At 36.4% G+C, this 519,693-nt stretch overlaps 102 protein-coding genes, 3 long non-coding RNA genes, 6 other non-coding genes and 1 pseudogene across 193 annotated transcripts; 58 read left to right on the top strand and 54 right to left on the bottom strand.

Moving 5' to 3' along the window:
* The first annotated feature begins 283 nt into the window (after positions 1 to 283).
* LOC105171634 (cytochrome P450 76T24) lies at positions 284 to 2,151 on the top strand. Its single transcript, XM_011092810.3, has 2 exons — positions 284 to 1,260; positions 1,419 to 2,151. Exons 1-2 carry the CDS (start codon positions 367 to 369, stop codon positions 2,022 to 2,024), a joined length of 1,500 nt encoding a protein of 499 aa, XP_011091112.2. The 5' UTR covers positions 284 to 366; the 3' UTR covers positions 2,025 to 2,151.
* A 2,929-nt stretch (positions 2,152 to 5,080) lies between these two features.
* Positions 5,081 to 9,186, bottom strand: LOC105174262 (WAT1-related protein At3g30340). 2 transcript variants are annotated; one of them, XM_011096304.3, is made up of 7 exons: positions 8,990 to 9,186; positions 8,775 to 8,837; positions 8,492 to 8,608; positions 7,854 to 8,232; positions 7,620 to 7,771; positions 6,672 to 7,483; positions 5,081 to 6,579 (listed from the first exon to the last, which is right to left on the bottom strand). In XM_011096304.3, the coding sequence occupies exons 1-6, from the start codon at positions 9,169 to 9,171 to the stop codon at positions 7,339 to 7,341; spliced, it is 1,038 nt and encodes a 345-aa protein (XP_011094606.2). In that variant the 5' UTR covers positions 9,172 to 9,186; the 3' UTR covers positions 5,081 to 6,579; positions 6,672 to 7,338. The 2 variants fall into 2 exon arrangements, with proteins under 2 accessions (XP_011094606.2, XP_088741868.1); XM_088885742.1 differs by having other exon boundaries at positions 8,775 to 8,867.
* LOC105171642 (cytochrome P450 76T24) lies at positions 5,197 to 7,243 on the top strand. The gene is made up of 2 exons (XM_011092824.3): positions 5,197 to 6,087; positions 6,507 to 7,243. The coding sequence occupies exons 1-2, from the start codon at positions 5,197 to 5,199 to the stop codon at positions 7,110 to 7,112; spliced, it is 1,497 nt and encodes a 498-aa protein (XP_011091126.1). The 3' UTR covers positions 7,113 to 7,243.
* A 4,843-nt stretch (positions 9,187 to 14,029) lies between the features above and the next one.
* On the top strand, positions 14,030 to 23,073 carry NTMC2T4 (Calcium-dependent lipid-binding (CaLB domain) family protein). The gene is made up of 11 exons (XM_011092835.3): positions 14,030 to 14,561; positions 14,875 to 14,976; positions 15,982 to 16,032; positions 17,522 to 17,642; positions 18,911 to 19,032; positions 19,202 to 19,300; positions 20,152 to 20,232; positions 20,313 to 20,398; positions 21,152 to 21,377; positions 21,991 to 22,155; positions 22,435 to 23,073. Exons 1-11 carry the CDS (start codon positions 14,457 to 14,459, stop codon positions 22,813 to 22,815), a joined length of 1,539 nt encoding a protein of 512 aa, XP_011091137.1. The 5' UTR covers positions 14,030 to 14,456; the 3' UTR covers positions 22,816 to 23,073.
* Positions 23,074 to 26,347: 3,274 nt separating this feature from the next.
* Positions 26,348 to 28,660, top strand: LOC105171653 (Protein kinase superfamily protein). Its single transcript, XM_011092849.3, has one exon. The coding sequence runs from the start codon at positions 26,669 to 26,671 to the stop codon at positions 28,658 to 28,660; it is 1,992 nt and encodes a 663-aa protein (XP_011091151.1). The 5' UTR covers positions 26,348 to 26,668.
* A 2-nt stretch (positions 28,661 to 28,662) lies between these two features.
* Positions 28,663 to 31,515, top strand: LOC105171664 (alpha/beta-Hydrolases superfamily protein). The gene has a single exon (XM_011092861.3). It carries the CDS (start codon positions 30,417 to 30,419, stop codon positions 31,440 to 31,442), a length of 1,026 nt encoding a protein of 341 aa, XP_011091163.1. The 5' UTR covers positions 28,663 to 30,416; the 3' UTR covers positions 31,443 to 31,515.
* A 1,980-nt stretch (positions 31,516 to 33,495) lies between these two features.
* Positions 33,496 to 34,394, bottom strand: LOC105171673 (ubiquitin domain-containing protein 7SL RNA1). The gene has a single exon (XM_011092868.3). The coding sequence runs from the start codon at positions 34,392 to 34,394 to the stop codon at positions 33,606 to 33,608; it is 789 nt and encodes a 262-aa protein (XP_011091170.1). The 3' UTR covers positions 33,496 to 33,605.
* A 3,495-nt stretch (positions 34,395 to 37,889) lies between these two features.
* Positions 37,890 to 39,196, top strand: LOC105171683 (putative carboxylesterase 8). The gene has a single exon (XM_011092878.3). It carries the CDS (start codon positions 37,965 to 37,967, stop codon positions 39,042 to 39,044), a length of 1,080 nt encoding a protein of 359 aa, XP_011091180.1. The 5' UTR covers positions 37,890 to 37,964; the 3' UTR covers positions 39,045 to 39,196.
* Positions 39,197 to 43,089: 3,893 nt separating this feature from the next.
* Positions 43,090 to 44,374, top strand: LOC105171693 (putative carboxylesterase 9). Its single transcript, XM_011092890.3, has one exon. It carries the CDS (start codon positions 43,343 to 43,345, stop codon positions 44,303 to 44,305), a length of 963 nt encoding a protein of 320 aa, XP_011091192.1. The 5' UTR covers positions 43,090 to 43,342; the 3' UTR covers positions 44,306 to 44,374.
* Positions 44,375 to 44,981: 607 nt separating this feature from the next.
* LOC105171704 (Nucleotidyltransferase family protein) lies at positions 44,982 to 50,421 on the top strand. Its single transcript, XM_011092903.3, has 6 exons — positions 44,982 to 46,230; positions 47,890 to 48,258; positions 48,485 to 48,708; positions 48,797 to 48,860; positions 49,353 to 49,549; positions 49,827 to 50,421. The coding sequence occupies exons 1-6, from the start codon at positions 45,106 to 45,108 to the stop codon at positions 50,035 to 50,037; spliced, it is 2,190 nt and encodes a 729-aa protein (XP_011091205.1). The 5' UTR covers positions 44,982 to 45,105; the 3' UTR covers positions 50,038 to 50,421.
* Positions 50,422 to 51,216: 795 nt separating this feature from the next.
* On the bottom strand, positions 51,217 to 58,836 carry AGL20 (AGAMOUS-like 20). The gene is made up of 8 exons (XM_011092915.3): positions 58,402 to 58,836; positions 58,021 to 58,240; positions 52,353 to 52,434; positions 52,092 to 52,153; positions 51,881 to 51,980; positions 51,729 to 51,770; positions 51,577 to 51,618; positions 51,217 to 51,482 (listed from the first exon to the last, which is right to left on the bottom strand). The coding sequence occupies exons 2-8, from the start codon at positions 58,200 to 58,202 to the stop codon at positions 51,321 to 51,323; spliced, it is 672 nt and encodes a 223-aa protein (XP_011091217.1). The 5' UTR covers positions 58,203 to 58,240; positions 58,402 to 58,836; the 3' UTR covers positions 51,217 to 51,320.
* Positions 58,837 to 64,125: 5,289 nt separating this feature from the next.
* On the bottom strand, positions 64,126 to 72,842 carry LOC105171719 (calcineurin B subunit-like protein). The gene is made up of 14 exons (XM_011092926.3): positions 72,269 to 72,842; positions 70,877 to 71,057; positions 70,601 to 70,660; positions 70,275 to 70,438; positions 70,120 to 70,183; positions 69,597 to 69,665; positions 68,455 to 68,550; positions 67,651 to 67,695; positions 66,710 to 66,780; positions 66,427 to 66,493; positions 65,858 to 65,908; positions 65,119 to 65,229; positions 64,984 to 65,031; positions 64,126 to 64,671 (listed from the first exon to the last, which is right to left on the bottom strand). The coding sequence occupies exons 1-14, from the start codon at positions 72,739 to 72,741 to the stop codon at positions 64,501 to 64,503; spliced, it is 1,671 nt and encodes a 556-aa protein (XP_011091228.1). The 5' UTR covers positions 72,742 to 72,842; the 3' UTR covers positions 64,126 to 64,500.
* A 968-nt stretch (positions 72,843 to 73,810) lies between these two features.
* On the bottom strand, positions 73,811 to 77,832 carry LOC105171730 (RNA-binding CRS1 / YhbY (CRM) domain-containing protein). The gene is made up of 6 exons (XM_088880736.1): positions 76,971 to 77,832; positions 75,784 to 75,911; positions 75,274 to 75,499; positions 75,071 to 75,198; positions 74,154 to 74,437; positions 73,811 to 74,064 (listed from the first exon to the last, which is right to left on the bottom strand). Exons 1-5 carry the CDS (start codon positions 77,764 to 77,766, stop codon positions 74,261 to 74,263), a joined length of 1,455 nt encoding a protein of 484 aa, XP_088736862.1. The 5' UTR covers positions 77,767 to 77,832; the 3' UTR covers positions 73,811 to 74,064; positions 74,154 to 74,260.
* Positions 77,833 to 77,926: 94 nt separating this feature from the next.
* SBTI1.1 (subtilase family protein) lies at positions 77,927 to 81,996 on the top strand. The gene is made up of 2 exons (XM_011092948.3): positions 77,927 to 78,543; positions 78,746 to 81,996. Exons 1-2 carry the CDS (start codon positions 78,534 to 78,536, stop codon positions 81,061 to 81,063), a joined length of 2,328 nt encoding a protein of 775 aa, XP_011091250.1. The 5' UTR covers positions 77,927 to 78,533; the 3' UTR covers positions 81,064 to 81,996.
* On the top strand, positions 81,797 to 89,895 carry LOC105171745 (phospholipase D gamma 1). Of its 4 annotated transcripts, none has more exons than XM_011092982.3 (12): positions 81,797 to 81,995; positions 82,093 to 82,128; positions 82,331 to 84,106; positions 84,733 to 84,849; positions 86,714 to 86,908; positions 87,358 to 87,606; positions 87,838 to 87,906; positions 87,989 to 88,136; positions 88,425 to 88,573; positions 88,766 to 88,936; positions 89,094 to 89,291; positions 89,435 to 89,895. In XM_011092982.3, the coding sequence occupies exons 3-12, from the start codon at positions 82,364 to 82,366 to the stop codon at positions 89,726 to 89,728; spliced, it is 3,333 nt and encodes a 1,110-aa protein (XP_011091284.2). In that variant the 5' UTR covers positions 81,797 to 81,995; positions 82,093 to 82,128; positions 82,331 to 82,363; the 3' UTR covers positions 89,729 to 89,895. The 4 variants fall into 4 exon arrangements, with proteins under 4 accessions (XP_011091284.2, XP_088736847.1, XP_011091276.2 ...); XM_088880721.1 differs by having other exon boundaries at positions 81,798 to 81,995; positions 82,218 to 84,106; XM_011092974.3 differs by having other exon boundaries at positions 81,798 to 81,995; positions 82,230 to 84,106.
* Positions 89,896 to 91,570: 1,675 nt separating this feature from the next.
* Positions 91,571 to 93,357, bottom strand: LOC105171768 (transcription factor TCP9). The gene has a single exon (XM_011092995.3). It carries the CDS (start codon positions 93,210 to 93,212, stop codon positions 92,121 to 92,123), a length of 1,092 nt encoding a protein of 363 aa, XP_011091297.1. The 5' UTR covers positions 93,213 to 93,357; the 3' UTR covers positions 91,571 to 92,120.
* A 2,320-nt stretch (positions 93,358 to 95,677) lies between these two features.
* Positions 95,678 to 99,811, bottom strand: SSE1 (shrunken seed protein (SSE1)). The gene is made up of 8 exons (XM_011093008.3): positions 99,397 to 99,811; positions 98,281 to 98,338; positions 97,441 to 97,657; positions 97,035 to 97,336; positions 96,677 to 96,939; positions 96,348 to 96,415; positions 96,162 to 96,223; positions 95,678 to 95,915 (listed from the first exon to the last, which is right to left on the bottom strand). Exons 1-8 carry the CDS (start codon positions 99,463 to 99,465, stop codon positions 95,854 to 95,856), a joined length of 1,101 nt encoding a protein of 366 aa, XP_011091310.1. The 5' UTR covers positions 99,466 to 99,811; the 3' UTR covers positions 95,678 to 95,853.
* A 376-nt stretch (positions 99,812 to 100,187) lies between these two features.
* Positions 100,188 to 104,597, bottom strand: LOC105171786 (P-loop containing nucleoside triphosphate hydrolases superfamily protein). Its single transcript, XM_011093019.3, has 7 exons — positions 104,147 to 104,597; positions 103,258 to 103,382; positions 102,530 to 102,680; positions 101,546 to 101,656; positions 101,137 to 101,275; positions 100,929 to 101,044; positions 100,188 to 100,648 (listed from the first exon to the last, which is right to left on the bottom strand). Exons 1-7 carry the CDS (start codon positions 104,405 to 104,407, stop codon positions 100,472 to 100,474), a joined length of 1,080 nt encoding a protein of 359 aa, XP_011091321.1. The 5' UTR covers positions 104,408 to 104,597; the 3' UTR covers positions 100,188 to 100,471.
* Positions 104,598 to 105,977: 1,380 nt separating this feature from the next.
* On the bottom strand, positions 105,978 to 113,295 carry LOC105171797 (SPX domain-containing membrane protein At4g22990). Of its 5 annotated transcripts, XM_020696945.2 has the most exons (14): positions 113,136 to 113,295; positions 111,899 to 111,937; positions 111,684 to 111,804; positions 111,362 to 111,604; positions 111,148 to 111,222; positions 110,620 to 110,740; positions 109,729 to 110,040; positions 109,459 to 109,563; positions 108,383 to 108,834; positions 107,902 to 108,203; positions 107,318 to 107,499; positions 107,040 to 107,230; positions 106,545 to 106,678; positions 105,978 to 106,397 (listed from the first exon to the last, which is right to left on the bottom strand). In XM_020696945.2, the coding sequence occupies exons 5-14, from the start codon at positions 111,198 to 111,200 to the stop codon at positions 106,159 to 106,161; spliced, it is 2,091 nt and encodes a 696-aa protein (XP_020552604.1). In that variant the 5' UTR covers positions 111,201 to 111,222; positions 111,362 to 111,604; positions 111,684 to 111,804; positions 111,899 to 111,937; positions 113,136 to 113,295; the 3' UTR covers positions 105,978 to 106,158. The 5 variants fall into 5 exon arrangements, with proteins under 5 accessions (XP_020552604.1, XP_020552598.1, XP_020552593.1 ...); XM_020696939.2 differs by lacking the exon at positions 111,362 to 111,604; XM_020696934.2 differs by lacking the exons at positions 111,362 to 111,604; positions 111,684 to 111,804.
* A 2,925-nt stretch (positions 113,296 to 116,220) lies between these two features.
* On the bottom strand, positions 116,221 to 119,883 carry LOC105171819 (zinc finger CCCH domain-containing protein 48). The gene is made up of 9 exons (XM_011093064.3): positions 118,178 to 119,883; positions 117,933 to 118,028; positions 117,758 to 117,847; positions 117,542 to 117,643; positions 117,288 to 117,437; positions 117,048 to 117,167; positions 116,886 to 116,945; positions 116,626 to 116,723; positions 116,221 to 116,535 (listed from the first exon to the last, which is right to left on the bottom strand). The coding sequence occupies exons 1-9, from the start codon at positions 118,757 to 118,759 to the stop codon at positions 116,388 to 116,390; spliced, it is 1,446 nt and encodes a 481-aa protein (XP_011091366.1). The 5' UTR covers positions 118,760 to 119,883; the 3' UTR covers positions 116,221 to 116,387.
* Positions 119,884 to 120,588: 705 nt separating this feature from the next.
* LOC105171830 (SET domain-containing protein) lies at positions 120,589 to 126,567 on the top strand. Of its 2 annotated transcripts, XM_011093075.3 has the most exons (16): positions 120,590 to 120,746; positions 120,844 to 120,934; positions 121,264 to 121,438; positions 121,578 to 121,683; positions 121,956 to 122,038; positions 122,702 to 122,728; positions 122,849 to 123,012; positions 123,123 to 123,236; positions 123,382 to 123,462; positions 123,813 to 123,877; positions 124,632 to 124,688; positions 124,809 to 124,880; positions 125,013 to 125,261; positions 125,615 to 125,730; positions 125,860 to 125,955; positions 126,179 to 126,567. In XM_011093075.3, exons 1-16 carry the CDS (start codon positions 120,693 to 120,695, stop codon positions 126,327 to 126,329), a joined length of 1,701 nt encoding a protein of 566 aa, XP_011091377.1. In that variant the 5' UTR covers positions 120,590 to 120,692; the 3' UTR covers positions 126,330 to 126,567. The 2 variants fall into 2 exon arrangements, 1 of the variants encoding a protein (XP_011091377.1); XR_016061874.1 differs by lacking the exon at positions 125,615 to 125,730 and having other exon boundaries at positions 120,589 to 120,746; positions 126,179 to 126,318.
* Positions 126,568 to 130,716: 4,149 nt separating this feature from the next.
* Positions 130,717 to 131,907, top strand: LOC105174279 (serine/threonine-protein kinase BLUS1-like). Its single transcript, XM_011096327.1, has one exon. It carries the CDS (start codon positions 130,717 to 130,719, stop codon positions 131,905 to 131,907), a length of 1,191 nt encoding a protein of 396 aa, XP_011094629.1.
* A 694-nt stretch (positions 131,908 to 132,601) lies between these two features.
* Positions 132,602 to 133,579, bottom strand: LOC105174288 (serine/threonine-protein kinase BLUS1-like). The gene has a single exon (XM_011096340.1). The coding sequence runs from the start codon at positions 133,577 to 133,579 to the stop codon at positions 132,602 to 132,604; it is 978 nt and encodes a 325-aa protein (XP_011094642.1).
* An 867-nt stretch (positions 133,580 to 134,446) lies between these two features.
* On the bottom strand, positions 134,447 to 136,308 carry LOC105171851 (uncharacterized). 2 transcript variants are annotated; one of them, XM_011093099.3, is made up of 4 exons: positions 136,010 to 136,308; positions 135,711 to 135,922; positions 135,015 to 135,099; positions 134,447 to 134,873 (listed from the first exon to the last, which is right to left on the bottom strand). In XM_011093099.3, exons 1-4 carry the CDS (start codon positions 136,194 to 136,196, stop codon positions 134,719 to 134,721), a joined length of 639 nt encoding a protein of 212 aa, XP_011091401.2. In that variant the 5' UTR covers positions 136,197 to 136,308; the 3' UTR covers positions 134,447 to 134,718. The 2 variants fall into 2 exon arrangements, with proteins under 2 accessions (XP_011091401.2, XP_088734410.1); XM_088878284.1 differs by having other exon boundaries at positions 134,447 to 135,099.
* Positions 136,309 to 136,686: 378 nt separating this feature from the next.
* LOC105171861 (UDP-galactose/UDP-glucose transporter 2) lies at positions 136,687 to 140,075 on the bottom strand. Its single transcript, XM_011093113.3, has 7 exons — positions 139,521 to 140,075; positions 138,699 to 138,727; positions 138,395 to 138,596; positions 137,821 to 138,063; positions 137,618 to 137,719; positions 137,421 to 137,528; positions 136,687 to 137,126 (listed from the first exon to the last, which is right to left on the bottom strand). The coding sequence occupies exons 1-7, from the start codon at positions 139,644 to 139,646 to the stop codon at positions 136,866 to 136,868; spliced, it is 1,071 nt and encodes a 356-aa protein (XP_011091415.1). The 5' UTR covers positions 139,647 to 140,075; the 3' UTR covers positions 136,687 to 136,865.
* Positions 140,076 to 141,849: 1,774 nt separating this feature from the next.
* Positions 141,850 to 144,016, bottom strand: LOC105171871 (uncharacterized). The gene is made up of 2 exons (XM_011093124.3): positions 143,300 to 144,016; positions 141,850 to 142,851 (listed from the first exon to the last, which is right to left on the bottom strand). The coding sequence occupies exons 1-2, from the start codon at positions 143,879 to 143,881 to the stop codon at positions 142,279 to 142,281; spliced, it is 1,155 nt and encodes a 384-aa protein (XP_011091426.1). The 5' UTR covers positions 143,882 to 144,016; the 3' UTR covers positions 141,850 to 142,278.
* A 2,739-nt stretch (positions 144,017 to 146,755) lies between these two features.
* Positions 146,756 to 151,794, top strand: LOC105174296 (5'-3' exonuclease family protein). The gene is made up of 8 exons (XM_011096352.3): positions 146,756 to 147,102; positions 147,458 to 147,634; positions 148,446 to 148,616; positions 149,616 to 149,797; positions 149,910 to 150,153; positions 150,333 to 150,462; positions 150,780 to 151,246; positions 151,328 to 151,794. Exons 1-8 carry the CDS (start codon positions 146,908 to 146,910, stop codon positions 151,583 to 151,585), a joined length of 1,824 nt encoding a protein of 607 aa, XP_011094654.2. The 5' UTR covers positions 146,756 to 146,907; the 3' UTR covers positions 151,586 to 151,794.
* Positions 151,795 to 157,058: 5,264 nt separating this feature from the next.
* PFC1 (Ribosomal RNA adenine dimethylase family protein) lies at positions 157,059 to 162,358 on the top strand. 2 transcript variants are annotated; one of them, XR_016066348.1, is made up of 10 exons: positions 157,059 to 157,421; positions 157,532 to 157,681; positions 158,523 to 158,579; positions 159,191 to 159,289; positions 159,866 to 159,961; positions 160,726 to 160,810; positions 161,030 to 161,082; positions 161,229 to 161,291; positions 161,568 to 161,651; positions 161,796 to 161,852. XR_016066348.1 is itself a non-coding variant. In XM_011093135.3 (10 exons), exons 1-10 carry the CDS (start codon positions 157,170 to 157,172, stop codon positions 162,050 to 162,052), a joined length of 1,053 nt encoding a protein of 350 aa, XP_011091437.1. In that variant the 5' UTR covers positions 157,060 to 157,169; the 3' UTR covers positions 162,053 to 162,358. The 2 variants fall into 2 exon arrangements, 1 of the variants encoding a protein (XP_011091437.1); XM_011093135.3 differs by lacking the exon at positions 161,229 to 161,291 and adding an exon at positions 161,987 to 162,358 and having other exon boundaries at positions 157,060 to 157,421; positions 161,796 to 161,906.
* Positions 162,359 to 162,461: 103 nt separating this feature from the next.
* On the bottom strand, positions 162,462 to 163,282 carry LOC105171894 (AP2-like ethylene-responsive transcription factor SNZ). Its single transcript, XM_011093154.3, has one exon. The coding sequence runs from the start codon at positions 163,079 to 163,081 to the stop codon at positions 162,554 to 162,556; it is 528 nt and encodes a 175-aa protein (XP_011091456.1). The 5' UTR covers positions 163,082 to 163,282; the 3' UTR covers positions 162,462 to 162,553.
* Positions 163,283 to 163,462: 180 nt separating this feature from the next.
* LOC105171905 (Protein kinase superfamily protein) lies at positions 163,463 to 167,279 on the bottom strand. Of its 3 annotated transcripts, none has more exons than XM_020694565.2 (9): positions 167,080 to 167,276; positions 166,114 to 166,267; positions 165,481 to 165,571; positions 165,310 to 165,384; positions 165,109 to 165,197; positions 164,798 to 164,916; positions 164,116 to 164,256; positions 163,955 to 164,049; positions 163,463 to 163,742 (listed from the first exon to the last, which is right to left on the bottom strand). In XM_020694565.2, the coding sequence occupies exons 1-9, from the start codon at positions 167,186 to 167,188 to the stop codon at positions 163,596 to 163,598; spliced, it is 1,020 nt and encodes a 339-aa protein (XP_020550224.1). In that variant the 5' UTR covers positions 167,189 to 167,276; the 3' UTR covers positions 163,463 to 163,595. The 3 variants fall into 3 exon arrangements, with proteins under 3 accessions (XP_020550224.1, XP_011091467.1, XP_088738579.1); XM_011093165.3 differs by having other exon boundaries at positions 163,955 to 164,031; positions 167,080 to 167,264; XM_088882453.1 differs by having other exon boundaries at positions 163,955 to 164,256; positions 167,080 to 167,279.
* A 299-nt stretch (positions 167,280 to 167,578) lies between these two features.
* LOC105171916 (RING-H2 finger protein ATL39) lies at positions 167,579 to 170,126 on the bottom strand. Its single transcript, XM_011093177.3, has 3 exons — positions 169,018 to 170,126; positions 168,282 to 168,379; positions 167,579 to 168,176 (listed from the first exon to the last, which is right to left on the bottom strand). Exons 1-3 carry the CDS (start codon positions 169,174 to 169,176, stop codon positions 167,819 to 167,821), a joined length of 615 nt encoding a protein of 204 aa, XP_011091479.1. The 5' UTR covers positions 169,177 to 170,126; the 3' UTR covers positions 167,579 to 167,818.
* A 2,579-nt stretch (positions 170,127 to 172,705) lies between these two features.
* Positions 172,706 to 173,830, top strand: LOC105174306 (uncharacterized). Its single transcript, XM_011096363.2, has one exon. The coding sequence runs from the start codon at positions 172,791 to 172,793 to the stop codon at positions 173,607 to 173,609; it is 819 nt and encodes a 272-aa protein (XP_011094665.1). The 5' UTR covers positions 172,706 to 172,790; the 3' UTR covers positions 173,610 to 173,830.
* A 1,131-nt stretch (positions 173,831 to 174,961) lies between these two features.
* On the top strand, positions 174,962 to 178,618 carry LOC105171924 (serine/arginine-rich splicing factor RS41). 5 transcript variants are annotated; one of them, XM_020697003.2, is made up of 7 exons: positions 175,092 to 175,246; positions 175,839 to 175,958; positions 176,642 to 176,880; positions 177,076 to 177,188; positions 177,284 to 177,519; positions 177,900 to 178,160; positions 178,286 to 178,618. In XM_020697003.2, exons 3-7 carry the CDS (start codon positions 176,757 to 176,759, stop codon positions 178,317 to 178,319), a joined length of 768 nt encoding a protein of 255 aa, XP_020552662.1. In that variant the 5' UTR covers positions 175,092 to 175,246; positions 175,839 to 175,958; positions 176,642 to 176,756; the 3' UTR covers positions 178,320 to 178,618. The 5 variants fall into 5 exon arrangements, with proteins under 5 accessions (XP_011091491.1, XP_020552662.1, XP_011091508.1 ...); XM_011093189.3 differs by lacking the exons at positions 175,092 to 175,246; positions 176,642 to 176,880 and adding an exon at positions 174,962 to 175,061; XM_011093206.3 differs by lacking the exon at positions 176,642 to 176,880 and having other exon boundaries at positions 175,093 to 175,246.
* A 2,147-nt stretch (positions 178,619 to 180,765) lies between these two features.
* LOC105171946 (ARM repeat superfamily protein) lies at positions 180,766 to 184,934 on the top strand. 6 transcript variants are annotated; one of them, XM_011093227.3, is made up of 3 exons: positions 180,766 to 180,984; positions 181,857 to 181,930; positions 183,006 to 184,934. In XM_011093227.3, the coding sequence occupies exon 3, from the start codon at positions 183,042 to 183,044 to the stop codon at positions 184,722 to 184,724; it is 1,683 nt and encodes a 560-aa protein (XP_011091529.1). In that variant the 5' UTR covers positions 180,766 to 180,984; positions 181,857 to 181,930; positions 183,006 to 183,041; the 3' UTR covers positions 184,725 to 184,934. The 6 variants fall into 6 exon arrangements, with proteins under 6 accessions (XP_011091529.1, XP_020549545.1, XP_011091537.1 ...); XM_020693886.2 differs by having other exon boundaries at positions 181,862 to 181,930; XM_011093235.3 differs by lacking the exon at positions 180,766 to 180,984 and adding an exon at positions 181,000 to 181,164.
* Positions 184,935 to 186,443: 1,509 nt separating this feature from the next.
* On the top strand, positions 186,444 to 189,762 carry PEX11C (peroxin 11c). Of its 5 annotated transcripts, none has more exons than XM_011093291.3 (8): positions 186,444 to 186,602; positions 188,017 to 188,224; positions 188,391 to 188,465; positions 188,542 to 188,616; positions 188,695 to 188,775; positions 188,883 to 188,957; positions 189,056 to 189,229; positions 189,463 to 189,762. In XM_011093291.3, exons 2-8 carry the CDS (start codon positions 188,033 to 188,035, stop codon positions 189,496 to 189,498), a joined length of 708 nt encoding a protein of 235 aa, XP_011091593.1. In that variant the 5' UTR covers positions 186,444 to 186,602; positions 188,017 to 188,032; the 3' UTR covers positions 189,499 to 189,762. The 5 variants fall into 5 exon arrangements, with proteins under 5 accessions (XP_011091593.1, XP_011091600.1, XP_088742067.1 ...); XM_011093298.3 differs by having other exon boundaries at positions 186,445 to 186,602; positions 188,009 to 188,224; XM_088885941.1 differs by having other exon boundaries at positions 186,460 to 186,585.
* Positions 189,763 to 190,632: 870 nt separating this feature from the next.
* LOC105172006 (F-box protein At4g00755) lies at positions 190,633 to 195,150 on the bottom strand. Of its 2 annotated transcripts, XM_011093338.3 has the most exons (7): positions 194,992 to 195,147; positions 194,800 to 194,876; positions 194,341 to 194,477; positions 192,483 to 192,905; positions 192,228 to 192,394; positions 191,462 to 191,580; positions 190,633 to 191,057 (listed from the first exon to the last, which is right to left on the bottom strand). In XM_011093338.3, the coding sequence occupies exons 3-7, from the start codon at positions 194,465 to 194,467 to the stop codon at positions 190,823 to 190,825; spliced, it is 1,071 nt and encodes a 356-aa protein (XP_011091640.1). In that variant the 5' UTR covers positions 194,468 to 194,477; positions 194,800 to 194,876; positions 194,992 to 195,147; the 3' UTR covers positions 190,633 to 190,822. The 2 variants fall into 2 exon arrangements, with proteins under 2 accessions (XP_011091640.1, XP_011091631.1); XM_011093329.3 differs by lacking the exon at positions 194,800 to 194,876 and having other exon boundaries at positions 194,992 to 195,150.
* Positions 195,151 to 195,715: 565 nt separating this feature from the next.
* LOC105172019 (F-box protein At4g00755) lies at positions 195,716 to 199,948 on the bottom strand. Of its 2 annotated transcripts, none has more exons than XM_011093360.3 (6): positions 199,754 to 199,948; positions 199,025 to 199,199; positions 197,623 to 198,045; positions 197,335 to 197,507; positions 196,689 to 196,807; positions 195,716 to 196,217 (listed from the first exon to the last, which is right to left on the bottom strand). In XM_011093360.3, exons 2-6 carry the CDS (start codon positions 199,161 to 199,163, stop codon positions 195,926 to 195,928), a joined length of 1,146 nt encoding a protein of 381 aa, XP_011091662.1. In that variant the 5' UTR covers positions 199,164 to 199,199; positions 199,754 to 199,948; the 3' UTR covers positions 195,716 to 195,925. The 2 variants fall into 2 exon arrangements, with proteins under 2 accessions (XP_011091662.1, XP_011091652.1); XM_011093350.3 differs by having other exon boundaries at positions 199,679 to 199,948.
* Positions 199,949 to 201,088: 1,140 nt separating this feature from the next.
* On the bottom strand, positions 201,089 to 205,920 carry LOC105172029 (putative methyltransferase PMT15). The gene is made up of 6 exons (XM_011093372.3): positions 204,922 to 205,920; positions 202,782 to 202,992; positions 202,381 to 202,678; positions 201,900 to 202,292; positions 201,676 to 201,753; positions 201,089 to 201,576 (listed from the first exon to the last, which is right to left on the bottom strand). The coding sequence occupies exons 1-6, from the start codon at positions 205,627 to 205,629 to the stop codon at positions 201,327 to 201,329; spliced, it is 1,938 nt and encodes a 645-aa protein (XP_011091674.1). The 5' UTR covers positions 205,630 to 205,920; the 3' UTR covers positions 201,089 to 201,326.
* A 7,315-nt stretch (positions 205,921 to 213,235) lies between these two features.
* On the top strand, positions 213,236 to 214,986 carry LOC105172040 (F-box protein PP2-A13). Of its 2 annotated transcripts, none has more exons than XM_088878033.1 (3): positions 213,236 to 213,695; positions 213,783 to 213,901; positions 214,323 to 214,986. In XM_088878033.1, exons 1-3 carry the CDS (start codon positions 213,348 to 213,350, stop codon positions 214,765 to 214,767), a joined length of 912 nt encoding a protein of 303 aa, XP_088734159.1. In that variant the 5' UTR covers positions 213,236 to 213,347; the 3' UTR covers positions 214,768 to 214,986. The 2 variants fall into 2 exon arrangements, with proteins under 2 accessions (XP_088734159.1, XP_011091685.1); XM_011093383.3 differs by having other exon boundaries at positions 213,245 to 213,659.
* A 168-nt stretch (positions 214,987 to 215,154) lies between these two features.
* LOC105174315 (glutamate receptor 2.2-like) lies at positions 215,155 to 218,428 on the bottom strand. The gene is made up of 5 exons (XM_011096375.3): positions 218,311 to 218,428; positions 216,763 to 218,102; positions 216,377 to 216,677; positions 215,639 to 216,045; positions 215,155 to 215,511 (listed from the first exon to the last, which is right to left on the bottom strand). Exons 1-5 carry the CDS (start codon positions 218,426 to 218,428, stop codon positions 215,155 to 215,157), a joined length of 2,523 nt encoding a protein of 840 aa, XP_011094677.2.
* A 1,809-nt stretch (positions 218,429 to 220,237) lies between these two features.
* Positions 220,238 to 224,542, top strand: LOC105172051 (COP9 signalosome complex subunit 1). Its single transcript, XM_011093393.3, has 6 exons — positions 220,238 to 220,741; positions 221,885 to 222,205; positions 222,992 to 223,108; positions 223,215 to 223,300; positions 223,628 to 223,862; positions 223,947 to 224,542. Exons 1-6 carry the CDS (start codon positions 220,340 to 220,342, stop codon positions 224,121 to 224,123), a joined length of 1,338 nt encoding a protein of 445 aa, XP_011091695.1. The 5' UTR covers positions 220,238 to 220,339; the 3' UTR covers positions 224,124 to 224,542.
* A 1,001-nt stretch (positions 224,543 to 225,543) lies between these two features.
* On the top strand, positions 225,544 to 229,372 carry QUA3 (S-adenosyl-L-methionine-dependent methyltransferases superfamily protein). Its single transcript, XM_011093409.3, has 7 exons — positions 225,544 to 226,194; positions 226,800 to 227,003; positions 227,086 to 227,296; positions 227,401 to 227,662; positions 227,838 to 228,212; positions 228,544 to 228,639; positions 228,842 to 229,372. Exons 1-7 carry the CDS (start codon positions 225,772 to 225,774, stop codon positions 229,062 to 229,064), a joined length of 1,794 nt encoding a protein of 597 aa, XP_011091711.1. The 5' UTR covers positions 225,544 to 225,771; the 3' UTR covers positions 229,065 to 229,372.
* Positions 229,373 to 233,014: 3,642 nt separating this feature from the next.
* On the top strand, positions 233,015 to 239,035 carry LOC105172078 (homeobox-leucine zipper protein ANTHOCYANINLESS 2). Its single transcript, XM_011093419.3, has 9 exons — positions 233,015 to 234,090; positions 234,204 to 234,424; positions 234,542 to 234,659; positions 234,742 to 235,422; positions 235,577 to 235,678; positions 235,772 to 235,987; positions 237,103 to 237,277; positions 237,357 to 237,724; positions 238,244 to 239,035. Exons 1-9 carry the CDS (start codon positions 233,872 to 233,874, stop codon positions 238,628 to 238,630), a joined length of 2,487 nt encoding a protein of 828 aa, XP_011091721.3. The 5' UTR covers positions 233,015 to 233,871; the 3' UTR covers positions 238,631 to 239,035.
* A 4,763-nt stretch (positions 239,036 to 243,798) lies between these two features.
* On the top strand, positions 243,799 to 248,704 carry LOC105172088 (shaggy-related protein kinase alpha). Its single transcript, XM_011093430.3, has 13 exons — positions 243,799 to 244,187; positions 245,289 to 245,516; positions 245,649 to 245,741; positions 245,873 to 245,932; positions 246,065 to 246,337; positions 246,492 to 246,566; positions 246,953 to 247,009; positions 247,086 to 247,226; positions 247,528 to 247,578; positions 247,685 to 247,780; positions 247,910 to 247,993; positions 248,075 to 248,177; positions 248,261 to 248,704. Exons 1-13 carry the CDS (start codon positions 244,128 to 244,130, stop codon positions 248,320 to 248,322), a joined length of 1,383 nt encoding a protein of 460 aa, XP_011091732.1. The 5' UTR covers positions 243,799 to 244,127; the 3' UTR covers positions 248,323 to 248,704.
* Positions 248,705 to 248,851: 147 nt separating this feature from the next.
* On the bottom strand, positions 248,852 to 251,758 carry LOC105172098 (Tetratricopeptide repeat (TPR)-like superfamily protein). Its single transcript, XM_011093440.3, has one exon. The coding sequence runs from the start codon at positions 251,473 to 251,475 to the stop codon at positions 249,082 to 249,084; it is 2,394 nt and encodes a 797-aa protein (XP_011091742.1). The 5' UTR covers positions 251,476 to 251,758; the 3' UTR covers positions 248,852 to 249,081.
* A 1,101-nt stretch (positions 251,759 to 252,859) lies between these two features.
* On the top strand, positions 252,860 to 257,520 carry LOC105172105 (E3 ubiquitin-protein ligase At1g63170). The gene is made up of 5 exons (XM_088884243.1): positions 252,860 to 253,547; positions 255,078 to 255,197; positions 255,287 to 255,419; positions 256,461 to 256,625; positions 257,036 to 257,520. Exons 1-5 carry the CDS (start codon positions 252,982 to 252,984, stop codon positions 257,210 to 257,212), a joined length of 1,161 nt encoding a protein of 386 aa, XP_088740369.1. The 5' UTR covers positions 252,860 to 252,981; the 3' UTR covers positions 257,213 to 257,520.
* Positions 257,521 to 257,931: 411 nt separating this feature from the next.
* Positions 257,932 to 258,023, bottom strand: LOC148789535 (small nucleolar RNA snoR114). The gene has a single exon (XR_016062633.1). It is a non-coding gene; the product is annotated as a small nucleolar RNA snoR114 (small nucleolar RNA).
* A 15-nt stretch (positions 258,024 to 258,038) lies between these two features.
* TRNAG-GCC (transfer RNA glycine (anticodon GCC)) lies at positions 258,039 to 258,109 on the bottom strand. Its single transcript has one exon. It is a non-coding gene; the product is annotated as a tRNA-Gly (tRNA).
* Positions 258,110 to 259,331: 1,222 nt separating this feature from the next.
* LOC105172112 (BON1-associated protein 2-like) lies at positions 259,332 to 260,107 on the bottom strand. The gene has a single exon (XM_011093451.3). The coding sequence runs from the start codon at positions 260,006 to 260,008 to the stop codon at positions 259,511 to 259,513; it is 498 nt and encodes a 165-aa protein (XP_011091753.1). The 5' UTR covers positions 260,009 to 260,107; the 3' UTR covers positions 259,332 to 259,510.
* Positions 260,108 to 261,910: 1,803 nt separating this feature from the next.
* On the top strand, positions 261,911 to 265,563 carry MYB3R2 (myb domain protein 3r2). 2 transcript variants are annotated; one of them, XM_088881965.1, is made up of 8 exons: positions 261,911 to 262,579; positions 262,741 to 262,804; positions 263,142 to 263,199; positions 263,417 to 263,511; positions 263,615 to 263,718; positions 263,862 to 263,990; positions 264,127 to 265,176; positions 265,324 to 265,563. In XM_088881965.1, the coding sequence occupies exons 1-7, from the start codon at positions 262,455 to 262,457 to the stop codon at positions 265,064 to 265,066; spliced, it is 1,515 nt and encodes a 504-aa protein (XP_088738091.1). In that variant the 5' UTR covers positions 261,911 to 262,454; the 3' UTR covers positions 265,067 to 265,176; positions 265,324 to 265,563. The 2 variants fall into 2 exon arrangements, with proteins under 2 accessions (XP_088738091.1, XP_088738095.1); XM_088881969.1 differs by lacking the exon at positions 265,324 to 265,563 and having other exon boundaries at positions 264,127 to 264,867; positions 264,939 to 265,077.
* Positions 265,564 to 266,159: 596 nt separating this feature from the next.
* Positions 266,160 to 268,230, top strand: LOC105172117 (elicitor-responsive protein 3). Its single transcript, XM_011093459.3, has 5 exons — positions 266,160 to 266,333; positions 266,420 to 266,485; positions 266,666 to 266,792; positions 266,907 to 267,021; positions 267,115 to 268,230. The coding sequence occupies exons 1-5, from the start codon at positions 266,267 to 266,269 to the stop codon at positions 267,178 to 267,180; spliced, it is 441 nt and encodes a 146-aa protein (XP_011091761.1). The 5' UTR covers positions 266,160 to 266,266; the 3' UTR covers positions 267,181 to 268,230.
* Positions 268,231 to 268,372: 142 nt separating this feature from the next.
* Positions 268,373 to 272,910, bottom strand: DGD2 (digalactosyl diacylglycerol deficient 2). Of its 2 annotated transcripts, none has more exons than XM_011093477.3 (5): positions 272,565 to 272,910; positions 271,505 to 271,881; positions 270,954 to 271,220; positions 269,762 to 270,111; positions 268,373 to 269,057 (listed from the first exon to the last, which is right to left on the bottom strand). In XM_011093477.3, exons 2-5 carry the CDS (start codon positions 271,784 to 271,786, stop codon positions 268,565 to 268,567), a joined length of 1,392 nt encoding a protein of 463 aa, XP_011091779.1. In that variant the 5' UTR covers positions 271,787 to 271,881; positions 272,565 to 272,910; the 3' UTR covers positions 268,373 to 268,564. The 2 variants fall into 2 exon arrangements, with proteins under 2 accessions (XP_011091779.1, XP_088738104.1); XM_088881978.1 differs by lacking the exon at positions 272,565 to 272,910 and adding an exon at positions 272,363 to 272,495.
* A 3,664-nt stretch (positions 272,911 to 276,574) lies between these two features.
* NAD-ME2 (NAD-dependent malic enzyme 2) lies at positions 276,575 to 284,890 on the top strand. The gene is made up of 20 exons (XM_011093507.3): positions 276,575 to 276,749; positions 276,961 to 277,106; positions 277,925 to 278,021; positions 278,600 to 278,718; positions 278,800 to 278,967; positions 279,696 to 279,824; positions 280,360 to 280,420; positions 280,882 to 280,985; positions 281,073 to 281,156; positions 281,271 to 281,377; positions 281,491 to 281,584; positions 281,977 to 282,090; positions 282,280 to 282,345; positions 282,890 to 282,962; positions 283,071 to 283,157; positions 283,319 to 283,373; positions 283,461 to 283,532; positions 283,899 to 283,961; positions 284,308 to 284,422; positions 284,553 to 284,890. The coding sequence occupies exons 2-20, from the start codon at positions 276,972 to 276,974 to the stop codon at positions 284,622 to 284,624; spliced, it is 1,815 nt and encodes a 604-aa protein (XP_011091809.1). The 5' UTR covers positions 276,575 to 276,749; positions 276,961 to 276,971; the 3' UTR covers positions 284,625 to 284,890.
* A 535-nt stretch (positions 284,891 to 285,425) lies between these two features.
* Positions 285,426 to 287,971, top strand: LOC105172161 ((+)-neomenthol dehydrogenase). Its single transcript, XM_011093519.3, has 5 exons — positions 285,426 to 285,665; positions 285,754 to 286,003; positions 286,939 to 287,004; positions 287,167 to 287,346; positions 287,433 to 287,971. The coding sequence occupies exons 1-5, from the start codon at positions 285,487 to 285,489 to the stop codon at positions 287,808 to 287,810; spliced, it is 1,053 nt and encodes a 350-aa protein (XP_011091821.1). The 5' UTR covers positions 285,426 to 285,486; the 3' UTR covers positions 287,811 to 287,971.
* A 936-nt stretch (positions 287,972 to 288,907) lies between these two features.
* On the top strand, positions 288,908 to 291,448 carry LOC105174332 ((+)-neomenthol dehydrogenase). The gene is made up of 6 exons (XM_088883827.1): positions 288,908 to 289,061; positions 289,169 to 289,415; positions 289,885 to 289,959; positions 290,130 to 290,306; positions 290,448 to 290,825; positions 291,243 to 291,448. The coding sequence occupies exons 1-5, from the start codon at positions 289,042 to 289,044 to the stop codon at positions 290,820 to 290,822; spliced, it is 894 nt and encodes a 297-aa protein (XP_088739953.1). The 5' UTR covers positions 288,908 to 289,041; the 3' UTR covers positions 290,823 to 290,825; positions 291,243 to 291,448.
* A 159-nt stretch (positions 291,449 to 291,607) lies between these two features.
* LOC148789536 ((+)-neomenthol dehydrogenase-like) lies at positions 291,608 to 294,139 on the top strand. Of its 2 annotated transcripts, none has more exons than XM_088883808.1 (6): positions 291,608 to 291,749; positions 291,882 to 291,994; positions 292,126 to 292,372; positions 292,885 to 292,959; positions 293,185 to 293,367; positions 293,531 to 294,139. In XM_088883808.1, exons 2-6 carry the CDS (start codon positions 291,975 to 291,977, stop codon positions 293,906 to 293,908), a joined length of 903 nt encoding a protein of 300 aa, XP_088739934.1. In that variant the 5' UTR covers positions 291,608 to 291,749; positions 291,882 to 291,974; the 3' UTR covers positions 293,909 to 294,139. The 2 variants fall into 2 exon arrangements, with proteins under 2 accessions (XP_088739934.1, XP_088739938.1); XM_088883812.1 differs by having other exon boundaries at positions 291,610 to 291,749; positions 291,885 to 291,994.
* A 955-nt stretch (positions 294,140 to 295,094) lies between these two features.
* On the top strand, positions 295,095 to 297,438 carry LOC105174340 ((+)-neomenthol dehydrogenase). Its single transcript, XM_020694986.2, has 5 exons — positions 295,095 to 295,322; positions 295,479 to 295,725; positions 296,138 to 296,212; positions 296,431 to 296,613; positions 296,745 to 297,438. Exons 1-5 carry the CDS (start codon positions 295,303 to 295,305, stop codon positions 297,120 to 297,122), a joined length of 903 nt encoding a protein of 300 aa, XP_020550645.2. The 5' UTR covers positions 295,095 to 295,302; the 3' UTR covers positions 297,123 to 297,438.
* Positions 297,439 to 297,752: 314 nt separating this feature from the next.
* LOC148789537 ((+)-neomenthol dehydrogenase-like) lies at positions 297,753 to 300,080 on the top strand. The gene is made up of 5 exons (XM_088883823.1): positions 297,753 to 297,916; positions 298,091 to 298,337; positions 298,839 to 298,913; positions 299,171 to 299,350; positions 299,532 to 300,080. The coding sequence occupies exons 1-5, from the start codon at positions 297,897 to 297,899 to the stop codon at positions 299,907 to 299,909; spliced, it is 900 nt and encodes a 299-aa protein (XP_088739949.1). The 5' UTR covers positions 297,753 to 297,896; the 3' UTR covers positions 299,910 to 300,080.
* Positions 300,081 to 300,648: 568 nt separating this feature from the next.
* LOC148789538 ((+)-neomenthol dehydrogenase-like) lies at positions 300,649 to 302,777 on the top strand. The gene is made up of 5 exons (XM_088882068.1): positions 300,649 to 300,855; positions 301,018 to 301,264; positions 301,591 to 301,629; positions 301,918 to 302,082; positions 302,215 to 302,777. The coding sequence occupies exons 1-5, from the start codon at positions 300,770 to 300,772 to the stop codon at positions 302,590 to 302,592; spliced, it is 915 nt and encodes a 304-aa protein (XP_088738194.1). The 5' UTR covers positions 300,649 to 300,769; the 3' UTR covers positions 302,593 to 302,777.
* A 234-nt stretch (positions 302,778 to 303,011) lies between these two features.
* Positions 303,012 to 305,012, top strand: LOC105172169 (short-chain dehydrogenase/reductase 1). Of its 3 annotated transcripts, none has more exons than XM_088882072.1 (5): positions 303,012 to 303,235; positions 303,377 to 303,623; positions 303,951 to 303,993; positions 304,196 to 304,386; positions 304,508 to 305,012. In XM_088882072.1, exons 1-5 carry the CDS (start codon positions 303,150 to 303,152, stop codon positions 304,883 to 304,885), a joined length of 945 nt encoding a protein of 314 aa, XP_088738198.1. In that variant the 5' UTR covers positions 303,012 to 303,149; the 3' UTR covers positions 304,886 to 305,012. The 3 variants fall into 3 exon arrangements, with proteins under 3 accessions (XP_088738198.1, XP_011091841.1, XP_011091833.1); XM_011093531.3 differs by having other exon boundaries at positions 303,018 to 303,235; positions 303,951 to 303,989; positions 304,222 to 304,386; XM_011093539.3 differs by lacking the exon at positions 303,951 to 303,993 and having other exon boundaries at positions 303,014 to 303,235; positions 304,222 to 304,386.
* Positions 305,013 to 305,710: 698 nt separating this feature from the next.
* LOC105172185 (ankyrin repeat family protein) lies at positions 305,711 to 308,342 on the top strand. The gene is made up of 6 exons (XM_011093551.3): positions 305,711 to 305,864; positions 306,591 to 306,678; positions 306,863 to 306,927; positions 307,689 to 307,757; positions 307,832 to 307,881; positions 307,981 to 308,342. Exons 1-6 carry the CDS (start codon positions 305,802 to 305,804, stop codon positions 308,090 to 308,092), a joined length of 447 nt encoding a protein of 148 aa, XP_011091853.1. The 5' UTR covers positions 305,711 to 305,801; the 3' UTR covers positions 308,093 to 308,342.
* A 334-nt stretch (positions 308,343 to 308,676) lies between these two features.
* LOC105174344 ((-)-isopiperitenone reductase) lies at positions 308,677 to 310,920 on the top strand. The gene is made up of 5 exons (XM_011096425.3): positions 308,677 to 309,072; positions 309,165 to 309,414; positions 309,683 to 309,784; positions 309,978 to 310,157; positions 310,326 to 310,920. The coding sequence occupies exons 1-5, from the start codon at positions 309,035 to 309,037 to the stop codon at positions 310,701 to 310,703; spliced, it is 948 nt and encodes a 315-aa protein (XP_011094727.2). The 5' UTR covers positions 308,677 to 309,034; the 3' UTR covers positions 310,704 to 310,920.
* A 951-nt stretch (positions 310,921 to 311,871) lies between these two features.
* LOC105172196 (heavy metal-associated isoprenylated plant protein 16-like) lies at positions 311,872 to 312,786 on the bottom strand. The gene is made up of 3 exons (XM_011093569.3): positions 312,672 to 312,786; positions 312,508 to 312,586; positions 311,872 to 312,164 (listed from the first exon to the last, which is right to left on the bottom strand). Exons 1-3 carry the CDS (start codon positions 312,675 to 312,677, stop codon positions 311,944 to 311,946), a joined length of 306 nt encoding a protein of 101 aa, XP_011091871.2. The 5' UTR covers positions 312,678 to 312,786; the 3' UTR covers positions 311,872 to 311,943.
* Positions 312,787 to 313,979: 1,193 nt separating this feature from the next.
* On the top strand, positions 313,980 to 316,101 carry LOC148789539 ((-)-isopiperitenone reductase-like). Its single transcript, XM_088883539.1, has 5 exons — positions 313,980 to 314,173; positions 314,252 to 314,498; positions 314,757 to 314,858; positions 315,239 to 315,418; positions 315,582 to 316,101. Exons 1-5 carry the CDS (start codon positions 314,136 to 314,138, stop codon positions 315,957 to 315,959), a joined length of 945 nt encoding a protein of 314 aa, XP_088739665.1. The 5' UTR covers positions 313,980 to 314,135; the 3' UTR covers positions 315,960 to 316,101.
* Positions 316,102 to 316,138: 37 nt separating this feature from the next.
* On the bottom strand, positions 316,139 to 317,017 carry LOC110012104 (heavy metal-associated isoprenylated plant protein 16). Its single transcript, XM_020694249.2, has 3 exons — positions 316,861 to 317,017; positions 316,696 to 316,774; positions 316,139 to 316,500 (listed from the first exon to the last, which is right to left on the bottom strand). The coding sequence occupies exons 1-3, from the start codon at positions 316,864 to 316,866 to the stop codon at positions 316,271 to 316,273; spliced, it is 315 nt and encodes a 104-aa protein (XP_020549908.1). The 5' UTR covers positions 316,867 to 317,017; the 3' UTR covers positions 316,139 to 316,270.
* A 414-nt stretch (positions 317,018 to 317,431) lies between these two features.
* On the top strand, positions 317,432 to 321,611 carry LOC105172227 (N-terminal nucleophile aminohydrolases (Ntn hydrolases) superfamily protein). 2 transcript variants are annotated; one of them, XM_088883528.1, is made up of 11 exons: positions 317,432 to 317,739; positions 318,003 to 318,053; positions 318,392 to 318,512; positions 318,646 to 318,730; positions 319,394 to 319,475; positions 319,638 to 319,728; positions 320,032 to 320,195; positions 320,431 to 320,594; positions 320,693 to 320,855; positions 320,929 to 321,033; positions 321,324 to 321,611. In XM_088883528.1, the coding sequence occupies exons 1-11, from the start codon at positions 317,596 to 317,598 to the stop codon at positions 321,411 to 321,413; spliced, it is 1,260 nt and encodes a 419-aa protein (XP_088739654.1). In that variant the 5' UTR covers positions 317,432 to 317,595; the 3' UTR covers positions 321,414 to 321,611. The 2 variants fall into 2 exon arrangements, with proteins under 2 accessions (XP_088739654.1, XP_011091903.1); XM_011093601.3 differs by having other exon boundaries at positions 317,438 to 317,739; positions 320,735 to 320,855.
* A 206-nt stretch (positions 321,612 to 321,817) lies between these two features.
* Positions 321,818 to 325,114, bottom strand: EMB3127 (Amino acid dehydrogenase family protein). The gene is made up of 5 exons (XM_088883534.1): positions 324,649 to 325,114; positions 323,562 to 323,887; positions 322,934 to 323,170; positions 322,658 to 322,825; positions 321,818 to 322,510 (listed from the first exon to the last, which is right to left on the bottom strand). The coding sequence occupies exons 1-5, from the start codon at positions 324,845 to 324,847 to the stop codon at positions 322,340 to 322,342; spliced, it is 1,101 nt and encodes a 366-aa protein (XP_088739660.1). The 5' UTR covers positions 324,848 to 325,114; the 3' UTR covers positions 321,818 to 322,339.
* A 424-nt stretch (positions 325,115 to 325,538) lies between these two features.
* Positions 325,539 to 335,590, bottom strand: KEA2 (K+ efflux antiporter 2). The gene is made up of 21 exons (XM_011093609.3): positions 335,408 to 335,590; positions 332,962 to 334,637; positions 332,624 to 332,795; positions 332,409 to 332,499; positions 331,919 to 332,055; positions 331,757 to 331,816; positions 331,534 to 331,653; positions 331,268 to 331,336; positions 331,067 to 331,132; positions 330,756 to 330,845; positions 330,441 to 330,545; positions 330,200 to 330,328; positions 329,719 to 329,928; positions 329,084 to 329,233; positions 328,262 to 328,315; positions 328,074 to 328,132; positions 327,420 to 327,486; positions 327,160 to 327,336; positions 326,942 to 326,998; positions 326,077 to 326,151; positions 325,539 to 325,941 (listed from the first exon to the last, which is right to left on the bottom strand). The coding sequence occupies exons 2-21, from the start codon at positions 334,557 to 334,559 to the stop codon at positions 325,819 to 325,821; spliced, it is 3,609 nt and encodes a 1,202-aa protein (XP_011091911.1). The 5' UTR covers positions 334,560 to 334,637; positions 335,408 to 335,590; the 3' UTR covers positions 325,539 to 325,818.
* Positions 335,591 to 336,881: 1,291 nt separating this feature from the next.
* On the bottom strand, positions 336,882 to 338,567 carry LOC105172240 (LIM domain-containing protein PLIM2c). The gene is made up of 5 exons (XM_011093615.3): positions 338,072 to 338,567; positions 337,833 to 337,932; positions 337,718 to 337,743; positions 337,453 to 337,542; positions 336,882 to 337,366 (listed from the first exon to the last, which is right to left on the bottom strand). Exons 1-5 carry the CDS (start codon positions 338,207 to 338,209, stop codon positions 337,049 to 337,051), a joined length of 672 nt encoding a protein of 223 aa, XP_011091917.1. The 5' UTR covers positions 338,210 to 338,567; the 3' UTR covers positions 336,882 to 337,048.
* Positions 338,568 to 341,427: 2,860 nt separating this feature from the next.
* On the bottom strand, positions 341,428 to 344,184 carry LOC105172247 (kish-A-like protein). Its single transcript, XM_011093621.3, has 5 exons — positions 344,043 to 344,184; positions 343,326 to 343,369; positions 343,116 to 343,222; positions 342,336 to 342,370; positions 341,428 to 341,757 (listed from the first exon to the last, which is right to left on the bottom strand). The coding sequence occupies exons 2-5, from the start codon at positions 343,326 to 343,328 to the stop codon at positions 341,690 to 341,692; spliced, it is 213 nt and encodes a 70-aa protein (XP_011091923.1). The 5' UTR covers positions 343,329 to 343,369; positions 344,043 to 344,184; the 3' UTR covers positions 341,428 to 341,689.
* A 74-nt stretch (positions 344,185 to 344,258) lies between these two features.
* On the top strand, positions 344,259 to 344,332 carry TRNAV-CAC (transfer RNA valine (anticodon CAC)). Its single transcript has one exon. It is a non-coding gene; the product is annotated as a tRNA-Val (tRNA).
* Positions 344,333 to 344,996: 664 nt separating this feature from the next.
* LOC105172253 (acetyl-coenzyme A carboxylase carboxyl transferase subunit alpha, chloroplastic) lies at positions 344,997 to 349,457 on the top strand. 2 transcript variants are annotated; one of them, XM_088881546.1, is made up of 12 exons: positions 344,997 to 345,194; positions 345,352 to 345,419; positions 345,577 to 345,987; positions 346,108 to 346,182; positions 346,389 to 346,496; positions 346,577 to 346,737; positions 346,863 to 346,977; positions 347,098 to 347,252; positions 347,591 to 347,642; positions 347,718 to 347,786; positions 348,091 to 348,168; positions 348,279 to 349,457. In XM_088881546.1, the coding sequence occupies exons 3-12, from the start codon at positions 345,610 to 345,612 to the stop codon at positions 349,293 to 349,295; spliced, it is 2,208 nt and encodes a 735-aa protein (XP_088737672.1). In that variant the 5' UTR covers positions 344,997 to 345,194; positions 345,352 to 345,419; positions 345,577 to 345,609; the 3' UTR covers positions 349,296 to 349,457. The 2 variants fall into 2 exon arrangements, with proteins under 2 accessions (XP_088737672.1, XP_088737669.1); XM_088881543.1 differs by lacking the exon at positions 345,352 to 345,419 and having other exon boundaries at positions 344,998 to 345,194.
* Positions 349,458 to 349,787: 330 nt separating this feature from the next.
* On the top strand, positions 349,788 to 355,469 carry LOC105172256 (DEAD-box ATP-dependent RNA helicase 8). Its single transcript, XM_011093631.3, has 10 exons — positions 349,788 to 350,323; positions 351,295 to 351,355; positions 351,436 to 351,670; positions 352,182 to 352,420; positions 352,955 to 353,206; positions 353,302 to 353,482; positions 353,764 to 353,852; positions 353,933 to 354,006; positions 354,107 to 354,230; positions 355,114 to 355,469. Exons 1-9 carry the CDS (start codon positions 350,046 to 350,048, stop codon positions 354,183 to 354,185), a joined length of 1,488 nt encoding a protein of 495 aa, XP_011091933.2. The 5' UTR covers positions 349,788 to 350,045; the 3' UTR covers positions 354,186 to 354,230; positions 355,114 to 355,469.
* A 1,039-nt stretch (positions 355,470 to 356,508) lies between these two features.
* Positions 356,509 to 359,265, top strand: MYB17 (myb domain protein 17). Of its 2 annotated transcripts, none has more exons than XM_011093654.3 (3): positions 356,509 to 357,868; positions 358,094 to 358,223; positions 358,360 to 359,265. In XM_011093654.3, exons 1-3 carry the CDS (start codon positions 357,736 to 357,738, stop codon positions 359,009 to 359,011), a joined length of 915 nt encoding a protein of 304 aa, XP_011091956.1. In that variant the 5' UTR covers positions 356,509 to 357,735; the 3' UTR covers positions 359,012 to 359,265. The 2 variants fall into 2 exon arrangements, with proteins under 2 accessions (XP_011091956.1, XP_020550956.1); XM_020695297.2 differs by having other exon boundaries at positions 357,732 to 357,868; positions 358,114 to 358,223.
* Positions 359,266 to 359,379: 114 nt separating this feature from the next.
* On the bottom strand, positions 359,380 to 361,860 carry LOC105172264 (remorin 1.4). Its single transcript, XM_011093642.3, has 5 exons — positions 361,506 to 361,860; positions 360,641 to 360,691; positions 360,413 to 360,500; positions 359,947 to 360,028; positions 359,380 to 359,821 (listed from the first exon to the last, which is right to left on the bottom strand). Exons 1-5 carry the CDS (start codon positions 361,642 to 361,644, stop codon positions 359,621 to 359,623), a joined length of 561 nt encoding a protein of 186 aa, XP_011091944.1. The 5' UTR covers positions 361,645 to 361,860; the 3' UTR covers positions 359,380 to 359,620.
* A 2,363-nt stretch (positions 361,861 to 364,223) lies between these two features.
* LOC105174353 (denosine deaminases acting on tRNA) lies at positions 364,224 to 367,852 on the top strand. Of its 7 annotated transcripts, none has more exons than XR_016064712.1 (12): positions 364,224 to 364,456; positions 364,537 to 364,657; positions 365,029 to 365,219; positions 365,308 to 365,415; positions 365,597 to 365,710; positions 366,249 to 366,418; positions 366,513 to 366,589; positions 366,677 to 366,796; positions 366,879 to 366,966; positions 367,043 to 367,178; positions 367,326 to 367,377; positions 367,719 to 367,806. XR_016064712.1 is itself a non-coding variant. In XM_088878774.1 (11 exons), exons 1-10 carry the CDS (start codon positions 364,246 to 364,248, stop codon positions 367,154 to 367,156), a joined length of 1,314 nt encoding a protein of 437 aa, XP_088734900.1. In that variant the 5' UTR covers positions 364,224 to 364,245; the 3' UTR covers positions 367,157 to 367,161; positions 367,719 to 367,852. The 7 variants fall into 7 exon arrangements, 5 of the variants coding, with proteins under 5 accessions (XP_088734900.1, XP_088734898.1, XP_020550991.2 ...); XR_016064713.1 differs by having other exon boundaries at positions 367,043 to 367,161; positions 367,719 to 367,804; XM_088878774.1 differs by lacking the exon at positions 367,326 to 367,377 and having other exon boundaries at positions 367,043 to 367,161; positions 367,719 to 367,852.
* On the top strand, positions 367,341 to 371,998 carry LOC105172282 (uncharacterized). 3 transcript variants are annotated; one of them, XM_011093672.3, is made up of 7 exons: positions 367,341 to 367,377; positions 367,719 to 367,821; positions 369,547 to 370,094; positions 370,377 to 370,569; positions 370,927 to 370,991; positions 371,118 to 371,328; positions 371,473 to 371,998. In XM_011093672.3, the coding sequence occupies exons 2-7, from the start codon at positions 367,744 to 367,746 to the stop codon at positions 371,833 to 371,835; spliced, it is 1,458 nt and encodes a 485-aa protein (XP_011091974.1). In that variant the 5' UTR covers positions 367,341 to 367,377; positions 367,719 to 367,743; the 3' UTR covers positions 371,836 to 371,998. The 3 variants fall into 3 exon arrangements, with proteins under 3 accessions (XP_011091974.1, XP_088734878.1, XP_011091967.2); XM_088878752.1 differs by lacking the exon at positions 367,341 to 367,377 and having other exon boundaries at positions 367,553 to 367,821; XM_011093665.3 differs by lacking the exons at positions 367,341 to 367,377; positions 367,719 to 367,821 and adding an exon at positions 368,543 to 368,728.
* Positions 371,999 to 373,496: 1,498 nt separating this feature from the next.
* On the top strand, positions 373,497 to 375,976 carry LOC105172294 (uncharacterized). Its single transcript, XM_011093683.3, has 6 exons — positions 373,497 to 373,854; positions 373,938 to 374,458; positions 374,586 to 374,778; positions 374,861 to 374,925; positions 374,995 to 375,205; positions 375,290 to 375,976. The coding sequence occupies exons 1-6, from the start codon at positions 373,756 to 373,758 to the stop codon at positions 375,635 to 375,637; spliced, it is 1,437 nt and encodes a 478-aa protein (XP_011091985.1). The 5' UTR covers positions 373,497 to 373,755; the 3' UTR covers positions 375,638 to 375,976.
* Positions 375,977 to 376,496: 520 nt separating this feature from the next.
* Positions 376,497 to 377,823, bottom strand: LOC105172305 (actin-depolymerizing factor 10). The gene is made up of 3 exons (XM_011093690.3): positions 377,655 to 377,823; positions 376,991 to 377,256; positions 376,497 to 376,870 (listed from the first exon to the last, which is right to left on the bottom strand). Exons 1-3 carry the CDS (start codon positions 377,655 to 377,657, stop codon positions 376,720 to 376,722), a joined length of 420 nt encoding a protein of 139 aa, XP_011091992.1. The 5' UTR covers positions 377,658 to 377,823; the 3' UTR covers positions 376,497 to 376,719.
* A 613-nt stretch (positions 377,824 to 378,436) lies between these two features.
* LOC105172313 (putative ubiquitin-like-specific protease 2B) lies at positions 378,437 to 381,490 on the top strand. Of its 5 annotated transcripts, none has more exons than XM_088877646.1 (9): positions 378,504 to 378,596; positions 378,842 to 378,887; positions 379,003 to 379,183; positions 379,868 to 380,095; positions 380,179 to 380,346; positions 380,471 to 380,602; positions 380,736 to 380,817; positions 380,896 to 381,009; positions 381,117 to 381,490. In XM_088877646.1, exons 3-9 carry the CDS (start codon positions 379,020 to 379,022, stop codon positions 381,204 to 381,206), a joined length of 978 nt encoding a protein of 325 aa, XP_088733772.1. In that variant the 5' UTR covers positions 378,504 to 378,596; positions 378,842 to 378,887; positions 379,003 to 379,019; the 3' UTR covers positions 381,207 to 381,490. The 5 variants fall into 5 exon arrangements, with proteins under 5 accessions (XP_088733765.1, XP_088733760.1, XP_088733762.1 ...); XM_088877643.1 differs by having other exon boundaries at positions 378,506 to 378,596; positions 379,000 to 379,183; XM_088877639.1 differs by lacking the exon at positions 378,842 to 378,887 and having other exon boundaries at positions 378,437 to 378,596; positions 379,000 to 379,183; positions 380,896 to 381,014.
* A 1,297-nt stretch (positions 381,491 to 382,787) lies between these two features.
* Positions 382,788 to 387,602, top strand: LOC105172331 (multiple C2 domain and transmembrane region protein 5). 2 transcript variants are annotated; one of them, XM_088881142.1, is made up of 3 exons: positions 382,788 to 383,112; positions 383,233 to 383,311; positions 384,339 to 387,602. In XM_088881142.1, exon 3 carries the CDS (start codon positions 384,357 to 384,359, stop codon positions 387,378 to 387,380), a length of 3,024 nt encoding a protein of 1,007 aa, XP_088737268.1. In that variant the 5' UTR covers positions 382,788 to 383,112; positions 383,233 to 383,311; positions 384,339 to 384,356; the 3' UTR covers positions 387,381 to 387,602. The 2 variants fall into 2 exon arrangements, with proteins under 2 accessions (XP_088737268.1, XP_088737267.1); XM_088881141.1 differs by lacking the exon at positions 383,233 to 383,311 and having other exon boundaries at positions 382,789 to 383,112.
* A 296-nt stretch (positions 387,603 to 387,898) lies between these two features.
* On the bottom strand, positions 387,899 to 388,755 carry LOC105174365 (kiwellin-1). The gene has a single exon (XM_020693737.2). The coding sequence runs from the start codon at positions 388,623 to 388,625 to the stop codon at positions 388,056 to 388,058; it is 570 nt and encodes a 189-aa protein (XP_020549396.1). The 5' UTR covers positions 388,626 to 388,755; the 3' UTR covers positions 387,899 to 388,055.
* Positions 388,756 to 388,908: 153 nt separating this feature from the next.
* LOC148789540 (kiwellin-1 pseudogene) lies at positions 388,909 to 389,835 on the bottom strand (annotated as a pseudogene).
* A 1,259-nt stretch (positions 389,836 to 391,094) lies between these two features.
* Positions 391,095 to 391,673, bottom strand: LOC105172368 (putative ripening-related protein 2). Its single transcript, XM_088881158.1, has one exon. It carries the CDS (start codon positions 391,662 to 391,664, stop codon positions 391,104 to 391,106), a length of 561 nt encoding a protein of 186 aa, XP_088737284.1. The 5' UTR covers positions 391,665 to 391,673; the 3' UTR covers positions 391,095 to 391,103.
* A 914-nt stretch (positions 391,674 to 392,587) lies between these two features.
* On the top strand, positions 392,588 to 393,698 carry LOC148789541 (kiwellin-1-like). The gene has a single exon (XM_088881155.1). The coding sequence runs from the start codon at positions 392,603 to 392,605 to the stop codon at positions 393,164 to 393,166; it is 564 nt and encodes a 187-aa protein (XP_088737281.1). The 5' UTR covers positions 392,588 to 392,602; the 3' UTR covers positions 393,167 to 393,698.
* A 327-nt stretch (positions 393,699 to 394,025) lies between these two features.
* Positions 394,026 to 394,909, top strand: LOC105172360 (kiwellin-1). Its single transcript, XM_011093751.3, has one exon. It carries the CDS (start codon positions 394,180 to 394,182, stop codon positions 394,747 to 394,749), a length of 570 nt encoding a protein of 189 aa, XP_011092053.2. The 5' UTR covers positions 394,026 to 394,179; the 3' UTR covers positions 394,750 to 394,909.
* Positions 394,910 to 395,044: 135 nt separating this feature from the next.
* LOC105172351 (AT-hook motif nuclear-localized protein 11) lies at positions 395,045 to 399,228 on the bottom strand. 4 transcript variants are annotated; one of them, XM_020693734.2, is made up of 6 exons: positions 399,070 to 399,228; positions 397,731 to 398,174; positions 397,142 to 397,206; positions 396,357 to 396,482; positions 395,990 to 396,148; positions 395,045 to 395,583 (listed from the first exon to the last, which is right to left on the bottom strand). In XM_020693734.2, exons 2-6 carry the CDS (start codon positions 398,140 to 398,142, stop codon positions 395,413 to 395,415), a joined length of 933 nt encoding a protein of 310 aa, XP_020549393.1. In that variant the 5' UTR covers positions 398,143 to 398,174; positions 399,070 to 399,228; the 3' UTR covers positions 395,045 to 395,412. The 4 variants fall into 4 exon arrangements, with proteins under 4 accessions (XP_020549393.1, XP_020549390.1, XP_011092042.1 ...); XM_020693731.2 differs by lacking the exon at positions 399,070 to 399,228 and adding an exon at positions 398,786 to 399,055; XM_011093740.3 differs by lacking the exon at positions 399,070 to 399,228 and adding an exon at positions 398,744 to 399,055.
* A 1,074-nt stretch (positions 399,229 to 400,302) lies between these two features.
* Positions 400,303 to 402,553, bottom strand: LOC105172340 (uncharacterized). 2 transcript variants are annotated; one of them, XR_016065761.1, is made up of 5 exons: positions 402,345 to 402,553; positions 402,194 to 402,255; positions 401,754 to 401,883; positions 400,952 to 401,078; positions 400,303 to 400,811 (listed from the first exon to the last, which is right to left on the bottom strand). XR_016065761.1 is itself a non-coding variant. In XM_011093727.3 (4 exons), the coding sequence occupies exons 1-3, from the start codon at positions 402,400 to 402,402 to the stop codon at positions 401,755 to 401,757; spliced, it is 249 nt and encodes an 82-aa protein (XP_011092029.1). In that variant the 5' UTR covers positions 402,403 to 402,553; the 3' UTR covers positions 400,825 to 401,078; position 401,754. The 2 variants fall into 2 exon arrangements, 1 of the variants encoding a protein (XP_011092029.1); XM_011093727.3 differs by lacking the exon at positions 400,303 to 400,811 and having other exon boundaries at positions 400,825 to 401,078.
* Positions 402,554 to 403,970: 1,417 nt separating this feature from the next.
* Positions 403,971 to 410,548, top strand: LOC105172376 (protein pleiotropic regulatory locus 1). The gene is made up of 17 exons (XM_011093773.3): positions 403,971 to 404,281; positions 404,444 to 404,468; positions 404,823 to 404,940; positions 405,212 to 405,293; positions 405,552 to 405,614; positions 406,076 to 406,160; positions 407,104 to 407,196; positions 407,934 to 407,997; positions 408,074 to 408,159; positions 408,239 to 408,340; positions 408,433 to 408,516; positions 409,044 to 409,104; positions 409,181 to 409,247; positions 409,370 to 409,447; positions 409,686 to 409,750; positions 409,954 to 410,031; positions 410,121 to 410,548. The coding sequence occupies exons 1-17, from the start codon at positions 404,145 to 404,147 to the stop codon at positions 410,291 to 410,293; spliced, it is 1,461 nt and encodes a 486-aa protein (XP_011092075.1). The 5' UTR covers positions 403,971 to 404,144; the 3' UTR covers positions 410,294 to 410,548.
* Positions 410,549 to 410,777: 229 nt separating this feature from the next.
* Positions 410,778 to 410,849, bottom strand: TRNAC-GCA (transfer RNA cysteine (anticodon GCA)). The gene has a single exon. It is a non-coding gene; the product is annotated as a tRNA-Cys (tRNA).
* A 178-nt stretch (positions 410,850 to 411,027) lies between these two features.
* On the bottom strand, positions 411,028 to 414,407 carry LOC105172386 (uncharacterized). The gene is made up of 3 exons (XM_011093786.3): positions 414,213 to 414,407; positions 411,963 to 412,017; positions 411,028 to 411,547 (listed from the first exon to the last, which is right to left on the bottom strand). The coding sequence occupies exons 1-3, from the start codon at positions 414,339 to 414,341 to the stop codon at positions 411,246 to 411,248; spliced, it is 486 nt and encodes a 161-aa protein (XP_011092088.2). The 5' UTR covers positions 414,342 to 414,407; the 3' UTR covers positions 411,028 to 411,245.
* Positions 414,408 to 414,740: 333 nt separating this feature from the next.
* On the bottom strand, positions 414,741 to 417,215 carry LOC105172395 (Cytidine/deoxycytidylate deaminase family protein). The gene is made up of 3 exons (XM_011093797.3): positions 416,675 to 417,215; positions 415,748 to 416,046; positions 414,741 to 415,633 (listed from the first exon to the last, which is right to left on the bottom strand). The coding sequence occupies exons 1-3, from the start codon at positions 417,047 to 417,049 to the stop codon at positions 415,036 to 415,038; spliced, it is 1,272 nt and encodes a 423-aa protein (XP_011092099.1). The 5' UTR covers positions 417,050 to 417,215; the 3' UTR covers positions 414,741 to 415,035.
* Positions 417,216 to 417,284: 69 nt separating this feature from the next.
* TRNAV-CAC (transfer RNA valine (anticodon CAC)) lies at positions 417,285 to 417,358 on the bottom strand. Its single transcript has one exon. It is a non-coding gene; the product is annotated as a tRNA-Val (tRNA).
* Positions 417,359 to 418,057: 699 nt separating this feature from the next.
* Positions 418,058 to 418,131, bottom strand: TRNAV-CAC (transfer RNA valine (anticodon CAC)). The gene has a single exon. It is a non-coding gene; the product is annotated as a tRNA-Val (tRNA).
* A 115-nt stretch (positions 418,132 to 418,246) lies between these two features.
* LOC110012677 (uncharacterized) lies at positions 418,247 to 418,849 on the top strand. The gene is made up of 3 exons (XR_002287869.2): positions 418,247 to 418,360; positions 418,477 to 418,593; positions 418,719 to 418,849. It is a non-coding gene; the product is annotated as an uncharacterized LOC110012677 (long non-coding RNA).
* LOC105174373 (serine/threonine-protein kinase 12-like) lies at positions 418,267 to 423,231 on the bottom strand. Of its 2 annotated transcripts, XM_088884259.1 has the most exons (13): positions 422,877 to 423,231; positions 422,698 to 422,795; positions 421,586 to 421,825; positions 421,248 to 421,322; positions 420,952 to 421,032; positions 420,685 to 420,779; positions 420,027 to 420,147; positions 419,870 to 419,949; positions 419,358 to 419,420; positions 419,140 to 419,249; positions 418,967 to 419,052; positions 418,703 to 418,821; positions 418,267 to 418,564 (listed from the first exon to the last, which is right to left on the bottom strand). In XM_088884259.1, exons 2-13 carry the CDS (start codon positions 422,731 to 422,733, stop codon positions 418,429 to 418,431), a joined length of 1,242 nt encoding a protein of 413 aa, XP_088740385.1. In that variant the 5' UTR covers positions 422,734 to 422,795; positions 422,877 to 423,231; the 3' UTR covers positions 418,267 to 418,428. The 2 variants fall into 2 exon arrangements, with proteins under 2 accessions (XP_088740385.1, XP_011094755.2); XM_011096453.3 differs by having other exon boundaries at positions 422,698 to 423,231.
* A 188-nt stretch (positions 423,232 to 423,419) lies between these two features.
* On the top strand, positions 423,420 to 425,246 carry LOC105172418 (uncharacterized). The gene is made up of 2 exons (XM_011093832.3): positions 423,420 to 423,837; positions 424,537 to 425,246. The coding sequence occupies exons 1-2, from the start codon at positions 423,570 to 423,572 to the stop codon at positions 424,707 to 424,709; spliced, it is 441 nt and encodes a 146-aa protein (XP_011092134.1). The 5' UTR covers positions 423,420 to 423,569; the 3' UTR covers positions 424,710 to 425,246.
* Positions 425,247 to 425,512: 266 nt separating this feature from the next.
* SKIP4 (SKP1 interacting partner 4) lies at positions 425,513 to 427,859 on the bottom strand. Of its 2 annotated transcripts, none has more exons than XM_011093809.3 (3): positions 427,734 to 427,859; positions 426,501 to 427,050; positions 425,513 to 426,174 (listed from the first exon to the last, which is right to left on the bottom strand). In XM_011093809.3, the coding sequence occupies exons 2-3, from the start codon at positions 427,031 to 427,033 to the stop codon at positions 425,580 to 425,582; spliced, it is 1,128 nt and encodes a 375-aa protein (XP_011092111.1). In that variant the 5' UTR covers positions 427,034 to 427,050; positions 427,734 to 427,859; the 3' UTR covers positions 425,513 to 425,579. The 2 variants fall into 2 exon arrangements, with proteins under 2 accessions (XP_011092111.1, XP_011092121.1); XM_011093819.3 differs by having other exon boundaries at positions 426,501 to 427,133; positions 427,734 to 427,855.
* Positions 427,860 to 428,517: 658 nt separating this feature from the next.
* On the bottom strand, positions 428,518 to 435,261 carry LOC105172426 (zinc finger CCCH domain-containing protein 56). 2 transcript variants are annotated; one of them, XM_011093844.3, is made up of 3 exons: positions 431,871 to 435,261; positions 430,704 to 431,738; positions 428,518 to 429,055 (listed from the first exon to the last, which is right to left on the bottom strand). In XM_011093844.3, the coding sequence occupies exons 2-3, from the start codon at positions 431,626 to 431,628 to the stop codon at positions 428,787 to 428,789; spliced, it is 1,194 nt and encodes a 397-aa protein (XP_011092146.2). In that variant the 5' UTR covers positions 431,629 to 431,738; positions 431,871 to 435,261; the 3' UTR covers positions 428,518 to 428,786. The 2 variants fall into 2 exon arrangements, with proteins under 2 accessions (XP_011092146.2, XP_020549081.2); XM_020693422.2 differs by having other exon boundaries at positions 430,704 to 435,261.
* Positions 435,262 to 436,212: 951 nt separating this feature from the next.
* Positions 436,213 to 437,670, bottom strand: LOC105172448 (uncharacterized). Its single transcript, XR_848652.3, has 4 exons — positions 437,520 to 437,670; positions 437,157 to 437,282; positions 436,778 to 436,983; positions 436,213 to 436,615 (listed from the first exon to the last, which is right to left on the bottom strand). It is a non-coding gene; the product is annotated as an uncharacterized LOC105172448 (long non-coding RNA).
* Positions 437,671 to 438,582: 912 nt separating this feature from the next.
* Positions 438,583 to 442,468, top strand: LOC105172455 (alpha/beta-Hydrolases superfamily protein). 4 transcript variants are annotated; one of them, XM_088879440.1, is made up of 6 exons: positions 438,583 to 438,732; positions 439,416 to 440,126; positions 440,781 to 440,839; positions 441,322 to 441,450; positions 441,612 to 441,747; positions 442,039 to 442,468. In XM_088879440.1, the coding sequence occupies exons 2-6, from the start codon at positions 439,422 to 439,424 to the stop codon at positions 442,273 to 442,275; spliced, it is 1,266 nt and encodes a 421-aa protein (XP_088735566.1). In that variant the 5' UTR covers positions 438,583 to 438,732; positions 439,416 to 439,421; the 3' UTR covers positions 442,276 to 442,468. The 4 variants fall into 4 exon arrangements, with proteins under 4 accessions (XP_088735566.1, XP_011092217.1, XP_011092200.1 ...); XM_011093915.3 differs by lacking the exon at positions 438,583 to 438,732 and adding an exon at positions 438,827 to 439,124 and having other exon boundaries at positions 442,034 to 442,255; XM_011093889.3 differs by lacking the exon at positions 438,583 to 438,732 and adding an exon at positions 438,832 to 439,124.
* A 1,054-nt stretch (positions 442,469 to 443,522) lies between these two features.
* BAM2 (beta-amylase 2) lies at positions 443,523 to 448,435 on the bottom strand. Of its 3 annotated transcripts, none has more exons than XM_020696657.2 (9): positions 447,333 to 448,435; positions 446,511 to 446,567; positions 446,115 to 446,318; positions 445,769 to 445,963; positions 445,462 to 445,626; positions 444,994 to 445,254; positions 444,645 to 444,866; positions 444,000 to 444,219; positions 443,523 to 443,890 (listed from the first exon to the last, which is right to left on the bottom strand). In XM_020696657.2, exons 1-9 carry the CDS (start codon positions 447,567 to 447,569, stop codon positions 443,865 to 443,867), a joined length of 1,587 nt encoding a protein of 528 aa, XP_020552316.1. In that variant the 5' UTR covers positions 447,570 to 448,435; the 3' UTR covers positions 443,523 to 443,864. The 3 variants fall into 3 exon arrangements, with proteins under 3 accessions (XP_020552316.1, XP_020552320.1, XP_011092228.1); XM_020696661.2 differs by having other exon boundaries at positions 443,523 to 443,878; positions 447,333 to 448,433; XM_011093926.3 differs by having other exon boundaries at positions 444,645 to 444,863; positions 447,333 to 448,432.
* Positions 448,436 to 450,692: 2,257 nt separating this feature from the next.
* On the bottom strand, positions 450,693 to 455,870 carry LOC105172493 (gibberellin 20-oxidase-like protein). 2 transcript variants are annotated; one of them, XM_088879444.1, is made up of 3 exons: positions 454,082 to 455,870; positions 451,841 to 452,108; positions 450,693 to 451,626 (listed from the first exon to the last, which is right to left on the bottom strand). In XM_088879444.1, exons 2-3 carry the CDS (start codon positions 451,872 to 451,874, stop codon positions 451,076 to 451,078), a joined length of 585 nt encoding a protein of 194 aa, XP_088735570.1. In that variant the 5' UTR covers positions 451,875 to 452,108; positions 454,082 to 455,870; the 3' UTR covers positions 450,693 to 451,075. The 2 variants fall into 2 exon arrangements, with proteins under 2 accessions (XP_088735570.1, XP_011092247.1); XM_011093945.3 differs by lacking the exon at positions 454,082 to 455,870 and having other exon boundaries at positions 450,693 to 451,703; positions 451,841 to 454,074.
* Positions 455,871 to 456,732: 862 nt separating this feature from the next.
* LOC105172501 (pentatricopeptide repeat-containing protein At3g26782, mitochondrial) lies at positions 456,733 to 460,636 on the top strand. Of its 6 annotated transcripts, none has more exons than XM_011093974.3 (4): positions 456,733 to 459,465; positions 459,557 to 459,613; positions 460,414 to 460,479; positions 460,564 to 460,636. In XM_011093974.3, the coding sequence occupies exon 1, from the start codon at positions 456,925 to 456,927 to the stop codon at positions 458,842 to 458,844; it is 1,920 nt and encodes a 639-aa protein (XP_011092276.1). In that variant the 5' UTR covers positions 456,733 to 456,924; the 3' UTR covers positions 458,845 to 459,465; positions 459,557 to 459,613; positions 460,414 to 460,479; positions 460,564 to 460,636. The 6 variants fall into 6 exon arrangements, with proteins under 6 accessions (XP_011092276.1, XP_011092267.1, XP_088735286.1 ...); XM_011093965.3 differs by having other exon boundaries at positions 456,733 to 459,400; positions 459,525 to 459,613; XM_088879160.1 differs by having other exon boundaries at positions 459,557 to 459,616; positions 460,564 to 460,633.
* Positions 460,239 to 461,523, top strand: LOC110011253 (Calcium-dependent lipid-binding (CaLB domain) family protein). The gene is made up of 5 exons (XM_020694993.2): positions 460,239 to 460,305; positions 460,414 to 460,479; positions 460,564 to 460,702; positions 460,793 to 460,928; positions 461,018 to 461,523. Exons 1-5 carry the CDS (start codon positions 460,239 to 460,241, stop codon positions 461,153 to 461,155), a joined length of 546 nt encoding a protein of 181 aa, XP_020550652.1. The 3' UTR covers positions 461,156 to 461,523.
* Positions 461,524 to 462,504: 981 nt separating this feature from the next.
* ROPGEF3 (RHO guanyl-nucleotide exchange factor 3) lies at positions 462,505 to 465,682 on the top strand. Its single transcript, XM_011094002.3, has 8 exons — positions 462,505 to 462,858; positions 463,259 to 463,623; positions 463,847 to 463,963; positions 464,061 to 464,215; positions 464,309 to 464,383; positions 464,472 to 464,777; positions 464,939 to 465,283; positions 465,393 to 465,682. The coding sequence occupies exons 2-8, from the start codon at positions 463,320 to 463,322 to the stop codon at positions 465,510 to 465,512; spliced, it is 1,422 nt and encodes a 473-aa protein (XP_011092304.1). The 5' UTR covers positions 462,505 to 462,858; positions 463,259 to 463,319; the 3' UTR covers positions 465,513 to 465,682.
* On the bottom strand, positions 464,671 to 473,219 carry LOC105172539 (uncharacterized). Of its 4 annotated transcripts, none has more exons than XR_848664.3 (7): positions 472,964 to 473,219; positions 472,453 to 472,583; positions 472,204 to 472,279; positions 468,028 to 468,573; positions 466,044 to 466,126; positions 465,003 to 465,217; positions 464,671 to 464,809 (listed from the first exon to the last, which is right to left on the bottom strand). It is a non-coding gene; the product is annotated as an uncharacterized LOC105172539 (long non-coding RNA). The 4 variants fall into 4 exon arrangements; XR_016064960.1 differs by having other exon boundaries at positions 467,497 to 468,573; XR_016064958.1 differs by having other exon boundaries at positions 466,044 to 468,573.
* A 1,092-nt stretch (positions 473,220 to 474,311) lies between these two features.
* On the top strand, positions 474,312 to 477,476 carry LOC105172545 (Zinc finger (CCCH-type) family protein). 3 transcript variants are annotated; one of them, XM_011094038.3, is made up of 3 exons: positions 474,312 to 474,623; positions 474,733 to 475,900; positions 476,982 to 477,476. In XM_011094038.3, the coding sequence occupies exons 2-3, from the start codon at positions 475,117 to 475,119 to the stop codon at positions 477,281 to 477,283; spliced, it is 1,086 nt and encodes a 361-aa protein (XP_011092340.1). In that variant the 5' UTR covers positions 474,312 to 474,623; positions 474,733 to 475,116; the 3' UTR covers positions 477,284 to 477,476. The 3 variants fall into 3 exon arrangements, with proteins under 3 accessions (XP_011092340.1, XP_011092348.1, XP_011092357.1); XM_011094046.3 differs by having other exon boundaries at positions 474,778 to 475,900; XM_011094055.3 differs by having other exon boundaries at positions 474,318 to 475,900; positions 477,006 to 477,476.
* Positions 477,477 to 480,254: 2,778 nt separating this feature from the next.
* Positions 480,255 to 493,831, bottom strand: CCT (RNA polymerase II transcription mediator). 4 transcript variants are annotated; one of them, XM_011094092.3, is made up of 14 exons: positions 493,422 to 493,831; positions 491,822 to 492,015; positions 490,643 to 490,702; positions 490,295 to 490,400; positions 490,127 to 490,195; positions 489,926 to 489,979; positions 489,649 to 489,756; positions 488,663 to 488,812; positions 488,223 to 488,570; positions 485,836 to 488,105; positions 484,128 to 484,936; positions 482,339 to 484,037; positions 481,379 to 481,703; positions 480,255 to 481,168 (listed from the first exon to the last, which is right to left on the bottom strand). In XM_011094092.3, the coding sequence occupies exons 2-14, from the start codon at positions 491,947 to 491,949 to the stop codon at positions 480,719 to 480,721; spliced, it is 6,576 nt and encodes a 2,191-aa protein (XP_011092394.1). In that variant the 5' UTR covers positions 491,950 to 492,015; positions 493,422 to 493,831; the 3' UTR covers positions 480,255 to 480,718. The 4 variants fall into 4 exon arrangements, with proteins under 4 accessions (XP_011092394.1, XP_088735216.1, XP_011092387.1 ...); XM_088879090.1 differs by adding an exon at positions 492,836 to 492,975 and having other exon boundaries at positions 482,339 to 484,936; XM_011094085.3 differs by having other exon boundaries at positions 482,339 to 484,936; positions 493,630 to 493,831.
* A 1,542-nt stretch (positions 493,832 to 495,373) lies between these two features.
* LOC105172592 (uncharacterized) lies at positions 495,374 to 498,067 on the top strand. 2 transcript variants are annotated; one of them, XM_011094114.3, is made up of 5 exons: positions 495,402 to 495,521; positions 495,983 to 496,105; positions 496,696 to 496,783; positions 497,198 to 497,280; positions 497,356 to 498,067. In XM_011094114.3, exons 2-5 carry the CDS (start codon positions 496,053 to 496,055, stop codon positions 497,615 to 497,617), a joined length of 486 nt encoding a protein of 161 aa, XP_011092416.1. In that variant the 5' UTR covers positions 495,402 to 495,521; positions 495,983 to 496,052; the 3' UTR covers positions 497,618 to 498,067. The 2 variants fall into 2 exon arrangements, with proteins under 2 accessions (XP_011092408.1, XP_011092416.1); XM_011094106.3 differs by lacking the exon at positions 495,983 to 496,105 and having other exon boundaries at positions 495,374 to 495,521.
* A 258-nt stretch (positions 498,068 to 498,325) lies between these two features.
* Positions 498,326 to 504,039, bottom strand: LOC105172605 (uncharacterized). Of its 3 annotated transcripts, none has more exons than XR_848667.3 (8): positions 503,100 to 504,039; positions 502,288 to 502,523; positions 502,126 to 502,190; positions 500,409 to 502,047; positions 500,120 to 500,319; positions 499,747 to 499,933; positions 498,762 to 499,650; positions 498,326 to 498,576 (listed from the first exon to the last, which is right to left on the bottom strand). XR_848667.3 is itself a non-coding variant. In XM_020696453.2 (8 exons), exons 3-8 carry the CDS (start codon positions 502,436 to 502,438, stop codon positions 499,010 to 499,012), a joined length of 2,883 nt encoding a protein of 960 aa, XP_020552112.1. In that variant the 5' UTR covers positions 502,439 to 502,523; positions 503,100 to 503,272; positions 503,378 to 504,039; the 3' UTR covers positions 498,326 to 499,009. The 3 variants fall into 3 exon arrangements, 2 of the variants coding, with proteins under 2 accessions (XP_020552112.1, XP_011092426.1); XM_020696453.2 differs by having other exon boundaries at positions 498,326 to 499,650; positions 503,100 to 503,272; positions 503,378 to 504,039; XM_011094124.3 differs by having other exon boundaries at positions 498,326 to 499,650.
* Positions 504,040 to 512,346: 8,307 nt separating this feature from the next.
* PRD3 (putative recombination initiation defects 3) lies at positions 512,347 to 517,803 on the bottom strand. Of its 4 annotated transcripts, none has more exons than XM_020696876.2 (12): positions 517,582 to 517,803; positions 517,036 to 517,222; positions 516,488 to 516,632; positions 516,053 to 516,187; positions 515,660 to 515,712; positions 515,392 to 515,550; positions 515,178 to 515,243; positions 515,024 to 515,070; positions 514,115 to 514,265; positions 513,747 to 513,822; positions 513,167 to 513,275; positions 512,347 to 512,606 (listed from the first exon to the last, which is right to left on the bottom strand). In XM_020696876.2, the coding sequence occupies exons 1-11, from the start codon at positions 517,644 to 517,646 to the stop codon at positions 513,169 to 513,171; spliced, it is 1,191 nt and encodes a 396-aa protein (XP_020552535.1). In that variant the 5' UTR covers positions 517,647 to 517,803; the 3' UTR covers positions 512,347 to 512,606; positions 513,167 to 513,168. The 4 variants fall into 4 exon arrangements, with proteins under 4 accessions (XP_020552535.1, XP_020552529.1, XP_011092442.1 ...); XM_020696870.2 differs by having other exon boundaries at positions 512,347 to 512,543; positions 517,036 to 517,225; XM_011094140.3 differs by having other exon boundaries at positions 517,036 to 517,225.
* Positions 517,804 to 519,693: the final 1,890 nt, after the last annotated feature.

Consider the following 519,693-nt stretch of genomic DNA (forward strand, 5'->3'; position numbering starts at 1 on the left):
TAAAAAAAAATCTTAATGGGTGTATTTGTCTTGATGAATTTGGATACGAGGGAACGATTTGAAAAAAAGAAAAAGAATAATTTTATTTAAAAATATTAAAATTTATTAATATTTAATTTAAAATTATAATCGAATAATTTAAAATATTTTAAATTTAAATATAACCAAATAAATTTGAACAAATATTATTAAAAAATTGTTATTAAGTGTTCTTGTTACTGTATACGTGCTATAATAGTTCAAAACAGGCGGCCCAACAGCACAAGTGTCGGATACGCTTCTGTGATGGCTATAAGGGCGATGTCTATAAATTTTGACAACATGTAATCGTCTCATTGCAAAACACAAAGGATAAGATAGCAAAGCATGGATTTACTACTCACCCTCTTTCTCCTACTCTCTTTTGCAGCATGGCTATGGCTTCTCCGGGTCCTCAAACCCAAGCCAGGGCCCCGGAAATCGGCTAATCTCCCGCCAGGGCCAAACCCTCTTCCCATAATCGGCAACATTCTCGAGCTCGGCGAGAAACCCCACCAATCTCTCGCTAAGCTCTCCAAATTCTATGGGCCCTTGATGCGGCTTAAGCTGGGAAGCATGACAACCGTCGTGGTATCCTCCCCGGAAATCGCCAGGATCGTGCTGCAAAAGTATGACCAGCTCTTCTCCAACCGGACCCACGTAGACGCAATCCGGGCACTTGATCACCACAAGCACTCCGTCGCCTGGCTGCCCGTCGATAACCTGTGGCGAAAACTCCGCAAACTGTGCAAAGAGAACATGTTTTCTGTGCATAGGCTTGATGACAGCCAGGACCTGAGGAGGGAGAAGTTGCGGAATTTGCGAGACTATGTGAAAGATTGCTGCGGCAATGGTGAGGCTGTGAATATCGGTAGAGCTGCGTTTACGACGTCGCTTAATCTGATGTCGGCGACTCTTTTTTCAAAGGAATTCGCTACGTTAGGTTCCTCAGATTCGTCTCAAGAGTTTAGGGATATCGTGTGTGGAATAATGAGTCTCGTCTGCAAGCCTAATCTTGCTGATTATTTCCCTCTTCTTCGGCTGGTTGATCCACATGGAATCTTCCGGGAGACCACGTTATATTTCAACAAGTGTTTTGCGATTTTTGATGAAATTATCCGTCAAAGGCAACAGAGCAGTGATTCGTCAACGCCAAAAAATGATATGCTGGAAGCGCTTCTTCAAATCAACCAGAAAAATGAGTCTGAACTCAGCTTTTATGACATCAAGCATTTACTTCTGGTGAGCATATATATATATAGTCCATATAGCTAAAGCTCTTTGTTCCATTGGTTTTGAATGTTGATTCTGTAATATGTAAAAACTCAACACGAAAATATATAGTAGTCAAGATTCTGGGCTCTTGTTTTAAAGTTCTTTCTAATTTTGTGTCATTGTAGGATCTATTCGTTGCAGGGACAGACACAACATCTAGCACAGTGGAGTGGGCAATGGCAGAACTATTGCGCAACCCTGAGAAAATGTGGAAAACCAGAGACGAGCTAAGAAATGTGGTGGGACAGAAGGAAGAAATCCAAGAATCAGACATCTCGCAACTCCCTTATCTTAGAGCAGTGGTGAAAGAAACTTTCAGGCTACATCCCGCAGCTCCTCTATTGGTACCTCACAAAGCCGAGGAGGAAGTAGAAATCAGTGGCTATATAGTCCCGAAAAACGCACAAGTTCTGGTAAACGTGTGGGCTATGGGGAGAGATTCAAGCGTATGGCCGAACCCTGATGTATTCATGCCGGAGAGGTTCTTGGAGACGGAAACTGATGTCCATGGCCGACACTTTGAGCTGCTGCCATTTGGTGGGGGGAGGAGAATTTGCGTGGGGCTGCCGTTAGCCTACCGAATGGTCCATCTCATGCTTGCCACTTTGGTAAGCAGCTTTGATTGGAAACTTGAAGAAGGGCTGAAACCTGAAGCAGTAGACATGGATGAAAGGTTTGGGCTTACTCTGCAGAAGGCCGTTCCACTCGTTGCAGTTCCTACTGAACTGTAACTACTATTACGTTTCATGACTTCATCTTTCCATATGGGACCATACCATACGGGACCATGTTCAACCAGCACTTGTCTTTGTTGTAATAATTAATATATGTCAATAACGTAGACTGTTTTTTTCTCAAGATGATGAATAACTTTGCGTGTTCGTGGAATATTTTTTTACATTTTATCTTGTGAAAATGAATTTTTCAAAATTATATCACAAGCATATTACACTGCTCTAAAAAAATTATCATCAAAATGATTATAATCATAATATTTTCTATTTTACTCGACACTTCTTTTTCCCATACACCACATAAACTATCACTACTATAATTTTATGCCGCATTTTTTCTTAATAAAACAAAAAGAGTTACTTTAACCAAATTCATTTCATCTCATTTCTTTGGCTGCAATAAGGTGAGTTAGGAAAAATAAAAGAAATTCTCCCCAACAAGAAGTGCATAGGAATTAATGAATTTCTCTTCTCTTCAAACATATATTTATCCTAATTGGTTGATGCATATGATTAATTCTTTAGTCAAAATGTTACCAAGTGTTCATTTTTAAATTTTAGTTAGACTGGCCACTGCATATGCAATGTGCATGTAAGTTGTAAGGACTGTGTTGCTAGACTTCTTTTTCCACCCACTAACTTTTATTTTTAACTCCACAATCTACACGTAGTAAAACTTATTTTAAATTGTTATTTATTTTTAATTAGTATTTCTTCCTCTTTCTCCTACTTTAAATATACTCTTTCAAAATTATTTATTTTTTTAATTATAATTATTTTTATATTATCATTTTTCCTATAATAAAAATAATTAATAAATGATATTTAATTGATTTTAATTTTTTTGTACAAATACATCAAATGAGCCATATATCAACTAAGTCGTCCACTATCCATTCACGTAAAATAATGAAGAATCCCAATAACATTAAATTAGGAGATAAAATCATATTCAATATACACTATTTTAAGTATACGTCATTCAGTATTATATTATCATTCCTATCACATTCCTTCGCCATCTCTATATTACATTTGTCACATTTTGTCTTTTATATTCTGGTTTTTGAAAATAAGAATTTTATGGGCTTATAAATATATCGGATCGAATATTCCGTTGTAAAATTGTATTTTATTTTTTAAAACATTTAATATAAATATGCTAAAAATATAATATTATTTTCAAAATAAAATATATGATACAATCTTTATATAAATAATATATATATTGAACGATTAAAAAATAAAATAGAATTTATAACAAAAATATCTAATCAGCCACATGTTAAATTTTTTAGCAGCGCCGCCGCCGACTATAAACCAATGATAGCATGATAGCCGCCCACCCCATAGAGTTTAAGAATTTTGTTTAAGAATTTCATTAAATTCAATCACTCCTATTTAAATATTGTTTAAGAATTTTTCAGTTTACCTTGTTGCTTATAAATCTTTCAGTAGTGAGTCAAAAAAATAGAAATTTATCTCAACTATTACAAGAATAATGAGTTATGAAAACCCTTAAAAATTACAAAACAATATAAAATATAAATAGATTTAAATAATATAAAGAATATATTTACAGATCTATCAGCAATATTACAGAAACAGTAAGAGGAATGTTAGTCTCAGAGAACCAAATATGTAGAGGAAAGGTCCACGGCCACAAAGATCAGCAACCTCTCACGGTTGCTCAAAAATCCAAGCAACAATAACCAGATACCAAGCCACACAGACTCACTTGAAAACACAAAGGTTCCCCACCAAAATAGTTCACAAAGAACTTTCCGGAACGAATAGAAGAAGGAGAATGAGAGAGGATTTCTTAAACTGTTGCTTGAAAACCCAAAAATCATGGAGGGTTTTTATAGTGGTTCAGTATTGAAAACACATGGAGAAAAAGGTGGCGGAAAGGATTTTCAAAACCATGAGAATCAGTGGAAAAGACGAGAAGACAAATAAAATTAGGATTAGGGGTTATAATACCAACCAGGTAGGACAAAGTGGGTCAGATCTATGGACTGGGTAGAAGAGAGTGGGCTAAGCCTGGTGGGCCAAGTGATTGAGTGAGTTAAGCCATCTAGGTGAGACGAATGTCAATTTGAATTTGAGTCTACCAAAATTTTATGGGCCATTTTTCTCAATATATCTCATATAATGAAAATAATGACTACAGTAATGGTGGAGTTGAAATTAATTATAAAATATAAATAAATTATCAGATAATTCGATCACATCATCTTGGATAAAAAGAAAAAAAAAAAAAAGTAGATCACGATCTTGATGACCTGTCTTATGTGGAAAAAACTCTTTAGCGCAATGTTTGCGTTTGTTGATTGAGAGGAAAGGAAAAATGAGAAAGCGATAGAAAGGGAAAAGGGAAACTCTTCATAGCCCCTATGCACATTGCTTCAAAGAACCAAACTGCGGACATCTTTACAAAAGCATTACCTGGTCCGAGATTCATGAACCTCATCACCAAGTTGGGTCTTGTCAATATTTTGCCAAGCTCCACTTGACGAGGCGTGTAAAATTACAAAACTCTGTTTCAACTTACAGCAACAAGTTCCAGCTGAAGCTCAGTGAAGAAGAAGGAAGAACAGTGCCTTTTGATTGATTGAGAGAAAACGTTACGTTTTCTCAATGCTAGCAACGTCTTTATTAGTTAGCTTATAAGGCAGTCTTCTTGCGTCTTTGTAAAAGCATTTTAGCACTTTTATTAGTTACTAGCAACTAGTCACGTAAGTTAGTTATTTCAGCCTTCATCTTATTCGCTGTAACAAGAGAGAAATCAAGAAAACTTCACTCTGTAGTTCTTCTCTGCAATTCTTGAATACGTTTTGATATTTCCAATTGAGAGCTCAATGAAATATCTTGCACCTTCCCTTGCCATTTTTACAGTATTTAGCATCATAGTACCCGGAACAGTTGATTATTTAAGAATAGGAGAGGGCCCTAACAGACTAAGTGTCAGGTTTTAGTTTTATTATCATGAAGAGAGTATCAGGTGATCCTGACAAGTCTTACGTGAGAAGAGCCTTTAGGACTATGTTGACTTTGATTTTAAATATAACAAAATATTAGATAAGATTTGTAAGTTAGATACACCGCCTTCTTGCAGCTATAAATTCTGAAGAAGAAAATGTAACTGTTTCAGAAAAAAGAGCAAATTATGGATCTACTACTTTCCCTTGTTCTCCTACTCTGTTCTGCAGCATGCATTTGGTTTCTCCGGGTGGTCCTGAAACCCAATCCAGGGCCCCGGAAATCAGCCAATCTCCCTCCAGGGCCAAAACCTCTTCCCATAATCGGCAACATTCTTGAGCTTGGTGAGAAACCCCACCAATCTCTCGCCAAACTCTCCAAAACCTACGGGCCCCTGATGCGTCTCAAGCTGGGAACCATGACAACAGTTGTTGTATCCTCCCCGGAAATCTCCAGGATCGTGCTGCAACAATATGACCAAGTTTTCTCCAGCCGAACACACGCAGATGCCATCCGAGCACTTGACCACCACAAACATTCCGTCGCCTGGATACCGGCGGACAATCAGTGGCGGAAAATCCGTAAACTGTGCAAAGAGAAGATGTTTTCGGGCCAAAAGCTTGATGCGAACCAGGGCCTGAGGAGGGAGAAGTTGCGTAATTTGCAAGACTATGTGAATGAATGCTGCGTTAGTGGCCAGGTCGTGGATATTGGTGTAGCTGCCTTTACGACGACCCTTAATCTGATATCGGCCACTCTTTTCTCGGTGGATTTTGCTGATTTTGGTTCTGGTTCGTCTCAAGAGCTTAAGGATGTTATGAGCGGGATAGCGTCTATCATCGGCCGACCAAATTTTGCTGATTGTTTCCCTCTTCTTCGGCTGGTTGATCCACAGGGCATCTTCCGCCAGACCACGTTACATTTCAACAAGTGTTTTAAGATCTTTGATGAAATTATCCGTCAAAGGCTACAGACCAATGATTCGGGGACGAAAAGTGACATGCTGAAAGAGCTTCTTGAAATCAACCAGAAAGATGAGTCTGAATTGAGCTTTGACGAGATCAAGCATTTACTCCTGGTGAGCTTCGTCCAACTTTCAGTTGACTCTTAATTTTCATTTACATATTATCATATTACAAGTTGTTTTACAGCTCCAAACATCAACCAATAATCATAATAATTCGTACGCAAATTAATGTAAAACAGACTTCAGCAAAACGGTCAACTTTTTGTACAAAAATTGGATGGACTTAAACGCGTATGATTCATCCAAAACGAAAGCATTTATCTCCCCAAAACACGTCTTGAATTTTTCCGAAAATTTATCTATGCTGAAAATTAAAGGCAAGTTTAATTCTTTTGAAAATTTGACATTGTACAATGTTAAAAAATAAGCATGGATCTGGATTTGATTTTTAATCATCCTTTACTGTTAAAAGATAAGCATGGATCTGGATTTGATTTTTAATTACTCTTTCTAACTGTGTATTGTCTTAGGATCTACTTGTCGCAGGAACGGACACAACTTCAGTTACAGTGGAATGGGCAATGACGGAGCTAGTGCGCCACCCTGAGAAAATGTCGAAAGCCAGAAATGAGTTAAGAAATGTGGTGGGACTGAATAAAGAAATTCAAGAATCAGACATCTCAAGACTCCCTTACCTACGAGCAGTGGTGAAAGAAAGTTTCAGGCTTCACCCTGCAACTCCTTTATCGGTACCTCACAAGGCCGACGAGGAAGCAGAAATCAATGGCTATATAGTCCCTAAAGGAGCACAAGTTCTCATGAACGTGTGGGCCATCGGCAGAGATTCAAGCATATGGAGGAACCCTGATGTATTCATGCCCGAGAGGTTCTTGGAGACAGAAATTGATGTCCGTGGCCAACACTTCGAGCTGCTTCCTTTTGGCGGGGGGAGGAGGATTTGCGTGGGGCTGCCGTTAGCCTATCGTATGATCCATCTCGTGCTTGCCACTTTCATAAGCGACTATGATTGGAAACTTGAAGGAGGGCTGAAAACTGAAGAAATGGACATGAGTGAAAAGTTCGGCCTCACCCTGCAAAAAGCCATTCCTCTCAAGGCACTTCCAGTTAAAATTTAGCTATCATTATTTTCCCTTTTCGTTTGAGACTATGCTTTCACAAATATTTGTATAGATATGCATGCATCATCAAAGGGATTAAGACCTCATTAATCAATACAATTGGGGGCATGTTAGATCCCTTGTCTGAATTTCTTTTTTTCTAAAGGCAACAAAAGCCCGTTTTGAATTATTTAACTCTTCAAGTCTACAAAAGTAGCTGAAAAATTGAGCTTAGGAGGAAATTTCACTGTCTGCTAACTTCCTGTGCTGAATCTTGGTAATTACACCCATCTGTCGTTTTAGGAACCCCGTCACAAGTGTCTTCATCCTTGCCTTTGCCCCAAAGAAGCACATACATGCCCAATATGACCACTACGGATCCTAAAATGCTGTTCAGACACAGCAGATGTCATTAAGTTAGACGTTGTTTGCCAAGAAAACCTTAGAAAACAATATAAATTATTGTGGTTTTTCATCAAAGAGAAACGAATCGTGTACAGATAAGAATTACGTGAGATGCTTTACCTGCCAAGGTAAATTTCTTCTTGCAGTACTAAAACATCTAAAACAGCAGCAAAAAATTGTATCAACGGGCTAAATGCGGAGGTAAAGACAGGTCCCCTTTGTTTGACACACCACGACATAACGACATAACACAGCCCTGATCCCACGATTCCCTGTATGAACAGCAGAATATATATGTCAGGAAACTCCAAGAGAACATAGATTTTTTACCAGTATTTGAGATGTAATTCTCACACTATATATGACGCTCAGAATCTGAAGCTCTCCTTGGAGAATCCAATTAGACATGTTTCTGTCAGTGATGAAACACAAAACAGCTGACTGGATGGCACTAAAGAAGGACATGATCAACGTGCTAGAATACCGGTGTGGAAAATTCTGCCCAATCCTAGACTGTATAAGAAACCATGACGACCAAGCCAGACTGCCCGCGGACAGAAATGCGGATCCAGGCCCATAGCCCTTTGCCCCTTGACGGTTTTCAACTACGTGCCCAGGATTTGTCACCGGGATCCCTTTGTACAGGCAGAGTATTAAGGCTCCAATTGCACAAGTTACCGTCCCGAATACCTTGGCTTTTCCACTCTTGCTCTTCATTTTCACTTTCTCCATCCTAAGTTGTTAAAGAAAACAGTTAGAGCTAGTAATTATCTTACAGCAGTACATCAATAATTCTTATTTAAATCAAGTTTGTCCTGCTTAACACTTGGCATGTGACTTCTCACTTAATTACCGACTTTCCAATAACCACATAAACAATCGTACTTCACTCTCTACATAATCTGGCCGAATTGGCTGAACCTGGCCAATTTGATTTGAAAATTTCCTTACGTGCAATGACATATTGGTGGTTGCTTGGATTTGGCTCTTACCCCAACGGCAATGCCAAGACGAATGTGATCACCGGCACCATATTTATGAAAGCACAAGTGAATGTTGCTGATGTATAGTGAAGCCCAACCAAGAACAGGTACTGTGTGAGTGTCAACCTGGAAACATCCACTTTCCAAGCTGTAAGATGAAAACAAATTTTCTTCCACACAAAAGCGATAAAAATTCTTGCTCACAAGTTGTTCCTGTTCATATGATTAGAATCTCGTACTTTCTGAGACCTTAAGAAATGGTAGAGCAGAACATAGCCTAATAATAACTTACCCAAGCAGCGCACAGAGGAACATCTGCGCCGTCACCCCGACCGTCAGCTTTGCCCAGCTACTCCTGCAATGAACTTCCCTTCTCATATTCTGCCTTTTTAGTATATATGGCATCAAAGAATTCAAATCCTAGGACTTGAACAGATTATTTTCATAAATTCACACAATGCATGCAAAAATACTCCCGTAAACAGCAAAACAGACGTGCTAAATTACCTCTCCCAGAAATAGACAAAAGGGATCAAGAAGACAGCCGAGATTGATTGTCTGTAGACGAGAATGATGAGACGGTCAGTTCCTGCATTCAGTGCCTTCTTGAAGAGTATATTTACGAGAGCTAAGCCAAATTCAACGGCCACCATTGCAGCAACCACCTTCCACATTTCAACTACATTCATTACCACAAAAATGTTATGATGTTATGTATGTGGAAGTAAGTCTTAATTAGCACTAACATTTATAGTGGGATCATCCAGCTCAATCCCTAGTGCGTGAATCAAATCTATTCCTTTGAATTTTCACAATCACCTTTTACTCGCAATTTTTCACTTCCCCTATTATTAAATGATTAGTATAATCCATATATTTATTGGTAAAGTGCTTATATTCTGTCTATATCATCATCCCTCATGACTTCATACCACTTGTGATCACCATGATTCTCCCTTACTCTTAATACCCCTGTTATTTTTTAATGAACATGGAATTTGAGAACGGTGAATTCTATAGCACGTACAAGTTGAACAAATTGTGTCTTTTCATAAGGTAAATTGTGGGCATCGAATCAATCGATCTAGACACAAATTAATCTGTTTGGTGTAGTAGATTCGTAATTCGATTATAAATAGTAATTTTTTGGTCCATTCAATATCTCAACGAGGTTCTAAATGCGAATATTACTCCATATCTCGATAACACAATTGCATTGTAAAATTACGATTGTAATTACATTCACGTAACAACCCGGACTTATACATAATATTTGGTCAAATTTCACGTTCCAACAGAAACTACAACTACTCTAAGAAAAATTGTTATCCTACTTCTACTTTTAATTTACTACAAAAATAAAAATTATAAGGAGAAGGAAAAGTACTTAAGCATCCACATAAAGTAGTTGATTTGATTTATGATGCATATAGAGATAGCATCCAGTGCTTCTCGGGGAGCAGAGGTCAGTCTCGCCCCTTCTTACATGCAATTTTGGTAAGTGGGAGGTGGGAACAATACGTCTAATCTCCACCATTAGTGAATGTGATTGTATGCTCATTAATTTGGTGCGTGTTCCATTCCATTTCTGTCTCAAATTCTCTGGTGAACTGAGTAATCAAGCAAATTTACATATTCTTTTCAATTTAACCATCAGGATAAGGTCATTACACCAATTATTATTACAAATTATCAATAATTATATGTTAGTGGGATTCAAAATTCATGAACAATTACAAAATTTTTAAATTTTAATTAAGTTTGGTCGAACTAAATCAGTTACGAAGTAAGTGTATTACACTTTTCATGTGATTGGTCACTTTCCCTAAACTGCGCACCAATCATATATTGCACTTGCCATATAACTTGTTCAAATTTGTCAAATTTGATCTGAATTAGAATTTTCATGACCAATAGCTGGACCTTGTTGACTTGTAATTAGCCAATTATACTTGATTCACTATAATATATATATATATATTAAATACCGTTTTTGTTTGTGAAAAATAGGAATTTATTTTTAGTATGTTGTCTTTTTCAATAATTGAGGGTCTAGCTAGCTAACTACATAGGCTTGTAGTGCCTGCCTTAGCTTATGCTGATGCCGAATAAGGAGTAAAGCTAATATATTAAAATAATAAAATAAATTTTATAATATCCATAAATAAATAAAATTGAATTAAAAAATTAGAATATTAAATTTCAATGACTAAAATCTCACAATTAAGAGCAAGGTTTAATTATTTTAAACCATATTATTTGACTTGACTTGACTTGAAATTTATATTTCTTTTTTTTTTTAATAAACTCTAAAAGTGCCCCTACTGATTCCGATCGATCCAATTTTATATTTTTTCTCTTTTCAATGTCAATATTACTCAACATTTAAAAATTTCAAAAGATTATTTTAACATTTCTAAGTTCAACTTAAATATAAACACAGTAGTAACAATGTTTTATTTATCCAAAGTTTATTATAAAATAAAATTTAATGTATTTGAAAATTTTAAATTATTTTATAAAATGAACGATCTTATAAAATATTTCGAATAAGTTTAGTAGACACCCTCTAGATTTTATTTGTTTCTCTCTATCTAAATTCTTTATTTATCTATTTTTATTTTTGATATTGTATTTATATTATTTTTGCACAGTGTTCCTATTTTTATAAGCCTCGAGACTTGAGATGTGTGATGTATCACATTCAGATAACGGGCCCTAGGCACTGCATTAATTAATTACAGATTATGTCGGCAAGCACACGATCAAATCACAATATTAAAACAAAAAAAAAAAAAACACGATGAAATCCAGAGTGGGCCCCCACTATAAATAACAACCACCAATTGAACTGTTCGAGGTCGCGCGTAATGTTTTTAACTTATGGCGTATCCTTTGACTAAATTATCAGTTGAGCACTATTGTACTGTACAATCTTATTTTATTAATAAAATTTATATTTATTCAAAAAAAAATATTTTTAACTTTTAATTTAATTTAAATATTTGACACATTCAAATAATAAAAAAAATATTGCTCAATATTCATGAAATTATGAAAAACTCTCAATTCTATCGTTTCAATCTAACCATTTGAGCAAAGCATCATAAGGTAAAATTAAATGAATAATAAAAAGAAGTAGAAGCTTTATTGATTTTGAATGTGGAATTGCTAATATTATATTTCTTTTTTAGTATAAAGTTTATTGTGATTCTATCCACAAATTTGGGATGCAATGTCTAAAATATCATGAGGTGGGACATTTTATTTTGGGCCAAATAATATGATCGAAAATGTCACCATGGAAAGAGAATAGAGACGGTGCCAAATTATCCTGTTTGATAGTGGGCATAATTTCTCATTAAATATTATAATTTCACTTGTGAGATATTTTTCTTTTTTAATGATTTTTACTTTTAATTAATTTTTTAAATTATTGTGTTAATTTCGTCCTTTATTTAAAATATACACACCGTATATATAAAGTTTACATTATTAAACTAAATAACTTGTTTTAAAATATGCAATGCTTATCTATTAAATATTATATGAAATAAAACACTATGCACTTGCGGTATACTTTTTTTATTTCTCAACATTTTTCTTTGCTACTTTAAGTTTGATTATTCATAAAAAGGGAGGGATAATACACTCTCGTCCCCTAAGATTTTTTGTATTACACATAAATTTTTTATTATTTAGAAATTATATTTAACACTATTAAGGTTTTGCTTTCGTTTAACAAATAAATTCCTCTATCAAGCAAAATTCACCGAATTTGTTGATATCAATAAAAAAATAAAACAAATCTATATTTTTACTCCTGATTGACTTATTATTGATTTATTGCAGGTCAAATAAATTTTTTTATGATCAAATTATACTCATACGTCTTCACGCGTTACTGAATGTAAAGAGTTATATATTCACTGTTATAAGGGTAGTTTATTAAAAAAAATATATTTGTTTATGCAACAAGTCCGTAATAAGTTAATCAAAGATAAATCTAATTTTTTATTCAGTTTTTTTTGTTAAAGTAAGCAAATTTAGTAAATCTGGACTAGTGGAGGAACCTATTTGTTATATGAAAGCAAATATTAGGGGTACTAGATGTAACTTTTCAAACCACAAAGGATCTACGTTTAATTATACCAAACTTTAAAGAAAGAGTGTGTAATATAGAAATTCTATTGATTAACAAAAATGAATAAACTCATAAAATATAATTGATAAAAAAAAGAACGATTTTTTTTAAAAAAGTCAAACATGGAGGAAAAATTATATTTTGATAGTGTTGGGTGTAAACCCTTTCAATAATGGGCCCAATGAAACATATTCCTAACTCAACTATTACAAGAAAAATTGGTTACAAAAACTCTTAAAATTACAAATCAATATACGGTAAAATATAAACATATTTTAAACAAGACATAGGATATATTTACAAATCTAACAACAAAATTATAGAAATAGAAAGAATGGGATAAGGTTTAGAGAGCCAGATCCGTAGAGAAAAAGTCCACTGCCACAAAAATCAGCAACCTCTCATGATTACTCAAAACCCAAACAACAACCAGATACTTAAGCAACAAAAACCCACTTGATACCACAAAGGATTCTTACAAAAAAAAAAAAGAAACATTCACGAATAACGTATTAAAAGAAGGAGAAGGAGAACGAATTTTTTATTCTGTTACTTTAAAAACAAGATGTCATGAAAGATTTTCATAGAGGTACAACATTAAAGGCGGAAGGAGAGAGAGGTGCCCAAGAAGGATTTCTAAGACCATGAGAGTCGGTGAGAGGAGAAGTCATAAAGAGGGAGAAGGAGCTAGAGAGAAGACTGTGAAAAAAACAAGAGGGCATAATGAATTAGGGTTAAGGTTAGATGATATAAGTATAATACCAACCGGGTCGGGCAAGTAGGTCGATCTGTGGGGAATGGATTGAGCCAACAAGTGGACCATGTAGTTGAGTGGGTTGAGCCATTCAGGTGAGAGGTAAGACAATATTAGGCTCGAGTCTACCAAAGGGTCATATGTCATTTTTCTTATATAATAATTTTATAAGATTCAAACTAATTATATGATATTATGTCATATTTATATATAATCTATACAAATATTAAAAAAAAACATATATTTTTCATGTTACAAACAACGGTTTGTGACACCACGTGCTGATATTACCCTTAAATTAGTTTTTTTATTTTTTTGGCTAAAAAATGTGATTTTTAGATTTATATAACTTATTTTAATTTAATATGTTTTAATATTTTATGTAAAATATTATTTATTATATGCATATAGAAACGTTGAATCAAAATGTCTAGAATAATAATAAATATATTGATCCATTGCATGATAGATAAAATAATAATGGTAATTTATAATTAATTATGCGTGAATCAATGTGATCACATCTTATTAATTTTACTACATAAACTGCAGCGAATGCAGTGGCAACATAGTTAATAGCTTAGCACAAAACGGAAACTTAGAGAAAGAAACGTTTGGAAATTAATTTCTCAAAAGTCAATGAAAATTGGAAACATAAAACCGACGTTTCGGGGGCGGAGAGAGAGAGAGAGAGAGAGAGAGAGAGGGGATAAACTTAGAAGTATAGCATTTACAACTACCCACTTTATTACAAGAACAACCAACCCGCTCGGAGATATTATCTGTCATTTTTAAATGCCCGCTCGAACCTTTCCACAAATTCGTTCATGCCTTATTCTTGATGACGACAATTTGAAGTAAATTCAGCGGTGATTGTTGTTTTGGTTTTGTTGATGATGTATTGGTAGTGATAGAGTAGTTGCATCACAGTGATTGTAAAAGCAGTTTCAGTTGCGGAATTGGGGTGGGTTTTGTGTAACGTAAGTTTCAATTTGGTTTATGAATTTTAGGGGGAAGTAGGAAATAGGGTTTTGGGATTTTGGGAAAAAACATTGGACGGGAGGAGTTAAGGAAATATGGGGTTGATATCGGGAATGGTGATGGGAATGCTGTTCGGGATCGCATTGATGGCGGGTTGGAAGTACATGATGCAGTATCGGGCCACCAAGCGTGTTGCTAAGGTTTTTGAAGATTCTTCATTTTCTCATAGTGATTGATTTCTTCGGATTTGTCAAATTTTTGGAATTAGATGTTGCTAGTGTTGTTTTGCTGTGAGTTTTATTTGGGTTTTCTCTTCCTGGTGGTTTTGTTCTATTTGCATATTATTATGTAGAAATAAGTTGTGTGCGTTTAGTTTGCATCTTACTTTATAATATGTTGCATAGTATACCTGTTTTCTGGATTTTTAGGTGTTGATGAAATTTGGGAGGGGTTGAAATTTCGTGAATATCTTTATTATATTTCAAAATAATGGTGTTCTTTTTGTGTGGACAGGCGGTTGATATTAAACTACTGAGCTCACTGAACAGGGAGGATATGAAAAAGATATGCGGGGAAAACCTTCCTGAGTGGATATCTTTTCCTGTTTTCGAGCAGGTTAGAGTATTTCTTTATAGTTTTGCTGGTTGACTTGAAGCCTTTGTAAGTGTACATTCGGTATAGAAACCTGATGGTGATAAATCATTTTTGTTTGGTATGGTTCTATGTTCTTTAATATTGCATAGCGAGTTTTCTTTCGATTTTAAAAATAATTCTTCATTCTACTCTGTATCTCTCTGGCTCACAAATAGTTTCTCATTCTACTCTATATCTGTCTGGCTTACAAATAGTTTGTCTCAACTTCCCAACCCGAATAGAGGAATATTGCTTTAGGGAACGTGTTCTAGAACCTAGTTCTTTCGCTATGGATATGGATCTTTAGCTTTCATTTGCATCTAGAAGCATTCTGTTAGTTGCTGTGGAGAAGACCTTGTGAAAAGAGGACTACATTAAGTCTCCAATTACTGTAGGTTGAGGCTTTGCTTTGTTGAACTTGAATTCAATTGGTCTAAAGGAGAGGAGTTAGTTGATGCAGAGGCTTGGATAAGTAGAACATTTAAAAGCTAGTTAAGAAATGAACATTGTTCTTTTGAATTGTTGAATAATAGCTAGAGAGGTAGTTTTGATGCTTTTGGCATTGTTTCCTAGAACCCTTAACTATACTTAAACTAAAAAACCGCTTTGGAAGAGTTTATTTCTGTTCTCGACTTGAGTGTTAATAAAATATATGATGAGACTGTCTCCCTGGAATGATGTGACAAAAGGGTGTTTTCTTATTCTAATATTAATTGGCATCTGATCTATTGCACAGATTGAGAGTTAGAGAATAGCTATGAGCATTTAGAAGGCACAGCCTGTTTAGATTTTCTCATCAATGTAAGACATAGTCCTAGAAAAATATCCTTCTTTTGCAATAAGCTATACCCTTGTTTAAGTTTTAGAGAATTTCATAATTATTTCTTTTCTCCCCAGTGTTAGGTTTTATTTTTTCTGTTGATCAAACAAAACAAAATGGAATTGGTTATTGATGTTCATTTCATGTCCATCTGCTTACCCTTTCAGGTGAAATGGCTGAATAAACAACTGGGAAAATTGTGGCCATTTGTTGCAGATGTAAGCTTCTCTTCTTTCCGTAATGCTCGTCATACTACTTCTGTGAGGCACCTTCCATATTTAGCTTCAGAAGTTGGAATCTGAGAAAACAAACTCCCATATTTAGGGTCCCAATTTGACAAGAGTTTGAGATTAAACGAAAGCTTTAAATTTTATACTCATACTATGACACTTAAGAACATATGAAATCCAGATTGCCCTGTTTCTTAATTTTAGTTGATGTACTCCGTTGTTTGTAACACCACAAAAAAGTTAAGAAACATAAAAGATCATAGACGATTCATAATTTTATAGTAATGAGTAAAACATACATGCTTTGCACTTATTTCGAGACTTTCTTCAAAAACACTAAAATTTATTAAATAAAAACCCAGTAAATCAAAATAAATCTGAATCCGTACAATAAAAGATTATGAAGGAATAACAATGAACAGGATAAATAAATTCATTATTTTTGCTATCTGTACGTACTTCTAGTTATTAAGATTAGCTGAGTTTTATAAATATTCTTTAGTAATAATTTTATTCTCTTGATGGATCGTTAATTGACAAAATTTTTTATTAATAATGTAATGATGCTTAAAAGATTAAGTACCAAAATAATTTTTTTTTATTCGAATTTTTCACATTAAGTTGCTTCTTTACTCTTCATTCTTAGAGCATTGCATTATTAATGTCTGTGTATTTATTTAAGAAGATTCCTCAAATCTTTGTGACTGACTACAAAAGAAGTTGAGAAGTGTTACTTTTAAGTTTTTACTCATAATTTGAATAGAATAAGTCCTCTTATAATTGTTAAGGGGATGGAAAATTGCACTAATTTGTGTTTTGATGACATTCTAGTTTTAATTAGATGCTAACAATTATAACTGTGCTTAATTGTGAGACAAAAATATGAACATTTCTTTCTTAAGGTTTGAATTGTGTTTCATATATAAATAGTCAAAGGATAAAAAACCTAACCCAAAATCTGGTGGATTATTGGAATGATCCAAATTTAGGTTTGAATCCTATTTCTTATTTCATTCCTTTTAATAATGGTCATTTAGTTAAATCTTGCATAATAACCATTATAGCAATATACACAATTTTCATTAAAGCAAACAGTATGAAAAGGATATTTTAGGTAGATGAATAATTACAAGAAACCTTCAAAATTATTCATACTTTTACAATAGGTATAGACAGATAGATTGGTGATGGTAGATGTGTTGATATCAAGGGTATTGGTGGAAGTGTTGTATCACAATTTGGGGACTATCAATTGTCGTACATTTGTAAATGTTATAGTACAATCTCCAAATCTTTTATTAAAGATCGGTCTTCATCTATTTATTTCCTCATTCTTCCGTACTTAATGCAATTTCTGATTTGATAATTGAATGTTTTGCTTGTCCCACTGGTTTGCTTCTACATTTTTTAATTTCAGGCTTGCAATTGAGTGAGTTCAAATTTCTATACTTATTGAATTGAATGGTTCCTTTCCCAGGCAGCAGAGGCTGTCATAAAAGAATCTGTTGAACCATTGTTGGAAGAATATCGTCCTCCAGGGATTACTTCTTTGAAATTCAGCAAATTGTCTCTTGGAACTGTGGCTCCTAAAATTGAAGGTTGCAACACTGTTGACAAATCATTGTTTATTAACCTCATAACTATATCGTGACCAACCTTGCTTCATCTTCTCTTTAATGCTTGAATCAAACTGGTTTACATTTGATCATTTGACGTGTTTGCTGGTGATGGTCCTTTTCAAAATTTTTTGTTGGCTTAAATTTCATTGATGTTAAATCAATCTGTTTTCTCATTTTGCTTCATTATATTTCTTACCGGTTGGGATTGTTATTAGCATCATATTGACAGAATAGATTCTTCTAGACAATGGTAAAGGTGGAGACCTATTCAAAATTTCTAAGTGCGTTCAAGTTATGGAGACTTGAGGGTTTATCTGTGCTCATAATCGAAAACTTTTTTTAACTTAGGGTCATGCTAAAACTCATACAACTGTGTGATACAAAACTAGTGTTTGTGTTGGAAAGGCAATATGTTCAGTCTCTCTACTGCATTAGGCTTCTGTGCTTTCAAGGAGAATCTTGATAGAACAACTTAAATTATTCTATATGCTTGGCTACTTGAATACATCCTGCCTAATCTATTCCCTCAAATTATGGAAGAAAGAAATATATGTTAAAAGTCCACAATATGATGCAAAACTATGTAGTAAAACATTGTTTATGCTGTTATTTTCTACATGATTTCCCATCAAGCTAGCACAGCAAAGCAGTGGGAAGCCTTTCTTGGGGGAGGGTGGTTGTAGATCCACTGAGAAACTCATCCTGAAGTCAAAAGCCTTTCGGAATATTCACCAGAAACCTGCATATCCGCTAACTTCAAACCATTGTTGATGGACCTCACCTTTGTGTTCCAAATTCTGAAAACCATCACTGGCCAACTCCACTCAACAAATTCAAGTACTTCCTATGGCTCTGTGGCCGTAATTGTTTTCCGACCAAGACACTCTGGACCACATACATATTTCAGCGGAAACTTCTTCCCTCACGGTCCATTTAAATTGGAAACTGTTCTCCATTTGCTTTTAGACTGCTTGGAATTATACAACATCAACTACATTATATGCTGATTAGTTATCTTTGTGTGCGAGATTGTCAGGAGCAACTTCACATTAGTTGATAATGAGCCCTGGCGTGTGAGATTTTTGAATTTCTAGAATTTTTGTGGGATAAATAGTTTGTGCAGTTATTATTGCGCCTAATACACACTTAATTGATGCAACAGTTTTATGATTTTCCAATTTGTATTGTCAATTATGTTGTGTATGCGCATCTACCTAATTGCGTGCCAATTACTTAAATCCCTCCAGGAATTCGAGTTCAGAGTCTTAAAGAAGGTCAAATCACTATGGATATTGACCTCCGATGGGGTGGTGATCCAAGCATTATACTTGCTGTTGAGGCTGCACTTGTTGCTTCTATACCCATTCAGGTTGGTGCACAGTAAATTTTAGCTCTCCAGCTAGAAATTTTGGGCCCACCAGGTTTTGTTGTTATAATTTGTGTTGGCACTGTATGTTCTATCTTTTCTAATGATCCTTTATTCATGTCTTAGTATTATGGTCTGAAATGAAAAATTTGCCAATGTGTGTTTGTTGCAGCTGAAGGATCTTAAAGTTTTTACCGTCGTTCGTGCTATTTTCCAACTTGCAGATGAAATTCCTTGCATATCTGCGGTGGTTGTTGCTCTTCTTGCCGAGGTACATTATTGAGCAAACCTGTTTATTTGTTATAATAGACTTGATTCAAGTACACACTTGAATTGTGTGAGAGGAGGCTATGCAAAATATTTAGTTGATGATAAATCTCAAAAGCTGAAGACGAGTCCTTATTGGTGTTCTTCTGGTTATGCTGAGTGATCAAAATTTTGATCTCTGGATGGTGGACTCAAGATTAGAGTATTCTGTTGCTCGAAAATTTGGTTTCTACTGCTCAATAGGGACTATATGCAGTAAGAGGAGTAAACAAATTGCATTATGATCAGGTGGAAAGTTTAATTAGGAAAGATAACTAGTTTCCTTCAATCTTTTGGCATCTTAGAGTCTTTACTTTCCCATGTGTACACTTGTTACAGTGCCTTTACTATGAAATCTTGGAATTCAGAAGTTAAAAGATGAATAATTGGCCCATCAAGTGAATCAAATTCATTCAAGGTGAAAACAAAATCGTAACTAAGATTCTGCTTTGAAGTTTAGGATGATTTTCTCTTGGTTTAGGTCTTCATTGCAGTATGTGATGTTTTCACCACATGAAATTTCATTGGCATGGAGTGCTCTCTGTAAGAAGGTGACTATACAATGTTTAAAACTTCGAAGAGAAACTATGTAACCTAGAGTGAAAATCGAGGTTTTCCAAGATGGAATAGTAATAGTTTACCATATTCACTGATACCATATTTTATCAGCTTTCCTGATGCCATAGACATCCGAAGTCTTAGCATTATCAGAGAGTATGTTGGTTTTGGATCATCTTATTACTATCTTTTTCTTATTAATTTCATTCTTCTTGTTCTTATTAATATATGTGCTTTTTTTCTTTCCCTGTTACTCAGCCAAAGCCACGAATTGATTATACTTTGAAGGCTGTTGGTGGAAGTTTAACAGCTATTCCTGGGATTTCTGATATGATTGATGTAAGTTGTGAAATTTTTCCTTCTTAGTTCAATAATTTTCTTTGTTATTTGGACTGACTAAGTTGTTTTATTTCTGCAAGGATACTGTTAATACTATAGTGACGGATATGCTACAATGGCCCCACAGGATTGTTGTTCCCATTGGTGGCATACCTGTGGATACAAGGTGAATCCATTTATTTTCTTTACTCTTCAAACTGCTCTTTTTAGATTATTATGTTTGACTTCATGTATCTCATCTATTTGATGGTTCGGCAACATTTGAGATTTCATTCTTTGAAAACTTGCATCAAATTTTTTTTTTTTTTGATAATTTTCTTTTCATTTCATTCAATGATAACTACTAAAAGACCAAAAGGTAGGAAGTTAAGCTTGTGACAGCACAGAAATAAGTGAGCTGGAACTTTGAGTATCATGAAACGACACCCAAAAATTGTAGTGGAGAGTTAAGAATGTTTCTTTCTTTCTATATCACTGCTGATAGTGTATTTTCATTTGTTTGGTATATATAGGATGTCAATCATGGTATTACAACAGATGTTTAAGACCCAAAAGTAAGAGAGGGGATGTATATCTTCAGCTTTCTGCAAGGGTTTATACATTTTTCCTATGAGAAAATGGGTTTTGGAAATTAAAGTGGGGATGGCGAGTTTTTTGTAAAATAAGAAATCCATATCTTCTTCTTGGGGATGGTAAGTTTTTTGTAGAATAAGAAATACATATCACCTTCTTGCTTCATGAGACTGGTAGCAAACTCTAATGTACCCAGGGTAATTGGTAACTTGAGACAAAATAAGCATAGCATGAAACTTCAAAATGCATCTGCTACTCCCATTCTTTTGTATAAGAAATACCATGTGAATACTTGTATCAACATGCTCCGAGTGACTGGCTTATATTGTTTTTCTGAATCTTCCAGTGAGTTGGAGCTTAAGCCAGTGGGAAAGCTCACAGTAACTGTGATAAGGGCCAGTGACCTTAAAAACATGGAATTGATTGGAAAATCTGATCCCTATGTTGTTGTACACATTCGTCCTCTATTTAAAGTCAAGACAAAGGTCATAGAGAACAATTTGAATCCTGTTTGGAATCAGACATTTGACTTAATCGCAGAAGACAAGGAGACGCAGTCACTCATTCTTGAGGTTTGTAATCTCTCTACTTTTTGCGTTTTCTCCAGGTTATTTATGTAGTGTTTTCTTGAGTTCCTGAGGATGACCATGTTTCCTATGTTAAACTTTAATGCATCCTAGATCTTCGGAATGCACCTTTTTGTTTTTCCTTAAAGTATGTATTATATCATTCTTTTAGTTTTGGTCCTGAAGTGCCTTGCAAAGCAGTAATTGTGATGTGTGATTCCTTTTCTGTTGTACGTAATTGATGAGAAATTGGTGTTACGTCTCAATTACATGTCATTTGCCTAGTTTCAGAATCTGTGCTGACACATAAAAAAAAAAAAAAGGTCCTCACAGGGGAGAACCTGATCTGTAATGTTGAAAGTTGGAACAACATACGAGTCTTGAGTTCCTGTAGTGCCCTGTGGAAGGGCAGGAAAAAGGCCATATCTCAATGACAACCGCTGTCATTCAGTTATGTCTCACTAAATGTGGAGTATGCTTTTACTAATACTGTTGGAAACTTTGCTTGTCACTCGATCTCTTGTTCCCTGGATTCCTTTTCTGTGTATGGTTAGGTTAGTCTTTGGTCAGTTCCGTTGCCTAAACACTAATGCTTAGAATTCTTTTGTACTGGAAACAGGTATTTGATCAAGACATTGGGCAGGACAAGCGATTGGGCATTGCAAAATTACCTCTGATTGAGCTGGAAGCTGAAAAATCAAAGGAAATCGATCTGAGGCTGCTCCCATCACTTGATATGCTTAAAATTAAAGATAAGAAGGATAGGGGAACTCTGACAATTCAGGTACATATGTTACTTACTATGATTGTTTAAATCTTTCTTTTACCTTAAGAAGTTGGAAACATACATAATAAAGGCTTGTCTCAGTGTCACATGTGGCCAACACTCTCATGTGTGGTATTTAGGAAATTATCTTTTCCCTCTCTCTTTCCCTTTTCATTTTCTTTTTCTTTTTAATGCTTGGGTGGCTCAATCATGCTTAATGTTTTGAAGTTTTGCTGTCCGTTTCTTCGGTCAATTAGCTCCGAGTTTGTTGGTTAGCAAGATGCATCCTGGTTTCAGGTCTTGTATCATGAATTTAACAAGGAAGAGCAGTTGGCTGCCCTTGAAGAAGAGAAGAGGATCTTGGAAGAAAGAAAGAAACTGAAAGAGGCAGGAGTAATTGGGAGCACTATGGATGCCCTTGATGGTGCAGCCTCACTTGTCGGTTCTGGGGTTGGTATGGTTGGTACTGGTATTGGTGCTGGAGTGGGACTCGTGGGAACTGGCTTAGGGGCCGGAGTAGGCATTGTTGGGAGTGGTCTTGGAGCTGTTGGTAGCGGTCTGAGCAAAGCCGGAAAGTTCATGGGCAGGACCATCACCGGCCACTCCAGTTCATCTAAGAGGAGTGGATCCTCCACACCGGTGAACCCTCAGGAAAACGGAGGTGCAAAACCACTGTAATTGTGACCTGGGCATTCGCCTATTAGGTTCTTGTGAATTTAGTCTTTATGATTAGATTGCAGTCTATAAATTCCTTTGGTTTGACTATCTCTGGCGTGGAAGTTGGATGTTCATTTTCCTGATCCTTTTGTGTTTCTAGTGGTGAGACTGGCATCTACGACCACCTCAAGTGGTGATTGCTTTTCTCAACAGGCTGAAAAGGATATGTTCTTTGTGTTATATTCTTACTCTCTTCTATGAATGTAATCTTTGATTGAATTTGTTGGCATTAACTGGAAATGCTCTTAAGTTTTATACTTCCAATAACCATATATATATACTCATTTAAATCCTCTTTGCTGTGCGACTTGCACAATAGGCAGATGAGAGAATCTCATACAAATTCTTGAACCTTTGATGGGAATCCAATTCATGTCCTCTTTTATAGTATATTCTCGTTCAGATTGTCTATCTTTAGTTAAATGAATGCATCTGAATCGACCACCTAAAAAGTCTTATGATGCGGAAACAAAAAGGAGGTGTGTGAGAAGTTTACTTATTTGATAATCGGGCTGGTAATGTTCGTATTGGCTATGTGATTCTCGTAAGAAGATGAATGCATGATGATATTATCTTGTGTTAGTTGAAAAGCTGGCGGTGGTCCATGTGGATACAAAACTCAATATGGATGGAAGACATAGAATTTTCTTTGAGGATTTTTAGTCATAAATTTATTTGTTTGGTTTAAGGCGTCTTAGTATGTCTCTGTTCCATTTCACTTGTTTGTACGTTCAATTTAAAGTGTTTCCACGTGAAATTCTTGGATGAATTGGGCATAACATGTTCACTCAGTTATTATCTTTAATAGATATCTGATTTTGTGAAATAATCGTGAAAACCAGTATACTTTTGTCTTAGGGTAAAAGCGTGAGGTTGCAGGGCATGCGGCAATCTCGTGATTTCATCACTATCGTACTGTTGTAGGAGCGCACTAAGCGAGGACGTAACAATAACACATCTGTTGAGATTTTCCGAGTCCGTGATGGAAAAACGTGGCAACTCTCTCCCTTCACATGCATCTAACTATTTTATTCTTTCTATCATTTTTTTATATGAATATCATATTTGAATCAAAATTTGAATGTAGCTGCTACAATGACGGGAAAAAAATTAACTAACTTATAAATGTATAAATACATAATGCATATAATTGTATAAAAACAATGTATGTTATATCACTTATAAGTTCTTATTCAATGTCATGTACACATAATTAAAATACATCATATCATTACTAAAAAAAATTATAGAATATTGTAGATGAATTATATTATAGCTTTGCATATTTTACATTGTATATATATTTGATGTAATATTTTAAAATTGCATTGATAATTTATCTTTAAAAAAGTTCAATATATATGACAGCACAAGTAAATATTATGTAAGTTTTTTGAATAGTTATGTGAAAAAGAAAATATACGGATTGTAAATTCACAGAGTTCGTTTAGATTCTATACTCATTATAAAAGTTATAATTTTTGTATAGTATTTATTTTAAATAAAAAATTTATAATAATACACATTTAGAATGATTATAATAGATATTTTTAGAGGGTGCAAATAATAAAGGCATTTTTTTTTATAATTTAGATTGATAAAAGCATATTCATGATAAAAAAATTAGTGTATATCATGGGGATCATTTTATTATATTTTATAGTGCAGGGACAAATACACTTAATACATAATTTAGAGATACAAAATATATTAAATCATTAAAATAAGAGATGGAAGAACATAGAAATGGGACTCCCCATCCAAACCTAAAAAGCCTACCAAATATGCCTTCGATATCTACAACATAAGATGCCCCTTAGCTTTGATGCTTTATTATATTAATGTCCACTAAACCAGCTTTGGGTCATTAATTATGGTAATTAAATTAGTGTTTTTCGTTAATTATGGTAATTTAGTTACTTGTCTCGAGAAATATATGTACTAAAAAGAGAGAGAGAGAGAGAGAGAGAGAGTGGGGCTCACGTGATATTTTACCTCTTTTCACTTTCATCTCATGTTGAAAAGTTCAAAAATCTTCTTCTTCCTTCTCTTACATTTAGTACATAAAAAATAGTCAACTACAAAAGTCAAACATCATCATTCTTTTCTTCTCTCTCTCTTTTTTTTTCTTTTTATCTAATTTTATTTGGATTAAGAAAAAAAGGGATAATTTCTCACATTATCTTTGTCCACAATGTTTTTATTAAAATTGGTCACATAAAATGCTATAAGGCTAAGAAAAATGTTGGAAAATTATGTTTAATTATTGTAAGTTACTATTATAATATTTCAATTCGAAAATTCGCTCACAAAAAGGGGAAATTGCGAAGAAATTTCAAGGAGTCGAAATGGAGTGATACAGGTTATTTTTTTTAATTTCTTGTGGAGTAATTTACTGCGGTTAATTTTTTTTTAACCCCAGTTAATTTGTACAGATCATTAGTAAGCACGTGCGATCCGGAGCGCGGGGGGTACATCATACATGGGTGAGACCAGAGTTATTCCTTGAGTACTTGATAACGTCACCAATGGGATGGTGCAGGGAATAATTTGAGGTTTTACACGCGCACCCCACTGGCGAGTACCACGACAACTACAATACGCAGTTTTTTATCGCTTTCCCGACTTTGTCCCGTTGCCTTTGGTTTGTACGTTTTGATCCTCTTTGGTTTTGACCTTTTGTCATTATTTCAGTCCGACCCTTGCACTTGTCTTGAAATGCTGTTCAACCCCTTTTTCTTTCACTATTTTTTCATCTGCATCCAAAACTGAACCCAAATGAAAATCCACTGCATATCTAAATAATATATAAGTATTCATCATATAAGCAATATATAATCCCAAACTCACAAACCTGAAAAAGTGCAGTAGAGAAGAAATTTTGTATCAAAGAAAAGATTAGCTTTCAATGCTGCGGATACAAAAGTCAATACCTTTTTAGTCTGACGCCATTACATCCCAATTCTCTCTCTGGGCTGTCCTCTTTTTCTTTTGCATTAATTATATATACCCAAATCATTTGATTCAATTTTAATGGGATATAAAAATTTAAGTCAAGAGTTGAGAATTACAATAAATCAATTATTAAAAATGAATAATGTGGCATTTATATATTAAAAAAATGACATACTCTTATAAAAATATGTTGAAAGGGTCCCAATGGTATATATTCTTCAGCACCTAAATAAAGAAATTGAAAAAAACACAAGAATTTCCAAAATAATTTTAAAGAATGAGAATAAGAATTGATTGATGTGAAGAGTTTGTTGTTAGTCAACTTGAAATAGAAACCATTCTTGTTTGCTTTACCCCACACTGCGCAGTCTATGCTCAACAATATACAAACATCTCTATCCCTGTCTCTATCTCTATCCCTTACTTCTCCTATTTTATCTAATAATATACAATCAACTATAATGTTTTTATGACCACAAGCTAGTTTATTTTTGCATCACAATTCATTCATTGATATTTTCAAACTATATTTTTAAAATCTGATGAGACTTCAATCTACAATTTTAATTACAAATTATTTTCATAAAAGGGTTCTATGCAGCCAAGATTCTTGGCATAATAAACTTGGATTTTTGATATATCTAAGTGAGAGTGAGACGCACCGTCACCAGGCTGTAGCGGTAGCATTTGAGTCACCAGTTGACAAAACACAGCTGAGAGAGGAGGAGAAGAAAGACGAAACCCGATAACCAACAAACTCATTTGCAGTCTCTCGCACACTCACTGCCCACCAGTCTCTTTCCATCATCTATACATACTCTTTGCTTCCATCCTCATTCCTCCCTCCTATTTTACCACAATGCCACCTCCTCCGGCGCCGCTCCACCATCGCCACGTCCGCCTCCTCCCACCCCTCCTCGCCGCTGCAGTAGCTTTAGCTTTCCTCTTGCTGTCAGTCATTTTTTACCGCAAGATCACACGCAAAAGAACTGTTCCAACGGATCTGAAGCCCCCATTTCCGCCACAGAGATTTTCCTTCTCTCTCCTCCGCCGGGCTACCGACTCATTCTCCGCCGCCAACCGACTCGGGCAAGGTGGGTTCGGGTCGGTTTACAAAGGGGTCCTTCCTTCGGGTCAAGAAATCGCGGTGAAGCTCATGAGCGAAGCTTCTATTCAAGGGGAGCGCGAGTTTCACAACGAGCTGTCGCTCGCTTCAAGTATAGACACCATCTGCTGCCCTTATGTTGTCTGTGTACTCGGATTTTCAACTTCAGACGGGAAAAAGGACTATAGATTTCGGTATTATGATCGTAGGAAGAAGAGAAGAGGAAGAAGGTTAGTGCTTGTCTACGAGTACATGCAAAATGGGAGCTTACAGGACGCTTTGTTAGATCGCAAGTGTGCGGAGTTGATGGATTGGAATAAGAGATTTGCAATCATTATGTCTGTAGCAAAGGGTCTTGATTATCTGCACAATTCTTGCGATCCGCCTATTATTCATGGAGATATCAAACCTTCAAATATATTGCTGGATTGCAATTTTGATGCCAAAATTGCTGATTTTGGGTTGGCCCAGGTGTTGTCCGGAGGGGATGAGAGGGTGGGGACGTTTGTGGAAGAGGAGGAGGAGAAGATTGAGAAGAAAGGGGATGATTACGGGTCGATCATTGAGGAAAATGAGAGCGTGGTCACAGAGGATGCAGTGGTTGTGAATGTGGAACAATCACCGGACAGTTATTGTGCGAGGATAATTGATGAGGAGGAAGGGTTAGGGGCAGTGGAGGCATCGCCTTCCGAGCCTTTGGAGAAGGAGGGCAGTGCTTCCGAAGTGATTTTGGATCGAATAAGCATTGACAGTGGGAATAGGAAAGGGACTGTGGGGAGGGGGAAGAGCGAGTCTGGGAGGGATTGGTGGTGGAAGCAAGAAAATATGAGTGGATTGTCTGATTCTGGGAGGGTAAAGGACTATGTAATGGAGTGGATTGGGAGTGAGATTAACAAGGAAAGGCCTAAGAAGGACTGGATCAGGTCTACAAGTTCCATAGAAGAAGGTGCTAAAGTGGAGCAAAAGAAGCAGGGGAAGAAGCTGGAGTGGTGGGCATCATTGGATAGAGAGGCAATGAGGAAGGAGAAGAAGAATAGGAAGCCAAGGGAATGGTGGAAGGAAGAATTTTGCGACGAACTGGCCAAGAAAAAGAAGAAAAGGGGGCTTAAATCTGATAATGAAGGAGAATTGTGGTGGCAAAGGGATGAAGATGGGGTGGCCGAGAGAAAGAGGAGTAGAAGCAGGGGAAGTAGGAGCAGCATTGACCGGTGGCTAGAAGGTTTTAGTGGGGAATTTCGAATAGGAAGAAGAAACAGCCAAGACTTTGCTAGTAGTGATATCCCCAAGAGTGGAGGTATTAGTAGTACCCCAAGTATGAGGGGAACCGTTTGTTACATTGCACCTGAATACGGTGGTGGTGCTCAGGCATCGGGAAAGTGTGATGTGTATAGCTTTGGTGTTCTCTTATTGGTTACCGTTTCAGGGCGAAGGCCATTGCAAGTGATGGCCTCGCCCATGCCCGAATTCGAAAGGGCTAATCTGATATCATGGGCTCGGCAGCTGGCCCTGAATGGGAGGCTATTGGATCTTGTTGATTCAAATATTCAGTCACTGGATCGAGAACAGGTGCTGTTATGCATTACCATTGCACTTCTCTGTCTCCAGCGATCGCCTAACAAACGCCCCGACATGAAGGAGATTGTGGAGATGCTTTCTGGCAAGTCGGAGCCGCCACATTTGCCATTCGAATTTTCTCCATCCCCACCATCCAATTTTCTATTCAAGTCCCGGAGAAAAGCTCGGTAAGTTCAATTCTGTATCAAGTCTAGTTTCACTAATGTAGAGCTTACTGTGCTAGAGTCTATTACACTTTTAACAGGGTCCTGTGTAGAATTTGGTGGAAGAAATGGAAAGATAGGCAATACACTTTTCATCTGCCTTTTTTCTTTTACGGAGTACAATTCTTGTCCCAAATCCTGATCCCTTTGACCTCTTTGGTAAATGATGAATGCACAAGGTTTCTCTTCATTATTGCTTCCTCACAAAGTGTTAATGCTTAGGAATCCCATGCATGAAGGGTAGGTAAAATATCAATGATAATTGATCTCACTTTTCAAGAGTTGAGGCCCCCTCTTGTACCAACGGATTCAGTGCCATTAGCTTTTTAGAGCTACACCTTTTGCAAGTTTATGGGTGTAGAAGTGGTATAGCCCTTTTGGGACCCAGAAATTATTTGGCTTTCTATCTTGTCTGCTGCCTTAAAAAAGGGGTAATCTTTGTTCAAAAGGGTCATTAGTTTCAGGCAAGAAAAACCAATCTAGGTCCCATTGTCATTCTAAAGTGATTGCTTTCATATTCATCTTCCTTTTGAATCCTTAATGCATAATCCCTTTGACATAATCCGTATAATGCGCAAAAGTAAGCATCCAAATGAAGGTCACTCGAGAAAGAAAAGGTGACTGAAGGCATACACATGGGATGTCTACTGATGTTTGTGTGTATTGTCATCACACGTTGGATGGAAACAAGGGATTTGGGCATCAAATGGAAGTCCCACGACTCTTGTGAGTCATCTTTTCAGAATAAAATTTGAGGCTGTGATAAAAATGGAGCGTTCCCTCAGTACAGACCAGTGCACCCCACGTCACTTGCTTTTTGAGGATATTTTCATCGTGAGGGGGACATTGTTCTTCAATAACCCACCATTTTATGGTTTCCAGATAGACTAAAACATAAAACAATGAAACAGATATTCAATGTACACCTTACATTAAGTATTTTCTTAGTTCTGACTCTACTGGTTTCTCGCATGCTCATAAAGAAGCTAACGAGTGAGCAGACGAATCATAAGTACGCAACTCAAAAGGAATGTATACGATCTGCTGAGATGAATTGTGTTCAAATGTTTAGTTCTGCATGTCCTCTTTCATCCTTAGCCCACTGTACCTCTTTATTGTGATTATCTTCCATCTTCAACCTCTTTCCAAGATCTCAATTCTGTATGTAAGCATGGAGGAGAGTTGACAGATAAGATAGGTGAGTGTGATGAGAAAGTTGAGACTGGTAGAATGAGGGTGTTAATGTGGAGGAGTTTTAGGCTCCTGAGAGCAAATAGTACAACTTGTTATTTTTCTATGGACTTTGAAGTTTGAACCATTTCTGGGGACTAGTATTCGCCATAATTAAATGGGCTATTCTGGAAAAGAAAGCAGACTCCGAAACTACCTGCACACATGTTTGGCCCAAACTTTTCTGATCCAAAACTATTTATATGCTGCAATAACTATGGAGTTAAAAAGGTTGTTGAAATGAGAAATTAATGCAAGCTAAAAGTGGAGAGGATGCGGTGTGTGGTTGGAAGGATTTATTGAATGGGGTGGGTTATGGTATGGACTATGGAGTGCAAGTGAGGTGTCAATTGTTTATCAATTTTGCATGCTGACCTATCGACAACCAACCACAAGCGGTTGCTGCATTAATTAAAATGAAATAATAAATAGGAGTGAGCTAACAGCCACCCTCCTCCATCCATCATCCTCTTACTTCCCATTTCTTCCTTCTCATGTCTGCCCTTCAACCCTCTCTTCAAGACCCCTACAAGTTGCTCAATCTCTCCCCCAACCCTGATGGCTCCATCACCCGGCTCAATCAGATCCCTACCCTACCCCCAACTCCCCACATTCCCCCCCCTTCCGACTCTCCCGCTCCCCTCGCCCTCTCCAAAGACGTACCCCTCAATCCTGCAAACAACACCTTCCTTCGCCTCTTTCGCCCCCTAAACCCTCCTCCTAACACCAAGCTTCCTCTCATTCTTTACTTCCATGGCGGTGGTTTTGTGTTATTAAGCGCCACTTCTTTCTTTTTTCACGACTCCTGCAACCTTATGGCGGTTCATTTCCCTGCTGTTATCGCTTCCCTCGAGTACAGGCTTGCGCCGGAACACCGTCTCCCGGCGGCTTACGACGACGCCATGGACGCTATCATGTGGGTTAAAACCCAAGCACTGCAGGGCGAAGGCGTTGATCCTTGGATGAAAGAGCTCCCCGACTTCTCTAGGGTTTTCCTGATGGGCAGCAGCGCCGGGGGGAACATGGTGTACCATGCAGCGCTGCGCGCACTGGATCTTGATCTCCAGCCCGTGAAAATCGTGGGGCTGATAATGAACCAGCCCTTCTTCGGTGGGTTGCGGCGGACTGAATCAGAGCTCAAATACATCAACGACCGCATCGTCCCTGCGCATGCAGCTGATCTGCTGTGGTCGCTGGCGTTGCCGGAGGGCGAGGATCGAGGGCACGAGTACTGCGACCCGATGGGTGGTGGGTCCCACGTCGACAAAATCGGACGGCTGCCGACGAGTTTGGTGAGAGGTTACGCCGGGGACCCACTGGTGGACAGGCAGAAGGAGTTCGCCAAGATGCTGGAGGCGCGTGGGGTGCGCGTGATACCGCAGTTCCTCGACGCAGGGCATCATGCAGTGGAGATTTATGACCCAGAATTTGCGCAGGCACTGTATGATGATATTAAAGATTTTATACGCTGTGTTGCTGCTGCGGATGATGAAGCTAATCAGTTAAGGTCAATAATGTAATAACCCATAAAGAGATTTAGTTGCAAATTAATTACTTCACTAAATGTATAATAATGCTGAGCTTATGGGTTCATTGTTTAATTAACCAAAAATTTCAAAAATAGTAATATAAAAATGATGTGCGGTTGAAGGAGAAATAAATCTCAGTAGAAAGGTACGTACATCACAATAACCTCAAAAATCAAAACCTTGGCATAGAGTGCAAGAAATTATGTTAAAAAAAGCTCCTCGCCTGTCATAACCTTACAAAACACTTGTATTCGTACAATAAATTTCAAAAATACTAGAAATCAATTCAAGAAACTGACAAGAAGTTGAAAAATCCGCCGAATGCTAGAAACCCATTCAAAAAATCGACAAAAAGTTCTAGCTATGACTATTACATACACTAGTCATTTACTGGGTTTATTTTTCCAATTTTGTGACACTTAGAAACTTAGCTATTCTCGTTTTGAATTGTGTACATGAGTACATCAATAGAAGCGTATATATAAATTTTTTATGACGTCTATCATTACTTAAGATATATACATATTATATTGATAAAATATAGAATTAGCCTTATTCGTTTCAAATAAAAAATTTTATAAGATAGGTTATAATTAAGAATGGTGTATGATAATTAGTGGTGATAAAACATAATGTAATATGGGGTGCTACAATTTTGGTTGGATATATTTGCTTTTTCGCAATATCAATTATTTTTCTACCAAAGTTCACTTATCTTGTTGATGAAGGTAACTCCCGCGAAAAAAAAAAAAGAAAAATAAAAGGACTGAAATTGAGAAAAATTAAAAAAAAAAAAAAGCAGGGCCAAGATACTACTCTAAAAAGTTAAAGAATGAAAAAGGCCAAATGGACTAAGTTACACGACAAAAAATAATAAATTTATGTAAGTTATGACGAACTTCTTTTATTATCTGTTCACTTACATGAACACTTCACTTCAATAACACCTAAATATTCAGTTCAGGAGAATCACAATTCTTTCCACTTTTGATCTTGTTGGTTATGTGATTCTCACTTTTGATTCTATAACTACTAAAAAAGAGCATTTTTTGATCCATGACACCTTTATCGTTATATATTTTCACGAAAAATGCCACGGACCTTTATATTATTTGTCCATAGATTACGAAATTTTTACTTTTGATCTTATAACTTTTAAAAAGTTGCTTTGTAATTTGATCCTATGCATTTAACACGGACGTGATTTTTTTGTTAAATATCTAATGAAATAGTGTCATCAGACCAAAAAGTGTAATTTGATCTTATGCACTTAACACGCACGTGATATTTTTCGTTAAAATATCAAATGAAAAAGTGTCATGGGACCAATAGTGCTACTTTTTTAAAGTTATGGGACCAAAAGTGTAAATCTCATAACCAGTGAAACTAAAAGTGAAATACCTAAATTACAAGACAAAAAATACTATTTCCTCTATTCAATTACTGATATGATAGATGACGAGACATATTAACCATCTTACCACGTTCTGTATGCTCTTGTAACTCAGGTCATTTGATATTTTTATCTTTAACTTTAAGGTAGCATTTTGCATCTTCTAAATATTTTGCAATTTCGTGTAGGATCAAAATACTACCCTAAAAATTAAAGGATAAAAGTTGCTAGCAAAAATAAGCCAAGTGCAACAGTAGTACCAAATTTTAAAAGGTCATATGAAATGCATATGCATTTTTCTGACGAGAAGGATAAACTTTAGTTGAAAAAAGACTAGACTTGTCAAAATTAGAAAAATGCAGAATCAAAATACTACCGTAAAAAATTAAAAGAATAAAAACACCAAATAACCTGATAAGGCCAAAAAGTACATTTAAACCTATAGATGATATTAATCCATAATCATTAAATAAAACCCACTTAAAGTATTGATAAGAGTTTGAGAAATATCCAAGTTAACAAATTTTCTAACAAAAACTATGATTCTACGGAAGAGTGAGAGTCCTAATTGGTCACTACCTACAACACATGACTAGTTATTCTAATGCCAAGAACAACTTGAATTGATAACAAGAATTACTAGTGAAGAAGAAGAAATGGTATTAATACCCTAAACGCTCTATTACCTGAAAATAGCACCAAATTAAGTTGATCTTTTATGGATTTTCAATTATCTATCGTGATTATTAAATTTTAAATGATCATGATCCACCAGAAACACTCCCACCAAAAATCTCAATGGTATCTCCTTGACAAACATGGTGCCATCTGAAAGATCGATCGTCATCCATTACATTTTGTTTGTAAATGAAAAAATACCCTTCTTGTGGAAGATTCAGTTTCAGCTTCCGCAGCTTCCTCTTCAGTTCCCCCACGTTGTCCGAGGAATTCACCTCGACCGGAATTTTTTCAGTACCACATTTGGTAAGAACGACGATCCTCAACTTCCTCGATCCGTTGTTCATGTTCCCAGACGATCGCGACGTAGTGGGGACAGGAGAGGACCGAACAACTATATCTATTTCTGAGTTATCTGACAGCTCGCAGTCCTGCATGGATTTATGATCATGCAATTCGATTCCATTTGCATGGACGGCCAATCGGTTGATCGGTACTCCTTCCATTTCGTGGATTTTTTCCTTGAGCCTTCGAATTGTTTCGTTGACATCCATTTCAAGAGCGATGCCGAGCTTTGATGACGGCATTTTGAGGAGGAGCTGGATCTTCGAGGGTGAAAGCTCATCCATCTTGGTCGGTTGGCTGCCAGCGTCGGAAGGCACCAGTAGATGGATGCGAGACCGATCAAGGATCTCAGAGTTGTGGACATTCAACTCATCTTGGAGGATATTGCCATTGAAAATTAGGGTTTGTTTGGAGATGGGGATGCCCTGATCCTTCTGGATCTTCTCCTTGATCTCCAGCATTGTGTCGAAGTAGCCCACCTCAATGTAGAAAGGGCTGCCTCGACTTGGTTGGAAGATCACATCCATCACTCACTCAGTTTGTGTTTGCGTGCGGTTGTGTGTGAGAGAGAAAGAGATTGCAAAAGAAGAGAGTGTGGAAAAATATACAAGGATAGTTGTAACAGCATCCGATATTGGCTGAATGTGAATGATATTTATATATTTGACTTTTTAAAATTCATTTTGTATCCCCGACTTGAAATCACACCCTATCTTTTTAATTAATTTCAAATAATTCCCTCCAATGATTTTCAGGCTAAGTTATAGGGTTTCGTGAACTACTCTTGAGAAAGTTTTGCATTGCTGATATAAATGATTTGGGTTCCTCGCATTTTATACCTTGCACATATATTTAATTTTGTGGAAATAGGTTGGCATAAAAGAAATAAAGAGCAAAATCCAACGAAGCATCACAGTAAATTCACTAACAAAACTTCCACCCACAACCAGCGTTAAAGAAGAAGAGGAAGAAGCAGTCCCAGCCTCATCTATTCTTTCGATGTCATTATGCCAGAAGTTGCCTGATAGCGATTTGGCGGATTGTTCGGTTTGAATGGCCTAATAGAAAGTGGTCACGGGACGTTGAATGGGCTGCAAGGAAATGGAGAGGAAAACATATGATTAACTTGGCTTATCGTGCACTCCTAGCTGCTTGCATTTACCACATTTGGAGGTTTTGAGACGCTTTGAGCATACGGAGCAACCACCGAATATAATAGCCACCATTATTGTGGAAGATATTAGACAGATGATTATCAGTGTTAATTTATCCCGTTCTGTTAGTTCATGTGCGTTATATAGATTATGGCGTATCCCTTGGCCTGTCGAGGGAGAAACCAACAGTTGAGCACTGTTGTACTGTACGATATTGTTTTATTAATAAAACTTACATTTACCCAAAAAGAAGCAATCCCAGCCTCCCAGATGAGCATGACCGCGTAAATTTCGATTCTTTATCTGAGGGCGGGTGTTATTCAGGAGTGCAAGAGGAGGAGGGAGGCTGTGGATCGATGCTGTTTTTGACATTCTCTGCTAGTCGTGTGGCCTGCATTTTCTGGATTAAGTTTTTTGTTTCAATATTGCTGAGAGGTGCTGCGTTTTTTATATGTTAATTTGTTGATAAATTGTAAAATATTTCTTAATTTGATACCCTTTTCCCACAGGATGGATAAAAGTAGACATTTTATTATTACGTGCGAAAGGGTGTTGTTTTTTGTAATAAGCAAACCTTACTGGCTACTGCCCGACTCTCTATATCATGGTTTGATAAGTATATATATTAATGTAAATTTCATTCTTTATATGGTCCCTCAGCATTTTCTAATGATGTATTAAAGTCCGCATTGGTGGCTATAAAACGGACACAACACATCCAAATTGGTGTTCACCAAGATGCGGAGCCCATTCGTACCAACCTCACCCATCCATCTTTATCAACTTTCTCTTTTTCTCTGGATAAATCCATCTTTATCAACTTTATTGTTATCACTCTCAATTCTAATTCAATACAATACCAACTGTCTGCAACTTTCGGGGCCCCCACCCTACCCACTCAATTTCCACCTCCTGCCCTCTACTACTTTAATTTCAACTACTTATATTAATGAAACCACACTCAAATTATTAATTGCATTCTTTTTCAAAATTATTATACATATATGTTCATGTGAGAGATTGAATTATTAAAGTTGTTAAGAAATTCCTCAACAGTTTTAAATACACGCCAAGACAAAACTGATGCTTTTGATCTAATCACGTGAACAAGCATTCTTAATTACTTACATAATTCAAGTATGATTCTGGCGGATCAAAACTGAATAGATTAATAGATATATGCATCCAACGTTAGTCCCACGTTATAAAAAGACGTTCCCGCATGTGGGAACATCACATCATATTCAACTCTATTTTTATTAATTCATAATATTAAGGAGGAATTGCACCGTTTTTCTATGAGATTTGGTGTAATTACCTATAAATTTTCTATAGTTTGAGAAATTATTTTCAATACCTCTGAAGTTTTTTTTTTTTCTGTTTAATAAATAAATTCATTCGTTAATTAAAATTTACAAAATTCATCGATATTAATAAAGAATAAAATTCATATATATTTACTGCTGATTGACTAACTGCTGACTTATTATAGGTCAAACAAATATTTTTCTAATCAATCTACCCTTATACAAATAAAGATATATATACTCACATGCATAAATACGTGCAAAGATGCATAATGATAATTTGATCAGAAAAGATTTGTTTGAGCCCCAATAAATTAATATAAGAAGTCAATCGAATATAAATACAAATTTTTATTCAATATTTTTGTTACTATTAACAAATTTAATATATTTTAATTGATAAAAGAATCTATTTGTTGAATATAAACAAATAACAAGAGTATTATATATAATTTTTCAAATAAAAATTACATCAAATATGCTGATTACAGACTCCCCCCACATGCATGTACTTCCCACCTCATTCCATGTGAAGTTGGAATATTATGTATATTCTTGATAGTCCTTTCCCTTTATTTACCACGAAAATGCAGCTCCCCTTGTTCCCACGTATTATTATTTTTTAAATTAGTGCACGCAATTTTTGTATATATATATAATAAATAATATTTTATATTTTAAAATATATTATGAATATATATATATATAAACCAACACATTATATTTTTAAAAATAAAAAAAAATTAATTCAGAAGGATTATTACATAACAATAAAATTGATGTTGCAGTGTCATAACTGTCATCTATAAGAAAAAAATGCCTTTTTTATATATATAATATAGATAAAATAGTTGATTCTAATCGTATGTGATAATCGTTGGAAATTAATATAATTAGCTCTGCACGTGACGCATTTGTACTATAGCATTTAAATAATAATTGCTACGCTCTCTCTCTCTCTCTCAATTTATAGCATATATTATTAACATTTTATTATAATTTTTAAATATTACTACACGTATTCATATGAAATAGGGTGAGACATAAACCTTACAAATGTGAAGGATGCAGAGATTAATAATATAATTACTAAACCTACTACATACCCTTACTTTTTATGAGAAAGAAAGGATATTAATGAAAAGGAAACACATACTCAATAATTATATAGTTTCTTTCTTTTTTTTATAAAAGTGAATTTACATGATTATATTAAAGAAAAAGAAACACATACTCAATAATTACATTGTTTCTTTTTACTTTTTATAAATGTGAACTTACGCAATTATATCAATATCTCAATAAATTGAATAATTATACATCGATTTTATCAGTATACTATCAATATAACAAAGAATTACGTGCAATAAGCTCACATGAACTAAAACAAAAATTAAAATAAGTACTTGTACACTTATTGACACTCAAATCTATGAACTCGAACTTATCTATTCAAACTCATATTGGTGTAATAATGTTGTGGATAAAATTTTACAAAGTAATTACAGCTAAGAATAATAGCAGTATTAATCGGTGGAGGTTTCTATATATAACAGTCGGAGCAGCGCAACTCTACTCCCAATCCCATACCAACTCTCTTCTCTACTAGTTTTTCCTTTCAGATCCAAACTGATCGATGCTTAAACCCATACACACACTTGTTCTCTTCTTACTTGTTTGCCTCTCATGGCACACAGTCTCCGGGCAACAAACCTGGCAAGAAGCCTTTAAAGTCCTCGGAATTGCATGGAACAGGGATGGTACCTTAAACCGGACTGTCCAAATTCCCATGGTGGATCCGACCCCCTACGCGGACACCAAACCCACCCCCATAGCCCTTTCTCAGGACATTTACCTCAGCCCCTACAACAAAGCCTATATTCGCCTCTACATACCTCTCAACCCTCCCAAGAACAAGAAACTCCCCCTCATCATCTACCTCCACGGCGGCGACTTCGTCCTCTTCAGTGCTTCCACCGTCATTTTCCACAACTTCTGCAACGACATCGCCTCCCAGTTCCCCGCCGTCGTCGCCTCCGTCGAGTACCGCCTCGCCCCGGAGAACCGCCTCCCCGCTGCTTATGACGATGCCCTCAACGCCATCTTCTGGGCTAAAAATCAGGCTCTGGGGGTAGGTGGGCGGGACCCCTGGATGGAGTACGCCGACTTCTCCAGGGTTTTCTTGCTTGGCAGCAGTTCCGGAGCTAACATCGTGTACCATGCGGCTCTGCGGGCTCTGGATTTCGATATCAGGCCGTTGCAGATCAAAGGGTTGTTGTTGAATCAGGCGTATTTCGGTGGGCAGAGGCCGACGCAATCGGAGCTCAGACTCAAGGATGATCCATACGTTGCTCTGTACGTGAACCATGTGCTGTGGAGCCTGGCCCTACCCAGGAACCTGAACCGTGACCACGAGTTCAGCAATCCGATCTCAGGTGGAACGTATCTGGGTCGAGTCTTCCGGTTGCCGAAAGTGTATATAAAAGGTGATTATGGGGACCCGTTGGTGGACCGGTCGGTGCAGTTGGCCAAATTCTTGCAGTCTTGCAGGGTGCCTGTTTATTCCCGTTTCAATCAAGGAGGGTTCCATGGGATTGAGCTTCAGAACACGACAGCGGCTCAGGAACTGTACAATGAGATGAAGTGGTTCGTCAACAATGTCTGCGCGAATGAGGAGATTGAGGAAATTGTCAGTTCTGATCATTCTTCTCAGTAATGATATCATGAATCTCCAGTCAGGTCTCTCCGGTTTTTACGTACTGCCGTTTTCTAGCATATGAATAACTAAACGTTGTACCTGATGCAATCGTGTTTGTACTCTTGAAATTTGAAGAAGTAATTGGAGATGGGTTTTGAATTTTGTTGTTCTATGTTATCTACTTAATTTGACCTTCTTCGTAAGGAGCATTGTTTTATTCGGTAGAATAATTTAATTAGAAAACAATTGTATGCAAAAATAAATGGATCAATACCTGCAAATTCTCATTTAATTATTCATTACTTTATTGTATGAATTTTAAAAAATAATTAATATGCATAATATCATTTGTTATGTTATTAGTTCACTATAAATCTCAATAAAATCTTCATTTGTCTTATGTATGCACACGCACTTGTTCTACAAACATATATATATATATCATCACTAGCAATAATAGTACTAGTTAGATAAATATTATTTTAATTAGAGAGAGCTTATACAGTTATTATGATTCCTCTTGAAACCAAAAAAAAAAAAAAAAAAAAAAGGAAAAACTAAAAGCTAACATAAATGGAGTGGTGATGATGAATTGCCCTGTCCTAGTCTGAAAGCCACAGGCCCACAACTTTGGGTTTCTTCATTGATAATGATGGTGCTGTATATTTGGTTCATATCCTCCCTCTCTCTCCCTCCCTCCATCACACACCCACACAGACACAGAGACACAGACTTTTTTATTAATTGATTTGCAACTGTTATGAGTGAGAATTCCGACATTATTTTCAAAAAAGTAGAAAGATGATGATTCCCTTAATTATTTTCTGATGGATCTACCACAAATTTAGCCATCAAGAACTGAAGAGGCATGCATGAAAGGTGAACCCCACGGAAGATATGGGCCACAGTTTTGCAGTAATGATTCATGAGAGAAATTGAAGGGAAGCATGCATGGATTTAATTATTGAGATTTTAGAGTTTTGTTTTTCTCACAAATTACTCTCCTGCTCATTATTCTTCAACAATCTCACCTTTTTCACTATTTAATTACAGTGTACAAATCAGAATTTTATTTGCTTACTTGTGTGGATGTATGTTGTGATAGATGCGTCAAATTGAAGCTAAGTAGAAGCAACATAAAGAATCATATCTTCCATAAGTGAATCAAGTAGGCTAAACAAAACACTCAAATGCTATTATTGAAAAAATGACCAATTTTTCCTCCAACCTAAAGTACTTGACAGCAACGTGCTTATTTTTATAGGTTATGAGACTAAAACTGCTAATTACGTAATAAATGAGACCAAAAAGTAACTTAAACCTATAATTTATAGGACTGAAAATGCTATTTCCCTTTATAAATATATAATCCATTCTTTGTTTTTTTTGGTTTAAATGTACATGTCATTGTAAGTAATAAGCAATAACTTGTATAGAAAATACAACAATCACCAAGTTAACAATTATTGCAAATAGACTCCGATCACACAGCTCTCGCTAATGCTGCGCAGCTAGCTTGTTGTTAGGCAAGGCATGTGAGCGTCATTCAATACCAAACCCTAAAATCCAAGCATTAAGTCAAGTTCCTGAAAAGCCAGCAGGAAAAGCTCTTCATGAAGTCGACGATCGGTGGTCTACTTTGTAGTTTGTGATCCTCTCTAATTTTTCCACTCTCTGGATTTTTGTGCTGCATCTAAAATTATATATATACACTCACCCTATCCTCGTCAACTCAATTTTAGTTTGGAATAATTACATTGTCTTTTCTTAATATTTAATGTAATTGTATATAAATCTTCTATAATTTGAAAAATTATATCTAGCATCCCTAATATTTATTTACATCTAACAAATAAGTTATCAATTAGTAAAAATTCACCAAATTTGATGATATTAACAAAAAAATCAGAAAAAAATTTATATTAATTAATCCTTGATTGACTTATTATTATAGGTTAAATAAATTTTTTTATTATCAAATTACCCTTATACATCTTCACATATTAACGTATGTAAGAAGGTATGTTTTTCCCGTTAAACTTGAAAAAAAATATTTGAACTACAATAAATTTGTAATTAATCAATCGAAAGTAGTTATACCAAATTTTAAAGAAGGAGATCCTAAATATCCATTTTAATTTCATAGTTGGTTGGGAATCAGCACTTGTTTCGTCCCTTTACGATGACTTTCATCGTAAATAGCTTACTCATTATCTCATAATTTATTGGATTTAAGTATTTATTAAGTTTTTAATCGGAATTAAAAGATCTAGTCTAGCATGTTAAGGAGAGAACAAATAAAAGAAAAAGAGAAAATAATAGAAAAAGACAGAAAAAATCTCCAAAAAATGAGAGATTAAACATCCAAAGATTTTCATACTGTGAATTACATCACATATGTATACTAATTAGTTACCTAATTCTACTAGGATTAAAAAGATAAATTTCTAATTGAACTAAAAGACTAAAGGAAATAAAACTATTATTCTAAATAAACTTCACCATCAAAAGGTGTTCCTCATTCATCTTTTCATTTTTCATATTCCATTTTTCCTTTAATAGACTAATACTGCAAGATAATATTTAATTATGAGCATTTTGATCACAAAAAAAATCAAAATATCAAATAAAATAAGTATCATGAATGTTTTTTGTACATAATTTATAAAAAACTATAAATTTTAAATATTCTTTTTTAAATAAAAAGGTTTCAGTAAAATTTTAAATCCATAAAAGTAGTTCAAAAGTTAATAATGTATATTGCAAACAACCCTTGTATTTTGATAAAATAGCACGAAATTTCTCGGTGTTAATTTTATAAGTGAAAAATTTCATATATTTTATAAAATACAGCAAAAACTAACAGAAATTGTTTGAGATATGTATATTATGCGAGTGGGCTTTATGTTTTGCCATTTCTAGGACTACATTAAGTCTATAAATGTTTATTTTACCCATTTTATTTGCTATTTAAATATATTTTAAATTATTATTAATATAAAAAATTAATAAATTATATATTTGATTAATTTAAATCATTATGTAGTTAAATATATTTTAATAAATTATATTATCATGGAATATATTAATTTAAATATAAAATTACTTCATAATATATAAAAAATTAAATTGAAAAAACACAATGAAGACTGGTATATGAAATTTATTTTTTAAATTTAAATATTTGTATAATATAAATATAATCAATTTTACAATATTAAGTAAATTAATTTTTCTTTCGTTTAGATATATTTCAATAAATTATACTTATTCATAGAATATATTAGTTAAATATTAGAATAAAAAGATTATATCAAATTATAATAATATTTAAATTAAAGTAATTATTATATATTTGAAATAAAAATTTTAATATATTTTGAAAAATTACATCATCTTGACTAATTTTATTTAATTTTTAAAATTAAAATAATATTTTTTTCATCTTTTCTGCTGACTCGCCTCGCCACCGAGCGCCATTACCCTAAATCTGAAGCGATAATACTAGCCCAGGGAAGTGGACAACCGCTCGAAAGAGTGAGTCGTTGGCAATGCCACATCGTCCCCTTCTAAAGGGGCAAAGCCGTCGTCCCATTTGTGAGGGCGGCAACGGCGATAGCGACCTTGCCTCTCTTATATTATATATGTATAGTATATATATACATAAAAAAATATTTTTTAAATTAATTAAAATGTAAACCTTTTATTTTTCAACTATTAAAGATTAATAATTATTATAACAATGGTATAACGGACATTTCAATTAAAGTTTCAATAACATTAATGATAAGTTGACAACTGACGGAAGATTAGAGTATGCATTATTTTGAAAAACACAGGGAGTTTCTTATCTATATTTTTAACATAAAGGGGTTTTCAGTTAAAATTTTAAAACATAAGAAGGATATTTTTCTTCTATCAATACTAAATTATTTTATCAAAAGAAATTTTATATTAGCTCTTATATTTTGGGGTAAATACAGATTATTTACATAAAATGTATGTCTATTCCAAAATTAATTAACCTAACTATTTTATGAAACAAATTAAATGAACACGTGGGATTGGAACCCTACTTAAAACTTGCTTAAAAGCTTAACAATTTCTCCTCAAATATTGTTGTTACAAAGCTTTGAACAACGAAAATCAAGCACAACCCCTTCTTTCCCAAATAATTTACTAACATAAAAAATAAAAATAAATTAAACAAAAGTCAATTTTCTCCTAAGGAATTCATCAGAAATCCTAATCAGATATCATCAAAAATATTCACATACATTTAACTTACTCATCTCAATAAACTCGTCAGATATATCATGTCAAAATTCGATCCCTACGAACACCTCAACGTCTCCCTCAACCACGATGGTTCACTCACCCGCTACGTCAAACTCCCCACCTCCGCCGCCACCGGCGAGTCCCCCCAACACGCCGCCCACTCCGTCCTCAGCAAGGATGTCACTCTCAACCCCGACAAGAAAACCTGGATGCGACTTTACCGCCCTGCCAAGCTCCCCTCCAATGACAATTCCGTCGCCCGCCTCCCCATCATCCTCTTCTTCCACCCCGGTTCCTGGATTTCCATGAGCGTCGCCGAGAGCATCATCCACGAGAGCACCAACCGCGTTTCCTCCGAAGTCCCCGCCATTGTCGTCGCCGTCGAGTTCCGTCTCGCTCCCGAGAGCCGTCTCCCCGCCCAGTATGAGGACGCGATCGATGCCATATTGTGGGTCCGGACCCAGGCCGCTGATCGTATCCATGGCGACCAGTGGATCAGGGACTACGGCGATTTCTCTAGGTGCTACCTCTACGGCTCGTGCTCCGGCGCGAACATTGCCTTCAACGCCGCGCTACGGCTGCAGGAGCTGCATATTCATCCGCTGAAAGTTGCTGGAATCATACTTAACCAGCCGTTTTTCGGAGCGAAGCAGCGGACGAAAAGCGAGCTAAAGCTAGCTACTGATCAGTATTTTCCGCTGCCGGTTCAAGATTTGCTCTGGGAGCTGGCGCTGCCAGTGGGAACGGATCGAGATCACAGGTTTAGTAATCCGTTGATGGACAAATCGATTGAGAAGAAGCTGAAGAATCTGGGGAGGTGTTTGGTTGTAGGGTTTGGAGGCGATCCTTTGATTGATCGGCAGCAAGGGTTTGTTAAGATGTTGGTGCAAGAGGGGGTGCCGGTGGAGGCGCGGTTCGATGATGTCGGATTCCACGGGATCGATCTCATTGACTCTCGGCGGGCGACCGCGATTCTTACTTTTATCAAAGACTTTGTTTGATTTGATTAATTAATTTTGGGAAGGACAATCAGAAAATAAACAATAATTTAATGTTATGCTATATATTAATTGATTGAGTTTTATGATGTTTGAGTTGAGTGTGGTTGCTAGCTCAAAATTATATCCGATTCTTTTTAAATAATTAAAATGGTAAAAATCATGGAGATTAAGAAAGAATCAATTAGCTCATAATTATGATATTGCTACATCAAAACTTGATCGATTAAACGTTTTATATGTATCAAAATTGCATCACTTCATTAATGTATTTCTTGTGAGTTAAGAATCCAAGCAATTCAAACCTACTAAACAAAAACATGAATATTATTAATTAAAAAAACTAGTAATCATTTAGAAAAACATCAAATACATTTTACTTCTAAGTATTTAAATGTAAAAGAAGTTGCATAAGTTTTAAAACTTGATTTTCCATTGATTATAATATTGTTATTGTTATTTTCTAATGTCTTTATAATTGTTTAATAACTTACATTACAAATTAAATTTAAATAATATATTTATTAAATTTATTTATTGAAATTGAACCATATTTCAAGAAATATAGTTGAGAATTGTTGATGATATAAAAAACATTAAAAATAAAGTTAAAAAATATTTATTATTATGAAGGGTTAAAGTTGGGATAATAGAGAATTAAGGGGTTAGGATGAAATTGAAGAGGGAGAGGGAGTGAGAGACGGCAAAAACAAGTAGCAGCAGTCGGATATTATCACTCCTTTGATCATTCTTGAATCGAAATAAAACACTTTTATGCGCGTCCCCTCCCAATAATTTCCACCATGAACGGCCGAGGAGGCGACGCGCCACCGCCCAATGGCGGGGAGTTCCTCCTCCAACTCCTTCGAAACCCACCCAACTCAAACCCTCCTACTCCCTCGCCACTGCACCACCCACCATCCCAGACCTTCTCCCAGGACCCGGCCGTTGCGGCCGTCGGACCCACAATTCCGTCCTTCCCGCTTCCGCACTCGGCGTTTCCATCCAACGGCCATGATTTTCTTTACCGCCCGGCTAATCCCTCTCCTTCCCCCCCTTTTGCTCCCCACAATTACTTCCAGCAAAACCCTAATGTCAAACCTAATTTAAACCCTGATTTCTCCTCTCCTTCCGCCGGATTCAATTATGCGTTGCATCAATTTAATCTTCATTCCAACCGCATCTCGCCCGGTGATGATATGAGGAAATTAGCGTCTTATGGCGACAATTCCAAGTCAAGCGTGCCTCATCAGCAGGAGCAGAATATCATCTTTGGGTCTCTAAATCGTGATATCCTACATAGTGATCCTGCAAGTGTTTTGCGTCAGAGTTTATATCGAGAGAATAGACTAGGGAATTCATATCAGGAGGAGGGTTTGCGGATGGACAGAATGCTAAACGGGTTTCGCGTGAATTCTATTGATATTGATGGGAGTGCGCGAGGGAATTCTACTATATTGAGGGCTTACGAGCAAGAAGTAAGTAGTAATAGTGATAACAGGAGAAAGCAAGTGGACAATGGGAGTTACAGGGCCGTGGCACCGCCACCAGGATTTTCGAGTAATGTGAAGAATGTGAGAAACAGAGAGTTTGGTTATGGGAGGACTTCTGTTCATGATTTGGATAAGGGTAAGGCTAATTTTGGTGATTTATGTAGGAATGACAGATCAGGTAATCAGCTTGATTCCCCTGCCCCACCAGCTAGAAGCAGCCTGCAGTCTGTTTCGGCTTTTGATATTGAGGAATCTATGATGGAACTCCATGGTAAGGATGGTGAAAATGGTGAAGAATTGATATGTGGTGGGCGGGATAAGGTGAACAGAGGGCAGACCGAGATTCATGATTTGGAGGATCAGCTTGTGGGTTCTCTGGGACTTGAAGATGAATCTGGCGAGAGGAGTGATAAAAAGAAACATTATCGTGACAAGGTAATCTCTTTGTCCATATGTTTCTTCTGTTCTTTATTTCGGAAGATATTCTAAGTGGTCATACTCCATTTTTTTTAATCTCTCAATGAAGTTATGAATCGTTCTTGTTTGAAACAGAACAAATTACATTAGAAGTATTGGCTTCATAAATGTGGCTAATTAATATTGTTGGAGGCATTTAATGTGGCAATCCAATTGCTATTATATGAATGAGCAGGATTAAATTCTCAAGTTTGATCTTGTGCAGCACTGGAATTATGATAGAGATTCTAAATATTATGAAGAACATTGCCTAGCATCTTAGAAATCTTCTAATAGCAACTAGAAAAATGAGAAAGGTAATCCTGTTGCAATATTTGGGCCACGTGGATTGGAAGCATCATTTTTACTGGATTACTCATGGCAATCAAGAAGTATCATCGTATATATATGACAATAACACAGATGTATGCATATCTTGAAAGCCAACAATCATATATCATGGACTTATGCATCACCATCACCCTTCTCTATTCTTACTTGGTACTATTCTCGAGGTTGCCACTGCAGGAACTGAATACCAGACAACTTTAAATAGTTAAAAGCTGTCCACATGTTTAATACCAATACATTATTTTTATAGTTTGTGCACAGTTATAAATTGTGCATGGTGCAAAAGGCGAGACCCAGTGCCATTTTCAGCCATGGTGCGCCAGAGCCCCTTTTTCTGGGGCACCATGGTGCGAATGGCTGAAGGCCAGCTTTAAGAGGCTTGGCTGGGCTTTTAATAAAAAAAAAATTAACCAAAAAACTGAAGTGAAAACCTTAACCTACGTCAGTTTCTCTCTCCAGCAGTAACCTTTTTTTTTGTGTGTGTGTGTGTCTTTTCTCCTTGAATCTTCGGTAATTTTCTGATTACTTTATCGTGATGTAATTATTGTTATTATTAATGTCACAACTCAATTTTCTTGCTACAATATAAAATAATTTGCTTCGAATAAAAAATTGATTTCGTTGCTAAAATCCTCAGCATAATTGCTTTTTGCCTGAATTTTGGCTAAAAAATTAAAATCTTACACTATACCTGCTGATTTTGGTGAAGTTACTAGTTCTATAAAAATACTAATACCGAAGCACCTTTGCATCATGACATGCCATGCGCCAGATAAACTTCTTTATGAAATTAAACTAATGAACTAATCTATTGATTCAATGTTCTGAGTTGGGGTTCATATGAGTGACAGAATGATTAAGATTAGCATCTCTCTGAAAAGTGCAGTTGAATTAATCTGATCTAGATCTGTATAAGAAGTTTATGCACCAAATTTGATGATTATCGGTGGACCTTGGTAATGGATATATTTTATGGTTTGGCAAGCGGCAACCAATGGAGAATTATGTCATCTATAAGTGTATTTCACCGTCAATTGACCTAGAATTTGTTCCTGTATTCCTTAGTCAGAATTAGAAACTAGTTTTTAACATGTATGTGAGTTATTAATTTTGCTGTGGTTGAAACGGGATTGAGATTTCTTTTAGACTTTTTTGGAACAATTAATTTTTAGATACTGCCATACTGGTTCCTCTTTTAAGCTTTGAAGATTCAAATTGTGTCTGAGAAATAACTCTCTAAGATGAACTTCTCTTTCTTGCTAGTTAAGTTTTGCTCTTTATGATCAGGATTATAGATCTGATAAGAGAGGACAATGGATAATGGGTCAGAGAATGAGGAATGTTAAGAGGCAGATGGCCTGTCGAAGTGACATAAACAGTTTTAATGCTCCATTTTTAGCAGTGTTTGAGTCGTTAATTCCAGCTGATGAAGAAAAGGTCAAGCAAAAACAACTGATGATGCTACTGGAGAAGCATGTCAGCAAGGAGTGGCCGGAGGCTCGATTACATGTTTATGGATCATGTGCCAACTCGTTTGGCTTTTCAAAGAGTGACATTGATGTCTGCCTTGCTATGGAACTTGGCAATATTGACAAGTCAGAAATCTTGCTAAAGCTGGCAGATATTTTGCAGTCAGACAATCTGCAGAATGTGCAGGTATTCAATGCCTGCTCATGCCTTATCTTTTACTTGGATTTTAGTTTCCGTTTGTTAGGTAAATTAAGTTAAGTTCATTTCCTATTGCATGAGAACCATGTTTGCATAGGGTTGTTAAGGATGGCATAATTTGCCCCTCTTTGCTTATTTTTCTTGCTTGCCTCTATGGTGATCTTAACCTGAAGATAGCTTTTAATCTTAATTTTTGTCCTTGTTCCTTCTCCAGGCACTTACGCGTGCCAGAGTTCCTATAGTTAAGCTCAAGGATCCAGTTACTGGTATCTCCTGTGACATTTGTGTAAACAATGTGCTGGCTGTTGTAAATACAAAACTGCTTCGAGATTATGCTCAGATAGATGTAAGACTCCGGCAGTTGGCGTTCATTATCAAACACTGGGCTAAATCAAGAGGAGTAAATGAAACTTACCAAGGAACACTATCAAGTTATGCGTGAGTTCATCTAACTTGACCAATTACCCTTACATCTCAGCCCTTGTGTATTTCTTTATGGCTAATCAATTGTCTGAATATTGTTCAGGTATGTATTAATGTGCATTCATTTCTTACAACAGCGCAGACCTGCCATTCTTCCATGCTTGCAGGTACGCAACAAGAAACTGAGCTTGAAATTCTATTGCAGTTGCTGCTCCTGGAAATTTTCTGATTTGTTTTGTTCTATGTTGGTACTTTGGAATTTTTCTTGCTGCATATGCTGTACACAGACATAAGAATGCTGGGGTAGCCCCAGTGATGTTTACAGTAGAACACTAGAAAGCTCTTTTCTCATTTCTACTCTCACTTGTGTTGCTTTGTGCATGAAATGTGGACACCAACTTTTTGGTTGTCTAGTGATACAATGTTTCTTTGGATGAACCAAGTGGTATAACAAGGACCAATTCTATTTAATGAAAATATGAACTCGCCCAAGGAAATACTACATGTGCTCTTAGGTTTGATTTATTAAAACCTGCATTGATCTGACATTTTTTCTCAGTTTTGTTTTATCTCTGATTCATTGCTCATTTTGGGCTGGAGACTGTCAGCAATCGTGTTTTTTAAATTTATTGTCATCCCTTCTTTCTTTTCTTTGACAGGGAATGGAGATTACTTATTTTACAATTGTGGACAACGTTGAATGTGCTTATTTTGATCAAGTGGAAAAGCTTCAGAATTTTGGGTTGCGGAATGGGGAAAGTATTGCTCAATTAGTGTGGGCCTTTTTCCATTATTGGGCTTATTGTCATGATTACGCAAATGACGTTATATCAGTTCGTACAGGAAGTACACTGAGGTGAGAAACAGTTACCTGATATATACTTTTGTTAGGGGTATACACTTGCATAACTTGATGGGTAGGTTATCATCATATGGTTATTTTTTGTTGGATTAAGCATGCCTTCTCACCAATTCAGATGGTGCTGTTGAATGTGGCATTGTTTTCAAAATCTTTGTCCACTTTTCCTTTTGGCATAATAAAACTAGGGGGATTGGTTTGGTGGGGAGATAGGGGAGGAAAATGAGCTACTTCCTTTGGCGAGATAACCAATCGAGAATCTTGTGAATGACAGCAAGAGAGCTAAGGACTGGACTAGGAGGGTTGGCAATGACCGGCACTTGATATGCATTGAGGATCCATTTGAGGTATCTCATGATCTTGGCCGGGTGGTGGACAAATACAGCATAAGGGTCCTGCGAGAAGAGTTTGAACGTGCCGCGGAGATTATGCAATATGATCATAATCCTTGTGTGACTTTGTTTGAACCCTATATCCCTAATTAATGTTTTGTAGGCGTGGTGTAGAATTTGTGGTAATTATGGTCAACTTGTAAAGTTGGTATCGTCAAACTTATTAGGTGTGTCTAGGTTATTTATTCCTTGGTTGAAATGTAGCAAGAAATCGTCAATGGAAGCAAGCACCTCACCTGCTTGCTGCATATCTTGCAATTTTGTTGGGCTGCATTGAGCTGGCACTGTACTATGTGGAGTGGACGCTAGTTACAGGTGCGCGCTAGCGGTAATGTTCTTTTGGAAATGGGCAATCACTGTAGAGGGAGAAGTTTGAAATTACTTTATCAAATTTAGGTTTCAATTTTTAATTTTCATCTGCTTGAACATGTAAAGATATGTTTATATATATATATATATATATTGAGAAATTAATTAGTGGAGTAGTGCAGTAGAAAATTTTCACATGGTAGGTTCCTAATGTGGTGCACGAGCACAGGCTGCCTTTGATTGTCACGAGAATGCAAATATTAATTTTTTCGTCCTAGCCTCACTCATTGTTTTGTCTACATAAAATTTTATGTAAAATGATGATTGGAGAATTTGGTACTTTTTGAGCTTGACCACTTTTTTCTCACTGCTTCATATATGATTCTGTGATGGACCTATGCCTTGAATTTGAGCCCAAATGGTTTAAGGCAATGCAAGCCCATAAGCCCAATTTATTAAATTATAGTCATATATGGTTACTGTACATAGTTCAAAAACAAATCCTATATATGCATATGTTAACCCCACCTACTTGACATTAATGTTCTCACCACTCTTGGACATCTCTCTCTCTCTCTCTAACCTACATGCAAATCAACTACGCAGCTCATGTAAATAAGTTATAACTTGTGTCAAATTTTCAATTGACATCACATACATATGCGCTTGATGATGTCGTCAATGCATATTGCCCTCAATTCACAAATATAAATAGAGTGTACCTTGTTCAAATATTTTATCTAATTTAAGGCATCATAAACAATTATTTGTGATACATCATAAACAAACAGTAGTGATTTATTATTAAGGCATCACAAACAGAATTAATCTGCAGAAGCACATATAAATATATATCAGATCAAAGTGTATGTACGTAGGTAGTCAGTAGTCAGTAGTCACATACGCCACTACCAAGCCAAAAAACAATGTGGTTTTCACAGCTGCAATTGGCATTATTTGCAATTTCAAAACCATAAACTCGGGAATTTACTAATTGACACCAATGGGAAATCATCATCACAGATTACATATTTATATAACTTACAAATTAAAGCATTAATTATTATTCACATTTCATTTCTGGAAGGCAGACGCTTGTTCCTCGTCTCAGGGGGTCCGATGAACAATTCTGTCTCCACGTCCGATATCTCACTGATCTCCGCAGAACCCACCATTCCACCCCTCTCTTCGTTCGATCCAGCTCCCTGTACTTGTCCATGCACTCCAAACTAATTCAAACATGATCAGAATAAGTCCAATTAAGTTCATGCATAACCATGTATGGTACATGCAGTTAGAGGCCAGAAACATCAAAGTGCTCACCTTCTCAGACAGCATCGCATTTTCAGCTGCTAGAGCTCTTCCCTGACCCCGGCAAATACATAACATTACAACATGAGAACCATCACTAAAATAACATACTTGGTCCATCTCATCGTGCACAATTTCTTTGGATTTTCTCAAACATGTATTACCTTTTGTTTCAACTGCTCAATCTGTTGCTTGTACACTTGCATCTGAATACCAAAAATTATAAATAATGGATTATCGTATTACTCTATGCTCTATATATTATTAAATGAACTACTCCATAAATACATATACATATATATATATAATATTATACCTTTCTTGCACGGATGATACTGACACTCCGCTCCAGCTGCTGTTCGAGCTGTTGCAGTTCTTCAATGCTGCAGTTTCCTAAATTTTCCCCAAGTAGCTTCCTGGAGAGCATATATGCGTATTACTTGCAATTAATCATTAACAGAACAGGCGGGTCAAAGTTTTATGAAAATCTAAATTCTGAGATTATTCATATGTTGTATTAATCAAACCGTTTTGTTGCTTCAAGTTGCTCTATCTTTTTCATCATAGTTGCTGCTTCATGCTTCAAATGCTGCAATTTTCAGGAAAGTAAAATCAACACATTCGTCATCGGCCGGCAAAGAATTACGTACTACTTTAGATTCCACCAAAGAAAATCAAGATTGACAATGAACATATATACCGGTAAGAGAACATATATATATATTTTAATATCACAGGGGGATAAATTGCTATTTCACCCTATATATATATATATACATATAAACAACCTGCATGTTATGTTCCACGGGTGGGTTGTTTGCTTGGATCTCTTTAGTGTACTGTTGGTAGCGTTCTATCGTCTGATGCATGCTGACAAGTTCATATGTCAAACAAAATACAATTTCTGTTTAGTTCATGAAAACAGTTACTGATATATATACATATATATACATGTGATAGTCCATCTCAGAAAAGCAAAGTTAATTGATGCATGCCTTCCTTCGGCAAAAATTGCACTTTTCATTCCAAATCCTATTACATGCATCTTATATTTAATGTAACATATGCAAACACATCGGTTATACAAAGTTTAGTTACTTTGTGCAACTTGTTGGTCATAAAATTGATCTCTTACTGCTAATGATTATCTGAACTAGATGCATGTGAATAATCATAATATATATATATATAGATGTATATATGACTTTGGTAAAATCATTAATGAGTCATACATTTGAGTAAATTTATATTTAAACCACTACGTAAAAAAAGACTGAAATGAAATGATTGAACAATATATATATAATGTATTTACATTATAGAATATTCAAGACTTAAGTTAAAATTTGAGAATTGATGTTTATGATTGATTGGAGAGACTTGTTTTAAGATATTTACACAAAGACCGTTTTATATTATTTTGAGAATGTAATTTGCTTAATGCAAAACGTACCCTCGGAAGCAAATTATGCTTTTTTTCACTCTACGAACTACACATTCTAACCATGTTCATAAAAATTTAAAGTTGGATTATGAGGACATTTTACTCAAGTTTCTAATGAACAATGTCAAATTTGATTATTGTGAAAACACATACTTTCCGTTCTATCATATCTAAATAAAACGTAAATTACAAACTATTTCTCCTGAGGTTTGGCGTAACTATAAATATCTACTCGTTATTTAAAAAATTACAAATACCTCTTGATTTAACGTCCGCCTAATAACAAGCTTATTTTGTTAGGTTTCCATTCAATTCTTATATTAAACTGATCAAAAAACCCATTTGAAATAATTATATATATATTATAATTCTTGAAAATAATTTTATGAACTAATATTCCCTCTAAATTATTTATTTTATCCACCCTTATTTTTTTTATTTTTCCAAATATTATTTTTATATTTTGAAAAATTCAACAAGGGTAAACTTAATAGTAATGTCTACTTTACCGTCTAAGGGGTACATAATTATTTTTCATTTGAAGGGGTATTTGTAATTTTTCAAACAATAAGTGGTATCCATAATTATGCTAAATCTCAAGAGAAGAAGTTGTAATTTACCTTTCAATTAAAAGGGTGTTTGCCACTTCTCAATAAAAATGCTTATATTAGAAAAAATTGCAATTTTGATCATGCACATATAGGGGATGACCAATGGTATTTTTGGTCATGTTGGAATCATTTTTACAATTAGGCCTTGTACCTAAAAGAATTCCACAAATTAAGGACAAAATATTAGAATTTATAAATTTTGCCCACAATTAAATACCACATGTGACCTACATATGTCCCAAATAAATTGGGATTCAAGCAAAAATACTAATGTGGCATTACAAAAGTTCCCAAATTTATAGGACTAAAATTGCAATTTATCCAAAAAATTGAAATACCAACTCAGAAGCCACACTAGCATTTTGGCTGGAATCCCCATTTATTGGGTCACCTTGTAGGTCATATAGTGTTTTCTAAAAAAAAACAAATTCCGGTCGATTTGTTCTGAATGTGCCATTTTTTTTTTAGTTATACGTTCTAATTGCAAAAATGAATTCCAATAGAACAAAAAATGCCACTCTCCTATGCTTATTAGACTAAAATTGTAAATTTTTTCGCGCAGGACAAAGGTTTTTGGACAAATCAAAATAGAGATATGCTTTGTGAAATTGTGGAGGGAACAATATCTTAATTAGTCTTTATATTAGAGAAAAGTTAGGAAGGTAAATAATAGAGTGTCATATATACTTTAATAAAAGTTCTCCAAGATCACTTAACTTATATTTTTTTCCTAATAAACTAAGCACAATGTTATGAGATTCATTAATTAATTGAATTATTATTTTTATTAACATATCAAATCTAATCTTTTCAATTCTATCATATTCCCTTCTGTCTCTCAATAATGAGCACTTAATAATGAACAATTATAACCGGATTTATGATCTTAAAGTGATTTTGAAAAACCTAACTTATATAACATGTTAAGTTATGGTAATAAAACAAATCCCTTACTTTTATTTTTATATATATACATTCTTTGTGATATAATAAAAGTAGATTTTATTTAATTAAATTCAAGTACAACAATTATGCTATTATTACTTATATATAAAGTCCATTCTATTCTATATATCTATTGCTTAATTTGACCCCCTTATGTTTTTGGCTTGGCCACTTCTTCCACTAAAATAAACACAACCAGAACGTAGAATGCATGAAATTTAATTTTCATTTTTTTTATATTATTTTTTCATAGAGAACTATTTATGATTTTCTCTTTTACTGATTAGCATGTTTAGCACAATATTTAATTTTGTAATGTATCATCACATTAGTAATTTTTTAAAAATATTTTCATTAGTAGACAATTTTTTATCTAGCAAGTAATTTTAGTTATATATTCTTGATTTTGATTTAGAATAATTTAGTTTACTTGATAGTTTTTTTTTTTTCATGAATTTTTAAACATTTTTTGGGTTGTATATATCACTTTGCAATATCTACGAATATTGCAAAGAAAAATAAATTTTTGGTCCCATACAGAATAGGAGGGCTTGTAAAAATGGCCCCCAATTTTTCAAAATTTTGTTTTAGGTACCAAATTTTAAAGAAAAATCATAATGTTTGTCCTATAACTTAAATTGTTGTTAATTTTAACGACAACTGGCACATGTTTTACACCTGAACCTCAACTCAACTGAGCAAAAATTACACTTTTGATCATTTAATAAGGGGGTTTTCATATATAATCCCAAGCTTTCAGGCTTAGTATATTAGTCTCAAAATTCTAAAAATTATATATTTTTGGTCCTCTTTAAAATATTTTGTTAGAAAATTAACAAAAAGGGAATATGCACATTTCTATCAGTTTGCTACAATGAAGCAACAAAATGTATGTGCCTAACACATGAAACACTTGGTGCATAATATAAGTTTTGCCAAACCAAAAAAGTAAAAGAAATAAAAAATCAAAATAGGTCTGGTGAGTAATTAATCACAATTCAAAAATAATTCAACTTATTTTTTCCATCCAAAAAAGAGTAATAAAGATTTGTATTTTATTCAGTGAACTTCTACTCGTTAATTTATATAACAAATCAATTAATATATATAATCAATAATTTATTAATTATTAATTTAATAACTCGATTAATACCATTAGTACATGCATGACTATAGTCTATATATAGAGAGAGTCTAAATTAACAAATTAAAGTTTTATATAAAAATGTAATTATTTTATTAATTGTTAATTAAGAATGACTTATTTTTATAACAAGTAATATAAATATATATTATGCAATATGCACTGATCTATTTTATATAAATAACAAATATATTAAGTACATAATACTATATTTCAATGGTGAATATAATAAGGTTTTACCACTTTTCAATTTAATTTTGTTTGATGACTCACCTTTAGAATTTTATTAAGACCGACATAAACTGATTGATGTAAATTGGTTATTTCATAGTTATTACTGAAAAAATTCTTTCAATATAAATAAGCTTTGAACTAATTAGGAGGCACTTAGGATAAGATCATCACTTTGATGACACTTTTATTTCTAATTTGAGCTGAGAAACTGAACTCTAGCTATAACATTAAATTTGCATGTTATAAATATCAATATGGACAGACATACACACATTATATACATATGTAACTAAACATTATTTTGTATTATTCAGACAGAATAACATGTTTTTTCTTAAGAAAAATTCTTCAATATATATATTATACACACGCATCAAAGTTATATATATATATATTAGTCATCGTTAAATGCATAAAAGTCTCTATTAATACTCTCTTTTAATTAATGGAGTACTACTTCACAGACACAATGGAGAGAGGCTCATGAAGCTGCAGTTCAATTATGTGCCTTTATTACCCAAAAGGTTAGTGAAGAACACAGACACACACAGACATACATGTATACCAAGTATTAAAGTAAATTAAAATATAATCAGAAAGAATCCACAGTACATATATATATATAAGGTTTTATTTCTAGTTTTTCGAACTGAGGAAAAGTTGAAATGTTTTTGAAAATGTGCAGAGCTCTCACTAAATATATACTAATCAAAGTTGATGCATATATATATATATATATATATGTGTGTGTGTGTGTGTGTGTGTGTTGGAATCAGCAAGATTGTAGAATAAGGCAAGTCCGTACATTTGCTGCCAAAAAAAAAGATTCTCTGGGTGTGATATAAATTAAGGGAACAGATGAAGAGGTTGGCCTCTTGAACAAAGACAGAAGAATAATTAAACTCTTGTTCAACAACATAAACACACACACATTCAGCACCTCAGACATCACTTTACTACTTTTATTCCACTCTTTTAAACATCAGATTAAGTACAGTTTCTTTATACATCATCACTACTGACCATCACATTTTTTCATAATGCTACTCTTCTATAGTGGGAATCAATCTCTACCCTTTACTGCTTTCCCATCACTATATTAACATGGATACTTGAAAGATAATTATAAGTTTACATGTTATGGCGCCCTAGCTATATACATATATATATATAGGTGATTACTAGCTAGCTAGAAAGGTCATGTAAATTCTTCTATTGTTGGGTTTTGTGATTCATTCTTGATCATCATCATTAAAAGAAGAGAACCCAGAATAATTATGTGAATTGTAATCTTTTTAATTTAATTGGTTTGACATATAACATATATAATTCAAGAAATTAAAGTATATATGAACTTTGATATTATATATATATCCAAGAGTCCTTAATTTACTTGTAGTACAATAACAAATGAATTGATGTGTTTCTTGTAACACACACACACACATATATATATATATATATATTTGTGTGTGCTACATGAAATCTAAATCAACCTATTTCTTTAACTAGAAATTACATCAATTCTTGTTTTTTCAGAAAAACTGATATATGTTCGTCCTAATATGAGAAGCTATATAGATAGGTATATATTTGCCTCTTGCAGTTTTGCAAATGTATATATATAAATAAATCATCTGACCAAGAGTTAATTTAATTTACCAAGAGGGTTCTTCAGATGAATGAAAAAGGGTTCTTCCCCTAGATTGATTACATCTACTCTAATAGCATTTTCAAGACCAGACAGTGTGTAAAAGTTAGATCATTTCACTAAAGCACTCCTCAGAAATGAAGGATCTAGTTCAGACTTAAACTGGGTTTTGGAGAAAGCCCAAGTTATAAACCTAATTTCACATATACTCATCACGATCTTAAAAACCCACCTAAAAACGCACCAAGATTTGGAATCAAGTTGTCAAATTAGGGGAAGAACAGTAACACCTATACATGTATACACTTGTAAAACAAACTGTATAGATGATATCTATATATATGAGCTAGCAGAAAATTAAAGAAAAAGATAGATTTGAACCAAGAATTAATTATAAATAAAATCTTATGTATGTGTAGGTAGTTACCTTGAACTTGCAAATTCATAGAGCTTGCCTCTTGGGGAGAAGATTATGAGTGCAACTTCAGCATCGCAAAGGACTGAAAGCTCAAAAGCTTTCTTGAGCAGCCCATTTCTCCTCTTGGAGAAGGTGACTTGTCTGCTTGTGTCGTTCTCTATACGCCTCATCTCAGTCTTTCCTCTCACCATCTCACCAGCTCTACCCTTTTCTTCTTCTTCTTCTTCTTCTGATCTCAATAACATGTATCAACCAAAAGGTCAAATGTTGTATACATATATATATATATATATATACAAACTTGGAAACCAGTGTAATTAAAGGTCATAGATTTGTGTGGCCAGTTGAATAAAGATCAGAAGAGGAGTTTATAGATATGGTGGAGTTTACCTGTTTGCAAGTGTTGAGAACAAGAATTTGACTAATAGTAACAAGTCAAGTAGTGGTAAGGAGATGGAAGAAGAAAGCAGGATATGTAGTGGAGTGTGTGAAGAAGAAAAGGGTAGCTAAGATGGGATGCTTACAAATTTGGCAAGAACACAGACAAACTTTTGGTTGGATGTGGGAGCTGTGATAAGGCCTAAAAAAGGGAAGAAACAAATCTGGTGTGTGTGTGTGTTAGAGAGAGAGAGAGAAGGGGTTGGGGGGGGGGGGGAAACCAAGAACAGAAAAATCCCCTTAAACATAGGAAGATTTAACAGAGGATGGTTGCAAGTAATTGATTCATTCACAGACTCTTTTTATGGAATATATTCTGTCACCCCAGAAAATTATATTATCAAGACTTTGACATTTCACACAGAGAAAGCACACAGTAACACTAGTGTGATTTCCTTATTCTATATATATGCAGTGATTATTGAGTTTGCTTCCATATATATTCCTTTTTTCCTCTTCAAACCCCAACAAGAAAAGAAAGAATAATAAAACTACAGACAGCTGACCTTATTAGTTTATTAAGGAAACTCATTCTTGGCTAGTTTTGGCATTCCCCCAAAAAAGCCAATGTGAAAAACTGCGTGTAAAAGGAAAAGAAAATATAGATGAAAATAGTCAAGTCCAAGAATAACTATTGAGGAAATTAAAGAGAAAGGCAGATGCATGTAAGAAACTGGAGAGATGTTTCCGTACAAGGTTAGAAACATGTCAACATCTGCAGTTGCTGTACGTACAGAAAGTAGCCAATCAGAATCCGAAAACGCATTGCTTTGTAATGATTTTCTAATACAGCAACCTGAATGGGATTGAGGGACAGCCCTCATTTTCACATGGGCCCAACACCCCCACCCCCATCAGTTCTTTCCAAATGAGTATCTTTCCTCTGCTCCACCGTTGCCTTTCAATTCTTTCTTAATTTGTCCAACAACATATTAACATCCACTTAATATTTACTACCACAGCTTCAAACCATATGCTACCTATAGCTGCACCCTCGTTTATGTCATTTTTAGCATTCTTTACATCTTTTTACTGCTATTTTTTACCTAAAGTGTGGAAATTCTCAACAAGAAATAACAAAATTAGTCAAGGTTAAAGCCCATAAAATTGAAGAATCAATAAGTATGAAGAAAGTGTATTTTTGTATTTTCAAATCCGTACGTTTTAAGTGTAAAAGTATCAAAAAATGTATATATTACAGTCACCCCTTATAAGTATAAATATCAATAGTGAAATGTTGAATGAATTGTAAATTTTAAACTTTATGTAATTTTTTATCAGCGTACGTATTTTCAATCGAAACCCTAATAGAAGGGGGACAGGAGTAAATAGAGATATCTCGAAGGGATTGTAAGTGTCACTTTAAAAGTTTCTTTTTTGAAAAAATTATAATTTCACATTTTTAGAGGGACCTAAGTGTAATTAATCCTATTAAGGTTTGCTATTTTATTAATGGGTGGATTACGACGAGCTCTCCTGAAATTTGGTACAATTATGAATACTACCTCATCGTTTGAAAAATTACAAATGCACCCTCTTTCATATTTTGATAAAATTATGTAATTCTTGGATGGAGGTTTGGAATTATCAATTTTCCCCTTGTTGTATTTAAAAAAAAAAACTATAAAAAATCAAACAACGTGGATGAAAATTTTTGAAAATTTATAAAAATATTATCTACTTAGTTCACAAAAAAAATTCAAGAAATTTTAAAAAATAAGTAAAATGATAATTTAAAGTCCACAAGGATATTTTAGTCAGTTCACCATAAAAATGGATGAAAACCTAACAAGAACTAACGGATTGGACTAATTAATAGACATTAGTTAAAATTAGGGAGTATTTGATAATTCTTCAAACAATGAAAGGGTATTTATAATTATACCAAATTTCAGGAAATCCTGTTGTAATTTATCTTTAATTAATTTTACTTATTATTTAATTTGGATAAATAGATATGTTTATATATATATATGTTGTATATGTTAACACTTCTAATCTTAGCTTCTTTTCTTTTTTGGTTTTGGGGGGGGGGGGTGTAGTTTCGAATTGTTTTATTTGATCCCTCGAGAAATTTTGAATAGTTAGGTAAACGCAAGCAAGGAATAAAAAAGGGTTGCTAACTAGTGAGTTTAATACCTGGATCATCACTCTCAATTTCTTGGTCAAGATTAAATAAAAATATATTATTTGTGCCCATTTAATTATTATATCCTGCAGGAGTACTCACCCCTCCAAAAATACACTCCCTTTGGTTAATTAATTTGAAAGGGTCATTTCATAAAAAAATGGTTAATTAATTTGAAAGGGTCATTTCATAAAAGAAGAGGTAGGAACTTACCAATTTTAGGGCCATCATTAGTCCTTTGAAGGGATGTAAGTATCTAGCTACCTAGGTCTAATCCTATTTCTTCAAGGGCACTTAATTACTTCAAATTTTCCTAAAATTAAATAAATCAATTCTTACTAGTTTAATTCATCACTTTACATATAACAACAACAATAATAATAAATTGTGAGGATCAAAACCGTTACTTTATTTTAAATGATTTTGGACTTCATATTGTCTGCAAACGACTTTATATATGTATGGTTTTTTATTTTTAAAAAAATCCTTTAATGAATCTTAATTGCCCTAGAAAATAGGCCAAATAATTTCAAGAACTAAACAATAATTATCTCACGTTAATTCTATTATCTTGCTTTAATTCGAAGATAATAATTAGGAAAATTGAAAAAGAAAAGAGACTTTATCCTCTTGGTTTGCCATGTTCCCCCCTTCTAATCTTGGACATTCCTCATTTCTACTTAAGGCAAATAAAGCTTCCTAGTGGACTAGTTTCTAGTTCTCTACAAGCATCATACATACAATAAATAAAGAACCAATTACCTTGCTCTATCATCTTCTTGCTTTTTCCATGTTTCCACCTCTAGACTTAGCCTTTGATATTTATGTCCACTTAATTAGGTAAGTATAAAGATCCCATCTCTATCTAACTAGTATACATCACACATACTTTAGAATATTTAACTTTCAAAAAATAAATAAAACTTGATCATATTCACTTTTTATATTCTTATTCTCAATAAGAAAAGCGTTTAAAGTATTGTCAACGTGTGATCACAGTGCGATTGTATCCATGTTTTAGTATACGATTGATGATTAGATACATACATGATGATATTTGCATTTTAAAGTATATACACAGTGTGATTCGTGTCAATCACGACATTCACAGCATATATCTTCACAGATCGAGAGATCTAAGTATCGACCTCACGTGTAACCCACTATAGCTCCAAAATTATTGCATTTGACGCCACAAGCAATATGAATATAAACTCTCTCTCACACAATTTTTACCTTTTGATTTAGGTTGTTTGCACACATATCTACTTTGCTTGAGGTGCCAAAGTACCAAAGTGCAAAAATCCCACTTTTAGACCACACACAATGGAGATGGTCCCGGTGAGAGAAGAAAACAAAGTAAATATGAACAAATGGTTAAAAATATATAAGCATGGCCCATGAGTTGGTAATGATATTCTCGAGAGGATATATATAGTAAAAATGTATGTATATCAATATTTTACACTAAAAACACCCCAAAAAAGTAGTATTATAATATGAACCCCCAAAAGTTGGTACTATTATGGTTATTAATAAAATGAAATTGATGCCCCTAAGCTAAAAAGATGTCATGCCGACAGGTGTCGGCAAGTGGGGGTGGGTATGGGGTTTCTTCCCTTTTCATGGCCAATGGCTTAGGTTTTTTCGAAGTGTATTAATTTGGTAAATTTTTAAGAGTTTTGGGGTTCAAATTTTAAGAAAATGTACGCAATGTTACGTGGTCGGGGACCACTTTGGCCCTGACATCAAATGCTGCTTTCCACTCTTTAAAATTTCATGTGTGTGTATTTTTTTGTTTGACTGACAATTAGGCGATGGTGCATCCACCTAATGAATAAACCTCATGGCTGCAAAAGAGTTTCTTGCTATCTTACAACTGGTGAAATATCCGTCGATGATGAAATATTACATGGACTGATTGCACGTGTTGTATTAGGTTATATACATACAGCGTCTTATTTTTATGCACCTAATATATATATATATATATATATATTGAACGAATTAAAAGAAGATGTAATAAAATTTAATACGAAAAAATCAATCTATGTCTCAAATCCCCATTGTCATAATTAATGATAGAGTAATTTATATTTTTGGTCCCATAAGTAGATCTGTTTTCAATTTTAGTCCCACACTCAGGTCAATTTGCACATTTAGTCCCATATGTGGATTTTTTTTTCAATTTCAGGACCAAAAGGGGAATTCCGTTAAAAACTTAACGCCAGCTTCAATTTATTAACGGAATCCCACCTTTGGTCCTGAAATTAAAAAAAAAATCCACATATGGGACTAAATGTGCAAATTGGCCTGGGTGTTAGACTAAAATTGAAAACAGGTCCACTTATGGGACTAAAAACGTAATTTACCCCATTGTCAAATGCCCTATCCGTCGAGTGGGTGAATTACATTTTTGGTCTCATAAGTGGACCTATTTCCAATTTTAGTTCTACACTCAGGCCAATTCTCACATTTAGTCCCATATGTGAATTTTTTTTTCGATTTCAGGACCAAAGGAGGGATTCCGTTAAAAACTTAACGCCAGCCTAAATTTTTTAATGGAATCCCACTTTGATCTTGAAATCGAAAAAAGGTCCACATATAGGACTAAATGTGCGAATTGGCCTGATTGTGGGATTAAAATAGAAAATAGATCCACTTATAGGACCAAAAATGTAATTTACCCTTAATGATAAGTGGAAAATAAAATAGTGGTTTATAGGACTGCATAAACAAAAACTAAATTGTTTGGCTGAATTCACATAAAAAAGAATATTATAGCAAATTCTGAGAATTGTACCACTTGTTTCAAGTAGGGGGAATTTGAAATCTCAATTATCAGCCAATCATCTAACATAATAATAAAAATATGGTTATATATATATTCGTATGAATTGAAAAGTTACAAAACAGAAAATGTTAGAAGAAAAGTGATTTGGAACATGTGATACATTGTATTTGTAGCATATTGACGAGAGGGGGGGGGGGGGGGGGCAGGCAGCTTTGCGAAAAGATACAACTACAAATTATGATAGGTACATGCTTTTCTTCATGTGCTTGTTGGTAATGGGTACAACCCATTGATGCACAAACAAATTAAACAAGACTCAAAATGGCCGAAAGCTAAGTAACGAACATCATAATGACTCTTTAACATTCACTTGCGACAAAATTAGTTGTTCACTAATTCAAGTACTAACCTAAATAGCTAATTCAAAGATGCTACCAAAGTCTGAGAGCAGAATTTAAATCGTGTTTAGGAGTTAATCTTTTACCTACCATTTTGAGTGGTTTCTCGCTAATCCATACCTTCCAACTCGCTGGTCCCAGCTTTCATCCAAACAAAACCTAAATTTACACATCCAATATTATCTGCAAAAATGTAAGTCCGCAAGAACTGAATACAGTCATTATTAAACTTTGAAGCTTTTTTCTACACTAGGATACCTTCAGATGCAAACTCTCAGATAGTATTTCGATCTTTCCTACGAGGATTATTTCTACATTTTCAGTTACAATAACAACAGAAACGGAAGACATGAAAACGTCCCCAGAACAATTTTAGATTTCATAAGTGTCGTAGGACGACCAAACCCTGGATCATTCTCATTTGCATCCGATAAATGTCATCCCCAACTTTTGAATCTTGATCGAATACAAGAGACCAAAAAAAACCTATCATAAAAACCACAAGAAAGGCTGAAGCAAAATTCACTATGCAAGACTAGATGATAATTTGACATTGAATGCCGAGTGTTTATCCTCTTTTTTGATGGTATGATAGAAATTTTTCAGAAAATGCATACACCAACAGTTCTAGATATCAGACTCCTACACATACGCACGCATACACCACCTCCTCTTTGGATGGGACAACCTTTCACAAACCAAGAATATCAAGGCTAATGCGCCACCCATTCTTAAAAAACCTCCTGCACTAAACTCTGTGTGGCAATAGACGAACTTCTTTGCAACAATTTTGGTGCAAAAAGTGCTATGAGCAATGGGTGTCTTCTCAAACAGGAGATGAAATCATCCTTGCTGATCTTCCCATCATTATCCATATCAAACAAACTAAAAGGCCCATGGATCTGCAAACCTCAAAATGAACAATATATGAGCTCAGAATGAGACAAAACATGAAAGCTGAAACGTGCTTGAGATATGCTTTTTAAGCAGGAAATCACTTTACCAGGATAGAACTTCTATACAAATACCTAAGATAATATGCAATAGAAGTAGCTTGTCAAGTGGCAAAATAAATTTCATCCTTTTGGAATAAACCTAAGACATGCTTGAAAAATCTAGTCTAGATCCATCCGATCAACTTTTTTTTTTTTTAAGAATTGGGCTGTAATTTTAGTGGGAAAACAAGTTTCTGGGAAGATATTTCCCTAACTGACCTCATCATAATTCAAGTTTGGAACTGTTAGTGAAACAGCATCTTGCAACTGTCATGAAACAATAAGGAAATTTGAGATAGCAGTTAGAAGCAAAGAAGAAGCAGAAACGGAAGGAGCTGGATAGTGACTACAAACCTCTTGCTTCAAAATGTAATTCTTCCCATTCATGTCACATTCACTAAAAGCCAATTCACAGGCATGGTGAAATAGTGGCTGCTTCAATATATGGGCTGAACCAAGCAAGAACTGGAATAGCATGAAGTTCAAACTCTGAGAAAGTTTAGAATATTTTTACACCAAGGCATATAATTACCTATTCATTACTATTTGGATAGCACAATGAACCTATCTAATGGTAAATTTTAGTTTATCTTTAGTACTACTTAAGTGAATTGAACCATAGAGGTAATTAACTGGGATTGCAGGTTACAAAGGATTAATAACTGATTACCGGATTACCCGAAAAAAAAAAGGTCGCACTCATGATACCAATCTACATAGCTATTAGGACGATTCTGGTAGGTACAATGAGAAGATGTTTGGAGTCAAGGAGAAGTGACTTAGAAAAAAAGGTTAAAATAAAATAAGAAAGGAAATGGAGTCAGGAGAGGCAAGACAAATCAAAGAAAATCGACCCATTCATCAATTCATAACTGATAAATTGTATTATGCAAGAAAAGCAATCCGCAGCACGTGCTGCTTTCTGTTGTAGTATCTTCTCCTTTTCTTCTTTTTAGGTATTTAGGTTTCTGGAACCTGTGAGGTGCGAGACTCTAAAACTTGGTTTGGGTCTGACCACACAACCCACAGTACATTACACATATCATGTATGATTATAACAAACAAATACACGCGCATAAAACAACAAAATTACCTGTTTAAATGTTATTTTACCAATCTTCTGCACATCAATGAATCCAAACATCTGAAGAATAGAATAGGAAAGAGAGGTAATATTCAGTTAATTAATGTAGGATAGAAGCCAGAATCAATTGTGATTTCCACAACTGCATGCTAGATTACTAATGCTGGCTGCAGCAGGAATCATATGCTCAACCATTGAGGAGGAAAACCCATAACTATATTCTCCTTAATCATCAAATGTGATGGCAGAAACCTTTGTAATAGTGTCGACATCAATACCATTAGTAATGGTAATATACATTTAAAAAACAAAAAGTGGAATAAGGCCGATGACAAGTGCAGTAAGAAAAACTGCATAACTTCCGACAAGAAACAAAAGAATAATAAATTACAGCATTGTCAAAAATACCCAGCTTCTCCTCGTTATACTAGGGAAAAGTTTCAAGATTCATCTGTTTTTATTCTAAAAGGATGGAACAAGAAAAATGGAACAGGATTGGAACAAGAAATACCAATCACAGGCAGAGTGAACAAGATTCAATTAAAAGATCATGGAAACTTACGGAACTCAGTGCTAACCTTTTCAGAAAGACCACAAGGTTTCAGTTTCAGAGCTCGAAGGAAGTCATGAAATTCGACATGTCCACTGGAAAGAGAAACAGAATTGCATCAAAAGCATGTCTCAAACTTGATACGAACCTTAAACATCAACCAGAATGCAGTCCTGGAACTTTATAAGAAATACTCTCTTCTTCTGGGCAGGTAAATTAAGAAGCATTAAGTTATAAACTAAATAAATAATGAATTGCAATAAGTTCAGATTTCTGAAATAGCAAACCAAAATAACAGCCCTCAGAAGTACCTGCGGTCTGGATTCATTGACAGAAATATCTCCAAAAACTCTATTGCTTCCAAAACCCTCAGATGTAGATTCTGAAAATCAAAATGCATTGCATGAACCCCCCAGTAGTTAAGTGTTTATTAGACATGAGGTCAAGGAACTTCCAGAAGATTTTTGCATGAGGCATGACTTTGAAGTATGAGCAATTCATTTTTCAGCATACTATTAGCATAATAAATGACAAGTTTGTTATTGTTTTTACTCAGTGTGAGAACAACCAGATTCTAGTAACCCATTTTTTTGGATGAGGGTAACATATCAGTGCTGCAGTCATCCACCAGTCCAGCTACCTTTTTAAGTTGACTGGATAGCTTGTCCCAACCCATATCAAACTTGACCAATTGATTACTTGATTACATTTTCAGGAGTAAGTTGGTTAAGGGACACTTAGAAGCCTGCATGTCAAGAGATTTTAGACCTGCCAAATAAAATAGTAAACTTGGCAAATGACAGTATTCTAGCCATACTTGGTGAATTAAACTAATCAAACTGGGATTCCTAAAGCTATTCATTCTATCATCCATAGGAAGGGGTTTCTTTTCAAAACGATTGCAAGTAATCTCTATGAAAGTATTCCTCGTCAGATGACATTTATTGAGGTAATCTTCCACTCGCTATTCAGCTGTTAAAATTACCTGATAGATAGTTCAACTCAAGTAAGAATTAAGCTAGCAACAGAACTTCAACATTAAATCATTAATTTAAATATTGCATACTACAATGAAGCGCTCTTACTTCCACAACTGAATGTCTGAAACATTTTAATTTATGGGATGAGAAATGGCAACAGACATGGATACCAAACATCACTTCATAAAGTAAAGGGAAAAGAGGGCAAAGGCAAACTAATATAATTCTCATTTTTTCGCAAAGCTTTAGACAAGCAAGGAAGTGTAACTTACTGATTGGACCCAGGCCATTTCTACCATATACAGCGAAGGGTTTTCCTGACACGCGAAAATTTTAATGTGCTGTCAGTAAATAACTTTACAGCAGATTACTAAATGCAAACAGCATTATTTGAGTAACATTTTCAATACAATCACCCCCCCCCCCCCAAAATGCACAAACAGGATTTGACAACTCCAAGGAAACAAAAATACAATAAAATGGCACATGCGTATAAAGCATATTACAGGAAACAGGAACAATCTTACGCAAGAACACAGGCCTCCACACATCATATTAATACAAGACTGAACCCAGCAAACCCAACTTTTACACTCAGCAATACATGGAAATTTAAGATACTCTTTCAGCACCACATTATATTTTCCTTTCATCTTAAAGCATGTCCAGTAGCTGATAATAATACTTAAAATGGCTGGGTTAAAGGTGGTAAGAGGAAACAATGAAAAAAAGTAAGAAAGTAAATTCATTTACTGAGGTTTTAAACGAATGATTTATCAAATCTATTCTATGGCTAGCATGAAATATTCCGGTGAAGTACTTTCAATTTTCTAAAGGTGTTAAATACTACTTGCCTACATGAAAAAGATCAAGATAGGATACATCCCACATGGTCATACACAATGAATGAGCAGCTAGAAGGGACAACACATACAACTATTTTTTCCCATCTTCAATCTTAACTGAAAAATGAGATGGCGACAAACAATTAGTAAAATGAAGGTGGTACAAAGAGCTTTGGCAATCACTAGCAAATCAATGGATTTTACAGGCAACCAAGGAAGCTAGTCTTAGACCTGCTTTGACTCTGCTGCTCTTGCAAGAAGCATAAAGTCTCCATACGAGTGAGATGTCTGTGCCACATTGAGTGCACTTGCGATTACATGACCCGTCTGCATCGTGTCACAAGCATAACTTAGCAATGGTATTTGGGAACAATGGGAGTGAAATACAAATCCAGAGATAAACATGGAATGCACAACATCTATACATATACAACTCTCATCTTCTCCGAAGTCTGAATAAGAAAGAAACTGCACCTCAAGACCTTTTTCCTTTAAATAAAATCGACAAATGGCCTGTTATCTATCTATAGTATAAGTATAATATTTCATTTGTCAACTTGACAGAGAATTACAAGGGAAGATATCCTAACTCGCCTCAATTTTTTCTCTCTACTTTTAGACAAAATAGAGATGGATGAAGAAACATAAAATTTGAGAGAAAGAGCAATCATGATTTCATAACCTTGCACTATCAACCTGAAGAACTTAACCTGCAAGAAAATGTTAACCATCGCAACTCACAGCCCATCACCTTGCTGCCACCAGCACCCCTAACTTAATGCCACCAATGTCTAACCAAGCTGGTGGAGGTTGGTTGTTTGAATAGAGTTGGTTTAAGAGACGAAATATGTAAGAGAAACTGATAATGAAAATGGCATGCTTGAATTTCAAAAAAAGTGATAGGAGCAGTATGGCAGGTTATTGGCCCTGATGGACTATTATCTGTGCAGAAACATCCAATCAAATGCATGTACACATATCCCTGACCATCCTAACATCACAAATCCTGGAAAACAAAGCGAGGGGTCAAGGAAAGTTTCCTTAATATATAATATACTAGGATGTAAACCTTTCAACTGGTTATAGGTTTTATCCTTTAACTGAGCACCAAAAATCCAGGAGCAACTTTAATTTCAACAAACGTACAAAGATAAGCAAATTCTCCTGAAAATAAATTCCCAGGGATGAGGGAAAAAATATTTGAAGGTAGACATTCACAAGCAACAGAAAGTTCTCGTCGTTCAACATTCATCAACTTAAATGTGGCAAATGAGTCTAAGAATTAGGATGTTTTTCAAGCACAAAGAGAAGTTGATGAGCATCATAACATAAAACGAAAGTGGCGAATCCATGTTTCAATAGACAGGACTCACCCTCTGAGCAAAATGATGCGCATTTTCCTTCCGGTTTTCATGAGGCGACACTAAGGGAAGATACTCAATCTGAATAAGAAGAAATATTGAAGTTACAGCATCAGATCAACAGAGAATAGGGAGTAAAAGCTGGACTTCAGTATGAATCAGGCAGCATCACATTCAAAGTCTTTTTATATCATAGAAGCAATTTTAGCAAATAAAAGTACCAACTAAACTTTTACTTCCATCTCTTTCTGTTCTCTCAAATTTTTTCTGTGGTTCACTATGTCTAAGGACTAAGATACGTTGCTGCAGTCTACAACCAAAGATGTGTTGCAGAGAACCATAGTCATCAGCAGTTCAATGGTAATCCAGCATGCAAGGATAAAGAACAAGCACAAGCCCTCACACACTGTGACATATTTAGCAGTATATGATTGCACTTTGGAATGGTCTTTTTGGGACTTATTTCGGCCTCTGAGGAGCAGAGCTACTAAATTAAATAATAAAAGAGAATGGAGAGACTAATACCAAAGCATACCTCCATGAAATTGTGGAACTGAGTAAACATTCTGAACATCAACTTTGCTAGTGCAATATTCCCCCTGGAAAAAATGGTTGTGAGTGAAGCTGATAAAAGACACTACAAAGCACATCAAAAGAACACTAGTGGACAAAGTCAAAGATGGATGATACCAGGACTGGTCAAAGTGTACATAAGGATATCGCACAACAACTGGCTGAACAGGATAACCAGGGATGAAGGCACCAAGTTGAAAGGAAATAATAACTCTTCCATTGCTCGTTGTCCCCTCGGGAAATAAAAGCACTCGAGGAAACTGATTGCAAGAAGCTTTTCTCTGTTTTCACATCCTTGAAAGCACATTTCTGTATCAAATAGCTTATATATAGAATAGAACTTTTAAATCTTATAATTTTATCCATCCCTATAACTTAAAAGTTTCATTATTTATGTTTCAGTTCAAAACATAAGTAGGACAGTGCATACGGATTCTTTCTACCTTTATCTCATTTACAGCATGCTTCCTGGATGACCTTGAGAATCTATCAACATAAATAACCTAACAGAGTGAGAAAAAGAAAACCATGATTAAATCAAAGCTGTCATGACATTATTCACAATTAAAAGGCAATAAAGATCCGAAACCTAGACAGCAAATGAATTTCTGCCAAGAATATCAATTAGAAATGCCTCCCTACCCGTGGACATTGCAAGTTTTCAGAAAAAAAAAAAAGAACAGAAAAATTAGCAGCAAGTTCTTGGAATATAGAAATACCTGCATTGCTCTGATGATGGTTCCAACAAAAGGCATGGAATCATGCGATTCAGAGGATACTATGGTGGGAAATAATTCATAGAAAAAGAAAATAGGTTCAATATATGATACATGATTAGACACAACTATAGGAGCAATCTCCCTAGGAGCAGGTTTTCCTCTTCTTTTTATCCAATGGTAGCTGCAGTGCAGAAAACACAAAAGAAACAATTGGTAAGTTTCTTAATCAACAAGACTAACACCCTCAAAAAGAAGAAAAATAAATAGGTTGCATTAACAGGAGAGAACAATAACATAACTTTGCTCATTTCAACCTGAACAGGGTGTCTTCATTATCTTTTATGAAAGATCCCAAAGTGCAGTTGTCATTTTTTTTTTGCCATTTAGCATCTCATAAACATGTAGCAAAATGAGGCTCTTAATTAACACACTTTAAGCCACTGACTAAAGTTCCTGGCGGGTTCCCGGCCATTCTACACCATCTAATGACAGTACAAAACTACTGTCATACTCATGACCAGTGGTTTCATTACTGCAGAACCAATTTGCAAGACTTGAAAGCACTCTAATCTTCTATTTGTTGTGTTCCGAACATATTATTTTTTGGAAGAGCAGAACGAATTTGCAAGACTTGAAAGCATTCTAATCTTCTATTTGTTGTGTTCCAAAAAGAATTTTGTTTGGAAGGTCATATACTGAAAGTTATCCAATAAAGTTCTGTTATTATGGAATATACATAGTACAATCGTCCGTTCCCAATATATGTAATGATAAATGCCATGTCAACCAAGCATAACTACATGATGAATACAATTTTTTCAGACAATATTAAAGAACCTCGCATATTCAGCTCCTTCGAGTGTTATTCACAAGGTGAGCAATCATGCAAATACAATGCAAACCTTGACCAGAACTATTTGACCTAGCTAAAAGAACCATACACAAGTTGCACAACAACAATTGTAAGAATTATTCAGCCTTCAATAAACCCCAATCGAATATAATTTTTCAGTTAGCACGCTCCAACCTTAACAGTAGTTGTCTGAAACTGAAAAGAGACAAAATTAACCACATTCAAGCACTATAAACGTGCAAGATATGTGAAGGGGCTCGTGCGTTGTCAGTAACTAAATCCCCGGACAAACCATCAAAGAAAACGTATCTTAAGCAGTACAGGCATAAACATCTTAACTTTATTTTCCTTTTCCTTTGTTTTCTTTGAAAAAAAAAAAAACAGGGAACGTACTTATTTTGCATCTACTTTTCCAGTACCACAAGAATTTCGAGTTAGTTATATTTCCGACACAAAAACCAAGTGACAAAGGACATCATCCAGAGCAATAAATATTGATTTTAGAAACATAATCAAACTTAAAACTCAAATATGCGTACCCAAAGGAGAAGAGGATTGCACGGGCACAAAAACGGGTAATCCACATGAGCCGGCACCGCCACCTGGGCATGGGATTCTGCTTATCCTTCCACCCATGCAACGCCAAAAGGGTTGCCAAGTACCCCACCGCCAAACACAGCCCGAACAGCACAAGCCGGACAGCCGCAAGGGGCAAGCAGATCAAAATCTTCAACCACTCATACAACCCCTCGATAGACGGGGTATGGTTACGGAACGGGTCGATGGTGCTGGATCCGGGGACCTCGAAACCATCACTCGCCCCGATAAACGCAAACGGGTTATGACGGTCTTCATCGCGCGGTTGAAATAGAGCCTGAGAATTGGAGTCGGACACGGATGTGGATTCAGGAGGATCAGATTGGTCGTGCACGGTGAGGACGACGTGGGGGTGGTGATGGTCGGAGGAGAGGAGGGGAGTAGAGAGAGAGTGGTCTTCTGCTGCGGGTGCCATTGCTGCGGATGGGGATGGGGAGGGTGAGAGAGAAAGTAAAAGGAAGGGAAGGGAGGCAGCGGAGCGGTCAAATTGGGATTATGATATGGAGACAGATTGATTGATTGATTGATTAATATAATATATGGTGAGATGAGATTTCGTTTAAAATAATTATTCCCATTTATGAAATAATTATTTATTATTCACAATAATAATAAAAGGTGGCAAAATTTGCATGTAGGGTTCGGTACATGCGGAATACTCTCACTCTTTTAACCAAACTAGGAGTAGCAAATTTATTGATTTAATTTTGAACTCGATTCGAATTTAAGTTTTTCTTGTTCGAATTGAGTCGACTCCAACTTTTAATAAACTCGACCTCGAACTCAATTCTTTTTTGTTCATATTCAATATTTTATTCTTTTTATATTCAAAAATTGATCATATATTATTAGTATCATGGCACATTTTATTTTAAATAATAATAAATTATGATACTTTTATTTATATATTTAATCTTTAGACAAAAACAAGCTTAATCAATAATTTAATAAATTATAATATATTTTAAAATAATTATTTAATATGACACATATAAATTTTATGTTATATTTTAACATCTATTTATAATTTCTTATACAGTAATTCTCCCTTAAAGCAAATATTTACAATTTCAATCTATATATATAAAGTTGAAAAAAATACATGAGATTTTGAGGAAAGTGAAGGTGATGCAACACCCAACATGCTCAATTCAAATATAAGACATTTTATACAAGTCCAAATCGTTGAAATGTTGTAAATAGAAAATCCCTTTTATTTTTTTATGAAAATACACATAACTCCCTTTTGTATATTGTCCACAAGAATTGAAAAGACAGAACAAAAAGAATGGGACAGCATAAAGTGGTGTTAGTGGAGTTTGATTTCACCACAACCACACACTGACACACACAACCCCCACATGTTCTCTACAATGTCTCAAACGAGTTTAGGTGAAGTGACTCTCCCATCCCATGCGCCACGCCCATTCCTTTTATTTTATTTTAATATTTTTTGAATAATAAATTCTTCATACTCTCTTCACTTAGACCAATTCGCATTCATTAATATGATTAATTCCTTTAGTATAAGATCTTAAAAATACTAGTATACAAGGTTACACAAGATCACATTGATCATAGTGCCCATCAAATCTCACCAACTCATTCAGAGTGTTAAGCATGTGCACCATCTCATTCAATTCACCACCCATGTGAGACAACTTAAACAACATACACCACTGAATTGCAGAGCCAATCTTTTTTCTTTTCTCCCCTCCCAGATCTACTTTTACCCAGCCTGTGACATAGACATAGATTATTTCAACACAAAAAACACACAAGTCTAATATAACAGTGTCTGTATTTCAATACCATCTACTAGTTTACCTGATGGCTCATTGTCATTCTTGTAGCATCATGTTTATTGGACAATATGCACGCACAAGCCGGAATTACTCATCATCGGAATGACCAGAATCATAATCACTTTGACTCTAATTGGGATCTGTGTTTTCATTTTGATGTGTGCCAACCGATAAATCATCATCTGGATCATCAAATGATTCCCTCTCTGTCAGGAAGTAGCCACCTTCTGCGGGCTTATAGTTCTTGCCCCTCCATATTACAATCTGCTCCTTTTCGAATGTAACAAGAATACAAGGGACTAAGTCCTGTTTGGATATAAATAAATAACCACAAGTTAGAGTACTAGGTTGGCATTTGGTACAATGAAGAAACTTAAGAGATTATATCGCCAGCTAGTCAGTTTAAACTGCGGCATACAGAAGGTGACAAAAGTCCCTGCAATGACAGATATGTAAACCTCAATGTCACGAACTAGTAAATCTACCGTGACACAGATGTAAGATAGATACCATGTTCGATGTTAGAGAAGAGAATTTCGCATCCACGTTATTTGAAGAAACCATTGGTACAAAGTCAGGAATGCACCAAAGAGGAGCAAATTAGTCAACATATTTTAATAATGTCTGTAGCAAAATACTGATGGACATTTAGTTCAACAGGCTCAAGTTCTTTTATTATTCCTAACTGTGCTGGGACTTAAAAATGGCTGCTAAGTGAAAAGAAAGTTCAAGAATTCTGAAGCAAAATTCCTTTAGGTGAATCATAAACCAATGGAAATAACCCCAGTGCTTGTGGACTTAGACAATGAAGCACCCACAAGACCACACAATTGAAGTAGCATTATCAACATAGATACCCGATTGAAATGCGCAGTCTTTCACTAGCAAGAACCAAAATATCAAACCACTTCAAAACTTCAATTAGCAAGAAACCATTACCCTCAATTTGCACCCTAATTTCTTATAATCACTTGTTGGGAGGCCTTCACAGTCTATCCGAACCAGCTCGTCACAGAGAAAAGCATCCCGAATCATGGGTATGAGACTACCATAATAGCCATTTTTAGCTGCAGCAGAAATCATATGTTATAATATATTATAGCAAAATTTCTGATAAAAGAAATAATGAACTGAAGTCATACCAAGTTTGGTTAAGGCAGGGACAGATAACCCTCTTTTTCTCATCTCCTTGGTTTCCTCAATGCTCAAGCCCTCGATCGTAGTTTTTATAAGCCTCGGATAGACTGGCTCTTGAGGCTTCCACAACATCAGTGGAATCACAGGCCTTTCCTTTGGCTTATAATACCTACCTCTATAAAGTACAAGTTGGCCACCATGTCTATGAATGATCTTACCAAATGTCTTTTCCTGGAATATACACATGTCGTATCAGACATTTCAATGCTTTACATAACAAAATATGCATAATACCAAATCCACAACTCATAAACAAGGGTAAAGATTTAAATCCGCATAAGGGAGGATGAAATTGTGTTGGTAGGTAGAACAACATGAACAATATCTCTGGGAGTACTAGCATTTTAAAACATCTAGTCAGACTTATGGACTATGTTCACCAGAAACAAGATCCCTCTAGCAGCATGATACATCAAATGGTAAAATCAGGGAAGTTGTATTGGATAAGAAAGTACCTCCAACTGAGTGCATATGTTTTTCATATCAACAGTAGGGACTCCCATACACTTTATCCTGACAGCCTCAGCATGTTTCCAGTGATTATGAATATCGTTTAACATGTTGTGCGTTAAACCATCCCTCCCTATAAAAGAAGACATAAAAGCACATTGATATATAAAGGTAAGAATCTGAATATCTGATTACTTTAATTGTTATCTCGAAGTGTACAAAAAGTCATTTTTCAGTAAATCAGCTGGCTTCTTCAGTCTAAGTCTCTGTGTGAGCTGAGAAAGTCATGAGCCAGGCAAGCATTTCAGATGTGCCTTTTCCAGTCATTGAAAAATCAGCCATAACAAAAGATTATTTAATTTAACAAAAAAATTTTAATGAGGAAAACAAGGAGAAAGCATCCTCGCTAGAAACCACAAAAATTAAGCACTCAATTCACTTAAACAGCCCCTCACCAATATCATGAAAACTGGCCTTTTTGGTTTGACAGTTTGCATTAAACAGAACTTCTTGTGAACAAACAAATCAAAAAGATTTTTGGGACTAAATCATACTGACATGTATCCTAGAAATGCACCAAATAGACCAGTAAAAAGTATACTCACTCATGAGTGATCTGATTCAAGCACATTTTTAGAACATCAACATCTCAGGACTGTTGTAATTCCAGTAGTCTAGGGCACTAGACCTCTCATAGGATAAATACATGACCAACAACAGCAGCTAACATTTTCATGAACAAGAAGCCCTGACGTATCAGTAGGGTTCCATATGAATCAACAAATTTTCTACTGTTACCAACACTGAGAAAGAAAAGGTGAAAAGATAGAATCTTTAGTAACAAATGGTAAACATTCTTACCATGTGAGATTCTCAAGTAATCAACTTCATTTTCATAAGATGAAGCATCATAACTCTTCTCTAACACAAGTTCATCAAATTCGATAATCATTTGAATCCATGAGTTTTACTAAGGTTCTTAGCTTTTTCCAACTGAGGAGCTCATAATATGCACCAAACTTCAATTCTTCCGAACACAAAGACACACACTCCATCTCTTTATTCTCATGGACTTCGTACTTCCACTTTTAGAGAGAAGAAGTATAAAAAAGCAATCAAATTTACCAAAAGAAATGACCCAATTTCAACAAATACATCGAAAACCCAAATTAGAAGCTGGAAATTGACAAACCCAAGTTTATCTGCCTCTTGGTTTTATGCCTTTGACACCTCTCCACAAGAGCTTTCCTTTCAGCATTAGTCAAGGGCTCTCCCTGAATTCTCTCTCTCATCAGTCTCCTCTTCTCCTCCAATTCACCATCAACTCCAGCGAACGCCGCTTTAGGGTCGACAGCCGGAGCGCAAACCCCTGTCCATACCCGGTCCAGACGACCAGGCCCAAAAGGCGAGTACTTTGGCTCCCTCAGCCCGATGGGTCTTACTTTTGCGCTACTCTCAGTGTAGCTGAAACGGAAGTCGAATGGAAGGTCGGACCTAATCGGCGGGTCGGACCTGTCCAGGGACGAGGGCGGGCGGTAAGGGGGTTTGGTTTTTCGGGGTCTAGATTCTGGTTGCGGTTGAAAAATGGGATCTTTACTTGGGGGCTGCGGGCGGAGAGAGGGAGGAGCTACGAAGGAGTATTCAGAGCGGAGTTTCGAGAAGGCGGCGGAGGTTGTGGACAGAGGGTGGTTCCTGGAGAGAAGAGAGATTAGCGGCGGTCGTCTCCGCCGGGAGAGACGGCCGAGAACGCCTGTCATCTTTTTGTCATTGAACTGGAATCCGCGCAGGGTTTTAGACTTGAGGTGTGGGTTTAAGCATTTGAGTTGTGGTTGTACGAAAAGCGCATTTTGGTCAATATTTACATTTGGATTCATATTCTCAAAATTGTCATTTCTTGAACCAAAAGTGTATTTATTGTTTATAATTAATATTAGGCCTTTCTGTAAACAAGATTCTGATAAGATGAACAGCAATTTTGTTGTCGACATGCAACTAAGCAGTTTGAAGATGGAGAAAATATAAGAAAAGCTGAAGATGATGTGAATTTCAAGTCCTGAAACCCACAAATCTATCCTAAGTGTGAAAGACAGCAGAAGAAAAACCATCGTTTTGATACCTTAGGCATAGCAGCTCCTGGTGAGGTGAGTCATTGTATCAGATGGTCCATCATCACTCACTGCGAAAGCTGATAAAAAGAGACGATAACAATCGAGACTATTGCTTTTAACCCCTCAAACCACTGTCATTTATTGGCTACTTTTAGCACGGAAACGTTGGTACATGCCTTTAACTCGAAGCAACTGGAATATGATGATGACTGGTCCATATGGCCACTAGTGAATGAAGCCACTACTGATTATGATGGCTTAGGGGCATCGATCGTTTGTAATTATCTTAACATTTAGCGCGCTATATGCCGTATCTATAAGGTTCTTGCTTCATTTGCTCATTCGCAGGTTCTCATACGAACTTTCACTATAAGATGAGGAAATACAAAAGGAGTCAAATGGCATTCTGAGCTATCCTTTATTCTAGGATCAAGATAGGTTTAGTGCCAAAATCTTTTTATGAACTTGCATGCCTATAGTTCCCGTCTTTTGGGACTTTAGCACTTTGACAAAAGATCTTGGGAAAGTACTGTTTCACCAGTGTGATTTGGATTCAAGTGTCTGCTCTGACGCAATGGTAGCCCAATTGTTCACTTGACTACATTTGGTTTGTGCAGAATCTGTGATAGTTCAAGTTAGTTTTCAGCATGATGACAGGTATCGACTCTTAGATTTGACATAATTGCATGCAAGTTGATTTGCTCGTCTGACATGCATCCTTTTATAGAGTTGCTTCAGGAAACATTACTCAAATTTCTTGAACATGCCATGCTCAACGTTTCTGCTTATTACTTTGTAGCTAAAACTATCAGTACCAGTAATTTCTCTATTCGTGATTTTGTGCTGCTGCTTCTTTCAGGAGCAACATTGATAGTAATAGTCTTCCTAGTTTCCAGCCTCAAGGTTTTAAGTTCATTTGCTGGCATAGACTCAGAAACATATGTGGTTCACATGGACAAGACCAAGATCAAAGCTTTAGATGTCTCTCTTGGAACATCAAAAAGATGGTATGAGGCCATCATTGAATCTATTGCAGTGTCCTCAGCAGGTGCAAATGAAGAGATAGATCAGCCAGCAGCATTTCCTGAACTTCTTTATGTTTATGAAAATGTTCTTTCAGGTTTTTCTGCAAAGCTCTCCAAGAAACATCTTGAATCTCTAAGAAAAGTCGATGGCTTTCTCGCTGCCACAACTGATGAATTACTTATCCTCCATACAACTCATTCGCCTCATTTTCTTGGCCTGCAAGAGGGAAAGGCGTTGTGGGCTCCTCAAAATCTGGATTCAGATGTGATCATCGGTGTTGTGGATACTGGAATATGGCCTGAACACCCCAGTTTCAGTGGCTCAGGTGTATCACGGGTGCCTTCTCGTTGGAAAGGAAAATGTGAGGCTGGCACGAAATTCTCAGCTTCAAAATGTAACCATAAGCTCATAGGTGCCGGAGCCTTCTTCAAAGGGTATGAGGCTATTGCTGGAAGAATAAACGAGACATTAGATTACAGATCACCTCGTGATTCTCAAGGACATGGAACGCATACTGCTTCGACTGCAGGTGGTAATCTTGTAGAGGGTGCAAGTTTTTTAGGTCTGGCTAAAGGACCAGCCGCTGGAATGAGGTATACAGCAAGAATTGCAGCATACAAAGCTTGCTACCAATTAGGATGTGCAAGTTCTGATATATTAGCTGCCATAGAACAAGGAGTCAATGATGGGGTGGACGTGCTTTCACTTTCCTTAGGAGGCGCCTCAAAACCATATTACAATGACAACTTGGCTATTGCATCATTTGGTGCAATCCAAAATGGAGTTTTCGTCTCGTTTTCAGCTGGCAATTCAGGTCCTCGAGACTCCACAGTTAGCAATGTTGCACCGTGGATCATGACAGTTGCAGCTAGCTACATGGACCGTGGTTTTTCGACCAAAGTCCAACTTGGTGACAGGCGGGTTTTCTCAGGAGCCTCCCTGTATTCAGGCAAGCCCACAAAATCATTGCCATTGGTATATGGTGAAACTGCAGGCAGAGGAGCGGCTAAATTTTGCTCCAGCAGCTCCCTCTCTCCAAGACTAGTTAAAGGAAAGATTGTCATTTGTGACAGAGGAATAAATGGCAGAGTTGCAAAAGGAGAGGAAGTTAAAATGGCAGGGGGAGCAGGGATGATACTGGCAAATGATGAAAATCAAGGCGAGGAACTCTTGGCTGATCCACACATCTTTCCTGCTACATCATTGGGAGCTGTAGCAGCCAATGCTGTCAAGATGTATTCAAACTTCTCAAGCAATGCAACTGCTACAATCGAGTTTAAAGGAACTGTTTACAGCAACCCGGCTCCTGTTATGGCTGCATTTTCCTCACGGGGACCTAGCGTGATTGGACCCGATATCATCAAGCCAGATATAACTGCACCAGGAGTGAATATTTTAGCAGCATGGCCACCAAATATTAGTCCATCAGAGCTCAAAAGTGACAGAAGAAGAGTTCGATTCAACATTGTTTCAGGCACATCTATGTCGTGTCCACATATTAGTGGCCTAGCTGCACTTCTCAAATCCTTGCACAAAGATTGGTCGCCAGCAGCAATCAAATCAGCCTTAATGACAACGGCTTATACCCACGACTCTCATAATTCTCCAATATTTGATGCCGCTTCCACAAACTCAAAAATTGCCACCCCATTTGCATTTGGTTCTGGCCACGTTGATCCTGAGAAGGCTTCTGATCCTGGCCTAATCTATGACATCTCAACAGAAGATTACCTTTCCTACTTGTGTAGCCTAAACTACAACTCTTCACAAATGGCCCTCTTTGCTGGGGGGAACTTCACTTGCTCCCCCGGCTCTGATCTTCAATCCAGTGACTTAAACTATCCTTCTTTTGCAGTACTTCTGAGCAGCAATGCTCGGAACATTACAGTAACATACAAGAGAACAGTCACAAATGTTGGAACTCCTGTGAGCACTTATGCGGTGAAAGTGACTGAACCCGAAGGTGTATCCATCATTGTTGAGCCTAAAGTTCTGAAGTTTCGTAAGTTGGGGGAAAAACTGAGTTACAGAGTGCGTTTTACGTCAATAGCTGAAGGTACTGCATCAGCTAACTTCTCATTTGGGACTCTAGTGTGGGCTTCCAAGAAGTATTCTGTCAGGAGTCCTATTGCAGTCACCTGGTTGCAATAATTAGAGCATGACTATCCTACTCTGAACTAGAACTTCTCAAGCTAAGCCCACATATCTTCTGTACTCTTATCTTTCTCAAGATTTGAAGAATGTTGTGGTATTTCTCTGCGAATGTAGCAGTATGAATGGACTACTATTATTTCAAACTTTCAGAGCAACCTACTTCACCAACCAAGAATCAAGTGATAATCTCAGCTTGTGCAAATTAATTGGAGAAGCTGTCGATATAAAAAGTAAAAAAACCTTCTTAGGTAATATAGACGCAAAATGATTGGCCTTATTTGGGTCAAAGAATTTATATCTTATTTCCATCAGAACCTTCTCTTTTGGTATCTCCAAAAGTAATTGAACTTTTCTTCAAGCAATTGCTAAAGGGCTTTTAGTAATATACCTACTTATACCCAAATTAGCTCAACTTGGCCCATCAAGAATAAAATATACTCTCCAGATCCTCCTGCAGTCCTGCTAATAATGCAGTAAAACGACTTTTCGAGAAAGTTATGACTGAAATTTTGAAGCTTTTTCCTTTTCTTGCTCTAATGATTCATTCAAAGTTGGAAAGACTGACCCATAAATCAAGAAGAAAACCAGAAAATGAAATAACGCGTTTCTGGGTTGGGCTGGCCACTAGCCAATAGCGTAGCTCCACGTACATTACGACTCGTGGGTGTAAGTAGGTAACTGCAACTGCCTGCATTTGTCCAACCTATATCTCTCCGAATCATCAAGGTGTTCAATCTGTAACCTAAAGCAACCGGTAAAAAGTTGACTTTTTTCTTGAAAATTTCTACCCAAGAAAAAGATTTTGGTTTATGGTCAGGTATTATTGCACATTAAGCGTTATACAATTCACCTGGTTCAATATTCTTGTTTTCCTCCTTCTGGGCTCCAGAATATCGGTGAATTTACTGAAAGAATTCAAAAATTATAAGGTACTCATCTTCCCTCTTTGTCTCTCTCTTGCTTGATCAGCTTTTTTCAGGATCCCAGCTCAACTGGATCGATGATTTTCATGTTCTTGAATTGTAGGAAGAAATTGAAAGACCCAGTTGATAATTTTTCTTGGTAAATTCTCTCGTCTCTAAAGATTTCATCTTTTTTTCCGCCAGAAGCCCGTTAAATTTCCGTTTATCTGGATCACTTGTTGGTTTTAGTTGTTAATTCAGGCGAGGAAAAATCATTCTTGATTCAGAAAGAAAGGCCATTTTGATAAATGCTGTCTGTTGAGTTTTTCAATGACAAGATTTTGATCTCTATGCATGTATAGTAGAATCAGAGGTTAGAACAATTTGGTCCGCGAATGGACAACAACAATAGTTACCCTTCATCTCCATTCCCCTACAATCCTGGCTATGGCTACACACATGGTCCAGCACCTCCAAATCAATACCCACGACCTGCTCTTCATCCTTCGGGTTCGGGTTCATATGTCTATCCACAGCATTCTCATCATGGAGCCCCATATACCCTTTCACATACAGGGCCACTGGATTATCGATATCAAGGTCCTTCAACATCACTGGCACCCACATTTGCACCCGCCCAGACATCAGAGTATAATTCCGACCCTTATCAACTTGGTGTATACCCGGCTGCTCCTCCTCCACAACCTGGTCTTCAACCATTTGGTAGTTTCCAATATGGTTCATATCATCACCTCCAACGTCTAGAATCTGGGAGATTGCAGCCTCCGGATGTTCAATCTGGAATTCCTTCTAGGCTCAGCTGTGATTACCCCAGTCATCACCGGCACCAAAGTAGTTCATTGTCTGGGGGGGATTCAATAGCAAAGGCTGACAATCTAGATGCTAGTTCCCCCATTTACCCTCCGGTTTATCCTCCTATTGATAATCAATTGGGAAATATGCATTTGGCTGATGATCAGAACCAGTCATCTGTGCCAGCTTCCCCTCCAGCCCCTGCATCTTCATCTGCATCGCCATCCAGTCCCCCTCAAAAATATCACTCGGGACCCTTGCCAAGGACTAATAAACATAGTGGTTCTGGGGCTATATATGGGCAGCGTATTTGCTCCTTTTCAGGCTGGGAGACATCTCCTACTGTCAAGGCAGAGCGCCCTTCTCCCATAGCCTCACCTATTGCCCGACGTCCCAAATTTCCATATGGTGGGACAGGGATGCAGCTCGTGGAAGTTTCGTCGTCTAAAACGTCTTTGAGGGTTTTGCTCTTACATGGGGACTTGGATATTTGGGTATATGAAGCAAAAAACCTTCCAAACATGGATATGTTCCACAAAAGAATAGGGGATATGTTTAACAGATTGCCTGGTAATATGAGCAGCAAAATTGAAGGACAAATAAACCGTAAGATTACAAGTGATCCCTATGTCTCCATAACAATAACAGGTGCCACTCTTGGAAGGACTTTCGTTATTAGCAATGATGAAAATCCTGTTTGGATGCAAAATTTTATAGTTCCAGTAGCTCATTATGCTGCAGAAGTGAACTTTGTGGTGAAGGATAACGATATTGTAGGGTCGCAGCATATAGGAACCGTGTCAGTTCCACTTGAACATATATATGGAGGAGGGAAAATTCAGGGATTTTTTCCAATTCTTAATGCTAGTGGCAAGCCTTGCAAAGTTGGAGCTGTTTTGAGTCTATCGATACAATATAATCCAATAGAGCAACTGAGCATTTACCATCATGGAATTGGTGCTGGCCCTCATTATCCAGGAGTTCCTGGGACATATTTTCCACTTAGAAGAGGTGGGACGGTTACTCTCTATCAAGATGCTCATGTCCCTGATGGATGCCTCCCAAATTTGAGGCTTGACAATGGGACACAATATATGCATGGGAAATGTTGGCGTGACATCTTTGACGCAATACGCCGTGCTCGACGCTTGATCTACATTACTGGATGGTCAGTGTGGCATAAAGTTAGACTTGTTAGGGATGATAATTCCATCTCTGAGTATACTTTGGGTGAAGTTCTGAAGTCAAAATCACAGGAAGGAGTGAGAGTGCTGCTTCTTATATGGGATGACCCTACGTCAAGAAGCATACTGGGGTACAAAACAGTAAGTGCTTGCATTATGTTAAACATTTTGATTACTGCAACTTGAACTAATATAATCAATATAATCTCAGAATGTGATTGACTTCTGTTCTGTTGGTTAACATTTGTAAGCATGGTACCACAGGGCAGGTAGTCATCCATCTTTATTTAGCCTCAATGACCTTGCTGCTCTTCTAATGCGAAAACAAAAATTAGAGACGCCTAAGAAAGTTTGTGGTATCAGATTAACAAGTATGCATGAAACCTCCTTCCCCATCTTGTTTTACAGACAGATGTTTTTGGGGAGAAATTTAAGTTTCTACCATTTTTCTAAATGGAGAGAGTTAGGTGATTGTGATAAAATTGACTTCCAAGCTTATCAGCGAAAGTTTTGCCATTTTTGGCATGTTTTCCAGTTCTATGAGTGAAGAGAATTGATGGATCACATTGGATTTTTGATCTCCTAAATGCTGATTAAATTTTTATTTTTCATGTGTAGTTTCTGTTAGGAGCTTTAGAGTCTAATATCCATTAAATGCTGGGTCCTAAAGAACTTTCTTTTACAGTTTCTGATTCTCCGATTGAGTAAATTGGTCTCTTTTCTCTTTTTCCTAAGCAGTCCATGATTGTAAATTTATACATGTTCAGGATGGAGTCATGCAAACTCATGATGAAGAAACTCGTCGTTTTTTCAAAAATTCTTCTGTTCAAGTTTTGCTTTGTCCTCGAGTGGCTGGAAAGCGTCACAGCTGGGTGAAGCAGAGGGTATGGTTTCAGATGAATCGTTTTACCTTTCTTTCTCTTAGTTCAGGATGTTTATATCATGTACATGCCAGAAGGACTAAACTTTGTTGCTACCCTTCATTAACATTTTTGTTTCTACAAAATCGAGCATGTGATGATTGCACAGATTCTTCATATTGCATATCTATGACTAATGATACATGTGCATGTTCTTTGAATGTGTAGTGGTGCTCAATGAACGTTAGCTCCTATATCTCTGGTGTGCTGCTGAAGGATGATGAGTTCTAAAGAAGCATTTTGAGCTGCTACCTCTAGAATTAAAACCTTTCTCATGTCTTATGTAATGGCTGTTACATCTTAGAATGTATAAGGTTGGAAAGTGGCAGAAGTCAACCTTAACCTGGTGTAGGGAGGGGGGTGGCTGAAGCAATGTCTTCTAAGAAGATGTCAAAATGTAAATATCAATTGTCTGATTCTTTTTATAAGTACATACATGAAACTGGAAGTCCTAAAAGGATTTCACCAGAATAAAGTTCCATCAAGGGAATAAACGAAATAAGTGGAGACATTCTTTACAAGTGATGCAAGAGAAGCAATAATGTTAATGTCTAATGAATAGCATTGTATAGTTTAGACTTTAGACGAATTCCAGGTATAACTCGACTAATATTGAACTTTTACCTATTTAAGTAATGGGTGTAATGCTTAATTAGTGGCTATTAGCAGATAAAGAGTGGGAAAAATGTTGACTTACAAACAAAAAGTAATAACACTTCTCCTTTTGTTTAGCTTATTCTTACTTATCTAGACTTTGGGGGATTACTTGTTTTCACTCAATATTCAAGAAATTACAACTCTGCAACTTGGGTGCATAGGATGGAGTAGATCTTGGAAAGGTAGAAAATGGATGCCTTTATGTCAAAATTTGTTGGACCACGCATGGGTTGTGTCCTACCTGAAAGCGACTGCTCATGTTGAACTTCAAATGTTGTTGAAGTCACATGCTGACAACAGGAGGAGTCTACTATTATTGGGATTGGTTGACACGAACATATAAGTCATGTTAAACTGTTGAATAACAAGCCTTCCGTTTTCTATTTCGATTTATAGTATAGAAAATTTGTGTGCTTGGGAGTCCCTGATAATTAAATAAACCAAGATTTTACCATGCCTGCAATTTTAGAGAGACGCGAAAGTCAGGGGTTCTAGCAACATCTCGTGAAGCTTGTGTTTTCAATATAAGAAGCAAATATTAGTCGTCATCTGTGTCTCATGTTAAAAGTTGAGTCCTAGATTGGTTTTGCAGTTAGTCTAACTTAGAGTATTCTGCTCTGTTGCTTGTGGGTTCTTATGTATAAGTTTTACCACATTCCTTCTATGAGCTTTAGATTACGCTTGAGTTGAGTTGGATAGTTCTGATCATTGGAAAAGTGATCTTATTGCAATGCGGCCTCGTTACTCTTTGCTAGAGAATTTTGATTTCACATGTTCAGAACACATGATGTTGATCTACATTTACTACTTTTACCTAATAGTACTTAGCTTAACTTCTCGGCGAGGGCAGCATTTCGAGCAATTAATGTTATTAGATGACATCTGGTCAGCAAGAAGCAGTTTCATCCAAATTTTGTACATTGCTTTACGTCATTAACAACAAGCTCTTTACATGGCACAGTGAGAGCACCATTATCCTGGAAAGCATAAACGGTCACTATGTTGTTTAGCTTAAATCGCTGTTTTATTGAACTGAGATATGCTGATTACCTTTTAAAAGTTGCTGGTTTGCTCTTGAGTTGTGCTTGTTACATCAGCTTTTTAATGTTGGGGTCATTGTCTAAATTGACAATAAAACTTGGTGATTAATGTCTTATAATTTCATGATTAGGAAGTTGAAGTCATTTATACACACCATCAGAAAACTGTTATAGTTGATGCTGATGCTGGAAATAACAGAAGAAAAATAATTGCTTTTCTAGGAGGACTGGACATGTGTGATGGACGATATGATACTCCTCGGCATTCACTATTTGGAACGCTGCAAACTTTCCACTCAGATGACTATCACAATCCAACTTATACGGTAAATCTTTTCCTTCTATCTCCAGTGCATGTTATTTTATGCAAGTACTCAATTGCTGTCAAGTTAAAAATTTTAACTTAGTTGGCCACCAGCGCTGACCTCAGGAAACAGAATATGGTTCCACGTGCATGGTGGACCAGAGACGATAAGAATTTAATATGTCACTATTTTTTTCTTACTACTGGCTGTGTAGTGCACTAATTATCAAGCATCTCTTATCTATTCTCTAAATAGACAAATAACAAGGAAATACTCCTCATTTCTTTAGTTTAGGGATAATCTGAGCCATGCCAATTCTTCATTATCTACAGACCCTGATGTAGCATCAAACAGACATGTTTGTTTTCTGTTTAATTTGATGAAAATGCGCCCTAGCAAGAGAGACCAGTTTGTGGTTGTAAACAGTGTTGCCTTTGTCTATTTCTTGATTGAAGTCAATACCTGAACAGGGAAATGTTACTGGTTGTCCACGAGAACCGTGGCATGACTTGCATTGTAAAATTGATGGGCCTGCAGCATATGATGTTCTAACTAACTTTGAGGAGCGATGGCTGAAGGCAGCGAAGCCCCATGGAATTAAAAAACTGAAGATTTCATATGATGATGCATTGCTCCGAATAGAAAGGATGCCTGAAATATTGGGAATGGCTGATGCTCCTTGTGTACGTGATGACGATCCTGAGGGTTGGCATGTGCAGGTAAACTGGTCCCATCGAGCTTTAGGATCCGTTTGGTCCTTGGATTTTAATCAGGAAAGGACTACGAAAAATATGTTTCCTCAACAAATGACTGTACTTGTTTGCTTTATGTTTGATGCCCTTTTTCCTTCTCCTCACCAAAATCCAAGGTCCAAACATAGCATTATAGATCGCAAAATTACATCAGCTTTATGAAAATGGACTTGATTTCTTCTTCTGTACATCATTCAGGTGTTTCGTTCTATTGATTCAAATTCTGTGAAAGGCTTCCCAAAGAATCCTAGGGACGCTACAAAGCGGGTGAGCTGAAAACTGGATTCTTTGCAATCAAATCTTTTGGTTAAGAGTACCTTTCCATAAAGATTATTGTTATATTGGACAGAACTTGGTGTGCGGGAAGAACGTTCTTATAGATATGAGTATACATACGGCATACGTTAAGGCGATCCGTGCTGCCCAACATTTCATATATATTGAGAATCAATACTTCATCGGGTCCTCATATAACTGGAATCAATACAGGGACATTGGTAAGAGCAGTATTTCTCATTTCATAGTATAATTCCCTCCCATCCGGAATTGGTTCGTTATAATAGTGGAGATTAAGAGCTTGAACTCTCAAGCTACACTTGGCTTCATGTTCAAAATCTTTCAAGATATCTTGTGGCCCAATGTTTTGCAAATTACGTCTCCCTGCATTTTCTTGATTTCACTATCATTTGTAGCAATATTACTATTGAAAAAGTTGTGGTGCCTGGCCTTCATGTTCTCAAGGTTCCTCGACCATGCACACTGAAAGCCACGTGATTCCTTTGCAGGTGCTAATAACTTGATTCCCATAGAAATTGCGTTAAAAATTGCCGAAAAAATTAGAGCGCATCAGAGGTTTGCAGCTTATATTGTCATCCCAATGTGGCCTGAAGGTAATCCAACCGGAGCTCCTACACAAAGGATTCTATTTTGGCAGGTGTGTACTGATCTAACATCGAAGGCCCATATACATAATTTCTGCTGTATGAATTCTGTAACATATGCTTGAACGAAGAGGAGAAATTGGGACTATATAGTATTAAATGAATGGTGATATGCTATTTGTATCGATCTCTGCTTTTCTTAGAGTTGCATTTAGAGTTTGCATTAATGGTTAGCTCTTTTGCAGCATAAAACAATGCAAATGATGTATGAACTTATTTACAAAGCTCTAGTGGAGGTTGGCCTTGAGGATGCCTACTCACCGCAAGACTATTTGAATTTTTACTGCCTTGGCAACCGTGAGGCACCCGATGCAAGCGCTCCATCTGAGAATCAGGCCGCAGCAAACACTCCTCAGGTATTCCATCCTTATATTTTAGGGTTATTTACACTTCACTGTTTACACGTGTCCTCTCTCATTGTGGTTTGCACGAAAAATACTCACGTTAGTAAAAATCATACAAAATTTAGTGTCTATTTTAGACAAGATTTTTCATGCTCGTTTTGTATTTCAGGGACTCAGCCGGAAAAACCGCAGATTCATGATTTACGTTCATTCTAAAGGCATGATCGTGGACGATGAGTATGTAATAATCGGGTCGGCAAACATTAATCAACGTTCCATGGAGGGTACTAGAGACACAGAGATCGCAATGGGAGCCTATCAACCTCACCATACCTGGGCAAGAAAGTTATCCGGTCCACAAGGACAGGTAACTAAATTCTTGTGCTTTTTAATAATTAATGGCCGCAAATGAGAAAATAATACAGGAAGAATACAATCCAGCACACTCGAAACAAGAGAATAAAGACACTTGCGGAGTCTAAAACTTGGTACCTTGTCGTTTTTGTATAGATATACGGGTATAGGATGTCGCTATGGGCCGAGCATCTTGGATTCTTGGAGGAATGCTTTACTAGACCGGAGTCCCTAGAGTGTGCAAGACGAGTTAGATCACTGGGGGAGGCTAACTGGGAACAGTTTGCATCCAATGAGGTAACAGAAATGAGGGGACACCTTCTCAAATACCCGGTCGAGGTTGATCGAAAGGGCAAAGTGAAGCCGCTACCAGGATATGAAACCTTCCCTGATGTCGGAGGAAACATAATTGGATCATTCCTCGCCATACACGAAAACCTGACTATCTAACTCCTCTGTTGCTCTGAACCACATTTAGAGACACTGTTATAAACTGGAGTTGGCAATTTTGAATCTTGAACTTGTAATGCAGTGTGAAACCTTCCGGCTGTTGGTTTTGTATATTTCTGGGAGCAAACAAGTACGCGAAGCGATGATCATACTACCATTGTGAAGAATTTTAGGCGTACGTTGTAAACTTGGAGTCGGGTGTGTATATGTCCCCTCTTCTTTAAAGTTAAAATTCAAGATCCAAACACAACAACGTAAGTATCCGAGTAATAGTTTTAAGGGCGAGAAAGTCCTGAGAATGCAACTTTTTCATTAACAGGAAAAAAAACAATTCTTGGAGCACTTGCAACTTTCTTGGAGTCAGTCATATGATGCAATATTATGAAGTAGTTCATACCAAAATGGTACAAATTCAGACATATTTTTCTCATGTTACACAGTTCAATTGAGGATAAGTGGAGAAGTATTTATTTAGTTTCTGGAGCCAAACATGACAGATAAAAATTAAGTAGTGTAAGTGGGTAATGGCAGAGTGGAACTGGAAATGGACCCACTGCACTGAGAGTGGACCTCGTTTTTCACGGGCTTTTTCTAAACAATGGGACCAGAGAGAGAGACCACTGCAATAACAAAAAAAGTAGACTTCATTTCTCAATTCAATTATCTTTACTCATTTGGTGGGCCTTTTACTACCTATTCATTGCATTTAACCACCCCCCTCCCCCCAGGAAAAATATATATATAGTCCTTACACAATGTTTTGCAGCAAACATGAGTCGAGCTTAAGTAGTTTAATTTTGTTTTAAGTTTTCATAATTACAACATTTATCGACTATGGAGTACGAAAAATTTCAAATATGATGGTTTTATTCATTAATTTTGAATCGTAAAATAATTTAATTTATTTTTCAAGTCGCGACCATATTTATTTACTTAGGTGTTGTAGTGAAGCCCATGGTTTTAGCATTACCAAGATGAGTTGTTTGGTAGATTAAATGGGGGTGGGGTCCATATCTAATATGAAATATTGATGACTTGGAAACACAACAAGAACAAGAACAAGAACCTCATCAACCTCTCCCCCAACCTTTAATTTGTGGACCACCTACCTAAGAGTGGTCCTCAATTTCCACCCCAATTATGGACCCATGCTCCATTCACCATGCCCCCACACTCTTTCTTTCCACCTACATTTACACATCAAACCCTCCTTGAATTTAAAACTGTGAAATTTGTCCCAAAATCTTAATATAAAGGGTACTTTTAGTTTGAATCAAATTCAATTAAATTAAAAAAATAAAATAAAATAATTATGTAGTAAATACAATATTACTTTGTATGTAATTGTTGTACAGTTACATATGAAAAGGTATGATTTTTAGTAAATCTTTTTATGAAATTATTATGTTAATAGGAAACATTTTTTTGTTCAAATTAGTTAATTTGAATTGTTGAACCGGAACCCTAATCTTAAAAAAATTCTTGAGTATTGTAAAGCAAATTTTAAGTTTTTGAATGAGGGACAAAATATTTGGATAAGAATGAGTGAAATTTGAAAATCTTTAAAATACATGTTACTCTATTTTGCATGTTATTTCTCCCCACATACCTTCTTTGTTTCCTTACTATATATCTAGGGTTTAAGCACACAAATTGTTCCAAACTATGTTGGACAAAACTTGGGACACTTTCTTCATCAAAATACATCTCTATTACTTAATAGTAGTTATACGTCTGAACTAATACGGTTAGTGTTGATAATTGATATCTAAATTCATTATGGTTCTTACAATTAAGATTAATGATGTAATTAAATTTTCCAAGGGGAGAAAAGGAAAACGGTTAATGATAAACAAGCTCCACTATTTATTTAAGATTAAAGATTATGAGTAGTTACATCACCTAATCCCCAAAAAAAAAATGAAAAAGAAAAGAAGAAATGGAATTATGGTTGAAGGGGTTGCTTGACCATAACTATGCGAGGAGATTGAGATTATGAGACTAAGAAAGAAATGAAGGTAAGAAGTGGAGCAGCAAACGCGTTGAAGAGGCCCACCAATGTCAGAAGCCCATTGCCGGCCACGTCCCCCCACTCTCCCTTCTGCTCCACCAAAGCTAGGCCCATATACGGGACCACCCCGGCGGCCGCCCAGCAAGGACGTTCTCCGCCTGCGGGTCCACCACCTCGGACACTGTGCCCCCACGTGGGCCCCTTCTCCCTTTTCTGCCTCCACTCTTGTGGACCCCTTCCGCCAACCTAAGCTGGAGGCCTTGCTTCCACTATCACACGTGCGCATCTTAGTCTCCAACACCACCGTCCTCCTTGAATCGGCGCTTCACGCTGTTGTTGACCTTCCATTGGAGTTCATTGTCAAGCTGGAAACCTCTCGTCTTAATTCTTGGCCGAACGAGTGGGCACAAATGGGAACTCCTTTTTCTCGTGAATCTCCCAGGAAACATCCCTCAGCATCTGCGTCTTGGTCGCCCCAGAACTGTTACTCGAACTCGGTAAATTCGGTTTCTCCGCTGAAACTCCTGCGCTCAAGCTCTGAAAAGTCTGCAGATTAATCTGGGCCACAGGTTGCGCGACGTTAACGCCGCCGCCGGAGGGTTGCATAGCAGCTACGAAAGCAGAAATAGGCCGCGCGGCGGCGGAAATGTTGACCACCGGGGCCAAGTTTAGAGCAGCGGCTGGCTGAACTGTTAGAACCTGTGCGGCCTGATTTGGTGGGATTATGAGGAAAGTTGGGGTTGATGAGTTTGAGTTTGATGCTACTGTCGGAATAGCCCACATGGCAGGGATTGGGATAACTGACATTAACGGGGCGGAAACTGAAGCGTTGTTGCACGATATAATTGCGGAATTATTAGCATTGGTGATGGCGAAATTATTAGTAGCGTTTGATGCGGGGTAGCCGGTGGTGTTTACATCAATGAATTCGCTGCTAGAGGGACGCTTGCGTTTGCGATTAGTGGGATCGTCGGAGCCGCCTCCCGCGGCGGAAGAGGTGGTGGTTGGGATTTTCAAAGTGCCGTTGACCGACATGGCAATGGCGGGGACGGTGCCGGTCCCGGTAGCGGCGATGATGGCGGGCTCGGCTTGTTCCAACAGCCAACGGATGGTTTCCCCGTCAGACTTGTGTCCGAGCTCTCGGGTGAGCTGGAAGACCCTAGCGGCGCAGGTGGCGGGCATTCGGATTCTCCGGCCACGGCCCTCAACTTTGGTGTGGCGGTCTTTAGTTGAAGACCTTTTCATCTGGGGGTGAGGAAGTATTCCTGGTGGTTTATCCTCCCCCAAATCGGCGTCAGGTTCTTCAAGTTTGAGGGATATGGTGGTGGGTGGCGCCATGCGAAGAGGCTGCGCGGCCGTCGGCGTCCGGCGTGGATAATTAGGAGTAGAACCCTTGTTGTCTGTAGGGGGTGGGAGATTGAGTCCGGTTTCTTGATGATCTGCTGGAAAAGCTTGCGTGTGTGGGGAAGCCATGAAAATCAAATTATAAAGACTGAAAATTCAGAGAAACAAAACATAGAAATTAGAAGAAGGTGAAGGAAAGGGGAATCAGACGATCAGTTTAGTTTAGTTTAGATGGCAAAAAGAATGAACCCTGCCTGCAACCCTTAAATACTTATGACTTGTACGACTACTTGATGAGAGAGAAAGACAGTTAATTAGAGAGAGAGAGAGAGAGCGCGAGTATTGATGAGGAAATCTAACGGTTATTAGCCAACTATATCCATCAGCAAGACAATAGATGGGGTCCACGTGATGGTTTCATTATTATCAATTTTAATTATTTTCTTTATTAAAAAAAAAAAAAGAGAGGATATTCTTGGCAAAGGAAAGTCAGGTTGATTCGGATTTTTGTTGCAAAGATTAGAAGGGACAAAACAAACAATGCAGTGTCCCACTGTCACTGTGTACGTAGGACTCCCATTACAATTTACACTACTTACAAACTCACATACCTTCTACAACTTCTCTATCTCAATCTCTATTATATATTTAAATTTTAATTTAATGAGATAATGATGCAATTATCACATAATTAGTGTATTCTGAGAAAAAGAAAAAAGAAAAAGAGCATGTACAATGAATATTAATTATGTAATAACTGGTTTTCTAGATGAATTTTGATTGTCTGTAAATAATTCCACATCAAATTTAGAGGGCTGGTATAAAATATTGGGATAATTATATTTTTTTTAAATTTGATATAATTACATGTAAATTCTATATTATTTGAGAGATTATAATTAGTATTCTTAAAATTTGCTTTTGTCTAATAATCAAACTCTCTGTTGATTAAAATTCATTGAATTATTGTAACTAACAAAAACTTAAAATTGAAATTCATATCTAGTTACAATTTATTGACTATTATAACTCAAATTATTCTTGTACATTCCCACAAGGATAATTTAATTAAAAAAATTATTTAATTTATAATAAATTAATAAAAAAATATAATTTTTTATTAAATATTTTTTTGTTAACGAAAAAAACATAATTTTTTACAAGGATCTCCTAGAAAATGCAAAAGAGGGTTTTGTCCATGGAAATTTTGACACATCTCCATTGCGTACGAATGTGGGCCACAAGGACAAGGTGGTCTCGTCATCGCTCAACTCATACACCATACGCACCCTATACATATGTAGATTGAATTAATCCAGCTTTAATACCCCCCACCCCCCCCCCCCCGCCCACCCATACTATTAAATTCCAATCCCTGCTTATGCTTAGGGCTGGGGCTGGGGGGGGCACCACTCTAGGAGATGGGGGTCGGACGCCTCCCCGGCTGTATTTTGTGGTGGTGGCTGCCCCTATATAGAAACGCATAGTAGTAAAAGCATTTTTGGAGAAAGGCCCACAAGAAGTGGGGCATGAGACGCCATTCAGCCCACTTGCTGTGGGCTGGTCCCCACATGGGGTTTGGTCTGGATAGGGACGCTTCCTATTGGGTGGGCCACTGAGGCCGAACCCGCTATGGCTGCCACCTCCGATCCTCTTTTATTATGCTATGGTGGGGTGTGCTCTATGCTATGCTCCCTTTTCATGTCTATATATTTCACTTGCCCCCCACCCCACCCATCTAAGTATCCAACCTACCTAAGATTAGAACATACCAAATTACATCCTATTCCAAATTATATCAACCATTTTATAAATTTGGTCGGAGTTCATTTATCAATTGACAATCAATATATGTCGACCCCTGCTTCAACTATAATCTCTTTCCATGCTCGAGTGAGTGAGGCCCCATATATAAAAACATGTCAGCAAGTTCTGTTTCGATATTTTCTTTAATCGAGTTTGAAATTATTTTTAATATTTTCATTCCTAAGTCACGTGTATAAAAGATTGATGTGTCAGCAGTAGAGCGTAGTTTTTGATGGACAAGTATTCTGTATGGTGGGTATGTACGTATAGTTGGGGCCTGGGACTGAGACTAGAACTGGGGGGGCCATAAGGCTATATAGGGTGGGGTAGTACCGGATTTGTGGGTGCGGAGGGTTGGATTGGGTCCATTAGCCTAACAACACCCTCACCCACACACCCATTGGCCACAACTGCACTATATATATATATATATGTATATATATAATGAGGGGGTGGGGGGGGGGGGCTAATTAACTTCACCAGGGCCCAGGCCCTTTTTTCTGCCTAATATTTCAATCTTGACCTAAGTCATTTATTAAGAACCTATCCTTTTACTTTTATTTAAACAAGTAATAATGATATATATATATATACATGTATTCGGAACTTCGGAAATATTGATTATGGGAGTGGCGTTAAAAGAGAATAATATTGAAATAAAAAATTCAACAGGAGTAATAACGTTGAGGTTACTGACACCATGATTCAATTGGAGTATCATACATATCTTGACAACGTGATTTTCTGACACACAATTTGGAGTAATAACGTTGTTGGCATACATTACATGAACAGAACTATGCTTTTAACTGCGTATTATTGATGTGTCTGTTCATTACAACCTGAGCTCAAGTATTGATTGAATAACTGAAAGCTAAATGTTGCCATGTTTAACTAAAGAGAGGGGTTGTAGCACAACATTGAAGAAACTTTGAAAATCGGTAGAACCCATCAAGAATTTGTGTCATGAACCAGACATGTAGGTGTATCGAGTCTGCGCTCCAACAAGTAGTTCGACGAGTTTCTCTGCACAGAAAAGAAAAGATTTTAGTCAAGTTCCAATGAAAAAATCACACGCCGTGAGCCCCAAGTTGTCGTCTTCTAGCAATGGTGTCGCACTTGTCCTCACTTTACAGAAACTAGAAGAGACCCATTACACCCACGTATAAATCATTTTCACGTTTCCTCCCACGAGCACATAAGGGATATCACGAAAAGTATTCGTTACAGTGACATGATAAGAATAAATGTTTACACAACTGCAAAACTTACCAGTAAGAAGACCTATAATGGGCACCGGTTCTAGTAGCTTTTGTGTGGCGTCAAGTCTTTGCCTGAAGCATAGAACAAATGTTAACACACTGTTTCTTTTTTCTGCTGATCATACAGAAGGTGGAGCAGAAGAGGGAGAACAAGAGACAGAATGATAGAAATCTGCCATGAGAAAATATGGATTACCGGGTATACTTGGCGAAAAATGGATCTCTCATTAGGTAAAGTGCCCACAGCAGCTTCCGCCTTTTTAACTGCAGTATGCCCATATATGGAAAGAAATTTTAGCTTTAAATTGATATAAGAGGAATCTCAGTCGGGCAATCTGGTAAAAGTTATGGTCACACTGTATATGGGCAGAAAAATGATTAAACTTCATGAGAATAGAAGCGGAGTGTAGTTCTCTAGCAGGAAATAAAAAACAAAAAGGCACTTTAATAGGGGCAGACAGAGAGCCTAGAGAGTTTATAAAATAAGGGGAGACAAAACACATCCAGAAAACATGAATGTCTAACCTCATTCTTCTCAAGGTTGGAAAGATGGAAGTCCTTGCTATTGTGCCGCAAAGTTGTGAGAAAGGAAATAATTCCATTTCCAACGAGGTCTATGGCCAACGAAGTAAGCCAGGGAAACCATGATTGTGCACCATACTTTCTAATTAACAATACATATATAAGTGGTCTTAAGATAAACATCACCTCTCCCGTTAAACATAAGCCCCCAGGAATACCCTTCTCAGTCAAGAAAGTTGAGAGACTTGGTGTCCCCGCCACTGGTGCTGTGATGGCAGGAAAAGATAATTTAACAAACAAGTCTGGTTTATACTGAGCAATTGCGTGCCAAAATAAAATGTTTGACAAAGGAGAAAATTACTTGGAGGCTCCATTATCCCCTGCTGGTGCTGAACCCTGCGTAGCCATGTAGGCTCCGCAACTGTCCGCGCATTTTCACCAAATCTAGTTAAGGCAGACAATGCCCTCCCTTCAAGATTCCATGGATCTTGTCCAGGGTGATTCTTCAGAAAACCAGAAACCCCTTGCTGACCAGAATTTGATAATAACCCATTTCTGTGGGAATCAACATCATCAGAATTGCTTTTATCATTTATGCTCTCCCCACCATGTAAAAGCATTTTATAGCCGCTGTTGCGCAGAATTGCCAACCTAAGTAATACCCTGTAATTGGATCATCCACAGTTAATTTGTGGATACAGATTTTGGTTAGTTTTATGCAGAAAGTCACGGCATTTGGAAAGAGTTTAGATAATGTTACTATTTACTTGACAGATTCTGTTATGGCGATGAAGTTCCATTTCTTTTCTTCACCATAAAATTGCTGCGCCGCAACCTCAACAAGAGTTTCCAAGTCCTTAAGTAAAGTAATGCATAGTGAGAATGGTAAGGAAGAAGATTCAACGCGCCCTGTTTGCGGCTGTGTTGGAGTTGTATCGAGTATATGTTCATTGACGGTAGTGAAAATACCCAAAATTGATGTTACTGCAGGAAATTGCATGACATATATGATGGAAAATATCTTCATCAACAACAAAGGATAAAATGCTTCAAGGGATATAATTCTACATGATACACAGCATGGTTAAAAATGATTAGATATGTGAAAACAGGAAGTACCAATGGTTATAGGGAATCATGTTGTCTAATCTTCAAGCAATCATGACCACTAAGGTTTTAGTTGAACTAACATAATATCTCTTAATACAATGGATTCTGATTCAAATTATAGCGGGACTTCATAATATCCCAAACTGAAAGAATTTCTGACGTCAGGTTTTAGTGAAGATAGGCATGGAATTCTTATAAAGCTGAACATACAAGTTCATTTATAATCTATTTCACTTATTTTTCATTACTCAACTACTTTGAAAATTTCTTTCCAAATTGGTCCCTGTCCAAATGGGAAATAGTATGATATTCGGTTTACAATGCTTCTACTTTTCCTTTTCGCTTTCTTTCATTATATCTTGGGTCCAAAGAAGTGTTAGGGTTTATGAATGCGAGCTGAAAAGAGAAGAAAATATATTATAGAATGGAATAAAATTCATTTAGGTACATCTCATTAGTAACAAGAAGAAGCCATTGTTACCAAAATTCTACAAAACCTGCTTCTGGTCCAATTTCTGATTCTGAAAACCGCTCCGGGAGAAGCCATGTTAAACCCTGAACATACATTTTAAACAACATGGTAAGGTTGTGGCTTGCAAATCTCCACACAAGTCAACATCATTATATTCTAATGTTTCCACTTAACCCGAATGAATGAGAAAATCTGGAAAAGCTGCTAGAGAATATCCATCCCAGATGTTGAAGAAAAATTGCAACGACAGATACAGAAAATACTTTTTCAGATATAAATTGCAGATAAGTACCAAATTTGCCACCAATTACAGAAAACTTACAAATGGGGATTCAAGTTCTGACATACAATACCAGGTACTACTAACTTCATCTATAAGTAAAAACTCGATAACAGATAGACTTTTTCAGGCTCTATGTAATGCTTCTTATGAAAGTCCTCCACATTATCTTCATATCTAATTCAACAACAAGGCAAAACAACAAGTCTACTTGCTCATACAAACCTACGCCGATTGCAGTAGATTCATCACGACCAGAGAAGATTCAGTTCAAAAAAGTGGCAAGAGGAGGTAAGGCATGTTTCAGACGATGATTATGTATTCGCATATTGTATCCAACTTTCAGAGGAAACAGTCGGCTTCACCATGTACTGCTAAACCATATTATCTCATGTATATCACCATGCATCTTCAGCCATCTAACCACAGTGATACTAGAACTACCTATCAGACTATTGCATCATCACATCTCTGAAATGTCAGAACCCCTCAATACTAGTCCACTAGCATTCCAATTCCCCGGGCATTCAAGTTTCGCAACAATAAAAAAGAAAACTGGTCTTGTACAATCAATCTGCTTGACTAAATCCATAAATTAAATAATCACAGAATATATGCAAGTAATTACATTTGCGCCACGATCCAGAAGCACAGTTGCTTCCATAGACACCCAGAACTCTCATCGTACTGTAACTCTATTCTTACTACTCTGAAGTTTTTCCCCAAAACGAAAAACAAACAAAAAGAACGACGGATAAAATTCATCTATACCCCTGCTTAATTAGATATAACCACCACGAAAAGACAGATAGGAAAAAAAACAAAAACAAGAAAACGAAGAGCTTATCCGAGCAGGCTTACATTAGCTAAAGACTCGAGGGAATGCACATAGTCTCTGTTCCTCCGAACCCATCTCTTGTAAGCTTCCATGGGAAACAAAGTTTGAATCTTTACCAAAAACGAAGTACTCTTATATAATCCTTAAGCTTTGCCAGTTCAGTTTAATGGTAAAACAATTTGGAACCCTAAACTACTGGGCCACCATCCACCGCTTAATTGGAATCTTTTGCGATTCTGAAAGAAGCCCAGGTGAGGAAACAGGGAAAAGAGAGAACCCTTTTGGGGGTTTTATTTCTTGGGACGTGTGTGCGTGTGTATGTGACATATGCTTACAGGGATTGTTGCAGTAGAGGGAGGGATCAGGATGCGTCTTGAATGGATGAACAGATATTTAGTGGAAAGAGTTCTAATCAGACATGCCGTTTGTTGCATTGGGTATCTATAAAATATATATATATATATATATATAAAGAATTTTATTATTTTCGTTTTTCTTGTATAAGTACATCTTCCTTTTCTCTTTTTCTTTTATTGGGGATATTTGTCAATTTCTGATTTTGTGTTGTGAATTTAAATTCTCGAACTTGTAATAAATCTGTCGCTAGTTCAAATCCGATACTCTTTTTTCACCCACAATGGTTATATTACAATCTTTGTAACTGCTGGCCGTCACAATATTTTATATGCAAGTTCTTTATCATACTATGAAGAATTCATCGTAAAAGAGTAAAAATCATGAAGCACTTTCAGTTTCTGTCTGATAAACATTAGTCCATTTCAGAATCCAGACTTTTGAGACTGAGATTTTCACATGAAGAAAGAAACGAAAGATGCTGATCCAACTGAATTGTACTGTTGCAAGTTTACAAATGATGCATCATGGGACCATCAGATTACAATCAGAAAACAAATCCCTTATTGCATCTAAAAATGAGGGGGGGAGGAAAGAATTAATCCTTAGATCCATACAGCAGTTTGAATTTGTAATACATACTGATAACCCTCTAAAGTTGAATGGAGACGCAGTTTGCCATACGTCACTCTCTCCATCAGACAACGCTATGTGAAGGACTGCCTCCATGATACTGTGTTTGCATCAAACCTTTTGTTTCCCCTTTCTGAGTCTTTCGAGTTCTGCCTCAGCATCCTTAAGCTGCTCTCTAAGTGTTGATACTCTCTGCTCAAGCTCTTCTACTGTTCCTCGTTGAATGGATGATTGATACGGGGATAAAAAATGGCGTGAAAATGATTTCAATGCTTCAACCCCACAAACCTGGTAAACATTACCGGTCAATCGACGAACTCAGTAAACAAGAGTCAAATAACCTAACTATGGAAAGAGAAATCAGAAATATGGGAGTAGATCCTATGATCCATAAAGCAGGAGTATAAAAAAATGTTCTTGAAGATTTCAATTTTTTCCTTGCATAAAGAACATAAATTCATCAAACAATGAATGCTGATTGTCAAGGGTGAGAACAGGAATACTCAAAATCCATCCAATTGGGCACTTGAAAATATTGAGAAGATGAAGTTAGACAGTCTGTATATACCTCTTGGGGCAGCAATGGCAACTTAGTAATGTTAAAATCGTCGTATAACATGTAAAACTGATCCAGGTATTTTTGCTGCATGCGCATTCTAGCTTTGAGCAACTTTGATTCGACAACTGTAAAAATAACAAAGGCCATGCGAACTATAATTGGTAAGAAGTTTAATTTGGTATTGTAAAAGCATCGCCGCACCAAAAGAAAGAATTACCTTCTTCATCATAAATTACTTGGTTGATAATGATATTATGTGTATCTATCTCAAACTTAGTAAGTTCCTGAACAAGTCGTTCAGTTTCGTAAAGAGAAAGGAATTCTGGAATGCAGACACAGACAAAGGTTGTCAAATCCTGCCAAAAAAGGAAAAGTGAGCATCACGAAATTTTCCCAAGAACGCTGCGGGAGACAAATGTTAATGAAAATGTAAGCTTTTCCCACAATAATATCCAGTTACCTAGGTAGATGCACTTTACTAAGTAATCTATCCACACACTCAAACCAGCTTAAGATGGGAAAGAAGCTAACATTGACCAACTATCTTTTTACACGAGAAAGAGCTCAGGACAAAGAAAATATTCGTCAACTTATATTGTTCTTAGGAAGCAATAATAAAACCTTACCGGATCCTTGAACTGCTTGTTCACTTGTTCAATCACATCTTTCATGCCCTCAAGCTTTCCCAAGATGGCATCTTCACCAAATTCATCACCAACACCAAGAAGACGAGTCATCTGCCATGAAGTTATTGAAAGCTACTTAATTTCAACTTAATTATTTACTTAATTTCATATCAGCAGAATAGTTGTTTTCATTTGCAAGAATAGAAAAGACTGAACATTTGAACTAGCTAAAATATATAATAAAATAAAGCATAATTACCACACTTATACATGGGTTAGAGAAAAGTAATTGGAAGAAATCTCATCAAGCACCAAATTTCTTGGGTGCTTGATATCACCACTTGATTCAACATAAGGAGATCCTAAATAATCAGTATCAATTCATATGACCATTCAAGAACTGTAGTGAGAGTTCGGACTAAATGCATGAAAGCCGTACTAAAGTTCAAATCATGGCTTCAATCAAATAAACGAACTAGAATTTCAGTGTGAACATAAAAAATAAGAAATCTAGAGTGTCTCCGAAACCAATTCTAGATGGACTTTTGGGTCTCAGATTACAAAGTTGGTCATTGTCCATTACCTTTACAAAGACTTCTAGTGTGAAATGTCAATTCCACAGAACTCACCTTTTTGGTGTAGGAATTTAACTATCTCAAAGATCTAGCAGATTGTTTTTCTAACTCTTAACTTGAAAATTTGTTCCATTGTTCTAATCGAAAAAGTGTTACATATCGAGAATATAGGGGTTAGGTTTACAATTCATGTTGGAACAACAACTATTACAATTACAAATTTGGAGGCTACAAAAATGTGTTTCAAGGTGGTATTTGTGTTGATTACTGAAATCAACATGGCAAATATAGAAGCAAGCATACATACTACTTTAGTTTCGATTACAATTTTGCCCCTAAAGTAGCCATCAATCTCCACCTGTCAAAGAAATGTTTATTTTTAAATTAAAAGGTACGCTGGAAATCATACCTGGCTCAACAAGCCACCAAATTTATTCTTCAAACTCATCATTTTAGCAAGCCCTTTTTCTAATGTTGAAGGAAACTGTAACAGCCGAAGCGTATGGCCAGTTGGAGCTGTATCAAATACTATGACAGAATAATCCATACTTTGCACTAGCCTGAAGAAGATCATTAATAGCAATAAGAATTTTAGGACAAAGACCAATATCAAATTATATAATAAATCATATATGATGGATCACCAAATATTTGTTTACATTAGTTAGAGAACTTGTGATAAATAAACATTCTTTCGTTTGTAATCCAAACTTCAGAGTTAGGAGTACATTATCTTACTCTGAACTTTAGAAGAGGAACTAAAACAATGTAAAGACAAGAAAAAGATGTAGGCTGAAAGGGATTCCCAAATGCAGCTGACATAATATCAAAAAGTGGTCACTCCATAACTGAATCAATTGACTAATTCAAACCAATATTACTTCTCAATACAACCTGTCTGGCATATTTTACTTCTTGACAGAAAGTTTCATATCTATACATGTGAATTTTGTCGAGAAAGAGGACGGAAATTGTACTCAATGAACTCTACTTTGAGAACGTATCAACAAAAAGGCTCTTCTGCCAAATCCAACCAGCTAACCTTTTGTTCACTTAATAAATTAAAGATAAAGCTGGAGTACATTGCAGACATCAAATGTGGAGCATCTTGAAACACTAGTGAGACATCAAACTTACTTGAGCATTTCAGCAAAACTCATAGCCTCATCAATTCCTGGAATAGAATTTGCTAAATCTGATATAAATCCATCAGTAATATCTGTCCCAAGGCTGTCTTCATGTTCCACGGTAGGATCAACTTCCTAGAACACAGAACCCCAGCTAATCACGTGTCTAAGATCAAAGAATTTCATGCATACGCCAGTCCACATATAATGTCAATACATAAATTCTCCATTCCAAACCATATTCATAAATAAATTTCAAGTCAAACCAAAATCTGTGTGCTGTAAGTGCTGGATTTCTAACAGCTATTCATCCATTAGTGTGAAGAAGAACACAAATCGGCAACCAAAAAGCTTCATGTGCATCAATATTACTCTGTTCTAATGCCAAAGATGACTGAGTATAACTCACAAACAGAGACAATCTACCACCAAATTAGAAGGAAACAATGGAGTTGGTATTCCACTTGATCAACATTCCAGACATGATTAACCACAAATTTTCAAGGTAAGACCCAAAGAAAAGCTTTCTTTGGTAAATGTCTTAAGAAAAAAATCCAAATAAAAAAACATTTAAAAGTTAACCGATTGTGAACCCAACAAAGTTTACACTTCCAGACAATCACAAACTAAATTATCGATTGACAATCTTAAAAAATAGATTACAAACTTAGAATGAATGAAGACAAGGTTCTATAAAAAGCAGACAGGCGCGACTCGCTATACATCCAGAGCTGAATTCCGCATAATCCCCCTTACAACCAAACATCCAACCCAAAATCAATCCCCAACTTTACTTCTCAAACCAACTAAATACGATCACCAAATTGAAAAACAACCCAAAGGAATGACAACAAGAAGTATAGGTTCAAGAATCAAATTGGGGTTCGCGAGGACCATACCATGGCGTACAAGTTAGAGAAGCCATTAACAAGGGTAGGGCTCTTGGTGAACTTCTGCTGGAACGCATCACTTAGATTATGTGCTGGGTCGGTGGAGATGATGAGCACAGACTGTCGCACCCGCGCGAGCAAGATGGACAGAATAGAGCTGCACGTAGTCTTACCCACGCCGCCTTTCCCACCGACGAAAATCCACTTCAATGAGTCCTGCTCGAGTATATTCTGCACTGTTGCCTCCGGCAACTCTTCGTTGGAACCCATCAATTGTCGCTGAATGCACTTGGTCTTGTTTCTTTGATGTTTGTGTACTGGTCTCTGGGGTTTCTTGTTGTCTTGGAATTTCTACAAAGCAGTTGGAGTACGGCGGAGGTTTTGCTTAGGTGTCTTGTTAGAAGAGATCTACGGGGGAGTTCTGGTTCTTGCCTGAAATAGAAGACTGCCTTGACTAAAGAATCCTTCTTGGTTCTTTTGGGTTCTTTTACAAATAGTTCAAAGATACAGTACTTATGTGTTATTATACTCAAATTTCTCCCACGTGAACATAATTGCAACATCTCCCTTTAAGGTTCATTTATTACAAAGATGCCCCTTTGTTTTTTTGGTACAAAATTAATTGAGGAATATTTATTATTTTCCAAAGCATTTCAATTCTTTCCTTTCATTTTTTCTTGGGTATTTTTAAAATTTAGCTAAAAGTTTTCTGTATTAAAATAATAGACAAAAAATTCCTATATTTTTTAAAATATTGCATACTCTTCTCTTCAATTAGGTAAACTTCAACGGCATTAATTTTTCATTGAATTGACTGTTATACATTTCTTATTACAATTATTGATCTTAATTCTTAAACAATAAACGGTTCAAATCTTAAAAAATTTAAAATATATATGATTATATCTACAGTATAATGACCTATAAGCCTCGTTCTACCACCCCTTTCTGGAAGGTGCGGCAGCCAAATCCAGGGCAACCTCGCCCTGGATCTGGATGACCACCGTCACCTAGATTTGAGGCGACGAAGAAAAAAAATTATTTTTTCTAAAAAAAATATTTTAAATAATATTTACAATAAATAATATGACTCGAAATAATTAATATAATTTGTTGGTATTTTGATATTTAATTAGTATATTTTATTAAAATATAAAATGTATTCAATTAATAATATATAATTTTTATAAGTAATTTTTATATTTCATAAGTTTTTAATTTAAAATAATTTTAGTATATTAAATTTGTATTGTGTTAAATTAAAATTTTAATTTTTAAAAATTTTATATACTGTTCAGGTGCATTTATATTTGAATTTATACTTCATATGAAATTCTTAATTTAAAGATAATTTTAGAATATTAAATTTGTTTTGTATTTTTTAAATTAAAAATTATATACTATTTAGTTGTTTTTATATTTAAATTAATATGTTTCATAATAAATATAATTTATTGTAATATATTTGAGCTCAATAACTAATCTAAATTAATTCAATATTTAAAAAAAGTTATATAAATAAATTAATTTAAAATGTATTTAATATTAAAAAATGGACAAAATGGACATTTAGATACTTAAAATAATCCTCAGAAAGACAAAAAAATGAAGCTCTCTTGCACAAAAGGTGAGTGCGAGCCACTCTATGTTTGTTTTTAACGGATAAGGTGTTTTTTTTTTTTTCGCTGTATTTTATAAAACATAGGGAGTTTTTTACCTATTAAATTAACACAGAGGAGCTTTCAATTTCTTGGATGCAATCCCGTTCAGACTTCCAAGTCAAATATAATGTAAAATTCTCTTGTTATTTCTAGAATTCAATAACAATATGAAAAAAAAAAAAAAGAAATATTTACTTTTTTATATAAAAGATAATTTGCTCGTTTGCAATATTACATGAAAGGTTGCTTGAAGAAAAGATCATCAGGTTGCTGAAGAAAGATGATTTCCAGATATGTACATAAGGAGTTTACATTTGAAAGTGAAGAGTTCATATGCATCACACAACTAGTGAAGGGTGATTAATAGAGAGAATTGTATGTGAAACAAGTGGCAATGATGGAGCAGATACAGATCAACAGGGAAGGCAGCAGAGTCGCATTCAAGAGCTTGCTCATACCCCAGTAACCAGCCAACGTTATCGTGCCGTCTGCCACTACTCGAGCCAAAGTCCCAGCTTCTGTCGACAGCAACCCGCCGTTGTATGTCCCTCTTGAAAGCCGTGATGACATCACTCGAGACAGGAGAGACAGGTTGACACCTGGATTAAAGAAAGGAAGTAAGAGTTGAGACAAGGTTTTGTAGCAAGACTCATTCTTGTTTTCTGTACGTTATGTATGTCTATTTTCTTGACAAGGGCTTATCCCTGCTCCTTTCACAGGATTTAATCAGAAGATTCAGAGCTTACCTTCTAGAACTTCAGCAGCAACAAATGTAAGTAAAGCCGAACAGACGTACTGAGGCACAGAATAAGGGATTATAAGGTGGAAGCTGAGAACTATGCCCACGAATACCATGACTTCTGATGCCAGTAAAACTTGCCTGCACAGTTTACAGGAAAAGCCATATTCAGCAGTGCCTCATGGAGATTACAAAAAGGCAAAAATGATCACCTCTTGCATGGATGAAACTAAGTACTATTTTCTTACTAAGGATGGAAATTGTAAATTGATTAGGTTCACAAATCTATGAGCATTTGATCTCCTTCATCTTTTACAATTATGTGTGTTGGCAAGTAAAAGAACAGGGTCAAATGACATGAGCTGAAGAGATTCAAATGAAAGTATGTCGAGTTTGGGTGCATAAAACTCATTGCAGAGGTCCTGATATATCTTATTAAAGTGAATATTTACAAGGTAGAAACCCTGTGTAGTATGTCAACCAAGAAAAGGCCAATATTTACCTTTCCTCAAACATGTTGGTGAGGTAGCTTCCAACGATAACATTTACTGGAAGGACGGTAAGTCCAAGGCATGCCAGAAAAATTGCAACATTGCTGGATGACCATATGAAGTAGTATGCAGTAATGACGCTTGATTCAGCCAGCAAAACCTCCATAGCATACTTGAGCATAAAGTATATAAATAACTGTACCTGTTTTATCAAGAAAAGCCACCAATCTTCAGAATATACGACTATATCATAATATAAAACTACTTTGCCAGCTATTAGAGACGAGACCTTTACAGATGGTGTAAGCAACTTATATGCAGACATAATTGATGTGACAGGTTTGCAGCTTTCCTCTGAAGCTTCTTCACTAATGTCTTCATCTTCATCTTCATCTTCATCTTGTTGCTTCTCTACTGAGCTTGAAAGCAGTGGTTGGGAGACACCATTCTGTAAACCTCCTGTTCCGAGTCCTACATTGCAAAAGGAGCATAACTAGATTCAATCTAGGTACTAGTCAATTTTGTCTATTTCTTTATGGATATATGAGAAATCGTGTGTTGGACTGGACAACAAACATTTTCAGTCCGAAAGGATAAGCTAATTTTCTTCTTCCAACCTAAGTTGAAGATGCTGCAGTTCAACTGTAAATAGCCAGGACTCAAATTGTCAACTGTAACTCTCCACCAGCTTCATGCCCTTTAGAAGGATGATTTAGCCCCAAATAAACGCCTAGCAGTCCTACTTACAGACATGAGGACTACAAATGTTGATCTTAAACAAGCGAATTTAGGAGATTAGTTTCTTGTTTCTAGCCTTCTTTGGTAATATCAAAAGCATAGTATGAAATGATAAGATAAACCTAATTCACATACCACTGTTAGTCTCCTGTTGCACAGAATTCACTTTCTCATCCTGAGAGGGCTCTTCAAAAGACATCCACAACCAGAATAGATAGACAAGCCATGCGAAAGCCATAACCCATCCTGGTAAAGTATCTTCATTGAATGTAACTTTGAAGATCTTAAACTTAGTTTGAAGTAAAGAGGCAAGAGCAGGACCACATGCCATTCCAAGTGCACTTGCACTAACAAAACCAGCAGAAGCCTTCATACGCATATTTAAAGGCACACAATCAGTGATGTAGCGTCGGTTAATGGCCCGCGCAGATCCCAATCTGAAACAGCAGTGTTCAAACATTTTAAGGAATTCCATACTTCACTTGTGAAGTACAAATTGCTATTTTGAATTGAAAAGATCTTCGTTCAGCTCAAAAAGTGCTCTTCTGGTGTGTGCGAAATAGGCAGTGTTACCTATGTCGTTTCTGTGAAGGAAAGGAAGAGATGTACTTCTTACCCACAAAATAGACGACCAATCAGGAGTATGTATATTGAGTTGAGATCGTAAGCAAGAGCATATAAGGTGTTCCCAACCAGAAGAACAACGCTGCTGAATACGAGAGGTTTCATGTATGATTTATTTGACCATGCACTAAAATAAACTGAAGAGAAAACCTGAGCAACAGCCATTGATCCAATAACAGCGCCACAAACAGTTGCTGCAGCTCCAAGACTCAACGAGTAGCTATCTGCTGTTGGGACTATTATATAAGTATTCACCATGTATAGAAATGTATTCGCGAGGTTTAGAAGAAGAGACATGAAATGATATCTCTCATCAACATTGTCGTCGGATGGACTTGGCAATTCCTCCTCCGGAATAAGTGCATGTTTACCCAAATACTGGAGGAAATCCGTAGAATTTGTTAGTCTGTCAACTGCAGCGTTGATAGACTCAATGATAGGGTCCTGCAAGGGAGAACAATTAAGAAACCAAAACATTTCTAATAACAGGAATACATAACATGGTGCTATAGTTATAAATGCAACTGCATGGATTGGACCTTGTGAAACTTCAGGTAAACTAGTTCATCATAAAATACTTTTAGCTGGACAGACATATTAAATTTACACAAGTTGCAGAATACACCTATTTTCCCTTCATAACTTGGAAGAGGTATGTAAACAATATAATTAGGAACTCCTGATTGTAAAGGATAACCTGGATGAGCTTACTCAGATAAGTTTACTGATCTAAACATGCTTTCATCTGAGATTAAAGATATTGTTAAGGAGCTAATATTTGTAAATTTTACTGATTTTTACATGCTTTGACCAGAGATTAAAGATATAATTGAGGAACTAATATTTGTAAGTTTTCATTGTTCTTCTGTGCTCTTGAGTCATTTCTAGCTTTTAATTTCAAACAAGTTTCATGCAGAAATCTGAAATTAACATATCTTCGGTGGTCTTGCAGATTTCTAAATTGACATATCTTTAGTAATCCAGAAAGTAGGAATTACGTGGAACAAGTCAAAAGGAAAGTATTATAATATCAGTAGTTCTGATGTAGTATTGGATGTGAGCAAAAACCGGGAGGGCCAGGGCTGGATGATCATAAATTGAGATAAAGCTCTCCTGATGATCCTGGAGATCTGCAAGGTTCCGAGATAAAGTTCCAACAACTGCTGAAATTCCCTGCATGGGTTTTTCAAAGTTCCCAGATATGTTAAAATTATAGTAACCTTTACCACTTAAAACGATCAAGCTGTGGCAGGAAAAGATACAAAAGAAAAAATTTCACAGGTGGAAAGAACGACCCTACTAAAAGACTCAATGAACAACTGAAAGTTATTGTCTTACCACATGCTTTAACACCTGTCTTAGCTGAGAGTAAGGATGATTTGCTCGAGTCTTGACGTAGTAGTTAGTGAACTTATAACCAAATCTCTTATCAAACTTCTTCAATATTTTACGTAGTCCAATTGCATTAAGTTCCACAAAGTACAGGAGTTTTAAGAGATCCCTCCCCACATCTCTATAGGCTTCCTGCATTTCAGGTATCCTCATGGTATCTGCTTGCTGAATAAGGGCATCATGCTGTTCACCAAGACTGGATAACCTGCTTGCCAGCTGCCCTTCTTGTTCTAATAAGAACAGGACAGTTTTCTCAATCTGCAGTTATGGCAGAAAAAAATCTGTCCTGAGATAATCTTGAAAAATGAAAAAAGGGTTGCAACTTAGCAAAGTTCCATAGAATCAGTGTTTAGATTAGTTATAGAAATCTCAAAATGAGCATAAAGACATCCTTAAGAAAATTCACGTATATTTATCAGCTAGAAGATGTTATCCTCAAGATGCAGTCAGAAACAGCTTCAATGATAAATTGATAAATGATCCTGCACTATTTGAACTATGAACTTATCACTCCTTAGCAATTTTAAACTTTTACAATATTTAAAGGTAGTATGGCATCTATTTTCTTCACATAATTTTTTTTTCTTTAATTACTATGCTTTCAACCTGGAGGAGGAAAAGAGTAGCACTTACTGATTCTTCAATGATATGCAATATTACTAGGCCCATTGAAATGCCCTTCTAATATAACTTGGAAGCAGGTACTAAACTTAATAATATATATACAAACTGCTCAAAATCAGGTAAAGGCTTATATTAAATGGATATTCCATAAAATTTTCAACTGTTGTTGGTGTCCCAGGTTTTCTCTCGGCAGGTGAGGATGTGATTTGGTACCTGCTTATCCAGAACCCTTGAGAAATCCTTGAGGATGTACTCACGATTTTCTGCAGAAGCCTCGATTTGCTGGACATATTGCTTCACTTTTTTCTTCATCAACTTGTAGTTAATATAGTAGCTGGTAAGCAACATAGCTCAAGCGTATTAGCAATGTAGATAACAAAAAGAAACGCAAACCACATATCATATCTCTTATAAAGACTAATAGTTTATGATATTCAACTAAGAATTCACAAAATCGAAAGGGTGTTCTATGTGAAAGTTTCACAAAGAAAATTCTTACCTAGAAACAACACATCAGTTCGGTTTAACTAACAAATTTTCAGAAGTTACTATTCTCAAAAGTGTTACGTACTAAGACCACCTAGGAATCACAGGGCCGGCATTCATGAACCTATATCCTCAATATCCAAAACTACTATGATAGTAAATGGCTGATTAAACAATACAATCAAAATTCTCATTCGGACAGCAAAGTACAGTAGCAACAAAAGATGACATAGTATGGCAAAGACTTAAACATACCCTTGCCACTCTTGAACCTGTAATTGTTTCAGTTTTTTCCCAAAGGCAACCATCCTGTGTCGAGCGATGAGAGATCTGCAAGAACAAACATACAATCTTTGAACCCAACTGAGGAAAAAGGGAAAAACAGTGTAAATGAATCCAATAATTGCATTTAGGAAATTCAGACGAGACCTATCGACACAAGTTCTATGAATGGATGACAAGACCTTACAGCTATCTACACCACATAACTATTCCAGGTCACTGATGGTATGCCGAAAAGGCAATCTTGATTCTTGAGGTTTCATTGGCCACTGGTAACTTATCCACTATCAGGAAATAGAACATGTTCTTCACCAGCTGAGGCCAAAATTATGGGCTAAACTGAGAGAACTCTCTCTCCTACACAAACTTCACGTTTTCTTGAGGTACAGATTATCCATTGCAACTAAAGAAAGATTCAAGTTAAGTCTCTCTGTCACAGAAAAAATCTTCATCAACCACTACCAAGATTCACATTTTCAATTTCTGAGGAACAATTTCTCATTTAGTACCACAATATGGTGTTGTCTGGATCAGTCTGTCAAGAATTCATCCTCAACTATCAAAGGGTTAGAATCAATCAGACCCATGCATGTGGATTTTTACATAGCCTTGGTCGCAAACAATCGAAATCTGCAACCATCAAATAAAAACACACAGAGAGAAAGAACGAAAGATGTACTTTCCAGAGTTTCATTATGAAATAGAAACCGAAACAGAGAACTACCTCAGAGTTCTGATTACAGTGGCGGAGCCCAGAAATGTCCTGTGAATCAACTTTCACTTTCAGAAGTTGGAACCCAGAAAATCATTTCTACCCCAAGAAAAATATATACAATATTACATACAGAGTGTGCTTTGCATGTAGAAAGTGTTTGTGTGTGTGTGTGTGTGTGTGTGTGAAGAGGGCACATATGTGGAATACAGTATCAAGATTCTCCAAAAATCTTGAAAATAGCCAGCACAATGAAGCATGACATGATGGTGAATTTCACATCTGCTTTATACAAAATGACAAAAATTTTCCGAATTTTTTAATTAATAAAGTAGTTTATGACCAGATTTTGCTCCTGTTTAAGTAACATGATATATACTCTAATCACAAATATTTCATGAGTTGACAAATCCATTTTTCTCAAATGATGTTTTAATTTAATAGATAAAATTATAGTATCTACTATCAAGTTCGAGTCTCATCATAGCTTTATATATTATATTAATGTATTAATTAATTTGAATTATTACAAATGCTCCCGAATCTGAAATTTATATGCAAATAGTAGGAGGGAGCCGTGATTGTGGCGCGTAACACCTATTGCTTGGGTAATATATGAATGGCGTAGATCATCAATATCAACGTTACTTTGGAAATTGCAGCACCCATATGCCTCAATATTGTATATTTTCTTATTTTCACATATTTCCTATGTTTAGAGGATAATTGACAAGGGCAACTACCTCTCAACCCTTGCCTCTTATTTTTTTTCTCTGTCCAAAAATTTCAGTTGGGTGTTGATAAAGACACCCATAATCCATAGATATCATTAAGTGGGTTCCACTGTATATTCACTTGTCATGATTTCCACGTGCCATCACCAAATTGGATATATATTCAAATATTTATCTTTATTTTCTTTTCATGAAATTCCCCTACTGTTTGGTGCTCACTTATATTATCATAATAATATATAGTATTGAAATTCGCCTCGAGCTTGAGCCAATTAAATTCTTTAACTTGAGTCACGTAGTTCAAGTATAATTATATTTTAAGTTTGATAAAAGTTCAAAATTTTTGAATAATATTAATATGCTTAACTCGACTCAATTTCCTTTCATGTTAAAAGAAATTCCCTATTATTTTGTAAAATGAATAGATGGAATTCTTGAAATGTCCTTGTGAACAATCCATCCTCAATGAAACGTGAAAAAACAAGTACATGCAAAGAAAGCAGGAGAAAACTTACAATTATTGCAGTACTGATGAGAAAAACCAGGATTATGTCCCAATCCTCCAAAACTCAACCCTCTTGTAAAACACAGTTGGGACGTAGTGTGTGTGTGTTTGTATGAATCTTGTTGTCTTTTCTGCATGTGTGTGTATGTGCAGGGACTTTTGGGGTTGGCGATGGAGGGCCATATATATATAATAAGGTGTGGAGCAATTAATTTAAAGTGGTTATTGTACCACAAATTGACGCGTGTAAATTGTCATTATTACACTACAAAATTGCCTTGAAACAAGAGACACATAAAAAACTACCCCCCCTCATGAAAACAACTTGTACCTAAATTTTACAAATGCATATAGAGGTAAGAAATTCAACATCTTTTAATTGTGTCCGTACGTCCCCATTTCAATATTTCTTGTTTCTATTTTCGGGACGGGTAATAAATAATAATAAAATGATAACGTCGTAGTCGTATTAATTTTTCAACTTTTATTTTAAATATTTGGTTCTCGTCGGACCAATAGTAGTGATGAAGTTAAATTAAGTGTCGCAGTCGTGTATTTGGTGGCAGCATTGCATTCTTATCTGTGTGTGAGGGGATGAGTGGTCAAAAGCAAATGAATATCCCCACAATATCGATCCCATCTTAATCTATCTTTTTGGGGCTCAAAACAAAGATATTAACTGGCTTTTGGTCACAATCACGGGTGGGTTTAGGTGTCTCCATTTACTCAAATATATATAATATTAATGGTAGACTAGTAAATCTCATTTTTTTTGTTTTATGCTTACCATTACTTACCTAACTCTTATTTAAACTTTGATAAAGTTATTTCATAACAATGGGGCCGTGTGTGGGAATAAGGCCATTAATCGATTTTAAGTCTCTAATCTGTGATAGGCAATCAGCTTAAACGACTAATTAACTTCAAAGTCTATAAACTCACGAGTCTCATGAACTAAGAGTGAATGAATCACTCTACACGCCACAACAATCGAAAGGCCTCACAAAAAGTTTGTCGGGTTGGGGGAGTTAATATCATACATTTTTCCTAAATTATACATCAATTACATATGTAAATATATTGCACTTGTTATATAATTAATTTAAATTTAATCGAGTCCGATGTGAGCTAAAATTTTCCTTGGGTGCATGTAAAAACCTTCAGCAGGTTCAAGTGGATAGTGAAGTTGGGCAATCTGAGTTTAGGGCTTGATCTGCTATGAAGTCCTATGGGCTGAAATTGGACTTATAAATTAGGCCCTAAAGAATTGACTCGAGCTATACTATTAATGACCAAAACTACTTAATTTGGAGTCAATTGCTAGACACATGATAGAGCATTGTTTTATGACATTAATTAAATTTAATAAGAAAAAAATACATTTTATTTTATAATTATTAAATATTAAATATACGAAACGACACAAATCAGATGATTAATTCTAGAAAGCCATAATTAGAATTGTGGTGGACAGAGTTTTGGTAACTGCAGGGTTGGTGCCAGCAAAATTGATGCCCACAAGGAAAAACCGTTAACACTCATTAATCATATATCGGATTCTTGTAATTAACAAACAATAAATAAAATTAATGTTACCAAACCATTTATTTATTCTAATTTTTATTTTATTGGATAAAGATAATTACCTCATAGTTCACACTCATTTGACTCATTTCCTACCAACCCAGAAAGTAAGTGAACGTTAAGCTGTACATGAAGCATCACCAATCTTGTGATAGAAATTATTTAAAAATAAATATAAATATGTTGATTAATTCTATAAAAGTGGAGAACTTTTTTTTGTATTTAATATATATAATCTGGTTATATCAAAATTTAGAATATACCACTCTTGATGCGTCAACTATGTGCTTCGTTTCTTGAGGTGAAACAAGAAATGCTGGATGATGGATGGATTTTCGGTTAGCGTGGAGTAGAATTTGTGATGACAAAATCGAAGCAGGAATTCTTGGAAAAATAAGAACTCGTAGCTAAATTGACCAAAGCGATATTTTCTGTAGGCTAAAAAAGAAAAGATTTTCATACTGCATTTGGAGAAACAGAGTATAGAACTAGACCATGATGTTCTTCCTGGAATTGGAAAATGGTGTGATCATGATGACGAGGCCTGGAAACACATCGTCGGGATCATGGATATGGGGGTTCTGCTCCACGATGAAAGGGTCGCCGCACTTGTCACTGATTGTGTGGAGAGTTTCGCCTTCTCCGACTACGTAGATTTCGTCGCAGGCTCTGCTCATCAGCTGCTTTCCTCTCACAGTGTCGTCCTCCTCCTCCTTTCTCGAGTAGCTTACCAGGAGGAGCCCCAGCAGGAGAAGTTTGCTGTAGAACCATGCTGTTGACAGTGTTGATGTTGAAGCCATGAGGAGGAGGAGGAGGAGGAGGGGGAAGGTGGTATATGTGCGTGCGTGTTTGCTGTGTGGAGTAGTTTTTCATGTGTGTTGAAAGAGGTTCAGGTTTGGCGGTTTTTGAAGGGGTCACACGTTGGAGTTACGTGACTCTTAACTTACTTTTTGGACCAAACTGCCAAAAGAAAGAAATGGGCTTTATGGGTCTGAGTTTGGTGAATTTTCTTTCTAACCTTTCGTTTTTAGGCATGAAAGACAGGGAGGAAAGAGTCAGGATCTTTCCCATTTAGAAACACCAGCGAAAAAGGAAGAGTCAATGATGTAGGCAATATTTGACGAGGAAAAGAAAAGTTAGTCCCAATTCGGGCAGCCCAAAAACGATTTCAGTTGAACGCAGAACAATTCAGAGGAAATATGCAAGTCAACAATTTGAAAAGGAAATTTATCATAAAATTGGAGGAAACAGTCTATTTGTGTTCTCCCTTGAATTTGACCAATTGGTTATGTCTTTGTAAGTTGTCTGATGAGACTTATATCATATATATACCCTATACACTTCGTATATATTAAATGCAATAGAAATCAAATCCAGAATATCACCAAAGGTCATGAGCTCATATTACAGCCAGGCGAAATGGCACAACATAAGATTATCACAAATGTATAAGGAGAATACTGTAACTCGATCAAAGGGAAGGAGGTCAGAGTAACAGAATAAGGAAAATATGAACAATGGAATGGGAGTGCATATACAAAATTGTTGCCTTTTACAGTTTTTTTACAATTGGAAGCTCTTTTTCTTCAGGAGACTACTATCAACAATCTAAATTACAAGATTTGGCTCGAGAGCTGCCTGAAATATATATCGACAGCATTCTCTCTTCAGGAGACTACTACAATGCAGTTTCTTCATGCGGATCTCCAAGCAATTTCCAGACAGAGATCTCCCCACTTGCATCACCGGTGAAAAATAGTCCGTCGCTGCCAATTTCAATCACTTCAACTTCCCGCTTCGAAAATATTCTGCCCCTTTCGGTAAAGCTTAAGTCATAAAACAGACACAGAATTAGATGGTTGGCAAAAAGGAAAAGAACCTATTGACAGAAATGATATTGGGTCGATGCTACTCACGATGGCAAGTCATAGAGGCGGACGGTGTTGTCTTTACATGAGCAGAGCAGAATAGGCTTGACTTCAGCATCATGTATGCCACAGAGATCAATAAAACCCTGAAACAACATAAAATATATTCAAGAATGATAAAAAGATTTAAAAGCACTTGACATCTGTAAAGATAGAGAAAGGATAGGAAATACACACGAGAATGGAGGCACTGCACAAATTAATGCATTTTTTAGTAAATTCTTTTCAAGTCAATGTATTTAACTTACACAATCTTCTTTGACCTCATGAATCACCTCAATGCTCCCACTTTCAGTTGCAGCCCAAATCTATTTGAAAAAGAAGGGGTTAAGGAATTTATAAAGCTGCAGCAGATCGTATAACGAAGTGAATTATAAAATCAGTGGTAAAAGGAAATTAAAGAGCCAAACCTTCAGTGTGTTGTCCAGAGAAGCAGATAATAGATAGTTATCCCAGCAAATGACAGCCATTACATCTCTTGTGTGCCCATATAGTGTATGCAAACACTGCAGATTTTGCCGGTCCCACACCTGGAATATGGTAAACAAATGAATAATATTAGGTACATATATGAAGGGAAAAATAGCAGAAAAACGGAAGAAAAAAAGAAATGGAAGAAAAGAGAGAAAGAGCATTATATGAGAACTTACCCTTATGGTACCATCCCTTGAACCTGAATAGAGCCTATTGTTAGACCCTAAAACAAGCGAACACACGGCAGCATGGTGCTCCTTCCGCTTTTCAGCAGCCTCCAGGGTAACGGTCTCCAGATTCAATTTCCACATCAATAGGCTACCATCCTGCAGCCATGTAAATTTCGTTCATACATAAAATTGGAAATCCGCATTGCAGCTAATCCTCAACAAGCAGGCGATAAATATGCACTAAAGACCCTGGAAAATACCTCCATTCCAGCAAACAACTTATCATCATCCAGAACCATGCTACAAACTAATCCAGGAAGTAGACCGAAAGAAAACTCGGCTTGAGTTTGAAGCTTCCATGCCTGTTTGCCAACACAAGAATTAAGTCCACATTGGAAAAAATAAAAATGAACTGGAAACTGCATACAGTGACCTAGTGCATCAAAACATGATAAAAGCTGAAAGTAATTTTATACCTTCAAAGCAGTTTGCAATCCAACCAACAACCACGGGCCTTCGCTAATTAAACAACCAGCTTCACCATCTGTAATTACACAACCAGCACACTGCATCCAAAGAAGAACAGGAAAATGAATAACAGAACGCCCTATTTACAACATGACTGTTTCATTGATAGAAAATAATTCCCACCTGACCAGTGTAGCAATCCCAAGCTCGAATAGATTTATCCTTGCTACATGAATATAGCTTGTCAGAGCCAGATGGGAGGGAAATCCCAGTAATAGCCTGAGGAAAATTGTACAGAAGTACTTTGGTATTAGTGAAACCTATGGAGAATGCATGGCTAAACAGCACGAACATTTATCCAAAGAATAAGTTAAATTAGCATATCAACCATGATTTTAAAAATAAAAAACTCATGTGTCAAAAAGTACCTTTGTATGCCCTTCTAACTTTCTCAACAATGTGAATCCAGAACCAGAGAACCAAGAGTGCAGATGCTTGCACTTGTCTCCGTGGACACAATTTCCAGTGACCCAGTACTTGCATTGCTTTGGCTGAGCTTTCTGAGTGGTAAATTTTTCAGGTTCTGTTCTTACAGCAGTCAAAACCTCTGACTGGGCCTGTATATCACTATGAATGTTGGAGGAAGCAATGGTCATTTCTTGATCTATATGACCATTCTCCTTTCCAGTATTTGCCAAGACCTTCTGACGGCTGCTCCGACCACAGGTACTGCTGTACATGCCTCCCTCATTACTTGAAACGTTAGCAGTCTCGGGATTGTAATAGTTGGGCCTTCTCCAGGTCATCTTTTTAGATTGCATTCCATGTATGTCTTTAGGTGGTGCCAACTGGGTCTCATGAGATGGTGGAGGTGGCGATTCTCTGTGCATGAACCTACATGGGTTCCTCTTGCATCTCCCTGCAAGCCAGTAGGTGCAGACTTGGATTTTCACAGGCTGTCCTCCAACTCGATCAAAGATTGAGACTCTATTTGCTGTCTTGACTGCCATCGTATACTTCTAAATCAAAACCGAATAACACAATAATCAAAAACTGAACCAATTTGGTGCAATTCAAACCATAAAGCTTGCTGTTTCCGCAATATAAAGTTGAAGCAAACCAAAAGCAGCAAGTCCACTTAAATCCAAATATCATCTCTGACTCCAGAATTGTTTCCTCAATACAATGCCAAGTGAAAACGTTTACAACCTAGAAACTCATCCTAAAATTCCAACCAGTATCTGCTGACACAATTCGCTGAGGGACTGTAAGCGAAAACCACACAATTCAAAACCTATCTGAAGCAGATAATGAAATCCAGAAATTCAATGAACTGATCTTCATCACGCCGGACCATAGCTTTCCATAATAACATTAAAAGGACCCAGCAATCCGATCAGAAACCATTGCTTCCAAGATTCTTATTTCTTGAACCAAAACATAATCCTCCCAACAAAGATCATCGCCGTAGGAGACAAAATTCCTGACACTCTATAAGCAAAAACCAAACACAACATCATCCAATATCGTGCACATAAGACATGGAAGAACCACATAAATCGTAACCTATCAGAAGCCGATAATGAATCCCACAGTCCAATGATCCGATCTTCATCTGGCAGACCATAACTTTCCATAGTAACATCAGAATGATCCGGTGGTGACGTCTATCAGATCAGTAGTTTCCAAAATTCTTATTTCTTGAAACAAAACATAATCTCCCGAGAAAGATCGACATCGTTGCAGAGAAATTTACTCGAGCCGAATATTACAAAAAACAAGTAAAAAACAGTTAAACCTAGGTAATCCGAATAAACAGAGTCCTGAACAAAGACGCCCTTAATTTCGCAACCCTCACGATCCAAGACAAGAAATCTGATAAGTCCGAACCAATCATCGCCGATTCTTGAAAATCCATCGATGTTGATGATTCGGTTGATCGCTTGAAAACGTCCACAAATCCAATCTAAAACTCTAAAAATATACACAGAATCAAAAGATAGCGAACCTGATGATACTGAATCAGAAACTTTGAAGTGAAACTTCTTTGATCATATATGAACGATCAATTGACAGAGAGCAATTGAACAAAGAACTTTTTTCCTGAGGAGTAATTTGAGTGGTAAAATGATCTATTTCTCCGTCAAACTCGGTCCTATATATAGTAAGAAGACCCCGGCACCACAGGGGCTCTATTATTATCTATTTGCAACTATACCCCTGTATTTTACACTTTTTCCTTTTTATCCTACGGTATATTTTATTTAATATTTTCTTCATTTTAGATGTCCCAACTAGGGCGGATTTTGAATTAAATGGGCATTAGTGTCATTGGTCACATTTTGTCGTGACACAAAAGAGTTCGTCCATAACATCTAAATTAAGTTCGAATTTTGAATGTTTGAACTTGTTAGGAAAGCATTATCTGTCCGCTACAACCAAATTCAATCGTTCGGTTCCCTCACTCCATTTTTGGATCTCTCTTTGGGGAGTTGCCACTTTCCTTCAGCTATGTCCCCAGCCCTCACACTTTTTGGGCTTCCGGGCTTGGGACTAGAACTCAGGAAAGCAGCAGTCCCCCTTGGTTTAACGCTCCTAACTGCCTAGTATCTTCTAATTTTTTATTTATAAAATTTAATAAATTCAACAATATTATTCTATCATATTTATAAAATTATGAAAATATTATCTCTTTTAATATTTTAAAAAAAATATTATAATATTGTGTTTTGAATTATGGAAATATTACAAGTTTTATGTGGGAAAGAATATTATATCTCATATAATGAGGAGTGGAAGCTTATGCTGAATGGCTGTAAATACTGATTTATGTGGGCATCTAAATAATTTAACCCAACTTCATGGTCTAACTGAAAATAAAAAGACTCCCTTCTTAGAGGTTCTTTATTGGTCAGAGTTGAGAATCTTGGCAGCTTCACAACGATGGCGACGGGTTCTGAAGAAGCCAAGCTCGAGCTTTTTCTTCAGTGGCTGAAGGTCTGTTGAGACTTCCAGGACGCAATTTCTTTTTTGTTTGATTGTGTGCTCGCTTGCAGTTGTTCCCAAGAACATTGAAAGTGGTATATGAATTCAGGTGAACGGAGCGGAACTTCGGGGTTGTAAACTCAAATACTGCAATTCGAAAAAAGGGTTTGGGATATTTACAACTAATGACGTCCCTGATGGTAAAAATATCGAATTTCACCTTTCACTTTCCTCAGTAAATATTAATTCGTTAGGGCCATTCTTGCGTTTTTATGTGTTATTTTATCTGTAAAGAAGTTTGAACATCCATATTCATTAAGGTACTGGGGCTCCATTAGGAGAAGCTCGCAGAACATGAAATTTCCTATTCTGTGTTTTTATTGAAATTCAGTATGTGGTAATAGTAGTAGATGATACCAACAATAATATCTACAAGAATGAAAACAATGTGAATTATGAATTTCAGTTTTCTTTCACTAAACTGGTGGATCATCTAGTTGCATGTCCTTTTATTCCTAAAAACATTCAGGAATTCTGCTGGTGGTTCCACTTGATCTGGCGATAACTCCTATGAGAGTGCTACAAGATCCTCTAATAGGACCTGACTGTAGGTCATTGTTTGAGGAAGGGGAAGTAGATGACCGGTTATTGATAATGTTGTTTCTAACCGTGGAACGTCTGCGAAAGAGCTCTTCATGGAAGCCGTATGTACGAAATATATATTTTCAATTTTTTCTTCTTTGTAAAGCAGGAATTTGTGTATCACTTAGGGAGGATTTCTTACAAGAGAGGGTTCTTTTTGTTCCTATTAGAAACATAATCATCCTCTGTTCTTAATCTCAGGTATCTTGATATGCTTCCTACTGAATTTGGAAATCCACTTTGGTTTACTGATGATGAGTTTTCAGAGCTAAAGGGAACCACATTGTATCGGGCCACTGAGCTGCAGGTGAAGTGTTTGATTCTTAGAACTGTCTGGTGCGGAATTTTAAAGTGTGGAATCACACTTTCAAATTGCTGCATGGCATAACAATTAACAAATAGGTGCCATTTCGATCTTGAGAACATTCATATGTTCAACTATTCTGAAATCTGAACGCTAAAAATGCTTATGGTTGTAACTGATGATTCATATGAATGGTACTGTTTTAATTGTGCAGGCTTTGTTTCCTGATATTTACCATTTAGCTTATGTGACTGAAGACAGGTTTGTGTTAACAGAAGAAAAACTTGAAGTCTCTTTTTGATGGGAAGGTGAAGAAATTGGTGGAAAAGCTTTTGGCACTTGATGGCAGTTCAGATAGGTGTGTTCAGTTTCCAAGCTTTTCAAGCACATTTATGTGTATTCTCTGCACAACTATACCATTTTTTCTGCAATTTCCTTCCTATATTGTTGCATGTGTAATCTTAGTTGTTCACCCTTTTACAAGTTTTTAGGCACTTATGATATCTAATGTCTCTTTAGGAAACAGTTTCAATCTGATTGGTAAGATTGATTGATAGATAGAATATTATTTTAGGAACCTTTTAAAATAATCTAAAAAGAAAATTATTCTCACCTTCATTTCTTTTGGACTTTGACAAGGATTTAAAACCAACCAACTTGAATTCTTTTAAGATTTTGGGATCTGGAGTATGTGGAAAGATGATCTTCATTAGGACATTGTTTAGTTTTTGAAGAAAAATAGAGTTAGGAAATCAATCTATATTTGTGAACTACTGGATTCAATAATTTAAGGTTCTAGACTGTACAATATATGATCCAATGGACTGTATGGGCCTACTGCCAAGTGCTGTCAATTTGACCATGACTATGTCAGTTGCTATAATATTCTTTTGCTGTGTGCTTGCCACGTGAAAACAGTATGCTATGTACTGCTGTTAACATATTAAGTATATTTCTATCTATAGTCGTGTCCCCAAATTATTAGATTCCTGAGTTCTGCCTTCCTTGTTTGTTTTGGCAGAGAAGTGAGATTTGAAGACTTCCTTTGGTATGATCTGACCAGTTTCTTGTTCTATACATTCAATATACTCTTAATTTGTTAAGACGAATCCTGTAAGTTGTGTGCTTTATCTAGGCAGCTGTTAGTTTATATTCGACATCCTTGCAGGGCAAATTCCATATTTTGGACCCGTGCACTGAATATTCCTTTTCCAAGTTCCTATGTGTTTCCAAGAGCTGAACAAGAGCAAGACAGCACAACCAGCATTGTTCCTGGTGAATCTAGCAATCATGTTTCTACCGAACAAATTGTCAGCAGAGAAAATAAAAGAAGTAAGTTTGTTTGCCATTACTTCCAACTGTACACGATCTGAGATGCTAAATTCTGAAAGTTAATGATCTGCTTTCCACTCTTAAATCATGTCACTATTGTGATTAATCAGCTCTCCAGATAAACAACTCTGTGAGACAAGTTTCTGGAGTTGAATCCACTCTTCAAGAACGAGAGACTATATGGGTTGAGGGTCTTGTGCCAGGCATTGATTTTTGCAATCATGGTAATCTAAATGCACTGGACGATCGTTTTTTAATTCATTTGGCTCATTCAGAGTTCTATACTTGGAAAGTCGTTTATTGTACAAGCTGGACATCATGGATCCTTATTAGTCTATTCTCTTGTATTCTTCAAACTTTGTTGTCTAGACTTAAAAGCTGCAGCAACATGGGAAGTCGATGGAACTGGATCAACAACTGGAATCCCTTTTTCTATGTATCTTCTTTCTGGTAGGATTTTCCCCCTTGTAGTTTATAATTCTCTATTATGCGGGGATGCTGCCGTTTTAAGCATATTGTAATAATCTGCCACCTAAACCTTATTCAATTAGAAAAGTGGATTAAATTACTTCAAAACTTTTGTTGAAAAACACAATAAGAAGGGTAGTTTCCAAGTTGCAATCTGCCAAGTTCTTTCAGAGTAAATTTCCTGGCCAATCTTCATGCTGATATTTCTCATCATTGGCTATCAGTTTGTATATTATTATGAGCGGGCATATGTTATAACTGTTACTGATAAAGTAATTAAGCATTTTTGCTTTCAAGCCAAGGAGTTAACTCGATATTAATTTTGTCATCAGCTGGGAACGTTCTTCTCCAAGGTGAGAAAGAGATATCTATCAGTTATGGTAACAAGGGGAATGAGGTATGCTGGATTTTGCAGACATTTCTTGGAAATTATAGGTCATCTAATAAAATCTCATGACTGTAGAACTACATACATTACTTCTTCTGTTAGTGGTGTATAGATAATGGATATATTTTGCCCATTTAACTTTTTATGGAGCTGAATGTGTAAATCATATGTTCAATGAAGCAAATATGATCTAGAAGGTACATACTAGGCCTGACTGCTCCTTACAGGAAAACAGATTTACAAGTGAAATCATATTAATGGGCAAACAACCCGTGCTGACTGTCTGCTATTCTTTATGCCATTCTATCTTTTGGACATGATATCACTTAAATAACACTGTTTTGCTGGCGGTTTCTAAGTGTGGCATCTTGTTCTCTCCTTTCTTAATTTGTGAATCTTGTTATCCAGGGTAGTCAATCCAGATTGTGTTGTATGCATCTTCATATGCATGTATGCAATAATGACCGAAAAGCTGTGCTTATATCTTGGGTTTTCTATATGGAAATTCTATGTTTACTCTAAAAATTTTGAATTAACTTATTTTCTCTCTTCACAACTTTGTGCCTTTGTGTCTGACAAATGTAACTTTCGTCTGTTTCTGTCGGATTAGATTAAATAAATGTGCATGTATGCTTGCTAGTTTGCCAAGGGGTTTCTATTTCTTTTGTGGGTCTTTAGATTTTATCAAATGACCAACTGGAGAAACTGGAAGCTTCTGTTTTAACTTTCTGAACATTCGATAATCAATTGAAACTTGATGCAGGAACTTCTGTACCTTTATGGATTTGTCATAAAGGACAACCCAGATGACTATCTTATGGTAAATCCTAGATCAAGCAACCCACATGACTAGATGAGTCATATTAAGGCTTCTTAGCTACCTCTCTCTCCAACATAATGATATATCTTTGATCTATATATATTTCCATAAATTGTGCAGATCCATTACCCGATGGAAGCAATTTCGGATGTGCCCTTTTCAGAGACCAAAATGCAGCTCCTTGAAGCACAGGTTATCAATTAGTACCACGGAGTCAAGCTTGACCACACAAATGTGTCTGTCAATGCATGCTTCACATTGCATATGCTGTTGTGCAAGTGAATAAACATTTTCATCATTGGTTCATTTTGTTGTTTTCTGCAGAAAGGCGAATTGAGGTGTCTATTGCCTAGAAATTTGCTAAAAAGTGGTTTTTTCCCTGAAAGTACCTTGCCAGGAGGAACTAGCAACAAGGACAGTGGCAGTCAGGGATTCAATTATAGTTGGAGTGGACAACGCAAGGCGCCCTCATACATTAATAAACTTGTTTTCCCTGAAGAGTTCTTAACTGCCTTGAGAACAATAACCATGAAGGAAAATGAGCTTTACCAGGTTTCTTCATTACTTGAGGAGGTACGCCTTTCTCATCAGCAGTTCCTCCCTTATTGTTCAGCAAATGTTTCGTATGTATTATTGGTTTTCTAACTTCTTAATTTGGGCAGTATATTTATTAACCTAAGTTCAGTGTTTATATACTTCGCCTTTTTGCTATTTCTGTTCATATTGTGTCTACAACACTGGAACCTACTCTGAATTGATGAATCACTGAGAAAATTTTGTTTATATGATAGTTGTCTTCTATCATCTTAATTGGCATGTTGCTTTGCAATTTGCATTTGGATTTACACCACCAGAATACAATTAAAGAGCTTCATTATTTCTATTTTGACTCTTACCAACTGACCAAATTCTGAACTGTTATTAAGCTTGTTGGATCTGGAGGAGAAAGACAACCATCCGAAAGTGAAGTTCGCACAGCCATATGGGAGGCTTGTGGGGATTCTGGAGCTTTTCAACTGCTTGTTGATCTTCTTAACATGAAGTAATTTCTGGCAATGTCTTTGTGAATATCCTGAAATTATTAAGTGTCATTCCAAGAATCCAATATTAATCTTATAATTGGGCTACAACCTCCATTTTGATTCTTACCTAATTTTGTGCTTGCAAAAAGGATGATGGAACTGGAAGAGGGTTCAGGGACAGAAGAGAGTGATGCTGAATTACTCAAGAAAGCCGATAAATGGGGAACTCCTGATCAAAACGAGAGGTACATTAACAGGCTAAAGATGATTTTCATTTCCGTTTTCTCTTTTCTAGGTTGGGTAAAAGGTAGAATAGCTAGCCAACTAGAAACCCAAGTATATTTGCAATCTCACATGCAGTTGTAGTTGTGATAATCTAACTGCAGTGTCATACATGTTATTATATGAAGATAAGGCACTATGTTTTGATAAGCTAGGTGATAAATCTTTGATTTTGATTTGCTGCAGATGTTTCACCAACTGCTCTCTTCACTGTTTGCCAATGAGTAGAAACAAATGGGCTAGCATAGTATACCGGCAGGGGCAGAAGGAACTGACTCGTCGTTTCATAAAGGAGGCGGAGCAAGCATTGCAATTCGCATTGAGCGAAGGGAACTAGAGGTTTTCCGGCTTGGGCACAGTTCTTGTGCTCTCAGCCTCTTCAATCTTTTGGACAAAGATGGATTTGCTATGGCTTAAGGGACTAATGTACTTTTAGTAGAGCTTTTGTTCTAATTTATAGCAAACACATAAAATTGATGTGGTGAAACAGAAACATGCCATGCCAGCACAATTAAGTTATAAAAGGTTAATTGTCGTATTACAATTTGAATAAAGAGGAAATGGAATAATTTTAAGCTCGCTTGTTATTTTTTAGGTTATACGTACCCTCTCTGGGACCTTACACTATCATACTCGTTTTGATCAAGAAACTAAAATGCTGTGCTGCATTGCATGCATGGATTTAGACGTAGAAATTCCTACACAGGTTCCGGACCTAACTATAAAATCCTCTAAATTCCCTTCTCAATTAACTGTCTTTTAAACTCCCATTCCCGCCTCTACCTCAATCAACCTAATCCATCTATATACCAATCCATTTATTTTTTACCATCATCATCCAAAAATTATAATTTTACTTTTGTATGAATTTATTTTGTCAATTTATTCTATAATTTTAAAATTTTTTGCATATTAAACAAATTGAAAATTGTCCTACCATTTTACTAAATTTCGGTTATTTTTTTTAATGTGTAGAAATTTTAATTTACAAGACAAAATTACTAAAATAAATATATATAGGACTAAAATTTCACGAATTATAATTACAAGACTAAAATTATAATTGGTTAGTGATATATAATTGCAGGAATCTGTGGGCGTTTTGCCCAAAAAAAAATAAAAGGGAAGATGATCAAGAATTTATTTATTTTATATTTTTAAAAGGATGATCAAGAATTGCTCGTAACCAACTCTTGGGTTCAGTTCTTCCTTATAACCTCCATAAACCCTCTCTACGTAAACTACACTTCCATTTCTCATACTCTCTCTCTCTCCAAGAAAACAGATGGCAGCCAACAACCCTGATCAAACACCTCAAGAAGCTCTTCCAGAGGAGGCACAAATGGCAGCCAACAACCCTCCTCAAGAATCTCTTCCAGAGGAGGCACAGATGGCAACCAACCCTCAAACACCTCAAGAACCTCTTCCAGGGGAGGCACAGATGGCAACCAACAACCCTCAAACATCTCAAGAACCTCTTCCAGGGCAGGAGGTTTCGGGAGATCCAAACATGGAACCTGCAGTGTCTTCAACTGAAGCTGCACAGATGGCAACCAACAACCCTCAAACATCTCAAGAACCTCTTCCAGGGCAGGAGGTCTCGGGAAATCCAAACACGGAATCTGCAGGGTCTTCAACTGAAGCTGCAGTAACGGAGCAAGATGACACAAGTAACTCCAATCCCATGATGATCCTCCTTGATCCGTCCGGCGTCCATGGCAAAGAACAATTTCGCATAATGGACCCCATTGGAACAGCGTGTAATGGGAGCTTACAGGTCTACAAAGCGGCCTACATAGCCGATCGTTGTGAAACATATGCAACACTGAATCTTCGAGATGTCTTTGTTACCGTGAAATACGTGAGTGTGTATCCAGAAACTGAAGTCTCCATGAATCTGAGAGCCCGAATTGAAAAGAATGGCCTAATCCCCGATCACCCAAACATACTGGGGACCAGGAATGCTTTCTTTTACGGGGGAAATATGTGTGTTGTTTTCCCTTTTATGGAACTGGGCTCCATGCAATCCATAGTGACTAATACATTTCCTGATGGCATGCTAGAAGGTTGCGCTCTTGTGGTTTTGAGAGAAACCCTTAGAGGTCTCTTCTTCATCCATTCAAAGGGCCATGTTCACAAAGAAATCAGTTGTGGCCATATTTTCTTGAATGCAAAACCTGAAATTAAGCTGGCTTTTTCAGCGTCTGTATTCGAACTCTATGAAGATCAAGATCAGTCTTCTTCTTCTTCATCATCATCATCATTTCTGCCGGCGGCTTCTATCTGCGAGTGGGCCGCCGCGCCTGAGATTCAAGAATCTGTTAACAGTGAATATACACAAAAAGCTGATATATGGTCGATTGGGATTACTGCCCTGGAATTGGCCTATGGTGGGCTGACGGTTATGAACAGGGAAGTCCTGGAGAACATTGTGGCAAAGATAAATCTGAAAAAGAAGCTACCCAAGAAAATCAAGAAAGAGGGTGATCGGATGAGGGACAAAATGGCGTGTTTGGTTCCGACCGGGGGTCATTTCAAGAAGAATAGATTCTCTAAAGAGTTTGAAAATTTGGTGGTAAAATGTCTGGATTTGGACCCGACAAAGAGGCCAACTGCTGATGAGCTGCTGCAGGATGCAATCTTCACTAATTTGAACTTGAATGTACGTTTCTTTGCAGCTTTGGTGAGGGACTGAAAAGGAAATACACCCTGTTTCTTGATTAGTCAGTTGTGCAGGATTTATGTGAGACACAGAACTAGTGCCTTTGTGATGTGTTTTTTAGTACAATAAAAACATGGCATAATTCAGCAAAGTTATCTCATGTGTTTTGCTATATGCACTTGCACTCTTATAATTTCTCCTGCTGCAACCAAATTCTCAGGAATTCACCTTTTTTTGTCATTATCTGCTTGCTGTTTCTTGATTTGTAGTGGGCTTAAAAGGTCGAACAGCCAACTAGAAAATCTGACTACATTTGCAATCTCAGTCTCTAACTGCAACGCTCCCTACATGTTATTTAAGTTTGAAATCTTTCTAGTCTCTTTACTTGTCCATGACTACATAATGTGGATTGTCAAAATAATGAGTCTAGATATAGGGATGGTAAATAATAATTCCAAGTTTTATTTTACTTTCATAATTGCAAGACTTTGGCCTCAGCATTTTTTAAAGTGGTCAAAATTTAGTGATGTGTACAAATTATGACTTTTTAAATTAGAAATTTTTGCCACCTAAGCATTGACTTAGCAAAAGAAAAAGGGGGGTAAACGCTTATGAGAAAAAACACAACAAAAATGGTATATAATTTATTAAAAAGAATTCTTTTTTAAAAAAGATTAATCCCTACCCAACTATACACCACGGCCGAGCACAATTCCCTAGTAGGGGATGACAACCCAACTAGACAATGGCAGTTGGTTGTGAGGGTGGAGAATGTCGCCCTTCTTTGCTGATCGACGTAGTCGTCACCCTTTTCTTGTGGGCGCCAGCTAGGAAGGATGGATACCACAAAAAAAAAATGGGGGATTTCGAGTGTGCTTAGGAATGATTTTTTTATCATTTGGCTGGTTAGAATTCAAGAAATTATTTTAAACAAATTTTGGAATGGTTTACGAATAGTTGCTGTAGACAATGTTATTACTTTTTAAGAACGGTTGGTGACCATACGTTCCAATTTGGAAGGAACAATAAACACATTGATGGTGACCGTTTCTAATATTGTATTTTAATATAAAAGTTTCTTTTTTCTAATTGAAACGGATTGGATAAAGTTAATTAGAATGGTTTTACAATTTAATTCGGATTATTTTTAGAAAGGTCTTTGTAATACTCTAAATTGAATTTTGGAACTGTATTTATATTTATTAATGATATATTTAGAAACAGTCATTGAAATTGTTTGGTGGTCAATTTTTAAAATAGTACTAAGAAAGGTCAATTTTTTGCTTGAAACAGTGTTTTGTAATTATTTTAGAAATGATCAATCTTATTTAGAAACACATTTTTAGAACTGTTTTAGTATTGGTATTAGAAATATTTTTTGTTTGGATTTGTAATATTTTTTTTACAATTACTAAAATCGTTCATAATTTTTAATTTTATAATTAAATTTTAATTAATTATACTTATGAGTTTAAATAATTGAATAAATATGAAATAATCTAAATTTATGAGTTTAATCTAAATTACTATTTGCCACCCTTATATTTAAAATTGTTATTTTGTCATTCCTAATATATAGAAGAGTAAACCCAACTAAGCCATATTAAGAAATACATGCATTATGTTTGTTTTTATTTTTAAATTATTTTCGAGACAAGTAAAAACATACTTAATATTTGTCATCATTCAAATAACTGTTTTAGCATAGATACATATATATATATATATATAAATATATTACTGAAAAAGAATGAGTTATAATGAAGAGAGTTAAGATGTGTAGTTTCTGATAGTGCATCTTACATGCATGCATGGATTTAGACGTAGAAACGAGTTCCGGGTCCCCAAATCTTGCTGTAAAACCTAAATTCTCCTGGAATTTCTTGTTCAACTCCCACCCAACTGTAAAACCTTCTCTTGGAATTTGTTGAATTAACTGTCACTTAAACTCTCACTCCGCCCCGCCCCTACCTCAATAACTAACTCTTGAGTTCAGTTCTTTCTTATATATCCTCCACAAACCCTCTCCTCATCAACTACACTTCCCATTTCAAGAAAACAAATGGCATCCAACCGCAAAGCATTTCAAGAAACTCTTTCATTGCAGGAATTATTTGGAGAGGATTTTCCCCCAGATCCAAAAAATAAGCTTTCTCCAATAAGGGAATTAATAGAGCCTTCAACTGAAGCTGCAGGAAAGGAGCAAGAAGATACAAGTAAACCTAAACCCATGGTCTTGCTTGATCGCGGCGACAATAGCAGAGATCGATTTCGCATAATGCACCCCATTGGAACAGCCTCAGGTGGGAGCTTACAGGTCTACAAAGCGGCCTACATAGCCGAGCATTCTGTCACATACGCATCCATGGCGGTTCAAGATGTCTTTGTTGCCGTGAAATACGAAAGTATGGATCCAGAACCAGATGTCTTCAGGAATTTGAAAGCCCAAGTCGAAAAGAATGGCCTAATCCCTGATCACGAAAACCTTATGGGAATCAGAAGTGTCTTCTTTTATGATGGATATATGTGTGTTGTTTTCCCTTTGATGGACCTGGGCTCGATGAGGTCGATAATGGCTACTCAATTTCCTGATGGCATGCCGGAAGAGTGTATTCTTGTGGCTTTGAGAGAAGCCCTTAAAGGTCTTTCCTTCATCCATGCAAAGGGCCATGTTCACAAAGAGATCACTGCCGGCCACATTTTCTTCAATGGAAAACCTGAAATTAAGCTGGCTTTTTCAGCGTCTGTGTTCGACCTCAATGAAGAGCAGAATGAGTCTTCTTCTTCATCATCGTTTCTGCCGGCAGTTTCTATCTACGACTGGGCCACCGCGCCTGAGGTTCATGAGTCTAATCACAGTGAATATCCGCAAGCAGCTGATATATGGTTGATTGGGATAACCGCCCTGGAATTGGCCTACGGGGGGGTGAGGGTTATGAACAGGGAAGCCCTGGTGGCCATGGTGACAAAGATAAACCTGAAAAAGAAGCTTCGCAAGAAAGTCAAGAAAGGCCGTGGGGTTGATCTAATTAAAACGGACAAAATTGTGTGTTTGGATCCCTCCTGGATTGATCCCAAGGTTCAGTTCAAGAAGAGGAAATTCTCTAAAGGGTTTCAGAATTTGGTGGTGAAATGTCTGAATTTGGACTCCACAAAGAGGCCAACTGCTGATGAGCTGCTGCAGTACGAAATCTTCACTAACTTGAACATGAGTGTGTCTCTGTTTAAAGATTTGTTGATGAATAATATCTGAAAAAGAAATATGCATGCATGCCCCATTAAGAATACAAGTACGTTTAGTTTCCTGTTTTTCTTGATTAGTCAGTTGTGCAGGAATTATGTGAGATACCGAATTACTACTTTCTAATATGTTTTTCAGTGCAATGAAAACATGGCACAATTTAGCACTCTATTAATTTCTCTTGCTGCAAGCAAATTCTGTCAGTATTGTCTGCATGTCCTTCAAGGTCTTTTGATTTTTCATTAATCATCTATAAGAATTATTCTTCTTAACAATTATATTTCTCCTTAGAATAAAAGGACCAAAATCATCACCGTCTCTATAATTATAGGATTAAAATTACAATCCAATCGACCACTTAATTTCAGGTGAAAAAATTGCTGTTGTATATTTGATTTCAAAAGTTTATCACTATTTTAAATTTCTTTCATCTATCAACACTCTGAATGGTGCTTGCAAACTAATTTAAGTCAGGGTAAGAGATCTGGGAGCTAAAGTCAACTTGAGGCAAGGATTTCCGTCTGACTTATTAAGTGACGAATCTCTATAATTAGTATATGGCAGAAAAAAGAACATGCAGGATTTACAGAAATGAGTAAATTAAGTCTGACAAAAACCAGAAAACAAATTAAACCTTGGGAAAAAACAAGCAAACAAACTAATCAGTTAGCAACCTAGCAATACATTTGTAAGTACTAATCAATTATCAGTAGTTTGTACAGGCCTTCTTTAGTTTTGCCAAACTGATCTCCTTCTCTGTAAAGCACCTCTGGAACAGCTTGTACTCCATCAGCTGATTTGTCGTCGGCCTCTTCTTTGGTTCCCTGGAAAGACACGCAGCCAAGACTTCTCCCAATGGCTTCGAGATGTTCTTCTTATCTTTGGTGCTAAAACATGAGAAAACCCCAATTTTACCAAACAATCCCGAACCCACAACCCCTCTATTCTTTTTCAACATCCTAAATTTGTCATCAATCCCCAAGACCAACAACTGAAATTCCTCAAAATTAGAGGCTGGAATCCGGCCATAAAACAATTCCAGCGCCAGCAATCCAAACATCCATATATCTGTGGCTTTGCTTTGCCCCTTTCTGTAATCAATCATCAATTCTGGGGCGATCATCCAATCTGGAAAAACGCTGGAATTGAGATCATTACTACTCTGATCATATGTAAGGGAACGAAACGCAACTTTAACCCTGGATGTGCCGTCCAGGAAGAGGCAGTCAGCGCCGAGATTCTGATGCAGCCTGTTCTTCTCATGCATGTAGTTCAAAGCTTTCAGGGTTTCTTTCAGGATAAAAGCAACAGTATTTTCCGGCAGGCCGCGTGGAAAAGAGGACCGAATCATGGACCGTATAGATAACCTGGGTAACGGCGGCATGACAATCCAGAGCTGATCCTGATTCTTGAACGAACAGTGAACCTTAACCATGTTCTCGTGGTCGCATGATTCGGCTTCGTGGACTTCTCTAGCCAGAGAATAGATGTCTTCGATTTCGTATGCGTTGACAATCTTGATTGAAACGGCGACTTCATCCCGGGTAGCCGGATTCACGTGTTTTGCTCTGTGCATTATGCCGGCCTCAGCCACACCAATGACGGCTGAGAGGGCGTACTGGTCTTTGCCCCGAGGAAATTCCATGGCCAGCGTCAGTGGCTGTTCCGATTCTTGTTCCGCCATGTTATTAACTTGGTGGAGAGAATTTTCTGATTTATAGCCTTTCAGGAGGAATTCAAACATATATATATATATATCAAATCTCTCAGCTGGGAAGAAGTTGAAGTGTCGAGAGTTTGAACATGTAGGTATATATGTTATTTACATACAAGGATTGTATTATATATATAGAGAGAAGCAGTCCTGGATGTATTAGGGGTAATCTTCTGCGAGAAAAAGACATATGATGATCAGGATTTTGATAGATTGTGGGAGTCGGGTTACCCGGAAATTCTAATCCTTTTGCCAGTGAAGTGGAATAATTATTGTGGAATCCCACTAGACTTCTACCACTCTTTACTTCGTCTAATATGTTTCCAATCCTACAGGAAACCAAAATCTTTTCACGTTCTATTCCATCAAATAAAAAATTAAGGGATTTAATCTCATTTCATCTGATCTCTGATAAAAAATAAATAAAATAAAGTATTCTAACTGAGATGATTTTTTTTAATATGTGATCAATGTGAAAAAAAAAATTGATAATAATTGATTTTAGGAGCAAAAAGTATAAGGTAAAAAAGAAATTAAATATTAATTATTGTAATAAATGAATGTAACATGTTATATATTTGAAGAATTCCTCTGAAGCAATCGCACATCCAATCCAAGAAAGATTTAAGCAGACGAAAAAACTGATATTAATGGGCAATATTATGTGAAAATTATAACAGTGGGAGTGCTCTCCACGTCTAGAGCATAGCAGATGCAGCCGGAAAAGGAGTTGAGAGCAGACTGTCATCCAGGGATTATTTTAGAGATGCAGACAGTTGTTGGCGGATTAGTATGTACTAAAATATGCAATACTGTTTTACGACAATAGACTCATGATTTAACTTGAAGGAAACAAAAAACGTAATTCTTCATTAATGGCCAACTGCATATCACACACACTGCTACATGTTGTCTTTGCATACTTTGATTTATCCATCATAAACCTACTAGTTCATTGACTCGAAATGGGAACAAAATGTGTCAAAAAACCCCAACATCAGTACGCAAAATTATAAACAACTACGCAGCATGTAGATTCATCGGTAAGCAAAATTTGTGTTAGTCTTAAGAGTCAGCTAAGGATGATGATCCACATATGAATCAAAAGATCATTCTTCCAGGCCAGCCACATTCCGGAGGCTCCAGCCGATGGCATAAGCAGCAAGACCAGCTATTGCACCGTTGAAAAGCGTTATACCCATTGAGACAGCATAGTTCTGGCCGGCAATCTTTGCTTTTGCAAGTCCTAAAAGGGCGAGGGCTACTGCAGAGAGCACGCACGCTCCAATGAACTTGATTTTGTCATCATTGGTGAATGGGATGAGGATGATGAATGCTAGAATTGGAGCACAGCCGAACACCAGAAAAGCTACAAATGTAACAAGGCCGTTTTTCCAAGGCTTACCGTTCTGATCCACAGACTGGATTCCTCTTCCCACCATCTTTTCATCGACTAGTATGTCCGGATACTTGGCGAATATGCCGACAACCTAGCAAGAAATGTTGTTAACAAGAGTCCAGCTAGCCTGCAGACATTAGTATAATATGGATATGCATGTGCAACTGATCTTTTCCTGATACTCACTGAATTTCGATTGAAGTACAAGAGGTAAGATAGCACAACGTTTACTAGCAATGAGTTAACCTCTCTGTAATCATAATTCAGGTAGAAAGGGAGACAAAAACATTGGAAAGGAAGTAAAATAATCTACCAGAAACAACTCTTTTTTCTTTTTCCTATGGTCAAATGCAAAATTATTAGTTAAAAATCGATGTGATCCCGTTTTCATTAAAGAAACATGTAAGATCAATGTGTGGTAAGAGATTACCAGCTCTTTCTTTTATAGTTAAAAAGACAGGAGATAAGCGATCAGCATAACGACCTTAATTTAAGCAGTGAGCAGTCAGACAACTTGTAGCTTGTGAGACTCAAATAAGGCTATACTATAGCAGTCACCCTTTGGTTCCTAGTGAAGTCCTAGGTCACAAGATCATAGACATGGTCTATACTAGATTAATCTACAGTCATGAAATTGACAACTCATATTAGTGAAAGAACAATCAATCAATACAAAAATGAAAAACCCATCATAAGTAATACCATGGCTGCATCAGCGGCATGCATCCCAAGAGCCTGATAGCGTTGTACCAACTCCTCCTGCTGACTCCTCCGTCGGTTTTCGACGTCCCATTCCGTCACCGACCTCTCCTTGGCAGCAACATCTCTCTCGGTACTGGTCGACACAAAGTCTCCAAACCCCATAGATATCCCGTCCGCGACAAGATTCGCAAATCCCAACACCAACACATCAACTGCATGCGCGCAACGCACCAAATGTCAACACAAACCTCTACTAGCTACTTTATGAATTAATCAAATGGGCTAAAACGAAACCTGACCGGAGGAAAGGTGGCCGGCGGAGATGGAAGAAATGAGGGAAAACGACGTCACAATAGCGTCCAGGCCAGCGTACACGACGCTCTTCACGAACTCTCCCTTCCATGGCCCTTTTGGCCTCTCGTTTTTCTCCAATTTTCCCCCGTTAATTGACGGCAGCAAAGGGACAATGTTTTCATTACCAGCCATTCTTGATGGTTTTCGTGTTTGCTCCTAATTTTCTTGAATTTGATTAGTTCGATGGTCTGTGGGACTGAAGCGTTGTGGATGTGCATTCATCTACTGGTACTGGTAAAGTAAAGTGGATTCGTTCACAGTAAAAGAAAGTGTAATGCATTCGTGTCGCTATGCATGGGGAGAATTGGACACGTGTCGGGAGCCCAGTTGGTTATTGAGATCTTTATGGTAGTCAAGATTTACCTCCGGTACACGTGTGGGTTGTTAATGGGCCAACTGCTGTGTCTGAGGCTTGTGGACAGCACACGCTCGTTGATTTCGGACACTTATGGCCCAATGGGCTTCATAAACAGTTCCCCCCATTTGAGTGAATCTTGTTCCAATAATTCACTCAACTCAAATGTAGTCATCAATAACTAGAATGCATCACACAATCATGCAATAATCAGTTGTGTTGGTACTTGCGAGTTAATAATACTTTGAATAGTTTTACAATTGATCATAGAAAGAAACCTCATGGAGACTAACAGAATTTCATAATGAGATAATTGGACAAAACACCTAAGAAGTAACAATCATAGGATAGAGAAAAGAGCTTAGATCATAACTATTACAAATTTCATGTGACAACCGAAACGGAAGTGATTACATGATGAAACCGTACGTCCACCATTACTAAACTCAAACAAAAGGTCTCTTCTCTTCCTCTTCCTCATTTCCTATTTGCAACCTATTATCTTCACCTTGAGATGCATTTTCATGCTTGGGCTGAGTGTCTGAGGTAGGAGGCGACCTCTTGGGAGGATTGTTGTCTGCAGGTAACATCTTCAACACAATCCCCATTGCTATCAGCAAGAGCCCGGTTCCATGTTGCTCGGTTAAAGGTTTTGTGAAAATCAAATACGATAGGAGTAAAGTCACTGCTTTCCTTGCAGTCGTTACCTGTTATATATTTCAGAATCAAAACATGAAAAACAAATCGTCAACAATCAACTTAGTTTAAAACAGGATTAATCAGCATATAAAATGGGACGTGATTTAAGATAGATTTTAAATCTGGAATCCATGAGAGTGTAAGAAATCAAGAAACATGAATACAGGGAACAGAGTGATTCTTAGGGGCCTTTTGCATGTACCTAAACCTCAAGAGTGGTTGTGTAATTATATTTCCTAAACTTTTGTAGATGGATAAGTTGTGAAGGACCTATCAAGTAAATAACTGGGGTTGCGTCATACCATGGCTGTTGTGGCGGCACCAAACAGAGCAATGAGGGACAGGACGGAGACTTGCCCAATAAAGGTGGCCATGGCTTCAAAAACCAAAACTCCGTAAACATAAAGATGCTGCATTGAAAACAAATATAATTTGGTGAATGAATAATCATCTGAATGCTTTCTTTAATCAGAATGCAAACCAGTTTCTTGATCTATACCTGTGAACATGAATCCCAAGCCTTAAATAGTTCTCCTGTAAATAGCATTGGTGGAATCAAGAAAGGCATGCCGACCAGCGTTGAGCAGAAGAGCATTTCCGTCTGGTGTGGTAATGAAATTTTACAGTGAACAATTATAAGTGACAATTTTTGTTTACTCTGTTACAACAACCAAAGCAGACATCAAATCACATGTATCTCACCTGTGTTGTTTCAGGATTCATGGTGAAGATAGCTTCTTGTAGATTTCCTAAAAATGCGTCCATAATCAATGCCCCAGATACCATCAGGACACCTATCACACTGAAATTAGGCGAAGTTTGGGCATCTGCTAGAGTGAAAAGAATCAAGCCCACGACCAAAAGGACAGCAGATATATATTCGTGAGGTGGATATTTCCGTCTCAAACCAGGAATAAAAGCCCCCATTAACATCACCGGCAGAACCTGACATTCAACCAAATTCCGGAACCAATGAGGAGAAAACGATCACTGAACAAAATCCACATGTCATTCTTATACGCAATTTCAAAGGCACAACATCTATTACAATATTTCAGTAACCTTGAAATCTTTGAACTATCGCTTAAAGTCATTGTCATATTTGCAGATGAACATATGCAAAATGATTAAAGCTCGTTGTCGGCTTCAGTATCTCCTTTTAAGACACAAAATCTTCATGGGAAACATAGAATGACAATTACAAGCAAGAAAACAACATGATGTGTTAAATTGCAGTTTCGCATCAATAAGAACTAAGAATTGAACTTGATTTCACCTTGGTGGATTTGAACATGAGCTGAGCAGGATAGTTGAGAAAAGCCAGAGAACCTTTAGTAAGTCCATTTGAGCCCATGAGTACACCAGAGAGTTTCACATAAGTCTTCCATGGATTCACCATTTGCTTAGTGGTGAATCCTTGAAGATAGATCAGCAAGATGTAAACCCATCCTTGCACGAAGGTGAAGTACCATCCGTAACTGCATTTAAACAAGATCACCAAGAATTATCAGGAACAGAATTAAAGCTATCATAAGCTCAAAACAAGAACTACTTTTAAGTACATGTCAATTGAGTCTCACCTGAATTGGAGTCGATTGTAAACATATTCCTGAAAGCCATGAAAACGGAGTCAATATTCGGCAGATGTGGTTATACTTTGCATTTGATAATTAAGTACAAAGCAACAACAACACGGATACTATTGACATAGGATTAGTTGCTAGGAGTCAAAGAATTGCTAGTCGATAGAATAAAGTGAAAGAGTTAAAAGAACCATTGACGTAATCTGGTTATGTATGATGAGAAGAGAAAACAATCAATACATGCAAGGTCATTTTCATCACTGAAAATTCAGAGAGCAACGGATCAATCAATGATGACAATGATCTGTGAAGTTATTTCTACGACAGTGTCCCACAACCTAACTCTCTCTCTCTCCCGCCCTCCAACACACATACACAGACTCAAAAACACTAATAAATTTCAGGAAACACAGACAGAAATTCATAAGCTGTGACAAAAGGACAAAATTTTGCAAACATGATATCATAAATCATATTTTCACTAAAAACAGAGAATTCAATGGTAAGACTATGTGCCAGAATGCAAGAACTAAACAAACATCGGAAAAGAAATCTTTGACCAAGCACTCATAAACATGCAAGAAAAAGATCAGCTTGACCCCAAGAAAAAGATTAAAAAAGGAAAAATAAGAAGAAATTCATCGATTCAAAATTCACTAACCTCTTCAATTATCTAACAAAAACACGAAACAAGAATTAAAACAAGAACCCCTCAACATCAAATCTAAACCGATAATTTCTACTTCTTTTTGTTAAAAGAAAGTTTCATTCTTTTCTTCTGAAATTATGCCAAAAAGAGACAAGAAAAATGTGAATTACCTCACAAATGCCATTAACAAGATATCCAAAGAAAAACCCAGAAGAACAAATGAGAAACTGCTGCCACCTGGGCCTTTCAGTAAGCGATATTCCAAACAAGGAACGCGTCTGCTCGTCATTCTTCATCTTTATCTTTTCTCTCTAATTCCCCCCCTTCACCGCTCTTCCTGGGTGGATTAAAAAGCAAAAAAAGAGCTCCCTCTTCAAGTACTGAGAGATGGGCTTTGCATGTGCTTCAAATCAAAGTTCGTAGGAGTGATTTTCAATGCAATAGCATGTTGACTTTTGGAGTTCGTAGGATGAAGAACAGAGAAAGCAAAAACTGAGGTGGTGGGCATATGAGTTTTAAGGAAAACGTATCGGTGCCACTACGGCACTACGTTAACAAGAAAAAAAGAAAAAAAGAATAATCGCTTGTAATTGTATGTATTACTTTATATATTCTGTATGTACATGTGTTCATTAAAGAATCAGAGAGAGAGAGGGAGAGAGAGCGGGTTTTAGAGAGAAGATGAAGAGTTTTCAGTATTTTAAGCAGAGGGAGAGGAAGCGAGAGAGAGAGAGAGAGAGAGAGAGATGTTTAGCAAAATGAGGAGGATATTCAGAATAACAGGGATTGATTAGCGGTATCTTAACTAATTTGGTAAGTAATTAATTAATTTTACTTTAGATAATATGATAATCGCATGCAAGCGACACCACTGCATGAACCGTGGGGCTGAAGGGGCCCACCAAGGATCTTCCCAAGGTGATTGATGATGGGTGGCATGTCACGTGAGTTGCATGTGGAGTAATTTTTCTATTTTTAGTTGGACTTTTATAGAAAAAGTAATAAATTTAGGTGCAAAAGTTGATTCTTTTTTATTTTTCAGGGTTGTTGGTTTTCCTTGTTCATTTTCTTTTCGTAGATAATAAATTTAATTTTATTTTTTTAAAAATAAAGAAAATAATAAATTTAAATGAGTGTAGTATACACAATCTATGAATAGACTATTTTGAATGCATGTGATCCAAACAATATTAATGTGCCCTAAATTGCACTCTTCCTCCAATTAGAGTCTTGGATTAGGGCAACCATCACTTCTTCATTTCCGAGCCGAAAATTATATTGACATTTTTTTAAATTAAATCAAAATATATAAATATTTTTTATTTTTTTTATAAAATTAGAGCTACACTTATGAGATTATAATATTCATAGGCTTAGCAAAGCATAAACAAACACCTATTGAAAAATATTAAACTAAGGCCCCTCAAGTAATTCTGCAAAAAAATTTTAGGATGTGTTAATATAATTTATTTCAAATTTTATATGTGTTTCAAAACAATTTTAAAACAGACTTACGTTCATCGTCATCAATTATCTTGACAAAAAATTAAATTTGAATCATTAATGTTTTGACATTTTATCATTCGATCAGAAACGTTGGTGATGCTGGACTTATTTAACTAATGCCCATTTGAATACTTAAAATAAAATTATGCATTCAAGAATTTACACATGATAATATATATATATATTATGGGTCGTGGTACATCCAGCAGGCAAGCAGACGTTCTTGGTCCTTGATCGTGGCACTATTTAGCGGACAAGGCAGCTGGCAGTCTTGAAAGTTGGCAATGCAGTGCATGGTGCTATACTCTTAAGTTTCAATTCTCTTTTTATGTTTAGGTAAGCTGTAATTGTGCAGGCACAAGTGAAAATCCCTACACTTCTCCACGTGAACTTCTTTTGTCCAACAACTGAATAACCATATTTGTTTGCTTCCCATTTCGGGCGATTTGGTTGAATTTGTATATAACACCCTATTTGATGTTGTCTATATGAATTTGTATTACATAATTTTGAATTATTGAATTAATATATATATATATATATATAATATGATATTATGCGTAGTTTAACGATTGATAGCTTATGTGGGTACAAATTTACATAGATAACATCACGATATCCTACTATGTCCACCTCGCAAAATCAAGAATGAAGTTGCTATTAATGCAAAAAGCGTAACCTTATTGCTTATATGTGATGATTCTCAAGTTAGAATTAAATACGATTTACCCCGTAAAATTTAGAAATTCTCTATAAAAAAAAGAAGATACAAAAAACTTGCCTATGATTTGAAAAAAATCACACTACCAATATTCTAATATCAACTTCTACGCCAATGTTATATTGGTTTAATTTGAGTTAGGTTTGAAATAATGACTATTTAGTTAATTTGTTAATTCCGTACAAACTTTATTATAAATAAAAATCACACCACAAGCCCTATTTAATTGTTGAGCAAGATCGTAATTAAAGAAAATAATGAACACCACAAACTGCAAAGCCTAAACTTCAACTCAAAATTGAACTGGACAAGACCAGAATGGGCGATAAACATAAAGTATATATTATCAAAATTGCTTCCCATTTCTCATTTCTCATAGCTTACTGGATTTGACACATGCCCATATAAAATTGTATCCATTAAGCACCCAATGTATCCAGGCAGCCCAAACCACACATACTCTATACATGACTTGGTCCAAGCTCCAATCTCAATTTGATCTACCATTTCTTGCTCATATATCTCCATCCACCAACATTACTAGCCCATCAATTAAGCTTGTTGGAAAACCCGAATTGGGGTTGATCCACTATCACCCCATCCAATCCTAGGCCGTCCGGGGATCCTAAGATCAATGTTGTGTTGATGTCACATGATTATCAAGCACATTTATGCAATTTTAGGCATCTTGTGTCCGATTTTCATTTGCAGAGAAAGTCGGCCAAAAGCTCGTTTATTAAATCATCCAACACCTTAACTTGTAATTCTAGGGACATCTCTTCTTGCTCTTGTTCAAACTTGTTCCAACACACTCCCTTCTCCATGTCCCTAACATAGGCCATCCTCTTGTCCTTGACCTCCCACTCATACGACTCATCGTATTCTCCATTCATCCATGTTTTTGCAGTCTTCACAATCTCGGAATCAAACTCAACATCATTAAACTTTCCCTTTGAAGAAAGTTCGTGCATGAAAAAATCCAATATTGTCAAACACTCCTCCCGATTTTTGTTGTTTTCGTCGATGAGATGGCTCAGCAACTGCTTGGCCTGTTCTTCGGCTGCATTTGCTCTCTCAGAAACCGTAATTTCTTCCTTAAAACTAAGTTTTCTTGTGAGTTTTGGTTCTTGAATCGGCTTTCTTGTGAGCATAGCTTCAAGATTGGCGAGAGTTGGATGAGAAGGGGAGAGGAATTCTTCAACTTGTCGGAATGGAGAATCAAGAACTGAAACTGGGCTTTGCTGCTCCATTTCTTCAAACATTGACCAATCCCCCTGTACATACAAAAATATCCATATTAATTGTAATTTTTTTCACCATTATTATTGTTAGGGATAATTCGATTTGCATTACTCACCTATGGTCTAGACAAATTATTTCTATTTTTTATGTAATTATAAAAATCACAATTTAATAATAAAAGAATAGGGATAATTTGTGCAATATTGTTGACTTTTTGAGGGTTTGTATGATTTATGTTTTTTTGGTGAGTCTATATATATTTTTTTAAAATGTAGAAATAATTTTTATAAATACTATAAGATGTAATTATTATTTATTATTCTATAATTTTATTTTTTATAAATAAAAAATTATTTTGGTATGGTCTACCAGCAGACAGTAACAGCTTAAAATATATATACAACTAACAGACAAACCCATGAATATAAAATTATTGTCAATCAATAATGACAAGAAAAGAAAAAAACAATAGTAATTTACCTTGACTTTCCTATCAGCTGGCTGGCCAAGAAAACACTTTTTACCCAAAAACTGTTCAGTTTCACCGCCCCACGGCGGTAATTCCTCCGCTGTAAAATCACTTTCACACCAACTGGACCTCTGGCTGCATGAAGTGGTGGTGCCGGTGGTGCTCCGACCAGGGGACGAGGGAACATCCAACGGCACAGGGTCGTCCTCCACCAAGTCCCTAAACGATTTCCATCGTAAGATGTCCTTGACTTTGACTTTGATTTCCGGCAAATCGGAGATGTCGACGTTCCTATCCCTACTCTTGGGAGATTTTCTTGAAATGCTCCGAGGTAAAACCAACGGAGATCTGACGGAACCAAACTGGAACAACTTAACGACATTAATGACCTTGTGGATGGCTGAGATTGTTGTCGCCGCCGCCTTCTTCGACCGGCTTCTGATTAATACGCCGGAGAGCTTGTCTGGATGTGAAGAAATTAGCATTCTTGAATTCCTAGGGTTGATTGGAAAACCATTATATGATGTGTGTGCATCGTCTCTGAGGAAATCTTTGAGCATCATGGGCCGGGTTTCGCATGAAAGCAAAGCCATGATTCTGGTTAGGTTCTGACGACAGGTTTGGTCTCAATTTCTTGATGTTAGAAAAGTGAATGAAAACAGCTGTGATGATTGGTAGAGACGATCGATGTTTGAGTTTTGAGATGGTGGTGAATTACACAATTTATAGAAGAGAAGGAACAATGTATGTGGAGAAAATGACAAAACACACGTAGAAGCATGGATGCTTCTAAGTAGTGTATATTTAATACTAGGATGGATGCATGGAGAAATATTATTGTAATAATTTTATGTTATTTGTTTGTTCAACTATGTCGGAGAAGAAATTAAGATTTTCTAGATTATTCTCATCCAATTTATATTTAATTCTACGTACTAATTACTAATACAATTAATAAATTCGATATGCGTCTCACATCAATCAATACATAACAGATTAAAAATTCTGCGCGATTTATAAATTCAAACTAAAGTTACATAAGATTTACCTTAAAAAGCTAGGGACAGTATATACCTTATGTTACGGCACTGAATTACATCGCTGATTTGAATTATAATGTAAAATGAATCAAATGGGTTAGATCGGATGGAAAGAGGGACAGAAGTTTGGTAGGTACTTAGTGCATTATTGGATGAAGTTTGTTGGTCATACATAGATCGGTCAGTTATTTGTCCTTTAGTTCCAGTGGATTAACAGATAATCACTATGTTTATGGATTGATTTAGGTGTTTGTCGGGATGTTTAGTGAACGATGGGGACATGACTGGAACTACAAATTAACGGGAGATGGAGGACCAAACTTTAATTAAGATTAGTTTAAGTGACTGATTAGTATTTGTCGGGGAAGAGGAAATGCTGACTTAAGTTTACCCTGATTATTTTATTAGTTAATTAGGTAATTACATGTATAATTATATAAATTAATATATTTTGGCAAGGTAGGTACAAGGTAGCTAGTGGTCAAGATTGACATGCCTATCAAACATTTTGGTGCTGTGGCATTGTAATAAAACTTTATCAATTAAGACCGACAAATTTAAATATTCAAAAGTACAATTATTAAGGTGCATGAACTTATTATAAACTGGAACTAAACATTTTACCCTGAATTGAACGTGTGTGCAATTAATACTACAAACACTTCATAAGACATTCACTATCTTACAATAATTTAATTAGAATCCACACCACGCGACGTGATTCATAAATTACTCTTACATAAATTATTAATTAGAAGTAGTGGATAATTCTGACATATTAAATGACGAAATACAACACATAATATGGGTAATTTCTTAAAGACCGTTCATAGCCTAATACTGTGGGCGCTAGATTCACAATTTTTAATTTGGTTTCCAATGGTTTGTTCCAAATTCGAGTGTGTATGAATTTATAATAAATAACCGATCGATGTTAAATTTGTGATTCACGTAAAATTGTATAATTGAAAAAATTTATAAGTAATTGTACTCCATTCCCGGCCCACTTCATATATTTCAGAATTACATCATGATGTGTGTATATATATGTATATATGCTCATAAACGAAATACAAAAATAATGATAATAAAAAATATTATGCCTTTTTATTTATTTATTGTGATGGATATTAGTTAATTAATAATCATCCTTATTTTTTACTAATAGAAGAAAAAGAAAATGGGAAACAAAGAGATTTACATAAATATGTGGTTGAGGGATGGGAGGGCTGTGGGGGTGTTGGAACGGAGTACGAATGGTGTTGATGGAGATACGTTAAAGTTTGTGCAATCAGATGGATTCGCGTATATGGGGAAAGATCAAAGTTTTATTTCTTGTCTACTTGATTTCCTACCAATGCTCTGTGATTGCATACGTGGCTCACGACTATTGGAGCGGCGCACGTGCAGTTGCCTAAGGTTATTTTTGGATGTAAAAATGAAGAGAAGCAGCTTGGTGTGTGTGTGTGTGTGAGAGAGAGAGAGATCGGGAATGGATCCTATGTTTTTATTTTGTGGGTTTCATCATCATCATCATCATCATCATCATCATCATATACAGATTAATATTGTGCATTCCGGTCGTCGTCGTGCCCTCACGCCCACACTTATTCACACCATCATTATATTAAAATATATTCTTTTTTTTTAAATATGTTTTTGCTGTATTTTCCAATAACCAACGCACAAACAAACATAATATAGAATAATTAAATTAAAATTACATAAGGGGTAGTTATTTATTTGTGTGGTAAAATTTGAACACGAACCTCAAAGCGTCCTACTTGGAACGTTTTGCAACTTTAATCATTAAATTAAAACTTAAATAAGTTTACATTTACACCCATAATTCATTGTTTATTTGAAATAGCTAAAAAATATTTTGAAATATTACATTCTTTTTAACATAATACAATGTCAAATTTAAAATTATTATGTCGAACAATGTATAAAAACATTAAGTAGCCACCTATTTTTACCTTATATTATATATTAAAGATGAATATTCCTTAGTTTTACTTCATTTTGAGAAAACTATGCATTTATAAAATTTTAAACTATTACTAATTATGTATTATAGGATATAAATTAAGTTTAATTATACTTAGATTTTTTTTATAAATATAAAATCATATTTTCTCCAAAAAAAAATTAAAATTATACTTACAATCCTCCAAAAATTCATTATTTACACATGATCTCCTTTCATTATGATTTGAATAAAAAATACTGACGTACAAAAAAATTTATATAAATTTTTTTATTTTACTCATTTTTAACATTATGGTGTAATAATTTTATATTTATAAGGAATTGGACCGGGTCGTGTAAAATACAAGGCTTAGGCCCAAATTGAAAGGCCCATGTCAATCACAACGGTTACTTGCCTTATATAGGTAAAAACAATTATCAGAGAATTAAACCTCTCCTCCCAAAATTTCGGCACTTTTACTTTTCTTCTCCTCTGTTACATCAACTGTGAAAGTGAAAACCCCATGGTGGTGGTCATGGTCATGGTGTGATCCTTCACGTTCAGTAGTTTCTAAGAGGACGGACCCTCTTTTCCTGCTCCTATCGCGATGGGTGTAGGAGGGCACTTTTGGGATTTGCTCAAACCTCATGCCCGCTTCGAAGGATTCAATTTCTTGAGGAACAAAACGGTTGCAGTGGACCTGTCGTATTGGATTGTGCAGCAGGAGACCGCCATTAAAGGCTACACTAGAAACCCCCACATTCGTCTAACCTTCTTCCGAACAATTAATCTTTTCTCTAAGGTACAACTGCTGTGCTCTCTTTTCGCTTGATTCTGAGGTACAAGGCTCTTATGCGTGTATCAGTGTTTTCAAGTTCTCTTACCTTTTTCTTTTTTGGCCTTTTCCGGTGGAAAATTTATATGCTTGAGTCTTGAAATTCAAGTGGGTTTTTGCATTTGATTTTTTTATCTCGTTTTTTGAGTGGGAGCTATACTTAAGTTTACAGGATAACTCATAATGATCTCAAAGCATAAGTACTCAAGAACTTTTTAGTACTTCTTTAATGTATATTGGAAGTAAATTATGTTTGTAGGATATTGTTAATTTTTTATAGCAATGGGAATGAGGTTCATGATATTGGCCATTGAGTGTGCAGTTTGGAGCATACCCAGTTTTTGTAGTTGATGGGACTCCGTCGCCATTAAAGTCTCAGGCAAGGATAGTGCGGTTTTTCAGATCATCAGGTATTGATTTATCAAATTTGCCAGAGGCAGAGGAGGGTGTCTCAGTCGAAAGGAACAGGGCATTTATGAGATGTGTTGAAGAATGTATGGTGAGTTGAGTTCAAAGAACTTCATTCTGAAAGCCATATTTACTGGGCTGCGGACTTCTATGTTTCTGATGCCAGTCTGCAGCATTATATTACTCGAGAAGTTGATACTCTGTTCTTATCTATGTTAACATTTTCTAGAGAGCAGAAGTTTGACAATTTAGTGATTTGTACTTCTGCTACCGAGTAGTGTTAGGTTTATATGCCAGTTGTGAATTTAATTTTTATCATCTCTCTTTATTGAGGTGCAATTGGGCACTGCATCACATTTCACTCTCTTACGAATGTACTGGTACTAGATGATATTGCCAGTATTCCAGGGTCATCCTCTGCCATCTTAGAGGTCATCATTATGCTGAATGGGGGGTCAAGAGACGCATATATTATGCAGAAACTATCATTTTTTGGTTGTACGCCATGTGTCGTCTATGAAGTGCAACAACTGTGTGTTGATTCACATGCTAAATCTATATTTCTTGTAATTTTATGCTAAGTTGAAACGGGTGAAATACTCCTTCAGCAAGTTTTATCATTTGAGGATCAACACATAGCCGGCAATGGTTTTTTATAAGTTTCTTTGGATGTAAATAAGTTTTGGGGAACATGTTGTCTTAATAAAGTTTAGCTTGCTTAAATTACTAACTTTAGGTGACATTATTCTTGATTTGGTATTCATTGAAAAGTATCTTAAGACTAATAAAGTCGGAGCAACTTGATGCTTTCTGATGTTACAAGTTTACGCTTATAACTCATGATAGGTTGCCTTTTAGGTCTTTAAGACTTGTTTTATTAGTTCCTTATTGCTTTCTGACAGGAATTGCTTGAACTCCTTGGAATGCCTGTTCTAAAAGCAAAAGGCGAAGCAGAAGCCCTTTGTGCAGAGTTAAACAGAGAAGGACGTGTTGATGCTTGCATTACAGCTGACAGTGATGCATTTCTTTATGGTGCCCAATGTGTGATCAAGCGAATCCAGCCGAACTCGAAAGTGAGTGCTCCCATTATGTTTATAGAGTGAACTGCACAGAACTGTATTATGTACATCAGGTGGAGGATAGAGAATTAAACAGCTTTTGTTTGCAATTAACTTACACTTGAATAGGATCCTAAAAATTTTGAAAGAGAGAATTAAACAGCTTCAGGCTTTTTCTTTCACTTGAACATGAGTTTTCTGATCTATAGAATGAACGAAATGAATTCATAATTTGAGTAAAATTTTGTGTGAGCTTAATCCAGCTTAATCTTCAAATTTGACTCATATATATCAAATGCTTATTGAGTTGAGTGTGCGGTTTGAGGGAGAGATCTTGTGACAGCTGGCAGATCTTAAAACAAACTGCAGCTGAGCAAGAGCCATTACAAGATTGACTTGTCCATGCCAACTTCTACTTCTGTCCTATAGAAAATTAGCTTGAGTGTTGTTGAGTTCTAATTCTAGAATTTTGTGGGTTTGTTATGTCCATCTATGCTTGTATGTATGCCCCTGTTCCCTCTAATCTTTCTTTCACATCTATGTTGTGCTAGTCCATTCACCTACTGTAGTTGTTGCTCACGTTTTAATTTCATACCGGGAAAAGTGAAGTCGATCTGGAATTGATTGGCTGGTTTAACTATTCTGTTAAAAGCATAATACTGGTGCTCAACCTCGTCGGATTTGTTGAGCAATTTCTCGTTAAAATATCATCTCGTGGAACTTCTGCTGACAAGAAGGCAAGTGATGGGAGCAGGAAAATGGGAAAAAAAAAAAATCTTTGGGAATGCGAACGAAGTTATACGATACAGATGATGGAAGAGTCTTTTTGCGTTTTACAAGTTGAATTTGTCTACTATGTGCTCTGATTTATCCTAATTTTCATTTTGTTACTAGATACCAGGTTGATATGGTTACATGTGTTTTAATAGTTTCTGATATATTTTTATTTGTTCTTTGCTCAAGTAGAGATACTAAATTCACCTACATTGATGTAACCAACTTTAACTTGAGCAGGAACCATTTGAGTGCTACCATATATCTGATATTGAGGCTGGTCTTGGACTTAAAAGAAAGCACTTGATAGCTGTTTCTTTGTTGGTTGGAAACGACCATGATTTAAATGGTATAACAGGGATCGGGCTTGACACTGCAGTTCGCTTTGTCAAAACTTTTAGCGAAAATGAAATATTGGAAAGGTTCGTCTTTGCTCTCTCAAGCTTGTCCATTGTGTACTCGTCCATAGGCCATTGGAAATGTCAGTCTTCTAATCACCTGTAGTTTTTGATAATGTACCATATGCCTGCTCAGGTTGCATGAAATAGCCAGAGAAGACCCAGTAGTCCAAGGGAATGATGATTCTGTAGGTAAAGCTGTATGCAGTTCTGCTGAGAAATCACCTAAGCCAAAGTGTCCTCATTGTTCCCATTGTGGTCATCCAGGCAACAAGAAAGCCCATTTCCAGTTTTCTTGTGAATATTGTAATTCGACCGCCGGCCAGAGCTGCTGGCAAAAACCCGTGGGGTTTAAATGTTATTGCTCATCATGTGACTTGGTAGGCCTTTGCTAAGCTTTGTTGTCTTTTTTTTTTGTGTGTGCGTGTGTGCGTGTGCCTGTGCGTGTGGTAGCTTTTTTTTTTTGTCTTAGTTTGCGCTTTTTCCACTTTTTCTTTGGATTTTCAATTTACCTTTTCTGACCACTTGTTCTTAATCTTGGCGTGGGTTTTGATGCCAGGACAGGAAAGAAAAAGAAAAGAAGAAAAATAAAACTTGGCAAATTACAGTTTGCCGAAAGATTGCATCGCAGCAAAATTTCCCAAATGAAGAAATTATACAGATGTACCTGAGAAACAATCGCGGGATTGGTAAGTCTGCTACAACTTTTATTCATATGTCATCATTATACTACACCAAATCAATCACATTTTGTGGAAAGAAATAAGGATGGAATTGCTGATGTTGTTTGGATGATCCTTGCTCTTGCTTTTATCAGCTGGCATAAAGAGCGCTATGCAACTACTATTTTTACCTTTTTGTTATCTTAGATTTCACATCACATCATGATATTATTCTCTTGTTCTTTCCACAACATATTTGTTCTCCTTTTCACAAACTTTTTTGTTCTGTTATTATAACAGCACTTTTGCGCGACTACCTTTTAATCTAATTTGTTTTGTACCAGATGACGACCCATATATAGGATGGGCAAACCCGCAGACAGAGATGCTGATCGATTACCTTGCTTATAAGCAGCATTGGGAGCCATCTTATTGTAGACAAAGATTACTTCCATTGTTATCAACTATATATTTGAGACATATGGCCTCAAGTCCAACAAATGATTTGTTATACGGGCAATATGAGTTTCACAGTATTCAGCGCGTTAAAATAAGATATGGGCATGAATTCTATGTTGTCAACTGGAAGAAAGCTGCTAGTGTTTGCACGGATGCTGTGTGTACAATTCCTGAAGGATCGGATACACAGCAGGAATCTGCAGAACTTGATGAATCTCTTGATTCGCTTGAAGAGACTGACGTTCCTTACATTCACATCAACGGTGGCGGCTGTTTTTTGTCAACTGATGAAGACATTGAACTTGTCCAAAAGGCTTTTCCACAAAAAGCTGGCCAATTCTTAAAGGAAAAGGTATAAATCTTTGTCTCTCTTCTCACCAAACAGGGACGATTTTTTCCACATGTTGACAAAGCAGTGGTGCAAACGTGACAGGAACTCAAAGACATGAAGAAGTCGCAGAGAAAGAAATCAAACTTATCATCTGAAAGAACACCCGAAAACTCAGAATCATCTGCAGCATCACGATGCGTGCAGGTAAGTATTACCGAATTCTATCGTTCCTCCAAAGCCGTTTGCCCAAACAAGCTTGAGGAGACTGCGGTAAACAGTTGTGGTTCCTCCAAGACCAAAAGAAAAGATCCAAGTCCAAGATTTTCCAAGTCCGTCAGGCGCCGGCTGTTGTTTGATTAGTTCAGGCTCAGCTATCTTGAGGCCATTCATCATCTGTAAATTTGAGTAACATACAGCTAGTGTTGGTTTCTCTTTTGGCCTTTTTGATACTCCTTGGAAGTGTAAATAGCATCTATATGGCAATCAGCTGTTTAAGCCTGACAAGGTTTTGTTAATATTTCTATTAGTGCTGCTCTTTGTATGTGTATGAAAATTGTTACATTTGTTAACTTCTTGAGCTGTCTCTATAAATTACGTGATACTATACAGTTATATTTATATAACATAGATGTTTTCTTAAAAATAGAAAAGAAATTTCATCGGTCACTTGCAAATCGCATGCATTTTACCATAATGATGAGAATTAAATATTATATAAAGAAATTAAATGACATGAATGTTATGTGATTTATTATACACGCATGCTGTATATTAATTAATACAAAATCTAGATTAGAAATTCATACCATAACTTTTTTTAAAGGTTTGTTCATATATAATTATAATTATACAAAGCATATCTTAAGAAAAATAAAATGTGTTATTTACCTTTATTGGCTAATTAATTGTTTTTTATTAATTTTTTGACTTATAAACTTCAAAGAAACCAAATGTGATCTTGATACACAACTAGTACTTTCTCTTATATATTTATCAACATAAATCAATAAATCGATAAAAAAAAAAACACGTCATTTTACTTCTTTCACCAGAAAAAGAAAAAGAAGAAATTAATGAACAATTTTCTCAATTACCAAAAGTCTTATTAGTAATTATAAAAAGTATAATAGTCACCTTATTGAATATTAACTAAGCACATCCGAATAGTGATAATGATGTTGTAATACTTGTACATATTGTCTATGTATATATAGAAAAGTCTTGATGTAGTAACTCATTCACTTAAGTATATATTATGTCTTTGTTTTGTTGTTATTATCTATGATGTCTTAACTTTCTATCGCGATTTTTCTTTATATTCTCTGCAACGTTTTGAGGATGGGTACGAGGGAAGTTCCACCGGTTGGGAAATCCAGTCAAACAATGGAAACAAAACGAATATGTATTCTCGTTGTGAATGATGATATCATATGCAACAACATTGTGGCTGATATGCTTCAAAACTGCAATCACCAAGGTACGTATTGAAGAAACTTTTGCATAGTAAGATGGTTTATAAAAACTGCATAAATTCCAACAACATACATTTGAATTATTCGTTTAGGTTGGGTTCATCTTCATGAGTTAATTTTGAACTGTTGTTTCTGTTTTTTCAGTATTGCATGTCGGAGGTGTTATCAATGTTTTAAATGCAATATGGGAGATACGCGACAAGCTTGATCTTGTTCTAACGAATGTTCATAAGTTAGAATCGGACGAGATTGAGATTGTTGAGCATATACGAGAAAAGTTAAATCTGCCTATATTATGTAAGTTGAACATTCTAGTTTAGTAATTTACTCTTTATGTCATATGTTAGTGCCATAAAACTTCAGAATAATGTGACAATGATTTAGCAAATAACTTTAGAAAGGATACTTGAATGATGTCTTAACCTTCCTATTTTTCTATTACATGTTTTTCTTATGTTACATAAATTCATCGGAGGTACAATTCTTGAAACTTGGTAGCATTCTTATTCTTGCAGTTATGTGTCCGGAAATGAATGATCAAAAGAAGACAGTCTCAAAGGACCGACCATTTAGTTTTGCAGCATATATTTTACACGGTTCGAGCCAAAATGTCTTAAGTCTATGGAAAACTGCATCTGCAAAGGAGAAAGCCAAAATGGTGGCTGTCTCTCAGGAAGAAAATGCTCGAACAACATCAATACCTAATATCGCGTTCGAAACAAAGAACATGTTTTCATCAATTAACAACGCAGCATGCTTTGACAAGAAAAGCACGAGTAAAGAACTTAAGCAGAAGAACGAACAGAGGGCGGGTAGCAAAGATGACCGTTTGATAGCAAAGAAACCGAGGGTCGTGTGGACGATTGAAATGCATCAAAAATTCCTTGAGGCTATTGAATTTATAGGACATGAGAGTAAGTGTGTGCTTCTTTTGTTAACCTTGTACTAGGTTAATATCTTCTTTTTTGAGCACTTGACTTTCTCAACGGACGGTTATGTCTCTTATTGACTTGTTCATACTTGTCCCGGTGTTTGTGTAAGCAGAGGCAGTTCCCAAGAAAATTGTCGAAGTTATGGGTATCCCAGGACTTACCAGAGAGAATGTTGCAAGTCATTTACAGGTTTGTTATAGTCCGAATTTGAGCTTATGACACATGCTCCCTCTCATGGTTCGATTTAATTTTCATCATAAATTGTACATGTGAATATTCAGGTATATGCATGCATGTAATAACATTGTTATAGGTATACTAAAATATTGTCCTTTCCATAAGTTTTGAAGAAATTAAGAACTTAACAACATGGATCATATTTAATATGTCAAACTTCACAATAGAAAATCAATTAAAGTAATTATTTAATTTGTTCATTCTCTTCTTTTTATGTTGTTATGTTACTTATTTCTTAATTTCATTTAGATTAATAGAAATGGACCTTTTTTAAACTATGAACGCGCAAAAATTTTGAAAATTATATGCAAGTTGTTTAAATATTTCTTTATAACGATTTTGTATTTATTAAAAGGATTCATATGCGTGAAATAAGATTAAACCTAATATTAATATTGATTTACAATATTATTTATTTATATTTGCATTAATTATATCCTTCATCAATTGAAAGATAATTGAGATTAAATGATTAAAATGGAATATTTGGTCATTAAAATAGGATTGCAATCTTCATGTTTAATAATAGAAAGTTATTTAACTGTCAAGAAAAAGATATCATCTAAAGCATCTAATAAACCACCAAATCTTTCCCATAATAAGTAACATTTTTTAGTTATGATATGAACATGCTCTTTACATTACTTCACAAACTAATATACCAAAACTTCCTTTGTCTTTTACAGCAATAAGATCTCATGGAAAAATGCATTTTTGTATTGTTACTATAATTAAGAATATAATTCTAAAAAAATAGCACATTTAGTCACGACCTCTTTTTTCCTGCAAAATTTGCATTTTCCCACATATATTAGACCAAATGCCCCCTTCTTTTTTTTGAAAAACCAAAAATTATGATCTTCAATTGCAAAATTAAAGTTATAATGGACCACTACACTTTGTGCTAGATCTTACATTTGTTCACTTTTTCTCATTATTATTACATTCTGAAGAAACATAATTATTTATCTTTCTACAGAAGTATCGTGGTAGCCTGAAACGAACTCAACAAACTCCCTTGAGTTCACTTTCTGACAACACTACATTAAAGGGCTTTGAGGGGTTCTATAATCTGCCATCACCTTCTGCTTCAAGGCTCAACTCGTTGCAAAGGAATACGACACCTTTGTCCCAAAGTTCATACACCTCTATCCACCAAAAATCTATTACCGCATCCAACTCACAATGTCTGAACACCAGTAACAAGTTCGCCTTTGGCGACACATCCAGAAGGAAAACTTACATGACCTATGTTCCTGATCTACCTAATGTAAGAATATACGGAGATCAGATGAGAAACATGCTTCTAAAAACAGGCAAGAGTTGTCTATCTGGTTATTGTAACCAGTTTAGCAGTAGCAAATTCGTCGGGTACAGATTGAAGGCTGATGGGAACTCTATTGAATTTGGTAGTTTTGAAGCTTCGGAAGATGATAAAATTAGTAGCCAAACCTGTGTTTCTACTGCAGGGACGACTTATGGAGATGGGTCGACAACTTATACTCAATGTGACCTGGTTTCATGTGAGGATGCTTTTACATTGACTGGCAACGTTGCTCTGTTAGGACAACATAGAGGCACTTCATTGAAGAGCCAATCCGTTTTAGGGACTCATCAACATGAACATACAAACACAAGTCAGTGTGTAAGTATGTCAGATAGTGAGTCATCTCGAGAACAACTAGCTTTTCTTTCAACACATGGTCTAATGACTGAAAATCTGGTCCAAAGCCGTTCAATCCTAGGAAACATCTCCAGACAACAGATTGTTGCCCAAGAATTAGGAATCTTGGAGACAACAAATACAGAAAAATGCAATATATCCCTCTTTGATCAAGATACGAAAACGCTTGGTAATCCATTGCAAGATCTATCTCAAAATGACTATTCATTGCAAATACCATCAATGCCCTTGGCTGTATTCCCTCGTGATCAAGATTTTTCAATGCTTCCATTGGAGACGTTGTCTGGGAATGATTTACTGGAGAATTCGATGCAATTTTTGGAGGGCATCTCACAGTCACAACCACCTTATTCTCCATCATCATCGTTTCCTCATCATATGCTCCATAGTTTAGATGAACTGCTTGACCAAGGGGGGATTGATAATGCTCCCATAGAAGGAAATGGAAGCACCTCTCCATTTGACTGCCAAAATTTTGATGATGAACTCTTTAGGCATGATGATTAGTTATCTTGCAAGAATGTGAATATTGAACTCTTTGTCTTTGTCTTTTCTCTTACTAGACACATTTTTAGTCATAGTACAAACTAAAATCATATCTTTAATTTTTTTATATTTTATAAATACATTGTTATAAATTTGAGCCGTTGATTCTAATTTAAATAGATATGAACTATTAATTTTATACATCAATATGAACAATTGATCTAAATAAGAAAATATATAGGCTATTGATGTGTTTATAAAATCTGAACCATTGAAATATATATAAAATAAGATCTAACGGTTCATATGTAGAGGAATAAGTTATTTATTTATACTATATAAAAAGAAAAAGCATTCCATTCTCACAAGTGACTGACATCGCTACACCAATTTTTTGTGAAGTCAAAATTGTCCTTTAACCGATAAAATAATTAACTTATTTATCTATCTATACTAATATATATATACATATATATAATTCCTTCATACTCATAAACGGTGGTACCAATTTTTGTTATGTAAAAAATGCCTTCGAAAAAATAACTAACTTATTCAACTTTTCAAAATTGACATTAATTAATATTTTTTCTTTCTTTTTTTTATTGATGTATATATTTTACTTTTATTTATAATGTATTTTAAAGTATGAAAAAATATTTATTATATGCATGCAAGAATGACATGCCACAACGACTAGTAAGAAAATTTACGTAAATCCCCACATACGGCACGTGAAGTACACCCCATAGTATAAGGGGTATTTTGCTTCTTTTCTAAAAATTCAAGGAGCTAAATTGTGAAAAAAAAAAATTCACAAGGAATCATTTTGCTATTTTTGGGTATTGGAGGGTAGATTGCAATTTGCACATTAAATAACATAGTACAAAATCAATTTAAAAAAACAAAAAAGAACAGAGAAGATATTATTCATGTGTTTGACTTATTATTAGAGGGAAATTGTCATAACATAAATGAAAATATGGTGAAATGATGACTCCTATAAATACCGTCTTCGATTGTGTAAGGGAAAATGATAAATGTCGTAAGTGGTCAAACAAAATTCAGTTGTGTTACTACTTCGAGCAAGAAAGGAAGTGTTGGACGGTCTTTCAGCCATCTCATCAGCAACAGCAATGAGACCGAGCAGCCTTCTGCATTCCGTCCCGCCATCCCTTCTTTTTCCCCACATCAGCAGTACTTCAACTTCACCACCGGCGCACGGTGGCCTCGCCGCAACTTCCATCGGCAAACTCCCTAACACAACCCTGCGTATACTAGCCAGCACAACCTCCAAAAGGAAATCCAAAAGGCAAGAAGATGATTACCACTCTACTCTTAAAGCCCTCAACTCCAAAGGACGTTTTCCTAGAAAATCTCTGGGCCAGGTGCGAAATTCTTCTATGTAATATTCATGAAATGATTTTCTTCACGTTCTTTCATCTGGGTTCTCTTAGAATTTTCTTGGTTTTTTTTTTTTTTGGTTTTTTCCTTTTAGCATTATATGTTGAATGCTTCTGTAAATGAGGAGCTAGTTGCGGCGGCCAATGTAAAAGAAGGTGATATAGTGCTAGAAATTGGGCCAGGGACTGGTTCTTTGACTAATGTTCTTGTGAATGCTGGCGCGACCGTTCTTGCTATTGAAAAGGTCTGAATTTTGAGGTCTTCGATTATATTTTTCATTGATCTGTTATGGGCATGTGCTACACTTAAGTTTTTCCAAATTTATGTATATTCTGTTCATCTAATGATTGAGCTTCGATCTATTGGAGCAACTGGTTCTGGCTGTCATTCATTTTCACTCAGTGCTTGAATTCTGAGTTCTTCGACTGAAGATTGACTTTAATTTCTTGCCACAGTTTCAACTTTATGCTAAAAATGTTTTTCAATTGTTGTTTTATGCATATTTTGTATTGTTGATTGAGCTTGGAGGTTTTTGTTCGGACCATCACTTTCTTTTGATTATTCATTGAGGGCACTACTTTTCACTCAGAAAACGAATTACTTTTGTGTGTTTGCAGAGGAGTTGTTTCCTTGAGTGTTGTGCAATAATCTCTCACTGGTTGAAGAGAGATTTGTAATTTATTTAGCTTGGACAAAAACAGAAATGAAGAATATAGAATAGTCACGGACGATGTCAAGTTCTGGGAATCACACTGTTGTTCTATGATATGAATTAGCGCATAAATTGGAGCAAACACACTGTTGTGGTCCGGACTTGTTACTTTGTGTTAAACACTTCACTATTTTTGTTCTTCATGCGGGATCAATAATGTTACAACTTATTTGAATAAAATTAATTCCACTAATCTGGTCATAATCCAAGTTGGAACTAAAATATTAGATTAGAGCATATTAGAAACCAATGAATTCACTTACATCCAAGAAGCATCCAAGTATTGAAGTTCTAGCGCACCTGATATTCTAATACTTTTTCTTGATTTAGGGTTCTTGCTCTTATGATTTCTGTTTGGAGTACAACTTTGCAGGACCCCCATATGGCTGCACTTGTGAGGGAACGCTTTGCTAGATTAAACCGCGTGAAGGTACTATGTTTCTAGTAAAATTGTCAAATGTGATATGATTACTTTTGCTTGATATTCACCTAAAATTGTGCTTGATTGAAATGTAGACTCTTGGTAGTCATGATGTAATAAAAAATTAAATATACAAATTTAAGTTCATAGCCATAAACCTCGTTCAATGAGAAGGGTTCCTCTGTTTCTCGAATCACAAACTTGACCAATGATCCAAATCAATCCATGAGAGCTGTTACTGAGTTTAGATGCTTGTGTCATTTTGCCTTATTAATAGTAATGACCAAAATTCATGCCTGAAATCCTTACTGATTGACTAATCTTATCTTTTTTTCAGTTTCTAAAACATATTCCAAATTGTCCATTCTTTAGCTCCATCTAATCTTCTGTTTAGTTCTTCCTCTGAGGAACTCTTTAGCTATAAAAAGTTGCATTCTCATCCCCTCCTCCTGTTTCCTCTATATAATCTGGATATTTTAGATAATGTTTATATATTCAACATAAAAGGGCAGGAAATGGGAGAAAGGAAAATTAATTGCCAGACAAACATGTAAATAGCATGATGTATGGTTTCTGCCGCGGCTTATTAAAAGTGCCGTTTGCTCCATTTTAACCTTTAGGTTGTGGAAGAGGATTTTACAAGATCTCATATAGGCTCTCATATGTCCTCAATATTGCAAAGTAAAAGCCCTCTAGATGGAACTTCATGCTCTGCAAAGGTAAGGAGTTACCTGTCAAGGAAATGACAGTATATAATTTATATTTAGTGCTTCTGTGTAACCAAATGTCTTTTTTATTTGTGAAATGCATAGAGAATTTCTCAGAACACATGCTGGTGTTCATGTGTTAATTCCTGCAATCACTTTAGCATTCCTTTGTTTTCTTGTTGATACTCTAAGTTGATGGTTTTATAAACAATCAAGTTTGCTCAAGTTTTCTTGTTTAAAAAAAAAAGTTTGTTCAAATTTCCACGTAATCCGAGGCTCTGACTAATTTTTGCATTTCTCAAGTCATTTGTCCGGGTTGGCTGTGCTTTCTTTTTATATATATTCATGATATCTGATCTTGATCATGTTATCATCTGTTGAAATATGGGTTCCCGTTGACATTTTTGCCTCTCAGAATCTAATCATGATATATACACATACCATGTGTCCCTCCATGGTACCAATTTTTGGAAATGCAGGTGCTCCGTATCCAAATTTTATGGAGTATGCTCATATCATAAAAAGACTTCAATATAGGCATTGGATGAATAACTTTTGTACTTGGGTTTCTTTTGTCCTTTGTCTCAGGTGGTCGCTAATATACCTTTCAACATAAGTACCGATGTCGTAAAACGACTTCTTCCAATGGGTGACATTTTTTCAGAAGTGATTCTTTTGCTTCAGGTATGTGATTTTCATTGTTAATAATTGATCTGCATAACTAATTTTGCACAAAAAATATAGCTACGATATGTAATGGAATTTCTGAGTGTGTTCTTGAATAGGCGGTGGGTATAGTTGCCTAGTTCTCGTTTCTGTAATTGGACAGAATGGCTCCAATTCAACTGGTTATAATTGTACCTTCTAGTCCTGCTATAATCCATATCAACATACATTGAACACGATGTTTATATCTGTTTGCATGAGTATGTAGTGCTTACTGGAGCTAGCTAACATTTTTATGTTCTATTATGCCTATGTTCTTTAGTTGCTTTTAATTATCTAAATTGTTTACGGTTAACACATCCTTGGTAAGTTAGGAATTTGTTATTTCTGCCGCCTATGATACTTGCAACCGGGGTTTTAGTGGATCTGAGATAGCCATCAGTTGTTACATAGTTCTTGCAGTTTCCTTAATTGACCATGCAATGACGACCCTCGTCTTTTCTGTTGTTTGTTTCATTTCATCTGTGTGTATTTGTATGTACATATTTATGTGAATGTATGTCAGGTGGATATTTGCTTGTGTAATGAATATTTTTCGTGTTGACATTCAAATATTTGTGCTGTTAATCATTGTTCATTTCCGTAGAATGTTGCTCATTCAGATAAATATTGAATGCAACAATAGGCTCCTTTGAATGGTGAAGATACTTTCACAGATCCATCTTATATCAGCTGTTTGGCAGGGGTACTGACATATCTTTACTCTGGCTTGGGATTTTCAGGATGAAGCGGCCTTGCGCTTGGTGGATTCTTCTTTGAAGACATCAGAATATCGACCGATTAACATTTTTGTGAACTTCTATTCAGGTATTACAGATACAGACTCTGAGAAAAAAGTAATTCAGAATTATGTCCTATTGTATCTGTTTAGATGGGAACTAGACGGTCCCAAGACAACGCCGTGCTTATAAGCTCTCTGATAGTTTGATTGCAATATACATATATGTTCGTCTCTTGTTTTCCTCTATGGTTGCTTCCTAGCATATGTTCGTAACCTGAACTTTTCCTTCACAAATTTACTTTCAGATCCTGAATACTTGCTTAAGGTCTCAAGAACGTATTTCTTCCCCCAACCAAAAGTAAGTTGCCTATTATACAATTCTGTTAAATCTAATTCATATCCATACTTATATACTCAGGTCCTTCAAAATTTTAGATCTTTTTCTACTGTGTGAAGTATTAGCTGCTCAGGTACACAGTACACTGCTGTTTCCAAACTTCTCAGGTTCATTTGGGCCCATTCACTACCTCTTTTACTGCAGCAAGAACACGTTTTTTTCAGTGATTGGTAAATTTTAATTTCAACAGTATAAGTTATCAAAACATAAATTATCTAATCATAGTTAAATTAGTAAAAACTTTTTTTGTTAAGGAGGATCGAAACTGGTTCTCCATTTATTCCCATTTTGCTTTGTGCTGATTCTTTATAGACTTCAAAACTAAAAATAACCTTGCAGGAGAAATATGGAAAAGTTTTAAAACATCAGAGTTCATGCCAAATACAAGAATAGCCTAAGCTCTTTCGCAGAAACCTTACTGATATTGTTCTTGCTGTTATTGCTAGGTTGATGCAGCTGTTGTTGCATTTAAACTAAAGCAAACGGTGGATTATCCCTGTGTTTCCTCTATCAAAAGCTTCTTCTCAATGGTTCCCTCTCATTTTATCTCAATGGATATAAATCTATTTGCTCTCTACATTAACTCAAGAGACGTCTTTTTTTATATGTAGAGGATGAAAAGAAACGCTTAGTAGTTATCTCTTCATAATGCAAACTTGTTTCTGCTATGTTAGGTGAATTCTGCATTCAATGGAAAGCGTAAAATGTTGAGGAAATCACTCCAGCATATATGCCCTTCCCCTGATATTGAAGCAGCTCTATGTGCTGCTGGTCTTCCCCCCACTGTAAGCTGCAGTTTTCTATCAACTTTTTACACCCATTCCACCGTCTCTGATTCTCTATTACAATTTGATTGTTCTTGCAGTCAAGACCAGAAGAACTCACATTAGAAGATTTTGTAAAATTGCATAACCTGATTGCGAAGACATAGCTGATCTGATAACAACTGGAGGATATTTCGTTCCGATGCTAGATTTGAATTTCCAAATGATGTCGTCTTCGTTGAAGATCGATGAATGAACTTGAAATGTGTGGAGAAGAATGCAAGGAGATAAAGATTACAGTAATGTGAAATGCAGTAACCAGATGTGTAAGGGGGGCTCGGGCTCAGTCAGAACCATTGTCTTCTTGCTGCCCCTTTATAGTATTTAGCATATACAGAGAAAGCCATGTAATGAACTCAAATTGATAACTTTGATGTAAATAAAAATGCAATTTCATCCCTTTTTTATTTTAATTTTCTGGGGTTTATGCTCTTGCAATATATAGTAGATGAAGAGTTTTTCCCAATAATTCCTCCAAAGAACTAGAGAAAAGATTTTCTTGACAGAGGCAGAGCATGAGTAATTTATCACACACATTTGCTGGTGTTTCAGCCTTTTATATGAATCAAATGATCTACAAATTGAACTGTGAAATTACAGGGTAATTTTCAGGCATGGAACTGATAAACTAGACCAAGAGACCTCAGCTTAGTCCCAACAGGATCAAACTCGCTGGCCGCCGCATAATTCTCATAGCTCCGCCACTGCTCCGCTGCCGAAGGAGAAAGCTGCCTCTTCGGCCTTTTATTCTGTATAAAACACTCCCTCATCCTCTCCTCAACTTTCTCAACAGTGGTGGCGGCCCTGGAGTCCTGCTCATCCTCATCATCGCCCACTTGCATGGGCTCACCGCCCTCATCATCCTCGTGGCCACCACCGCCCACGGCTGAGGAGACCGAGTTTTCAGGTGGGAGGATGGTGGATTGTGGGTGGTGCGACGGCAGCGGCGGAGTCGGAGGATGGTGGTGGGACAAGAAAAGAGAGAGATGGTGGTGGGCGGAGTGGAGGGTGGCGTGAATTTGGAGGAGTTGAGAGGGGTCGGTGGTGGCGGGGAGTTGCTTCGCCATTAGGGTTGCTTGCTCTAGAGCTGCTACCAATTCTCCTAGTACAGTTGATGTCTCCTTCTCCACCTCCATTGTGTCTGTGTTTGTGCGTTCAGTTTCTGTTGGTTTCTTGCAGATTCTTGTACTTGAGCTGTTTACATTGATCAAACAACTCTTCTTCGCTTTTCCTAAGGTTGCAATTGGATTAGGATTCTACTTCTCAAGATTTTCTGTTGAGGCCCATATCAATCCTTTGGCTTCGGCCTTTATAATTTTAACTTTCTTAATTGCAACTTAACTTCCTTTGAAATTGATGACTTCTCTATAGTGTGAAATAATTGCACTTGTACTCCATCATTCTATTTAAATTAAAGTTCAACCGGACGCACGAGTATTTGTCCTAATAGATTAATTTGTAGATCTCCATATTCCATAAGCACAAAAAAGAAAAAGAAGCGATTGTGGAGACTGAAATGGGATGAACAGCAAATTTCTTTCAGCAAGAACTACAAAAAAGGCGAAGTTTTGCATAAACTTCACATACAGAAGAAGAGCATAACATTTACAGATGGAGCAACCTTGGAGGTATAATGTACAAGCAGACATGCTAAACTTTCAACATTCTAAGATAGTCATCGATTATGGACATGGCAGATGATCGGTAACCAGAACCAAACAAGTTGTAGTGATTCAAGTAGTGGTACAGCATGTAAAGATCCCTCCTTTGTTCGAAACCAGGTTGTTTAGGCATCACCTGATACAACAACAGTTGAGAATTAGATCCCAGAATATACACTGTCAGAATTGGCAACCAGACATCTTGAATAACAAGTCAGAAACATCGGAACTAGAGAAATTAACTTGACCAAAGCCTTAACCTATCAAGACTAACTGAAAACATTCTTAATTTAACATTTTCAAGGGGGACATTTTATGCAAAAGAATTGGAAGAAAAGGTATAGCTACCTCAAAGTATGCATTGTAAAATGATCCTCCAAATCCAGCACACCACGACATTCCAAACTCTGCCTCGTTATGTCCATCTGCAAGACCAATGAGGCCTAAGTGGTGGTGGTTATATATCAAATAGATAGCTAAAACGTACAATGTCTCAGCTTCATACTTACAGTAGCAAGCTGGGTCAAGAATCACAGGATCGCCATTTTTGTCAGAGCTGATATTCCCGCTCCATAAGTCTCCATGCAACAAGCAAGGCTCAATTACAGCACCGTCAAAGAGGGGTGCCATGTTCTTCACAAGCCTTTGTCCTTTGGAATATATGAACAGTTGGTAAAACTTTGTCGTTCATATGAATAAGGAACATTTCAGAAACATATTGAAAGGATAAAACATCCTTATTGATGGATAAACAAGTTTTGTTGATCGTCAGAAAATTATCACCGAGTACATAAAAGTAAATAGGAAATGAAGTATTCATTATCAGTCTTTAAAACAAGTCATCGAGCACTTTAATTGCCTGAAGAGCACCCTTTTCAAATCAAATTTCCAGCTTGGCGAGTTGTATCGCGCAAGGCATAATAAAACTTTGTTTTATGAATTCTATGCATGGATATGGTCAACGGAATGGCAACTGTATTTCTTTGTAAGAAAAATCAAGGCTTTAAAAGTAATAATATAAGCTATTCTTTAAATTTTGATATAATTCGTGTCTATAATGGCATCCACATCTTATATGAGCATCAGCATAAAATTGACTTTAAAGACGGGCATTGATTATTGAATGAAGGGCATTTAGCTAAGGTAAACAAAGGCATCCTTTTCCTCCTTAGGAAATAAAAGAAAATAGACCTTTTTCATAAATTAAGGAATCGCCGTACTGTTGACGTGCCAACTTCAATTGGTAGCCCAACCTATGCACCCCATAGAATTCAATCCAGTCTGATGTCCATGTGTTTATCTGTGGAGTACTGCACCGAGTAAATTATCGGACTCTTAGTTGCAATAAAATGTTGAAAAAGGTAAACGATGAGTATATGTTGAGTTGATAGTGCCTAAATGGTTTCGGGAATGTAAACATTTTAATAGTATGCTGTCATTCTCTCTATGTGCTTAAAATGCATTAGAAAGTATAGTTCATAATTACAAGTGGAGAAAGTTACCTCCCGATTGTATTATCAACATCAAAACCAAATCCTTTTTCAGACTTTGCTGCTTTATGCATTTCAGCAAGCTTCCTTCCTAGTTCAGACTAAGCACTGGGAAAATGTCAAATGGCCGATTGGAAAATAACCACCAGAAAGAAATGAACATGAATGAAGGAGGAAATGAAAATTCGGGGAAGAAGAAGATTAGTTCCTCACTTGATTGCCCCAAGATCCACCAAATTCAATAAATTCCATGATGATGTATGATCCACCAGTTGGCAGAGGTCCAACCTAAATGCATGAGGAAACAGTTTTCAGCACACGAAAGTATGTAAAGACAAAGCCATATTAGACAAGTTACAGCAAGAAAGAAAATGCACTTCTTACTTTAAATGGTTTGGGTACACGGATAGATCGAGTTTCATACATAGCATTGAGGCCCAAAGCCTCTCCCTCAAACATTGATGGTCCAATACTCCTGATAAGCAATCAACATTATCAAATCAAACAGCTAGGACTTCCAGGAATTATCAATACTTTTACTTGTGATCCGTTGATTGTCATACCACGACACATCAAGAAATATTACCAGTTCACTCATAGTTCAAAAGCAGACTAAAGGGCCCCATGCACTGAAAATTTGAGAGGACTGGATGCACTGCCCCACTATCCCAGGTTGGGTATGTTCGCCAGTTTATGAATTCCAGGAGCATAGTGGTGAATTTAACGTCTAAAGATTTCAGAGAGTCGTGTTCCATTGAAGGCAAAACAGATGTACCATATTTAGACAACACATCCTGATAATAAACCAGTGAAGTTCTGGTAGTTCTGATAACCCACCAGTTGGGTAATTTATCACCAATCAAATAATTGAGTAAAAGAACCTCCCAAGTTTAGTACTGCTGAAATATCTTGAGTGTCAAGTGATGCAATGTCCAATCATTCTTTATCGAGAATACAAACACATGGATACAAAATCTGAGACTATTATCAAGTTCTATAATGGCTGGCTGCCTGTACCTATTAGTTTTAACAAAGAAGGAGCCTGCATCTGTGTCATAACGACTGGCACGATTGATACAACCACCACCAATTGAACGAATGCCAGTTATTTGAGTTGCCTTTCCTTCAGAGAGGATCCATTCACGAACTGGATCGTCACTCATTGATGCCACTGTCAATTGCAACTTACTAGTAACAAGAGTTTAACAAGACTTAAATATGAAATGCATTTATAAGGGGTAGTAGCAATTAACAAATGTTCAATCTCATATACCTATCTGAAACAAACCATAGATATTCCTATTCTCCAATTCACATTACCAGGGTAATCTCAGAACCAACCCGAAGTACACCTTTATGCAGAGGATATGTTTGAAATAAGACACTAAAAAAGATGTCTAATACCCACACGGGCAAAATGGAGAAAGAAGTACTAAACTTATCCTATTCCTCCAAGAAATTGCTGAACTGCAAGCAAATTTATGTCCTAAATGAATCCCATCCCATCTCAGGCTAAGTTTAACGGTAACAATAAAAAAGACCAAAAATCCAGGTACCTTTCATCAGCAAATATACAATAAGATGAAATGTTATATTTTTCCTCCATGATCAATTTTGAATAAATGTCAACACAAACTTATAAGAAACTTTAAACGAACCACAGAATAACTTCCCCCAATCCACTCCAGAACCGGCGCTCAGCAAAATTTTCTATCCTCCCACTACAATTGTGCAAGGAAAAAACAAAGGAATGCTCGAGCTCAAGTCCAGAAAAAACTTCAAATTTATAACAGAAAAATCCACCAACACATACAAAAAGCAAACGAACATCGAGGGGGGGAAAAAAAGACCACACTGATGTCGACTCATAACAAAACTTCAGAAGATAATTATTCGGGAAAAAAGATAGAGTCTTGATGAGTTCATTCTTTCTACTTATTTTCCTTTTTCCTTGTGGGGTGGAGTGAAATCATGAGCACATACCGGCGAGGCGTCTGGTTCTCGTGAAGGAGAATCGGAGACGAGGAGGCGGCGGAGAAAGAGAGGGAATGCAGGAGGAGAAGGAGAAAAGCCCGACGTCGGCCACCACCATCCTTTTCCTTCAACACTGCTCTAGAAACCAAGAAAATCTGCCAGCAATTGTGTGTCTGCTTCTTATTGGCTGTGATATATTTATCATAAGTCTTGATTTTTTTGAATGGCAAAAAATAAAAAGGTGATTTTAGAATCTTCTTGTTCAGTTTATTTTTTAACTTGCACTAAGAAAAGATGGGCTTTTTTTTTTAAGTAAAAAAGAAAAGAAAAAAGATTGGCTTATGTTCAGTCTTTGTGCATCTTTGGATACCATAACTGGCAATTTTTCTGTCCTGTCTACACATAATTTGAGGTACAGTAACATTATTTTTCATTTATGACCAAAGAACCCCTCTGTTTCAGTGCCCAAATGCTTGCAAGATCCTATGTTTGGGATATCAAACACACATTTCTCCCAACAATCATCTTTATATTGAAGCCATTCATCTCAAAATCCATGTATCTGGTAGAAAGAATTCTGATGTGTAATAATTTCAGCATTATATGATTAAGCCCTTCAAGAATTCAACCTTAAAAATCGAAAAAAAAAATGATGGAAAAACCATACTCCAAAATTTATATACAGACGCTCTATAGAATCTTCTTCTTTGTGAAATTTCAGCCGCTTAAAATCTTGATCTTGTTGCTCTTACGACGATGGCCTTAATGACGCTTCTCTAGAAACACCAGAGTCCACTTCAATGGAAATGGAATCTGCATGTATTTGGCTGCTTTCATTACCCTCTGCACGTGCAAACGTTGGGAGCAGCCATTGCTGGGAATGCTCAAGTGTAATCTCAGAACTGTCAAATGATTCGGCCGTAGAGAGAGTAGCTGAAGTGACGTGCTTTCTTTCAACAGAGTCGTGTACTGAGAGACGGCATACTGGACATGTCGACTGTTTCCTCAGCCATACGTCGATGCAAGACAGGTGAAAACTGTGGCCGCATTTTGGCATTATTCTCAAGACTTCTTTCTCTTGGTATTCTGCCAAACATATGGTACATCTGCATTTCGAAAGTAATACATATGAAAATCTGCAGTTATTGATGAAATTCAGGCCGAATGCAACTTATGGACCTTTCTTGATAACCAGGTGGGATAGGACTTACTGCGCATCTTCCATTGAACTGAATGCTTCACGGCTGAACTTCATTGTGGGAATTGCAGCAACTACAACTGGTTCAAGACCGTTAATCTGATGTTCTGGCTGCCAAAATATAAAAGATTACTGCATTGATTAATCTCCACAAGCGGCAACTTGACCAAAGCTATCGCGAAACATCAACATATTGTAAGAGTAGTACAATCGATCTTTGAATGCACATGAACATGTATTAAAAGATAAATTTCTTAAGACAACTAGTTAAGTGAATACTGCTGTTCTAAAATTAAGAAATCAAGTTCTAATAGTAACATAAAACTACATGTTGACAACAACTTGAAACTCGGTAATGGACAACTGCAGTCGCTATCTACAACATACTATACCATAAAATCAGAGGGCAAGGCAAACAAGTGTTTCTCCATCAGATTAGAATATAGAGCATGTGAACATAGATCCAGTTAAAGAGAAGCAAGCCGGGCCATGAATTCTGTATCAACCTCTAACATATCCAATCACACCATCACGACCAAATCGAAAAGGCATTAGGGAACGATACACACGGAAAGTATCAGGACTATGAAGCCCTTAATGCTATATGAAGTAAGCTAACTGTTATACAGAAAATAACCAAATTATATGCTCTAGTCAAGCTAAGACAAACGGAGGATACAGAGACAAATTGTCACTCATATTTGGGAACTCTTGCCCAAAGAAGAGCCAAGAATGCAGAAAAGACATACCAGCTCAAGATCAATTCTTGAGTCGATCTCGAACATTTGCCGCTCCTCAATCCGGCGGAGCCTCCCACAAATCAGTCTAGTACAAACAAAGACAATGAAAGTTGCACTCATCCCAAACCCAATAATTGTTGTAATCAGATTCATGCCTGAGCCAAACATATCAAACACTCCTATTTATTCAGGCCAAGTTCTCAGCAATGTCAACTATATAGATGAACTGTAAAAGAAGAACCAGCCAAAAGAAATGCCCAGATCAAGATTCATGTTTGGATGACAAGCCCTCAGATCATTACTGTCAAAGTCAACCTTAAACAAGAAATCCCAATTCAAAGAGACATCATATAAGCATAAGCTTTCGTGGCAACTCAACAATGGAGAATGTAAAATAGGTAAAAAGAGCCCAATATCAAGAATTTCCACGAAATGGTAGAAGCTGTTGGGATCTGTGGAAGTCAATAATCAGACAATCCCACACCCACATGACTAGAAATAGCAACAAGAAGCCAAATGAGTGAATGGTCAAGAATAGGAACAGTATGTGATTCACAAGTAAAAAGAAAATCTCTTGAAAGAAGGAGAAAAAAAAAAGAAAAAAAGAAATCAGATACTCATTAAGATTCAGCAACAAGTGGGAGATCTACAATTCACAGAACCAAGAAGTGAAATTGGCAAACAGCAAAACACGACTTCTGCCCCACGCCCAATATGGAATCCTAACCCCCTTTGAGTGGACTCTGAGTGAAGACCAAGAAATGGATGAGAATGACAAGGTTTCCCATTTTTCTTTGGCTTGTGCCAGTGGACTTTGTATTTTCACTCGGGTCCACCCCCAATACTCATTTGTGTCCCACGTTGATATGTAAACTGTTAGGGGAAAAAAAAAGTTGGAATCTGTGTGATTCCTCAACGAAGTGAAATGGTGACACAGATTCTTGCACGTTACTATGTTGCCCTGCAGAGGTCTTTTTGTAAGTTTTACTACTTTTGGATGAGGCCATATCAGATCTTTCCCTTGTTCAGATAAACATGAGGAGTTTCTTTGGGTAGGCAGGAAATATAGGAACGCAAAAGGAGAGCGTCGGGCACACTGCACAGCTGCAAGAAAGTAGAAGCATAGGAGGTCAACAATGATGGCTATTGGTTGGACCTCTTGAATGAAATCGTCATATGAATTATTACCAAGTGCTAGGTACAAAAGCCCATACGAAACTTATGTATATGTGATGTTCTTTTCTACAAATTCACCCAAAATGAGCCACCATTTTCAATGGTTATGTGAATGAACAAACCATACAAAAACCAACACGTGCAGTCTACATGTTGACAAAAACTTTCTTGCTAATATTTTCTTCCTACTTTGTTATCCTCCTAGTCCTTATCTTCAAGGGGGGAAAAAGAACCTTTTCCCAAATCTTTCTTACAAGACTGTTGAGGAGCCTGATCTAGTCCAAGAACCGGAAAACTCAACACCTACATAGTGGGTTTTGGTCCGTCTTTTTGACCTACCTCATCCAAGTTATGGGTTAGGCCTTTGTTTATACTGTAAAATATGATTAACTCATAAAAGTTTTTGAAGAAAAATATTTCTTTGAATATTTTGGAAATCAAATTACACTGAGTCACTACATTTAAATTCTTTAACTCACCTCAAAACATGAGTTATAAATTAATTAACTTGAGTTTTCGTGAAAATAAAGTTTTATATATTATCCTTCAAGAATCCCTATGAATAACACTATCATTGATTTATATTTTACAATGTTATATTGCTCTCTAAAATTGAATAGAGAGCACTATAATTGTAATTGGTACATTCTTCAGAGCTTGTCATGCATTCTTCAGAGCTGTGCCTATCATATTTGTGCTTTAATTATTCTTTAAATAAATAAAGGGAAGTGGAAACTTCAATCCTGCAAAGCTGGATTTGAAAGTTACTGTTTAAAGAAGCTGTCAAATACTTGAAGAATTCACCTCAATTGTTAACTGTAGCTGTTATATTCCCTGCCTTTTTCAGATGTTGTCTCAGGCTGGCTGTCTGAGATACTACACAGATCTCTTCTTCATATTTAAATAACCTTCTTCTATGATGCCAACGTTATTTCTGCTGAAAGTTACAGTTACTGTGGTTAAGAATTGACCAACGGTAACCTGTTGTCTCGAGTATTTAATCCCTGTTTATTAAATTTTTATCATATACTATAAAGTCCAATGGAATATCAACAAATGCAGGCTGCACAGTGCTAAGACTACCTGTTAAAACTGATGAGTTCAGATTTTTCACTTAGTACAAATTAATGATGTTTATCTATAGTAATTGCCACTGTATGTTGAGTTTCTCTAAACAGAATGCCTAATATTGAGTCGAGGCCGAACTGAACTTAAACAAGTAGTACCTCCGAGGATTCAGGTTGACCACATTCGGCTCTTGATCCGTGTAATCTTTGACAGAGACTAAGTCATTTGTTTAAAACTATGAAGTTATCGAAGTTCAGAACCTGATGCATGGAAGTGCACATTAATTTACAGACAAGGTGTTTTTGTTCCCATTGTTAAGATAAACAGAAATAGAGTGGATTTATTGCCGTACAACGGACAAGCTACGTTAAAATTCCATCCCGGGAACATTGTACTTTCTTACATATTCACTGCTTACTGCTGTTAAAAATCAGACAAAATTACTTATGTTGTACTTATGCTTTTCACAGATTGTGCAATCAAATACACATTACTAAGCAACAAATCTGTCTCTTCAACTCACAGAGGAATGAAAATGTATGGAATCCAAGGCTGCATTTGGATGCGCAGAGTCGCAATCCAAGACAATATAGTTGAGGAAACTGGACAAAATTCCTTGCTTCAAATACTTCACAAACTTCCATTACTCAAAGTTTTTTAATTATCAAATGCATGATTAATTAATGACAAGGGCGTTTATATCAAAGAGAAACAAACATCACAAAGGACACGGTACGTTGCTTTTTGAGCCCCACAAATCGTTCCGTCTCCAATAGCAAAAATCCATTTGGGAAACCCCACCATCAATAAATTAACCTTAAGTTTCCCTCCATGATTTAAAACTTGGAAATTTAACGTTCCAAAACCGTTCTTCATTAGCATAATCCACTAAAATAAGGCACCTCTGTATTTGTCTGTATCTCACTGATTCTATCCTCAGTTTAAGCTGTTCAGCTCTTTCTACTTAAGCCGTTGGCTCATACAACTTCTAAGCCATTAACGCTTATTCACTAACTCTATACAATAGAATGATGCTTTTTATGCTGATATCTGAATGTGTCTGTGTGTCAGTTCCTAAACTAAATAATGAACTGTTTTTTTAAGGATATTGTTTTTGTCCGAGGGCAAAGCATATGTATATGTTTGGTGAATATATCTCGAGTTCAGCCGAGTCCGTTGGCAGCCAACCACCCACCCAACCTGGTTTTTTAATCAGCAAATTCTTGTTTTATTTGAAATGATGCTATTTCCATTTTTTAATCAGAGTTTTCAGTGGCTACGCATTTGCAGATGAATCCAAGCTGATTGAGTTTTTGGGAATTAAACTAAGCACAAGATACAGGTTCATGGAAATGTGGACAAGAAACAAATAATTGAGAAGAGCTTTGCAAGAATTACACTTGATGACCCTCACTCTTGGAATTACCTTATATAAATAGAGTGATGGATCGATCAGCTGTTCTCATGTGTACTTCACATACAAAAGAAAAGGCCCGGTCCAGAACCAGCCTAGTTGATTTCATAACATAGTGTGCCTCATGGATGGATGTGACGCTACGAAAACTACCCTTTCCACGAGCAAAGTGCAACCTGCAAAGTCAGCATCAGCACGAAGATTTGTGGGCGTAAGGCAGAGGCCTTCAGGTCGATGGGTTGCTGAGATCAAGGACTCGTCTCAACGAGTGAGACTATGGCTTGGAACTTATGACACCCCTGAAGAGGCTGCTCGAGCCTATGATGAGGCGGCTCGTGCCCTTCGTGGGGAAAATGCACGTACAAACTTTGCTTCTGCAAATCCAATCCCAAACCAAGCCAAGTCATCAAACTCAAATGGGGCTGAATCTGAGATCAGGCATGGACTTAGTTTTTCTTCACTGAAAGCTAAGTTAAGCAAGAACCTACAGAGTATCATGGCCAGGAACTCGGAGAACAAGGCAGCTAAGAGTAGAGTAAGTGACCACTTCACTTTTGCCAGTATCTTCCACTTCAGGGGCTACAATCAATACCAACAAAATCCAGTTGATATGAAGAAAATCGAAAAGGTGGTGCAGCCAAGTGTCATTGTCCCTCATGTTCCGGATGAGCCATCTCCTTGGGAGGGCTCAAGCCCCGACTACAGCAGCGAATGGGCTAGTTTCCACCACCATGGTTTCGACTCTGACGGGTCGGACATGAGCGATGTTTACAGTCTAAGTGAACAAGGCTTTGGCGATCAAATGATGGGGTGGATTAGCAGCCCTGAGGTGATGAGTGCTGCAGCTGGAACTGAGGGATCAAGGAGTAAAAGATTCAAAGTTTCTTCTTCTGTTGTGGTTCCACCAACTTTTAGCGAACGTCCAGCCCATGGTGATTGGTGAAAAGCTGAAAAGTTCCTCTACTTTAGCTACTGATAACCCTTGATGTCCAAAAACGCATACGTCTCCTGTTCAATGTAACATCTGAAAACATGTACAGTATGAAAAAACAAGAAACTGACAGAGTTCATCTCTGCGAATAAAAGATCAGTAGTTGTTCCATTAGCGTAAAGGGATGTATCGTTTGGAAGAACAACATATTAAAATCAGCTTATTGTTATGTATACTAGATCAGACAGTTTTGATCTTTGGAAAATTTTACTTCAAAGAGTTTATTCAACTTAATTCCAACACAAAGAAACAGCATATAGAAAGCTTTTGGCCATTTATAATAGTCATTGCCAGCTCTCTAAACAAATTATTAACTAGTCTGATCTTTGCTTTTCCCCACAAACTACAGAAAGCAACTACAGTGCTTACATAAGTACGCTAATTTGGAGGTTTCAGGCAACATATTTTACACCTTTTATTTGCTTTCCAGTCATCATTCTTAATTCATCAAGTTGGTAGTTTTGTTGCCATTACACATTAAAAGAATGCAATCCTCTTCTGTCTGACCCAAGAATATCAGTGATCTCATAGCATTAGCTCAAGTACAAGCTCAAGAATGTGGACAAGAGGTTATAATGCTCAAGTACAATTCTCAAGAATGTGGACAAGAGACTACGATGCTCAAATACAATTTTCAAAAATGTGGACAAGATGTTGGACTTAAGCAGACGTGTGATGTGCGGTCCTGCTTGGCCGGACCTATAACAGACACTCATACTGTAACCATCACTATAAATATGTTGAATTCTTCGTGAGATAAATCATGACACTTTGGTTTATTGCCAATTGGTAAATGTTTCTTTCATATACATAATTAAATGGTCCTTTTTATTGCAACTAACATTTGGAATTGACCATATGTTCCAATGTGGTCATGTTCATATGGATTGGAAGAAAGAATACAAAAATACAAATTAGTACTTTAAGGATAGTTGGTTAGGTTGTTAATGTAATTACAAGAAGTTGTGTGATACATTTGAAGTATATATTATGTAAAATATAAGCAGTTGTTTAACACATCTTAGTTGGTGTGCCTTACTTATGGACATTGCCCTTTTACTAGTAGGCCAGCTGCGCTGATCTGTTTGTTTGTGATTTTGATCCAATATTTTTAGGGGCATCATCAAATGTAATTAATTAGTTCTGTTTATAGGAATTTCATATAATTAGAATATAATATATATATATATGTAAGATTAAGATATATTTGAATTTTATTGTAAGAAGACTTTAAAAGGATCAATTGAAGTATGCGGCCCATAAAGCTCTCGGAGCCCAAACTAGAGGGCCCAACTTTGAGCCCATCGTGGGGATGCTGTCGTTTAGATTCAGCGTTGAAATTTTCTCTGACTTCACAAATTAAAGGGTTTCTCCACATCGATCCACTGCAGAAGAAGCCTGAAGGTAACATCTTGCTACTCTTTTCTTCCTACTCGCGTGCTTCTGTCTTCCTACCGTAATTTACATAATCGTATATGTGTTTGGGGAGGTAGAGGTTTCCGGATCTGATCTTTTTCTCGCTGGTTAGCGTTTCAGGTGTATTGCATAGGGATTTCAGGTTGATGTTTTGAAAAATTATTGATTTGTAGGTATGTGTTGAAGTCGCAGCTTGTGATGTTAAACACATCTATAAGTTATCAGCTTAAATTGTGGATTTATACGATACGTTTTCCTTTTTTGTTTCTAGGTACTTTGGTATGTGATTTTTTTTATTTTCAAAATTGTTGAAAATGCTGTTTTAAATTTTTAAGTATATGCTGTGAAGAGTTTAGAGTTCTACTCAGCTTGATTTATTATCTTATGCTCCTTGTGTTTTTTTTTTTTTTTAAATTTCTGGCAAGTTTTGTGTTCTGGGGCTTTAATTCCGAGGATTTCAGAATGACATAATTATCTTTTGTGGCATGAAATCTGACGCATCTGTCACTCATAATGTTGGATCCATTGATTGGTGAAAATCCTATGTAAATTTGGATAAGTAACTTCTACTTCCAATTTTCACTCAAAACTAATTTTATCTTTTCCGTTGCTGTTGTGGAGATATTTTGTATCTACTTAGTATTTTGTGGGACTCTTGCTGTCTAGAAATTAGATCTTTTTGATGGCTAGCTTCAAGCTATTTGGTTTCCTAGTTATCACAGTGGGAAAAGTAATTGGAGGTTTTGAAGAATCTTGTTTCTGCAGGAACTTTCATGATAATGAGGCCTATATTTTGTGGGAACCTGGAGTTTGATGCTCGCCAATCTGATGTTGAACGTCTTTTCAGAAGATACGGGAGGGTTGATAGGGTGGATATGAAATCTGGTAAGTTTGCAATTTATTTGCTCTTAACGTTTTTGGGGTACCTCCTATAACAAACACTGAACGGTTTATTATAGTTTAATGTCACCCTGTAGTTGGTCTTGACATCTTGGAACTTAACAAATGAGGAAAAATGTTTAGGTCCTAATCGGAGTTTGCTGATAATAATGGATGCACTATTCAGGATCTGAAAAGCAAATGTTCTGGCTGAGCTGTGCTGAGTGCTTCGTTCACTATCTCTAAGAAACCATCATTGGCCCCTAAACTGAGTTTTTGTGGCAAGAAAGATGGATGAGATGATCATTGAAATGATTTCTTCTTTTTCTTTTTCTAGAAACCTACATTGTTAACCAACTCTTTCTTGATCAATGCAATAATTTCTCTCTAAATATTTTAGTGCGCTGCACTAAATGCCCAGGCAGAGGTTGAACGAGAAAGGAGAAGGTGGTGTGTTCCCATTGCCTGCTAAAACTATGATTAGTTAATGGCTGCCGCAGATCAATTATATAAATGATTGCTTGTCAAATAATGTGACATTGTTATTTGAAGGAACCTTGGTTGATTTTAGAAGGGTAAATATGTTTCTTACAACTTTTTGTTAACAAAATGTTTTTACATGTTATTTCCCAGAAAAAGCGCTTTTTGCTGTAGTGAAACCCCCAAGCTCAATAGTTTCTTTGGCGCAGGATTACTTGGATATTCCATGATCTTCCTCGATGGATGGTTCTCTGCGTTTATTTTCTGGCTTGTGCCCAAGATACATGTTCTTGTGTTTGTTCGAAAGAACCAATATGATCTGCCATGGTCCCACCATTCTACACTTTCCTGAGACCATTGCCTTTTGCATTCCTCATGACTTTGCCCAGTCTTCAATTTCCGACATGTTTCAACATAGATATCATGTTCATTCCGGATCCAGTGGCAGGTGTTGTGTTTTCTTCATACAGATTTTTTTCCCTTCTCTCTCCCTGTGATTTGCAGGGGTTTGTGTGGTCGCAATGGTTTAGTCAACAGTATGTGGTAATTTAGTGTCTTCACTGGAGGCAACTTAACATAATCTGCATCTGTCTGCCAACTGAAGCCTTATGCCTTGGTTTCTTAAACTTTTGTGGCTTTATAGGCTTTGCTTTCGTGTATATGGAAGATGAGCGCGACGCAGAGGATGCAATCCGGAAACTTGATAGGATAGAGTTTGGTAGAAAGGGTCGCCGACTTCGTGTTGAGTGGACTAAGGTATTCAGGGTTTTCTCTGTGTTGTATATTGTCGGAGCTGGTTGTTTGATTATTTGATTCCTTTACATAATTAACCTAATCAAGTGTATCTGCAGCAAGAGCGTGGTGGCAAAAGGCCTGATAGCTCGAGACGATCTTCAGCCAACTCAAGACCATCAAAAACTTTGTTTGTTATTAACTTCGACCCTATCAATACGAGGACCAGAGACCTTGAAAGACATTTTGAACAATATGGAAGAATATTGAATGTAAGAATCAGAAGGAATTTTGCATTTATACAATATGAGGTGCAGGAAGATGCCACCCGAGCATTAGAAGCAACACACATGAGGTCTGTCCCTCTCTAAAATCTTGCAGCATGCATTTCCTACATGATGTGGTCTAAACTCCTGGAAAGATCTGTTTATCTGTCTATGTTAACAAGTAGTTTAGATGCAACTGACACAGTCAGTTTGGATCTCTTTTTGACAAAGAATTTGTTGCCTATGGTGTATGTGCAAGAAGAATCTTTCTTGAAAGGACTTGCAATGCAGAAGAAAGTTGTGCTACTGAAAGATGGCATCTTTGGCTGAATGTTACCTATGGGCTTAACTGTCTTTCATTTCAATCACAAATATTATTTACTGTTATGCTTCAGTTCCCCCAAACTAACTTTGAGATTTCTCACATCGTGGAGTTGTTTCCTCACTTGGTATCATAATTTGAATGCAGTAAGTTCATGGACCGAGTTATTTCGGTGGAGTATGCAATTCGAGATGATGATGACAAAAGAAATGGGTATAGCCCTGATAGAAGAGGTCGGGATGCGTCTCCTGATAGAAACTATGGTCGTGGACGTTCGCCAAGTCCATATCGTAGGGATAGGGGTAGCCCTGATTATGGACATGGATCTGTACCAAATTCAAGATCTGAGCGAAGAGACAGTCCTGATTATGGAAGAGGAGAAAGTCCTGCTAATGACAGATATCACAGGTTAGCGTTCTCCTTGTATTTTTTGTAACCCGACTCTGGGTTGCTATATTTCTGGTTTATTTTTTTGTTTTCATTTTTGTAATTGAGTATTTAATTAACATCTGAGTGCATCATTTACAATACAGCCGTACACCTCCACGCGAAAGATCCCGATCTTGAGAAGGAAGAAATCGGTGGGAAGCATTTGGTGGCATTGATTGCCATCAAATGACAATAGTCCTCCTTGTGCTATTATTAGCGCTTAGCTTGAGATGTTAGTCAACCAGCAAGTGGCAAAATTCAGGTAGAATTTGCAGAATTGTATGTCTATGAAGAAGTACATTAATCCCTGTAGTGTAGTTCCCGAACTGGATTGCCTATCCTTTTTATGTTTTAACTTCTGGATTGTGATTGCAAAGAAATCTTGTCAAATTTTTCGCGACATGCTGTTCTATGTTTAATAGTAGAATGTTTGTTAACTTTTTGTGGTATGATGTTTTTATGCCCTTTTTGTTTGTATGATGATGAATTTTGATTGATATTGGCACAATACTTAATATTTCTACCCAATGATCTGCATATGAACCCGGCAAATTTGGCTTATTTGCATAACTTGTGAAAGATGATTTACTTATTATGGGTTTCTTTATGTTTGTATGAGGATTTAATGCAAGCATATTTTATATATTTTGGTAATTCTTCATGTTCCCTTTGTGGAAGCTGTCCCAAGTACAATTTGCTTTCTTCCAACCTATGGCTTTCATTCCTGAACCAAATCCAATTCTGTCATAAGCGTCAGAATTGCAATAAAATGATGAATTCAGACATTAGGCTAAGTCAATTATCTCTCATCATTTCAGATCTACACCATCTTATTCAAAATACTTCACAATACCCCAGTAATTATACGCACATGTTTCCCCATTACTTGTTAATAAAATCCAATTGACAAGAAAAAACAGTCCGTATGCATTTGAATTTTGAAAAAAAAGAAAGGGGAAATGGGTGGGTTGTACTTTGTGGTTGTAGTGTGTGCAGGATGCGAATGCGTGCGTGGGGTTGGGACAGAGAAACCGAGACGCATGAAATAACAAGACAGGAAAAGGGAAAAAGGGGTTGCTCCGCATCGACAAACGACGGCGTCCCCTCTGCCGTTGCCATTCTCAAAGCTGAAAGAGATAGCACGCTCCTGCCTCCCTCCCTCTGCAAGATTTCTCATCATAAATTTCAACTCCAACAATCAAACTCTTCTTCTCTTTTTCTTTTTCTTTTTTGTTTTTGCGTGTTTTTTAGAATTACGAAGTCAAAAGTTTCAAATTTCATTCAATTTGAGGATTAGTTTTTGGTATTATAATAATAATAGTTAATGTGGTTGGCTGTCGACGTCTCTGAATAATTAAGCTCCGGTGCCAACTACGCACATTAATGCACTCTATAATCACACAATTAACGTCACACGATCCGATTTGGCATTTGGAATGAGGTATGATGCCATCCATCAATTGCAACTATGCAACTTTGGGTGATGACTGATGATGGTCACCTAGCCCTAGGTTAAACTAGCGTCTACTTAGTTTAAGCGGATGGTACCCTTGCCCTATTTATTTATTTTTTAATTTACAACCATCTCTCATAATATTTGATATAATTAAAACTATTTATTTATTATTTAAAAAATTATAAATATTCCTGTTGTGTGATGAAATTATGTAATTTTTTAATAGATGTATGGAATTTTCAACTATCTCCTTATTAAAAATTAGTAGAAAAGTATGATGGAGTGAATAAAAATATTTTAAAAAATTATCCACTCAATCAATAAAAAAATCAGAACTTTTTTATGAAACAAGTGAAATTATAATTCTTAATCCATACGGGTATTTTAATTAGTTCACCATTAAAAATAGATGAAAATCTAATTGTGGATATTGACTATTTATTATACGTCCGACTTAACATCAGAGAAATATTGGTAATTTTTTAAATAATAAAAATATATTTATAATTATGCCAAATCAGAAAAATCATTGTAATTAACCATATACATACATCATCCGTACAAAATCATACTCTTTTATTTAAAATCGTACATTTATGAACCCCTTTTTATCATGAAGCTGCCAACGGTACTAAAGATACTAATCCAAATCAAAATGGGTCAATCCCTACAAGAACAATAACAAATAAATCGCACTTGTGTTGGGAATGTGTGTGTGTTGGAAATTGTCACCTCCTAACACAATCAAACTACTCAGTACTCAGTGGCAACTTTGAACATAACTGGCAATTAAAGTAGCCAAGGCCAAAAGGGTCATTCCCTCCCCCCCCACACTAAGACGATCTCACCTCCCAACACGTGCACAAGGAAAAAGTCCACCGTCATGAACCCCACCGGCCCCAACTATGACGTGGCGCACTATTCCTGCCATGTCAGCACCTCGTCCTCGTTTTCCCCGAAGCACTTTCAAATTTCGACCAATCTCAACGGTCGGATCTACTGTTCCTCCGCTTCATCCTCGCCGTCCGATCCCCCCTCATTCTGCTCGACATTTATGCCAGCCAGCCCCACCATGCACACACACAGTTCACGCACTCAATTTACCATATTTTACACCAATGTTTGTTTGAATGCCAATATTAAAATACAGTATGTTCTAGAGAGAGAGAGGGAGACAGCTCTGACAGTTTCTTCTTCTGTAGAGAGAGAGAGAGAGAGAGAAACGAGTTTTTGATTTTGAAATCGTTTGTTGGAATTTTGAACTTAAGAGTATGAGTAGTCGTTTCTTCTCTTCTTGGGCGTTTTGTCTGGTTGCGCTAAAGCCCCAGTACTTTTAACTTTGAAATGGTGAGCTGTTTTCAGAACCGAATGTATGTATGTATTAGTAGTAGTAGTTGACTACTCTCTGTGCTCTGCTGCTTCTCAATTTCGAGATTCTTTGCATTATATTTTTTTTCTCTTGTTACCAAGAAATACTTGCTTGTATTCCACCACCCTTTCAATTTTTTCTCTCCTGCGCTAGGAAAGGTAACATCTTCCTTGTTTTCCTTTTGGTTTTTCTTCTACCTATTAATTCTGGATAAACCATAAAACAGTTTGAGTGAGAAGAGGAAGAAGTGTGTGTGTGTGTGTGTGATTTTCAAGGCCAGGTCTTTGTGGGATTCTTTCTTTTTCTGGATCGTGGTTAAGTTGAGATTCCAGAATGCAGCTTTTTTTTAAGAAATTCTTGAAGTTCAATTCTCCAGGGAAAAAGTATTTCTCTCGGTTGGCTTCGTGGGTTCTTCTTTAAAGTTTTTTTTTTTTAAGAAGGAATTATTGGATCAAACTGCAGTTCTGGGCTTGTTTATTTTCACGGAAGTTTAAGCATTAAAGATCGCTTTTCCTTCTTCTCTATAACAAAATATCTAGGATTCTTCGAAAATTTGGGAAGGTGAGAGACATAGATGGTAAGGAGTTATATAAGGTTGCTTTCTGGCTGAAAAAAGGGATTTCTCTCCTTAATATCTGTTTCTTAAAGATTGGTTCTTTAAGTTGTCTTTTCATGCTTACTCTTCATGAGACCTGTTTCAAGTCGGTGATAGGTTTAAGAAAAAGAAAGGAAGAATTTCCTTCTTTTTTCCTTTTAAATTCAGACCCCAAAAATTTGCAGAATGGTTTAAATACAGATTCATCTACCATTTTTATGATGCATTATTTTCTGAGAGTGATTTTTGCTGCAGAAAAGTAGTGAAGCACTGGCAGAAAAAGGTGTTGAGTGCCTTGAATGTTAGGCAAAAGACAAGAGCGATTTGAGGTAGTATTTCTTATTTTAATCATTTGGGTATTTATTGCATCAATTTCTTTGATTTTTCTTTTTGGGTGTTTGGCCCATCAGAAATTCAAGAATACACTCCACACATGAATACACATATATATGTACAACTGGAGATGGAGACTCCTATCTTCTCTTCAAAGCAAAGTCTTTTTCCCTTTCAAATGTTCATATACATTAAAACTGCAGAATTTCTCAAAGTTATACTTGTGGGCCTCTCCATACAATTTTGGCCTCACAATTGTTCTCATTCTAAGCTATCCAAGTCTTGTAGAAAAATGCAGTAATTATCTTGAGGAAGTATGCAACTCACAAGTTGAAAAGTAAAGCTACCTTCTTTTTCAATTACTACTCTACCCCTTTAGAGAAGGCATATTTGCTTCTCTACCTTAATGCATTCATTCCTCAACCAAATTCATCTGCCGAGGGTAGACTGGTCATGACAGTAAAGTTTGACATCAGCTTTTATTGGACGGCAGTGACGGCTGTTGGAAAGTTCCTTCTTTCACTTTCATCTACTGTCTTTCTACATCTTCATCATTGTATTATTAGCTGATTGATATATTTATATGGGAGTAAATTTTTTTTCAGACATCATTTGTGTAAATGATGTCTATTATAAAGGGTTTCTTTTGAGTAGACTCGTGGGGTGCTTCATTAGGTACTTTGTTATTACCTGTCGGCTCTCATTTTCAGTAAACGAGCATTTTGTGATCATGCAAGATTCTCGAAGCCCCTAATGTCGACCCACTTTATCTATTTATTTTAATTGACTAATGTATAATATATTCTTGGATGATTGCAACTACTCCACAGCTTCAATTTTTCTATCACAAAAATCTGTGTCTTTTAACATTTTGCTCATCTGAGAAGCTACCAAGAAAGGAGGTTTGTCTTCCTTCGAATTCCACATCTAACCAACTAATGCATCTCTCTCTCCCTCTCTCTCTCTGCAAGATTCACATCCAATTAGCTTTGTACTTGTCAAAAGATTAGAAATTTTTGCATCTCTTTCATCCGGCCATTGTGTTTAAGGTTTGATTTTTCAATGTTTCAGTTGTTTTCAGCTCCGGCAATAGTTTGACTGAGAATCATGGTTGAAGACGGTGGAAAGAATACTGCTGTTGATAGCCTTTCAACTGAAGAATGGCTGTCTTGTGCACAAGGTCTTGTTCCAAAGGCACTGGAGAAGGCCAGGGAGGTTAAGGGGTTTCCAGGGAGGTGGAAGACGATAATTTCAAAATTAGAGCAGATTCCGTCGAGATTATCAGACTTGTCTAGCCATCCTTGCTTCTCGAAGAATGCACTTTGTAAGGAGCAATTGCAGGCTGTTTCCAAGACATTGAATGAAGCAAATGAGTTGGCGGAGCTTTGTGTGAAGGAGAAATACGAAGGGAAGCTTCGAATGCAAAGTGATCTTGATGCACTGGCTGGGAAACTAGATTTGAATCTGCGTGATTGTGGGCTCTTGATCAAGACTGGAGTTCTTGGTGAGGTTTCGTTTCCGTCGGCTGTGGCTAGTACTTCGGCAGAACCTGAAGCTGCAGTTCATGGGAACTTGAGAGAATTGCTCGCCAGACTTCAAATCGGCCACTTGGAGGCAAAGCATAAAGCTCTTGACAGCCTTGTGGAAGTCATGAAAGAGGATGAAAAGAATGTGTTGGCCGTAATAGGACGAAGCAATATTGCCGCTTTAGTCCAGTTGCTCACGGCTACTTCTCCTCGAATCAGAGAAAAAACTGTAACTGTGATCTGCTCACTTGCAGAGTCCGGGAGTTGTGAGAATTGGCTGGTTTCGGAAGGTGTGCTCCCACCCCTCATAAGGCTTGTAGAATCTGGCGGTGCTGTCGGTAAAGAAAAGGCTACGATTTCTCTCCAAAGGCTGTCCATGTCATCTGAAACGGCACGTTCCATAGTTGGCCATGGTGGGGTTAGGCCTTTGATTGAGATCTGTCGAACTGGTGATTCTGTTTCACAAGCTGCTGCAGCTTGTACTTTAAAAAACATATCTGCTGTGCCGGAGGCACGGCAAGCGCTAGCTGAGGAAGGGATTGTCAAAGTGATGATTAATCTTCTTGATTGTGGGATTCTGTTGGGATCTAAGGAGTATGCAGCTGAATGCTTGCAGAATCTCACTTCATGTAACGATGATCTCAAGAGATCAGTTATTTCAGAAGGCGGATTAAGGAGCCTGCTGGCCTATTTAGACGGTCCACTGCCTCAAGAATCTGCAGTCGGGGCATTGAGAAACTTGGTTGGGTTAGTCTCCATGGATGTTTTAATCTCCATAGGTCTTCTCCCACGGTTAGTGCACGTGCTCAGATCCGGGTCTCTCGGCGCACAGCAAGCAGCAGCATCAGCAATCTGCCGAATCTGTAGCTCCACAGAAATGAAACGAGCAGTGGGTGAAGCTGGATGTATCCCTTTCCTCGTAAGAATGCTGGAGGCAAAAGCTAATAATGTAAGGGAAGTTGCAGCTCAAGCGATTGCTAGCTTGATGACCTTTTCCCATAATTGCAGAGACATAAAAAAAGACGACAAAAGTGTGCCGAACTTGGTGGCTTTGCTCGATCCCAGCCCACACAACACCGCCAAAAAATATGCAGTCGCTTGCCTCATGTTGCTCTCATCGAGCAAGAAATGCAAGAAGCTGATGATTTCATACGGGGCGATTGGCTATCTCAAGAAGCTGACGGAAATGGATATTCCGGGTGCGAAGAAACTACTGGAACGATTAGAAAGAGGTAAACTGAAAAGTCTATTCAGCAAGAAGTAGGAGGAAGAAGAGAGATGTAAGTTGTTGTTCTTGTTGTATAAGCGGAGTATATTTTTGGTGTTTGATGATGTTTCATTCTCTGAATGAAACAAAGTGGCGGTAGCAATATGTACTGAGAAGCATAAAAGCTCTCTCTAATCTATTTAATCAAATGGCCTCTATCTGTGTAAAGGAATTTAATAATCCTCGTATTCAGACTACATTATCTTATGTCTGTTCTTTTCCTGTTTCTGGCTATCGATCTGGAATCATGATTGAGCAGGTCAAGACTCAGCACAAACTTAAGTACAATTATTAACTGATGATTCGATTGCTCAACAATGATTTTCTCAGATGAATTCAACCAAAACTCTTTTTCTTGTGTTGAGGTCGTAATGTTACTGCCCGAATCAGAAAAGAATGGCACATGAAAATGTGACATCATGGAAGATGGGGTTTGTTAAAAGAATCACTACCATTACGGCTGTTTCTTTCTTTATCTCCACTTACGCCTTAAATTCATCTATTCAAAACTTGATTGCATTTATCAATAAAAGTTTATTTCAATTTAATTTTTGTTAAATTCAACAAACCAACTTAGAACAAATTTTTTTTTCTGATAGGTTTGTAGGCTCGAGTCCTATATATATTTAAAAGGGATATTACACAACTTTCTCCAAAGATTTAATGTAATTATACGTAAACTTCCTGTGGTTTGGGCTAATACCCGTGAGGTTTGCTTCTGTATAACAAATAAGTCCATTCATTAGTTAAAATTCATTGAATTTACTAATACTAACAAAAAAAAATAGGAAAAAAAATCTATATTTACCCCCGATTGACTTATTACTAATTTATTTCAAGTCAGATAAATTTTCTTATGACCAAATTACCCTCATACGTTTTCATGGGTTAATACATGTGGGGATGCATATTTTCACCATTATAAGTGTATAATGGAAAAAAATTGTTTAACCTGCAATAAGAGTAATAAGTTAATTGGGGTAAATATTAATTTTTTATTTTTTTTTTTTATTAATATCAGCAAATTTAGTGATTTTTTACTAATGGGACGACTTATTCATTAGATGAAAGCAAACATCATGGGTGCTAAATATAATTTTTCAAACTACAGGAAATTTAAGTGTAATTACACCAAACCTCAGGAAAAGGGAGTGTAATTATCCCTATTTACAAATATCAAATTACTCATACTCAATTTATGATCCAATTTTAAATTTATTTGAGTTCGATTCAAGTAATAATCAAAATAAAATTAAATTCAAACTCAATTTTCATTCAAAACAAAATTTAAAAATAATATATTTGAACTCGACTCAAATCATTTTCAACCTTATTTCTACCATATAAACATTTATTTTGAGATTGAATGGTGGAGTTGGGAAATGGGTAGCACTTTGAAAATGACTTCTTAACCTCTACCAGTTGAGGAACAATTACATATGCATGCTTCCATAAATATACCCCACCCCACCCACCCACCCACAAGAGAAAATTAAAAAAGAAAGAAATTTCATAAATAACAAAGAATGTAGGCCCTTTTTTCTGTGTTTGAATTTTGGTTCATACCATATAAAGCCCACTTCTTATATTGGGCTTGAAATTGGGCTTATCTACACCATCAGCAGTGGCCCATTGACATGAAGCCCAAAAATGATCGTATCATTATCCACGTTTTTGTTAAGAAAAATAAAAGAAAAGAAAAAAAATCGGAAACGGCGGAAAAGAGAGGACCAAACACGCCTCTTATCTAATCATCATCTACGAAATAAATTATGGTACTACGCTGTTTTTCTGAGAAGGAAGAGAGAGAGGGAGAAGATAATTAGTAGAGTAATATTGTGAATTTCAAGGCGAAAGGGTACGGCACAGACCCCGGTAATAACTGCTATTCCTATTTTCTAAATTTATATATATATATATATATACGTGTATTGATTTTCATCTGAAGTCCTGATTTTTTGATTCCTTACTGATTTCAAGTTCAGGTATGAGAGTTTTTGAATTTCGCGTTTGTGATTTTCCTGGATTCAGCTCGGTAGTTTATATTTTGATTCATCTCGGTTTTTTTTGTTTTCCTTTTCTAATTTGATATGATTGTAGTGAGGTTCTGTTTTGTGGTTTTGTATTCTGGAATTGTGTATGTGATTGAATCGATGCCGATTGCAGCTATGAGCTCGGTCCAGTTCTTCTTCTTCTTCTTTTTGTTTTTTTCAATTGAACTTTGTAATAAGAGGGAGTAAAGTTTAGAAATTAGTTGGTATCGACACTTCTGGACGAGCCACTTCTTCCGTTTTGGCTGATATTTTTGGTTCGTGATCTTGGTTGACTATGGGACAATAGAAAACAGATCCAATGGTTGCTACATAGCTCGTTTAAGAGTTGGTGTTCTGACCTACAGTAGTTTAATATGAATTTGGAGGCGTTGACCATAGAGTTAAGTCATGTATCGCCATAGTCTTTCGAAGAATAGTGAAAAGAAGTGTTTTTTTTCTTCTAGCTGACATCACGGTTAGATTAAGATATTAGCATTCGAAGATTAGGCATAGTAACCTGTTAGTTCACTTCCGGAGTATCAATAAGCAGATGCTGAGATGGAAACTTTGAAATCCATTTGAAGGTTTGGTCGGATGATGTGTACTGCAGTAGCTAGGATATACTGAATATCTCACTTTCTTTTTTGATGCTTCAATTTGTGACCAATACTCGGATTATTACCTGTGTGCTACATGCATGTACCCTTATCGCTGCGGCTCTCCTTTATGAAGTACAAATGAGAATTAATAAAATATCTCATATAGAAGTTGAAGAAGTTGGAGTAATTAAGGTTGTTCATTTAACTTTGGACTAAAGCTCTGCCTGATAAAGAATGTCTCATGTAACGTAGAAGGTGATGAGCTGAAGTAAAAAAATAATAGTGTTTGTTGACCAGATATAGTTATAAGGAAGGAGAAATAGCAGAAATTGCATTTATATCACCCTTACAATCTGATGTGGCTACTGGAATATTGATATTGAGAAGGCAAAAGGTATTGACCTTGGGGATGCTTGGCTGTTTGGCAGCCAGAAGATTGTGGTGCCAGTTTTTCTCTATGACTATGTAATTCTTAATGTAAATTAGAAAAATGCCCTATGTAGGCCTCAAATGTTGAAGGGCAGCACAGAGTCTACCTCTTTCCAGGAGCTAGGCATGTTAACAGTGAAGATATACTGTAGTGACCTACTTAGTTATGTAACTTGCACATTATTAATTCAAATGTGAATTGAGTTGATTTCCTTCTTAGCTTTTCAGGTTCGCCAGGTAAAACATGAGTTCGTTGGATGTCGCCAGAGCTGAGCTTGCACTTGCTGTTCTGTATCTGAACAAGGCTGAAGCCAGGGATAAAATATGCAGGGCAATACAATATGGTTCTAAATTTTTGAGTAATGGAGAACCTGGTACAGCACAAAATGTTGACAAATCAACTAGCTTGGCTCGAAAAGTTTTTCGTTTGTTTAAGGTCAGCACTTATAACAGTTTCTTTGATGAATGTAGTGCATATGGTATATAGTTTCTGCAGGGAGATTTCCAGGTGGGTGGATACAGTATGTAGCAGGAAGAGCTGTTTTAATCTCATATTCATTTCTCTGGTCTTGAGCTAGTTTCTGTATGTCTTCGTTTTTCAGTTTATCAATGATCTCCATGCTCTCATTAGCCCAAGTGCCCCCGGAACTCCACTCCCTCTAATTTTGCTGGGGAAGGTATTAACTCCTTAATTATTGTTTTTTACCAAATTCTTTGTTTGTATCCTGACCTCCTAGTTCATATCTGTTTCAGTCCAAAAATGCACTCTTGTCCACTTTCTTGTTTCTGGATCAAATCGTGTGGTTAGGTAGGACAGGCATATACAAGGTATGTCTTAGAATTATTCTATTTTGACATAGTTCTCATAAGAATTTTTATGAGTAAGCAAAAGTTTTTCTAATGCAGAACAAGGAACGTACAGAACTAATTGGGAGGATCTCTCTTTTCTGCTGGTTGGGGTCTTCAGTTTGCACCACACTGGTTGAGGTATACTAATCTCTCTCCTTGTGTTTCTTTAGCCTCAGCATGTTTTGTATTGTTGTGAGTTGATTAAGCTGTTGTATGTTTGTTGGGCTTCCTTCTTGTTGCTTAAGATTGGCGAAATTGGAAGGCTTTCAGCATCAGTGAAGAAGTTGGAGAAAGAACTGAAGAATACTGACAAATATAAGGTTTGCCACTGAGCCCTATTAGATGAGTTGAAGTTTCAACCTAGACTTATGGTAAATGGTATCTTTGCTCCTGCTCATTTGTTGCATTTTCATACCAGAATGAACAATATCGGAGCAAGCTTAAAAAATCAAATGAGAGATCTCTGGCCCTAGTTAAAGCAGGCATGGATATAGTGGTTGCAGTTGGCTTGCTTCAGCTGGCACCCAAGAAAGTCACTCCTCGTGTGACGGGTGCCTTTGGTTTCGTGAGCTCTCTCATCTCCTGCTACCAGGTATCCCTGTTTTCATGATGTGTCATATGATGCTATATGGGCATTTCTCTTTATACCTTTTCTAAAGTTCACCTGATTGAGTTATTCATGCCAAAGTAGCTCTGAACTATTTTGATTTATATATAAAAAGTCCCCAAGTGACGTGATTTTGGATTGCCAAAATCGAAGAAGAATTAACTCTAATTACACTTCTATGATAGTCGCAATATTCACTGATGAAATGCTCTGTGCAGTTGCTACCATCTCCAACGAAGGCCAAGGCTCCCTGAAGCGAGCTTACCTAGTGAAAGGGCCTCAGTGCAGTGAAACAATTATTTATACATAGGAGCTGGATGAATTGGAGCAGTTTGCGAACAAGTTGGGTTTGATTGAAATTTCACTTATTTAACCCACCTTTGTGTTTCTTCATTTTGTTCCGCACAGTGTAACAATAATATATGGATGTCCTGTTTTAGGTTTTTCTCAGTTGAACCAAAGAATGCCTACTATTTATACATTTACGAGTATGATTTAAATCCAGCAGGTTTATCGTACATTTTGATGTTGCATCCACCCCAATCTGGCATTCCTCTTGGTATTGCTTGTGTTTCCTGGTTCGCTTCTCTTTTAGTACGGCTTCTTTATGTCCGAGGCATGGCGCGATTCTACTTAAAGCATACATTAGAAATATAAGGCCGGATACCTTATAAACAGAGATTTTCTGCAAATCTTGGGGTCACGTACATGCTTTATAAATATTAATATAATTGGCACACTCGATCTCTGCTTAAATAAAATTCAAAACATGTATTAAATTTTTTATGTGAACCCACGTACTTGGACTATTTTAATGTGTATCAAATTAAGGCAATTGAGAAGAATAAATATGATATTTAAAGGAGTAAAAAGTTTATATACAAGAGATAAAAGAAATAAAAACTTAATAATGAATTAGAGAGAGAAAAGAGAAGACGAAAAGAACAAGAAGTTTATATGGATATTAACATTTTAAAGGTATACTTTTGGTCGGTTCACTTAAGAACACTTGTAGGTGCGTGTGTTTTATAGATAGACAGATGAGAAAGGCAGGCAGGCAAAAGCAAAATGTCATAATAATAGTTCATGGTAAACATGAATCTGTACCTGAAAATTGAACAAAAATATGGCTACAGGTGAAAATAGTAGGAGATAAGGCGGTGAAAGTAGCATTAAGCAATATTGATTCAGTATATGGTATTAAAAGCCAAGTTATCAGGATGATGTCTAAGATGCACATGGACATATACAAGTAAAAGGGCTCAATCTCAACCCTTTTCCTCAAAGAAAGTTAGATCCTAGAGCTCCGCGGAAGTACAAAATTTGGAGACAATGGCCATTCAACAGATAAAATGACATGCCACACACACAGAAACAGAGGAAGCAAATGAAGAAATACTTGGTAACAAGTAAACCATAAATTATAAATATAAAAAGTATTGAGACACCCTCATACGTTTTAGTATTTTGTAGCTAGTATTGTTTCAACATACATGCAGCAAGAACTGGACATAAACCAGTGCATCAAACTAGTTCGCCTTACAGAATAAGGACCTTTATTTAATACCCATCCTCAGCTTAATCCCATTCATCAAGTACCTCCTCAGCCATCTCCTCCAGCAGCAACTCCGCCCTGTGCAGCAGCCTTTCACTCTCTGCTTCGTCTACAGATGAAGAACGTTCACCAGAAAAGCTTCGATGAAGAACTTCAAGAGCATGAGGATAATACTTCAGCTGCAGCTCTCCTGATGGATACATCTCAAGGTTGAATGCCGGCTCAAGGGAATGCCCCAGGACTCTAATGTAACCCAAACTGCATCCCATTGACCATAACACCAGAGTTAGCTTTTTTAATTTACGCATTTTATCTTAAGGAAAATGCTTCACTATCCCATATGGCTTGGTATTTCCACAGAGGGCAAGAAGAGAATAATAGGGAGAATCATTTGCAGTGAAGATTTTCAAATTCCAATTCATCGCAAATAAGGAGAATTGTCTAACTGATAAAGTGTAATACATGAAATCTTATTAAGGGTCTATTAATCTATTGTCTGCTACAAAAGAAGAAACATTTATCTTGATAGTTATTGCTCAACTATAATCTAGAAAAAGAAAATTTCCGTTACTGCTTTACAGTCTCACCACTCAACATAATAGAACTGATGTATGCCTAAGATTCTGATAAGAGAAGGAAAGAGGACATCTCGTGAGACTCACCATATGTAGAACAGTCCATCTATTGGACCTCTCCGAGCCCTGCCAAACAGTTCAATCTGAAAGATTCCACCCACGCAAACAACAGGTTCTGGTAGCTTGAATTGTTGCAAGCATGATTCCTGATCAGATATTGGAAAATTTTAAGCAGAAAACGTCATAAAAGCCATTAATCCCCCCCCCCCCCCTATTTCCTTGATGCAACTGAAGAAAAGGAAATGATTCATACACAAAATCCTGCATTCAATATTAAGCCAGCAAACTATTGAGGGGAAGTAACCAAATTTTAACATAACATGGAACATCAGAAAGTGCCTAAACAAATTTTTACTGAGAAAGTAAACTAACAGAACTAAAGATACAATTAGAATGTCCCAGGAAAATGGCCTGCAACTTAGGTTAGGAAATTAGAAGATTCCTTAACTACATTTGGCATCATCATGTAATAGAAATCCTTTAAACACGGGATGAATAAGCACATGCTGATAGCTAAACCTCAAAACATCTACATAAATAAAAGATAGAAGAAGAAAAAGAAAAATGCAAAAAGAAAAAGACAAATATTTGTATACCCTAAAGGGAAGAGAAAAAATATGCAACTGAAATGGAACTATATGAGAGAAAAGGAAAGAATTAGAATTGAAGACAGCATTCTGAAAATAGTAAAGAAAAATAGGGAACCAAAATGTGAACCATGTAAGATGGGAAATAAAAGAATTACAACACAAGAGAGCATTCTGGGATCAGCACAAACTACAATATAGATAACCTGTGCCATAGGGAACACTGGTGAAGTATATGTCCATATATACTTGTCAACAGAAGGCTGTTGAACTGGGCAGACATCAATCTCCACATCTACCATGGATTTCGGACGACCCAACCGAAACCGCACTGACTTCGGTGAGTAAACAGGCCTTCCAGGCTCCCAAAATGCTGAAGAGAGAGAAAGAATTCTGCTAAAAATTAGACCACAGATGGTAAAAACACATGCAAGCAAAACCAATTCACGCCAAAGTATCACCTTGAAAGGGTCGTATATGGACTTCAGTCACAATTGAGATACTAGTGTTTAGTCTGTACAATATATTCTCAGGCACATTAGGGTCCTTCTCTCCTTTGCTAGACCAGTATGAAGCACCGCCGGGATATCTGTCAATTGGTGTCAGAGTATTAATAACATTTTCAGCTAGATCATGATCCGTACTGGAAGCACCAATTGGAAATCCTAAGCAGTCCTTGGGAGAAATTATTGGCTTTGCTAGAGGCTGTAATAGAAAAGAGTAGATTTTATGATCCCTCTTGAGAGCCTCCCAGTTTGCGGGACTTCCTGATGAAATATTTGAAAGTTTAGTTATTCCGTCACTGTCTTCAACTGCATAGGCAACATTGGTAACTTGAGGAAACTTTCTCAACCAAAGCTTTTTGCAAAGGCCATTTGCAACCACTGCCCAAAACAAAAGGCATTATGAGAAATCTTATTTTTATTCTCCCTTGTCAGATCTGAAAAGGAGAGCCACTAAAATCTCACTCTGGAAAAAATAGCCCGAATATGGGGTTAAGTTCAATGACACGAAATTGATTCTACACTTAAAACCTCAGCAAAAGTAACTTAACATTCAATCAAGAAACTGATAGCTACATGATATGGTGGTAACACAAATAGATAACAAATGGACAATCTTTGAAGGGAACAATGATCGTTCATGAGCACATTGTAAAAATGGTGATGAAGAGAAGCATCTCATGGTCGGTGAATTAAGTCAAAAGACTCAAAACTACAAGACCAAGCAGATTAAGATGGACTAATAGAAATAGAATCTTGACAAGATAAGATCTTCCATCTCAAGGTATTGAATGACATATATAGTTAAAAATAACCAAGTAGCAGTAACCAATTTGGCAATTATATACTTGATATAAGCTGTATATATCAACCGCTTAGAGATCAACAGATAAATTTCATTGATGATGCTACTTCAGAAGAAGTTATTGCACATAATCTTTTCCAATTCAAATATGAAATCTTGATGAATAAACTTTCAATAAAACATTCCCTCTTACAAACTTTGATGCAGATCTTGATGATCTCAGGATAAACCTCTGTCGTACGAATGCAGAAAAAGTAAAAGAATAAGTCATGAAAAGAACTTTTGGTATTTCACAATGATCGTGACCTCTGAATAGAAAGAACTTTAGTCTTTATAGAAGTCTGCGTTCTTCTTTAACATTGAAAGAAAATGACAAGCATGTTTAACCAATTTTGTGTTGCAAATTGTATCATAAATACAAGGATTGCCCTCATGCTCATGTATCCCAGGACAGGAGGTCTATGAGCAGAAAACTTGGACCTTTGGCTGTTTGGCACTTGATGCTGATAATCGTTATAGCACAGTGATAATCCAAACATGAAATAGGAGTTCGATGGTTTCTCATGCTGCCAGCACATAGGCTTGGTACTGCACAGTGGATATTCGCAAAGCAAGAAAATTGAAGCATATATGGTCCAATTGAAAATTATTTAAGTTTCCCAGGTTAGTTAAAAGAGCAGTCCATAATCAGTGAAGTGGGCCAAGTTGAATCTACGAATGGGTTAATGCCACGATCGAGTCAACGGCCAGATACTGACAGTAACAGCCCTCAACAAATTCTCTGGAGCAATGATTTATCAATGAACCACAAGAAAAAAACAAAAGCATGCATGCAAAACAAGAGCAAGAAAGTAAACCAACACAGAGGAAATCCTGACAGCCGGCCACTAAAAGTTACCAAAACAAGAGTATTTTGTCGAATAAACGGCCAAAATCTCCTAAAAGGGGGAACAATACAATGCAATTGGTGATGAAACCCCAAAGAAACAAGTAAAGTGTCAATCAGCTCACCATGATGGCGCCAAGAGCGCGAAACTGCACTGGCACGGATAAGATCAGCTGGATTATTCAAGAATCCCAGAACATTGGAGATCACATCAATTTCAAAATAATCCATAAAATTTCTACCAGTCGCCATCTAAAAGACCCTGCGCATTAACAATAACAAATGCAGAAAATTGGAGTTATTGTAATTTGAACCTGACAATAGAAGATATGTGAAATCCGGCCTCAACTTAGATATCAAATCAAAAGAAAGCAAAAAATAAAAGCCAGAAGAAGAGGAAAAATTGAAAACCGGCTTAAGGGGTCTCTGATCTCATAAACCCTTATAAGGCAATAGCAATAAGTCATGAAAACTTAAATTCAGCACCATTTCGTGAGGAGCAAAGCGAAAAACACATTGAACCCTAACACGGACCTCAAAGTGGAAACCGGAAAAACAAAAAAAGAAGGTCCAAAAAATTTTACGCTATTAATTCATGTAAGATTTCTCTAGTACAGAAAGGAATAATCTGAACTCATCTCTTTTCCCTTAAAGATCCAACCTGTAAAAAGCCAATCAATTGAGAAAAACACAAGATTTAAGAATTTGAAGCAGTGATTCACCCATACATGTAGTAAAGAAGGGTTGAAAGCAGGAAGAAAAGAAGAGAAATGTACCTTTCAAGAGAGATTCAATGTCAGAAACGCAGTGAGTAGATATGAAGGACTGAACTACAGAAATAGAATCTCTGCATTCCTCTCTCCTTTTTGTTGTCTTGGGGGAGGGGGGGGTGGGTGGGTTGCTTCTTAGAAGCACGATTCCTGTAATATTTGTCTCCTTCTACCAAATCTTTATGCCTTTTCTTCGTTTCTCGTAAATTGAAATTCAAATATGTGCATTTTTTCCCATTTTCGTTTTTCTTATTAAAATTATTTATTCAAACAAAACAATTTCAATAAATTTTAACTAAATCCCACACAACTGTGAATTTGGTTGGATTGCTATTCATTTTTCAAAGATCCATCAACTCCAAAGAGTAGGAAATTACTTCACGAACGTATGTACATACTTATGATTTCATCCAACTCAAAGACGGTAATGCGCTCTCGATTTGATTGGATCAAGAAGATGTAAAGTCCGACTATCTCGACTCTATTCTCATCTTTGATGGATGTGATCATCATTAATAAATATATAAAATCAAGTTTAATATCTCAAATATTTCACCATTCTAAATATATTTCATCAAATCAATCACATTACAAGTATATTTCACTACATAATTAAATTGGACAATAATATACTTATTATATAATTAGTTTGAATTTATTCAAATTTTATAATTAAACTTGAGTTTACAAAAAGAGATATATATATATATATATATCGCGCAGTCGTATATAGATACTCTAAGCTCCTTGTACTATATCTATCAACTAAAGTCACACCATTCTTTATCAAAGACAACTTATCAGAAGAAATAAGAAGCCAATAGACATGCTCTTGTTCCCAACAACATTAGCACTAAAAAGAAAAACCATGGGTGGAGCTATACACAGTCCTACTCTTGGAAATGGGGTGGAGTTGAGAAGATCAAACATATAAGCACAATTACAGAACAAGACCGCCGTTGATTTCATCATCATCATCTTCATCCCAAATAAAGGGGTTGTTAGGCCCTTGTTGTATCCCACGCAGCAAGTCTTCCAGCAAACCTAGTCGCTCCGCCAACATCTCTGCTTCTAGGTGGCGCAGACGAGGGATTTCAGTGCTTGACGAGCTTTGCAGGACAGAGGTCAGATTTTCAGGGTAGTACTTGAGCAAGAGCTTTCCATCTGGCTCGACCATGTCCATTTCAAATGTAGGAAAGAGGGGTCGTCCCAGAACACGAACATAACACACACTGCAGTCAGTGATGTCAGTAAGATGCACAGAAAGCATAAATACCACACACTGCATGCAGTGATGTCAGTGAGACGCACACAAAGCTTAAATAACACACACTGCATGCAGTGATGTCAGTGAGACGCACACAAAGCACAAATATATAATAGAGATAATTAAACTAACACACTCTAAAATTTAGGCATGCAATGAGAGAATCCTTACACTCTAACACCTACAGTCACGTTTAACATTAAAATAAATTCCTTCTGAACATCGAAGTGCCAAAGGGAGTCTATAATATAAAACATGACTTTAGAAGGTTTTGAGTTGAATTTTGCAATCTCGAGAGGTCTTTTTGTTCTACACCTAAAGTTTAGGGGGTTCTCTATTATCCCTAAAATATTAAATCATCATCCTTTACCAGTCAACAGAATAACGTGCAAAAACATTGCAAATCTTGTCATAACTGCAAGCACAGAAGACTTACCATATGTAGAATAATCCATCCATCTCTTGTCTCTGAACCCTACCCAACAACTCAATCTGCAAATATCCGCCAACACAAAGGACAGGTTCTGGTAGCTCGAATGGCTGCAACCGATTCTCCTGTTCAGAGAAAATCACTACTGAACATGAGTATTCTAGTATGGATTATCCATTTTGCTAGCCAGGCTTGGAAGAAAGATTAATCATGTAAGCATGAGCATTTGGTGACAAAATTTTCAGATTAGCCAATAAAATTGCTTTAACCACAAAAGGAAGTTGCAAAATACAACAGAAGGTTTAAAGCACACAATATATACTCCACTGGCCAAGAATGTCTAAACTTCCAATCAAGAAACAAGGAGATCATGTCAATTACCCATCACCCACCCAAAAAGAGAAGAATGAACCCAACAAATCCAAAAAAGATATAAAATAAAAATAAAATAGTCCCAGATCCTAGCTGGTTCCACTTCTTACTCACTCCTTCCACTTAGTACTATTTGGGAGCCATCTCCAAGTTGGACCACAGAGATTCATATCCTATTCAACAACTTTCTTCAGGCAGTTCTCACACTTTTCTTCTAACTAAGACAAAAAAGAAAACAACTATGGAATTGTTTCAATTGAATTAAGAAAAAATACGACACCTGCACCATTGGAAACTCTGGCGAAGTGTAAGTCCATACAAACTTGTCATCAGCAGGTCTCTGTAATGGCAAATGGTGGAGGTCACTTCCAATCTCTCTTGGGGATTTTGGATGACCCATTCGGAATCTTACAAATTTTGCGGAGTATATTGGTTTGTCCGGCTGGAAAAAAGCTGAATAGGCAACATATTGTAACAACATCGTTAAAAACCAAAGATTAAAATTAAATAAAACATGAGTTGCATAAGACCAAAGGACAAGAAGAAAAAATCAAAATTGAGCAATTACCTTCAAATGGTTGAATATCGATCTCAGTAATAACCCAAATTCCGGCTCTTAGTTTATAAATTAACATCTCAGGCACTTCAGGATTACTTTGTCCTTTACTTGACCAGTATGAAGCCCGCCTAATGAATCTGTCCCTTGGATTTAGAGTATTGACAACACTTTCATCTGGGTAATTGTCAGTGCTGGACGCGCTAATTGCATTTGCTATGCAATCCTTAGGACAAACCTTTGATCTTGTGAGGGCCTGAAGTAGAGCTGCATATACCTTATGATCCCTCTCAAGAATCTCCCGTTCCATGGCATTGTGGGTTTTTTCCTCAATAGAATTTATCGTCCCTTCACTTGCAATAACAACATCAATAATATTGTGGAGCTGCGGGAATGCTTTTAAGCACAACTGCTTTGCCAGTCCACTTGCAATCACTGGAAAAGGAAATGACACCATAATTTGAGATGTTGTATTATTTCCTTATAAAGACTTTTCTTTCTTCTTTCTAATACAATTTTTAACGCTTTGGAATAGAAAAATGTATCCAATCTCATCCAAAAGGAATTGTTGAGTATATAGAATCATGGTGATTTACTGAATGAAAAAGAGCAATTCAGTCCCAGGAGGTTCAACATTATTTCTGTATCATGTTCATACAAAGTGCACAGAAGCACTAACATTGCGTTTCAACATTAAAGATGCAGAATTATTTGGCTTGGAACGGACAGGAAACTTCCAAATGATGATAAAGGAGCCTCATAATTCCATTTGTGTGATAAATGAAACTTTGTGTCCCTTTACCTTTTGCCAGACAAGGGTGCGCAAGGTAAATTTTGTCAGTTTCACATTACCGATTTTCAGGAGTTGGTTGGTCGTACCAATTGGTTAGAATTTAAAAATCAATTAAAAGTGAAAGCCTAGGTAAGACAAAGAAAAGGCCGATCTCCTGTTTTCTTATCTTCAAGTAGCACAATTTACTTTACACCATTACAATCTTAATTCCAACCAAAAAATTTCTACTAAGATACTTTTTCAGACTTAGGTTCACAAGTTCAGCACATCTACGAGCTTCTTATAATGCATTTGTGATTGTAGCATGTGTCAATCCATGTGCATGAGATAAACTACGGTACCAAGACTGATATAACTAGCACAAATTCTAATAACATTTACAAAGTTACAAAAGAATAAAAAGATATAAACCTGTTAAAAGAAAGTTCATCAAAATGGAGCAGACGATATCAGTCAGCATTAGTTATAATTCAAACAATGCCACGTGACAGAATAATACAACTGAGAAAGCGGTACGTAACTTTTGTTGTTTCAGCTTTAATTGCAAGAAATAAGCAAAGCAGTGCACATATTAAGTTGACCATTTGAACAGAGTATAGAATTTCAACTTGCATCACTCACCAAATTGGTGCCAAGAGCGTGAAACAACACTTGCCCGAACTAGATCACCTGGATCATCTAAGAAACTCATGATATACAAGCACACGTCTGTCTCAAGACATTGCAGAAAGTCGACTTGAGTCTCCACTTTATGGTCCATCCCTTCCAATTTTTCGCAACTAATTTGAAATATCAACTGTACATACCAGATTACTTTTAACAATATGGAAAGAGAGAGGAGAATCGGGCAGCACTAAAACTGCCCTAAAAGATCATAATCAGTCAATTGCTAGAAGTTTCTGCGCTCATAAATGACATATTTCTGTGCATAAAAGTTCAAAATTTGTAACCAAAATGGCCCGCACATGAAAAAATAAGGAAAAGAAACATTCAAACTTCCTACACAGAGAGAGAGAGAGAGAACATTGCTTAAAAAGACATATATTTCTGATAAAATCCAGTAAAACCTCCGCTTCGCCTTCCCAACAAATTTCAGTCTTTTGCAGAAAAAAGCTAACGAAAGAGCTTATTCAAATCACATACCAAAATAGAAGAAATCAAGAACATCACCAAAATCAACGAATTAAACACGAAAAACCTCAGCGAAGAGCGGAAATCCAATCGTGAATTAAAGAATTAGCGATTGCAGATACAAATCCGATCACCAATACTTACTATCTAATGACCATCCTCACCAACCAAACAACAGAGGAACAATGTCAGAGTCGAACTGGGAAAGAATTGAATTACCCTCTATCAAGAAGCCATGTACAGGATACAGGAATGCTGTAGGTATAATTGTATCCAGAAGCAGAAGCGAGAAAGGGGTTGAATGAGATTGGACTGGAGCTTTCTGGGCTACAAATATAAATACAAAAGAATTCATTCAATTTCCCTTTTAGGCTGTGGAGTTAAACGGAAACCCCCCACTCCCACCCCCACCACAATAAACTTCATTTTTGTTAATGCATCTTTTCTTTACTTCAACATCAAGTTCTCAACATTTGTTTTAATGGTAAACTTTTGGCTTCTTATAATGTTTGTCATAGTGTTATATATATATAGTTATTTAAAAAATTATATATATTTTTTTAAAATTAATGATCGTCTATCACGAACTATTAATTTTAAGGGGTATTTGTAATTTTCAAAATTAATGATCGTCTAACAAATACTCCTACAATGAATTTATCACGAAGGCGTATTTGTTAGATAATTATTAGTATTATAGGATATTTATAATTTTTCTAATAATAAAGAATATTTGTAATTATGAAAAATCTTAAGAGAGCTTGTAATTTACCCTTGTTTTAAATACTTACCAGAAAAGAAAAAAATTGTGAAAATTTTATGTATATTTATTTTATTATCTTCCAAAGGGGTAATTAATAATATCTTCCAAAGGGGTAATTAATAATAGTGATTGAAGTACTATAGATGCGTATATATATTTATTCTTTTATTATTTGAATGAAAAAGATCAAATGAATAATTAATATATAAAGTAAATAAAATTTAACTAAGTGTGAATAATAAATTATTAATAAAATTTATGAATTAAATATTTGTAGAGAATAAACATATTAACGGTAAATTAAGCAATTCATATTTTACCTTTAGGATCTCCCCCTTAATAGATAGTATAGATATTTTAATATAAATATTGAACTTTGAACACAAAAAAGGGGGGGTTTTATTTACGTTATTTCATATTTAAATTTGAGGAAAAGTTTTGAAAAAATGATAAATGACTCCATTTTATAATATTCGACATCGATAATTGATAAAATATAATTTTAATTTCATCAACTCAAATATAACATTAAATAATTTATTTTATTTATGAACTTCCATATGCTATATGTATAAAATAAATTTCTAAAATATTTATGATGATGTAATCTTTATAGAATCTCATATTTCTTCTAATAAACACACCTCATGTTCATACAACTTATGTTGGGATAGTTGCGATTGAGGACCAAAATTATATTTATACCAAATTTTGTTACTTATATTTTTAAAAAAAATATATATTTTTACATAACATATAAGCATAAATTAAATAAAATGCGAGGTATAATATCCTTTTATAATAAAAGAACTATATTATATATTTCAATATTAGCCAACAATGCTCCATGCCCCAAATATAAAGCAAAAAAAAAATCTCTCCTCTTTTCGACATGTAACGTTAATTGAGAACACGAAAAAAAAAATGAAAATAAAAAAGATGCCAAAAGGTTTAAAAAAAAATGAATTATTAAAAAAAATTATCGACATAAAAGAAGCAATAAGACATAGAAACTTGGTTGTATGTATACTATGAAGCTGTTTTGGAGACATCTTGATCTTGATCAGGTGCAGGGGCTGTCCAGTACTGCTTTGTTGCAATGAGGAGCTTTTCCCTCACATGAGGGCCGCCTTCATGGTCAGTCATTCTGCTTTCCCATGCAAGTCCGTCTACTATGCTCTTCACGTTCACCAAGACGTCGACATCGTCCCGTATGATCACGCTGCCTTGGGGCCGTAAAATTCTGTCCATTTCTAGCAGAATATCCTCGATTTCACATCTGAAAAACGTCGATAAGACGGTGTATTTCAGTATCTGTGACTACTCGTCGTTTTTTTCACAATGTATCGTGACTTATGAACGAATCGTGGGATCGTACCTGTCCTTGTAGAGGGTGAATATGGAGTCGGCATGAATGAAGTCGTATGTCCGTGGGTAGGTCGACATGGCCTCACACCTGTAATAAAAGTAAATTATTGGGGATGTATATAAACGCGGAGAATAACAGGTATCTTTGATATTACGGAAACACGGTCGTTACTAGGTTAACTGCATGCCTTAAGACAGAGTGTTTTAAGTAGGTTGAGGAAGGATATACTGTACCAGCTCTGGTAAGTTCCTATTAGTCCACGTTCGTAGATAACGCCGAGGGTATTCACTTCAGCCTCAACCGGGACGACATTCATAATCCAAACGGGATCATTGACGAGTGCAGCTGCAAAACCTCCCAATCCGGCGTTCATATCAAGCAAGTTGCGGTACCTGCCAGGCTCTGCTAACTGAAAGTCTATGGACTTATAGTGTGCAACTCTCTCCTTCCAAATTTCTGTGTTTTTCACAAAACTCTCCTCCGTGACTCCTTTTACACTACCGGCTAGGATCCGTGGCGGCACAACCGTCAATCTCTCCGGCCACTTAGCTAGTTCGCCACCGGAGACCTCTTTGACGTCGGACACCTCAGGTAGGGGAGTCAGACAGGCTTCCATCTTGGTATACCTGCAATAGTAGAAACTCACATTTACATTAAGAAAGCGCGTAACTCATGAATCTTGAATGTGAATCTCGACGTTTAAGGATTAATTACCATGCTTTATCTGGATCTTGGCCCTGGCAGAAGGGAGGCTTCCTGAAGACCTTTCTGTTCAATTTACAATGGAGGTGATTGGTGGCTTTCTGCCAAATAGCAAGATCATTTCTCTGCACCAATTTCTTCCAACAAAGGCTTCTCGCAACGCTCTCAATCCCATTTTGCTCCGAGTCCAGGTCCTCTCGGGTTCTGTTCCAGCCTTTCCAGTGGTTCTGCCAGTTGACAGGTGGCCCGGAGAGGATCCAATATCCACCAGGCCGCAAAACTCTGTCGACTTCAATCAAGTAAAGTCCATCTATTCCAAGATTTTTCAAACTTTCACACGTTAAACTCGATATATTTTCCATTATTACATTACAAAGGACGATAATGTTTTCTACTACAAATACATTCATTACCGTACTGGCCCCAAGGGATCAGGCAACGGGAGCAATGAGCGATGTCGAAAGCTCTTGAAGGGTAAGGCAGCCTTTCGGAGGCCATGATCCCAATCAGGGCAGGAACTCCACGTTCGAGGGCGAACTGAACTTGCGCTTCGTGTGTGTCTTTTGGTGCAAACGACATCGGTAGGATGTCCCGAGAGAGCAAATAAGCTCCCCAACTCGCAACCTGAAAAACAGAACGCCAACGTTGTTAAGTCAATGCAGTCCGAAATTCGCATCATTGACTTCACTGCTGATAATACTTTACGTCTAATATTTACCAAGTCGAACTTCATTAAAACTTTTAAAAAGCCTTCCCCTGCGTCAAAAATGCTTAAACCAATAGTTCCAAAAGATTTCTAGTTATTCCTTAAAAATTACTACAATAAACCTTCTTTTGTCAAGAAATGCAGACATATAGTTGAGAAAAAGTACACAAATCAAGTCCCTCCAAAAGATATCATAAAAGAAAAAGAGAATAAACATTTTTGTCAAGATAGTTTGGGAAAAACAACACGGTAGTTCTTTTCATGGTTCATTCTAGAAATTCAGGAAAATGTTAAAAGCAAGAACCACAAAAACTGCAAGATTATTGTTGACAGGACCACCTAAAAATCGTGACAAGGCTCTACACTACAATAGGGACAATCAAAACAACTTTATTGCATACTCAATAATATCAACCTAAATCGGACCAAAACAAAAGTTTCCAGACACCATACCTCCGGATAAGATCATTCTTACCAACCCTCTACATTTTCCTCATAGCAAGATCGAAAGCAAAACAAAGAGAAGACAACCAAATGAAGAAAAGAGTTGGTTTTAAGTAGCATTTGCTATTCCAAGGATCATTACTAAATCCATCATGGTTCTTCCGAAAGTCGGAAGTTTCAGTTCCTTTCCCAAGTCCCTCGTCTATTATTTGTTTTCAGTAAAATCATATTAATTCTTGGAGTGTGAACCAAGAAAAATATCAAACTTTTTGAATTAGTTACAACCACTCATCTACCACGCCCCCCCCCCCCCCCGCGATATTTAACGCACTAATTTCATCATGACTCAACAATTTCGATCCTAATTGAGGGAATATCGCAAAGGGTATGTTTATTCAGGCTCAAGATTAGACCGAATTAATATTACGTAACATAATTATATTAAATATGATTTAATATATGGAGAGATAGAAAGATATGTATTTAATATGATCTACCAAAACCATAGTAAAAGTCAAAGGTTAGTATTGAAAAATAATGATGGAATTATTTAATAATTTAATTAATTAACACTGACTGACTAGCCCACCCACACGTCTGTCCTACGTGACAAAAGCACCATATTCAACGGCCCCTTGGTTTTTGCCCCAAGCCAGACATTCTCATTAAAGCACCAAAATTTAAGCTGCAAAACCATGGATCCATGTACATTTAATTCAACATTGGTTTAGCTTGTTATTTTATAATTGTAATATAATAATAAACAAGCGGAATTCAGTCTCATCCATGTGAATTTGTACACACGTAACTATGAATGTAATCGAACAACAGATAGTTTATGTGAATACAAACACACAAGCCTGCGTCAAAATAATAATTACCCAGAATCTACCCAATTAAAAAGAGAAAAAATAAAATCAATTGTTTATCCAAAGAAAATGGTTTTTGGCCCCGACAAGTAACCATTGACTTATATGGGGATATAACCTCGACAAGCCAGTTAACATTACCTAGCTGGTTCGGAATCAAGGAGGGCCTAATTTTTTTTTTTTTTTTTTTTACCAAATTTCAATTATTCAAATCTTTGAATAATTATTACATGCAATGTGGTCAAGAGAGTCTTATTATTGGTGAGATTACAGGCTCTTTTTGGTAACAGATGTTCTAATTAGGTGGATCATACTGAAAAAGAGAGATAATTTTTTTAATAAAACCTCCAATAAATATTTTTCTCATCAATTATTTATGTTGTTCTTATCACAATTTGACCTTGATAAATTAAATTATAATAATTAGAACACTAGGAAACAGAAATAATAATTAATAAGTTTATCCCAACATTAAAAATATATATATAAAGATAATAAATAAATAGGAATTTCAAGAATTACATACGTACTTACCCCGCAGCCTGTATCAATGGCGGTCCTGATAGAGCCATCTCCGAGGTTAATCAACTTCCCGATGTCATCAATGTACGCATCGGCGCCACGTGGAAACATGGTCCCACCGCCGGGGAAGCTGAACCGGTCCCCCTCGAATCGGACCCAGTTCTGCCCCGCTTTCTCCACCGTCAGATGCTTGTGCGGCACGTTTGCGTACCAAACCACATCCCTACTCTCCGGCCAGCGGAAAGGCGTCTTATAGCCGTGGGGCGCCGGAACTCGGCACTTCAACAGTTCGCTCTTCTCCGGGCAATGCCTCTCTCTGTACACGAGCATGTCCCGGTCAAACTTCAATGATCTCGCCGTGTCCTGGCAGGGGGTGTACTCGGAGAATTTGCGGTCGCATGGGGGGAACTGAAGGGCACGCGCCGAGGGTGAGAGTGGGACGAGTTGTTCGGCGGTGTGGTGGGGGTTGAAGTGGAGGGTTGTGGTGTTGGCGGAGGAGAGGGTGGTGGGATTAGGGTGGCCGGTGGTCTTTATTGATGGGTTGTTGGTGTTGCATGCGAGGAGGGTGGCGGAGGTGGTGGAGGTGGCTCCACCGCCGTGCTGCCAGATTCCGATGAGGTAGAAGATGGAACAGAGGACGGTGGTTAAGGCCATGTAGTAAAGATTGGTTTTCTTTGTCCTCAAGGAAAGGTAGTGAGTGAGGGTAGCCCATGCCGCCATGATTTCCTCTCACACCAAACCACAAACAACACACAGATTGTATACAAAAAGTGTGTTGGTTGTGAATTGTTGTAATTGATTGATTGATTGATAGAGAGAGAAGAGAGAAGTGATGTCTAATTCTTGTTCTTGGTAATAGACATCATTTTAGAGGAAAACAAAAGGGAGTCGAGATATGTATATATGTAGGGGTGGAGGGACACGCGCCGACGCTCCCCCGTGATTTTGGTACTTAAAGGAGGAGGCTCCGAAATAAATTTGAAGGGATGTTTAGGGTGTGCAAGGTAAGAATATGGAGGGTCGCCAATGCCTTCTTCCCTTTTATTACACACATGTTTTTTTTGGATAATTTCTAACCATATCCACATCCAATATGATTAAATTTAAATCAATTATATATTTATTATATGATTAATATATAATTCAAAAATAATAATTAATTACATATTAAATATATTGCATTCGATTTGATTTTGTTAAATCTAATTTGGATTAAAAAAAAAAAAAGAAAAATCATTCGATTTTTTGGATCCTTTCAATTACTGTAATGCCTTGCAAGGGTTTTCAAAAATAAAAAATAAATTAAATTGAATTGAGATTATGTATGTAATTCTTTCCTTTTTTATTATGATAATTTCTTTTTTAAAATATGGTTGATATATGTAATATAATGGGAATTTCATTAAAGTTAAGGTTGCGTGTTCTTGAAAGTTAATCTTGAAAGCGAATTTATTCGAAAACTGAATACTTATTGATTTGCAGAATTTAGATGTGAGATTATGTTTCACTTTGATAGTCATCGGGAAATAAATTTAATTAAAATCCAATTTGTTAACTTATTTATAGCCAAGTTAAAATTTAAATTTAAATACCATTTAATCGAGTATTTATATAACATGATGATTTATTTAAAAGTAAAAATAATAATATCATAATGCAGTAATTAAATCAAATCAAACATTATTCTACCCCACCAATATATAATTACTTTTAATATATGGATCATAACTTTGGCTACTTCCTCAGGATTGTCACTTTTCATTGTAATATTATATAATACATAATTTTGGAATTAAAGAATTAAGTCACCATCATCTGATTCCACTATATATTATTTTTTAGTCTTTCTTTTATGATTATTTATACATAATATTTAATTGAATAATATTAAATTATGACAAATTCAATTTTATATATAAAATAAAATAAATAATCACATATCTGATGATGATCAAACATATCCATATATTTTTCTGAGTTACAGATTCACTCCTTATCAACCATACTCAAATTGAATATGCACATATACATTGATGATTAAATTGCACCTATATCTCAAGAAATCGATTTCTTAGCCTCGATTTAATATGATTTTAGAATATAAATCTTAAAAAAATTGTCGGACCTATTGAGGTGATGGTAGTTAAAATCTTTTTTTACGCTTAGGTCGATCCAGGTTTGAAGTGGATCATGCAATTAGATCCGTTCGTATTAAATGCGCATGTATTTAATATATTGATATTGTATATGGACGTTTTAATACGTGTTAGAAAATGTATGCGTATATATAACAATTCAACATAATCATATAATTAACATCAAGATCAACAGATATTAATTCATTCTGGCCGACGAGTCGATTCAAAATTAAATTTAAAACAACCTGAATAAAAACAGGCGAGACTTCATCTTATTTAATTAAATAATCTTTTTATAATCGTGGCTAAGGTTACAAACATCCTATGCTAGATGCCATTTTCCGTTAATCCCATCAAACACGCACATACAATTAATTGACAGAACAGTACCAAATCCTAGTTGAAAAAATTGGAGGACCACCAATGACACAAGCAATTCATTTAGAGACAGAGCACATGAACTGGATTCTGAAGCCCATCCCCCTTAATTTCCCCCTCACAAAATTGTATGAACCCTAATTTTACCCCAACAAAGAATGGACCAAACCTAATTTCTTCAATCAAATTTCACTATTTCTTCTCCGAATTGGGATCAAATCAATTGGCCGATGATTCTTTCATGTCATTCACCAAAAGAGTATAGTTTGTTTTAATTGTTCTAAAATGGAGAAAGGTGGGAGACAACCATCAGTCTAAAAAAAGGCTAAAATCCATAGTATATGGCTAAGTGATGCTGCATGTGATAAAAAACTACATATATAGACAATTACTCTTTTTCTGATGAATCAAAATCAATACTTTTACATGTGTTCAAGAAAAGAATATAAGTGATCATCACTCCATACATCATATGCACATATGCGAGACCTCCCACCGCTCCCACATATCACATTCTTTTCTCTGTTCTTGTTTTTTTTTGTTAATCGATATCCAATGCAACGTGCAATCTGATCAGTATTTTATAATGTACGGTACTATTTATATTGATTTCATATGAATTTCATGATTTAATAAAAAACGTCTGTTTAAAAAGATGGAATTTTGAAATTTATAAATTGTGCAAACTCATAATCAGAATTAAATATGGAAATTGCATCAAAAGTCAATATTTTTATTATCCGATATGCAAGAAAAATTGTGAAAGTGTAGATTAATTAGTAGGTAATAATTGGTCGCTAAAATCAAAGTAGATTTTCTTTCTTGCAAAAAAGGTAGCTATCTACTATTCTAGGGTAGGTCCATCACAGGCCAACCTGCCTTGTGCCCAACACCATGTGCGTCCATTGAAAATAATATTACTGCAAAAGCGCATGTAAGTTGCACGACTATCTCTGTGCACTGTTAACAGATCAAAAATTGAGAATAATTCTACTTTCAATGATTAGTCAATTAAAATAAATAATTAGACAGTAAGACAAGTACATGTCTGTATTTATTTTATCAATATTACAATGTTCACTTACTTAATTATTTATTTAATTATATACAGATTTTCTCTTGTGTATGACTTTTGGGCTACAAATTGGGGCGTATGTAAGAAAACTTGTTCAATAGAAAGAACGAGGAAAATGGTGAGGGGATGATGCTTTTAGAGGAAGAAACAGACAAAGACACAAATTCCTAGATACCCAATTTTATCGACAGTCAAAATATGTCGCAGCAACTGCAAGTGCGTGGGAAACACTTGCTCGATGATAACTATGTTCAAGAATTTTAAAAAAAAAAAAAAAAGACAAATAGAACTCATCAAGAAATTTTCATTTGAGGTGTTGATAAATGCGCTGGGTGCCTCATTCTTGGTGTACATTTGCATAGAGTGTATCAAAATTCCTTCTCATTCAATTAGTCACCGGGTTGAGTTTATAATTTGATATTCGTACTTTTTGGAATTCCCAATTATTTATAACATTTAGATTAATTTGATTTGAAGATTTTATTTTATTTTTTAAGTGGTCATATTCATATTTCGAGTCCTTATATGTAATTATTAATATAATGTTTGATTTGGGTCGATGTTTGTGCAGGTATAGTACTGCTTTTCTAGGTCCTCGATCGATTTTTTCATACAACAACTTACAATACAAAGGTCAGTCCATGATGAGCCTTTTCAGTGAGGATACTTTGAAGTTCAAATTAATATATAAAATGTGGAGACAATTTATACGATCAGTTTTTATGATATTTGATATCTGAATCGTACCTATTTTTAAGAACTTACAATCATCAGAAATAAAGACGTGATGAGTTGGAGAAGACAGCATAGAGTAAGCAATTATCCATCAATCGTTGACCACAAAAATTATTCATTTAAGATGGACGGAAGTTGGAACCCCCCACGACAACACAACCTCAGAACATACTCCACAGACTTTAATTTAAATAAACCTTATACTATAAAAATGTCGGAACATTAATTTCGATTCTTCTACAATTCTCACATATTAATTAATTTATATTGTCGTGATGCTATTTATCGGATAATGCTCTCCCAGAAACGAAATAATAATGAGGAATAGGCATTTTCAATGATGTGTCATCAACATTAAAAATTCATTATTATGACATTAAGCGCCAATCATGTCGTGTGTAAAAATCCCACTTCTGTCCCATGAATTCTGACAATAATCAATAAAATATTCGGTCAAATTTAAAAATTTTAATTCAAGTTGAATTTTTAACTTTATTATATTATATATATATATAATTAATTATGTGACGAATATATTTCGCTTATTGTATAATTGATTTGGTTCGATGACATTTAATTTAAATAGAAATTTTCATTAATAAACCAAACTATAAGACCATGTATGCTGAGTTTGATTAAAAGACTCACCCAAACACCGTATAATTCTTGTTGAGCCGTATATTTTATTTTTGGGTATTTTATATTTTTAATTTAATCAGACTTTTATTCTTTTTTATATGTTTTAGCAAGTCTTTTCTCAATATCGTTTTCTAGTCCAGACCAAAAGCCTTTTTTCCCTCTTTCCTTTTTTATGTCCTTTCACTTTCAAGAAAAAGGCTAAAACCCTAACTTTACGTTGACATCATAATGGGCTTATATTTGGGCCGGAAATTTTTGTGGCCCAAACCATATATTTCGGCCTTATGATTGGGTTTCAAATTAAGTTTACAGCAAATGTTGTCCGTAAATTATTATTTCAAGATAATAAATAGAGTTAAATATATTTTGCACTCTTAAAATATATTACTCTCATTAATTATTTCATAAATTGAATAAATTTTTATTTACCCCTATTTTTGGATAATCTTTTAAATTAAATAAAAATACCATTGACTATTAATAATATGATATATATACATTAAAGCCCCTCTATCGTTAAATATATCAATCAATTCAAAAAGTTGATTCAACTGTAATATTTATAAATTAATTAAGTACAAAATAAATATTTCAGTTTTGAGTTTATAAATAGTCTTATTCCGCTGGTGTTTTAGGGTATATTTGTATTCCTAAATCATAGAAAGTTGTGAATGAATGTGTATTTGTATTCACACCTCAATGTAATATAAAAATCATGCATGCCCAAATGCTGACAGCATAGGACGTGTTTGTTGGATTGGAACTGAGTTCCAGTTGTGGCCTACGACCTGTCTGCTGACTCAGATCCACGTGCCAAACAAACTCAACAATAATCATCATTAATTAACCTAATTATCTTCTTTAAAGTTACAACACCCCTACTATTAAATTTTGCCTCTTGTCGCTTTAACTTTGTTTAATCTCCCAAACTAGTGACTTGGAACATTGATTAAGACCCATAAAACTTCATTAATTGCTCTAATTAATTTAATGATGGGCTTTTTTTCTTTTTCTTTTTTCTTTTCCCTTTTCAATGAAAAAGTGCATATATAGTGGAAAGGGAAAGATTAAGACATCTCATCATTTGTTTAGTAGTGAACAAAATTGCACAGCCCATCAAATTTTAAGACATATGGATAAGGGGATTTTTTTTCGAATGTTCAAAATTTCTCGAATAAATATAATCTCGTATAAATTAAATCTTGATCTGTATTTATAATCCAGAAAATAGGTATTAAATTCATTTCGTCTTTGGTTAATTTCACATGATTTATGTTGGATACAAGATTTTCCAAGATTTGTGGTACTTTATTTATAAGGGGTTGGTTAGATCATTATTAAAATCAAATTAATTAAGACCCATTGTCTATACTTTTTTTTTTTTTCCTACCTAAATGGTTGTTTCAATGGGATTATTATTATTATTGAATTTGATATTTGGAAAGTGGGAATTTTTATATGAGAATATTGGAAGGCCCAAATCCCAACTAGGCACCAATTTTCGGACCCAACCAGTCCCTATGATAAGAGCGTGTCACCAAACCTTCTCCACAGACACATTCTTCTTGAAATTCATTTTGAAAAAGTGTTTTAAATAATTTTATATTAAAATAATTTGACAAAACATAGTTTAAATTTAGAGTTAAATGATTTAAAATTATCTAAATAAATTTAAAAATTTTAAAATTCGTACTTACAAATTTATCAATTGAGATGTAACATCAAATTTTTTCAAAAATCATTGTGACTTAAAATATAATAATGTTTATTAACTTTTTATATTATTATTCTTTTCAAACATCTAATATATTTATTTGCATATTATACTGCAACTATTGCTCGACTTTTTTCTGCGGACTTTATGGTAGTTTTTTCAGGCGAAAATGTTTAAAATGTTGTCAAGCGTGATTTTGAATACTTCTTTATTCACTTTTGATGTACGTTTTGTCGTTCAGGATTTCACGTGAATTCTGTTTGTTATTCACGTTTGGTGTATACTTATAGTTTGAAATTTCACGTTGATTTCGCTAGTTGAAACCTTTCACGGCAGTACGACGGTTACAAACTTTAAAATATTAATATGAATATGCTAAACTAAAAGCAATAATTGTACTTTTATATATAGAAATTTAATAATAATGTGAGAGGTCTTGTTTAAATCTTAAATTTATAGTAAGAATATCGCGAATCGTTTGATATGCAAAACTATAATTTTTTTTTATAAATAATTAAATAAATAATATAGTTTCTTAATTGAAAATATATTTAGATAATCAGATATTTGATAGCTTGTAAGATGATACAAAGTTTTTATTAATTTTTTTTAGAAAAATATATTATAAAATCTAAAAATAATATATTAGGAGCTTGTAATTTTTTTTAAAAAAAGTAAGTAGTTGTCAAGTTATTTATAAGAATTTAATAAATTTATTCAAATTAATTACAAATTTGGTTACTATTATCTTATAAGTTTCATAATTTTATTTTATAAGATATTTTGTGAACTTATTTTTAAAATTAAATTTAATATTTTATAAGATGTACGAGCTTATATAATTTTTTAAATAAATTTAGTCAAATACAGTCTTAATCACCATGAGTCGGAAAAAAAAAAAAACTATCAAAATTTACATTTTTTTTCCCACTTTCAAAATTAATTTTCACCCGTTTTTTTTTTAAGTAAGAAATAAATAAAATAGTGATGATAAAAAATTTTATTATGTGATAAGCAGAAACAGTTTAATTATATTCATTCGCAGCTTATCAGCGTTGTTTGCGCTTCACGCTCCCGATTGAGCGTGTGCGGGAGAAGCCTACATTACAGTTTACCGGATAAGAACCCTGCTCTTCCATGTCAGAGCCTGACGAAAGTTCCACTTTGTCTCCGGTGCCAGTTCCTGCAATTCCGTCCAATCTCAATGCATTCTCTTGTTTGTCCAAATAATGTTTTCATGAGTCAAATTTCAAAATTTGACCAGTTCAAATCCGATCCCATGTCATTCCTAATTGTGTCATTGGTTACTATTATTAATTAAAAATTTATTTGAAGACACTTTTATTGGAGTCGTAGAAAAAAAAATTGTAACGAGTCATTGTATAATATTATTTGTTTATTTTTAAATTAAATTATAATTATCAATTATATATATATATATAGAGGATTTGTTAGAAATGATGAGATGAAAACAAAGTAGTGTCCAAGATTGAGCAACATTGAGCTATTCATGACCCACTGCAAGGAACTGTACACAATGGAAACGGAGGGAATGAGGTAAATTCAGGCAATGATCGGATACACCGAAAGCAGTCAGCATATGTGATGCAGAGGATTACACCTCCTAATTTCTTTCTTTTTCTCTCTCTAAAAAAACTCCGCTCCTATATTACCTGAATATCAATTGTATAAATTGACCCCTTCCTTCACTTTTCTCTCTCTAGAAACCACCCGGTTCTCTTGTTTTCCGGCCATCGAAATGGGCGCAAACGCTTCTTCTCTGCCGGGGGAGGCCGACGGGCCGAGCCCGAGGGCCAAACTGGAAGATATACCGGAGTCATGTATGGCTTTGGTGCTATCCTACTTGGACCCGCCGGAGATCGCCAAGCTGGCCCGACTCAACCGGGCTTTCAGGGCGGCGTCCTCGGCGGACTTTATCTGGGTTCCTAAATTGCCCTCCAACTATCGCTATATTCTCGACAAATTTCCTGATCGAGCTCTTGGGGACAAGGGCAAGAAGGATATCTATGCGGGCTTATGTAGGCCTAATCCTTTTGATGGTGGAACAAAGGTCTGTGCTTTCTGCAAGGATTTTTCTGTTGCGGAAGTGCGTCTTAATTTTTTTCGTTGACAATGATTTATTGGGTTTTGAGAGTTGTGAAGTTTAACTTTGTGTGTTTGTTTTATGAAATAGGAAGTTTGGATTGATAAGAGAACAGGAGGGGTTTGTTTGGCAATTTCTTCAAAGGCGATGGCCATTACCGGAATTGATGATCGGCGGTATTGGAATCACATTACAACTGGTGAATCTAGGTGGGTTTTTGTGAAGAGTGCGTGTGCGTGATCTAGCAGCATACATGCTTTTTTTTGCACAATTCCTGATGGATGATATGCCTTCCCAATCTTTTTGGCAAATATGTATGTTGAAAGAGCTCAAAAATGTCTATTTTATACTATTCTTTGGTCTTAAGGTTAAAGAGGAACAGTTTGTATTTGATAGTTCTGGTGTGTTTCTTAAGTTTGGATAAGCTTTGTGAATGAACTAAAAAAGATAATGTTAAGTGGAAAAGATCAAGAAATGAGAAAGAGGAGATCCCACTCTTTTATTTGAGTCAATGTCTTTTTAGTTCTTCTTTTTTCTTTTCCCCTGTCTTTTTGTCTTTGGGCATGAACTGTCCTGTTATTTGTGTGGTCGGGGTTGTTGATTAATGATTTCCTGCTTGATTTCGTGTAGATTTCAAACAGTGGCATACCTACACCAAATCTGGTGGCTTGAAGTAGATGGCGACCTTGAGTTCCAATTTCCCAGAGGAACTTATAGCCTGTTCTTCAGACTTCAGCTTGGAAGGGTGGGCAAGAGATTGGGCCGTCGAGTATGTAATTCTGAGAATGTGCATGGCTGGGACATTAAACCTGTGCAATTTCAGTTGACGACGTTGGACGGGCAGCATGCAGTTTCCCGCTGCATGTTGGATAATTTAGGAAACTGGGTACACTTCCATGTGGGAGATTTTACTGTGGAGTATTCGGAAGAATTGACCAAGATCAAGTTTTCATTGACTCAGATTGATTGTACTCATACCAAAGGTGGTTTATGTGTAGATTCTGTATTCATATGTCCAAGTAGTTTAGGAAAAGTGTTGTTTCCTGTAGATGGTGAAGTGTGTAAAAAGTTATAGGTTGCAGATGACCGTAAGTGCTCGGTAGATATGAAGAGTTATGAAGCAGATATTGCATTTTGAGGAGCTGAGTGTCTTCAGCACCGGAGGCAATCTGTATTTTTGTTTGTCCCGGTTTCTTGCTTCCTGTTTTCTGGAATCTGTTCCTTTTCTTGTCATTTTTAGCAGCTAGATGCTTGTTGTATATAATTTCAGGAATTAGTGCTAGTTCTGAGAGCATTCATGTGCCTTCCTCTGCTTTCTTCTTTCTTCGTGCAACTTGTTCTTGTGTGAAGTATGTAACTCTTGAATTATTTGATCTCATTTCAGAACTATGCATTAGCACTTCATATAGCAGGCTTGATGTCTATGAAAAACAGTAAAGAACGAACTTCTTGAACCTTTTTATTATTTTCTCTCCAGTTTGCAGTTTTGGGACAAGATCTTGAGATCTTGGTACAATGCATGAATTCTTGACATGGCTTTGGTCTTGAAATCTGACGTTATTTGAAGAGAAGCTCTGTTTTTACAGCGGTGTATGAGAAGTGAAAGTAGGAGGCATGTAAGAGTAACACAACCTGTGATGACAAAAAGCACCAGGAAACTTCTCAATGTCACACTGGTTGGAGAGCTAGTACCCTCCGGCCCTAAACATGCTGAGTTGCTGGATAACCTTTGCTCAATCTCTAGAATGGTACCGTTCTCTGTCAATTGGATAATTGCACGAGAGATATCAGCAACTGCAGGGGAGCCTTTGGGAAAAGCCTGTTGAGTAGGAGCAAAATCAGAAAAACAGTAGACAAATGAGCTTATGGGGTTCATTGTTGAAATAAAATATACCACATTTAAAGCCACACATGTATGTGTTTCTTGAAAGGAAATGGACACTTACGAACGCAAATCCATCGGTGCGATATGTAGGGCCAACAATCATATACTTGCCACAGTATTGGGACAAGATCATCCTGATGTGAGGCAAGACATCATAGTAGGCTGATATGCCTCCATTTTCACTTCCCAGCATTAAAGCTTCATTACAATCTTCAGCAGATTTATATGTCTTGATTTTTGATTTGTTAAATCCCAACTTTATCAAGAAACTGATAAGAAATGAACCTTCTTGACAACCAACATAGTGTCCATTCTTGATCAGTTGCTTCACATCGGTTATAGTAGGTTGAAGCCTCTGTACTGTGAGTCTAGATGATAAGCTGGCAGTGTAAGTTGAGTTCAGCAAACTGCCAACAAATGCCCATGTCACCAGAACCAGGCAGAGTAAGCTGCCTTGAATTCCTTCTCCTGCATGCAGATGAAAGGCTTGTCAAGAATTTCACTAAACAAGGTGTTCGGAATTGAGATCAGAAGTATATGGTGCATTCGAAGAACAAGAGAGAATAATTGCATAGTTACAATACATGGTCATCCATCAACTAAGATGCCTTTAAAATTATAAAAGTGTCCCTAAAGATAAAGTGTTCGGATGTGAAAGTTGAAGCAAATATGTGACTAAAGGGTCACAAACAAAAAGGGCATGATAGTAAAATGATCTGATCAAGAGACTGGAAAAAAGTTGCAACCAATTTCCACTCGAAGTAAAAGCTAATGTCAAACGGAAGAGATCGATAATCACCGGGAAAGAATGGGAAGTAACCAATCATGCCAGCATGTTGACCGGGCGGATCCCTGGAGCTGGAGATAATCCTACTTCCAAGAATCCAAACCGCCAACCCTGTTGAGATATAGAAGGCCGCAGTCGTTAGCCATAGCTCTTTAGTCAGGGGCTGCAAAAATGTGAGCACATCATTCACGTCCTCATATTTAATGGGGACTATACAAGTAACACCTCCTTCTGCGTATGGCAAAGTGAAGTCTGCATAAATTGATCTGTTAGCTGTTATAGTTATATCTCCAAGAGCAGCATCATAATAGTCCTATCATCACCATGGAAATCAATCAGTATCATATATATTAAGCAAAATTGCCTTTGCAAGATAGAATGTCTGATATGAATTTCACCTGCAGCGAAACTTGATAGACAAGATCATCATAGCTCCCACATCTGGAACCATCAGGGTTGAAAAATGGATAGGGAGTGTATTCATAACGAATGGCATACGGTAATGATGCCATGACGGAATCAAAAATATCTTTGTAGTATCCGCTAACTTCAGTTGCATTAGTATGAGGATCCCTGTGCACCTTCAAGAATTCATTAAAACCAGGTTTCTGTGGCACCCCAATCCTTAGTTTTTCACCGCCCACCGGAAATTCCCATCCTCTTGGTGCCGTTGTAGACTCTCCAGGCCAAATGATGGTTCTAAAATTTTCTTTTGAAGTAGAGTAAGAGCTGGTTATATTCAGATTTAGTTTCCTGGAAATTCCTCCAGAACGTGTCCAGATTCCTACCTCTCTCTCGCCTCTCCCCACAACATTAACTATCTGATACGGTGTCTGCTCCAGTTGTCCATTAACAAGATTGAATTCTCCAGCAAGTCCCCTGAACCTTGTTGCCAACAATGCCCGGAGAAGCTTTGGACCTGTTTCTGAGACTCCTAAAGAAAACAGGTCGCCAGGATTGACATTGTACTCGTTCATCTTAGAATTCTTCTCACTGTTTCCAACTCTTTCAGCTGCTGTAGCAAGTGCAGTAAAAGTATCATAAGCCCAAAGGCAAAAAATACTTGTGTCGGACAGTTTCATGTCCTGATTAGCCTGAAGAAACACCCTGATCCATCTGCCAGCAAAAGAGTGAAGTTCTTTGGAGATGGGGATCAGAGGCTTCACCCCAAGAACCCCTTGCATAGCTTCAACATCGTCAAAATCGGCCAGATTGAACAAGTCCATTAGCCCACTTGTTGCGATCCATGCATACCCTTCACTCATCATTCCTAATTCCTTAGCTTTCCTGAAAAGCTTAGTTCCATGACACTGAGTCATGTGCACCACAAACACTCTGGTCTGCATTGTCATCATCTTGTACAGTTCTTTGCTGATGAAATCATCGGTGGCTGATCTTGGAAACAAGCTTCTGTAAGAAACTCGGGCGTTTACGTCTTGCAATGCATTACATAGATAGGGCATAATGCCGTGGCCGAATTCAGTGTCTTCATAGATAATGACCACCTGGCTCCACTGAAAGGCTTTCACTATGGAAGCAATAGCCTGGACTTGGTTGGCGTCGCTTTGCGCTGTTTGAACAAAGTAAGGAGTTCGGGGAATGAGAGAAGGGCTTGTGGCTGAGAACGATAAAATCGGTACATGAGCCCTGTCTCCAAGATCCATCACAAAGTTTGCCTGTGTGGATTTTTGAGGACCAACTATGGCATCCACTTTAACATCTTTGATCAAGTCAAGAGCTGCAATGAATCATTGTATAACATTAGGAACGTAGTATTAGTAAAATCGCCTAAAATGTCTCGATATCTCAACAACATAGTATTTTCAACATGGACCCTGAGATCCACTGCTGACAGTTAAATCTTAAAATAACCTGATTTAGGACAAAGTTATTTTCAAGACTAGAACCATGAATTGTAAGAGAAACGAACTAAAAGAAACACATACCAGCAGCAGCAGCATCGACAACGCTGTTGTTGGAATCTCTGACGTTAAGGACCAGTCTAGTTTTATAATCTGCATGTGCTGCGTAAAAATCAGAACTCGCCGTGCATAAGCAGCTCATTCCTATCCTCCCAACTGGCGAGTCTAAATCAAGAATGACACCAACTTGAAAATCAATGGTGCTGGAAGTTCTCACAGCAGAAAAAAGTGCAGCAGACAAGAAAAGTAGTAAACGAAAATCCATTGTCTTGGAACATCACTGGTCATTGAATCTTTGAAACTAAGTTACTTTATGTACGCATGTAAGAGGGTTAAAACATAAAAAGTTTCTGCAGGGAAGCTTCCGGGCAAATGGGGTTGACGGCAACAAGGAAGAAAAGCCAAGAAAATGTGTCTATCATTGCCAGTAATTCAAACATGTTAACCTGACAATGGTAATAACGAAAAGGTTAAACCAAACAACAGACAGTTGTATATATCTATATAGATATGGTTGTATCATCACGTCGTTAGACGGTTAATGGACATTTAAACAGTTTCTAAAACAGCATTTTCCTAGAATCTGTCAGCATGAGACAGTAATATTGATAGTCTTGTGGTTCCTAGTCCTAGTACAAGGACGACGTGTATTTTATGGTTCCATCCCCTCGACGATTCGATAACGCTCGTGGTGTGTGCATAAATATACTTTCTAATAAATGAAGCACAAGAATTTAAATCATGAATACTGAAGTATTTGAAATAATAAATAGTAGAAAAGAAAATCAAGATCAAGAAAATGATCATAATAAATATAGGGGGGCGTCATGTCAGGTATTACGAGTTCGGATAGTTCGAATTAGATATATAAAAGATGGATCTATTGAATCCTGACTCGAAGTTAGAGTTCAGACTCATGGGTTCAGTAGATTTCTTGTGGACTAGGAGTCCCCTTCTCCATCACCTAAATAATAGTTCTAACAACACGATCCTCAAAAAATAGGACCCGATCATGCTTTATCTCAACAAATTTTATCTGTTGATTGCAGAAATAGGAAGAACTATTAAGTTCCTTGATGAAGGAGTACACTCTTCTATTAGGGAACTAGCCCCCCAGGTGGGGGGCCTCCCTCATCAGTCGAAATTTTGGCTATCACTTTGTTGTGCTTCACTACTTTTGCAAACACAATTTATTCATATTTTTCATCCTTACGCTTTATCTTTCAACGCTTTTTATTATTTCAAATTATTATTCTCAAAATTCAATATTAATTTGAGCGTCGAAATGCTAATATTTTGTTTTACAGGTCTCTTCTCTTCGAATCATTTTCTAAGCAATACAGGCCCAACGCCCAAATCTGAACCCACTGGACCCATGCTAAAATAGCACGCATCAATACTATTTAATCAATTTAATAAATATTAAGAAGAAGTAAAAATTACAGAAAAAATTAACTTCAACCAACTAAATCAAACGATAAAATATTAAAATAAATCAAATAAAATTAAACTAAAATTTTAGTTAACTATTATAAATTAAAATATAAGAAAAAATAAACATTAGATACTAACTTTTGGCTATGGGGAATTATTTTTTACCTTCTTTTCTTGATATTTTAGAATTTATAGAAGTCCAATACCTAATTTTTCTAATAAAATCTGATAAAAAAACTCAAAATCGATGGAGTTAGATAGGGACCAGAATACGTAGACACATGCTAATAAGAGAGAAAAATGAAGAGCAGGTAAAATTTGAAAACAAAGATTGTACTTGAGAAGGTATGGGCCTATGGCAAAATTTTGATGTAGATGGGCCTGGGCTCAAGTTGTCAGATTATCTTGGATCAAAATAAAAAACAGATTACGAGAAATTCACACGTGCGAAGCCCAATAGCTTATCACCGCCCGCTCGTGTCTCAGTCTCACTTTTATAAGCACTTTGGAACAGTAGACGCACCAACTTCAACACTGAGAAACGGGAGTGGAGTCGAGGGAAAGAAGCAACAGAACCCTAGATTACGACGTCGTTTCGGAACTAGGTAGTATACTCTCAATGGAAGCGGAAGAAGACGCCGCGGGAACAATTATTGAGGACGACGATATCTACGTTAACGGCGGAGAAGCCGGTGAATCGCAGCGCCACCGCCCAATCATCAGTGGCGAGCAGTTGGACATCGAGGCCTACGCCGCGCTGTACACTGGCCGCACGAAGATCAGTCGTCTCCTTTTCATTGCTGAAAAATGCGGCGTTCCTTCGATGCAGCTCGAAGCTTTGCGGATGGCGTATGACGAGATTAAGAAGGGGGAAAACACGCAGTTATTTAGGGAGGTTATCGGGAAGATTGATGGGCGATTGGGGCCTGATTACGGGCCGGACAATGCGTGGGCTGATGCGGTGGACCGACGGGCAGAGTTAAGGAAGGAGAAGCTCGAGAATGAACTTAATGCTTACAGGGTAGAGTCATTATTTAATGAACCCAATCACAATGAATAATCAATTTTTATGCTTAACCTTTGACTTCTTTGTGTCTTCAACTTAATAACTTTGTCTGGTGAGGAACTTTTCTATAAGGCTATGAAAAATTCAGCTTTCCAAAATTTGAACTTGTGATTGTTAGTTTTATTTTGATTGTCTTGTGCTTGTATGATAGAATTAACAGCTACTTCAGGTGTTAACTTTTGGGTTAGAATAGGTTTCGAGCAGTTGTTTGATAAATAAGTTCTAGAAAAAACGAGTCTTGTAGAATTGTATCTGGGTTGTTAACCCTATGAATAACATAAGATATTGTTGCATCTAAAAAACAGTGATTATTGCCTTTCTCAGTAAGACGATAACAGTTTGGTTTGCCGAATGCTATGGAAATCTTGCTGGGGTTCAAGAGTGGTCTAAGAGGTTCAGTCACTGTGCCAATCAAGCACTTACTCTGATATATTATTGGAAATTCTTTGTCGCAGCTGAAATTTAATGTCTGTGACATTTGTGTGCTAGCCAGCAATTCTCTTAATCTTTTGTCTGGGTACTAGCTCTAAGACACTTTTACTTATTATATGATAATTTGATTTTCGTAATATTTTAGTGATGATTGCTTGGCCTTTGGAGTATCCGAATTTGGTGAGTTGTCTAATACGTGTGGTGGTTTTGTTGATTATCTGTAAGGCAAAAGAGATTATTAAGTGGTTTCTATATTTTCATCAATCAATTCTATTGAAATATTGTACTTTGGGCTGTAAGCTAGTTAGTTATGATCTTTTTGAGTTTGTGGAACTGTTCTTTACTGTGTTTGACGAACTCTCTTTGCTATTTCATGCTCATCTTTTTCAATAAGCCATGAGTTTGCAATTGTTGCAAGTTCCAGATTGCTCAGGCAGTGAATTTCCCTGTGTCCAGATTATTTTACCTGCTGTAAAATTATTATACTTATCTTTTCTTGCTGCGGTTGGTTATATTGGAAGTGTATGTTTAACTTTCTCAAACTCTCAAATGTTAATCCGTTAACGGACATATTGATGTCAATTGTCAAATGCTCCAATTCCCAGTAACTGTAGTTTTAAGCTGTCTATTTTCTGTTAAACTCTCCTAATGCGTTTGCTTCTCCAGACAAATTTGATCAAAGAGAGCATTCGGATGGGATACAATGATTTTGGAGATTTTTATTATGCACATGGTCAACTTGGCGAGGCATTTAAGAATTATGTCCGTACACGTGACTATTGCACTACGTCAAAGCATATTATTCATATGTGTCTGAATGCAATTCTGGTTAGCATTGAGATGGGGCAGTTCCAACATGTTGCAAGTTATGTTGGCAAGGCTGAGCAGAGCCAAGATGCCTTGGATCCTGTTACAATTGCAAAACTACGTTGTGCTGCTGGATTGGCTCATCTGGAAGGCAAAAAATATAAGCTTGCTGCTCGAAAGGTATGCCTACTATAGCTTCTCCTCGTACTTTAAGAAACTTTGTGCTGTAAAAGAGTCAGAAGTGATAAATGTTTTATGTGTTGTGCATTCATTCAGCATGTCAACCAATTTCAAATTTGTTACGAGTAAGCATGCAATGTGCAACGAGCTAGGAATTTGTGTTGGCTACTGATCTTATTAACATTGATACGTTTGTTCATTCTGTTGAATTTTGGATACTAATGGGCGAGATTGGATACACAATTTTTATTATAGGTACAAAATGCTTTGTACAGATATATGATGCTAATCATGGGTGGTGAAATCTTTATATTGATATGGAAGTGCTTTCAACCGAGAAACTTGGACAAAATTGTGAAAAGGGAAGGAGATATTTAGAAAAGATCAAATAGTGCCTTGATGACCTTTTGGTGCTCTCATCTTGATAAACTGTGTATTGTCCAAGTAAAAATTCTTAAGCTAGTTGTTCAAGAAGCTTTCTGGTTTAATCAGATGGCAAACTACTTTTATTTTGTCTACATCTGTCTTTCCAGTTTATCCTGCTGCCTTTGAATTGAGTGGAAGGCTAATGGTATATATAGGCTGGGCATAAAATTCGTAGCTGGTATCTAAACTTTTAGATAAGAAAGAGCAAAAATAGGTTAAAAAATATTAACGAGTCGTGTAGTTCATGGAAAGGAAGTCCTACCTATGCATGAGATTTGGAAGTAATAATCCTTTTGGTGCACATTGTTATAAGTGTTTTCATTTTACATATTTGTCTGATATTTCCATCATTATCTGCAGTTCCTGGAAACTGGCCCAGAACTAGGGAACAACTACACAGAAGTAATTGCACCACAGGATGTTGCAACCTATGGTAGCCTTTGTGCACTTGCCAGTTTTGACCGTGCAGAACTGAAGGCAAATTTTCTATTCTTCTACTGTTTGAAATGGGTGTTCTAGTGAAGTTTAACAAAGTTTTGTGACTTCCAATTTTCTTACAGTTTGAATTGTTTCATTTGGTCAGAGCAAAGTCATTGACAACATTAACTTCAGGAATTTCTTGGAATTGGTACCGGAGATAAGGGAGCTCATCAATGATTTCTATACTAGGTAACTGAAGTTTATTACATGTAATGGCAATTCTGAACTAGAGTCGCTCACATCGGGCACAGACACATTGATAAACACACTTAGAGACGGAAGTGGAACCAAAAAAAAGAAAAAGGAAAAAATTCTGTTTCTTTCTGTCACATGTTTCTCTTGCGTGTGGCATCCCAATATGAACTGTCTTCAGGGTTACAATTATGAAGCAAGTAAATAACAACAATGCCCCAGCTTTACAGTAACTTCATGGAAAACTGTAAAGAAAGGGTAGATTCAGTATCTTCTGGCACTTTCTTGTTTGATTTCTCTATGCATGTTTCTGTCTTTTTGCAGCCACTATGCTTCTTGTCTGGAATATTTGGGAAATCTCAAGGCGAACTTGTTGCTTGATATCCATTTACATGATCATGTTGAGACTCTGTATGAGCAAATACGCAGCAAAGCTCTGATCCAGTACACTCTCCCATTTGTCTCAGTTGACCTTCATATGATGGCAAATGCCTTCAATACAAGTGTAACAGGCCTGGAGAAAGAGCTTGAAGCTCTGATTACTAATGACCAAATACAGGTAACTAATGTCCATTCAGGTCAACTTGAGCTTTTAGATTCGGTTTTATAAATTTTCATGATTGGTACTGGCATAATCCTGCAGGCTCGAATCGACTCCCACAACAAAATCCTTTATGCTCGTCATGCTGATCAGAGGAATGGCACTTTCCAGCGTGTTTTGCAGACTGGCAGTGAATTCGACCGGGAAGTGAGAGCCATGCTTTTGAGAGCAAACCTTATCAAACATGATTACAACCTTAAGGCATCACGGAAGCATTAAACTATACTATTGGGGGTCCATAGAACAGGTGAGCAATTGTGGCGCAGATCTGGTATATCAATGCTGGGATGTTTGACATGCTGTGAAAATAAAAATAGCGACAGTGTTTGGTCTTCTGTAGGCCGATGGGGCCATGGGCTCTCCAAGCAAGTGAATCGTGTTTTCTGGGGATCATAGAGCTCATGCAAGTTGAAATCAGAGAAATGGCTCATCCAGATTGTCAACTTTACGTTGGAGCATTGATTTATTATTTCGTTAAGTCTTGTTTATAGTCTGAAATAACTTCTAAAAGTTTGCTTCCTTCTTCATGTGCCTACTTACTGTGTTGCTTCCATGCTTGATTTTTCTAAATTTTCCTCTTTAGTGGCACAGTTATGCCTGGTAAGAAGACAATGAATTCAGCTCCTTTTTTCTCTTTATAGTCTGATGCTGCCAAGTCTTATTTCTAACCTCTTAGGTAGCCATTTTCAATTATAGGCAGTAGTCCAGGACTTCTGGCGGAGGCTTCTCATCTCAACTTTTTATAAGCTGAGCTCTGGCTATAAGAGATAATGGTTGCGATTGCCTCGTCTAGTCTCATCTCAATGAGGAAAAAAATGAGATGAAATGAATTTGGTTGAGATGAGATTTTTTCTGAAGTATGTGTGATTGGCAATGAGATAAAACTGTAATGATATAACAGTTGATATGATTTGTAAAATGTGTTGCTTAAGATTTAAAAAAAAATGTAATTCTTATAATAGTTGAGATATGTTGATCTTGAAAGCAGCAGAGTGTGTTGGAAACATTCTTTTTTAGATGAGATGCCTTGGACTACTGAAACACACCTCAAGTCAACTGCAATGGGATGAAATAAAAATCATCCCACAAGCAACAGTGTCTCATTTTCTCATAGTATTTTCAGTCTGAAGTGGAGTTTTGAAAAATGATTTGTTTCATACACTCCCTAAAATTTCAAAGTTCTGTTGCCTATTGACTAACTTCAATTACAATAATAGTTTATTTTGGACTTGTAAAGGAAACAAAAAGAAATGTTTGAAATGAAAGAGATATGAAATATTCTGGCGAAACAAGTTCATAGTTCATATTGAGATTAATAATTACTAAAGAGATTGTTTTTGGATTATTAAATCTTCAATAATAAATTATTTACGTTTTTTTGGGTGATTTCCGCATTAAAAGATAATTCTAGAGTTTTCAATATTTATTTGAAACTATATTTAAAGAAATATTAACAAATCTTTGAATGTAAATTTTATTTTGAACATTTTTGAGTCAAACGTAGTCTGATGAGTTGATTTCAATGTGAAACTAAGGCATCATCATTCATCATTCATCATTATATAAGCAAAAAATGCGGCACTAGTTTTTACTTTTACTGCAACTTGTTTTGATGTATACTTCTCACTTCACAGAGTTGAGATCAGATGCTGTTGGTGTTGTGCTTTATGAAGCATAATTTGTACTCTCCCACCCCCCAACTCCAATCAAACACAACCAGATAGAAAGAGCAAAAAACCAGAAACAATTATAATAGCTTCTGCATCACAGACACAGTTCTCACTCCTTAGATCTTACGCACACATACACTTCCCACTATGTGTGTGCTTGTGTGATTGAGATCTTCCAAGTTTCTTCCCTCACAGAGATGGGCCTCTTAAATCTTCCGTCTTCCAAGCACCGCCACACGCGTCAGTGGCGTCTCTTGGATATTGTCACTGCCGCCTTCTTCGGAGCAGTTCTCCTCTTCTTCCTTTTAGTATTCACCCCATTAGGAGACTCCTTAGCCGCCTCCGGACGCCGCACGCTGCTGCGTACGGATCCGCGCCTGCGTGAGAGGTTGGTGGCGTTGGTCGAGTTCGGACGCCAGACCGCGGCTATTGATGCTTGCCCCGTTGATATGGTGGATCACATGCCTTGTGAGGATCCCAGGATTAATAGTCAGCTTAGCAGGGAGATGAATTATTACAGGGAGAGGCATTGCCCCCGCCCGGAGGAGACGCCACTTTGTTTGATCCCACCGCCGGAGGGGTACCGGGTTCCCGTACAGTGGCCGGACAGTTTGCATAAGGTCAAATGACTTCCATTTGTTGCTCAATTTATTGGTTCTGTCAATAGTTTAAAGAATCAATTTTGTGTTTGTTGATTTGATTTTCTTGGAATTTGAGTGATTTCACTGCATATTGGTGATTTGCTCTGGCGCTAGTGTAGTTCATCTTTTTAGCATGGGCGAAGAAATAGGGAGTGTCATGTTCCTGGTTGTGTTAAAACAATTGGTTTTTCTCTGGATTCCCATGTTAGAACTTAAATGTAGCTTCCTGCGTGTTGGGATTTTTTCATTAGTCTTTTCCAATACATTGGAGTTAACATCGAGTCCTTTGAAAGTTTGGCTTCTTGAATCATGTGTATATTAGTAGGGTGCTTTACTTGGTTGTTACACGTGCATGCATTTGGCTTCTATAATCATCCAGATAATTGTATATCGATGTAGTATCCTTTATGTATCAAAGCACCTAAAGATGCAGTATGTTAGCAACATATTGAGGGAGTTCTTCTAAATTTCTACTCAGCTTGCACAAAGTAATTGAAGGCTTGCAATTTGGCTTACGTGCTTTTATCTCTGACTTTTATGTTGCTGCTATCTTTTACGAATCTTTACATATTGTTTGTATGCAGATATGGCATGATAACATGCCTTACAATAAAATAGCAGATAGGAAAGGCCACCAGGGATGGATGAAAAGGGAGGGTCCATATTTCATATTTCCAGGTGGTGGCACAATGTTCCCTGATGGAGCAGTACAATACATAGAAAAACTCAAACAGTATATCCCTATCGCTGGTGGAACTTTGAGGACAGCTCTTGATATGGGATGCGGGGTTGGAACTTCTCTCCTTTTTCCTTCCAGTTCTACTAATGAATGTAGCTTTTGGGAAATCTGAGTAGTCATGCCTTTTGTAGGTTGCTAGTTTTGGCGGATACATGCTTGGTGAAGGCATTTTAACTCTTTCTTTTGCTCCAAGAGATTCACATAAAGCACAAATACAGTTTGCTTTGGAGAGGGGAATACCAGCATTTGTTGCCATGCTTGGCACACTTAGACTTCCCTTTCCTGGCTTTTCTTTTGATTTGCTGCACTGTTCTCGATGTTTGATTCCCTTCACTGCATACAGTGAGTCCTCGTCTCCTCAATGGTTTACCATTTACCACTACCCCACTGAGATTTCTATAATTACCACATCTTATTTTTCACATATAACACTTGTCACTCTGCAGATGCCACTTATTTTCTTGAAGTTGATCGGTTACTTCGCCCAGGAGGCTACCTAGTCATATCTGGACCTCCTGTACAGTGGCCTAAACAAGACAAGGAATGGGCCGATCTGCAGGCAGTAGCCAGATCATTGTGTTATGAGCTCATTGTTGTGGATGGGAACACAGTCATCTGGAAAAAGCCTAATGGGGATTCATGTCTTCCCAATCAAAATGAGTTTGGACTTGACTTGTGTAATGAATCGGATGACCCAAGTTTTGCATGGTAATATGCATCAAAGCTGTTCTTGTTATTTATTAATTCCATGTTTCTGGTGTATATTGTGATAGTCAGATTTGGTCTTGAACATCATCACATTACCATTACAGTGACATGTCTTTACACATTGTTGATTTAAGCTTGCTGCATAAACACAGACTTTAACTATATAAACTTGCAGGTATATCAAGTTGAAGAAATGTGTTAGCAGGACATCTTCTGTTAAGGGAGAATATGCTATTGGGACAATTCCAAAATGGCCAGAGAGATTGAGTGAAGCTCCTTCAAGGGCCAGCATAATAAAAAATGGAATTGACGTGTTTGAAGCTGACAACCGAAGATGGGCAAGGAGGGTCGCTTACTACAAGAATTCCTTAAATATAAAATTGGGAACTCCATCAATACGAAATGTGATGGACATGAATGCATTCTTTGGAGGTTTTGCAGCAGCAATAATATCTGATCCTGTTTGGGTGATGAACGTTGTACCTGCTTGCAAACCTTCAACTCTTGACGTCATTTTTGACCGGGGACTTATAGGAGTTTACCATGATTGGTAAGTGGAAGTGCTGCTGTTTCTTTATTCATTGTTTCTCTAGGTCTAGCACTTAATTTGTCCTCCCAATTCCATGCACCTGTAGATTGCTAACATGCTTATTTGTAACTTGGTACAAAATTCTATGTGCTGCAATTTAACCTATTTTGGGACCTAAGACAAATGGGCTTTACCTTCTTCTGTCCTGAGCCATCACGGTATCAGCTTTTCCATAATTCTATCACATTAGGACCCCAAAATGCATCCTCTCATGAATAAAAAGGTTGCACAATACTGGTTATGATACCTTTTGCTCATGTGTTGTTTTATTGTTTCTGACTGATGTTTGTAGGTGTGAGCCTTTCTCTACCTATCCTCGTACTTATGATCTAATTCATGTAGCTGCTGTGGAGTCTCTTATTAAGGATCCCAGCTCTGGAAAGAGCAGGTATGTTAGCTTCTTTCTGCTGCTTAGTGTTTTCGTGAAACTTGTGGTTCTGAGTGGTCCCTCCCTCCTCTGAGGAAAATATCATGCAGGTTATCTTTTATGAAATAATTTTACCAAGTTTAGTGACAGTAATTTCTTTTCTTTTTTTTTTAAAAAAATAAGAACTCTGGGCACCATTTTAACTAGCTACACTCGGTTGCAGGTGTAATATTGTAGATTTGATGGTGGAAATTGATAGAATGCTGCGTCCTGAAGGCACAGCTGTCATTCGAGATTCACCTGAAGTGATTGACAAGATAGACCGAATTTCTCGTGCCATTAGATGGAGGACTTCTGTACACGATAAAGAACCTGAATCACATGGAAGGGAGAAAATTCTGGTAGCAAGAAAGAACTTTTGGAAGCTACCTTCTGCATCTCACTGAAAGAACTCTAAATGTAGGTATTCTTCTATATCCCTTGGTTCTATATACACTCAAGCGGTGGTCCTGCAAATTGCATCCTCTGGTGCTCACACATATATTACTTAAAGTCATTGCCATGCTAGATGAAGGAAAATGTAAAAAACTGTAACAACTGTTTACATTAGGATGTCTGTAAACATGGCTCTATTGGAATTTCAGTCTTCTGCCTACTTCTCCTGTAACCGCAATTTTTCTTAGTCTAAATTTTGTAGGCATATTAGACAGCTATTGATGTATTGTGATCAAAGTTTAAGATACTTTTGCAGCGATATCGTGTTCAAGTGAGTTGTTTATATGTACCTAACTTGATGCATTGAGTGAAAGCTGGATCAGCCGAACTCTTGTTTGAACATCTAACTTCTCAGGTAGATTCCTGAATATAGAGTCGATTTTGTTAATCAGGATGTGGATATAACATTTCAACACCTTGAAACTCACTGGGGTTTTAGTCACACCTACACTTGATTAATGGTTTCTTTCCTTTACATTTACCCTTCCACTTGAATTCTTGATGGTACTTGACAGATTTTGATATTTTGCTATAGAGAATGATGTAATAGATTATTTCTCTCTCTCTTTTTTTTCTCAAAGAAGAAAATGAAAAATATCCTTAGCATCTACTTTAGGGCCCTGTGTTATTTGTGTCAAGCTAGAAGCTACCCAAGTGCAATAAAGGATCACATATGCTATATCCCAATTCCATTGACTGCTTTCTTACACTATAGGGTGGGGGTCTACTTGCAACCACTTTTTCTAATTTGTTGTAACAATTATTTTTGAGAATTATTATAAAAGAAAAAAGACAAAAATTAAGAAATCTCAGTATTTGAGAATATCATTAATTTATTTGTGAAATGAGTTAAATCAGCTGAAAATTAAATGAAAAACTATTAAGGACTTTGATTTAGTATTTGGAAACACAGCCTAAATGGGTAACAAAGCACCAAAGGCTCTTCTATTGCATCATGTGATCTTTCATCTCAAAAGTCATAATAAAGCAGCTGCTCTTGTAGAGATGCCTACATTACATTACATAATTGCACATATGTGTGTTATTATGTGTTGACAAAAATCACTTCAAGTTTGAATACCAGCAACTGGGGTTGGGGCCTTGGGGGGGATTTTGAGTTCATGAGATGAAGTATTTAAGTACAACTACCTCTAACATAAGTATTTGTATGTTGAGTGAGCTAAATGGGGGACCTCTCCTCTCCTCTATATTTGATCCTATATATGTATTATCCATGAACCCTACTACTCCAGAATGTTCCACACATATTATAGGTAAAATTACAAATATCTCCTATAATGTTTGTGACAAGGGCACGATTGATAATATCAATAAGTATTTATAATTTTTTAAACAACGAATGAGTAATTATAATTATGATAAATTTCAAAAGAGTTTGTTGTAATTATAACGAATTAACATCTATAGCCAACGACTCAAATCTATACTCCTGACTATAGATGTTATTTCGAAATTGAATCGTTGAAATTTTGATAAATAAAAAATTCAGTGTGTCAAATTCTATAGGAAATACTGAATAAAAATTAATCAGTTTGGTATTAATAATTATCCAACTTATATATATATATATATATATATATATGAGCTTGGTATTTCCATAAATTTAGAATTTTGCTTGGGTTGTCTAACTATCACTTTATTATTAGTAATCAATATATGCATTTAACAAGAAAGGAGCATTTATTTTTCATACAGTAATGTGTAGATTTCTGCCAACATTATTAACTACAGCATGTGATGCTATTAAGTTTTAGTTAATATAGAAATTAAATGATATAGAAAATAATATATAATTATATTTGTTATTTTCTTATGTAAACTATATATATAAACGCTTTTTATGGTTAATATATATACTAAGAAATTATTATTAAGGAATCTACATCTCTTGATATATAGTTTATTTACACAAATTATTCATATTTTTTGAAAAAATTACATATATATATCCCTAATAAACATCAATATCATTGCACAAACTATTTTTATTTTGTTATTATCACGAATAATTTATATGATTATAAAAAAAATATAACTGATTTGTGTAAATAGACACGAGCGTAAATGTAATTGGAATGGTGGTTGATGGATGGCGGTTTATAAATATTTGGAATGATGATTACATTCACCAGAAATTTTCCATCTTAAAATATGGCATGGGATATTAATAGAGTGGGACATACAAATTACACCTTCATTACTCTCTTTGTTTTTAATCATTAATAATTACATTTTATGACAATATTTATCAACTCTACCTAATGCCTTCACTGCACATTTACATGTAAAGTTTTTTATTCCATACAGGAAAATCTCATTTATAAAATAGATTAATTATGAGAAGTTTTGTGCATTAAAAAGATATTAATATGTACTTTAATGATGAGATTTGTTCTCATAACTTTGTAAGTATGAAATTATGAGTTTGAATGTTATTAAGTATGTGAATTGTTATAATTTATTATCATTAGTAATGATAATAACTTGATAGTATTTATTAATGCATTAATTATTGATTAGTATTTAGATAAAATTATATAAGTGTATGTATTTAAAATAAAAAAAGAAAATTATATAAGTGTATGTATTTAGATAAAATTATATAAGTGAATAATCAATGCTCAAAATAAAATAAAAAAAGAAAATGAATTAACCAAGTAACTTTAAATGATGAAGATTTTAATTGAATAAACCTGGTTAAATTTACATACCTGCCCATGCATTTATCTAAATTTTAAAAGAATTTTTGGGTTTTATGTACTTTGAAAATTTCATTTTTTTAATTATTATATTGGAATTTAATGAATTACTATTAGATTTGACTTAACAAAGTTAAAAATTAATTATGTTGATAATCACTTACAGCCCATCATAATTTGGGTACAATGGAACTACACAGCCCAACTAGGCCCAATTTATCCTATTTATGTTTCATATTTCTGCAAATAATAATAATAATAATAAAACATATGAATCCAGACAAAATGGCATAATCAGAACTGACATCTAACTATGTATAAAGTGTGCATTCACTTTTCGTACTTGTGCAAGATTTATTGATACCACTTAATTATAAATAGACATCTCTCGTTTAAATTTTTATATATAAAAAATATAATAGAATAATATTTTTTTTATTGAAAAAAAAAACTGTGTTTTTGTTGTAGTTATTGTAAAATGAGTGGTAGGATGTAGTCACATCGCATTTTAAATACATACGTCTTAAAAACTAATTACTACTTTACCTAACAAAGTACGACATATAAATATCTGGTGAACAGAATAGGAAAATTCATTCATGACGGGAGGGATCATAGTATGAAAATTTTTCATTCCTTATGGTAGGGGTATTAATTTTCATTAATCGTAACCGTTAATCACATGAAATTACATTATGAGAAAGAAAATGAAGATGTCGTCGTGGGACACGAGATATAATGTAATTAATGTGTCATCGCAATCTTTGTGTAATAATCATAGATATATATCCTTACTGTTAATATTAAAAGAATAATAATTTATATGACATGATCGAGTCTCGAATATGAAAATATCAAACGATATATAAAATGAGAATAATGTAAATTGTTTTATTTATTAATTATGAATATTGTGTAAAGGGAGAGAGAGAAGATGAGATGGGAAGAGAGACAACAAGAGGTGTAAAAAGGAGGCAGCAGTTTTCATAGTGTCTGTTTTTTACTTTGGGTGGCTGTGGCTGAGGCTGAGGGGTAAAAGGAAGTCAAGAATTTCACTGCGTCTGCCGTCACAGACAGAAATTTCAAAGGGACTGGACGGGTGGGGGGGGGGGGGGGGAGGGGTGAGAGAGAGTCAACCGACCCCTTTTCTGTGCTTTTTTCCTGGTGGTACAAATATGTGGGCTTCCAAGACTCCACATAGTATTGCGGGTATTATCTTCAACTCACTTTCGTCTTTTCTCTCTCTATATTTCTGAGCTGAAAACTACAAAACCTTTTAAGCCTTTTTCTCTCTCTCTCTCTCTCTCTATTTCTGCTTTTGTTGGACATGAGAAGTAGCTTTTTGCAAGTCAAGCATGCAGATATTGAGATAACACCAAATCAAGAAAAGGCCTCCATACTAGGGTTTTCTTGAAGTTTTTCATCTGGGCTCTCCCTTTTTCTTTTATCTTCATCACCACAATTGAAAAGATTGGATTTTTTTGAGTGGGAAGGAGAGATTTAGGTGTGGAGAGAGAGGGATAGAGAAGGAAGAGCTAAGCAGCAAGAACAATAAGGGTTTTCTTTGCTTGCCTTCTTTCTCTTTCTTTCTCTCACTGTAAACATCTCAGAGAGGCAGCTGGAGACATTTGGATTTGGGCCTTGTGTCTCCTCTACCTCTCTATTCTTTTCTCCTAATTTCCTTTCTTCTTGTTTTTTTTTTCTCTTCTCCTACTTACTACAAGCATTTCTTTTTCTTGTTTGAATTCTTTTCCCTGTAGTGTGAAAAACATAATTGTACTTACAAACGTTTCTTGAAGCAACCCACTAAATTTCTGTTGTCTGATATACTAGTATATATATACAGTCCATGATCTAGCAGATTTTTCTTCAAGGGTTCACTGTGTGTGAAACTGTTGGGAGCTTTGGGGGGGAGAGAAATAAAAGAAAAAAGTCGAGAAGGAAAGGAAAAAGGGAGCAGAAAAGGAAAGGTGTCCCGTGTTTATTTAGATTGAGTGAAGTGAACGGAAAACAAAACTCTGAAATAGGGCATTATTTCATGAATTTTGGGGACTTTCTTGATAACAATTCTTGTGGTGGTGGCGGTGCAAGAATTGTTTCCGATATACCTTACAGCAACAGCAACAGCAACAATAATAACGCCATTACTAGCGATATCAACAGCATGCCCACCGGTGCAATTGCTCACCCCCGCCTTGTGTCTCACTCTCTCACTACCAAGCCCATGTTCAACTCTCCTGGCCTCTCTCTTGCCCTCGTAAAACCACTTTCTCTCTCTCTCTCTCTCTATATATATATATATATTTGTATGTATGATTATAGCATATCTATAATCTGATTTTTTGATGGGCTCTTTTCTCAAATGGGCAGCAAACGAGTATGGAGGCGCAAGGAGATATGGCAAGAATGGCGGAGAATTATGAGTTGAGTAATGTTGGTGGAAGAAGAAGCAGAGATGAAGAGCATGAGAGCAGATCTGGGAGCGATAACATGGACGGTGCCTCTGGAGATGATCAAGATGCTGCCGACAAGCCACCAAGGAAGAAAAGATACCACCGACACACCCCTCAGCAAATCCAAGAACTTGAGGCGTATGGCTTGTTTTCAAGAAAACCCCTTTTTTCTTTCACACGACCATTGCTCTTTTTTCTTCATGAATTGTTGTATTGTCTTCTGAGTCATCTTGTTGTTTTTGATGTTTCTTTTAGTCTTTTCAAGGAGTGTCCTCATCCTGATGAAAAGCAAAGATTGGAGCTTAGCAAAAGGCTTTGCTTGGAGACCCGGCAAGTCAAGTTTTGGTTTCAGAATAGAAGAACTCAGATGAAGGTAAGAAAAAAAATTCATGGCTCAAGATTATTTCCCTTTTGAGGGTCTTCTGTATGTTAATTTGTGTTCTTGATTGCACCAGACACAACTAGAACGCCATGAGAACTCAATACTTAGGCAAGAGAACGACAAGCTCCGAGCTGAAAATCTATCTATAAGAGAGGCAATGAGGAACCCGATCTGCACCAACTGTGGCGGTCCGGCCATAATAGGCGAAATATCCCTTGAAGAGCAACACCTCAGAATCGAAAATGCCAGGCTGAAAGATGAACTAGATCGCGTTTGTGCGCTTGCTGGCAAGTTTTTAGGCCGTCCTATTTCGTCTCTGGCAGCACCAATGCCTAATTCAAGCTTGGAACTTGGTGTTGGAAGCAATGGATTCGGAGGCTTAAATACCATTCCTTCAACAATGCCATTAGTTGTCCCTTCTGATTTTGGGATGGGGATTTCGAGCCCGTTGCCTATGGTAACTCCTAAAGCAACAATGAACATATCCCCTATTGAAAGATCACTGGAGAGATCTATGTATTTGGAGCTTGCTTTGGCTGCCATGGATGAACTGGTGAAAATGGCACAAACAGATGAGCCCCTTTGGCTTAGGAGTTTGGAAGGTGGCAGAGAAATACTGAACCATGAGGAATATCTTAGAACATTCACACCTTGCATTGGTATGAAGCCTAATGGCTTTGTCACTGAGGCCTCAAGGGAGACTGGCATGGTTATCATCAACAGTTTGGCGCTTGTCGAGACATTAATGGACTCGGTGAGTGAGTCTCTTGTAACCACCTTCATCACACCAATAGCATTAATTTGAGGATTACTTGGAGTATATTGAGTTCTTGTTCTTGAGATTATGCTGTGAATTTTCCTTCATATGTGGTGGGATTATTGACCGACATTGCGTTTATTCTTGATAGAACAAATGGGCAGAAATGTTTCCATGTATAATTGCCAGAACCTCAACTACAGATGTGATATCTAGTGGTATGGGAGGAACAAGGAATGGTGCACTTCAGCTGGTAATATGAAATCAATTTCACCGATCTTTCTCCTCTTTTACCTCTATCAGCTTATCACATTCTTATCTGATTTCATTATGGTTGATTAATTAGATGAATGCTGCCCTCCAAGTCCTATCACCACTTGTTCCAGTTAGAGAGGTAAATTTTCTCCGGTTCTGCAAACAGCATGCAGAAGGCGTGTGGGCCGTTGTTGACGTCTCCATCGACACCATCAGGGAGACGTCAGGTGGCCCGACAACGTTTCCCAACTGCCGGAGGCTCCCGTCCGGCTGTGTGGTACAAGATATGCCTAATGGCTATTCCAAGGTAAAAAACTTACAACACACAGCTTCATAACTTGTTTTGCTTCACATTTATTGAGTCTTTCCAGGGTTGGTACTGTTCAACCTTTTGTGTTAAATATAGTTTGTTGAATCACAACTGCACCCACCTTGCAACATTTATTCAAGAATTATTTTTATTTTTATTTTCTTTTTCGGGGGGTCTAGGTAGCAATCACTCGCAAAATCATTACATATTCAAGAATCAAGAAAACTTAATTATGGATTCGGTCTTAACACACCACTAGACCAGTTTAATAATAATCATCGTCGTCATCGACAAGATGCTGACAGAACTATATTTTAACTTCGGATTGTCAGAATCGAGATTGCTTAAGATCAGTATTAGTATTATAATAAGAACAACTTAGACGGTTTTAAGTTGATCGAGGCTAACCCCGATTATAATAATGAATGGAAGCCTCTATTGCTCCTACTTTTGCTCCTTGGGACACATTAATTTCATATGATTTAGAAGTAAATGCATGTAATCTTCAAACATTGGTATAATAAACAAAGCATTTGATGTTTCTATTCCAATCTCTGATGCTGCTGTCTCCATCAATCCCATATTTTTTAAAATTCAAATGACTGGTTATTACCTGGTTCCAGCCTCATCATGTGTTTTCTTTTTTGTTCTACTCAAATTCAGACCACTTAGTCAAAATCCCAAGACTGGGTCTGTATTTTGTTGTCACGTGAGGTTCTAACCCTTTGTGGATAGAAATCTTGTATCGTATCTCTATGTCGCCCAGTCCACCTCGTGCCTCCAAATCTTGCAAAATTTGTGTGTTGCTTGCTATTTTTTTACACGCCGGGTTTCTGTCTTATGTCTCTAATTATTGTACCTAAACCACTATTGCTAATCGAGACTGTGTGGGGGTGGGTAGCGTTTCTTTCAATGTGGCCCTCAGTTTGTACTCTCTACTTTGAAACGGGTACATTGGGTAGTCATTTCCAGTTATTAACCACACATCACTTGTCTAAAAATTTTGAAATATTATTGTTGCCTAGATGGTATCTCCTGCAGTAATTTTAGCATTCTTTACACTTTCCACGTTACTGTTGTAACGTATGTTTTGACTGTGTAACAATGTGTAGGTTACATGGGTGGAACATGTTGAATATGATGAGAGTGTGGTCCATCAGCTCTACCGCCCGCTGATAAGCGCCGGCATGGGCTTCGGTGCTCAACGGTGGGTGGCCACCCTCCAAAGACAATGCGAGTGTCTTGCCATTCTCATGTCGTCCACCGTGCCTGTCCGAGAGCATACAGGTACAAGAAAATCAAAACTCGGTTGTTCAAATTCAAAAAGGCTTTGTCGCGATTGATTGGAATTGATTTTCACATACAGCTATAACTGGCGGTGGACGGAGGAGCATGTTGAAGTTAGCCCAACGAATGACCAACAACTTTTGTGCTGGGGTCTGTGCGTCATCGGTTCACAAATGGAACAAACTCCGAACGGAGAATGTGGATGACGATGTCCAGGTCATGACACGGAAGAGTGTGGACGACCCTGGTGAGCCGCCGGGCATCGTGTTGAGCGCAGCCACCTCGGTGTGGTTGCCGGTGTCCCCTCAGAGGCTGTTTGACTTCCTCCGGGACGAACGTCTGAGGAGTGAGTGGGACATCCTCTCCAACGGTGGACCCATGCAAGAAATGGCGCACATCGCCAAAGGCCAAGACCATGGCAATTGCGTTTCGCTCCTACGTGCAAGTGTAAGTCCTCTCCATCCGTCGTGTATTTATTGTATTTATCTTGGTAAGAATTATGGACAAGAATGTAAAATACGGAAGAATACGATGTAAAGTAGTCCAATTTTATGAAAAGATGATGAGAGCTAGGAATGGTTAAAAAAGACGAATGTGCCCATAGAATCAATTGCTTAGCGTTATTGAAGATGGATACGATTAGCCAGGACAAGTGTGGAAATTTGGAATTTTTAATAAGGACAATCCAATTCGAGATTCGATTGTGTGTCTATTTTCGACCTCTAGTTTTTAGTTTTTATGTAAAAGTCAAAACCCACGAAATCAATCAGTCTTTCAGCTATGTGAGTGAGTCAGCTAGCTTCTGGGCCATGACGTCATCACTTTCAAGAAAAAGTCAATTTTAGTGGGTTGACTCGGCTACCCCTGTTACGACACTGACGTGTGAACTGATGCCTTTTTATTTTTTTTTTTTACCTCATCGAGGCATGATTTCATCAGGGTTATTATCGTAATTTTCAAACGCAGGCCATGAACTCCAGCCAGAGCAGTATGCTGATACTCCAGGAGACATGCATAGACGCGGCCGGATCGCTTGTGGTGTACGCGCCCGTTGACATCCCGGCAATGCACGTGGTGATGAACGGTGGAGATTCCGCTTACGTCGCGCTGCTTCCCTCCGGATTCTCAATCGTGCCCGACGGGCCGGGCTCCCGTGGCCCGCCCAGTAATGGGCCCACCAGCAACGGTGGGGCGACCCATCGGGTAAGTGGGTCCCTCCTGACCGTGGCCTTTCAGATCCTGGTGAACAGCCTCCCTACGGCCAAGCTCACGGTGGAATCGGTGGAGACCGTCAATAATCTCATCTCCTGCACCGTCCAGAAAATCAAGGCCGCACTCCATTGCGAAAGCTGATGATCGTGAGGCTCCTTTACGCATCTGATGATTTTCTTTCTTTTTTTTTTTTTTTAAATTTACTTTTTCAATTTCGAGGGTAAATTTAATGGTAAGGGTTGTTTTGTAATTGTGTGCGACATATTTTTATAGGGTAAAAGAATTTAATTAGATGTGAGGAGTTTGTTGTAATTTTGAAAATGTAATTCTACTTGAGATATAATGACTGGAAATATAGGGGGTGAGTCAAGAACGAACCGCGGCCAGGGTGGTAGGAGCTGGCGGGGGCGGCAGTTCTTAGGGTGGTGGTTCGGGTATTGACTCAGTAGTACCCCGAGTTGGCTCAAGTGTGTGGTGACATGGATTTCCCCTTTTTTGGGTCGTTTGACTACTACCTACTACTATTTAACCTTGCTTTCTTCCTAATTTTATCTTCTTATTTGGGTTTAAGAATTTCAGATTCATCTATATTTGAATCATTTTTATTTACCTAAAAAATATAATTTTTTGTTTAATAAGCTTTTAAGTTCAATTCAAATCCAATTTAATAAATATAAAAATAATAAATTTGCAATTAAAAAAAAACATTTAAATTGAATTACAAAATTTCAAATTTAAATAAATTTGAAAAATGGTAAGTTGAATAGTAATTAATTTATTGATAATAGAAAATGAAAATAGAGGTGGGGGTGTGCATTAAATGAGGGATGGGGAGTTTGTTAGATGAAAGGGAGTGCGCATTTATTGCAGGCACGAGTCTCTTCACCACAACAAAACTGCACTATAGCTCCTCTTTCTTTTCTCTAACCCCATCTTATTACTTGAAGCTTCAATCCATCTTCTTATAATCTCATTCCAAATTATTTCTGTGATATTTATAATCTTTTAATTCAAGATATCAATACAAATCTCCCACTATATTTTATATTTATATTCAATAATTAATTATATACATGCAAATAATATCATGTAAATTTAAAATAAAATAGAAAATCAGAATGAAAATGTTTATTGTGCCGACGTCGAGTAGAGGGTCCCTACCACAAATAGCAAGTAGATGAAGGGAATGGGGATATGTCCTTTGTCAATAATGGACGAAACAAATAACTGTACGCTATGTTAACAATTCCCTCCACCTTTCCTTTTCCCTTAATTACTACTATTCCTCTTCTTTTCCACTATAAACTATTAAGCTTAATATATATATATATATATTGTATTTAAAGTTAAATGTAATCAATAATTAAATTAAGTTGGAACAAATTTTAATTAAATCAAACACGACTTAAACTTTAATAGTTTGATATTGTCAAATCTATTTTATCCTATTTTAACTAATTGAATTGAGCAGTCGAGTACTTTCAAGTATATATTTATGACAGCATATTTTAACTCATAGAGTCGAATCATTGAATTTGAGCAATTTAATATTTTTAAATATATTTTAACTAATTGCATCAAAGTTGGAGCCAAGTATGAAAGGTTATGTAATGAGAACAAATGTGTTGAAATACAATTTATTAAGTTTTTTTTTTTAAAAAAAAACAAAAAAAGAAATTCGAAGAAAACTTTTATGAATGAATTTGGAATTGAATATGTGAGATAGGTTGGTTTATGTTTGAAGCCTATCCCAACGTGGCATGCATGCTGTCTTTTGATTGATGACAAGGTGACGATGCCATGCAGATACATACATGGTGGAGGAGGGACCATTCCTTTCATGCAATGCATCCTGAGGATGAGATCATGAGCCTTTCACACACACACTGAGTGTGTGAACTTCCCGTCATCGACAGTGTGTGAACTGTGTGACCTTTTACCCCCAATCAATCTCATCTCACTGCTTTTGTAATGGGGATAGGTTGAAATTGGGAGTATGTATGTATATGGTTGGAAGGAGACATACATAATAGACTCTGCATGGGCGTCCCCCCCCCCCCCCCCCCCACATACACACATTTCTTTATATATTTCCAACCATCCCTTTTATGAAATGATTGATTGATCAATACTCAAATATTATTTAACTAGATTTTGTCAGTTTAGATGGGTTTTCTTTGATTTTATTTAATTTTTTTTAAATAATTAAAATATATTTCTGCGTGTGTGTTACTCCACGGAAAAAAGGAAGATATTTTATTCATTGATTAACCATACGTGGCACTTAAAGATAAACTAAAATATTATATTTATGTACATATATATGAAGAGCTGTAATTTTACATAGCAAATTAAGGATGTATGGATGTGGTGATGTTGAGGGGATGGTAGGTTTTGGTAATTTCTCATTTGCGTGTTGTACCTATTTGTTAATAGTCAAAAACAGTTTGTTGTGGTCCTCTAATAATTCAAGTGAATGTGTTGAATTTTGGGCATCAAACTCTCCAGAAACCCCCACCTACATATTATTTAAATAAATTTCCAAGACTCCTGCAGGTGACTTATTCCCTGTATTTTTGCAAGTGTGACAGTAGATGGTGGTTTTAAGTCAAATTTGGACAACTTTGAATGTTTTTTCTTGAGATGGGACTCATGCAAGAAAGTGAAGACTTGGAAGTTCAAAGTGTAAGAAAATTTGGAATTAGGAGTTGAATCATTTGCTTCCTGTTTTTTCTTTATTAATTTATTATATTATAGAATCGACATGTATTCAATTATAATTGAATTAAACACATCGTAATCTCTAATACACCTTTGAATTTTCGTCGCGTTATTTACATTTCATTATTAAGTTGGATAAAATGTTCAATACATTCTTGTAAGGTGTTTAATTTGTATTATAAGTGCCCATTTTTATCCCAAAACTCGATATAAATCTTTATTCCTCTTGAATAACTCAATCCACTGTTAACCCAAACTGTTCAAGTGAATATAATGTTGAATAAATTGATGGGAAAAATGTTGTGGGGGCAATGCGTTGCATGAGATGGAAGAAATGAAATGGGGGAGTTGGGCTTTATGGAAAATTGTACCGACCCATCACATGGAAGTGGGCTCCACCAAGGTCTCTCAAGTCCAGTCCAGTCCAATACCCCTCTTTCTAGTGGGCCATACGCCCACCTCCACAGCATGGACGAACACACACACCATCTCTCCCCTATCATTTAACCTGAAACCCGAAATTTATATATATATTTGAAGAAATGTGGATGGTTAGAGTATGGAAAGATGGGTTGTAGGAGGAGAAGTATGAGATGAAAGAAAATAAAAGTGCAAAGTGAGAATTTGTCCACATTCTAAGGACAAAAAGAAAAAAACAGGGGGAAGAAGTGAGATGAGAATATGAGAAGTTAGGGAAATTAAAGTGCAAGTCCAAGCATTTGTTGAAATCTAGGTTACATTTACATGCATTAATTGAACTCCACCTCTCAATACTTTTTTTTTTTTTTTTTTGGGTATCTATATTATTATAAAAAAGAGAATCTTTTATCGTACTAATTTTTTAATACCCAAATTTATCTTTTATTTTATTTATTTCCTTTAAAAGAATTTGGTTAGATTAGTAATTTCAGTATTTTTTAATAATTTTTTATAATTATATATATTTTTTCTCTTAACTACCCCTACTCCACATTTATTATAATTATAATTTATTCTTTTCAAGAATAATTTTTTTCCTTATTATCTCACACCAAAGTTGTTTCTTATATACTCGCGAGAATCGCATGCGACGACAACTAGTATATGTATATGAATTAATAGTCCCATCTACCAGAATTACATTTATATACATAAATTGAAGCTAAATCAATTTCGCCCAAATTGCGGGTTAAGTTTATGAAAGATGGCAATAAAACCAAACTTTTTTGGAACAACAACTATTCCACCTTAATTATTTGACCTCTATCGCTCCTTCCTAAGACCAAAGACCAAAGTGGGTGAATTGAATCTTATAGGAAAAACACCGTCCTAAAAGCCATGGAATAGTGAAATGTGATGTAAAAGAGATGAGTGTAAGAATAGTTGAAGAATTGAGAAGCAGACATAGAAAGGTTGTATTATTGTTGTCCTTTGGTTTGTGGTGTTTGGGCAATGTGAAATGATGGGCATTGAGGAAAAGGTCCCTCATTCCCAATTAGTGTATCTAACCAAATCTTCTTGAGGGGCCGCCCACCATCCCATTCCTTTCTTGCATCACATTCACACACACAACAACCTCATTTCTTGATTCATCTTCTTGTCAGAAAAAAAACAAAAATTGATTCAACATAACTCTTCATCTTTATTTTATTTTAATCCTCAATTGGAGTATCCATATTCCATGCCAACCACTAATCTTCTTTTAGCCCATTCACTTAGATATTGGGCTCCTCAATTACCAAACTCGCCTACTTTAATTGGGCTTTCCTTCTTGAAAATGGGCTTCAACTCCCTCCACTCCTTTTTCTTTTTTTAATCTTTATTAGTGGTCACATAATAATTAGATAGCAAATACATACATACATACAACATCTCTATTATTTAATTAAATAGATTCAGATTTTTATTAATTTTGTGATTGAATGTTAGATAAAATTATAAAAATGGTAGTTGATATAATATATAAAAAGTATTAAATAAAAAAGAAAATACAATGATTATAGTTGATTTACATTATTATTCTTTAAAAAACAGAAAAATATAAAAATATATTTATTTTTGAAAAATATTATATATATTATTTATAGAAGCAAAAAACATTGTATTGATTTAGTCAAAAAAAGTGAGATATATGGTATATGGGTTTGATAAATTCAATTCAAAATTTCTAAAGTCTGAATATAACAACTGCTGTACTGTAAAGCTAACGCCCAGTCAAATTTAAATTAGCCAAACACCACCTAACCACTCTACCCCCCACACCCACCCCCCCGGATTTTCCTCTCCGTTCTCTCACCTAATAAATTCTCAAAACCCATTCTGGTCATTTCAGATTGAATTCCCCGGGTCTCCGCGCCGTGAGATCACTATGATGAGGAATCCCACGGCTTAAAACTAAAGTCTGACACCAAGTACGAAATCGAAGAAAAAGAAATGTGGTCGGAAGGAATAATGATTAGGCGTTGAAGCATTGACTGGTCTGGAAGTGTAAGGGAAAAAAAAGAAAGTTTCTGTTTGAAAGGGCAGATTTTTTCTGTCTTTTTCTTCCAAATTCTTTTCCTTTTTCTTTTTTTTTTTTGGTTTTTAAAATTTTTCGGTCCTTTCCCTTTTTTATTTTTCATTCCATTTTGTTCTTTTCTCTTTGTTTCCGTTTCGAACGCAGGGAGAGAGTGAAAAGATTTTTCCTTTGTCCCTGCTCTCTCATTCTTCCATCCCCACCCTTTGAAAAAAAACTTCTTTGGTTTTTTTTTTTGGTTTCACTTCTTGGGTTGTTGGTTGGATGGAAGAGTGATTAGATTCTTTTTTTGGTTTATGGGCTGTTTGATTATTGATTGAAGAGTGAGTGGGGAGAAGGAGAAAAGGGATTTTCGTTTCATTTTCCTGCTGGGATTTTGATTTTGATTTTGATTGTTGTTTGTTTGGTGGTGCGGATAGTAAAATGAATATGATGCGTCGGCTGAAGAGCATTGCTTCTGGCCGTTCCTCCGTTTCAGATCCTGTAATTTACTTTCAGTTTCTACCTCTTTTTTGTGTTTTTGAGTTTTACGTCGCTGTTGATCTAATTACTTTTGGATGTTTGAGATTGATGAGAAGAAGGAGTTCGTTTTTTGTTTGTTAGGTGGGGATTTCTTGGAATGAAAAAATTTGTCCTATTTCATTATTATAATTCTGAGAAATTGAGGAAAGAACACCAGGAAATACAAAAAAGATTGAATCTTTTTGTTTGAGGAAGGATGTTTTCATTGAGCATATATTTATATGGATTCTTATAAACATAAAGATGCCTGATTGTTATTTCTTGGAATATTTAATCTGTTGGGGCTTGTTGTTATGTAAGCTGAATTTGTTTAACTTTACATTCAAGTCTTGATTCAACGAAGAAAAAGGCAGCTGTGGGATATCAAGATTGTGTATGTATGTAGCCTCTGGTCAGGTGTACGTTTGTGGCTGCATTTGGTTATGGGAACTGTATTCTGGTTTACTAGTGGTGTCTGAAAGGGAATTTAATTTGAGCAACTAAAACGAGGAAAAGCTGACATGAAAACAATTCTTCATTTTGTGGGGTTGAGAAAAGCTTATATCAGCCTGTTTGATTGAGAGAGTCCCATCACATCATACCCACCATATATGGCACGAATCTTGGGAATTTCCTAATGTCAAGACTCAAGAGTCTGTCTATTGTCCTGAGTGTTGCTTTTTTGTGGCGCTTTTTATGTATAGGATTTTCTTTTTTGGAAACTAACTTTGGTCTTGGTGAAGAGCCTCTCAGGTTGTTGGTTCTGTTGGGTTTTAGAAATTTTTTTTTCTCATGCATTGTGTAAGATTATGTTGTTTTCTTGAAAGTTATGACTTTTGAAAATGGTGAAGCTTTAAACTTTATTGATAGTATAAACCTTCTTTTCAATAAAGACATGCTATTTATCATTGTGCTGGATTTCTGTGGCTTGCTGTCTTTTGGTGAGTGAGTCTCAAGTGAGTGAGATAACAAAGACTAATTTTAGATTTAGGGAATGCCCTTCTGAAGTTCAATTTTGCTCAGCTTTGCCTGAACTTCTCATTATATGAGCCCTATTCTTAAGTTTGATCTGTTTATTTACAGGGTGGGGATTCTAGCATTAAAAGAGTGAAGGTGGAGCAAGAAATAGATCAGAAAGTAGACTGTGAAGTAGATACAGGAGAAAAATGTGTGAGAGTGCCGGTGGTGCATATGGAAGCTAAGTCCATGGGAGCTGTAGCAAGCACATCTGATGTACATGTGCTTCCAAAAGAAATGCATGAAATGAAAATTAGAGAGGATAAAACTGATGATCATGACGATATTGGAAAGGTTTGTGCATATTTATCCGCTTTGGTGTATGTTGCTTTGATTATTACATAGCACTGAGGGGAGAAATACTGGTATACTCTTTCTCAGATCAGATAGTGAGTTTATTTGTGACTGCTGAAAGTTTTTTTCCAGGATATGGAGCCAACTGTTGTTAGTGGAAACGGAACCGAAACTGGTCAGATAATTGTGACTTCAATTGGTGGCCGAAATGGACAACCTAAACAGGTCATTGATTGTTCTGGTTGAATCTTTCCAAATTAAGGCTTTTATCTTATTTGACATTATGTTCATAGATTTAAGAGAATGTTTCCCAATAATCTAAGTGGTGTCTGAGTTGCTTTGTATGTTTTCCACAGACAATGTCTTATATGGCTGAGCGTGTGGTTGGAACTGGTTCATTTGGAGTCGTATACCAGGTATTGTTTAAGGAAAAGTGTGCATTTCTCCTGCTTAGGAAATTATGGGAGGATTGAGGGCTTGTGACTGTAGGTATGAAGGCAGAAGGATTAATTTAGTTTCTTTTTCCTATCTTATGATTTTTGCTGCAGGCTAAGTGTCTTGAAACCGGTGAATCTGTTGCTATCAAGAAGGTGCTACAGGATAGAAGATATAAGAACAGAGAGCTGCAAATAATGCGCTTGCTTAATCATCCTAATGTTGTTCAGCTGAAGCATTATTTCTATTCTACTACTGAGAAGAACGAGGTATACCTCAATCTTGTTCTTGAGTATGTCTCGGAGACTGTTTATCGGGCTTCAAGGCACTATAGCAAAGTGAAACAGCACATGCCTGTCTTATACGTGCAGCTTTATACATACCAGGTACATAAATTAGCTGCAGCATTTGTCTTGTTTATTTTGTAATTTGTACACCTCTTTGATTGCTCGAATGGCGTCTTGTTGCCTGGTTCTCATTTTGGGTCTTCCAGTTACTTCCTTGAAACCATGGATTATGTTGTTTTCTTCTACTTTGCAGATCTGCCGTGGACTAAATTATATGCATAGAGTTATTGGTGTATGTCACCGTGATATTAAACCACAGAATCTACTGGTATGATTGTTTTTATATTTTTGTAAAATTAAGTTGGGCTTCTGTCTGTTTGAAGAGTTTTTATCTCTTCATTATGTTCTTAAAATTTAAATCATTTATGCATGAGATTTTAGGATGGAGAAAATACTTTTCGTTTATTCTTCTCATTGTTATGCAAGGATTTGAACTTTTAAAATAACCTGTTTGCTTTAACATGTCCCCATTCCCTTCTTTTGCTTTTTTAATTGTCTTTGTTGCAAAAATAACTCACAGATGTGTAGTTTTCAGTTCAGCTTTATGGCTTGAGCTCCCTCCACATCCCCTAAATCTTTTGCTATGTATCCTTGCCATTTTGTGCTATATGTTTTATTTGGAGTTTGCAACTTAAACTATGATGCTTGCTGCAGGTCAATCCTCACACACATCAGCTTAAGCTTTGTGATTTGGGAAGTGCAAAGATGTTGGTATGTTCTTTTTTTCTCTAGAGTTTGGACTGAGCCTGATGACATGTCAATCGCTGAGGTTTCTGGTCTGCTGCAGGTACCTGGTGAACCAAATATCTCGTATATTTGCTCTCGGTATTACAGGGCTCCAGAACTCATCTTTGGAGCTACGGAATACACAACTGCAATTGATATGTGGTCAGTTGGTTGTGTTCTGGCCGAGCTGCTTTTAGGCCAGGTAGACTTATATGCTGCTCCCATTTTGCTGACATGCATGCTGTTGGTGACTAACAATTTCATCAAGGCTTGCTAGGTGGCCTGAAGAAATATTACTTACTTTAAATTGTGGCAAATTAATGCATAAATATCGCATAATTTCCATTAGTTCCTTATAAAATCTTAGCATAGTTTCCTTTCTGGTTATACTTATCACATATTTGGTTTTGAGTTTTGAGTTAAATTACGCGTATGCCTCTTTTAACGTCTTTTCCTAGTTTTGTTGTAAATCCAATTCTGACATTACTAAAACTGATGCACAGCCTATATTCCCTGGTGAAAGCAGTGTTGATCAGCTAGTTGAAATAATTAAGGTACCTTACCATAAACTCATAAACTCTTGTCATTTTCATGTCTAACACGGAAGTCTCTGTTTGTGCACCTCTAAGTTGATTCTTTCTTTTTATTTGCAAAAATCAGGTTTTGGGAACGCCAACTAGAGAGGAAATCAAGTGCATGAACCCAAGTTATAGTGAATTTAAGTTTCCTCAGATTAAAGCACACCCATGGCACAAGGTTTGTTGAGAACTCAATTTGGAGATTTCTCATTGCACTGGTTTCTCATATCATCCAAAGAATGTGTCTCACAGTCACTATCATCCCTTATAAAAGAAAGAAATCGATCTAAATGAAGTTACTTTCCAGGTATTTCACAACAAAATGCCGCCTGAAGCAGTGGATCTAGTCTCAAGGCTGCTCCAGTATTCCCCTACTTTACGCTACACTGCCGTAAGTCTATCTAGATAGCTTGTTTGAACATATTTTCTCTTCCTGAAATTTGTTAATCATTTTTTTTTTCAACCTTTTCAGTTGGAGGCTTGTGCTCACCCCTTTTTTGACGACTTGAGAGAACCAAATGCATGCTTGCCCAATGGGCGGCCTTTACCTCCTCTGTTCAACTTTGCGGCTGAAGGTAAGTAAAGGTTATCTTTTCTTACGTTGTCTCTTTTGACTTGAAAGGAAATTTATTCTAATATCTGCTGTTGTGTCTTCCAGAACTAGCTGGTGCACCTTCTGAACTGCTAAAACGGCTGATTCCAGACCATGCCAAGAAGTGAATCTTCTGAAAGTTGCTTTTGGATGCTAGAGTGCCCCACTGAACCATGCCTCCTTGACATCAAACAATGATTAACGAGGAGAAAGCTCTGCTGGTTCCTGACTTAATTAATGAGATAATTATGTTGTACATGCTGGGCCAGGTGGAAGACAACAATTCTTGGGAGTTTTGTTTCCAATGGCAAACATAGTTTCAATTGTTTGTTGTATATGCTCTGCAGATATATAGATCTTAGATGTATGTCCAGTTTGCAAGTGTCCATATGGCCCATGGAGGCTCAAACTGGAGGTTGTTGAGATAATTTAGGTACATAATTCTTGTATGTTCCTTACTTTTCCTAGTAGAAAATGAGTATCCTACGGAGGCATGCATGCTTTCTCTGATCTTCCTTGTTCTGTCTGATTACTACTTGTTGGGGTGCTTCATTTGTGCGTAAAAATTTTTTGATCTCAATAGTCCTATGGAATTAAATTAAACAAGATATGGTTTCAGCACTGCCCCCAATGTTGTTGCTGTGAGATCGCAGTCACTCGGTAACAAAAATTTTGGATTTCTGCAGTCTGATATTCATCTGTCAGTAACATGTCCCTCTTTAATCTCTCATCATCTTTAGTTAAGACTACATCAAACCCAACTTGGTAAAAATCTCTAAAATAGCTCATCAACTGAAGACATCTCTTGAGAAAATTGAAGTCCAAATTAGGCTTATTCTCACGAGGCTCGGGCAATCACAACTACAAATGTGAAATCCACTATACTTCTACCAGTAGTCTGCACAGGAACATGTTCCTTCCTTGAAATGATGAAATCGATTTGAATCCCTTAGAATAATATGGCGATTATAGACGCGTGATATGAATTTCATTGCAGTATGGCAATCACCACAGACCCGTATGTTCTTATATATCCGAATAGGAGCTCCTACTGGCAGGTGAAGGAGCCCAAAAGCCACAGCCAACTTCTCACTGTGATAGGCAAGACCATGTACCTTAGCCTCTTCACTGACATCATGAAGAGCAAAATTCATGTCGGGAACGTATCCAGCTGCCTTTATCAACATTATCATTTCATCAACTTTAGAGTAAATTTCTTCCGTTTCTGTATGACTCCTATCTTCGGACATGAATGTGTGAACTTTGCCATTCATTTCTATCCAACTACGTCCAGGTTCCTTGCCAACTCCTCTTGATTTCATCAATCTTCTAACTGAAGCAGCTTCCTCCCACTTCCCAGTTGCAGAATAAATATTTGATAATATCACATAGGGGACAGAATCTTGAGGGTCCAATTCAAAGAGGGCCGTTGCAGCTTTCTTTGCCAGATCAACATTCCCATGTATTCTGCATGCAGCAAGCAATGCTTTCCACACAAATGCATCAGGCACAACCTCCATCTTATTCAACAACTCCTCAGCCTCTTGAATTTTCCCAGCTCTACCCAAAAGATCAATCATACAAGCGTAATGATCAGGACCAGGTGTTATAGCATAATCTTGGATCATGGACTCAAAGTAGTGGCGACCACGTTCAGTGAGACCTGTGTGGCTGCAAGCAAATAGCAATCCTATAAAAGTTATGAAGTCGGGTTTTACACCAGAAGCTATCATTTCGTCATAAAATTGAAGTGACTTTATTCCTTCACCATTTTGGGCATAACCAACAATTAAAGCAGTCCAAGAGATCACACTCCGTATTTCCATGGATTTAAAAACTTTTTCGGCATTTTCCAAGCACCCACAATGTGCATACAGTGACACAAGGGAATTATCAACGGATAAGGATGAGTCAAGCCCAGATTTAATGGAATTTGCATGAACTTGTTGCCCTAAATCTAACAACGCCAACTCAGCACAGGAACTCAAAGCACTGGAGACAACGATGTGATCGGGGTCTGTTCCATTCCTCCGCATTTTACAAAACAATTTAAGAGCTTCTTCATGGCAGCCGCAGTGAGCACAACCAGTGATGAGGGATGTCCAGGAGATGACATCCTTCTCCACCAGAAAATCAAACAATCTAAATGCAAACTCCAAGCTATTTTGTTTAGCATACATATCAATAAGAGCATTACTCACAAGTGTATAACCCTCAAATCCAGATTTAATAACCAAAGAGTGGACATTCGTACCGTGAGTCATACCATTTGTGGAAGCAAGAGAGTTTAGGACAGAGGGGTATGTAAATTCATCAAGTTCCATATGTTTTTCATGCATCATTTTAAACAAAGATAATGCTTGCTCTGGAAAACCCTGTCTCACACACCCAACAATCATGGCATTCCAAGAAATCACATCGTCAACCTCCATCCACTGGACCACTTTCCAAGCACTACCCAGGTCCCCACATTTTGTATACATATCAACCAATGCACTTTGAACAAAAACATTAGCTCCAAAACCACCACGAACAATACAACCATGCACCTGTGACCCTAATGCAAGAGCAGAAACAGCCGCACAAGCCGACAATACACCTGGAAATGTATACTGGTTAGCCTCAACCCCTTCTGCCCGCATGCTCCCAAAGCACTGAATTGCTCCAACAGCATCACCATTTCGGGAATATCCATTAATCATTGCAGTCCAAGTAACATGATTTTTCCCATTAGACATGCTGTGAAAGAGATCTTCTGCTTCCAAAATGCGCAAACACTTCGTATACACATCGATGAGACCAGTAACAACAAAAACATCCTTATCAAAACAAGTCTTGACGGCATAAGCATGAATCTGTTCACCTCTTGAGAGCAGACCCTTTATGGAGCACAGCCTAAGTACACTTCCCAAAGTGAACTGAGTGGGCTTATACCCCTCATGCTGCATTTCATAAAACAACTGTAAACTTTCAATTTCACAACCCATTTTGCAGTACCCTGAAACAATTGATGACCAAGTAATTGCACTCTTTTTGGGAGTCTCGTCCAACAGTTTTCTAGCTTCGACAATCCTCCCTGAATCCGCATACCCAGCCACCATCGTATTCCACGTAAACTCGTCTCGCTTAGGCATTCCATCAAACACTTTTCTAGCTTCATCAATTTTACCCAGTTTCAACAATTCACTCAAATATTTATTCGCATCAAGAAGTAAAGCTTTTGTACTAGTGTCAGTGCTCAAACTTCTACGTATACATTTCACTAAAACAAATTTGTACATTAACCCAATTCCTAGCTCCTGCAGCCGTTTGTCAAGCACAATATCGTAAAAATGACACAAACAGAAACCCGAAAGAATTAAGGATCATTTGGAGTTGAAGGCCCAAAGACAATGGGCCAACGTGGAATCGTGGTGAACTTAGGCCGATCTTCAGACGTGTTCCTCGAATAATCTAGCGATTGAAGAGGACAAACAAATTTCTGACTCTGTTCTTGGCTCTTCAATGCTGCCTGTCTTCACTCTTCAACCATACTCGTCGGACCAATACATCACTTCTTTTATACCTTCCACAATATCAAATGTCTTATTTATCCTCTTAAATTAACAATTGTAGAACTTAGTTTTTTTTAAATTAAATATTTAAACAAAATTGATCTTGTAAATATATATATATATTAAGATCAAATATGTTTATAAGATTTAATCTTAAATTCGACATAAAATATTCCGTAATTAAGCAAAGATGTTTTAGTTTTAATAAAAAAATAATTAACAATTTAAGTAATTAAAATTTCAAAAACTAAAGATTAAACAAAAATCTCGTGTGCAATAAGATATTATTGATTTGTGAAATTTAAATTACCAACTACTCAATTTAAATATTTTAGATAAAAATAAATAATTACATCTCTATTTTAAAATATATATTTTATAAAAAATAAAACAAAAGTGTATTTATTTATTTACTTTTAAAAATGCGCGATATTTTTTTTTATTTTTAAGTCTTTTTTAATTTAAGTTAATCAAATATATTTATCCAATCTTCAAGAAAAGACAAGTCTCATTTAATCAATTAGTTAATAACTTTTCTTTTAGTTTAGATGAATAAAATATTTTTTTTGTGATTAGTATTTGTATCATATCATACTAATTTATTACTTTAATTTAATATGTAATGCTTGAGTTATATTTTAATTAATAATACATTTCTTTTATGTAAAAAAATACATTAATTTTTAAATTAATGTGCATGTTAGGTATTGATGTAAGTAAAAAGTGTTGGCTAAGGAAGTTTTTGGATTAGATATTTAGCAAGTTTAATAAAAAAAATCTATAAAAAAAATATTAGCACTCCAATAATCAAGTCAATAATTAATTATAGAAAAATAAAATTAAAAAATAACAATGAGTGTTTAGAGAGTGAAAGAATAATTTTGGTACGACGAATACTTGAGTAATGAGCTGATTTATGTGTCTATGTTAAGAGAACGTCACACTAAGCCAAAGGGGATTGTAAATAAATAAATAATTGATTATGAAAAAAGATTTTTAAATTTTAAAAAAATGAAATTGAGGTAGTAAAATATATTTTCATTTAGTTATTACGTATTAATCAGTCACAGTCAATCACAGTTGATGATCTTCAAATCCCGCCGTCCGATCAATCCTCCACCCAAAGACGGAGAGAGAGAGAGAGAGAGAGCAGTAAAACTCATCAATCATCACTTCCAAATCTTCAAAATTAAAGAACGAACCAGAACACGAACAACTCCTCCGCTTCAAACCATGTCGTCAAACGACAATCCCTCTCCTTCTCCCACGCCCACGCCGGCCGTCGACACTACGCCCTTACTGGGCGACCAGATCTTTCGCACTCGCCCCCGCTTCCTCCGCCGCCCGCCTAGCCTTCGTGGTGCGGCTCGCTTCCTCCGCCGGGCCAGCAGCCGGGGCCGGGCGATGCGTGAGCCTTCCGTGCGTGTTCGGGAAGCTGCTGCCGAACAAATCGAAGAACGCCAAAGCGATTGGGCTTACTCCAAGCCAATAGTAATCTTGGACCTCGTTTGGAACCTCGCGTTCGTTATCGTCTCCATTTCTGTGCTGATCATGAGCCGCCATGAGGATCCTTCGATGCCGCTGAGGCTTTGGATTGTTGGCTATGATCTGCAGTGCATTCTCCATATGGTGTGTGTTTGCGCCGAGTATAAGAAAAGGTATTCGCAGCGGAATTCAGAGGGGAGTGAAAGGGGGCAGCTTAGGTATAACCGGAATTACTCCAATTCGAGCTCCGGAAGTGATGACATGGAGTCTGGGGATTATGTTTCCGAGCGCCGGCAGAGTGATGATGAAGCTAGGTAATTTGATTTTCTTTTCTTTTTTTTTTTTTTTTTGTGCCTTGCGTGTTTTAACTTTTTGGTGGAATTTTGTTAGTTCTAGGAATCATGTTAATTATAATTTCAAAACATTATTTTTACTTGCGGAAGCATCGTGCATATTATTTATTGACTTCAGTTGCTTATGTTAATATGTTATTTCGAGCAAATAAACTAAAGTGAGATGACTGTTCCAAGGAGTGATACCAATGGAGCGCCAGTGCTCTGCTTGAGTGCAGTATATTTAGTCAAGCAAAAATGAAAAGTGAAACAATGAAACTGGATTACCCTTGCATATTATTTTTTAGAGAAATTAACTATCAATTTTGATTCTTCATTTGAAAAAAAAATGAAGAAGAAGAAGAAGAGAGAGAAGAATAGCATGGAAACAAAATCAAGTAATGGAGTGTATGAAAAGAGCAATTATGAGAAAATATAAGAATGGTTTCAATTTGGTTTTCCACACAAGTTTAGTTCTGGGATTTGCTTTTATTGGTGATTCTAAATCGTAATTGATCAAGTTTCCTGTAATTGGAAATGAGTGTATATGTGTGTGGGCTCGACTGTTGATATAGTTGAATCACAACAATAAAGAATTGCTGTTTACGTTTCGGCAGTAACACGTTGTCCAGATGAGTTAATTCAGATTGGCCCCACCAGAAGTGTTTAACTTAACTAGATGTCATTGCTTCTGCTTAAATGCTTGTTATAGGAGGTTTAGTTGGTACTAACAGTCTCATTTGATGAGGCCAATTGGGAACCACTTCTATATTTGTAAAGGCTGGGTCTCCAGTTCAGTTAAGGCATTTCCCTGATGGTCTTTGTGTCTTTCAGTTGTTCCCCGATGCATTTGCATTGATCCCATATGGGCATCAGGCTCTCTTTGGTGAGTTGGGTAGACGGAAACTAGACAGTTTCGAAGTAAGATGGTTATGGAATTTGGGTTGCTAGGAGCATTCCACTCTAAAACTTTGGCTCTGCTTCTAACATGGGCTTTGAGTGGGAGCTGATTTTCCTGCTGGCGGTGTCCCCTCAAGTCGCTCTTGCATGTATAGTTCCTCCTGCTCCTATCTTCATTCCAATTGGTCAAGAGTTTGGCCATCACAATAGTCTATTTTTTCTAATGGACTAGTTTTCTTGCAGAATTTGGTGCTCTTGGCCTCTCTGTCCAGACCTATAACGTCACTAGGTCGACATGTTTTAAGCTATTATTTCCTCTTATTACCATGGGAGTTGTATTGGTAGTGCTATGTGGAAGAATGCATATTTGCCCACCTGTATTTCTCTTACCTCTATTACTAGAATGATCACTGATTTATTTAACTAATTACTGGGGGCAGAAGACCTGCACTGCCCTCATTCCATTTTTTAATGTTTTTAGCCTTTTACTGCTATAATGTCTAAGTAAATAGTAAGACAAGCAGGCATACAAAATGGAATCCATATTTTATGGTTCAGAGGTAGAGAAAATTAATTATATATCCATGATATCTTGCTGTTATTTTTTCGCAGTGTTGCTAGACATCTGGAGTCTGCAAATACTATGTTCTCATTCATTTGGTGGATAATTGGGTTCTATTGGGTATCTGCTGGCGGCCAGAGTTTGACTAGTGAATCACCGCAGCTTTATTGGTTTGTCCAAATCATATCTACTTTTGCTGTTACAATCGTGACATAGTTGTATTTCTGTTCATGTTTTACCAATTACTGGTATCTTGCAGGCTTTGCATCACATTTTTGGCATTTGATGTGTTCTTCGTTGTCATTTGCGTTGCTGTGGCATGTGTCATTGGAATTGCTGTTTGCTGCTGTCTGCCATGTATTATTGCAATTTTATATGCGGTTGCAGATCAGGTAGTTTATGTTGTAGAATTCTAGTCTTTGTACCATGAATCTCTGGTGATTGCTTGTGGTTCTATACAAGTGTGACCTTAATGAAGCCCAAAAAAAAGTGCACTGAGAGAAGAGAAGGGAGTCTGGATAAAGATCAAAAGTTCAAGCATGCCCGTGGACAAGGGCAGTCCACATCTGTTTAATCTTTCATACCTGGTTTTCTTGCTTATTTGAACTTTCCCATTCGCATTTTACATTGTTGTTAAGAGAAAATATAGCATATTTACAATAAATTTAAGGGTTAATTACACGACATTACACTTCAAAATGCTTTTGAAATTACACTTATACCACACCCTCTTTGAAAATTCTCCATTTACACATGACCCCTTCCGTTACGATTTGGACAAAAAATGTTAACGGTAACAAACAAAATTATATAAATTTACAATTTTACCCCTCATTTAGCATTTCTCATGTATATTTTTGTGTTTATAAAGGGATAAAAGTAATATATATACATGGACTGATGTTAACATCATTACGTTTTTTCCCTTATAAGTATAAAATTATTACATAGGAATGTTAAATGAGGGATAAAATTGAAAATTTATGATTTTTTTGCTAACATAAGCATTTTTGTCCAAACTCTAATTAAAGGGTGTCAGGTGTAAAAAAGTGAATTTTCGGAGAGTGTGTATGTAATTTCGAAACTTCCTTGGGAGAAAGTATAATTTCGCATTTTCAGAGAGTGTCTAAGTGTTATTGACCCTAAATTTAAACAGTAAGAATCTTGTGTGAACTCAATTAATAATAAGTTGATGGATTTCCAAGGGTTCTTGTATTTCTTTCTGAGATGTACGCAACTGTATTTCACTTTCACTACCATATAAATCTTCTGTGACTGTTGTCATCAGGACTCTACTACTTCTGCTACCGTGATAATCGCTTATGTATCTGACTATCTGTAAACCAACAAAGAAAACTAAAGTATTGGAAGAAAACTAAGTGGCTTCTCTTTTTGGTGCCTCAGTTTTTATTTATTGATTGACTATGCTACAGGAAGGAGCTACTAAGGAAGACATTGACAGACTTCCTAGATACAAGTTCCGGAAAATTGGTGACTTTGAAAAACAAAACGGTGAAATTCAAGAATCATTTGGAGGGATAATGACTGAATGCGACACTGATTCACCCACAGAGCATGTTCTTCCTCTAGAGGATGCTGTATGTCCAGTTACACTTTCATACCTGCTTTGGATACAACACTTTGAATGCATTTGAGATTCTGGTAGCTGTTTATACCTGAACATCATTAGTTTAAACTGATAAGTTGCATGTAGTGCACATCATGCGACATGGTCATTTATCAAATAGGCGTAAGCCGTAGAATTGCAATGCTGTGTGTTTTTTAACATTATAGATTTTATGCTGCCTTAATTATTTGGATGCTTTTCTGTTAGAGGAGTTTGAATCAAGGTTTTATTTCTCCACCTCATTTGTTTCTGGGCCACAGACCTTTAACTGGCTGACATGCATATGCAAACATGTTTGAGATTTCAGCAGTTTGGTGACTGGAATAATATCTCATTACAGGAAAAGCACTCGACTTCTAAATGTCTCTTGTTTGACTGCAGGAATGTTGTATTTGCCTTTGTGCCTATGATGACGGAACTGAACTGCGGGAACTCCCCTGTCTCCACCATTTTCACTCAGCCTGTATAGACAAGTGGCTGCACATAAATGCCACCTGCCCTCTATGCAAGTTCAATATACTGAAAAATGGCAACCAAAGTGGCAGTGAAGAAGCATAAATAGAAAGCAATTGGCAAACAGCAAGAGATACTCGTGTATTTTGGATGTTAGGTGGTGCTGTTATACCAAATATCCGGGTCGTATCTTTGAGTTGCAATGTGACGGCTTGTTTGTGTACCTGTTACAGCCCTTTTGATTGTATATGGTTTTCGTTAGTTATGGGAACTTCTTGTTTCTGTGCCACAATAGAAATGGGAGTTGAGACTCGGAAATCACTGATGAAACATTTGAATTCGTTGAAAATTACGGTGTATGTAATAGTATTTTGTGATGTTAAGGAGAAGCCCAAGTTACTGCTGCAGATAAACTGAATTCTTATAACAGTGGAAGCAGAAGAACCACAATGTATTAATGCAGATGTTGGCATGGCTATAGAAATAGGTCACTGTACATCTTAGTTATAGTGACGGCCCATTTTAACTGCGTAATTCTTCTTATTTCATAGTGTAAACTTGTGTCCCTAGGCTCGCTTTGGAGAATTTCTTTTAGCTCAAGTGCGTAGTTCCATTTATTCGTAAGCACCCTCATGACAATTAATCCACCAAATTTTTTTGGATATGAACAACTCTTTCATAGGTAGGCTTTCACTGAAGATGAAATGGACATTTATACCAGGAATTCTTCCGTAAATTGTCGAGCTACAATGAAGCGGCTCAGAATTGTTTGGTGGGCAGAGTGAAAAATTTCGATAAGGAACAAAATAAGTAATTTGACACGAGGGCTCAGCAGCGCCGCATTTCAGTCTGAAGAGTCAGAAGAAGGCGACAGACCCAACTATCGCATTTGGTTCCGCAGCTGTCATCATCGCCAGCGTCTGTTGGAATTTGCACCAGCCGGGAATCGAACCCGGGTCTGTACCGTGGCAGGGTACTATTCTACCACTAGACCACTGGTGCATGTTAACTGCTACATTAAAGATAACTGCAAAAATTGCCATCAGATAAGAAAAGGGTTTAATATAATTTACTATGATATTACAAATGAGTAAATTACTCTTTTATGGAAAAATAATAGTAATTTTATCCTCCTATATCTTTTAAAATAAAATAATTTACCTCCCTAAATTAATATTCTAAAATTAATTTGCTATATTTTAAAAAATATAAAAAAATAAATTATTAATTATTTTTATAAGAGGATAATTTATATATTTAGGGTCTGACATCAAGTTAAATTACATCATTCCGGATGAGAAAAGGGAAAATAAAAAGAAAGTCAAAGACAGAGAGGAGTCCAACTTGATAGGGATTATTTAGGATATATTCATCCAAACCTATTCACATTTCATCAACAATTACTCTCTCTCTCTCTCTCTCTCATGAAGGAAATGAATATTTCTTGGTGCTTCATCACTACAAAGTTTATACTAATTTTTGTAATTTTCCCAACTAACAATCTTTTTCACAATTTTATATTAGAAAATAACATAAATATGTAATATCAAAATAACTTTGAATTATTAAAAAAAAAAAAGAACTTATACGTAAAAACTTAAAATAAAATTAGTGCTTTTTGAAGTAATATAATTAAATGTATATAGGTAATACATTAAAAAAAAAAATGGGTACATTTTCTTTTTTTTTTATATAATTTTTTGTCTTTTTTATTTTACATTTATATTCTTCCATCCAAAATTGGATGAGCATAAAATTAGTGAACTTGAAAAGAATTAATTTCATATACATCTATTTTTACATTCCCTCTGAAACATGAGATTTTTACTTATACATCTCTTTCTACTTTTCTATATTCATTTTTCACGGAAACAAACAAAGCTCATATATAGCTTTTTATTTGAAAAATAGTTAATGCACAATGTCCGCTACTCATCATAGCTTTAGATTTAGTGTCATCATACTATTTTTTAGTAATTTCAAACTACATTTTAAATAACTCTATATTAAACAAATATAGTTCAAAACTTTGGAATTTAGAATCATCCAAATATATATATATATATATATATATCCAAAAAAAACTTATTATTAGAATTTGAAATTCATAATTTCAGATTATGGATTCAAATCCAGCCTCCAAGAATTTCTGATATTTCAAATCTAAATTTGAACTTGTCAAACGATATTGATATATTTCAAATTACTTCTCCAAATTCTTCGCTTAAATCCAATGGTTCCAAATATAATATTAAAGAAATTGATCAATTGTACAACAAGTGTGATATTTGACACATAATAAACCTAGCAAATCAATCGCCATACCCATTTAATTACAATTTCTCCTCCATAAATAAAAAAATCTTTAATTTCAACCACAACTAAGAAAAGAAAAAGAAAAATTCAGTATCTATACGAGACGGGAATACCCGTAACGATCCCGTCAGACACCTTAGCATCCGCTGTTGGAACCCCCATCCAGGGCCGCGAACTGCCGGCGTATCCCATGTTTCCGCTCCCCTTCACCTTCACCGACAGATTGATAATCCCATTTTTCTCGCCATTAGAGTCCCTCAGCCTGTAACTCAAGAAACTCAAATAGTTCTCGGGCAAGTACCCACCCGAGAAATCGGATACGGGTATATTCGCGACTCCGATCAGCCTGCTGCCCGCGTGCGCTTCCACAGTAATGAAATGGGCATGCAGGGGCAGCTCCATGACCAGCTTCTCGTTCCATGCAGGGTAACTCCCGCCCTCCGGATCCACACCCGTAGATCGGGAGTTAAAGGGGTCGGTTTTTACGGTGACGGACACGTTTTTCTTGACGGGTCTCCGGCTTAGGAGCAAACCCTCACCAGAAATAACAGTAACCTCAATCTCCTTGGAAGACGGCTTTTCCATAATTTCTGTTTTCCAAAAGATTATATGATTGTATGTTATGTGGGTGTGAAGATGAATGGAAAATGGGATTGTTGAAGAGCGGTGAGGGTTTGTAAGTATATAGGAGTTATGTAAGGAAGGAAGGTAGGGAGAAAGGAGAGGGAAAGTGATGGGGTGTTTCTCTAGTAAATATGAATTTTATATGCTGACTGGCGTGGAGGAATTGGAAAAAGCCTGGAAAATGGGATTTTTCCTTTTCCCCATGGGGTGGGTTCAAAAATTAAAATTCATACTTAAAATATTTTTCAATTGGCTTTTATAAAATTACAACCATATTTACTGTTTGAGGACATTATAAAATTAATGATTGAAATTATGAGGAAAAGGGTATAATATTAGCTTAGGATTGAGTCAATATATAACTTATATGTCTTATTAAATATATTACAAACTTTAAGTCTAATACATTACTATGTCTAATTCCAAACACTCACGTTATAAGCTTAACAAATATTTGCACTTTATATGGTATAAAACAAATTATAAAAACTCATATAAAGTGAGACAAGCACTCGCGTATGGTAACACAAATCTCCACATATTTGGTGGGATTTGAACCCAAAATCTCAACTTGTTCATAAAACTTTAGTCTTATAATAAACTACTACATGAAACATCATTTCTGAATTTATTATAAATTAACTCCTCAAAGACCTTGTGAGAGAGATACACAAGTGAGGGGTAATTATTAATTTGATAATGGGCTCTAAATCTATGTTTGGATATGGAAAGAATGAAACATAGTATTGAATAAATGATGTAACTTTTGTAATATTTAATGATAAATAAAAGAATCAAAATTGACTTGCAAATGAAAAGACTTGAGGAATCCAGAGGCAACAAGAGACAAGGATGGTTGGTGTTGGTGTTGTCTTGCCTTGACTCTTCTTCATGAGTAGGACGTGTTTGTGAATATGTTTGTGTGGTGTGGTCGGAGGAGCGCACCTCTAATCTAATTTACGCTGCCATTGACTTTGACTTCAGCCATACGCCCCCGCCCCCGCCCCGTAAATATTCAAATTCTCCTACTTTATTTTAAATACATAATATTTTTATAATTAATTTTTACAGGAAAGAAATTTCGAGGATGATAATGAGTATTATGAAAGCATGCATGCAGTACTAATTCAAAACTTTGACATTTAATTCAATGTGTTTTTCATTTCTCGTCTATTATTAGCAGTTCCGACGATCTTGCTGCCGGAATGCACTTCCACTGTTGGGCGTTGATCGAGAGATAAAAAGACGAGGAAGAAGGTCTTTTCCTTAGCGGGTTGCTTCCTGTTAAGGAATAAACAAATAACAGTGACCTCAGGCTTTTCCATGCATGAGAGCGTATGTGGTGTGTGAAAAGTAGTAATGAATATACAGATGATGAGAAAGGGGGAAAGGGTATATATATATACATATATATAAGGACTCAGGATGTCAATTAATTGAATGCACTATGCTTGATTTTAATGGCAATATGGAGGAAAAGGGGGATAAAACTGTAATTTGAGGGACAAAAATTGGGTGTGGACTGTAAATTTGAGAAAAAAGTAGATGAATATGGAGCTGTCTTCATTTATATAGTTTGTAAACAGTGGAGACAAGGCCTTGGGAAATAAATTAATACTTTCGATTATCATTAAATGAATTAAAAAGCAGTTTGAGGCTTCCACAAACCTTAGCCAAACAACCTCAAATCTAATCTACATAGAATTTGATTGAATGTATATAATTGGTCAAATTTAATATGAATAAGAGTTTGGGGAGGGTGTGTTCCCAAGTTTGAGAGGCATTATCATATCTTGGAAGCCAATCTCCTTCTTCCACCTCAACACTCCATTCTTTCCCGCGAATTTCTCGCTCATCCACCACCGCCTCTTTCTCTCTCCAAACTCTGCCTACTACATCCCCACGCCTCTTACTTCCCACTCCCAAGATTTTCCTGTAAAACTTTCACATTTAAGAACAAACTGTGAAACTAAAAACTCTCTCCATCTCCAACTCTAACTCTCCACCAACATAATGTATTCTTGAAAATGCAATAAATAAATAAAAAACAAGAATTCCTTATGACAGAAGATATATTCTGTTTCCTTGGTTGGAGTCTTTGTTTCTCCCCTCGACCCCTTTTCTGTAGCCGTTGAGCCTTCCTCAATTTACTTGAGTTTATATATGTTAATATTTCCTTGTTTATGTTTCTTGCCAATCTCCTTTCAAGATTTCTTGTTTTTTCGACCGTTGGGGTGCTAAAAAGTTCAAATTTTTTCCTGGGGTTTTTGTGATCAAGAATTGGACTAACTGGAGTTTGGCTTTGATCCTCTGATATTAAAAACCAAAAAAATATATATATTGTGTATCTTTTCTGGGGTTTTACTAAAACGGTTGGTAAAGAACTCAGGGCCCTGTGTAATAACATATGGAAAAAGTTGAGAATTATGATGCTGAGTCGACAGAGAAGAAGCGCGTTGGATCTTCGGACCGCCTTGTATGTGATGGAACAAGTAATGGTGCTGCTGATCACAAGCCTCTTATCGTTCATGGGTTTGTGTTCTTTCCGCACTGTGTGTCGTTTCGAATCAGTGGCCTAAAGACGATGAGAATTTGAACACTATATTTGCGCTTTAACTTTGTTCGTAATTTCTGACATAGTGAGTGTTCAGAACCTGTTTTATGTTGTTTTTGTAATTTCTTGGGTATTACAGAACATCTAGAAGATTGACTGGTCCAGCCAGAAGATCATCTAAGGCTAACTGGACAGAGAAAGAGGTCTGCGGTTTGCTCTTTTTGCGGATATTACTTACGTTGGATCTGTTCTTACATTGATTTGTAACTGATCTTGATGTCGTATTTGCATGGTCTGAACTGAATTGGTTTATGACACTCGTTTAGTAATACATATAGTAAGGTAAGTGGAAGATTTTGACTCCTCTGAAGCATGCTTGAAAGAGGGGTGATGTTTCTGACATTGTGTCGATGTATTGCCTTAGACAGTGAGGATGAGGTTGTGAATTATGTCAGCGGACAAGGTATAGGTAATGGTTAGAGGCGCTTTCGTGAATAACACAGTGTTGTATTTTCTTTTTTGCTCGTCCTCTACGAACAGGATGACGTCCTGAGAGATGCAGTTCAAAGATACAACGGAAAGAGCTGGAAGAAAATCGGTAAGAATTTCCTTGTTTATTTAAGTCTTTTTCATGCTTTACCACCGCTGAATATTCCAATCTGGCCATGACTTTTTATTTTCTTTAGCACTATGTGGGAATGCTAGTAAAAGATGTCCGTGGACAAGAACCGAACAAGGAGATTTATGTGTTTGAACTTCATACTTCAGTTTTTTGCTCGATGAGTTTCGTTTTGAAAAGAGTTGTTGTTTTGCAGCTGAATGTCTCCCTGGACGAACAGACGTCCAGTGCTTGCATCGGTGGCAGAAGGTTCTGAGCCCTGATCTCGTTAAAGGACCCTGGACTAAGGAGGTTGTGATCTATGTATCTTCTATAACTGTTGGCCTCCATTAGAAGGATCTAAATTCATCACTGAAATGTGGCATACTGCTTCTTCCTTGTTCGATGTGTGCAGGAAGATAGTCTTCTGATTGAGTTGAAGCAGAAGCAGGGTGACAGGAAATGGTCTGAAATTGCAGAACACCTTCCAGGCCGGATAGGAAAGCAGTGCCGGGAAAGGTAACTAGGAGCAGTTCATGCCCTTGATCTCCAATGACTTAAAATGGCAAAATAGGCTAATTAATTCTATTGCTATGGTTCCAACAGTAGAGTTTGAGATCAATGTGAAATTCCTTTCCTTAACGCGCATATCGTCTCTTTAGATGGTGCAACCATTTAAATCCAGACATAAATAAGGCTGCTTGGGCAAAAGAAGAGGAAATGATCCTTATCAAGGCCCATGGTGTATATGGGAACAAATGGTCTGAAATAGCCAAGCTTTTACCTGGAAGGTAAATTTTTGTCCTTATTTTTGCAACCATCAACGTCGATTCTTAGTTCTTCCTATGTGTTTTTTTCGATAAGTGGATTATGTTGTCCAAGATTGTGGAATTCATCAACTTTGGATGTTTTCATGGAATGCACCAGGACTGAGAACTCGGTGAAGAATCATTGGAACTGCTCTCTGAAGAAGAAACTTCATTACTATTTGGCAAGTGACTCTGCTCTAAATCATCCTCGATCTGCCAGACCTGCTCTGCATGGCAATAAAACAGAAACGAATCAGAAGTTTGTTGGGGCAAAACAAAACATAAGCACCAAATGTTTACACAAAGAGAAACTGCATTCTGAAAACGATGGCGAATCATGTTACCCGAATTTGGTTCCAGAGTCCTCTGGCAATTTCTCCAGCCTTCCGCCTTCTTCCAGAAAAGCAAATAATCCAACATTCAATAAGATTGAATCCATGAATAGCAGTACTTCTTTGGATGAAAATGAGTGTCATTATGGTTCACAAGGTTATATCAGCTCCACGCCTCAAGAAACCTTGTCTAAACATTCGTCTCTGTGTCTGAATTCTAGCCGTGATGTGATCCATGACGATAGAAATTTTACGAACTCAATCAGGCCAAGACGGCACAGTGATATATGTAATAACATTGGGATGCACCAGAGTTCATCAGACTGGTCTTATACTGGCTTATGCTATAAGCCAATTCAGGCGGCAGATCTGAACATTTTCTTGGAAACAGGTAGATTTCCGAGTACGGATAGCTACATTCACCAACCAAACAGATCCAAGTCTGTCCCTCCTTCAAGCAAGCACATGAAGGCATCGGCCGGTTCATACAGCAGCCCAAAATCCCTATTGAGGAGTGCAGCCCTGAGGTATGACAATGTGCCATCTATTATAAGAAAACGAGCAATTCAGGCTTCACAAAAGGTTGTCCAACATGTAGATGATGATCAAGATCAGCCATCAAAACAACCCGTCGGCTCATCTCCCAAGCATCAGAAGCTTGAAAACTTTGCATTGATCATCAAGTCTGGGGGGAAATGCCTGGAACAAGAATTCTCATATGCATGAGGAGTTGGGCTCATACCGACGACAAGAACTTCATTCTTAACGTATTCATGTCGATTGTGAAATCAGATAGCCAAAGTTACTCAATTGCTGAAAGGATTTCTGCTGATGAGGTTCGATTAGTATCTATTATCTGCCTTCCATGCTAATCTTGCACGAGTTCTTGACTATGACAGGCATCTGTTTAACTAATATGTTTTTTTTTTTTTTCCATGATATGATTTTAATTTACTTAACTTTTTGCTTTTTTTCTTTTTCAGGTAAATTATTTGTGGTCGGGGAATTAGGTCTCCGTAGTAAATAATTCATACAAGTGTAGGGTTGAGGATTTACTGGTTACAGAGAAATTTTGGATGTTCTACTGATTATAGCTCACAGTTTGTTGCTCCATGGATGGAAAATTATGCACAAATTAAAATAGTGATTGCGGTACTCGATTTATGTTATTAATGAAAATGAATAAATAAATAAATGTTGAGTAATTAATTTCCTTCACATAATTTTCTATGATTTTTTGTCCTCCATTATTTCATAAAAAATAAGCAAGGAATTATTATGTGTATATTTGTCACCATGCAATAATAAATTAATTACAAAAAGAAAACTTCCCAAGAAATGCAATATGTTTATAATCCCTCAGTTTCCTTTATTTTTTTTTTCACAATCTCTTGATTTTGAAAGTATTTTTAGTTATCATTAAAATTCATGTACGATGAAATAATTGTAACAAGTTCTTACTAAAACTAGCAAAGGTGAAAAGCATCACTCTCACTTTCCGACGTTCTCAAGCCTTTTTTTAGTAGACGGAAACAACGTTGGACGACAAAATAATTTTAACAACTATAGGTAGTTTTCTCAACTACTATTCCAACTTCTCAGGAGATCCCAACGACATTTCAACTGTCTTTTAAGACATTATTAATCTACACCATTATATAATTAACAAGCAGTCATATGGTGTTTTTAAGTCTTTCTGTCTATTTTTTTTCTTTTCTCAACGTCATTCAAACTTTCATGTCTTGTTTTTCAATGGTTTTTAATAAATTTCTTTTATTTTCGAATATTTTTTATTTGTCCAATTAACTTATATTTGATTTTTAAAATTTAAAATTAATAAATAAATCATCTTTAAAACAAGTTTCATTTGAACACCCCCTCCACCCTCCGTATATATATCTCTGCAGTTTCTTTTATACTTGAAAGATGCCGCAGGGAACGCTTGAAGTTGTTCTTGTCAGCGCAATCGGCTTGGAGAACACTGACTTTTTAGGTATGTTTTTTCGTGTGCGTGTGTTCATCAATGTTGTTTTGTTATGAAGACGACTTCATTAAGATTGTTGCATTGGTGGTGGTCAGCTAACATGGATCCTTATGTTATTCTCACCTGCCAAAGTCAGGAGAAGAAGAGCAAAGTTGCATCAGGTGCATTCTTTCATTCTCACTTTGTACTTGTTGCATTTGCTGATTCTTGGACATTCTGAATACAAACACAAACATGATCCTAAAACATCTCTATCCGGTTGCTTATTATCGTACTACTTGTGTAATCCCATAAAATGGTACCCTGAAAACTGTCGTTGCTCCCCAAAATGTTACATGCAGGACAAGGATCTTCCCCTAAGTGGAATGAGACGTTCTTGTTCACCGTCTCCAGTGGTGCAAAGGAGCTAAATATCAGAATACTGGATAAAGATGATTTTACTGCTGATGATGTTGTTGGAGAAGCAAAGTGAGTAGCATAACAGTTGGCTTCCATATATAAACTCTTGTTGACTGATAAACAAAGAATTTTAAGCAGTTCGTTCTTGGAATCCTTTTCCTTTTTTTCTGATTGACTGCTCAGTATTCCTCTAGCGCCCGTTTTTGATCAAGAAGATGTTCCGCCAACTACATACAATGTTGTCAAGGATGATCAATACTGTGGAGGGATTAGAATTGGCCTCAAGTTCACTCACCAGGTTGACTGCTTGTTACAGTCTTTTGCTGATAAATTCAATACATTTACATTTATGTTTCTTGGTCCTGAGACTATGGGGTGTTCATCATTGCAGGGAGCCAGAGATAGGGGATTTCCCGAGGAGGAGCTCGGTGGATGGAGATCGTCATCGAGGGACTGACGTTATTCGATTAAGAGAAAAGTTTCTTGTTCTGCATCTTAGATTGGAGCAAACACTACTCATTGCTCCAACTGCTGTGTTTAGAATGTTTATCAAAACTAAGAACATGTAGTACTTCCAGATTTATTTGTGACAGATTTAGAGATTCAGGCAATAAAGTTGTAATGTAGCATGATCAATTATTCAGAAATTGCTGTCTCAACATATTCCTGTGTTGTCTTTATGTCGTTCTACTGACATACCTGACTGTGTTGTCCAATGATGTAGATCATCATCTCCTGTCCGGACCAGTCCACAAAAATACGAAACAGATATTTAGTAAGAAGTTCTCCTTACTCATTTTTGGTTGCAGTAACATGTACATCATTACAAGAAGTCCTAGAAAAATACACATTCCTCACTCTATGTCCAAATTTTGTACCTTTCAACATGATGGTGATGATGATGATTCCATGTCCAACGAGCACCCGACACTTAAATCTTGTCCAGAAGGCATTGTTAAGTTCTTTGGCTGGAAATGGAATGTTCAATCAACCTTTTGTAGATAAAAGAACACACACCAGATGGTGCTCTGTGTGTGGTTGTTGCAATCTTAGGCATTAACTGGGGGTTTCGGGGTTGATTTGGACTCCCGTGTTGATTTGCTCTTAGGACACAAACCCCAGTTAGTTGAGGTGGTGTGAAGCAAGACGTGGACCAGTTACCTATGACTTCCTTTTATCTTACCTTAGATATTGTGAAGGGAATCAACAAGAAATCAAGAACTGTTAATCTTCTTATGCCTGTTCAAGTGTTCTCAAGTTAAAACTTTCAAACAGACAAATTGATGGAAATCGTACAAGGTTTGGTCCAAGAGTTCGATCCACAGGGGTATTTTGGTCCTTTTTTTTTTAACATAACAAAAGTAATGGAAATAGATTATATAGCAATATGTAGCAAGTTCAAGACATGACTAATGTTGCATACGCTGTAGAAGTCATCCTCCCTTGCCAGAGCAAAGATGAAAAAATAAATACATAAATAAAGAGAGACAAAGAAAAAGGACCCACAAGCCGAAGAGATCTTGGATCGGTTCTCCCACAACAAAGGATATTGAAGAAAATGATGCAAGAAAAACGAGACCTGAAAAAAGGGAAAAAGAAAAAGGGCACCGCAGAAGTAGAACTAGTGAAGAAAACAAAGATACAAATCATACAGAAGAAATCACTCTTATCAACTATCACTAGATTACAAGATGTTCCAAACCCCCAATAAACAAAGACAAAAAGGTCTGAAGAATTAACATAACTCTTGTAAACAACGACAAACACATAACGTTACCAATATGCTGTACGAGGAACCTGAGTAATGCTCCTGAGAGCCTGTACACAGACAATCTTCAACCTCAGAAGGCCCATTTCCTTGAAGGGTATGTCTGTTTCTTTGGAGGAACAGTTATTCCAAGATCCTGACATATCTCTTCATCTGGTTGTTTAGTTAAAAAACTAGTTCCCATATAATGTACCAATGCAGATGCATCTTCAAGATTCCTCTTCAAACTCATTGACTTGGACATGACAATCTTTGATGATGGTGTCTTAACCACTTTCCTTACTACATTATCAAGCTGTGCAGATTCTAGGAATCTTTCTATTGCTGCTTCCCATGAGAGTTCATGCCTTTGAGCATCTGTTAGCGGAGCAGGTTGGTCTTGCAATGCCTTCAATGTTTCTTTGACAAACCCCTCGTCGTCTTCATATGTTCGGCAATTTGGGAACTGCTTGAAGAATTCATTAGAGGGATGATTGGCGCACACAACTATTTTGCCCATCGCCAATGCTTCAGCTGTAGTTGTGCAGACTACATCAGTGGTGCTAGGATTTAAGAACACCTTGTAGCTGGAGTGGGGAAAAAGTATAAAGGGAAACTGCAATTAACAATGTATTCAAGTCTTGATAATATGTGTAAAGTAGTAAAGACAGACAATACATGAAACAGAAAATTATTGAAGACAACAAGGGTGGAATTAAATGTTTGCATTCTACATTAGTCTCTGCTGCACCAGAAAGAAGAAATTGTGAACAGTATCGAAGAGAAAAACGTGTTAGGACCTGAAAGTTTTTCATCTTTTCAGAGCAGTTCCTCTATGAATGCCTGCAGAATTAACTTCCTAATATGTTTATTTATCATCCCAATTAAAGTGCAGGCTCCAGCAGGGAAGGGCATTCATTAGTTCTGAACATGGGGAGACTCCTCAAAGAAACAACAATTACAAGCTTTTCAAACTCAAAAAGGACAGCCGGTGAGTGACATACACGTGGCCCCCTCCCCTCCCAGGCACAGATGCCAACGGAGAATAAGCAAATAGGAAATAAAAATTGATAAAAGAAAATACTTGATGGAAGTAGTAAAAGAAAGATGAGAAATGAGGAAACAGACCAATAACATTAAGCCCCAGATTGCATGCCCTTCAGTATCAATGTTCTTTCAGTCACAGGACTAAATTCAAACAGACACATTGGAGGGAGCCACTTTCTTTTTTCTTTTCTCCCCACCAGAAATTTAGAAGCAATATCATATCAAGATGGTGACATGTACTTACTCATGAAATAAAGGATCGCCATGATCACGACCAGGATGAACCCTGACTGTTATTTCCAGTTTTTTCGCTGCTTCCTCAACTTGACCAGAGTCCTCACCACTGCCGTATAAATCAATTTCAAGTCCAGTTAGTTTCTTCTGGTTATCACACAGCAGTTTAAGCAACTCTTTGTAGCCTTTGCTCCATATCATCTTTCCAATGTAGTATGCACCTTTACTAAACGGCTGGTCCCCATGCTCTTGTTGCTCTCTTTTTTTCATGCCGATGTCAAGAAATCTTGGATTTACTCCATGGACATTGCAGATAACTGATCTTGGAAGATCTTGAGTGGCAGCTGACAATCTTATCACCTGCCATTAAGCCCCAGACATGTCAGAAGCTAGTAATTGCCAAAAGACAATTAGAAGCATGCTATTGTAATCCGCGTAAATTCTTATTACTGCTATTATTGTAACACCATAGCTCATAAACCACATCCATTATTTCCCAAGATATTATACCCAGGCTTGCTGTTGCCCGACCAACTTCAGTCAGCAGAAAATTAGATTTCTGAGTATTGTAAAAGCTTTTGTGTAAGTACTAAAGTAACTAACAACACTGAAATAATTGACTGGCGAAGTATGCAATTCGTTATATACTAGATCCACAGAATAATTTCAGACACAAAATAGAATCGCTCTTGCAGACTATTTTATAAAGTTCCTTCAGGGTTTCACACATCCAGCTTAACAAGACTAACAAGTATGAAATCCATTCTTTAGATAATGACAAAATCTAATTCATGAAAAATTAGGGATGAAAATGTGGAAAAGTGATAGCAAAAAAACAACGGCAAAGTATCGAGTTTAATCAGGTATTCACCTAATCTAGATGTTAACTAGGCTCCCTAAGCAATTGATGTAGCTTGCTGCATTTGGAAAGGAATCACTTGGTTGACATTATAGGTCAATATAACCCCACGATACTCCTAATGACAGTATGTTGTAAGATATCTGTATTGCTCAAATTAAAGATCCTATCCATAAATAGAAACAAGTATATAGAGATAGATATATACAACAGGAAAAATGCCGAGTAGTTTTACATGGTCAAAAAGAAAAAATTTCTTGAGCGGAATGGTATGAGGCAAAAAATAACACAGATTATCTCACGATAGGTCAGTAACTGAAGAAACAGTTGTCAAGAGGCATACCCTGTGACAATATATATTGACAACCCAAGTATTTACGTATTTCAGCAAAAAAGCTTGGAGTTGCCCGTTCTTCTCTCTCTTCACATATTCTAGATAATTTGTGTGAACAATTCCTATAACCAGTCGAAATTTTAGTTTCCATCTCTTTCCATGATGATACCATGTGAGATGCTCTGGCTCCTCCAGAACAGCAATATCCGCCTCTTCATCAGGAATAACTTCAGTAATATCTCCTAGAGCAAGAATGCTCCTTTTTGTTAAAGAAAACTGCAATTCGTGATGAAAGTGCATTAATATGATTCCAGACTGAGGTTGTCAGCTGTTTCAGTTAGAACATTGAGTGAGAAAAATAGGATGTGGGGCAGTAAGGGAGACATAAAAAAATGTCGAAAATCAACTATTTTTCCCGGGCCTCTGTCGGAGATAATGAATTCCTAACAAAGACTTTCATCAACAATGACAAAAATGAAAACCATTTCTGCAGATATTTTAATGGACGACAAGTTCGTATTAATATTTCTACAAATTAGAAATATTATGATTTAACTTACTCTTCCTGGATAGAAACGTATAGTAAAACTTGATCTAAATCCAATCCTTTCTTCAAGCCACTGAAGAACATATTTTGCTTGTTCCTGCGGTGACTTAAATGTGATGTTGTTCGGATAGACATGTTCCTGGTCCTTCAGCTTCAACCAAGGAATCACCAAAGTAACTTTTCTTGCACCATCTTTCGCAAGATAAGCTGCACGAAATAGAGGGTTGACGGCAGTCCCAGTTAACCAAGGAAGGCTTGCCGTAGTAAATATCGCAATATGTTGCTTAGTATCCATACACTCATGAGATTCTGCAACAATAACCTCCTCGACGATAGATCTCACACAGAATGGAATGGATAAAGTCAACAGGATAACAAGAAATGTCCTGTCTGCATAGATAAAAAAAATAATAATGTTCAGTCTCAAGATTCAAGAGCCCATAACCATGTCCTGTGACACAGCATGGGCTTTAAGATTATCCATGAGAACTCTATCAGACAAACATAATCACTTCCCACATGTAATATATGATCACATAGTTACAACTAGAACATATTTGTGTCAAACGTATAACCCCAGTTTCATATTTCCAAAACTAACGAGGCCTCGTGCAAGTTAGCTATTCAAATATAAATTTATTCCCGTGAATACCTCCACAATTAAAAGACAACTTCAAGTTACTATAACAAACAGAAAGATGATCATAATTCAGTTTCGAAAAACCCGTTAAAACAACTTGCACTTCTAGAACACAAATTCCGGTTACTCAAACATATTGTAACATGAGCACGACCCAGTTTCTCCAACTCCAAATGGTTAACCAATTTTTTCAACCATCAATAGATAAAAAGTGTTGAAAACCTCCATTACCATCATCCTCAATGAATCAAATTTCATAATTCCATCCAAACACAAAAAACCAAAATCATAAGCAAAACTCAGAACAAAACCGAACCCAGACGAACATAAAACCGCCTGCAGCAGAGCAACAACCCAACCAAACATCGAAAAACTTATTACACTAGGGAAATTTCTTGGATCAAAAGGTATAAGAAGAAATCCATTGCTTTACCTGAAAATATTGCGTGGAAAGGAACCTGGAATTGCCGAATTCGCGAGTAAGCTACCTTGGAAAATATAATAATCACTTGTTGCTTAACTAAACATAATTATGGCAACAAGTAATTAGGGTAAAAGATAAAAGATTCTTAGAGCAAGAATGAGCTGGAAAAAGGAGGAAGATTCGAATAATAATTGGGACAGAATTTTCAATGCGGGGTGTGGCTGGGCACGCGCCGATTGCTTTGTTTAACCGTTGAAAGGTGAAGAAGTGGGGGCGCGAATGCGATTGGCGGAAGAAGAGCAGCAGCAGCAACGAATATTCCAAAACTACTCTTCTCCTTCTTCTTCCAAATAAACTGCACAAAAGTATTTGTAGACAACAACTGTAACTTTTAAGAATTTAAGAATAAATTTTTAAGTTCTTCAATTAAATTAAAAAATATTTTAAAATTCAACTTCTACTTATGATCCTTTTATTTTATTTAAATAATAAAAATTGAAGTCGATATTGTCGTGCTTTTACTACTCTTATCAATTTTTATAAAATAAATATGCAGAAAATTCTTTAATAAGACATTTTTATCCTAACTAAATACTTGAATAAACCAAACTTATCCTTTCGCTTTCCACAAACTTAAGTGGCTTTTTTGTCATTTCACAAATGGATTAAGGATAAAGCTTCATTTCTAATTCAAATAACCCCATTTCAACTTTTCTCTTTCTTTCTTTCTATTTTTTTTTTTTAAATTCAAAAAATAGAACCAATAGCTAGGCGGGGGCCCAACAGATAACTGAACGTCTGAACCCATATATAAACCATGTAAATTTCTTGTGGCAAGCCCCCTCTGACCTTTCACTTGGATGGCTAGGGCCCAGCCATAATCAAACGGCCCATTTGTACTCTGGCCCTTTTCCCTAGCTTACCCCACCTTGTTCCACCCAGTTCATTTATCAGACCCCACTCTTATTTTATAAATGGTGTTAATCAGGTCAAATTCCTAACCCTATTACCCAATATCTCCTCGTCCTTTTCTCTCTCGAGAAAGACATAGCCTGAAAACTCAATCTCTTCTTCTTATCTCTCGATAAAAAGTTTTTTGTGAACTTATCTGTATGAAAACTTAATGTTCCCGTGTGGACTTGAGCTTTTGTGGTTTTGGATTTTCAGCAACCGTGAAGGTTGTTGGGACTTTGTGAATATTGGTTATAAAGTTATCGGTCAACTGAGCCTATTTCTATAAGATCTTCTATTTTTTATTAATATTTTTTTAGATCTGTAGGTAATCTTTCTCAATTCTTTTATTGTTGATTTGTAATGATATTTGTATAAGAATTTTTTTCAAACCCATTTATTTGCTGTAAAAGTTTGGATAGGGTTTGATTTTTGGAATTCTCTACCATCTGGTTGATACCTAACAAACAATCTGGTAGACTCGACCTAAATCATCTAGGCTCGAACACAAAATTCAATCTATCACCCCAATTTTCAATTAGATTTGCGAAAACTTAACCCAACTTTGTTGTAGATTGTTCTCTTGTTACATCAAAAGCAATTGGGCTTAATGTAATTTATCTCTTATGATACTGTAAATAAACAAATTATCATCTTATAATAGAAAAATAACAATTTACCTCCCCATATTTTTTAACTCTCTGTCTAATAAAGTAAATTGATTTATTTTAAAAAGCACGAAAGGGATAAATTTCTACATTTTAAAAAACACAGGGAAGTAAATTATTATTTTTTTTTATAAAAAAATAATTTACTCATTTACAATATTTTAGGGGATTGCTCGCATTCTTTTCAAAGAAATTGCAATGGTATGAGTATGGTCTGCAATTATTCATCGCCATTAAATACTTTTTATACGAGGTATTATTCAATTTAAATAAAATTTAATTGAATTTCATCTTCGAAAAAGATCTCTTTGTTGATGGAGATTAGAAGTTTGTATTGATATGCTGTTGAAATTTTCCGTCCCTATTCAATGTCGCTCAACATATCCCTTTTTTCAGTGAGAGTAAGATTTTTAGCATCACATAACATATCCATCCGATAAAAGCCAAAAGCAGTGGTTGAAAATGAAAAGTGAGAATACGATGCCGTTTACCTTTTCAGAGCTACTATTCCCCATTCACCCACCACCCCGCAATTCATACTCACCTTTGCAATTGGCGGCGCCGTGTTCGGTAGGTTCTTTGGACTGCTGTTTTACGCGGCGAATTGCATCTATCTTCTATCAGAACGTGACTGGATAATTTTACTAATTGTTAGATGATTGTTAAAATTATGATGGTATTAATAATTCTCTAACAACAAGAGATATTCGTAATTATATCGAACCTCAAGAGGTGGTTATAATTTACCATTTATTTGCTCTTTTTAATTTTATAATTTAGAAATAATCAGTCACGTAAGTACCTAACTATATTGTGACCAAATAATTAAATTGCGCATATATTTGTATAAAATCACATTTAGTCATTTAATTTACCAAATCTGATATTCTTAGTCTTAAACTGTCGGTAATTGAGAACTATAATTCCATGACTAGTTGAATTATGATCAAATGATAAAATTAAAATGTTACAATTGAAAAATTATAGTTTCATTCCATAAATGTAAATATATTATAATATTTATTCATTGGTTTCGTTTGAATGTACAATAATTCGAACTTAATTGACTTATAGATAGTCTAAATTTTTGGCAGTATAATATGGAAAAGAGATAATATTGGACGGTCGAGATTTGGGCATGTCCTCCAAATCTCACCTTCCACTTCAAGGGACTTAAAACTCTAACCATTCATTTTCATAAATTTAATTATGAGAGGGCCACCTCACTTGACCTCACCTGCAACCATATCTCAATATCATTATTCTTCAGCTTTTCTCTATATTTTTTTAAATAATTAAAATTTACTGTATTATGATTCTTTATTTATTTTAATGGAATTAGAGTTATATTATACTTATATATTAAATGTTGATTATATGTATTAATAATTTTAAACTAAACATATACATTCAAATCAAATAAATAAGAAACACGAACTATTATAAAAGTAGAGTAATTGCAATATTAATAAAATTTGAATTTATTATTTTTTCAATTCCTACCATTAAAAACTTAACAAATTTGATCATATTTTAATGTAATTATAGACTATAGTTGATGCTGTCGTACAAAGTTAAAAGGTATAGAGCATAATTTTTTTACAATATCGATAAAAATATTTAGATGATTCATAACTTGCAATATAATGATGAAAGTAAGCGCGTTGACGAGCCAACCAACTCTGAACTTCCAAATGATGAAGATGGGGGATAAATTTGGGTCCTATAACTTGCCAAAAATAGCTTATTCATGAGGTATTTACAGAGAGTACATCTTTGAACAAATGTTGCCCAAATTTTACAACGACTAAGGTTCTCACGTTATATTACTTTCAAATCTTTGTGATAATTTATTATTTATCAATTAATCATTAAATCCCCATTAATAGTGATTATTTGAAATGGTTTAAGATAATCAATTATCAAATTGACAAGAAATGACACGGTATGATTTCAATAATTAAAAGCAACTATATAATTTAGTAATTAAATATTAAATCTAGGTAAAGATGAAATTTAACCCCCTCCCCTCAACAAGGCTACTTCTGGAAAGAAATGATATTTGATGAAATAAATAATTTAATATATTAGAAGAATAATTAATAATAATAATAATAATAATAGATACAAATTTAATGAAAATATTGGAATTTATAATTTTTACATTTGTAAAATTGTAAAAGGGTCAACATGGATGGAGCAATGCACATTTGCACAGCTGATCCAATCGCAACCTACCTCAGTTAAGTTCAATAGTAATATTAATATTCCAGGTGTTGGTTTGTCCTCTGGTCTGAGTCCTCATAGTTACTAGCTGCAACCGCGTCTGACCCCACGCCAAATAATTGAAACTCTATAAATAGATTGACGGTTCTGCCCTTACTGCCCGCTGCTCTCTCTGACGGCCCAAGCACCCGCACGCCACATTCCCTTATCTGACCTGCCCGTTTTATCCGGGCAGCTGTAGTCAGGTTCGCGTCTTCACTCTCACCAGTCAGCACCCAGCAGCAGCTTCAACTTCCCAAGGACCAAAAAATCTTTTTTCTTTTTTTGTTAATAATCTGTAATTAAAAAGGTGAGAAATCCAATTCCAATATCTGATATATAGATACAGGATTCTGTATGTATAGGACTTGACTGAGTCTATATGTGTAGCCATACACACACATACACACACACATCATTGCACCGTTGTTTGACAATGTGGAGTTTCTGAAAGGGAAGCAGACGAGCAATTTTACTTGAAGTTTGTTGAATTATATCTTTTTGTTTTTTTTGGATTTTAGGGGGTGGAGTAATGTGGAGAGTGGCGCGATCTGCTGTGTCGAGTCTCCGCCAGTCGCGGTGGCGGCTGCTGTCGACGGCGATTCCTGGACCCTGTATTGTGCACAAGCGGGGTGCTGATATCCTCCACGATCCCTGGTTTAACAAGGTTCATATTTTCTGTTCGTGCCTCCCCCCCCCCCCCCCCCCCCAATTTCTTGGCTTGTGATTTTCTTAGTCACGTTTGAGTCGATTCGATCGAAGTGTTGTCATTTGAAATTCGTTGAACTAAGATAGTAATTAGTTTCAGAGAGTTTGTGCGGCATATGCTGATTTTTTAGATCCATTTTAGCTTTCTTATTTGTCTTTAGATTGTTCCTTCATGTTTGATATTTTTGCATTTGATTTTTCTGAACTGAGTGTCACTGTAAAAACTTTAACGAGGCAACTTTTTATTTCTGAATGGAATGTTATCTGTGATGCTTGCAAGCTATGGGTGAGAATGAATTTATGGTATGATCCATGGGTGTGAAGGAAGAAAGAAATACTGTTTTGTATTTGCTAATAGTTACAGATCCTTAAAGTTATTGCAAATTGCTTTCTCTTGTTATCAATAAAAGGGGTTGTGGATTTCAATTAAAAGAAACAAGTTACCCGCAAGTTGGGTCTGCTTTTGTGTTCATTTCGCTAGATTGAAAATATGCATTGAACTTTAGCTGGTTTATGGTAAATGACATGTGAATTATTAAAATATGAGTTTCTAAGATTTTATATTATTTGTTCATAACTTGAGAGAAAATCAATATATTTGTTTGATGAGTTTATCCATAACTTGAATCAAAGTCAATTAGGGCTATCCTGATATATTGTCATAGACTCACACCTAGAATTAGGGCAATGGAAAAGATCAAGAATTCATATTTGAGTTGATTTATAAAGCCTATGGTCCAAGATCAAGTAATAACTGTTGAAGTTCCAAAAAAGCAGGATACAGGTTTCCCTTTGACGGAAAGAGATCGCCTGGGATTACGTGGTCTGCTTCCACCACGAGTGATATCATTTGAGCAGCAATATGTTCGTTTTAGTAAGTTAGCTAGCTTCTCTGCCTTCATTGAAGTGTTTATCTTATGTACTAGTTTCTGTCGGTCTGTGAATTGGCTTAGAACGACATGTTAACGTTCCCATTACTGCGGTTGTCTCCCCCAAACCTTAAATTAAAGGTTAAAACATCTGGCTCCGTTCAGCTAGACTAAAAACAACACAGTTTACTAGAAAACATTTGCCTAAAATTTTATTTGTCGACACAAATGGATGCTCTTCTTTTCTTTGAACTTAAACGCATCATGAACATTTAAAGTGTTCTAGTTTTAGTTTGTTTGTAAAGGTTGAGACATGCAATTCTGTTAGTCGTTCCTGTTATCCATCCGAGAATAATAATCAGAGAGGTTAGGCTTTTGACACTTAATCAGGAAGCTGACCAACTTATGTTTTCTTTTCTTAATGTTGAATCTTCATGGTATGACTTTTGTAATACATGAAGACTGGAGCCAGATCTATAAATGAGTTTTCTGTATATGCATCTGTCTGGGGAAATTCTGTTCTGCAAAACCAAGGGCTTTAAATTTTGAAAGTTAATCCTCGTTCCACTGCTTGTGTTGTTAGTGGAATCATATAGGTCTCTGGAAAAAAATACTCAAGGTCAACCAAATAATGTTGTATCCCTTGCGAAATGGAGGATTTTGAATAGGCTGCACGACAGAAATGAGACATTGTACTACCGAGTAAGTTTGTCGATCCATGGCTTCTATGAAGGATAATTGTATGTTAAATTAGCTGAGATGATATTTTACTTTACCTTGCAGGTCCTGATTGATAACATCAAGGACTTTGCTCCAGTAATATATACTCCCACAGTAGGATTGGTATGTCAAAACTATTCAGGGTTGTTTAGACGTCCGCGTGGAATGTATTTCAGTGCCAAAGATAAGGGGGAGATGATGTCTATGATCTATAATTGGCCCTCTCAGCAGGTATTGTGTCATAATTAACTGTTATTTACCATTGTTTTATAACTATACATTTGTATTTCATTGAATATCGTGTCCTTTTTATTAGTGACTTACGGATTTTCAATCCAGAAAAATACCGCGCAGTTGTATTTGAAACTAAACCCTGTACACCTAGATGCTATTTGGTCTAATTTCTCTTTGCAGTATTCTCTCATGTAATCTGTGATATGTCATGTTTATGAGCTTTTTAAATTGTTTTACTTTGTAACATTGCATTAATTGGTCATACACTGAGATAAGTTTGTGAAAATGTAGCAAAAGTTGCTGCTATTATTTGGTTTCTTGATAACCTTTTCTGTTAATGCATAAGCTTTTGTTTTGTGCATGGATTTTATTCTCTTTGCATCTGATGCCTCCCTGTACTTGCATGACAATCAATTATGCATTGTTACTTTAGTAGCATTGCATCAGATAGTGACTAGTTCACTCAAATTGGAAAGGTTTTGCTACATTTGGCTGTCTGGATCTTTAAATGCATCTAAATAGACTCACCATTCCGGAAATATTGTTTCATGGATGGCAGAATATATGAGTCCTCTTAGTTTTATTTCTCACAATTTTCAGAAGTTTGTTCCTCATCATCTTAGAAAAAATTGTTTTCTCCTCCTTATAGACAATTTATTTTCTCTAAGATGATGTTTTCACCCACTATCAAAACTGAAGTTTTCAGTTGAAATTTTTTCTCGTAGGTTGATATGATTGTGCTGACTGATGGCAGTCGTATTCTTGGCCTTGGTGATCTTGGAGTTCAGGGAATAGGTATTCCAATTGGGAAACTTGACATTTATGTCGCAGCTGCTGGCATCAACCCACAAAGGGTATATCCAATTCTTATCGTTTTGCTATACAGTGCTCATATATATTGCTGAGACTTAACTTGTCAAAATTGTCCACATTTATATTTTCTTCACTTCTCTTTTAGGTTTTCAGAGACGCCAAAATTTGGCTCTTCGTGATTTTTTCTTATGAAGCGATCTTCACAACCCAATTTTCATATGTCTTTTCTTCTTTTCAGTTTGGGGAAATCATAAGAATACAATCCTAGTGCTACTAAAGAAAGAAACACATGTGCATAAATTTCAGTCAAGATGCATGTATATATATGACAGTCTTAATAATAATATATATGTCTGTTTTGGGTATATTTACCCATTATGTTTTTTGTTTTTCTTACTGCATTCTGTGGGCATTTATAAGTTAAAAAAATATGCTCTTGGTTGATTTGAAAATAAAGACGGATAACATTCATTATTTCAGTTGTAACTGAATTTATTACTAATTTTGTACTTACAATTTCTGTTTTAATTGTCTGTCATTCTATCTCTAACACCTGGATTTACTTATCCATGCCAGATATTGCCAGTTATGCTCGATGTCGGTACAAACAATCAGAAGCTTCTTGAAGATCGCCTTTGTGAGTTGACTTTTTAAAGCTTACACCCGTCAATTTAACTTTCCTGCCATTTTCTTTCCCATCTCCAGTTCTTTTGCAGGACTTTTATTTCTTATTTTTGCTACAGGAATGTCATGTTACCCTTCCGTATTGGTTCACTTGGACGAAGACACTTTTATGTTAATGATTTTATGTTTACTCATTAGAGTAGTTTATCTTTAATAGTATCTTAACATGCTCCATGAGTGATCTTCAGGTGAAGCTCGTAAACAAGTAAATTTCTAGTTTTCACTGCCAACTCAATCAACATTCAACACACGCGCACAAAAAGAAGAGGCGTTAATACGAGTATCACTGTTTCAGACTGTCATTTCTGCCTGGACTTTATGATAATCATCTGGAAATTTGAAGTGGTCAAAGCTCTGAACATTTTACCTGAAAGAAGACTTTGTTTGGTTTTTCACATGGTTGTAGTTTGACAGATTTAGGACTTAGACAACCTAGGCTGGAAGGAGAAGAATATTTGTCGATTGTTGATGAATTCATGGAAGCTGTTCATGCACGTTGGCCAAAGGCGATTGTGCAGGTCCTTTTGTTCTGAAACATTTATTGTAGTTAATGATATCTGATATAAAACATCACTAACAATTTGTTGTTGGAAAAATTATATCAGTTTGAGGATTTCCAGATGAAGTGGGCTTTTGAGACACTAGAACGCTACCGTAAAAGGTTTTGCATGTTCAATGATGACATACAGGTAAATTGCCATTGGATCCTGTCTCTTTGACTAGGATAAACTGTAGATTCAAGAAGAGGTTCCTTCAAGTGCATTTCCGCACTAATGTCCTTACTCTTACCTCTACATATACAGGGAACAGCTGGTGTTGCATTAGCTGGGTTACTTGGCACTGTCAGGGCACAGGGACTGCCGCTGACTGATTTCGCAAACCAAAAGATTGTTGTGGTGGGGGCTGGAAGGTAGGATGTAGTCTTGGTTTTGATAGACCGTCTGTTTTTCTAATGACAAATTAAATGATCTGCAGGAAGCTTTGCTTTATTTTTATTTTCTTACTTCAAAATCTGTATTGCAGTGCAGGACTCGGTGTTCTTAAGATGGCATTACAGGCTGTTTCAAGGATGTCTGGATCAGCATCGGACTCTCACTTTTTCCTGCTTGATAAAGATGTATTGATTCACAACTTAAACACGATATCAATATAAATTATGTTTTGCTCCAAACTTGTAGCAATATTGCGACAATTTGTTGGAGATGGATTTTTATCTATGACTTAGCATTGGCTTGAATAATAGTGGTAAGGGAAGAGATGAATGTGATGCGTCAATTGACATCTCAGTCCGTCAGTCTTTCTCCTTAAAATTCTTTTTTGGGTTATGGGACCCTAAAAATTTCATTCTGTCATCTGCCTTGAAGGAAAGGGGTGGGGAATAAACCTTCTGCAATTGGAGTTTGAGGACATTACTAGGCCAGTCTGGAGATTATAACTTAGTTTATAAGTTATGTGGATATTCCCTCTCAATTTGGTTCGTTTTGTAAGTTTGAGCATGTACATTTGCAGGGTCTCATAACAAAAGAGAGAAAATGTCTTGATCCTGCGGCTGCTCCTTTTGCTAAGTCCCAAGGTGAGATTGAAGGACTCGGACTCAGTGAGGGATCCAGTCTCACTGAAGTGGTGAGTCTTTTCTGCAACATCTCTAAATATATATTGTCTAGAGACGAAACTTTTCGTCTTGTTTAAGCTCTCTAACATGACCATGAGCGTCCTGAGCACTAGCTTTTCCTTTTTGGGTTTTTCATGTTTCCGTGATGGAAATCTTGTACATCTGTATAATGACTCCAACGCAATCCAACTACGGTGCAGGTTAAAAAAGTTAAGCCACATGTGCTTCTTGGTTTATCTGGAGTTGGTGGCATCTTTAATGAGGAGGTTCGTTCCCATTTCTCTAACCTTCTCCTGTACTGCATCATGTACCTCTGATTTTCTTTGTTTTATGATTGTCTGAAGCCGGCTTCAGTATTCCATTTAACAATTGACTCAGTTTGTCTTACTTGAACACCAAAATATGAGAAACTGGCAAATCTTTCTGTCCTCTGCATGGTTCTAGTCCAAGAAAACATTCTAACAAGAATATGAAGTTTATAAGTCTTCTGTTTCACTCAGAATGTAAGGTCATGCTTTAGAAGAGATATAAGAACTTCCCATTTACTCATTTAAAATTTCGAATTCTTGTTGTAATTAAGCCTTTTGATATTTAGGCATGTTCTATTTTCTTGTGTTTCCCCTGTTAGGGGTCTGTACCATGTATATTGTATTCATGCTAAATGATTTTGTTTCCTAAGGATTGTATTCAGTTTGTCAGAGTTAATACACTGATGAGCTGCAGGTGGTATTATTTCCTTTTATGATGTATGACATGTTTAAGGAGTATTTGAATATTAACTCTTTGCCTACTTGACGGGCCTGTAAATAGGTCCTAAAGGCCATGCGAGAGTCGGACTCCAGTAAACCTGCTATATTTGCAATGTCAAATCCCACAACAAATGGTTAGTCTTTTACACTTTGCTACTTTGACCATTTTGTTTCATGTACTCGTAATTCTCACGTTGGACCTGAACATATAAACTACTCTCTTTACATGCTTCATGGAACAGCCGAATGCACTGCTGCTGAGGCTTTCAAACATGCTGGTGAAAATATTGTCTTTGCCAGTGGGAGCCCATTTGAGAACGTCGATCTTGGTAATTTCTTAATTTTGCCCGAGTAATTTGATTTCTGTCATTAAACAATTGAGCTGCTTCCCCATCCATGATCAAAATAACTGCATATTACTCTTCTAGTTTCTTTCCCATTATGTTCTCAGTAGTCATACTAGAGTTCTAATTCGTACTATTTGTGGCAGGAAACGGGAAAATTGGTCATGTTAATCAAGCAAATAACATGTACCTATTTCCAGGGTCAGTATTAATTCCTATTATTGTATGAAGATAAGTATTTCATTTGTTGTATTTATGATTTTCTGAATTTATGACCTGCTCATTTAGAATCGGCTTGGGAAGTCTTCTCTGTGGTGCTCGTATCATAACTGATGAAATGATGCAGGCAGCTGCTCGTTGGTATGGACAAGCAACTTCTTTTTCTAGAATTCTATGATGTTATGTTGGAAACATAAAACGAGGTTGAATAATTTCCTTGGACCCTATATGTTAACAAATTACATGTTGCTAAGCTGTTGATCTTTTATAGTGCCACTAGTAACTTGACATACTCATTTGATATGTGATAAAACTTGTTTTAAGAAATATTGTTCATTGGGTGGTGTTTGAACCTTGGCTGGGTTTGTGGTCTTCACAGACCTAGCCCATTTTCTAGAAAGCTAGCAATTTCATAATGCATTATTTTCCTATTCTATTCATAAGTGCTGTGATTGTAACTCGGCCTATCATTAACTAAATATTTTTGAACTGTGGTTGTTTGAGCAGCCTTGCTTCGTATATGACCGATGAGGAGATTCAAAGAGGTGTCCTGTATCCATCTATTGATTGGTAAGTTTGTCAGGTTCCCTAGATGAGAAGTAACATAAAAGCCATTGCAATAACTAGATATCAAATTAGCTTGGTTCTTCAGTTCGATCATATTAAAGAAGAAAATAACAGTTACTGTTACATTATACACATACAATATCTGGCAATGATTGATGTAAATAAATTTGGTGGCTTTCTGTTTCCCATTTCGTAATTGAGAGATCAACAAATTACTGCATTCCTATTTGCTTCAAGAACACCTCATACTAGGAAACAGATATATTGGGCCCTACGTATTGCATCTGTAGCTTTTAATTGTCTGTTTATTTTTTAGTTTCTTCCTGACCTCATAGTTTTATGTGGCCAGTATACGGGATATAACCGCAGAGGTTGGAGCTGCCGTCTTGAGGGCAGCAGTAGCTGAGGAAGTGGCTGAAGGACACGGCGATGTTGGGCCCAGAGAGTTGTCACACATGTCAAAGGTAGGCTGAGCTGTACACTGGGCTTTATATGAAATTCATATGTGTACTTTCATGAATCAGGAAACAGGATGCTGACACTTAGGAGTAGGAGAATAACGTCTAATCCTTGACTTGATGGTGATACATGCAGGATGAAACTGTCCGATATGTGAAAGACAACATGTGGTATCCTGTTTATAGCCCTCTTGTTCACGAAAAGTGAAGCTGTTCCAGCCTTTATTCTTTTTCTTGAGGCTGTTTTTCTTTATGCAGAATTTTCGGAACTTCTGCAGCCCATTGTATGTTTAGGACTAATTAATGAACTCGGATAGACAGCAATGCAAATGAATTAGATATAGCAAGCGTATAAAGCAACTAGACTTGTTTCACTTTTGTTTCTGAATCCACTCCTTCCGGGACTGTTGTAACAAGTACTTGTGTACCTTTATAAGCTGAAATCATTCAATAAAGCCCTCATTAGTTAATGAATTTTAGAATATTTTCTTTCGTAGTCTTTGTTTTGGCACAAGTGAACTCAAACATGGATTGAGTTTTTGGTACCTGTTCAGGCGAGTAACTTTCATCTGGGACAATTCTTGTGAAATCTCAATGGTTGCAGCACCTGGCAATGAGGGTTGATGCAACGGAACTATTACCCGCTAAGGCCTCATTTATTTTGGATGATTAACCACGATATCATGACTAATTATCTCTTGTTTCTTGTTTACTTAAAAATGGGCCGGCTAGTGATATATGCATTAAGCTCGGAAATAAATACTATTCAGTTGTGATTGAAATTCATATTTGCATTTGGTTATAATTTTATCACCACCAAATTTCAATTGTCCTTTTCAGTATTTTTCCCTCTTTGGCCTTGTTTTGAATTTAATTATCCCAACAAACCACCTGTTGAAGTGATACAATATCAGATTCTTTTCTAAAAAAACAATAAACTTTGGTGCACAAAACGTTGCATAAATGCTTAATAATCTTATCACACAACGTTGCATAAATGCTGCACAAAAAGATAAAATGATTATTAGAGGGGTGCAGATGCAATTTACTCAAAAGATTATTAAGCAAGCATGCATGTCCTTCTGAGTCTCCTCACCTTATCTTATAGTCCACCTACCATAAAACACACACACACACGGAAACAGAGTCAGAGACTTAAGGATTCACAGCGCCACTTTCTCCTTTTGATCTCACATAGGCATAGCCATTCATCCATGGCTGAAGCAAGCAGCACAGTGATCAAAGCAACGTAAGTATTAGTACATCATCCTGCTTAACAGATCAAAAACTCCCATCGTTTTCCAATCTGTGATTCCTACTTGTTATATAACAAGCAGCAGGTATGCAGTTGTCTCTGGGGCAAATAAAGGGATAGGCTTTGAGATATGCAGGCAGTTGGCTTCACATGGCATCACAGTGGTGTTGACTGCTAGAGATGAGAATAAGGGGCTTCAAGCTATCAACCAACTCAAAGGCTCCGCCCTTTCTGATCATGTGATTTTTCACCAACTTGATGTGACTGATTTAGAAAGTATTTTTTCACTTGCTGAGTTCATCAAATCCCAGTTTGGAAAGCTTGATATCCTGGTATGATTTGCCAGACTTTCCTCATAAAATTGTTTCTTTCTTATTCTTTTTATTGAAAATATAGGTTTTTTTTTTTTTCCTGAAACTAGGTGAAACTAGGTGTTGGATATTGGGTCGCGTTAGAGGACCCTTGACCCAAATGCATCCATATTTGAGATAGAATTGAGTCTTCCAAATATATATTGTGATAAAAACTCATGTGAGATAAAAACCTATCTAGCATAGAGTTTGTAGTCTTCCATTTATGTATTGGGATTATGGACTCCTCATATAGGTTTATGTACACTTTATAAATAGGGCACATGGTTGTGATTAAATTACAACACACAAAAATACAAATGTGATACAAAATGAGTTGATTACAATACTCTCTCCAATTCTATCTCTCTTTTTCTCTCTACATTCTTTCTTGGAGCACCACCATAAGCTCCTTGTATTTGAGGTAAGCAAATGAGTGGATTACTCTAGTAGTGATCACATCAAGGAGAGTAAGGTATGTTGGTGATGTGCATAAGATTTGGAGTAAGATCTAACGTGGGGTATATCTTGAAGATGTTTGTGGGATGACCTCGACTCAACAAAAAAGACGATGTATTTGCGATTCATAGAAGGCATGAGCTTGTAGACGAGGCTAATCCGTATGCGTGGATCGATATGCTTCCGCTAGTTAAGGTTAAGTCGGTCCACAATTATGAGCCTATATGATTAACATCTATGTGCACATAACCATTTAATTATATGCGAGATTTATTAATGAAATAATATATGAATTATGGATTATTATTTTCCAACACTAGGTAAGCAACTGATGTTCGATTTTAAGTTATCAAGTAGGTATCAAATGATTTGTCATTTTTCATGTGGTTCCTGAACTTGAATATAGCACCCTGCAGCTTGTAAGTATGTTGATATGGGCTCTTCTGTTTTCCTCTCAGGTGAACAATGCAGGGATTAGTGGAGCCATTTTCCATGTTGAAAAAATTGAAGCTGTTGGACCATTTGTATTTCACTTTTCTTTCCCCACTCTCTTACCTAAACTTTCACCTTCCGTTTTTGTGTTCGTCTTATGATGCTTACTACTGCGTATTCTTCTCAACATGTAAGTTCTTTTCTGTGTATATTGTATGATAATTCATTTGTTTAATTTCATTTTCTTGGTCCAGATACGAGAAGCCAACGTAAACTGGGATGACATAGTAACTCAGACATATGAAGCGGCAGCAGAAGGCTTGCAGACAAACTACTATGGTGCAAAAAGACTGTCTGAAGCACTTCTTCCCCTTCTCCGGCTTTCTGATTCACCTAGGATTGTAAATGTCTCCTCTGCAAGCGGGAAACTAAAGGTATCTCTCATCACATACAACCAACACTTAATTTACACTGCATTTCAACCTTTGACAAGGTTATCTTTCGTCCATGAAATTTCCAGTATATTACCAATGAATGGGCCAAAAAGGTACTAACCGATGCTGAAAATCAAGAGAGTTTGGACCAAGTGCTGAATGAGTTTCTCAAAGACTTCAAGGAGGGCAACTTGTATGTAGAAGGCCAGCCTGGAGTTCTGGCAGCATATACAATCTCGAAAGCAGCCATGAATGCACATACCAGGATTCTTGCAAAGAAACATCCTGGTTTTCGGATAAACTCCGTCTGCCCTGGCTATGTCAAGACAGACATCAACTGCAATACGGGCATACTGACAGTCCAAGAAGGTGCTGAAAGTGTTGTCAGGCTCGCCCTACTGCCTGTTGATGGCCCGTCTGGATTGTTCTTTGTCCGAAACCAAGTGTCATCTCTGGAGGAATGAAGTTGAAACATCTCCACAAGCATGAGGTTGAGGCCCATTTTATTCAAACCCAACATTTCAACTCCTATATATGATCAATTCCACAGAAAAAACTGCTACATTGGGCCGTTGGTCTCCCCTCTTTTATTCATAAAAAATGAAATAAGAAAATTTGAGGTCCATTTAGTTCTGCTTGTTAGATTTGTTTCTCAGCAGATTGGTCCAAGTAATAAATACTTGTCTATTTCTCCTTTGGTAAGTCTAAACAAAGTACTAATCTATACTATTATAAAGAGAGGAGGACTTAGAGATATAAAAGGGTGGTTTTCATACTACTTTTACCAAAAATTATGTTTCTCTTCAACTTAATTCAATTTTACCCATTCTCTTTACCCACAACCCCTTTAGAATTATTATAATACCATTAGGCTATTTTATTATTATACAAAATAGATCCTTCAATTTTCCAACTTATGTTAAATTAACTATTCAATCATGCAATTACATGGATTCGAAAAGTAAATTTAATCCATTTTATTTAATTTTTTATTGTTAATTGAAATTGAAATAACATAATAGTGTTTATTTTTGCATGTATATATATATATATATATAATGATCGTTATCAATATAACATAGAAAAAAAATGCAACTTACTCTTGTAATATTATAAATGTGCAAATTACCCCTTTATAAAAAAAATAGCAATTTACCCCCTTATATTTTTTAAAATACAATAATTTTTTTCATGTATTTTTTAAAATGAAGCAAGTTAGGGAGATACATTGTTTCGTTCCTAAATTGCTCCATATTGAAAGATACAAGAAGATAAATTGTTATTATATTTTCATATGAAGCAATTTGCCAATTTACAATATTACAAGAGGGTAAATCGTATTAAACCCATATAACATATATCATATAAAATGTCAATTTTTAATTTAATTTGAAAAAATATGTATTAATAATTAATGCATTAAAGAAAGTTACCAAATAGTTTTTGCGAATGAATTTGTAAGATAAAGACAAATTTTAATATAAAAAATATTATGAAATTTAATAAAATAAAAATATTATTAAAAATTATGCAAGTGCGTGCCACCCATTATCAATACCAGGAAAGCGATTTTACCCTTTGTGCTGGTGAACACCATGCTTACACGTGGGAGCCCAGAAATTCGAGTTTAATCAACCAACATGAAGAAGGCAAGAAGAGCATTACGTACAGAAAAACTCAGATGAGCTTTCCTCTATGGCTGAAGTAACGAAGAAGTAACAAAGCAATTTTCTTTCCTTTTTTGTCTTGTGGAGTAGTCTTTATTGTTATTTGAGTTTTGTTTGCTTATAGACATTGTGTGTGTGTGTTTTCTCTACTGCAGGTATGCTGTTGTTACAGGAGCAAACAAAGGGATTGGGTTCGAAGTTTGCAGGCAGTTGGCAACTCAAGGCATCACGGTGGTGTTGACTGCTAGAAATGAGAAGAGGGGGCTTGAAGCTGTTGAAAAACTCAAAGCCTCTTCCCTTTCTGGTTCTATCATCTTTCATCAGCTTGATGTGACTGATTTAGCAAGTATTGCTTCCCTTGCTGAATTTATCAAGTCCCAATTTGGAAAGCTTGATATCTTGGTATGAGCAGAGTTGTTTTCTTTTTGTAGTGACGTACTCATATGTTTATTTCTAGGATTACACATAATTATACTAATTTAGTCAGTTGTTGTTCTTCATTAGCAGCCCATTTACGGATTCTGATATTTTAGATTATGTTTCTGCTTGAGTGAAGTTATCACTTGTTAGATTATTGTGAATGCAGAAACATTAACCTGTTTGGATTTTCCTGTGATGATAGTATTATCAAGAAATTCAAGAGTTAAGTGTACATATTTTTCGCTTAACCGCTTTGGTGATTCTTGGTTCTTGTTTTATATCATTACTGCAGTCCTCTGGCTTGAATTTTTCCAGTTCCCAATCGTTGGATGATATATTAGGCATGATCAGCTATGATTCAGCTGTTGCTTTCTCATACAACCAAAGACTCTTTGTGTTCACATTTCGTTTCACAGAGTACATATATAGCTAAATTGAGGCAACTGTGCAGGTGAACAATGCAGGGATTGGTGGAGTTACAGTCGACAGTAATGCTATTAGAGCTGTAGCTGGAGCTGCCGGTGAGGTAAGTCTATCTGTTTTTCATATACTGAAGGATCTGCATTAATAGTTCTGCGAAAGAAAACCAATAAGAAGGTCAATACCATATCAAAAATGTGTGTACTTCTCTTTATTTTTATCAGGCTATAAGTCCATTATACATACCTCTCGAAATAAATGGATCTTCTGATGCAGACAGGAGCAGGAGTCAACTGGACTGAGGTAGTGATTCAGACCTACGATTCAGCAGCAGAATGTTTTCAAACAAATTACTATGGTGCCAAAAGAACTGCTGAAGCACTGCTTCCCCTACTCCAGCTCTCTGATTCACCAAGGATCGTTAATGTATCTTCTTTGTTGGGGAAGCTTAAGGTACCATTCCTGGCACATTCTTTACATCTGCTTTACATATACACGCTAAGTTTTAAGAAATAGTAGATTATAAAGAGCTAAATCACCCAAAACAAGAACTTCAATGCTATAACTATTGATGTCAAAGCCTTTTGTTTTCAGAACTTACCAAATGTATGGGCTAAAGGTGTACTCAGCGATGTTGAAAACCTCACAGAAGAGAGAATTGACCAAGTGCTGAATGAGTTCCTCAAAGATTTCAAGGAGGGATGTTTAGAAGCCAAAGGCTGGTCTGGTGCATATATGGTCTCTAAAGCAGCCATGAATGCCTACACAAGGATTCTAGCCAAGAAATATCCGAGTTTTCAGATTAATTCCGTGTGCCCCGGATATGTTAAAACCGATATCAACTTCAATACTGGTTATTTAACGGTAGAAGAAGGTGCGGAGAGCCTGGTGAGGCTGGCAGTGTTGCCTGATGATGGGCCTTCTGGCTTGTTCTTTGATAGGAAGGAAGTCTCATCTGTCGACGAATAATAAGTATGTTTTCAGGGTATAAATATTTATCTTATGTTTCTCCTGGAGTTGTTACAATGATATTCTGGAATAAAAATGATCATTTGGTGGGGTACTTGTTTCCATGAAAATGCTTGTAATGGTGACAAGTGTTCTTTGAATTCCAGTGTAGCTAAGAACTTGTTATTCAGTTGTTCTGCAGAAATGGCTCGAAACTATCTGCAGTTACAATTTGATTTAGATATTTAGCTAAGTATTTGCATTAAATATCGGTTTTTTCATTTATAACAGACTCCGTAATAGAAAGTTTTGGGGTTCTGTTTCTTGGGAGGTAGTCCCTTATATACATATGAGTATAATTCTACAACTACAATAAATATACGAATTTTACATTTTTTTGTGGCAAGTATGTTGATTTGGGTTTTTTCGTTTTCCTCTCAGGTGAACAATGCAGGCATTACTGGAGCTGTTTTCCATGTTGAAAAACCAGAAGCTTTTATCATTATATCTTAATTTATTTGTTGCATTGTATTGTGAGTTTATGTCTTTTTATTTCTTCTTCTTCCTCCCGTGTTCTTGTTCCTCTGTAACAGCCCAATATGAATCCTTTTTCTTCTCTGATATTATGATGCTTCAAAATTAACAGAGATGGTGTTGATATGTCCCAATTTATCCTTGCCTGAGATGTACATGTCAGCGACGTGGGAGCATAGAGCATAATTTGTTCCATCCAATTTAATACCAATAGGCGCGGCCGGAGACTCAAGAGTGAGTTGGGGAACTGACGCCTTTGGTAGAGCTTCAATCATTTTCTCTGTGAGGTCATTTCTGATTGTCAAGGATCAGAAGTCGTGGGTTGAACAGTTCCATCGGTGGGCTCCGATACCATGCCGAGACTATGGACAAAATACTTTGACTATCTTGTTTCTTTATGTATCATTTGCATAGGTGCGCCACTATAAAAGAGAAAAACATAAACTATATTATGCTATGCAGATTTTTTGGTTAAAGTTGAGATTATTTTATATCCCCATAATTGCTCAATTTGCCAAGTCACACCAACAAAGGCTTATATTATAGCAGGGGGACAAACAGAAACTTTGTGCTAGTTTACAAACACAAGAATTCAGATTGAGAGCATCAAAGATAGAAAGAAAACATTGAGCTTCATCAATGGCTGAAACACCCAAAAGGTAACTAACCACAAACTTAACTACAGATGAACTTCTCCCATCTCTCTCTCTCTAAATTTATGTGTTGCATATATTGTGGTGGATATCTTTTTCTTCAGCATCTTTGTTTGATTTGAATTTTGGTGCTGCAGGTATGCTGTTGTTACAGGGTCAAACAAAGGGATCGGGTTCGAGGTTTGCAGGCAGTTGGCAGCTCAAGGTATCACAGTGGTGTTGACTGCTAGAGATGAGAAAAGGGGGCTTGAAGCTGTTGAAAAACTCAAAGCCTCTTCCCTTTCTGGTTCTGTCATCTTTCATCAGCTTGATGTGGCTGATTCAGCAACTGTTGCTACCCTTGCTGAATTTATCAAGTCCCAATTTGGCAAGCTTGATATCTTGGTATGACCACAAACTGTTTTCTTGAATCCATTGTTATCCTCCCCATTCAGTAGTAACCATATATTTTCTTCTAGTGTCAGATATGATTAGTATATCTTGCCTGTTCTTGGTCTTCGCTTTAACAGCCGATTATGAACCCCTCATTTTATCTTGAATCTTTTGCTCAGAGTTGGATTTTGAATAGCAGAAAAGTTCATATGGTTGGGTTTTCTTGAAATATTGGTATTGTTATCAAGAAGTGAAACAACTAAGTTTAGATCTAACTACCGACAAGGTGGTGACTTGAACAAACAGTTATTTTGATTTTTCTTGGGTTAAAATTTCTCAGTTCCCAAATGTTTGATAATAAGTCAGGTAACAACAACATAATTCATTTGTTGTTCAGTCTTGCTGTGTTAGGCATGATCAACTAAGAATCAGCTGTTGCTTTCTCCAGCCGTTTCGTTCTCATGTCTTTCTCTTGATTTATACAACTTAGATATATAAATGGCTAAGTTGAGGCCAATCTGCAGGTGAACAATGCAGGAGTTAGTGGAATCACTGTTGACCGTGAGTCTCTGAAAGCTTCCCCTGGGGCTGCCTCTGAGGTACGTAGATCCAGTTTCTTGCGTTTCTTATGAACTTTTTTGAATCTGGGCTATCTGGCTCAGATTATATGATAATATATTGATGTTTCTTCAAGATAAAATCTCCGAGAAGAGTAATACCTAGATACACGTCAAAATGTGTGCACATTTATTGTATTGGGCACTTCGCTTCGGCTGTGAAGAAACTATAGTATGGACTGATTCTTGAGTGCTCCTCTATGGCAGACCGGAGGTTCAAAAACCAATTTGAGTGAGATAAAAATGATTCAGACCTATGACTTAGCAGCAGAATGTCTTCAGATAAACTATTACGGTGCCAAAAGAACTACTGAAGCACTGCTTCCCCTACTCCAGCTCTCTGATTCACCAAGGATTGTTAATGTAACCTCTTCGTTGGGGAAGCTCGAGGTACTCTTCTTGTCACATTCTTGCATTTTGCTTCATATGTAGATGCTATATTTTCAAGAAACAGTAGCTTAAAAAGAGCTCAGTCGAGTCAAAACGGATATGTGAGTTTTACTTCAAAGCACTAAGTCAGTTAACCATTGATGTCCGAACTTTTTACTTTCAGAACATTCCAGATGAGTGGGTTAAAGGGGTACTCAGCGATGCAGAGAACCTTACAGAAGACAAAATCGATCAATTGCTGAATGAGTTCCTCAAAGATTTCAAGGAGGGGTCTTTAGAAGCCAAAGGCTGGCCTAAATATAACGGTGCATATATTATCTCTAAAGCAGCCTTGAATGCCTACACAAGGATTCTAGCCAAGAAATACCCGAGTTTTCGGATCAATTCCGTGTGCCCCGGATACGTTAACACCGATATCAACTTCAATACTGGTCATATGACAGTAGAAGAAGCTGCGGAGGGCCTGGTGAAGCTGGCATTGTTGGCTGATGATGGGCCATCCGGCTGCTTCTTTGAAAGGAAGGAAGTCTCATCTTTCTGAAGAATAATAAGTATGAGTGTGAGGGTATGTAGAATTCATCTTTAAGTTTCTCCTCAACTTCCTCTGATGATGTTGTGGAATAGTTTATGGCGCATGAAAATGTTTGTAATAAGTGTTTGTTTGGATTCCAGTAGTGTGTTGGCTGATTCAGTTGTTCAGCAGAAATGGCTCCAAACCCAAATTATATGTAAAATGACTATTTGCATTTAAATTTTTAGCTAAGTTTTTTCATTTGTTTCTTGGAGGGCTAGTCCCTCTTTTCCTGAGATATTGACTATAATCCTAAAACCGTAACAAATAGAGATGGGGGGCAAAAATGCATTTCTTCTGCTGGTTTTGTGGTTGCATGCACATGGGCAGGTGGCCTCCCCCAAACTGACCATTGACTTCACACACTCACATGGGCAGGTGGCCTCCCCCAAGCCTGAGGGTGGTCTTAGGGTTACAATTTTACAATGTGACTCGCAGCTATTCTACTACTTCTGAACAACGGTATTTTGTATGGTTCTTTCATTATTAATTATTTACGATCCATTCCTTTAATTGGAGTTGAGTGACAATGTGAGAATCTTGTTGCCTTGTGTGCATGTTTTATGTTCTTGTTGTGCGTGCAGAAATTAAATGACGGTGCTGCGAATTGATTTGTTGTAATGGTGGCGATGCCGTGAGTTATTTGGGACGGCTTCAATTGAAAATTGATAGATGGAAATGCTTGGAAAGAGGGGGAGGAGAAAACAACTGCAAGAGAGGAAAGGACTTTTCTTCGACAAAAGGGACCCTAAACCGGTGAGCGATTTGGTCGGGAAAGGTTAAAGGTTGCATTTTTGCCAAGATTTATCTGCCATTTCTATATTTTTAGGATGCGAAAGTGCCTATCAACCCTATTTTCAGTGCCAATTACCCCTGAAATTGACCTGTTTTTGCAAATATCATAAACGGAGGGAATTTATGCGTGTGTGAGCGTTGAGCCGGCAAGGAAATGAAGTTGCTTTTCTTATATTTTATGAAATGTTAGAGTTGGTAGGTGAACTACGAACCTTCACCTGGCTTCTAGGAGTTGCCTGCCTTTCCCAATTCTCATATTTGAATATTGGTAATGATATGTATAGCTGTAAACTTTCTTTCAATAATTAATAAAGATATGCCACTATAAAAGAGAAACACATAAACTATATAAGTCCATACAGATTTCTTGGTTAAAATATTGAACATGTAACATGCCTAAGTGGTTGAGATTATTTTATATCCCAATAATTGCTCAATTAAACGCCAACAAAGGCCTATATTATACCAGGGGGACAAACAGAAACTTTGTGCTTGTTTACAAACACAAGAATTCAGATTGAGCTTCACGTTGACCATCAAAGATAGATACAAAAGATTGAGCTTAATCAATGGCTGAAACACCCAAAAGGTAACTAGCCACAAGCTTAACTACAGATAAACTTCTCCCATCTCTCTCTGGCTTTTAGTCTTTTTATCATTATATCAAGATTTATTTGTTGCATATATTATGGGTGAATATCTTTTTGTTCAGTTTCTTCGTTTGACTTGAATTTTTGTGCTGCAGGTATGCTGTTGTTACAGGGTCAAACAAAGGGATCGGGTTTGAGGTTTGCAGGCAGTTGGCAGCTCAAGGTATCACAGTGGTGTTGACCGCTAGAGATGAGAAAAGGGGGCTTGAAGCTGTTGAAAAACTCAAAGCCTCTTCCCTTTCTGGTTCTGTCATCTTTCATCAGCTTGATGTGGCTGATTCAGCAAGTGTTGCTTCCCTTGCTGAATTTATCAAGTCCCAATTTGGCAAGCTTGACATCTTGGTATGACCACAAAAATCTGTTTTATTCTAATTGATCTGCTCCCCCCTTCAGTAGTGTAACCATATATATTCTTCTTGTCAGATATGATTATTATGTTTTCCCTGTTCTTGAAATATTGGCATTGTTATAAAGACATGAAACAATTAAGTTTTTCAGATCTAACTACTGACAATGTGGTTGTCTTGAACAAACAGTTAATTTGATTTTTCTTGGGTTGAATTTTCTCAGTTCCCAAATGTTTGATAATAAGTCAGGTAATAGGAACATAATTGATTTGTTGTCCATTCTTGCTGTATTAGGCATGACCAACTAAGAATCAGCTGTTGCTTTCTCCAACTGTTTTGTTCTCATGTCTTACACTTGATTTATACAACTTAGATGAATAAATGGCTAAGTTGAGGCCAATCTGCAGGTGAACAATGCAGGGGTTAGTGGAGTCACTGTCGAGGGTGAGTCTCTGAAAGCTTCCCCTGGGGATGCCTCTGAGGTAAGTAGATTCGTTTTCTTGCGTTTCTTATGCACCTCTTTTTTGTATTTTGGCTCGGGTTATATGATAATACATTGATATTTCTTCAAGATAAAATCTCCTAGAAGAGTAATACCTAGATACCTGTCGAAATGTGTGCATTAATTGTATTTGGCACTTGTGTTTAGCTGTGGAGGAACTGTAGTATGGACTGATTCTTGAGTGCTCCTCTGTTGCAGACTGGAGGATCGAAAAGCAATTTGAGTGAGATAAAGTTGACTCAGACCTATGACTTAGCAGCAGAATGTCTTCAGATAAACTATTACGGTGCCAAAAGAACTATTGAAGCACTGCTTCCCCTACTCCAGCTCTCTGATTCACCAAGGATTATTAATGTATCCTCGTCGTTGGGGAAGCTCGAGGTACTCTTCTTGTCACAATCTTGCATTTTCCTTATATATACATGCCATATTTTCAAGAAACAGTAGGTTAGAAAGAGCTTGGTCGAGTCGAAACAGATATTTGACTTTTACTCCGAACTTTTTACTTTCAGAACATTCCAGATGAGTGGGTTAAAGGGGTACTCAGCGATGCCGAGAATCTTACAGAAGACAAAATCGATGAAGTGCTGAATGAGTTCCTCAAAGATTTCAAGGAGGGGTCTTTAGAAGCCAAAGGCTGGCCTAAATATAATGGTGCATATATTCTCTCTAAAGCAGCCTTGATTGCATACACAAGGATTCTAGCCAAGAAATACCCAAGTTTTCAGATTAATTCTGCTTGCCCGGGATACGTCAACACTGATATCAACTTCCATACTGGTCACTTGACAGCGGAAGAAGGTGCGGAGAGAGTGGTGTGGGTGGCATTGTTGCCTGATGATGGGCCTTCTGGCTGCTTCTTTGAAAAGAAGGAAGTCTCATCTTTCTGAGGAATAATAAGTATGATTGTGATGGTATATGGTATTCATCTTTAAGTTTCTCCTCGACTTCCTCTGATGATATTGTGGAATAAAGGATCATTTGGTGGATTAGTTTGTGTCCATGAAAATGTTTGTAATGGTAAAAAAGTGTTGTTTGAAATCCAGTATTGTGTCAGCTGAGCACTTCTGATTCAATTGTTCAACAGAAATGGCTCCAAATTATATGTAATAACTAGTTTCATTTAAATATTTAGCTAAGTATTCTCATTACTGTTCATTAAATATCAGTTTTTCCATTTATAAAAGAGACTTGTTGTTTCTTGGATGGGTAGTCCCTCTTTCCCTTGCATATTTTGTAATTATGACTACAATCCTACAATTATAATAAGTAGGATAAATTACATCTTGAAAATTTTACATGTTCAATTCTTGGCGGCAAAACTTTACGAGTACATTTCTAAATAAGTTTATTAATATTCCTTGGAATTGTATATTTGTATTTTTATAAAAAATAGAAATATAGTACGGTTGCATGCTGTAGCAAGAAAAATAATCAAGCTTCAAATAGGAAAACGAGAGGCGTAGACGGCAAAAAGTGTATCTTCTGCTAGCGTTGTCTGTTGATGCACGTGGACGTGGGATCCCAAAGAAGTTCTAATTTAATCCGCAAGAGTCCAAAAAGGCAATCGCACCAAAGTTCTAGTTTAATCCACCAAGTCCAAAAAAAACATCACGAGAGCAAGAATTCAGATTCACATCCAAGGAAAACATTGAACTTCATCAATGGCTAAAGCAACCAAAAAGTAACAAGCCTCTGTTTCTTGCTTTAACTTCATACATCTTTTTTCTTCTTCTTCTTTTTTTTTTTTTTTGGTTTTAAAATTTTTATCATTATATCTAATTTTATTTGTTGGATTATAATGTGGATATATATCTTTTTCTTCTGTTTTTTTTTTGTGGGATTTTTCCTTGTGCAGGTATGCTGTTGTTACAGGGGCAAACAAAGGGATTGGCTTGGAGATTTGCAGGCAGTTGGCAAGAGAAGGTATCACAGTGGTGTTGACTGCTAGAGATGAGAAAAGGGGGCTTGAAGCTGTTGAAAAACTCAAAAGCTCCGGCCTTTCTGATTGTGTCGTCTTTCATCAGCTTGATGTGGCTGATTTAGCAAGTGTTGTTTCCCTTGCTGAATTTGTTAAGTCCCAGTTTGGAAAGCTTGATATCTTGGTATGACCACAAACTGTTTTCTTGAAATTGATTTTTCTTCCCCCTTTTCAATAGTAATCTTATTGTTCAGATATGATTATATTTTCCAGTTCTTGTTCTTCCTTAACAGCCCATGATGATTTTTTACTAAGTTTTTTTATCAGAGTTTGGATTTTGAATGGCAGAAAAGTTAGGTTGGATTTCTTGAAATGGTATTAGTATCAAGAAACGAAGAACTACTGACAAAGTGGTATCTTGAATAACCAGTTAAATTGATGTTTGTTGGGTTTTGTTTGATATCATTATTGTGTTCCTCTGGGTGAAATATCCCAGTTCCCAATTGTTTGATGATAAGTTGTTAACAGCATCATAATTTATTTGCTGTTCAATCTTCTTGCTAAATCAGACAGGATCAACTAAGAATCAACTGTTGCTTTCTCCTACTATTGCTTTTTCACGTCTTTCTCTTGATTTACGGAACTGAGGTGTACATATATTAGCTAAATTGAGGCCAATCTGCAGGTGAACAATGCAGGGATTGGTGGCGCCATCGTTGACGGTGAGTCTTTCAAAGCTTCTGCTGGGGCGGCCAGTGGGGTGAGCCGATCCATTTTCTTGCATTTCTTGTGCACTTTTTCCAAATTGTGGCTCGGATTATATCATAATATATTGATATTTCACCAAGATAAAACCACCAAGGAGGGTATTACCTAGATACATACGAAAATGTGTGAGCATTGATTGTATTGCATTCTGAAAAAGGCACTTCTCCTTGTTTATCTTTGGCTGTGAAGAAACTACAAAGCACGAGTAAATGGTATTCTAACTGATTCTTGAATGCTCCTCTGATGCAGACTGGAGGAGCAAAGATCAATTGGAGTGAGATAATGACTCAGCCCTATGATTTAGCAGCAGAATGTCTTCAGATAAACTATTACGGCGCCAAAAGAACTACTGAAGCACTGCTTCCCCAACTCCAGCTCTCTGATTCTCCGAGGATTGTTAATGTATCCTCTTCGATGGGGAAGCTGGAGGTACTATTCTTGCATTTACTTCATATATGCACTCCAAAAATCTTCAAGACACAGTAGTTTAGAGTGAGCTCAGTTAAGCCAAATGAATATGTGACCTTTACTTCAGAGTATTTAGGCACAAATTGCCTACATTGTGTATATATCAAAACAAACCATTGATCTTGAAATTTTTTGTTTCCAGTACATACCAAATGAATGGGCTAAAGAAGTACTCAATGATGCCGAAAACCTCACCGAAGAGAGAATTGATCAAGTGCTGAATGAATTCCTCAAAGATTTCAAGGAGGGTTCTCTAGAAGCCAAAGGTTGGCCTGGTTATTTAAGTGCATATATACTCTCTAAAGCAGCCATGAATGCGTACACAAGGATTCTAGCCAAGAAGTACCCAAATTTTCGGATTAATTGTGTGTGTCCTGGATACGTTAAAACCGATATCAACTTCAATACTGGTTATTTGACACCAGAAGAAGGTGCGGAGAGCCCGGTGAGGCTGGCTCTATTGCCTGATGATGGGCCTTCTGGCGAGTTCTTTGTTAGGAAGGAAGTCTCATCTTTTTGAGAAATAATGAGTGTGATTGTGAGGATATGCATGTAGTATTCATCTTAAGTTTGTGGTGAAGTTGCTCTAGTGATATGGTGAATGTCTGATCATTTTGGTGGATTAGTGCGTACAATGAAATGTTTGTAATGGTAATAATCACTCTGTTTTTGAGTTGACTTGTTTTAGATATGACTTTGATCTCCCTCCAAATTACAGCATTCAACCTACCTAATGCAACAGTTGTTTGCATTGAAATTTTACCTCTACATCTTCTTGAGAACTTTTTGGATATAGCACAAAAATTCAATCTTTTTCATTAATAAAAACCCAAAGTTTGTAAAGGTTTTCTTTCTTTAAGTAGTACTGCCCCATCTCCTAAATAATTTTGGAGAAGCTAAGATCATATTGAAGTCTTCATATCAATAACTTAATATAAATATATATATTTTGTTAAAAAGTATCTTAATTTTTACTATGAAATTTCATATAACCACACTGATTAATTTTACATAACTTGATATTTATTTGAGATTAAAATAAATGCAAATCTTCAAATTAAATCCATATACTACTTTTTTTTTTTGGGATAAATAATCCATATATGCTTTCATTGTTAACAAGTTATTCCAAAATATATTCTCCATAATATTTTTATAAAATCAGCACAAGCTGATGTAGCCTGGGAGTTTCCATGCCACATATTTAAGCAACAAGAATCAAGAATCTCAAACAATAAAATCTCTTCTTCTGAAAGACAACATAGCCAACATTTGAGTATGGAAATGAAGCCTTCTGGAAAGTGGGCTAAGACAACACGTGGACAATAATATACTATAGTCTTATGTTTATTATTATTTCATTAAAATAAAGAAAAACAAATGTTCCGACTAAAACTCTGGATCAAGAGTTCATCAGCTTCTTCTACCATGGCTGGACTAACCCCAACAAGTACTGCAATCAAGAAGTAAGGGAAATACTGTATACCATTCTTGAAACATTCTTCTCACCTTTCCCATCAATTTCTTGATGATATTTCACAATTCCATTGATTTATTTACCTCTATTGACAGACACACAACACCCATATATATATACTGTGTGTGTGTGTGTGTGTGTAATATTGCAGGTATGCAGTTGTTACAGGGGCAAACAAGGGGATTGGATTGGAGATATGCAGGCAGTTGACATCTCAGGGTGTTTCTGTGGTGCTGACAGCAAGAAATGAGAAGAGGGGGCTTGATGCTGTTGAGAAACTGAAAAAATCTGGGCTTTCTGATTACATAATGTTTCATCAGCTCGATGTGATGGATTCAGCAAGTATCGATTCTCTTGCTGTGTTTATGAAGTCTCAAATTGGAAAGCTTGATATATTGGTATGATCATTGACTACTTTCTTGGAATTGGGTTTTTCTGTTTTCCCCTTTTCTGCTTCCCGTTTAAGTTTGATCATGATTCTTGGCCCCTTTTCTCCATTCAGTTCATTTTCACATTGAGTTTTACTATGATTTAGTTTTAAGATCAATTTGGCTGAAGAATACGTGGATCTTGCTAGCTTGAGATATTTTATGGTGAAGTCCAGTTGGAGTCTTGCAGTTTTGGCTAATTTCTGGTGTAATTGTATCTTTAGTGATGAAGATTCATATCGTTTACTTGATTATAAAGAATGAATATGTAAAATGCAAAGTTCGGTCATGTGCAGGTGAACAATGCTGGGGTTGGTGGAACTACCGATGGCGGGGTAAGTGTTCTTGCCTTGTCTTTACTGGAAAATCAATTTGTAAGATGATCTGCTTGATTTATGCTGACTATCAGTGTCCTGCTACTTCGAGAAGAGCAGTATCATTATCTTGCATTGAAATGCTCTCAATTGTGTGCTAGAATTAGGTGTATTATCATGTTATCAACTCCCGACGTTTCCAAAGCTTATCCACAGTTTTACTTGTGTAATTGCTGTAGATTCATTTTGAAGCAATGTAGTTATGCTTCTTCTATTGTTCCAAGCTTCAATGTCACTTTCTTGGTGCAGACTGGTGGAGCAAAAATGAAAAGGACTGCATATGAGTTAGCAGTAGAATGTCTGCAAGTGAACTACTATGGCACCAAAAGAACCACTGAAGCATTGCTTCCCTTACTCCAACTCTCTGACTCTCCAAGGATTGTTAATGTTTCCTCGTCAATGGGGGCGCTAAGTGTACTATCATACTTTTCATGTTGACACGGGCATTTATATATATATCTCTTCTAAGCTTGTTTGATGATTCGTCTTTGCTTTCTTTAGGTAAGAACCCTGAATGAGTAACTGTTGCTGAACTTCTTGTCACAGGGTATACGCAACAAATGGGCTAGAGATACACTTAACGATGTTGAGAACCTCACAGAAGAGAGCATTGATCAAGTATTAAATGAGTGCCTCAAAGACTTTAAGGAGGGATCTGTAGAAGCCAAAGGCTGGCCTAGTTATATGAGCGCGTATTGTATCTCAAAAGCAGCCGTGAATGCATACACAAGGCTTCTCTCAAAGAAGTACCCCAAAATGCTGATTAATGCTGTAGGCCCCGGCTGGACCAAGACCGATCTCAGCAACCATACCGGGACACTGACTCCTGAAGAAGCTGCCAGAAGTCCAGTGAGGGTGGCCCTGTTGCCTGATGATGGACCTTCTGGCACGTTCTTTGAACGGATGCAAGTTTCATCATTTTAATGTTCGTCCATCTGGCTTGTTCTTTATTCGGATGCAAGTTTCATGGTTTGTTTTTTCATGTCTGTGTTAGATGTAAAGGTTTTCGGACAAAACTCAAAACTGATAGTGAATGAATTGTGATTTAGGTGAAGATAACTGTCTTGCAAAGGTACTTGACATGTGTTTATGTTATTTATTCTTGAGCACTTTGCTTTATATCTTAATTTTGATCAAGTATCATATGTTAAGGCTGAAATACACAACCACAACGTTCAGCAAATTAAATCAAGTTAAATAAACTTGGATGGCCTTGTTACTTTCTCTTGCCCAAAAATTTGGCCCAACTCAAGTATAGTCCATAACTTACATTTGTGGGTAAGACCAAACAATTGAAACCAATCTTCCAATAGTAAAATCACCAAGAATCAAGAATCTCTAACAAAAAGATAAGATAAGATGACCAACATTCCAAGATTGAAATAAGGCCTTCTGGAAAGTAAGCAAAGATAAAACATGGACTGTATACTGTAGGGCCTATGTTCAAGTTTATTGTTTTTGTACTAAGATAAAGAAAACAAATGTTCCTACTAAAACTGTGGATGAAGAGTTCAGCTTCTCCTCTAATGGCTGGAGTAGTAACCCCCAAGAGTGCTGGAATCAAGAAGTAAGTAAAAAACTGTATGCCATTCTTGAAACATTCTTGTCACCTTTACCATCAGTTTCTTTATAATATTTTACCATTTCTTTGATTTATTTAACTCCATTGACACATAAACACAGTATGTGGGTGTGTGTTATATTGCAGGTATGCAGTTGTTACAGGGGCAAACAAAGGGATTGGATTAGAGATATGCAGGCAGTTGGCGTCTCAGGGTGTTTGTGTGGTGTTGACGGCAAGAAACGAGAAGAGGGGGCTTGATGCTGTTGAGATGCTCAAGAAGTCTGGGCTTTCTGATTACATAATGTTTCATCAGCTCGATGTGATGGATTCAGCAAGTATCAATTATCTTGCTGGGTTTATCAAGTCTGAAATTGGAAAGCTCGATATCTTGGTATGATCATTGACTGTCTTCTTGGAATTGGGTTCTTCTGTCCTCCCCTTTTTCTTCTTCATTTCTGCTTCCCCTTTGAGTTTGATTATGATTCTTGTTTTCTGTGAGATACCCTTTTCGATTCTGTTCACTTTTGACATTGAATTTTGCTCGAGTTCAGTTGTAAGATCAATTTGGCTGGAAAATTCATTATATAGCAAGCAGAATGGTTCATTTTTATAATTGGATTTTCTTTTGATATTTGACAAATGAATCAAGAATTGGGAGTTGAGTTCTTCACCTGCCAAGTGATTTTGCAGTTTTTTTCCTTGACCGGTTAATGTGCAGGTGAACAACGCTGGGGTTAATGGAATCACTGAGAGTGGGGTAAGTTCTCTTACTGTGCCTTTGCTGGAAAACCAACTGGGTAAGGATGATCCACTTGATTTATGCCGACTCTCAATGCCAAAATCTAAACGAGTGGTATCAAATGAGAAGATTTTGGAAGTAGGAGATGCTTATTCACAGTTTTACTTGTGTAACTGCTGTAGATTCATTCTCAAGGAATGTAGTATGCCTCATGCAATTCTGAGCTTCAGTCTTTACTTTCTTGGTGCAGACTGGTGGAGCAAAAGGCAAAGGGAATGCTTATGAATTAGCAGTAGAATGTATGCAAATAAACTACTTTGGCACCAAAAGAACCACCGAAGCACTACTTCCCCTACTCCACCTCTCTGATTCTCCAAGAATTGTTAACGTCTCATCGACAATGGGAGCGCTGAGTGTACTATTCATACTTCTATGAGCATTTACATATGTCCTCTGGGCTTGTTTGATCTATAACATTCACTTTCTTTTAGGTAAGAACTCTCAACAGATAACTGTAACCAAACTTTTTGTCTCAGGGTATACGCAATAAATCAGCTAGGGAAACACTCAACGACGTTGAGAACCTCACAAAAGAACGCATTGACCAAGTACTAAACGAGTACCTTAAAGACATCAAGGAGGGGTCTGCAGAAGCCAAAGGCTGGCCTAGTTATTGGGGTGTGTATTGTGTCTCAAAAGCAGCTGTTACTGCGTACACGAGGCTTCTGGCAAAGAAGTACCCGAAAATGCTGATTAATTGTGTGTGCCCCGGCTGGGTGAAGACCGATCTCAGCAACCATTCTGGGCCATTGAGACCCGAAGAAGGCGCCAAAAGTCCGGTGAGGCTGGCCCTGTTGCCTGATGATGGACCTTCGGGCTTGTTCTTTAATCGGATGCAAGTTTCGTCTTTTTAGGAATGATCATGCCTGTGCATAAGTAATGTTGGGACTGATATTGTGAACAAATTTTGATATTTCCGGGTGAATAGAACTGTCTTGTAAAGGTATTTGACATTTTTGTGTAAGATTTTCTTTTGCAGTATGTCTTGGTTTTGGTCAAATATCATGTTATGAGGCTGACTACGCAGGTAGTCTTTGACATCTCATATTTGGAACGGTTGAGGTTCTGATTTTCCCCAGCCATGTCTAATTTTGCCACAAATCTCTTTAAACATAAATTCAGTTATTTGTATCAAATCATATGAAACATTTGGTATTTCAATTCTACAAATTTAAGAGTAGTTCTTAGTCTATTATTATACACTAATATTAGTATATTAATTATTGATGATTAAAATTGAATTATTGAATCCAAAACTTGGGCCAGCCTTTTAATTTTCAATTGTAATTCCGTTCGTTCATATAAATTTTAAAAAATAATATAACCATTTCTAATTGAAAGTATTTATAATTGAGAAATTACTTAAATAATAACTTAATCAATAACATATAAACATGATTTAGCTTTTGTAAATATAACAAACTTCTAGTAATTGTAGCCCATCAATGCCCACTGGGTGTGCCAATTTTTCCCAAAGGAGTTGGGCTCAACCCTTATTGGACGCAAACAGATTGGATCAGGTCCCATTTCGTAAGCTTAACCTAAAACATGGGACCAATGTAGCCCACAATTTTTGTCACCAATACACGTGTCAATTTTAACCAGCAACATGGGCCTAATGCAAACTACATTGGTGGGTGGGTCAGCCCAAATAATTTCATGTTTGTTTATTAAACGACTCCAATTAAGTCCCAAGCTCCAACTGTATCACTACTCGCCTCGCCTCCATTCCTCTCTCTCTCTCTCTCACAGACACACACACGCACAAGAATGGGAGTAGAGGAGAGCACAGTAGAACAGCCGTCCCAAGATAGCATCGAAGCGTTGCTTGAGGTGCCCAAATGTTTCGAACGCTACAACTATACATGACCCAATCAATTGTTACCTTCATTTTATCTTTACTGTTAATTTATGTTAAGCAAATTGCTTCAGTTGTGGAACTTAATTTTTCTCTTCTTTTTTAAGTTGCATTAGAAACATAATTCCTTGTTAGTTATTATTGTGCCCTTTTTTCTGACATAATCATCGTACTGTTACTAGTGCTTGTGCTTAATTTTTAAGTCCACTTGGAGCACAAGTGATTGAAATTTAGTATTTTGACTGTTAAGTGCAAGTACTATCAGTTTTACCTTTGTTGGAAAGGTGAAATTTAAACCCTAGAGAAGTAAAGTTTGAGTCTCTGTTTCTTATTGTTTCAGCTGTTACTACTTGAATTCAATACTTTCAGATCAGGAACAAACTGAAGTATGTAGCAGATTATGAAGAGCCTGATAATCATAGGTCTATATGTTTGTACTTGTTTGAGCTGTTTGTTGCGTTTAAACTTTGACTGGGTTTGAACGTTGAATTAAAAGATGATTTCAGGAGATGCCATTTAATGTGGTTGGGACTTGGATTATGATTTTTTATTTCTGTTATTTGTCTTATTGTTTCACCCCCACTATGTCCTTTTGTTTATGATTTAGCTTGTCAAGAATGTCATCTTTATGCTGAATGATCAGTATTTTGATTGTTGGAAGAGGGCTATTAACTTGTCGTCTTTGCTCTATTATTGGACAGGCTGCTAGATATGATGATATTGATGATGTCAAGAGCATCGCATCTACTGGTGTTTCTCTAGATTCGGAGGACTCACAAGGCCGCACAGGTTTTAGTTCTAGCATGCATTTGACTTATTTTTTCATGTTTGATATTGATGCAAGCTGGTTTTTTGGGTTTTTCTTTTCCGTTCTAATCTTCATCTCTTTTTGTTCTGAATATTGTTGCACTCTGGTATTTGGGTTTTCCTTCTTAATCCTCATCTCATTCTGTTCTGATATGTGATTTTGCAGCACTACACATGGCATCAGCAAATGGGCATGTTCACATTGTTGACTATCTTATCAACAATGGAGTGGTAAGGGAGTTATATTTTTCAAGAGCATCTGGTTGTGTTTTAGTTTTTGTTTATTTGCAGGATGTTCTTTTTACTAGAAAAATGTTTGTCATCATTTGAAGAAATATAATACAAAAGTGTGATAGAACACTCTAAGCTCTTTTATACCGAGATGGTCGTATTGTTTCTTAAATCATGTAGCATTTCATAAGTCAGCTTATAATTCAGCTGGTAGTTAAATTTTGAGAAATCCTCAACCTCCTTCATGTTTATAAGGGAGATTTATACTGTTTTGTCTATCAAGGTGACAGAAGAAAGTGGCTACTGACTTTTGCTATGATAGAGAGCCTATCACAACTAACAAAACCCCATCCTCAGTTGTTAGCTTCTCTTGTTATGCTTTTCCGGGGTTGCTGTATTTTCTGCAAAAGTTTGTGTTTTCCAGATCTACTAGGAGGTTTGCTAAATTTAGAGGACACTTGGATGGGAGCTCCTATTCCAAATATGGCACTATTTCCGTTAGCTGTTGGCAATTTCATGTATTTTTGGTGCAAGAAAGCTAGGCTGTTAAGAAAATTATAGGTTGAGAAAATTCCGAACTTTGATGTATTGTATGGTCTGGGCAGTTATTGGGAGAAGAAAAATGTATTTAAGTAACAAATTATACTTATACTTTCTCTCAGTCCATGTAACTTGATTGTTCCTTCTTCCAGTTTCAAGTTTTATGGTTTTGCATTCTACCGTTGAGAAGAGTATATGACTAACAAATATTTGGTGGACAGAATGTTAACGCCTGTAACATGGAGAAGAATACACCTCTTCATTGGGCTTGTCTCAATGGCCAAATTGAGGTGCTAACTGTGCCCCTCTGTAAGTAGGTACCTGGCAGTTTTCATATCTAGAGTTAATTAATATTTTTCCGCAGGTTGTGAAACGTCTGATTCTTGCTGGAGGCAACATCTCATTGCTGAACAGGTCAGGGAATTCTGACTAGTAATTCAGAATTTTTCTGTGAATAGAAAGATCTGTTGGTTCATTCCCATCTAACGTGATTATGGTATTGGATTATATTAGCCATGAGAGAACTCCCATGGATGAGGCAATCAGTAGGGGGAATATGGATGTCGTTGATGCCATTAATGAAGCAGCAGCGCAGGTTCAACTCACAGGAACAACAGTTTCATAGTCCTATACGTCTGTTTGAAATATCACGTTGATCTGTACTCAAGTTTCCCCCATCTTAGGGGAAAATAGTCAACTACTGGGATGAAGTTCTCTTTTCTTTAAGTCAAAAATCCATCTGGAGATTTCTCCTGTTCTAGAGTTGAGTATGATAACCGTCAGACACGGTTTTATTGCAGAAGTCGGGATCGCATTAGATCAGATGTTTACTCCACAACTTTATCATGGGAATGGCAGTTCATTGGCCTTTTTAACATGTGTATCCCTTAGAAATAAGGGTAAATTATTACATCGATATCCCTTGAGATTAAACTTAATTACAAAACTACTCCTTACTCTTTGTAAAATTACAGGTACACCAAATGAAGTGGAGTAATGTACAATACTCGCCTAAAATTTCACTATTTAATAGCGAATATATTTGTAGCTACAACTATAATTTTAAGGGACATATTTGTAATTTTACAAAGCATATGAATGTTAATATAATTAGATTTAATTTCAGGGATGTGAATGAAATTTGCCGTAGGAATAAGTGTGGAAAAAATGCCGATTGGAAATTAAGGTATCGTGTTCGATTTTTTCTTTGGCTGCAAGATAAGGAATTATGGGGACTTGAAACAGACCGTTTTCATCTTTTCTCTAGAACTCGCATGATTCGTCGGCTACGTAAAGTGATAATAGGACTTGTTTGTGGTAGCACTGAACTGGGGTTTGCACTTCCCAGAAATATCTGCTTTGAGTTTGGAAGAGAGACAAAATAGTTAGCTGATTTCAAGTATTATATCTAGTGACAACGTCAGCACTGGAACAAGAAACCAAAGTTGTGGGCTGCGATTGATATTAGTCCTCATGTGAAGGAAATATTAAGATAAGAGGCACCAAAAATTCTGAAAACCAAGAAGCTCTTCACCTCTCCACTGAGAGCAACCAAACAACACAAAAAATGGCGGAGCCGTTTGTCGTCAACCCTGCAACACAAAGGTAGTAAAAACATATCTCCATGAACACTAAATTCCTATCAGCATTAGTATCATGCTTTTGTTCTTGGATTCTTATTTATTTTTTCCTTTCAGGTATGCAGTGGTCACAGGAGCCAATAAAGGCATTGGATTCGAGATATGTAGACAGTTAGCTTCCGAAGGAATCATGGTGATATCAACAGCTAGGAGTGAGAAGAGAGGCATTGAAGCTCAAGAAAGGCTAAAGGAGGAGTTTGGCCTTTCTGATAATGTAGTTTTTCATCAACTTGACGTTCTGGACCCTGCTACCATTGCTTCTCTTGTTGAGTTCATTAAAGCAAAATATGGAAGGCTTGATATTCTGGTATTGCTACTCTCATTCTATGAGAATACTTCATCAACATGTTAGTATTTCTATATTGTTGTACGGTGTATGCATCTGCGACGGGACACTGTATTGCTTGAGGTTTTCTTGTTTGAGAGAGTCATATGCATCTTTAGTATTTGTTGGAAGGATTCTAGCACACTACTCTGAAGCAGCAGATAGAGTTGTACAAATTGTAACTCACTGAAACTCGGCTTGTTTTGTAGATATCATCATTGCTAAGCAAAAGGAATTCGACTTTATGCAGGTGAACAATGCTGGAATCTCTGGAATAGGTTTAGATGGAGATATTTTGATTCTTCAAGAGACATTCGAGAGAGATGCAAATTCACTTTTGCTAGGTGGAAAGGTTTGTTCGATCCCTGCAAACTTATGCTCGAACTATAACAATGATGGTCTTATGTTCTTTCTGTTAGTTTGCTTCCTTGATGCAATGACGGTAACTTAGAGGAAAAAGTTTTAAGCCTAAAGGGGATGCCTACTCTATATGTCCTATGAATCTGAGCGACAGGAAACTGATTTTTCTTTCCAAATTTTTGCAGCCAGAACCTATTCAGCCGAAAGCAAGTGGAACAATTTTTGAGACTCTTGAGGATGCTGAACAATGTGTCGAGACGAACTACTATGGTACAAAAAGAGTGACTGAAGCTCTTATTCCCCTCCTAAAGTTATCCGATGCACCAAGGATTGTGAATGTGTCCTCAACATTGGGAAATTTAAGGGTAACGTTACAATGTTAACAAATCAGAACTGTTTTCTTGAACGAACCTATGTGTAACTATTGGTATCATAGATCATTTCCTCTATATAGCAACATGGAATTTTTCCCTTAAAATTGACAACACAGATTTCAAGAACCATGAATCAGTGTTTCGTGCTGATATTTTCAGCTTCTGAGCAATGAATGGGCTAAAGGAGTGTTAAGCAACCAAGAAAGCCTCACAGAAGAGAAAGTAGATGAGGTGGTGCAAAAATTTCTGAAAAACTTCAAAGAGGGTTCTGTGCAAGCCAATGAGTGGCCGCCACATTTTGCAGCATATAAAGTTTCAAAAGCAGCTCTGAATGCATATACAAGGATTATAGCCCGGAAATACCCAAGTTTCTGCATCAACAGCGTCTGTCCCGGTTTTGCCAGAACAGATATCACCTACAATCTTGGTCCATTAAGCGCTTCAGAAGCTGCTGAAAGTCCAGTGAAGCTGGCACTGCTGCCCAATGGAGGGCCTTCTGGCTTCTTCTTTTCTCGAAACCAGATATCATCTTTCTGATGGATATCATTCCATTCTTCCTGTTACTCATAAGTCTGCATACAAGAGAATCGACCTCACTGCATGATGAGCTATCACTAGCCAATGGCGTATTAAGTTTGTGGTATTGGTTTGAAGAAATGAAAGGAGTAACTCTCAATTCTCCATCAGTGTTATGTGTATAAGGCGAAGTGCCAAACTCCATTCAAGTAAATTTGCTTTCAATTCTTTCTGATCATATGCATGTGATTATTATGTCCATGATTCGACAGAAGGAAATGTGCTCTGCGTGTTAAATAATGTTGCATGACTGACACTTCACATTACAATCAACAACATAGCTATTGTCCTACAAGATAGATATCAGGATCAGCAGTAGTGCCGTTTTGGGTACTGAACTATTGGTTCTATCTTCTCTTCTTCTGATTCATTGTCTGCAATTGGAACCAAGCATACGAGTTCTGCTGATCCCAGTTTTTCTCAAACTAAATGCATCAATGCCGAAACGAACTGCCGCTATTCGATCCTTGTTTTGCCCAAGCAATGTCATGGATTCCCCGAGCACGATGCTGCTCAACATTGGTTTTTGTTAGAGTAAACAAATGTAGGAGAAGTGCACCCAACATAGCAACCCTTCTTGAACATGATCACACAAATCTCTCACAACCATATATACATACGGTTAGTATTTAGTAATGCTTCACAGAGTATTGTTTGTCTCCATCTCTGAGCTTCATCACAATCTTTTGCTGCAATATGTTTATGTAAAAACTCTTACCTTCATTTTCTCAAGAAAAAGAATATCAATCAGAGTAAATTACAATCACTTTGCATGAGGTCTGATATAACTAGATTGTTTTTAAAAAATTACAAATATCCACTTAATTTTAATATTTGTCTAACAACGAGCCCATTATATTAGTTTCTATTAAGTTTCCATCCAATTTGCGTGATAAACTCATCAAAAATATCCTTTTGAATTATAAATTAAATTTTTTTATATTTTTTAAAATTTTCTAAAATACTTTTATACACTAGTATTCCTTATGGATTATTTATTTAACCTACCCCAATTTTTTTTATTTGTTAAAATATTTCAACAAGGATAAAATAGTAATGTTCACCATAGCATTTAGGAGCTACATGATATCGCGCACCAAATTTTTATGAAGTAAAAAAAATACATTCGTAATAAAATAACTAATTTATTCAACTTTTAAAATTTATATTAATTGATTTGTCCCAATAGATAGAGATCACATCAGTAGTAGTGCCACAAGGGATATTGATAAATTGGCCTTTCCGAGTAATGGGTTATGGCTTCTATCTTTTCTTCATTGTCTCCAATGGGAGCCAAGCTTATGAGTTCAGCTGATCCCAGTTTTTTCCTCATACACTTTGTCAAGTTGACTGCATCAATCCCAGCACCTATGACCATTATTTGGTCCTTGTTTTCCCCAAGCAATGTCATGGATTCAACACCTGCACAAAATACAGACACAGATTGAGACTTTTATCCTAAAAGTCACTGTCTTTAACTTTTGTTCCAAAAGCTAGGAATATAACTCAATATTAGTATCCACAGTCGAATTATAGTCTATTATTATTCACACGTTGTTAGCTCTACAACTACAAACTGGTTGATAGTTAGGATTCTACTACTGTAAACCAGCTTGTCTATAACTTGATTAATTGACGACCTATCTTTTAAGGTAATGCAACTCATTTAGCTACCTCCCTGTAGTCTTATAATGTTTTAGGCAGACATGTGGAGCATGCTGTTGAGGATCTTTCAGTAAGGGGAGTATGTTTGTAATGTACTTACCAGATACACCAGCTGCAATCTTCATAGCTTTACTGGAGTATTGGTTGTTGCCATTTCCGAGCTTGATCACAATCTTTTGCTGCAATGATGGTTTCATTGATTATTACCAAGTCTATAATAGAATCTGGGAAAACAGAAAACATACATCACTGTACAAATCTTACCTTCATCTTCTGAAGAATAAGAATATCTATTATAATAGTTGCTCTCTCTCTCTCTCTCTGTGCTTCTGTTCAAGATTGGTCTTCTGGGTACCTGAAAATTGGAACTGTTTTGCCTCAAGAATGCAGTAGTTTGCTGACATATAAAGGAACCAAAAGCACCCTGCGTGGAAAGCGTGTTTTCCAGAATGGGGGACTGCTGGTGTTGGTTCCATGTAACCGCATAAAAGCAACCGCACCAAGTTAAATATAAACTCAAAAAGGAGAGACCGGAAATTGTTTGAGTGCATGGAGAACTTGCACGAAAGAGTTGGATTAGTGCTCACCCTCATCAATTAAAATGCTATTAATGAACCTTTTCTATGTTTCCCTTTTAGCTTTCCTTATCAATTGCATGGTTTAAAAATTGATCAAAAGCTAAAAGTCGTGTTTTGCGTGGATGAAAAAGCTTAAATGTTGCATTCTCACTTATGTATGGTGCAATATTCTGTTCGTGGAAATATCAAAATGCCCCCACATATATGGTAATATTCAAACGTTTTTCTTTTCACCATTTAAAATCAAAGCATTATTTGAGGTGCCAATCAACTTTACATATTATTTTATGAGTTCTTGTGCTTAATTTGTGAGTTAATAGTTCCAGTTATTTCCTGGTCTAAGATATGATTTTTCTTGGCTATTTAAGGTGATAACAAGACTTGTTTTTCATGCAGCGTGGTCGGATTTGCACTTCCTCATTGCAATATCTGCTTTGAGTTGGGAACAATCTTATTGCACACATAAATTGCATTGTTCATTACCTATTGTGCTGTGGCATTAACATTCACAAGTTGGACTTGTGGTGAAAATGGTGTGATTTGTATTTATAATCATAACTTAAAATAATTTTATATATAGAATATTATTATATGAATTATCATAATTACACATAGTGCGAAAATGAGCATAATAAATTTAGAAATTAAAAAAGTTGTATCGATGGAGGGTCACGACACTTGTCGCTGACCTAAAGCCATGATTGCCCCCTTCGTTCAAGTTTTAATGGCTACCATGACTCCATGATAAAACCCCATTAGCTCTTAGCAGTGTCTCATTCCACGAGGAGACTAAGAATCAGTTCACGGTTACGTTACAAAAAACTCTACAAATATTTGTAGGAGTATAAAATATTTCTCAACTCATAAGTTATACAAAATCTATATCTCTCTCAACGTGCCAAATAAAGAAAGCTAGTGGCCATTTAAATAGTTGTAAAAGGATTCTGGAGACTTCGGTATCCATCAGCCTACCGATCAAGATATCATTTTTAAAAATGAGGCAGAAAGTTCAGACGAATTCAAAGATAATATTTATTAAAGATTACAGAAGAACAAACCAATATTGCGGGTCTTGCCCAAGGCTGTGATTTGATTATAGATTACAGAAAAGCTCTCATCTCTCACTGAGAACAACGAAACAACAGAAAAAATGGCAGAGCAAATTGGCGTCGACGCTGCAGCACAAAGGTTGTAAAAACATATCTCCATCAAGACTTAAGTTCAACATCTTTAATATCAGCATCAGTATCATGCTTTTGTTTTCAGGTATGCAGTGGTCACAGGAGCAAATAAAGGCATCGGATTTGAGATTTGTAGACAGTTGGCTTCCAAAGGTATCATTGTGATATCAACAGCTAGGAATGAGAAGAGAGGCATCGAAGCTCAAGAAAGGCTAAAGGAGTTGGGCCTTTCTGATCATGTAGTTTTTCATCAACTTGATGTTCTGGACCCTGCTAGCATTGCTGCTCTTGTTGAGTTCATTAAAACTAAATATGGAAGGCTTGATATCTTGGTATTGCTACTCTAATTCTATGACAAAACTTCATCAACATGTTAGTTTTTCTATGGTATATCGCATTTGTGAAGGGAAACTGTATTGCTCGAGGTTTTCTTGTTTGATAGATCATATGCATCTTTAATAGTTGTCTGAGGGATTCTATCACAGTACTCAGAATCAGCAGATAGAGTTGAAAAAATTGTATATGACTGAAACTCAACTTGTTCTATAGATCTCGTCGTTGCTAAGCAAAAGGAATTCGACTTTATGCAGGTGAACAATGCAGGAATCTCTGGAATAGGTTTAGACGGAGATATTATGATTCTTCAAGAGATAATCGATGGAGATGTATCCTCAGTTTTTGCTGGTGGAAAGGTTTGGTTCCTCACTGCAAAATTATGGTCGAACTATATAACTTTTAGCTTGTATGTAGCACACATGATTAGATCTCGGGTTTCCAAGAATGGAAGGAAATCAATGGTTCCTTTAGTGGGTGTTTTGGTGTCCATATGGCCTTTTTCATCTTTGTGTTCGTAGTGGTTGTTATCATATTTTGTGTTGCAGAGGACCAGTTGATGTCCAAGAATGATTATAACAGGCCATAACCTCTAATCCATAAGAATGACGGCCTTATGTTTCTTTCCGTTATGTTTTCTACTTTCATGCAATGACGTTAACTTCGAGGAAATAGTTTTAAGCCTAAAGGATGCCTAATATGAGTAGCAGAGAACTGATTTCTTTTCCAATATTTGCAGCCAGAACCTGTTCAGCTGAAAGCAAGTGGTACACTTAGGGAGACTCTCCAGGGTGCTGAAGAATGTATCCAAACGAACTACTATGGTGCAAAAAGAGTGACAGAAGCTCTTATTCCTCTGCTACAGTTATCCGACTCACCAAGGATTGTAAATGTGTCCTCTGCATTGGGAAATTTAAGGGTAGCATTACAATGTTAAGATATCAAAATTGTTTTCTTGAACTTCTGTGTAACTGTTGGTATCGTAAATCATTTCCTTACATAGCAATATGGAATTTTTCCTTTAAAGTTGACAATACAAATTTCAAGAACCATGAATCACTGTTTCTTACTGATATTTTCAGCTTTTGTGCAATGAATGGGCTAAAGGGGTGTTAAGCAACCAAGAAAGCCTCACAGAAGAGAAAGTAGATGAGGTGGTGCAAGAATTTCTGAAAAACTTCAAAGAGGGTGCTCTACGAGCCAATGACTGGCCAAGTCAGATTGCAGCGTACAAAGTTTCAAAAGCAGCTCTGAATGCATATACAAGGATTATGGCCCGAAAATACCCAAGTTTCTGCATCAACTGTGTCTGTCCTGGTTTTGCCAGAACAGATATCACTTGCAATCTTGGTCCGTTAAGCGCTTCAGAAGCAGCAGAAAGTCCAGTGAAACTGGCACTGCTGCCCGACGGAGGGCCTTCTGGCTTCTACTTTAATCGGAGCGAGATATCATCTTTCTGATGGATATGATGCCGTTTTTCATGTTACTCATAAGTATGCATACGAGAAAATCCACCTTGTTCTATGATAATTTATCAGTAGCCATTGGCGTATTAAGTTCTTGGATTTGGTTTGAAGAAATGAAAGGATTTTCTTTTGATTCTCCTTGAGTGATATGTTAATAAGGCAAAGTGCCCAACTCCGTTTAAGTGAATTTCCTTCCAATTATTTCTGATTGTGTACATGCGATTATGTCCACATTAGGTCTCCTTAACTGATATTTCACATTACAATCAACAAGGTTGTGGTTCTCCCAATAGATAGAGATCACATCAGTAGTAGTGCCACAAAGGATATTGATAAGTTGGCCTTTTCGGGTACTGGATTATGGCTTCTATCTTCTCTTCCTCTTTTTCATTGTCTCCTATGGGAACCAAGCTTATGAGTTCAGCTGATCCCAGTTTTTTCCTCATACACTTTGTCAAGCTAACTGCATCTATGCTAGCACCTATGACCATTATCCGATCCTTGTTTTCCCCAAGCAATGTCATAGATTCCACGCCTGCACAAAACACAGACAGACAGTGAGAAATTTTTTATCTCAAAGGTCACTGTTTAACTTTTTCGTTCCAAAAGCTAGGACTTATGTTTTAAGAAAGCGCAGCTCGTTTAGCTACCACCCCATAGTCTTAAGGTAGACATGTAGAGCATGCAGTTGCGAATCTCAGTAAAGGGAGCACGTTTGTAGTGTACTTACCAGATACACCAGCTGCAATCTTCATAGCTTTACTGGAGTATTGATTGTCGCCATTTCCGAGCTTGATCACAATCTTTTGCTGCAATGATGGTTTCATTGATTATTACCAAGTCCATAACAAAATCGTGGAAAACGCTAAATCGACATCAATCAACAACTTTTTACCTTCATTTTCTCAAGTAAAAAAATATCTGTAATAATATGTGTTTTTGTGTGTGTGTTTTGTCCTTGTGCTTCTGTTCAAGATGGGAACTGTTATGCCTTGAGAGTGATGTATTTTGCTGATATATAAAGGAAACCAAGACCACCCTAAGCGGAAAGCGTGTTTCTCCAGAATGGAGGACTTCCATGTACAAAGATTATGGACCCTCCATTAACTTTGTTTGATTCCATGGAGGACTTGCACGAAAGCGCATTGGATATGTGCTCATCCTCACCAATTGAAATGCTATTACTCAACTTTTCCTATGTCTCCTTCTATTATCTTATTGATTGCTTGTTTGGCAAATTGATCAAAAGCTAAAAGTCGTGTTTTGCATGCAGGAATGAAAAAGCATAATTGTTGTACTTGTATTCACACTTCACAGTTCACACTTATTTAGCTCATGGGAATATCAAACACCACACACACACACATATATATATATACATATATATATATATTAATATTGAAATATAAGTTATTTTTTTCATGGGGTGTCTTCATAATTTTGAGATAAATATGGGGTGTTTTTCTATATTATTTATAATTTTGGGGTGCCTGAGTAGATGAATATGCAAGTCCAAGACTCCCAAATTCCATGATATGATAATTTTAGTTGTAAGTCTCAAATCAAATTATTAATGGGTAAACTGGTGAAGAATAATACGCCATTACGAGAAGATTGAATTGTCTCCCCGATGGATTTCAAATTAGACTATCAAAGCCCTAGATACTTCGTCGCCGTCCACGTCGGCGCGGGATTCCACTCGCCGTCGAACGAGAAAGCCCTTCGCTCCGCCATGAAACGTGCCTGTCTTGCTGCAGCTTCTATTCTGAGCAAGGTTCTTTTCTCCGTTACACATTAGTGTACATTATGCTAACAACATCAAGTGCTTTTCCAAGTTAACTGAACATTGTTAGTGGTGCATTTTGCAAATGGAATGGTGATTTCCGTGCTAGTGAAAATATGTTAGGACAGGATGAGGATGTGGATGTGGATGTTATAATTGAAATTTAAGTTAGAGCTGTTGCATTTTATAATGAAGTTAAGTTAAGCTGATTGTGTATATCAAAATTGACACTTCGGTTTTTTGGTTTAACTTAGGCTTCTGGAGGATGTATAGATGCTGTTGAAGCTGCAATTAAAGTTTTGGAGGTATGTTCAATGTTTGTCCTTTTTTTTCTCCTTTCCTGGTAAGTATTCTGTAATGCCTTCTATTCTCGGCTATGGCTTCTCATGGTCGGGAAATGCGAGGCAAGAATTAGTCATATAATTGTAGGTAATCTTTTATTACTATGTATCTCACACATGTCTTAGAGAGAAACGAACAAGAATTACTGAACCTCCTATCGCATGGGTAATAATCATGCTTCTAGAGGCAGTAGCAGTATAGCAATAGCAGATAGCTTCTACCTTTCTGTATGGTGCAAAATTTTCTTCCAGTGGATAGAATGTTTGAATTAAACTTGTGGGGATTTATATTTTTCTAACAGGATGATCCCTGCACAAATGCTGGACGAGGCTCAAATTTGACTGAGGACGGTCATGTTGAATGTGATGCTAGTATAATGGATGGTGACTCTGGAGCTTTTGGTGCTGTTGGAGCAGTGCCAGGTACTCAACACGCACACCAATAAACGTATCCAATTTTGAAGTTATTGTGATCTACTTTGGACAGGTTTTCAGACAATATTTTAGCTTGTATTTTCATTAATGCACCCGTTCTTGTGAAGTTAATGGTTACCAGGTGTCAGAAATGCAATCCAAATTGCTGTTTTGCTAGCTAAAGAACAGATGTTGGGGTCATCCCTCTTGGGTCGAATAGCTCCTATGTATGGTGATACTATCTTCCTCTCTCATGTTGAAGACAATGCTGTCTTTAGTTATCAAATCAGTTGTATTTTTGCTCTGTATGCTCTAACATTTTCCAAATTTACTGCTCCAAAAATGTATGCTTGTTTCAGCCTATATGTTTTCGGTGCATAGTTTGAACATAGGACTGCTGTTGGGTTCTTTTGGTTGCATTCATGTGCACCAATTATAGAGATGTTGCTGTTCCATTTAGGTCTCTCAGAAATTCTGGCTCAGTTTCTGTGTTGTGGATAAATGAATTCTTTGGCATGTTATATGCTCACGAACCCTACTTTCTTCTGCATTATGTTATAACAGTGCTTAAGACACTGCCAATCATAGATCTTACCATTGACTGTAAAATTCAAAATGTTCATCCTTCTATCCATGTCATGGATAATGGTTTTCGTTTTCATGTTCACTACGTTCCTTACTATTAGCAACTTTTGTTATTTTTGTATGTTTGATTTTCTATACATGAGTTGCCTCAGGCAACGCTCTTCATATCAGTGCTTTGTTAAAGTTTGGTGTTTCCTGAAGATAGTGCGTGTTGTTTTGTGTTGTCTTTACATTCATTCTTTTCTTGGAAATCTGTATTTTTTGGTGGTAGATCACCTGTTAAACAGAAAAAATTCACTGCTCAGGTTTTTGGCTGGTGAAGGGGCACGTTTGTGGGGTAAGTCCAAGGGAATTGCTTCAGATGAGACTATAGTGGAGGCTGATGAGGTAGATTTTCGTGTTCCCTATTTCCTAATGTTTTTTTCTGTCACCCAGCCGAAAAAACTCTATTTTACATCTTAAATACTCGAGAGATTTTCCTTGAGGACACCAAAATCATTCACCTCCCATTTTATATTGAGGTTTTCATCTATTATGCATCGTTGGCAGTGGTTGGTGACTGAAAGGGCCAGAAATCAGTGGAAAAGATACAAATTAATGCTTGATGATGCCAAATCCATGACTGATACAGCTTCAGCAGGTAGCGCCCACAGTCCTAAGACCTAGCAGTATCAGTATTTTCATAATTTTAGTTCTACATACTGGAACACAAATTTTGTTTGCTCTGGAGAAGTTTAATTTAATATGCTGGGTTGTATATTTCGTGTATTTTCACAATTACATATGGGTGTTTAGAATTCCTTAACATAAAATTGGTATTTCCTTACATGGCCTCGTGTGGTTGTAACCTTAACCTTTTTTCTTTTGTAAATCATTTTTGAGTCATGCACCGTTGCAATATTTTTCTTCTTTGTGGTGATTGGCATCCTTGTTCCACTGTTAGGGGCTCAATCCTGTGATCTTACAAAGGTAAAGGAAGGTGGGACTCAATCATCTCCTCTGGATACGGTAGAAGAGGACAGCATAATGGACACAGTTGGAGTAATTTGTGTAGATTCCCAGGGACACATTGCGTCTGGTGCGTCAAGTGGTGGTATTGCCCTTAAGGTGATGCTTCTAACAATTTCATTCACCTTTTCACAGGATACAAGTGATCAGGCAATTGTGCTTGAAATCTATTTGCTGTTGTTTTAATCAACAGTTGGTGCCCTAAACAATTAACTGTAGTTATACATATGAGCTTTTCTGTTGGGACTCAATCAAGCTCTCCTTCTTCCACAAACAAATCACCATTTCTAACTCAAGTGCCCCATTATTCATAGAGGTTAGTGGCCGTGTCCAGGTCAATGGTCGTGTGGGATTAGCAGCAGCATATGGTTCTGGTTGTTGGGCATCCTCAAGAGGCCCTTTTGGAGCTCCTTTTATTGTTGGTTGCTGTGTTAGTGGCGCCGGAGAGTACCTAATGAAAGGATTTGCTGCACGTGAATGCTGTGTATCATCTGCATTGTATGTTCAATTGTTTTCCACTGTATGCATCTGTTGATCGTTGTTAGTATTGTTGGATGCTTGCATCCTGAAACTCAAGCTTCAGGTGTATCATGCAGTGTAGTGCCAAGTGAAGCTGTTAATAGTTGTAACTGTGGCAGGTCCCAGGCTGGTCCAGTTTCTGCTTGCACCAAAGTCTTACGTTCTGTTCATGAAGCTGATCAGAGTGGCAATGATAAGAGTGCAGGAGTTCTACTTGTACAAGCCGAAACTTCTGCTATGGTGAGTTTACAGACTAGCACATCAACTTGGACTTTTGTGAACTCTCTCCCCTCAAAGTTGTTGGTTGCATCAGGGTTCTGGTGCTTCCTTGAAGCTGAAAGCTGCAGAAATAGCAGCCGCTTATACTTCAGCATCTTTTGGAGTAGGTTATTTTGGAAGCTCTATGAAGCAGCCTAAGGTATCGCCCTTTTCTTCACTCAACTGTCTCTGGACAGGACTTGGTCTAGTCTTCAATCATATCAGCTTAAAATCAGGCTAAAATACTTGCAACTAGTTATCTTCTGATGGTTTACTCCATTTCAGTAACAGAAAGCCACCAGCTTCTGTTGACTTCTAGTTGGGTAAACGAGTTGGCATCCATGATTGCAACCTACCTACAATTACTGCCCCTTTGCTTTCATGCTTCGCCAGTAAATAGTATCCTGTAGTCGGTACACTGTTTTCATTATTTCAGCTCTTTATCTACAGGTGTCTATTCTACGGAGCAGTAGACTTCAAACTCAAAGCAAGGTCAACCAGTTTGCCACACGAATTAATCTTGCATCTGAAAATTGCTAGCCCCTGTCGCTGGAAAGATATGAAAGTCATTACTGCAATTATCACGAAGCTTCCACATTTGGTTTGATTAACACGGGTTTTAAATTTGATGTTGGTGTTGAGTTATGACTGTTTACAGAAGTTTGAGCATTGTTCTACTGCAGCTAAGAACACAGTTAAATCTGGGAAAAGAATGGTATCCACTAGATTTTCCTCTAATCTAACACCAGATTTGATGCATGCCTCGTACACTAACACAGAAGAGGGCCAAATATAGTTGATCATCCCGCCTTGCTTCAATTGTAGTCTCATCCAACATGTTGATGAGGATTCGTTTGTCTGGGAGGAAAACAATAGATCAACACCCATTACCATCATCCAATTTTTTTAACTGAATATAATGGACAACATGCAAGGTGATGAAATGCGGCCAACAATATCAAACTTAAAATTTAAAAATACTAATACACCATAATTTGTTGGCCAAAGAAGCATCTCATCAGGAATTGAGCGCTTAGTAATGCATGTAGCATTAGAGTTCAAGGGTTAAACTATAACTTCACTGCCAAACTTCACCATGACCAAAAAGGTTTATCACTGCATGAACGCATCTTGCGTCAAAGCTCCAGGAATCGTAAGTCCATGGGAATTATCTCAACGGCAACATCATTTCCAATTTATGTTTCTAAACATGGTAAAACTAGCCCATGAGTTCCAAAATTAACTCATCCACATGCCAGCCTTCATTTATCTTACCATGAAAGCCAAACACTAGATCTTGAAGACGGTACTAATTCCACTTTGAGCAGAATGACTTTGGTAACTGTTACAGCTCAACAATAAAACAGGAGAAGCTCGCGGTGATTTTAACCAAGGATGGATGTTAAAGGTGAAGCACTATACTTTAATTATTGCTGATTGACCTCACTACACTGGCTTGGAAGATGTCATTTGAAATTGTTGGTTCGCTTCGCTGCAGCAAGAGTATTAGAGAGGAGCATCGCTATGGTCATAGGCCCAACTCCCCCAGGAACAGGGGTGATAGCTGAAGCAATCTTACTAGCCTCCTCATAACAAACATCTCCAACAAGGCGATAACCTCGAGGGCTTTTCGCATCCTGTTACATTGGAATGCAGAATCAGCAAAGATCCAACTAAATATAGACGAGGAAAAAAATAAAATACATTATAGGTGGCTGCATGCTTGGCTGTAGATCTCAGGAAAGGTGACTGTTGGAATAGAAAAAGAAAAATAGGTTCAATACCTCAACAGGATTGATTCCAACATCAATGACAACAGAGCCAGGCTTGATCCAGCTACCTTTCACCATGTTTGGCTGCCCAACGGCAGAGATTATTATATCTGCTTCTCTGGTTAGTTCCTCAGGATTTTTTGTTCTCGAGTGAACAACAGTAACAGTAGCGTCTTCCCTCTGCCAGAAGCAGTGAAAAAATTCTAGAGTTATGATCATCAAATTACACCAAACTGAAAAGCTTTAACTGAGACTATGACTAGATAGAATACAGAAAATAGCATATACTTGCAATAGGAGAGCAGCTGGCATTCCGACAATGTTACTCCTACCAATAACAACAGCCCTCTTTCCCTTGATAGGAACACCATATCTATGCAACAACTCTATACATCCTTTAGGTGTGCATGGAACAAATAATGGTTCCCTATCTCTCATGGCTAGGCGACCAATATTCAGAGGGTTGAAGCCATCGACGTCTTTCTCAATGCAAACAGCATTTAAGACATTCTGCTCATTCATATGCTGGCAAAATGGAATAGACCATCAGAAGAGTTATACTTCACATTAAGATAGTAATAAAAGGAGCAAATATGGGTCATACTAAGCTCTTTGCAATATTGATATATGATTCATTCCAACTGAAATATATATTATAATGCCATAACTTAATCCTGCATGGAAATCAGTATCTCAAACAAAATGCTGTTAGAATTACACTTACTGCCATGAAGATGACGACAATCTTAAGGGTAAGTAAACCAGCTTAAAATTTGAATTACCAGGAATTGGTTCTTTTCTGTGTTATCTTTGTACATCAATCATCTATTCTTTTAGTATTAGACAATTCTTAATGTACATTTTGACAGTGCAGAAAATTCATCTATGAAATATAATAATAAGATTGGAGGCTTACAGAAGGTAGAGGTAACTGAACGAGGATACCATTAACTGAAGGGTCGTCATTGAAGCCTGAGATATATTTCAGCACTTCTTGTTCTGAGCTATCTTCAGCCAATTGCACTTCATACGACTTGATCCCTACAGATTCACAGGCTTTCTTCTTGTTGCGCACGTAAGTTGCAGAATCTTTCCTGTCTCCAACAAGAATAACAGCCAGTCCAGGAACAACCCCTGTAGATTCCTTCATCCTTGATATTTCAGTAGCTATTTCCTCTCTGATTTCTTTGGCAACTGATTTTCCATCAATAACCTTTGCAGAAGCCTCAGTGGCCATTGCAGCTGCAAAATATTCACAGTGGGAAGTAAGAAAACAGTCGAAAGAAGTCAGTATGCATATCTTAGGAAACCTTATCAAGGATACAACCACAACACTCAAAACAATAAATAAAGTATAAAACGCAAATTTAATATAGATAATTAAACAAATAAATGACAAGAAAAAATGAAAGGAGAGAATGGAAATTTTCTGGGTGCAAATCTACCACTATGGCTAAATGGGACAAAAACCAAATCTCTAAAACCCCCTTTCAATTCCTCAAAAAAAACAAAAAAACAAAAAACCCTTCAACAAATACATTTGAAAATAAAGCTCTAGAAGACGTTAAGTTAGGTGTACGAATAGACTATTAAGTAGATAGAACCAATCACATCCCATTGGAAGTCAGAGTTGGATGCTGAACTCCGGGGACCTCAAGTCAAGCTGTAAACTAGGAATCCTTCAGAACCACCAAACTATAATCCAAACGCAAGAACCAAAAGAATCCCCGTCTTTGAAAACTCATTCAGCTAACAACACTGCACGAACGACGGTCCCTCCCTCTGGCAAGTCCACATATGAACTTCTCACCAGGAAAATTCTACAACTAAATATAATTGGTGATATCATTTCATTAGACACACAACAATCTGGATATATACACGCATAATTCTCATCCCACATCCGCCCACTCCCATCCACGTATAACATAATCAACGAGAAAAAGCAGTTCTATTAGAGAATGCGCACATTTTGGAGAAAGAGGTGTATGAACATCTGTTACCAGTAATCACAGAGGAAGAAGAACAGAGATAGGAGGCGGTTCGAGCATGATTGTTGATTGTTTTACTTGTTCGCAGAAAGGCGCAAGTATTCCTTGTGCGGCGTACCTCGAGATTGCTAATAAGGAAGACTCTCCTGGAGCAGCTATCGGTGGAGGAGCTGAACACCGTGGCGGCAGACGAGGCGGCGGCGGAGGCCATTTTTTGACCGAGAGTTTGGAACCGGAGTCTCAGCCCTATGCTTGCTTGTTCTGCTTTTGCTTTGATATGTGAATAAATATCAGCTAGGTTTTGAAGTTTATGCGAAAGCGGAAAAAGGTTTTAAATTCTAAAGCTAGTTTCTTTAGATTTGCAATTTCCCATTTTGTTCTTACAGCAGAAGAAAAGTGGGGTTCGGTATAGGGACAGGAAGAATCTGCAACGAACGACGCCGTCTTTGGCACTGATTAGTTCTTTCAAATTTCAATCGAAGGTCTTTCCCAAACCGAGACACGGCCAATCCTCTCGTACTAGTGATCCAATTAACTGTCTAATCTAATTATCAATTTGGTTTTCAAACATTGTTCTTCGTCCGCAAGAGATCCAACCCGATGTGCTATATTTGATTGGATCAGAATCAACAAATATAAAATTTGATTCTGGAAAATGGCAAATACGTATGCTAATATTTAGACTAAAATTAATTTTGTTCCTAATCTCAAACTCGTCGGTAATAAACACAAACCTAATCAAATTAAAACCACATTCACATGAAAGGACAGAATACTATATTACCTTTTGACTATCTCGTTTATAATGTTTGGCGACGAGTATTGACAAGATTTCTCTTCAGTTGTTGAGAGAATTACTGCACATGCAAGTGCGCAAAAATAAATTCAGCAAATGCAACAGCTTTTCAAAATCTCAACTACCTGATTCTTAAAGAAAAGTAAAACAGAGTCCCCGTTAGACATATGGAAAGGGTTCTACCACAAAAACTTATTGAACAAAAGAATGCAATACTCGTCATTCTTCCATGACCCTTTTCAGTGTCCTGCAGCTGCTGTATTTCTGTACAATTCTTTTACCAATGGGGTAAAAATGCTATACAATCTTCATCTTTTTCTCCCATTTCAAGGGGAAAATTACAAAACCCCTCCTTCCTACTCTTTGTTTCTATGGTGGGTGAAGAGTCAGATTGCCAGTGGTCCCTCGGACAATTGGCTGTCATCTGAAGGGTCCGAAGGCTGAGACTTAGGTTTAGTCATCATTCGAGAAAACCCATAACCAAGGGAGCTTCCACTGGTTTCACAAAGCTGCACAGGGAAAACAGATCATGTTAAGCAGGAGCTGCAGGACTCCTCTATTATTCTTCTAAGTATAAAATAGATGGAGGAGATGAGACCTTAAAGTTTCCGCTGAATTACACCAATACTTAAAAATTTGCATACCTCGGTAAGCTCGGAGAGGTGGCGGGATCTGAACTCATTAATTGTAGCTGCTATCTCTGACATGGGCAATTTAGCCTGTAAAAGGTGTCATTATCAATAATGTTAAGTATTAGAAATAGCGATAGGCTGCTGCTGGGTCTTAAATGGTGATCAGGATTTTTTTCTTTCATTTTGTCACATCCATTAGCATGATTGTTTTCCTCTCTTTCACTTGGGTAGCTTGACATCAGAGTTTTTTGGGAACCACAGGTCATTTGATCAGATTTAGCTACCTCTACCCAACATATGACAAACACGAACATATTAAACTCTATTTCGCTGAGTGCAGATTATTTTATCTGGCAACTTGCATTCAGTTTAAACCTCCATGCACAAGAAAATCTTCCAGCGGCAATCATAACATGCTAATATTAGAAGATAATTGAGGAGGCTTAGAATTTCACTGGTTGGCATATGAAGAACAACCAGATTTGAAGTAGAACACTGGCACACACTTCACTACTAAATTCCTTGTGGTCATTCAAACTTAGAGACTAGAGAAAAAGCTAAGATACGTAAGATAATGCCATTGAAAGGTGACCAGAGGGCGAAAGAAAGAGTTCATCAAAAAACTAAAATAGTTGATAGAGGATATATGTTCCTAATTTAAGATAAATAAAGGACTTATATATTTTAATACCCAAGTAATTGTTATTTCAGATTGCTGGAAATGAGGTCAGCATCGAATCAATAAATCGACCAAAATTTTATCCCAACAGAAAACCTTGTTGAAATAATAACTTAACCAATGAATGTATTGAAAAGTTCAACATTATTTAACCTAAGCGTGAATTCGACTCTATAGTGGAACAGTCAATCTACTTACTTGTGCAAGGACAGCAGCTGCTAATTGCAAACTGGGCTCCAAAGTCTCAGGGACAACCTGTCATAATATTTATACAACTTGGATTAAGTTACTTGCACATGTAAATTTACAAGAATAATGATTCCATATTCAAACTCCATAACTAAAAGTATGGACTACTTCAGTTATAAAACAACTAGAGAAGATATGTTGGTGGGGAAGTAGTGTCAGAAAAATACCGCTGTTGCCCCAGCTTTCTCTAAATTGAGGCCATGATCAACATCATGAGCGCGAACAAATGTTTTGACATTGGGAAAATACTTGCTCAAAGCCCAAACTGTTCTGTAATTAGCTCCAGGACTATCTAAAGTTATTGCTGCTGCACATGCTCTTTCAGCACCAACTTTATGGAGGACCTGACAAGCAGACAAACAAAGCAATTACCAAAATGCCTTTGAATTCTAATAAACCATAACGAGATCTTGATTGTTTCAGTTACCTCTCGACTACCAGCATCACCAAAGTACACAGGAAGGTCAAGTGCCCGTCCAATTGCAACTCGATCACTGGAATTATGAACTTAAAGATAAATATACATTGGGGGGAAAAAAAGAAAGAAGCCTACTCATCCAAGTTGAGGGGTGCTTTTTCAGAAACAACACTAGTCTTCTTTGAACTTAAGTAACATATACGTCAAATATTGGATTTGAAAGTACTTGAGGAAAACAAAGCAAAGAATCCTCTACTTGTTAAAAACAAAGTATTGGATGCACTTCAAAGACAAATGACAAATTTACCACGACAAAGGGTAGAACATTATTACTCCTCAACATCAGCATATACCAATTAGCATGTGAATCCTCTTTCATGGTTTCTTGGAAGGTCATTTCCACAGTTGGTTTTGGCATGGCTGCACTATCAAACTAATTATAATCTATGGGAAGCTTCTGTTTTGACACACCCATTGGCGGTCCAAAGGTATGAGGCATGTTTTTCCAAGAATAAAGCGTAGTTGATAAAACATCTAGGTTATTATGCTATGCAAAGGCCAAGATTGTCCAGACAATACTGCTTCTAACCCTATTTTCTTCAAAATAGATCGCCATGGCATCAAGTAACTGTATAGATAGTGCAATATAAGAAATAGTTCTACCTCCTGACATCAAGTGCAACAAATGGTATCAGTCGTTCAGAGAGAAGCTGGGCAATGATCTGTAAGATTCAAAAGAAATCAGATACACGAGACAACAGCAAAAGGCATGTAGATTCATAGATTAGGGCGAAAATGATTTCAATGGTATCAATGCCTTACATAAGTTTTTAACTGAAGGTTGTATTTACCTGGCCAACACGTCCAAAACCACATATAATTATATGATCTTGCAAATCATCCGTCTGAAGAAATCCAAGAAAAAGGAATTACTACATTTATACAGGAATGCTTGAGAAAGATATCTGACTTTAAAATACAAAAGGACCACCTGAAGAGGGATTTCTTCATCAGCTTAACTATGTGAAAAAAACCAAGTAACTCAACATACTGTAGATGTAGGATAAACACAGAAGAGAACCAAACACTAACTTGGGCAGTTTTTCTATTTGAAATCACGATAAGATAGCGTAGAGACCTCCCTAAGTGTGATCGAAATGATGTTCCTCATTCTTATAACCATTCACCAAACAGCAGTTCTAACTGCTTTGCAAATAGAATATCAGGTTGTACAACCATTCGCTGTACAGAGTTAATTTCAGAGAAATACAACAATAGTGTACAGCACATAAAGTATAGGGCAGGGCCGCAGGGATACCAAATGCATTCACAGAATATATAATTAGAGTGGTGACTTGACAAAATAGCAGCCACAAGATTAGTGGTAACTTAATTACAAAGAAAAAGCCATTTAAGAAGATATGATCCCTGTTAAGAAGACAAATCTGCTAAATCAAGAAGTGAAAAGACAGAAGAAACAGGAGGAATACAAAAGGTTGTTCTTTTTCTATGAAAGGCCAAACTGTGGGGCAAAATCATTGAGCAGAAATTTACAAGGAGCTTCTACAAAGAAGTCTACACATGAGCTGAGACAAGAACACTGTAACTAGAATGGTCATGATAACACATTATCTGCATGAGTTTATAGTAACTAAAAGGCTTTGACAATTCACCTCACTTTCAACAGGTAATAGACTTCGAACATCGTGCAGCTCAAACCGAGATGCTATCAGTTGTCCTCCAGCAGCTAGCCATGGAGTGAGAGCCATCGAAATTCCGACCACAAGAAAGAGTAGCGATGACAATTGCGAGGACATTATACCCTGCAAAGAAGACCACATCTTGGAACAATTTTTTCCCAAAAATAATGTTCTGCACTTCTCACATCTCAACCAATTTGGTAGTTGTGTCCTATTACTTGACATGGAAAATAAGTATCTTACTGAAACTTTGTTGTTCAAGAAAAAAGGATTACTTCAGTTTGACAAAGTAAAAGGATAGAGGGCAATGAACTTCCATGTTCTGTCATCCAATGCAGTAAAAGAGACGGAAGAAGACACATGCACTCGGCCTAAAATGGTTCTAGCTTCAAAGCAGTTTAGATATGGTTCTACAGTGGAGTATCATATGAAATGCAAAGTCATTCTCAACCAGCAAGCATTGCTCTTCTCAATGTTCCTCTGAGGTAAATAAAGGTTTTAAATTCCTAAAGGTCACTCTGAATCTCAGATGCAAACTTAAAGCTTTAACTGGAATAAACAGAGGTAAGCAGTATAATGATGCCATAGGTATAATTTATTCAATATACCTGGTTAACAGCTTCACCAAAAGCTACAAAAGCAAATTCTCCACCCGGTGCAAGTAGAAGACCAACTCTTATAGCTGAAACCACGGAAACACCAAAAAGTCTACCAACAAGAGCAACCAAGATCGTTTTTCCAGCAATTAGAAGCCCTAATGTTCCTGTAATAACTGGGAAGTTTGAAGCTAGAAGTTTTGGATCAATGGACATTCCAACCTGTGACAAACAATACTTTCTGTGAGTGATAAAGAATAGGGAAACAGCAGCAAATGTACAACCAAAATTGATCTGGGACAAAATAGAAGCATTTTCACTGAAAATGCAATCAAATGCATCAGTCAATCCGAGAGTTCTGAGGCTAAGTGCACAAAGCAAGAGTGTCACTTAAACGTAATAACTATTAAGATCTCAGGACACAAAAGACAATGGTCTTTGAAAGTTTAATCAAAGAATAAAGGACTTCAAAGCCACCGGATTATGAGCATACCGTCATGAAGAAGAGACCCAACAGAAGGCCACGGTATGGAGCAATATCAGATTCAACCTGTAATGAGAATTCGGTTTCCGCTAGAAGCAAGCCAGCCAAAAATGCTCCTAAAGCCATGGAAAGGCCAGCCTGTTTTCAGAAAATGAGAACATTATTAATATTATTGTGGCAATACAATAGAACTACTACAACCAAGATGTGCAAATAACAAAGAATAACTACATAAGATTTGTTCTCTTACCCTGGCAGTTAGAAGACTAGTCCCTAAGATAACGAGAAGAGTATTAGCAGAAAATATTTCTGCATTTTGATTCTCAGCAATTTGCTTATAAATTGGGCGAAGCAGCTGCACAAGGGAAAATGATGTCATTCATTTGAAACAGGATAGCTATTGCATACTGTGGAGCAAAAGTATGCCACCAGAGTACATCAAATTGTGTTTAATTGACCACCAGATAGCACAAATACTAATAAAAGATAATTGCTAAAAAGATACTAGTTCCACCACCTGGAGCAGAGGACATCCAGCAATGCGTTAAAGAATCAGAACACTCACCAAGCGTCCTCCTGCAATTATGGCTGAGATAGCAACAACTGCCTTCACAGCAGCCAATCCAAGAGCTTCGGCAATGGCCTGGAAACCCACCTGAAAACCATGGAAATATTGGTTATACCAACCACTGCAGCAATAACAAATCTTTCTTAGTTAAACAGTGATAGAATACTATACAAGAAAGCTGATTAATATCCACTTGCTTAACCATTAGCATGTTAGAAACCCACTTCGAAGTGCACACATAGGCTATCATGTGATGCATATTATTTTTATCAGTCAAGTTAAAAGTAAATACAGAATAAAATTTTTACCCCTCCTTTGGACGAACTAGGTGAAATAAGGGGTATTAGTATAAGCAAAACCACCACCGCCAAATCCTGTAGTGAACATAGAAATTTCATAAATGAAGTGTAAAACAGGAAGTCATCTCAAATTGAGAAATAATCTGGACATCCCGAAATAGAAACACAGAGAGAGACATAAACATATACACTATCCAAGTCCACAGGTACCTGGAAGAGTAATACGGAAAATGTAGCTCGCCCGTGACGTGATGTGCTCTCACCACGCTCCTGCAGTACCTGTAGATACCGCAGAGATATCATATTAATGCCTCCATGGAGCTAAAATAGTTTCTCTTAAAGAATTGTTGGTAAGTAAAAAAAAAGTAAATTATAATAAACAAAACCAAAGATAAAAAATTTATATGAAAAAACAATACGAAGAATAAATTACTACTTAGCAAAAGTATCAACAAAAAGAATTCGATGACATCTACCTGGAGGACAACAGCAGTTGAAGATAGTGCAAGGCCGTTCCCTATGACAATTGCAGCAGGCCCAGCTATCCCAGCAGCATAGCGAGCAAGCAAGCCAACAACCACAGCTGTCACCAAGACCTGCATTTCATCATGCAACTTCAACAAGGAACCCATGTGCTAATATCATGATCAGGATAATACTTCAACTTCAGCATAACAAGTTTGTGTAGTTTTTAGTCACCTGAGCAGAGCCCAATCCAAAAACATATTTCTTCATGGAACTTAGTCGTTCAACAGAGAGCTGCCATAAAGCAATAAGTCACAGGTCACCTGTCAATACTCCTGCAAGGTGGAAATCCAATGCTCTAGCAAAAGTCCATATTTACAATTTTATAGGTCCTACCTCAAGGCCGATATTGAATAGCAAGAAGACAACCCCAAATTCAGCAATTGCCTTAGTTGCGTGTACATTGCGAATAATTGAGAGACCATAAGGTCCAATTAAGATCCCAGCAGCCAAATATCCGAGAACGGGACTGCCTACAATTGCAGCAGAGAGAAGATTGCTCAATAACTTTTATCATGATATACAAAATTCAGAGCGAAAAAAAGACAATCTGACACAAATGTAAATAGTGTATTGCCAAAAAAGTGCATCAGGACCAGAATTAACATAAACGGACTGCTGAAATATGATCATCTGTTTTTTATGCATGCTAGTGAACATGATCAAGTGAAAACCAAGGCAATTGTAGTAAAAAGCAAAATGGTTTTGCACGTGATGCAATCAATTGACTATGTTAAGATCGTACTATTTGTCAGCCTGCAAACCCTTTCCCTTTTCTAGCTAAACCTGCATTGCTTGTTGGGGAAACACATCCTAGACCACTTACCTCCAGGAATCTTTTGGAAAGTAGGCACAAATATGACACTTGCAAGTAGTAACCACAACATATCAAAGAGGGAAGCTTCCTCCTCGGTTATCTGAAAAAAGAAAAAGGACGATAAACGGTTTGATTAACAAATCTACACATACCATCTTAAGGCACAACAGACTAACAAGTGTTTTATCTAAATTAGAGTAGTGAAAAATGAAGTTAAGTCATGCCTCTTGATGAGGAAGAATCTCCATTAGTTTCTTCATTTTAGCAGGAAGTTTTCTTATTTGTCTGACCAAAGGTTTTGCCGTAGTTGATACTTCGTCAAAACTAGTGGTGATGATGTCCGGCTGTTGAAATAGCTGACCAATCCTTTCACGGCGTTTGACATAAAAGGCAACTCTGTTGAAGGATCAGCATCGTACACATATGTAAATACATAGAGGCAGAGTTTGCAATTTGGATGAAGCATTTAACATTGTTGACAAAATTCAAAGTATGTATATAAGTGAAACTTATTTTTTTCTTTTTGGCCCGAAAGGCACAGAAAACATCAAATGTAACATACCCTGCTCCTACAAGTAGCGAACCCAAGACCAGCTTCGGCAATTGATTTCTGGCAGACTCCAGAAGACCATGAAAAACTGAAGCTGGTGTGAACTCTTCCCCATCTGCAGTGAAGGAGAAGAAAGAAGCAGAAAAGAACCGAGATGATTTCTTCACTAATGTTTTGGGAGAAGTAAAAGATGAACTGTCCCTTGTTGATTCCTTCTGCATTTCCTGTATCTTACTTTGAAAAGTTTTTAACTTCTCTGCATCTACTTCAGTCTCCTTCAATAACTCCACAGTTAACTTTCCATTCTCCTTGTCACTCTCATCCGACAAACTTGGTTCCTCCATATTTGTATCCCACAAAGGTTCAGGTAACTCAGCAACCTCAGCCGCCAATTTCTGGTGTTCCTCAACAACACCATCTGCAGAACTTCCTTGAGACACCTCTTCAGCAACAGTTCCCTCGACTGCAGAATCTAAATTATCGATCAAAACAGCAAGGTTCTTTTCTGCCCTCTGTAATGCAATCTCAGCATCATCAGCACGCTGCGCAGCTTCAAGTTCGTAAGCTACAGCTTTCTCTGCTAGAAGCATTATGTTTGCCACATCTTCCTCTGCTTTAGAAGCATTAATTTGTGCTTGCTCTGCAACTACATTCAACCTCTCCAATTCCTTTTGCAATTCTTCTTTTCTGCTTTGCACCCTTCTGAGCTCAGCCTCACAATTTGCTAAACAATCTTGACATTCTTCTATCTCCTGCTGAGCAGCCAATAGTGCTTCCTCTTCACTTGACTCTTCTCCGCCACTTTCATACTCAAGATCACTTGCGTCACAAGCTTTCTGAGACCCATTCTTTTCTTTCGAAACTTTCAGTGAATCAAGAGCCACTTGGAGTCTTGCCTCAGCCAAAGAAAGGGCCATTGTTGCTTTCTGAACACCTTCTATGGCAATAGCCTCTTCATTTACAATCTCTTGGATATCACCAAGAGCATTATTTACATTGTCCCAAGCATTAGTAGCATCATCTTTTAATGCTATAGCAGCTTCTGATATCTTCTGAGCCTTTTCCTCAAACATTGTACTGTTTAGCCTTGCAACTTCCAAATCTTTCAATGCCTTCTGCAGCGACTCCCTCAACTCCTCTAAACTAGGAACCTCATCTCCTCCTTCCTCCCCTGATCTTTCCTCCGATGAATTAGATTCAAGGTTAACCTCCTTGCCACCAGTCTCGATGGCTTCCACATCTCTGCCATTTCCACTTATATAAGCTACTGACTCATTTCCCTGACACCGTGGAAGACCTACCTGCTTCGAAATTTTGAGATTATTGCCAGAGTCATAAAAGGAGGAACCATTAGAGCTGTAACACCACGGCCGGAAATTGCCTTCATTGCGACTTCTCAGACGGGCAGAACGCAAGCTATATGAAATGTTTTTCTTGAATTTATCTGGTGATTTTGCATTTGAAAAAGTTCTTAAATCTCCAAAAAGTTTGCAGTGTAAATGTCTATGTTTCAAACTCGTCACCGAGTTCAATCTTTCCAGTGCCTTGCAACCAGTAACTTCACCTCCATGAAAGGCATTTGACCGAGATAGACTACAAGCAATATCCATTAGTCCTATGTGAGAGAGCACAAATATTCATCAACAAGTTCTACACTTAGATTCTGAAACTCAACACTTCATCTCAACCTGAAAGAGGAAGAAAACAACTAAGAGAACCAAAAGCTTCAAACAAACTATAATGAATAATTTAGTGAAAGAAGAAAAAAAAAAAAAAGAACAAATAAACAAACGCATCTCTAACTGCAACAGTTTCTTACTCTACTGCTGTCAAAATCTTTCAACTACTTTCAAAAATGCATCTAGCTGAGTACCTTCTATACATTCAGTAACACTAACACACGTCAATTCATATCCAAATATTCTCATACCACAATTAAAAACATAAATGCATGAATGACTCGTCAATTTTCAGGTATCTCTCTAAGTGCATTAGAACGCAAATAAAAGCATGTGTTGATTCGCCTCTCAGCTCGCACTTCATCCAAGTAAGTAGTTATATTTGCATCTACGTATTTAAACAAATCGGCACGTCATTTTCTACACACCACGGCACATGCATAAAAATATCATGTCCATACGGTGTCAAACAAATCGCATTTCAGCTGGCTAATATCACAATCATCGCGGTCAATCATAAATTTCCATTTCGCACTACTGACTACTCTCTCTTCGACTTCATATCGAACAGTTGACGAACAAATTAACACCAAAAAACACCAAATTGAACACAAATAGTCGAATCAACGCATGTTTTCCACAACTACTCAATTCCGAAATGACTAGAAACAACATATATCGATCTTCAGATAGTCCACAAATTGCGAAAGAAGCACAATAGAGAACACTCAACTGCGATTGAGTGTGTGTATGTGTGTGAGAATGGAGAGCAAACTGACCGATGAAGAGAGGTAGAGAGCGGAATTTGAAGCGCGGAGCTGAGGAAGAAATGGAGGCGGAAACTTTAAGGGAGGGGGCGAGAGGAGAAAGTGACGGAATAGATAACGGAATTTGTTTCAGTACAGTTTATTTTGCCGTCCGCCTTCTCTGGTTCCTCCGTTTGGAAGGTGGATGTGAAAATTAAGGAATAGAAATTTTTATTTAAAGAAATATTTGCAATTGGCGGATGGATAAATAAATTCAAAAAATGCGTGGAGCCCGTGAAATTGTTCGTTTTTGCCAACCTTTTTCATTTATATTTTGGCCTTTCCAATTCATGTAAAGACTCCCTTGTTTCGGAACAAATTAATCATACGCCCTTCAACAATTACCTATTATAACATTTTTCCCCAACGTTACGGCAAGTAAATTTGTTATTTGACGTGAAATATCATATCAAGTATATATATTTGTGAATCAGTTCATGATCATCCTGGGAGGTATTATTTATTCTAATTTTATAAAAATCTTATAATTTTATCTTAAAAAGACGACTCACTAGGAGAGGAGACCTTGGTGAGTTACTCAAATCTCTGCAACCAATGTGAGTAGACAATACGAGGCACCATTCAAATCCTAAGTCAAATCAAATATTTCAAGCATTTACTTAGCGAGACATCTTTTTAAGACAAATCATGTTAAATGTTCACACAATAAAATATCGATTGAGTCGCAAGCCACATCAATGTATAAATAAAAAGAAATATAATTAAGATACATGAAATGTACAAAATTAAAAAGTACATTTAGATATTAGACAACAGAAAAGAATTCGATCCAAGAAAGTGAATTTTGAATTTTAGAGAAATAGTAGAATATCTTCTATTTCTGTTTTCGTTATTATTATTATTATTATTTTGAAAATAAGACAATGATATGAAATATTGTGAATAGAATAGAGGAGTAGATTTTGAGACAATAGCATCCACTTCTTTGCCTTCCAAAAGTATATTCCAAGCAACCAAAGATTGTTCTTCTTTTTTATTCTACAATCTACATTTCTTGCTTTTAGGCTTAACCCAAAACCCATATATCTAAATATTATTTAAAAATATGAAAACGCACGCGAATTGGATGAAAACGATTGATATATATATATATATATATATTCACAAATAAATAAATAAGAGAGGTTTTTGGTTGCAAGAAAAGTTGCGGCTCACCAGTTTTAAATTAATATATATCATCACCTGACATAGAATCATTCATATGTCATCAATTGAACTAGTAAAAGTTATATGTAAGAGCATGTGCTTCATTTGTAGTCTGGTCAACCACTGGAATTGTGTAATTAATTACAGTTGTGTTGTATACTTTTTGTTTTACTTACAATAGAGGTGAAGAGGAACAACAAATTGTACAAAAAAGCTTTTCATCATTATGAATAAAGGTATACAACTTCTTGAGCGCTATGACCAACTCCACACAAAAGTGTGATCATTGAAATTACAAGAATTAATTTAAAAAAAATAAAACAATATTAAAACTCGTCAAGAAACTGAATACATAAGAAAAGAAATTAACTTAATTAGGGGAACAACTTTGATGTAAACTTAAAACAAAAACCTGAAATACGACTGTTTTTTTTTTTTATGAACACTTTAAGACTGCTCTTGTGACTTGTCAGATTCTAGCTCGGAATCTGGCTTAGCCTCCTCTTCCTCTGTTTTTTCCTGGTCGTCGTCTGCCTTCTCCTCTGCTTGGTCGGACTCAGGTTCGGGCGTTTCCACAGCACTCTTTCTGTTTGTGGCAGCCTCAAGCACATGCTGGTAGTTTCCTTTCTCCATGAAGAGCTGCTGGAAATGGACCTTGCAGTAGAGGATCCCATCCAGAGCAGCGTAGGAGGAGTGTGTTAGTGGGCAGCCCCCATGAGCACACTTGAAGCATGATTTGTGGAACGATTCGCCCTCCATTATCACCTGTTTGCGAATTTTTGAGCCAAGAATAATTTCATACGAGATACAGACGCACGGTGTGTTGGTGTAGTTGAGAATTATAATCTAACCTTCTCCAAAGGATACACAGTTTTGTGGCAAGCAGGGCATTTATCTTGAGTTCCAGAGAACATAGCAGAGAGCTTGTTTGGGGCTTTATTCTGCATGTACACAATTTAAAGCACAATACCAACATACATATATATACAGCTCAATTAAAACGCAATAAGAATTGTCGGAAATTTTTTGTTGACAGAAAAAGGCAAAAATGAGACAAGAAAGAGTGTTAAATTTCATTGAAAATTGCGTGAATGTGTATGGGAGTTAGGTGCGTACCGAGGAATTTTCCTTGTCGTGCTTTGCTGCTTGTGATGAAGATGCCATAAATAAAAGTTATATGAGTGAGGAACACCAAAATGATTAAGGGAATAGGAGGGCAAGAAATACTTACTAGTCTGAAAGTTCTTGCTAAAATTTCCAGACTCCTTGAATAGTTGTTCAAAATGAGGCTTGCAGTAGAGAACGCCATCCATGGAAGAGTAGTTGCTCATCTGCAACCCAAAATTTCACACCATTATTACACATTCACTACTACAATACAAATACAAATACAAATACAAATACGAGCGTGCTTTCATTATTTTCTTAAACATGAAAAAAGAAGAGAGAGAGAGAGAGAGAGAGACTGACCACAAGAGTGCCTTTGCAATGGCTGCATTTGAAGCAAGATTTGTGGTAAGTAGCTCCATCAGCAGACAGCAAATCAACAAAATAAACAGTCTTGTCACAAGCCTTGCACTTGTCAAGAGTTCCTGTGAATGCTGCCATTTCTCTCAATTTCTCTTATTTTCTTTTCCCCAACTAATTGTTTCCTTCTTCTCTTTTAATTAAAATCTCAACTACTACAACTTCTTCTTCTTGCTCGTCTACCACAAAACAAAAGAAATAAACACCCGCGCCGGATTGATTGATTGATTGAATGAATAGACAATTTGATGAATAGGTGAAAAAACAGAAAATCGAAAAGCCAAAATAGTGGTGGTGAGAAGTGAAAATCCAAACTCCCACAGCTATTCAGACTACACCAAAATATCTCCTTCTCTAATTACTCTTATAATAATAATAATATCATCACTCACCTTCCCTTTGGATGGAAATGTTTGAATCCTATTATTATTCCACCCATCAACGCTCGACACGTGATTGGACATCCCATTCTTCTCTTCTTATTATAACTGACCGCTCCTTTCTCTCTCTGTTTGATTGGCGGTTATGTCGGTTAGAGAGGGTGGAGGGTGTCCCTTTTTTCTCCATGCAAAATGGGTCTTCCTTTCTTTAATTAGACTCTTTTCTATTATTATGTCTTCATTTCTCTATTATATTTTACATCCATTCCTATCTATCACATTTTTTGGATACAATTCCAAATAATAGTAATACAAAAATACTCTTTTGCTATTTCATTTTTATCCATTGAGTGGAGTGTGGAGTGGTCTGCTCCATTCGTCCGTCAAAATTAATAAAATTTAATGATATCTTGAAAGGTAAATTTTTTGAACCAAAACTACCTCAAAATACACAGTGAACTGGGTTAGCGCAAAACAGCAGATACTATTCTAGAAAACCAGCCCACTACCATTTATAATCGGTCTTGGGCCTTTAAATAAGATAGATATTCGACAATATTGAGATACTCATTTTTTTCGAAAATATAAAAAGATAGTATTCTTCGATTAAAGCATGGAACTAAAGCGATCACATGCTGAAGCATATATATAATTTGGAATTTTCAGCAAAATCAATGTCCTAAAATAATATAATTGAATAAAACGTCACCGTTGTAGGCGTGCTTTGGATGGTGACATTGTTATTTGTGCCGTCGATGGCAAAATGTTAACCTTTCTATTTCTTTATGAATAGGCAGAGAGGGCATCATTTCTTATCCTACCTAATTACATATAATAATAATTAAACAAATTATAAATTAAAAAAACAATGTTTTTTTATTTTATGTAGGTCAATAGGAAAATTTTATTGCCCTTTAATTCTTATCTTGATTTCTAGCAAATAAATAAATACTCAACCAATTTAGATAGTGTTTGGATGAATTTATAAGTTACTCGAAGAAAAGGAGGTCAGACTTATAAGATATTGAAAAGTATTTAGTACGATTTTTATATAATGAGCTTATAAAATATAAAAGCCTTTTTTAATTCGAACAAACTCATTTAATTTTGACCAAATTATGAATTTAACATTACTATACTATTCCATAATTTAATCTATTTTATTAATATACTTTAAAATTTTATTTTTAAAATAAGATCTAATATTTTATAAATTTTGAAAATATGGTATAAAATGGTGCACTTATAAAATGTTTTAAATAAGTATATGTATGAGCAGTGAGCACATACTGAAGTTCTCATCTGGATCAATTTGTTTGCGGAGACACAATCAGTGAGTTGTAAATTACAATTACTTGGACAATTAATAACAACATACTTAGAAATTGTAAAAATAATATACTAAGTTACGTGGATGATTTAATATTGTGGACAAGAATAATGAGTTGGACGTACCCCAGCGGTCCAAAACTACAATCAGGGCTCTTATTTATTTATTTTTGAAGTGTTAATAACATACACAATATTATATTAATATCTCGATAAATTAATAAAACACTGACAATAAATAAATTACAATAATTCATATAAAGTGAGATAAATACCCATATATTTGATGGGATTCGAACTCATAATCTCAACCTCAACCATCAGACTAAAACATCGTTGCATAATTAGGGCTTCCAGCAATAGTGAAAAAAGAGATAAACAAACAAATTATTCACATCGAGAATGCAGCAGCATAAATATATAGGGATAGGTTGGCAGTATTGTGTCTGTCATGCGTTGCCATAAAGCAAAAACTTGCAAAAGTTCACGTAACTTATATATCCGCTGCTGGAAATTCAAGAAACAGACAACCCACAAAAGATAATAAAATTACATAGTTTATGTAATCGGGGAGGATCTGTTATTCTATGATCTTTGTCCCCACCCCACAAGAAAAGACAGCGCACACACACAGAGTACGATAGCATCAAAACACCTATAAAAGTAGAGGTTGCTCAAAGGTGGCAAACAGCAGTTTCATCAGTAGAAACAAGTAAAGGGTATGGAGGAAGGTGGAATGAGAGCGAGGAGTTTCCGCTATGAAGACTACAACACGAGAAGGGTTTTCCTCAGGAGCTATCCACTTCACTGGGGGGCGGATTCTGGAGTCGAAGAGAGCAGAGAAGCAGCAGCTACAGCTGAGGATAGGAAAGTTCAACCTGATAAGGCCGCAAACGGAAAGAAACGGATCAAGAAGATAATTCTTGCAGTGATCCAGTGGGGGGAGGACAGAGTCCTGGTTTTCAGAAAGTTCAATCATAAGATCATGATTTATGTCGTCAACTGCGTGCCCATCAATTTCAAACCTCCGACTGCCTTGATTTCAGCCAAATGAATCTTTGTACTCGATAACTGCTGCTTTATATAAAATGCTGAGCCTCTTGTGTACATGAGGGAAAGAGCCTTGTTGTTTTATGAATGCCTAGAAGCCAAGGAACTTAACTGGTTCGTCCCTTAGCAGATGCCAAACAACATTGCCACATAGTTCATAGAAACAAAAGTTGTATATGAGATATGAACATCATTCTCATCATACAGTGAAATATTTGCTAGTTTAAGCTGCTGACCGGTAACAATGGATGGAAGCAACCTTGTAACTTCAGTAAATAATGCAGTTTTTAGCATCTTTATCAGAGAGGTTGATCTGGTTATGCATAGCCACTTTGCTTGGAGAGACTCAAATTGGTTTCACTAATTCTCAGACTGTACCATGTTTGGAAGAAAACAAGCACGAGCATGCAAATTGTTGCAACGAAAATACCAAGTACTGAAGCTCTTTCCCATCACCCCCCCCCCTCCCGCAAACAATTACAGGCAGCGCCCAGTCTCCTATTTTCTGCTGGACAACATTTTTTACACACACAAAACACAGACAAAAAAGAATCTGAACATTAGAAAAATTGGGGTTTACAAGAGATAGCGGACGAGATGTGCAACTTTTCACCATAAAATAATCAAACAAAGAAGCTTTGATCAATTCATATTAGTAGCACAAACGCCACCATTAAATTTGGCACTAGTAGCTGCCAAACAAATCTTCAACTTAACTGTCAACTACATGATAGAGTACATGATCGCCTACAAATCTGATATGGTCTTTGGAGCTTAAGTCTGAAAATACATAGATCTCCATTCAGAAGAAGATTATTGAAACCCCCATTGTGAAGCACCCCACAGCCACCCAAGGGCTGAGCCTCTCTCCTGTTACAAGGAGCATTGTCAATGAGTCATAGTTTGAAGTTGCAAAAAGATTTTTACAAGCATCATCACTATTAATATTATAGCAAATACTCAAGTAAAAAGGAAAATCCGATTCAGCTTATTTACTGCAGATTCACTTTAACTCAGGTCAAAGAGCAAATATAGAATTGCGAGGAGCAGAAATAGTCGTACAGACCCTCACTGTTTGCTGAATTGAACGATTATCACATGATGCTCCTACACAGAAGCGTTCCTAAGTAGCTGAGCAACATGTATTCCCAGCAAAGAGGATTCAGGACTAAAACAGATTAAACATGTTATGGAACATCCAAAGGCGTCTACAATCACAGTTTCTTAAAAATAATAAGGCTATGCTTTTGTAGTTAAGATAGTCATAGTAATAATAACCCGCCTAGAAGTCTTTGAAACCTGGTCCATTGCCCGTCTTATTAAACTTGTTCCAGCAGATATCTTGGGAAAGAAATCAGATATGCTTAATACAGATATGTATCAAGTTCAGAAGCACCACGTCATGCAACTCAAATTGTACATGGAAGTAATTAGTAAATGATACCTACCTATTCTAGCAGCCTTCCAGAAAACACCTCGAAACCTGCCATATTAGCACCACATCAGGATGTAAATAAAAACAGGTCTCTGGAGGAAAAGACAAAAGAAATGACAAAATAGATAATCATAAAGAATAATGATCACATAGAAGATAAAAAGATGGAGCAGCAAATCCAAAATAATATAATGGCAATTTTATCTATCCCATTTGATCAGAGCAAAGTATTGCTTGCTGAGATTGGTACATTCTATTCTATCACCAATGGCTTAGTCCTCACAAGACCCAAATCATTTTAAGAGATGTTATATTAGAGGATGATATATCCAAAATTATCTCATGAAGCAAATTATACATACTCAAGAATGACCTCAGGAGGTGGTTCAGGGACACCAGAAAACAGATTTTTCTTAAATAACTACAATGTCTTTCCTATATGCAAACCATGCTAATCAGCATTACCCATGTGATTTGAGTGATAACTCAACTGTGTGAGAGAATCAATAAGCTAAACAGTGGCAGGCTGTCATCTTACATTGTCAATACCCAATCCTTCTAAAGTAAATCTTTCATCACTTTGAAAAATTATCGAACTATGCGAATGAATCCAGAAGGTGAACAGTGATTTAACTTATTCCCTGCTAAATGAGAACAAATTGGCATTTTCTTCTGAGGTTACATTATCTGAAGCAAAATTACTAAATACAAGCAGAAAATCATCTTACTTAATCCTACAACTGTAAATTGTAATCAAGTTGAAAGATTCATACTATATGACAAACAAGCTTACCCAGTTCTCTGTTCCAGAAGTGCTGGGAAATGCAACTTCACATACGTGCAGGCACAGATGCCTAATAACACTACTGTCAGGAACGAATGGAAATTGAAGAGCGCTGACTGAAAATCCATAAAATTTAATATCAATACCTAATCCTTGTGCAGCAAAAAGGAAATCCAAATCATATCATATTATGATGACATGATCCACAAATCACCTTACCATGTTTAAACTACCCTTTTGTTATTGTTTGAGTCCCAGTATGTCTAGAAAAACAAAAGGCACTGATTAACTCATCCACATCCTTATAATTGAAATGAGAAAAAGAAAGAAGAAATTACGAAGTTTAGATCTATGATAGTAGAATCAGCAAACGTGGCGGAAACCTCAAAGTTCAGCTCAGTTGCAAAATAAGCATTAATTTCCGAATAAAGAGATTGAATATCATGAAAGTGAAACTCATATAACGCATAACAGGCAGGTGTGCCTAAATGTGTTTATATAGACATGTTCTTTCTTCCAAATTTCCTTAAAAATCAGACCCAGGAACAAAGTTTTCCTATGTTTCTTACACTGAAATCTAGTTTCAACAATAGCATCAGTACAACACTTTTTCATATGATTTGATCATTTTTCCTTCAATACTACATAACAAAGAATTCAAAGATAACGAACACCAGGCAGCACTATATTTCCTAAAAGCAATGTGACGACGAAGTTTGAGAAAAGAAACAATCCTAACAGAAAGGAAGTAATGTTCAGAAACTAAACCGATACTTAAATCAAACTGCGATCGCTGACACACGAAGAGTTCCAAAAAAGAAAAAGAAAAATTGTAGGGTGAAGGCAAAAAACTCAGTCTTGAATCAACTACTAAAAAGAACAAAAACAAATCAGCATATTTCTGGAATTGAACCATCAAACTTAATGCAAAATTACCAGTTCACAATCAAGTTGCAGATTCAAATCCGTAGGCGATGATTCCAGCAGAAACCTTGTGTGTGTGAGAGAGAGAGAGAGAAAGAAGAGAGGAGAGAATAAGAGCGAAAGAACCGTACTGTGTGTCTGTGTGTGCGCGAGAGAAAGAGATCTCTGTGGAATAGCTATAAACAAACCCCAATCAATAATAATTAAGTCGCAAAAGAAAGCAAGGGTGTCTGGGTGGTGTAGTTGGTTATCACGCTAGTCTCACACACTAGAGGTCCCCGGTTCGAACCCGGGCTCAGACATTATTACCCTAATTTTTTGGTTTCAGTTAACAACACATACGACGTCGTGTGTACGACCAGATTGCTCAGCGCAGCAGTCATAGTGACATAAGTGATGTTCCACTTGTCTTCTGTCTGATCTCAAATTTTTCTGCTTTAAAGGCACAAAGTTTGTTTTAGTCTAATTTCCACTTATTATGAAGTTTCAATTTTGAAGAAATTAATGCCTTTCACCTACCAAATTGAATGCTGAATATATAATTCAATACATTATATTAAATAAAAAGAAAAATAAATAATTTATTAATTAATATAAAATATAAAAAGTCGAATGACAACGTCATTAACTGCCATCTGTTGGTATGGAGGGTTTCTTATTTATATATTAGTTAGATAAATAAGGTAAAATATCAACTAAGCATTATCACCTCCTACCCCTAACAATTAAACAAGAATTATGTTCTGAAACTCCCCAAATTAGTAGGAGTAAGAAAGCAAAGCAACTAATATCCCTGAACAAGCACACTTGATTAGCCCATGAAAAAACACAGGAAAAATTTATATTGACGATGAATTGGTGTTAATATCTAATAACTCAAAATTGATGTAAGCACAAACTCATGTCACATGGGAGGAGCCGAGGAGGGACTTATTAAAAGGACAAGGCAGAAACAAAGTGACTTTATCCAAAAACAAGGACTCAATCATCACAAACATATACCTTACACGCATTTCATTTTCCAGTTAAGCCAAACCATATAATCCTGCTCTGGGAAGTTTCTACAGTTGCACAGAAGCAAACCTGAAAGAAAAAGCAAAAACCCCAATTCCCATTTCTTTTCCTTTCCACTTGTTTTCAAGTTCTTGATTCACTTTCGCTCAGGTACATTCATGTGCTTGAGATTTTCTTTTATTCTGCATGCTTGTTTTTATTGAAATTGCGTAGTTTCTTTGTCCCTGATTTCGTCTTTCTATTGTCATTTTTGTTGAATCTCTTCAATTATGCCAATAGTAACATTTGTGATGCTGAAAATTTTTAGAAAAAAATCAGTGCTTTCAACTGGCTGTCTGCGTTGAAGCTAATTGAAAATGATATGACAGTGAGAAGGTGGGATCAAAATACTAGTATGAATCATTTTGCATTTGTTTGGAAATATTGGAAATCCTCAGGTCCAGGTCATTTGGAGAAGTTAGATTGTAAGATGCCTTTTGATTTTCTCCTAGCACCACAGATTTTTCTATTTGTTTAATCTTTTTATCTGCAGATGTGAAGCTCGTTGTACGGTAGAATAGTTGACATGACTACTCTATCTCTTATATCTGGGAATTGTGGGAGAGGAAGGGGAGAGGATACTGGTTCAGGGTATGGGCTGACTTCACATTTTGCAAACGAGTTTTTGTCGAGTGATACTAATGGGAGGTTGTTCCGAAACTTCAATGGTATCCGGTTGAAGGATTTGGAGGGCTTGAGGAAACGAAATGGGAATGGTTTTCGTGTTTTTGCAAGAGTTAGGAAAGGGAAGAAACACGACTACCCGTGGCCGGATGATATCAATCCAAATAGCAAGGCACCGTTAACTTATCTTTCTTACTTCAAGCCTCTGAAAGAGAAACCTAAGCCTGTAACACTTGCTTTTGAGAAGCCACTGGTCGATTTGGAGCAGAAGATCATTGAGGTTCGTTACTTGGTCTTTCGAGATACAAGCCGCCTATTGTTGCTGGTTTGTTTTTTATTGTATCACTTTGTAGAAAACTTAAAGTACGTTTGAGTTTCTTCCATTTTGGTCTGTGTACAGGTTCAAAGAATGGCTGATGATACTGGATTGGATTTCACTGACCAAATTAATGCTTTGGAACTGAAGTATCAACAGGTGATTATGAAAGAATTTGATAACGTTTGTGAATTCCAAAGTCCACCTTAAAGGGAGGACAGATAATATGGTTCTTCCCATATATATGAAAAATAATAGATATCATGATCAATTCTTCTTGCATTTGTTAGAGATGTCTGCTCCCTTAAGTCATTTTTATACCATCTATATTTAACTTCAATTTAAGTGTACTAGCATTCTTTCAGGCGCTTAAGGATTTATACACACATTTGACTCCCATCCAACGCCTAAACATTGCTCGACATCCCAACAGGCCCACCGTACTTGATCATATTCTAAACATCACAGAGAAGGTACAATTTAAACATCTTCTCATCATAAAACCGTTTCTTCTATAGATGATGAAGTCTTACTGAATTTGTTCTTCAAAAAGTGGGTGGAGCTCCATGGAGACCGCGCGGGTTATGATGATCCAGCAATTGTGACGGGTATAGGGAGCATGGAGGGTCGAAGCTACATGTTCATAGGCCATCAGAAAGGAAGGAACACAAAGGAAAATATTATGCGTAACTTTGCAATGCCCACTCCTCACGGGTACGCCTATGGAACCTTTCTCAAGCAGACAAAAAATATTTGCTCAATTACCAAGCTATTAGCTCTTGTCTACAGCCCTTTTAGGATATATACTTTGAATTGGATTGTCCATTGCTTATTTGCAGTTACAGAAAGGCTCTGCGAATGATGAAATATGCTGATCATCATGGATTTCCCATTGTTACATTTGTCGACACTCCTGGGGCCTTTGCTGATCTAAAATCAGAGGAATTAGGACAAGTATAAGAGCTTTCTTTTCGAGCTGCACTTGTCTATGATGATTGATGAAAATTTTTAGCCTTTGTTTAAGCTTTTTTAAAATGACATAAGAATATAAGTGGCTTTGATAACTTCTTGCAGGGTGAAGCAATAGCCCACAATTTGAGGGCAATGTTTGGCCTTAGAGTTCCAGTCATTACGATAGTCACTGGTGAAGGAGGTTCAGGTGGTGCTCTTGCAATCGCTTGTGCCAACAAATTGTTGATGCTTGAAAACTCAGCATTCTATGTCGCAAGGTTAAATTATGCTAGTATTTCTATTTCAAAGACAAATTATCTTAGCTAGTGCTGTCAGAACTATAACCATATTCATTTTACGGAGCTTGAGAATATAAGAGATTTTGTCAAACTTGTATTATCAGGTTTGGGACAGCGCCAAGGCTTTCTTACAGTTGGTTGCTTGTTTTGAATTGTTTTGCCTGAAGATGGATTATCTTTTCCACCGTGTAAAATGCCAATCATTGCATTATGCTCTGTTTCCCCTGTTCATATATCTTAGAGAATCTTGTGTTTTCTTCTCTTTGACTCTTTGATTTTCTTTTGATTTCCCACTAACTCTGTACCTCTTTTGTCAGTCCTGAAGCATGTGCTGCTATATTGTGGAAGTCATCCAAAGCAGCTCCCAAGGTATATTAAATGATGTAATGAAGTTTTCTTGGAGTAAGACTCTGTAACAAGCTCTCTATGCGTCATGTTTTTCAGGCAGCTGAGAAACTGAAGATTACTGCTCAAGAACACTACAAGCGGAGAATAGCAGATGGTATCATTCCTGTAAGCACCGTCATCTCTTATTTAACTACGTTAGCCTTTCTGGGTCATGGGGGAGCATAAACTTGAACTGAGCAAGGAAATATTGAGTTGTACCTGTAACCTAACGATCATACTTAATAAATTTGTAGTCATTAACTCCTCTGAATTAAGTGAAGTGTCGTGTAGCTCATTTTCTAACTGAACCATAATCGGTTGCAGTTGTCGACACATTTCACTGTTTTACTTTCTTCAGCAATTGCTGTTTTTATTTTTTTGCGAAAAGCATAATCCAATTTCTTGCATGATTTCTTGTCCGATGTTTCAGGAACCTCTTGGTGGCGCACATGCTGATCCTGTGTGGACATCTCTGCAGATTAAAGATGCTATTCTCCGACAAATGGAGGTAAATCCCTTGTAGGGAAACAGTTGAATGCATATCAATCATTACATCCAAACTTCAGACTCATTAAAGAACAAACAGTTACATCATTCATAACATCATGGGGCCTCCAGGAATTGACGAGGATGAATGCAGAAGAACTCATTCGACATCGGATGCTCAAATTCCGGATGATTGGAGTGGGTGCCTATAGAGAGGGTTCTGAGGTGGAACCTGTGCGGAAGCGCAATATGCGAGCATCTGAGGTGAATGCACCTAAATTTGCCGACATAGAATCCGCGCTTGACGATCTCAGGAAAAAAATACTTAAAGCTAAGGGACCATCGGATCCAATTACCTATAAGAAAATTGAGAAGCTTGAAGAAGATCTAGACCAAGAAATGACCAAGGCATTCATTTCAATGGGCTTGATTGATCAGATCAAATCTCTCAACTTGGAGCTGGCTCGGTCTCCTAATCCCGATCAAGCCTCAAACAGACGTCTGAAGGAAAAAGCAGATAAAATAGTACAAGAGTTCAAGAGAAATCTATCACAGCCCGGTGCATATATTGGATTGAAGCAAAAGCTCCAAATGCTGAACATGGTTAGCAGGCTTCTTGAGCTGAAAGAGAAGAGTGAGAAGTTGAAAAGTGAACTCAATCAGAAGCTTTCAGCAGACATTAAAGCCAAAATGGAGACGTGGAAGTTGGCTAGGGAGAAGTCATCGACAGGGGATCCATTGGATGAAAATCTTGCACGGGAGGTAGAAGTTGCTAAAGAGGAGCTCGACCAGGTCCTCAGATCAGCTAACTTGCACGTCGTGGGAACAACCAAAAAGGAAAACATAAATCCGCTTCCTGAACTGAGAGAAGAAATGCTGAATATAAACAGAGCGATCAAGCAGGAAATCAAGAAGGTTATAGATGAGAAAGGGCTGAGTTGGAAAATCAATGAGCTGAAAGCAGAAGCTGTGAAAGACTCTAGTTCAGAGAAAGCGAAAAAGCTGGAAGCAGAACTCAAGGAAGTAATAGCTGCTGCTCTTAGTGCCAGCCCCCTCAAAGACAGGCTTGACAACTTAAGGGTGCAGCACGAATCCTCGGTGAACAAAGTCGTGGAAGGTAACGTCGGGACGGATAACGGCAGGTGGTGAGACAACTGGAGACAGGTTGCTGCGGGACTTCTTGCATTGTATTATTGATTGTTGAGGTTGATAGAGACAATGTTGTAACTTACAAACACATGTTTTTGTTATTCACATATGGTGTGAAATGTTGCATGAAAATTTTGACTCGGATGAAAGTTTATCCTATTATGTGCTGATTTTCCTTGCTTCCTTCTGCATGAACTTGGGTAATTTTGTTGAATTCCTTGAGCAAGATTTCATGAAATTTAAATAAGTTCTGAGTTCGAATTGCAGTATCATTTTAACCAATTAAGATTTGTAAAAGATTATTTTTGTAGTAAATTACAATTCAAATATTAATTTTTAACTCGATAAAAAAAGTGGAAAAAAAAACCTTGAAAAATAAATTAATATATATATTTAATTAAGTTATAAGGGCTTTTGTTTAATATTTAAAAAATATAGTCCTCATTAGCAAATTGGTAAATATCTCTCTGACGCCCTATAATGGTCGCACCACCGTAGACTCCTTATTACCCTCTTTCTTTCAACGCTAACGTTTCTCTTTCTTCAAGAATCTGTTTTTCTCACTTTCTTTTACAATTTTGCATTCAAATTTTATAGTCATTATAGGAAAAATCCCTAACGGGTATCAATCTGTAGCTCCGGGTTTTGTATTATTTATCTTGGTTCTTATATCAATATACACGTATAATTTGTGGAATTTGTTGTTATTTGGTGTAAATTTTCATCAATTAGTTACAATTAGGTTTAGTGATGAGTTCGAGAGCGAGATATCCGCCGCCGGGAATGGGTGGAGGCCGAGGAGGCGCCGCCGCCGGAATGAACCCGCAAGGAGGACCAAACCCTAATTTTCAACCAAGAAACATTAATCAACAGTACGTGCAGAGGAGTCCAGCGCAGAATAATCAGAATCATCAATTGTTTCAAAACCCTCAGCCACAGCAATGGCTGCGAAGAAATCAACTTCCACACACTGATTCGACCGTCGATGAGGTTGAAAAAACTGTGCAATCAGAAGCGGTTGAGTCGAGGTCAAGATTTATTTTTAACCCCTCTTTGTCGGAACTCTACGTTCTCATAGTTGTTTTTCTTTATGTTTAATCATATGGGATCCCGTCTCTTCTGAAGTTTTTCTTTTTCCTTTTAAATGTCGATTTCATGGTTTGTTCGGTCGGTTAAATGAAGGAATTTCATCCTCTTTTTGATAAATATTTGGCGAAGAATATGGGAGAACTCCAACATATATTTACTTCTACTTCTATATTTTAAATTGAGGGCGTGATGTGGGTGATCGCCTCTGGATGGCTGATGAATACCACCTCTGCATCAGTAGTCTTAAAGCGAAGGAAATGATTAATTAGGTTGAATTGTAAGACGCCTGAAGAACTTTTAGGTTGTCTTGAATATGATTAATTCTGTTCCTACATTGTTCTGTGCTGTTATTGATTAGACCTTTGTTGTTTTGAGCAGCTGCGGTTTAGAAAGTTGCTTTAATTTCCTTGGCCCTTTTTCTTTTCCTGGTAGTCCTTTGGAAGAACCTCGGTTTGGCAGCTCTATGGTTTCAAAACTTTCCTATGAGTTTCTTGCTGTTTTTGGTCGTGCTTTCAAAGAACATTGATGTAATACTTTAATATGCTACTGCTACTTCTGAGATCTCAACTATCCTGTTTATAGTTTATGGTATGACATGCTGAATCTTTATGGATTTAGTTTGAAATTAGAAGCATGCAGTTCTAGGAAGTCTAGTTACATCTTAATTGTATTGTCTTTGGTGAAATTTATGGATAAACTAAGAGTTATTCTGGGGAACTCCTTAGCATCCAAATCATTGGCATGGGAATTTTCTTACCTCTTTCCATGTTATTGACCCGCATCATTTATGCTCTACTGTTATTATGGTGGGGTCCCATGAAAAGCATAGCACTCTTTTTGACCCATTTCTCTGCACTTGTCCATGCTGATTATATCAAAATATTTATTACTTGTATTTCTTCTTGATTAGCTCGCAAGATTGGAAGGGACGACTAAAATTACCACCAGCAGACACTCGTTATAGAACCGAGGTAAGTTTCCCGTAATATGCCAGTTTGTGAACTGGTTGTTGAAACAAACATCTTTATTATTATTTTTATTTGCCTTTCAGGATGTTACAGCTACCAAAGGAAATGAATTTGAAGACTACTTTTTGAAGCGTGAGCTGCTTATGGGAATATATGAGAAAGGTTTTGAAAGGCCATCACCAATCCAAGAGGAGAGCATTCCAATTGCTCTTACGGGAAGTGATATCTTGGCTAGGGCCAAAAATGGAACTGGGAAAACTGCTGCCTTTTGCATTCCTGCCTTGGAGAAAATTGATCAAGATAAAAATGCTATTCAAGGTTTGCCTTGTATCTATCTGAAGGTTCTTGCAAATGTAGAATTCTGTACTTTCGTCGGCGTAGGGCCTTATATTTATATGAGTATGCCTGGTTGATAGTGGGAACTGAAAAATGAGGTCAAGACAAAATTGTGGTGGTTGTTATAGTTTAGTTTTTCTCCCATGGAGGATGAATCATGTCAAACATAGCATTTCAAAGATGTGCTTAAGGGGTCCACGAAGCATATATGATATCTATGCCGTGAGTTTTGGTCCATGATAACATTGGGTAGCTCATTTGTCAGCTAACTTCAGTTACTCATTTCTAACTATGCATAATACCTTTCAGCCTGTATCAGTACCATGCATTATAAGCCTTTCATTAACGCCAATATCTATCTGTTTATCTATGCACTGCCGCTCATGTTTATATACTCATGTTAATATACATTTCTCTGTTGTTCTATATCTGTAGTTATTCTTTGAAATATTCAATCCATATCTTGGTTTCATGTTTGTGTGCATCTCTGCAGTTGTTATTCTTGTCCCTACAAGAGAATTGGCTCTTCAAACATCACAAGTTTGTAAAGAACTTGGGAAGCACTTAAAAATTCAAGTCATGGTTACTACTGGTGGAACTAGCTTAAAGGATGACATAATGCGTCTCTATCAACCAGTTCATTTACTTGTTGGGACACCCGGAAGAATTCTTGATCTTGCAAAAAAGGGTGTCTGCATCTTAAATGAGTGCTCTGTGCTTGTAATGGATGAGGTATGGAATGATTTAGGCATTTTTCTTCAACTCAAAGTGCATTTTGGTTTGGAATTAGCATGACCTTCCTTATCAGGCTTCCACTTTCAGCTTTTGTTCCTACAGTTCTACTCCTATACAAGAGTGGTTGAGAGATGATCTGGCTGTCAGCAGATTGTAAATTCTTTCCTGAGACACATTTAATAGATTGAGCATAGAGCATGTATGGTTATGTTTGCACCACCTAGATCGTGAGGCTTTCACATTTAACATGTATAATTCAAGCATACGGAAAGTATGTTATGGAACCCAAGGGTGGGCGTTATTGCAAAACTTAGAGAAACAGTTATTTCTCGGAATTCTCTCTGTTTGTGATGCGAGGACATCTATATGACTTCTAGTTTTTTATGGAATTGGTTTTGACATGTTTACTACATGCCTATTTTCCTATTGGTTTCTGCTTTGGTATCTGTTCTGCGTCATTTCAACTTTGGAGAACAATGTGATCCACATGGGTAAAGTGGGACATCACCCTCTTTTTGCTAACTTCTGCAGGCTGATAAGCTTTTGTCACCAGAGTTTCAACCTTCTGTTGAGCAGTTAATTCGCTTTTTGCCTGCAAATCGTCAAATTCTTATGTTCTCAGCTACTTTCCCGGTTACTGTAAAAGATTTCAAAGATCGTTATCTGCGGAAGCCCTATATCATCAACCTTATGGATGAGCTTACGCTCAAGGGTATAACCCAGTATTATGCGTTTGTGGAAGAAAGACAGAAAGTTCACTGCCTCAATACTCTCTTTTCTAAGGTTCGAAATTCAAAAAATGTGCATGCATTTTTTCAGTTGTGCCTTACTTTTGCTATGTTTTTTTAACATGATATATCTATCACCTTTGCCTGCAGCTTCAAATTAATCAATCAATTATTTTCTGCAATTCTGTAAATCGAGTAGAACTTCTTGCTAAGAAAATCACAGAGCTTGGTTATTCTTGCTTCTACATTCATGCTAAGATGCTTCAGGATCATCGCAACAGAGTATTCCATGACTTCCGCAATGGTGCCTGCAGGAATCTCGTTTGCACTGGTATGTTATCTTGGTCCTGTCACGATGATGTTTTGGGATTTGATTTTGGCCAACTGTTGTGGGCGAAGAGACAATCTTGTCTTTCCTGCTTCTGCTGGCAGTAGTTAGTGGCAATCATTAAATGATTTCTGCAGTAAATAGGGGTGGTGTGGTGTACTTTTGTGGTCATCTTTTGATCTAATCTCATCTGATGCTCTCTCTTTTCCTTAACAAGTTTTTACTCTAGTTGTGAGCCAAGCAAATTGAATCTTTTTCCTTTTGTCTCTTGCGCTCAAATGCAGACTTATTTACAAGAGGGATAGATATTCAAGCAGTAAACGTCGTCATCAACTTTGATTTTCCTAAGAATTCAGAAACATATTTACACAGGGTATGGTTCCTTATAATTTTGGGCCAGTTTAGATCCGTGCTTCCCGACAATCTTTTATGAATATCCATGGTACTTGCCAGGTTGGTCGATCTGGAAGGTTTGGACACCTTGGGTTAGCCGTGAATCTGATCACCTACGAGGACCGCTTCAACTTGTATGCACATAGTTCCTACGGGTTTTTTTTATAGTAATTATGTATTAGATAGTTGTTTTTGAGAGAGAATACTCACTTCCATGTTCCCTTCATCTTTCAGGTATAGGATTGAACAAGAATTGGGAACAGAGATCAAGCAGATACCTCCGCATATAGATCAAGCTATATACTGTCAATGATCTATAGTCAGTGCTAGCAATTTCAGATTGGAAGTGGTGAGACTGGTGAGTTATGGAACCTATGCATACTTTGGCTGCCTTAAAGATTTTAGCCTGACAGATATATGCCTTGCTATTGTTTCAAATTTTTATGTTCATTTTGTCCACGTATGCCACGCTTTCCAACAACCATTTTACATATCAGTTATCAATTGTGGATGAGGGCCATGAGGCAATATTTTTTTTACTTTATTCATTTGTTTGGTTATATCTAGGGGGCTTCTATTATCTTGTTCTATGTATCTGTGTTTTGCTTTTCTTCTGCAAGATCCTTATTTTGGTCAAGTATCAGGGAAGGGTGGGAGCACCTTGAATGGTTTTCTTGTTCATGATGTTTTTGGTTCTGAGAGGAGGATATCTTTTGTGCATATAGGGAACGCTTGACTCTTTTATTATGATGCAGTTTCCCAAGCATAAAAGCCAAAAATCTGGGTATTGGTTGAAATGTTGTCTAGAGCTACTAACATACCTTGTTTTGATTCAAACTCTAATGATGTTCACACTGCAACTTTCCAAGTTATGATTGTGGTTAAACTATAATCCTGGACCGGTGCTTCCCTTGGTTTTTGGTTTATGATAACACTATTGTTTGCAGGGGTCTTATTTGACTGTTCCTGAAATTGATGTTTTTTTTAATCTAATTTTTTGTATTAAAGTACAACGTGAAATAGGTCATGATTGTTCTTAATTCTCTTTAGATGGTAGGACAGTGCAACATAAGATTTTGGGTATGTCCAACTTTCATTCGCAATATGAAATATGTAGTTTCAAATACACAGGCACTGGAATTAGAGGTTTGGGTAAATCCTGGATTTAATGATAAGATAGAATATGTACTATAAACTTACATTCCTTTCATCTTAATTATCTGTCTTTTTCTCTATGACAGGAATATAGCTGCGAGATGGAGAGGTGACATGATTGAGCATCGGGGGTTGTTAGAAATCATGTTCATGGTCAAGAAAGACCTTGTATTTTCCTCATGGGACAGATGGGGCGTGGATTTCCAAGAAATTGGCTCATCGCCCTTTAAAAGATTTGGAACCATATTGCGGTTGCATGTGTTCAGTGCACTGAGTCGTTGCCTTCACTCTTTGAGCCATGGCTTTTTTCTTATTTTCTGTTGAATTAAGTTTGAGCTAAGATGATGAGCGTTTCCTGTATGTCCAATGCAAAAATTTATTTGTGCTTGTTACCTTTCTAGTTTCAAGTTTCAATAAATAAAAAATAGAAGTCCTGTTTTTATTTCTTGAATCTCATTTATTTGAGAATTGTAAGATTTACCTTCCCTCCCTTGTTCTGGTTTGCTGGTTGTGGATTGTTTGTTGGTTCGGCTCAAGTTATGATCCAATGCAAATTCGGGATGGGAACAATAGTCTTGTCTTGTGAGATTATTGAGTCATAGGAAGATAATTCAATGTACGGTCCCCAAGAGAGACTAGTTGATTTTAGTTGGGTTTTGGCATGTAGAAAGTCTTGAGATATTTTGACAATTTACATGGAAAAATTGGGGATGGAGCTTGACCTGAAACCCAATCAGTCAAGAAAAGGGTCAAATTAAAGGTGAGATGACCTGTTGCCCTTAGGCTTAGAGTTGCATACAATTTTCTCTCTAGGCAAGGCACGTGGTCTAGAGTATGGCGAGGTTTTGAATTCACATTAGGGTTAGGGTTAGGTTTAGATACGGTGGTTCTGCCTGCCATGCTGTGGCACCTCAAAGTCATGCTGCATCACTGTATTTGAATCTCATGCTACAGTTTAATGTATGTGTAATAATTAATATGTGCTCCAACACTTGTCATTATTAACTGTTATAATTATTACATTTGCTGTACAATTAGTTAATATTGGTCAAATTTGATTTGGGTATTAATCCAATATAAAAAAGTAAATATTCAAGAATTTGATTTTCTTGAAAAAATAAAAAAAAAAAAGAAAATTAGAGAGAAATTTCGTAGGGAAGTGAGAGAGTATGAGTAGAAGAGGTCTTCTCGCAGCTGTGGGAATCTAATTCCATTGACTTGAATAAATACTGAGGAGTTTTGTTGTTTTGTTGTGGGTGTAGTACATCTAAAAGAAGAAAATGTAGGGAAAGGAGGGGAAGAATTCAGGTAAAGAAACAGTAATGGAAAAGGAATAGAGTTTCAAAGTTTGAAAACTTGAGAGCGAGATCTTAATTTAAGGCAAATCACAAGGAAAAAGGATGTCTATTTATTGCATTCCTTGCTCTCCGTACTTGACCTTTGCTGCATGAATATCTGTCCCCCCCCCCACAATTAATGCATGCCTTCTCCTTCTCTTTCTCTACTTACTTATATACAGAGAGAGAGAGAGAGAGAAGGATTTTTTGTTGCATTGAATGCAGAGTGTATGTCCTTTCACCATTGGAGGAAGCCCATTAAATGCTTACATCTTCAAAGCGTCTACTCTTCTTGCTGATTGGCAAATCTCTCTCTCTCTCTCTCTCATGATCTCATCCCATTTTCCCTCTTCCTGTTATCTTGCATTTACTCCTCACTCCTCCACACACAGTACTCTCTGCTGCCTCAAATCTTGAAATATCAATATCCTTTTGCTTCCTCAGCTCATATTTTACTGCTCAAAACTCTCACTCCCCCATCCCCTACTTTTTCTTTTCCTCTTATACAACTGCTCAATATATATCAATTACTAAAACTCTTGAAATTAAGATTGCTTGCATAGTTTATAAACATACTGCACTCAGTTTTCGTACAAACTTTTACTCTCTACTTTATATAACTCAAACTTGATATGTTATGACTCACAATTAAATGACAGCTTGAGCTCAGACATATTGAATTCGACCATAATCGTTCTATCAAACAGTTGAACTATCCGTGATCTTATTAATCCTCTGTTAGTAATTAATATCAATCCAAACTTGAACAGAAATGTCCAGCTCGACTTGAATTATCTAAGCAAATTCACACACACACACACACAAACATATATATTAATGCATGTATGAAATTATGGAGTCGGCAGGAGTAACTATAAGGGGCTACCTGAAGTCAAGGGAACAACAGAGGCGGCAATAAATAAAAGAATTACTTTGTCCCATTGAATCATTAATCATTTAATATCAAATTATTGCACCATATATAAAAAAAATTTCAAAGAGGAAGAGAAATTACTATGTTTAAAATAAATAGTATCTAGTACCTGCATATCTGTATATATATGAGCATAAGTGAGAGCATTGAATGCATAGCCGGCTGATGAGTCTCCGGTCCAGTCTATCTCTAAAGTACTCTGAAATGTCTTTTCACATTTAACTTTGATCAACATTTTTGCATTTGCTGCTTCACTTTTATCATTCTGGAAAAAAACGAACAAGTTTCTACATTTTGTTTACTTGTTTTCTATAATAGTGTACCACTGTCTTTGGAGCTTCAAGGACTTGCTCTTTTTTGTTTCTTATGCTTGTTTTCTTATGTTCATATTTGTGTAGAAACTTTATGTTAAGTAGTGTGTGTATTTCTTGTTGTTGATGGGGAGAGCACCATGTTGTGACAAGAAGGGGCTGAAGAAGGGGCCTTGGACTCCTGAGGAAGATGAGAAGTTGGTGGAGTACATCAACAAGAATGGTCATGGCAGCTGGCGATCTCTCCCCAAGCTTGCAGGTTTCTTCATCTACATTTTTCACTTCAAGAAAAGGTTTACCAATTCTATGTCAAATTGTTTAGTAGCAACCATAGAGTTTACAACCCATTTTCTCTTACATGATGTGTAAGAAATTTGAGATTTTTTCTGTTTCATTTTGCGCTATGATCCATAGAAATCGACATGTAAGAAGAGTTCTTTTTTGAGTGAATTTCGATGGTGGTATTGCAATTCTACTCTGACAGGCCTTCTTCGTTGTGGGAAGAGTTGCCGGCTTCGGTGGACAAACTACCTTAGGCCGGACATCAAACGTGGTCCCTTCACTCCTGATGAAGAAAAGCTTGTCATACAGTTGCACGGCATTCTTGGAAACAGGTTTCCAGTTTCTTGGCATTTTACTAAGTTTGTGATTGTCGGCTTCTAGAAATTTACATGTGTTGTTATGTTTTTGACTTTTCGTCTTGTCTCTGCACACGTTTCACAATCTGTCTTGCAATGAATTCGTTCTCAGGTGGGCTGCAATTGCGTCCCAGCTCCCGGGTAGGACGGACAATGAGATCAAGAACTTATGGAACACGCATCTGAAGAAGCGTTTGCTTCTTATGGGAATCGACCCTCAGACTCACGAGCCTTCTCCGGTCCCCAACGGGCCGCTGAACAGGTTGCCCTCGTCTCCATCCACACGTCACATGGCGCAATGGGAGAGCGCCCGCCTTGAGGCAGAAGCTCGTCTATCCAGGGAATCACTGCTCTTGATTCCATCTTCGGCGTCGCCTCTCGGGAAACCAGATACCGACTACTTCTTGCGCCTGTGGAATTCTGAGGTTGGAGAAACGTTCCGAAACCTCAGCAATGGAGAGAAAACTGATACTCAAAGCCCCGTTTCGTCTTCATCAAAATGTGGTTCGTTGTCGGGAACCACTACCGAAATCGAGCTTATAGCTGCGGACTCATCGGCTGCACCAGAGAGCAAGAAACCTTGCAATGAGTACGTCCAGGCACGGATGGATTCTTGTAGCTCGGACGAGCTGGAAGACTCTTCTGAATCGACATTGCAGCTGCTCTTAGATTTTCCAAGTAATAACAATGATATGAGCTTCTTGGGACAAACTGATTGCTATAGCTTGTATCCTGGTATTTATACTGACAGCCATTTTGATTGACTTGCCGAAGCACATAAGTGTAACTTTTTGGCTGCTTGTTTCTGTGCTCTTATTACCATATTTTGGTTGTAAAATGGAGCAAGAATGGGTGATATGTTCAATATGGTTTAGAGAGACAACAGTAGATTGTTTCCTTTCTCAGTATTGGCTTCAAATGGGCAGCCTTAACCTTCATTACAACATGGTGTAGTTATTGATTCTCTTTACATCTCATGATTCTTGATGAGGTTATAATTATTTATATTTCTTCTCCATCGGCTGTTCTTAATTCTTACAGCTTTTACCTAGATCCAATATTGTCCCCGTCATCACTCACATATCTGAATACTTTCAACAAAAATGTTAAAGAACAAAGATTGTAAGAGACATTGGAAAAGAGACAGTAAGGACGGTGTCCTGAGCACCGTCAGACTGAAACTTATTTGAAAACAGTCTTTTACGCAAGCCGGAAGTACACATACTATACAGCATCACCAATAGGAAATGGTTCTAACATCCGTTTCCTGAGACCCTAAACCATACAAAACCACAAAAGCAAAAACAAAATTTTACGGTGAAAACTCAAACTTGGCGGCATCCTTGACAATTCATTACCGACCTAATAAAACCTTAACCTCCGAGGCATCCAAAAGCTTTCTTAGGAGCTTGTCCTGTTGCGCGGTACTTAGCTGCCATCTCCTCTGCTTTGAGGATCTCTTCTCCGCGTCTGGCTTCAACCATCGCTCTCTTCTCCTCGGCCTGCTTGTGAACCAGTGCGACCTTGTTCTTCATTTTTTCTGCGTATTCTGCTTTCTTCTTCTCCAGTTGTTCCTACAAGTGCACACTGATTAGTTTCATGTTTGTGTCTAACGACAACATCGAAATACTGTCCTGCTAGAGCAGCAGATGGAACAGTGACAAACAACATAAGCCGAGTTCAGTCCGACGTGCGTTACCTCAATTTTTTTCAGTTGGCTTTCAAGGGACGCCTTCTTGCTGTTTTCCCATGCAGCAACATCAGCCAACTTCTTTTGCGCCCTGTTCCATTACAGACGAACAGCCGCTATCATCTTTCAATTTCTTTCAAGAACATAATCAGCAGCGGAGTTTTATAAGAGTAGTAAATCTCCAAGAATTGACAACAGAGTTTTAATGATTAGGAAACAGCTTGTTTCTCATGTGAAAACGGTACCAGGACACACAACGAAATCATGCCAGATCAATGTGAAGGCTTGATGAAGAATTGCTACACAAATTTTTTGCAATATTAGTTTCTGATTCTTCGAGGAATTGCCACAGAGAGAAGCATGCAGACAAATCATTCTTAATATCAGGAAAAAAGAGATTGAGGACAAGTTTAAGATTTATTTTGGAACATGATAGTGTTGTAAAATAACAAATTGGAAGATAGATAAGCCATACTTGTTCTCCACTTTGGTCTTTTCACTTTCTTCCCATGCCTTGATAAAAGACAACCTCTTCTCATCCTCAAGCTTCGCAAGAGCAACATCTGTAAAGTTCAGACAGTTACTTACATCAGACTCTTCCCAGTTTCCCACCTTAATTCGTAAGCATCACTCTCTCTTTTTGAGACCATCAAACTCTAAAAATTTCAACTTCACACAATGATCAATATTTACAAATACCAACCTCTATCAAGAGATCCTTTTGAGCTTTTCTTTTCAGCAGGTTCTGGGACAACTGCAGACATTTGAAAACAACGTCACAAGTTGAAGATCGGAAACGAACTACACAAAAATCTCCAATAGAAACCGGAAGAACAGAACATTCTTATTTTCTCAGAAATGAAGATCATGATCCCAAACATAAACAAGTCCAACCTTAATCATCCAAGTTGGCGTTCGCTGCCACCAGATTATCACAAATATTATTTTGCGGTATTCGGGCTTAAGACCAATGCAAAAATACTTACATGACGATTCCCTGTTCTAACTAACATCAGAGAAGTTTCAATCAGACATTGATGCTATTAAGAAGATCTTAATGGATATAGGCACTACCAGAGCTGGATCATTCACATATTTTCTACTTTAGGATTTGCTGAACTAAACCAATCACCGATACACTTAACATGATGGGTCACTTTTTGTGAAACGTACACCGAAACAGGTCTGGCCAAACCCAGTCTTGTTAGAATTTTCCGTTGATCGCAAGTAGATCTGGTATCTTCTTCCAAACAATATATATATATATATATATATATATAATGCTTTTTTTAGCTAATACTTATTTGGATAAAATGCTTATATGCAGCTTAATAGAAAAGCTCCTGAATTAATTTCAGTTTTTTCCATTCTCAGAGCAAAAGATGAATTAAATAGCAATTCATTATATATATATATATATAACAAGAAGCAATGGATTAAAAGAAAAAAAGAGATGATAGCATAGATTTACACCAAAATATATTTGATATTGATTTCCATGCATATGCAAACACATAAACATAGACAGAGAGTGTAGTGGAGAATGAATCAATGAAATAGTTAATTACTTGCGAGAGCCTTGCCGTCGTCCTGAGGTGGCGGAGCAACCGGCTTATCGACGTTAGGCTTCTCCATCACCGCCGCGAGTGGTGGCTCCTCCTCTTCAGGCTTCTTCGAAACAACTTGTTCCGCCTCTGCTGCTGCCATTTATATATCTATATAGGTAGAGATATAGATATATCTCGCTCTCTCTCTCTTCTTTCTTCTCTCTCTTACCGCTCTTCAAATGCGAATAAAGCAAGAGAGAAAAGAAGATGGTAAGAGAAAGCACAAAAGATTTCCCCACTCAACACACCAATTAATAACCTAAACAGTCCCTAAGTTTAGAAACGGCGAAAGGATTTACTATTTTTGTCAGCGGCCCTCCAGACAAAAACAACAGTGTTGCGAGCGTGTGTACGTCGGTAATCAGTTTGTTATGTAAGAGAGAGGACTGAGATGATTCTCTGCCTCGGCGGTACAGCGGAACACAGAGGACTGCTTTCCGTCGACCCTCCACACGGACTGTTAGAAAATGAATAATTATCCGTCAGTTGATATCAAATTTCATAATTAATTAAAATTTATAATAAAAATAGAAAAATCATATTTTTTTTATCCCTATATATACTCACTTATTCGCTTTTCAGTTCCTAATGTCTATAAATTTTTACAAAATCGATCAAAGTATGATTTACCCGATAAAGTAGATCAAAATTTGTTGGCGGTTGATGATGGAGGAGGGAAGAGAGAGATGGGGGTTGTAGGGAAGATGTGGTGTGAGTGAGATGTAGAGTAGAGTTTCCTCCATGCCGACAGGTTTAAACTGTGAAAGCGTAAATCTGGCTAAGGTTGAAAACCCAAAAGAATACTTAAATGATATTGACTACTAAGACTGTCGTAGAATTAATATATTTCATTTTTTTCTTTTAGGAAAATAAAATAAAATGAGATGTAATTTTCATGTGAACATCAACAAGTCCACGAATACAGATACATTACAGATATGCTTCTTCCTCACCATGCCCAACACTCACATGATTTCAACCCCACCCAATCAATCCTAATCAAATCATTAATATTTGGATATATTACATTTATACCCTTTCAAGTTAAATATCTAAATATATAAATATATATTTTTTTATTTTTGTAAAATTATAAGGGCTAATTACACTTTCCTCTTCTGAGATTTAATGTAATAACATATATAATATACCCCATGTGGTTTAGAAAATTACATTTAACATTCTTAATGTTTGTTTTAATATGACAAATTAATCCTTTTATTAGTTAAAATTTAATAAATTTGTTGATATTAATAGTGCATATAATTTAATAACAAAAAAAATAATAATCATTTATATTTCAAGAGAGAGAGAGAGAGAGAGAGAGAGAGAGAGAGAGAATTTGATAGATTGAGTGAGGGTGAGATGTGGAAATAACAAGAAGGTGTCCCATGACTGAGAGACGTGCACAACATGACATGATACTTGAGATTTGAATTGAATGATGCCCCATCCCACCCCCTCATAATCATGTGGGATTTTATTATTTTTATCAATGCTTAATTATACTCAAATCTGTTTTAAAAATATAAAATTATATTTTCTCTTAAACAAGTTTTAAATTTACACTCGCATCCCTTTGAAAAATTTATTGTTAACACACGATCATCTTTCATTAGAGTTTGAACGGAAAATGTAGACATTAGAAAAAAAATTTCCATAATTTTTTTTAATTTTTATTTAATATTTTTTATGTAATAATTTTATATTCATAAATAAAAAATATAATAATATTAACCTCACTCCATATATATATATAACATTTATCTTTTTCTAGTTATACTTGAAAATATTAAACGAGGGGTAAAATTAAAATTTAATGTAATTTTCTTGGCTCAAATTATCATTTTTCTCCCAAAACCTAATAGAAACGAGTTATGTGTAACCAGTGAATTTTTGAAGAGAGTATAAATTTAACTTTAAAATTTCTTTCAAATTTAATTAATCCTTTTATTATTTTATAAAACAAGTACATATGTAAAGCAAATAGTAATTGGTATCTCCAAGTGGAATTAAAGCATCCCAAGTGTTTGTCTTACCTTTATTAGTCTGCATGCACAGCTAATTGGTTCTTTAAAAAGCATTAAAAAAACAAAAATGATTGTCTTAGTTGGAAAATGGATGGCAGCAGCAATTGTTTGTGGGTCATCATCCATTCCATTAATGAGCCTCTACCCACTTTTCCTTTTCATTCATGCAATACAAAATGATGCCTACCTACTTTTTCTTTTTTTCTTATACAATAATTCATCACAATATATCTACCAATATTTTTATTTAATTAATACAATAATATGACTAATAACGGCATATAAATTATAAAAATTTACATAAAATGAAATAAATACCTACAATGGAGAGGCATAAATTAGAGAGATTGTAGGTATGGGTTTTAGGGTAGGGGCTCCTCATCTAACTATTGCAGTTATCATGTTATGAATTCTACTTTAAAATATATGTATTAAAAGCCCCAACTCCCACCATATTCTACTTTATCATTTTCTTATTTAATAATTTAGGATTATTAATTTTTTAAAGATCAAGGATGGGTGTGTAAATAGACCATATTGTCAGGGGTGTAGATGTTATTATCCCAAAAGTACATATTGGACCACGAAAATAGATAGAAAGGGGCCGGCCCGTTAAGTGGGCTTCAAGGCAGAGATGAAAGCCTGAAGCCCAGTTCCCGACTAATAACCCCATGTTTAAGTGTTGGGAGTTACTGTGTGAATTAATTTTCCTAATGGATTCCCGCTCTGAAACTATTCCTCCACCTTCACCGGAGAAGTCATGGGGAGAGAAAGTGGCAGCGTCAGTGGTGTCAGTTTACACTTGTCTCCCCAAGAAAGGGAAGCCTCAAGGCCGAGAAGTCACTGTATTAGCCGCTTTTCTCCTCTCCACTCCTTCTCAAGGTTAGTGATTTCAGAATCATTAGCTTATGATGATAACTTGAATTCTACCTTTTTGGTTGTTTAATGTGTTTGGTGCTAAGATTTACAAGTGGTGGCTTTGGGGACGGGAACGAAGTGCATAGGGCACTCGCGGCGGAGTGCGGGAGGTGATGTTGTGAATGATTCGCATGCTGAAGTTATAGCCAGAAGATCTCTTCTTAGGTCTGGATTTTAGTTTTTGAATTACTTCTCCGGATTGTGTTTCAACTGTTATGATTGTTATTGAGATAAACATGCTTGTTTTGAACACCATTCACGAGGTTGTTCTTCTCACTTTGGTAGATTGTTCTATCTTGGAACTGGAAATGCCTGTTGACATTTGATTTGGTCCCCATAGGATCCTGTTTTAGTGTCTTAATTCCATGCCAATGCACATAGCATCAATTTGACTTGCGTTGTGCATTTTTGTTTTTCTCAACGTAAATGAGTTCGTTTGGAAGTTTTTTCAATTATAAATTGATCAGAATCTGCAATGAAAACTGCATCATAATTAAACAATATCATAGTAATGAGTTTTCTTCAATTTTTACCAGGTTCTTCTATGCAGAAATTGATTGCATCACAAAAAATTATGGCAAGCCTAGTGATAGTAATGGAAGCTTGGAGTTGAAAAGTGATTACATGACCAGCTCAGTTTTCCATTTCAGCTCAGATAAACTTGGCAAAAGAAAATTCAAATTGAAGTCAGGCTGGCAGTTGCATTTGTATGTATCACAATTGCCATGTAGGTAGTAGGTGTTTCATATGGTCTTTTCTGTATATGATCTCACTTTGATCATCAATATGTTATGCTTCTCTCTTGTTTTCTTTAGGTGGAGACGCATCTCTAAATTCGCAGATGTTCACTTCTTTAAGCAGTAGTTCTCTAGAAAAAGGGAATATAGCGTGCGCCCCACCGGAATGTTCTGCCGGGCAGAATGGTAATCTTGGGTGATTTTTACTGAACTAATGATTTGAACATGTTCTCTGGGATGTTTTGCACGCATTTACACGTAGTTTTCTTGTGTTGTTTTCTCCTTTCCAATGTATGTGTTTTTTGATACTCATGATTGGCGGTTGACTTTTGAGTATCATAATTAAACTTCAGTGATTTGTCTCCAGGTGCTTGTCTTCAAGTTACTGGGTCAGTTCAGAGGAAGCCTGGCCGAGGAGATACTACTTTGTCTGTAAGCTGCTCTGACAAGATTGCTCGCTGGAATGTTGTTGGAGTTCAAGGTTTGGTTTATGATATATTATTTCATATTTTTATCTATGGCAGTGAAAGCTAGGAGGGTTGGTACCATACCAATATGAGATAATTCTAGAAACCACCTTTAGGTTGTCTTGCTGTGCTTTGATAAACCATAAGGCTTCATTGCTACTAAGCTGCGATTCAAAGGCAGAGGTTGAAGCATATCTGCAGTTACTTTAATGTCCTCGGTGACTACTTATTACAACAAATAATGATCAAGAACCTATGTGAAGGTTCTATAGAACAATTCAGCCTAAAAGTTGAATGTATATGTCAGCCATGAATTATATCCCCATTTCTGTTACAATACGCTTAATGATGAAACAACATGCGCCAGGGTTCCATGTCTGTATTCGAAATGCATTTTGTTTCTGCTTGATGCAATTCTTAGTTGCCTATTAAATTTGTACCATGTGCTTATGGACAACATGCTTTGGAAAATTGAAGTAAATTATTGTAATTCAACTTATTAGAAAAATCATGTATTAGTAGGATCTGATTGAGATCTTTCTTCTTGTGTAGGAGCTCTACTTTCCTGCTTTCTGGAACCCATTTATATATCCTCTATAACTGTGGGTCTATCCCAATGCGGTTCTGCAAATCTTACTGTGACCAATCACCTTAGAAGATCTTTACATGAGCGGATCATTCCATTGTCTGACGAACTGGTGGAACCCTTCCAAGTGAATAAGGTCATATTGTGAATTATTCCCTCCTTTTGGCATGCAGCATAAATTGAATGTTGGATGGATTTCAGCAATTTTGTTTATTTATTTTCATTAACAGCCACTCCTTTGGGTAGCTCCAGTGCCACCTAAGGAATTTCAACATTCTGAGACTGCTCTTGAAACCTTAACTTGCGGGTGGGCATCTGTGATCATGATGTTTGATGCTGACGAATGCTGTTTTCTTGCCATCCTGTTCGCTGAAGTCATAGTCTTGATTTGCAGGTATTCTATATGCTGGAATAAATCTGGCTTGCATGAAGTCATTCTTGGGACAACAGGTAGAAAGCAGGGAACATCTGCAAAAGGTGCACTGTCTCCATCTACAGAGTCATCTTTATGCAAGTAAGAGTTATTGAAATCTAGAGATGGCAAATGGAAACTTAGTAAACCTATTTTTAACTCCCCTCAATTTTTTTGTCCTTAGGAAGCGTTTGTTGGAGTTATTTGTATCACTTAAGCAAGATTGTTCATCAAAATGCTGCATCAGTGAGATGACATATCGAGAGCTCAAGGTATACTAATGTACTGTATATCTACTGGTGAAGTTCCTGACCTTTGGGCTTTGATGTATATGATTTTCTATTGCAGGGATTAGCTGAAGAGTACAGTGCAGCTTCTCATGCCTTTAAAGCAAGCCCGAATTTTAGAAACTGGCTTTTGAAACCCCAGGGTTTTGAGTCCTTTACCTTCAAGAGACACTAAAGCAAGTTATGGGGTGTTCCAAGTAATTCATGAGTGCTGAATACTGTTGTGACAATGGCAATATTGTTCAGTCTGTTAATCCTTTGGATCTGCTCTGCGACTAGTCATCCCCCTCTTGCATGGCTCTTTGCGGAACAGTAACACCATCTTGTGTTTGTCTGTTCACTAGGTGTTGGTGTTGCTGCACCGAGAAATGGGTGCTAAAAATTGTTATAGCATTGGTAATTCCCTGTAATGATGATTTCCCACTTTATAAAACAAAAATGACATGGTATATTAAATTTACGTGGAAGAGATATAGAGGTGTCTATGGTATATATTTTGTGCTCATTTGACATGATGATATGCAGTATTTTTAGCAGCAATTGAATTTTGAACAAAGAAATTGTTCTTTTTCCTTTGTGCTTCATCTTGCAAAATGAATGGTTCGATTTTCAGCTTGAGTTTCAGCAATTTTCTGGTGTACTGTGGTCCAAGTTGGGAAAGAGCATTGCATTGTTTGCAATGTACGTATCCCGAAACTAAATGAACTCATGTTTTCTAACTATTCTTCATGTTCTAGTTCTGCTGATGGAAGGAACACATGCATGAGCAGGGAAAGACAGGCAGAAAAAGAATTGTTCAGCTTGGAGAGGAAATGGTTATCAGATGTATCACTTTTCCAGGTTCATGCCTATTGCTTCTTGTTTACAGCAGCACATTACATATGATTTGGAATGAAGTAATAGTGTAGTCAACCCAAGAAATGGGGGCTAATTCACATGTTTAATTCCCACTATCACACTTCTCACTTGCTTCACTTTTACTTGATTGCACCTGCTGGCGAAGTTTTCATGAAACCTATAATCCTCCACGCGGGACTAGTAGTTGTCCCAATGTTTCTCCCCGTATTTCTGGTAATGCTCTGTGTTTTCTTATTGCAACAGTGCGTGTGTGTGTGCTTATTTTCAACTTTTTTTATTTTATACACACACATACATATATATATAATTACTGTCATTCTCCCCCACATGCAGATGGTTAGGATTAAAGTTGAAGATTAGAAAAGAATATATTTCTTATATTATTTTGAAGTCAATGTATTACTCATTAGGAGAGTCAACTGCAAGTCGAGAGAGAATGAAAAATCAACGTCACTGGTGCTTTGGAAAGAAGAAACATTTTCTAATAGTATTGAACTTTGAAGCCATGAACCATTGATCTAATGACAGCAAAGAATTGTTCATATTCCTAGTCTCTATAAGTTCCACTTCTAGTGTAGATAAAACCTCTTCCTCTCCCTTCAACTCTAAACACAAACAACCAAACACCATCATTCCCACACAACACACAGGGATTGTATGTATAAGTATTGATTACAAGGGTGGGGAGCAGAAGTGAAGAAGCATGAAAGGGCATGAAGAGAAGTTGATGAAGCTATTCTGGCTAAGGCCTGCTTTTCAGAGACATTCTCAGGGGTCGAACTGGTGGAGATCATGCAAGAAGAGAACTCCTTTAACATCTTCCCTTCTTCTTCTCTTCTTCTTTCTTCTCTTCATTTCCCTACTGTCTTTCGTCGGCTGGATTGACCTTGTAAGTCTTCTTTCGACTTTTCTTTAGCAAAGAAAAAAACGATAGGCTATTATGAATGTAGACAAACAAATATCTACCCAAAAAATGAACTTCGAGCTCAAAACTTTTCATGCTTGAAGTATGAGATCTGGTTATCTCGATTTATAAGTACTATTGATTTGCGGTCATTCGCATGGGTAAAAAAAAAAAAATTCTGTGATTTTTATACATATTTATTGGAAAAAAGTATATATGATCCTTGAAATATACTGTATAGGTGCTGAAAATTCACATTTAATTGGGCAGATAAAGTCAATGAATTTATATAATCTCTAGCCCTCTACGAACATGTACTGAAAAAGTTTGCCTGGTTGAAACAAAACGCTGGGGAGGTGTTAACTAAGCTCATAATAAGCTATCAAACATTGAATATTTACAGACAAGGATGGGATGTACTATACTTCCTATTAGTTTCTTGCATTGGCAAGAAGTCAGTTACGTGCTCATCTGGGATATAAATTAACCGGACCTACACATACAAATAATAATTTTATTTATTTATATTTTGGAACTATTCTTTCAAGAATCCTGTGGTCGGAATACATTAGTTATTCTTTTAATACAAATTGACTAGCTCTTAATCTTTTTTATTAGTAATATTTTATTCATGTATATTTAAAGTTAATGGAAATTAATTTTTAAAAAATATCAGGTTCAATTAATTAGTCATTTTATTTCATTAAAATAAATATAATAAAAAAAGAATTAATGTTCGTGATCCAATAGCAATTGATTTTATTGCATCTACCAATTTCAATTTATTATTTTTATCTTTGCAGGCTAAATATGGAGGATACTCTTCCCAGAAAACCTTCCCGAATTTCAGCAAAAAACCCACTAATACCCTCGAGTTTCCCCTAGACTGCACCACATGGAATCACACCAACACCTGCCCGAAAAACTACCCAACTTCGTACATACCTGGTGCGAATCCTTCGCCGAAATCAACCTGCCCGGAGTATTTCCGATGGATTCACGAGGACCTGAAGCACTGGAAGCAAACCGGAATCACGAAAGAGATGGTGGAGAAAGCGCGGAGGACGGCGCATTTCAGGCTGACGATTTTGGACGGGAAGGTTTACGTGGAAAAGTTCCGGGACTCGATTCAGACTCGCGCTTTGTTCACTATGTGGGGGATTTCACAGCTGATGAGGTGGTACCCTGGGAAATTGCCTGATTTGGAGCTGATGTTCGACTGTGATGACAGGCCTGTAGTACAAGAGAAGGACTTCCGGCAGCCGGGCTCCGGGCCGCCGCCCCTGTTTCGGTACTGTTCGGATTGGCGGAGCTTGGATATTGTCTTCCCCGATTGGTCGTTTTGGGGCTGGTAATGCTTTCCTACTTTAGACCGAAAAAAAAAAAAAGAAATAAAGTAATATATATATATATATATATATATGTATATATACTTTCGTTTTTTCACATAATAATAGATAAAAAGGGCCAAAATTGGACGCCTGTCTGGGCAATGGACTGACTAATGCATTAGTCATGCAGAAAACAACTATTTATTTGATGTTGAAATTTAGATTTTTCAAGCCACCTGCTTGAAGAATTATTCATAGTTAAATTCGTCTTTTGTTTTCAACAGTTTATTTAATTTGTATAGGGCAGAGACAAATATAAGGCCATGGAGAAGTGTGCTGAAGGACATAAAAGAAGGGAATAAAATGGTGAAATGGGAGGACAGAGTACCCTATGCTTACTGGAAGGGAAACCCTCATGTTTGCCCATGGAGGGCTGACCTTATGAAGTGCAATGTTACTGATCAAAATGACTGGAACACTCGTCTCTATGTTCAAGTAAGTCCATTCACATGAAAACTTCAATTTTCATGTCAAATAGTTTTGTGGGACTTGAGACTTGTGTGCATTAAGTCCAATGTGTAGTTGTATGTTCTTCAGACAGAAGTGGAGTAAGTTTTGGTGAATTAGTCGGATTAAGTTTTGGAAAGTTAGACAATTTTCTTAGTGCTGATTGACGCTAGAATTTCTCAGAGGAATACATAGAAAGACTTGATACTGATATTTCCATGTGTATGATGAATATTGATCAGAAGACTATTTGTTTCCTTAGTTGTTGACGTAATGCAGCCAACTGAAGAAGACTCTTTTGAATTTGAATGGGCAAACATTAATATATCTTCTTTTGTGTTTCAGGATTGGGTTGCAGAGTCTAAAAAGGGATATAAGCAATCGAATCTTGGAGACCAATGCACCCACAGGTTAGAAATTAGCTAGAATGAATCTATGATTGATTTCAGTGAGCTTATTTGAGATTAAAACAGTTGGTTTGGGATAAATTGAATCCAATTGTAGTAGTAATTCTTATTGTATTTGGTTTAATTTAGGTACAAAATTTATATAGAAGGATGGGCGTGGTCAGTGAGTGAAAAATATATTCTGGCCTGTAACTCGCCAACCTTGCTAATGACACTTCGTTGGTATGATTTCTTCGTAAGGGGTATGATCCCTCAGCACCACTATTGGCCAGTTAGGGAGAATGCTAAATGCAGGTCCCTTAAATTTGCTGTTGAATGGGGAAACAATCACACAGAAAAGGTGACGCCTTTCATTCCCTACCTACAAAATTCGAGTTAATCTTTAGTCACCTAAGACGATATTCCGGATTCCGAATGTTTACACTTTATTTACTGTACTGGATATCCTAAATGTGGTCAAATTATTGAACTGTATGGTTATTAGGCGAAGGCCATTGGGGAAGCTGGGAGCCGTTTCATCCATGAGGATCTTAAAATGGAGTATGTTTATGACTATATATTTCATCTGCTAAACGAATACGCCAAGCTCTTGAAGTACAAGCCCACCATTCCTCCAAATGCAGTGGAGCTTTGTTCGGAATCAATGGCTTGCCCCGCAGATGGGAACTGGAGGAAGTTCATGGAAGAATCCCTGGAGAAGTTCCCTAAGGATTCCGCTCCATGCACAATGCCTCCACCTTATCAGCCGCAAGAACTCAAGGGTTTTATTGATACAAAGGTGAAAGCAACTAAAGAGGTGGAGGCATGGGAGAATGAGTATTGGGACAAACAGAACAAGCAGCACTAGTAATCAAGCCTTCTTAGTATGTTAAATTGCTAATTAGATTTTGTAATTATGGGATTTTGATGGAGACTTTGATGTTACAACTAATTTGAATGCACTTAGGTGTTCGATATTGTTGTCTTCATCTGCTGAAGTAAAATATACTGTTGGTTTTTATTTGGACGCAGGCAAGGTGAATACTCGAATCAGGCTACGTTATGATATGAACATGTTCATTTATTACAAATAAGTTATTTATTCGGTAGACTCACTATTATGTACCGGACGTCTTGCGTTTGAACTTAATTGGGTGCGTGTGTCGAAAAAATAAATAAATTATACAGTGGAATTTATGTGCAGTGATTGAGAATTAAAGACATACATGAGAACAAATTTGCTCATTCAAAACCAACAAATGTGCTAGAAATTGGCATGTGTTTACTTTTAACTCGAGAGTCCGGATAAAGTAGCCAATGCGAAGTTGAGGACATCCAAGGTGTCTTTATGCATTGATGAATTTCGGATTTGTAAATTTGAAACCCAAAATTGAGATTAAAGAAATCTGAAATTTATTTATTTGAAATCTTTATTCAACTCAAATTTATGGATCTAATACAATCAAGAGTGGAAAATTCATCTTTTTTTTTACTATTTCGGGCCGGATAGCTTAAAGAAGTGGGGTCCACGTGATTTCAACTTCAGTTCTTGCTTACCTTCAATATGGTTTGGACAAGGTTGAATGCGAGTGCTGCATATTTGTATAATGATTATCATTCTGAAACAAAATGAAATAATCATTCTTAACCAACGCCACTCATCCCCACGCTTGCTTTGCTGCCAAACTGCTCTATTCTTCATCATTATATTGTATAAGGGTTAATTATATTTAGTCATATTTGAAAATATGAAATTATATATATTTTTTTAAAATTATACTAAAAAATTTATACTTTCTCTTAATTTTTTTTTTTAAAAATTACACTTACATCCCCTTCAAATGGAATTTAAATATAATCAACCCATTGTATAATACTCCTATATATTTTAAATATTCAGTTACAAACCCCATATATTAAAAATAGTGAAAAATGCATACCACTCCTTGTAATTTTAAATTATAAAATTATATTTATAAGATTATTTAAGAATTGTTGGATTTAATTTAAATTTTAAGGTCCAAATTTAAGTAGTAGATCAATGTTCAAATTTTATTCAATAAAGACATTAAATTTCTTGGTGATTATTCATTATATTTTTATATATTATAAATTATTTTTATTGCATTTGACTGTTAAATTATAAATTATTTTTATTGCATTTTACCCAATATTTATCTGGAAAATTCTAATTCAAATTGAATTCGTCCAAACTTGAACTAATAATGACAAGTGCAATACATTTACGATGCAATTAATGTATAGTTCATGGAAAGCAACCAATTACATAGCAAATATGAAACACTTATTTTGTGATTAGTTTAGTTCGACCAAACTTGATCTGACTAAGAATTTTCCACCTTTATAGATACGGACACACGCACCCTGTCCCCACGGGATCTGTTCTTGGAAGTACCCTGTAAAAACGGAACCTTGTACGTGGCTGTCTCATACTTATTTTCAGAAATTAGAAGTGGCTAACAAACAGAATGACAGCCATTCCTTGTCCTTAGGCCTCTCCCACTTTTTCTGGCAGCCTTCATCCAATCCTCTTACATGTTACAACAATGTACAACAAAAGATAAGTGTATACAATAATATAGAGATTCAAGAATGCAAATGACTAGACATTATTATTAATGAAACATCCATCTGTTGGTTGTGAATTCCTTCTTTCTTTCTTTTGTTTTACTTGTCTTGTATTTGGACAAGAAGGAGGCATCATCATCAGGGTGTGTCTGTTTTTCAATTTGTTGCATAACAGAAATCTGAAAACATTATAAAGAAAATGTTGCACAGGCATCCGACGAGGAGGGCTCACTCAACTGTTTTCTTCCTTCTTACCGTCATCGTCTTGGTTGCCTTACTCACTCGATGGCTCGACCTCGTGAGTCATCTTTCCTTGGCTTCTTCATCTCCATTCTAAGCTTGTTTGTAACACTCATGTTTGTTGCTTTGTATTTCCTTCAGTCGATAGTCACAGGATTATTACAAAAGAAACTCCACCTCCAGGATTCATCCATGTTATATTCGTCAGAATTTGACTGTTCCCTCAACTGTTCAGACATTGCACCTCTGACAACAGAGATCAGCAATTCATCAGCTCCAGCATGTCCCGAATACTTCAGATGGATTCATGAAGACTTAAAGCCTTGGAAAGAATCTGGGATCACGAGGGAAATGGTGGAAAAAGCTAAGCATTTTTCACATATTAGGATCACCATAGTGAATGGCAGACTGTACACTCAGAAGTTCAAGGAAGTTTTTCAGACGAGAGACATTGTCACAATATGGGGTCTTTTGCAGCTTCTTAGGTTGTACCCTGGAAGAATACCGGACCTGGATCTCATGTTCGCATGTGATGACAGAACCGTTGTCCACAAGAGTGACTATAGCAGCCCCAATGATTCAATCCCTCCACCTGTCTTTCACTACTGTGGAGAAGAAACAAGTTACGATATTGTCTTTCCTGATTGGTCGTTTTGGGGTTGGTAAACATTTTCTCTTCTCAGAATTTTAGCCTATATTAATGATTAACATTGATGTCCGGCTAAGGTTGCACGAACGTATAACACAAATGTCCAATCAGTAGGAACTGACTTGTCTCAACTATTGCAGGCCTGAGGTTAATATCAAGCCATGGGAAGAGCTGAAAGAGGAACTGAAAGAAGCTAACCAACGAATCAAGTGGAAGGACAGAGAACCTTATGCTTTTTGGAAAGGAAACATTAAACTTGGTCGTGCACGAAAGGACTTGGTAACGTGCAATGTGTCTAATGGACAAGACTGGAAAGCTCGACTCTTTGACATGGTATGAAAAGAGGTGCAATCTTGTTATGTTCAAATCTGACATCGTTATACTTACCCTAACTTATGTTTTCTACACATTGTAGCAATGGTCCGAAGAGAAGAAACAAGGGTTCAATAGTTCTAATTTAGCAAGTCAGTGCACTTACAGGTATGCACATCGCCAATTGTTACAGTTTTCACTCACTTCCCCATGTTCTTACATAATTATATGAAGCAGGTACAAGATTTATGTCGAAGGAAATACTTGGTCTGTTAGTCAGAAGTACATATTAGCTTGCGATTCCATGACATTGGTTGTGAAACCACATTACTATGATTTCTTCACTAGAAATTTGATGCCCACGATTCACTTCTGGCCGATTAAACATCAGAACAAGTGTTCAGCCATTAAATTTGCTGTTGAATGGGGCAACAAATTCACAGACAAGGCAACAAACTAATTCCAAAGCTTTTTAGTTAGTTTTAAACAAAAGAGACATGTTTGTGAAGCTTTGTGTTCATTGCTGTAACAGGCACAGGAGATTGGAAAAGCTGGCAGCCAATTTGTGCAAGAACAGCTCAAAATGCAGAACATTTACGACTACTGTTTCCATGTCTTAAACGAATATGCAAAGCTTCTCAAGTATAAGCCTACAGTCCCTGAAGGATCCAAGGAAGCATGCTCAGAGACTTTGATTTGTTCCGTTAAAGGGCAGAAACGGAGATTTAGGAAGCACTCGATGGTGAAAAATCCATCGGACACGCTCCCGTGTGCTTTGCCTTCTGCCTATGACCCTACAGAGCTCCATGCTTTCATCGAGAAAAAAGAGAATCTAACGAGACAAGTTATTATGTGGGAATCGAGTCAAACCACCACCTGAAGCAGATGTCTGCAGGTGCTTGAAGTTCTTGCAAAGGGATTCAGTTGAATTTTTTGCTTGAGAAAATTTCTGTAGCCTGCAGTAATAATGTTACATTACTCCAGTTGTGTAGAGTGCGATGTGTACAATGTCGGGTGGCTCATACCATGCACTCTAAGAATGTATATCTTTAAATACACTTAGGAGTTGGATACCATTTTTCCACTATTTATTGCATTCAGTTTACATATTTCTGTATCACATAATCTTCAGCCTTCTTGAGCTTAATTAACACTAAATTCCTTTAATATATCTGTCCCTTTTTCGTTGTTTATAAACCGTATTCGTTTGAGTGGTGGATTCTAATTTTCAGCCTACTTGACCTTAATTGACACTGAATTCTTCGATATGTTCTGTCCCTTTTTCGTTGTTTATATGACATTTTTGTTTGAGAATTACATACCATTCGAATATGAAGAACATGGATATGGTTAGATAACTTCTTATCACAGATCAAGAGTTTTGACAAGCATATCAGTACTGTCGATGAGCTTTCTGCTGAGAATGGATCTGAAGTTTGAAAACTTGCATGAAATTTCTGCCAAAGATAAGTACTTAAAAAATAAAGTTTGAAGTTCTGAGAGTTTAATATCTGCTTAATCTAAAGTATGCATCAAGAATGCTCGTTGGAACGATGCTGATTGAAGGAAGGAAGATCATGGGTAACCTTAGACTCTCAAAACCTGTCTTTGGGTAGTGTTAGGGACGATGTCTCGTTTTTCTGTTTCTGTATTGTTACTACTACCACAGACGAATTCAGTGTACAGTGTATTTAAAACTGATATAACAGATAATAGCCACAGGAAAACTGTAGCTAATATTACATTAAAAATCTGTCAAAACACATGAAAACATCACAGCAACATATATAGATAATCTTATCCCTCTAATACTAGTAATGAATCCACACCAGTCAGCTAAACCGAAAATAAAAAGAAAAATCGGCCGTCTTCCCATAATATGAGAAAGAGCCGAAACCAAAATCAACACTTGAAAATTTAAAACAAGAAACGGGAGACAAGGTGATCTATGGTAAGGAAACTTCAAAAAGCTCTTGCTTTGAGGGTGTCCCAGCTCATCTCGCTGGGATCGGTTGCTTGCAACTCAGCCTGAATACCATCTAACTCTCTCTTGAACCTGTCTTTGGAACTTGCATACAGCATCTTAGTCCTCACCCTTGCAGTATCCGGTGACCTGCAAACAACGGAACTGATCATCCACCATTTTTGACATATGTGTCCTCTAATTTTACTAGCTACGTACTGATGATTATTTGTGAAATGCAAGGTACTTGCAGTTTGTATGTATTTTTACCATGCAATGAAGAAGATCTTGCTCTTGTGGCAGTTCTCATCGGTGGTGAAGTCATAGTCAAAAACAGCATACCGACAGTCGTTATCAGGCAGGCTGCTGGTGAAGTGTTCATACGTTTCAGCATGGTCACCAGCCTTCTCTACCATCACTTGCTGCACATTGTCATCAATCTTGAATATGATGTATCTGTAGTTACGTTTCGCTTTTAGCTCCAAGAATTTGAGCTTGCATTCATCGCTTACTGCAATTCCAGATGCTGAATTCGCCTGCAACCAAATAGAGGAAGAACCAAAGGAAACAAATAACACGTAATACATAGTCTCATTTGAGCTACACAAGGTGAAAACATCCACATAAAAAGGGCAGATTATGTTGACATGATCAGTCTCTATTTCACAAAAAGAGAAACATGAAATCAGACTCAACTGAAACTCATATGCCACAAAATCAAGAAAATGATACACATAAAGATGCTTTTGTGCAAATATTCTTCAAGAATATCGATACGAGAATAATTAAAAGATCCCATCAAATTCTAAACATTCTTGATCATGCCAACTTATATGCCCAACAAATAAACAGAAAAACAAAAAGATGTAGGATCTAAGTAATTGAATGAAATGATCACATGCAATTGCATGGGTGAGTGAAACTAATGACATACCATGTTTTTTTGTCTTTTCTTTTTGTGTTTTGTCTAGTGAAAAATGGAGCTTGGGAGCTGTTGAAAAATGATCAAAGGGGAAGAAGGTGAATAGAGAATGGAAAAGGATCCTTGATTTTTGGTAATGGCATTGGAGGAGTTGAAGAAATGTTCAAAGGGATGAGAGGGATTTCAGGGTTGAGATATAGGAAAACTAAAGGCACATATCTCTTTGTGCCTTTTTGAGGCTCATCATTCTTCACATTCAACAACTTCTCTTTTCATGATGCTTAAAAAATGCACATTTGTAGGAGATGAACAAAATTCATCAAATTTTATTGGTTTGAGGTTTTAATTAATTATTTCAAAATATTATAAAAAGTAAAGATTTGGTATGTACAATATATATATATAATTCAAAAATGTTATATTTGTTCTCATGTTCTCTTTAATTATTATTTATTATGGTTTGAATTATTTTGGGTAAATATAACAACGCCGGTGTCGAATTATTTTTAAATAATAAATTAAAATAAAAAATCACGGATATGCGTATTTTAAAATTATCGTATTTATGCCATCAACATAATTTCGTCATCTTAAATTTATATAAGTAGGATGATCTTCAAATTTAAATTCATTTTAATACAAAAATAAAGAGTAAGAGATATTTAATATTTCTCAAAAAATGTATGAGTTAGTGATGGTATTGGTTGGTGATCTTTGGTCCTCAATTTAAATCATAACCTAAGTAAAGGGGCATGAACGAAAATAAAGAATGGTATTTGGGCTTTCTTGTCTTTTATCAGAGTCCGACTTAGTGTTGAAACCATTTGAATATGTCGACAGCGTATGCTACTCTGGCTGGGTGGCAAGTGGCAACTTTGAGCCAAGGGATGGGGAAGCAAAAGCAGCCGGAACTCGCCGCCGATCGTCCGGACGGAGTCGTTTCTGATACTTCAGGTGAGCATTAGATTTTCCTCTCCGTGCTGTTGTTTTTGTTGTATTATGGATCCTTTTTCGTTTGAACGAATTGATTTTTTGAGATTTATGTGTCGACGCTTTTTTGCTAGTTCTTTTTTTGTTTATGTTTTTTCGAGGTAAGTTGCCATTGCCGTTTCTATGCGAGCTTGAGTAGGTTTTTTACTGATTGTAACTGAGGTTCTCGTAATTGCGATATTTGGAGTAAAAATTATGCCGTTTTTCAGGCATGTTCTGATGGTGAATGCTGATTTGTTCTTATTTTCAGTGATTGTAAGTATACCTATTTTTATTGGAGCGATTAAAATGTTCTGTGGTAGATAGTATTGTTGCTATACTTTTGCGGCAAAGGTTCCAGACCATGAGTTTGAGTTATTCGTTGCAGCAGGGTTTTGTTGTTCCGAGATGCTGAAGAATTATTATCATATACATCCGATTTGGAAGAGCATCCAGGTCGCTGAAGAAGAAAAATGCCATAATCTAGAATCCTCATTGTCCCAGGTTCCTCGTGGCCAGAGATCAAAAGGGAGAGGGACGGAAAAGGTGACAGCAGCGCAAGATGCTGGCATGTTACACATTGCCCTCCATATCTACCCTCTTACTTTAATGAATTTAGCATATTTCTTTATGTCTTGCTATAGTCCAACATTCTCCTATAGGATCAAAACGCATTATTCTGATACTTCTGATGATCTGGTTTGTGCTAAACAATCTATAATGTATTGCAACCATTTAGTTTTTTGTCTTTTAGCAAAAACCCTACATTGTTCAATTTGTTCTGCGGCAAATACCCTGATTAGATTCCAGTACATGCTCCACTACCCAATTTTTTACTTTCTTTTATTTAATGTTTGTGATGCTCTGCTAGGAGAAGCCATTGTTCTTACTGCTTTTTTAAATTCCCACATGACCAGAGAGCGGATCGGACTGCTATCTGCAGATCTTGTTTTCTTTTCCTCCAAGTATTATACAGGATATACAACTGCCAAACCAACAACCATCACACAGGGAGTTTCACAAAAATGTGGCCCTAGAATGGTCAGTAGTTAGCTAACCTATCGGAAGAATTTGACGGCCAAGTACCTTGATGCTCCCTTGTTTGTCTAAATTGGTTCAACTGGAAGATGGAACTTCCTAGCTTTTTTCTTGTAATAGATATCTAATCATAGAGCATTTTATTTAGTAAGACTTGATTGTTAGCTCTGAAAAATGTAGAAGACTTAGAGGTTGTAACATGTTTATTTCTAAGGAAGCAATGACATAAGCATTATGGCAGTAAGCAGAAGTCAACTCGATTTTGCTGCACATCCACGGAAACCTCGGAATGTGAGGACCAAACGGGCAGCAGAGCCTAGTGATTCTGAAGTTACTTGCGAACGTTCTCTCCGTAGTTGCAGACAATTGAGGAGGCTGAAGTGTAGCACCACGGTTGTTCAGAAATGGGGAAAATTAGACTCTGAAAAATTTGAAGTATACATGGAGTAAGAGCTGTCATACTGATGTATGGATGTGACTTCATCTTCACATCTTTATTCATCTTGACCTTTCATTTCGAATAATGTAGGAGTGTATGGAGAAGATTTACGGAAGAGAGAAAGAATATATTTACTTATCTGGATTCCTTGTGGTTTTCCTTGTACGCAAAAGAACCACTTAAAACAAAGGTGTTGAGTTGGATCAAGAGGAAAGACATATTCTCAAAGACGTATGTTTTTGTTCCAATTGTACAGTGGTATGTGGTGCCATCATTTTGGGCATAACAGCATAATCATTATCATCTCCTCATCAAGAGATTAATTGTAGTACCAGGATCCATCTTTGTGTTGCGGTTCACTGATTGAGTTCCATTTTGGTAGGGGTCACTGGTTTCTTTTAATCTTTTGTCACTTTGGTGAAAGTCCACAGTCAACAACCAAAAGGCGCTGCATGTTGTTGCTGGATTCACTGCAAAAGGCCAATTCGAAGCAGCTAGAACCTGAAATTAGAAGGTATTTTTCTTGGATAAGCACTTCTCTTTCAGGTTTCCAGAGTTGATCATTAATCATTTGTAAAAGAAAATATTCTTTGCGCTGGGCACTTCAACGAACCTTCAATCTTTTTCATCTTTGTTCTCTTTCGCAGATTTGTCTTTGACATATTTAAAATTGAAGCGCGGCCAGAAAAGAAAGAGCTAATCAGTAAAATTCCTCTTTTGATTCCTAAGGTGACAATACCTTTTTACTTGTCATGACTGTCCTGATTCTATTTATATACTCACTCAGTTATGTGGTCATGGTTCCAGGTACCGCAACAGAAATATGGTGAAGAATGTGGATTGTTTGTTCTCTATTACATAAATCTATTCTTAGAAATGGCTCCTGATAACTTTAGCTTTTCCATGGGCTACCCTCATTTTGTAAGGTTTATTCTTTCGTCATGTCTGTGCTACTGCTTTTTCATACAAGTATATCTAAGTCATGGTGCAATCATGTTAATTTTTTTTCCTTTGGTGATGCATTTTAGATGAAAGAAGACTGGTTCACTCATGAAGAAGTGGAATCCTTTGCCAAAGGACTGGACTCGATGAATGAAACTTCTGCCCATTCAGATTAATGATTCTTAATAGTTATATTTATATATGATGTATTGCTAATCAGTGACTTTTGGCAATAAGAAGGTAAATGATGTACAGTGAATCAATCAGATTTAGGACAAGTGAATTTATGTTGGCCTTGGCAGTAAAAATAGGATGATACCCTCTTTCCCTGCTTAGTCCTGGTGGTATAAGAGTGAGACTCCTAGTGAATCCTGCAGTTAGCGTGTTTGTATAAATCGGGAAACTACATCTAGCATCTTTTAGCACATTGCTGTTGGTATGATTTTCGATTTATCTTTGATATTTTGTTCAAATATTTGGTTTTTGATTTGCTGGTGTCAAATTGTATAATTCTCTTTATCATGATCATGTGGTTGTCCTTCTCACATGCCATTATGGTCATTAAGATCAAAGCAAGCATCATGAAGTTGGGAACAAAAGAAACATTGTTTCTTCTTCTTGTTAGTTTTACCCCTCATGGAATCAAGCATCTCCCTCTGGGACCATGGAGAAATTTGCTAGCAACGTGCTGATGATGGTTATCAAAATGGTTGGTGTTCAAATCAGGGTGAAAACACATCTATCATTATTATATTCTAAGTAATAGTCATTTTCAGTTGATAATGATATATTTTTTCACCCTCAATTTCCGAATTGTGCACGTTTTGTCAGCCATGATATGTGCATTTGATCTCTATATATGATCTCAGTAAAAATAAATGGTTGGTAGAGGAGAAATAATGTTGAGATGAACCAAAAGTTTTGTCGGATACATTTTACACCTCACACTCACACTCGGAGTCAGATATTATGAGGGTACATGATTTTTAATTGTCAATTGATTGATTTATGTACCAAAAAAATAGTTATGTTTAGGTTGATATCATTACACTTGTATTTTAGTTTGAAAATAAGAAGTGTCACTTGAAGAAAGACCAAAGTCAATGTACAAAATTATTTCACGGGTAGCAATACTCCTAAGCAATTTCTCAAATAAGTTTAAGTGATCTTGATGTACCAACTAAGATTGATTATTCTAATTTTCACCTAATCTACTAAATTTATCATTGGTTTCTTCTACCATTGTTTATTAATTAATCTTTAATTGAGATTTGACCCCAAATTATTATTATTATATTTGAAGTAGACCATAAAGAGAGACGAAGGCGTTGTTGAGTTGAGAAAGAGGTTGGTTTATGATACAGGTGCAGTTTGCTATGTAACTTGGGGAATGAACGTGGTCTTTAAGATTTCATTAATAGTACTGGAGAGGAGCTGTTATTATATATCCTAAACATTAAGTTGAGAAATAGGCACGAAAATTCATGCGCTGTAATGTCTAGCAATTTTGAGCTTGATTACCCAACCCAAGACCAAGAGGCATGTCGTTGTGGAAAAATCAGCAAACACGTTTCTAATAATTTAATAATGTTTGTAACTGCTTTTATGTACAACTTTAGAGTGTTGATATTGAGATGTAGCATAGCATGCATAATTGCATATCATATATAAATGGCATACCCGCGTTTTATTTAAAAACACGCACACACACGTAACTTCCAAACTGACATCATAGACTACCCACGCAGGCACTCTCCATCATAAAGACTTTTCCACCATCTTTCTTTATTTCTCTATACTTCGTCTTCTTCCTTGATTTTTCCTCTTCTTTTTCATTTTCATCTTTCAACTACTATTTCAATTTGTTATGCATTCTCTCTCTTTATTACCACTACTATTAGTTCTAATTCCAACCTCATAATTATTGAAGCCTTGAATGTTTCTTCTCCCACGTTTTCATCTCTCTTTCTTCTTCATCTTCACCAACACTATTTGCTCTTTTCATCTGTGTATCTCAAGCTCAGAAACAACAAGTATTATTCCCTGTCAAGATTCAGAAGTTGTCAAGAAACAAGGAATCAGGTACTCTTTCTTTCTTTTTGTGTGTGTGTTTTGATTTTATCCGTGTTGGTGTTTTTGTTGCTTGACATGAGTCTTATGGTTATTTGTGTATTATATCAATGGTGGGCTTTTGGTTTATAGCGTAAAGACTCAATCTTTGGACTGGACAGGGGAAGAATACGTGTGTTTCTTGCTGTGTTGTTAGAGTTTGACTTTTGAGGTGGGACTTTTTATGTTATTTTCAGGAATCTTTGTCATCTGCGCTTGCTGATTGCTTTCTGTTTATGGGCATCGTTTCAGTCTTAATATAAACCTCTGAAAAGTGGAATTTTCGTATGGAGGAATATGTACTGGGCATAGAAGAAGATTTGTTTCAGGGATGAAATATGAATACGGCTTTCAAATGAAACAAAATTCCGGAAATGGATTTAAGAGTTGAATCTCCTAGTTGACCTGTGGTTTATGTCTGGAATTGATAATACGTGCTTATATTTTGTTGAAATTTGAATTAAGATAATACATGCTTAATTTGTGTTGACAACGGAAGCACACAACGCATCAGAGAATTTGAAGATGAAAATCAACGAGTTAATATTATTATTGTTATGGTGGTTTAAGTGCTGTCAATGGTAAGGGAACAGAGGAAATATGTAAATATTTATTTTGTTTTCAGGGTTCCTGGTAAATAAATCAAGAAAGCATTTCGCTAATACATCCTTTTGAAGCTAAAGGAATAAGGAGAAACATAACTAAATCGTATCTACTTAAATTATGACCTCAGTCAACTATAACATAAATGGTTACAGACTTTGCTGATTTTGCCTAAAACTCCTGGAGTTAATTTGCATGGACATCATGCTTGGTCCTTGGAAATCTCATATCATTTTAAAATTTTGATTGGTTACAAAATTGATGCTCTTAGTTGAGCTCTAGTCATGAACAGCTTCCGTGTCAAATTTCAGGAGCTTGGTATGAGCAGATAGTTGGTGATCTTAAGAATAATGGTCTTTGTATAGATAAATATGATGTGAAACCTTGTGTGTGCTTGATTGTTTTTTATTATTTCGAAATCCTACATATTCAATGATGGAGATTGTTGTTTCACCTTTATCCGCCCGTGTCTTTTTTGCCTTTTTAATGTTTCGACTTAATGTCGGTAATAATTCTTTTTACTCTGTTCATTATTGAATTCTGCGTCTCCTTCTTACAGACATTTAACTACATTTGATTCTGTTCTTCTTCACCAGGAATTTTGTGGACAAGTCATGAGCAATCTCAAGCTAGCTGTGGAAGTTGTGAGAGCCCACAACCTTATGCCCAAAGATGGGCAGGGCTCCTCTAACGCTTTTGTGGAGCTTCACTTTGATGGTCAGAAATTCCGCACCACCATCAAAGAAAAGGATCTTGATCCATTCTGGAATGAGACATTCTATTTTAATGTCTCTAACCCTACTGACCTGCATAATCTCACACTTGAGGCTCACGTCTACAGCATGAATAAAAACAGCAATTCAAAATCATCCCTCGGGAAGGTTCGCATAACCGGTACATCGTTTGTTCCCTATTCTGATGCTGTTGTATTTAACTATCCTTTGGAGAAAGGAAGCATATTCTCACGTGCAAGAGGGGAACTTGGCCTGAAAGTGTATGTAACTAATGATCCATATATCAAGTCGTCAGCACCTCTTCCTGAGATGTCTTCATCATCTTCACATTTGAGTTTGCATTCAAGCCACGAAGAGCTGCCTTCACAGAAAGTGGAAGAGTCCATCCCAGATGTAGTGACTAATGGAAAAAAGGGGTCGAGACGTACATTTTACAATCTTTCCAGCACAAATAACCAGCGCCAACAGCCTCTGCCTGCACCCTCCCACCAACCAATCCAATACGGGGGTGATGAAATGAGGTCTGAACCTCAGGCACCACAAGTTGTCCGCATGTATGCAGGTTCATCGTCACAGCCTACTGATTTTACACTTAGAGAAACGAGCCCAATCCTTGGAGGGGGTCAGGTTGTTGGAGGACGAGTTAGACGTTCGGAGAAGCAGTCCAGCATTTATGACCTCGTTGAGCCAATGCAATTTCTCTTTGTTAGAGTTGTCAAAGCTCATGGCCTTCCCTCCAAGGATCTCACTGGGAGTCTTGACCCATATGTTGAAGTGAAACTCGGTAACTACAAAGGAGTGACAAAGCACTTTGAGAAAACCCAAAACCCAGAGTGGAACACGGTGTTCACCTTTTCAAAAGACAGAATGCAGTCATCTGTTTTGGAAGTTGTTGTTAAAGATAAGGATATGATGAAAGATGATTTCGTTGGTCTTGTTCAATTTGATCTCCATGAGATTCCCACGCGAGTTCCACCTGATAGTCCTTTGGCTCCACAATGGTATCGGCTTGAGGACAAGAAAGGTGAAAAACAGAAAGGTGAATTGATGTTAGCTGTCTGGATGGGCACACAAGCCGATGAGGCTTTCTCCGATGCTTGGCATTCAGATGCAGCTAGTCCTGTTGATAGCTCAGGCCCTTCAACACATATCCGTTCGAAAGTCTACCATTCTCCAAGATTATGGTATGTACGGGTTAATGTGATTGAGGCACAAGACTTGGTTGTGGCTGAGAAAAATCGGTTTCCAAATGTGCACGTTAAGGCACAGATTGGTAACCAAATTCTGAAGACAAAACCAATGCAATCGCAAACCATGAATGTTTTATGGAATGAAGATTTGATGTTTGTTGCTGCTGAACCTTTTGATGACCATCTGATAATTTCGGTTGAAGATCGCGTAGGTCCAAACAAAGATGAGGTTCTTGGTAAGACTTTTATACCATTGGCAACGGTTGAACGGCGTGCGGATGATCGGGTTGTCCACTCTCGATGGTTTAACCTACAAAAACCAAGTGCAACTGATATAGAGGAGCCAAAGAAAGATAAGTTTGCTAGTAGGGTCCATCTTCGTGTCTGCCTAGATGGAGGTTATCATGTACTCGATGAATCTACACATTATAGTAGTGATCTCCGGCCAACAGCAAAACAGCTTTGGAAACCACCAATTGGTATTCTGGAACTAGGCATTTTAAATGCTGATGCCCTTACACCCATGAAGACAAGAAATGGTCGCGGCACTTCAGATACTTTTTGTGTGGCAAAGTATGGTCAAAAGTGGGTTAGAACAAGAACAATTACGGACTGCTTGAATCCGAAGTACAACGAGCAGTACACGTGGGAAGTTTTTGATCCAGCCACTGTTCTTACTGTTGGTGTTTTTGATAATGGACAAATTGGCGAGAGGGGTTCAAATGGTCACAGAGACATGAAAATTGGGAAAGTTCGGATTCGAATTTCAACTCTTGAAACTGATCGAGTATATACTCATTCTTACCCTTTGCTTGTACTTCACCCTTCTGGTGTAAAGAAAATGGGAGAGTTACATTTGGCAATTCGGTTTTCATGCACATCCATGATGAACATGATGAGCTTATACTCCAGACCGCTCTTGCCCAAAATGCACTATAAGATGCCATTGTCAATGGTGCAACTGGACATGCTGCGTCGCCAAGCGGTCAATATAGTGGCAGCACGGCTAACCCGTGCTGAGCCCCCTCTCAGAAAGGAAGTAATTGAGTATATGACTGATGCTGATTCACATCTCTGGAGTATGAGGCGTAGCAAGGCAAACTTTTTCCGGCTGATGTCAGTCTTTAACGGATTATTGGCCGTTTGGAAATGGTTTGGAGAAGTTTGCATGTGGAAGAACCCCATTACGACGGTGCTAGTTCATGTCCTCTTTGTCATGCTGATCTGTTTCCCCGAATTGATTCTACCCACACTGTTTCTTTACATGTTTCTGATTGGTCTTTGGAACTACCGTTACCGGCCAAAGTACCCTCCTCACATGAACACAAGACTATCCTGTGCTGATGCAGTGCATCCTGATGAACTTGATGAGGAATTTGATACATTCCCTACCACACGCAGTTCAGATATCGTGAGGATGAGGTACGACCGATTAAGAAGTGTGGCTGGTAGAATCCAGACGGTGATAGGTGACATAGCATCACAGGGGGAGAGGATTCAGGCACTGTTGAGCTGGCGGGACCCACGCGCGACTGTTATATTCATGGCGTTCTGCATAGTGGCTGCTGTTGTATTATATGCTGTCCCTTTCCAGTTGTTGATTGTCATGGCCGGACTATATGTCATGAGGCACCCAAGATTTCGGCATAAGTTACCCCCAGTACCTCTGAATTTCTTCCGACGGCTCCCTGCCAGGACGGATAGCATGTTGTGATTTTTATCATCTGCTGCTTGCAATTTCTTTTGTAAGTCATCAAACTCTAGTTTCTTGTCTCAACAGTTTGTAGAGTTGGTTATGTTTCTCAAGATTTCCAAAGTGTATAAAAGTATGTTTCATGTCATTTTTTGTTACAGAAACTCGACACCATGTCTATAGAACAGTGTCCTTTCTCTTGTACTAAATTCTGAGATATGTTCAATATATCCGATGCGCATACTCTCCTGACTTCATTGCTAATATATATGGTTCTGCATATAGTATGATAAGGCAATTGCTCATATGAGGACTGCAGTTGATGCATTTTGCCTGGTACTAAGATGGCATTGATGAGCAGGAAAGTAATGAAGAGGGAAAAGGAACGGATTAACACAGAATATGTATCTATAATAAAATGTCCGTCATGCACTCTGACTTCTGGATGAGTCTAAAAGCAACTTCAAATCTCAGTTTAGTTGTCAATATGATTTACTAATATCTGATGAAGTGTTGTGGTAATCAAGAAGGTGAAGGTATTACGAAAGGAAGAAATATCTTCATTTTCACATGTATCAGATAAAACACGTATCAAACGGTTGCTGCAACTTGTGAACTAACACAAAAGATTGAATGAATTGGCCAGAAATAGCCAAGTTCTTATTCCTCAGACACAACATTTATTTTCCCACTTTTTCATGCATCAGTCCAGTAGATATCCATCAGACCTCTATCTTTTTTAGGCACCCCTAAAGCTTCCCAGACAGCTCTTGAGGCATCAACAATGTTGTTGTCGCAGGGCGGCTGGTAGTCGTGATCTTTATCACAACCCATTGTGGAGTCACACTCGTCAATCACCATAGCATTCACACTTTTCCCATTACCATAAATGGTGATATTCTTGAAGCATCTATGCATTTTATTGAACCATCCTGTCGATAGAGCCACGATTGGTATGTCATCCGAGTGGTACTTGCCATCACACTCTGCTTCGCTCCCACCATCTTCACCTTTCTCAAAGCCGTTGATCGTCAGGACAGCTTTAGTGCGAGCAGAGACTGTAGGGGAGCATTTGTAGATGTCGTAGTACTTGCCTTCTTCACAGCAATCAGAATCATTCCCCTGATTGCATTGATCTTTAGGGGGTTTCTTGCCCTTAATCTTGCCACTAGGTTTGCAGGATTTAGCTTCAGCCCTCAGGGTTAAGGTCATGATGAGAACAGAGAAAAGGAGAAAGAGCAGAAAAGGAAGAGTTCGATTCCTCATTTTCTTTCTTTGTTTTGGATTGTCAAGTCTGTTGCTTTGAGCTCGTATGGTGCAAAGTTAAGTGTGATCTAGCATATTTATAGTGCCTCAAACAGTAAAATAATCTGTCTGTTTGTTAAAACAGAATACCAGCCGTCTTGGCAGTTTTATTCGCTCCAGGACTTGTCTTATGTGACAGAAACAAGGAATCCTTGTGAATTTCAAAATATTTTAGGCTGCCAAGTTAAGTGTCCACAATGAATCTTTGTTCTGATTCATAACAAATCAAAAATGCATTTGAATCTCCACCAGGATCTTTTATGGTTGTTGATGTACCGAATATGGTTAAAATAACCGAATTATTGTGTAACAGATTGTAATCATCGCCTTACAAGTAACTCAAGGTTTATATCACTTCTTTTTAGCTCTGTTTTTCATTTTAAGAAGGTATATGGAGATCAAGCTCAGTGGCAATCTCCAAAGAAAGTCAAATTTAAGCAATAAGACAGTTTACACATAATCATCATTCATGCAATAACACATTTATAATCAAACAGAAGTACAAGTTCATTGGATTAGATACTCATAAACATAATATTTTTAACACATAACAACTGAAAAAACATATATCAACTGCACTAAGCATCAGACCAAGTGATGTCCAACTCTCCCCAGTCATCTTCAGGCACTCCCAAGGCTTTCCAAACAGCTTTAGAGGCATCAACAATGTTATTAGGACATGGTGGCTGGTAATCGTGATCCTTGTCACATCCCATTGTAGAATCGCACTCATCAACCACCTTAGCTGTAACACTCCGGCCATTAGCACTTACAATAATGTTTTTAAGGCACCTTGACCCTCCATTATACCATCCAGTCGATAATGCGACAACCGGCGTGTCGTCGGAGTGGTACTTGTTGTCACATTCTGACGGCCCTCCTCCATCTCCACCCTTCTCAAAGCTGTTGATGGTGAGAACTGCTTTCGTGGTACCAGAAACGGTGGGCGAGCACTCGTAAGTGGTATAGAGCTCCCCAGCTTGACAGCAATCAGAGTTGTTTTCCTGGTTGCATTGCCCTGGTGGTGGTTTCTTACCCATTATCTTTCCACTTGGCTTGCAAGATTGAAGTCTGGCCTCTATGGAAGAAGCAGCAAGAACGAGCAGAAGAAGTAGAAATGCTCCAGTCATGAAGTTTTTCCTCATCTTGTCTCTTTTTGTTACTTTTAGATCATTAATGTAAAACTGGGTATTTGGATGCAGAGGATGAACTGATAATCAGCTTATATAAGCTTTACACAGTGATAATGCCAAGAAAATACTCAAAGACAGTGAACTTATTTTGAATTGTTTTCAGTTGAGGGTTCAAATGGTTTATGCCAGGTGCCAGTGATAAAAGAATTAGTTACTTTTCCGTGTTGGTTGAACTTCTCAGCGTCCCCTGACAGGCAAATGTCTGGGATAGCGACATTGTTGTAGTTCAGGTAAATTAAAACAAGGTTCATGACTAAACAGATAATTCACTGTTTGCTTAAGGATATGAAAATACCCCTTTCATGATACTGTAGCATTGCCAGATCTAGATCAGTATGTTTGTTTGTTTACTGCCGTTTAAAGATACTTATGACACGCATTAAACTTCCAGAAAACCAATCCAAGAACTAAAGCAAGATGCAAAAGACAGAACAAAAGTCTCCATCAGCATTTTGAAACTCTTGTGTATCTATCGCTTCTTGTTTAAGCAGCTTGGTTGTCGTTTATTGTAGTATGGTTTAATAATAAAGAATGTGTCGCTGAGATTCTCACTTCTGATGCCATACTGATCTGGAAAATGCAAAGTTTCTATAGCAGGAAGTACATTTTTCAAACATGCATAAATGATGGCTAAGAGGATTATAGCGTCAACAAACACAATGAAAAGTAGGTTGCAAACTCTGAATTTTGTCCCACAGAGAAATTTCATGCTTTTCTGCCTCCTGTTGGTTAAATTATAGTGTATCGTATTGTTGTGACTATTGCACCAGATAAATTAGACAGGATTCTCATTGAAATGCTACAGGATTTACCTCAGAGAACTATGACTGCCGACTTATTAGAGTTCATGCTGGAGTGACAGTGCTTTTTGAGTCTTTTATCCAGCATATCAAGCTGGCTTAGCTAAGAAACTTAGTTCCATATAAGACCTCGTCTACAGAAATTTAAGTTCAGAGGCAATACCCGATGGAATTCTAGTCCCTCAATCATCGGAAAAAACAGAACAAAGAAAAGCAGATTGAACAGAAAGCAGATGAAAATTCTTCTTTTGTAGCACAGTTATAACTATTAAACTGATCATAGCAGAAATTGGGGGGATGCTACTTATGTAACTTTTGCAGCACCGTTACATCACAAAAGTATACCGGAAAAAAATGAACAAAGAAAAATACATTTCAGACACATATTTTGAACCTCACATAAATTCTGTCTTAAAACACCCAGAAAGGAAAAAGCACGAATTTCACTAGGCATCTGACCAGGTGATATCCAATTCACCCCAGTCCTCTAAAGGCACCCCCAAAGCTTTCCATACAGCCTTAGAGGCACCAACAATGTTGTTATCACATGGAGGTAGATAATCATGATCTGCATCACACCCCATAGAAGAATCACACTCATCAACAACCATGACTTCCACTTTTCGGCCATTAGCGCTTATAGTAATATTGTTTAAGCACCTTCTCCCTCCATTATACCATCCTGTCGATAGAGCTACAATGGGTGTATCGTCTGAATGGTACTTGTTATCGCATTTGGATGGCTTATAGCCATCTCCGCCTTTCTCAAAACCATTAAGATTGAGAATTGCCTTGGTGCTCCCAGACACTAGGGGTGAGCATTTGTAAGTACTGTAATATCTCCCTTTTATGCAGCAGATGGAGTCGTCCTCGTTGCAGTGGTCAGGAGGTGGCTTCTTGCCCTTTACTTTACCACTTGGCTTGCAAACATGAACCCTAGCCTCTGAGGAATTTGGAGAAAAGAGCAAAATTACAAGAAGAAATGTTCCCAAGCTCAAGTTCCTCATGATTTCAATTTTATTTACCAGAACAACGTTCTTGTTAATATGATGAGAACATGATGTACTTGATCAGTTTATGTAATGTTTATCCCAAGAAAGGACAATACCGTGTTCAAGATATAAAATCTTTCAACGATTAGAAAATATATTTATTATTATTTTGATTGCCACTTCTTTGCACCTCTAAATTTACATCTACGGCTTGTTGTCTTGGATCGTCATGCAAAATATCACAATCACAGTATATTCAATAACAGACAAAGGTTGTACACAGAGCTGTGTTCCTCTTGGACTTTTGTTGCTGAAGCCTCTGTTGGACCTGTTTGTGGGATTTTCACCTTGTTTTCATCAGAATTTTGACCTCGCTTCCGTCTATGTAGAGGATGAAAGAGATGATGATGACTTAAAATCTATGCATTTCAGAAGAGCTTATATGATTATTTTCAAGGGACACAGAGTAGTGAAATGAAGTTCTATGAAATTATACATCTTGCTGTGTTATTTCTGCACTCTAGTTAATACAACTGAATCTGGATGAGACTAAATTTAACATGGGCTTTTTTTCTGAAGCAGACAGGCATATATCAAGAAGAACATGGAGGCCAAATCCAATGATGAAAGAGTCCCTTGAGAACTTATACACATAATCGACACAGATGCTCTATATCATGTCTATGGCAACGATGACAAGAAGATTAACTATCATGGCAGGATAAGTAATTCTTGAACATTTACCTACATTGATGAAAGTTTTGAACACTTCATTGGACTATCCGACCGGAAGGAAATCAACATCACATACAGAAAGCTGAGACTAAATTACATTCCTTGATCACTTTATTGGCATTTTCACAGGGAAAACTTTATATAAGCAGATTACTTCATCCGGTTTTTCATCCAATATCCACTGATCCAAATACTAATCCAAAGCATAGAGATTCAAGATGACAAACTTCAGTAAAGGGGCTATTCTTCTTTTGCTACTCATCCTTTCTGCACAGTCTTTGGAAGCCAGACTTCAATCTTGCAAGCCAAGTGGCACAATAAGGGGTAAAAAACCACCTCCGGGGCAATGTAACCAGGAAAATGACTCGGATTGCTGCAAAGATGGGAAGCTTTACACCACTTACAAGTGCTCACCTCCTGTTACTGGAACCACAAAAGCGGTTCTCACTCTCAACAGCTTCGAGGAGGGTGGAGATGGAGGTGGCCCGTCAGAGTGTGATAACAACTACCATTCTGACAACACACCTGTTGTCGCGCTATCGACTGGATGGTACAGTGGAGGGTCAAGGTGCCTTAACAACATAACTGTAAGTGCTAATGGCCGGAGCGTGACGGCTATGGTGGTCGACGAGTGTGATTCTACAATGGGATGCGATGAGGATCATGATTATCAGCCACCATGTCCTAACAATATTGTTGATGCCTCTAAAGCTGTTTGGAAAGCCTTGGGAGTACCTGAAGATGACTGGGGAGAGTTGGACATCACTTGGTCTGATGCTTAGTGGAAAACTTTAATATTTTCAGTTGTATTTATACTTGTTTATATGATGTAAAAAGCATGTTCTACCTATGAAATCATGTAAAGAATATACTAAGTCAATCCCGGTTTGACTAATCCACAGTTTGATACTTTTCACATTGCACAAATGGTGAAATATATTGTAGTTATTTCATTTTTCCTACCCCAGACGTTAAACTTTGATATGCAGTATTCATTCTGGTGTATCTAGTTCATGAAGAAAGTACAAGTCACCTTCTGCTGTCACTTAATTTTGTCATTCTAGAATCTAGATGCATGAAGAAGCTCTATACCTTGCTGTAGAAGCTGATAGCGGTCAGCTGCTAAATATGGCTATCAGATTATTTATTGCAAAAGACAGACTTTCAACAATGTCCTAAAGCTAACCTAACTAATCAGGACCATTGAGAAAACAACCCCCTTGTATGGATTTTCGGTTACAGTTGGATATTTGCATAGTGATTTTCACTCCTTGATAATTATGGTGACTAGATGTGCAAATCTTAAAGCTGGGATTGTTCTGTTTCCTCTCTTTCTTGTGTCATTTTTCGATTCTTAATCTTGATTCTTGTGTTTTGTTGCATGGATATCATCTGCTAATAATTGTTCTGATAAGGTTGAGCTGGATCGAACTAGACAATACAGAGAACTGTGTGGGTCCAAAGCCGATGAGAGATCTTGAAGGGTATTCACTTAGATCTCCTTTTAGTTTCATAGTGAATTGAAACAAAGATTCATCATGGCCCTATACTCTTGAGTTCACAAGGATTTCCTTGTTTACGTCAATTGATTATACACTAAATTGAAAAAGAAAGAATTTCATGCATCAACAAAGAAATCGGGATCACATAAAACTGACAAAACTGCCGTTAATTTCATTAGCAGACGAACACATTTTACTGTATCAAGCACTATAAATATGCTTGGAGCAAGTGTAAGTTTCCCTCACACAAGCTCAAAAGTGCCAAACTTGGCAGTATTGAAGAAAACAGGAAAATGAGGAATCAACCTCTTTCATTTGTGCTCTTTCTTCTTTTCTCTCTTCTTATCATGACATTGAGCCTGAAGGTTGAGGCTAAATCCTGCAAACCTAGTGGCAAGATTAAGGGAAAGAAACCTCCTAAAGACCAATGCAATCGGGAAAACGATTCTGATTGCTGTGAAGAAGGTAAGTACTATGACATCTACAAATGCTCACCTAAAGTTACAGCTCACACAAAAGCTGTCCTCACAATCAACAGCTTTGAGAAAGGCGGCGATGGTGGGGGGCCATCAGAATGCGATGGCAAGTACCACTCTGATCACATACCAATCGTGGCTCTGTCGACAGGTTGGTTCAACAAAATGCACAGGTGCTTCAAGAATATCACCATTTATGGTAATGGAAAAAGTGTCAATGCTATGGTGGTTGATGAGTGTGACTCCACGAAAGGGTGTGATGCAGATCACGACTACCAGCCACCATGCGACAACAACATAGTGGATGGATCAAAAGCCGTCTGGGAAGCTTTAGGGGTGCCCCAAAAGGATAGAGGTCTGATGGATATCCACTGGACTGATGCTTGAAATGATGGGAAGGCAAATAAGTGGTGTGTTTGCGGACTAAGAATTTGGCTGTTTTCTGGTTTTGATATATGTGAATCTTGTGTTGTTCAGGAGTTGGATGCAGTGTCACATCTGCGTATAATCTGATATATATGAAATAAAGATGTTTCCTCAGGTTGAATTCATTTTGCTTATTGTTGTTTACCATAAACTGCACAGGAAAACAGAGACCATATCAAGAAACTGAAGGACACTGAGTAAATTTAGCATATACTATTGTTCTTATTCAATGTTGTTTTTTCACTGTAACAAAACCTCTCTCAAATCTCTTATTGTTGCATTAATTTCAGTAAGAAAAGAGTCCCAGGGAGAGTTGAAATTTACAGTACATAAGTCTGTTGAAACTGATACAATGAAATAGACATCCCTGTTTTCCGCTAATGTTTCTAATGAGAATCATAAATTACAGTTACCATCACTCATGCAGCAGAAAACTGAAACTTCTAATAAAAACAGATATACATGTGGACAACCTATGTAAGGCAAGAAAGCAAATGCATTCAGCCAAAGTGCTCTCTGTTGGCAATTATGAACAAACAACATCGATGTCGTTTCATCCAGCTATTCTGGAAGTTGTAATCCAACCATCAGTTAATGTCAAGACTCAAAAATTTATACACCCATTCATCTGGAACTCGGCCAGGCACCCATTGGAGTGAGATTCTGACTAGGCTGAATGTTAGCAGGACTTACTGAACTGCCAAGTGTACGATCAGGATCCCCTGGAGTTTCCGGATCTTCGATCACCTTATTTTTCGGCTTTGAAGTGCAAGGCATCAAGCTTCCAACAATTACCTGGAGCAATTCATCATCAATGGCATTGTGTAAATGAAAATGAAACGGGATAAGCAAAAGACATTTCTTCAAATGAAAACTTATTCGCTAACTGTGTTTCAAGTGTTTATCAACCAAGTATTCAATGAGAGGAAAGAGTCACCAAGATATAGAGAGGTTCTTGAAGGACCAGAAAATTGGATATGAAAGCCAAGATTTATTCCAAGCATTTTAGCCAGTACGAGGTATACTGGAACTTTTTATTATATACCTTTTGTATTATGGAATCCATTTCTCCATTAGAAGTCATAAAAACATGGGTCACCGATAGACAAGTATTTCAGAACATATCTTCCGGACATTGATTTCAAGAAACATAAATTGAGTTGGCCAATATGCTTCAATGCTAAAGCATTTTAAAGGATACCTGAACAGGGCTGGCAGCAATGAGAACTCCCTCAACAGGACCCCCTATGAGACGGCCATCAGGACCAGCAAAAGTAACATTTAGACCACCACTTGGCCCCTGAGGACCGTCAGCATCATTGACATAAGAGCCAGATAGATTTACCATATCAAAGTGCCCCTACAAAGATGAAAGAGACATGGCTCATTTCCAGTAACAACTTTTCTTCCAGGGCACTGTCTTATGTAAATTCCCAAAAAGAAAAAAGAAAAGACAAGGTTTTAATATCCATTTTCTCCATTAAAGATTTAAATATTCAGGCAGTAATAAGCTCATCGAATTTGTGCAAATTCATAAATATGATAGCAAGAAAATTCAGAGTTTAAACCTCATAAGTGACGCTCCCACTAGAACTTGAAATTTTGATGTTTGCAGCTGAGATGGAACCAATGCCTGATAAGATAACTATGGCTCTTCGGCCTTGTAAGAGTGACAATATCTTTCTTTTGATGTCCTGCAGAAAAGCCATTACAAAAGGCCATTCAGATGCTTGAATTAGAAAGGTAAAGACATCACGTATAGTGAGAGTTGATGAGGATATATGAAACATAACAGGTAGATGCAAGTCGAATCAAGTAGAACCAGGACCGAAGATATTATCCTTAGGCATGATACAGATATCCTTCTTCTGTATTATGTATCAAGGGACATTGTGCCTACGTAATATGCTTGTAGAATCTAGACCACCACGCAGAGATGTACAAACAAGGGCAAACCAACATCAAATTACTGGAGTCCTGCTATGGCTATAAATGACACCTCCAAGAAACATAACTAGCTTATAGGCCTATACTACAAATTATGTGTTCAAGCACTTTCATTGAAGGATGTATACAATGCAAATGCTTTTTTCCTTTTGATATCATTTTATTCACTATGATATCGTTAATCAACCATACCTTGTCGAACATAGATTTTTGACTTACAGATCCTTAGTGACTTCAAATGTAAGAAATGCCTCCAAAACATGGAATTTGAACAATTTCATTGACTCACTTCGGACACGTCACAGTTAGATTATAAAGACAAGAAGCAGAGAAGTCATAACCATATGGCATGCTGATCTACGGGCCATTTAGCGTAAAAACATTGATCATAAGAGATTGCACATACTTCCCCAACTGCGATGTTGATGATATGTGGAGTCATTGTTCCAGCTCCATTAAACACAGATCCACCTGACAGGTTAATTAGCTCTTCAAAAAATCAGCCAAATATGAAATATTTCATTTTGAACTTGTAAACCAGCACGCCACCAGGTAAAATATCAAAATACTTCAGAGGTTGGGTAATGCTAAAAGGTCAACAGAAATCAGATCAAGAAAATGTAATGACACTGATATCATGCACATAGAAGAAGGCTCTCAGTCCAAGGTAGTAGTGGTTTAAATTACTGAGTGATGAGAAATGTCAACTTCAGAAGTCATTCAATTATTCTCCTTCGAGAAACTAGACAGTGGTTGAATAATATTAATGTTGAATTTATAGAGAAATTTAAAGGCGGCTAATATAGTGAACTACACATACTAGACAATACAAGACTAATCCATTCATGAAATAAATAGAGAATTTGATGCAAGAGACAATTTCCATCAAGCTCTGCATCACATTCACCAAACTATTAAAAGAAACGATATTGACTCTAGCACAAGCTGTACCAATTTAACAGCAAAGTCAATAAGGCCAAGATAGAGAAAGCTACCTAGAGAAGATAGTTGCTGCTTTCGACCAGTTCCTGGTGGCCTTCCTCTCCACTTTTGGGTTGGTCTTATTATGGGTGCAGGGCTAGACATGGAGGGCGATAATCCCAATGAAGCTGCACCATCATGTCCGTACTTACGTGGCCGTCCCCGTTTTCTACGCACAGGTTCACCTTGATGCATAGCAGAAGGTGGACCAATGCTAACTCCATGACCAGACATTGCTGATGAAGTATCCAAAGGTAATGTTGGTAGAGTTAAGCTGCCCCCAGCATTGGATTGGAAGTGTACAGCAGCATTAGATAACGGACTCATGCTAGGTGAATTTTGTAACCCTGTCACAGACTCCGCCGTGCCTGGATGCACATAATATGAAGCTGAGCCCGTTAATTGCATGCTTTCCCTTTGATCCATGCATATATGTGGAACCGCTCGACGTGAGGTCACTACAAAACAGCCAAACATTAAAATTCAATGGAATACCACATTTAGACAATTCACCAGTCTTTATTGTGCAATACTTGAAAAAAGCTTCCATCTTGACACTCTATTGATCAATTGTCATGTACATTACTAAGCACTGAATGATTTACAAATCCAATCAATGAACTTAGATGACCCCCTAATTATGAAATACAGCAGTAAAGAAAACTCAGAACTTCAAACTTCCATAAACCCATATAGTAGCATCTGTACAATCAGGGAAAGTACAAATAGCAGCTAAAAACGAGAAGATGAGGAGACAAAGAAAGGAATATCACAATTAAGGAATTCAAACGAACGGGTCTGGGTTTGAGCCAAAATTCCATAGATTTACACGTCATAATTCCGAACAGACAAAGAAAGAGGTTTCATTTTGAAGAGTAAGTGATACTCCCAAAGGTTATGAATTAAAGATATTTCACCTCATCCATGAACCAAGAAAGACACTAAAAATGGCTTCATGTTGAATATACAAAGCATACACAACAGACAGAACTGATTACAGAGACTCTCCCCCACACTCCACTCTCACCAAAATCACGTTCCAAAACTCCACTCTCAATCACACCACAACCTTCAAGAGCTGAATTTCAAGAGCCCTTCAACAGAAACAGCACAACGCCCGTCTCACAAACACAACAGCATTGTCTGATAAACAGCCATGTCCGACCAACCATGCACAGTGGTATCAAGAAAGAAGAGAAAAAAGATAAGAAAGCTTGAATCTTTATCAACAGAAAGAGTAGCTGAAAAGAGGTAATAGATAGAATAGAAAAGGAGTGGAACAATGAATCAAGAATGTTAAAAGTATCTAGCAAGTTGGAACCGTTAAGAAGAATAAGCCATTGATGAACTCACCATAAAAGTATTCTTATCTGAAAACGTAATAGCTTTTTCTTGGCTTTTGTCTTACTAAGAGAAGTACCCTTTTCTCCTTCTCCCTCTTACAGAACGTGAAAGATAGATATTTTCCCACTATGCTTCGGGATTGCTTACTTTATATGATCTTGGAATGTAATATCAAAACATTAGATGTTATTTATGTATGTAATGGATTGGACCTAATCAAATTCACTCATACTACAACGTTTTTAAGCATTTATTATTACACAAATGGAGTCCCCCTTAGTAAACTTAGCAAGAATACCTTCTTAAAAAAGAAAAAAGAAAAAGATTATGGTCCTTCTCCTTCTCAAGAAGAAGGCCCGTTAGTTAAAGAATTTCATGTATAATTGGAGTTTAGCTATCTTTGAGTTTCAAGTCCAATTCATTTATATATCTAAATAAACAATATATTTGTAGACTTCTGTTTTATTTCTATCTCATTTGCATGTAAAAAGCGAATGGATTGTATATGAAGTGAGTGAGTGGGATAAAATCTAATTGAATTGTTTTGGAACTTAAACATTTTTTAGAAAGATAAATTACAACAAATTTTATAAGATTTGTTATAATTATAAATATTTTTAAAATTACAAATGCCTTTTTGGGATTAACTATCCTCTACAAATAACTTTTATAATGGGCTATTTGTTAGACGATTTCAAAAAGGTATTTATAATATTTCAAACAACGATATTTATAATTATGAAAAATTTTAAGAAAATTCTTTTAAAAGAAGAAATAAAACAGAAAAGTCAAAACTTTTTGATTTACAAGGATGAAAGTGGAGAAATTTGAATTTGAACTCAGCATCTCTCCAACAAGAACAAGAAAGAGAGAGGTGATAGCAAAAATTTAAACAGGACCAAACAACGAGAGCTTGGCCAATAATCCTCTTAAATCTTTATGGCAATGTCATTGTAATGACATAAATGGCAAACTTTTCAACCCACGCGCATGTATGGAGCGTGAAATAATTACTGCACATTTGTATTTAATTTAATTTGTTCGGGCTAAATTCGGGTTGAATTAGACTCGGGAATTTGCGACCAACTACTCAAAAGAAGCACCAACATTTTTGCAAAATTTGGCTCAGGTAATTCAATTTTGGTCGGATTAAGGAGAAAATGTCCATGTCCCCTTGAAGTAGAGATATTTAACTAAGATGATTTAAGGCATTTGTGGGACTAAAATGATAATCTTATGGGATTTGCTGCAAAAGAAAACAATAAATTCATTATGGACCCACATGTTCTGATTACAATCTTCTTCTTTTTTTCTGTTTAAGAAAATCATTAGACAGTAGTAAATAAGAAGTGAAAAGGATTGAAAAAAGGAAATACGCGGGGTGCAGATGTAAATAATCCAAAGTCGAGAAGTATTATTGCAATATGCGAAAATTTCTTCATCACACGCGCCTTGAGATCTATAGTGCTCGTCCACGCCTTTAGATATTGGGAAAAGAGAAAATGACCTGTGGAACCCATAACGTGACCTCATTGGGGATCCGGGTTTGGGGCCCCATAAGCCCGGATATGATCCCTTTGTGACCACACGCCCCGACTAAAACTGATCTCATTATCGGATCCAGAAAAATCTGTGGAACTGGATACTGGTGGAGAATTTCTCTTCTGACAACACCAAGTTAATACTATGATAGAAGGACTAACCTGAGAGAATTTTCCTATGAAGGATGAGATGCTCCAAGTACTGGGAAACTGACAGTGAACATAAAACAACAATAAAAGTTTTCTGTTTCAAACCATCAGATGGTGATCTGTTCTTACAATTAAGCTTCAACTACTGATCAAACCAGAAAAGCAAGAACTAACTCCAGCCTAAATATACGGTTTTTTACCTCTATTCTTTTACTGCAAGAAAGTGAGAGACTTCAGGGACAACCATCTAACACGTAGGACACAAACATTAACACAGAGCGCATTATGCAGCAGGATAAGGATGCAATTCGAGGCCCTTCTCTGTAACTGTCAACATATGGAGAAAGATGGTGTGAAGATTAATCAAGGCAGAGACACATGTGGTGACACGAGATGGACCAAATTCTGATCCAAAGCCATTTTAGCTTAGATCAAAATATTACCTAGAGCTCTAACTATAGTCCTAAAACATGAGCACTACCATACCAAGAAACAAGAAGGCAACCCATAGCTTGATTTATGCCATCAAATTCATTAATCTACCACAGAACTCAATTTAGTATCACTACTGCGTCAAAAGATGAGGAAGTTTTGCGAGTACTTCACCCGAGGCAGACCTCAATTTACTGAAAGCTCTATCCGATGAACTGGCTTTTATATGCACAAATATAAGTTAGCCACGACATACTTTTTGGCACCTTGTACTAGAACTTCACTGGTAACAACTAGTCATATTTCACTTTTAAATATCGGCTCTCCTAACAGGCACTCAAGTACTACCCACTTGAAATTCTTCATCCAACACTACCACAATTGAACTTGAACACAATAAGAAAAAAAAAACCAAAAAGATGTGTAATGCAGTCCTGTAAGTTTAGAACACCAGAAAAGTCAACATTGGGAGTGAATAAGCTACAGTAGATAAGAACCACAACATCCAACACTATGAACACTCAGCAGATTTTTCAATCTTGCATGGCATTTAATCCATCCAACAGTAACCTCATTTGTCGACCTCCATTGCTTGGGCAGCTTGAGCTTTTGCCAATGGTGTCAACTTCGTTTTCAACTTTTTCTTTCCTACTTGAAATCCACCACCACCCTTCTTCTTCTTACTGCTGCTACCATCAACCTAATCATTGTAGAAAACAAGTTACTTTTCACCACATAATCAAGCACTCACAGAAAACCCAAAACGGAAAACTGGAAACCCATTTGCAATTTTTGTATCATGCTATGCAAAAAGAGCTCAATACAGTAACAAGCATGATCAGCAGAAACAGCGCAGTTGAACACGAACTGCCATTCTGATTCTAGACACAATCACATGAAAACAAAATACTTCCCAGAAAATCCTACCTCCAATATCCACCAGCTAACAAATATCCAAATTAATCAGGATATTATAATTTAAACAAATAATAACAAAGAGAGAGGATTACTTTCATCTTGTTTTTCTTGGCTTGAAGTTTCTTTTCCCTCTTTTCCTTCTCTTCTTTTTCTCCTGTTTTCACCATCAAACAAAATCAAGCATTAGGCAAGTTGAAACGTATAATTCAGAAATACATAATTGAGGGAGCAAATTTGCAGTACTTCTTAGATCGAAGTCGTGTAGCCTTTTCCTTCGGCCTAAGTCGTTCTTCTTCGACATGTTTGTCAGTCTTCTCAATCAATTGAACGTGAACAGGGAGACGATTGTTTGCAAAACCCTAGCTTGGCTCAATTTGTTCGGTGCTCAAGTTCTGCTTTTCTCATGGAGACCCCTCAAGTTCTAGGATTAGCATTTGTTACCACAAATAGTATCCTTAAATTTCTAAACTCTTCCCAATCTTTATGTTGAGTTTACAATTTCAGTGTTGCGAGATAAAGACAGTGTTTGTAACAGTTTAACTCAAATCCTTCTTAAAAGTTTTATTAATATTAAATTAAAATTAAATTTTTTTGGTTCTGATTTATGTTTTTTTTAAATAAAAAACTATAACATTTTTTTTTTTGTCATTTATGCAAAATGAATCAATTTTTTAAACGTATATGTACATAACTATATATAAACCATATTAAAAATATTTAGAAAACGAGATGATTGCGTTCTCCTCCCCTAAAATTTGGTGTAATTACATATAAATTTTCTGTAGTTTTAAAAAATTATATCTAGCACCGTTGAGTTTGTTTCTATCTAACAAATAAGTCCCTTCGTTAGTCAAAATTCACTAAATTTACTAATATTAACAAATATATATATATATGATATTTACCCCCAATTGACTGATTATTAATTTATTGCAGGTCAAATAATTTTTTTCGAACTAATCTATCCTTTTAAAGGTGAAAATATACTTTTTCAAATACATTAACGCGTGAAGACGTATGAGGATAATTTGGTTATAAAAATATTTATTTGACTTGCAATAAGTTAGTAATAAGTCAATCAGGTATTAACATAGAATTTTTTTTCTAATTTTCTTGTTAACATTAGTAAATTCGATGAATTTTGACTAATGGAATGACTTATTTGGTATACGGAACAAACCTTATGAATGTTAAATATAATTTTTCAAACCACAGAGAATGTACATGTAACCAAACCTCAGGGTAGGGATGTGTAATATCTCTTAGAAAAAACATGTCATGAAACAACAACTTATTTTATTCTAATAGTATTATATCCGTTTTAGTCATGTTACTAATTAAAGACCTTATTATAGCAAATACCCTGACATTTTATAATATGTTTACACGTCTTATAAGATTTAATATCTTATTTTATCGAAAACTTTAACATCTTATTTTTAAAATAAGATATAACATTTTATAAGCTTCTAAAATATTTTATAAGATGTACGAGCTTATAAAATATTTTAAAAAAGCTTAGTCAAACACCCTGTAAGTAATAGAATTATTTATTCATACATAATAAATAAATTAGCATTATTGCAACAAACTGTATTTTTCATGTTAATTTAATTTATATTTTTCTGTAATATAAGATCTCATAGAAAAAGAAAACACAATTTATAAACAACTTCCCCAAACAAATTGAATTTAGGTCATTGGAAATTTGAATAAAATGTAGTAATTCCGCCATAAGAACCCCATACGGCCATTCCTTTCAATCAGGACCGTTGGTCGAGGTCGTTGACTGGCAGTTTGACTCTGCAGTTTTTTTTTTTTTTTTTTTTTTGGGTTTTAAAGAAAACAGAAAAAGAAATAAAGAAAAGACCGACAGCGGCATATAAACCCCAGCAGCGATTTTACTACCCAAATCGTTCGCCCCGCTCCACCCCACGCCGGCATCCGACGCCGTACCGCCGCCCTCCCCCGTGGTTGGCGTTTCTTTTCAGTATACAAGTTACTCTGCCGTGTCGTCAGGTACTGCATACACGCATATTTCGAATGCCAGGCGCAACGATGGATTCCGAGCTACCTGTGGAGCCGCAGTCGATAAAGAAGCTCAGCTTCAAATCCATGAAGCGAGCGCTCGATCTGTTCTCTCCTATCCACGGTCAATTTCCCCCTCCCGACCCGGAAAGGTTTGCAAAGTCCTCGATTCATAATTTTTCCTTTTTTCATGTTTTTAAGTTGTAATGTAGTTGAACAATTGTGCTGGAGTTTCATTAGAGGATTCAGTAATTATACAATGTCTTAGATATCCCTTTTCAATTAATTAATTATTCTTTTTGTTTGATACGCAGCAAGAAGATTCGAGTGAGTCATAAGGTTAGTGCTGAATAATGCCCTATTTACGTGTTTATGTGCTTCTAATGAAAAATTAGTGGTAGTATATTACGGTACTGCGGAAATATGCACATTACTGCCTTGTTGTTATTTTTTTCTCTCTTGTCTTTCCTCTTCTCCCCTATTTTTGTGTATTGTGATTTCTGGGAGAAGGGAATTGGGTGAGAAGCAACATAGTTCTGAAGAAATGAAGAATTAAAATGGAGAAGGAGAAAGTAATTAGTATGTTTAGCAATGCCCCGGGTCATCAACATATTTTTAGTGTATTTCTTTGTCAATTCGTATGAATGTCTGTGTTGGTCGAATGATGGACGTGGTTTCTTGTTGATCGTTTAGCTCAATACTGAGTATGGAGGCGTGAAAAGCGTGGCAACAGAATCTTCTACTCATACAGCATCTGCAAAAAGTCAGGCAGAGAAAGCTTCTGCTCCTTCCAATGTCCTTGCACTTCCAGGTATTGCAACTCTTGGGTACTCTCAAAACTTTAGATCCGTTGGATTTTTGATGTTCAAGATTTTGTTTCCGTCATATTGATTAAGCCCTGCAAAATTGGTCAAAGCAGAGTTACCATCACTAGATGTCTACTTAAGAAAGACTAACTTGATGGTGCGGGTGTATAAACTTTTATCTGCATAGACAAGTTACACATTCCTCTATCACATATGAAGACTGCATCGGAGAGAACTTTTCTTCTTAGCTGACAGCATATGTGTATTATCTTGTAGGCCCTGAACAGCCAAATGAAATGCAGAAGGGAGGGCCGCAGAAGGATTTGGTGATTAGTTCAACAGCACAGCCTAGGGGCCCGTATGTATTGCCTTTGTTTGGTTTTCTTTATAGAATGTTATACTTATTCTCTTCATCATCAACTGATAATCCACCCTTTTCTAGGGGAGGTAATGGTAAATATATAATCTTTCAACTTTTAAAGATGATCCAATGCATCTCGAGGATACCAGACATTAAAGATGTGATTTGCAAATTGAACACGTGTAACAGCGCACCTCATTTTTTCTGTTTCTTCAGGATGTTTAATCTAATGTTTTCTGGAAAATTTTGATGCAGTAGCGAAGTTGGTGTTCAAGGCAGGAGTACAGCAGTTATTCCTGCTCATGGTTCATCTGAAAGGTCTTCTTCTCACCTTTGTTTGTTTCTTTCTGAAATTTTCATAGGCAGATGGACTGAATGCTCACTTGCGGTGCAGGATAATAGTTAACCTTCAAAGTAGTATAACATCTTTAACAATCTCAAGTTCCTGAAAGAGACAAAGAAATAATAATTCCTATTTGGTGGTTTTTTGATCAATCTTTCTCGAGTCTGAACAGCAAAATTTTTGTTGTGTACTTTGGAAGCAAGGGAGAAGTAGCTTAAAACAATATCATTATGCTCAACCCAAAAATTATTTTAGCGCCATTGATTGGAATTTGGAAAGACAATGTTTAATTTGATTGTTTTTGCAGCTTACACAGAACACTACTATCTTTTCTTGCTTTATGTATTCTCAACTTCAAGTCGGGACTTTTTATTGGAAGGATAACAATATATCTTGACAGTTTTGCTGATAGAAACACAATTTGCCTGTGACTCAGGAATCTTTCAACTTCTGCCATTATGGAAAGGATTCCAAGTAGGTGGCCTCGTCCTGTATGGCATCCTCCCTGGAAGAATTACAGGGTAACAAACTTCTCTGATTTATAGTGGAAGCTGTTCTTGAGCTTTGGAAGATGATAAAATCTATTTGAAAAATGTCGTTATTTTTCCTTGTTTTAGCCTATATGATCATATTTTTAATCCAATCTTGCGCTTGTTGTCCTTTTTCACACTGCAGGTTCTATGTGCCATAATTTCTAGCTTTTTTACAAGTTATCATCATCTGATGTACTGAAATTTATATCACCATTTGTTTGTCAACAAGTCTTCTACCATTATACATCCACAAATTACAAATCTATGACTAGCAGAAGTATCCTAGATCTTCTGTTGGCATATTAAAGTTGTTTCTGGAAATTAGAGCTAAGAGAGATATAATTTGAGAAAACAAAATTACTAATGTTTATATGCCCAAAAGTTCTTTGGCCTCCTGCACTTATTTAAAAGGCAATAAGAAATAACAGAATACATGCATTCTGAACTTGGTAGAGCTCATCTGTACCATTAGGAAAACCTATTCGAGTACACCCCTCATTTATGCTTGCCTATGGTTTGAACTCTTAATTTAGTGTATGAAATAATTCGGAATGAAAAGAAATATTCTATTGCCTAAACCACTTCAGACACTCAAGTTATCTGTGTTTCATGTGGTCTCACATTATCTAAATTTTAGGTTTCCAGTATCAATATTTAGAAATTGCATATCTCCACACTCTATGGGGACAAACTATTTTCACGTCAGCCGACTAGGACAAAAGTACGAAAAATAGCATTGACTTGTACTTTATGGGGACCTTTGGTATATTATAAGATAAGTTTCAACTTACCCCTTACATGATCTTTTTTTTGGTTCTCCTTAAATACATGATAATAAGTTAATAACTTGTTATTTGGGTCCAACTGATACATCAATGATACATTTCTGCATTTTAGTTTTTCCTTATATTGGAAGCTTTGTCTTCTGCAGGTCATTAGTGGCCATCTGGGTTGGGTGCGGTCCGTTGCTATTGACCCGAGTAATTCTTGGTTTTGCACGGGATCTGCTGATCGAACAATCAAGGTGAGAAATTTAAAATCTTGTTTTCTTGAAAATAACTCACTCCTTCCTTCTGGAGAAAAATAGGAACTTCGGAAGAGTGAAAAATAAAAGTGAATTATTCATTCAACTCTTATGTGATGTTGAAATTTTTAAGGGCATGTCGAAACGTCGTAGTTTTGAAGATGTTGTGGCTATAAGAAGCACTTCTTATTGTTTGTTTTATTGGGTAAGGTATTACCATCAATCTAGACATTCTCACTGAGTCAGCTAATGCATATACAAATGATTCTTCTAGCCGAGGACTTGCTGATGTAGGTCTTCTTGGCATCAAAGAGATTGTTTGCAATTCTAGGTAAAATGCTAAGGTGAAAGATCAAGATCTAATTTGGAAATAGTCAGAAGTGTTGCTTCATTAGCTCACATTTGATTGTAGAACCTGAATTAAATGGGTAAAAGATTGTCACTGGTTGAGGTTTGGATGTTTCCAATTTCAGTCTCATGGAAAGCATTCACATAGAAATTGGATTTGACAGAAATAGAAAAGATTTTTATAATTAGTTGAAATGAACAGAAATCTTCTTACTTCTAAGATATCCTTGTGAATGGATCATGTTTCATAAGCTAATATATTCTCCTATGGTGCTATAAAGTCATTAAATCTGATCCTATATTTGATTCATTTTGTGCGATTCGTGCACTCTGTTTCTTCTTTTGCATCCTCTTACATTTTGCAACTTTCTCTATTTTACCATGGCAAGATATGGGACTTAGCAAGTGGCCGACTGAAGCTCACACTTACTGGTCACATCGACCAAATACGAGGTAGTTCATTTTCTGTTTGTGGGTTAAACTGATTTTCGGAGTCATTTATATAGTAAGGACCTGTTATTTCTTGCAGGCCTGGCTGTTAGTAGCAAGCACACTTACATGTTTTCTGCCGGAGATGACAAACTAGTTAAATGTTGGGATCTAGAGCAGAATAAGGTGGGTACAAGTTTAAGTGCCGCTTCAAGCGAATGAGTTCTGATTTGGCATGTACTGATAGTGTTCATTCTCTTTTCAGGTTATTCGTTCTTATCATGGTCACCTTAGTGGTGTTTATTCCTTGGCTCTTCATCCTACAATTGATATTTTGCTTACCGGAGGTCGAGATTCGGTTTGTCGGGTATGGTTCATTGTTTAGCTACCATTTTCAGAGGAGAAGTCTCTCAAGTATCGGATAAAATGTGTCTAATCTAGTCTATTTGATGAATTTAGGTGTGGGATATACGCAGCAAGATGCAAATTCATGCTCTTTCTGGTCATGATAATACAGTTTGCTCAATCTTCACACGACCTACGGTGAGTGCTTGTTTTGTGCCTGGGGAAGTACCGTTACTATTTAATGGATCTCTGATTATGCGTGCTCATCTACTTGAAGTTGTTGAATGAATGGAATTTATGGGCATGACAATGGAAGTAACATAAGGTTGAATATTTACACACACAAATGTTCTTTGAGTGAGCTACTTCGATGTTGAGCATCCAGTAAATGTTAGACTACACTGCTATAGGCATAATGTGATCGCATTTGTTATTTGCTAAAGTGTCAAAATTACCTTAGTGTAGTGCTTTGCCTGCAAGTTGACATTGGACTAGCTATACTATACATGGATGAGTCAATGTTAGACATTATTGTGTGCAAGATGATTGAAAAATTTGCTTCCCTAGCAAGGAGAAAAATATAATTGCTTCATGCAGAAAACCTTAAAAGTTTTTCTTTATCCTCTTGGATAAATTTTACATTTTTGTATTCCACGTGGAAAGTAACTGCTGTGACTTTAAAGTTTTCTTTTAGTCAGAACTCATGGGTTGACTTGTATTTGCAGGATCCACAAGTCATAACAGGTTCTCATGATTCAACTATAAAGTTCTGGGACCTTAGATATGGTAATGTGTTATGGAAAATTATCTCTTGGTTCCTTGTTAGAATCTTGTCATCTTTTTCTAAAGTGGAAGTTTGCAGGTAAAACAATGGCAACTCTCACCCACCATAAAAAATCTGTACGGGCTATGGCTCCACATCCTAAGGAGTAAGCATCTTCTTCATTTGTATACATCTTAATTTTTTAGTAACTATTTGGCACTAGAGTTTTACTCTTTTTATGTGATCTTGATCTCCATTACTGGCCTAATTCCATATCCTACTTTGCAGGGACTGTTTTGTATCTGCATCTGCTGAGAATATTAAGAAGTTTAAACTCCCAACAGGAGAGTTCATGCACAACATGCTGTGAGTTCCAAAATAAATAGCACTTGTTTTCTTTAGTTATGTGAGATGAGACAGGGATCACTATGGCAGAAGATTATATTTGCCTTGGTTTAGTGGAGTCAAACCAAGTTATTTTAGGACTCATCTTCCCACATCTTCTGGAGTGTAGCTGATCATAATAAATATAACTTGATCATCTTAATGCACCTTTGCATGATCTTTCGCTCATTGTATAGCTGATCGTGTTACTATTTTACAGCTCTCAACAGAAAACTATTATTAATTCTGCAGCCGTCAATGAGGAGGGTGTACTGGCCACAGCGGGTGAGTTTCACCAAAATATTTTAAAGTAGTGGTCTTTTCTCTTCTCTTCTGGAAGGGTTTTCTTCTATTTTCTTGAGGGAATGCATGCTGGTTTTGAGAGTACAAAAAGGGCAGCTCGTTCAGGCTATGTATTCCATGAATTTTGAAGGACACCACGCATGGTTGTTAATATTTCTTCTCATTCCTTCGATTCAATTTCTCAGGTGATAATGGAAGTTTGTGGTTCTGGGACTGGAAGAGTGGTCATAATTTTCAACAAGCCCAAACCATTGTTCAGCCTGGTATGCATACACCAAATCTCAGTGTCTGCTTTTGTTTACGCCACTCTTCCTAAAGTTGCTATTTAACACAATGGACAATATTATTGCAGGTTCACTGGATAGTGAAGCAGGTATATATGCAATCACGTATGATTTAACTGGTTCAAGGCTGATCACTTGTGAGGCAGACAAGACTATCAAGATGTGGAAAGAGGATGAAACTGCAACCCCTGAAACTCATCCCCTTCATTTTAAGCCACCCAGAGATATACGGCGCTTCTAGTGTTTCTGCAGTGATCTTTGGATATGTTTTCCGCCCTTTCTTATTCGTCATTGTGCTCACGAAAACAATAATGTTGAGATGATGTATACTTGATATAACTGTTGCCTATGAATTCCTTGTCAGCTGCATCTTACCACATAGTTTCTATCATCTAATTCATCAAGTGTTGTAATTATCCGTGAGGATTGCAAATATCTGGTAACTAGAGATGGATGTATGGGAATTTTTTTTATAACAAGTTGGAATATTAAGATTTGTCTGAAGTTTTTTCATTACGTAGAAAATGATATTAATGAGGAAACTTATAGGCAGATGCATATTGACTTATAGACAAAAAGAAGAAATTATGTACAAGGAATACACGTAGAATGAGAGTGCAAGACAGTAAACCTAAGGTGGTCTAGAATCTGGATATGGCATACGGGACATCTCCCTATGTTGAAGGCAAAAATCCTTCCGTGTCAAGAATGCAAAAGGCAGCACAAGGGCCCAACCGGGTTCGAACCGGTGACCTATTGATCTGCAGTCAATTGCTCTACCACTGAGCTATGGACCCGTTGAGAATTTAAAGAGTGTATTTATATATTAGTCATGCAGAAGAGGTGGATAGGTGGCAATACCTTTAAGTCATGATGGTACTTTTAATGTTTCTCTTACTCTAACTCAAATCATTTTGTGCGTCTGGCCTTTCAGAATCTTAGCATCTTAGTAAAAGAAAGCACATGAAAGAGGCATATTCCCAAATCTACTCTTTAAAAAAATTGAAGTATATTACAACACTTCATTGGAAGCTAGTATGACCCATCTGTTGTTCATTAAATTTACCAGAAAGCGAAAAGGAATCACCGTCTACAGACTTCAAACACGTTATACACAACAACCACTCCCTTCACTGTTGTTGCATGAACTATAAGAAGCTGGGCGAGTAAGAAGGGGGCATCCTCCTCCTTGTTCAGTCAGACTTGGGGTTTGCGGCTCGAAAATCCTCTTTTGTTCGCCCATAATACACAGATTTGGCACTGCTGAATGTGATGAAGTTCCAACCAAAAGCAGAACCCCCGACAATATATGTTCCTTCCACCTGAGTATCTGATGGCTTAGTTGACTCCCTGTTCTGGGGATGCTTCACTGCAGGTTTCACATCTTGATGCTCCAGAGGCTTCTGGCCGTTGTCAATGTCACTCTTGCTACACTTCTCCAGCTTGGTGGATTGTTCTGTCATGTCTTTGTACAGATCCATCAAAAGCTTCATCCCTGCAGAAAATGTACAAGCTTGTAAGGTCCATTTTCCAAGGAGCCTAATTATTTGTGTTTTCTCATTACATGAATGTTTACGATCAGGGAAGTTGAACCATCATCTTATGGATACAATTACAGTTCAGTTGGAACAAGTTAATTAAGCAAAGGGTATTCTTTGGTCTCATGCATTACATACTTCCAAACTATCCCCAGTCCAGCCAGGAAGATAACACAATAACATGAAGAAGAAGGGTACAAAAAGAGTGTTTGTTAGACTCATAATATCAATGGAGTAAGCCAAATCCTAGCATTTAAGGAACTGTGTATCATAAGCTGCAGTAAGAGGTAAAACTATTCCAAATTTATACATTGAATACAATATGGTTGCTGGTGGAAAGTATAAGTCGAAAATAAAAGTTAAAAAACCGACCTTCACGGATATCGGTAGCTGCCTTGCAATTTTGAAAATCAGGAGTCTTGAGCACCTACAAGATCACGAAAGAGCCACATCATGCAATCAACTCCGTATCTTCCCATTTTATCAAGATAGCCACAAGTACCATTGGCTAAATCAACTCGAGTTGCTCCATTCGCGATAATTAACTTGGATGTGCATGGTCTTTATTCTTTAATTCAATACATCACCATACGTACCGTATATTTTATTGTTGAAGAATCCTAATCAGGGATTTCGGCAATATTTCGCTCATTTAATGGACAATTAACTCCAATTAATGTGCGCGCATTAAATAGACACTGACAGAAGGAATCCATAACGTCTTCCTAAACCAACTTTACACCAGCAGCCTCCAACAAATAGACTGAGCAAGTTTCAGCAAATAGAAATTGATATAACCAAATTCATACCATTGCTCAAGATTTAATTTCTACACAGAGCTACCACATTTACATCTCCAGTCACATAGAACTTCATAAGTTTAATCTCCCATTCGAACCATGGTTCAAAGTATAGGCCGCTACACATCCCGATCGGCCCTTGCCGATCCGAGAAAATCAAGCAATATCAAATATTATCCAAAATTATGATGTATCGGCGATATTATCCGATATTATCACCGATACAATGATATTATTACTAGAATCCAATATTATGGGTCGAAGTAGACACATGCCAACCATTTTCAAGAAAATGAACGAGAGAGAGAGAGAGAGAGAGAAGGGTTTTCAGCAGTAGAGGTCATCGGGATGTCTAAAACTTGGTCACTGTTGTGCTCCAGCCGTGGGTTGCTGCCCTTCTTGTTGTCCATGACTGAGCCTCCATCATTACAGTTATAATACAAGCTTTAGCACTTAAAAGATGCAATCTTTGGGCAGGTGTAATGTTTTTGTGCGTTTGTTCGTTGAAATAGGAGTGATTGATTGAAAATTGAAGATGCCATGGATGAGCTTGAGGAGAAAATGGGTTTCTGACTTCTGTCTAAAGAGGGAATGCTTTTGACTGTAAAAGAATGTACACGGTGTGCTACTTATAATCTTCCACATCATCCGCCTATTGGAATGCCACATCAGCAGGGCCCAACAACTTACTAACCAGAATTATTTTCTTAAGCGCTTTTATGACTAATTTTATCGTGGCTTGACGTGATAAGAATTCGGTTTGTAATATTATGTAGTAATTTGTGATACTTCAGCTTTTTTTATGATTTTACTAATTTTTTAGAATTTTTTAAGGATTGTAATATGTTTGTTTTATATCGCCCGACAATTTACACCACGCTTGATGTGGAACAATTCCCATTGATATTATCACCGATACCAGAACTTGAAACCATGATTCCAACAACTGAGGAGGTGCATTCCAAATGCTAGCTTGCTCTTTTGCACAAGCACAAAACAGAACATGCGCATCTCATGAAAACTCAGGAAACTGCAACATAGAAAGCCACAAGGACATAACACTTTTGCTGAAGGATTATATTCCATTCTTCAAGAATCTATAGATACCAAAAATGTAAGGAGGTTGATTAATCTAGAGATACACGTGAATTCTGTAAGTCCCCGAGAAACTTATGTTGCTAGTGTGCTGGAGTTCTCGAATGATGCTTCGCTAACATATCATCCGAGATAGGAAGAAAATACTTTTCCTGGGGAGATAGGATACAAAGAATCTTTCAAATACAGTAACTCTCACTCTTCATGCAATAGAATGCTTCAGCTCAGTTTCCATATGTAAGAGAGATGATACTCACTGAATCAGCTATCAACTCCTAAAACACCCTTACTGAAAGTATACAAGCGTGATTACAGGTTATTAACCTTTATGCAGAGTTCAGTTCACAAAGTAGCACAATCTAACACAATCGCAAGACGCCCAAAACAAAAACTTAAAATAAAAAGGGAAGACTAAAGATTCAGAATCAAGAAACAACAATTTAGTCGAAGAAGCTCAAAAACTCACGAGGATAAAAATAAAATAAAAGTGAATGGGAAAATAGTTTAAGTAAAACTGATGCAAGAAAGCAAGAAGTATTGACATTCCAGCTTATATTGTAATGCTTTATACATCTAAGAAATTTCAAAAAAAGTAAAGAACAAAACTTCAAATGACACAGCAGAATTCAAGAAACCCACCTAATATATGACAGGAAAATAGTAGAGGAGATAAAGAAAAATGTAAGATTCAGGAAACCCGCAAGAAAAGTTTAAAAGAGCATCGCACCTCAACGAAAGGGGCCCGGAGGTCTCTGAGAACAGCACGCATTTTGTACTGAGGAGAATTCTGCGTGTGAGCTGCGACATGCTCAAGAGGCCTCTTTCTGCTTTCGGGAAAGGGTTTTGGCTCTTCCATTGATGGTCTTTCTCTCTCAGTTCACGGCCTGTGGTTGGAAGAAAAGATTGGCGGAGACGGTGTTAATAAGTAATTAGCTCTTAAAAATTGGATCTTTTTCCGAGGTAGAATTAATTTACACTTTGCACCCTACAAATATATCTAATTGGCATTTGAACCCTCAAGTACCAAAGAAAGAGGGACCGGGGAAAAAAAAAGTCGTCATTTTAGCCGGTTGCTTTGTGGGAAAATTACCACATCCTATTTCATTTCTACTCATATTTTGATATGTTTGTCGATTCAGACAGTATTGTAGGATGAGATAAGATTGATTATGAGAAATCTAGAATGTGAAAAATCTTTAGCCTTGTGTCTTATTCAGATGGAAGATCATAATTTGGCAGCAGTATGGGATGAAAATTTGATCATACCAATCCAAGAAACGTGTTCTGATATAAAGAAATACAGCCCACAAACTGCAGGAGACTCTTTAAGAGCCTGCATGACAACTCAAGAGAAAAAGACCTCCAAATACAGCATTTCTGTGTGATACCTACAATACAAGCACATACAAAGAGACTCCATTTTTTCAGTCATTACAAGTTAGCCACGGCCTACAACGGAAAGAGAGACAGACATACTATCTATATGTGAATTCCTATGCATTCGGTCATTGCTCCCTTGCCAAACATGACAGATAATCAACATAGTTTTATCAGAAGTATCCCTCCAATAGCACACTGCTGCCAGAGATGAATGATGTCAACTTTTTCGCCTTCACTTTCAGATCCAAATACTTCAACGCGCTTTCCTCACCACCACATAGAAACGGCAACACCTCCACCACCACCTTCTGGAACAAGTTTTGCTCAAAACCCTCTTTAAGTAAATCCTCGAAATCCATGTTATTACCCCTCAAATCTAGCAAGACACTACAGAATCCTTGGTGCTTGCAATGCTCCAGGATTTCGAGTAAACTTACTACATCAAAGGATAGGCTTTGGATTCCTTCTGAACCATTTTGTGTCTCTAAGCTCTTGTCTTTCTCAGAGATTATCAATAGTTTAGAAGCGACATTGTCTTTGAGAGCAGGAATCTGAATTAGGGAATTTGAAGATTTCAACAGCACAATTTTAAGAGGTTGATTGGCCCCCGGTTCCTTAGAAATGGGAAAGTAAGACTTCTCAGCCAAAGCTGAAGAAGAAAGTATGATAGCATCATTTTCCTGCAACAATTTGGAATAATATCCACCACATTCCACGGCTTCTTCACCAAGCTGATTCAGTAGATGGCCTTCAAGTGACATGGAATACCTGTCAGACAAACCAATGTTTAGCCAAATGGATATCCATCATGTAATGTAACATAATGATTTTGGAAGTAGATGTAATCACACAGGTAATGAATAGCCACCAATCTTCAAGTACCTCAAAGTAACAAAGGGTTTTCCTGTGAGCATATGATGGATATAGGCTTCATTAAGACTTCTGCACACTTCTTCCTCAACTCCAACAGTCACTTCAATCCCTGCATCTTGCAGTTTTTTAACCCCTGTTGAAGCCACAATGGGATTAGGATCCACCATACCGATCACCACATTTCTCACTTTGGCTTTGATTAACGCTTCAGTGCAAGGCGGAGTTCTTCCATAATGGTTACATGGTTCCAAACTCACATATGCCGTCGCATTCTCGGCCAAGTCCCCGGCATCTCTTAGTGCAAAAACCTATAGTGTTTCTAGTTAAAACTTTTACAAGAGTATTTGCATTAACATTAATGTCCCTTAACAGCCGTTATGGTTCCTTATTACTCCAGCATAACTATCATCAATAAGATTCAGCTATCATGAAGTATCAATTCAGACCTCCAAAGAAAGTCAATATTATAATATTTTTAAGCTTGAAATTCATTATATAGATACCTAATCAGTCAAATGTATATGTGTTCATCGTGATACCTACGACAGATCACATGAGGCGGTACATTATTTTTGTTCATTCAGTCGTTGTTGCAGTATGACAGAAATATAACCATGATAAACGGACATAAACATAATGAAGACAAATTCAGTATTCGGTATGGTCTGATAAACTAAGGCTTCAACACCAAAATTTGGCCAACGTTAATACAGATTAAAGGAAAAAAAAAATACTGTCGTGTGTACTGACATGTGAACATCATCACTTATACGCTCACCATACTCGTTTTGCATTTGTTTCGCATCGCATATCGTTAATTGCAACCACAAAAAACTTTAAATTCTAGCAAACTTCAGACACTAAACAATCCACATCAAGAAATTAACACAAGAAACGTTCTTTCTTCAGTCAAAATGTAGAGATAAAAGGATTCACCTCAGCATGAGGCTGCCCAGCCTTTGGGTGGAATCCTTCTCCAACGATTTTCCCATCTTTGACAATCACACAACCAACCATTGGATTCGGACTGGTGTATCCAATAGCCTTTCTCGCAAGCTCCACGCACCTTCTGATATAATAACTATCATCAATTTTATCTTCTTGTTTTGGTTGTTGCTTTATGTCTGACCCACCACACCTGATCACAGCCCAATGCCGACATTTTCTTGAACTGATTCTCGATACAGACGCCCTTTGACATGAATTGAAGAACCCGAGTTGTGATTTTGGTGAAATCGCCACTTTGTGGTGCTGCTTGAGTGGTGGATTGTTGACAGTGTGCTTGGGAAATGGGAGTGTTTGAGCATACATTTTGGTTAGTGAAAGCACTAATTTCCTCAAAATTGAAACTTTAAAGTAGGTGAAAATGAGACTAAAAAAAAAGTTGTGCCTTTAAAGAAGAAAAATTTGAGGTAAGACAGACAAGTGAAGTGTACTTTACAGATGAAGAAAATACAAGCTTGTAGACTCTGCTGAGCAATCTGGTCCTGCTCGACGACGTCGTCGTATGTGTTGTTAACTGAAACCAAAAAATATAAGATAATAATGTCTGAGCCCGGGTTCGAACCGGGGACCTCTAGTGTGTGAGACTAGCGTGATAACCAACTACACCACCCAGACCGCCGTGCCCTATTAGCGACTTATACCTTGATTATATGAATATTTGCATATATACACCTAATATCATATTAAATCTAAATTATTTATTTGAATCATATAAAATCTCAATTATAAATTGTGACAAATAAAATTAAAATATTGATAAACTAAAGTGTAAAATTAATATTTAGTTACAAAAAAAAAATATATGGAGGGCGTGTGTAAGACACTACTAGTGGGAATTTTTGGTTTTATTTTGAAAAACATATGAGCACGGATTTTATTTTTTATTTTTTATTTTTTTAATCAAGAGGATTCTTGGACTTTTATAGATAAGGGGGTAAGTTGTAAATGTACTTTACCCCTTTTATTCATCATAATTAGAGTTGTAGTTATTAGAAGCTAGTGATTTAGCTGCACAATCGAGTTGTTTAGGCGTGGAAAATTCGGTTAATCGAATCCAATTTAAAAATTTACTTAACAAATATTTCTAGATATGTGTGCTATTTTATTAAGAATAAATGATTTAACCAATTTAATAATGTTAATTGCCGCCAATAAGAAATATTGTTATGTTTAGTTATCATCAATTACGATTTTATATATATAGTTATCAACAACAAGAAATTGGGATTGCATTTTGGAAAATGGGAGTAATATTTGAGCATACACTTTGGTAGGTGAAAAGGATTAACTGAAACAAAAAATTAGGATAATAATTGTCTGAGCCCGGGTTCGAACCGGGGACCTCTAGTGTGTGAGACTAGCGTGATAACCAGCTACACCACCCAGACACATTGGCAGCAACAAATTTTTGTCTGAGGAGAGGTTTGCAGCTCTTCTGCAGTCAGTTCACCCTGAGAGTGGATAGTAAAGGCAACCGTATTTCTTCAAGCATAACAAGAGATCAACAAAAAGCCATACTGTCATGATAATTGTGGTATTTCTCCTCCATACTTGGGAGCTGAAAGGCTAAAATGCCAAGAAACACAATAGCTCAGTCTCAGAAACCAAGACACCAGAGTATAATCTGTATTTGTAATTTGTGGAGGAACACAACACAACATATGCACATTTCTTTTGAACTCATTTTACAAGATAGCACATTTACAGCAGGCTGTTATGGCTTTCCGTTGCAGGTTCTCTTGGATGATCTCCAGTTGTCCAATGATTTCTGCAAACGTAGGCCTCCGGTCTGGATTCTTATGCCAGCAATCTCGGAGAAGCCTGCCATCAGCATCACAAGTTCCCATCATGTAAGCTTCAATTTTGACGCCCAAGATCAGAGTTAACCACAACTACTTTCACGATATTGATATTTTACATGAGAAAGCAATATTCCTTTTCTGTTCTGAATAAACTCACTTTTTGACTGGTTCAGGGTACACGATCGAAGGAAGGTGTGGTCGTAAGTCTTCATATGCTCGTTTGTCTGCCAATTTCTCCGGATCTTCTCCCCTGTTTGATGGTCCTCCTTGGAACATCTACATGCAATGTAAACATGCCAGCAACATTTTGAAAAGTTATTGCAGTGCATAACCTTTAGAGATCTCCAGATGTTAGCAGTATAATAAGTCAAATTTTTATCAACTGTCTGTGGCAATAATTATGATATGAAGTCAGTTTTACCTCATGGACAATTAAAGCAAAAGAGAAGACATCAACACTTTTTCCGTATGATTCTCGACGATAGACTTCTGGAGCCATGTAGCGATCTGACAAGTATCATAGAAGCATCTTATAAGAATTCTCTAGAATCACTCAAAACTACCAACTCTTTGTCAGAAGAGAAATGATAGTACATGATCCAGTTCCGCCAGTCATTTTATAGCCAACGTCTTTTCCCTGTGCGATTTTGCTTAGTCCAAAATCTGTGACTTTAAGGCGGCCTGCCTCACTCTGCAAAACATTTCTGCAAGAATTTTCAATGATGTAAAAGGCTCGCACAAAATGCTCAATAAAATGGGAAGCAAGTCAACTTCTCCAGTCGTGAAGCGTCAAAACTGAACCTAGTGCCTACCTCGGTGTTAAATCTCGGTGAATTATGGCATGAGGCTTATGTTCATGCAGATAATTCATACCTCTGCAAACATGAGATAAAAGATTGATTTCAGGACATATGGTTACACAGTACAGGAAAACTTTTGACAGCATAAGTGGATTTAGCTATGAAATTAGTTATTTTCAGTTTTCCTCTAGTGTTGAAAGGAGAAGGGCAAGTGAGGACAGCAAATTCTTGAGGTCGGCAGTTGAACCACTATCCTTTCAATAATGTAAAGTCCAAAATTTCCCATCAACAGGCTTGTGAATTGTGATATACAATGTAATACTGCTTTGACTTAGGAAGACTGCAAGCACACTTAACATTTGGTAAACTGGCTAGCCCAAAAGCATTTCAAAGTTTCAAAGTACTCAATTAGATTTTCCAAATCCATTTCTAGTGAACCAAGCTGAATTAATACACACACACACACACACACACACATATATGTATATATATTATCCATAGGAATGAGGGTCTATACCATGTACCTTGCTATATCCAAGGCATATGCAACTGCAGTTAGTGGGTCAAGTCTGCCTTTCTTTTGCAGTATATCATATAAACTTCCCTAGAATTTCCATTCACAGAAGCATTAGCACATGTATTAAAAAATCATCACAAGTCAAGTCATTGAGCAATACTTACATTACGTAGGTACTCAGTGAGGAAGATCAAGCGATCAGGGTGATTGAGGACACCGAGGAACTGCACTATGTTAGGGTGACGCAATTTTTGCCACAATGCTAGTTCCTTTAGAAAGTTGTCCCTGTAGAGCAAACAACCAATGAAAATCAAAAGGAACATTAATGATAGATAAACGTTGTCCAAGTCCTTTTAATTATGAGAGTGGTTGTTGCAACTTCAAGAAACATCTATACTGTCATGATTTTTATTATGGATACTAACTATAAAGCACTAATATATAAATTTCAGATTATTGGTCACGATTCACACAGATTTTCACTCCCAAAGGCAATAATGTACAATTTATAAAACATCAGAGAAAAAACAGGTTATGAACAGTAAATATGGACACCTTTTCAAGATTATTCAATAGGATGATAAACCATACATGAAATGCTCCGTTCTTTTTCCTTTGCTACCTCTTTAGTTTCACATAAACCAGAAACTTCTAAGTGTTTCCAAGTAATATTCTTTCTTCTCCATACTCTCAGCTTTCCATGTTGCTGATTAGAAATCGTAAAATCAAGATTTTACTGCAAAATTATATTAATCAATGGAAATTCTAGAAATGCTAATATATACTATCAGAAAGGAAACTGCACCATATAATAGGACTCACTTCACTATTTTATTTGACGCAATGGAAGAACGAATGGTTTTTGCAGCTACTTCTGTACCACGCCACTTGACTAAGTAAACTTCCCCATAGGCACCCTGCCATTGGCACATACTCATAGCATTTATGATAGGTCATTTCATCAGAAACCACACATTAAGAAGAAGATGAAACTTCAATGTGCTTGAGCAGCTTCTGTCCAGACATAACAAGTTAAAGATTTGCTGAATAAATGGTACATTGCATTGGATATCAGGTAAGAGAAATTACTTCACCAATAAGAGTTCCTTCTGTCATGTCCACCTCATTTGAATCAATTAAACAACATGGAGATTGAAAGTCAAGTCCCATCTGTAATCAAATTTAAATGAAGTATCTCTCAGAATGAGCAGCATATATACTTTAACACTCTGCCAGTTTTCAACTACTTATAAGTAAAAGTACACTTTGTCTGTGTCTGTTCACGGTTTAAATAACATGTAGTAGTACAATTACACAAAAATGTTCAAGTTCTAGCCTCTTAAATAGCAGCTATTTTTGGAAATTAAGTGCTCCAAAGTATATACCGGATCAATTCCACCATGTGCCTCCAGAATTTTGCAGATTTCCTGATGGCCAAAGCTACGAGCATCAGAGAGTGGCTGCAATTCAACATAAGATCCATTAAGGATATTCTAAGAGAAAGCTTCGGAGCTTATTAAGTAACAAGGTAACAGGTGCTCAGCCTACACAATGTGGACAGAGAAGGAACATATAAAACTTGAGGATATGCTAATCTTCATCGTACTCAGGCAGATATAATGTCAGAACACATTGCACATGAGTAAATTAGCGGGCCAAGCATATGGCACAAGCAAGAATCACGCTGCGACTTTGAACCGACAAATGTTACATGTTTACTTACAGTACGACCCCAACGATCCATGGAGTTGACATCAGCCCCTCTCTCAAGAAGTAGGACAACTATCTCCGTGCACCCTTCACATGACGCCAAATGAAGTGCTGTTCTCTTATCGTAGTCAGCAAGGTTGGTGTTTACACCTTTCATGAGTTCCTCCATAACACCAGCTTTATCACCCTTACTTGAACAAAAGAGAAGGCGATACGGACCGTCCGAGTCATTTCTTTGAGATGGTGTGTATTGCTGAATGAACAGAAGATGAACAATGCTTGAGAGGGTGGTGGAAGAAAGCCTCACTGAATGCAGTTTAGATAAAAAGGTCTAACTATAGGAAAAAGTAATATAATTCTAGAAATGATTGAGCAAAGCAAAGCATGCACTATTATCTTCAGACTTCCAAACAAACAGACTTATAAGATTGGTTAGAAGAATGATCACAAAATATTATCACATATATTATGATCAAAAAGATCCTAGTAGTATGAACTCACCATAGCATGAAAAAGTAACAGGATTATATTGATACTCTTTGAGCTCAGTTAGAATTACACCGTGAATTGCTTAATCAAAACATAGTCATAGAATAACCAGAGCAAAATATGGTCTGAAACATCTTTGTTCGGCAAGCAACTTTTTGTATAAATATTCGATAAAGAAAGCCCTCAAAACAAAGACAGAACTTAGAAAATAAAATTGACGCAACCTGCAGTTAAAATTAGACCATTATACCAAATAATTTCCACTTGAATATATAGCTTTACAAGGTTCCCGCAGTCTCAAAAGTTACATACAAACAAAAGGATTACATCAATTAAGTTTGAGCGCTTCCTGCCAGATGAACGCACTATTTTCCTAAAATGAGAATATACACATAACAGAATGCTGCATTTTACGTTTAAGAAAAGCCATTTGACACCAAAGACCACACACTTGTAAGCACTAACGCAATAACACAAAAGTGATAGAGGAGAAAATTCTTGTGTTATAATGAAGTTTCCAATTTGCAAATCCTAATCATGCAAATTAAGATTCTACTTGTCATCCAGCATTGCAATATACATTTTGTAAGTCAGAGATGTGAGCATTTCAGCTTTTATAGGAAGGAAGAATATTACCTTAGTAGGAGATGAAGGACGCCTATGATCTTCCATGAGAAAGCGAGATGAAAAACTTCGCTAGAGTCTAAGAGACAATTCCGCGAAGACTTGGAGTTCTTGGAGGAAGAAAGAAACAGTTCAAAGATGAGAACAAGGCTTATATAAAAGATTATCATGAATTATTGTTCATGCGTTACCTCACCACGTTACAGTTACCGTTACTGATGGAGAACAATACAAAAAAGTCCTGATCCAGGTCGGAAAATCCCATGAAAACTTGGTTTTTGTTTTTGCTTGTGTTCTGAGAACAACTCCAACTGGAAAATCGAAAACTTTGGACCCTTCGTCCATGCTGATTGAGTTGGAAAACGGGTTTCTTGACAAAAGGAGCTCCGTTTCTTCGATTTTGGCGATATTGTTTCATGGGATTTTTTACATTTCTCGTTTCTGGGCTGTTTGTGCTGACAGGAGAGAATCTAGCAGACAATATATATAAATCAAGAAGTGGTTTCCCAAAATAGTAAGACTGATATTTATTTAATGTTAGCTCATTTTCCCGCCTGTTCTTAACTGTTGCTGTCCTCACTGTGTGAAATATATACACACATATATATATATAAATATTGGTTTCATTTATTTGAAGAGGAAAAAATATATATATATATATATATAAATATTGGTTTCATTTATTTCAATTTCCACCCCTTCCCTTTTCTCTATTTTGCTTTTTCACCCCTTCCGACCGTTCTCCTCACGACCAAATTAGTGACCAGACCCCTATTTCACTTCAAATTTTCACTTTTGAAAAATTTCCCAAACCCTAAATCCCCCAGATTCCCTCCCTCCTCCCGTTCTACCCACAAAGACTCAATTTTTAGTCCAAAACTCAAATGTCGTCCCAGCTTCGAAACGACGACGAATGGAACCCTCAAGAAGCTGCAGCAGAAGAAGAGGTGCTTAAGCTCGAGGAAGAAGTGCAACAAATGGCTGAAAAACTACTGGAATACAGAGCCACCCTTCCTGATCAACTCAGCTCCATCTTATCTTGTCTTCTCGCTTCTCAAAGACCCGTTTCACTGACCCGTTTAGCAGTTGAAGAGTCCGGACCCGAAGCCGGGAAGCCTCCCCTGCCGGATGCCGAAGCTGGAGCTACCCAAGGTCCATACATCCGTTCGATTTTTATTCTATGAGATATTGGAAATTTTGCTCGCCGGGTTAAGAAATAATGGGGAAATTACGGTAACTTTTTGCATGAATTGTGCGTATGGATAGTGCTTCAACTTTGGCATTCTGCCTGTAATTGAGAAATTGAGACAGTGAATGTGGGCAGAGTGGTGTTTCAGATCATCTACTGAAAATGGCAGTAATCAGTTTCTGCACATTCTTTGTGCTCTCACTTTTTATTCTACTGAAAGTGTAGGTGAAGTGGCTCATTTCTACAAATGTTAGTTAACTTGGCAGCACTTTTTAGTATAAGTAATGGGCTTGGCCTTTGGTTTCCTCTTCCCTCAACAATTGGCATTTTCTCTATATTTGCAATTGTTGCTCTCCTCTCCTTGTTGTAATATTTCTTCTGTGAAATATATTTGGGTAGTGTCCGAGGATGTAGGCATAGTTTGGGTCGAACCTCGTTATATCTGGTGTTATTTTATTTGAATTATTTATTTTTCAATAGCAATTAGAAGAAGGTATGGACTCTTTATATCTGGTGTTATTTTATTTGCATTATTTATTTTTCAATAGCAATTAGAAGAATGTATGGACTCTGGTACCGCAACAGAAAGGTCTATTCTTTGCTTGTTGGATTGTTGCTTTTGAATCTTCGTGTATTGCTGAAGGCTTTTCTTGTTTATGTAGGTTTGGAGAGAACTGTTGAGGCTGAAAAAATACAACTCCTCAAACAGAAGATGTCAGGTAATGCCTTAACACTGCCTGTTGTCTTGAAGAGGATGGAAGTATATATTGCCAAGATTGAGGAATTAGCATCATCCAATGGAGTCATTCATCCTGTCTTTAAAAGAAAACGATGAGTTGTCTGAGTCCTTTTGGTGTTCGATTCATTGCTTTGAGCTTTACGCTGCACAAGCTCAGCCAATGTATGTTAATCCGTGAGTCCTTTTGGTGTTCGATTCATTGCTTTGAGCTTTACTCTGCACAAGCTCAGCCAATGTATGTTAATCCGTGAGGTAAGCGGTTAGATCAACCTTAGTTGAAGCAGATGGTTTCTTGTTGGTTTCCATCAGTGCCTTCACCAGATCAACAGTCGTCTTGTGTCTAGTAGATGACCAATGTAGCACTTCCAGAACTGATTGTATTGATCATCATTGTTGTAATTAGCTAGAATCATCAAGTCCATATATAACATATTGAGCGCATTGACGATTATTGGACAAAGCTAGTGGTTATCCAATGAAGATGAGGATCATGCAGTGTGACATTGGAGTTTGCCTGACGCTTGTTTGTCCATCAGACTACTTAAAAACTTGTATGTTATTTGGAAGATGATCTTTGTAAGTATCTAATGTTTTAGTTTGCTTTTGGTAAATACATCTGATGGTTTAGCTTAATTCACGCATTTGTTGTATTTGGGTCCCGGCTTTGATTAGTTTACTTACTATCAGAAGGACAATACAGAGAGTTTGTGTAGATAGAAACCTCTGAATATGAACAATAATGCAATGCAGATAATCTGTGATCCGTGGCCACATGCAAGCTATTCCACAGGAGATTCCTCACAAAGTTCTAGACCCAACTTTATGCTTCTGAGAAATAAAAAATAACGGAACCATTCCCTTCCCACAATGTCATGTCGTTTCTGGACAAGCTCAGTATGTGTTCTTAACAAGTTTATCAGGAAAGAAAGTCATGTATAGTTTACACGATTAGTTTACAGGAGAATCTCAAACAGCAAGGGTTTTGCAACTTATTACTTCATCATCAGAAGTCAATTTCAGAGAAGAACTCACTAAAACACCATCCACACAACCTGCACTCTCAACATCAAACATTACTGTGCTAAGTCCTTTCCCAACAACAAAAATTTTCTTACCAATTGCCACAAGTCGACAAGGTGGGATTATGAGATGTGTTGACAGTCTTCTTATAGCCATCCACTCTCGAGCCTCCTTCTGCCACATCATCAGTCTCACACCCGAAGTTTGGTCCAATACATATAAGACGCCGTCTATCACAACTGCTGGACCGCGCCAACCACATGCCACGTCAGTATCAGCATGCTGCCAGGTACCGCTAGACGGCTCATATACAACAGCATACACATGAGAGGATACAGCTGAAATACCACACCTAATATAAATCTTTCCATCCAACACAATTGAATCTTCGATATCTGGAATTACATTTGGATCTACATGTGAACTCCAGCAATTTGTATGGCTGTCGTAAATGTCCCAGGAATGCGGATCACTCAATGTTGATCCAAGCCCACCTATAGCATAGATTTTCCCATCTAAAGCTTCATATGCAAAAAAACACCTGATAATGAATGGCATGGAATCTCAAGTCAGCATGAATCTTTTGTCATTGGATACAATCCCATTGAAATGTGGGGAAAAATCAAGAATGTGATAGGCCTCACAGAATGAGTTGGAGGGCAACTCTCTCATCATAAAACAACATTCACATGAATGGAAAATTTTAAACCACAACAAATCAGAAGTTTTTGAAATAAGTTCACTTAGAAGAGAAAAGAAGTGCCACTATATATATATAGCAATATGCATATACATATGTAGGTATCAATTTCTTCAAGCAACCAATGAGCTGGATTCCTTGATCAATATTAGCAGTAAATATAGTACCTAGGGGTCGATAAAGAACCCGCTCTAGTCCATGTACTCATTGTAGCATCATAGCAATAGACATCATCTGTAGCATCCTCAATCCAACCACAGCCTCCAAACAGGTAAACTTTCTTACCCAACACTTCAAACCCAACACCTTTTCTCTTCAAGCAACAACCTGGAAGGCCATGAATCCTCTTCCAACCTTTTTTCAATTGGTTAGGATCCAACACAAACATGCAAAGTTGCTCAAACTTGTCTCTGCATAAAGCATAAACCCAAGTCTCCTCCAGATGATGATTCAGCCGGTACAAGTACCACTCTTCACCACAGATTAACTCTCTCCATCTCTTGGAAACACAGTTAAGAACTGGATGGTACTTCCTTGGAACTCTCGCCAAGCAAGAAAATGCAATGTCATCTGGAAGTCCAGGTATCAAAGCTGGTTTCTCTAATTCAGTAAGACCCTCTATACCAATTTTTGTGCTGTCACGCACCTGAGGTTGTTCCTGTGGATTAAGTGTCCAGGAACCACTTTCCATGGATGCCATATGAGTGATGCCAGTCACTGATGCATTTCAGAGTAAAGAAAGGACCAAAAGTAGAAGCATCATGACCTCAACCATGCATCAGAGTTAACATATAGTAATTCTATGAAGAATTCAGAAGCAGGGAATCATGTCATTTTCAGAACTTATATACTTTGCAATAATCCTATCAAATTGTGCATTAATATATCAAATGAACTGCAAACAGATCTCAAAACAACCACTTAATACTTATTAGGAGCTAAGAAAGAAACAATTTTCGTATATTTCATAAGAAATAAACTTACATGGTTTTTCTCATGATAGTTTATGATCGACAAAAATGGTAACGCCACTTGAAAATCAAAAGTTATCGAAATGATCAATTCATTATCAGTTTTTCTCATCCATCAAAAGTAAAAAACCAAAACATAAAATTCAGAAAGGGAAAATGACTTAATCTGCAGAAATTTGCAGATGTCGCGATCCGTCCGCAGTAATTTATAAAATAATGTTTCTTCTACATGCAATGTCTGAATATTTCAACGGCGTAAAAGGACAAGAACAAAATTGAAGAAATGGTAAAATTTTCGTTTCCGAATTAAAAAAAAAAAAAAAAACAAAACTCACCCAAATGTACATCAATAGGACACGAAAAATCAAACTAACGAATCACATTCCCAAATCAGTTTGGCATAGTAAAATAATCAACTCGGTTATTTACCTCCGAGGAATTGGGTTTCGGGGCTCAGCTGTGGTTCCCAGCAGAGGAGAGAAAAGTACGAATCATCGAAGAACTAGGAAAGAAGCAATGGTGTGATATTTCGCGTCACTTTTCTAATTTATGATTTTCCAGGGTACAAAAGTTTAAAAACAATATTCTATTAGGCCATCCACAAGGATTTGTTTGGATTGGGCCGCCGCTATAGTCCTTTTTCTATAAAGCCCACAAGCAAATTAAAATACGATTTGAAGCCAGGGACATGATTTATTTAGATAATTTCATAGGTTAATTACACTTAAATCCCCTCTAAAAATATAAAATTAATAGTTTTTCCTAAAAAATGGATAACTTTTCCAACGGACAGAGAAAAACTCATTCATAATCCATCCAAAATAGTTGAATTATAATTTAATAGATGGTGAAAAAGCAATGAATTTGCTTAAAATGTTGAGAGTAGTCATTCCCAACACTACCACAAGCTATATACATTTCTTGGCCAAACACACCGTACAAACAAGTTGTCATCTTTCATCACAAATGATGGCAATTATTTGATTTATAGCCACCACTGGTCTGGATCATGGTACCCATGCCCATTGCTTGTAGTTGTAATAAAACTCAATACCTGGTTTAAAATTGCATGGCAAAAGGATGGCCAAGGGCACTTCATGCAACAAATTCACACTTCAGGCAAACCAGGACTCCATCATCATAAATAGCTATCATACATCCTCTTACAGAGTTTAGAAGCCACTGAATTTCATTTCATATGACATCTCCAACATGAAGCCAACTGAAATCTGATAAGTTGCACTCAAAGCATCAATATCGTACAAGAAACACAAGCTGCAGACAATGGGTTTGATATTTTACAGCCCAACATTCTGATTCGAAAACATAAGTCATGATGGTTAAGATACAAAGCCATCATTCAAAAGGGAAACATTCTAACACAACATTGAAGCATAGCAAGCCAAATGTCAGCAGTTCAATACGAAACATCTATATTTTTGATAGAACAGTCACTTCCAATAACATGTGAGGTTGGAAAGCCTACTCAAGGTCATCAATCCAGTCGCCATAGACTTTGCTGATGCTTTCTGGGCCCTTCCATCTCCGAGTAGGTGTCTCTCCAGGCCTCTTCATCATGATAGACAACCTTCGTGATGGAGCACCGACACGATATGGATGAGGAACAGAAGAAGTGGGTGCATTCATAGCACCAGCAGAAGCTTTAGTGGGCACTGCCCCTCCCTTGCTACCATAAGCGGAAGAATCTTTAGCTTCTGGGATAGGAAGCCCTCCACCATAACGACGCAGCTCTATTTCAGGAAACTTTGAGTTCATAATAACATCACAAACAATCTAACAGAATGACAAAATCCTCAAGACTCAAGAGAACAGAAAAAGAAAAATTACAAGCAGAACTCTTTTTCCAGAAGAGGTAGTTGTTTCACAATTTGGGTTTATGTTTCCACAATTATGAAGCCCAAGTTTGGAAGGGGATAGCTTAGATTGATTGACCATGCAAAGAACACCAGAGAGCCAACAGCAAAACAACTTAATATTAGGTCTTTCAAATACAAAGAACCAGCCACAAACAGCTTGTCTTAAACAACCTTTGAAGCATATGGATAAGGAACAAGGGCATCAAGTAACGCACACTAGAAGTTCCTTCAACATACAATAATTTCAAACAGGAAAACCATAAATTGGAAGGTAAGAAAGTCTTTCCTATAGCTTACATAAAGCTTGTGATTTTCATTACAAAAGCCTAAAGCAAGCATTTGTCCCTTTATTAATTTCAGAACACCAATTCTTACAAGCCACGAGAAAGTATGTGATTGTACTCCCCCCTATCGCTGCAGATAAATTTGAGATTGCACACACAGGCCAATATAAAATGATAGGTAATTCTATGTCATGGCGGAAAGGTACACCAAATAACTTACAACCATGCAAAACGCTTCACTACTAGAAACGGCAGTTTGAATACAGCATTATTGTTATCATTGACATAAACACATTAAGACACAGCAGAAATTTGATGAATTATGACCTTATTGATGCATGCCGTGCAATTAAAGGAAATCTGATAGATTGAGATGCATATGGTAGATTGTTAGTTTATGAACAAAATGGAGTTGTGCTAGATGGTTGAATTCGTCAGTGGCATTGGCTTTACAAGGTGAATCTGGCGAAGTGGTTGGAGATGAAGGGAACAGCCATTTATAGGAAATGACAAATGGCTGCATTAAGAAAATCTCGTGTATTACATTGAACAGTCCATGCCAAAGTAAGTTCATCAGGTTATGCAGCCAAGGCAGACAACAATTATTTGATATATTTACTTGTGCAATCGGCAGACTAGATTTGCTGGTTATGTATAGCAAGAAAGTAATCTGGAGTAGAAGAATGTATTTTGTTGAGCAAGGTGATTTCAAAATCTGGAAGGAAATTGAGCGGTTCTGAAGCCTCTTCTTCAGAAAGCTTCTCAACAGATGCTTATCCATAAACCAAGATTGATAGTTTAAACTGGAATATAATTGAAAGCCTTGGTCTAACAAGAAAAGGACAGAGAAGCAACCGTAACAGTGATGAAAGGATACTCTAAGTCTTAATTTACATTAACATTGTATTTTGCTGCCTATAGCATTTACTTGTGCGTGTGGGAGGGAGGGGGGGTGAAGAAGTAGCATATGTAGCATTGTTTACATACATCATCCAACATTTTATGCTGTAACGTGTTTCAAATCCCATGCCATTAAATTGATATCTAAATCAATACAAGATGACTAAACTACTGACACATTAGGCGAACAAAATCTTATGCAATAACTGAAATGCCAACCACAAAATAGAGTTTGAATAACATTACCTCGGATAGAATAAAGGGTAATAAATCTAGTGCACAGTGCACACTAGTTAGTGCAACTCAACTTGGGATTGGAAATGTTATAGAACTTATACCTGCAGGCCCATGAGCAAAATGACACCTGCTGCGAAATGGACAATATCCTGCACTCTCCCACTTGTTACATAACCTTGTTTTCCAGTTCGCAGCGTTCAAGGTTGATTTACTCCGATTTCCCCGATATCTACCATCAGTCCCAGGAAGCAAACATATTGCCACATGTTCTCGATTTTTTGAATCCTCATAATGAATCAAATTGCAATTCTCACCATATGGGCAACCTTCCTCACTGCAAAGCTTCATGCACTGCTCGCTCGTACATCCCTGTGTCTCATCATTAGATCCCACAAGTAGTATCTGAGTTACCTCCCTTGGCACTAATGGTGAACCTTGTTCTTCCTTGCGTGCAGCCACACCTTTCTGCCAATTAAGGGGTGGTTGCCTAAGTTCCTCAATACTATGTGCAAAGTTACATTTTTCGTTAAAGGAACAAGTGCCAACTTGAAATCTGCAACATAGTTTTGTTTTGTGGAACAGCACCCCGAAGGCCCTCGAGGAATTGGAAGCTGCCAAATCCACCAAAGGGGAGTTTCTAGCCCTTTTGTGTGTCAACTCACTTTCCACTTCAAATTGGGACAACCTCTCCTCGTGATTTGCCTTTGGATTCATGTTAACAGAAGCTTCTTTGTTTGAGATATCATCCTCGCTCACCCAAACAGCTTGATCACTGGATCCGTTAACCGTGGGCCTTTTGTGTGCCAACTCACTTCCCACTTCAAATTGGGATAGACTCTCCTCGTGATTTGCCTTTGAATTCATGTTAACAGAAGCTTCTTTGTTCGAAATACCATCCTCGCTGGCCCAAACAGCTTGATCACTGGATCCGAGAACCATATCCTCATTGAAACTAATTCCAGAGTTTCCAGATTGAAACTCTATCACATTGTTAACAGGGGAGCCACTTGGTTGATGAGAATCCATTACCGCGTAAGATTCTACTAATCAAATTATTCCAACTAACTTAAGAAGTAAACCAATAAAAATATTAAACTTTCCGAAGGTTTGAAGAACTCCAATCACAGTTTTCCTCCCTAATAAGACCAGGATTCAAACTTAAATCAGCAAGGGAATAATAAGGAAATTGATAATTAGATTCATTCCTTCTCATAGAGCAGAAAAAAGAAAGTGGTTGAATGAAAAATCTATGTGCTCAGAGATCATACCTAGCGCAACAGAGAGTGAGAGGCCTAGTATTTAGCAGCCATTAATAATCATCATACCAGTGAGTGCCAAAAGACAAGATTAGCATCTGCCCAGTCTGGACGTGATCTTAAAGTTGACTTGCTTAGGACCTGGCAAATCGGCTTCAAAAGGGAGAAATGGCACAAAAGTAACCTCAAATTGGTGAATCATGCAAGGGGTAAAGGACAAACGGCTATGGGCAAGGGAGAACTTGAATCTTTGGACTTAACGACAGCTTGTTAAGTTTCCTAAGGCAAGTTCATCATCTAATTAAGGACCGAGGGAGGAAGTCCAATTCAATCTCAGGTAAACCGGAAACCCTAACTCTATTAATTGAAGGAATGGAGGAATTATGTAGAGAGGGGGGGGGGGAGATTTTGGTAAGGAAAACAAGAATCTTCGTTCAGACTTAGAAATACAGGTGTGAAAATCTTGTTCCCCAAAGCAAAATCCGAACAAGAAGACATTATTGTCCCTTCATAATGCACCCTCCCTATAGCTAACTCAGGCACGTTTTATGTATAGAAAGTCACTTGCTTTTATTAAAATAATTTCCTTTTACTTTTGTGTTTGGTTCGTAATGTGAAGGAACAAGGACACAATCCTAATTGAAAAAAAACAGTTATAGCACTAATTAATATGGAATCCTAAAAACCATAGTACTCTGTTGTCCATCCAAACACACTTAGGAAATATAAATAAACAGCAACTTCTTTGTGACCCCGGCAACAAAATGCTGCTATTAAATAAAAAATATAATCAATGAGAATACTAAAAAGTCCAATAATCCACATCATCTTACCTAGCTTCTGCCAACTTTTAATTTCAAGTTAATGGTCTCATGCAGGTTATGATTTCATAAGTAAAATGCACCCAAGGACTTAGCTGCAACAAGGAGGGTCGTTGGACAACTGCATGCATCGTTAAGGGACTGTACTATCATTTTATTTTGAACTTCTATATTTCATATAAATTTGCCTTACTTCTATCTAGAAGTTAGCGAATGCCTGATCCTTTTTCCTTCTCCAAAATTCTCTCATCTTTCTTGTAAGATATTCATAAAGCCCATACTGCATATTACTCTACATTAACAGATCAACTTGTTCGATAGACAACCTCAGTACAACTTTAAGCTTTGTATTCTAGTTATAACACAAGGCATGTGAGGGTTCTAGTTGTTATTGTACCTTCCGAATCATAAGAAGATGAATGCCAAATTGAACAAAGCTAACAGAAGCAGCAAAACCGGGATAAGACTGCAGAAAATGTTAAAAGTTCATAAACTTGGTGATAGGAACAGACTAAAATTTCCCAACAACCAAAGCCACATTTCACATCAAGTCATACAAATCCTATTAAGCACAATTGGACAGCACAAGCAAAGAGTCTCACTGCCAACCATTTTCACATTTAAATTTGAGATATATGTGTGTGAGCGTGTGTGTGTTCTTTCTGTACGTACTTCCGCTAGTGGCTGATTTGAGAGACAAGCATTAATTTTCATGATTTGATGGGTAATTCGATTCAGGGTAGAAGGATAGGTAGAACCTTGAAAAATAACTTCAGAGTAAGAAAAAGGCAATACCCATAGTCCATAGTAGATGGGCTTCTCATGCAGGTCATGGACTCACGTAATAGGAAATCCAAGGACATCCTTTTGAACTTTGTGCAAAATGACTACAAACATCCAGTAGAAAACCTTAGAATGAAACTTCAGCAAGACAAGATCCCAATTATACCAAGCCAATGCTTGTGAGTGTCAAAGAACTTTCTCAAGTAAATCAAGAGTCACAAGTTAAAAGCTAAAATTGCAACAAACTTACTCACAACAGATAGGCCAAATTCAGAACATAAACCATCACCAACCACCAAGGATACAAGCAGCAATTTGTCAACATGTAGCTCACTGTGCTAAGTCCATTCCATGTAACACAAATATTTCTCGCCGATCACCACAAGCTGACAGGGCTGACCCTGTGAAATGCATATCCTATCTCTTCATAGTTATCCCTCCCAGCATTGCTTCCCCACATCATTAGTCTAAGACCAAAAGACTGGCAAGAAATGTAAGACAATATCTGCCACAACTGCTGGATGGTGCCTACCATAAACCATGTTAACCCCTTGCACCATTAGGTGACAAGGGACTGTTCATATGCTACAGCATACACATGAGACAACACAGCTGAAGAGTTGCACCCATATTCATCTCGCCATCAAAGACACTAACCTCCAGTGTTCAGAATATTATTTGGGTTTAAGTGATAACTCTAACAGGTGGGCATCATATATGTCCCAGGATTATGATCACTTAACCTCAATCAAAGACCACCAAAAGCATAGATTCTGCCATCTAGAGCTTCATCCGCAAAATCACACTTGAAAATGACATGGAATAATCTTAATAAGTATCAAACCTTGGAATACAACCACCCTCCAGTCAGCATATCTTCCACAAAAAAGATTCATATATTTCTTTCAAAAGATTCAACTGGCAATGAAAGCAAACTAAAATTCCAAACATATCAAAGAACCAGCCGTTTCCACCAAAATGTAAATACGTATTCCTTATAAAGGAAACAAGAAAATTGGGGAAAAAACCAACAGCAAAATGTTGTCGCCTAAAATACATTGCAGACAAGGGCAGTGCAAAAAGAGGATAAGAATTAAGTGTAAGGAAGTAAAAATAACCACTAGAAACTGTAAACAATGGGGCCCTTGAAGTTCTTGAATTTCCAAGTTTCGGGAGGGAATGTAAAATAGTTCTATATCTGGTCCTATTTAAAAGGACGAGCTGTTATATAAGAAAAAGTGCGCGACGTTCATCTTCACCAGCAAATTCAAGAAGATGATAGGAAAACATGTTGAGCGGGAAGCAATATTGCAATGGCAGAAAAAATGTCAAGAAAGAGAAACTTAAACCCACTGGACAAATCAACAGTAGTTTCTCTTTCCAAATGATCACTAATCAAAGCGAATCCTACCAGACTACACCTCCGATTTCGCAGTTAAGGTCGCTTTATAAGATATACTTCAGAAGTAAAAGGAAACAACAAAATATGAGAGATCGCAACTTCAGAACATGCACTACACAAGCCCACAATGACTTATAATTGTCAAAGGCGAGCGCCTGGGGCAGGCGGCAACAGCTTATCGCTTTCCAAAACCTGAGGCGCTTACGGGAGCGTCGACTATGGTGACTAATCCAAGAAACGGCAGGTTTTTTGAAACACCGCCGGATATCCAGTGACATACTCAGCGCCTACCGCCGGCTAGTCCCTGATCGTCAGAGACGGTGGCTCCACCACCGTCCCTGAGATCAGTGCGCCATTTTCTCTTTTCTTCCTCGGGACCCGGGAGCTCTCCTCTCTTTTTGGACGTGTTAACCAATTATGATCTGGGCCAGGCCCATTCCACAATCGTATGGGCTCACTCAGTATGTGGGCTTTTATATTTCAGTCCAGAAAGAAAACAAATGGACCTGATTCTTGCGAAAGTGATCGCTTTACTCAATGAAACATATTTCACAAGCTTACTTTTGTTATTAGAGGGTGTTTGGACGAGTTTATAACCTTTTGAAAATATTTTATAAAATGATTGAGAATTTATAAAAATTGATATATTTTTTTAGAAATAATTTATAAATTTTAAAAATAAAATATTATAAAACTATAAACTCTTTTTTAAAAGATCTTAACGAGTTTTTTTAAATTAATAACAAATTTGTCATTATTAACATCTTATAAGTTTTATAATTTATTTTATCATAATACTTAATGAACTTATTTTTAAAATAAGATTAGTCATCTTATAAAATTTATGAACTTATAGCATCTTAATTATAAGCTCTAAAATATCTTATAAGACGTATGATTATAAGATCTTTAGATAAGCTTGGCGAAAGCAACAAAATCTAAAGTACAAAATTATTTAAAAAAACTTTTAATGTGGTTGAAGAGGGAAAATTCTTACCAACACTCCAAGTTTTATTACATCATTGTTCCAAATGGACACAACTACTTAATGAAATAGGATAAATTACAACCACATCTCCTGAGCTTTAGCATAATTATGAATATCCCTCGTTGTTTGAAAAATTACGAATACCCCCTTTATTTTTTAAACAACAAAAAGATATTCGTAATTATGACAAACCTGAGAGGAGGTTGTTGTAATTTACCCTAAATTTAATGCACATACTTCATAGAATAAGAATCTAAACTAAGCCTGGAGATTAATTTTATCTATATAAATCACAGTACTCCAATCTAAATTAGGATTGTAGATCCATATCACATTACATGATTTGGCCAACCAGATGTCTTAGAGACAAATCAAGACTTATTCTATAATCTAAAAACACATTTCCAAGTACATTTTGGTTGAACACCAGTATGGACTTTGGACTCGTCTCCAAACAAGTAATTCAACATGTAGCAGCTCAGAAATCCATTGCAGTTTAAACTGAATCAGATTCAGATGCAAACCTGAATCTTATATAGTCAATTTCAGAAAGCTAACCAATGCCGACCATGAAATAACCAACATCGGCCCCCATTGCCTTCCAAGAGATCCTTAAATGGAATTCTCTTCACTTGACTAAACAAAGGAGTTTAACAAATAGAGCTAAATAAACACCTCTGCTCAGTTACTCTTTTCGCTAAAAAAGTTTATATGGAGATTCAACCTAACACCCTACTTCTTCTGCACTCCATCTCCAGCAGCCCTATACAACCAAAATTGAAACATATAGTGAGAACAAAATGCAATATAGGAAGAAGACAATGCCAGTAAGATCAAGTAGGACACAACACAGACTAAACATGACAATTCCAGAACTATAACTGGCTAAATTCCAATAAACATGGAGAGAATAATGATCAATCACCTCATCATTGGAGGTGTAATGCCATTTCTTCACTCTTCTTCTTTGCCCTTTTGTGGGCACCCAACTTTCACTTAGCCACTTCCAATGCGCACTTGTCTTTACCAACTTTGAGAAGCTTGGTGATTCGCATCTCATAAGGAGCAAAGCAGCAACTTCCCTAATGAGACTTGTAGCAAAATGCACTCTGTTGCTTGTTTTCAACTTTTCTGTGAGAAAATGCAACCAATATCACATGAACAATATCTAATCACCCAATGCATAATTTTATCACTCATAAAAAATGTTGTTTACGTCCTCCACTGATAAAAATGCACCTGAATCACAGACATATTCAAAATACTGCAAGGCAAACAAACAAGATCTTGGCAAACAGACGTACATGTCAACCACAGCACACAGGAAACTGGGAAAGCTTAACCCTTTTCTATCGGAAGGGCTTGGTCCAAACATGCCCTCTTTTCAAACCCACGAATAGCCCATAATTAGGCTGTATCGGAGCCATTGCCTGAAAATCACAACAACAAATGTCAAAATATTGCTAATACTCCGACAATATCTTATGTGGTGCATTGCCTAAACAGTTTCAACTCAACTTCATGCTCCTCTGTGACGAATAAAACGCACCCAACCACAAATTCCCATCGAAAATGTCCAGCAAAACACTAAAAAAATATAACTACCCCAATAAGCATTGCAGAAAAAAAAAATGAGATTATTAAACCAGAAAATAATTACAGCAGACCTTAGGGTTCCGGCGGTGGCGGAAACTAACGTAGTCGGAGTATTGCCGGAGCTGCAACGAAGAGTTCCCAATTCCTGCCAGTATTAGGGTCTTCTCGCTTGATTCTATCTTTCAGGGGTCCACGTGGCAGTATTTATTTATTTTTTTTGAATAAATAGTTTCTTTATTGATGATAATGATAGTAACGATGTCGTATTTATAGTCATGCTAATGATTTTTGCTTAATCTCCCCAAACACATTAAATGAAGTAATTTACCACAATTAAATATCTCTTATTTTAATACTTTCCAATATGAGAAGAGCCAAAAATTGATAAAAAAATAATACTTAATTGTTAATAAATAAGGACTGATCTATCCCCAAGTTCTGTATATATATATTTTTTAAAATTATAGTTCAAATTTTAATTTTTTTTATATATTGGCCCGGATTATTTTAATTGTTTTCCAATAATGTGTTGATATTAAATCGTATGAATATAATTTTTTATTCTACTTTTAGGACTATCTCTGTCATAAGAAAAAAATAAAAAGTAAGTTATATTGGATTAAACTAAAATTTATTATAATTATAAATATTTTTATTATTTAAAAAATTATAAATACTTTTTAAAATTAATAGCTGCTTAACGAATACCCTCGTGACGATTATTGATACTAATAAATATTTATAATTAAAATAAATTTCATGACATTATCTCGAATTTATGTAAAAAGAAAAGAAACATTAAAGAGTGATATTAGATAATTGATGATGTAATAAGAGTGGCATTTGACAACCTTGTTTTCATGTCATCACTCTCTCTTAAGTTTTTAACTACTCCCACTCACCACATTTCCAAATATATAAACTACACATCACCTCCAAATTTATAGTAATTAATTAAGGAAAAAAAAACAATCAAGTACGTTTCTCCACTTTGTCGTCTTTGCCATCACCACGACTTTATATAAAATTTGAAGACATATACAGAGAGAGATCAATTATTTATGAAATTTGAAATAACAAAAAGAAAATTGTTTATTCTTTTAACATGAAATGAATAATATATATCTGATGAGCATAAGGTATGTGCGACGATTTGCAATGTAAAATGAAGAGAAGAGAGGGAATCTGAGGCATAAAGAGCAGTAGATTCTAGTGAAAAACCAAAGGGACCCCATTTGTTCAAATCAAATATGCCTTTGACTTAGCATTTATTTGGAGTTGCAGGTACGCTACGTCTTTCCAAGATTTTTTATTTTCTGCTTTTTCCTTCCCTTTTATTTATTTTTTGTTATTTTCTGGCCCTTTTTGTTTTATATATTATAATATTTTTTTCCTGTTCTTTATTGTTTTTTCGAGTTTGTTCTTTTATTGTTTCTTTACTTCCATACACTTTACTGAGCTTCTTTTCTTGATTCTGTTTCCCACTTCCGGGCAAGAATTGATTTCACTAATGATGATGAGGCGCTTAATTGATTATATATCTCTGTAGCTTAGTGTTTCTTGTGATTTGATGTTGAATTGTTTTAGTTGAATTTGGGTTTTTCCATTTGAGGGCTGCTGAGAAAGCTTCATGTTCTGTAATCCACTGTTCTGATGCTTATGTTCTTGGCTGCCTGGTAATTCAGCTGTCTGCTGTCTATTATTGATGCATACTTCTGAAATTATTTATATTAGAGGCTAGTTTTTTTCTAGCCTGAAATCTCTTCAAAAAACTTTTGATTGGTTCCCTTTTCTTGTGAAATGGAGAAATGGATTACTGCCCTTTTGGAATTTATCTGAATGTGTGGCAGATATTGGTTTTCCTTCAAAAATAATGGAAGCACTGTTCCTAAAAACATGACACTCTTGTGCTTTTTGTGGTGTGGGAGTTTGTGATATTGACCTCTGTTGTCATGATTAACCTATAGGCATCAATGTCTGTTGCCTGCTGTGTTCCACTTGTCGAATGTGTATCCTGTTTAGCGTGCATTCGCTGGGTGTGGAAGAAGTTTCTGTACACTGCTGGCCGTGAGAGTGAAAACTGGGGCCTTGCGACTGCCACGGAGTTTGAGCCTGTCCCCCGGCTATGTCGATATATTCTGTCTGTTTATGAGGATGATCTTAGGAATCCCATTTGGGCTCCCCCGGGAGGGTATGGGATGAATCCCCAATGGGTGTTATTGAAAAAAGATTATGTGGATACTCAAGGGAAAGTGTCTCCCTACATGATCTATCTTGATCATGATAATGCAGATATTGTTGTAGCAATTAGGGGTCTTAATTTGGGGAAGGAAAGCGATTTTCTTCTCTTACTTGATAACAAGCTTGGGCAGACAACGTATGATGGTGGTTACGTTCACAATGGGCTGTTGAAAGCAGCTCAGTACGTTTTGCAAGAAGAGTGTGAGATATTGAGGGAGCTAGTTGAAAGGAATCCCAACTACACATTAACTTTTGCGGGGCATTCCCTTGGAGCTGGAGTTGTGACGTTGTTAACGATGTTGGCAGTCAAGAATAGGGAGAAATTGGGGCATATTGAGAGGAAAAGAATTAGGTGCTTTGCTATTGCTCCTGCAAGGTGTATATCACTTAACTTGGCAGTGAGATATGCAGATGTCATCAATTCGGTCGTGCTGCAGGTAACATTTGTTCTATCCCGGGAATCCACTTGCTTTGCTGCAGTAGCATAGGATTCTGACTGTACTTCCTCCATAACCAAAAGAGTGGGATCGAGTTGGATTCAATTTTGAGCAGTATAATAATGTACCTACTCTAGTTTTCGCTTCATCAATCTGTGGAAGAATATTAATTCACATAGTGTTTCCGTAAAAGGTGCAAGTTCTTCTCTTTGGCATACTTCAGTTGTGTATTACGTCTTGATCCATGACTTTAAAGTTGATATGGGAATCAAATATACACTATATGCATCCAGATTCACTTACACCACGTAGTCTAATATTTGAATTGCATTCGGTATACCTCTGTAAAGATTCAGCAAAAGGTTGCATTTTTTTGGGTTTCAAGTGCCTTCCTACTATAGATTGCATGTTATATCGATAAAAAATATGTTTCCAGTTGTTTTATGCATGATCTATGCGACAAGAAGACTTCTGTAGTTGAAGGGCCGTTCATACTGGAGATGGTTACCTTGTGGACCTTTTTGGCCGACCAAAATAGGATCGTGATAATGCTGCTCATTTCTCCTCTGTTCCCTTGAGTTGATAGCATGTACTGCTTGCTTGCATTTGTTTATATCATCTTCATTCTAACTCACTTTTATTAATGTCAAACAGGATGATTTCTTACCCCGGACGACCGTAGCACTGGAAGATGTCTTCAAGTCACTTTTCTGGTAAAAGAATGCAGGTCTTGCCACCTTTTAGTATTGGTTTCTCTTTTTTGTTTTTTGCTTTTTCAGTTTTCGGTGATTTTTCAATGCTTGTGATGGTCATTTTCCGAGTAACCTTTAGTTTAGTTCTGTACAAAAATAGGATACTTTCAACTAGCATTTAAGATGACTCACTCTATGTTTTTGCGCCTTCCCTTTAACCCAATGTTTTTGGTTCAAGATCATATAGTTCATGCCCCTTGAAATGATTGTTGCATGGCAAAAACAAACTCTTCTACCTCTGAAGGTTGCCTAAATAATCCCCTCATTTGTTTAACATCCTCAACTTTGTAACTCTCTACTGCTAAGCTACTGACTTTAGGGACTAATATCCTGTGCATTTCACAAATCTTTTGCAAGCTTTTACGCTATCTAGATTCGGGAATTTGCTTTTGATTGCTGTTACGTGATGAATTAGCCACACTAATGCAGATTCTCTTTGATAGTTTCCCTTGCTTGCTGTGCATAATGTGCTTAAAAGATACATGCACACTAGAGGAGAAGATGCTCCAGGATCCGAGACGTCTGTATGCACCTGGTCGCCTCTACCACATAATCGTGAGAAAACCCTTCAGGTATGCGTTTGAATAATCTTAGTACGGCCTACAGTTTTTAAAAAATGTGAAAATAGGGATTCTTTTAGAACATTTTTTTCCGACCAACCACCTGCATAGATAAATTAGCACCAAGGAGATGCTGATTTCAGTTTTTCTTGGTTTCTTTGTGCTATATGCAGGTTTAAAAGAATTTCACCTCTTGTTAAGACAGCAGTACCTGTGGATGGACGGTTTGAGCACATTGTTCTTTCGTGCAATGCAACATCGGATCATGCTATTATTTGGATACTAAGAGAATCTGAAAGAGCACTTGATGTAAGTTCTCCCAATTTATACTAGGTAGAGATGAAATTAGGTGAACAGAAAATCCCTCCATATTAAGCTCAAAATACCACTCTGCCGAGATGAATTCACTGCACCAGGAAGCAACATCCTGAAGATTGATGCTCCAAAATATGCTATAGGAAACTGTAATATCTCATTGCTTGAACATTCTGGTTTGGGTTGTTCTACGTCTACAAGTTCAAGCATAACTTGCTTTCTGGACCGGGTTGTGGTTTACGTACTTGTGGTTATATTACAGTTTGGTGAATTTTCTTAGTGCAGTCTTTGCTGGAAAAGGAGCGAATTATGGGCATTCCACCAGCGCAGAGGATGGAGAGGCAGGCATCCCTTGTGAAAGAACACATGGAGGAGCACAGAGCAGCAATAGAGAGAGCAGTTGCATTAGACATTCCCCATGCGTACTCACCTTCTTACGGTACTTTCCAAGAAATGGAGAAAGGTGAAAATTCAAGTGCCGGGCATGATAACTCGATTGAGATTATACAAGAAGCAAAATGATGTGCATGATTTTAGGAACATGGGGTAGAAGGTAAATTGTAGCCTATCAACTTTGGAAAATAGTTTAGGAAATGATATTCATTCTTTCATTGATACTTGCCGGAAGTGCAAGAATGTGACTTCGATTCCGTTTCATTGTTCATCTTTTAGTTGCTTGAATGTATATCAGAAAATAAAAGTTGATTCCCACTAACAGGAGAAGGCTATCATGGTAACTTTATTCTCCATCGCTTTTTTAATCAGTTTTTGTTTTTTGAAATATTGACGGGGTCTGATGAATACAGCAAGCCTTCCAGCCTGAACTCATTTCTTGGTCTCAACTTACGGCAGCCAAGATCAAATTTATGACATGTCGAGATTTTCTCATTTTTTAGATAACGAGATTCTTCAAAAATGCATCAGACGGAGTTCCCAGGTCAACAATTGTTGCATGCTAGAACTAAAATGAGATGGATAACCTGGGAATTGGCTAAAGCTTGAGCCTCGAGCGCAACAAAATTAGTGTTCAAAAGAAATATAACCAATCTTTTTAATCTGATAATTTTTCACATTTTCTTGTTCGTGAACCATAGTTGTAAATAACGTGCAAAGGCGCACGCCATTTTCGGAAAATGGTGCTGGGTTTTGCCATGGCGATGGAAAGGTGTGCCTTTTGCAAGCCTTGATGAAAACTGGGGAAGTCCAGTTTTGTCAAAGACTGGGCTTCACCCAGTTCGGATAAGGCGTGAAACGGGTGTGGGACGGGGAGCAACGGCGACGATGGTGGTTGAGGGGGACGACAAGGGCAACAAGGCACGGGGGCAGAGTGAGAAGGAGGGCGTCAGATGACAAGCAACCAGGGTGGAGGGCGTCCCATGGATACCCAGCAGCATGGCAATGGCACAGATCTAGGATTTGTTTCGGATTCTCTCCCTCCCCCTCTTGTTTGTTTTTTGTTTTAAAGCAGAAAATAAAAAAATAAAAAAGCACATATTTATTTAAATATTTCTGTCGGATACCATTTAAGGAAGAAATAATATGGTTTTGAGTAAAAAATAATATGTTTTGTATATATTATAAAAACCCCAGTATGTCTTAGATGGAATTTTTGACATAACTAAAAAAAATAACCCTATTATCCCTAAGAAATGAAGATGTACAAATAATCCATAAACCTAACAACATATACAATGATTAAAATAATTTCTAGTATTTATTATATAATTAATTTGCGAATTATTGATGTAAAAAAAAAAATTAGATTTACAAATATACCATCTATTTTATAACTATGGACCATGCTTTAAAAAGGCTTGCAGTGTACCTTTGCACCATGCAGCGCTGTGCAACTTTAACAACTATGCTGTGAACAAAGTAGATTTACACTTAGCAAAATTGCACAAGCCGACTCCACTCAACAAGTAAACTAGAGTTGCTGCAATGAATTTCTTAGCCTCCCTTAACAGATAGCTAAAAGCATCAACTACAAACATACTGCTTGCTTTTCCTTCAAAAATAGCAAAGCTAACAACTCTCTTTTGGTCCGTGATGGATTTATTCGTTATTCACACTAGAGTTTGGTCTCCTCTTCTTAGCTATGTTGCAAATCCTCATATAGATTCTCCTGCAAGTTCAGCTAAATAATTGTGTCAAGTTCTAGCCATGCTAAGAAAGGCAACACATAGAAAATGTTCTCAAAACATTCTAGCACAATTATATCAGTTCATAACAGAGTAGAATTTTACCATGCATTTGTTTTACAAATCGTACAAACTCCATGAGATTGTGTTGCTCCATGAGGTCTGGGCTTAGCCTGAGATAGGTAAAAGCAGATAAATGTCTTCTATCCGGATCACCGTGAGGTTTGGCATTTTGCAGTATTTTGTAAAAGCTTTGTCTGTTGTAGCATGGAAGAGCATTCTCACTAGCAACATGTATGCCAGCATCCCATGCAGCATTTAGCACCTAAAAATGTTTGCATAAGCATTTTCAATGAAAATATAGTGATCTTCATACTCTAACAGATATCATGAGATTAGGGATTAAGTCCCAAGGGAACTTGGAAAACTAGATGATTCCTGCATAAACTTAAACTAGGACCTGCCTTCTGCACAACACTTTACCATATGGAAATTAAAAGGGTGAATTACGATGATCTCCCCTGAAGTTTGACATAATTACAAATACCCCTTCATTGTTTGAAAAATTACAAATACCCACATAATATTTGATAAAATTATGTAATTCTACAAGAAAATTATACAAAACCTCAGGGGAGGTCGTTGTAATTACCCATTAAAATATTATATGTAATTCTACAAGAAAATCCCTTTTGTAAGTGAGTGCATTAACAATTTGGAGAAATTATCTACTTTTTCAGGAATGCTGACCTGCCAAACCAATCCTTCAGGATCTGCTAATGCCTCTGGAAATGCTGCATATTGATCTAATGTTCGCAACTCGACACATGTGAAGTTAAGAGTAGTCTTATGTTTTTTCAACATCAATACAATTGGAGTATAACCATCGCGATTTGTTGAGTTATAGAACCCTGCAGTTAACTCAGCAGCATGGCTAGACGTCTTATACCACCAATGAACGCCCGATAGCTGCTAATGAATCAAAACACTTTCAAATGAAAAACCAAGGTGAAGGAAAATAATGGCATGTAGGAAATCTGAATGTGATTGAATATCTTAATTCTTCAATACTAAAAATGTGCTCTGAAAATTCACTCACCTTTGCAGCAATGGGAGTACCTGCAAAGGCCAGACTAGCCATTGCAAGTACTTGATCACCATGATCAATAAGAACCTGAGAGTACCAATTTAAGAAGAATCGGCCATAATAGCCATCATATGCACCTCCATCACAAAAAAACTTAGTTTCATAAGGTTTGGAATTATAAGACCCTACACCTTCAGGTTGTATACCCGAAAATTGTTTGACCTTCGCTTCTGCTGTCTTCTCAAAACTCTTCATCAAATATTTATCATAGCACTGTGAATGAAAAAGAATAGTTCCGTTTAAATGAATGCAATAGAACCAAGTGATTCTAAAGATTAAATAGATTAATGATGAAATTGATAGCTCATAGATTCTGAGAGTGCTGACAAATGCATGATCTAAAGAGACAACTTTGTAATACAATAAGTCTCAACATTCCCTCCAAAGGAAATATAATTAAGTTTGTGCATGACAAATTACCTGAAATTCCCCAATCCCAGGATATTTCCAGTCATGTTTTGCTGGATAAGATGGATAGCGCAACTCCCCACATGGACCAAGTCCAATTTCAATCTCAGTGATGACTCCATCTCTAAAGAACTCTTCAAACTCTACACAGAAACTTCTCATGTACTCATAATAAACCTACATTTTTTGGTTACTTAAATTGTAAGAACTTACACGAATAAACAACAAAGGCAAGATGATCCAAATTTATTAAGAGAAAATTGAAAATAAATTGAAGAAGAAAGAAAAAAGTTATCAATATGCGAAAAGAATGGCATACCTCAATACCTGACCTACCACTCAAGACTCGTTCTTTGTCAATTCCCCAAGTGAGACATTCCTGGTTTCGCCTTCCCTCTTTATCAGTAAAGAAAATGTCAGGATCTGTAGTGCCGATTTCTATGACCCATTGAGGAAGGGGAATATGTACATCATCACCAACATTGCCTCCACATTCATGGAAAGACATGACAACCTAGTTGTACAAATATTGAATTAAAAACTAAAACAGCAAAAAAGGAAGATAAGAAGTTCAAAACAAGGTGAAGAGAAAATAACAAAATGATGTGTTGTCAAGTAATGGTATGTTAATCAATTATGCTCTCATAACCTTCAAAACCACTCACCTGTAACTTCAACTTAAGGGCTCGCACTATCTGGAAAAGCCTCTTATAGTCACCCCAATTATATTGTCGAGGACCACGTGCTTCCACTATGCCCCACCAACAATCAACCATAACACCATCAACATTAATTGACTTAAGGATCCTAAGTTGGTTGATCAGACCAGAAATATCCACCAATTTGCATTCCATATTGATGATACCCAGCTGTCTCCAAAAGATGCAGTTTTGCTCTCTCAGTTTGTAGGTTATATTGATAGTCAAGATGAGAATAATGAAAGAATGGAGAAATGGAAGTATGATATTGGAAATGCATATATTTAAAATTCAGGGAAGAAAACTAATGCAAGTGAAAGAAAGTGGTACTATACATAGAGTTAAAAATATTTTGCAACTCACAGGCAGCATCACATAAACAGGAACATATGGAGTGTTGGTGAAGTCTCGCTCGTGAGCCTGTGGAATTATACCAGTAATTCTTAAAGTAGTTAAACAGACAAGACCTGTTAAAGAGTAACTGATTAAACACAGAAATATAAGCATGAAAAGAAGCTGCTAAAGATTGCGGTAATGATTATTAATTTGTAGCAGCAAATGTGCTACAGTCACATATAACTTTCAGATTTCCAGCTCCATTAAGATTCCTAACCAAATAATATGAATCGAAATGCTTAGCAGGTTTCAAATAATAATTTATACGTACATATATATCTTTGCTTCTATGAAACAAAATTATCATCTGATCTATATTTCTTCCAACAGCCTCTACCTCATCTGGAGATAAATTTATTGCAACTATGATTGAATTCTCACTAAATACCACAAGCTAGAATATCTTACTACCGTTTTCAATTTTGGTCATTAATACCTTTCCAGAATGACAACCTAAACGAACTTCTGTCAACTTCTTCAGTTTATCTCTCAGCACCTAAATCACACTTCCTGATTAGGCATTTTTTAACAGAGATGATAACTTGAAGGACTATTAATTTCTCAATTAGTTTTTACAACATAAAATGAGAGTATATTCAGTTTGCATTATTTTTCCTTTTCTGTTTCTACCAAATTCTCATCCTAAACTCTCATGAAATGTTGCAACATAAAACATAAAAATTATGATAAACACATAATAGCTACACGCATAAACACATCACTCTCCATCCATATTTCGAGAACGAAACCAAAACTAAATAAGCACCAAAACAGAATTTCCATAATCACCTCCGGCTGATTCCAAGAAGCAAAACCAAGTAAAGAACCATCCTGCTCCGCGAACTTGTTTCCACTGCCTCCCACCGCAGCACGCAAGAGAGCACCGGATTTCACCAAACCGCTCCCCAATTTGCAGGAGCAGCGGTTGCCTGTGCTCCGGAGACCGCGATCGACTGTCGCGGAAATGATTGGAAGAGAAGAAGCAGAAATGCGAGCACCGAGAGAAAAATGTATATTAACCGCCATTTTTCCAACTCCACTCTGTAAACTAACTTGCTGTTACACATCTTTTTATAGGCGCGCACACACGCCGTGTGAGGAGAGAGAAAATCAGGCGGGCTAAAGAATCTGTTACAACGGGGTGAGTTGGTAGTACTCCAGTTATCACACTGCTTCAAAGAAAAAAAAAACCGTATTCGACTTCCAAGCGGACCGGGTCGGGTCCTTTTAAGTAAAGGCCCAGCCTTAATGGATTTAACATGAATTTGGGCCTGTAAGTTAAGCTCAAACAAAAACGGGCATCGGCTAGACGTTTAACTCGCTTTGGATTTCCAGTAGAGAAGCGTGGTTCTTGTTATGCGACATACTGTAGATTCCACTTGCTTTCTGCAGAAACACGTTTGGTTGACACGTTTTGAATTTAGAAAGATCAAATCTATGAATCAAAACTTTTTCATAGTGTTTAGTTTTGAAAGATGGGCCAAAATATGCACCATGTTTGGCCTGTTTTGTTTTGGATGTATTTTGCAGTGTTTTAAAACAGTTTTTTTATTATTTTTTGTCCAAAAAATAGTACACTAATTGTAGGTCCTCGTATTATCAAGTCGTCTTCTTCACCTAACTACTCACCTACGTTTTCTCTCAATTTTGCTTCTTCTTCTGACATAATTTCAATGACCACCGATCGGGACTTATACCTTTCGATTCCTTTCAACATGACCAACATTTGATTTCGATTGAATCCATTTTTATCTACATCGCTAGAAGTCCCTAAAATCTCCTCCGCCTCGATTACAGCTTCAGCTCGACGCCGTGTTAATGCCGACCAAAATACATGCATTTATATTATTGGTAAGAGACTCACATTCTTTCCTATCCCAATGAGGAAGATCAGCCAACCGTCCAATATGATAAGCCCATCCAAACCCTGCAGGCCCTAATGGCAGATTTGAAGAAAACAAACGCTTTGCAATAGAAGTTTTAACACTCATGGCAACCTGATCCAAAACTCCCACTAACACAAAGCATCATTAACAAAGAACATGCAGAACACCAATTTACCAAATCAATGCCAATAGCTCATGGATTCGAGTTCGAAACGTCAGTATAAGATGGGAAAAGAGCAACCCAAAAAGAGAAAAGGAAAGAAGGTGAAATTCAAGAATTGAATTTTAAGAACCTTTATCAAATAATGAACCCATACCTCAAAAAGGAAAAGGAAAAAAAAGAACGAGAGAAAGACAGTATTTTATGAGCCGGCGCGTGGGGAACTTCACAACGGCAAGAAAATTGACCATTTATAAGTCAAGCCCAAAAATGAGTTCTTTGGGCCTCTACATTAAGCCCAAATGTAGGCAGAGCGGTCCACAAATAGTTTTTTTTATATATAAGTAGAATTTTCTTGTTTCTTTTATTTTTTTTTTCTAGTTGTTTTATTTTTTATTTTTTTTATAAGAAGTATAAAATATCAAAAGTAGGTGTACTACCGTAAGAAACTTCCCATAACATGGCTATTCTTATGTGTATATCATGTGTTTTATTCGCGAACAAGAATTAAATATCATACGGATGTTATACGAGTTTATTTATTATTTAGGAGTACCTTGAATCGATTGATATTGACAATTTAATGTTTTCTCACTATATGGGATACAAATTTTGTGCAAATTGAATAACATTTATAATGTAAATCATCTGATTTTTTTAAAGATGTGCATTTTGGTGTCGTCAAAATTTAATTTGTCAGTTTATTCTAATATTATTTCACCAAAATTATTACTATTCTCTATCTTTTTTATTAAAAAAAAAATAGATTTTTTTTCATTCTTTTCAACTTTCACAATTTCTTAACTTCTTATAATTTCCTTCTCTTTTTCTTTGCCGATTTTGATTTATTCACTTAAAATATATTTTTAAAAATAATAACTAAGTTTAAAATTTATAATTAATTATTTATACATATTGAAAGCGCCGTTTACATTAATATGAAGAAAGTAGCTTTCACATTAAAAAAAAAAAAAAAAAAAAGAGGAGGATCCCTAAAATATTGCAATCTTGAATCAATAAATCTCAAGTTTTACCTTGATCAATGATTAGCCTAGTAAAATAGGTTCTTAGGATTGAATCTCTTGATGTATATACAACTCATTTTTTCTTTTGCAAGTTCTAACTTGTTTAAATCATTATGACATAAAATATAAGAAAATAATTAAAAAAAAATATTCAAATTATAAAAATATTAAAAAAAAAGAAATGAACCAATAAAAAACTAGTAATGATTGGTGGTTGCACAAATTTGGTTAGGCAAAACCCTACAGTGGATTAATGTTATCTAGCACATAAAAAGTGAACATAATAATTAAAGCAGCTTTATCATGGTTGACTATGGTTACTAATTGTGATTATATCAGAATATTTTATGTGCAGTATGTCTGCAACAATGAGGACAATGGCCATCTTTCCTGCATTTGTTTTAATTGAAATTCCACTAAAGTTTTAAAAGAATATCTAAAAAGGTGTCAGCAAAAAAGGGTAATATCCATCTTTCTACACCCAAATCCAATAGATGATGAAATCCACAATAAAAGCAAGACACAATACAATGACCTGCCTATAATATATGCAAATGTAAATCAAAATGCTAAATAGTGCTCTAACAACAACTTTACTTGATGTGACCCTTAGTCACATGACATTTGTAGCATAATCATCCAACATTCTTGCAATGAATTCAGGAATCAACTGCCCTCTTGTAATATCAATTCAAGAGCTTGAAAATTATATATATAACACTTTATAAGTAAAATTTTAACTATTGTCACAGAATATTCAGGTCCATTTTTGAAAATTATATCCCTATACTATAATGAAACATATGAATAAAGGGATGTAATAATCATAAAATTAAGAATTGAATACATCATGTAATAAATGGTACCATGAAATTAATACTTGACAAGAATTGTTGTACACAATATCAAAACTGAATTGCCAATTAGCCATCAAAATGTGCAAGAGACATTTCCTCTTGTCATAATTATAAAAATTCTTCAAATAATGTATACACATTGCAGGAATATTTGAAGCCTAGATGGATTTGATTTAAAAGGTTCCATGTGATAGCAAAATAACTCATAAGTTGACAAAGCATTGCCTCTGAATCCTTCTAGCATTAGCCTGGGTGCATAAACTCATAAAATAATATGTTACACCTTGCATTTACATAGAAAACCAGAAAAAACACAATACTAAATTTCAGAAATCTTCCAAGTTGGAAGTTGGAATTCCAACTGTCCAAATGCTTTCCTAACTAAAAGGTCAAAGCCCTAGAACCTCAACCACCTTCATTCTCTTGCACATTGTTCTCAATCTCAGCAAATTGAACAAGAACATAAAAATCAATATAGTATTACATATAAAGACAAAATGCTTTCACAAACCATATCATAGAAGTCTTTATTGCACCTCTAGGCCTATAGCTTAATGGTTGAAGAACTTTATCATTGCAGCTGTACAATAATGCTATAGAAGAACTAACTTCCATTTTCTGACTTTGGCATTGGAAATCCAACAACTCCGGCAAAATCTTTAACTGTAAACCCGACTTTCTCAAACCTACCTTTCTCATTGCTCTCCCGGTACTTTACGTAATCCAAACAAACAAATGGCTTGTAAATCCTTGTATGTTCTTGGCCTACCACTTCATCAGGTGCTAAGATCACCTTATCATCCTCAAAGCACCAAAAGAAAGCTAGAGAGAAACGGTTCAAGGGCTTCCTGAAGACCACCCTATGCTCGGAGGATCTGAGCCGCTCGTTGCTCCAGGCCTGCAACATATCTCCAATATTTACAACAAGGGTTCCTTCACATGGAAGGATGTTCATCCATTTTCCATCTTTTGATCTCACTTGAAGCCCTCCTATTTCATCTTGATATACAATTGTCAAACAGCTCATGTCAGTATGCTTTCCAAGACCCTCGGTTTCTTCTTCTTCTAAGTTCTCAGGAGGGGTATAGTTGTTTATCCTCAAGTATCCATGGCAGTTCTTGAACTCAGATTCATATTTTGTCTCGTATCCATCTCCTAGAGTCATCAGCACAAACTTAAGGATCATCTTTGATAGTTCAGTAACTTTACCCCCATATTCTTGCAGTAGTTCACTATAGAAAAGACAATCAGACAAACCATTTATGATGAATTTCCATGTTCTCCCAAACATGCAAAGTCAGATGATCAAGCAGTTGTAATAGAAAACCTTTTAAACAAAATAGAGAGAGAGAGAGAGAGAGAGTCTTACCTGAACTCAGAATCTTGTTCACTGAGGAGGACATCCGCTGACCTTTGTGCAGAGGCAGCAAAGCCTGGTCCTGACACTCTAAGGCTCTCGAAGAAAGGAGATGCAATGAAATGAGGGGTGTAAGTCTTGAGCAATGAGAAAGGGCCTAGTTTAAGTTTGGACTCGGAAGGGAGGCAGAAAATCTTTTTCGAAAGAGAGTAGATTTTGCTGTAGAGATCTTTGGAGATTCCATGATTGATAATTTGAAAGAAACCCCATTCTTGGCAGGCTGCAGCCAGAGAGGACAAAGATGCTGAATGTAATGGTTGTGAAACATCTAAAACAGGGAGTTGTAAGGGATTCTCGGATTGGTGAATCATTTTTCTTTCAGAGGTAAGAAGAAGATAGTAGCTTTTCTCCAATCAAGTTTGGCAACTATGTAGGCAGTTTATAAAATGGTAACATGGAAGAGATGTCGAATATTACAAATACAGGTATCATGACGGCGTCCAAAGCAGTTCAGCCGTCTTCCTATATTTTGTTTATATACAAATTACACACACATACAAAAAGACATAAAATTTGTGTAATCTCAACTCACTTGACTTTATACCACATAGGCACACAATTCTAGCATTACATATCCAGCAAAGTGGGTGCTTCTATTTCTAAACAGTTTTTTATATAGAAGGGAAGTGACAGCTAGGTACTTCTGTGAGCAGCCATCATTATAAAAATGTGCCATCATACAGATATGGGCCACACCCATACAATAGGTCTGCCATTCTTGGAAGTGAAATCTTGGCATATTTAGTGATGTCCAACATAAGAAAAGTTGACATGTGATCATGGGAGACCGTCACTGTTTTCATATTCTTTGGCACATGGTGTTTAACATTTTGGACTCTTCTAAAAGTGAATTTCACTAACCTGCATTTGTCAGGCAAGTTGAAAATTACATAAATTCTTCCATTTGAAACTTAATTTTCATCTCTAACATCTACATGTTTGTTTGTTGGTGATGTTTTCTACAAGAATACTTAAAAACGTGATAAGCTAGATAGTTGATAACTAGGTGATATTTTGTTACATGAACAAAACAACAAAGCCTTAGTCAACCTCAGTCAATTGGAACTAATAAAATCATTCATGCAGCACACTACAATCTCTTCACATCATGATGGACATGTATTCTCTCAGACACAAATAATACCTGTTGCTGAGTATTTATTTTGTCGAGGCAATTACAAAAGGAACCAAAATGAACGGTCAAATATTTCAAACCAATATCATAAAGAAGAAAAGCAAAGTGTAAAGAGGGCAATCTATTAATAAAATATAACAAGAGAATTCAGCATGAAATCAGTCAGTACGATATTTTGTCAGTCTGAATAAAAGCATGCATTTAGCTGTGATTTCAACAAAGAGTGTTTTTTACGAAATTAGGCAGTTCACTTGGCTTATATGCAAATCCTTTATAATCCACTTCAAAGTTTATTGACATAAATATGCTGCTTGGGTGATTGTACAAGGTGATGAAATAGGTTTTAATCTTGCGTATTTCCAGAAAGTTCATTTACTCAAATAATCCACATTTGAAGATTGTCATATTCTTAATTATTTCATTGAGCACAGCATCTTTTACTGCGCAAGTCAATCTCCGAAAGGACTAAAACTTCAAAATAGTCATCTAGATATCTTGAGCGTTAGCTGGGACCACGTAACTGACACTTGAAGAAATAACGAGTTAAAAAAGCTCAAAAGCATCATAGTCTGAGATGAAATGCTGAGCAACTGCATATCGAATACAAGGCAGACAATGAAATATATTAATCCTATACTTAGTAAGAACTTTCCAGGAGCAATGCCTAGATAGGTTTCATGTTAGCCATCTGAATTCACCCACAGAATTGAGATGCATCAGACAATTGCAATAATTTATACTTATGTCACAACTTTTCCAAGTGATCTTAATATCGTTACATGAGTAGGAATCTCATAGAAGAAGACAGTGACATGTTTCGTGATGTGATCCAAGATCAAATTGGTCAGTTTTTGCACATATCTTGCAATAAAAGATAAAAGTATAAATCCTCTATCTTCAGTAGAAATCATCTGACTGTTGAACTTTTCTCTGCAACTAGATAGAAATTTGGAGAAACTTTTCGTATTTCACAGAGTTGTCTATGCGCAACATCTAAGTGATAATACATAAAAACTCCAAGAAGCAAATTGATAGAGAAAAACTTCGAGAAGTGTTACCTTTGACATCTTCAAGAAGACGTCAATCCCTTGGCTTCTGGGAATCCATTGGCAACCTTTCATTTTAACTTGCATGGCCATGCTAGTTATCTAGTAAGATTTTCTTGAGGTTTTGTTTCTTAATGATATTAACAACAGAGGTTAGGCAATCTGCTCAAGATTATAACTAACTGAAAATGATTCCATGGCAGCAAAATGTCAGATACCTTTAATTCAAAGTCTGGTGGAAAGCCAATTAGAAATTCCTAGTTCCTCCCATGATATTTAATTTATCAGATAATCTGATTTGGTTGTTAAGAGATTCAATAAAACATAAACGTCCATTATTCAATGATATGATAATCATTTATTACAGCAATATTATTTTCCTGGTTGACTAATTCATATGATAGTATCTGTGGACTCAAATAATCAATATGACTTGAAAGCCATGCTAAGAGATATACCTACAATCTTCACAAACAATTGCATTTTCATTCGGTACTCCAATCTCGTGGAAAATGAATATCCATTACCCACACAGTAAAGTGACCAGCTCTTTTCTGATTTCAAAAAGGCAATATCATGTTAAGACTGATTCTTATTACTTTTGGGAAGAGACAATCAGACTCATCCATTTGTTATCTAAACATCCACTACCAGCCACATTGAACATTACTTGTGACACCCCACCAGGACGAAAGTATTTCCTCATTATATTACCAACTGCTAAGCAAAAATCCTGAAACAACTACATGAAATGCCAATGAAAACAAGTGATTGTATAAGTTTTTGAAAATTTCAAATCAGTTAAGATATATCATGTAGAAACGCTGCCCATCTTATCCCATGTAAATTGAACAAATGGATATAGATGTATGGACACAAAATTCTTGGAAATAATGTACATGATACAATATCGTGTTAAGAACACAACGGCATAGTTAAATGCAGAACCAAACATTAGGTTGCATACAATCATCTTTCATAAAAGAATTCAGATACATGTTACAAACTTACAAGAAGAATACTCCAACAAAAAGAGCAAAAATAATAAAAATCTACACGAAATTAATTGATACAAAAGCATCCCATTATGCAACCAACTTGAATTATTTCGATCCAACTCCAATAATCAATTTTGTTCTAATTTTATTCAATCTTCCCCTTCTTTCCATCCAATACTGAAATAAGTTCAATTATCACGTGTAATTTTTGCAGAATTAAATTATATTGTGCTTCCTTGAGACACACACCAACCACTAAATAATTGACACAAGACCTAATCAAAAGAGAAAAACACCACTACAATCAGGCAATGACCTTGGACTTTCAAGATTAGCTCATCTAAACAACTACCTCACACATGGAGCAACCACATTTTAACAATATAAATATAAGAAAAGTCGTTCACCCAATAATCAAAACTTAAGCATTTATTCTAAACACACATGAATCACTTGTGGGGTACCATTTATGCTCCAGCGGTTCAAAAAGAATAAACAATGGCCGATTTTTAGCAGTTTTCGAGAAACTAACAGAAACCGGTGATGAGAAAATAAACATAAAATATAAGATGATCTCCACTGAGTAGAAAACTGTTTATAGTATACAGTTGCCCGCAAAGCTATGCACATGAAATGTGAAAATATAATCAAATAAACTTTGAAGCAGCTGAATTCCGATGTTCATACGCACTCGCACCGCATGCACAAGCAGTAGCAGGAAAGTGGGGAAATTTCTCCATTTTTGAACCTACCTTGGGGTGAGAGAATACTATTATATATAAAGGGATTTTGAGGGGGGAAATGAAAAATACTCTTATTCCAGGTTTGCATCTACAGTCCAAAAAGGAAAAATTTATAAGAAAGTACCATAAAACTCTTAAAATATATTTTTCTATCCAGAAAGTTTGTCATAATTAGGGTAAATTACAACGATTTTTCCTAAAATTTATCATAATTATGAATACCCTTCATTATTTAAAAAATTACCAATACCCTCTTATTTTAATAGCCGTTAAACAATTACCCCAATCCGTTAGGTTGCATCCATTTTTTATGGTGAATTAATCCAAATGCCCTTGTAAATTAAAAATTATAATTTATTTATTTTTTAAATTTTTTTTTATTTTTTATGAACTAAGTGGATAATTTTTTAAAATTTTTCATTCATCCCATTCAATTTTTTTATAAGTTTTATTTTTTTTAAAAAATATAAATTTTATCATGGAACTAACGTATGAATTTGTATTTGATGGAAGAATTAAGAAAAATAATTTTAAATAACTACAAATAAAATGAATTTGAAATTTATCGAAATACTAATAAATATAACTCGAAATGAATTATTGAATGAGTAAAATGGATTTATTTTTTGGGTTTGAGGAATAATTTAGATAAATTATTTCAAATTATGACTCAAATTAGAAGAATTTAATTGAAATTCAACAATATTTTATAAAAAAAATTCAAAGTAAGAGTTAGAAATTTTTGAAATTATCTTTAATATAAAAATTGCAAATAAATTAAGAAATGTATTATTATAAAATTGAAATTACCAACTTTGGATACATCAATCCAACACAATGTTCTTTTAAGGGGGCTAAAAGTATATTGTCTTAATTTGAGGGGAAAAAGTGTAATATACCTTTAATTATTACTAATATATCTTGTCTCATCCTTAAATCTTTTTTCCTCCCCAGTAACGATTCACCTGCCGCAGGGTTCTTCAAACTGGCAGAGTGGCGCCAAGAACAACACCTCTCCTCGCTCTCTGCCTACTGATTGAGCGGTCATCTCGCGGAGGAGCCGATGGTATAGTTAATCAGTATAGCGGAGCTTCGTTGAGTTATTTATGCTCGAATGTCTAATGTGGTTCGCTGTCGAAGTGCGCACAAACTGTTCGATAAAGTCACCAAGAGACGCCAAGCTTCTCAGACATCGCCAAACTGCAAAGCCAATATTTCTTTATGTCGGAAACGATTGAATTTGGTGGACCCTTTTGAATATTTTAACCAGAATGATCTTCCTAAATCATGGACATCGAAAATTTCGAGTTTAGTCAGGGAATACCGGCCTCAGGAGGCCATGGGTTTATTCAAAGCAATGCTCGTCAATGAACAAAGGCCAAACTTCGTGACGGTCTTAAGTGTGATAAGAGCTGTTGGTTTACTTGGTTCGAAAAATTTGGTGTGTGGAATCCATGGGTACTCCATAAAAATGGGTTTAATCGATTCACAGGTATCAATTGTAACAGCGCTGATTGGTGTTTACTCTAACTGGGATATGGGGAGTGCATGGAAATTATTCAATCGGACACCTAATAAAGATGTTGTCTTGTGCAGTGCGATGGTTTTGGCATGTGTGAGCAATGAGGAGTATTTGGAAGCATTTAAGTTAGTAAAGGAGATGATGCTTTTTGACATACAACCTAATCATGTGACAATTTCAAGTATACTGCCTGCTTGTGCTGATCTTGCTGCATTGAAGCTTGGGAGAGAAATTCATGGTTACTCTATCAAAAGGCCACTTTATTGCCATACAAGTTGTCAGAATTCACTTATGGATATGTATTCCAAATGCAGGAACTTAGAGTCAGCACTTCAAGTTTTCAGACACATGGAGAACAAAGATATCATTTCTTGGAGGATCATGATACATGGTTCTGTTGAAAATGAAATCCCAGAAAAAGCGTTGCTGCTCTTTCTTGAATTGCTAGCCTGCAGTGTCAAAGGAGTAGATGAATGTATAATCCAAGATGTTCTTGGAGCATATTCTCAATTGGATGAGAATCATATAAGGGAGGGACTTCATAGCCTTGTATTCAAAATGGGATTTACAGCATTTATTTCTGTGATGACTGAACTTCTTCAAGTGTATGTTAAATTTGGCGACATTGATTCGGCTAGGAATATATTTGATCAGCTTAAATATAAAGATTTTATTGCTTGGAGCTCGATGATTGCAGTTTATGCTCAAAGTACGCAACCTAAGAATGCCTTTGATATATTAAGAGAGATGCAATTGGCTGACCAGAAACCTAATGAGTTCACTTTTGTAAGTTTACTGATGGCCTGTACTTCATTGGATGCTAAAGAGATCGGCGAAAGCATACATGCGCAGATAACAAAAGATGGACATTCGACCAATGCATTTTTGACATCTGCACTGATTGATATGTACTGCAAACTTGGAAGAACAAGTGAGGGAAAGGCTGTTTTTGATGAAAACCCCAGCAAAGATTTGATATGTTGGAGTTCAATGATAAATGGGTATGGGATTAATGGCTGTGGAGAGGAGGCTCTTCATTGTTTTTCAAATATGTTGTCGTATGGGATAGAGCCTAATGATGTTGTCTTCATATCACTTCTCTCTGCTTGTAGCCACTGTGGGCTGGAGTACGAAGGTTGGAATTGGTTTCATGCAATGGAATCCATGTATGGTGTTAAGCCAAAACTTGCACACTATGCTTGCATGGTGGATATGCTTAGCCGTCAAGGAAACATTGAAGAAGCTCTTGAATTTGTGAACAATATGCCCATTGAACCTGATAGGCGGATATGGGGAGCTCTTCTTGCTGGATGCCGAAACATTCATGGACCTACTGAAATTCTGGAAATTGTTGCCAAGAAGCTCATCAGTTTGGATCCAGAAAATACCAGCTACTATGTGGTTCTCTCCAACTTGTATGCTGACCAGGGTAGATGGGAAGAAGTTGAGAAGTTGAGAAATATGATTGACACTAAACCACTGAAGAAAGTTATGGCTTATAGCACAATCTGAGCTAAATTACGAAGGGTAGTTTATTGAAGTCTTGATCCAAGGTATCTGATTCAGGGTCGTAGAAGATTTATTTATGGATATAGAAATTACTGTAGCAAATGCAAAGCAACATTATCTTTGAGGAAACCAACTCAAACCAGTAAATCTGTTGAACAGAATAAAACTTGATCAGTTGTTCCCTTGCTACGGTGCAGAGAAAGACACATAAGGTACTCCTTTTGTAGTGGGACTGCCATGTAATTTGAGATGGTGAGATTCTTTCTGCCTCTGGTAATTCCACAGAATTAGGACACATGGCTTCATAATGGGTCCCTTGAGAGGCTTAGGTATGAATACATTGTACAGCAGCACACAACAGCAGAAAAAAGTAGAGACTGCATGGGTGCACTTATAAATCAAAAGCAGAACAGATGTTTATTTAAGTTGATGCTGACAAAAGCACCAATCTCTATTCCAAAGTGCTAAATATGATTAGTAGCTGTAACTGATTGAAGAAGATGCTTTAGTTTATTCATGCTAATGGTTAGCAGAAAATCTCAAAAAGGCTCAAACAAAGGTATGGGGTTCTTAAGGCATCAAAAGCTCAAGAGTGGAGCCTTTGGAGTTTCATAGTTGTATCAGGTTAGAGCTCAATGACTGCAGTACTGCTCTTACATTTGCTAGGAAATTCTCTTCTGTAGGTTGCTACCATTCCAACCTACTGTATTGTTAGGCATTTTGAGGATGCGATGAGGACGAGTCATCTTCATGTTCCTCTTCTAGATTCCAGGTGGTTGTATACTTTTGAATGAATCTTATTTTGTTACCAGTTCTTCAGCAATAGCAATTATATCACTTGCCTTGTTTACCTTTTATAATTCTTATTAACAGTTTCTCCCTTAATATTATTATTTTAACAATGATTGAAATGTTTATTAGGTTTCCGAAGGCCTATTAACTTCCTTAATGATGTGTCCTGTTGCGAAAACTTAAACTAGTTTTAAAAAATTTCAGGGTGAAACTGAGTATATACCGAGATTGGAAGTTGTATCCTAAAATTGCTATGTGAATATCAAGACATAAAACATGATAAGTTACCAGACAAAAAGTACAACTGTTCCATAATGTTGAGATCTCAAACACAAGAAGTAATAGAAATTTTTCAAGATCCTGAATGCAAATATTTAAGAAACATAACATACCATATTTAAGTAAGTGCATTTAATTAAAGTTTATAGTGTAACATTTATTGCTCAAAATTAATAGATTAACAAAACATGCAATGAATTAATAGCTTCTCTTAACTCCCCTTTTTTACAGTTATTGAATAAACCTTTTAGGCAAGTATGTCCCTCTATGACCAATGCAAATAATAAGGAAAACTAGCATTCCTCTTAAGAGTGAAAACTGATAAGATGAAAGGTGCAGTCCTTGAAGTACTTCTTGTTAGTGCTGAAGGCATCGATCACAGGAACATTGTTGGTAGGACCATTTCAACAACAGTTTTGGATTACTTTCTTTCTTGAATATGAAGTATATATAGTGATAAAAATTGTTCATATTGCTAAATATTATATGCTATATTGACAGGGACACCAACTTATCATGTTATTGTTCTATGTGGCACTCAAGTATGCAGAAGCAAGACTTCATCAGGTTTCCTTTGAAAAACATTAAACTTCTAAGATTCTCCAACTATTTTTACTCTAAAGTTTTATTAGCGATATTTTGCTCGTGCAGGGAACCCTGATAAAATATACTGGAATGAGAAATTTACATTTGAACTGCCACCATCCGAATTAGAAAATCTTAGCCACCTTAAACTTAGAATCGTAAACGAGGAGTACTTCACTGATGGCGAATTTGTGGGTGAAACCATGTAAGAGTTTCACTGTTACATATGCTTCTCTTGTGTCCCTTTTGTTGTTTCATAATCTTGTGAGTTTATAATACCATCTTTGCTTTCAAGAATTTTCCTGAAAGGAATAATTGTGGAGAGTAATTACAAAGGCTTGGTAGAACTGAATCCAGCCCCGTTCAACGTGGTGCTCGAAGATGACACTTACAAAGGACAGATAACAGTAGGATTGAAGTTCATCCCGAATGTAAGCTAATTCTTGTTGTGTTTGCATTCGTCTATGACATGCTGGATGGTCCTTCCTTTCTGTAACTCCATTTATTGTTAATTTCACAGACTGTTCTGCAAATGAATAGAAAACAATGCATTCAGGAGGAACGAGATATAGATGAATCCTTATGCAAGATGGTTGTGCGTCTCTGGGAGATGCCGTGGTGGGGGCATCTCTTTTCAAATAAGCACAAAGAGAATTAGGAAGTTGTTCACTAGAAACGCAATATGCATTCATGATTAGGGAGGAGGTTTTATTACCAAAACTTGTATTCTTTTAAATCGATGATGTTCAACAAGAATTTTCGATGTTCGATCATTCCATTTGGACAGTGCAAAAATGTCTCACAACAGGTTTTGGACAGGTCGTAGTGGAGATCCACACATCAAGATTGCTGCTTATGGTGGCAATTTTTGGTGCGCCTTTTACTCTCACATGAAATCTGTATTAAGCAGTGTGCTGGTGTACTGTGCTATTAGCAGAGCAGCAAATAAGAGCTGCATGAAATAGTTGGTGAAATGTATACATGGATGTAACCAGACAAAATTTATGCATTAATTTTTGCTAATAAGTTCATGCCCTACATTCGACTGAGTCATTTAGGACATTTCCCTTTAGGAGATGTCGCTACAATTGGGTAGGTGAGATAAATATGTCCTTTCTTCAGTTTCTTGGGAACTTCTTTTTGCTATTTTGCAGCAAGATATTAAATGATTTTTAATGCAATTTAATGACTTTCCACTTGTTGTTTTTCCTTTTCCTTTCATTTTAGTCAACCCAACTCAAAAATCAAGATTCATGTTCATGTATTTATTCATATCCACATAATTATTTGACTGTCTCAATTATGAATGAGACAGACACCCTTGTTTAACACATGCCACTCAATTGCACGTTCTTTGGCCATGTATGTGAATCCAAAAAAGAGTCGTGTAATGGTGTGCACGTCTAACAATTGGACCTAAATTTGGTGAAAATTCGCCCCCTAATAAAATAAATTATTTTCTCTATCCACAACGTTTCCATTTTTTTAGACTAAGTTTCATGCTAATCGATCTTTTATTTGTTTGTATGATGTTCACATGTCTCTTACATTTCATGTATTTTAGCTTAGTAATATCTAATGAATGTGTTTTGGCAAAAATTGTAATGCATTAGACGATGTAAATGACTCTCTTGAAGAGGAAAAATTGATTGGACAAAATAGATCGAATTTGAGCTATTTGATATAAAATTTTGAATGATAATAAGTGAATTTTACCATATTAAATTTGCGTAAAATTCTTGAATGTATTATTAGTGAGCCTAATCTTGGGCCTACTACTTAAGACTACATTTCTCAACCATTTTTTTTTCATCCATCAAAGCATAATATTACTTAAATGTACACCCACCAAATAAAATTATTACTTCATAATTACTGGACAAACATGTTCAAACTTTTTATATATTATCTCCATCGCCCAATCAAATTTTTTAATCACATCATAATTAGCAGCCCTTGAGACTTGAGTTCATGGAAGCATCCCTAACAACCCCCCACCCCATTCATATATCAAGAGATTATTGGATTATACTACACTAATTATTATAACTACCTTCATTATTCTCTCATTTCCAACTAATATAGTACTTTTTCAGCCAAGCCCACTTCCTATACAAGTTCTTGCATGCTTGTCTTTCCTACAGAATTCAAAAAATAAATCAGCACCACAAACACCAAAAGGGTTCAAGCAATTCCCAAATTTCTTGATCAGTGGCTTCTAATTCAAGATTCTGAAAGGGGTAAAAGAATTGTTCTTTTCGGAGGAAAAGTTTGCAGGAGATGGAGATGGGAAAAGAGATGTTCCAAACGGTAGCCTTCAGTTTCCACTGTTCAAATTCAAACTCTTGACAACATTAAAAGGTATGTAAAGAAACCATACCGTTGCTTTCTTTTCTAACTGCCGTTTTCGGCTTTAGTTGTTTTTCAAAATATTTCAGTTTTGTTCATCCCCAGCAATTTTTTGCTTTGCCTTTTCCAAGAAACTTTGCTGCATGTCTACCGCAGAATTATTTAAATTTCTGATATGAAACAATGACATTTGCATCTTTTTCTTGAAAAAAAAAAGAACACATCACCATTTGCTTTTGTTCTTTTTTTTCTTACCTCTCTTATACTCCCCAGTTTGAACTAGTTCCCGGGTAGTTTTGCATTCAAATATTCAGTCTGCAACCTTTTTCCTGTCTGAGAATTTGTTCCAGATTCTTGAATCTGTGTATAATAATTGAATTCTTGACAAGTCTTGTTCAAATTTGGCCTGCAGGAATTTTGAGAAAAACACAACATTAGCCCAGAAGCAGCATTGTAAGGATCAGAATTCGGAAATGGACAGTAGCACATCAACTTCTGATGAGAATTATGAACTGGGATATCAGCCTTCTCCTTCTTCTGTGGATCAAACTGATCAATCACTCACAGACACGACGAGCTGTTCAATTCTGAGTGCCGACTCTTTTGCCTACTGTAGGACTAATTCTGAGGCCTCAGCTTTCTCAGAGCACACAGATAGCTTTTCTGAGATAGCCTCTCCAAGTTGGCGGGGCCTCAAGTCGCCAGCTCGTGCAGCCCTTTCAAGATTAGGCATGAGGCAGCACAAGCATGGAATGGATGAAGAAGTAATGGATTTAGGTGAGGTTTCTTTGTAGTTATTTGCTTGTATTCAACTAAAATTTTACTTTGGTTTCTTGCATCAGCCTCTTTTCTTCTGTCTCAAGAATTCGTGTACTAGTGTAAACAATTTACTGTGTTTTCGAATTCAAGTCCAGATGTAGTTTTCCTGTGTGTTTTAACTAAATAGCAAATGTAATTGTACAATAATGCTGAACTGTGAAGTGTTGAAAAAATATTACAGAACTGGAATTGATGAAGGAGAGATTTTCAAAGCTGTTGTTGGGGGAGGACATGTCTGGCAGTGGGAAAGGAGTCTGCACTGCTGTTACAATCTCAAATGCCATAACAAACCTCTATGGTATTATTTAAAATCTCCAACACCTCTTCTTTTTGCATTTTTCAAGATTTTTTGCTTCCTTGAATTCTTGATTTCATTGTTTTTTTATGCAATGCAGCTTCTGTATTTGGTCAACACCAGAGATTGGAGCCCCTGCATCCTGAAAAGAAATTGATGTGGAAAAGAGAAATGAACTGCCTTCTATCTGTATGTGATTATATAGTGGAATTCAGTCCCACACTGCAGACTTTAAAAGATGGGACTACTTTAGAGGTGAAGACTTTTCCAAGTTTTGGTTTCTAAGATTTGACTGTTTTTTGCCATTTTTTCATGATTTTAACAAGGTTTAGCGAAACCCACTTGCAGGTGATGACAAGTAGACCGAGATCAGATATTTACATAAACCTTCCTGCCTTGAGAAAACTTGATGCCATGCTCCTGGTATTTACTCCAAAGCCTATCATAAATCTTTCTCTTTCTTTTTGCCAGAGGTGAACATCAAGATGATGACTGGATTTTATGGCAACAGGATATCCTGGACAGCTTTCAGGTGACTGAGTTTTGGTATGCAGAACAAGGGAGCATGTCGGGGAATTCGACTCGTTCGGGGTCATTCAGAAGGATTGTCGTTCAGCCACAGCCTCAGCGCAAAGAGGAAAAATGGTGGTTGCCGGTTCCTTGTGTCTCCCCAGATGGCCTCTCTGAGAAATCTAAGAAACATTTGCAGCAAAAGCGCGACTGTGCTTACCAAATTCACAAGGCTGCGATGGCCATAAATAGTGCCATTCTTGCTGAAATGCAGATCCCAGAATCATATATGGCTTCCCTTCCTAAGGTAGTAGTGGTTTAGCTGCTTCCTCATCAGTCCTTTACAAACAATAGTAATAAAAATGAAAATGTGTAATACTCAAGTAAAATAGGAAAAGAAATGAGTAACTTGTAATTTATTTCTGGTTCCCTGGTGTAAGAATCTGTTTTCATTTCTTGTGACAACAGAGTGGAAAAGCAAGTGTGGGAGAGACAATCTACCGCTACATGTATAATGCAGAAAAATTTTCACCTGATTATCTTCTTGACTCTCTCAACATAAGCTCAGAGCATGAAGCCCTTGAGCTCGCTGACAAGGTTGAAGCCTCAATGTACACATGGCGCCGAAAAATGTGCATGACTCACTCAAAATCCTCATGGGACATGGTTAAAGATCTCATGTCTGATGTTGACAGGACTGACAAGAATCATGTCTTAGCAGAAAGAGCAGAAACTTTGTTGTTCTGCCTGAAGCAAAGATATCCTGAACTTTCACAAACTACATTGGATACAAGCAAAATCCAATACAATAAGGCAAGTTCTCCATCTAAGTTACAAGCAAATAGAAGTACATATGCAGGATTTAGTCATAATGAATCAAATGTTCACCACATGTTAATTCACTCTTCATTATTCTTTGCAGGATGTAGGACAGGCAGTGCTGGAGAGCTATTCCAGAGTATTGGAAAGTTTAGCATTTAATATTGTTGCTTGGATTGAGGATGTACTTTTTGTAGATAAAACCATGAAAAATCAGGAGTAGGTTCTCTAAAGCAACAAAAGTTTTAAGTCCAGTTATTTGTTCTAGTATGGCAGATAGAAGTCCTTCATAGACAGAATTTTTTTGGGATGGAGGGCTATATTTATCAATGTAATATCATCAAATTCATCCAACTGTTTATCTTTTAAATCATTCTTCACTCTTTTATACAAGGACAGTTCTCCAATATTTCTATTAAGTTTATGATATGGAAATCATACACTTGAATTTTACTGTCTACAGTGCAGTTGCTTGGGATGGCAATATTACCTATCCTAGCAGCTGCATGAAATTCTTTTAAAAGAAACATATGGATAGCAATTGCTAGTATAGATAATATTCTCTTTAATGACTTAAGAATTTATGCTTTACAAATATTACAAAAATATTATACAGCAATATCTCCAAAATATCAAAGCAGAGATAAAGTAACTGCCTCAAGTTTCAATGTAGCTCACACAAACACCAGCTGCTGTCATTATTGGCCAAAGTCATTTCTAGACCATAGTATACACATGTAACACTATTCCCTACCTCCAAACAATGTATATCAGTGAAAAGTTCAATATCCCCTATGAATGCACAAGGTGAATGACAAGTATCCCATGAGTTGCTGGCTGAAAATACAGAGAAAGAACTTATTAGGAGGGTTAACCAGGCAGGCATATACATTGAGATAAGACACTCCTAAATAAACAGGTCATGTGAAAAATGAATAGCTCACTACATAATGAAGCTATGCTAGTTTTGTACTTAGAGTGGCTTCTAGCTAATCTCCTCACACCAATACTAGTCCGATTGAACAATACATTTTTCTTGTAAAATATACGTGTGGCTTTGTAAAAAGCCCAGTTTACCTAATTTAAGGATTTTGCGGCAATTTCTGTAGCATATAGGAAAATCCAACATGTTTGGACACAATACTTAATTATTCCCAAGCAATTTGAAAGGAATAACAAAAAGTAGATATTAGCTAAACAAATTAAGGTCCTCAAAATTAAACAATAAGCAAGTACCAAATATCATTAACCAACAAGGCACTGAAACACTCAAGCCACATATGCATAGAGCAACAGCTCCAGGTCTCGAATCTCTGGTTGATATATTGCCTCCATTTGCAATATATAGATTTGTCATTATATCATTTGAATTGCCAGGTATGATAAACCCTCTCCACAACTGCAATTTTATCGTTTACGACATGTTTCCTCGTTTCTAGAACAAACAATGCTTTCAAACCATCACAGTTATTTACTTCATTAACTTGTTGGTTCTCCAAAGACATTGATGTTGTCGCTTCCCATCTTTAAGGATTGCACTTTCTTATTTCCCTTATCCAGGTTTTAAAACAATCCTTCACTGATTCTGCCTTTAAAGTCCTTCATCTGTTTCTCAACTTGTGAACTAAATGGACTGCTTCAAGGGGAGACAGGAAAACATCAGTTTGAGCCTCATCTTCATTGTATACAACTGCACAACAATGGACATTACAAAAAACTCAATTTCTCTTTTCCTAAATCTACCTGTGCTCTCATAACTGATACCTAATCCTTGGTCGAGCCATGATAAAAGCACATTATAGGCAACCTTTGATGTAACAGTCAAGCCCATAAAGGTGACAAAACATACATACAGAGAGGTGATACATTTGACGAAGTCAAGATGGTTTGGTTAACCTGGCAAAGAATAATAATATTGATATAATGAGAAGAGTGAACCACTATAGCTATCCAAAAAGATGATATGTACACTGATTTGATACTTTCATTGGTCAACTCACAACAAAATAGTTATGTCTACTATTTAATGAGTTCTATCTAACAATGATGAAGTTGGAGAATAGAAAGGGACTCTGAATTGAAGCTGGCATTGTCATTCCAATCAAACAAGGAAATCCATTCATTGGCCTTAGAAAACATGAGGATATCATCCAAGTCTACCACAGAATAATCTTAACCAAATGTCTGTAATTTCCTTAGATAATTACCTATCTAATATTTTTCAATTGAAACCTTTAAACTAGTTCAGGTCATTGCAAATTAGAGAGCATAGGACTAAATTGTGTACAGCACCTGCAATCACAAAAGATGAAACCTATTTTTAAGCATTGAGAAGAAAATGGAAGCACTCATATCAAACTTTCTTATTTACCTATATATTCCAAACCAGAAGATACATCACCCAAACAACTTGAACATTTGACCTTCTCAACTCCCATTCATCACCCCTCTCATTATGTGTAAATTCGCAACCCAGACTTAACTATTGCGTTTGCCATCAATTATCAGGAAATCTAATACCCTAGAACTATGAAAAGTCGTTTCACCATGTCTTATGCACAACATATGTTGAATACCTGACTTCAGTTCCCACACAGAGAAAAATAATGGGATAACAACAGATATAAAGTTACCAAAGAGTAAAAGCCACTCCAGTTGTTGTAATACAATTTCATTTGTAATAAAAGGGAAAGTAAATGTTATTATTCACTAAAACCACAATTGTTTATCTATGTTACCTCAAAACACCTTCTCTCTCACGAAGAATAGATGGAAAACAAGAGAGACAACAAGCACCTGCAAGAGTCAAACAAGGCCAGGAAGAAAATCCTGATACAACATTGGTTCTGTATAGTGTCAGAATCACATTCCTTCACTCCTTTTTAATCTTTTTGCAAATTTAAATTGTAGGAGAAACTCTTTCTATTGCTTCTCTATCCACTTTCAAGTGCTCCCATATCTTTATAAAGTTCCTAGTAGCAATCACTTTCTAGCAGTGCCTTTAATTTAATCAAGAGAAGATCTTCACCAAACTGTTGAATCTCCAGAATAAGTGCTCTAGAAAGATTTACTTTTAAGACCTTTTACGAAGTGCATTGTGTTACGGGTGGTAGGATGAAAGGGGTCTTATTCAATGTTCCAACGGCTTGATTTCTTCTATTAAAACTTCCAAATGAAATTGGATTTAAGAGAAACATCTTTTACTGTTTCCTCCAATTCTGGCATTAGCTCCTTTACTATGGGGTTTCATTTTGGTGCATGAACTGTTCTGTAGTAATTTCCACCTGCAACATTTCCACCAACAAGAAGAAGAAATCCCAATAACAAGATGTGAATTAGGAAAGCAAGCAAAATATGATAATAACTCCTAATTAACTTGAAAAACAGATTAGTGAAACTGAGAAAGAAACTACTACAGCTCATGTAACTACCTTCAAGCTTCTTGACATGTTAGAGACAGGAAAAAGAATTAACTAAAAAGATTCAAGAGTTGATATGTTTACATGATATTAATACTCATGCTACTATTCACAACAAATTTGAAAGCCAAGTAAAAATTTAGTCAATGTGACATGAAGCATCAATTGATTCCAAATATTCAAGAACTTGAGTCCTCCTTCACAAGCGAACTAGATAGATCAAGACGGATTTCTTAGGCAAAACCTCCCAAAGTCGGCTAAAATCTAGATAAAGTAAAGAAAATAGAGTAGTTGGAAGTCAATTCCTTCTAGCCACGTGTTTGGCAAAGAAGTCATACATGACATAGCTTAATTTTATTATTCATAAAAGTTGCTCCATCTATTTGAAGAAAACGAATGACAAAGAGTAAAGTTCGCTAGATATCAATTTATTAATAATCTTCTTCAAGAGAGTTTAGTAATGTAGACATGTCCCATTTTCACATTAATGTGTAAAGATATTTGGCACAAATGTAACATGCTCTAGGGTTCCTCATGATAAACTTGAAGCATTTCTTAACCTCTTTCCTACATTTCAAGATCTATATGCAAATAAAGAGTCAATAGATGTAGGATTATTTTCCAACATCCATTAACTATTGATATGTCCTCATAGTAAGTTTTTTGTTTCTTCTTTTTTTTTTTTTTTACACATTTTCAGATCTTAATTAATATCATGTACTTCCTCCATCTAGCTTGATGCTAAACGGCATTCTAGATACGAACTGAAAAAGTGAAAATTTTGTATCTTATTACATTATGGCCCATCAAGAGTAGATGACATCATTACTTTAATAGCTGACGGGTTTCAAGAAAAAGATTCATTTTAACAAATGGGGTATTAGTTTAAACGTCCAGAAAAAGAAAGGAGCATTGAACTTGGGATGAAGTTATAATTTTCTCTTTAATAACTGAACCTGTTTGCCTTTTAGTTTTTGTTTCCCTCATAGAACCAAACATTTAGACTGATTCCTATAGAAAATCTTTCCAAAAAATATTTAATGTCATGCTTGACTTAAATCTTGTCCTACAAATTTCATTTTCAATATCTAAGGAATAAACTTTTGTTTTCTATATTGACTCTAAAATTTAATAAATTTGACATGATCCAGATGTACATAAACATATATGGCCTATTTAAATTTCTAGTTCCACTTTGAGTAAGCCCCAAAGATCTTTCTTCCTATTAAAACAGAAGAAAACCATCTTTTCTTCAAAATCAGTGTATCAATCACGAATCTAGCCACACTCTTGTAATACCACTCCCACAAATAAGAATCCCATTATTATTTGATTTCTTCTTCACAGAAGTAAATATAGGATATGTGGAACAAATCCAAGTTAGCCTATAAAGAGGGGATGTAATTGTATTAGTGTCTCTTATTGATGTCTTATGTGTAATACTATTTAACCTATTTATACACACACATATAGATATATATATATATAGAGAGAGAGAGAGATACAACCGAGAACATTTCATTTTAGATCATAAGAGTTGTTTCCAAATAGTGTTAAATTGATTACGTACAAGTGAAGATTGTTTGAGGTTTTTGAAAGTGAGATTGCACTAACAAAGACAATGCTAAGCAAGTTAAACTCTTAAAGCACTAAGAGCTCTCTCAAGGTAAAAAATGATTATACCTTTCTAATCAGCAGAGATATTGGTTTATGTTAAAATGGACCGCTAATCAAATCGCACATCTAATTGGTTCACTGCTTACCTAGTCCAACCCACTTTTTCTAGATGTTCTATTCATGAGCTCATAATTTAAGCCTGTAACTCTCTCGCGAAATAACATATCTGAACCAACTCTTTAATAACTTTATTTAGATCACTCTCAATAGAAACTATAAAATAATTGGCAGTAACTCTACTTTCTATTCGGCAAAGACATTGATTTATGTTAAAATGGACCGCTAATCAAATAGCACGCCTAATTGGTTCACTGCATCACTAGACCGACTTACTATCTGTGGTATTCCATTTCATGCGCACATAATTTAGATCGCTCTCAATAGAAACTATAAACTAATGACCAAAGAAAAGTAAAAAGAAGGAAAACAGAGAAATCTCAATGAAAAACTCTGCAAGTTTCATGGTTTCTCTGTATGCCAATTTTGAACTTCCAGTTCAACGAATTGTGCTTTTTCCTTCCCTTTTCCCCTCTTTTCTTCTTTATTCCCTTATCTGTGCAAGAGCACTTACTTCCATTTAGTATGTCATATTGAGAGAGCTAATGTGTGCTCTGGAGCATCAGTTCTTCAAGCGATCAAAGCTAATTCCAGCCCCTTATTTTCTGTACGCTCTCAATTCATCATCCATCCAAGTTGGGCGAGAATAAATAAGGAGCCTAATTTAGAACTGGCGCCATTAGCTCAGCTTTTTTTATTATTTTCAGGTTTTGGTTGGAGGCCATGAGTTCAAAAGATAATCATCTCCAGACTCTAACATATTGGCTGCTTGATATCGTTGTTTAGCCCCATGAACCGGCCAATCAGGTTTGGCTTTGAAAATGTTGATATATATTGAAGTTTCATTTTGATATATTATAAACTAAAAATCTAAGGAGATCATGCTTGGATTATGTTGCAGTTAGCATCAAGCTCATAAATGAAATAAAACTTTGTAAACATTATGATCCTTTACATGTTAAGTTACATAACTAACTTATGGATTTGGAACATGTTATAGTAAAATGAAGTCATAGATATTAAACCTATTGAACATGGTTTGAGGCAATACTCAAGGTTCTTGCTTTCTTCTCCCATGCTAATAGATATTCTCAATGTTCTCCAACAAGAGATCAAGAGCTATGCTAATAAACATGGTTCCAAGCAATACTCAAAGTCTTGCTTTCCTTTCCCATGCTTATAGACATTCTCAATCTTCACAAACAAGACCGATACAACCTTTCTACTACAGTTTGTGACACTTTCGGAGTAAACAAAGCAACTTATACAAATAATATAAAGTAATTGTCATGTAATTTCTTTGGTGTGGAACACTTAACCAACACTATTTGATCTGCAATCACAGACTTCTATTATTTACTAATCTAAATTTTACCCAACACTGTAACTTTTACTCAAGAGATCCGCCATGATCTAACATGTTACTCATTTGGGAACAGCGGTAAGTTCTTGAACCTCCAACAGAATTGCTTGATGCAAGAAGGGGAAGCAAACGTCCAGTTCACTCTCACTTAAATCACATATAATTGCATAAGCATCAAAAGTACATCAAATACTTTGACTGTAAATTAATCACCTTCACTAGACATAACATGCACCAATCTCAACCACAAAACAAGCAATTAGGTCTACCAGAAAACTTTCACCACAATTTAAAAAATAGCATAACATTCCACAGGTTGGAGAACATAAATGGAGATTTTACAACATTTAGCTTGTAAGTGCTTATAAGCTTATAATATATATCACTTGCTTACTCACAGATGTCCTGTGCTGAATACAATTCCTCGTGCTTGAAGAAAGAGGCTGGTCTTTATTATGTTATAAACTCATATACCTGCATCATAAACAACTAACCTGTGAATTAGTTGGTGATGTTAAGTGATACCTACGAAGATTGAGAAATGTGAAGAAAACTGGGGGAGATGGATATGAAATGCATGGTAGAAAATCACAAACGAGATGCTCTACAAAAGATTACAAGGTACTTGAAATTTTGTCAGCACATACCGAAGTGGGAAACTCATGAAAACCGACACCCAAATAATCTTAGCAAGCATCAGATGACTTGAAGGATGAAGGCTATGACTGCTCCATCAAGTCTTGCAATGATTCACTCCTATGATCGCAAGCACAGATTGCTACAACCAATGTCAATTTACATGAACAACTTCTCGTTTAATAAGTTACATAAACCTTGAAAGAAATCCACTCATCGTCCACAAAAAGAATAGAGATTAAATCATGTATATATTTGGAAATAAAAAATTAGACCTGTTCACAGTTTTTAAACCCACAGATCAAATAATGCTGTGTGTCAAAACACAAAAAAGAAACCTTCAAGAAAGGAGCAGTCCGATACAAATACAGGCTCCAAAAAACTAATAGAAAACAAAATAAAAGAGATCAAGAAATTCAGTTTCTCTTCCGTAAAAATTGTACGAACAAACACACAAAAGTGAAACAACAAATCCCAGTGTAACATAGTATATCAAAATAAGAAACATTAAAGGAAAATCACCTGTTCGAAGTCTGGCGAAGAAATCGTTTTCCGACTGAGAAAACAAAAAAGACAAACGAAACTTCAACTGCAATAGACGAGAAGAAATTTAGGATTTGCACTGGTATACTAGGCAGGATGTATATATACACAAAACCATGAATTTAATTGCAGTTATTTCAGGGGAATCTACAGCTAATCAGCAACTAATAATGAAAGGTCATTGAAATCAGATGTTGATGATCTCTGTAGGATTTATTGCCTTTTATCCGTCACAGGAAAGCGTCAAACATCTCAGGAACGGTTCAAATTCAATTCCAACGGATATGAGAGCATAGAGCGTGGTGATTTGCTAGTTCGTCCTCGGAGATAATATTAATTACGAATTCTCCCCCTTATTTTGACAATTTAGCCTTATTTCCCAATTTAAAATACATAGTCCCTACATTCCAAACAGTTAAAACCTCAAAGATAAAAACTAATACAAAATTATGTACGTATTCTGAATAACACATAAGGGATGAGTTTGATAAAATTAATTTTTGTACTTTTGGAATTCTTAATAAAGTTAGTAGGCAAAACATGTAAATCAAAGTTTTTTAAGGGACTTGAGTGAAATTACTGCTTCATTATTACCCAATTCTGAAACTTATTTACTCACCAACAATTATGTTGGACTCTTTTGAGGAGGTATTTAAAATCCACCAATGAGATTTTCTGATCTGTAAAATTTATTAATCTTTCTTATGTAATTTAAAAAAAATAAGTATACCCATGCAACAGAATAAAACACCTTACTTATGTATATTGAACTGCTTATTCAACCTAATAATAAAAAGTAAACGAGGCCTAAACAACTTAAGAAACACTTTGATATTATCAAAATTCGCCAAGTAATAAAAAAGAACCACATTATTTGATAATATTTAAGTCGAATGTTCAACCTACCTTAATCGTAACTTGTCGGATAAAAAGTATAAAGATTATGAAAGGGAGGGTGGTGGAATAAAAGGGTAAATTACATTATGTCGTTTGAACTATGCTCATTCTTATATTTTTGTCATTATTTTTTTTTTTTATCTCAACTTACCATCTCAAATTTGATAAATTTGTACTTTGTCGTATGTGATCATTTTTTGTTGATTTTTCTACTAGAAAAATATTTCATGTTGTGCATAGTGGGAAACTATAAAATCACATAATTTTTAAATATTACACGTGTACTACATATAATATTTTTTTGATAAAAATTAATTATAAAAGGCAAATTGTAAATTTTATAAAATTGTGACGGATAGATGTAAAATTTGTGATAAAAGGTATAATTGAAGGGGGCAAAGAATATTTTACAATTTTCCTTGGACGTCTGGACTATCCTTGCAGCCAAAAGGGTGTATACAAAAGTCTCTACGAATACAAAGTATTCTCAGTATACATACACACATATATATGTGTTATCGATGACGGATGAGCATTAAAGATAACGCTCTATCAGAGTTGAGCTGACTGCAAGTTTCATCAAATAAAGCACCTGTCTTTACCATAATCACTATTTTTTTTTCCTTTTTTTGGTAGAATTAATTTGAAAAGGCTGTATTATCTGCTGTCTGAAATATAGCAAGCATTTTCTTGGAAGTAGGAGCTTCAAACTTTGAGATCTGAAAACCCTCTTTGGATTTTGGTGAGTAATCTTACTTCTCAGCTTCTTATCTTGGTTCTGTGCTGTAGCCCTCTTGTTGTTTGCTTTGTTGCTTGGCAAAAATTGGATTTTTATGGCCTTCTTTTCTCAGAGGTGGAGTCAGCGGTTGAGCTGTAGTTTGATTATGTTGATGTAGGGTAATATGTGGAAGCAGCTTCGTGATTTTGTTTGGTTCTTGTGTATGAAATTTACAGCTGAGAAAGATTGGATTATCTGGAGTAAGTTATAGTATGAATTTGTAGTATTCGCATTTATTGTACTTCTTAGCTAAGGTTTGCCCTTCTTTTGGCTTTTCCATACACCACAAGTGCCTCTGAAGGGAATAAAAGGGTTGGAGGTTTCTTGGAGGTTTCACCATAATTAAATATACTCTTCTTTTCTTCAATAGAGGACTAGGTTTTGGGCTTCAATATTCCCCTTCTAGGGTTTTCTTTGTTTGGGAATAATTTTGATTACTGGGGCTTTTTACTGGAAAATGGACTATCGTCGGGAAAATGGGTTTTCTAGTGGAAATGTGGTGCAAGTTCTTTCTGGGAATTCTGGAAATGCTGTGAATGAAAGCTGGGGTGCTGGTTATGCCGATCAGGCGGTTTGGGCGACCGAGGATGACTATGGGATGTGGAATGCGGAAGCTTCTTTTGACAACAATTCGAATTCAAATTATGATGGGAGGGTATCCCAATCGCGATCGGGAAGTGAGCCGCCTAATAAAAGATCTAGAAATTCCCAGTCGGGGGATTTGGCGGCTTCTAATCGGTCGAAGGCGATTGGAAAGATGTTCTACAAGACCAAATTATGTTGCAAATTCCGGGCCGGAACTTGTCCATATATCACCAACTGTAATTTTGCACACAGCATTGAGGAGCTTAGAAAACCACCCCCTAATTGGCAAGAAATTGTGGCTGCACATGAGGAAGAACGAGCAGTATCGTCTGAACCGAGGGAGGAATTTCAGATACCAATTTTGGGGGTCAGTGACGACACACAGAGGTCTTACAAAGGGCGCCACTGCAAAAAGTTCTATACTGATGAAGGCTGCCCATATGGGGAGAATTGCACTTTCCTTCACGACGAGCAGTCAAAAGCCCGAGAAAGTGTAGCAATAAGTTTGGGCCCTGGCAGTGGTGGCGGATATGGGAGCAATGGAAGTTCATCAGCCTTGAAGCCTTCAAATTGGAAAACAAGGATTTGTAACAAGTGGGAGCTCACTGGGTATTGTCCCTTTGGCAGCAAGTGTCATTTTGCTCATGGAGCTGCAGGTATAATGTCTATCCAATTGTGCGAGTTGGGTTTTGAAGTTATTTCTGATGCATTTAGCTGCATAAGATTTTTCTTACCCATTTTCAGTCAAAAAGTGAAAGCATTTCATGTCCTATTTTTGGGTGAGTCCTATGCTTTTATTAGAGTGCATGAGGTTTTCTCACCCAGTGGTTGGTTTTGTTGAAGAACTCGCCTGAGGGAAAATATTACTTCCACTTCTATAATCATTTTGAGAACCATCTTGACTACCAAAGTAAAAATCTCCAGATCCAGACAGCTTTCTCCTACACTTGATAATTGTGGCAAAAGCAAAGAAGGATGCTGAACACAGTAATGATGTCTGCCAATTTTGTTAGAAAATCCACAAAATATTTTCTGTAGCTAGGTTGTATAACCTGATGAACATGCTTTCCAGTGGATTCTTTAACAGAACACATGAGATATATTTATTATGGTCATTATCATTTATTTTGACCATATAATGCAAATACCATCTTTGGATTTAACCTTGCTGCACAATAGTAGTTCTTTTCCTTATGTGATAAGTTTTTGGCCCGTGTAGCTCAGTGTATCTGATTTCCCTTTTTTGTCTGATTTGCTTGGGGCTTAATACATATATGCCATGGATAAGAAGAATATTAATAGCTTATTAGCTCTTCCAAGTTCTGAGATGGTCTGGACCATCTTTGTAAGCTTACTCGTTGCTTAAGTTGAACATATTTGTTCTGATAGGAATATAGATTGTACCTCTTGTAGCTTGCTCTTAAAAATTGGTACAGGCAGAAATTAAAGAAAAGTGCCCAAAAGCAAAAATGTGCAACTTATATGATTTGGTGGGAAGCTTATTCCTCTTACGTGCTTCTTGTTTTGAAAATCGTTTGCTTTAATTAAGTTGTAAGAAAGCTTATTGCACTTCTACTTTATAGTTTATACAAATTCTTGATATGCTACTATACATTGACAGAATTCTACGTCTAAAATAGTTTATGTAATTGTGCCACGTGCTTGTTTGTTTTTATCTTTTTTCTTTTCTTTTGATTTATGGGATTCTACGAGTTGAGTTTCTATGTTTATGATAAGCTCAATATCTTCCCGGAAAACCAGAACTGCACCGTTATGGCGGAGGACCAATGGACTCAGAAGTTAAAGATTCTTCTACTCCTGATGCCAAACAAGGGGTACCACCTGCTAAAACTTCGGTCGACATCATTGTTGCTTCTGCCACATCTGTTCCTCACTCTGATGGTTATCATCATATTGGAGTTCCCTCCCAGAGGTTGTCCAATGTGATACAGAAGACGGGACAGAGATCTACTCAGAAATGGAAGGGCCCAGATAAAATTAGCAAGATATATGGCGACTGGATCGACGACCTTGAGTAGGCTTTCTACTAATGTTGAGATAAACCCTGCAAGTGGCTTTCCTAACAAACGATGTTTTTATCATAGAATAAGAATGTTTCAGTTGTAGAAGATGGGGTGCATGCAGCCTAGTGTTGCCCATTTTTGTTGTTGTATCAGAATGTTGCTCTGTAAAAATATAAATCCTTTCTATTCGATGTCTGTTGTTCATGGATGGAAGGTTTGTTTGCCAGGTAATGGATTATCATGTACAATTTCCCTGCTTACAACATTATCAGACCATGTAAGAAAGCTATTTTATGGACATGTATGTTTGTTGAGGCAACTCCAAGAAATCAGTCCATTTATGTACGAGTTGTTCCTGGTAGGGTTGGGAAAAGGGCCTTTTCTTGTGCTTTCTGTTGTGAGTTTCCTGAACATGGTACATAGATTAAGACTTTGAATGCATGCACGCAATTGTTGCATTGTTCTTTGCAGGTCTTCCTCATCTGATTAAGACTTTGAATGCATGCACGCAATTGTTGCATTGTTCTTTGCAGGTCTTCCTCATCCTCCAAACGAGTTAGTTTTCCTCAGGCGCTTTGTTCACTTGCTATCAATGATGGTTTTCTTGATCAAGCCAGTCTATATTGTTTGGGTAAGATCTAAGATTATTTTGCCAACATTTCTCCTGTGTTTTCTCCTTCACAACTGTTTGTCCGTCTTTCATAGCTGATATTAGCCTCCTCTTTATACTGTAAGGCCCAAGCTTTGGTTCAGCCCCATATTTGTTCCCAGTGGTATTCATGAATTCTCCAATTTAAAGAAATGGGATTCATTGTTTCTGTTCATGACGCACATATATATATATATATATATATATATATATATATATACTAGAAAGTATCACGTGCAACCCACCTCTAAAAATATATTTTTAGATGTGATATAAAATTTATTAGTTACTAAAAAATATTAAATTCATAATTATATTAATATTTCTATTATTGAATCATTAGTATATAATTATATTTTCAACTAGAATTGTTAATAATTATTTTAATTAATGAGTAAATCATTAATTTGTTATTTGTAATTCACCTCTAAATTTAATTGATATATTAAATAAAAGATTTATTCTTTAAAATTGAATTTCTGCATTTCGTATTTAATAATTATTGTGTTTAATGATTTTGTACGAGAACAATTTAATACAAAAGTAGAAGATAATATTTAAAAGATCCAATAATAAAATAAAAATTAACAAAGTCTCGTAACTTTGATTTTTTTTATAAGAAACTTCAGTTTAGTAAAATTGATCGTGTTTTATTTTTATTTTTTTTAATTTTATTTTGTGTTTGTTATATTATTTTTGTGAAATGTTATTTTTTATTTTACTACCATATCCTGAATTCCTTTTCTTAAATTTGATATGAAATAATTTTAAATTAATCATTTATTAATCTTTTTATAAAAAAAATAATCTAATAGATATGTCCATAGTATCCATGTTAATTTGTATTGAAATGTCCTATAATTATTCTAAGTATATTTTACTATCAATTTTTAAAGTTTGTCAAAGTATTGTTACATTTTTCATTAACTTCTAAATCTAAAATATTTTGCATAAAATGTTGTTCTTTGCATTTTTAACTTCATATCTTCAGTGGATTTTTTGATCTATTAATTCATATAAATTTTATTGGTATTATATATTTCTTATTCAATAGTATTTTGTATTTTTAAAAATTTAATTTTTATGTGCATACAAGATTATTTAATATTGAAAATTATAATATCAGAGATTTCATACTTGATTCCAACTTAATATATAAAAAATGCGTTTAATTATATTGCAATGAGCAGATTATCCTTTTATGAAAAAAAAAATAACAATTTAACTAATTCTTATTTAGAGATAATTATTTACACCCTGTAACCCATGGCTTGTTTATAGGGATTACCCAATTCATTTAGACAATTACGCATACATTATCAGAAACGTCAAAATTATTTACACAAACCACCACTATATTGAGAAAATTACACATACACACCCAAAAATATTAATATTATTATATAATTACCGTTATTCTTTGTTGTTAGGAGTGGTTTATGTAATGCTGCAAACGACAGAAGTAGTTTGTGTAAACACACCATAAATTAGTCGGTGTAAATGGAATTATCCCTTTAGTTTATTATTGAAAAGAGAACCACGTTAAAGATACAAATCTCTTCCAATAATAATAATAAATACTATACATATATATTTAATCATAAGTTGCACTTAATATTATTATTTTTATCTCCGATATATTATGATAAAAATTAAAAGTACATGAAATATAATCTTAAAACAAATTTCTACTACTAATATTAAAATAAAATCAATTAGTAAGAAGTCACCAATGTTAAATTTTTTAAAATATTCCTAATTTAATAAGATTGATAATTTTTATTTAAAATTTCATGACATTTATATGTAGTTTTTGAAGTTTATTATTTTATATATTATTCAGATGCTATCCATTTAGGTTATATTGTTCCCTAATAAAATAATATTTTAAAGTATTTAAAAAAAATTTCTAAGAAATTTCCTTAGGATGTAATTATCATTTGTATAAGCAGTATAGATTTGTTCTTGTTTCCTGCAAAGGCCATTTTCTGCTTTTAGATGATGCATCGAATTACAGGCTTCAAGAGGTTGAATGGCACTTGTGGTAGTCGTTGATCGAAGGGATACTCGCTTTCCAGACCTGATCAGGGCAAGCCATACCATCAAACTTGAGCTGGAGACGAGCAAAATAGTAGATTCTGTCATGTTTGATGTGGGAATGCTGCAATGTGACTAGTGGAAGTAGTCAAGAACCGCGAGAGGCACAAGGGCACTTTTCAGATTATTCATATCTCGAATACTCCTATTTCCTTGTTTCTGTGTTTTTCAAACATCACAACCACAAACACAAATCTCATCAAAGAATAACACCCACAAAGGCTAAGTGAAGGCGTGGGGTTATAAGGTGGACCAAAAATGCCACATATCATAATTAGATAATTTGTAACAAAATATTGCTGAGCCTAGAAGAAGCTACAGACCATTTCTGATACATTCAACTCATTGATTCAAATAAACGAAAACAGAAGAACAAAAAGAAAAACATATCTCTATATATACAACAACTATGAATTGCACCATCCAGAATGACGAAAGGGTTAGTAATGAGCAGGGCCTCCAGATCACATACCAGGTGAAAGCCAAGTAAAGGCTTGTCTCCAGATTCTGTTCAAACCCCTAGGGCCCCCCTGTAAAGAATGCGCCTAAGAGCAGCCTCCTTGGCCGCAAATGCAACAATAGATCACCCCCCAATCCCTCGATGAGGAAGTCAAAACAACTGAAGATGTGCAAGAACCACGAGAGATTTCTTGCAGGGGGCAACTCGTTTGAGAAACAATTCATCAATTTAGGCGGTAGTCAAATCAGCTATCCTCGTCTACTGCCCCGATATATGTAAGGTCTGTCCTCCTCACTCTCACTGCACCCTTGAGAAAGTTGGAGGCCTTCAAATTAGCATGATCGCTGCCACCGATGCCAGCAGAGTTGGGTGATAGCTGGCCTGATCCCGCTCCATCTTCCAAAAGGGTCCATTGGTCAATCTCTGAGTCAAGCTCCTGCTGCGACATATGTGACTTGGTTTTCACACTTGTGGCAGCACGTCCAGGCAAGACTGGGTTCTTCTGAGGCGGGTTGGAGTTGCTAGGGTTTAACAAAGCTACTGGATTGCTGGGATGTAGACAAGCAAGGGCAGTAGGTGATACTGACGGAGGCTGGCAAGAGACTGAACACCGAACAGATGGAATAAGAATCGGCATTGCAGTTTGAATGCGCCACCGGATTGTCTCGGGCAATTGCATACGGTCCAAGTCATTCTGCACAAATTCATTATAGATAAGATATGATGTGCCACAACTTGATCATGACATGTAAAGATTCAACTTATCTATGGTAAGCGTGGAAAGAAGAGAAGAAATGGAGGTGCAAGAGAATGATAGACTTAGACCGCATTATAAACTGAAGCTCTCCCTACAAGGATCAAATGGAATAAAAAAAGCAAAGTTGGAGGTTGGATAATGTCGAACCTGCAGGCTTTCTGCTAATTCACGGTCAAAAACAGCATAGTCCTTGTTGCTCTCGTTGGGCTTTGATTCCGATTTCATTTTCAACCAACTTGGCTGGTAGCTGCTGAGCAACACATGCAGAACTAACAATAAACAATCAAATAGACTTTCCCCGCTTAAAAGTGTAGCAGCACTAGAAGCCTCCATAGGAGACTCAACATCTCTCTTTGATGAAACAAATGCAGTATTAACAAAATGACAGGAATCTTCATGCACAACCCTGCTTCCAAGGAGACGTAAAATCACGGATGCAAGAGCGTGCTTCATATTACGGCCAGAAGGCTCCCTGAAACGTATGCAATGTAATATTGCATACGATACCAATATGATCATTAGCGGAGAATAAGCAACAAAAGCATTATTTGTCTTCAAGAATAAGCAAAATCAATAGTATCTACATATAGATCAATGGTTATGGATAAACTGTCAGAGAACTGTGCAGCCAAACATAAAAATCAAAGTTGTTTTAATGATATTTATGGGTACACCGTCAGACTAGCATGCCGTCAAGCATACTTATTAGTACACAATCAGAAGAAAATTGATTGTTTAGATCCACATTTATTTACAGAGGATAGGTAGAGAACTTCATTCACGGCATCAATGTCAAACAAGAAAACAACTGGTAAAGTCAACTTGTTTGCATGCATTTAAGATGGCCAGCGTGCATACAATGGTACTCAATCTGAAACTATGAAACCTTCTATCATGTGCATCAACATTCTTCAAGATATTCTCAGTTGAATGAGTAATTAAAGTGGTTCCATATATTCACACAAACGTGTAACTCTATCCAATACAAAACACAATTTAGGTCGGAGCAGAATGGATCAGACACAAATTAGAATACTTTTGAATAATTAAAACTGACATCTTCATAAGGGCCAAAAAGAACAGGATACAACCAGGAGGTAAATTTACCTGTCTGCACAAATAATAGGAAGTAACCTGAGCAGGAATTGCAATCGCAAAGTCATGGAGGCTCGCAACGCTGCTGGAGAAGGTGGTACTGTATCAGCTGACCCAGTTGATTGTCTGGATATCCCAGGACTACCAGTTTTCCCACTCTTCCGGCTGCCACTTTTATTGGCAGGACTTCCAATTGCAGGAGTTGAGGTCACAGAAATCTTGCCAACTCCACGAGTAATTGCATTTATTTGTTGCTCAATGTTGCTCATCTGCTTGATCATTTCACTTGCAAAATTATTACGCAAGTCATCAGAACCTTGATCCACACATGGAAGGATCAGTTCAATAAGAGCTCTCTCAGTCAGATGCTGCTGACTGACAATGAAGCCCTCAACATCAGAAGGTCCGTATCCTTTTCCAAACTGGATAGGGATGGCGCCTTCCTCAACAACTTCTCCTTCTTCAAGGACACCAGCTTCAGATTTCCATTTGTCTCCTTTCTTCGTCGCTGGATTGGGGTCAGCATGACACCATCCCCATGGCCTCCAGTATTGGGGCTTCAGAGAGAGCTCTTTAAGCTCTGCAGCAATATTCATAACCTTCTGCCTAATTGATTTCTTACCATAAAGAACTTCTGCGCCTCTCAGTAACCATTTTGCTTGTGATAGCATTGAATCCTCAAGCGACTTCCCCAATAAATGTACAGCTTCAGAGAATAAGGGAGCCGCATCAGGCCTGACCAATAACCTGGTGAGTATAATTTGAACAAAGTTGCTCTCGTTCTCAGAGGCAGTACTTTTATCAGAATGAGGAGATATAGATCTTATAGCGTCAGTCAAGGAGATATCATTCTCCATCATCTTTTCATTAACAGCCTGCTCGTTTAGGAGAAGCCTGAGCTCAACCCACTGCCAGTGAAATTTTGCAGGTTGCAGGGTATCCAAAACATGTATGAGCTTACCGATAAGCTTTTTCACATTTTCTCCACACTGTTTTTTCAATTCAACTTGACCAGAGATCCGATTAATGCCATCCAGTTTGATTTCTGGCATTTTACAATCAATGAGGGCGTCCAGAAAAAGCCTAGAACGGAGAGGGACAAAGGAAGCAGCTTTAAAGTTGCTTTCTGAACCATTAGATTCCAGCAAAGATACAAATTCAGAATCAAGGGTGTCTACAGCTATGAGATCATATAAGCAACGAGTGTCCCGGAAACAAATCTCACGAAAAGGCAGGTGCCTTATGGCATCACCTATCGCGACTGTCAGCAATTGGTACAATTGATGGAAATCTTCACGTACTACAATGCTAGCATCAAGAATGGGCTTCCATATCACAAATGCAAATATAGAATAGGCTGGTGAAAAGACCAAGTTTGCAGATAACATCCGCTGCATTCTATGGAGTGCTACAATTGAGGCTTCCCCTAAGAGCTCCACGATGAACCCATCAGAAACCGTTCTGCAGTTCCCTACGAGCACCCTAAACCAGTTCACAGACACTTCAATCAAATTATCCACTTTTAAAACCCCCATCGAGCGTGCACTACCATTCACATTCGATTTCAGGCTCCTTGCAAACTGAATTAGATCCAGCCCTTCCTTTAATCTAAATAGGGCAACCATTCTGTCCAGGCTAGCAACTCCCTGGAGAATTGCCCCAATGACAAGTGCAGAAACAGCAGCTGTTATTCTTGCACCTCTCCCTATAACTTTATGATGGTTTAAAGTTTCATTAGGTAAATTTGCATTAAAATCATGGGATTCAGGTGACATCTGAAAAGGACTGCGAGGGGCCTTACCAGGGGCAGAAGTTTGCATGAGAGCAGAGGAAGCTTCCGTTGCAAGAGCAACCTCAAAGACCCGGCTTTGACGCTCTCCAAGTGCTTCCTTCAATATACAGAGGCAAGTGATATGAATGCGTAAAATGCACCGAGCAAAATGCAATGACCCAGAAGGGGAAGAGACATTTAAGTGATTAATGCCAGCAGTTAAATCAGGAATTCTGGCAATCACATGTCCGACGCTATTAACAATTGCAGCAATGGCAGAAGACACCAACGAAGGATCACCTTCTTGAGCAGCACCGCCAGTTTGTCTCATGCAATCCATCAATCCCATCACTATTTGATGAGCTATCTGATAGCCATCATCCAACTTCTCCATGCTAAGACTTTTATTTGTTCCAGGTCCATAAGACTTTCTATCTTTGTTGTAGAAATACTGAAAAGCTTCATCTACATGTCTGTGCACTATTTCTTTCATGCTCAAACCAACTCTCGATACTCGGACACCATTTATCTTTTGACGGAAATAATCATCCAGATCTTCCACTCCATTTGGGACACCAAGGGTAAATCCAAAGTCCCCTTCTAAACATCTACCAGATTCAATTTCAGCACTAAGTCTCTTATCACAAGCAGACTTGAATGTCTTTTCCCATTCAACAACACTAGGTACATTGCTATACTTCTTCAGGAGGTGCCGAGCATAAACTAAGGCAGGTGAACCAGAGAGCCGGCCCTTAGATGCCAAGAACATGGCAGCACGACGCATTGTGGCAGACAACACTTCAGGAATAAGATCAGCTGCAATAATTATATTCTCATAACTGAAAAGGAGAAAAATACAAATCCGTAAGATAAAATAAGATTAAAAAACCTATCAACATGATCGCAATCAATTAGGTAGCCGACATATAAACAAAGCATTAATTTTGTCCGGAAAAGGCAGTAAATGATGAGTCTCACAAGACATGTACTTTGTTATGAAGGGCGAGCGAAAATCCAAAAAACATTACGTTCTTAGAGTATCATCCTGAAAGTATCTAGTACTAAATATTTCAACTCAACTAAATATATTTGAAAGCATCAAAAGATAGAACCTAAAGATTCAATAAGTGCTGGTAACATGTGAAGGTAAGGCAAGTTCTAATCTCCAACCCACTTCTCCTAGAAGAAAAGGGCATTATAGTAAAATCCCAAAACCCCTCCTTGAATTACACATTTCCACTCCTATAAGTAGGACATACAGTGGTCAAATGTCATTCCACAAGCACTATATTTTGGTGTCAAATATAGAAAAGAAGAGAAAGATGCATATGTTTCTCCTTATGATCTAGCAATGTTCGTATCCAAGGTATAGATGCAAGAAAGGAAAGAATGCCGGCGGGGAATACATATTTAGTTTAGTAAAGGGAGAAGAACCACATGGAGTTGAAAATATAGTTAAAAGTGGACACATTTGGCCAACAAATCATATCAAGTGACCACGCAGATATCAAATAACACTAAATTTAGGCCATACACATGATATTCAGATTCATATGATACTGTGAGTTTCAATGTTATCTTTTCAATCAATTTCTACACTGTGGTCCGACTTCGTCACAAGTACTATCTATTTAGAGTAATTTCGAGAAAGGAATTAAGAGAGAAACACAGGGGAAATAGAACAAGGGCCACAAATGCAAATAGTAAAAATCTGTGGAGACAGAAATCAAAAGCCCACCTGCGAATTGATGATAAAAGATATGCCTCCCCTACATCACAGACATTGTTCTCTGCAAACCTAGGAAGTATCATCATATTCCGGCTGGGAACGGCAGAACCCGGATTGCTAGGAATTTTTGGCAACAACCAAAGAAGAAACCTTATTGCAGAGACAAATTCATTACAAACATCCATCATATACAAAATTGCTGACAATTCATCTTCACCAAGCCTCCAGCGTGAGGATCTTCGATCATCCACAATGGGGTATGGCCTACCATATTGACCAACCTTGGGTGTAGTCTTTTCAGCCTCTTCAATAAGCTGCTTTACAAAAGATATCATCCATACAATCAACGTCCTCTTCTCTGCAAATCGCATCTGCTTCAAAAGTTTTCCAATTGAAATGATATCTCCAGAGGCTGGTTTTCTGGTCCCATCTACCAATTTTGTGATATCATCAGAACCAGTTCTGTGGTGTGGGCAACCTACCCTACTTTCACATACATGGCTTGTTGATGCACCCTGACTACCTTCAATTCGGGCAGCAGCCAATTGTGCAAGACTTTGAGTTTTGCGAACGGGTTTCTGCCTACCCCTTGAGGTCTGCTTGGCAGGCTTAGGAGGAGGGTCTGCTTTAAAAGAATCCATATATTTCAGCCCTTTTCTTACCCACCATATCTCTTCGTCATCTGCTGGATTTAACTGTAACAATGAGCTTCGTTCTTCACTTAATTTTTGTCTTTTCACCCTTCTGCATTCTTCACATCCAGATGTTTCTTCATTGCCATCTGTTCTGTTATAGGCCCCACCAGGCCTCTTAATGCTCCCTTGAGATTCATCAACTCCTGCGTCTATCGACGATGATGGGTGGGGAAGTTGCAATAACACAACGATTGAAGCTTTTAATTCTTCAAGCTTGATATCTGCGTCATCATCTGTCGTAGATAAATTTGATGTTGCTTGAAAGTACCACTGATCAACAGAAGACGGAGAAGCACTTTCACTTCCAGACCTATGATGATACCTTTGTTTCTTAGAGGCACTTTTTACACCAGGAGCAGATTTACTGTGTAGCCCATGAAGTACCAAACGGCGCTCAGTTAAGTAAACATGCATTGCCTCCCCGAGAATTGGTGGTTCAGCAAGCTGGGCTTCTTCTAGAGCATCACGAATATAGGGAGCCGGCAACTGCTTCAAGAGCTTGTAATGTCTCTTTCGCTTTTCCAAGTCAATCATGGTCCCATTCGCATCCATGATTCCACTTACAATCAGCTGTCTCCCATATGCCAGGGGATTGAAAATTCCAGATCGAATAAATTCTCTTATTAGAAGCTGCAATCGTTTGAAACCTTCCCCATTATGTACTTCATGTTGGTCAATCCAACATACAATAACATCATGTAAGGGGCTCGGGCTTTCAAAAATATCTGAAATATTTTTCTTTTTCTGGTTTGAAGTGTAAAAGTTTAGTATATTGCTCGCCTTCAGTTTTAGAAGTCGTACTGCTATAAATATCTGAGAGAAATCTTTTCGACCAGTGAACTTCAGACCATGAGGAGGGGCAGTACGAAAATCCCTAAAATCACAAGTTGCCCACTCACAAATGAAAAAGATCGAACAAAGTAATGATGATGTCACTGTACCAATATGCTTAAGCGATGTGAGTAAACAGGGGCTAACTTCAGCACTCCAACGTTCAGCACACACTCCATCCCAACTATTTTCTAAGAGCAAGTTGTATGAAAGTCCAATATCTCCATGCATGAGAGCTTGGTCCAACACCTGCAAGGCTTTAGCTACATTATGACTCGGGTGATTAGGCCTGGCTGCTCTTGAAAGAGTCTCTGCACGTTTTTGAATGGATGACACAACACTTTGAAAGGATATGGACTCGGCTTGAATATCATGATTTCTATCTCTAGGTACACCAACAACTTCGATTTGTCCACACTTCACCTTCCTAGCATCCTCAGCCATTTTGGATAAGAAGCTTCCATCATTTACCACATGACTTATTACACAATGTGGCAAAGGAAAACAGTCCGAAGCCACAAAAGTATCAGGTACAGCTAGTATCAAATACCGAAGCATCTCAACAACAGCAGCGGTAGTGTATGCAAGCCGAGAATTATCAACAAGATCAGAACCACCAGGAGATGGCTCTCGAATGAATCGAACAGCTATCCCAGCCAGAGTACGCACATACGTCTGAGATGAAACCACAGTGTCTAGGACACCATATATAATGGGCAATAGCAACTGAAGAACACTGCGCAATTCTTTTTCCTGCAGGACGTGATGTCATATGTTAGAACCCAAACCAAAACATATCCTTACAAACAAAACATAGATAGCAGAACTTTCTTGCATTTGGAAAATTAACAAGGAGCAGAACATCTGTACCTGGAGCTGATTAAGAACCCAATCAATAATGAGAGAAGGAATAACCAGTCCCTCAGCATGATGCCAGTGAATTATCCTCACCACATACCACCATTTAGTGTAAAGGGAAGGCTCGTCTCCATCCATGAGAGCTGAAAATGAATCGCTTTTTTGCTGCACTGAACCAGCAAAAACCATTTGTGACGACCGATCTCGCATGTGCAAGGTCGAATGAGAATGGTTTCTTGCGATAAATTCATCCAACAGATATTGCAAGTACTCAATAACATCTTTCGTCCACTGTTCTGAACGTGAAAATTGAGTTTTATCATGAAACCCAGATGATGAATTAGAAGAAGTCGCACGAACCTGCAAGATAAAACTATAAGCTACTGCTCCAATACTGCAAAAACAAGATCAGTTAAGGCCTGCAATCACTTCTCTTGACCAAAAAGCCATACCTGATTAAGATAAGTTACTTTGATGAACCACGTTGCTCTTAACAACGGAACATTATTTCTAATTAGAACTTCAAAAAGAGATCTCCTCCTATAACCATGAGGTACATGGTCGGCCAATGATCTCAATCTCTTATGCGGTTGGGATAAACCCTGAAAGAAGCTCACAAAGTATTAGCAATCTGATTGACATGGACATTTCGACATTGACAGAAAATGAAAATCTTATACTAAACTACATCAAATCCACATTAAGAAAAGAACAGTCAAAAGGAAAATATTACAGAACATTAGCTTCTCACTGGTGATTGGTCGACCAATGCAAAATAGCATAACAATGTTTGAGAAACATATATAGCAAAGATTTTGTCTTCTTTTTAATCTTTATTACAATAAAGCCTCCCACACTCCTTTAATAAAGCTTCGGATGTTGAAACCTATACTCGTCATAACCAAACATTTCACAGAGAACACCATTCACCAACTCCATCCTCTTTGTTTTTTCTTCATTGCTCCCCATCCCCTAAACCTTCCAAAGATAACATTATAAACAATTCAAAAATCAAATGCAGGAATCAAATTATACAAAGGAAATCAACCTATAATCAATTGAACCATTTCTAAACCTTATTGAGTTATGAGGCATAGTCCAATTAATGAAAAAGTTCACGCGCTAACCATCACAATAGATATGATGCCACAACAAAGGTACATCAAACTTACTCCGCCTGACCCAAATAGAATCAAATGATATAACCAGTTAGTTTTTTATGACTGAAATCCATGTGGATCCTACTATAAGGGATCTTGAAGCCACCAACTAATATCAGAATTCTTGTTGCAGATTACTGCTTCTTTACTTAATTAAGTTGTATCCTACTCTCACAAGGGTCAGATAGAACTAGAAAGTATTTGATCGTATAAAAGAAGATGCGGTGTCAACTGATATAACAATTTCACAAAATCTAGATGGAACGGCAAAGGCAAACCTCAATCCATTTCTTCCTGAAGTCTTCTCCACATGGTCTTTGCTCAGGGAATATACCAGGCTTGGCCAATAGCGCACCAGAAAGTGGCACTTCATAAACTTGGCCCGCCTGCATATGAAGAATTAAACTCAAATTCAGTCATCTTGTTTATCAGTATCTAGGAGTTGAGACATAAACAACTTCATGTTTGTTGTATGAAAATTTGCCTCATTACAGATAATGGAATAAGATTTTTTTTGTCCTCTTTCGAGGATGGGCAGGGGAAGAAATGCAACACCTTCCGTTTTTGGGCACGGGACTCATTTATAGCTCTATGACATTTTCTGATTGCCTGAAAGTGAATTTTGAAATCAATTAGAAACTTAATTTCATCATTTATTATTACCCATAAAAGGAAAATACGAGTATGCTTGTAAAATCATAAAAAAAAACAAACAAACAAGTAGAGATCCCTCCTAGTTTTTATTTGATCGCACACCTCTTTGCACTTGACAATTATGGGCTTTGTGAAAGCCTGAACCTGTGATAACGAAACCTCTCGAGCTTCCTGATTTTGTTAGAACAACATAAGTGTAAGCATAAAGAAATTGCTATAAGAGAATCTTAATACCAGAAAAAAATTGACAGAATAATTTTTGCAGACTACCTCAAGTCCTTCAACAGTCTCTCTGTAACCAGATTGCACATAATCCCGGGTGAGTGTCTCCTCAGGGCAAGTTGGAGTCTGCGGGTGGAAGTCAGGTGGCCCAAGTCTGTAATAATAGAATAAAGCTAAAGATAAGGTAATGATTCGTCACAAAATAAAATAGCATAAACTCAGATGCAAGCCTGGAAAGCTCAGAATAATATAAAGAAAATTAAAAGCACAGCCCCGATGCTCTAACGTAAATAGTTAATACTGGATGAAGGAAATATTCCACAGAGCTATTAAACCCACCCACAAACATGTTTAGCTGGTTCAGCATAAAAACAAAAAAAGGTTATTGGCAATTACCGGGCATTCAGCGGTTCCTTATCACACCTCAATTTGTATGGTGTCAGCTGTGAAGACCGTCTGAGATAACAAGAAGGAACACCAGTTAACAGTGAAATAGCCTAAGAAAATCCAATAAAGCAAGAAAATACTACTTAAGCAGTAAACCGATTGTAGAAGTAAATATACAGAGATGAAAATAAAAAACCAAACAGTGTACTTCCAAGGAGAGTATAACCTCAATAAACGTACCAATTACTAATGAATCTCTTCAAAGGAAAGAAAAAGGAAACTTCCACACAACAAAAGGAAGAGCATAGCATGTAATATAGGACATCATCATCCCATACCAAACCATTAGTAATCACTCCGCAATCGAGAATATGGCAACTTCATCCTCGCATTTACTGCAATTCAATTATTATATTTCACTTTTATAGAGTGTTTTATGATAATACATAGAATCCGTTTGTATCACAACGACCTTAGCTTTACTCTTTTTTTTAATCAGTAAAACCTCCACCATTATATCCAGCTACTTTAACTTCCAATTCTTTGCATTCATCTCTATAATGTTGCCTTTTTTTTATGTTTTTGTTGCTGACCTGGAAAAAGCCTAGGGTATAAGCACAGAAAATTGCTAGTTTAGTCTGAAGGAAAGCTACTTGAACCAGAGATCTGCTCCCTAAATAAAAAATCAAACCTAAATAAAAATGGTGTAAGATACTTCCATACCACTAAAACATGTAGATCTACCACTCTGACTATCAGGGAATATAACTATGGTCAAGGTAGTGTTTCATTATATGAGTGGCCAGTTCAATCTAAATATTCCAAGTCAGTTTCATATCCTCCTAATACTGTACTAGTAGATGAGAATCTAGAGCAGATTTTGGCTTTATTATTCTGAATTTGAAAACAAAATGGAACAAAAATGTGCAACATGAGGTAAGAGAAATCATTTAAAAGTAAGGGTTTACTAACTAACTCGAATCCAAATAGTAGCATAACTTCCACTGACACCTACCATAACTTGATGAAAAAAGCTACTAGTGAGTGGTGACTTAATAGCTAAATTTTCAAATCAGACATCAATCCGAAAATGATAAAGTTGTTTTTATCCTGAATTCATGTGGACAAATCACTATTCAATGTATACAAGTGAACCCTTCCAAATAATAAAACCACATTAATTAATACCTTGAATTCAATGAGAAGTTTGGAGACACAGCAGATGGGTCAGCACGGGATGTATCCCTTGCTTGTATCCCAGTGATTGCACTGTTATTGACTGCACTAGTGCAGCTGCCAGCATGATACCTTTGCATCTCTTCCAACAATCATCTGCATGCTGCCACCAGCATCGAACAGCAACGAAATATGTGCTGGCCAATCTACAACAGCAGAATTTCAGAAAAAACCCACAATGCGCTAATAAATAGCAATTTACAGAACTTAGATCAAGTGGGTAAGAAAATTGACATTGGAACATGGCAACTAAAGCAGTGTACAAGCACTAGCTCAAAATTTATTAGATAAATGAAAGTGTCATACTTAAGGTACTTAGCTTGTCATGGATCATCAAGTGTAGCAAAGTAATTTCAAAGGCGCAAGCAATTGAGACTGATTTTGATTTTTTAAACGAAGCTAGTTCAAACAGATGAAATATATAGACAAAGAAACGTAAAGCAAGAGAAGGTGAGATCACCTAAGAGTCTCATTCTACATAAGAATAATAGTCTCACCAGCAGAAAAGGAGAAAAGTAAACCTAACAAGGAACCAAATTGAAGATACAAAAGAATAAACATTGTATCACTGCCTCAAGAATTCTACATTTATATTTTAATACTAATCATAGCATATATAAAGAATCTTCAATTGATTAATTCAGATCCTGTCACATTAAGGCACTATTTTCCTGCAATTACCCAAAAAATGTTATCAAGATTCACTTCCAGTTACACCCGAGAAATAAACACAGAATGCTGTTACATTATCAGAGTAAATCTGTAATCTCAGGTACAATGAAAAACATCAGTCTGTGCTTCACAGCAAGGGATAAGAACGCTCAGGCAGTTTCAATCCGTGAAAAGTATAATCTTTGCCTGAACTTATCATCATTGTTGCATGATATTGATTAGGTTACAGCAAAAAACTACAGAATCACCATCCTTGCTAACATCATAACAACATAAACATTTATGGATCTTAACCTTGGATTAGAAGAAGGTAAGATGAAGAGAAAATTTTCCCCCAAACTTTAGAATGACAGTCATAGCAACTAGGAGAGTGAAGACTTGGTTACACTCTGCATTTCGAATCAATCACTTCTGTTCAGTCCAGATTTAATTATCTGGAGGAAAGAAGAAAATAATTTTATTCTCTAACAGACCAGAAAAGGCATATAGAAACGATTAATCCATCACATTAACACCAATGCATGCATTACATCCCCATTACTGTTTTACACAGAGAACAACAGTATGGTTGCTTCAACCATAAACCCATAATCAGAATTCTTCAGAAAGACAAAGCCCAGAAGGGAAACCCATAATAACCTCTCCAATACCTTCAAACGAAAATCTCAAGAACTTTGCATCAGTATCTTAACCACATGATAATTCAATCAAAACGAAGAGTGCATACACCTGATTTTTCTACTGAATCAACATTCATCTAAAGTAGCAAATAAAAGAAAGGAGCTAATCAGTAGCCAAACGTTCAAAAATCAAAGCCCACGCAATTTCAAAGAAGTATTTTGACGTTCCCACAAGTGAAAGAAATCCAAATCAAGCCTACCTGATAAACAAAGACAGAAATCCTAAAATTAACCGAAACCCTACGCACAATGAGTTCCGATTGCGACGCTCTAGGAGTTGAAGATTTAAACTAGGGTTCAAAGGAGCAAGAAAGCAAAAAGCTAGGGTTTTTCACAGGGGTAACTTAAATCACGAACTGGGGAGCGAAGAATTCGGGGAAGAAGGAGAAAAATAGAAGATTCGAGTACCGGAGACAGGAGCTTCAGTGTGAGATTAGGGATTCGAAAATCGAGTTGGAGGATCAAATTCAGGGGAATTCCAGATTACGTAGGTTTGTTTTAATTATTTTGTGTATGTATCGATGTATGTATATGTTGCAAGATATAGAAAGAGAAAAGGTCTAGAGAGAGATAGGAAGTAAGTTTAGAGTACTTGTTAGAGAGAGAAACGCAAGTGCAAAAGAGTCTTTGTTGAGATTGGGGGCCTTAGGTTGGGGGGATGGGGTGGGGGTGGGGGTGGGGTTGACTCCTTTGCCTTTGCTTGCTGACATTGGAAATTGTTTGTTTTTGCCTAAATTGTTGCAAAATTTGTGCATTTTTGCTATCAAAAAGGGGAGGAATAAAATTCTTATTTTGGCACTCTTCCAAATGAAGCAACTTTTGAGTTAACTTACCTTTGTTTTTTTAATCATTTATTTATATTTTGTGAAAATTGAGGTGTTTAGTCAAATAATACTTATTTTTACACAAAAATAATAATTTTAATTTTTTTAATAGTTTTCAGTGTACTGAAAATTAGATAAAACACGTCCATTACATTTGAATTAATCACCAAAACCGCAAAATAACCCTTAAATTATGAATCTACCAAAAAGGGTCTCTCATATTAACCGTCAAACTTACAAGAACTAAACGGTGTTAATTTTTACAGCCAAGTAAATTTACGCCCATTACACATATGAAGGTGATGCTGTAAATTTATAAGAATGTCCACAAATATGAAAGGAAATACGCAATTTTTAAAATTTTGTTAAGATAGAATAATACATTTTTTCGGATAATTGCTTAAATTAAAAATAATTTTGTGCAAGAATAAATACTTCAATTCTATCTATCTTCGTACTATTGAATCGAGGGTATTTCGATTCCAAATATCAAACAATCAACAACCCAACACACATGGAAAATAGCCAATGCTAAGTTAAGAAAATGGCAACGGCTAGTGTCACGGTTCCAAACCTGTAAAGGGCATTTTGTATGTTTCATAATTTAAGAGCCATTTTGCGACTTGGATAATAGTTGAAATATGGTGAATGTATTTTACTATTAAAATTTTGATAATTCGATTATTCAGAATATAGCATTTTCTTTTTAGTGTTATTTTGTGAACATATTCATTGTTTAGCAATACATATAATACTGTACGAAACAAATAATTATTTTTTATTCTCATATATTTGAATTATGAGTTCAATATAGATATATTGCATTTAATTTGTGGTGAATGTTTGAATATCAATAAATATTAAGATTTTATATTTTTCTATGTATACTCTCAATTTTTTGGAAAATATTTTTTCAAATTTATGATTATCTTATCAAATACAATTATACGATGCCCGACAATTAAATTTAAAAAAAATATTATTTGTTGTCAAACAAACATATCCTAATTGTATTTTAGATTTTTTTTAACTAATCTAAAATAATAATTATCATGAATGGATATTCTAAATCAATTAAATGTTGTTGGAAAATGAACAAAATATTTTCATACATGTTATTATGCTATCTTTTTTATTTATATATAAATTGATTAGAAATTACGATTGAATTTCAAAACGTGATATATTATTCATTTATTATTAGTCCAAGAAAATTTAATGTTTAATTTTTATTTATCTTTTTAAAATGTAAAATTTATATTCATTTTCAATTGAAAGTACTGAATCAGTACCTTTCTTTTTTCTGGATATAGTAATTTTAATAATTAATTTAATAAATAATAAGTATGTACATAAGTTTAGTGTAATGGCATTTCCTCTCCCAAGTCTCTCTGCTCCTCTCCGCCGCCTCCCCCACAATCACCGGACACGGGAGCCCTCATCCCGCCGGAGGCCGCCGCACATCCCAGAACACAGGCAAATAATTTTTACCTTCATCGCACTCTCAATTTTACTCTCTTTGAGTCTACTACCTATTTATCTCTAAATTTGTTTTCTCAAAATCCTGCAATGCGTTCATTTCATAGTTACAGATGGAAAGTACTACCTAGCTTTTGCTCCACTTGCCTCCTTTAAACCCTAGTTTAAATCTTGAACTCCTGATACAATTGTGTAAAGGGACCTGATTAAATTTGAAGTTCCTGTCTTTTCTTTATCGGGTATGGTTTTTTTTTTTTATTAAAAAAATATATATATATGTCACTTGCGGAGACGTCAAAATACTTGAATAGGTATTAGATGAAAGTTGGTTAAGTAAAAATTGTTTTCACGTGTTTAAGCTACTTTAACGAAGTTACGGAATTTTTCTTTGCTGGTGTTGGAGAGGTTATCAAATTTTCATGGATTTGCATTTTCGGTTCTGGTTTCTTGAAACTCAGATGATGGATTGATGGTTGAAACAATTGATTGTTGCTGTTTTTTTCTTGGCAATCAAGAATTGAGGATGTAATGCGTGGATTGGATTATGTGATGAGTTCATCGCATTGTTTTATCTTGTGCTGGTCAGTATTGTCTTCTCTTATAAATCCAAAGTAAACAGATATGATTAATTTGGAATGAAGAGTGTAGAAGTGTTGAATCTCCTGGTGGCTTGGACCATGGTTCTTGTTAGACTCAGTTGGAGAAGCCGTTGGATGGTATCTTGTACTAAGTTCCCGTAGTGCTTTATGTTTTTATGACTCGTCTTGAACGACATCTTTTAACTCTTTTGCAGTAACAGAACCAATGCCACGCAAATTTAAAGATGGTTTCAGGCATAGATTCTATTTTACTGATTGAAAATGAGTTCGACATTCTTAATCATTGGCACGATACACGGACTTTACTGATTGTTCTCATTCTTTGTTAGAATACATATTATAACTGGTAACAAAGCAGTACGAAATGTTAGTTCTCACATTTAACTGGAAGTGAAGCTTACAATATTATTTTGGGTTACCACGTTGGAAAAATCATAAGCACTTATAGAATTCACTGGCATCTCAACTACTGAGAAAGAATATGCATTGGATTAGTTCTGATCTGTTTCTTGCTATTTTGTTATTTAAGTATCACATGAGTGATCTTGACTGTGAATGTTCCTACTGAACAGGTGGGGTGAAATGGTAACTAATACGGAAGAAGATCCAAAGCAAAAATTACAGCCTCAACTGGTGAAGTTGGACAAAGGATTCAAATTGGTAAACATATTCTCATGGTTTATAGTTTGCTCGAAATATTGATTATCTGCTCTTTAGATGGGAAATTTATACGCGGTTGTTGTAGACTGATGACTTCTTGAAGTGCTCTTAGCTTACCTTTTTTGCTGCCTTTGCAATTAAGATAATTATTCTCTACATAAAGTTACGAAAAAGTACATCATATATTTTGCCGAAGTTTGGTTTGCAAAGAGTTACTTGCTGTAGAAACATATATCTTAACCCTTCTATTTACCACTTGTCTATTATGCTATTAAGTTTCTATATATGTATGGTTTTTTTGACTATGAGGATCTGATAAATGCATGATGTAAATTTGACACTGAAACTTTGTTGTGCAACTCACTTAGGTGGCTTTATAGGCTATGATCTAACCAAACATATTACTTTCTGCAGGCGGAACAGTGGGTTAATAACATGAGTAAATCCTCATATGATGAGAAATCAACTCTATTAGAATTAGAAGGGCGGCCTTCTAGGTCAGTGCATGTGCATATTCAACTTTACATTACGTAATTATAAGCATAATTTCACTTTCCTGGAGATTTTTCTAGGCTTGGTATTGGTGCAACAGTTCCAAAACAGTCCAAAGTTACGCATTCAGATAATCCTGTTGAAAGAAAACTGCTTGCCAAGTTGCATGCTGACAAAAGAAAAGTCGTCAAGAGGGATGAGGATTTCGTGCCATCTGCAAAAGATGGAAATGTTGATGATGACAGCGAGGAAGAGGAGACGGAAAGTAAAACCAGAGCTTTTTCCAAGAAGAGACATCTAAGTTTGACTTCACCCCTGAATGCGAAAAAGAAGCATAAATAATTGGCATAATGAGAGGTGCTGTAAAAGTTCTCCAATACTCAGCTATAAGTTTTGCTCACATCCCAAGATTTGCTGTTGGAAGATGATCCACCAGTTGAGAAGTTGAGTGACCACCTTTTATTTTTCATGGAAGAAGCTATTTCAAGAATGGTGGTGAAATGGCGGATCTGCAATTGTTAACGCATTGTTATGTAGCAACTGCTTGTTTCATTTTCTTTTTCCCTCTTTAATTACTGTAAGCTGCTGTAAGATTTGTAGCTTTGGGCATTGAGATGGGCAACTGCATGTTTCATTTTCTGTTTCCCTCTTTAATTACTGTTAGCTGCTGTAAGATTTGTAGCTTTGGGCAGTGAGATGGGTTATTCAGTCGGATCTCGTAGAAACTACTCCTTCAGACAATTCCTATTTTCCCGAATCTTAATGTTAATAGTACTATATTTTTGTTTTCAAGTGCATTAGATGTTGCTTTGGAACAGAGGATTAACCCTTAAACCCTGGAGCAACGTATGTCCTGCTATAAGAAGCAACATATGTCCTGCTATATGAAGAGATACGTGGAACGAGTACAGGACAGGTTGGAGCCTGTAAGTGGTTTAAATCCCCTCTTCAACAAATACAATTGAATTTGTTTCTGTCATAAACTTTTGGTTTGTACTTCAGGAATCAAAACTTGAACAATAGTTTGGCTGGTTATTCTGAAAAATCATATAGAAGCACGGCAACTGTTAAAATCAGCTACATGGCAATGCACGCATTATTGTTCAGTTACAATATGGGAACATCAGAGACTAGTCAGCAGAAGAATCTAGTTTTCTTTACAAACCAAACCTATGTGCAAACAAGTAATGAAACAAAATGCCAAGCGTATGAATACAACACACTAAACACACCAAAGCCTGAATATTTAAGGATCATACAGCAAGAAGCTTGATCGTCTCTTGGGGTTAGATCCACTGAACCTGCAATCAAAGACGGGTTTATAGCACCACAGAAAATTCTAATGCCTTCTCTGGAGAGTGCATGTGGATGCTTTTGAGGCAAGGATCTGTTATTGTAAGTTTCTACCATGAAAACCTCCGACACAGACTCGACTGTACTAAGAAATTCTAACTATGTCGTAATGTTGCAAGTAGGTGTTTCTGACCTTTATCAAGAGCTCTAAGTGAAAGGCATATGAGGCCCAAAAAACTTAGTTGGTTGCAGAAACGTCTCTCATCTTCCAGATAAACCAGAGTAATCATGTCAACAGGGACATCAGCACGAAAACAGGTAGGTCACATATGATACTGAGATTTTTCTCATCTTCCCCAGGTCTATGAAAGTAATCATGTTTTCTCCTAATTTAAAAACTAGGAGAATTGACACAGAATTAGTTTGAGACGAGTTGGTTATTTACAAGCTGGTTTCCTCGATGGCTTTGGATTCAGCTTGAAGTGCTCCAAACTCACACTCTGAAGCATCTCCTGCAAAGTCCAGTACAGTGTCCACCAATTCATTGAAAATGGTCTCCTCAATTTCAAGACCAATAAGCTCAATATCTGATTGGAGATTCATCCATTTTCCAGATCTTGCCAAGTCTCTTTTGACAAGTTGGTCCAGAGAATGAGGCTGCTGACACTGAGAGAGATGCATTTCAACTAGTCTCCATATCTCCTGAATAAGATCCATCCCTTTAGGGACTGGTCGGGTATTCCAGTTAACATGTGATATCCCAGTAAAGCATCCGAAATAACTTTCGCAAACCTCCTTTAAAGCTTCATTAGCAGAGTCAAAGAGGAGTTTCTGATCATGCCGGGGTCGGCTAGAAAATAACTCAACTTCATCAAATAATGATGAGTCGAGGATTTCATCCAAAGAAAGCCACCTCAAAAGAAATTCATCCCAGTTCAAACCAGAACCCAGCAATACTGCTTCCACATATTCAAAAGCAGATTCCTCATCCTCAAGGGATATTCTCAGACAAATTCCTTGATCGTTTGCAGAAGATGATTGTTCTTCAAAATGAAAATGCCGCGGTTCAATTTCATTTTGAACTGAAAGCCACAAAAGGTTGTATTTCAGCATGAAAGATATATAGCACATGGAAATCCAAAGGTGAGACCGTTATAATTCTTTATCTAGAACCAAACCTGGCCGGGATACACTACTTCCAGGACTGATATCATCATCTGTGAATAATGGCTCAAGAACAGATATGGGACTTGGTCTCTCCATTTTGTCAATTATAGAGTCAGAATCTTGGACTTCCCTGCTAACTGGAGAGCGCGAGGGTGACACTGTTGGAGAAGACAATATTTGGTCTTCTCCGTGTAAATCCTGGACAAATTCAACATGAGTAAGAAACATGGTAAGAAAACTCCAAGAAGGAAACACCAAAACAGAGAAGCACGGAGTATGAAACCATTGCCATCATCACTCCACATGAGCAGAAGGCTGAATGCCCCTAAGGTACTGGGTTACAATTTCCTATGATGTAACAAGAATGAATGACGGAAAAATTACCGATTTGAAGCATGGGGATGCCTTTAGGAATTCAGCAACATTTTCTTCATTGTCTAGTTCTCTAGTATATCCTTTCTGGAGATCTCCATTGATTGAACTATTAGATGATTTAGAGGAAATATTAATGATCTTTTCCTCTTCCTGGGGGCTTGATTCAGTTGTTTCTTCAATCTCCGCAGCTTTTGAAGATGAACTCTTATCTGTTGGTTAAAAAACAAGTTTCTTTTAGTGTTATCAAATAGTTAGATGCCTTAACAATTAAATTACCTTTAGAGAGGGTGGTATCTACCTTCAGGAACTATAGTGTCTTGGTGGAAGGATTGAGTTTCTGAAGAACATTTCTCATCATCACTGTGTGGAATATTAAAATTGCTACTCCAAGACCTTTCTTTGTCCTCGGAGCTGCTACTAGATATGCATGGTTGGCTCTCCAAATTTTGCCTTCTTGGACTTGGATGATTATGGTTTTCTTGAAAAACCCCACCCACATTATTCTTAACTATGCCACGTGGGGATAATCTCATCTGTGCAGTTACAAAGATATCATCTCCGAGTTTCCTAGGGCTGCGGCAAGGGGAACCATTATACTCGGGGAAAGAAAGTATCCTACCTAGGGATTTGGGCAACTGCCCTGTCATTGGCTCCACATTTTCTTCTCCACTCTTCAGCATCTCAGAGAGATGTTTTTTAGCCTCAATATAGATGTTAGATCCCCCAACTCTTGGATATTGGTAGGTTTCATTCACCATATCTGAACCTTTGCCTTTTGGCTTACCAACTGGTTCACCCTTCTTAAAGCTGGGGGAAGATTTATTGAATCTTTCAGTATAAAAATGGTTCCTATTTGGTGAACTCCAGCCAAAATTTTCTCCAATGCCACCTTTATCATTACTCCTGTTTTGCTGCTTAGGAGACAGTTGAAGGATAATTCTATCCGGAGAGATCCCTTGTCTCTCCTTTCCAATTGCATGCCTTAGTTTTCTTTTAATTTCAGTAAAAGAGAACTGGGACATACTTTTATCATTGTGCACTTTATTATCCATGGGTGACTGCAACGAAATGCTGCTAAAGGCACTATCAGTGTCAGGACTCTGTGCCCCTGCTGGCCCAGGCTTCAAGAGGACAATTTTATTCGGTGATTGGCAATCCCGGTCTGCTCCGGAGGGGTAGCACTCTAGAGACTTGCTTCTTCTTCTGAAAAAGTTTCTGTGTTTACGGCCACTAAGTTCATCAGATTTTATGTTTACTGGTATCTCTTCTGAGGAACTGGATGCAGGCAATGAACTAGGTGCTTGGTCTTTGTTTAACTGAGCATCCTCTAAATTTTGGATGTGCTTTGCCAGTACAGAGTTTGGATCCTGTAGTAGCTTCAAGAACAAGTCCTTGTTTAGACTTAACGTTTGCAGAGCATCCATGAACTCATTGGAGCAACAAGAATTCCCCTCTTCCCCAAAACGCTTACTCTTACTCAGCCTCTGTTCTATCAACTGTTCCACTGCTGCAATTAATTTTTCTTCAACAACTGCAACAGCCTGGCCAGATGGTATATCAAGATCACCATGAAAATCATGCTTCAAGCAGTTCGTCTTTCTCTGATTAATCTTGACCAACTCTTCCATTATCTTTTCCAGATCAAGATTCTCTGAAGGCTTTTGCTCAGGAAAATGGTTAAACTTTTCAGGCATCAGGCATCCTGTGGCATCCAACTCAGAGACATCCATATCTGTAGACTTAATGCAACTTCTGTTTCTTCTCTTTTGATTCTTTTTCATATGATTTCCATTTTTTGAATTGATTTGCTCCAAACCCATTTCAGAATCATTTGGCTGGTTAGTTGAGCCTTGCTCTTTGACCATCTCTTCTTCCATTAGTTCCTTCACACTTGTTTTTGCAACATCAGCCACAGCCATCTTACTCTCTTCAGTATCCTAAAATATAAAGAAAACTAATATAAGGGAAAAAACCGGTCAGATTAATGTCAGCAAGGATATTCCGCCAAAACGTACCACTATGTCTTCACATTTTTCAGTTGGAACTGGTACAATAGTTTGAGTACTTGGTTGTCCAGCACCTGAGAAGGTGGGGGTTAAATACCTCAATTTCAAAAACTTGGTTCTAAAAGATTCATTATGAACACTTGAATTAACAGTCTTCACATAAAGCCTTACCAACAGTTTGCTTGCCCACTCGCTTTCTATCTGCAAGCAAGCGTCTTGTGGATCGACCATGACGGAAGTCAAATATGCTAATTAAACCCCATATACAACCCGCCTGGTCTCTCTCATGCCGTGAAGGGCATCTTTGTTTTCTCTTTGCCATAACAAGTTACTGCTAGGCTTCAATGATTCACGTTCATCTAATTATCCTCCTCTTAACGCAAGTTTAGCTTCAGCCACCAGGAAGGCTACTCACAAATCAAAACAAAATTGGAAAGAAAGAGGTGAGAGCATATCATAAGCACTTCTTGTGTACCTTCTCCATTCAGTATTCAAACACCAGCAACTTCTTGCCACTAAAATTTTCGTCAAATCAGGCAGAAGTTTGACCCAAAAATGTGAAACTGGATGGTTGAAAAGAACACCAAGAATTCTAATTAAAAGTTTGCACTTAGGAACCAATTTACATAAATATATCGTCCAGGCTTATAACTGATAAGTACATGCAATCTCCAAAATGTACATTTCATACGATCAGTAATCTATAGATATGATTGAGAGGTAATTCTGGAAGACAGAAAGAACACAGAAAGAGAAGAGAAGGGGGGATCAAATACCAGAAAATATAACTGCAAAAAATATTTAGTTTCCAGTGAAACATCAGAATCAAGATCTTACGTTATCTATGAGCTTAAAAATAAAGGGGAAAGAAAAAGTAGAGAATGGAAAAGGCAATTAAAAACCTGATAGTTACTTCAATATCCCTATTTGAGAAGTCAAAAACTAGAAAAATAAATAAATAAACACAACATTAGGATTATTACCTGAAACTTGATACAACATGCAGCCAAATATACTTCCTCAAGAATCCAGGAAAGAATGTTGTCCCAAGTCACTGTAGCCCTCTCTGTTTCGCAAGGAATCAACTTTTTGACTTTATTTGCTCTTACCAAACAAGCATCCAACGTGCTTAGGGCAATGGCAACTTGATTTTTCCCTTAAACGAAACAATTATCACCGGAAAGTTTGTTAAACCACAAGGAAAATTCAAACTCTTATTCTGGGATCTGTCAGCACCTTGAAAGATTGTTGATCAACCAACCTCGCCTTCAAATGTGCTGAGATATTCTTCAACAAGCTTTAGTTCTCAGTACTTAAAGTCACAGTCCCTCAATTATATCTTCACCAGATTCATAAAAGATAAAACTACAAGACCCTTTCAGGTAAAACCTTGCGAACCCACATGGAAAATAGCAATCAAGATTGAAAATTTCCACCCCCCCTCCCCCCCAAAAAAACAATCAAAATCAAGAAAACCCCAGAAAATATTTTCTGAAAAATGAGGCTTCCTTCAGCCTCCCTCTAACAGAACACAAGTTCTCAAGAACAAAAATCCAATCTTTGACAGGTATTTACAAGCACTCAACACACGCAAAACAAAGGAAAGGTAAAAGAAAGAAGAAAACTGAAGCTTTATTGCTCCGGTGGAAGAGTATCCAATTCCAAACCGACCAAAAAGAAAGAGACCCACAGGGTAAAATCAACAGCCCACTTATTAAAATGGAGCAGAAAAATTAGATGTGGGGCAGCCATTAAAGACTGAAACCCAGATATAAAGAAAAGAAAAAGAAAGAAAGAAAAGGTTGGAAAGTGTAAGTAATAGTGTGTGTCTGTGTGTGTCTGCGCTTTTCAGAGAAGAGAAGAGAGAAGAGGAGATGGACAATTGTGAAATGTGCTGATGACAATATACTGTAATGAAGGAGGGAGAAGAATAGTATGTAATAACATATGCCACCTGCGTGTGCAAAGGTGTGCACAATGGGACCACACCATCACTTGACATATACAAGAACAAGGAGAGGGAACAGAACATTTCTACCATCACAAATACTTTTTTTTACCTCTTTTTATATATTAATTAGTAAGAGTTTGTTATATTAAACTCATAAATAATATATGAAATAGTAAGAATGATAGACCTCTTTTTATATATTAATTAGTAAGAATGTGTTATATTAAAATCATAAATACATATATGAAACAGTAAGAATTATAATATTACATGAGTGATATAATTAATATTTTGCTGATGTATGTGATTCATTCCACCTAATTTTTGCTTAAAAACTATCTTAATATTTTTCTTTATTGTGTACAAATTGAATTTGTTGAACTTTTGACTTGAAAATATTGAAAAATAACATGTGTTGATTATGATTTATTTCAAAGTACAATTGGATCATATTATATTTTTTTATTTAAATATAATAATTATTGTATTAAGTATTCGAGTTCAAGTCTTTTAGAGTGAATTTAGAGATTTGCTTAGCAAAGATACATCTTGAGTCTCTTAGCTGCGAAGCTTACAAAATAAATTACTATTTAATATAGTTCTTTGATACTTAAGCCAAGTAAATTGTAAAGAAAAGATGAGTAAAGGTCGTAAAAATGCTAGTGGTTGCAAAAGTTGTACCTGTTGCATGGAGGACAACTGTTTATAATTTTTCAATTGTATGATTTCATGTAAACTAAAAATATATAAATAATCGGATGATCACGATTAGTCCGTTTAGAATAAACTAGGATGAGATTGTACAGACCTTAAATTAACAAAACTAATCTGAAAAACGTGTTTGAAAATGATAATTATCCTCTGGAGATGTTTTGATACGACCTTCATAAAATATACTCCATCAAATATTAGTTAAGAAAATGACATCTCAAATTATTTTTCTAAATCAAAGTCTAGTTGAAAAAGGATCTTTTTTATTTTTTATTTTTTATTTTTTTGAATAGTCTCATTCATTCCTAAGGAACACTCATAATAATGAAAAAATTTCATTATTCATCTTACTATATATTTATTTGTACAAATCCTTGTAAATTGGTATTGAAATTCTCATATATTTTCACTTGTGTTGATACCATCAATCATACTATAAATATTAATTTGTAGACCCCATAAATGTACACAGCCCAATGCCTCTGATAGACAAAGCAAAACACATTGCTGTTGAATGCTTTCTTGTTTTTCCTTTTAAGATTGCAATTTTGGAGGGTAATAAGATTGTAACATCTGAAGGAATTGGAAGCAGACTCACTGAAATAGAGGAAAAAGCGCAGCAGAAAATGATACTGTGTGTTCTACTCTTTGTCTTCTTCCCTCTAATACATAAACATGTCATTTGTAGGACCATACTATAATGTATATAAGTTAGGATAACTGGAAGGGTAATTTTGGAATTTGAATTTTTAACATTTCACTCCTAATCTATGGTTTATTTATATAAATTATACATATTTTTTTTGCGCAGTTATAAAAACTACTCTAGTAGCAAAAAAAGAAGGGGTAGTTTGTGTAATGATGTTGACGTATTTCGTGGGGTTGTATGTGTACTTTTCTGAAAAAGTATGGGTAGTTGATGTAAATAGTGTTGATGTTTTTGATCAGTGTATTTGTAATTTCTTAAAAAGTATGGGTGATTTCTAAATAGACCATAAGTTAAAGATGTAGTAATTATCCCAAAAGAAAACTTAATAGTAGTGATGTAGGAAAAATTGTAAAAGACATGTATACTCCCAACAAGAGTTTATTACACCGGGAAATAGAGGACCGACGTGTTTTTAATGGGATTAAATCTATTCAAGTTACTGACTCGAAAGCATAATCGTAGATTAGAAGATACATGGTAATATCATGGAGCTCCATGTGTATAATGTACTATGAGGAAAAGCTTTAAATACCCTCGTCGCTGCTATTATTTGATAAGTTAATGTCAAATTTATAAAAAAATATTTTATTTTTATTAAATTTCATGATTATTAACTGATTTGAGCATTAGAGTGTTTTCATTTGGGGTTATCTAATGGACTGACTTGTGCTTTTGTATGCTTGTTTCCAAAGAGACTCAAGTTGAGGATTTGAACCCCACTTTACAATCGAGCGACCAACCACCTTATTCGATAGAGATCATCGTTGTAAAATTTCTAAACATCTTTGTTTAGATTGAAGTGGATGTACAGGGATAATTTTTTTTTATCCAAGTTTAATAATAGAATTCAATTTGTATGTGTTGTAATGATTGTCATTATTATGATTAATTTGAACTTAAATTTGAATTCAATTTCATTTGCCTCCCTGAGAAAAAAAGAAGATGGAGCTACATAACCAATCATTAAGCCTTTGTCCCTCCCTTATGATTTTGCTATTTGCTTTAAATTCTGCATCTAATATTTTATTTTTGGTGGTAATTAACTTCTTTTTGTTAATTTGCCTTTGTGATAGAAAAGTTGAATACTATATCAAAACAATAGCATTTGATCTTTTTCTTATAAGTACACCATACTTTTTATAAGAGGGTGGAAAATATTATAAGGGCACGAAATCAAAGCAATTATCTCATTATTTGACCTGATTATTTTAGATTTATTGAATAATTTCTTAGAAGCACTAGCAAATCTAATTTTTTTTATATAAATATATGGTATATAATTCATCAAAATCACAAGTTGCAGAGTACAAATAATCTAGCATTTAGTACAAAAAAGTATTAAAAAATGTTTTATAAATTATCAGTATAGTATATTCGCACCACCTGATTTTGAGTTTATTTACACAAATAATTCCTATTTTTTGCTTAATTACAAAATTACCCATGACATCTAAAAAAATTAAGAATAATTTATGTAATATTATGTGTAATTTTTCAAAAACTAAGAGTAATTTATATAAATAAATCACAAATCAGATGTGGATGTAATTATTCATAAAAATTTCCATGTTGCGATGACAAGCAAAAGAGAAAAAAAGAGTAAGGGAGCAAATGGTGCAGAGTGCAAATAAATGCATGGCCTCGTGAAAGCCATCATTAAAGAAGAAAACAAAAATTTTACTCTAAAAATAAGAGTACAATTTTTTGAGCTTTTTGGATTTTCCAACGAGGTGCCAGGCTTTGCAGGTGATGAACTTGAACCCGCCTGATCCTGAATACAATGCAATTAAATACTTTTATTTTATTTTATTACTTCATTCATTATCTATTTATCCCGGACATTCAATTTAAATATAATTAAACTTTCAAAATATACATGATTAATATTAGAATTCCAATTTTAAAATGATATTATTATAGTTATTTTACTAGTAAAAGATAGTAACGGCAAAACATAAGATTTACGTGGTTCGAAAAATTCTCAAATATCTATAATTACCCAACATTCATTTCTACTAGAATTCTTCTCGATAAATTATAATAAAATGTCACCTATCAATTATTTATACTAGGACACCTATAAAATATTATAAAATTATAATTTTAATCCCTAACAAATTTTTTTTTGAAAAATAAGAGTTCGATTCACAATCGTTGCACTTGTAACGTTGGGTCAAACACCATAATCGAACAATTATCAATAGCAACAAAATGATCATTTCTTTTCTTTTTAGTGGTGGGAGCTTGGTGGGTAGCTGGTGCCTGTTTGAGTGTTGGGGCCACTGCTCCTCCAACTCCAACACCAACACAGTGATATTTTGTCCAAGTAATTGAAAGCTCGGCTTATAAGACAAACGCCCAGTCAGTAGTCCCCCACCCCCACCTCCATTTTCTTACTTTCCAATTTTCCTACATTTTTGGATTTTATATATAATTTAATAATAATGGTAATCATTATACATTAATCTAATTCAGATTTTGTCAAAAACATATTTTTTTATGGAATTTATCTTTAAAAAAAATGTGATACATTATAAGAAATTACATTTTCAATTCATACAAATTTAACCTACTCAATTATAGATAGACGGACACTTCATAAGTCGAATAACAAAAGTAAGATATCAAAATCTTGACATTGTTCAGACCCCACTGAGTCTATAGATTTATGTATCTATTTCTATAATGGATAATTATTAGATTGCTGATAATCTTTATTATTTGTTGACTGATAATTAATAGCTCTTTATTAATATATGATATATTAATGTGTTTAGAAAGAACTACTAAAAAAACTCAAAACAACTACTACTAAAATATAGGAGTAAAATTTGACACGATATTTGCTACTCGTTAAAAAAAAAAAAACAACAAATGAACATAATGGGAATTTATTGGAAGTACCGGTGTGGAAGAGCTGTCTCTAGCTAGCTACTTCTAGACAAGGAGAGTTTGATGGATCATTCAAGTGTCGGGTCCGTACAACGTGTGTAGCCACAATATTCTATTAAAATTTTATTGTATTATTCGATATATTTAAAGAATAAAAATATATTTATATTTATAAAACTTGAATCTACAATCATACGAACTGTTAGGCCCTAACATTAACAGTTGATGGGATAGTATACCAAAATTTGGGAAAATTTTTGTTGATAGAAAGTGATGGGGGTGTGGGGATGGCATGACACTTGTTCAGAGTCTCACATATACACTGGCTTAAGATGTCTTGAATTGATTTCAGTGTCTGGCAATCACTCGCACGAGGGATTTTGACATTACATTCAAGGCCTGTTGGTGTATTCAATGCAATAAAAAGTTAACTGTAATATTGTGTAGGATGTAAGTGGTCCTTAATGTATGTGTGCGACTAGTTTGTGCATCTAATGTGTACTTGTGTTGTAAGTCGACATGCTCAAAGTTAGGAAGTTTTGGTGATAGACGTCAATACATATAAATAAATACACTTATTATATAATTAATTATAACTAATTATATAATATGTATATTGTATTTGTTATATAATTGATTTAAATAATCAATTCTATCTGAATTAGAATTTTCGGACATTATATATATAAAAGCACACACGAGAGAGAGAGAGAGAGAGAGAGAGAGAGAGAGAGAGAGAGAGAGAGAGAGAGAGAGAGAATTAAATTCCTTTTCCTTCTAAACAAAATTCAAGCCTTGTTTCTTTTATCAGTTGCTTATCCTAGAAGAGAAGTAGAGTATTAAAAAGAGTGAAGAGAGAGGGATGGGGAAATGATGGCCACAAGAAGCACTCATTCAATCATGCCCACCACCAACTTTTTATCTCCACACACATGGTGGCCAATATTGGTCGACATTTAACTTACCGATTGCCATAAAAAAGCTTCTCCCAAAAGAAATTTATGTAGATTTAAAGTCAAAAATTTTAACTACTTTTTTTCAAAAAGTCCTTGATTGGTAAAACAACTTTTTTTTCAACAAGATAGACTTGTAGTGATTATATTTCTTGTAGCTTGAGGTAGCAGGAACCGAGAATATGTTGAAATTCCAAAATTGATGGATAATGGAGAATTAAAGCGAAATCAAGAGAGAGAGAGAGTATATAACAAAAGTTGGGATTCCTTTCACTTAGACCACTTAAAACTTGGTTGGGTTCTACCTGCACTAGTGACTAGTCTCATGATTACTCAGATGCGGTTATCTAATTAGGTCACATACATCCATCTATAAAGAGGAGGATTAGTTAAGACTTAAACCCAGACAGCATAACTGCTAATTTGGATAGCCAGACCAGAGAGGGGAATTACAGTAGGCTAAACTCAACTTTCAGAACAATGTCTGTACTTTGTGGGTCACAACTCACAAATAATTGTTTTTAGTAAATAGATAACATACAAAATGAATATAAATTATGTGTACAACAACAATGCTCTTTGTTATCCAGAAACTATAATGCTGTTAGGCCCTATTTACTTTGTAATATGAGTTATTGGTGACAAAATAAAAAAAATCTTGTATTAATTATATTATGTTTACTTGGATTGTTTAGATTGAATAACTCAACCTATCCAACCTAAACATTAATTAGTATCGAGCTCTTGTATTAGAAACAAATTTCCATAATGCAAAATAAATATTTTATTTGGATATTTTAAATTACTTAGACAACCTAAAAATGAAAAATAAATAGAGTCTTATTATGAAGTGAAAGGACAGCTATCACCATTAAACAACAGGGAAAATAGATAAAGAAAATGAAGAGGTTTAAAGTTTGGTACAGAGAATCAACAGTACTATCACTCATGACGAAATCAAACCTCGTTGGTTCCAATTTATCATTTTCTGGACTTCTATTTTTTTTTTAGTCTTTTTAAAGTGGGTGGGCTAAATGCTAATATATGGAAAGAGAAAGTAATTGAGAAATCATAATTTCAACGACTCTGTGTAGGCATAGGATGCTGTCTCTATTTGGACACTCGTTGTCTTGAAAATGACTCTATAGCCTAATATTTAGTGTTATAATTAAATAGTGAAAGCTAATATATTATAGTTACATCACAACTGGTTATTATAATTGCACAGACTATGTAAAGAAGTCTTCTTTTCAAAAAAAAAGAAAAAAGAAAAAGAAAGGAATAGAGATATCATTGTGAGTTGGAAGATTGGGGGAAACCATGGAATGACGAGTCATAACATCATATACAATAATGAAAATCAACCTGCCTTGGCCGACAGTTTTATTTTTAAGATATTTTGAAAATCATATAAAATGAATACAAATAAGGAAGGAAATAACAAAAACAAAATCTTTAATCTAAAAACATTAAAAATTGTTTCTCAATCCAGAAGTCTCTTTTTACCAAGCGTTGGTTCCAACGTCTCCAACAGTTCAATTAGGACATATAATGACCAAATTAGATTTTATTTCCATGAAGTTTAGTGAAAAACATATATATTTCAAAAAGAGATTGGGAAGTCAGAACGAATTAACCTAATACAGTCCTTTCAACTATTAAAATGGCCCACTGTCTAAATTTTACTCTAACAGTGTGTTCGGCTTTTTAGGTTATGAAAATGGAAAGTTGGGCTGTTTGCCGCATTACTTAAAAAAAATAAGAAAGTTTTCTGAAGCTAGAAGTATAAGACAAATCGTCGTCCCAAACAAGGTTTGATTTCAACAGAAATATGTATACATTACATTATGCGGTATCCAATACTATTGATGTCTAGATCAGAACCGTGTGGTCCCTAAATGTAGTTGCATCGAATCATTTGATCATTTGTAAGACAGATTATTTGATTATCACAAGGAATGAAATCAGAGGAAGGCAGAAAAATGACAAGGTATTGTATTTTGTATAGTCCAAGATGGAGTATTATTATAGTCGAAAAGAAACAAGCTTTTCTTAATCATTGAACTCAAATAGGACAATATATCCTGTGATTGGAGAGGAATAAACAAAGGGGTTTCTCATGGAAACTAATTCGATAATTAGTCGCGTAAATTGTGCCTAATCACCATGATTACTTTAGTGCCAGGGGATTAGGAAAGACAATCTAGGCTTTTCAAAACATCAGATCCTAGACTTATCGAGACGTGGGGAGGACCTACACTGGATGGTGTTGGTGGGAAATACTTGATTAATAGAGGTCCCATAAGTCTTTATAATCATTCTTTACCATGCTTTCCCAGCTAACAATGACTTTAGATCAAATTATGGGATGATGATGATGTAACAACAAGCGCTTGTTATTTAGATGTTAAGAAGAAAAATGAACATATATTTTTCTTGTAAGTAAAACAGTAGGAGCGGAACAACCAATAGCAACTCAAGAAGTGACCATATAAATTTCCAGAGAGAACTCCACTTCTGTAAAAGGCGTGCTTGTAAATCCTAATAACTCGATCTACGGTGGGATAGTTCAAAGTTGAAGGAGCTTAATTTGCTGATCTAAGTTGTTACACAAGTATCTTATCAAAGACAAGACAACACTTAAAAAGGAGGCCAAACAAATAAATTGAACTTGTAATTTCTTATCTAGTTGCATGCCTTCAAATAGATAGAAGCATTTACTGAGTTTCCACAAAAGTGAAATTATCCCTGACAGACTGTTGTAAGAGCTTTTGATCTTAGGCAGTAAATGAAATTTCTATCCAGCTCTTCTGCTAATAATATAATGTCCTTATATGTATATTTTCTTCAGTTATATCAGTACTGCAAAAGGATATGGCCTCAACCATTTAGGAAAATATATTCTTCGCATCATTTCATCTTCAGGTAGGGTGTACATTCCCTTTATGTAGAAGTGGTTGAAACCTTTTTATTCTAAAGGAAGAGTTTTGTTATCATCAAAAAAAGGAAAGGACTGTGAGCAAATTATGAATTACTATTGTACAAAATATATTGTTCCAGAGTGTTGATATACAGGAAACAATGAATGACAGATGGTAGTCTGATAGAAGACATGATGGTGATAGAATTTGAGAACCAAACACACCTGGTTGTGGGGAAGGGAGGGTGAATAATCTTTATTCACTTTTGGGGCGTCGATCGATACATTTATCTGCCATGATCAAAATATCTTGTGACTGTAGCAACATTATTTCAGGTTCTTTTATGTTCTTTCCTGAAATGATCACTAGCATAAAGGTAACACAAATTTTGGGTAATTGCTCTCTATGCAAATTCAACAGTGACCAAACAAATGGTGAACCAATCAAAAACAGACAGGAGAAAAGACAGTGATTAAGAAATATATTTACTTTATCAGACTATTCCTGTTGCAAGTGATAGATGAACAACATCATGCAATTGACAATTTTATAAGCTATAAGTTTTTCCTCAATCCAGACTGAATATATGCATTTGTATTTAATTAGGTTGCTATTTTTTGTTAACACAAAAGAAGGAGCAGAGAAAGAAGAAAAATAACTCAAGCCTAGTAACCTCTCTATTAGTAAGGTAAGTAGTGTTATCTGAAGAACACTTTCCATTAACCTAATAATAATATTATGCCCAATCTTGTTTCTGTACACAAGCAGAATTAAGGTAGTATTTCAACTTTGACTTCAAATCGTCGTGGATGCATCCCATAGGGTTCCATTTTGGCAGTATGAGAGCAAATGGAAATGTGGCAAAGCATAAATGGAACTGTTTATATTATATAATATCATATCAATAGTATACCTTTAGTTTATGATGATGGTATCACAGTACTTTCTCTTTCTCCTCCTTGCTTTCCTTAGAATCCTTGCAGTTTCTTCCTTGGCTTCCTTTATCGAATATTCATCTTTTTCTAACAAAAAAAACACGCCCATACTCAGATAACAATCACTAACACTGAAAATAATTATGGATGATTAATTAATGTTACAACTTCAAAATAATATCTTTCAGCATCAGAAAAATCCCCTCCAGCCTCCCAATGTAAAGAATATCCAGCATACCCTTCCACCATTCAGTCCCGGCCTCAGAACAATAGAGTCGCAATGATCCTCTGCTAAGTTGTCTAGCATGTACGTCATTACATCTCAAATATAGGTTTAAACAACACTTAGTTTTGAGTGTTTCGGCGCATAAAACATTAGATTTGATTAGTTATGCTAAACTGATGCAAGCATGTATTTCTTCCAGAGTTTCCGTAGGCATAGTGATAAAATAGTTTACATTCCAGCTTTAAAATCAGTCAGGATTTTGCTGAAAAATGAAATAGTATAACATGAAGAACATCACAAGTTAGTGTTGGAAAAAGTTATAGAATTGTTACCTGTTCCCTTTTCCTTAAGCAAACAGGAAAAGCATCCATCAAGTTCCTCATCTGATTCAATGACAACTCTACATTCCTGTGCTCACATCAATATACATTTATTATCAAGGGCTTTCCTGCTGCTCGGAATTTAATTTAGATTTTGCAACACGAAATATAGAGTCTTCTAAAATAAATTGTATGCCACAAAGTTCTAAAGTAGAGATCTTCATAACAGCCCAGCTGATGGTTGTTTGGCAGATCTTAAGTGGTATATCAGTATATACTGATAGTATTAGACATCCTTTTTGTGCCACTTAAGCTTGCTTGCACATTTGTTATACATAACAAGCACATGGATAGGAAAAAGAACAAGGCAAATAGACTACCAATTGATGTGGTGAGATTTTTATCTGGTTGCTCCGCTTACTAAGATTTCCAACTTTGGGGGCTGCTCCTTCTTGTTTTACTGATGTCCAGCCTCCCATTTTAACCTTTGTTAGTAGACTTGTTTGTTGTGCTATCAAAGGCCTTGGTGCACTACAAGCAAGAAAATCTTACAGTCTCTCAGAAAAAGATGGAGACAAGCTTGGTTAAAAAAAATTAAAGAAAAAAATCAATGAGAAGATTAAAACAAGCGTGAATATATTTTGTGCTCAGGCAGGCCCAGACTGCAAGGAGTCTGGGTTCTTAATGCAGTGGTGCACATGTGAGGGGAAGTGACCAAAAGTACCTTTAAGATCAAATATGCTTGTATAGAGGTAAAGGAAAAACAAGACCTGCGTCTACATTACATATTCATTGCAAAGCATTTCTTCAGACTCTGTGTTTACATTGGAATCTTACTTTCAGTTTTCGGTTGGATTTAACCACAATCTTCATGCATAGAACACTTCTAGAGATACATAAAACACTAAGGAAATAGTTCAATAGAATAGCACTCAAGAGCATCTGCTGTGGATGAAAATGCAAAAGGTAGAAACTGGGATGCAGGATATCAGAGCACAAAGACTTCTATTTAGAGCTATCAAAATAATGAATAGAATAAATTCAAAGAAGCTTGTGCATTTCCTTTAACAAAACAACAGACTTCCAAATTTTGGGTTTCACCTCCCCGAAACAATTAAACAATCTCCTCGAAATTTATCGTAACCTTAATGTCATCTACAAGAATTAAAACAACAACAATAACTTAAACTGCCACATCTCCAAGGGAATTTGGTTCCGCATTGAGTATATAACAGGTTGCAAGCAAGACACAAATAGAAATCCAGTTAAGAAAAGCTTTTAATACATACTCAGTTCGAAACTGAACTTCCTGTGGAGGAGCATGATAGCTGACAGCCTACAGATATAGTACATATGAAAGTTTGTGAAAACTTCAAAGATACCTAAATACTTCAAAAGAGATTCAAGTTGTTCTATATTTCTTAAAACCAGAGACAAGGGTACCTTTGGACCATGCATGGGAGGAGTAGCTTGCTTTTGTTTTGGAATCGTAATACCGCAAGAAATTGCCTGAAATTATTTGAACAATAAGTATAATCAAGTAAATTCTGTGGGAAGTGAACTCAACTGCAAGGAAGTGGACACAAGCACTTGAGTCAATATAAATGTCCACTACTGTCCTCTGGAATCCAATAAAAAATGTTTTATGCACACATACCTGTATTTCTTTGAAGAAATGCTTGTGGAGGTCATCTTGTAATTTCACCAGCTTAGTGTCTATTTTCTCTGATAAGGCTGACAGCATTGAGATTATCTCCCGAGAGAGAGAGTTCAAGCCCTTATCCAGGCAAGTTTTGATGTCTTCTTGTCCTTTGCTCTGATCAGTATTGTTTTAATTAACTTAAATCAAATAGCCAGCTTTGTTCTGTGATACAACCACATCAAGAGAGTAAGGGTATAAGAGGTCCAAACTAAGCAATTTTTACCATTGATTGCAGTGAATCGTCATGAACAATTAATTTCTGCCGCACGCCTTCCGCTGAACAGGAACTAGAAAATATGTCATGGACTGTAAATCAATATTAACAGCATATAAAACATTTTCTATCACTTTTCTCTTTTCTCAAAGGCCTGAAAGTCAAATTGCAACATAGGTTAACTCCAGCATTTAAAAGATGGGATCAACTTATAGTAATTATTATGTAAGCATTGAAACAAATATAAAGTAACGGTTACATAATCACCACAAGACATGCATCATTCCTGGAATTACAGAGAAAGCCAGCTCGAATTGCAGCTTCCTCAGGGGATGAATGTAAAACCTTTTAATTGCATAGTTAATTTTGGCTTCTTACAATATAGACATGCAGTATACTCACTCTCTAATGCTACTTCTTTTGTAGCCTTGTTTACTTGCATGATGTCACTCTGAACAGAATCCAAGATCATGCCAAACCTACTTAATGAAGTTTCAATCATTCCAATCCTGCGTTCAAGGTCTTCGCTGACCTGACCTGCTTGGTGCAGAATAACAAGTTCAAAGTTGAGTGACTAACTGTAACAAGATGAGGATTATTATTAGTGACATTACTGTTGCGACTTCATTGTTTTTAATCAAACAACATGAAGAGATTAACTTTTCCACATAAAAGCTCTCACCTCAAAATCAGAATCACAGTAAAAACTTTCAGATTTAGCGGGAGTTTTTCCTACTTTCTATGTTACACTTCTCACTCCAGGAAGACCACTAACTAGAAGGCTGCAATTAAATCAAGGCTATTTTACTACATTCTTTATCAACTGTGAAGTCTTACATTTATTCTCTTGACTGGACCACTTGCGCATCGAATTGTTGGAAGTTCTAGATACCACCATCTGACTCTCTTCTCGTGTGTAACTCATAGGAGGTAAGCACGATGACCTCCTTACTGAATTTTCTCTTTCTTGAGATCCTATTTTCTAAAAGTAATTATGAAAAACAATCACATTTCAGCTAACAAAGGTATCAGGGTTAAATTTATGATCATTAGCTTAATAATATTTTCAAGTGAAGTCCAATGGAAGATCAGAACACACACCCACACCCACACCCACACACTCACATATGTGTGTATGTATGTATGTATTTATGTATGAGTAATTTTTATGTTTTTTGACATGCATACAAACTTATATGAACAATCTTTTGCCAATAAAAATCTCAGAGTATCATCCTTAATCATAAAACATTAAGCCAGAGTAGATTGATCTATGATGATTTCATCAATATCCCATATCCGAAATTCCTCTAGTTGAGAAGATCTATTTATACATGCTCATATGATTGTATGCAAACAAACAAAAAAATTATTTATGTCACCACCTCGTTAGTAAGGATCTCATCTTGAGAGTTCTGTGAAAACTGAGAGTAGAGACCATGCTGGGATGAAACTCCCTGTGAAAGGGTCAGCTGTGACTGTAGTGGCTGCTGTGGCCGAAGCTGTGATGCGACTTGGCTTCTTGGAAAGATCGAAGAAGACTCTAATCCACTGGAAACCACACTCGGCCTCCTTCTTGATGCATCACAAAACAAAACATGAAATCTTCAATAATCCGGCAACACTTTCACCAGCAAAATTTAGGTAACTTGCATCATTTGTATCACAAAAGAGGCACTGATTTAACCAAATTCCAGATTGAGTCAGATGGTAGTGGAAAAGTTTACTACATCCTTCTCAGAATTATATATCAATGTCCACTAATTGATTAATATATATATATATATATATATATATAAATTGTTCTCCTCTCTGTCTCTCTATTAATCTCGAAATATCTCGTACATTGCATATATGTGTATTAAATCAAAATAAATTTGAAATGTACACCTCTATGCACAAACATAGGAGTAATGAAGAAGAAATAGAACCTAGTTTGAGGAGGAAGAACGGAGATGGAGCTGAGATCGCAGGCTTTGTTGATCTTCAGCTTCATTCTATCGCAAATCAACCTCTCGATCAACTCAGAAATTGAAACAGCAAGGCTTCAGTAAACCGAACTTTTCAAAAGTAAATCCATTGGAATTAGAACTTTCAAATTCTTCTGCCGACTCTCTTTTTCTCCTCCAGGTTTTGATTTTATAATCTGAGTAGTGTGCGAAAATGTAGCGAAAGCGTCCTGTTCCCAAGGGTTTTTATAGTTGATATTTTGGATACGGGCGAAGTGGCGGGAAATTGGCGGACGGAATATTTGGGCCCGAAGTTCATAATTCATCGCTTTGGGCTTTTGGTCGGCCCAACTATCCCTGCACTGGACCAAACTAAAAACGGTTATACATGGAACACTGCTATAAAAATCCCTGCAAGTCCTTTTCTTGTCTACCAGAAGAAGTTGAATCAAATTAATTACATAATAATTATAATATAATTTTCTATATAATAATAAGTGCATTAATTATAGCGTGTTGTGCGTATTTACACGTTTTAGATGTGTGGGTCCCCACGCGGAAATGATATATTGTCTGTGCAATTATATATATTGTATATAAATATTGGTATTGTCCATATCATGTGTAATTTTTGTGGTACGGATGAAGATTGTGCTTTTAACATATAAATTATTAAGGTCTACGTCAAATGATACCCTAATAGGTTTTCGATCTGAAATACAAATTGACAAATTTCGAGGACGTTTATTTACAACTAATTTCAATAAAATTTTCGATTGATAAAAATTTGTTCGAACTCGACTGATTGATACTTAATAAATCAAACTTAACTAATTTTTTTTCTTCGTTAAACTTTACAGCTCGATTCTAACTCAATTGGGTAAGTGTATGAATAATAATAACAATATATTTAAAAATATCAAGATATTCGAACTCGACTCATATTTGATTCAATTACATTTGGATTAGATTAATAATCAATCAAATTAAAACATAATATTTCAGAGCTCAATAAATAATTCAAATAAATTTAAATAATGATGTGTTCGTATTAAGTCGAATTACTTAATATCAACCCATAATATTGATTATGCGAATAAAATAGAGGTGGCAACAAATAAATCATTTTTGTGCTTTATTTAATTAATGAGAGACAAATATTAATAGTTTGTAGTATGAAATGACAAAATAGACAAATATTTAAGGTCCGATTTAATAGAGGGAATCTATTGTGGGCACTGGAATAATGCTTTGTTCCACTGTGACTCTGGAATATGGACCTACAACACACCTAGTTGTTTAGTGCCTGGGATAGTTTTGACTTGTGAGTAAAATAAGTACAATAAACTTATTAGAATTTTTATTATTATCTATACCATACCATGTATTAGAATAACATATTTTTTGTGTCTTTTTCTCTTTTGTGCGTTTATATAATTTGAACTACTAAGTTACTAATTACATTATATTTTATTTTAATTAAAATATATTTTTTCCACTTGAGAAATTTTAATTGAATTTAAGAAGAAAAATGTTTAAGAAATTTTAATTTTAATTTTAACATATTTAACCCTTTATCGTTTATCTATTTTATTTTATTTGAATGATTTTATTTTACTTTTTGAAATATTAGACTTACATATGTATTAAAATAAATAAATAAAGAGATGCTCGCTTTAAAGTGGCATCAAAGTAACATTTGCATATCGATAGCATCCAAAATCATTTTTTGAGTGGATAAAAAGAAAACATGTCATCAAATTGACATATTCCCATGCTTACTTTTCAAAAGTCAGTGCAAACTCTTTTTTGGGGGGGGTTTTATTTTTAATTGCAAAATTGGTATTTTTCTCTGGTTTGCAAAATTGTATACTGACCCTTTAGAAATTTGAATCTCCCCCACCTCCAACCCCAATTTCAGATATTGCTTATTAGCCTCCCAACATTCTACATGCTAAATTTCATCACCGTGTACGATCATTGACGTGGGAATTAAAAATTTTTTATTTAAATTAAATTTAGTCGAGTTAAATCAATTATATTATAAATGTGTCATATTTATTATGTGATTGAATATATTTTTTTCAATTGTAT

Source organism: Sesamum indicum, linkage group LG1 (assembly GCF_026168435.1).
Source record: "Sesamum indicum cultivar Baizhima isolate 11 linkage group LG1, ASM2616843v1, whole genome shotgun sequence".
NCBI classification, from domain to species: domain Eukaryota; kingdom Viridiplantae; phylum Streptophyta; class Magnoliopsida; order Lamiales; family Pedaliaceae; genus Sesamum; species Sesamum indicum.

Excerpts from the sequence above, each read along its gene's own strand:
- LOC105171634 (XM_011092810.3), top strand. The coding sequence starts at position 367 with ATGGATTTACTACTCACCCTCTTTCTCCTACTCTCTTTTGCAGCATGG. Across the intron at positions 1,261-1,418 it reads ACATCAAGCATTTACTTCTG|GATCTATTCGTTGCAGGGAC; the intron begins GTGAGCATATAT and ends GTGTCATTGTAG.
- LOC105171642 (XM_011092824.3), top strand. The coding sequence starts at position 5,197 with ATGGATCTACTACTTTCCCTTGTTCTCCTACTCTGTTCTGCAGCATGC. Across the intron at positions 6,088-6,506 it reads AGATCAAGCATTTACTCCTG|GATCTACTTGTCGCAGGAAC; the intron begins GTGAGCTTCGTC and ends GTATTGTCTTAG.
- LOC105174262 (XM_088885742.1), bottom strand. The coding sequence starts at position 9,171 with ATGAATGTAGTTGAAATGTGGAAGGTGGTTGCTGCAATGGTGGCCGTT. Across the intron at positions 8,868-8,989 it reads TTTGTCTATTTCTGGGAGAG|GCAGAATATGAGAAGGGAAG; the intron begins GTAATTTAGCAC and ends TATACTAAAAAG. Across the intron at positions 7,484-7,619 it reads GAAGAAATTTACCTTGGCAG|CATTTTAGGATCCGTAGTGG; the intron begins GTAAAGCATCTC and ends GTGTCTGAACAG.
- NTMC2T4 (XM_011092835.3), top strand. The coding sequence starts at position 14,457 with ATGGGGTTGATATCGGGAATGGTGATGGGAATGCTGTTCGGGATCGCA. Across the intron at positions 14,562-14,874 it reads CCACCAAGCGTGTTGCTAAG|GCGGTTGATATTAAACTACT; the intron begins GTTTTTGAAGAT and ends TTGTGTGGACAG. Across the intron at positions 22,156-22,434 it reads GGGGAACTCTGACAATTCAG|GTCTTGTATCATGAATTTAA; the intron begins GTACATATGTTA and ends TCCTGGTTTCAG.
- LOC105171653 (XM_011092849.3), top strand. The coding sequence starts at position 26,669 with ATGCCACCTCCTCCGGCGCCGCTCCACCATCGCCACGTCCGCCTCCTC.
- LOC105171664 (XM_011092861.3), top strand. The coding sequence starts at position 30,417 with ATGTCTGCCCTTCAACCCTCTCTTCAAGACCCCTACAAGTTGCTCAAT.
- LOC105171673 (XM_011092868.3), bottom strand. The coding sequence starts at position 34,394 with ATGGATGTGATCTTCCAACCAAGTCGAGGCAGCCCTTTCTACATTGAG.
- LOC105171683 (XM_011092878.3), top strand. The coding sequence starts at position 37,965 with ATGCTTAAACCCATACACACACTTGTTCTCTTCTTACTTGTTTGCCTC.
- LOC105171693 (XM_011092890.3), top strand. The coding sequence starts at position 43,343 with ATGTCAAAATTCGATCCCTACGAACACCTCAACGTCTCCCTCAACCAC.
- LOC105171704 (XM_011092903.3), top strand. The coding sequence starts at position 45,106 with ATGAACGGCCGAGGAGGCGACGCGCCACCGCCCAATGGCGGGGAGTTC. Across the intron at positions 48,259-48,484 it reads ACAATCTGCAGAATGTGCAG|GCACTTACGCGTGCCAGAGT; the intron begins GTATTCAATGCC and ends TTCCTTCTCCAG. Across the intron at positions 48,861-49,352 it reads CCATTCTTCCATGCTTGCAG|GGAATGGAGATTACTTATTT; the intron begins GTACGCAACAAG and ends TTTCTTTGACAG.
- AGL20 (XM_011092915.3), bottom strand. The coding sequence starts at position 58,202 with ATGGTGAGAGGAAAGACTGAGATGAGGCGTATAGAGAACGACACAAGC. Across the intron at positions 52,435-58,020 it reads TATGAATTTGCAAGTTCAAG|CATGCATCAGACGATAGAAC; the intron begins GTAACTACCTAC and ends TGAACTTGTCAG. Across the intron at positions 51,771-51,880 it reads GTATCATCCGTGCAAGAAAG|ATGCAAGTGTACAAGCAACA; the intron begins GTATAATATTAT and ends TTTGGTATTCAG.
- LOC105171719 (XM_011092926.3), bottom strand. The coding sequence starts at position 72,741 with ATGGCACCCGCAGCAGAAGACCACTCTCTCTCTACTCCCCTCCTCTCC. Across the intron at positions 70,184-70,274 it reads GTACACTTTGACCAGTCCTG|GGGGAATATTGCACTAGCAA; the intron begins GTATCATCCATC and ends CATTTTTTCCAG. Across the intron at positions 65,909-66,426 it reads CTTGTGGTCTTTCTGAAAAG|ATGTTTGGATTCATTGATGT; the intron begins GTTAGCACTGAG and ends TCTATTCTTCAG.
- LOC105171730 (XM_088880736.1), bottom strand. The coding sequence starts at position 77,766 with ATGTCGACAACAAAATTGCTGTTCATCTTATCAGAATCTTGTTTACAG. Across the intron at positions 75,912-76,970 it reads CAAGAGGCAGATAAACTTGG|GGAGGGATGGTTTAACGCAC; the intron begins GTTTGTCAATTT and ends CTTCTTTTATAG. Across the intron at positions 75,500-75,783 it reads ACATATGCACTCAGTTGGAG|GAAAAGACATTTGGTAAGAT; the intron begins GTACTTTCTTAT and ends TGTATATTCCAG.
- LOC105171745 (XM_011092982.3), top strand. The coding sequence starts at position 82,364 with ATGGACAACAACAATAGTTACCCTTCATCTCCATTCCCCTACAATCCT. Across the intron at positions 86,909-87,357 it reads ATCACAATCCAACTTATACG|GGAAATGTTACTGGTTGTCC; the intron begins GTAAATCTTTTC and ends ATACCTGAACAG. Across the intron at positions 87,607-87,837 it reads CTGAGGGTTGGCATGTGCAG|GTGTTTCGTTCTATTGATTC; the intron begins GTAAACTGGTCC and ends TACATCATTCAG.
- LOC105171768 (XM_011092995.3), bottom strand. The coding sequence starts at position 93,212 with ATGGCTTCCCCACACACGCAAGCTTTTCCAGCAGATCATCAAGAAACC.
- SSE1 (XM_011093008.3), bottom strand. The coding sequence starts at position 99,465 with ATGGAAGCTTACAAGAGATGGGTTCGGAGGAACAGAGACTATGTGCAT. Across the intron at positions 96,940-97,034 it reads GGGGATAATGGAGCCTCCAA|CACCAGTGGCGGGGACACCA; the intron begins GTAATTTTCTCC and ends CTGCCATCACAG. Across the intron at positions 96,416-96,676 it reads CCAACCTTGAGAAGAATGAG|TTAAAAAGGCGGAAGCTGCT; the intron begins GTTAGACATTCA and ends GGCATACTGCAG.
- LOC105171786 (XM_011093019.3), bottom strand. The coding sequence starts at position 104,407 with ATGGGTTCCAACGAAGAGTTGCCGGAGGCAACAGTGCAGAATATACTC. Across the intron at positions 103,383-104,146 it reads TCTCTAACTTGTACGCCATG|GAAGTTGATCCTACCGTGGA; the intron begins GTATGGTCCTCG and ends TCTGTGTTCTAG. Across the intron at positions 100,649-100,928 it reads TGCCATTGCTGCCCCAAGAG|GTTTGTGGGGTTGAAGCATT; the intron begins GTATATACAGAC and ends AATGTTTACCAG.
- LOC105171797 (XM_020696934.2), bottom strand. The coding sequence starts at position 111,200 with ATGGTTGCCTTTGGGAAAAAACTGAAACAATTACAGGTTCAAGAGTGG. Across the intron at positions 107,500-107,901 it reads GCAACAGGAGACTAACAGTG|GACTCGGAACAGGAGGTTTA; the intron begins GTATGTGAATTA and ends TTTGCAATGTAG. Across the intron at positions 107,231-107,317 it reads TGCTTACACCATCTGTAAAG|GTACAGTTATTTATATACTT; the intron begins GTCTCGTCTCTA and ends TTGATAAAACAG.
- LOC105171819 (XM_011093064.3), bottom strand. The coding sequence starts at position 118,759 with ATGGCAGTCAAGACAGCAAATAGAGTCTCAATCTTTGATCGAGTTGGA. Across the intron at positions 117,644-117,757 it reads GATTGCAAACTGCTTTGAAG|GCATGGAAGCTTCAAACTCA; the intron begins GTATAAAATTAC and ends GTTGGCAAACAG. Across the intron at positions 116,536-116,625 it reads CGCCTCTATGACTTGCCATC|CTTTACCGAAAGGGGCAGAA; the intron begins GTGAGTAGCATC and ends TTATGACTTAAG.
- LOC105171830 (XM_011093075.3), top strand. The coding sequence starts at position 120,693 with ATGGCGACGGGTTCTGAAGAAGCCAAGCTCGAGCTTTTTCTTCAGTGG. Across the intron at positions 120,747-120,843 it reads TTTTTCTTCAGTGGCTGAAG|GTGAACGGAGCGGAACTTCG; the intron begins GTCTGTTGAGAC and ends ATATGAATTCAG. Across the intron at positions 123,237-123,381 it reads CATTGATTTTTGCAATCATG|ACTTAAAAGCTGCAGCAACA; the intron begins GTAATCTAAATG and ends TTTGTTGTCTAG.
- LOC105174279 (XM_011096327.1), top strand. The coding sequence starts at position 130,717 with ATGGCATCCAACCGCAAAGCATTTCAAGAAACTCTTTCATTGCAGGAA.
- LOC105174288 (XM_011096340.1), bottom strand. The coding sequence starts at position 133,579 with ATGGCGGAACAAGAATCGGAACAGCCACTGACGCTGGCCATGGAATTT.
- LOC105171851 (XM_088878284.1), bottom strand. The coding sequence starts at position 136,196 with ATGGCTGGTAATGAAAACATTGTCCCTTTGCTGCCGTCAATTAACGGG. Across the intron at positions 135,923-136,009 it reads CGCCGGCCACCTTTCCTCCG|TTGATGTGTTGGTGTTGGGA; the intron begins GTCAGGTTTCGT and ends GCGCGCATGCAG. Across the intron at positions 135,100-135,710 it reads ATGCCGCTGATGCAGCCATG|GTTGTCGGCATATTCGCCAA; the intron begins GTATTACTTATG and ends ATTTCTTGCTAG.
- LOC105171861 (XM_011093113.3), bottom strand. The coding sequence starts at position 139,646 with ATGAAGAATGACGAGCAGACGCGTTCCTTGTTTGGAATATCGCTTACT. Across the intron at positions 138,597-138,698 it reads TACAATCGACTCCAATTCAG|TTACGGATGGTACTTCACCT; the intron begins GTGAGACTCAAT and ends GTTTAAATGCAG. Across the intron at positions 137,720-137,820 it reads TGAATCCTGAAACAACACAG|ACGGAAATGCTCTTCTGCTC; the intron begins GTGAGATACATG and ends TTACCACACCAG.
- LOC105171871 (XM_011093124.3), bottom strand. The coding sequence starts at position 143,881 with ATGGCTTTGCTTTCATGCGAAACCCGGCCCATGATGCTCAAAGATTTC. Across the intron at positions 142,852-143,299 it reads CAGCTGATAGGAAAGTCAAG|GGGGATTGGTCAATGTTTGA; the intron begins GTAAATTACTAT and ends TTGTATGTACAG.
- LOC105174296 (XM_011096352.3), top strand. The coding sequence starts at position 146,908 with ATGGGTGTAGGAGGGCACTTTTGGGATTTGCTCAAACCTCATGCCCGC. Across the intron at positions 149,798-149,909 it reads GAAAATGAAATATTGGAAAG|GTTGCATGAAATAGCCAGAG; the intron begins GTTCGTCTTTGC and ends ATGCCTGCTCAG. Across the intron at positions 150,463-150,779 it reads GAGAAACAATCGCGGGATTG|ATGACGACCCATATATAGGA; the intron begins GTAAGTCTGCTA and ends GTTTTGTACCAG.
- PFC1 (XM_011093135.3), top strand. The coding sequence starts at position 157,170 with ATGAGACCGAGCAGCCTTCTGCATTCCGTCCCGCCATCCCTTCTTTTT. Across the intron at positions 160,811-161,029 it reads TTTTGTGAACTTCTATTCAG|ATCCTGAATACTTGCTTAAG; the intron begins GTATTACAGATA and ends ATTTACTTTCAG. Across the intron at positions 161,652-161,795 it reads TCAAAAGCTTCTTCTCAATG|GTGAATTCTGCATTCAATGG; the intron begins GTTCCCTCTCAT and ends CTGCTATGTTAG.
- LOC105171894 (XM_011093154.3), bottom strand. The coding sequence starts at position 163,081 with ATGGAGGTGGAGAAGGAGACATCAACTGTACTAGGAGAATTGGTAGCA.
- LOC105171905 (XM_088882453.1), bottom strand. The coding sequence starts at position 167,188 with ATGGTGGTGGCCGACGTCGGGCTTTTCTCCTTCTCCTCCTGCATTCCC. Across the intron at positions 165,385-165,480 it reads GTGTACCCAAACCATTTAAA|GTTGGACCTCTGCCAACTGG; the intron begins GTAAGAAGTGCA and ends TCATGCATTTAG. Across the intron at positions 163,743-163,954 it reads TTTACAATGCATACTTTGAG|GTGATGCCTAAACAACCTGG; the intron begins GTAGCTATACCT and ends TTGTTGTATCAG.
- LOC105171916 (XM_011093177.3), bottom strand. The coding sequence starts at position 169,176 with ATGTTTGGCTCAGGCATGAATCTGATTACAACAATTATTGGGTTTGGG. Across the intron at positions 168,380-169,017 it reads CAAGAATTGATCTTGAGCTG|CCAGAACATCAGATTAACGG; the intron begins GTATGTCTTTTC and ends ATATTTTGGCAG. Across the intron at positions 168,177-168,281 it reads AGTTCAATGGAAGATGCGCA|ATGTACCATATGTTTGGCAG; the intron begins GTAAGTCCTATC and ends TTCGAAATGCAG.
- LOC105174306 (XM_011096363.2), top strand. The coding sequence starts at position 172,791 with ATGGATGGATGTGACGCTACGAAAACTACCCTTTCCACGAGCAAAGTG.
- LOC105171924 (XM_020697003.2), top strand. The coding sequence starts at position 176,757 with ATGGTCCCACCATTCTACACTTTCCTGAGACCATTGCCTTTTGCATTC. Across the intron at positions 176,881-177,075 it reads CATTCCGGATCCAGTGGCAG|GCTTTGCTTTCGTGTATATG; the intron begins GTGTTGTGTTTT and ends GTGGCTTTATAG. Across the intron at positions 177,520-177,899 it reads TTAGAAGCAACACACATGAG|TAAGTTCATGGACCGAGTTA; the intron begins GTCTGTCCCTCT and ends ATTTGAATGCAG.
- LOC105171946 (XM_011093227.3), top strand. The coding sequence starts at position 183,042 with ATGGTTGAAGACGGTGGAAAGAATACTGCTGTTGATAGCCTTTCAACT.
- PEX11C (XM_011093291.3), top strand. The coding sequence starts at position 188,033 with ATGAGTTCGTTGGATGTCGCCAGAGCTGAGCTTGCACTTGCTGTTCTG. Across the intron at positions 188,225-188,390 it reads AAGTTTTTCGTTTGTTTAAG|TTTATCAATGATCTCCATGC; the intron begins GTCAGCACTTAT and ends TTCGTTTTTCAG. Across the intron at positions 189,230-189,462 it reads CTCTCATCTCCTGCTACCAG|TTGCTACCATCTCCAACGAA; the intron begins GTATCCCTGTTT and ends TGCTCTGTGCAG.
- LOC105172006 (XM_011093329.3), bottom strand. The coding sequence starts at position 194,467 with ATGGCGACTGGTAGAAATTTTATGGATTATTTTGAAATTGATGTGATC. Across the intron at positions 192,395-192,482 it reads CCATATACGACCCTTTCAAG|CATTTTGGGAGCCTGGAAGG; the intron begins GTGATACTTTGG and ends CTCTCTCTTCAG. Across the intron at positions 191,058-191,461 it reads GATGGACTGTTCTACATATG|TTTGGGTTACATTAGAGTCC; the intron begins GTGAGTCTCACG and ends AATGGGATGCAG.
- LOC105172019 (XM_011093360.3), bottom strand. The coding sequence starts at position 199,163 with ATGGACCATAAAGTGGAGACTCAAGTCGACTTTCTGCAATGTCTTGAG. Across the intron at positions 196,808-197,334 it reads CAGAGTTTCCAATGGTGCAG|GAGAATCGGTTGCAGCCATT; the intron begins GTGTCGTATTTT and ends TTCTCTGAACAG. Across the intron at positions 196,218-196,688 it reads GATGGATTATTCTACATATG|TGTGTGTTATGTTCGTGTTC; the intron begins GTAAGTCTTCTG and ends CACTGACTGCAG.
- LOC105172029 (XM_011093372.3), bottom strand. The coding sequence starts at position 205,629 with ATGGCGGCATGGGCTACCCTCACTCACTACCTTTCCTTGAGGACAAAG. Across the intron at positions 202,993-204,921 it reads CCATTGATACAGGCTGCGGG|GTTGCGAGTTGGGGAGCTTA; the intron begins GTAAGTACGTAT and ends TCTGTTTTTCAG. Across the intron at positions 202,679-202,781 it reads GATCCCTTGGGGCCAGTACG|ATGGACTTTACTTGATTGAA; the intron begins GTAATGAATGTA and ends ATCTTGGAATAG.
- LOC105172040 (XM_088878033.1), top strand. The coding sequence starts at position 213,348 with ATGGGCGCAAACGCTTCTTCTCTGCCGGGGGAGGCCGACGGGCCGAGC. Across the intron at positions 213,696-213,782 it reads AGGATTTTTCTGTTGCGGAA|GAAGTTTGGATTGATAAGAG; the intron begins GTGCGTCTTAAT and ends TTTATGAAATAG. Across the intron at positions 213,902-214,322 it reads ATTACAACTGGTGAATCTAG|ATTTCAAACAGTGGCATACC; the intron begins GTGGGTTTTTGT and ends GATTTCGTGTAG.
- LOC105174315 (XM_011096375.3), bottom strand. The coding sequence starts at position 218,428 with ATGAGCTGCTTATGCACGGCGAGTTCTGATTTTTACGCAGCACATGCA. Across the intron at positions 216,678-216,762 it reads TCTATCAAGTTTCGCTGCAG|GACTATTATGATGCTGCTCT; the intron begins GTGAAATTCATA and ends TGGTGATGATAG. Across the intron at positions 216,046-216,376 it reads TTACTTCCCATTCTTTCCCG|GAGAAGGAATTCAAGGCAGC; the intron begins GTGATTATCGAT and ends ATCTGCATGCAG.
- LOC105172051 (XM_011093393.3), top strand. The coding sequence starts at position 220,340 with ATGGAAGCGGAAGAAGACGCCGCGGGAACAATTATTGAGGACGACGAT. Across the intron at positions 222,206-222,991 it reads ATAAGCTTGCTGCTCGAAAG|TTCCTGGAAACTGGCCCAGA; the intron begins GTATGCCTACTA and ends CATTATCTGCAG. Across the intron at positions 223,301-223,627 it reads ATCAATGATTTCTATACTAG|CCACTATGCTTCTTGTCTGG; the intron begins GTAACTGAAGTT and ends GTCTTTTTGCAG.
- QUA3 (XM_011093409.3), top strand. The coding sequence starts at position 225,772 with ATGGGCCTCTTAAATCTTCCGTCTTCCAAGCACCGCCACACGCGTCAG. Across the intron at positions 227,004-227,085 it reads CTCTTGATATGGGATGCGGG|GTTGCTAGTTTTGGCGGATA; the intron begins GTTGGAACTTCT and ends TGCCTTTTGTAG. Across the intron at positions 228,213-228,543 it reads ATAGGAGTTTACCATGATTG|GTGTGAGCCTTTCTCTACCT; the intron begins GTAAGTGGAAGT and ends TGATGTTTGTAG.
- LOC105172078 (XM_011093419.3), top strand. The coding sequence starts at position 233,872 with ATGAATTTTGGGGACTTTCTTGATAACAATTCTTGTGGTGGTGGCGGT. Across the intron at positions 235,988-237,102 it reads TGCCTAATGGCTATTCCAAG|GTTACATGGGTGGAACATGT; the intron begins GTAAAAAACTTA and ends AACAATGTGTAG. Across the intron at positions 237,278-237,356 it reads GCCTGTCCGAGAGCATACAG|CTATAACTGGCGGTGGACGG; the intron begins GTACAAGAAAAT and ends TTTCACATACAG.
- LOC105172088 (XM_011093430.3), top strand. The coding sequence starts at position 244,128 with ATGAATATGATGCGTCGGCTGAAGAGCATTGCTTCTGGCCGTTCCTCC. Across the intron at positions 246,567-246,952 it reads TTAAACCACAGAATCTACTG|GTCAATCCTCACACACATCA; the intron begins GTATGATTGTTT and ends TGCTTGCTGCAG. Across the intron at positions 247,227-247,527 it reads CCGAGCTGCTTTTAGGCCAG|CCTATATTCCCTGGTGAAAG; the intron begins GTAGACTTATAT and ends ACTGATGCACAG.
- LOC105172098 (XM_011093440.3), bottom strand. The coding sequence starts at position 251,475 with ATGTACAAATTTGTTTTAGTGAAATGTATACGTAGAAGTTTGAGCACT.
- LOC105172105 (XM_088884243.1), top strand. The coding sequence starts at position 252,982 with ATGTCGTCAAACGACAATCCCTCTCCTTCTCCCACGCCCACGCCGGCC. Across the intron at positions 255,420-256,460 it reads TATATGCGGTTGCAGATCAG|GAAGGAGCTACTAAGGAAGA; the intron begins GTAGTTTATGTT and ends ACTATGCTACAG. Across the intron at positions 256,626-257,035 it reads TTCTTCCTCTAGAGGATGCT|GAATGTTGTATTTGCCTTTG; the intron begins GTATGTCCAGTT and ends GTTTGACTGCAG.
- LOC105172112 (XM_011093451.3), bottom strand. The coding sequence starts at position 260,008 with ATGGAAAAGCCGTCTTCCAAGGAGATTGAGGTTACTGTTATTTCTGGT.
- MYB3R2 (XM_088881965.1), top strand. The coding sequence starts at position 262,455 with ATGGAAAAAGTTGAGAATTATGATGCTGAGTCGACAGAGAAGAAGCGC. Across the intron at positions 262,580-262,740 it reads AAGCCTCTTATCGTTCATGG|AACATCTAGAAGATTGACTG; the intron begins GTTTGTGTTCTT and ends TGGGTATTACAG. Across the intron at positions 263,991-264,126 it reads GCCAAGCTTTTACCTGGAAG|GACTGAGAACTCGGTGAAGA; the intron begins GTAAATTTTTGT and ends GGAATGCACCAG.
- LOC105172117 (XM_011093459.3), top strand. The coding sequence starts at position 266,267 with ATGCCGCAGGGAACGCTTGAAGTTGTTCTTGTCAGCGCAATCGGCTTG. Across the intron at positions 266,486-266,665 it reads GAAGAGCAAAGTTGCATCAG|GACAAGGATCTTCCCCTAAG; the intron begins GTGCATTCTTTC and ends TGTTACATGCAG. Across the intron at positions 267,022-267,114 it reads GCCTCAAGTTCACTCACCAG|GGAGCCAGAGATAGGGGATT; the intron begins GTTGACTGCTTG and ends TCATCATTGCAG.
- DGD2 (XM_011093477.3), bottom strand. The coding sequence starts at position 271,786 with ATGGATACTAAGCAACATATTGCGATATTTACTACGGCAAGCCTTCCT. Across the intron at positions 270,112-270,953 it reads TCAATATATATTGTCACAGG|GTGATAAGATTGTCAGCTGC; the intron begins GTATGCCTCTTG and ends GCTTAATGGCAG. Across the intron at positions 269,058-269,761 it reads GGCGATCCTTTATTTCATGA|CTACAAGGTGTTCTTAAATC; the intron begins GTAAGTACATGT and ends TCCCCACTCCAG.
- NAD-ME2 (XM_011093507.3), top strand. The coding sequence starts at position 276,972 with ATGTGGAGAGTGGCGCGATCTGCTGTGTCGAGTCTCCGCCAGTCGCGG. Across the intron at positions 281,157-281,270 it reads TGTTCAATGATGACATACAG|GGAACAGCTGGTGTTGCATT; the intron begins GTAAATTGCCAT and ends CTACATATACAG. Across the intron at positions 283,374-283,460 it reads AACATGTACCTATTTCCAGG|AATCGGCTTGGGAAGTCTTC; the intron begins GTCAGTATTAAT and ends CTGCTCATTTAG.
- LOC105172161 (XM_011093519.3), top strand. The coding sequence starts at position 285,487 with ATGCATGTCCTTCTGAGTCTCCTCACCTTATCTTATAGTCCACCTACC. Across the intron at positions 286,004-286,938 it reads TTGGAAAGCTTGATATCCTG|GTGAACAATGCAGGGATTAG; the intron begins GTATGATTTGCC and ends TTTTCCTCTCAG. Across the intron at positions 287,005-287,166 it reads TTGAAGCTGTTGGACCATTT|ATACGAGAAGCCAACGTAAA; the intron begins GTATTTCACTTT and ends TTCTTGGTCCAG.
- LOC105174332 (XM_088883827.1), top strand. The coding sequence starts at position 289,042 with ATGGCTGAAGTAACGAAGAA. Across the intron at positions 289,062-289,168 it reads ATGGCTGAAGTAACGAAGAA|GTATGCTGTTGTTACAGGAG; the intron begins GTAACAAAGCAA and ends TCTCTACTGCAG. Across the intron at positions 290,307-290,447 it reads CTTTGTTGGGGAAGCTTAAG|AACTTACCAAATGTATGGGC; the intron begins GTACCATTCCTG and ends TTTTGTTTTCAG.
- LOC148789536 (XM_088883808.1), top strand. The coding sequence starts at position 291,975 with ATGGCTGAAACACCCAAAAG. Across the intron at positions 291,995-292,125 it reads ATGGCTGAAACACCCAAAAG|GTATGCTGTTGTTACAGGGT; the intron begins GTAACTAACCAC and ends TTGGTGCTGCAG. Across the intron at positions 293,368-293,530 it reads CTTCGTTGGGGAAGCTCGAG|AACATTCCAGATGAGTGGGT; the intron begins GTACTCTTCTTG and ends TTTTACTTTCAG.
- LOC105174340 (XM_020694986.2), top strand. The coding sequence starts at position 295,303 with ATGGCTGAAACACCCAAAAG. Across the intron at positions 295,323-295,478 it reads ATGGCTGAAACACCCAAAAG|GTATGCTGTTGTTACAGGGT; the intron begins GTAACTAGCCAC and ends TTTGTGCTGCAG. Across the intron at positions 295,726-296,137 it reads TTGGCAAGCTTGACATCTTG|GTGAACAATGCAGGGGTTAG; the intron begins GTATGACCACAA and ends GCCAATCTGCAG.
- LOC148789537 (XM_088883823.1), top strand. The coding sequence starts at position 297,897 with ATGGCTAAAGCAACCAAAAA. Across the intron at positions 298,914-299,170 it reads CTGCTGGGGCGGCCAGTGGG|ACTGGAGGAGCAAAGATCAA; the intron begins GTGAGCCGATCC and ends CCTCTGATGCAG. Across the intron at positions 299,351-299,531 it reads CTTCGATGGGGAAGCTGGAG|TACATACCAAATGAATGGGC; the intron begins GTACTATTCTTG and ends TTTTGTTTCCAG.
- LOC148789538 (XM_088882068.1), top strand. The coding sequence starts at position 300,770 with ATGTTCCGACTAAAACTCTGGATCAAGAGTTCATCAGCTTCTTCTACC. Across the intron at positions 300,856-301,017 it reads ACAAGTACTGCAATCAAGAA|GTATGCAGTTGTTACAGGGG; the intron begins GTAAGGGAAATA and ends GTAATATTGCAG. Across the intron at positions 301,265-301,590 it reads TTGGAAAGCTTGATATATTG|GTGAACAATGCTGGGGTTGG; the intron begins GTATGATCATTG and ends GGTCATGTGCAG.
- LOC105172169 (XM_088882072.1), top strand. The coding sequence starts at position 303,150 with ATGTTCCTACTAAAACTGTGGATGAAGAGTTCAGCTTCTCCTCTAATG. Across the intron at positions 303,624-303,950 it reads TTGGAAAGCTCGATATCTTG|GTGAACAACGCTGGGGTTAA; the intron begins GTATGATCATTG and ends GTTAATGTGCAG. Across the intron at positions 303,994-304,195 it reads AATCACTGAGAGTGGGGTAA|CTTCAGTCTTTACTTTCTTG; the intron begins GTTCTCTTACTG and ends TGCAATTCTGAG.
- LOC105172185 (XM_011093551.3), top strand. The coding sequence starts at position 305,802 with ATGGGAGTAGAGGAGAGCACAGTAGAACAGCCGTCCCAAGATAGCATC. Across the intron at positions 307,758-307,831 it reads GTCTCAATGGCCAAATTGAG|GTTGTGAAACGTCTGATTCT; the intron begins GTGCTAACTGTG and ends ATTTTTCCGCAG. Across the intron at positions 307,882-307,980 it reads AACATCTCATTGCTGAACAG|CCATGAGAGAACTCCCATGG; the intron begins GTCAGGGAATTC and ends GGATTATATTAG.
- LOC105174344 (XM_011096425.3), top strand. The coding sequence starts at position 309,035 with ATGGCGGAGCCGTTTGTCGTCAACCCTGCAACACAAAG. Across the intron at positions 309,073-309,164 it reads GTCAACCCTGCAACACAAAG|GTATGCAGTGGTCACAGGAG; the intron begins GTAGTAAAAACA and ends TTTTCCTTTCAG. Across the intron at positions 310,158-310,325 it reads CAACATTGGGAAATTTAAGG|CTTCTGAGCAATGAATGGGC; the intron begins GTAACGTTACAA and ends TGATATTTTCAG.
- LOC105172196 (XM_011093569.3), bottom strand. Across the intron at positions 312,165-312,507 it reads GATTGCAGCTGGTGTATCTG|GTGTTGAATCCATGACATTG; the intron begins GTAAGTACATTA and ends TATTTTGTGCAG.
- LOC148789539 (XM_088883539.1), top strand. The coding sequence starts at position 314,136 with ATGGCAGAGCAAATTGGCGTCGACGCTGCAGCACAAAG. Across the intron at positions 314,174-314,251 it reads GTCGACGCTGCAGCACAAAG|GTATGCAGTGGTCACAGGAG; the intron begins GTTGTAAAAACA and ends TTTTGTTTTCAG. Across the intron at positions 314,499-314,756 it reads ATGGAAGGCTTGATATCTTG|GTGAACAATGCAGGAATCTC; the intron begins GTATTGCTACTC and ends GACTTTATGCAG.
- LOC110012104 (XM_020694249.2), bottom strand. Across the intron at positions 316,501-316,695 it reads GATTGCAGCTGGTGTATCTG|GCGTGGAATCTATGACATTG; the intron begins GTAAGTACACTA and ends TGTTTTGTGCAG.
- LOC105172227 (XM_088883528.1), top strand. The coding sequence starts at position 317,596 with ATGGATTTCAAATTAGACTATCAAAGCCCTAGATACTTCGTCGCCGTC. Across the intron at positions 318,513-318,645 it reads TGCTGTTGGAGCAGTGCCAG|GTGTCAGAAATGCAATCCAA; the intron begins GTACTCAACACG and ends AATGGTTACCAG. Across the intron at positions 320,196-320,430 it reads GTGGTGGTATTGCCCTTAAG|GTCAATGGTCGTGTGGGATT; the intron begins GTGATGCTTCTA and ends GGCCGTGTCCAG.
- EMB3127 (XM_088883534.1), bottom strand. The coding sequence starts at position 324,847 with ATGGCCTCCGCCGCCGCCTCGTCTGCCGCCACGGTGTTCAGCTCCTCC. Across the intron at positions 323,171-323,561 it reads TTCAGTTACCTCTACCTTCT|CATATGAATGAGCAGAATGT; the intron begins GTAAGCCTCCAA and ends CCATTTTGCCAG. Across the intron at positions 322,511-322,657 it reads TTGGAATCAATCCTGTTGAG|GATGCGAAAAGCCCTCGAGG; the intron begins GTATTGAACCTA and ends CCAATGTAACAG.
- KEA2 (XM_011093609.3), bottom strand. The coding sequence starts at position 334,559 with ATGGATATTGCTTGTAGTCTATCTCGGTCAAATGCCTTTCATGGAGGT. Across the intron at positions 330,846-331,066 it reads CTAGTTCGTCCAAAGGAGGG|GTGGGTTTCCAGGCCATTGC; the intron begins GTAAAAATTTTA and ends CATGGTTTTCAG. Across the intron at positions 327,337-327,419 it reads GTGATGCTGGTAGTCGAGAG|GTCCTCCATAAAGTTGGTGC; the intron begins GTAACTGAAACA and ends TCTGCTTGTCAG.
- LOC105172240 (XM_011093615.3), bottom strand. The coding sequence starts at position 338,209 with ATGGCAGCATTCACAGGAACTCTTGACAAGTGCAAGGCTTGTGACAAG. Across the intron at positions 337,543-337,717 it reads ACGACAAGGAAAATTCCTCG|AATAAAGCCCCAAACAAGCT; the intron begins GTACGCACCTAA and ends GTGTACATGCAG. Across the intron at positions 337,367-337,452 it reads CTGTGTATCCTTTGGAGAAG|GTGATAATGGAGGGCGAATC; the intron begins GTTAGATTATAA and ends ATTCGCAAACAG.
- LOC105172247 (XM_011093621.3), bottom strand. Across the intron at positions 342,371-343,115 it reads CTTCTGGAACAGAGAACTGG|GTTTCGAGGTGTTTTCTGGA; the intron begins GTAAGCTTGTTT and ends CTAATATGGCAG. Across the intron at positions 341,758-342,335 it reads CTGGAAGGCTGCTAGAATAG|GAGAGAGGCTCAGCCCTTGG; the intron begins GTAGGTATCATT and ends TCCTTGTAACAG.
- LOC105172253 (XM_088881546.1), top strand. The coding sequence starts at position 345,610 with ATGACTACTCTATCTCTTATATCTGGGAATTGTGGGAGAGGAAGGGGA. Across the intron at positions 345,988-346,107 it reads TGGAGCAGAAGATCATTGAG|GTTCAAAGAATGGCTGATGA; the intron begins GTTCGTTACTTG and ends GTCTGTGTACAG. Across the intron at positions 347,643-347,717 it reads CATCCAAAGCAGCTCCCAAG|GCAGCTGAGAAACTGAAGAT; the intron begins GTATATTAAATG and ends CATGTTTTTCAG.
- LOC105172256 (XM_011093631.3), top strand. The coding sequence starts at position 350,046 with ATGAGTTCGAGAGCGAGATATCCGCCGCCGGGAATGGGTGGAGGCCGA. Across the intron at positions 351,671-352,181 it reads AGATAAAAATGCTATTCAAG|TTGTTATTCTTGTCCCTACA; the intron begins GTTTGCCTTGTA and ends GCATCTCTGCAG. Across the intron at positions 353,853-353,932 it reads CAGAAACATATTTACACAGG|GTTGGTCGATCTGGAAGGTT; the intron begins GTATGGTTCCTT and ends GGTACTTGCCAG.
- MYB17 (XM_011093654.3), top strand. The coding sequence starts at position 357,736 with ATGGGGAGAGCACCATGTTGTGACAAGAAGGGGCTGAAGAAGGGGCCT. Across the intron at positions 357,869-358,093 it reads ATCTCTCCCCAAGCTTGCAG|GCCTTCTTCGTTGTGGGAAG; the intron begins GTTTCTTCATCT and ends CTACTCTGACAG. Across the intron at positions 358,224-358,359 it reads CACGGCATTCTTGGAAACAG|GTGGGCTGCAATTGCGTCCC; the intron begins GTTTCCAGTTTC and ends ATTCGTTCTCAG.
- LOC105172264 (XM_011093642.3), bottom strand. The coding sequence starts at position 361,644 with ATGGCAGCAGCAGAGGCGGAACAAGTTGTTTCGAAGAAGCCTGAAGAG. Across the intron at positions 360,692-361,505 it reads CGACGGCAAGGCTCTCGCAA|TTGTCCCAGAACCTGCTGAA; the intron begins GTAATTAACTAT and ends AAATGTCTGCAG. Across the intron at positions 360,029-360,412 it reads AAGACCAAAGTGGAGAACAA|GGCGCAAAAGAAGTTGGCTG; the intron begins GTATGGCTTATC and ends GTAATGGAACAG.
- LOC105174353 (XM_088878774.1), top strand. The coding sequence starts at position 364,246 with ATGTTTAAGTGTTGGGAGTTACTGTGTGAATTAATTTTCCTAATGGAT. Across the intron at positions 365,416-365,596 it reads ATGTTCTGCCGGGCAGAATG|GTGCTTGTCTTCAAGTTACT; the intron begins GTAATCTTGGGT and ends ATTTGTCTCCAG. Across the intron at positions 366,967-367,042 it reads TGACATATCGAGAGCTCAAG|GGATTAGCTGAAGAGTACAG; the intron begins GTATACTAATGT and ends TTTCTATTGCAG.
- LOC105172282 (XM_011093665.3), top strand. The coding sequence starts at position 368,543 with ATGAAAGGGCATGAAGAGAAGTTGATGAAGCTATTCTGGCTAAGGCCT. Across the intron at positions 368,729-369,546 it reads TCGTCGGCTGGATTGACCTT|GCTAAATATGGAGGATACTC; the intron begins GTAAGTCTTCTT and ends TTATCTTTGCAG. Across the intron at positions 370,095-370,376 it reads GATTGGTCGTTTTGGGGCTG|GGCAGAGACAAATATAAGGC; the intron begins GTAATGCTTTCC and ends TAATTTGTATAG.
- LOC105172294 (XM_011093683.3), top strand. The coding sequence starts at position 373,756 with ATGTTGCACAGGCATCCGACGAGGAGGGCTCACTCAACTGTTTTCTTC. Across the intron at positions 373,855-373,937 it reads TCACTCGATGGCTCGACCTC|TCGATAGTCACAGGATTATT; the intron begins GTGAGTCATCTT and ends TATTTCCTTCAG. Across the intron at positions 374,779-374,860 it reads AAGCTCGACTCTTTGACATG|CAATGGTCCGAAGAGAAGAA; the intron begins GTATGAAAAGAG and ends TACACATTGTAG.
- LOC105172305 (XM_011093690.3), bottom strand. Across the intron at positions 376,871-376,990 it reads AAGATCTTCTTCATTGCATG|GTCACCGGATACTGCAAGGG; the intron begins GTAAAAATACAT and ends CGTTGTTTGCAG.
- LOC105172313 (XM_088877634.1), top strand. The coding sequence starts at position 378,473 with ATGTCGACAGCGTATGCTACTCTGGCTGGGTGGCAAGTGGCAACTTTG. Across the intron at positions 379,184-379,867 it reads GCAGCGCAAGATGCTGGCAT|CAATGACATAAGCATTATGG; the intron begins GTTACACATTGC and ends TTTCTAAGGAAG. Across the intron at positions 381,010-381,116 it reads CCATGGGCTACCCTCATTTT|ATGAAAGAAGACTGGTTCAC; the intron begins GTAAGGTTTATT and ends GATGCATTTTAG.
- LOC105172331 (XM_088881142.1), top strand. The coding sequence starts at position 384,357 with ATGAGCAATCTCAAGCTAGCTGTGGAAGTTGTGAGAGCCCACAACCTT.
- LOC105174365 (XM_020693737.2), bottom strand. The coding sequence starts at position 388,625 with ATGAGGAATCGAACTCTTCCTTTTCTGCTCTTTCTCCTTTTCTCTGTT.
- LOC105172368 (XM_088881158.1), bottom strand. The coding sequence starts at position 391,664 with ATGAGGAACTTGAGCTTGGGAACATTTCTTCTTGTAATTTTGCTCTTT.
- LOC148789541 (XM_088881155.1), top strand. The coding sequence starts at position 392,603 with ATGACAAACTTCAGTAAAGGGGCTATTCTTCTTTTGCTACTCATCCTT.
- LOC105172360 (XM_011093751.3), top strand. The coding sequence starts at position 394,180 with ATGAGGAATCAACCTCTTTCATTTGTGCTCTTTCTTCTTTTCTCTCTT.
- LOC105172351 (XM_020693734.2), bottom strand. The coding sequence starts at position 398,142 with ATGGATCAAAGGGAAAGCATGCAATTAACGGGCTCAGCTTCATATTAT. Across the intron at positions 397,207-397,730 it reads GCAGCAACTATCTTCTCTAG|GTGGATCTGTGTTTAATGGA; the intron begins GTAGCTTTCTCT and ends TTAACCTGTCAG. Across the intron at positions 395,584-395,989 it reads TTGCTGCCAGCCCTGTTCAG|GTAATTGTTGGAAGCTTGAT; the intron begins GTATCCTTTAAA and ends GAATTGCTCCAG.
- LOC105172340 (XM_011093727.3), bottom strand. The coding sequence starts at position 402,402 with ATGTCGAAGAAGAACGACTTAGGCCGAAGGAAAAGGCTACACGACTTC. Across the intron at positions 402,256-402,344 it reads ACACGACTTCGATCTAAGAA|GAGAAAAAGAAGAGAAGGAA; the intron begins GTACTGCAAATT and ends TGGTGAAAACAG. Across the intron at positions 401,884-402,193 it reads CCAAGAAAAACAAGATGAAA|GTTGATGGTAGCAGCAGTAA; the intron begins GTAATCCTCTCT and ends TACAATGATTAG.
- LOC105172376 (XM_011093773.3), top strand. The coding sequence starts at position 404,145 with ATGCCAGGCGCAACGATGGATTCCGAGCTACCTGTGGAGCCGCAGTCG. Across the intron at positions 406,161-407,103 it reads CTCCCTGGAAGAATTACAGG|GTCATTAGTGGCCATCTGGG; the intron begins GTAACAAACTTC and ends TGTCTTCTGCAG. Across the intron at positions 408,341-408,432 it reads GTCGAGATTCGGTTTGTCGG|GTGTGGGATATACGCAGCAA; the intron begins GTATGGTTCATT and ends TGATGAATTTAG.
- LOC105172386 (XM_011093786.3), bottom strand. The coding sequence starts at position 414,341 with ATGGAAGAGCCAAAACCCTTTCCCGAAAGCAGAAAGAGGCCTCTTGAG. Across the intron at positions 412,018-414,212 it reads TCCGGGCCCCTTTCGTTGAG|GTGCTCAAGACTCCTGATTT; the intron begins GTGCGATGCTCT and ends GTGATCTTGTAG. Across the intron at positions 411,548-411,962 it reads AGCTACCGATATCCGTGAAG|GGATGAAGCTTTTGATGGAT; the intron begins GTCGGTTTTTTA and ends CATTTTCTGCAG.
- LOC105172395 (XM_011093797.3), bottom strand. The coding sequence starts at position 417,049 with ATGTATGCTCAAACACTCCCATTTCCCAAGCACACTGTCAACAATCCA. Across the intron at positions 416,047-416,674 it reads CTGGGCAGCCTCATGCTGAG|GTTTTTGCACTAAGAGATGC; the intron begins GTGAATCCTTTT and ends GAAACACTATAG. Across the intron at positions 415,634-415,747 it reads AAACCCTTTGTTACTTTGAG|GTATTCCATGTCACTTGAAG; the intron begins GTACTTGAAGAT and ends TTTGTCTGACAG.
- LOC105174373 (XM_088884259.1), bottom strand. The coding sequence starts at position 422,733 with ATGGAAGATCATAGGCGTCCTTCATCTCCTACTAAG. Across the intron at positions 421,826-422,697 it reads GTCCTTCATCTCCTACTAAG|CAATACACACCATCTCAAAG; the intron begins GTAATATTCTTC and ends CTGTTCATTCAG. Across the intron at positions 421,323-421,585 it reads TGGATCGTTGGGGTCGTACT|CCACTCTCTGATGCTCGTAG; the intron begins GTAAGTAAACAT and ends GTTGAATTGCAG.
- LOC105172418 (XM_011093832.3), top strand. The coding sequence starts at position 423,570 with ATGTCGTCCCAGCTTCGAAACGACGACGAATGGAACCCTCAAGAAGCT. Across the intron at positions 423,838-424,536 it reads CGAAGCTGGAGCTACCCAAG|GTTTGGAGAGAACTGTTGAG; the intron begins GTCCATACATCC and ends TTGTTTATGTAG.
- SKIP4 (XM_011093809.3), bottom strand. The coding sequence starts at position 427,033 with ATGGCATCCATGGAAAGTGGTTCCTGGACACTTAATCCACAGGAACAA. Across the intron at positions 426,175-426,500 it reads GGTTCTTTATCGACCCCTAG|GTGTTTTTTTGCATATGAAG; the intron begins GTACTATATTTA and ends ATTCATTATCAG.
- LOC105172426 (XM_011093844.3), bottom strand. The coding sequence starts at position 431,628 with ATGGATTCTCATCAACCAAGTGGCTCCCCTGTTAACAATGTGATAGAG. Across the intron at positions 429,056-430,703 it reads TTTTGCTCATGGGCCTGCAG|AGCTGCGTCGTTATGGTGGA; the intron begins GTATAAGTTCTA and ends TTCCTGAAATAG.
- LOC105172455 (XM_088879440.1), top strand. The coding sequence starts at position 439,422 with ATGTCTGTTGCCTGCTGTGTTCCACTTGTCGAATGTGTATCCTGTTTA. Across the intron at positions 440,840-441,321 it reads GTCTTCAAGTCACTTTTCTG|TTTCCCTTGCTTGCTGTGCA; the intron begins GTAAAAGAATGC and ends TCTCTTTGATAG. Across the intron at positions 441,451-441,611 it reads ATCGTGAGAAAACCCTTCAG|GTTTAAAAGAATTTCACCTC; the intron begins GTATGCGTTTGA and ends TGCTATATGCAG.
- BAM2 (XM_020696657.2), bottom strand. The coding sequence starts at position 447,569 with ATGGCGGTTAATATACATTTTTCTCTCGGTGCTCGCATTTCTGCTTCT. Across the intron at positions 445,255-445,461 it reads CTGGGATTGGGGAATTTCAG|TGCTATGATAAATATTTGAT; the intron begins GTAATTTGTCAT and ends TTTCATTCACAG. Across the intron at positions 444,220-444,644 it reads CTGAAGGATTGGTTTGGCAG|GTGCTAAATGCTGCATGGGA; the intron begins GTCAGCATTCCT and ends AAACATTTTTAG.
- LOC105172493 (XM_011093945.3), bottom strand. The coding sequence starts at position 452,199 with ATGATTCACCAATCCGAGAATCCCTTACAACTCCCTGTTTTAGATGTT. Across the intron at positions 451,704-451,840 it reads GAACAAGATTCTGAGTTCAG|TGAACTACTGCAAGAATATG; the intron begins GTAAGACTCTCT and ends TCTTTTCTATAG.
- LOC105172501 (XM_011093957.3), top strand. The coding sequence starts at position 456,925 with ATGTCTAATGTGGTTCGCTGTCGAAGTGCGCACAAACTGTTCGATAAA.
- LOC110011253 (XM_020694993.2), top strand. The coding sequence starts at position 460,239 with ATGAAAGGTGCAGTCCTTGAAGTACTTCTTGTTAGTGCTGAAGGCATC. Across the intron at positions 460,306-460,413 it reads CGATCACAGGAACATTGTTG|GGACACCAACTTATCATGTT; the intron begins GTAGGACCATTT and ends CTATATTGACAG. Across the intron at positions 460,929-461,017 it reads GATTGAAGTTCATCCCGAAT|ACTGTTCTGCAAATGAATAG; the intron begins GTAAGCTAATTC and ends TTAATTTCACAG.
- ROPGEF3 (XM_011094002.3), top strand. The coding sequence starts at position 463,320 with ATGGACAGTAGCACATCAACTTCTGATGAGAATTATGAACTGGGATAT. Across the intron at positions 463,624-463,846 it reads TGAAGAAGTAATGGATTTAG|AACTGGAATTGATGAAGGAG; the intron begins GTGAGGTTTCTT and ends AAAATATTACAG. Across the intron at positions 464,216-464,308 it reads AAGATGGGACTACTTTAGAG|GTGATGACAAGTAGACCGAG; the intron begins GTGAAGACTTTT and ends ACCCACTTGCAG.
- LOC105172545 (XM_011094038.3), top strand. The coding sequence starts at position 475,117 with ATGGACTATCGTCGGGAAAATGGGTTTTCTAGTGGAAATGTGGTGCAA. Across the intron at positions 475,901-476,981 it reads TTTTGCTCATGGAGCTGCAG|CTCAATATCTTCCCGGAAAA; the intron begins GTATAATGTCTA and ends GTTTATGATAAG.
- CCT (XM_011094085.3), bottom strand. The coding sequence starts at position 491,949 with ATGCAAAGGTATCATGCTGGCAGCTGCACTAGTGCAGTCAATAACAGT. Across the intron at positions 489,757-489,925 it reads CCCGTGCCCAAAAACGGAAG|GCGGGCCAAGTTTATGAAGT; the intron begins GTGTTGCATTTC and ends CTTCATATGCAG. Across the intron at positions 488,106-488,222 it reads GGGTTCTTAATCAGCTCCAG|GAAAAAGAATTGCGCAGTGT; the intron begins GTACAGATGTTC and ends CACGTCCTGCAG.
- LOC105172592 (XM_011094106.3), top strand. The coding sequence starts at position 495,412 with ATGGCATTTCCTCTCCCAAGTCTCTCTGCTCCTCTCCGCCGCCTCCCC. Across the intron at positions 495,522-496,695 it reads CCGCACATCCCAGAACACAG|GTGGGGTGAAATGGTAACTA; the intron begins GCAAATAATTTT and ends CCTACTGAACAG. Across the intron at positions 497,281-497,355 it reads TTAGAAGGGCGGCCTTCTAG|GCTTGGTATTGGTGCAACAG; the intron begins GTCAGTGCATGT and ends AGATTTTTCTAG.
- LOC105172605 (XM_020696453.2), bottom strand. The coding sequence starts at position 502,438 with ATGGCAAAGAGAAAACAAAGATGCCCTTCACGGCATGAGAGAGACCAG. Across the intron at positions 502,048-502,125 it reads AAAAATGTGAAGACATAGTG|GATACTGAAGAGAGTAAGAT; the intron begins GTACGTTTTGGC and ends TTTATATTTTAG. Across the intron at positions 500,320-500,408 it reads AGACACTATAGTTCCTGAAG|ATAAGAGTTCATCTTCAAAA; the intron begins GTAGATACCACC and ends TTTAACCAACAG.
- PRD3 (XM_020696870.2), bottom strand. The coding sequence starts at position 517,646 with ATGAAGCTGAAGATCAACAAAGCCTGCGATCTCAGCTCCATCTCCGTT. Across the intron at positions 514,266-515,023 it reads GAAGTTCAGTTTCGAACTGA|TGCACCAAGGCCTTTGATAG; the intron begins GTATGTATTAAA and ends TCTTGCTTGTAG. Across the intron at positions 513,823-514,114 it reads AAATCTCACCACATCAATTG|GAATGTAGAGTTGTCATTGA; the intron begins GTAGTCTATTTG and ends ATGTGAGCACAG.